This window comes from Ornithorhynchus anatinus, chromosome 2, assembly GCF_004115215.2.
Source record: "Ornithorhynchus anatinus isolate Pmale09 chromosome 2, mOrnAna1.pri.v4, whole genome shotgun sequence".
Classification (NCBI taxonomy): domain Eukaryota; kingdom Metazoa; phylum Chordata; class Mammalia; order Monotremata; family Ornithorhynchidae; genus Ornithorhynchus; species Ornithorhynchus anatinus.
This window is the reverse complement of record NC_041729.1, coordinates 74,531,758-74,983,304: the sequence shown is the minus strand read 5'-3', so window position 1 is coordinate 74,983,304 and position 451,547 is coordinate 74,531,758. Positions and strand designations below refer to the sequence as shown.

Genomic DNA, 451,547 nt, shown 5'->3' with positions numbered 1-451,547 from the left:
ACTCCAAAGCCCGTGCTCTTTCCAATGAGCCACGCTGTTGGTATTACATTATTCTATTATATGGTATTACAAGTGCTTCTATTAAGCACTTACTAAGTGCCAGGCACTGTTCTAAGCACTGTAGCAGGTAAAAGCTAATCAGGTTGGATACAGTCCATATAATAATGTTGGTATTTGTTAAGCGCTTACTACGTGCAGAGCACTGTTCTAAGCACTGGGGTAGATACAGGGTCATCAGGTTGTCCCACTTGAGGCTCACAGTTAATCCCCATTTTACACATGAGGTAACTGAAGCACAGAGAAGTGAAGTGACTTGCCCAAGGTCACACAGCTGACAAGTGGCGGACCGGGGATTAGAACCCATGACCTCTGACTCCAAGCCCCGGCTCTTTCCACTGAGCCACGCTGCTTCTCCATCCCACATGGGGCTCACAGTCTCAACCCCCATTTTACAGATGAGGTCAATGGAGCACAGAGAAGTGAAGCGACTTGTCCGAGATCACACGGCAGATCTGGGAGGAGTTAGGATTAGAACCCAAGTCCTCTCATTCCCAGGCTTGGGCTCATTCCATCTAGGCCATGCTAACTCTCTACTTGGCTTTATCCTCCCTTGTAAATTAGCTCTACCTCAACCCTTTTATGGCTAAAGACGGTCCCACCTCGGGGATACCCTCGTGGAACATCTGAAGTTGCAGTGAGACTGGCTTTCTACTTTTAGAGGGCTCAGGAGCCACATCCTCAAACGGGAAGCCAAATATTCCCTATTCCACGATGCTCAGTAATACCCTGCCCATACAGTGATGATAACGTCAACATTTGTGAAACATTTCACAGTGTAGCCTAGTGGATTCATTCATTCAATAGTATTTATTGAGCGCTTACTATGTGCAGAGCACTGGACTAAGCGCTTGGAATGTACAAATCAGTAACAGATACAGTCCCTGCCCTCTGACGGGCTTACGGTCTAATCGGGGGAGACGGACAGACAAGAACAATGGCAATAAATAGAATCAAGGGGATGAACATTTCATTAAAACAATAGCAAATAAATAGAGTGGATAAATAGTGGATAAGAGCATGGGCCTGGGAATCAGGACCCGGGTTCTAATTCCAGCTCTGCCACTTGTCTGCCGTGTGACCTTGGACAAGTCACTCGACTTCTCTAGACCTCAGGTCCCTCATCTGCAAAATGGGGATTCAATACCTCTGCTCCCTTCTCTGTGCCTCAGTTAGCTCATCTGTAAAACGGGGATTAAGACTGTGGGCCCCACGTGGGACAACCTGATGACTGCCTTGTATCTACCCCAGTGCTTAGATCAATTAGGCTGTGAGCCTGTCATTGGGCAGGGATCGTCTCTGTTGCCAAATTGTACATTCCAAGCGCTTAGTACAGTGCTCTGCACATAGTAAGCGCTCAATAAATACTACTGAATGAATGAAAGAGTGCTTGGCACATAGAAAGCGCTTAACAAATACCATTATTATTATAATTAGGATGTGAGTCCCATGTGGGTCCTCGTTATCTTGTATCTATCTCAACTCTTAGTTCAGTGCTTGGCACCTACTAAGAGAAGCAGCGTGGCTCAGTGGAAAGAGCCCGGGCTTGGGAGTCAGATGTCATGGGTTCGAATCCCAGCTCTGCCACTTGTCAGCTGTGTGACTGTGGGCAAGTCACTTCACTTCTCTGTGCCTCAGTTATCTCATCTGTAAAATGGGGATTAAGACTGTGAGCCCCACGTGGGACAACCTGATTACCCTGTATCTACCCCAGCGCTTAGAACAGTGCTTTGCACAATGTAAGCACTTTACAAATACCAACATTATTATTATTAAATACCCCAATTACTGTGTCAAGCTCTGTTCTAAATGCTGGGGTAGATAGAAGTTAATCAGGTTGGACACAGTCCCTTTCCCACAGGCTACTCACCATCTACCTCATCTGTAAAATGGGGATTAACTGTGAGCCTCACGTGGGACAACCTGATGACCCTGTATCTCCCCCAGCGCATAGAACAGTGCTCCGCACATAGTAAGAGCTTAACAAATACCAATATTATTATCTAAGTAGGAGGGGGAAACAGGTATCGTAACCCCCTTTGACAGATGAAAAGACCGAGGCGGAGTAACTTCCCCAGAGCTATATAGTAGGCAGGAGGCACAGTCTGGATTAGACTCTATTTATTGCCATTGTTATTGCCATTGTTCTTGTCTGTCCGTCTCCCCCGATTAGACTGTAAGCCCGTCAAACGGGCAGGGACCGTCTCTATCTGTTGCCGACTTGTTCATTCCAAGCGCTTAGTACAGTGCTCTGCACATAGTAAGCGCTCAATAAATACTATTGAATGAACCCAGGTCCTCTGACACCTGGGCCCTTTCTGGTAATGACCTGTGAGGATGGCGGTGGGGTGGTTTCCCCAAGACTTTCAGCCTCGGTGACCGCACCTCGTCGGCCACGTGACTCCCTTTCCTTACCAGGATGTATTGCCTCAGTTTCCAAACAAGGCAGAAACTCAAACAGAAACTCCTCACCGTTGGCTTTAAAGCACTCAATCCCCTTGCCCGCTCCTACCTCGCCTCCCCACTCTCCTTCTACAACTCAGCCCGCAAATTTAGCTCCTCCTTCTCACCGTACCTCCATCTCATCTATCTCGCCGCTGACCTCTAGCCCACGTCCTGCCTCTGGCCCGGAACGCCCTCCCTCTTCATATCCTTCATATCCTTCCAACAATTACTGTGGGCAAGTCACTTGACTTTTCTGTGCCTCAGTTACCTCATCTGTAAAGTGGGGAATAAAACTGTGAGCCCCACATGGAACAACCCGATCACCCTGTATCTCCCCCAGCGCTTAGCACAGTGCTCTGCACATAGTAAACGCTTAACAAATACCAACATTATCATTATTATTACTCTCCCACCCTTCCAAGTCTTATTGAAGACACATCTCCTCCCAGAGGCCTTCCCTAAACCCTCTTTTTCTTTTCTTCCTCTCCCTTCTGCACAGCACTGACTTGCTCCCTTTATTCATCCCCTCCACTCGGCCCCGTAGCCCTTAGGTACTATTATTTGCTATTGTTTTAATGAGATGTTCATCCCCTTGATTCTATTTATTGCTATGGTTAGTGTCTGTCTCCCCCAATTAGACTGTGAGCCCGTCATAGGGCAGGGACTGTCTCTATCATTTACCGATTTGTACATTCCAAGCGCTTAATACAGTGCTCCGCACATAGTAAGCGCTCAATAAATACTATTGAATGAATGAATAAATAATTAATTTATATTAGTGCCTGTCTCCTCATGGCTCTGCCCCTTGTCAGCTGTGTGACTGTGGGCAAGTCACTTAACTTCCCTGTGCCTCAGTTCCCTCATCTGTAAAATGGGGATGAAGACTGGGAGCCCCACGTGGGACAACCTGATTCCCCTGTGTTTACCCCAGCGCTTAGAACAGTGCTCTGCACATAGTAAGCGCTTAACAGATACCAACATTATTATGATTATGTAGCCTGAAGCTCGTTGTGGGCAGGGAATGTGTCAGTCAGATCGTTATACTGTACTCTCTTGAGTGCTGAGTACAGTGCTCTGCACACAGTAAGTGACCGACTGACAAGGTGCAAAATGGAGCTGTTTGCACGTAGGCAGGCTGCCCAAAATAATAATAATAATAATAATGATAATGTTGGTATTTGTTAAGCGCTTACTATGTGCAGAGCACCGTTCTAAGCGCTGGGGGAGATCCAGGGTAATCAGGGTGTCCCATATGAGGCTCACAGTTAATCCCCATTTTACAGATGAGGTAACTGAGGCCCAGAGAAGTGAAGTGACTTGCCCACAGTCACACAGCTGACAAGTGGCAGAGCCGGGTTTCAAACCCATGACCTCTGACTCCCAAGCCCATTATACGGGGGGCTGCAGGCCCCGTCACAGACCCCCGCTGCTTCAGCCTTTCCAGGACCTGGGTTCTAATCCCCCACTTGGCTGCTGGGTGACCTAGGGCAAGTCATTTCAACCCCCCACCCCCCCCACCCCGGACCTCAGTTCCCTCATCTGTAAAATGGGGATTGAGACTGTAAAGCCCCACCTGGGACAGGGACTGCGTCCAACTCGATTTGGTTGTATCTTCCCTAGCACTTAATACAGTGCCCGGCACATAGTAAGTTCTTAACAAATACCATTATTATCATAGACCCTCGCTGCTCCACTCTTCCATTTACAAAGCCCTCTCACTATAATAATAATAATTCTGGTACTATATGCCAGGCACTGTACTAAGCGTTGGGGTGGATACAAGCAAAGCAGGTTGGACACGGTCCCTGGTCCATGTGGGGCTCCCAGTCTCAATCCCCATTTTACAGATGAGGGAACTGAGGCCCAGAGAAGTGAAGTAACTTGCCCAAGGTCACAAAGCCGACAAGCAGCAGAGTCAGGATTAGAACCCATGACCTTCTGACTCCCAGGCCCGTGTTCCATCCACTATCCCATAGGGCTCAAGGCCTCTCCCAGGGGCCCGGGAAGCAGGTGGACCATAGAGTCGGGGTCGCAGCTCCTATCATTCATTTCATTCAGTCGTATTTATTGAGCGTTTCCTGTGTGCAGAACGGTGTACTAAGCACTTGGAAAGTACAATTCGGCAACAGATAGAGACCATCCCTACCCAACAATGGGCTCACAGTCTAGAAGGAGGGTGACCGACAACAAAACAATTCATGATGTCCCATGATGGGCTCACAGTCTTGGCGGGGCATTCATTCAATAGTATTTATTGAGCGCTTACTATGTGCAGAGCACTGTACTAAGCGCTTGGAGTGTACAATTTGGCCACAGATCGAGACCATCCCTGCCCCATGAGGGGTTCACAGTTTCGGCGGGGTATTCATTCGTTCATTCAGTTGTATTTATTGACCGCGTTCTTCGTGCAGAGCACTGTACTAAGCGCTTGGAGTGCACAATTCGGCCACAGATCGAGACCATCCCTGCCCCCGAGGGGCTCACAGTCTCAGCGGGGCATTCATTCGTTCATTCAATCGTATTTATTGAGCGCTTTCTATGTGCAGAGCACTGTACTAAGCACTTGGAGTGTACAGTTTGGCCACAGATTGAGACCATCCCTGGCCAATAACGGTCTCACAGTCTCGGCGGGGCATTCATTCATTCATTCAATAGTATTTATTGAGCGCTTACTATATGCAGAGCACTGTACTAAGCGCTTGGAGGGCACAATTCGGCCACAGATCGAGACCATCCCTGCTGCTGGGTCACAGTCTAAATGGGGGAGACGGCCAGCAAAGCAAAACAGAAGAAAACATGCAATCTAGCGCAGACTTCATCAATCCATGGTATTTATTGAGCGCTCACGGGGTGCAGGGCACCGTACTGATCACCGATTCTCGCTGCTTCTGTTTACCCCAGATACAAGGAGTTTCATGACCCGATCGACAATCATATTTCCCAGTTAGAGCCATCTGTCATAGTTATGCAGCCCCCAAACTGAAGCCTAATTAAAATCACACCTCCTCCAGGACGCCTTCCAGGACTAAGCTCTCATTTCTCTTACTCCCTTCGGTGTTACCCCTGTGCTCTTTTTTTTTATTAATAATAATAATAATGTTGGTACTTAAGTGCTTACTATGTGCAGAGCACTGTTCTAAGCGCTGGGGTAGATCCAGGGTAATCAGGTCGTCCCACGGGAGGCTCACAGTTTTAATCCCCATTTTACAGATGAGGTAACTGAGGCCCAGAGAAGTGAAGTGACTTGCCCACAGTCACCCAGCTGACAAGTGGCAGAGTTGGAGTTCGAACCCATGACCTGTGACTCCCAAGCCCGGGCTCTTTCCACTGAGCCACGCTGCTTCTCTAATAATATTTATGGCATTAGTTAAGCACTTAGTACGTGCAGAGCACTGTTCTAAGCGCTGGGGGAGACACAGCGTAATCAGATTGTCCCCCGTGGGGCTCACATTTTTTTTAATCCCCATTTTTCCAGATGAGGTCACTGAGGCCCAGAGAAGGGAAGTAACTTAATCAAGGCCACACAGCGGACAAGCGGAGGAGTCGGCATTAGAACCCACGACCTTCTGACTCCCAAGCCCGGACTCTTTCCACTGAGCCACGCGGCTTCTTTTTTATGGTATTAGTGCAGCGTTGAGGTGCCAGGCACCGTACTGAGCGCTGGAGTACTCTCCAAAGTACCCCTCTTCAAAGCCCTACTGAGAGCTCGCCACCTCCAAGAGGCCTTCCCAGACTGAACTTCCCCTTTTCCCTCTGTCCCTCTCTGCCCCCACCTTCACTTCCCCTCAGCTAAACAAGGCCCCTCTTCCCCCCCTTTGCCTCTGCTCCACCCTCTCTCCCTTCCCCTCCCCTCAGCACTGTGCTCGTCTGCTCATTTTTATATATTATTACCCTATTCATTCAGCGTGGCTCAGTGGAAAGAGCCTGGGCTTCGGAGTCAGAGGTCACGGGTTCGACTCCCGGCTCTGCCCCTTGTCAGCTGTGTGACTGTGGGCAAGTCACTTCACTTCTCTGAGCCTCAGTTCCCTCATGTGTAAAATGGGGATGAAGACTGTGAGCCTCACATGGGACAACCTGATGACCCTGGATCTCCCCCAGCGCTTAGCACAGTGCTCTGCACATAGTAAGCGCTTAACAAATACCAACATTATTATATGGCCTGTATGCCCCACACGGGACATGGACTGTGTCCAATCTAATCATCTTGTTTCTCCCCCAGTGCTTAATATAGTGCCTTGCATATAGTTAGCACTTAAAAAATACTATTTAAAAAAAGTCATTTAACTTCTCTGTGCCTCAGTGACCTCATGGGGATTAACTGTGAGCCTCATATGGGACACCCTGGTGACCCTGTATCTCCCCCAGCGCTTAGAACAGTGCTCTGCACATAGTAAGCGCTTAACAAATACCAACATTATTATTATTGTTGTTAAATACTATCGAAATTGAATTGGAGGGGAGCCAGGCTCAGCAGGTTGGCCCCACTTCCGGTCCCCCATGGGCCTGCCTGTCTTCCTCCCCCCTTTTACAGACGAAATGCCCTGGGAACCATTTCCTAAGCGCCTCTACCTTCCCTTTCCCTTCTCCCACCCACCCCTGTCTGCCTTCTTTCAGGGGGGCACAGGCTTTGGCCGGGGTTGGCCAACCCTCGCCTTAAAAATGGCGGAGGGACAAAGAAGGGACAGAAGAAAGTGGGCCTTGACCAAACTCCGTTACCCATAATGCCACGGGGGCGGGGGAGGGGAGAAACCATGGTAAGAGTGCGCAGGCGCGCTAGGGATCCCCGCACAAAGGGCCGGGAGGAGAGCGCGCAGGCGCACTAGGGATCCCCCGGGCAATGGACCTGGAGGGCATCACGCAAGCGCAGTAGTGCTTCCCCGGGGAACGGACGGAGGGGGTGGGTGGGGGGGGGCCTCGTCGGAGAGCGCGCAGGCGCAGTCGCGGTTCCCCCTCGGAGGAGAGGTGGAGGGCCTAGGAGAGGAGTGTGCAGGCGCGCTAGGGATCCCCCGCACAATGGGCCGGGAGGAGAGCGCGCAGGCGCAGTCGCGGTCCCCCCCCGGGCGGGGAATGCGCAGGCACGCTAGAGATTCCCCCTCACAATGGGTGGGGAGAGCACGCAGGCGCAGTAGCGCTCCCCCGGCCAACGGACTCAGGGGGTGGGCGGGGCCTGGGAGGGGAGAGCGCAGGCGCGCTAGGGATCCCCCGCACAATGGGCCGGGAGGAGAGCGCGCAGGCGCAGTCGCGGTCCCCCCCGGGCGGGGAATGCGCAGGCACGCTAGAGATTCCCCCTCACAATGGGTGGGGAGAGCACGCAGGCGCAGTAGCGCTCCCCCGGCCAACGGACTCAGGGGGTGGGCGGGGCCGGGGAGGGGAGAGCGCAGGCGCGCTAGGGATCCCCCGCACAATGGGCCGGGAGGAGAGTGCGCAGGCGCGCTAGGGATCCCCCGCACAATGGGACGGGAGGAGAGCGCGCAGGCGCAGTCGCGGGCCCCCGGCCAACGGTGTCAGGGGGTGGGCGGGGCCTGGGTGGGGAGCGCGCAGGCGCGCTAGGGACCCCCCCCACAAAGGGCCGGGAGGAGAGCGCGCAGGCGCGCTAGGGATCCCCCTCCCAAAGGGCCGGGAGGAGAGCGCGCAGGCGCGCTAGGGATCCCCCTCACAAAGGGCCGGGAGGAGAGCGCGCAGGCGCGCTAGGGACCCCCCTCACAAAGGGCCGGGAGGAGAGCGCGCAGGCGCAGTGGCGGTCCCACCCCCCTGGGTGGGGAGTGCGCAGGCGCGGCGGCGCTGCCCGGGGCAACGGGCTCCACGGGGGGGGGAGGGCGAGGAGTGCGCAGGCGCGGTGTGGCCGTCGGAGCCTGGGGCGTCGTAGCGATGGACGAGTTCCAGGGTCCCGAGGAGGTAACGCCTGCTACGTGCTGAGCGCTGTGCTGGGCGCTGGGGGAGACGGGGGGGGGGTCATCAGGTGGTCCCACGGGAGGACCACAGGCTCCATCCCCATTTGACAGATGAGATAATAATAATAACAATAATAATGATAATGTTGGTGTTTGTTAGGCGCTTACTATGTGCAGGGCACTGTGCTCAGCGCTGGGGGAGACAGGGTGGGTCATCAGGTGGTCCCACGTGAGGACCACTGGCTTCATCCCCATTTGACAGATGAGATCATTGTAATAATAATAATAATAATAATGTTGGTGTTTGTTAAGTGCTTACTATGTGCTGGGCACTGTGCTAAGCGCTGGGGAAGACGGGGGGTCATCAGGTGGTCCCACGTGAGGACCACAGGCTTCATCCCCATTTGACAGATGAGATCATTATAATAATAATAATAATAATGTTGGTGTTTGTTAAGTGCTTACTATGTGCTGGGCACTGTGCTAAGCGCTGGGGAAGACAGGGGGGTCATCAGGTGGTCCCACTTGACCACAGGCTTCATCCCCATTTGACAGATGAGATCATTATAATAATAATAATAATAATGTTGGTGTTTGTTAAGTGCTTACTATGTGCTGGGCACTGTGCTAAGCGCTGGGGAAGACAGGGGGGTCATCAGGTGGTCCCACGTGAGGACCACAGGCTTCATCCCCATTTGACAGATGAGATCATTGTAATAATAATAATGTTGGTGTTTGTTAAGTGCTTACTATGTGCTGGGCACTGTGCTAAGCGCTGGGGAAGACAGGGGGGTCATCAGGTGGTCCCACTTGACCACAGGCTTCATCCCCATTTGACAGATGAGATCATTATAATAATAATAATAATAATGTTGGTGTTTGTTAAGTGCTTACTATGTGCTGGGCACTGTGCTAAGCGCTGGGGAAGACAGGGGGGTCATCAGGTGGTCCCACGTGAGGACCACAGGCTTCATCCCCATTTGACAGATGAGATCATTATAATAATAATAATAATAATGTTGGTGTTTGTTAAGTGCTTACTATGTGCTGGGCACTGTGCTAAGCGCTGGGGAAGACAGGGGGGTCATCAGGTGGTCCCACTTGACCACAGGCTTCATCCCCATTTGACAGATGAGATCATTATAATAATAATAATAATAATGTTGGTGTTTGTTAAGTGCTTACTATGTGCTGGGCACTGTGCTAAGCGCTGGGGAAGACAGGGGGGTCATCAGGTGGTCCCACGTGAGGACCACAGGCTTCATCCCCATTTGACAGATGAGATCATTGTAATAATAATAATGTTGGTGTTTGTTAAGTGCTTACTATGTGCTGGGCACTGTGCTAAGCGCTGGGGAAGACAGGGGGGTCATCAGGTGGTCCCACTTGACCACAGGCTTCATCCCCATTTGACAGATGAGATCATTATAATAATAATAATAATAATGTTGGTGTTTGTTAAGTGCTTACTATGTGCTGGGCACTGTGCTAAGCGCTGGGGAAGACAGGGGGGTCATCAGGTGGTCCCACGTGAGGACCACAGGCTTCATCCCCATTTGACAGATGAGATCATTGTAATAATAATAATGTTGGTAGTTAAGTGCTTACTATGTGCTGAGCAATGTGCTAAGCGCTGGGGGAGACAGGGGGGTCATCAGGTGGTCCCACGTGAGGACCACAGGCTTCATCCCCATTTGACAGATGAGATCATTATAATAATAATAATAATGTTGGTATTTAAGTGCTTACTATGTGCTGAGCAATGTGCTAGGCGCTGGGGGAGACGGGGATCATCAGGTGGTCCCACTTGACCACAGGCTTCATCCCCATTTGACAGATGAGATAATTGTAATAATAATAATAATAATGTTGGTATTTAAGTGCTTACTATGTGCTGAGCAATGTGCTAAGCGCAGGGGGAGACGGGGGGTCATCAGGTGGTCCCACTTGACCACAGGCCTTCATCCCCATTTGACAGATGAGATCATTATAATAATAATAATAATAATAATGGTGTTTGTTAAGTGCTTACTATGTGCTGGGCACTGTGCTAAGCGCTGGGGGAGACAGGGTGTGTCATCAGGTGGTCCCACGTGAGGACCACTGGCTTTATCCCCATTTGACAGATGAGATCATTGTAATAATAATAATAATAATGTTGGTATTTGTTAAGCGCTTACTGTGTGCTGAGCACTGTGCTAAGTGCTGGGGGAGACACCACGCTCTTCATCCCCATTTGACAGATGAGATAATTATAGCAATAAGAATGATAATGTTGGTGTTTGTTAGGCGCTTGCTATGTGCTGGGCACTGTGCTAAGCGCTGGGGGAGTTGGGGGGTCATCAGGTGGTCCCACGTGAGGGCCATAGGCTTCATCCCCATTTGACAGATGAGATGATAATAATAGAAATTATAATAATGTTGGTATTTGTTAAGCGCTTACTATGAACTGGGCACTGTGCTAAGCGCTGGGGGAGACAGGGGGTCATCAGATGGTCCCACTTGAGGACCACAGGCTTCATCCCCATTTGACAGATGAGATAATTATAACATATAATAATAATAATGTTGGTATTTAAGCGCCTACTGTGTGCTGAGCACTGAGCTAAGCGCTGGGGGAGACACAAGGTCATCAGGTGGGACCCACACTTTTAGTCCCCATTTGACAGATGAGATGATAATAACAGAAATTATAATAATGTTGGTATTTGTTAAGCGCTTACTGTGAGCTGAGCACTGTACTGAGCCCTGGGGGAGACAGGGGGTCATCAGGTGGTCCCAGGTGGGGCCCACACTTTTAGTCCCCATTTGACAGATAAGATAATAATAATAATAATCATGTTGATATTTGTTAAGTGCTTACTATGTGCCAAGCACTGTTCTAAGCGCTGGGGGTAGTACAGTGCCCTGCACACAGTAACCGCTCAACTACGATTAAATGAATGAATGAAAATTGTCTCTCTTGTCGAATTGTACTTTCCCAGCGCTTAGTACAGTGCTCTGCACACAGTCAGCGCTCAATAAATACGATTAAATGAATGAATGAATGAAAATGGTCTCTATCTGTTGCCTACTTGTACTTTCCCAGCGCTTAGTACAGTGCCCTGCACACAGTAAGAGCTCAATAATAAGATTGAATGAATGAAAGTGGCCTCTGTTGTCGAACTGTACTTTCCCAGCACTTAGTACAGTGCTCTGCACCCAGTCAGCACTCAATAAATACGATAAAATGAATGAATGAAAATGGGCTCTATCTGTTGCCTACTTGTACTTTCCCAGTGCTTAGTACAGTGCCCTGCACACAGTAAGCGCTCAATAAATAAGATTGAATGAATGAATGAATGAATGAAAATTGTCTCTATCTGTTGCCAAATTGTACATCCAAGCGCTTAGTACAGTGCCCTGCACACAGTAAGCGCTCAATAATTACAGTTGAATGAATGAATGAAAACTATCTCTATCTGTTGCCTAATTTTCCATTCCAAGCGCTTAGTACAGGGCCCTGCACACAGTAAGCACTTAATAAATATGATTAAATGAACGAATGAAAATTATCCCTATCTGTTGCCGAATTGTACTTTCCCAGCGCTTAGTACAATGCACTGCACGCAGCGCTGAATAAATCCGATTGAATGAATGGAAATTGTCTCGGTTGCCGAATTGTACTTTCCCAGCGCTCAGTACAGCACTCCGCACACAGGAAGCGCTCCATAAATACCACTGAATGAAATGAATGAGTGGATTGGATTTTGGCCTTGCCCGGAAGACATCCCTATTACCCTATTTATTACCCTATTTATTTTGTTAATGAGATGTACATCCCCTTGATTCCATTTATTGCTATTGTTCTTGTCTTTCTGTCTCCCCCGATTAGACTGTGAGCCCGTCAAACCGCAGGGACTGTATCTGTTACCGATTTGTCCATTCCAAGCGCTTAGTACAGTGCTCTGCACATAGTAAGCGCTCAATAAATACTATTGAATGAATGAATGAAGTCCTCCTTTGGACTCCATCGGTCCCTCCAGGCCTTCCGCCCAGCTCGGATCATTTCTGAGACTTCAAATGGAGCGTCGTTACTCACGTGGGACAACCTGGTTATCCTGTATCTCCCCCAGCGCTTAGCACAGTGCTGTGCACATAGTAAGCGCTTAAATACCAACATTATTATTAATGGCTTCTTGCCGTTTCACCCAGAAACGCCAGGCTGAAGCTCACGTGGGTTGGCGTTAATTCCCGGGAGGCATTGATAATAATAGCGGTATTTGTTAAGCGCTTACTTTGTGCAAACCCTGTTCGAAGCACTGGGGGCGGATACAAGGTGATCAGGTTGTCCCATTTGGGGCTCACAGTTTTCATCCCCATTTTCCAGATGAGGGAAATGAGGCCCAGAGAAGTGAAGTGACTTGCCCAAAGTCACACAGCTGACAAGCGGCGGAGCGGGGATTCGAACCCATGACCTCTGACTCCCAAGCCCGGGCTCTTTCCACTGAGCCACGCTGCTGGTTGATTCTGCATCGGTGGTAGACCGGCGGTGTCTTTGATTCCTTCTCTGATAACCATTTAGGGAAATGGGAAAAATGGAGGTATTACTGGCCTGTGAGACATAGTTCTCTATCTGTTGCCGAACTGTACCTTCCAAGCGCTTAGTACAGTGCTCTGCACATAGCGCTCAATAAATACTATTGAATGAATGAATGAATCACAGAGTTTGATCTTTGCGTGCATTAGTTCAGATGGGTTCATTTTTAACTCAACTGGTCTAATCAAATTACAATAATAATAATAATGTCGGTACTCGTTAGGCGCCTACTATGTGCCGAGTCCCGTTCGAAGCGCTGGGGTAGATACAAGGCAATCGGGTTGTCCCACCTGGGGCTCACGGCCTTCATCCCCATTTTACAGGTGAGGTAACTGAGGCCCAGAGAAGTGAAGTGACTTGTCCACCAGCTGACAGGCGGAGGACCCGGGATTTGAACCCATGACCTCTGACTCCCAAGCCCGGGCCCTTTCCACTGAGCCACGCTGCAAATTGCATTAATAATCAATCCATGGTATTTGAGCACTTCCTATCTTTAGGGCACTGGACTCTGCACTTGAGAGAGGACAAGTTGATAGACGTGATCTTTGTCCTCAATAGTAATAATAATTGTGGCATTCGTTCATCACCGTACGCTAAACGCTGAGATAGATTGAAGATAATCAAGTCAGACACAATCCCTTACCCCACAGGACTCAGAGTCTAAGGAGGAGGGAGGACACAGATTGAATCCCCATTTTACAGATGAGATAATAATTATAAATAATGTTGGTATTTGTTAAGCGCTTACTATGTGCCGAGCACTGTTCTAAGCGCTGGGGGAGATACACGGGAATCAGGTTGTCCCACATGAGTCTCACAGTTAATCCCCATTTTATAGATGAGGGAACTGAGGCACAGAGAAGTGAAGTGACTTGCTCACACTTAATCCCCCTTTTACAGATGAGGTAACTGAGGCCCAGAGAAGTGAAGTGACTTGCCCACAGTCACCCAGCTGACAAGTGGCAGAGCCGGGTTTCGAACCCATGACCTCTCACTCCCAAGCCCGGGCTCTTTCCACTGAGCCACGCTGCTTCTCTACAGCATGGAGATACAGATACAGAGAAGTGCAGTGACTTGCCCCGTGTCTGACACAGCAGGCAGTTGGCAGAGCGGTGATTAGAACCCAGATCCTCTAACTCCCAGGCTCATACTCTTTTTCCCTAGGCCAAACCGCTTCCACGGAGAACTCAAGGGGCTTATTAGGTTAAAAACAGTAACCAAATCGCTGGCAGTTAAGGCCCGTGGTGGAACATTATTTATTAAGGTTGCCGTCGTGTGACTCGCCAGTGGTCAAAACTTATTTTTAAGTGGCCACCGTGTCTTTTAGGCAACTAATATGGTTTTAAAAATAAACTTTGAGCCGGTGTCCTTTACGCCGGGCCGTCTTTTAAATCTCCATCCCCAGATATGATACAGCATCGATCTTCTACAGTGCCACAAGTGAAGTAAGCGCTTTGGCGGCTCGATCTGGTCAATACAGGTCTTTTTCTAATTAGCTATAAAGATTAAATAAGATAACTGACTTGGGATAAGGCCCTATTTGAGAAGACTTTGCCTCAATTGAAGTAATCTCCTAAAAATACCAACAGAGTGTGAGTGTGTGTGTCTGTGTAGACACATTTATTCACCAAGTGCTCCTTGAAGGCAGAGATTGTGTCTCCTAATTCAGTTGCCCTAGCCCAAGCTTGTATTACAAAGTTCTGCACACAGTAAGTGCTGTCAAAGGGCAGGGACTGTCTCTATCTGTTAACGATTTGTCCATTCCAAGCGCTTAGTACAGTGCTCTGCACATAGTAAGCGCTCAATAAATACTACTGAATGAATGAATGACTGAAGAAACGCTAGTATGATATATAGTATTTATAGACTACCATTAAATTGCCCCAGTGCATTTGCTTTTGAGTTTCGGGACTAATTGGCCAACAGTAAATTTAGCAACTGATAATCGGATAGCTTTCATTATGTCATATTTCATCCACGAACGTGCAATTTGAATTAAACTGGCAATTTAAGCAAACAATCCTAAGGTAAAATTAAAGCTATCCTTCTCTGAAAAGGGATCTAAACTAGATTTAAAAAGGCTAGAGCCTGAGGCCAAATGATTTCTTAAATTTTGTTTTGTATTAAAATGATTTTCTCAGAAATGAACAGATCATTAAAGTAGATCTCGATGTTACTAATGAATTCCGTCTGTTTGTGATTTACGCTTTTTTAAGAAGTTAATTTAACCATCCTTATTTAAGCTTCCTTTTAGTCTGGTCTTAACGTGTTTTTTTCCTTTTCTGTAGAGCTCTTTTGTTGTTGATGAAGTGAGTAACATCATAAAAGAGGTAAGCGATGCAAATCTTGTTATTTTTGTGTAGAAGCTTTGTAAACAGACGGATCAATCTGAAAATGTATCGCAAAAATTGTTTTGAGGAACTATTTCAAGTCATGATTTTGCACGGGTCAGCAGTGACTTCTAAGTTTATATCGGAATGGGCGGCTTAGATAACGGAAAGGATTTAGTGACCTGTGTATATGTAAATCAGGTGAGGCTCTTGACCTTTTTCAGTCAGAGTATTTCAGGACAGACAGCAAAGAATTTGGGATGAATACTACACAACCTCTTCGGTCTAGTGGGAAGGGCCCGGGAATCAGAGGACCTGGGTTCTAATCTTGGCTCTGCTTACCAGCCTGCTGGGTGACCTTGGGCGAGTCACCACTTCTCTGCCTCAGTGTCCTCATCTGCACAATGGGGATTAAATATCCCATCTCCCTCCCCCTTAGACGAATGAGCCGCGTGCTCGTTGTGGACTACCACTCTGTTGTACTGTACTCTCCCAAGCCCTTAGTGCCCAGCGCTTAGAACAGTGCTTGGCACATAGTAAGCGTCTGACAAATACCATCGTTATTAACAAATACCGTTGATGATGATGTGGGCCAGGGACTGTGTCCAACTCGATTATCTTTTATCTACTCCAGTGCTATTGTAATATTCATTCATTCAGTCATATTTATTGAGCGCTTACTATGTGCAGAGCACTGTACTAAGCACTTGGAATGTACAGTTTGGCAACAGAGAGAGACAATCCCTGGCCAACAATGGGCTCAAAATCTAAATGGGGGAGACAGACAACAAAACAAAACAAGTAGTCTGGCATCAGTGGTTGGCTCAGAGTAACCACTTAACAAATACCATTATTATTATTATTGAATGTCGCCAAGGTCTCATCAAACATTCTTTTGCGTTCACAGAAATTTCTGGCACACAAACACCTATGTTTCTACCAACATTTCGTAATATGAACGTTAAATGGAAATAAGAACAGTAGCTACAGTAAACAGAGGTAGCCTCCATGGTTACTGTCTCTATCAGAAACCATTTGTTGCTTCCCAACTATTCAGAGATTGATTATCCAGGCTCTTTTTGTCTTCACAAAAGTCGCCCTCCTTTTAGTTAATTGGTTGTGCGTTAGCATTTCCTTTAAAGTGTTTGATTTCAGGGGACCAGATAGGACTTGTAAAAATTCAGTCAACTGAATTTATCTTGTCATTAATGTAATCTTCTCCCAGCTCTCCTCCTCCTCCCCTGACTCTGTCAGTTCTACATATCTGGTGAAATCCTACTGTGGGCCATCAATTAATGGTATTTATCCCGAGCACTTACTGAGTGCAGAGCACCGTACTTAGCGCTTGTGAGAGTACGATATAGCAGAGTTGGTAGAAATGTTCCTGGCGCACAGTGGTGTGAGGCAGAAATTAATATAAATAAATAATACACCATGTATAGGTGTGGACACTGTGCTAGGTACAGTTCCTTACCTTCTCACTGGGTGACCCTTCCTTGTTTCCGTGGGGGGCCGTTTTCCACTTCCTCCATTCTTCAGGTTCCACTCCCCTTTCTCGTTCTGCCCTCGTCACGTCTTGTCGTATGCTGACAAGCCGTCCCTGATCCATTACGACTCCATGGACACATCTGTCCCACATCACCCCGCCTCCATCTGCAATCGTTCCGGCAGTGGATCCGTAGAGTTTTCTTGGTCAAAATTCGGAAGCGGTTTACCATTGCCGCCTTCCGCGCAGGGAAAATCGAGTCTCCACCCTCGACTCCCATGCCGCTGCTGCCCGGCACAGGTGAGTTTGGACTTGTAGCAGATGGCCTTCCTCTCGCTAGCCACTGCCCAAGCTAGGAACGGAATAGACAGGCCTCTGCTCGACTCTCCCTCCCATAGTCGAGACTGGTAGAGTACTGGAAACTCTCCAGGCGCAATCCTGAGAGGGGTCCTCATCATTTTACTCCCACTCTTTCTGGAACTATAACGTTTTCCCTTGATAGATTGTGGGACTATTCTTTTAGCATTATTATATTATACATTATATTAATGTCCATCTCGTCCTCTAGACTGTAAGGTCGTTCTGGGCAGGGAACATGTCCGTTAGTTCTGTTGTAGCGTACTCTCCCCAGCGTTTAACACAGTGCTCTGCTCTTATTAGGCGCTCATTCATTCATTCAATAGTATTTATTGAGCGCTTACTAGGTGCAGAGCACTGTACTAAGCGCTTGGAATGGACAGTTCGGCAACAGATAGAGACAGTCCCTGCCCAGTGACGGGCTCACTGTCTAATCGGACTGATTGTATGAATGAAGACGAGCTGCGGCAGAGGGGGAGGGAAGAGGGAGAGACTGGGAGATTTATGGGTGGGAACAGGAGGGAGGAAGACTGAGTGGAAAGCACCAGGGTTGGAGGAGGTGGTCAAGGGGTGGGGACAGGTAGAGTGAGAGAGGCGGGGAAGTGGCTGGGGGGAAGACGGTTTTGGGGGGCCTTGCGGAGCTCTAGTAACTTCTTGGCTGAGTCAGATGCTGATCTTGGCTGAATAATAATAATCATAACAATAACGGTATCTGTTAGCACTTACTATGTGCCGGGCACTGTACAAGAGCTGGGGTAGATACGAGCAAATCGGGTTGGACGCAGACCGTATCCCACATGAGGCTCGCAGTCTTAATCCCCATTTTACAGATGAGGGGACTGAAGCCCAGAGAAGTGAAGCGACTTGTCCAAGGTCACACAGCAGATGAGTGGCAGAGCCGGGATTAGAACCCAGGTCCTTCTGTCTCCCGGGCCCGTGCTCTATCCCTAGGCCACGCTGCTTCTCATATAGTTGGGCTCTAGTCCGACTGGACTACCAGTGATTAAATAGCCAATTAATTCAGTTGCCTAAATCACTTTTTCAGCTTTTCAGCCTCTCGCTAAATGCCCAATGGGGAAATAAAAGGAGATCAAACTCTTAGTAGTTTTATAAAAGCTAACAAGACGTAAGAACATCGGTAAGTGTGGAAACAACCTGTGAAAAGGTTGAAGGCGTCTAAGGTCGTTTTGAGCATACCGGAAAGGCTCCTTTGGCATTACTGAAATCTTGTTCACTTTGGGAAGAGTACTGACCTGAATTCATTCGTTCACAAAGCGGTCAAATTAAATAAAGTCTAGAAGTCCCCTGAAACACATTGAGCAAATATCAAAGATTAATTTAGGCTATACATATACCTTGAGCAACATTCAAATATTTAGGATTGCCAGGTCACAATTCAGGGGTATTAGTTGCTGTAGCTGACCCTTTTGTCTTATCCAAGAAAGTTTTTCTTTCCTATCTGTCTAGGCCATTGAAAGTTCAATCGGAGGCAACGCGTATCAACACAGCAAAGTGAACCAGTGGACCACCAATGTAGTGGAACAGACTTTAAGTCAGCTCACCAAGCTGGGAAAACCATTCAAGTACATCGGTAAGAGTTTTTGAGCTTGCTTCTGCTACCCGCTCGGTGTTTGAGATTTACCAGAAGGACGTGAGATTAGGTTCGGAGCCTGACAAGATATCAGCCCCTTCGGTCGATAAGTTTCCCTACGGTGAAAGAGTCATCTCCTCGCTTGTGTTTAGCAGATGGGTGGGGCAAATTAAATCAGAAAGCTTTTTCACATCCAGCATTTGTCCCAGAAATAAATATCGCTGCGTCCTCAGTGAGAGGGAGAAGGGCACATGGAGATTGGGAAGAGCCCCTGATAGGGGAGGGGGCTTCTAATGGTGGGGAGGAGTCTAAAAGGGCACTCGAAGAGCCCGAGGGTGTGGGGCAGCTTTGTAGTCAGAAATGACCCCAGAGGTGGTGACTCCTGTGGGTGTAAGCATGGCTACCATGTGAATGAGTGCTCCGAATTGTATAAAGCGAGAGGTCGGTCAAGAAAGTCAGCCAGAGAGGTTTGTGTGGTGAGTAGACTGTGGGTTTCGCTTACCAAGTGTTCTTTTCTGTAAAGTGTCCTGCGTGATTATGCAGAAGAATGGAGCTGGTCTGCACACCGCCAGCTCTTGCTTCTGGGACACCACCAGTGACGGTATGAGATGGTTTTAACTTTTCTTCATTCAGTCGTATTTATTAAGCACTTACTGTGTGCAGAGCACTGTACTGAGCACTTGGAAAAGTACAATTCAGCAATAAACAGTGGCTATCCCTGCCCACAAGGAGCTCACAGTTTTCAACAGAGAACAAGAATGGACATGAACCATCTTAGAACATTAGCCTGTAAGATCCTCGAGGCCAGGGCAAGTGTGTTTCGCCTCTCACAGTCTCCCAAGTGCTCAGTACAGTACATAATTAAATACCATTGGTTGACTAATGAAAGACCAGCTTCAAAAATTTTTTTAAAGTAAATAGATTTTGACCTTTCTAGCAACATTCTGAAGTAACACACTATGTTTCACTCTTTGAAATGGAAGTAAGGTGTGCTCAATGCGGCTGTGGCATCCGTTCTGATTTTTTACAAGTTGAGTAAAATAATCTTGATGGTAATTGTGGTGTTTTTTTAAGCGCTTACTATGGGCCAGGCACCGTTCTAAGTGCTGGGGTAGATAGAAGGTAATTGGGTTGGATACAGTCCCTGCCCCACATAGAGCTCCCAGTCTTAATCCCCATTTTCCAGATGAGGTAATCGAGGCCCAGAAAAGAGAAGTGACTTGTCCAAGATCACACAGCAGACTTGTAGCGGAGTCAGGATTAGAACCCATTTCTGCTGACTCCTAGGCCCATGCTCTTTCCACTATGCCACGCTGCTTGATGATGAGATTCCCCCCACCCCGCCCCATAACATGAGGCTCTACCAGAACAAACATCACTTAATACTTACCTGTATTCAGAATTCTTGGTTGTCACTTTACCATGATGGTGAAACGTACTTTTCCAAGCCATTTCTTCCTGTGGTCAACCCAGAACTGATGCTTCCCTATATTCTGATGTGTTCCAAATGTAGTCAGTCTAAAGGCAATTAATACAAATATCTGGTTGTGTAGAGTGTGCTCTGTCTTAACCCTAATGCTGGTCATTTTGTCGTTTTCCATAGGAAGCTGTACCGTGAGATGGGAGAACAAGACTATGTACTGTATAGTCAGTACCTTTGGATTGGCCATTTAACTTGCTTGAAAAGTTTTCCCGACTGTTTCCAACATTTCCATTCCATTGCTGTGAATCTTCAGAATATCAAGTGTTTGGGGTTTTTTTGTTTTGTTTTGCTACTCTGTGGTGCAGAAAGAGAAAACCAAAATATTCAACTTTTACATGGACTGCACACTTCACCTTGTTCATTTGTAGAAACAGAAAACCAAAGTTGCTGTCTTTGGGGTTAAGGCACACTCTTGTTAGCCAGGTGTAATCAGAACACCAGTATTGCCACCTTGTCTTAACTGATTTCTTCTAGGTGCTACGATCTGCTGCAATGAACTTTCTTTACTCTTGAATATTTCAAATGATTTACACACCCCACTACTTTTTCACACTTTGTACTCTGGTTAATATAATAAATTATTGAAGTTCAAGCTTGAAGTATTGCTTTCAAACTAAAATGGGGGTGAACGATGAAGCTAACATCCCGTGATGTCGTCGCAAACTCTATTTATCCCCTCTGCCACACTCCAGCTCACGACCTCCACTTTCCTGCACCATTCTCCTTCCTACTTGAGGCCACCCCTGCCTAAGTACTAGGGAGGAATGGGTTGCCCTGAGACACGTAGGGCAAACTGGTCATGACCACTCACCTCCCTCCGCTTCCCCGGCTAAATCCTCAGACCTGTTTCCTACCTGAAAATGCGCTGGCTGAAGCAGACGAGGTTGATGATAAATATCCTATCATCGGTGATTTAAGCACTAGGGAAATTCCAGGATAATGAGATCTGATTCAGCGGGTCCCATCTCACCTGGGGCCCACGGTCTTCGAGGAAGGAGGCCGTGGGCAGAGCTGGAGGTCACTAGGCCACACTGCCACCAGAAGAAGCCCCAGCTCCAGGGGAGCAGCGGGGAGTCTTGGCCCCCAACGGTCCTCCAGCCGAGGGTGAAGTCGTCTCAGAATCGTGGTCTAGGCTGGACTGCCAACCTCATTCATCTGGGCGTCCTGAGCCCCTCTGTTACGCAGGATGCTGTAACCACGACTGCATCACTTTGAGCCTTACAGGTAGCTGATTGATTGGGATCCAGCTGTGAGCAATGACTTAATAATACTAACTGTGGTATTTGTTAGGCGCTTACTACGTGCCAGGCACTGTACTTAGTGCTGGGGTGGATACAAGCCAATGGAGCTGGACACAGTCTCTGTCCCATGTGGGGCTCACAGTCTCTCAATGCCCACTTTACAGATGATGTAGGTGAGGCACAGAGAAGTGAAGTGACTTACCCAAGGTCACATAGTAGATAAAGTGGTGGAGCTGGAATTAGAACCCTTGGCCTTCTGACTCCCAGGCCCGTGCTCCAGCCACTATGGCATGCTGGACATTATAGCCAAGTAAGTGGGAGAAGCAGGATTGGCCCAGTGGAAAGAGGCCAGGCTGGGGAATCAGAGGACCCGGGTCCTAATCCCGGCTCTGCCAGTTGCTGGCTGGGTGACCTTTGGGCGTATACCATTTTATTTCCGTTTTCCTGTACTCCCTTTTAATTAGGCCCGTGTATGGGAAAAGCAGAGAAGTAACGGCAAATAAAATACATTTACCAGTGCAAAGACAGTATAAAATTTTATTTATGAACATATTTAACAGGATGATCTTAGGGTACATGTCTTCCCCAAAATCATGCCAGATTTGCCGAACTTAAATATTAACTGGGTTTGTCTGATTTGACACAAGTGACTACTAAACATATATTAAGAATCCCATGCACACTACCTCAAAAGCAGCACTGTATTTACAGCTCATTAATATAATTCTTATCTTACACAATCTGTACCCAGTCGGTATACAAATCGAGCTATTTCATTTAACAAATATTTACAGCTTATTAAAAAGTTGCGGTAGCACATATCACTAGATGGATCCTATCGCTAGGGCTATTCGTCCACGTGGAACACAAAAGAGGTCGCCTTTCATTTATAGTAACTTCCCTTTGGTTTAAAAATTGCTCATTAGAAGAGTCTCTTCAAAAATTTGGTTTTCACTATCAGCGACCTTCAAAATTCAAACACACAGATTTCTGCAGCTGTGAGTTACATTGCTTGCCTTTGGTTATTCACAGAGAACGACCCCTCCAAAGAAGTTATCCAAGGCCTTATTCTTTGAGCAAAAGAGTGCAGAAGGGGAAAAAAATACTAATATAAGGGCAGTCAAATATATCTGTGAACTTACAACATGTCATTTCTGAACCACTTAGATTCAGGGACATTTAACTTGTTGGTTCTCCACAGAATGGATTGGGGACAATTCCCTGAATGTGCCCTTAAAAGAAATAATCTCCAATGCAGTAGTAGCCTGGGAAATATTGGCTCGATACTACTAGGTTACTCCAGGAAAACTATTACGGGGATCTATCGCTGTGTCTGCATGAAAAACAGCTCTCTCTGCACACCCAGAAACTCCCCACAAAACTCACTAGAGTCAGTTCAGCCAAAAGGCATGTTTTCACTAGGCATTTTGGATGGAAGGCTGCTGAGGAATCAGGGAATTTTCTTCCAACAACACACACCTGCCTGGTGGAATGGAATGCATGCGGTGTCAGAAGAAACAGTTATGAACATGTGCAGGGTCTTGATCGAGGTGCACATCTTAGAATATGAGTATTCTGTAATTAGGGAGGTCGCCTGTCCAGATTAACATCAGACAGACCAGCTGAAAGCCAACCCCCAACTGGCATTGATACCTCATTTGTAAGCTCCTTGAGGGCAGGGATGGCATCTAGTGACCGTACGGCACCAAGACCTTGGTGAACTGGAGTAAGCTGCTTATTTAAAAAATACTGATTATGTTGGGAATTTTGTTTCAAAACCCCAGCTTCCATCTGCGTTGGACCCCGCAGCTCGGAAATGGTGTCCGGTTTAGAGGGAGCACAGCGGCCAGCGAATCTACGTGAGTTTGTGTGTGTGTTCTGGGGAAAAGGAGGAGAGGCAGGAGTCCTCCTGAGGACATGCTGCAGGCTCTGAGGATTTCCACAAAAAAAAAACACTTTTGTGACACAGCACAACCAACATAATGTGCTTCTGTTGCTTCTGGGTAGGGCACGGAGGCATCCAGTATTCTCTAGGGTCATCACTGCCCTCCCTACCTAAAATGAGCCGTTCCTCAAGAATGCCGTTCCCCCATTAGGGGAGGACTGACTGAGCTCAATTCACTGTCGTGGAAAAGCCCAAATTTGCGAGGCCTTGAATTTGCTGAGAAGGCCAGAACTTTCCCGCTACCATCAGTTTCCTGGCCAGTTTTCGGGTTTCAGTTTAGAAACTGTGGCAATTAACATAATGAAGCCCTGAGCAAGTTTCTACATTTTCCTGAAACACTTTGGAATATGTAAGATAAAGAAAATTCAAAGTGCATCATTTACTAAATGTCTTTTCAGAATGAAGTATTTTTACTCTTGAGCTGGAGAAAGAAAAAAATGCAAGCAAAGCATGTATCACACTTGTCTGCCGTGTGACCTTGGGCAAACCACTGAACTTCTCTGTGCCTCAGTTACCTCACTTGTAAAATGGGGATTAAGACTGTGAGCCCCACGTGGGACAACCTGATTGCTCTGTATCTACCCTAGTGCTTAGGACGGTGCCAAGCACATAGGAAGCGCTTAACAAATACCGTAATGATTTTATCTATTCTCTATTTTTCATTTAAAGGGAGCAGGTCTGCTTTTCAAAACAAAGGCAGGCAAATTGATAATCACATGATAGGGCAGAGACGCCTCTACAGAAATCTCTCCAACAGTAAGGGGTCAAAATTTCCCGTAGGCCTTTTTTTTTTTTAAATGAATTGACCCACAAAAAATGGTTTCTCTATTCACTAACAAAAAGAGGTAAAACTAGTATCCTGTAACAAACATACTCTGGAATGAGTTAACAGCAAAATTAAACCTTTGCTCTCTCAAACCAACATTTTTTTTTACATGGAAGAGACCTGTTGGAAGTTGTGATGCTAAATTTCACAGCAGAAAAAAGGATTTAATATCAACGCCCTTAAACGCACGGAATAGATACGAAGTAACAACACTGCAAAAACTGGTTTTTCAAAATTCAGTGTGTAAATTCTGAATTATCCTTGCAGTTTGATGATAAGTTCACTGATTTGTACAAGATTTTTAAAAAATACAGAAATCTAAACAGAAGTCTGTGTTAAGCTGCAGAGTCATTAAAGCCACAACCACATCACCAGAGTGTACATTAAAAGGGAAAATCATATCAACTTATCACAATGAACAGCATTTCCATAGACGTCTCTGAGGTTCCGAATCACCCTATTCTAAACCCTGCCTGGAAGGGAACGCATTCAACTGCGATGACAGGTTTCTGAATTCTGTAAACTTGTCCTCTAGACTGTAAACTCATTAAGGGCAGGGACCATGTTTGCTAAATTCTGTTGTAGTGTACTCTCCCAAATGCTTAGTACAGTGCCTCTGCACCACAGTAAGCACTCAATAAATACCACTGATCGATTGGTGCACCTATGAAGGAAAAGGATATCAGTCCTCAGCAGGCAAAGGATAGAGTTAGTTTCTTTACCTGTGTACTTCAGCGTGCCATCACCAGAGATTTCCACAGTACGTGGTGTTGAAGCAAATGCAAGGGGAAAAATTACTGTAAAAAGAAAAGCTCTTGTCGATGCTAGACTTTGTAAAACAACAACAAAAAAAAAATCAGCCTTCTGGGGGAACGGGATTTGTCAATCTTATATGCTTTCTATCTCATTTCAACTCTGGCAGTATGAAATCAAATGCATCTTCTCCATCACCGGTGAAGAAACCCATTTGTTTCCACTCCGGTCCTCTGGAGATTTCTTTTGATGGGGAAGAGATCATTTGAGAAAACACTTGTCTTCGGCACAAAGAGGTTATTTCATGTATCATTTCCAAAAAAAAAAATAAAAATGATAATAATAATCTTCAGTCAGTTTTCTGTTGGATTCAAGTTTGGGCTTCGTTTTGGAAAACGCGAATGAAACGAACATTTGGGTAATGTCGACGGCTGTAATCATCCGCTTGGCTGCTGCTTTAAATTGAGTCTGCAGAAAAGCTGCAACCCTGTCATCCCTCACTTTACAAGGAGCATCTGCATTAACAACCTCCCATTCCCCACACTGAAGAAGCCAAATGGAAGCTCATGCTCACTTACTGATGGGCTATTGTGCGCATATGCACACCCTCACACAATCACACCCCCTCCCCCAGCTTCACACTGCAAGCTGCAAAGTAGTGTGTACTTTGTGAGAAAGCCATGGCCTTCCAAACCTCATTACAGCTTCTCGACGACATTAGCACTAGTCATTTTGGTCCCAGAATAACTGCTGGAAGCCCCGAGACCAGGGACTGGAACAGCCCGCAGTGGGAGAATAGCTAAAGGGAAATTTGACCTCAACGGCCCCTTAGCAAAGCACCAAAGGTGGAGGTGCTGCCCCTAGGAGCCTGAACCCCGTGGGTTTTTGCTTTGGGTTTGGTGAACGGGGACGGATGGAGAGGGAAAGAGCAGCGTGTCGCTCCATCGATGTGGTGGGCGTGTTGGTATGTGCTTATGGTGCTTGCGGAAGCCTTAATGCAATTTCCATCTCAACAGTCATGGCAGTCAGGGGCAGCGGGGACTCAGGCGTCTGAGCGAAACAAGCGTTTGGAAGGATTTCGAACGAAGCAGCCCGTCTCCCCGCTGAATATTGGCTTTAACACAAATAGAGGTTTTCCTCAGACCTAGGCCAGAGCATTCGGCTTTTGGAGTTTTACTAACCTGCCCCAGTCCCTCCTCCACGGCTCCCTCACTCCAGCGGGACGTGCATTCAGGCATTTCTTTCCGTTTGGTCCCTTCAGTTTTCACTTCTCTTTTTTGACGCCATAAAGAAAAACACACAAAATAAGGAAACCCACCCACGCGAGTAAAAGTTCAGTTTTAAGGAGACAAGTGAGGTGGTCAGGAAGAGGTGCATCAAGGACAAATTTGCAGGTCCCTTTTCATTCCTGCCAAACCAACCTCCTCGACTGGGTCAGTCGCTGTCGGTCTCTTCCTTGTACTTTGCTCTAATGGCCTGGCCATTCTGCAGGGGCATTTCTTCGTAGTCACTCCTGTGAACAGAGGCACTTTTAAAACCATCCTATCCATTCAACAGTATTTATTGAGTGCTATGTGCAGAGCACTGTACTAAGCGCTTGGAATGTACAATACTACCCCAATAGCTATTGATTTCTGCCTTTCCGGTGGGCTCCGCGTTCTAAACAAGGGGTCATATCCGAGTTATCAGGAATCCAGTTATTTATTCCCTCTACCCTCCTGCTCATCCCCAAGCCCGCACCTTCTGGAGAGTATTTTCTGTGGGGTCCGCCACCCTCTTCCACCCTCTTTAAGAACGAAGCAATGGCAGAGGCTGTAAAGTTTCATCCCCAAGGAAGTGAAAGGGCCATATTCAAGTCCCCACAACCCAAAGGGACAGATGACCACATCACAGCAACCCTTTGGGAAATGAAATACACCCCCGAAGGCAGCTGGAAGTGGGAGGTGCCAAATGAGGGACAATACCCATTCTGGCCTTGAATTGTCCAAGGAGTTTTCTTCACTTACCCATAAATGACATCGTCGTCAGAATCATTCAGCATGGAAAAGGCAGGATTATCTTTCAACTGCGATTCTGAGACAATAAATAGAGTTATATATACATATCATTAATAAAAATAAATAGAAATCATTTTGGGCAGGGAATGTGTCCATTATATTGTTATAGTGTACTCTCCCACTGTAGTGTACTCTCTTCCGGCAAGTTGCTTAACCTCTCTGGGCCCTGGTTTCCTCGTCAATTAATCAATAGTATTCATTGAGGACTTCCTATGTCCTAAGCACCGTTCTAAGCATTAGGGAGAGTACAAGTTGTTTAGACTGTGAGCCGGTTGTTGGGCAGGGATTGTCTCTGTTGCCGAATTGTACATTCCAAGCACCTAGTACAGTGCTCAGCACATAGTAAGTGCTCAGTAAATACGATTGAATGAATGCATACAATAGAGTTGTAGACACTGCCCTGTCCACAGTGAGCTCACAATCTAGAAGACAAGTTTCTAGTCATTTGCAAATGAGGATGATATATTGTGAATCCCATAGAGACTATACCCGATCTCATAACCTTATGCTTTCCTTAGTGCTTAGCCCATCGGAAGCATTTGATAAATACCAGAAGAATTATTAAAAATCCCCAAGCAAAAGGCCAAAACTTCTTGGTTCTGATTGAGTAAATCTTAAGCAACATGGTGCCAAAGCAAAAAGAGATACATGCCCAATACTGAGAAAAAGGAGAAACAGTCTTTGTTCTTTGAGTCGCATAGGAATGGGAAATCACACAAAGAAAAGTCTTTTCTTCTGCTTCTCCTCTCCTCCCCATCGCTTCTACTTCCTCTGCTCTATCCCCCTCCTCACCCCACAACACTTGTGTCTATAGGTACATATTCTTTATTTTATTATTCTACTTATTAATGATGTGAACATATCTTTAATTCTATTTATTTATACTGACACTATTGATGCCTGTCTACTTGTTTTGTGGTCTGTCTCCCCTCTTCTAGACTGTGAGCCCGTTGTTAGATAGGGATTGTTTCTATCTGTTGCCGAACTGTACCTTCTAAGTGCTTAGTACAGTGCTCTGCACACGGTAAGCACTCAATAAATATGACTGACTGAATGAATGAATAGTAAGCACTCAATAAATACGACTAACCGACCAAGTGCCCAAATCCCTCCCTCTGATAGGGCAGGTTTCACATACACATAGCACACCCTTTGGTGGAAACAGAGAGTTAGTATTTACATGAAGGTTTCATCAACAACCGCACCTGGGATGTTCTCAGTGACTGCGTGTTATCAGTAAGGAACAGTACCAGATATTGGTAGGAGCAGAATCTTAACTAGTACAGGCTACCGACTCGGTTATAGTGTCCTCACCCAAGGGCTGAGTACAGCATTCTGCACATGAAAAGCAGTCAATAAATACCATTGATTGATTGAATCAAGAATAACAGCCAGTCCCGGATCTGATATAAGCTCCTAACTTAAAATCCAGGAGTGGGTGCCCTCCCGTATGGCAAGCTGAAATTGGGAAGCCGAAAGGAAGGCGGGCTGAGGAAGTGCTTTAAGGAAGCCACATTGCAAAGTCTTAGAACGATGTTGCTTCCCAGATGAAAAATAGAAGTCAGTTTCTCTGGGCAAACCTCTGTGCTCATTGCCACGAAGGGGGGAGTGACCCTCTTTGAGCAAACAGCTTTGCATGGAAAGAGCCAAAGGAGGCAAACGAACACACAACGCCAACTGCTACAAACATTAATACAACGACATAACAGGCTTTTTGTGTGCCCGATACATTCGGGACTGGGGTTCCCATATCGGCCTTTTCAGCCACACTGTGCACTCCGAGGTGAAATTCACCATCGGAGAACTGATGATTTTTTTTCCGGGCTCCCCATCCGCTGGTCATTCCCTGGTATGTCACCTTGCTGACCCGCAGCTTTCTTGGTAAACACTGGTTTCCCACATCCATTCCCTCAGGACGCTTTGCTGGGACTCATATCGACTGATTAATGGTATTTACCGAGTACTCACTGTGGGCAGGTCATTCATTCATTCAGTCGTACTTATTGAGTGTGTACTATGTGCAGAGCACTATACTAAGCACCTGGAAGAGTATACTATAACAAGAAACAGATACACTCCAAGCCCACGATGAGCTTACAGTCTAGATGCGGAGACAGGCATTAATATAAATAAATGAATTACAGATGTCCATAAGTGCTGTAGGGCTGACAGGAGGGATGAATAAAGGGAGCAAGTCAGGGCAATGCAGAGAAGGGAGTGGGAGAAGAGGAAAGGAGAGCTTAATTAGGGAACTAAGGAACTTGGGCTAAGCCCTCGGGAAAGTCCACTACAACAGAGTTGGTAGACACTTTTCCTGCTCACAGGGAACTCAGGGTCTAGACGAAGCTTACAGCCTACAAGACTTCTCCCTCCTTGTGGCTCTGGGGGTTTCTCCCCATTTTCCAAACCCCTCTTTCTTGTTCATTTTCACTCCTGGAATTAGCTGAGTTCCACCTGGCATCACCACTGACTGACATCCCACATAAACTAGCTTCCTCCTTGGGATGAGTCCTGAGGAGCAAACTAGTTCTCTATTCCAGAAACTTCTGGAATACTATTATATTATTTCTATCATATGTGTGAGATTAGCCTAGCTTGGATCAACATACACCTATAGCCTTCATATGGTTCCCTGTGTGCTACTTATTTCTCTGTTCTGTTCTTAGTTGGAGGAGGGCAGTGAATGGCAATCACTCTTTAAAGAGCACTTACTGTTTGCAGAGCAGTGAACCAAGAGGTTGGGGGAGGGCAATGTAACCCAGTAGGAAGACATGCTCCCTGCCCACAAGGAGCTTACATTCTAGAGTTAGCCAGCAGTCTTTAATTGATATATGGATGAATGTGTCATTTGGTCCACGGTCCATTAATAAACCACAGTCCCAAAACGGATCATCATTTTAAACACACACCATGTTAAAGCACAGACGCTTGCTTTAAGTGGAATCCTGTTTGGCATTTAATTAGCTGCCTGAAAGCCCAGTCCTGCCTGGAAAATATCCCATGCTCACTCCATCTAATTACCAGGAAAGGAATAAAACATAAAAAGATTTACATATTTAAATACACTACATAAATAATGACACAGTAAGCTGCCATCTGGACTCCCTAAAAATGGAGATAGAAACAGGGGTGCCGGATCTTTTGTGCTGCAAAAACAATAGCCATCAAGTTGTTTCAAAAGAGACTTGTGACAGGCCCTTTGTATTTTTAACAAAAAGTGGTTAATAGTCATGAAAATGTGAAACATTTCCATGGCACTTTCTGTCCCTACAAAACCATATGATAACATTAATAATTGTGGTATTTGTTAAACTCTTACTATATGCCAGGGACTGTACAAAGCACTGGGGTGTATATGAGCATATCAGTTGGGACACAATCCCTGTCCCAAGTGGGGCTCATAGTCTCAATCCCGATTTTACAGATGAGATAACTGAGGCCCAGAGAAGTGAAATGACTGGCCCAAGATCACACCGCAGACCCGTGGCAGAGCTAGGATTGGAACCCATGCCTTTCTGACTCCCAGGCCCATTTAAGGGGCTTTGAGAATGACTCTGATCACTGTGAAACTGGACTGAAAGACACTCTCATCCCTTCCCTCTTTTCCTCCATAACTACCATCTTCAACCACTCAATCTCCAACGGCTTCTTTTCCACTGCCTTCAAACATGCCCATGTCTCCCCTACATCCCCCCAAAACCTCCCTTGACCCCACAGCCCCCTCCAGTTATTGCCCCATCTCCCTCCTACCCTTCCTTTCTAAACTCCTTGAGTGAGTTGTCTACACTCGCCGCCTCAAATTCCCTCTAATCTGGCTTCCGCCCCCTTCACTCCATTGAAACCTCTCAATCAAAGGTCACCAATGATCTTCTTCTTGCCAAATCCAACGGCTCTTTATTGCATCCTAATCCTCCTCGACCTCTCACCTGCTTTTGACAGTGTGAACCGTCCCCTTCTCCTCAGTACATTATCCAACCTTGACTTCACAGACTCCATCCTCTCCTGGTTCTCCTCCTATCTCTCTGGTCGTTGACTCAGTCTCCTTCGTGGGCTCCGGGGGTACCTCAAGATTCAGTTCTTGGTCCCCTGCTATTCTCCATCTACACTCACTCCCTTGGAGAACTCATTCGCTCCCACGGCTTTAACTACCATCTCTATGCAGCTGACACCCAAATCTATATCTCCCCTATTCTCTCCCCCTTCCTCCAGACTCGCATCTCCTCCTGCCTTTAGGACATCTCCACCTGGATGTCCTCCTGCCACTTCAAACTCAACTTGTCCACATCAGAGCTCCTTATCTCCCCTCCCGAACACTGTCCTCTCCCAGACTTTATTGTCACTATGGACGACACAACCATCTTTCCCGTCTCAAAAGCCCGTAACTTTGGTGTCATCCTTGACTCCGCCCTCTCACTCGACCCACATATCCAATCCGTCACCAAATCCTGTCGGTCCCACCTTCAGAACATCGCCAAGATCTGTCCTTTCCTCTCCATCCAAACCGCTACCATCTTAGTATAAATCACTCATCGTATCCATACTGCATTTTTGGATCAGCCTCCTTTCTGACCTCCCAGCCTCCTGCCTCTCCCCACTTCAGGCCATACTTCACTCTGCTGCCTGGATTATCTTTCCACAGAAACGTTCAGGTCATGTCATCCCTGCTTCTCAAAAATCTCCATTGGTTGTCTATCCACCTTTGTATCAAACAAAAACTCCTCACTATTGTCTTTAAAGCTCTCCATCACCTTGCCCCCTCCTACCTCACCTCCCTTCTCTCCTCCTACAACCCAGCCCGCACACTCTGCTCCTCTGGTGCTAAGCTTCTCACTGGGCCTCATTCTCGCCTGTCTCGCTGCCGACCCCTGGCCCACATCCTACCTCTGGCCTGGAATGGCCTCCCTCCTCAGATCCACCAATCACTCTTCCCCCCTTCAAAGCCCTACTGAAGGCACACCTCCTCCAAGAGGCCTTCCCAGACTAAGCCCCGCATTTCCTTGGCTCCCCCTCCCTTCTGTGTACCCACGACTTGCTCCCTTTGGTCTTCTCCCCTCTCTCCGCCCCACAGCACTTATGTATATGTGTATACTTCTGTAATTGTATTTATTGATATTGATGCCTGTTTACTTGTATTGATGTCTGTCCCCTCCCCCCGCAGACTGTGAGCCCGTTGTGGGCAGGGATTGTCTCTCTTTATTGCTAAATTGTACTTTCCAAGCGCTTAGTACAGTGCTCTGCACACAGTAAGCCTCAATAAATACGATTGAAAGAATGATGTGGCTGCCTTCAGATTCGAGGGTGACGCTTGCTCCTGGGATACACATAAATATGTATATATATATATATATCTACATCTGGTTATACAGATATATGTATATGGCTGATGAGACTAATGTGGATCAGTCAGCCAACCCCTTGCTGCACTGTGCAAAAGTGGCACAGAATGAGGACTTACTTGGTGGGTTTCTTGTGGGACCAGGCTTTTGGTCTGACCTGTTTTTACTTCTAGCAAACCCAGATTTTAGCCCAAATCTTAGTCAATGGTATTTGCTGAGTGCTTATTGTGTCCAGGGCACTGTACAAAGCACTTGGGAGAGGACAATTTAACACAATCCCTGCCCACAGTGAGTTTACACTCACTGCTTGCTGTTCAGATCATTTTTCTACCGAAATGTTCAGGCCATGCTTCCCCACTCCTCAAGAACCTCCAGGGGTTGCCCATCCACCTATGCATTAAAGAGAAACTCTTCACCATTGGCTTTAAAGCACTCAATCACCTCACCCCTTCCTATCTCATCTTGCGACTCTCCTACGACCACTCCCCAGTACACTTCGCTCTCTAAAGCCAACCTAATCGCTGTACTTCAATCTCGACTATCTCGCCACTGACCTCTCGCCTATGTCCCACCTCTGACCTGGAACGCCCTCCCTCTTCATAGTCCGACAATGACTCTGCCCTCTTTCAAAGCCTTACTGAAGGCACATCTCTTCCAAGAGGCCTTCCCTGACTAAACCCTCCTTTCCTCTTCTGCCACTCCCTTCTGCATCACCCTGACTTGCTCCCTTTATTCATCCCCCACCCACCACCACCACTGCACTTATGTACATATCTGTCATTTATTTATAATAATGTCTGTCTCCCTCTCTAGACTATAAACTCATATTGGACAGGGGATTTGTCTCATATTGTTTTATTGTACTCTCCCAAGCACTTAGTACAATACTCTGCACACAGTAAGCGCTCAATAAATATAATTGACTGAGTGCCCAGCACTGAGTAATTGCTAAAATACTCAGCTCAACCAGACTGAGGGAGCTCTTTTGCTGTCCACGGTTTTGCTACACTGCTCTGGGCGTTTGCTTCACTGTGCCTCCAAAGCATTTCTCCAGTCCACTCTGTTTGTGATGATCCAATTTTAGCTAATCCCTCTGCCCTTAATGAGCTTAACAAGTGTAACACGGTAGGCCCCAGACAGCCGATGGCTAGACCACTTCGATCTCACTCATTGATCTATTTGTTTTTAATGGTATTTGTTACTAAGTGCCGGGGAGATACAAGCTGATCAGGTTGGACCCAGACCACAACCCACTTGGGGCTCACGGTTGTAATCCCCATTTTACAGATGGGGTAACTGAGGCACAGAGAAGTAAAGTGACTTCTCCAAGGTCACACAGCAGACAAGTGGCAGAGCCAGGGCTAGAGCCCAGGTCCTTCTGACTTTCAGGCCTTTGCTCTATTTTCAGGAGGGTTTTCTAAAGACCCACATTGTTCAACTAGATAGCGCTCCAATTTCTATCGTTTCAACTCAAAACTGGGGATTTCACTTAATGGCAGTAAGTCAGGAACTCACATAGCTGGTATTTGCTAATGACATTGTAGAGAACAAAATGGAATGCTAATGACCTTTACCGAACATAGATATTTTAATCTTATCCAGACTTCTGACTCAGCTTCGTAGCTCAGCATCTAGAACTGGAGTTTACTTACCATAAAGAGCATTTTTAGAAGGGGAATACACGAAGGCCAAAGTGTAGAGGTAAAAGTTCAGCAATCCGTAGAAAGATAAGAATTCCGCTGGTGAGGTAAGTCAAGGATAAGCAATCAGTGGCATTTACTGAGCGCCAACAGTGTGTAGAACACTGGACTAAACACTTGGGAAAAGCTGGTAAACGTCATCCTACACAACCAAATATCTATTTTGTAGGTCAAGGGCTTCATTCCTGGGATAAGGTGCTCAGCATTACTCAGGGCAGAACTGGTTTCAAAAATTCAGAAATCCTAACACTGACAATCACCCTCCGCCCTTTTTTCCCCTGTGTTATTTGTTAAGCATTTACTATGTGCCAGGCACTATACTAAGCACTGGGAGAGATACAAGCTAATCAGGTTGGACCCAGTCCATGTCCAACATGAGGCTTACAGTCTTAATCCCCATTTTCCAGATGTGGTATCTGAGGCCTAGAGAAGTGAAGTGACTTGCCCAAGGTCCCAGAGCAGACAAATGGTAAAGCCAGAATTAGAACCCAGATCCTCCTGATTCCCAGGCCTGGGATCTCTCCACTAGGCCACACTGCTTCTCTGAAAGTCCTGATGAAAGGGGCTTTGCAGAGACCTGTTAGCTGCAGCAGTATCATCTCCCATAGGATGGAAGTTCAGAATCCTGCTGAGAAATCTAATTTTAGTGGGAGATACTCAGTGGATCAGCTACTACTCTGCACCAAACAATGGCAGCATTGTTTTGGGCAATTTTTCCACGCAGTACTCTGAAGAACGTGCTGATGAAACCGATGCACGGAAAGGAAACACTGAATTCCACAAGGCGCAGCATCCAAACCAATGATCTAAAATCAGTTCCTTCGCGGTTTCCCAGGGATCACATCCAGAGGAAGGAATCAGACAGAACAGATACCACACAGTGTGTGCAGGGTGGGAAAAATGATGACATTATCCTGCCCCGTCACCAAGGTAACTTATATAACTGGCTCATCGGGAAAGAAGTGGTGACTTCGTCAGCCTTCTTTCTACCTCTAGAACAGGCTTGAAATGTAAATGACGATATTGCAGGCTGGCACAGAGAAACAATGCGTCTGGATGCTACTAAGTAAAAAATCAGAAAAATGATGCAGTAGTGGCATTTTGAGGGTGCTTCCTTCACCTACTTACCAACTCTCTCCTCCTTCGCACTGCACTGACCTCCTAACCTCGGACCAACTCGCCGCTCTTATTCACTTTCTCATTCGCTCTCTTCCTCTTGTTTTTTTAAATGGTATTAGGTAAGCACTTCCTATGGGCCCGGCACTGTACTGAGCAGTGAGACAGATACAAGCTAACCAGGTTTGGATCAGCCACATGGGGCTCACAGTCTTAATACCCATTTTACAGATGAGGGAGCTGAAGCCCAGAGAAGTGAAGTGACTTGCCCAAGTTTACACAACAGACAAGTGTTGGAGCCGGATTTAGAACCCAGGTCCTCTGACACCCAGACCCACGTTCTCTCCACTAGACCATGCCCTTTTATTTTATTTTATGATATTTGTTAAATGTTTATTATATATCAAACATTGTTCTAAGTGCTGTAATAGGTTAGACTGTGAGCTCGTTGTAGGCAGGGGACGTGACTGTTTATTGTTGTACTGAACTCTCCCAAGTGCTCAGTACAGTGCTCTGCACACAGTAAGCGGTTAATAAATACGATATGAGGTTGGACACAGTCCCTATCCCGCAGGGAGCTCTCAGTCTAAGTAGAAGGGGGAACAAGTATCCCCATTTTACATTTGAGGAAAAGGAGGCAGAGAGAATTTAAATGAGCTGCCCCCCGAGGTCACACAGCAAGCAATTGGCAGGGACAGGATTAGAACACAAGTCCTTCCAACCCTTAGGCCCATGTTCTCTCCACTAGGCCAAGCTGCTTTTCACTTGCCCACTCTTATGGGGCCTTCACTTTGCTCATTTGCAGATTTCTCCCCTTTCCCTGATCTTTTGGAGAGGTACATAGGTACTGTCTGAGTGTACAGGGGCCGGGAGGGCAGCTATCTATTCATATGAAGCAGCGTGGCTCAGGGGAAAGAGCATGGGCTTTGGAGTCAGGGCTCATGAGTTCAAATCCCAGCTCTGCCACTTGTCGGCTGTGTGACTGTGGGCAAGTCACTTAACTTCTCTGTGCCTCAGTTCCCTCATCTGTAAAATGAGGATTAAGACTGTGAGCCCCACGTGGGACAACCTAATTCCCCTATGTCTACCCCAGCGCTTAGAACAGTGCTCGGCACATAGTAAGCGCTTAACAAATACCAACATTATTATTATTATTATATGGGGTTATCTATGCAGTCTTTTCTTCTCCTCCTTTTCTTTCTGCTGCTGCTGATTCCCACTGCCCTTATCACACCTTAACGCCTCCACCCCACAGTGAGCAAGGAGAAAAGGGAGAAAGACAATCTTTTCCGCTGTTTGCCGGCAGCTCTGGTAAAAGATCTGATGGTGGGAGAAGCTGACTCTATTGCCTCTAAGAAGCCACTTGGGACTGTCTATTTCACTTGTCTACGCTATTCCTGTCGAACAATCAAGAGCTGGCTCTATCTGAATCAATCTCTCTGTCTCGGCACTTGATAAACTCCAAAGGTACCAGCAGGTATAAAACAGTAAATTATAATGGTGACCATGGATCATCCATTAGATAGAGATGCATGCGGGGATGGTAATTTCCTCTCTGCTAAAGAAGGGAAATAGAAAAAGCCTCTGCCAGTAACTATAGGCTGAACGAAACTCCAACCGGCCTCTTTTGCAGAACCCCGGGGATAGGAGGCTTATGGTAAAACAATGTAGACGTAGCCATCACTCCTATAAAAATTCACTTGTAAATTCAGTTCCAAGTCCTAGCCAGGAAATGACCCTATCTTACCACTGGCATTGCCAAGCAGCATGGCTCAGTGGAAAGAGCACGGGCTTTGGAGTCAGAGGTCATGGGTTCGAATCCCGGCTTGGCCACTTGTCAGCTGTGTGACTTTGGGCAAGTCACTTAACTTCTTGGTGCCTCAGTTACCTCATCTGCAAAATGGGGATTAAGACTGTGAGCCCTACGTAGGACAACCTGATTCCCCTGTGTCTAGCCCAGCGCTTAGAACAGTGCTCGGCACATAGTAAGCGCTTAACAAATACCAATATTATTATTATTATTACTTTGAATATAAAGCAAGGACACACACTCTTTAGGGTTTAAAGATGGTGCTTCTGACACAAATACAGAAGCAGCGTGGCTCAGTGGGCAAAGCCCGGGCTTGGGAGCAGAGGTCATGGGTTCTAATCCCGGCTCTGCCGCTTTTCAGCTGTGTGACTCTGTGCAAGTCACTTAACTTCTCTGTGCCTCAGTTACCCCATCTGTAAAATGGGGACTAAGACTGTGAGCCCCATGTGGGACAACCTGATCACCTTGTAACCTCCCCAGCACTTAGAACAGTGCTTTGCACATAGTAAGTGCTTAACAAATACCACCATTATTAAATACACACACACACCCTCCCTCCCCGACCCCCGTTTAGGGTTTGAAGATGGTGCTTCTCAAAAACACACACACAAACCCTTCTTTAGTATTGAAGATGGTAGTCTGACACACGAACACACACACACACACACACACATCCCACCCCTACCCCGTTCTTTAGGGTCTGAAGATGATGCTTCTGTCCTGATGCATGAGAGAAATCCCTTCCAACAACCACGCCGTTGCTTTTGCTCCTTGCAGAAGTTGGCTGCATTTTTCTTTCGGCCTCTTCCTATCATGATTTTCCCCAAACCTCTGCTCTGAGTCACCCCATCTCTTAGCGCTGAGCCTCAGGCTGAGCTGTCTCCTGCTGCTGTCATCTCTCACCGTGATGCCCAGTTGCCTGAATTTTTTGCTTCGTTGTGTCTCTACTCCATTTTACCATCCTACTACTGTTTAATATGTGTGGGTGCACACACATTTACATAGATCCACACACACTTTGACACATTCCTACTCACGATATCAGACATTAGGTACTCTACAGTGTATAACACGCTTTCAGGCATTCTAGGGGCTAGGAGCTGAGAGAAGGAAAACGCAGTATTGGTGAGAGAATAGGGAGGGTAGCTACTGGAGACTTTGGGAAATACATTCTGAAGTGGTTGCAGGAATTCCCGGTCTAACCCTGTAAACTGAAATGACATCACGAGAAAAAGGATTCCTAATTCAAAGGATATAATTCTGGTAATGAGTTGACAGCTCAGCAACGAAGTTGTCTTGCAAGACTTGTGCTCCAAACCTTAGATAGAGTATAGCAATGCTGTAAGAGAAGAGAAGGAGAGAAAATGAAGGGTGTGAACGTATTTGAAAACACTGAATTAAAATCAAATTTTCATCCTAAGGGACTTGGATTGAGAGCTCCATGTGGAACAGGAACTAGGTCCAACCAGACTGTGAGCTCGTTAGGGTAGGGAACATGTCTGCTAATTCTGTTGTACTGAATCAGCCACGTGGGGCTCACAGTCTTAATCCCCATTTTACAGATGAGGGAGTTGAAGCACAGAGAAGTTAAGTGACTTGCCCAAGGTCACACAACAGACAAGTGTTGGAGCTGGGTTTAGAATCCAAGTCCTCTGACTCCCAGGCCCATGTTCTTTCCACTAGACCATGCCCTTTTATTTATTTTTTAAATGATATTTAAGTGCTTACTATGTATCAAACACTGTTCTAAGTGCTGGGATAGGTTAGACTGTAAGTCCGTTGGGGGCAGGGAACGTAACTGTTCACTGTTGTAGTGTACTCTTCCAAGCACTTAGTACATCACACTAAGCGCTTAATAAATACGATACGAGGTTGGACGCAGTCCCTGTCCTGCAAGAAGCTCGCGGTCTAAGTAGGGGGGAGAAGAGGTAAGTGCTTAGTACAGTGCTCTGCCCAGAGTAAGCGCTCAATAAACTGTACTTTCCAAGCACTTAGTACAGTAATCTGAACACAGTAAGTGCTTAATAAATATGATTGAATGAATGAAGGAAGGAAGGAAGGAATAAATGTTGGTATTTGTTAAGCGCTTACTATGTGCAGAGCACTGTTCTAAGTGCTGGGGTAGTACAGGATAATCGGGTTGTCCCACATGGGGCTCACAGTTTTCATCCCCATTTGACAGATGAGGGAACTGAGGCCCAGAGAAGTAAAGTGACTTGGCCACAGTCACACAGCTGACAAGAGGCTAGACCTGGGATTCGAAGCCATGACCTCTGACTCCCAAGCCTGGGTCTTGCCACTGAGCCATGCTGCTTCTCACTGTATCTGCCCAGCTCTATGTACAGTGCTTGGCACAGAGTAAGCACCTCACAAATACCACCACGAAGGTGATTATTTAGGAGAGTTAACATCTGGTCAGTATGGCTTTAGCAAGAAAATGTTTTCCTCTCCAGATACCATCTCCTCTCTACCCTGGAATTTATTTTAGTGTCTTCTCCCTGGCTAGATTGTATGCATGCTCCTTGAGGGCAGGCATCACCTATGTGCAGGGAACATGACTATCAATGCTGTTATAGTGTCCTCTCCCAAGGGCTTAGTTCTGTGCTCTGCCCACAGAAGGCGCTCAATAAATAAGGTGCTCAATAAATACAACTGATGGATTGATGGAAATACAGATTTAACAGGCAAATACAAATTGCCTGTCTACTTACTTTGTTTTCCTGTCTGTCTCCCATTTTTAGACTGTGAGCCTGTTGTTGGGCAGGGATTGTCTCATCTTTTGCTGAATTGTATATTCCAAGCGCTTAGTACTGTGCTCTGCACACAGTGAAGTGCTCAATAAATACGATTGAATGAATGAACTGAACTCTCCCAAGGAGGTAGTACAGGCCCCCACAAATAAATGTGGCTGATCGATCAACCAATGAATCGATCCATTCTATTTATTGAGCGCTTACTGTGCTAACCTATCATAGAAGAGTTCGCTGCACCTCTACCTCGGCCTGCCCTTTTTCAGATATCGCATAGCCAGCCGAAATGACACAAAATGAGATCGCCTCACAGGGAGGTAGGACTGGCAAAACCACGGACTCCGGCTTGCCAGTTCCCTCCCCGGGGTCAGTCGGTCGTATTTTCAGCACTTAGTACGGTGTCGCAGAACATTGCCTGGCACATAGTAAGTGCTTAACAAATACCATAATTATTAATATCGAGTACTTGCGGTGGGCAGAGCGCTTGGGAGAGGACAGTAGAACAATACGATGGACCCACGTCCATGAGCCAGCGGGGCTCGGGAGCTCCCGGGGAAGCTCCTGGGTGAAATCTGCAGGGGGTCTGTGGAGCCGTTCCATTCATTGGACTTGAAATGAGGGTCTGGGCCGTGACCTCTGGACTCCCCTGGGCCCACAGAGATGTAGCCCATGCTTTGGGAGAGCGGGTAAAGAGAGAAGGATCGGCCTACGCTGTCAGGGGTTTCTCCCTTAGAGTGGATTCTCGCAAGCGCTTAGTTCAGTGCTCTGCACACAGTAATGGTTCAATAAACACCACTAATTGATTGATGTCTCACTAACTGAAATACCTAGGAATCACTGCATATAGTAGCAGTTAATCAATCACTCAATCACTAGTCTTTCCCAAGCAGTTACTTTGGGCCGAGCGCAGTACTAAACATTTGAGAGAATAAAACATTTGGGTGAATATAACAGCGTTGGTAGATGCGATCCCTGCCCTCAATAACCTTCACTCTAGTGGGGAGATAGAGTGACTTAGTGGAAGGAGCCCGGGCTTGGGAGTCAGGGGTCGTGGGTTCTAATCCCAACTCCGCCACTTAGCTGTGTGACTTTGGGCAAGTCACTTCACTTCTCTGTGCTTCACTTCCTCATCTGTAAAATGGGGATTAAGACTGTGAGCCTCACGTGGGACAACCTGATTCCCCTGTGTCTACCCCAGCGCTTAGAACAGTGCTCTGCACATAGTAAGCGCTTAAAAAACACCAACATTATTATTATTACCCCAGCACTTAGAACAGTGCTTGGCACATAGTAAGCGCTTATCAAATATCATTATTATTATTATTATTATTATACAATAAATTACAGACGGGGAAGCAACCAATACAATGATATGGCCATAAGTGCTATGGGGGTGAAGGTGAGGTTATTTAAATAATTCATTCCTTTAATCAATTATTGAGCACTTACTGTGTGCAAAGCACTGTACTAAGCATTTGGGAGAGCATGACATAACAATAAACTTCTAAGCATTAGGAGGTGGGACCAAGTGAATAAGTGAGGGAGCAGAGTGGGAGGATGAGAGTTTAGTCCGAGAAGGCTTCCTGGAGTAGATACGATTATGACAGGGCTTTGTGGTTGCTTTCCCTAGTCCCCTGATGGATTCACGCCTCCCCCCAAAATATAACTTAGCAGGTAGACCTGGCTTCTGGCTGGGCCACCCCCCTGACACCCAGCCAAGAGAAGCAACCCCCTATATTTTCAGGAAGACAATCTCCAAAGCCGCAGCTTCCCCCTTCCTGAGTCGAAGGAATTGTTTCCTTTCCAAAGCAGGGCAGGGACGTCATCCTTGCCTCCGGCCCAGCAGGAGCCAAGGAGGCGAGGACCCTCCAACATCAGGCGGGGACATGTGAGATAGTCTGAATGTCCCTAAGGTTTGGGCAAGAGCCCTGAGGGTTTCATATTTGCCGGCTAGCAAAGGTTCGTACCTGATGATGAGCACCACGAAGGTCAATGCAGTGAGGAATTTTAACCTGAGATCTACAAACAAGACAAAAATGACCACTTAAGCCAGGCTTGGAGGCCAATGTCTGCTGCACCATCCTCCCCCAAGTCTCCCTCTCCCTCTGTCCTGGCAATTTTGCCCTAATTTTCCTTATCTCCACTGGATAGATAATCCCATCTGGTCCCTAGTGGTCTCACAAGTAACTTGGAAGGAACAGGAAGGAGATAAAGGGGGTGACAAGTGCCTTTTCTCAGGGGACTTGGGGAACCCTTCTCTCGTCCAGCTCCAGTGCTCAGCAAAAATCAGAGGAGCAGCAGCAGGAGGCCGTGGTGGTAGAGATCACACCGATGAATATCTTGCCTTACTTTTCCCTCTCTTACTCCCTTCTTCCCTGCTTCTCACCTTCCTTTCCTTCTCATCTTCCTTTCCCCCGTTCTTTTATTCTATTTCCCCATTCTTTTCCTTCCCATACCTCCCTTCCTCCTCTCTTCTCTCCAAGCCCTGCCCCCAAATCCTTCCCTGTGCTTAAAATAAGAAGTTGGCATTCCTACTTCCCTCCAAGACTCTCCCTTTCTTCCCTCTCTCAAAACCATCTGATGACTGCTTGCCCAACCAAGTGATATTTTGGGGAGCTTGAGTCTGGAAGGTATTAGGCATCCTAGAGAGTACCCCCCAAAATTGTTGAAAAGTGTGCTTACCGACATAAGGCATATGGCGAAGCTCCGAACATGCTCGCACTATCAAGAACAAAAGATATAAAATATACACTGCTCCCACCACCAGAAAGAAAACCTTCATTCCCTAGAACAAAATAAAGCAAAATTTTTACCAAAAGGCAGACAATCCAATATTTCTTCTTTCATCAGCTCCTCCAGAGGCCCCAGACTACTTCAAAGAGAGACCTTGCTTGAATGGAGCCACCAGTGGAAATGTTTTTATTCATTTTGTTGCTTGGATTGTATCCCTGATTCAGCTTCACATTCTCATTGTGACCTTCATGAAATCACTCCTTGTCTCTGAACCTCATTTTGCTCCTCTGCTAAATGGGACAGTAATGCTGAGCCCACACTAACTCACAGTGAGATGGAAGGAGGCGGACAAGATGGAATGACAAGCATAAACAAAAATATGAAACGTTAAGCACCTACTACAATGTTCTGAACTGATTACGGTGAACTAGATGAAACGTGCTCCAAAACCAGATTTGGGAAAATATAGGTATAAAAGTGAAAAAATGAAGCAGAAGTTAGAAATGCTACAGTAACATATGAAAAAGGGCATTATCCATCAATCAGATGAATTTATTGAGTGTTTACTATGTGCCGAGCATCGTATGAAGCATTTGGGAAGGTGCGATGAAGGAAAAAACCCACGGTCCTTACCCTTGAAGGGTTTATTATCAAATATGAGACAATTTCCAGTTATTTCAAACCAAAAATGGATATCTCAGAGAAGGCAAACTACACAACAATGGTCAATAAAGTTTCGAGTAGAATATAATGGAGCAAAATGGAAAAGGGGCAAGAGTTTGGGCCCTCCGGCTGAAAGAAAGAAACGTGCGTTTCCCAATTTGGATGAAGTTGATTTACGATCTCTTATTTGTAATTTCCCCAACAAAATTTCAACTGAAAAAACTTGGGAGGGCAAGTGTTGGTCAGGTGAAAAATGCCCCCTCATTTTTTTTCAACAGGCATCAGCCATTGGCCAACCAAATAAAAAGTTCTGTCGACGTTCTGAACCCTGTTGCTGGAAGTTCCACTGAAGTTCCCAATGGGTGGAAACCCAGTAGCAGTCAGAGTCAGTCAACTGAATTTGTTGAGCACTTTCTGGGTGCAGAACACTACTGAGCACTTGGAAAAGTATGATATAACAATAAACAGACACATTCCCTGCCCATGATTTTAGAGTCTAGAAGGGGAGACCTAGACCGACGGGACCTAGAGAGGGGATGGAGCTCCCTTATGATAGCAACCAAGGCCTTGGGAGTATGACACCTCTGCTTTGTGACAACATTTGGGGACTGAGGCACGAAACAGCCAACCAAACCAAGCCAGGGCACTGGATGCCTGAATACCTAGGTGGCATCGAGGTCCCCAGATAGGTGGCTCGCACCTAAAATCCAGCTATTGGCTAATGGGCTGGTACCCCAAACTCCCATGGGAACCCTGAATCACAGGGACCAGCTTTGCCTCCCCACTGGGCCCCACGCTAAGGAATTGGGGGGAGGGGGGTTCTCCCTGAGTCAGGAGAGAACCATCCCTCCCTGGAACACCTTCAACCCACTGTGACTCTGGAGGAAGGAGGAGAATAATAATAATAATTGTCGTATCTGTTAAGCACTTACTATGAGCCAGGTACTGTAGGGAGGAAAGGGGTGGGGGACAACCTAACACAGAAGCTACACCACTGAACGCAAAAGAAGCAGCATGGCCTGGTGGAAAGAACATGAGCCTGGGAGTCAGAAGACCTGAGTTCTAATCCTGGCTCTGTCAATTGCTTGCTGGGTGACCTGGGCAAATCATTTAACCTCTCTGTGCTTCAGTCTCCTCAACTGTAAAATGGGGATTAAATCCTACTTCCTCCTACTTAGACTGTTAACCTGTGTGGGACAGGGACTGTGTCCAACTTCATTAACTTGTATCTATCTCAGCGATTAAAACGGTGCTTGACACATATAAGCATTTAACAAATGCCATGAAATAAAACCAACAAAATGGGGCGTTCCACCTGACTCCTCGTATTTGAAGATTAAAGGGGGCTGAGAACGGATAAGCCAACCTCAGCACGTGTGGCCACTGGGGCAGCCAGCCTGCTTCTGTGCTTCTACCGTCATACCTGGCGGAAACCAGATCAACCCTGATGGCTGACAGAGACTAAAGATGAGGAGGCGTTACTTTCCAAATAATGAACAACTCTCAGATTTCCTCAGAGCTGCCTGGATCAGAATTCCCGGGGACTTTCCTTAGGCCGACGGCAGAGGATGCTGGTTACGGTCGGTTCCTCCTGGGAAATGAATGACTCCCTTGCTTTGATTTGTAGCTGACCAACTGATCTACTCCCAGGAAGTCGCGGGTGACTCTTTGCTGGCTTTGCCTTTGGCTTGCTTTGCCAATGAAACCCGGAGCCTCATCTCTCAGTCAGGGGACAGAGAACACTGTCATTTATCTTCAAGAAAGGTAATCAAGAAAGTTCTGCATGGAAGTAAAGTTTTGGTGTGGCCCTGAATAGCCACTGACCTCATCAGAGGAAAGGGGAAAAAGAACGGAAGTGCCGTCGAGTCAAGCGGTCCTCAGCCAGGTGAGGAGAGGAGTTCTCCCCACTGAAATTTTTTTATGGTATTTGTTAAGTGACTGCTACGTGCCGGGCGCTGTACTAAGCACTGGGGTAGACACAGGCCAATCAGGTTGGACACAGTCCCTGTTCCACATGGGGCTCACAATCTTAATCCCCAGTTTACAGATGAGGGAACTGAGGCATAGAAAAGTGAAGTAACTTCCCCAAGGTCCCCCAGCAGACAAGTGGCAGAGCCAGGATTGGAACCCAGGTCCTTCTGCCTGCCAGACCCGTGCTTTATCCACTAGGCCACGCTGCTTCTTCTACTGCTGCTTCGTCAAGCTGGCGATCCTCTGTTCTACGGAGAGTCTCAGAATCTAAGGGGAAAGCCACTGCATCAAAAGCAGAGCAGCTTTCTTCCAGTGGTGGAGAGGGGGCTAGAGAGCGGAGGAGAAAGGGAGAAGCTTCTCTGCTCTCTCTCCTTTCCAACACGAAATCCTTTGGAGGGCACCAAATCTGCTAGAAGATGTGTAAGTCTGGAGGGTTTTCTTGAAAAGATGTTTTGCAGGTCTGTTCTTATGCACCTCTGCATGACCCTCACAATACTAAGAGTATTAAATGCCAACATTCTCCCACCCTCTCAAAGACACTTCAGCCTGTACTCAGACAGCATATGCAGCTGGCAAGAAGCAGACTCAGGAAATAAAAATCTCATTTTGCACTCATGAAGAAAACTCAATGTCATGGATCTCTGGCTGCTGAGAGAAAACAAGGTGCAGGGAATATGAATGCCTTTCTATTTTCAGGCTTCTGCCCATCTAATTTCAAATTTCTCATTTGAGTTGTACAAATGCATTAAATAATCAGATCATGAGAAGCAGTGTGGTCTACTGGAGAGCCTGGGACTCAGAAGGATTTGGGTTCTAATCCTGGTTCTGCCACCTGTCTGCTGGGTGACCTTAGGCAAGCCACTTCACTCCTCTTGGCCTAAATTACCTCACCTGAAAAATGGGTATTAATAATAATAATGATGGTATTTGTTAAGCACTTACTATGTGCCAAGCACTGTTCTCAGTACTGGGGTAGATACAAGGTTATCAGATAGTCCCATGTGGGGCTCATAGTCTTAATCCCCATTGTACAGATGAGGTAACTGAGGCCAGAGAAGTGAAGTGACTTGCCCAAAGTCACATAGCTGACAAGTGGCAGAGTCAGGATTAGAACTCACAACCTCTGACTCCCAAGCCTGTGCTCTTTCCACTAAGCTATGCTGTGTCTCTTAAGATTCTGCTTCTATTAAGATTGTGAGTCCCTTGTGGGACAGGGACTGTGTCCAACTTGATTAGCTTGTATCTACTCCAGCATTTAGTACAGTGCCTGGCACACAGTAAGCATTTAACAAATACAAAAAAAAATCATTCTTGACACCCAAGGCACAAGATACACCCAAATCAAGTCTACGCTAAGTAAAGTTTGGTGGGTGACATTATTGGACCTATCCATAAAGATGTTTCTTGTTCCTGGTTACTTTGTTTTTGACCCACTCAATTTATTCATTCATTCATGCATTCATTCATTATTCAAAGATAAACACCCACATACTGCCCCCCGCCACACTCACGTTCTTCCTTGACCATACGATGCAACTGATATAAAATGCTCAACAGTAAAGAGAAGGAAGGTATAGGGGATGAAGCAACTTACCTGAAAATTGCCTGTGTCAACCTTATACTGGTATGTTGGATCATGTAATTCATTAACTCTGCAAAGGATTAAAGAGAGAGTCAGTGTCAGATTTTCCTCCTGCTAATTCAATTACCTAACAAACTGGTGATTTGACAAAGGAAAAAATACAAATAGCGAATCCTTTTTAAAAAGCATCATATGACCCAGTAGCTAAGAAAGCCGTCCCTTCTTTATCTTGCTAACTCCCTAATTAGACTTACAAATTAGCTTCTTAGGATGTGGTTCTCACAGACACCAGAGAGACAGGGCTCAACCCATTGAGGCTGACGATGTTTAATTTCTTCTAGTAATAATAATGGTACCTGTTGAGCACTTACTGTGTGCCAAGCACTGTACTAGGCGCTGGGGTGGATACAATTGAGGTGGACCCAGTACCTGTCCCTTGAGGGGCTCACAGCCTCAATCCACATTTTACAGATGAGATTGAGGACTCCTGAGGATCTAGTTTGCTGAGGGTTTTAGGCTACTGAGGTTCTAGGTCACTGAGGTTCTAAGTCTGAGGTTCTAGACTCCAGCTCCTGGAAGCTCTGGGTTCCCAGGGCGGCTCCAGCATCCAGGGGCTCTGACGCCCCGAGGTGGCTCTGGCATCCGGGGGCTCTGACACCCAAGGGGTTCTAGTTCCTAGGGTGGCTCTGGCATCCGGGTGACTGGCGCCACGAGGCTCTAGCTTCCTCTAGATCGAGGTTCTAGACTCGGGAAGTTCTAGATCACTGGGGCTCTAGAACAAGGAGGCTCTAGACAATTGAGGTTCTGGATTCACGAGGCTCTAGATCGTCAAGGTTCCAGACATGGGAAGTTCTAGATCACTGGGGTTCTAGAACAAGGAGGCTCTAGACTATTGAGGTTCCAGATTCACGAGGCTCTAGATCATAGAGGTTCTAGATGTCTGGGTTTCTAGATTATTGAGGTTCTAGGTCGCCGAGGTTCTAGGTGCCTGAGGTTCTAGACTCCGGCTCCCGGAAGCTCTAGGTTCCCAGGGTGGCTCCGACATCAAGGGGTTCTGGGGCTCTGATGTCCGGGGGTTCAAGGTTCCCAGGGTGGCTCCGGCATCTGGGTGGCTCCGGCACCCCAAGGCTCTATGTTCCTCTAGATTGATGTTCTAGACTCAGGAAGTTCTAGATCACCGGGGATCTAGACTATTGAGGTTCTAGATCCCTGAGGTTCTAGACCACTGAGGTTATTGAGGTTCTAGATCACTGAGGTTCCAGGCTATTGAGGTTCTAGATCACCGAGGTTCTAGATTCGTGAGGTTCCAGATCACCGAGGTTCTAGATCACTGAGGTTCTAGATTATTGAGGCTTTAGATCAACGATGTTCTAGATCACCAATGTTCTAGACTATTGAGGTTCTAGATCACTGAGGTTCTAGATTCGTGCGGTTCTAGATCCGTGAGGTTCTGGATCACTGAGGTTCTAGATTATTGAGGCTTTAGATCAACGATGTTCTAGATCACCAATGTTCTAGACTATTGAGGTTCTAGATAACTGAGGTTCTAGATTCGTGCGGTTCTAGATCCGTGAGGTTCTGGATCACCGAGGCTCTAGACTATTGAGGTTCTAGATCATGGAGGCTTTATGCCATCAAGGTTCTAGATCACCGAGGTTCCAGATCACTGAGGTTCTAGACTATCGAGGTTCTAGATCACCGAGGTTCTAGACTATCGAGGTTCTAGATCACCGATGTTCTAGATCACCGAGGTTCTAGACTATTGAGCTTCTAGATCACTAAGGTTTTATACCATTGAGGTTCTAGATCATCGAGATTCTAGATTTGTGAGGTTCTAGGTCACCGAGGTTCTATGCTATTGAGGTTCTAGATCACTGGGGTTCTAGGTACCTGAGGTTCTAAACTCCAGCTCCCGGAGGCTCTAGGTTCCCAGGGTGGCTCCGGCATCCTGGTGGCTCCAGCGCCCCAAGGCTCTAGATTCCTCTAGATTGATTTTCTAGACTCAGGAAGCACTAGATCACTGGGGATCTAGCGCAAGGAGGTTCTAGATCATCGAGGTTCTAGACTATTGAGGTTCCAGATCACCGAGGTTCTAGGTTCGTGAGGTTCTAGACTATTGAGGTTCTAGATCACCGAGGTTCTAGATGCCTGAGGTTCTAGACTCCGGCTCCCGGAGGCTCTAGGTTCCCAGGGTGGCTCCGGCATCCAGGGGTTCCAGTGCTATGATGCTCGGGGGTTCTAGGTTCCAGGGTGGCTCCGGCATCCAGGTGGCTCCGGTGCCCCAAGGCTCTAGGTTCCTCTAGATTGATGTTCCAGACTCAGGAAGTTCTAGATCACCGGGGATTTAGAACAAGGAGGTTCTAGATTCGTGAGGTTCTGGATCATCGAGGCTCTAGGCTATTGAGGTTCCAGATCACCTAGGTTCTAGGCTATTGAGGTTCTAGATCACCGAGGTTCTGGGTGCCTGAGGTTCTGGACTCGGGCTCCTGGAGGCTCTAGGTTCCCATGGCAGCTCCGGCATCCAGAGGCTCCAGTGCCGAGGCAGCTCCGGTGTCCAGGGTTTCTAGGTTCCTGGGGTGGCTCCAGCATCTGGGTGGCTCCGGCGCTATACTCCTCTAGATCGACGGTCTAGACCCAGGAAGCTCTAGATTCCCTGGGGTTCTAGAGCAAGGAGGTTCTAGACTACTGAGGTTCTAGACTCATGAGATTCTAGGTGCCTGAGGTTCTAGGCTCCCAAGGTTCTAGGTATCTGAGGACCCTGCTCCAGTGTCCAGTGGCTCTAAGTTCCTGAGGTTCTAGATCACTGAGGTTCTAGGTGCCTGGGCTCCCTGGATCCCATGTTTCTGGTTGCTTGGGTGTTTCCACCTCCTGAGGTTCTAGATCATTGAAGTTCTAGACTCCTGAGGTTCTAGCTACCTGAGATCCCTGGCTCCAGCTCCCAGAGGCTCTAGATTCCCGAGGTACTAGATCAATGAGGTTCTAGACTACTGATGTTTTAGTCACTGAAGATTCTAGGCTCCTGCAGTTCTAGGTTCCCAAGGTCATCGGCTCCTGGATTTCTGGGCTCTTGGGTGTTCCCGCCTCCTGTGGTTCTAGACTTTCTGAGGTTCTAGGTCACTGAGGCTCTATGTTCCTGAGGTTCTAGATCACTGTGAAGCAGGAGGACTAGTGAGAGTCCTGGATCTGCTAGACTTTTCTCGGCCCCACCACTTAGCCAAGGAAGACCGATTCTGGGAGAGCCGCCTCTCTCTCTTTCCCACAACTCCTCTCCCAAGTTCCCTGGGGCTGTGAAGTGAAGTGTAGAAGCAGCGTGGCCAGAGGAGCAGCATGGCCTAGTGGAAAGAGCCCAGGCCTGGGAGGCAGAGGACCGAGGTTCTAATCGCAGCTCCGCCACTGGTCCTGGGCAAGTCATTTAATGTCTCTGGGACTCAGTGACCTCATTTGAAAGATGGGGGATTAAGACACTGCCCCATTGCACAGGGACTGTGTCCAACCTGATAATCTTGTATATACCCCAGTGCTTAGTATAGTGCCAGGCACATAATAAGCAATTAATACCATTCAAAAAACTCAATTACTAAAAGTAATTCACTGAAAGGTCTAACTAAACCTATTGAGAAAATAGTCATGGTATCTTGAGTGAAAAGCTAAAAAGAACAGAAACAAATACTTGGATGGGTAAAGCACACAAAGAGCCTCAAGTGCAGAATAATGTCTTTAAAAAGTCCATAAATGCAGCCTAAACTTAGAGGATCTAGTTTAACTACTATAATTCAATAATCGTCATTAAAATGAGGCAGAATGTATACTTTCCATCACAGCCAATGTTAAAAAGCTGTTAAAAGGTCAAACATCATATTCAAAGTTTTGTTTTCCTCTCTCAAATGCATTTTGGAATAGTTTAGCACACGAAACAATGACTTACGTTTGCCAAATGCCTAGGGTAACAGAAGCTAACCACAGGAGCCCAACGATGAAGAATTTGGGAAAATAGAAAGTTAAACATTTTCTTTCTCCCTGTTGAGAGAAGAAGAATAAGAAAGCAGTTACTTCTAGCAAGACTGCATCGTTTTTTGTTATTCTCTAACACCTGAGGCTAAATTTCAAATCAACTCACTTAAAATCTTATTATTTAACTGAGCTCACAACTTTTATTACTTAATTGACCATGTTCCTTCAGGGTATTGGGCAAGCTAGCTAACATTCATCCTGTGGCATTAAAATCTTTGTCACATGAGAAGAAGAGTACAAAGATCAATGTTATGTACATACTTAACACACACACACACCCCCCACACACTCCATAATACTCCAGGTCCCAGTGGATAATAAACTTCTGAGGGCCAAAGATGCACGTATATTGAGTCTACTCTACTCACCCAAGCAGCTACTAGAGTATACAGTAGTAGCTCAGTAAATACCATTGATGGATAAATACGTATTTAATGGCAGAAGTGAATAAATGACTTGCTAAGACACCTCCTGCAAAATGTAAGCCCCTTGTGGGGAGAGAAGCAATGTGACCTAGTGGATAGAGCATGACCCTGGGAGTCAGAAGGACCTGGGTTCTAATCCTCATTCACCGCATGTCTGCTGGGTGACCTTGGGGAGATCACTTCACTTCTCTGTGACTCAGTCACCTCATCTGTGAAATGGGGATTGAGACTGGGAGCCCTATGTGGGACAGGGACTGTGTTCAACTCGATTCTCTTATTATTATTTACCAACTCTATTATCCCGTACATTCCCCGCACACAGTAAGTGCTCAATAAATACCAATGACTGATTGTCCTTGATTTCATATGGCAAACTTGTAGCTTCTGCTTACCTGAACTCGTATTCCGTGGTACACACAAAGCCAAAAAAGCAGTAATGCGCACAGAAACACTGACTGAAACAGGTCATCTAGCATTCCAGGAAACCAACTGTTCACAAGGAAGGAGAGTGGGAAAAATGGATCTGGAATGGAATGGGGAATAATCCAGAGTCACCAAAAAATTCTCAGCCTTCCCCGGTATCATCCGCCCCCTATTTTTCTTTAGCCAGCTTCAAAAGAAAGGTAATGAATATAAAGACCACCTTATTGGTTAAAACCTAGATTATAGCTTGTTGTGGATAGGGAACACATCTGCTAATTGTTGTAATGTACTCGCCCAAGCCCTTGGTACAGCATTCTTCCCACAGTAAACACTCAATACATACCACTGACTGAAATACCACTGATTGATGTGTTACGGACAAAACCAGTTTGCTACACTTTGGCAATGCCACAGGGAGACAAGAATCACTGTGACCTAGAGGACAGAGCACAGACCTGGGTGTCAGGAGGATCTGGGTTCTAATCCTAGCTCCACCACTTGTCTGCTGGGGGACCCTAGGCAAGTCACTTAGCTTCTCAGTGTCTCAGTTCCCTTATCTGTAGAATGGGGATTAAGACTGTGAGCCCCAGGTGGAGCACAGACTGTGTTCAACCCTATTAGCTAGTATTTACCCCAGGGCTTAGAACAATGCCTGGTACACAGTAAGCGCTTAACAAAAAACAAAGGGAAATCCAGTTGGCCCAACAACCTGTCCACAGCTCTAAAAGCTCAAAAACAGTTGATAACCGTTGGGGAAGGCCCACCTATATTAGCAAGGGCACTTACCATTATAGAGCAGCAGCAGGGGAAGCAGAATCGACATCCACTTCTGTTCAATCCCCCAGTCTCGCATGGAGAATTTTCGGAGGGAATGTGCAAACAGGCACTGCAAAACAGAGCAACAATTTGAGGTAACTGCAGGAGGGTAACAGTGTGCCCTAGTGGACAGAGCACGGGCCTGGGTGTCGGAAGGGCCGGGGTTCTAATCCTGACTCCACCACTTCATTCATTCCTTTGTATTTATTGAGCGCTTACTGTGTCCAAAGCAGTGTACTAAGCGCTTGGGAGAGTACAATACCACAACAAACAGACACATTTCCTGCCGACAATGAACTCACAATCTAGAGCTTGTCTGCTGGGTGACCTTGGGCAAGTCACTTCACTTTTCTGGGCCTCAGTTCCCTCACTTGTAAAATGGGGACTAAGATTGTGAGCCCCATGTAGGGTGTGGACAGTGTCCATCCTGATTATCTTGTATCTATCCCAGGGCCTAATATAGTGTCTGGCACATAGTAAGCGCTTAACAAATACCATAAAAAAAAAGACGAAAGGGACGGGCCACCTTTTTTGGCAGAAGTCAAAGAAAATGAAACCTTTGAGCAGCTGGTGGGCAGAAAGCCCTACAATTTGTGGACTTTCACATGCCATGCAATATCATTACATGATGCTGTGCACAGCACATGGGGATAATAATTATAATAATTATGGCATTTGTTAAGTGCTTAACTATGTGCCAGGCACTGTACTAAGCGCTGGCGTGGATATAAGCAGATCGGGTTGGACGTGGTCCCTGTCCCACATGGGGCTCACAGTCTCAATCCCCATTTTACAGAGGAGGTAACTGAGGCCCAAAGAAGTTAAGTGACTTGCCCAGAGTCACACAGCTAACAGGTGGCAGAGTCGGAATTCGAACCCATGACCTCTGACTCCCAAGCCCTGGCTCTTTCCATTGAGCCACGCTGTTTCTCCAAGAAGATGATGTCTCCAAGCAGATGATGTTGGGGGTGATGTGACAGCCCAACTGCTGCCAGAGGGGATGGGAAAGGCAAGGAGGAGGGAAGGCATGAGAAGGAGAAGGAAAAGAAATGAGAGTGGAGAGGGGAAGGCCGGTGTATTGGTGCACGGCCCCAGGTGAATCCTCTGGTAAAATGTGATGCAGATGGGGAGCCATGACCCTGAAAGCTGCAGAGGAGAGGGGACTTGATGGCACACAGCAGCCCACAGCTGAGGCCAAAGATGGCATTGCTGTGGCTCCAATTTGAAGGCTGGCACTCCCACCTCCTCAGACTGGCCTGGGGAGACAGGGCTGGGCAACACACAAGCCCCCTCCTTCCCTTCCTCCACCTCCTCCTCCCAGAAAACAAGGCTGGGGTTTTCTGCCTTTCCCTCGGCAACCGCGGCCACCCCTTGTAGGCCCAGAGCGGTCCGGTTGTGCACAGGGAAGATGCTGGGCTGGGGTGGAGAGCAAATGGGATTCTTCTTCCCAATCCCCCTTGTATTTATAAACAGTGAAGTCCTTGAGTGGGCTGTCTGGGAATTCAGGGATGGTTGGCAACCCTGTCTCTGACCCACCCGCCCCCTCCAGCTCTGAAACACTGCTGAGTGAGATGATTCAGGCGAGAGAGAGACAGAGAACTGAACGTTCCACCCCTCCTCCTCCTCCTCTTCCTCCTCCTCCTCCTTCACCACTGTTTAATTTGGCAATTTCCAGCCCCGGTGCACATGGTAAGTGTTCCGTGGTAAGTGTTCCTGGGCCCTAGCAATGACTGAATTTGCCCCCTGCCCAACACTTAGCCCACCCATGGCTATACCCAGCACTGAGAAAGGGGGCTGTTCTAGGCCTGTGGGAGATGAGCAGTCTCCTTCCCTGTCCGGCTTGGCCTAGTAGAAAGAGCCCGGGCCTGGGAGTCGGAAGACCTGGATTCTAATCATGACTCCACCACTTGTCTGCTGTGTGACCCTGGGCACATCACTTCGCTTCTCTGGGCATCAGTTATCTCATCTGTAAAATGGGGATTAAGAGTGTGAGCCCCATGTGTGTGCCCCACCTGATTAACTGGTACCTACCCCAATGCTTAGAACAGTTCTTGGCACATTGTAAGCACTTGATAAGTCTGCTCTTGTGGTGTTGAGTCATCTCTGACCCACAGCGATGCCATGGACACATCTCTCCCAAAACGCCCCACCTCCATCTACAATCGTTCTGGTAGTGGATCCAGAGAGTTTTCTTGGTCAAAATATGGAAGGGGTTTACCATCGCCTCCTTCTGCACAGTAAACTTGAGTCTCCACCCTCGACTCTCTCCCGTGCCGCTGCTGCCCAGCACATGTGAGTTTTGACTCGTAGCAGATTGCCTTCCATTCACTAGCCACTGCCCAAGCTCGGAATGGACAGGCCTCTGCTTGACTCTCCCTCACATAGTCGAGACTGGCAGAGTACTAGACTCTCTTCAGGTGTGACCCTGAGATGGGCCTTAACAAATCACATAATTATTATTGCTATTATTATTATTATTACTCACTGCAGCCGGTGGGCAGTGGCACTGCCCAGGGGCATGGGAGGGGATGAGATCAACGCTGGGGTAAATACAAGCCAATCAGGTTGGACACAGTCCATAACCTACGTGGGGCCCCCAAGTCTAATTTCCATTTTCCAGATGAGGGAACTGAAGCACAGAGAAGTTAAGTGACTTGCCCGAAATCACAAAGCAGACAAGTGGCAGAGCCAGGATTAGAACCTAGGTCATTCTGACTCCCAGGCCTGTACTCAATCTACTAAGTCACACTACTCCTCCTATAGGTTGGCCTCTTCGGAGGGAATCTTCTGCCTGGGATTGCCAAAACTAATAGTCAGGTAGGTAACACTTACTGTGACCATGAAGGTAAACACCACAAAGACGAATCGAAACCAAATTTCCACCTGGGAAAACGCTGGGTTATAAGTCTTCCACTGCAAAAGAACAGAGGTGAAAGCCTCGGTTTAGTTGGAATTGGACAGTAGATGTTAAGTATTAAATTCCTAATGATTTCTACAGATTCCAAGTGAATGCAGATTGAGTAAACAATTTGAAAGCTTCATCTTTTACACCTGTGCACCAAGGACTGCAACCTGTCTCTTTTTTCCTAATGGTATGTGTTAAGAACTTACAATATACCAGGCATTGTACTTAGCCCTGGAGTAGATACAGGCTAATAAATTTGGACCTGGTTCATGTCCCTTTTCCTTTTCTTTTTTAAATGGCATTTAAGTGCTTATTATGTACCAGACACTGTACTAAGTCCTGGGAGAGATACAATAAAAATTATTATAGTATTTGTTAACCACTTATGATGTTTCAGGCACTGTTTAGTCGCTGGTCCCGTGTGTTTCACAGTCGTAATCCCCAATTTACAGATGAGGGAACTGAGGCACACAGAATTTAAGTGACTGCCCAAGGTCGCACAGCAGGACCTAGGTTCTAATTCCAGCTCTACTACTTGTCTGCTGTGTGAACTTGGCCAAGTTTTTTAACCTCTCTGTACCTCCTGTTACCTCAGCCGTAAAATGGGAATTAGTTCTGCGAGCCCCACAAAGGACATGGACTGTGTCCTCCCTGATTAGCTTCTATCTACCCCAGCACTTAGTTTAGTGCCTGGCACATAGTAAGCGCTTAACAAATGCCACAGAAAAAAGTGGTAGAGCTGGAATTAGAACCCAGGTCCTCTGACTCTTAGGCACATGCTCTTTCCACAAGGCCGAGCTGCTTCTCTTTATGGGGAAGACCCCACTCCTGGAGAGAGTCACTGGGTGATTCTGAATAATCCCTCATCTTGAGTTTCTAGGGGACCGCAACTTGCTTCCTTTCAAAAGGCCAGAAAAATCGTCCCTCCGGCTACACTGTATTTGGCAGGCTTGCCTTAGTGCAAGGAAGGAGACTCGGCCCTTCAGAGAAGATGCGTCCGCATGCTGAGAAAGGTTACGCTCACCTTTTAAAAACTCCTTTTACCTCTTTATATCTTATCTCCCTGTCACTATCACACCCCCCTTCGTTTGAAATTTTACAATGCCCACAGTGTCTGACACACTTAAAAATAGGAGCTTCTTTACTTCTAACATTTGGGTGTTCAAAGAAAAGTTCTGAACTCAGAAACGCTGAAGGTTACTAATTTCTTTGCACTGTTCTCCTCCCTCTGGTTTCCCCTCAAAAAACAAGCAGGTAGGAAATTTATAAAATCTGTTACCCTGGGAGGTTGTGCAGGATGAAAATATTAGTGAGATCAGGAGGAGTTCAAACAACTTGATGCTGAGAGGAACATAATGGATCACCACGGGGAAAGTTGGGGATTTTGGACGGTAAAACCCTAGCCATTATGACAGGAGAAGCAGCATGGCCGAGTGGAAAGAGCACAGCCTGGGAGTTAGAGGACCTGGGTTCTAATCCTGGCTCTGCTTCTGTGACCTTGGGCAACTCCACTTAACTTCTCTGGGCCTCAGTTCCCTCATCTGCAAAATGGTGATTCAAAACCTGCTCTCCTTCCTTAGGCTGTGCACCTCAAGTGGAACCGTGACTGTATCCAACCTGAAGAGCACGTATCTACCCCAGCGTGTAGAACAGTGCTTGACACGTACTAATTGCTTAACAAATACAGTAATAATAATAATAGTAATAATGTCCACGAGGAAAACCATCACAGTGACCCTTCAAACGTTCAGATGCAAATTTGAAAGACAGGGAAGCAACGCGGTCTAATGGAAGTCGCACAGGCCTGGCATTCAAAAGACCTGGGTTCTAATCCCAATTCTGCCACTTTCTTCTAATCCCAGCTCTGCCACTTGCTTGCTGTATGACCTTGGGGAAATCACTTAACTTCTCTGTGCCTTATTTTCCTCATCTGTTAAAAGGGGAATCAGTACCTTTTCTCCGTAATAGACTGGCACCCCATGGGGGACAGGGACTGGGCCGATTCTGACTTATCATGTATCTACCTCAGCTCAGCTCTCGGCCCATAGTAAGCACTTAATAGATACCATGTTAATTACTATTATAACCCCAGGCTGGGTGGACCTTAGTATGATCCAGTAATAGCACTGCCTATGTTCACACACCTAATAATAATAATAGTAATAATTGTGGTATTTCATTCATTCATTCAATCATATTTCTTGAGCACTTAGCACTGTAAGCCCGTCAAAGGGCAGGGACTGTCTCTATCTGCTGCTGACTTGTACATTCCAAGCACTTAGTACAGTGCTCTGCACATAGTAAGCGCTCAATAAATACTATTGAATGAATGAATACTAAGCTCTTGGAAAGTACAATTCGCCAACAGAGACAATCCCTACCCAACAATGGGCTCACAGTCTAGAAGAGGGGAGACAGATAAGACAAAACAAAACAAGTAGAGAGGCATCAATACCATCAAAACAGATAAATAGAATCATAGATATATACGCATCATTAATAAAATAAATAGAATAATAAATATGTTCATTTATACACCAGTGCTGTGAGGCAAGGGTAAAGAGGGAGGGAGTTGGAGCAATGGGGAGGGGAGGAGGAGCAGAGGAAAAGGGGGACTTGGTCTAGAAGGCCTCCTGGAGGAGGTGAGCATTCAGTAGGGCTATGAAGGGGGAAAGTGTGTTAGTTCGGAGGAGGTGAGAAGGGAGGGCATTCCAGGTCAGTGGTAGAACATGGGCCAGGGGTTGATGGTGGGACAGGCAAGTACGAAGCACAGTGAGGAGGTGAGCGGCAGCAGAGGAGCAGAGTGTGTGGGGTGGGCTGTAGAAGGCGAGAAGGGAGGTGAGGAAGGAGGGGTCAGAGTGATGGAGAGCTTTGAAGCCAAGAGTGAGGAGTTTTTGCTTCATTCGAAGGTTGATAGGCAACCGCTGGAGGTTTCTGAGGACAGGGGTGGTGACAAGCCCAGAGCGTTTCTGTAGAAAGATAATCCGGGCAATAGAGTGAAATATAGACTGAAGTGGGGAGAGACAGGAGGTTGGGAGATTTGTTAAGCACTTACTATGTGCCAGTCACTGCACTAAATGCTGGACTAGATACCAGCAAATTGGATTGAACACAGTCCCTGTCCCACAGTGGGGCTCAGAATCTTAATCCGCATTTTATAAATGAGGGAATTGAGGCCCAGGGAAGTGAAATGACTTGTCCAAGGTCATACAGCAGACAAGTGGCAGAGGATTAAAACTCAGGTCCTTTTGACTCCCAGGACCGGGCTCTACTGTCTAGGCCATGCTGCTTCTCCAAATAATAGCTGCTTGAAGGAGTCTCCCACAGTACACAATGGCTAAACCTCGGTCCTCTTATGAAGATATCAAGATTTGAGCAGGGAGCGTGTCTATCAACCCTGTTATACTGCCAAGTATGCACCTTAATGTTTACTACAGTGCTCTGCACACAGTAAATGCTCAATAAATACCACAGATTGATTGACGTATCCCTCTAGACTTCAAACCCCTCGAGGGCAGGGAATGGGTCTACCAACTCTATTGCACTGTACTCTCCCCAGCACTTAGTTCAGTGTTCTGCACACAGGAAGCGCTCAACAAATACTATTGGTTGATTGAGGAAATGCTCTTTCCACTAGGCCACGCTCCCTCCCTTTTGCAGTTAAAAAGGAAAGTCAAAATTGTGCAGTCAGCACGACATGCAAGGATCAGAAAATCACTGGTAGATTTAATGGATCCATTCGTTCATTCAATAGTATTTGTTGAGCACTTCCTGTGTACTAAGAGCTTGGAAAGTACAATTCAAACAATGGATAGAGGAACAGGTTGGAATCAGTAAATCCTGTGCCTTTAACAGAGAAATAGCATGGACCAGTGGAAAGAACATAGGTCTGGGACTCAGTGGACCTGGGTTCTAATCCCACTCCGCCACTTGTCACATGTACGATCCCGACCAAGTCATTTCACTTCTCTGTGCCTCAGTTCCCACATGGGGATTCAATGTCTGTTCTCCCTCCTTCTTGGACTGTGAGCCCCACGTGGGACCTGATTATCTTGTATCTACCAAGTGCTTAGTACAGAGTTTGGCACATAGTAAAAGCTTAACAAATACCACAGTTATAACTGTTATTATAGAATGCAAACACATCACAAAGGAAAACTCAGAGAAGCAAAATAAATTCCACAAAACCAATAATTAACTTGGACTAATATCAAGTCTCAAAGTATCACTCATCAAAGCCGCCTCGTGGAAGTCAGGCTTACATTTGGTTTCATGTACTGAATAATTTAAAGGGACACTAGAAATTAGTCTATGTCTCTCCTGGTTGTTTCAGGATAAAATCAATTAAAATGTCACATTAAAGAGGCCTGCAAAGGACCCAGGATTCAAGGTTTTTTGGGGGTATTTTTACAACTTTTCAATTTGCCGGACTACTTACCGTGAAGGTCACATCCTTGATGGGCATCTTCAAAGATTTCAGGTTCTCAAAGCCGACCATAACAGCATATTGAGTATAATTCAGGTAGCCAAGGTGAACCACGATAATTTCAGCACATTTCTGCAATGTGGGAAGGCAGGAAAGCAATGAGAAGACAGAGGATCAGAGCTGAGCTCCCAGGGAGCTTGTCACAGGCAGGACAACATTTTCTCAGTGACCTCTGGGGAGCGTCGGCTCTCCAGGTACCAACGAAGGGTTACGGAAGCCAGGCGGAGGAGGGAGTAGCTAAATCTAATCTTCATAATTCCATTTACTTTTATCCCGAGGTTGCTCGGTGAGTACGGAATCGGGGAAAGTAGAAACCGGTGACTTACAATGGTTCATAATACTAGCCTAGCCAGAGTTCTGCTCTCATTAGGCAGGCCCAGCAACTGGTCGCAATTTGGAATGGCAACCACTGGAGACTTTCCAACTCTCTTCCCTACCTTCAGGCTTTCAGTGCTTAGATTCTGTATTTCAATGTTCAACATATCCCTGCGACAGTTCACTGAACAATTCCACTACACTTCTGTTGTCTTCTCTCCTTTGGTTACTTCCTCATCAACATCCATTAATCACATCGGTCCTAGGTCATAATTTGCATTGATTATTCCTACAGTTTACAGAAATCCCTTTCGTTCTACACTGACCACATCAGTCCTGAGGTTTCTTTTTTATGTTGGTAACATTTTTTTCCTTCAGTGCCATATTTCTCTGATTTTTGCTCTTCACCCGGTTCACCTACTACAACAAGAATGGTTCTTAGAAATTAAGGTTAGGATAGTTTCATCAACCTCACTTAGGCTGAGATAGTTGGATTTGCCCTTTAGAGGTTTTTCTACCTCTAAAGACTACAAATATATCATTTGCATTTTAAAAAAGATCCAACCCTGCAAGAGCAATCGGATATTTCATTTTATAAGTGCATCAGTACATTGGGTGAAGAAACGGAAGACTGTGAATCTGGAAATCAGAGCTGCAGGAACCTGTCAGAAAGATCATATGTCCTAAACCATAAGCCACCCAAAAGTTGGTCAAACTAAAGAAAGTTAGTCCAGGCTTGTTCTCCTGACAGGTAACATGGGATCATTAATCACCTCGGGATGACTGGGCCTTAAGAGTCCAGGGAGTCTGAGAGTGTGCAGTGCCAAGATGGGCTCTGAGACTCGAAAACAATTCTTCTTGACCTCTCCCAGCCCACCAAATGTGGCCAGAAGGGAGCAAGCTATGAGGGAGTTGGAGACGGAATAAACGCTCACTGCCTCTGTAAGCTTGTTGTGGGTAGGGATTGTGTCTGCCAATTCTGTATTATACTCTCCCAAGCACTTAGTACAGAGCTCTGCACAAAGTAAGCGTTCAATAAATGCCATTGATGATGACGACGGGGGTAAAGTTTTCTCTCAGTCAGTCAAAGCAATTAGGTAGGACCAGAGCCGGGGATGGAGTAGGTCATGGGTTCTAATCCCAGTTCTGCCACTTGTCTGTTTTGTGACCTTGGGCAAGCCACTTCACTTCTCTGTCCCTCAGTTAGCTCATCTGTAAAATGGGGATTGAGACTGTGAGCTCCACGTGGGACAGGGACTGTGTCCAACCCGATTTGCTTGTAACCACCTCAGCATTTAGAACATTGACCGGCCTATAGTAAATGCTTAAGAAATGCCAAAATTATTATTATTATGTAGAGGGGATTTTTTTTTACCTATCTGAAAAGCTGCTTTAAATATTGAAAACAGTTTGGCCTCTCCTTCAACACTCGCCAGGGTTTACAGAACATGGTTCTCAGGCAAAGAATGCCAAAATCCCAGCTCCCTGAAGTTTGTAGAGATCAGCAAGGGGGTGACTTCTCAGAAAGACTGTTATGTGTCCTCTCCTCCTCTCCTTGCTCTGTTCTCCTTCTTCCAGCCCTTCCCTCTCTGCTCCAGTCCTATCGAGCCATAAGAATAATAATAATAATAATGATAATTATGGTATTTGTTAAGTGCTGGAGCAGATATAAGTAAACCAAACAAGGTATCTCTTCCAAGTGGGACCCACAGGCTAAAGGGGAGGTAGAGAAGGTATTTTATCCCAATGTGCAAAGGAGGAAACTGAGACTCAAAGAGGTTAAGTGACTTGCCCAAGGTCATGTGTCTTTGAACATCCCACATTGATTTCATGTGGGGAAACTACCAATTTTGCTTCCCGCAGCAAAACCACTGATTATGCAGCTCCTTTAGCCTTGAGTCAAGGGGCAGGAAAGAAAGAGAAAATGTGAAACCCAGGGGAAGAGAGAAAGAGGGAAAGGGAAAATATAGTTGAGAGATGAAAGCCAAATATGATTAATAGGACATACAGGAAAACACATCAAAGTTAACACATCAGGCAAAGATGTTCTACAGGTCATAGGGAGAAGCAGCGTGGCGCAGTGGAAAGAGCACGGGCTTTGGAGTCAGGGCTCATGAGTTCGAATCCCAGCTCTGCCACTTGTCAGCTGTGTGACTGTGGGCAAGTCACTTAACTTCTCTGTGCCTCAGTTCCCTCATCTGTAAAATGGGGATTAAGACTGTGAGCCCCACGTGGGACAACCTGATTCCCCTGTGTCTACCCCAGCGCTTAGAACAGTGCTCTGCACATAGTAAGCGCTTAACAAATACCAACATTATTATTATTATTAGGGAGGGTGGGGTATTCATTCATTCACTTGTACATATTGACTGCTTACTGTATGCAAAGCACTGTACTAAGCGCTTGGGAGAGTAGAACAGAACAATAAACAGACACATTCCCTGCTCACAAAGAGCTTAGAGTCTAGACATAGAGCAAGGAAGGGCAAGAATGAGTCACAGAGGGATGGGAAAAAAATCACTATAGTTCAAGTAGTTGGTTGTTCAGGGCTGGCAGGGTGGTTCAGTGTATGAAACAAACTGGCTCACAGACAAAGCCATGAACCTTGGAGGAGAAAGCACATCTAGTTTGGTCTTCATTCTCATATTCTCATGGAGAAGCAGCATGGTGCAGTGGAAAGAGCACGGGCTTTGGAGTCAGGGCTCATGAGTTCGAATCCCAGCTCTGCCACTTGTCAGCTGTGTGACTGTGGGCAAGTCACTTAACTTCTCTGGGCCTCAGTTCCCTCATCTGTAAAATGGGGATTAAGACTGTGAGCCCCACGTGGGACAACCTGATTCCCCTGTGTCTACCCCAGCGCTTAGAACAGTAGTAAGCGCTTAACAAATACCAACATTATTATTATTATTATATTTTACTACAAGTCAGCCGTAAAAACTAGTTCCATTTTCTCTTCTGTTTTCCTTTCTTGACTGCTATTGCAATGCTGGTCGTCGTACATAAAAGATCCCACCCGCTTATTTAATGGGCTCCTCATATGAAACCATTTTAGAAAAATGCAGCACGGTCTATAATCCCCAGACATTTTAAAATCACCAACCCCTGCACAATTAAAGGTCCTTGTCCGATTATGAACTTTGTTATTGACAAATGTCCTGCTCCCGTCTTGCGTTACGCCGTCCACTTTGACCGTCATGAGAAAGTTTGTTTGGATAATGGTTTCTGTAAGAGAGAAGAGGACCGGGAAAGAGGGGTAAACTACAAACTGCCAGATACAGACGCCGTCCCCGAGCCCACTGACTTTTCTCCCAAGATCTTCTCCTCTCCCTCTTCCCCCGTCACTGTCACTGGTTCCACTCTCCTTCCCAGGCCTCGTGCTCAAGATCTTGGGGTCTTGATTTAAAACTTTCACATAGTTTGTACTTAAACACCATAATCAACCAATGCTTCCTCTCCATTTACACAGCCACTGCTCTAGTCCAAGTCCTAACTGCTTTGGTCACCTTGCTGGTCTCCCAGTGACCAAGTGTCTTTCCACTCCAGGTCTTACAGTTCCCAAAAGCAAGGACATTTTTATTTCCAATGCCTTCCTCAAAAGCCTACTCCAAAAGTTGCCAGTGCTGGTTTCACCACCTTTGCCTCTTCCGCCAACGTGGCACTGCTAAGATCTGGAATTACTTTCGGCCACCCCTTTTCTTGTGAGTCGCCATCCTTTTCTACGAGGCCTTTCCAGGTTTATCTCACCTGACAGAACTCTGGTCAGACCTGCCACCCCTCCAGCCCTCGCTCGCGTCTGTAGATAGGTTTCTGCCACTTATACCTATATATCTTGAATTTCGGTTTGATCATCTGCAACTTTGGCTCACTCGTCTATTGTACATTTGTGTTAATCGGGTCTCCCCCTGTTATATCGTAACCTCCATGAGGGCAGACATCGAGTTTCCTTTGTAATTCCCCTCAGTGCACAGAACAACGCTCAACAGAGGATTCCTGAGGCCACAAAGTCTTTTACTTCTACTGTGCTCTCTCGAAGGACTAATACAGTACTCTGCACACAGTAGGTGCTCAGTAACACCTGGGGAGTGCAGCCCTGGGGCTTCCCCTCCTCTTGGGTGGGATAAGGGGCTGTCGTTCCCCAAAGCAGGAAGGTCCAGGGGAGGGTAATTGCATCAGGTTACCAGAGACTTCACTTTGACAACGAGCTTCTTCATTCCCACTCTAGCGAGTCCTTTGCTACTAACTGCCATCTGCACTTCCACAACTAAAGGCACAGAAATCAAGGAACAGAAATCGAGAAGCACTGTGGAAAGAGCCTGGGCCTGGGAGACAGAGGACCTGGATTCCAATCCTGGCTCCGCTGCTTGACCCTGTAACACTTCACTTCTCTGTGCCTCAGGGAATTAAGATGTCAGCCCTATGTGGGGCAGGGACTGGCTTCAACCCAATTATCTGTATCTACCCTAGCTTTCAGTCCAATGCCCTGCACATAGTAAGAACTCAATGAATACTATTGATAGATAGCACGCACTTAACGGTGACCATTAAAAAAGAAAAGGAACCCTCAGAGTCAGTAGCTACCATTCCTTCATCACCTGAGGCCCAAATATCCCTCACCATCTACCACCTCAAGAACAAGGAAGTGTTTCACTGACAGGGAAATTACACAAACATGTTCTCCAATGTAATTTTTTCCCTAGTAAATCCCTACAGTCATAACACATGTATATTTTTAGAAAAAGAAAGTATTTCATGGACAGTGAAATTACCCCAAGACATCCCCCAATGAAAAATGTTCCCACTTTACATTCCTCGAGCAATCCAATAGATATTTTTAGGAAGAAAAAAATCCCAAGAAGCCAGACTCACCATCTGATTGATCTAGCTGAACAACACAAGTCAACCATAGTTGCTGATTATAGGTAGATAGGGATTGTGATCGTAAGTGAAATGGCTGTATCTGAAAGGGGAGAAAAAGAAGAAAATCATGTAACATTTTTCTGATTCAAGTGAACAACTCTACTTGACATGCAGGGTTGACATTTGGCAAATAAAGCTTCAGCTATTGCTTTTCTGAGACTTTCAAACACACAGTCTTCCTCGTCATCATGAATTAAATTATGTACCTATTCCTGACAATGTTGGAGACCTGACAAGAAAACTACCAATTTTGCTTCCCGCAGCAAAGCCACTGATTATGCGACTCCTTTAGCCTTGAGTCGAGGGCCAGGAGAGAAAGAGAAAATGTGAAACCCAGGGGAAGAGAGAAAGAGGGAAAGGGAAAATATAGTTGAGAGATGAAAGCCAAATATGATTAAAAGGACATACAGGAAAACACATCAAAGTAATAATTTTCACAATGGCCTGTTCATCAATTATGGTATTAGCATGGTATTTATCAAACAAATGTATGAAGAGGCTAAGCATTTCCCCACATGAAATCAATGTGGGATGTTCAAAGACACATGACCTTGGGCAAGTCACTTAACCTCTCTGAGTCTCAGTTTCCTCCTTTGCACATAGGGATAAAATACCTTCTCTACCTCCCCTTTAGCCTGTGGGTCTCACTTGGAAGAGATACCTTGTTTGGTTTACTTATATCTGCTCCAATTACTTAGCACAACGTTTGCCACAGAGTAACTGCTTAATAAATACCATAATACTGTAACAGTTGTGAAGATTAATTCCTCAATGTGCTTTCTTGCTTGTCTTTTTCATCATGTTTGGCTTTAGTCTCTTTACCCAGTTTGGAAACACAGATGTTAGGATTCCAAGAGTAGTAACATCAACAATACAGTTCTTCCAAAGGTGTACACTTTGGATCTGTGGGATGATTCTTGAGGCACAGTGGAACTGCAAAGCCACCGGGACTCCAGAATCAGATCATAGGTCCTGGTACTCTAAATGTTTCCCAGCATGACATCGGTGTCTTCTGGTGTTCAAAGTGAGAGCTTTCAAAAGTACTCTATTCTTGACGTTACTATTCTCAATATCCTACACATCTGGAGAAGCAGGGAGGCTCAGTGGATAGAGCTTGGGCCTGGGAGTCTAAAGGTCATGAGTTTTAATCCCTACTCTGTCACATGTCTGCTGTGTGATCTTGGATAAGTCACTTCACTTCCCTGGGCCTCAGTAACCTCATCTGTAAAAACGGGGATTAAGACTGTGAGCCCTTTGTGGGACAGGGACTGTGTCCAACCTGATTAACCTGAATCTAGCCCAGTGCTTAGAACAGTACTTGGCATATAGTAAGCACTTAACAAATACAATAATTATTATTAATTATTATTATTACTTGTGGTACCAAACTGGTGGACATATATTTAGTATAGTCAAACCAGATTCCTCAGGGGCTTTACCCAGCTTGCTAATTGAATTTGAAAAGCTGGATGGCCTTTACAAATAAGCAGCTGGTCTAATGGATAAAGCCCAAGCCTGGGCCCCAGAGGACCTTCATTTGATTTTTTTATGGCATTTATTAGGCACTTACTATGTGCCAAGCACTATACTAAGTGCTAACCTGGGTTCTATTCTCGGCTCCACCACTTATCTGCTGTGTTTTCCCTCCTACTTAGACTATGAGCCCCATGTGGGACAGGGACTGTGTCCAATTTTGGATCTACTCCAGTGCTTAGAACAGTGCTTGACACATAGGACTTAACAAATACCATAAAAAAAAATTTGGCATGTTCTGGGGGAAAAGAACAAGGCCTGGCAGTCAGAGGACTTGGGTTTTAAACCTGGCTTTGCTACGTGCCTGCTGCATGACCTTGGGCAAGTCACTTAACTACTTCAGTGTCCTCACCTATAGAAGGGGATTAAATTCCTGTTCTCTCTTCCACGAAGATTGTGAGCCCCATGTGGGACAGTGACAGTGTCTGATTTGATTATTTTGTGTGTATCCCAATACTTACTACCATGCTTGGGACACAGTAAGCACTTTATAAATATTATTATTATCATCATTATTAAGCAGCAGACTGTCCACGCTCCTGGATTTGCCCAGGAGCCAGAGACTCATAACTGACTTTTATTTCCTATTGAAATGTATTTTGTCCTTTCCTGCTTTTCTTATTTTAAATGGCATCTGTTAAATGCTTACTATGTGCCAGGCACTGAACTAAGTGCTGGGGTAGATACAAGATCATCAGTTGGAAACGGTCCATGTGGCCCATTAACCCCCATTTTAAAGATGAGGGAACTGAGGCACAGAGATTACGTGACAAGTGTATACAGCAGACAAATGGCGAAAAGGGGATTAGAACTCAGGGCCTCCTGACTCCCAGGTCTCTGCTCTTTCCAGGAAGGCACGCTGCTTCTCCTTCAAAGTTTAATATCACCACCTCGTGAACTTTGTAGCACTGTCCTTCGATGCAAAGGAGACCCTGCTGACAGTACGACTACATCCATCAGTCGACGGTATTTCTTGAGCGCTTCCTGTGTGCGGAGCACTTGGCTTAATGGAAAGAGATTGGGAGTCAGAGATCGTGGGTTCTAATCCCAGGTCTGCCACTTATCTGTTGTGTGACTTTGGGCAAGTCATGTAACTTCTCTGTGCCTCAGTCACCTCATCTGGATTAAGATTGTAAGCCCCACGTGGGACAACCTGATTACCTTGTATCTACCCCAGCGCTTAGAACAGCGCTTGGCACATAGTAAGCAATTAACAAATACCATGATTACTAAGCACTTGGGAGAGGACAATATAACAGAGTTGGTAGATACGCTCCCTGTCCACAACAAGCTTAGAGTCTCTTGCTCTCTGTGGGTCTGAAAATACCACAGTGGGCCTCTCTGTCCCCTGATCAGTGTCTACTGGGTTAAGAGACCCTGCAGTTTCATAGATCAGGCAGGCATCCAACTCCTGCGCAGGTTCAAAATAAAATTATCTCACAGGGAATAAAATCCCTTCTCAGAAAATGCTGCTGTTCAAGTAAAGCTTCCTTCAAATACAGGGATATCAGACAGATTCAGGGTACACATGAATATATGTGCAGTTATAATTTCTATCATATTCCTCAAGACATTTCTACTGTTCTGGGCTCCCATGAGGGCAGAGAAGGAAACTTTCATAATGTAATACATAAATACATGGTTTTCCTACTCTTATCTCTCCCAAGCTCTTAGTACAGTGCTCCACACACAGAAAGCACTCAATAAATATGACTGACCCACTGGAGAAGCAGCCTGGTCTAGTGGACAGATCATGGGCTTGGGAATCAGAGTACCTAGTTTCTAAACCTGGCTCTGCCACTTGCCTGCTGGGTGACCTTGGGCAAGTCACAACTTCTCGGTGCCTCAGTTTCCTCATTTGTAAAATGAGAATTTAATACCTGTTCTTCCTCCTGCTAAGAATGTGAGCCCCAAGTGGGAAAGGGACTGTGTCCAACCTGATTAATTTGGGTCAAGAACATTGCCTGACACAAAGTGAGTGCTGAACATATACAATAATTATAATTAGTATTTCATTATTATTATTCCTCATCTCAAATTACTTTGCAAAAGAGGTGCGTGGCGAGGAAGTGGGGGAATGTCAAGCTAGCAAACCTGAACTTTCTGTATTAGTGTCAGAGCTATGCACACTAAATAAACTTAGTTTTCAAATTAAAATTTTATGTTTGACATTCAGAAGGGAAAAAAAAACATTTCACAAAGCTCATAGTAGGCAGTCATTCACGAAATTCTGACTGACAAGTAGACTTCAACTGGTGTCAGATATCAGTATAAAAAATGGCTGTTTTCAAGATCCGAGTCAAAATAACATCATGATTCCAAGATGGAGGAAACTGTACCGAGAACCTATCCAGTGTGTATAGGTAAAAATTTTGATCATCCGCTCTTGACCCTGAGGTGAAGCAGAGTGTGTTAACTAACCCTCTGCAAATGAATCTTTACTGAAGGGTGAATATATTCCTTCAGGCGTTACAAAAACTGTGGAAGAAATTATGGTCTTGTTCTGCTCTGAGATTATCTATTACACAGTAACCATAATTCAGAGTGCGTTTCCTTCACAGGAATAAGAAATGAGTAGCATAATGAAAAATCACGCCATGGTTCAAGATCTACCCACACTTTACCATCCTCAGTTACCATGACGATCAAGCTATCGCTTCGAACACCCAGTGAAGGCCATACTAACATCCCGCTCTGTTGCCTTACCTTCAAGCTGCTATTGGACGGAGATTCCACCCCAACACACTGGATTGCTTTAGGACCTAAATTGCAATAAAAAGGAGAAGGGAAGAAAGCAAAACCAGGTTATTTAAAATGGAATTCATTTTGATTAGTCAAAATCTTAACTAAGACCTGAAGCTGAAAATGAAAAGAACTGATGCCTGGGAGTTGGGGGAGGGGTGGAGAAGGGGGGCTGAATCCCTTTAAAAATCAATTAATCAGTCATGTTTACTGACCAATTACTGTGTGCAGAGCACTGTACTGACAGCTTGGGAGAGTACAAAATAAGAGAGTTGGTGGACACGTTCACTGCCCACAAGGAGCTTGTAGTGAAGTTGGGGAGAGAGACATTAAAATAAATTATCAATATGTATATAAAGTGCTTTGGGGCTGAAGGTGGGGTGAATATCAAAGCGCAAGGTGACACAGAAAGGAGACGGAGTAGGGGAAATGAGGAGTCAGGCATGGCAGGCCTCTTGGCCGTGATTTGATTTTTTAAAAGTTTTGATGATGGGGAGAGTTATGCTCTGTAGGTTATGAAGCGGGAGGAAGATCCAGAGCAGAAGCTGGATGTGGGTGAGGGGTCAGCAGCAAGATAGATGAGATTAAGGTACAACGAGGAGGTTGGCATCAGATGAGCTAAGTGAGCGTGCTGCGTTCTAGTGGGAAATCAGAGAGGTAAGACAGGAGGGGGTGAAGTAAGTGAGTGCTTTAAAGCTAATTGTAAGGAGTTTCTTTCTGATGTGGTGGTGAATGGGCAACCACTGGAGGTTCTTGAGGAATGGGAAAACCTTGACTGAACCTTTTTTTAGGAAAACAATCCAAGCAGCAGAGTTAAGCATTAACTGGAGTGGGAAAAGCCAGGAGACAGGGAAGTCAGCAAGGAGGCTGACAGAGTAATCAAGGAGGGATAGAATAAGTGTTCAGATTAACATGGTAGCTGTTTGGATAGAGAAGAAAGGGAGGATTTTAGCAATGTTGTGAAGGTTGAACCAACAAGATTTAACGACACACTGAATATGTGGGTTGAATGACAGTGATGAGCCAAGGACAATGCCAAGGTTGCAGGCTTCTGAGACGTGGAGGTTGGTGGTACTGTTTACGGTAAAGGGAAAGTGGGAGGAAATAGCCAGGTTTGGGTGGGAAGATGAATTCTGTTTTGGGTGTGTTAAGGGTGTTGGCAGGACATTCAAGGAGAGATGTCCTGAAGGCAGGAGGAAATGCAAGATTGCAGAGGAAGCCATTCCCAAATACCATAATGATCATTATTATTATTATTATCAGGGCTGGAGATGTAGATTTGAGAACCATCTCCATAGTGATGGTAGTTAAAGCCATTAGTTTCCCAAGGGAATGGGTGTAGATGGAGAATAGAATAGAATTGAGCCTTGAGGGACTCCCACAGTTAAAAGGGATGGGAGGCAGAGAAAGAACCCGTGAAAGAGACTGAAACCTAGTGGTCCAGAGAGATAAGAGGAGAACCAGGAGAGGACAGTGTCAGTGTCAGTGTGACTTTGAGCAAGACACAGTTGGAAAATATTGCCAAGAGAAGGGGGTGGTCAACTGTGGAGAAGGCAGTTGAGGATGGGGATGATTAGGATGGAGCAGAGGCTACTGGACACTAAGGAGGTCACTGGCAGCCTTTGAGAGGGCAATTTCTGTGAAGAGAAGGGAGCAGCAGCCAAATTAAATGGGCTCAAGGAGAGAACAGGAGGAGAGGATGTGGAGGCAGCAGGTTTAGACAACTCGCTCAAGGAGTTTGGGGAGGAAAGGTAGAAGGGAGATGGGGCGATAACTGGAAGGTCAAAGGATAGAGGAGACATGAGCATGTTTGAAAGTAGAGGGGAAGAAGTCACTGGAGAGTAAACGGTCAAAGATGGCAGTCCTGGAGGGAAGAAGGGAGGGGAAAACTGTTTTGATAAGAGGTGAAGGGATGGGGAGAGAGGCACACTTAGAGATCTCCTCTTGAGAAACTCCTGAGATAGATGGAAGGGGCTGGAGAGGAGCAAGGAGGTGTTTAGGGAGATCACAAATGATGGATTCAATTTTCTCAATAAAGTATGCGGCCAAGTCAGTAGGGGCAATAGATGGGGAAGAAAGGGGGACAGGGGCTTGAGGATGGAGTTAAACGTCTGACAAAACTGACCAGGGCAGTGAGTAGGAGCATCAATAAGGATGGAGAAATAATATTGCCAGGCAGAGGAAAGAGCAGAGTAAAAGCAGGCGAGATTGAATATGAGGTGGATGATATCACTCTGATATCTGGATTTCCACCATCAGCGCGCTGCGGCTTATGCACGAAAGCGAAGGAAGCAGAGTGAGGAGGTGAACTGGGGCTGTGGGTTAGTGGCATGAGATTGACGAAGGGATAGGGGAGCGAGTGAGTTGAGTTTAGTAAAGAGGGTGGTGTGGAGGGAGTCGATTTGGTCATCAAGGGGAGGCAGTTTGGATATGGAGATTCGATGGAGCAGGATGACTTAAGAAAATTAGTGGGGGGGAGGGGGGGTCAAAAGATTGGAGGGCGGGACAGGACAGATATGAGGGGAGGGAGTATTTGGGAGAGAGAGAAGGTGAGGGGGCTGCCATCACACAGAAGGATTTCAGAGGACTTTATATTCAGCTGAGTGGATTTGCTTTTTGGAGGAGAAAGAGATAAGCCCCTGGAGGGCAGAAAACTTCTTGTGTCTATTGTACTCTCCCAAGCTCTGACTACAGAGCTTGGTATTTAGTAGACACTCAGTAAATACCACCGACTGATTGCCAATACCAATGCAGAACAGTCAACACAATACTTGAGAAGCAGCATGTGGTTAGAGTACAGGTCTGGTAGTCAGAAAGACCTGGGTTCTAATCCTGGCTCTGGCACTTGTCTGCTGTGTGACCTTGGGCAAGTAATTTCACTTCTCTTGCCTCAGTTACCTCATCTTTAAAATAAGGATTAATACTGTGAGTCCCATGTGGGGGCCCCATACTGGGGCTTAGTACCATGCCTGACACATAGTAAACACTTAAACATAAACCAGTTTGAAAAAAAAAGAAACCAAAGCTCACACTGTCCTCAGACTTAAGGGAGCCGATGAAGGTATTACACAACTTCATTTAACGCAGATATTGTGATAAAATTGTATAGGAATGATGAAATCTTGCCTTCGGGCACTAAGTCATATTTTCTTTTCCCTTCAATTGAGACCTCCAGATAAGGCTAACATCACTGGGAAATCCACATTAACAAAAGGGTATTTTGCTTTGAAAAGGTAAATGGTCAAATGGTCAAAAGATGAACTATAATTCAAACCTATTTCTGGCGGAAAAGATGGTTGAGACTACCTAAATAGAGTACTATGTATAGGTAGCTGTTACAATAACTAAGGGAGCAGAAAGGGCTTCAGTGGTGTCTCCTCTTGACCTTGAAAAATTACATTTATGTTTAAGATTTTCTTTTTATAAAGGTAAATCAAAGTAGCAATAAATGTACCCCCTTCTTATTTTCAAGGGGAAACTTTTAGGGACAATAAAGGCACATTTCAAAGGCCTACATGTTTGGTATTGTCATAATTATAGATCAATTACCTTATCCACTCTCCAAGGGCAAGTACTTAAATTTTCAACTGGGCAGATTCTTCAAGTCAAAGGATCTTATTGGAAAGGAAAGCTATTTCCCCATCCTGGTGGTCTTCAATGTGGTCTCCTTGTGGCCAGGGAATGTGTCTACCAACTCTGTTATATTGTCGTCTCTCAGCGCTTAGTACACTTATGGAGAAGCAGCATGACGTAGTGGATAGAGCATGGGCCTGGGAGGCAGGAGGACTTGGGTTCTAATCCCAGTTCCACTACTTGTCTGCTATGTGACTTTGGGCAAATCACTTAACTTCTCTGTACTCCAGGTATCTCATCTGTAAAATGGGGATTGAGACTGTGAGCCCCATGTGGTAAAGAGACTGTGTCTAACCCGATTATCTTGTATCTGCCCCACTGCTTAGAACAGTGCCTGGCACACAGTAAACACTTAAATACTATTATTATTATTTTTATTATTCTGCATTCAATGCCAGGAGAAAAAAGGAGATTATTGGTAAGGTGGTTTTCCTAGGAAATCCCAAAATGCCATAAAACCTCAGTATATGTTAGTCCAGTCATATGGAGTGTCCCTTTTGAGAGGATATTTTTTGTTCTCATGTGAAGATGACAAGGGGAAGTCCATCAAAGAAAGAAGGGCAGAAGGTTGTAGGGCTCTTTCAAATGACAGCCAAATTAAATCAAGTTTTGCTTTAACATAATGAGATTTTCTGTTCCTTGGGAAATTAAACCTAATGATGAACTATCACCCAGCAGGCAAAGATCTTTAAGACTTTGGGAAAGCAATTCAAAGAGGCACCAATCCATTTATTCTTGATATTAAAGAAGATATTAGTAAGCCATACTTTACATTCAGCTCTTAGAACAATGCTTGGCACATAGTAAGCACTTAACAAATACCATAATTATTATTCTATTTAAACATTTCTTTTCTTGAACTACTACTACTGACCTTTTAGAAATCTGGACCATAACACTCTTAGCTTATAATGAAAAGAAAACAGGGGCTACCTCAATGGCGGAGCAAAAGAGCGAATTGATTGGAACTACGGACGAGGATGAGAGAGAGACTGAGAAAAACGCAGTATTTTTTTAATGGGAATTATCCTGGTGGAGTATAACGAAAAGTCCCACCAGGACTGAGACACTTGGATAAATTGACAATCAAGAGTCTACAGTTTCAGGTGGGACTTCTTTGTTAATCTCCCAACCTCTATTCATTCCTTCCTCATCCCTCCTTTCCTTCGCAAAAAGGAAATAGTGTGGCATAGTGAATAGAGCACAGGCCTGGGAGTTAGAAGGTCATGGGTTCTAATCCCTGCTCCATCACTTGTCTGCTTTGTTTGACTCCCAGGCCCGTGCTCTATTCACTATGCCATGCTGCTTCCCATTCCCCTTCCATCAATGGTTAATATAAAATGGAACTTTTTTCAATATTACAGCTGCTATGTAACAGCAGAGATGGCTGTCAAGAAATAGCCCACTAAAGAGTTGAATTGTGTTTCTAAAAAAATGTGGTTGTATTACGTATGTCTGTGTTGTGGGGGAAGTGAAGTTTGCCCATGGACCTACATGCAATTACTTCAGTTTCTGTTTCCACAGCATCCCTGCCACAGTGGCAGAACCCAAAGGCAATATCTCCCCATCACCTTCTAATCCCTCTCATGTTCCTAGGGAATTTCTTGCCCCCTAAAACTATGACAGTAATTTCCATCAGATTTTCTACTGGAACTTTAATTGCTGCAAATAATCCACTTTCATCCCTGCCTCACTCCAGTTCTCCCCTAGTCCGAGCAGTTCTGCTGCCCCGACCCACATCTTGAACTTGTCTCCTCCTCGTGCTCTGGAACATTTTCCTCTTTTTCTGACCTCATGACAACCTGGGGCCCTGTTGCTACAAGTCCCTTCTCCTTCCTGTCCCTGGCTAGCCAATGACAGCTGGGGTCTGCTAGGAAAGGGGCAAGGTAAAGGGGAGAAGTGACAGCTGAGAAGCTCTCTCTAGACTCTACACAATCCCCTCTAGACTGTAAGCTCACTGTGGGCAGGAAAGGTGTCCGCCAACTTTGTTAAACTGTACTTTCCCAAGCACTCGGTACAGTGCTTAGCACACAGTAAGAACTCAGTAAGTGCGACTGACTGACTTTAGAGCAGTGTACTGAGTACAATCAACCACGTTACAGCCCATCACTGCAGGTCTGTCGATTCCCTCCCTGCCTATCTTCACCTCGATACCTTCCTACTCCCCTGTGTTTCAGGCAGTTTTCTGGCATCCCCAAAACTGCCCCCACCCCCCTGCTCCTGGCTCCAGAATTTTTTTCTCTTTCTTAAAAATAATAATAATAATAATAATAATGAGGATATTTATTAAGTGCTTACTTTGTGCCAGGCACTGTATTAAGCACTGGGGTGGATACAAGCAAATCAAGGTGGATACAGTCCCTGTCCCATGTGGGGCCCAGTCTCAATCCCCATTTTACAGATGAGGTAACTGAGGCATGGAGAAGTGAAATGACTTGCCCACGGTCACACAGTGGACAAGTGGTTTGTGCAGTCCTCCACTGCAGGGCAACATGGGGCAGCGGCTGCAAACCCCATGCCAGTGAAGTGACTTGCCCACGGTCACACAGTAGACAAGTGGTTCATGCAGTTCTCCGCTGCAGGGCAACACGGGGCAGCTGCTGCAAGTCGGTCAGCACTGCAAGCCATGCGCTGGCCCCATTAGTGGCCCTCGCCTCCCCCACCCCAGCCACCAGAACGGGGACAGTCAGTCAGTCAATTGTATTTCCTGAGCACTTCTTGTGTGTAGAGCACTGTATTAAATGCTTGGGAGAGTACAGATGTAACAGAAATATTCCTTACCCACGAAGAACTTACGGTCTCGAGGGGGAGACAGACATTTGTATAAATAAATGAATGACAGGTATGGACGTAAACGCTGTGGGGCTGAGAAAGGGGTGAGTAAAGGGTACAAATCCAAGAGCACGGACGATACAGAAGGGAGTGGCAGAAAGGAAATGAAGGCCTAGTCGGGAGAGGCCTCTGCATACACTAAGTGCTCGATTTTTTTTAATGGTATTTGTTTAGCGCTTACTTACTATGTGCCAAGCACTGGACCAAGCACTGGGGTAGAGACAAGCTAATCAGGTCGGACACAGTCCGCGTCTCACAGAGGGGGCTCCCAGTCTTAGTCCCCATTTTTCAGATGAAGTCAATGAGGCACAAAAGAGTGAAGTAACTAGTCCAAGGTCACATAATAGAGCCAGAATCAGAACCCAGGTCCTCTGACTTCCAGGCTCAGGCTCTTTCCACTGGGCCACTCTGTTCTCTGCTGCTCAACAGATACCATTGATTGATCAGCAAATAGTACAGGATGTATTCGCCAGTTTGCCACACTGGGGTGGCTGAACCTACTACACCTGGGCACGTGCCATTCCCCTATCCAACCTGTCATCAAGTTCATTTCTCTAGACTATAAACGAGTTCTGGGCAGGGAACGTGTCTGCTAATTCTGTGGTGCTGTAATCTCCCAAGAGCTTAGAATAGTGCTCTGCACAGAGTAAGTGCTCAATAAATACCACTGGCTGACTGATTATTATGCATATTGGCAAATCTGGGGATTTGTGATCATCACAGCTCCAGTGAACTCTTGGATTGAGATCTATAATAAGGTGAATTCAAACACCTTCTGTTTCTTCAAGATCTTCCTTGGATCCTGACCTCATCTGACCCCGCCGAATGTGGAGAACCTGACAGGCCAGGTGAAAAACATCCGACCATTACAGACCGGGGATCTGAGCCCCTTCGGGCCACAATCCCCAGGATAGCTAGCTCCCCTCTCCTCCCTCCCACAATTAATAATAATCAGGTTGGACACAGTCCCTGTCCCAAATGGGGCTCACAATCTCAATCTTCATTTTACAGATGAGGGAACTGAGGAACAGAGAAGTGAGTGACTTGCCCAAGGTCACACCACAGATAAGTGGCAGGGATGGGATCAGACCCCATGACCTTAATGAAGCAGTGAGATTTGATTTGCTCGGCACCTTCCCCTCCCATATTTCTCCCCTGCTCTGACTTGAGTGCAGGTGTGATAGAAATCAGGCACAGTGAACAGAGGCAGCTTTGCCTGCGGATCCCAACTTAATTAACATCTAACTCGGCCCTGATGTCAGTTCCCCCGTTTGAAATCCAGACCTCGCAAATGTCGTGAGGGATGCAAACTATCAAAGGCAGATAGGGCCCACCGTCAGATTTATGTAGAACCTCCGGAGGCCCCAAAGACAGCTCTGAAATGGAGGAGGAATGAATCGGGAAGGGAGGGTGTTGCTGTTAAGGTAAGAGTCTGGGGAGACCGGGGGATGGAGAGGGATAAAATAAAATATTTTAAGAAATACCTCACCTGCAATTCCGATGAAGACCGTCAGGCCAAAACAAAGGAAGAAGACGACAAAGACGAGGACGAAGTGGCGCTTAGACAGTGTGTACAATCGCATGGGGGCCAACCTGCAAGAGACAGAGGTATTTAATTAGTAGTCAGTTGTATTTATTGGGCGCATACTGTGTGCACAGCACTATACTGAGAGCTTGGGAGAGTGCAATACAGTGAACACATTCCCTGCTCACAATGAGCAGATGCCGGCTACGTACTCCATCCGATCTTGAAACACAAAGGGATGTGTGTATTTATTGTTGTTTTGTTCTTTTTTATGGAATCTGACAATCGCTTGCTATGTGCCAGGCACTGGACTAAACGCTGGGGTAGATACAAGCGTGAACATAGTCCCTGTCCACATGGGGATCATGATCTCAATCTCCACTTTAGAGATGACGTTACTGAGGCACAGAAAAGTGACTTGCCCAAGGTCACACAGTGGACACGTGAAGGACCAGGGACATTGTTAGTAGTGGTTTGGCTATAGACGATTGCCCCAGAGAATCTAGCGGAGGAGGTCTTACACAACTGGTAACTTTTCCCGTCAATCCAGGAGTGAATAACGAAAACAGTCTTCCCCTCAGTCATTCTTATCAACAAAGAAAATGTACATTATAGCTCAACTGCCTCAGGTTAAAATCACAAAAAAATTAGACACTTCTCCCCAGTACGTAACAGGATAAGACACAACAGAAACTCCCCCAAAAAGGAAAGCCTGTGACTCTCTGGGCATTTTGGGACAGAAAAAAGAAGGATTTGGCTGTTTTCCTCACCATCCCTGCAGCTGACACCCTGTTTCCTCAAGATGGTCTTGCTTGTTGACACCTCCCCCTTCTCTTCCTCCTCCTCCTCCTCCCAAATTCTCACTGGTCTCCTTCACCAGCTCATCCTCCTTCTCTAACTTTGCCATTCAGTGGCTGACCTCAGCACTCACCCTGTCCACTTCTACTCCATCTACTCTGCTGACCAGATCCCTATTTTCTCTTCCTGGGCCTTAGGCCACCTAACCTCAGCAGTGCCTTTGGACACCTGAGCCCAACGGGACTAACACAAATCCCGCCTACAATCCTGACACACCCTCCCACCAAACTACCTCATTTAGACGTGGTCTCTGGAACCTCCAGCCTTATCGGTCGGTAAACTTTCCTTCAACACCGACCTCCTCCTACCCAACTTTTTTCTGCCACCTGCCATTAATGAGACCTGGTTCACTCCAGGCAGTTCTGTGTCCCCTGTGGCTCTTTCCCAAGGTGGACTCACCTTCTCCCATTCTTCCTGACTTAGAAGGAAAGGAAAATAATAATAGTCTGCATGGCCTAGTGGATAGAGAACGGACCTGGGAGTCATAAATCGGTCAATCATATTTATTAAGCACTCACTGTATGCAGAGCACTGTACTAAGCACTTGGGAGAGTACAATGTAACAGATACATTCGCTGCCCACGAGTTTACAGTCTAGAAGGACCTAGGCTCTAATTCCTGCTCCTCTGCATGTCAGCCATGTGACCTTGGGCAAGTCACTTCACTTCTCTGTGCCTCAGTGACGTCATCTGTAAAATGGGGATTAAGACGGTGAGCCCCATGTGTGACAAGAATTGTGTCCAAACAGATTAGCTTGTATCTACCCTAGCATTTAGTCCAGTGCCTGGCACATAGTAAGTGCTTAACAAATAAGTAACAGGTAACAAAGTACTTAATAATGTTGGTATTTATTAAGTGCTTACTATGTGCAAAGCACTGTTCTCAGTGCTGGGGGGATACAAGGTGATCAGGCTGTCCCTCATGGGCCTCACAGTCTTCATCCCCATTTCACAGATGAGGTAACTGAGGCCCAGAGAAGTTAAGTGATTTGCCCAAAGTCACACAGCTGACAAGTGGCGGAGCAGGGATTAGAACCCTTGACCTCTGACTCCCAAGCCCGTGCTCTTTCCACTGAGTCATGCTGCTTCTCTACTTAGTACAGTGCTCTGCATACAGTAAGCGTTCAATAAATATGAATGAATGAAAGAAATACGATAAAAACACTGAAAGAAAATAAGTAAATACCACTGATCGACTGATTTAGTGATTCTCCCAAGGTCACTCAGCAGGCAAGTGGCAAAGGTGGTATTCGAACCAGGTTCTCTGACTCTCAGGCCAGTGCTCTTTTTACTAGGCCATGCTGTTATCTAGTAAAATTACTATGCCACTTCTGGATTATCTTGCTCCCTTCAAGCTCACCCATTCTTCATTCTTTATTCATCCTAGTTGCTGTTGTCTTCTAGCCCTGGCTCAGTCAATCGTATTTATTTAGCACTTACTGTGTGCAGAGCACTGTACTAAGCGCTAGGGAGAGTACAATATATCACTTAAATATATTAAATATATATCACTTAAATGCTGTGGGGCTGGGCTGGGGGATGAACGAAGGGAGCAAATAAGGTCAACGCAGAAGGGAGTGAGAGAAGAGGAAAGGAAGGCTCAGTCTTCTACTGATCTCCTGTCCTCACACCACATCTCTGAAGAATTTTAAGGCCCTCTCAACTCTCACTCCTCTAACCTAATCCTCTGCAACTCCAACACCCACATAGAAGATGCAGCTGATTACTGGATCAAGTTAAAGTGATTCACCTAAGGTCACAAAGCAGACAAGAGATGGAGCTGGGATTAAAACCCAGGTCCTTCTGACTCCCAGGGCCAAGCTCTAATCCCTAGGCCACGCATCCGATGGACCCGTGGGGAGATGATCAACCAGCTACCTTGTAAAATGAATCTTCTGGGCTCTTGGTTTCTCTTTCGAAAAGTCCCTAGGATTTTGCTTTCTAGGGAATTTTGGAAGATGCGTTTTAGATATGAGTGTGGGAAACAGAGAGCCCTAATGGAAAGAGCATGGATCTGGGAAATAGAGGACATGAGTTCTAAACCTGGCTCTGCCACTTCCTATGTGACCATGGGCAATTCACTTCACTGGGCCTCAGTTTCCTAATTGTTCAGTGCAAATTCAATACCTCTTCTCCCCCACCACTTAAACTGTGAACCTCAGGTGGGACAGATACTGTATCCAATCTGATTATCTTAGTACAGGGTTTGGCACATACTAAGCACTTGAATACCCTAATCATTATTACTATTAAATTCATGCATATTCTGTCTAGGAGTCAAATGGGCTATTGAACTCTCCCAAGCACTTAGTACAGAGCTCTGCACACACTAAGCACTCAATAAATACAACTGATTGATTCTTTTGAAAAAGGATGTTACTTAACCATGAAATTAAAAAGAAATGTCACATGGCCTAAGCCACGACTAGGAGGCTCAGTAGAATCCAGTGTTCTCCTGTGTCTTCAAGTCTGTGGTTTCAGTTCAGAGCTTCCTGAACTGAAAAGTAGCATTAATACTTCTCTGCTCACTTCCTGGCTGCCAGATAGGAGGGCAGGATCAATCAATCAATCATATTTATTGAGCACTTTCCGTTTGCAGAGCACTGTACTAAGCACTTGGGAGAGTACAACATAACAACAGACACATTCCCTGCCCACAATGAGCTACAGTCTAGAGGGGGAGACAGACATTAATAGAAATCAATACATTACAGATAAGTAAGTGCTGTGGGGCCGGGACGGGGGATGAATAAAGGGAACAAGTCAGGGTGACACAAAAAGGAGTGGAAGAAAAGGAAATGAAGGTTTAAGTTAGGGAAGGCCTCTTGGAGGAGATGTTTCTTCAGTAAGACTTTGAAAGAGGGGAGGGAACTGTCTGCTGGAAATGAAGAGGGAGGGCACTCCAGAGGGATTGAGCAGTGTTAGCAAAACTCACTTTAAACTAAACTACTTTTATAAATGGTTCATTTATTTTTGTCGTTAGGATAAAGGGGACACAGGCAAATGAATGTGGGTTAATGTTGGAGATTTTGAGTGAGTCCCAGAAGAAGGGAAAAAAAAGTGATATACCTACTTCTGATCTCAAATTTTCCAGAACAAAACAAAGGAAGGGAAGAGAGGAAGGGTAGATTCAATCAATCAATCAATAGTATTTGCAGAGACCTTACTGTGCTCAGAACTCTGTACTAATCGCTTGGGAGAATACAGTAAAATAGAGTTAGTAGACATGATCCCTGATCACAAGAAAGAGTGTGGTCTAGTGGAAAGAGCACAAGCCAGAGAATCAGAGGACCTGGGTTCTAATCCCAGCTCTGCTTCATCATCCTCATCTTCATCATCGTCATAATGGGTTTTGTGAAGCGTTTACTGTGTACTAAGCATTGGGGTAGCAGCGTGGCTCATTGGAAAGAGCCTGCGTTTGGGAGTCAGAGGTCATAAATTCTAATCCCGGCTCCGCCACTTGTCGGCTGTATGACTTTGGGCAAGTCACTTCACTTGTCTGTGCCTCAGTTACCTCATCTGTAAAATGGGGTTTGAGACTGTGAGCCCCACGTGGGACGATCTGATCACCTTGTATCCCCCCCAGCACTTAGAACAGTGCTTCACACATAGTAAGCGCTTTACAAATGCCATCATCATTATTATTATTGTACAAGATCATCAGGTCCCACATGGGCCTCACCATCTAAGTAGGAGGGAGAACAGGTACTGAATCCCCATTTTAAAGATGAGGGAACCGAGGCCCATAGAAGCTTCGTTACACAACCACTTATCTGCTGCGTGACCTTGGGCAAATCCCTTCACTTCTCTGTGCCTGTTTCCTTAACTGTAAAATGGGGATTCAATACCTATTTTCCCTTCTGCACTGTGAGCCCCACGTGGGACAGGAGCTCCGTCTGACCCGATTAACCTGTCTCTACCCCACTCTTAGAACACTGCTTGACACACAGTATATGTGCTTAATAAATACCATTAAACAAGGAGCTTACAATCTAGAGGGGAAGACGGACATTTAATAAATTACAGAGGGGGGAAATGGGAGCAGGGAGGAAATGTAAGTGTAAAGCGGGGTGAGTATCAAAATGCTCATGGGGTATAGACGCAAGCCCACAGGTGATGCAGAAGGGAAGGAGAAGAGGGGAAATGAGGGCTAATAATAATAATAAAGATGGTACTTACTATGTGCCAGGTACTGTACTAAGCGCTGGGGTGGATACAAGCAAATCGAGTTGGACACAGTCCCTGTCCCACATGGGGCTCACAGTCCCAATCCCCATTTTGCAGGTGAGGTAACTGAGGCCCAGAGAAGTGAAGTGTCTTGCCCAAGGTCACACAGCAGACAAGTGGCGGAGCCAGGACTAGAACCCATGATTTTCCAACTGTCAGGCCTGTGCTCTATGTCGTGCGGCTCTCTAAGTCAGGGACGGCTGCTTGACTAGTCTTTCATTCATTCATTCAATCATATCTATCGAGGGCTTACTGGGTGCAAAGCACTGTACTAAGTCCTTGGGAGAGTACAATATAACAATAAACAGACACATTCCCGCTCACAACAAGCTTACAGTCTAGAGACTAAGAGCCTACAGTCTAGTACATTCAGAAAAAAAAAAGCCACCATATTTCTTTGCACAAATAACTTCACTTTACCATGATGGTTCTAAATGTTTCTCTCATGACTCACAAGGAGCTCTCTCCACATCCTACCTTAACCCTAGCCGCCCCCCATACAAAACCCCCCAAAATGCAGTTTGTCTCCCTCGTAGCAATACGAAAGGCCTTAGAATCTAACAGGGCTATAAGTTCCGGAGGACTTCCCAGAGAGAAGTGAGCAGTTCAGCGTGTTCAAAAAGCCCATCGCTCTCCGCCAAAATGTTACCACACCGACTCAAGATCTTGGCATAACAGACACTACTGCATCCCTGAGAAGTAGGGTGGCTCAATGGAAAGAGCGCGGGCTTGGGAGTCAGAGATCACAGGTTCTAATCCCGGCTCCACCGCTAGTCAGCTGTGTGACCTTGGGCAAGTCACTTAACTTCTCTGTGCCTCAGTTACCTCATCTGTCAAATGGGGATTAAAACTGAGAGCCCCATGTGGGACAAACTGATCACCTTGTATGCCCCAGCGCTTAGAACAGTGCTTTGCACATAGTAAGCGCTTAACAAATACCACAATTTATTTATTTATCAACCTCCTCACCGCTCTCCTGGCCTCCAGCCTCTCCCTTTTCTAGTCTACACCTCCCGGGGCTGTCCAGCAGCCCAAGTTCAAGTCACTTCTCTGGGCCTCAGTTTCCTCATCTGTAAAATGGGGATTGAGACTGGGAACCTTGCATGAGACAGGGTCTGTGTCCATCCCGATTTGTGTCCGCCCCAGCCTGCCACATAGTAAGTGCTTAACAAATACCAAAATTATTATTATTATTGTTGTTACCTTCCTGAAACGGCATTCAGCCCACACTTCTCAACTCCCCCAAAACCTCTAATGGCTACCCATTTCTCTCCCCGTCAAGCACAACCTGAGAAGCAGCATGGCCTAGTGGTCCTTCTGGGAGCCAGAAGGACCTGAGTTCTAATCCTGGCTCCACCACTTGTCACCTTTGTGACCTGGGTAGAATCACTTCACTTCTCTGTGCCTAGGTTACCTCATCTCTAATGGTTATTTAGATTGTGAGGCCCAGGAGGGACATGGACCGTGTCCAACCTGATTAGCTTGTACCTATTCCAGCGCTTAGTATAGTACCTGGCACATAGTAAGGATTTAATACCACAAAAACAATCTTTTCCATTACTTTCAAGGCTGGCCACTAGCTTTCCCTTTCTCACATATCAGTGCTCATGACTCGCTACTCACCTGTATCTACCCCAGTGCTTAGAACCATGTTTGACAGATAGTAAGCGTTTGACAAATACCATTTTTTTAAAAGGTGGCTTTTCCAAGCTAGCTGAAGATGAGAGCAGGATGGGTCCTTCCCAATGTTCTATTCCACATATAGAAAGACAATGGAATAGACAAATGGCAAAGCAAACCAACACACCCCGGCTAGCCTGACGTGCTTTGTCCAGAAAAGACTGGACTCCATTAGCTGAGGAAACTGATGAAAAGGTCACTCTGTGGCGTGATTCCACATACACCCACGTCCCGGTTCGAGGATGCCCGGCTGCAGCGCGAGGACAAAGACCCAGCTCTGCCAATTCAGATCATTCTCTGTAGACATAAGGTGGAGTTCCCGAGAGTCAACCACTCCCCTTGACGTGGCTTTGTTTGCCGAGTCCAACTTGGTCAGTTCTGGGAGCACATTGCACACAGGGAGACTAGTTGTGGAACCTGCTGACAACTCCCGCTTTCCACCTTTCTGAGAGGCCGATTTTTACAGGAACAAAGGCTGTACGTCTCCAGTGTGGGGTATTTTTCAACCCTAAGGGATGTTAGGGCAATCGTGAGGAAGTAGAACCTGATGTGGATCAGAAATGAAAGCTAATTAACCGGCTTCCATTTTTTCACTTAATAAATGACCTAAGACCCTTGGCGATAACTCCTCTTCTATTCCATTAGGAGCCCACGACTGGCACAGGTCAGGGCAAGGCAGAGTTGAGGTGATTTACCCAAACTAGTGGGTGGCTGAGGTGGTGGAGAGGTAGGGATTAGCCTACAGATGAGCCAATTTTATTCCTTTTATTTTCCCCCAGGTATCAAATGGAGTGCTCCACTGCTTGGGAGAACTAGTTGGGGGGTGGTTAAAAATGTATGGTTTTACCTCTTGCTAAGGGGAAGAAATTTAGTTATGATCCCCCCACCCTCCAGCAGTTTGTCTGATAGAAACAGGGGTGGCCAACTCTTTTTCCCCTCCGCCTGTATTACATTATTCTCAGAGTACCCTGAGGTCTGAAGCGGAGAGTGTTCCAGGACTCTGGCAATCCCCAAGGGCTCCCCACTGGGAAGCTGAAAGCTAGAGGAAGAAGTTATCGCTTGGTGACGTAACAGAAAATGAAAATGTATTTAACAGCAAAGCCTCCATTTTGGAAGTATGCACATCTCTTAACAAATACAGAGGAGGAGGAAGGGAATGTTGAAAGGAAGGGAAGCAGTGTGGCCTAATGGCTAGAGCCCAGGCATGGGAGTCAGAAGGACCTGGGTTCTATTTTCGGCTCTGCCACTTGTCAACTGTGTGACCTTGTGCAAATCGCTTAACTTCTCTGTGCCTTAGTTACCTCATCTGTAAAATGGGGGTTAAGACTGTGAGCCCTCTGTGGGGCAGGGACTGGGTCCAACCTTTCATTCATTCATTCATTCAATAGTATTTATTGAGTGCTTACTATGTGCAGAGCACTGGACTAAGCGCTTGGGATGAACAAGTCGGCAACAGTAGAGACAGTCCCTGCCGTTTGACGGGCTTACGGTCTAATCGGGGGAGACGGACAGATGAGAACAATGGCGATAAATAGAGTCAAGGGGAAGAACATCTCGTAAAAACAATGGCAACTAGATAGAATCAAGGCGATGTACAATTCATTAACAAAATAAATAGGGTAACGAAAATATATACAGTTGAGCGGACGAGTACAGTGCTGTGGGGATGGGAAGGGAGAGGTGGAGGAGCAGAGGGAAAAGGGGAAAAAGAGGGTTTAGCTGCGGAGAGGTAAAGGGGGGGTGGTAGAGGGAGTAGAGGGAGAAGAGGAGCTCAGTCTGGGAAGGCCTCTTGGAGGAGGTGAGTTTGAAGTAGGGTTTTGAAGAGGGAAAGAGAATCAGTTTGGCGGAGGTGAGGAGGGAGGGCGTTCCAGGACCGCGGGAGGACGTGACCCAGCGGTCGACGGCGGGATAGGCGAGACCGAGGGACGGTGAGGAGGTGGGCGGCGGAGGAGCGGAGCGTGCGGGGTGGGCGGTGGAAAGAGAGAAGGGAGGAGAGGTAGGAAGGGGCAAGGTGATGGAGAGCCTTGAAGCCTAGAGTGAGGAGTTTTTGTTTGGAGCGGAGGTTGATAGGCAACCACTGGAGTTGTTTAAGAAGGGGAGTGACACGCCCGGATCGTTTCTGCAGGAAGATGAGCCGGGCAGCGGAGTGAAGAATAGACCGGAGCGGGGCGAGAGAGGAGGAAGGGAGGTCAGAGAGAAGGCTGACACAGTAGTCTAGCCGGGATATAACGAGAGCCCGTAATAGTAAGGTAGCCGTTTGGGTGGAGAGGAAAGGGCGGATCTTGGCGATATTGTAGAGGTGAAACCGGCAGGTCTTGGTAACGGATAGGATGTGTGGGGTGAACGAGAGAGACGAGTCAAGGATGACACCGATGAACCTGATTACGTTGCATCTGTCCCAGTGCTTAGGACAGTGCTTGGCACACAAGTAAGTGCTTAACAAATACCATTAAAAAAAAATAGGGAAAATAAGGCAGACAGTGAACTACCTTTATGCTCCTCATATTTTAAGTCGGTCAACTCTGTTGTTTTATATGTAGTACAGTGTCCTGCATAGAGTAAGCATTCAGTAAATATCATCGATGATGATGATGCTAATAATCTCCCCCTATGGTGTCTCATTGAAATTGGTCTCCTCCCCTCACTCAAACCGATCTCCATTGAAATCACAACTCTGAATGGCTTCAATGGCTTTTCGACTGCATCCACTGATTTCGCCCACTGATTGCAAGGAAAAGCTTTAGGCATCATAATTAAAGTTTACACAGAGTCCTGAATAACAATAAGAGAAACTGTGGTATTTGTTAAGTGCTTACTACGTGCCAAACTCTGGTAAGGGCCGGGGTAGATATAAATACAATCAGATTTTGCCCCATGTGGGGTTCACAGTCTAAGAGGAAGAACAGGTATTTAACTCCCATTTTACAGATGTGGAAATTGAGGCCCAGAGAAGCTAAGTGACTGGCCCAAGGTCACCCAGCAGGGACAGACTGGTTGAAAAAAGAAAAGCCCCTAACTTGAGGAGACAAAAAAAAATTCTCTCCAGCCCTCCCCATCACTCCCCTGAGTGATAACTTTCCACCTTAAAGGGCTGACCTATGAGTTTCAGTGTTTCTGAACCCTGAAAGATTGCAGGCGTTGGATCTGTTCCCGATCTGTACATTCCAAGTGCTTAGTACAGTGCTCTGCACATAGTAAGCGCTCAATAAATACTATTGAATGAATGAATGAATCTGGTGGAAGGAGAATTAAGCAGCAGGTCATCATTAGCTTCAGTGGGCATTCCTCTCCACTCCATCGTCCGCTCCACCGGACATGTCGCCCCGAAAGCTTGATGGAACAACAAGGGGAACCCGCAGAGGTCCTACCACCTCTAACGGCCTCTCTCCTTCCCCACAAAGCCCGAGACAACTGCGTCAGTGTAGTGACGGAACGGTTTGTATGAAGTACTATGTGCAGAGCACGCCACTAAGTTCTGTGTACTAAGTTCTGGAAAAGAATACATGGCATGGCATGCAAAATCAGGACGTAAATACAATATTTATTCTGAATGCATTATTTGGTCACATTTTTATGCCTGCCTCCCTCGCTGCAGCATAAGCTCCTTTTGGATGGGGAACGTGTCTTGAGCTTCTGTTGTAATTTCCCAAATGCTTAGTACAGCATGTTCTATTCAGAGGGTGTTCAATAAGTATCGTGACTTACTATTACCACTTAATAGGCAGGGCACTAGTCAGTTGGCCACATAATAAAACCACCTAGCAAAACAGCAAGGATCAAGCAATACATATAACATATTTTATATGTTGGGTATCAGTCAGTCAGTCAACCGCATTTATTGAGCACTATTACTTGAGCGCTTACTGTGTGCAGAGCACTGTACTAAGTGCTTGGGAGAGTACAATATAACAAGTCACATTCCCAGTCCATACTGAGCTTAGGGTCTCAACAACTGTAAGCGTTTTTCCACCACATAAGCACGCTAAAGTGCATAATTTTTATCTCTAAACTGTAAGTTCATTGGGAATGTGTCTGCCAACAATGCTGAACTCTCCTGAGCTCTCAGTACAGTGCTTGACACATGGTAAGCGCTCAATAAATACCACTGATGATGATGATGATGAAGAAAACCATCACAGCCGAAGAGAGAAGATGCTTGAGAAGACAGTAGGATAGTCTCACGATTGCATGGGCATTTGCTGTGCCTTCACCAACTAATGTTTGCAGAGGGCAAACCTCGTGCAGGGGTAGTGCGGCAGCCCCATAGATAATAATAATGTTGATATTTGTTAAGCGCTTACTATGTGCAGAGCACTGTTCTAAGCGCTGGGGTAGATACAGGGTAATCAGGTTGTCCCACGGGAGGCTCACAGTCTTCATCCACATTTTACAGATGAGGTAACTGAGGCACAGAGAAGTGAAGTGACTTGCCCAGAGTCACACAGCTGACAAGTGGCAGAGCTGGGATTCGAACCCACGACCTCTGACTCCCAAGCCGGGGCTCCTTCCACTGAGCCATGCTGCTTCTCAAAGGAATGTCACTGCCATCACCCCACCATCCACTGGAACCCCTTGTGCCAGGAGACTACCCAGATGTCCCCGGAGCGAAAAAGGAGGCAAATCCTTGGGTATGAACAAGGAAAAATAATAATAATGGTATTTGTTAAGCGCTTACTATGTGCCAAGCACTGTTCTAAGCACTGGGGGTAGATACAAGTTCATTCATTCATTCAATCGTATTTATTGAGTGCTTATTATGTGTAGAGCACTGTACTAAGCACTTATGAAAGTACAATACAACAATAAACAGTGACATTCCCTTCCCACAACGAGCTTACAGTCTAAAAGGACGTTCATCAGGTTGGACATAGTCCCTGTCCCACATGGGGTTCACAGTCTTATCGCCATTTTACAGATAAAGTAACTGAGGTGCAGAGAAGTGAAGTGACTTGCCCAAGGTCACACAGCAGACCTGTGGCGGAGACGGGATTAGAACCCATGTCCTTCTTACTCCCAGGCCTGTGCTGGAAAATGTGGGGTCTCACTCGGTCAATCTTACACCAACCGCAAGGCTCTTTTAAATGGCTTGGGGGGGCGAGGGGGTGGGGGGTGTCTTCTCTTCCACCTCTGAAAGAAGGTTGGGGTTCAGGTCTCGGAAGTTTAGGGAGTGGGGAGGAAGAGGTAGTCTGGCCCTTACAGAAAACCACAGCAGGTGTCCAGATCCACTTTCACACAGGAACAAGAAATAGCGAGCCCGCCAGGAAGGAGCAGGCTATCTTCCCTCACTATCACAATCGATCAACAGTACTTACTGAGCGCTCACGATGGGGCAGAGCATTGTAGTACGGGCTTCAAGCAGCATGGCCTAGTGGATAGAGTCTGGGCCTGGGAGTCGGAAGGACCTGGGTTCTAATCCCAGCTCTGCCACGTCTCAGCTGCGAGACCCTGGGCAAGTCACTTCACTTCTCTGTGCCTTTCATTAAACCAACATTATTACATTATTATTCATTCAAATGTATTTACTGAGGACTTTCTGTGTGCAGAGCACTGTATCCCTGCTCTGCCGCTTGTCAGCTGTGTGACTGTGGGCAAGTCACTTAACTTCTCTGTGCCTCAGTGACCTCATCCGTAAAATGGAGATTGTGTGCCTCACGTGGGACAACCTGATTAGCCTGCATCTATCCCAGCACTTAGAACAGTGCTCTGCACATAGTAAGGGCTTAACAAATACATTATTATTACTAACGGCTTGGGAGAGTACAATATAACAATAAACAGACACATTCCCTACCCACAATGAACTTACAGTCTAGACATTAATATGAATAAATTACAGATATGCCCATTAAGTGCTGTGGATCTGGGATGGGGGATGAATAAAGGGAGAGAGTCCAGGCAATACAGAAGGGAGTGGGAGAAGAGAAGAGGAAGGCTCATTCAGGAGGAGATGTGCCTTCAGGAAGGCTTTGAAGGGGGGGAAAGTAATTGTCGGACATGAAGAGGGAGGGTGTTCCAGGCCAGAGGGAGGACGTGGGCGAGACATCGGTGGTGAGATAGAAGAGATCGAGGTAGATAGATGAGATCGGGGTGGGGGGGAGGGGGAGTGGGTAGGGACACACAATATTTTGAGTATGAGATTGAACTTGGTTAGTGGGGGGGGGGACAGGTGTCAGGCATTGGGGGGTGGGATTTGGAGGGAGAGGGGGGAAGTGGTGGAGAAGAAGGGAGGAAAAGAGAGACAGAATGTAAGAGGGAGGAAGTGAGGGGAAGGAAGGAGGAAGTAAAAGGTACAAGAGGAGAAAGAGAAGGAGGAGGAGAAGGAACATTGTCTCCTTCTTCGTTCCTCCCCTGTGGTCCTCAAAGAGGCCTGAGATGAGCAGCTCTTTGGGACCAACCCCAACCACAGAGCCACCCACCTGCTTGCCTGACCAGCCCCCTGAATCACCCCCCTTCACCCCCCACAATTGCATCCCCCAAAGGGACCCCACGAGCCCGACCCCCGCTTCCGCCCACCTCCCCCTCGGGTGGCCGAGACCTGCCCCAGGCTGTGCCCAAGGACCCAAGTCCACGTACGCGCTGCAAAGACCCCCCGCCCACACCCGGCTCTCGCTTTCACCACAGAGACCCCCCAAGACCGGAGCCAGGCCCACCCTGCAGGAGGCAGGAGGCAAGGGGAGATGAACAGCACCAGCCAAGTTGCCTTTCTTGCCCAGAAAGCAGTGGAAGTGAAGCTAAATGGCGTTGCCCAAAGGGGGTCAAGCCCCTGGGGGACGGTTCTGCTCTGCCCCCCTCCATAATAATAATAATGTTGGTATTTGTTAAGCGCTTACTATGTGCAGAGCACTGTTCTAAGCGCTGGGGTAGACATAGGGGAATCAGGTTGTCCCACGTGGGGCTCACAGTCTTAATCCCCATTTTGCAGATGAGGTAACTGAGGCACAGAGAAGTTAAGTGACTCGCCCACAGTCACACAGCTGACAAGTGGCAGAGCTGGGATTCGAACTCATGACCTCTGACTCCAAAGCCCGTGCTCTTTCCACTGAGCCACGCTGCTTCTCTGCTGCTCCATCCTCCCCGGCCCCCCACCGCTCCCCTTGCCAAAGTGGCTAGAGCTAGTTAGAAGGCTCTGAACCAACACTGGGAACAACGGGGTCAAAGCACACCCAAGCTACACCCCAAATGGGAAGGAGGGAGAGATCACAGACTAACACTGCACACCTGAAGAGGAGGAGGAGGATAATATCATAATAATAACAATGGTACTTGTTAAGCTCTTCTATGGGCCAACCACTGTACTAAGTGCTGGGGTAGATACAAGATCATCCAAAGGACACGGTCCCAGTCCCATAAGGAGCTCACAGGAAGGGGGAGGGGGGACAGGTTCCGAAATCCCATTTTACAGATGAAGAAACTGAATACCAAGCAAGGGTGCCATCCTTGTCATTTCCCTCAGCGGGAGGACTGCGAGATGCCTCTACTTAAAAGCAGCATAGCCTAGTGGATAAAACCCGGGCCTGGGAGTCAGAAGGATCTGGGTTCTAATCCCAGCTCTGCCACTTGCCTGCTGGGTGACCTTGGGCAAGTCACTTCACTTCTCTGTGCCTCAGTTACTTTGGCTGCAAAATGGGGTTTCTGGCTCCTTTCAACTAGGCCAGCTCCTGTTATAGTAAAATAATAATAAAATGAGACCTTTCACTTGTTAAGCACTTACTATGCACCCCACACTGTTCTAAGCATTGGGGTAGATACAAGATAAACAGGTTGGACACAGTCCCTGTCCCACATGGGGCTCACACTATTAATCCCCATTTTACGAATGAGGGAACTGAGACCCAGAGAAGTGAAATGGCTTGTCCAAGGCCACACAGCAGGGAAGGGGCCGAGCCAGGATTAGGACCCAGGTCCTTCTGACTCACACTTTTCACTAGACCATGCGGCTTCTCTGGGCTTCTAGTTGTCAGCTTTGGCACATTGAAGAGGTAAGGCCTGCCCGTGCTGGAGGCGGCTATCAATCAATCAATGGCATTTATGGAGCTCTTACTGCATACAGAGCACCGGACTAAATTCAGAGCTCGTCTCAAGGACAAATGAACTGAGTGATTACCCAGGATCTGTGCTGTAGGGGGGCCCCTCCTCTCCAAGGACAAGAAGCAGAGTCCCTCTGTGGGATAAAATGGCCAGTGAGGGAAACCCCCACCCCCACCCCCAAATGAGCTCATTTTGAGATCAGGGTCAAGGGGGTGGGTTAAGGAGGGGAACCACTGCATCCCATTAACGTCCTTTCCAGACCCCTCTTGCCCACGCTCAAATTAAGCAGCTTGGCTCAGTGGAAAGAGCCCGGGCTTGGAAGTCAGAAGTCATGGGTTCTAATCCCGGCCCCATCACTTGTCAGCTCTGTGACTTTAGGCAAGTCACTTCACTTCTCTTTGCCTCATTTCCCTCAACTGTAAAATGGGGCTGAAGACTGTGTGCCCCACATGGGACAACCCAATTACCTTGTATCTACCCCAACACTTAGAACAGTGCTTGGCACATAGTAAGTGCCAAACAAATACCCACATTATTATTATCCCCTTATCACCCAAAGGACTTTCCCAGGACCAGTAGAAAGAGCACGGGCTTGGGAGTCAGAGGATGTGGGTTCTAATCCCGGCTCTGCCACTTGTCTGCTGTGTGACCTTGGGCAAGTCTCTTCACTTCTCTGTGCCTCAGTTACCTTGCCCGTAAAACGGGGATTAAGACTGTGAGGCCCACATGGGATGACCTGATTACCTTGTATCTACCCCAGTGCTTAGAACAGTGCTTGGCACATAGTAAGCACTTAACAAATAGTATCATCCCCACCAAATCCCTAAAATGAGGTGAGATGCTCCTGCACTGTTCTCTAGTTAATCCCTCTAGACTGTAAACTCAATGAGGGCAGGGAATGTGTCTGTTTATTGTTCTATTGTACTCTCCCAAGCGCTTAGTACCCTGCTCTGCACACAGAAAGCTCTCAATAAATAGAATTGATTGAATACAATTGACTGCCTCCTCAACCAAATCACAAGCAGTTTTATATGGGGAAGCAGCTCTAAAGGGGGGAGAAGAAAACAAAAATCAGTGCTGTGATTGGTTCGGTCTGCCTTGGGTTCTCAGGATCGTCAAAAATCGAGTGCTCTGGTTTGTTCAAATCCATACTCTTAAAGGCTCATTAAAAACGTTCTGATCCTTTCCTGCAGACGGTACCTGGAATTCAATCTTCTTTTCCAGAAACGCTCTCCCTTTTGACCTCAAGCCATTTCAACATGCTGCCGAAACCCTTATCCAAATCAGACATCTACTCCGTTACCCTCTTCTTTCAGGGCACCATGGCTGCCTTCCTTTTACTGAGGGTTCTCTCAACTCCTGACGTGTCACTAGAAAGAGTTTGTATGCTTAGGGACATCACAGATGATTGATTCCTGGCAAGGCTGCAACACAGATAAATCTATCCACCTGGGTATCTATATAGTCTCTGTAGTTTGCTTGCAGGCTTTCATCCTACCGCTGTCCTGGAACACCCTCCCTCTTCACCTCCGCCAAACTAACTCTCTTCCCCTCTTCAAAGCCCTACTGAGAGCTTACCTCCTCCAGGAGGCCTTCCCAGACAGAGGCCCCCTTTCCCTCTGCTCCCCCTCCATTCCCCTCCTCCCCCCCCTCTGCTCATCCCCCTTCCCCTCCCCTCAGCACTGTGCTCATTTGTATATATTATTACCCTATTTATTTTGTTAATGAGGTGTATATCTCCTTGATTCTATTTATCTTGATGATGTTGTTTTGTTCAGTTTTGCTTTGCTTTCTGTTTCCCCGTTTAGATTGTGAGTCCGTCACTGGGCAGGGATTGTCTCAGTTGCCGAATTGTACAGTCCAAGCATTTAGTACAGTGCTCTGCACATAGTAAGCGCTCAATAAATACTATTGAATGAATGAATTCACAGTATATACATGAAAATGTTCAAAATATTGGCAGACATCTCCTCACTCACAGTATCCTTTTCCAGAGGGAAGGCATTTACGTAGCATCCAATCATCCATTCAATCGATTGTATTTGAGTTCTTACTGTGTGCAAAGCACTGTACTAAGTGCTTAGCACTGTACTAAATGCTTAACATCCCTTTAATGAAGAACTCAACCCTGAAACATCATCACCTGAAGAACACTCTCAGGAGGCAGGCAAGAGGAAAACTGAGGAAACTAAAGAGCAAGCCAGTGGAAGAAGAACCACTTAGTGAAGTCAGGTTTCTAAAATTCCAATCCAATATTCCTCCCAACAGTAATAATAATAATAACTGGTATTTTTTTAAGTATTTACTATGTGCCAGGCACCATATTAAGCACTGGGATAGATAAAAGGTAATTGGATTGGACACTGTCCCTCTACCACGTTGGGCTCACAATCTTCATCCCCATCATTTTACAGATGAGGGAACTGAGAGGCACAGAGAGGTTAAGTGACCTTGCTCAAACTCACACAGCAGACAAGTGGCAGAATTGGGATTAGAACCCAGGCCATGCTCTATCCCCTAGGCTACACTGCTTCCCAATGTTCTGCACTTGAATTTGCATCCTTTAGTCATCCCACCCACAGCACTTATGTCTTGTCTTATGCTGTCAGGTCGTTTCCATCCCAAGGCGACACCATGAGCACATCTCTTCCAGAAAGCCCCACCTCCCTCTGCATTCTGGTAGTGTGTCAATAGAGTTTTCTTGGTAAAAATATGGAAGTGGTTTACCATCGCCTTCTTCTGTGCGGTAAGCTTGAGTCTCCGCCCTCGACTCTCTCTCCCATGCCGCTGTTGCCCAGCACAAGTGAGTTTTAACTTGTAGCAGATTGCCTTCCCTTCGCTAGCCACTGCCCAAGCTAGGAATGGAATGGACAGGCCTCTACTTGACTTTCCCTCCCGTAACCAACATTGGCAGAGTCCTGGAAACTCTCCAGGTGCGATCCTGAGAAAAGACAGCACTTAAGTACACGGCCACAATTTACTTATTTACATTAATGTCTGTCTCCCCTTCTAGACTGTAAACTCCTCATGGGTAAGAAGCGTGACTACCAATTCTGTTATATTAGACTCTCCCAAGCGCTTAGTACAGTGCTCTGGGCACAGTAAGCTCTCAATAAATTTCATTGACTGACTGACTGATAAAAACCCCATCACCTACATGGGAAGCAGCAGGGCCTAGTGGAAAGAGCACAGGCCTGGGAGTCGGAAGACCTGGGTTCTAATCCCAGTTCCACCACTTTTCTGCTGTGAAACCTTGGGCAATTCACTTAACATCTTTGTGCTTCGGGTTCCTTAACTATAAAATTGGGATCAAATACCTGTTCTCCCTCCAACTGAGACTGCGAGCCCCATGTGGGAAGGGGACTGTGTCCAACTTAATTAACTTCTATCTACCCCAGCACTTTAAAAAGTGCTTGACACAAAATAAGCGCTTAACAAATACCATTAAAAAAGTCTGTGCACTACAAGTCTCTTACCAAGCACTTAGAACAGTGCTTTGCACACAGTAACCCACTCTAATATGATTGATTGATCATAATAATGATAATGATGATAAATAAAGCCTACGAGGCTAGGCAGAGCATGTGCTTTTCCAAAGGAATTCTTTTACCACCTAGCCCTGGAACAGGTCACCCCTCTATAGTTGTAACATACTCTCCCAAGCGCGCTGCACACAGTAAGCGCTAAATAACTACCAGTGACTAAGCAAGGAAAACCACAGTCTCTCCTACACGACAAGGGACCTCAATCGTGGTCTATGCTGTTTCGATTCCAAAGCCAACGGTCAGGGACAGTTTCTCTTCCCGAGACAAGGAACCCCCCTAGCTCCCAAACCAGGATCGGTGGGGCTCGAGGGGAAACAAAAGAGGGCAAGCAAAATGCACTAAATGGCATGAAGTCAGAGGTTTCAAGAGGTAGCCCTAGGAAATCCTCCCAACGAGGGCAAGGGAACTAACTGGGGGGAAAAGTTTAACCTTGGGCTAGTCCCACCAATTGGCCCACCACAGTATCTTGAATACTATGGAAAAAACTCCCAAAAACCAGAGGGATAGAAGGCAGACAAACCCCAAGATCCACACTGACCCCAGAGTAATCTAGTAAGCCGTGGAGTCCATCCACTCAACGATAATAATAATAATACTGGTATTTGTTTAGTGCTTACTATGTGCCAGACACTGTAATAATAATAGTAATTAATTGTGATAATTATGGCATTTGTTAAGTGCTTACTATGTGCTAGGCAGTGTTCTAAGCGCTGGGGTAGAGATGAGCAAATCGGCTTGGACGCAGTCCCTGTCCCATGTGGGGCTCTCAGTCTCAATCCCCATTTTACAGATGAGGGAACTGAGGCACAGAGAAGTGAAGTGACTTGCCCAAGGTCACCCAGCAGACAAGGGGCAGAGCCGAGATTAGAACCCATGACCTTCTGATTCGCAGGCCCGTGCTCTATCCATTACACCATGCTGCTTACAGTCCCTGTCCTACATTGGGCTCACGGCTCCTCCCTTTCCTCTTCAGATCCCGCCGGAGGGTGGGTGCTATGGTGTTGACAGAGTTTTTGATGATGCGTTCTGTGACATTCTGGGAAATGGGCCCAGTTTTCCTGTCCCTAGTTTCACTGCCCTCATCCTTGTCCAAGACAAACACCCTCTCCCTTCTGCTCTTACTAAAATTAATTATAATAATGATAATGGTATTTATTAAGCACTTCCTACCAAGCACTGTTCCAAGCACTGGGGTAGATACAAGGTAATCAGGTTGGACACAATCCCTTGTCCCACCTGGGGCTCACCGTCTTAATCCCCATTTTACAGGGGAGGTAACTGATGCACAGAAGTTACTTGCCTAAGGTCACAGAGCAGACAAGTGGCAAAGCCAGGATTAGAATCCACATCCTCTTGACTCCCAAGCCCGTGCTCTTGCCATCCACTTTCAGCATGAACGTCTACCCGTATTCAATGATTCATCTCGTCACTTCACCCCAATATACTGGTGTTACTAACAATGACATCCTTATTCTTGTGCCTGCTATACCTACACGATTGACAACCGCTGCCCCGCTCCACCCACAGCAGGGATCATGATTTTGGCACACGGTTGTGCTTACCGGAACGGTGAGCGCTCAAATACCGTCGACTGATTCGACTAACAGTTCAACTCGAAACAGACCAGTGCGGCCAGAAGGTCCTGCCTGGTTAGAACTTTGCTTAAGAACCTGATCTTTAAGAAGTGTGACCTAGATAAAACTGTAGCATGACTTGTAGCCACAGCTGATCTTCTCTTGACCAAAGATGTCATTTCTTGGCACCGAATCCCAGGTTTTCTCTTCATCTAATAGTGTAGTTTAATAGAGGTTTTGAATGAGCCCAAGTTCAAAAGTCCTTTTATTCAAAATAACATCCAAGTCATTCACCTAATGAAAATGGGTATCTCACGAGGAGACCCAGTACTCCCGTCTACAAAGCCCACGATGTTCAGCTCTTGGGTTTTATGCAGGGAATATTATGGAGCTTCAGACCTGACCTAAACTCTGGGTGTCTGCTGCAATGAGCATCTTCTTGCTTTAAAGACTAAGACGCAGCCTCTGATGATGGGAGCTTTATTCGACTGCCAGAAACAGCCTTCCGACATGGCTACTGGAATTCCAACTCCTGATAACGGGAGCGTGAGAGCTGCTGAAATAACATACAACTGTTTTGAGAGGATAGATCCCTGGCAGATGAGAGCAAATCAGATGCTGGGCGACCTTTCTACCGGTGTCGGACCCATCTTCCTTCATTCGGAGGACAGGTGGGGAGAGCTGAGTCGGCTCCAGAAAACCTCTTCTTCCCAAGTTCCAATGAATCGCGAGACACCATTGTCTGGAACTGGTTCCCAGTCACTCAATGGGTGACCCAGGCTGGTGACCTGACGCAGCCAACTGGTGGCCCCAGGAATTTGGCAAGGTCTACAACTCCCGACATAAGGTTCGAAAAGAGCGTAACCCTGCCCAAATAATTTCTCCCCAAAGTGCAATGTAGTCTGGCAGCTAAAGCAGTACTGATATTGACAAACCTCAACAGTCATTACTACTAGTGTACACGACTTTTCACTAACCCAAACAAAAACAACAAAATGCAGTATTGATATTGACAAATATAGCAGTCATTATGACAACTTCACACTAACACAAACAAAAATCAAAATGCAGCATTAATACTGACAAATAGCAGTCGTTATGACTAGTGTACGCAACTTTACACTAACCCAAACAATAAACGAAATGCAACATTAATATTGACAAATAGCTGTCATTATGAGTAGTGTATGCAACTTTACACTAACCCAAACAAAAACAGAATGCAGCATTGATAGTGACAAATATCAGCAGTCGTTATGACTAATGTATGCAACTTTACACTAACCCAACCAAAAAACAAAACGCAGCATTGATATTGACTAATAGCAGTTGTTATGACTAGTGCACGCAACTTTATGCCAACCCAAACGAAAAACAGAATGCAGCGTTGATACTGACAAATATCCGCAGTCGTCATGCTACGGTACACAACTTTACACTAACCCAAACAAAAACAACACTGCAAAAACCCACCGGTTGTTTTCTATGCCTGGATTGTAGATTTAGCCTAAAAGTTAATGCCCAAACGTGCTTGGGTTAAGTTAGGTTATCTAACACAACACACCAGAGGTCACAGTGGAACTTGGGAAGCAAAATGGCTTAGCTTAGTAGTAGCAGATAATGGATTTCTTCATATTATATTTTTTTGAAACCATAACATTACCCACAGCGTCTCATAATTTGACTCAAGCAGTGCAAGACAAGGCCTGCCCCTTGTACAATTCACTTCAGATAAGGGCATTAGATCAACTGGGTTCCAAGCATATTTCATCCCTGGTGTGAAAGCATCCTTGGGTTGCTATTACTATTACTAATAATTATGGTATTTAATAGCTAATTATTAATCACTGTATTAGGAGCTGGGGTAGATACATGATAACTCGATTGGACACATTCCCTTGTCCCACATGGGGGTTCACAGTCTAAGTAGAAGAGAGTAGGATTTAATAATCATTATGGTATCTGTTAGGTGCTTACTACGTGTGATACACTGTAGTAAGCACTGGAGGGGATACAAGCAAATTGGGTTGGACACAGTCCCTGTCCCATGTGGGGCTCACAGCCTCAATCCTCATTTTACAGATGAGGTAACTGAGGCACAGGGAAGTGACTTGCCCAAGGTTACACAGAAGACAAATGGCGATGCCGGAATTAGAACCCAATAACCCTGATTCCCAGGCCCGTGCCCTATCCACTAGACCACGCTCCTTTTTTAAAATGTCCACTAGGCCACCTGTAAAAAGTCCATTTTACAGAGGAACAAACTGACACCCAGAAGTTAAGTAACTTGTCCAGGATGGCACAGTAGACAAGCGATGGAGGCAGGATTAGAACCCACATCCTGTGACTTCCAGATCCGTGCTCTTTCCACTAGGGGACTCTGCTTAAACAACTTGAGAAAATACAAAATTTGAGAGTCAATTCCATACCACGGGGACTCGACCTACACGGAACAAGAGCATCAGCTATTGTTCCAGCTCCCTACAGCATTTAACTGCAGAATTAACTTCTTCACTTATTTGCCACATTTTAACATCTTTTGGCCACAATCCCCAATAATAACAATAATAAATGAATAAATTACAGATATATACATATGTGCTGTGGGGCTGGGAGGGGGAATGAATGAAGGGAGCAAGTCAGGGTGCCACAGAAGGGGGTGGGAGAAGAGGACAGGAGGGCTTAGTCGGGGAAGGAAGGAGGAAATGTTGCCTTGGAGGAAATGTTGCCTTCAGTAAGGCTTTGAAGTGGGGGAGAGCAATTATCTGTTTGATATGAGGAGGGAGCGTGTTCCAGGACAGAGGGAGGATGTGGGCGAGAGGCTGGCGGTGAGATAGATGAGATCGAGGCACAGCGAGAAGGTTAGCATTAGAGGAGCAAAGTGTGCGGGCTGGGTTGTAGTAGGAGAGTAGTGAGGTGAGGTAGGAGGGAGCAAAGTGGTGGAGTGCTTTAAAGCCAACGGTGAGTACATATATATATATATATATATACTCCTACACATACACACATATGTAGGATGGTATCTGTTGAGCGCTTACTATGTGTCAAGCCCTATCCCAAGCTGGGATAGATACAAGTTAATCAGGTCCAACACAGTCTCTTACCCCACATGGGGCTTCGCACTCTAAGCTGGAGGGAGAACAGCCACTGAATCCTGATTTTACAGTTGAGGAAATTGAGCCACAGAAAAGGGAAGCGACTTGCCCAAGGTTACACAGCAGACAAGTGGCAGTGCCAGCAGCAGAACTCAGGCCACATTAATGCAAGCACTTCTCCACTCCTGCCTTGATGACTGGATCAGCCTCCTTGCTGACCTCCCTGCCTCCTGTCTCCTTCCACATCAGTCCATACTCCATCCTGCTGCCCGAATCATTTTCCTTTAAAAACGTTCAACCATGTCTCCCCACTCCTCAAGAACCTCCAATGGTTTCCCATCCATCTCCACATCAAACAAAAACTCCTCACCGTCGGCTTTAAAGCTCTCCATCACCTTGCCGCCTCCTACCTCACCTCACTGCTCTCCTACGATAACCCAGCCCGCACAACCTAGACCTCTAATGCCAACCTACTTGCTGTACCTCGATCTCGTCGATCTCGCCGCCGACCTCTCACCCATATCCCACCCCTGCTGGAACACCCTCCCTCCTCCTATCAGACAAAAAATTGCTCTCCCGCACTTCAAAACCTTATTGAAGGCACATCTCCTCCAAGAAGCCTTCCCTGACTAAGTCCTCTGCTCCTCCTGCTCCCTTCTGTGCCGCTCTTACTTGCTCCTTCATTCTTCCTCCGTAGCACATATGTATATACCTTTAATTTATCTATTTATTTCTCTTAATGTCTGTCTCCCCTCTAGATTGTGAACTCTTTGTAAGCGAGGAATATGTTTGTTGTTATACTGTACTCTCCCAAGTGCTTAGAACGGTGCTTTGCACATAGTAAGTGCTCAATAAGTACAACTGAATGAAGGAATGAAGGCCCTCTGATTCTCAGGCCCAACACCTTTCGTCGTGGCCTGGTTGCTTCCTTAGAAAGCCAGAGTTTAGTAACTGTCCTCACCATCCAGGATGGGCTGTGTGCCAAACTTGATTTCTACTCAGGCCTTGAAAGGTCCATCTTCAGCATCTGTTCACAGCCTGTAAACCCTCCAGTGCGGAGCATCCTTACAACCCCTTTTCCCGCTGCTTACGCTGTATGACACTTTATACTTGCTATTTCTCAGAGTTCACCTTTTGGCGCTGGTCATTAACGCAGTGAAGGAACTGAAGCTCTGAGAGGTAATGTAACTTTGCCCAAGGCAACGGATCCTTAACTTTTCTGTGGACCCCCTGGTCAGAGCAAAAGCCTACCCTCTGGTACTCCCTCCAAGGGAGAGCAAGAATGGGAAGAGGAAGGAGATTTGGGTTCTCCAAATTGAGAGGAGTAGGGTCCTCTCTCCACTCCAAATTGTGTCCTGCCCAGAGCAATGTATTTTTAGAAAACCACCATTTTTTTTTAAACGAAAACCACCCCAGCATTTCGAGAAGCAGCGTGGCTCAGTGGAAAGAGCACGGGCTTTGGAGTCAGGGCTCATGAGTTCGAATCCCAGCTCTGCCACTTGTCAGCTGTGTGACTGTGGGCAAGTCACTTCACTTCTCTGTGCCTCAGTTCCCTCATCTGTAAAATGGGGATTAAGACTGTGAACCCCACGTGGGACAACCTGATTCCCCTATGTCTACCCCAGCGCTTAGAACAGTGCTCGGCACATAGTAAGCGCTTAACAAATACCAACATTATTAGACAATGCACACACTCAGAGAAGGAGCTGAAAGATTGCAGGCAAGGCTATTCTGGGACGAGTGTACTGGTCTACCGAGCTCCAATATTCTGCCTCCAGCACTGGGAACAGGATGCCTGGAGTACAAGTGTTGTGGTTGCCTTCCTGGAACAACGAACCCCCTTCCCTTTCCTTTAGGAGCCTTGTCAGGACCCTCATTGATCAATTTAGCCACAGGAGGAAAACCCAGAATTTGGGGAGCAAAGAGGGGGGGGTGTAGACTGTAAGCTCAGTAGGGATAGGGAACGTGTCTACCAATTCTGTTGTACTGTCCTCTCCCAAGCACTTAGGACAGCCCAGCTCGCACACTGTCTTCCTCTAATACCAACCTTCTCACTGTACCTCGATTTCTTCTATCTCACGGCCGGCCTCTCGCCCACATCCTGCCTCTGGCCTGGAAAGCCCTCCCTCCTCAAATCCGACAATGACTCTCCCTGCCTTCAAAGTCTAATTGAAGACACAACTCCACCAAGAGGCCTTCCCTGACTAAGCCCTCCTTTCCTCTTCTCCCACTCCCTTCTGCTTCACCCTGACTTACTCTTTCTATTCATCCCCCCACATACCACCACAGCACTTACATATCTGTAATTTATTTACAATAATGTCTGTCTCCCCCTCTAGACTCTAAGCTCATGTTGGGCAGGTGGGTCTATTATATTGTTATAGTGTGCTCTCCCATGCACTTAGTACAGATCTCTACACATAGTAATTCCTCGATAAATATGATTGGCTGTCTAACTGAGCCAGGGCTCTTTACGCAATTAATACCAATGATTGATCAAAGGGCAGCAGTGGCATCAGGGTGTCCCAAATGACAATTTCCAAAAGGCAGAGCTGGAGCAAAAATTCTGGCCCTCTGAGGTTCCCCTCTTAGGTTACTAACCTACATTGCCTCTGCACAGTCCATAGCAGGCAGGGAAGAGTGTCTGTTTATTGTTATATTGTTCTCTTCCAAGCAGTTAGTATTCATTCAATAGTATTTATTGAGCGCTTACTATGTGCAGAGCACTGTACTAAGCGCTTGGGATGAACAAGTCGGCAACAGATAGAGACAGTCCCTGCCGTTTGACGGGCTTACAGTCTAATACAGTGCTCTGCATACAGTAAGCCCTCAATAAATAACACATACTGACAAGCTGTAAGCATTTGGAGGCCTGGGAGATTCTCCTTCACGATTAAGTAACCCTCATCAATTCCGTCCTCCTCTGACATTTCCACTTTCTTTCCGGCTCCTGATCTAATCTGACATTCTCCCCGTTGTCACAAATTGTCACCTACCAAATGACAGAACTTGACCAGTTGTCTATTCTGTGAGTTTCTGACCTCTGGCATTTTCCACCTGATTCTCCCCCACAGCCTCAGCACCGAAACACACCTGGTCACGTCCTCTCCCCTGACTTAGTCTCCTTCATTCAAATGTCTGCTTTCTTCAGGCAAAAGATGTCCCGCCTCTGCTCGCAGGACCGTGAATTACAATTCGATTATTAAATTTTAAAATCATCCAACACTTCAGGACACACAGAAGGGGATGTACACAAGTCTTCTCCCCTCACCCCCTACCCCCTGAAACCAAATTTCCAACAAGGGAACAACACCATCATCATCATCAATCGTATTTACTGAGCACTTACTGTGTGCAGACAGCTGTCCCGAGAGAAGAGTAATACACTCGGGAAGAAAAGTCAAACTAAATGAAGGCTAAAATGAGCAAACGAGTGCTTAAGATGCAGAACTGGAACATATGGAAGACCAGGGAGTTGGTGATTAGGAAATGGGAGTGGGAAGAGAAGGTTATCCAAGTTTTGGCTTTCGAAACCCTCCATCGACTTGCTCCACTTTTCCTCTCTTCCCCAACCTCCCTGTTGTCCAATTCATCCCCTTCACTCCTCCCAAGATAGCCTCCTAACTGGACCTTCTTCTCGATTCCCCTGCCTCCATCCACTCGCTCACACAATTCTCCTGGGTTGGAAATCCCTTCCTCCACAAATCCAACAACCACGGCTTTCCCCACATTCAAAGCCCTCTTAAAATCCCACTTCCCCCATCCAACAGCCTTCCCTGATTAGTTTCCTAGTACTCAATATCATTTGAACCACCTATAGCACATATGAATTTATACCCATCCTCAGCACTTATAGATACACATTTATTCCACTGTACATTCAATTATCACAATAATTGTGTATTTGTTTAGTGCTTACTATGTGCCAGGCACTGTATTAAGTGCTGAGGTAGATACAAGCAAATGGGGTTGGACAAACTCCCTGTCCCACATGGGTCTCTCAATCTTAATCCCCATTTTACAGATGAGGTCACTGAGGCCCAGAGAAATGGAGTGACTTGCAGACAGGTGGTAGAGTCGGGATTAAAACCCACATCCTCTGACTCCCAGCCCATGCTCTTTCCACTAGGCCATGCCGCTTTTCGCACTATGTGCTTGGCAGATAGTAAGCACTTAATAAATACCACATTTATCAGTTAAAGGCAAGAGAGTTCAGCTTTAATGTCAATATTTGATCTGTCAACTTGTTGTGGAGGTAGTCATGCACTGCTTTTGCCCCCATGGAGTGTAATGCCTCTATGAGAAGCAGCATGGCCTAGTGGCAAGAGCAGAGGCGTGGGAGTCAGAGGTCGTGGGTTCTAATCCCAGCTCTGCCACTTGTCTGCTGTGGGACCTTGGGCAAGTCACCTCACTGGGTCTCAGTTCCCTCATCTGTAAAATGGGGATTGAGACTGTGAGCCCCTTGTGGGACAGGGACTGTGTCCAACCTGATTACCTTGTATCTACCTCAATGCTTAGAACAGTGCTTGGCACACAGTAATCCCAAGATAACCTGGAGACCCTGTCCTTTGCTAAAGCGACACCCTTGTCTACAGTCTCCGCAAAAATTCCCAAGCTGAATCATATGTGAGGTCACAACCTGGGGCCAGCATTCCTTTTCCTACCGTGGGACCACTTCCCTTCTTCCTGCCTCCAATGGGCCGGAGGATCGGCAAAACTGGGAAGGGGGGCGGGACGTGGCATCAGGCTCAGGAAAAGGAGAGGAGCTACAGCTCTGGCAGAGGTGGCCACATCTGGAGGAAAAGGGCAACAGGAGGACCCGTTGTTGGGCAGGGATTGTCTCTGTTGCCGAACTGTACATTCCAAGCACTTAGTACAGTGCTCTGCACACAGTAAGCACTCAATAAATACGACTGAACGAATGACTGAATGAGGAAGGTGCAGTGACAAGATAAAGACATGTTGGTGGGATCAAGGAGGCAGAGGTGAGACGAAGGACTATAAGAAGGGGGTAATGGCAGCAGGAGAATCATATCAGTGGTATTTATTGAGCGCTTACTGTGTGCAGAGCAATGCACTAAGCGCTTGGGAGAGTACAATACAACAGAGTTGGTAGACTCGTCCCCTGCCCACAGTGAACTTACAGTCTAGAGGGAGAAAGGGAGCCAGAGGGGAGGGAGGAGGAGGAGGAAGAAATGATGGTGGTGAAGTCAGCTTCTGTTAGGAACACTGAAAAGGTAACTGGTAGCATTGGCCTTTAGACTGTAAGCTCACTGTGGGCAGACAGTCAACTGTATTTACTGAGCGCTGTTTGCAGAACACTGTACTAAGCACTTGGGAGAGTACAATACATTATTATTATTAATTGTATTTATTGAGCACTTACTGGGTGGAGAGCATTATATAACAGACATATTCCCTGCCCACAACAAGCTTAGAGTCTGAGGGGTAGGGAACATATCTACCAACCCTATTGTAGTTTTGGTACTTTTGGGAAAGTACTGACTGATTGATCCTAGCCCCCGGCAGCGTCCCCCTCAACTAGAGTGATGTGCCCTTCTCGGTCCCTTTGAGAGTCGGGCGATGAAAGTTGTGGTGAGCAGAGCCATTGTGCAGAGGCCTCAGGTTCAAATGTCGCTGACCTTAGCCCAATTCTCGCTTTAAATGAAAATTTGGGATGTACCCTTTAACACCCGAATACCCTTCCGCACCTCAACGAAGGACATATTGCTCTTTGGATGAATCCAGAGCCTCGTCCTTAAACATGAATCTCGGCATCACAGGTCATAGGCCAGTGGCTAACAGGCGACAATCTAAATCGATGGTTCTCAAACACAGCCAGCTGATAAATCTGCACCTACTGCCAAAAGAAACAAAAACAAAAAAAATCCACACAAATGCTCTTACTCTGCTCTTATTTGCCTGTATACTTTCCATCTAAAAGCCCAGCTTATTAGTTGACTAATTTTCAAAACTCAGCCCCTAAAATGTTAGGGTGGCTCAAATAACAGCCCCGTAAAATATTCTGGGTAAACCTCTCTGGTCAGACCGGTGCCGTGCAGACAATGCTGACACACGATTATCCTTTCTCCCAGGGAAGAATTCTTCTTCGTAAGGCAAACTGAAAAGTCACTACGGGCAGAGGGAAACAAGGCTAGGCGGCCGACGGAGATGGTGCTTCTCTAGTGGGAGCCAGAGGCACCTTTTCATTCCGAGTGTGGCGCGTGGAGGAGGCGAACTTGGGGTGGGGCAGGAAGAAATAGAAGGGAAAGGGAGGAAAGGAGGAAGGAGAGGAAGAAAAGGAGAGTGGAAATAAAAAGATGCCAAAGGAGGAAGGTTCCTCCGCCTTGATCCACCTCCTCCTTCACCCTCTCCTCCGCTGTCGCCACCTTCCCTACGGTCCTCTCTGGGCACTGGGGCTGGAGGTGAGCAGCACCCCTTGTCCTGGATACTAGAATCGTTCCCCATCCCTCAGTCCGCTCCCCGCAGTTTGCCTCGCCCTGCCCAACGGCATTCTCCTCGTGCCCACGCCAGCCCCAGTGCTGCTAAATTCTGTCGCCCACTCGCCCCCCGGCCTGGCACCGACCCCGAGGACCCTGGGCAGGGCTCGCACTGCAAAGACTGCAGCCGTTTGCGGCTCCCGCTCAACCTGGGGAGACCCGGAACTCCGTTGTGTGCCACGAGGGTCCAAGCCCGCCCCCGTGCCATCCTCCACACCTTGGAGCCCCCAGCCCGGGCTCGTGCTGCAAACGCTGCATCCCAGGCTCCCTTGGAGTGGGAACCTAGTGCGGGGAGGCCCAGATGCTGGTTCTTTCTGGGATTCCTTTTCCGCTGAACTGATCTGCATCTCAGCCTCTCCATCTCCCAAATGAGATCAAAAGCAATTGCTCCTCCATCTCGTAAAGTGCATTAAGAAAATAAAAGTTGCTAGGTAAAAGAGTAGTTCTTTCCTGTTGAAAGCCATCATACGCTTGCCAATTTATCAACAGTAAACCAAAGGCAAATCATTCCAACTCAGGAGGGAAATATTACAGCAGAATAAAACAGAGCAGTTCCTAGATTTTAGCCAGTTGGGAAAAGTGGTGCCAACAGACCTCACCCCTGGGAAGCCTCTCCCAAACTTTCCTCTTCTTAAACCCTTTCCTCCTCCTTAAATAAGTTTAAGATTTGTTTCTTAGTATCTCTTCTTGGATGGGCTCTCAACAGCAAGAGAGCTCAAAAGAGATTCGGCATCCTTCAGGTCACTTTTTAAGTTCTCTTAGGAAGCACTTAGACACTCGCTCCCAAAGCGCAGTACAGTGCTCTGCACATAGTAAGCACTTAATAAGCATTACTACTGCTCCTTAAGACTGATCCGTACATTTCCGTCCCTTCTGCCCATCTGCCACTGTGCCCAAATCGATCCTTTTAGTGCTTAGAGAAAGGGACGATAAAGTGAGTCTCCAATTTGTGATGGTTGGGGACACGTGAGGATACATCTCTTTTCAGCTCAATAGTGCATTATCCAGAGTCCCGTTCCGCTGATGATTTTTATATTCAATCAACAGGAGAAGCAGCGTGGCTTAGTGGATAGAGCAAGGGCCTGGGAGTCAGAAGGTCGTGGGTTCAAATCCCAGCTAAGCCACCTGTCTGCTGTGTAACCTGAGGCACGTCACTTCACTTCTCCGGGCCTCATTTACCACATCTGGAAAATGGGGATTGAGACCGTGAGCGCCATGTGAGACCTGGACTGTGCCCAACCCCATTTGCTTGTATCTACCCCAATGCTTAGTACAGTGCCTGGCACACAGTAAGTGCTTAAGAAATATCAGTTATTATTAGGCAAATCAGCTATGTTACACCAGACATCTCCTGCAATCAACCCATCAATTAACGGTATTTATTGAGCCCTCACTGTGTGCAGGGCACTGTATTAAGCACTTGGGAGAGTACAAGACGATGATGTATAACAGCCACATTCCCCACCTGCAGAGAGCTCGCGGTCTAGAAGGAGCTGACCGTCTTGCACTGGTCTGGGCTGCAGTGGTCCACTTGGATCTCAGAATTTAGTGCTGTTATAGGCTGATGCAAGGGTTCAGTCAAGAAATGCAACAGCTCGAAATAAAACAGCTCACAATCCAGGGCCCGAGACCACAACGAATCTGCAGCTCCGGGAAGCTCCATTTATCACCGCCTTCTTCCCTCTTTCGTTCGTGCGGCCTGAGCAAGACAGAGTTGGCCCCTAACCCCTCTGCACACTCCACTACCTCTCCAGAACGCTTTGGGGTCTGACAATCCAGCGGTCCTATTCAGAAAGGAGTTATTTCACTACAATACTACAATACAACCCACCGACGCCAAAGACGCGGGGAGTTCGAGCCCCAAACTCGGCAGTAATTTATTGCTGCTCGTAGAAGCTAATAAAACTCAACACCCTCCTAACCTCAGTGCTACCTGTGTAAGCCAGTTGGCTTTTTTATAGACACGACGTCTTAATCACCGCTTAAAACAGTGACAAGGGTCAGAGGACAAAGGAGAAAAATGGGAAGAGATTAGACGAAGCACATGTTGTGAATTTCTTCTTAACCCAAGTGCACCTTGGGGGTGAACCAATCGAAAGGGTTTGGTGGAAAGGGCATGGGGTGGAAGTCAGAAGACCTGGGTTCTAATCCCGGACTGCCATTAACCCGCCGGGTGACCTTGGGTAAATCGCTTCACTTCTCTGGGCCTCAGTTTCACCCTCTGAAAATGAAAAAATAGTACCTGTTCTCCCTTCCTCTTAGACTGGGAGCCCCACATTGTTCTGGGACCAAATCCTGTCTGCATGTAGTACGTGTTCCCCTGCTGTTAATCACAATGTTTGGCACAGAATAAGCCCTTGAATATAGAGAAGCAGTGTGGTCTAATGGATAGAGCATGGACCCGCGAGTTGGGAGGACCTGGGTTCTAATCCGGGCCCTATCACCTGTCAGCTACGTGGCCTGCGGCGAGCCATTTAGAGTCTCTGGGCCTCAGTTCCCTCATCAGTAAAATGGGGATTACAACTGTGAGCCCAATGTGGGACAGGACTTTGTCCAACCCGATTTGCTTGAATCCACCCCAGTGCTTAGTAGAGTGTCTGGCACATAGGAACCGTGAAACAAATTCCCCAGTTATTATTAATGATATTTTGATGACTCAAAATTGCTTCTCAAGAATTTTTGGCAGGTCCAAAGCCAGCGCTGAAAAAGCACCTTCCACTCATTAAGAACCCTTCCTTAGCCCTAAATGGAGAGGACCAAGAGGTCGCATTACCCTGACCTCACTCTTGTGACATGAGCAAAAAAAAGCGTGGCTCAGTGGAAAGAGAACGGGCTTTGGAGTCAGGGCTCATGAGTTCGAATCCCAGCTCTGCCACTTGTTGGCTGTGTGACTGTGGGCAAGTCACTTAACTTCTCTGTGCCTCAGTTCCCTCATCTGTAAAATGGGGATTAAGACTGTGAGCCCCACGTGGGACAACCTGATTGCCGTGTCTACCCCAGCGCTTAGAACAGTGCTCGGCACATAGTAAGCGCTTAACAAATACCAACACTCCCTTTGCACCGATGGAAGCAATTCCAGCAGAAGCTCGTTATGGGCGGGGAATGTGTCTGCTAACTCTGCTGTCCTCTCCCAAGCGTTTAGCACAGTGCTCTGCCCTTAGTAAGTGCTCGATAAATCCCACAAAATGATAAAGCGCACTCCCACAGCCGGAGGATCCCCACGCCTTATGCTCTGATTACACTTCTCTGACTGAGAAGCAGCATGGGCCTGGGAGTCGGAAGGTCATGGGTTCTAATCCCGGCTCTGCCATTTATCTGCTGTGTGACCTTGGGCAAGTCACTTCACTGGGCTTCAGTTCCCTCATCTGTAAAATGGGGATTGAGACTGTGAGCGCCACAAGGGACAGGGACCGTGTCCAACCCGATTTGCTTGAATCCAACCCAGCGCTTAGTACAGTGCCTGCCACACAGTAAATGCTTAACAAATGCCATTATTATTATTACTTCCCCTCTCCCGGTCTCTGGATATCGGGGTGATAACCAGCACCGTTGTTTCCAGAACCACCCCAGCCCTGACTTTACGTGGGTCTACCAGCACCAATGTGCCATTCAACTCCACTGTACCATCCTCTCCTAAGCGCTTAGTACAGGGGTCTGCAAAGCACCACATAGAGTGAACAGAGCAGGGGCCTGGCACAGAGCATGGACCTGCAAGTTGGAAGGCCCTGGGTTCTAATCCAAATCTATCACAATAATAATGATGGTATTTAAGTGCTTACTATGTGCCAAGCATTCATTCATTCATCCAAGCGTATTTACTGAGCGCTTACTGTGTGCAGACCACTGTCCTAAGCACTTAGAAAGTACAATTAGGCAACAGATAGAGACAATCCCTATCCAATGATGGGCTCCCAGCCTAGAAAGCGCTGTTCTAAAGTGGTGGGGCAGATACAAGGTAATCAAGTTGTCAGCTGTGAGGCTTTCAGCGAGTCACAAGAAGCGGCGTGGCTCAGTAGAAAGAGAGCCCGGGCTTGGGAGTCAGAGATCATGGGTTCAAATCCCAGCTCAGCCGCTTGTCAGCTGTGTGATTTTGAGCAAATCATTTTACTTCTCTGTGCCCTCAGGGGCTTCATCTGTAAAATGGGGATGGAGACTGTGAGCCCCACGTGGGACAACCTGATTCCCTTCTATCTGTAAAAGGAGGATGAAGACTGTGAGTCCTATGTGGGACAAACCGATTACTTCTATCTGTAAAATGGGGGTGAATAATAATAATAATAATGGTATTTGTTAAGCGCTTACTATGTGCAAAGCACTGTTGTAAGTACTAGGGGGATATAAGGTGATCAGGTTGTCCCACCTGGGGCTCACAGCTGTGAGCCTGTGGGCGGGGATTGTCTCTAGCTGTGGCTGAATTGTACATTCCAAGAGCTTAGTACAGTGCTCTGCACATAGTAAGCGCTCAATAAATACTACTGAATGAATAATCCCCCTTTTACAGATGAGGTAACTGAGGCACAGAGAAGTTAAGTGACTTGCCCACAGTCACACAGCTGACAAGTGGCAGAGCTGGGATTCAAACTCATGACCTCTGACTCCAAAGCCCGTGCTCTTTCCACTGAGCCATGCTGCTTCTCCTACTGTCCATGCCAAGCGCTTAGTCCAGTGCTCTGCACATAGTAAGCGCTCAATAAATACGATGGGATGAATTTGGATGGTATTGATGCTTGTCTCCTCGTTTTGTTCTGCTGTCTCCCCTCTTTTAGACTGTGAGCCCGTGGTTGGGCAGGGATGGTCTCTGCTGCCGAATTGTACAATCCAAGCACTTAGTCCAGTGCTCCGCGCATAGTAAGCGCTCAATAAATACGATGGGATAAATGAATTTTGATGGCATTGATGCTGGTCTCCTTGTTTTGTTTTGCTGTCTCCCCCTTTTAGACTGTGAGGCCGTGGTGAGGCGGGGACTGTCTCTATCTGTTGCCGCCTTGTAGATGCCAAGCGCTTAGTCCAGTGCTCCTCACATAGTAAGCGCTCGATAAACACGATGGAATGAATGAGTTATTATTAAAATGGGGGTGAAGACCCTAAGTCCCCCTCCCCCGTCCCAGGGAGCGGGTCCAACCGGGGTTGCCCGGCCCCATCGCGGCGCTCAGTCTATTTAGTTGCCATTGTTTTTACGAGATGTTCTTCCCCTTGACTCTATTTATTGCCATTGTTCTCCCCCGATTAGGCCGTAAGCCCGTCAAACGGCAGGGACTGTCTCTATCTATTGCCGACTTGTTCATTCCAAGCGCTTAGTCCAGTGCTCTGCACATAGTAAGCGCTCAATAAATACTATTGAATGAATGAATGCAGTGAGTGAGCGCTTCACCCCTGCCCCGGTGGTGGCGAGTGGGTGGCTGGAGCCGGAGGGCTGCAGGGGAGAGGGGGGCAGCCCGGGGTCCCGGGGAGGGAAGGGGGAGAGTGGGGGGCTTTGGAGGGTGGGGGGAGAGGGGGAGGGGGGAAAAGGGGGAGGGGGGAAGAGGGGGAGGGGGGAAAAGGGGAAGAGGGGGAGAGGGGAAAAGGGGGAGAGGGGGAGAGGGGGAGAGGGGAAAGGGGAAAGGGGGAGAAGGGGGAGAAGGGGGAGAAGGGGAAAGGGGGAGAAGGGGAAAGGGGGAGAAGGGAGAGGGGAAAGGGGGAGAGGAGAAAAGGGGAAGAGGGGGAAAGGGGAAGAGGGGAAAGGGGGAGAAGGGGAGAGGGGGAAAGGGGAGAGGAGAAAAGGGGAAGAGGGGGAAAGGGGGAGAAGGGGAAAGGGGGAGAAGGGGAGAGGGGGAAAGGGGGAGAGGAGAAAAGGGGAAGAGGGGGAAAGGGGGAGAAGGGGAAAGGGGGAGAAGGGGAGAGGGGGAAAGGGGGAGAGGGGGAAAGGGGAGAGGGGAAAGGGGGAGAGGAGAAAAGGGGGAGAGGGGAAAGGGGAGGGGGGAGAAGGGGAGAAGGGGAGAAGGGGAGAAGGGGAGAAGGGGAGAAGGGGAGAAGGGGAGAAGGGGATCCCCTCCCCAAGGACTCACGGCTCCATGGTCGGTGCAGGCTGCGGGCCCGGGCCAGGGAAGGGGGCGGGACCCGGGGAAAAGGGGAGGAGGGGGCGGCCCTTGTCTCTCCCAAACCCGCCCCACTCCTCCTCCTCCCGGCGGAGGAAGCGCTCAATAAATGCTATTGGATGGATGGATTCATTCATTCAATAGTATTTATTCAGCGCTTATTCTGTGCGGAGCACTGGACTAAGCGCTTGGAATGGACAATTCGGCAACAGAGAGAGACAGTCCCTGCCCCCTGATGGGCTTACAGTCTAATGGGGGAGACAGACAAAAACAATGGCAATAAATAGAATCAAGGAGATAGATATAGATATATAATTATAATGGTATTTGTTGAGCGCTTATTATGTGCAGAGCACTGGCCTAAGCGCTTGGGATGGACAAATCGGTAACAGATAGAGACAGACCCTGCCCACTGATGGGCTTACAGTCTAATCGGAGAATCAAGGGGATATATATAATAATAATGGTATTTGTTGAGCGCTTATTATGTGCAGAGCAGTGGACTAAGCGCTTGGGATGGACAAATCGGTAACAGATAGAGACAGACCCTGCCCTTTGACGGGCTCACAGTCTAATCGGGGGAGACGGACAGACAAGAACAATAGCAATAAATAGAATCGAGGGGATGAACATCTCATTAAAACAATAATAGCAATAAATAGAATCAAGGGGATGTACATCGCATTAAAACAATAATAGCAATAAATAGAATCAAGGGGATGTACGTCTTATTAAAATAATAGCAATAAATAGAATCAAAGGGATGTACCTCTTATTAAAATAATAGCAATAAATAGAATCAAAGGGATGTACGCCTCATTAACATGAATGAAAGAAGCCGGTCCTTGGCACGCTCTTAGCTTTTATTCATTCACTCAATCGTATTGATTGAGCGCTTACTATAACAATAATAATAATAATAATGTTGGTATTTGTTAAGCGCTTACTATGTGCAGAGCACTGTTCTAAACGCTGGGGGAGATCCAGGGTCATCAGGTTGTCCCACGTGTGGCTCGCAGTCTTCATCCCCATTTTAATAATGTCGGTATTAAGCGCTTACTATGTGCAGAGCACTGTTCTAAGCATTGGGGTTGATACAGGGGAATGAGGTTGTCCCACATGAGGCTCACAGTCTTCACCCCCATTTTACAGATGAGGGAACTGAGGCACAGAGAAGTGAAGTGACTTGCCCACGGTCACACAGCTGACAAGCGGCGGAGCCGGGATTAGAACCCATGACCTCTGGCTCCCAAGCCCGAGCTCTTTCCAATAAGCCACGCTGCTTCTCAGTGCGCAGAGCACTGGACTAAGCGCTTGGAAGGGACAATTGGGCCACAGCGAGAGACCCTCCCGGCCCCATGACGGGCTCACAGTCTAGAAGGGGGAGGCAGACGGCAAAGCCAAACAGAACAAAACACAAAGAAGATAAATAAAATCAAGGGGATGGACACCTCATTAACAAAATAAATGGGGTAATAAATAATACATTCATTCATTCAATAGTATTTGTTGAGCGCTTACTCTGTGCAGAGCGCTGGACTAAACGCTTGGAAGGGACAATTGGGCCAGAGAGAGAGACGATCCCTGCCCAGTGACGGGCTCGTAGTCTAATCTTATTGATGAGCCGCACATCTCTGGTTCTATTGATCAGTTTTGATGCTCTGATGCCCGTCCACTTGGTCATTCCTTTAATCATATTTCTTGAGCCCTGACACTGTGCAGAGCGTTCTACTACATGCTTGGAATGGACCATACAATCATTCATTCGTATTTATTGAGCACTATGTGCCGAGCGCTCTACTACGCGCTTGGAATGGACCTTTCATTCATTCAGTTGTATTTACTGAGCGCTGGACTGTGTGCAGGGTGCTGTGCTACACGCTTGGAATGGGTCATCCATTCATTTAGTCGTATTTATTGAGCGCTGACTACATGCTGAGCGCTGAACTACGTGCTTGAAATGGACCTTTCATTCAATCGTATTTATTGAGCGCTTACTATTCATTCATTCATTCAATAGTATTTATTGAGCACTTACTATGTGCAGAGCAGTGTACTAAACGCTTGGAATGGACAATTGGGCAACAGAGGGAGATGATCCCTGCCCAATAATAGGCTTACAGTCTAATCAGGGGAGACAGCAAAGCAAAATAAAACAAGTATTCATTCAATTGTATGTATTGAGTGCTTCCTATGTGCACAGCACTGTACTAAGGGCTTGGAATGAACAATTCGGCAACAGATAGAGACAATCCCTGCCCAACAACAGGCTCACAGTCTAATCGGGGGAGACAGCAAAGCACAATAAAACAAAACAAGTATTCATCCAATCCTATGTACTGAGCGCTCTGTGCAGAGCACTGTAGTAAGCGCTTGGAATGGACAATTGGGCAACAGATAGGGACAATCCCTGCCCAACGATGGGCTCACAGTCTAAACCGGTGGGGCACCCCAGCAGGCCTTTCGTCCTCACCCTTGCCATACCTGGTGGCAATCATCATCATTATTACAATGGTGGTAATAATAATAATTATAATAATATTTGTTAAGCACTTACTACATGCAGAGCACTGTTTTAAGCGCTGGGGGAGATTCAAGGTAATCAGGTTGTCCCACGTGGGGCTCACGGTCTTCATGCCCATTTTACAGATGAAAACAAGCCAAACAAATCATTCAATTCATTCATTCAGGCGTATCTATTGAGCACTTACTATGTGCAGAGCACTGTACTAAGCGCTTGGAATGAACCATTCGGGCAACAGATAGAGACCATCCCTGCCCAATAACGGGCTCACAGTCTAAACGGTGAAGACAGACCGCACAACAAAACAAAACAAGTATTCATTCAAATGTATTTATTGAGCGCTGTGTGCAGAGCACTGTACTAAACGCTTGGAATGGACAATTCGGCAACAGAGAGAGACAATCCCTGCCCAACGACGGGTTAGTTCTGCTGTCTGTCTCCCCCCTTCTAGACTGTGAGCCCACTGTAGGGCGGCGATTGTCTCCATCTGCTGCCGGATTGTACTTCCCCAGCGCTTAGCACAGCGCTTGCACACAGGAAGCGCTCAATACGACTGAATAAAGGAATGGCACTTAGGACGGCCATAGCCCTCTAGTCATCAGCATCATCGTGGTATTTCTGCAGCGCTCACCATTCATTCATTCGTATTTATTGTGCTCTTACTGTGCGCACATCACTGTACTAAGCGTTTGACTCTGTGCCAACCACTCTTCCAAGCGCTGGGGTAATAATAATCACGTTATTTGTGAAGCGCTCTCTATGTGCCAGCCACTCTTCTACCTGCTGGGGTAATAATGATCATAATCATCGGATTTCGTTCACTCAGTCACATGTATTCAGTGCTTACCGTGTGCAGAGCACTGTACTGAGAGCTTGACTATGTGCCAACCACTCTTCGAACCGCGGGGGTAAGAATAATGATCATAATCAGGGTGTTCGTGAAGCGCCCACTATGTGCCAACCACTCTTCTAAGTGCTGGGGTAATAATAGTGATCATAATCATCACATTTCATTCATTCCATCATATTTATTGAGCGCTTACTGTGTGCAGAGCCCTGTACTAAGTGCTAAGAACGTACAATTCGGCAACAGATAGAGACAATCCCCGCCTAACCACGGGCTCACAGTCTAAACCTATAATGTGCTAGTATGCAGAGCACTGTAATAATAATAATAATGGTGGTATTTAAAAAAATAAAATAAATAAATGGTGGTATTTGTTAAGCGCTTACTATATGCAAAGCACTGTTCTAAGTGCTGGGGGATACAAGGTGATCAGGTTGTCCCACGTAGGGCTCACAGTTTTCATCCCCATTTTACAGATGAGGGAACTGAGGCACAGAGAAGTTAAGTGACTTGCCCAAAGTCACACAGCTGGCAAGCGGCGGAGTCAGGATTAGAACCCACGACCTCTGACTCCCAAGCCCGGGCTCTTTCCACTAAGCCACGCATTTAAGCATTTACTATGTACAAAGCACTGTTCTAAGTGCTGGGGGGGGGGGATACAGGTGATCAGGTTGTCCCACGTGGGGCTCCCAGTCTTCATCCCCATTTTCCAGATGAGGGAACTGAGGCCCAGAGAATAAATGAATGTTGGTATTTGTTAAGTGCTAACTATGTGCAGAGCACTGTTCTAAGCACTGGGGGAGATACAGGGTCATCAAGTTGTCCCCCGTGAGGCTCATAGTTAATCGCCATTTTACAGATGAGGGAACTGAGGCACCGAGAAGTGAAGTGACTTGCCCACAGTCACACAGCTGACAAGTGGCGGAGCTGGGATTTGAACCCATGACCACTTAATGGTCCCTTTCATTCAATCGTATGTATTGAGCACTTACTACGTGCAGAGCACTGTGCTATGTGCTTGGAATGGACAATTGGGCAACAGAGACAGACCATCCCTGCCCAATTCATTCATTCATTCATTCAATAGTATTTATTGAGCGCTTACTCTGTGCAGAGCACTGTGCTGAGCACTTGGAATGGACAAATCTGCAACAGATAGAGACCATCCCTGCCCAATTCATTCAATGGTATTTATTGAGCGCTTACTACGTGCAGAGCACTGTGCTAAGCACTTGGAATGGACAAATCTGCAACAGATAGAGACCATCCTTGCCCCATTCATCCGTTCATTAATTCAATAGTATTTATTGCGCGCTTACTCTGTGCAGAGCACTGGACTAAGCGCTTGGAATGGACAATTGGGCAACAGAGAGAGACCATCCCTGCCCAATTCATTCATTCATTCAATAGTATTTATTGAGCGCTTTGTGCAGAGCACTGTGCTGAACACTTGGAATGGACAAATCTGCAACAGATAGAGACCATCCCTGCCCAATTCATTCAGTGGTATTTATTGAGCGCTTACTATGTGCACAGCACTGTGCTAGGGGCTTGGAATGGACAATTGGGCAACAGAGAGAGACCATCCTTGCCCCATTCATTCATTCAACAGTATTTATTGAGCGCTTACTCTGTGCAGAGCACTGTGCTAAGCACTTGGAATGCACAATTGGTCAACAGAGAGAGACCATCCCTGCCCAATTCATTCATTCATTCAATAGTATTTATTGAGCACGTACTAGGTGCAGAGCACTGTACTAAGCGCTTGGAATGGACAAATCTGCAACAAAGTCCCTGCCCCATGACAGGCTCACAGTCTAAGTGTACTTAGCACTGTGGTCTTGCGCTTAATCCAGTGGTCTGCACCTAGTAAGCGCTCCATAAATACTCTTGAATGAATGTAAGGGCTTCCTAAATAGGACTGAACGAAGGAATGGAGTATAAGAGAGTGGGCAGGCGGCGCCATGGCCCTCTTCCTCCGCCCTCGGCCCCTCCTCTGGGCGCCACGTTGACCAAGAAGGACAGGCCGGGCCTCCATTGCCTGGCAGGGCCGGGAGGAGCCAGACTGACGCAATGACGTCATCACGCACGGTCGCACGCTGCGGCCCCCCCACCTCCCCCGGCCCCGCCCCGTAGGGGCGACGCAGTGACGCACGCACGTACGTCGCGACGCCCCGCCCTCTCCCTGGCGCCACGTCGGCCCTGAGGCGGGCGGGCCTACCCAGCAGGCCTTTCGCCCTCCCCCTGGCCACACCTGGTGGCCATCACCACCCCCACCATCATCATATTTGTTCAAAGTTTACAGTGTGTCAAGCCGTGCGCCAAACGCTGGGGGAAAATCAATAAATAAAAATAAAGGGGGGTGGTATTAAGCGCTTACTATGTGCCAAGCCCTCTTCTAAGCGCTGGGGGAAAATCAATAAAAATAAAGGGTGGTATTAAGGGCTTACTATGTGCCAAGCCCTCTAATAAGCGCTGGGGGAAAAATCAATAAATAAAAATAAATAAAAGGTGGTATTAAGGGCTTACTATGTGCCAAGCCCTCTTCTAAGCGCTGGGGGAAAATCAATAAAAATGAATAAAGGGGGGGTGGTATTAAGCGCTTACTATGTGCCAAGACCTCTTCTAAGCGCTGGGGGAAAAATCAATAAATAAAAATGAATAAAGGGTGGTACTAAGGGCTTACTATGTGCCAAGCCCTCTTCTAAGCGCTGGGGGAAAATCAATAAATAAAAAGGAATAAAGGGTGGTATTAAGGGCTTACTATGTGCCAAGCCCTCTTCTAAGCGCTGGGGGAAAAATCAATAAATAAAAATGAATAAAGGGTGGTATTAAGGGCTTACTATGTGCCAAGCCCTCTTCTAAGCGCTGGGGGAAAATCAATAAATAAAAATGAATAGAGGGTGGTATTAAGGGCTTACTATGTGCCACGCCCTCTTCTAAGCGCTGGGGGAAAATCAATAAAAATAAATAAAAGGTGGTATTAAGCGCTTACTCTGTGCCAAGCCCTCTTCTAAGCGCTGGGGGAAAATCAATAAAAATAAAGGGTGGTATTAAGGGCTTACTATGTGCCAAGCCCTCTTCTAAGCGCTGGGGGAAGATCAATAAAAATAAAGGGTGGTATTAAGGGCTTACTATGTGCCAAGCCCTCTTCTAAGCGCTGGGGGAAAATCAATAAATAAAAAGGAATAAAGGGTGGTATTAAGGGCTTACTATGTGCCACGCCCTCTTCTAAGCGCTGGGGGAAAAATCAATAAAAATAAATAAAAGGTGGTATTAAGCGCTTACTCTGTGCCAAGCCCTCTTCTAAGCGCTGGGGGACAATAAAAAATAAATAAAGGGTGGTATTAAGCGTTTACTAATGATAATGTTGGTATTTGTTAAGCGCTATGTGCCGAGCACTGTTCTAAGCCCTGGGGTGGATACAGGGTAATCGGGTTGTCCCACGTGAGGCTCACAGTTAATCCCCATTTTACAGATGAGGTACCTGAGGCCCAGGGAAGTGAAGTGACTTGCCCACAGTCACACAGCTGACAAGTGGAGAAGCAGCGTGGCTCAGTGGAAAGAGCATGGGCTTTGGAGTCAGGGCTCACGAGTTCGAATCCCAGCTCTGCCACTTGTCGGCTGTGTGACTGTGGGCAAGTCACTTAACTTCTCTGTGCCTCAGTTCCCTCATCTGTAAAATGGGGATCAAGACTGTGAGCCCCACGTGGGACAACCTGATTCCCCTATGTCTACCCCAGCGCTTAGAACAGTGCTCGGCACATAGTAAGCGCTTAACAAATACCAACATTATTATTATTATTATTAAGTGGCAGAGTCGAGAGTCGAACCCATGACCTCTGACTCCGAAGCCCTGGCTCTTTCCATTGAGCCACGCTGCTTGCTACGTTCCAAGCCCTGTTCTAAGTGCTGGGGGAAAGTCAATAAATAAAAATAAATAAAGGGTGGTATTAAGCGCTTACTATGTGCCAATCCCTGTTCTAAGCGCTGGGGGAGATACAAGGTGGTTGAGTTGGCCCACGTGGGGGCTCACTGTCTCCACCCCCATTTTATAGATGAGGGCACAGAGAAATGAAGTGACTCGCCCAAAGTCACGGAGCTGACAAATAATGTTGGTATTTGCTAAGCGCTTACTATGTGCAGAGCACTGTTCTAAGGGCTGGGGTAGATCCAGGGGAATGAGGTGGTCCCACGTGAGGCTCACAGTTAATCCCCATTTTACAGATGAGGGAACTGAGGCCCAGAGAAGTGAAGTGACTTGCCCACAGTCACACAGCTGACAAGTGGCAGAGCCGGGATTCGAACCCACGACCTCTGACTCCCAAGCCCGGGCTCTTTCCCTGAAGTCACGCTGCTTCTCCTGTGGGGGCTGACATTCCTTACCACCACTACCCATCCCTCCCGCCCCCCCCTTTTTAAAGTGTAATTAAAATAATTAATTGAAATAATTTGCTTTAATTTGTTTTTTGGGGGAGGAGGGGATTCTAAGTACTTACTCTGTGATAAGCACTGTACTAAACGCTGAGATAATAATGGTGGTATTTGTTCATTCATTCTTTCAATAGTATTTATTGAGCGCTTACTATGTGCAGCGCACTGTACTAAGCGCTTGGAATGGACAATTCAGCAACAGATAGAGACCATCCCTGCCCAGTGACAGGCTTACAGTCTAATCGGGGGAATAGTCTAAATAGTAAGCGCTTAAACAAATACCAACATTATTATTATTTATATCAGATTTTCGTTTGTTCATTGTTGACACCGATCCTCCCAACACCTCAGCTCCCGCCGCGGAGTTTGGAGACTCAGGTTCGAGGCCAGAATGGGCGTGGACCTGGAAGAAGTCCAGAAAGGCTTTGGGGAGGTGGAGGGATGGATCAGGGGAGTCCCCACCCCTAGAAACTCTCCCAGCATTGCGCAAAATCTTGATATTGTGCAAAACGGCGCCCGCGGCCTCAGGTTTTGCTGTGTTCCCGGTACACGTGGGTCACATAAGAAGCAGCGTGGCTCAGTGGAAAGATCCCGGGCTGGGGAATCAGAGGTCATGGGTTCAAATCCCGCTTCTCAGCTATGTGACTTTGGGCAAGTCACTTCTCTGTACCTCAGTTAACTAATCTGTAAAATGAGCATTAAGACTGTGAGTACCACGTGGGACCACCTGAGCAGCTTGTATCCTCCCCAGCGGTTAGAACAGCGCTTAACAAGTGCCATCATCATTATTAATTCTGTCCACGCCACGGCCCAGTTCATCTCCCCGACGATCACCGCCCCGCAGTCGACACCTCTCTGCCCCTCAAAACCCTGCGCTGCCTAGCTTCCTCGATACGACGCAGAACCTCCTCCCCCTTGGCCTCAAGGCTCCGCGGCGTGGATAGCACACGGGCCTGGGAGTCAGAAGATGATGGGTTTTAATCCGCTGTGTGACCTTAGGCAAGTCACTTCACTTCTCTGGGCCTCAGTGATCTCATCTGTAAGGTGGGGATTAAGAGTGTGAGCCCTATGGGGGACGGGGACTGTGTCCAACCTAACCTGAATCCATCCCAGCGCTTCGAGAACAGTACCCGGCTCATAGTAAATGCTTAGCAAGTACAATAATTATTACTCCTGTTTGTTTCATTTTACTTCTTGGCTCTCCTCGCTCTTTCATATATTTAATCGTATTTACTGAGCACTAACTGTGTGCAGAGCACTGTACTGAGCGTTTGGAAAGTACAATTCAGCAATACAGAGAGACAATCCCTGCCCACACTAGGCTTACAGTCTAGAAGGGGGGAGATAGACATCAAAACCAGTAAACAGGCACCAATATAAATAAATAGAATTATAGATATGTACATATATACACAAGTACCGAAGTGGAAAGAGGCCGGGCTTGGGAGTCAAAGGTCATGGGTTCGAATCCCGGCTCTGCCGCCTGTCAGCTGTGTGACTTTGGGCAAGTCACTTCACTTCTTTGTGCCTCAGTTCCCTCATCTGTAAAATGGGGGTGAAGACTGTGAGCCTCACGTGGGACAACCTGATTACCCTGGATCTACCCCAGCGCTTAGAACAGTGCTCTGCACACAGTAAGCACTTAACAAATACCAACATTATTATTATTATAGTATAATAGAACAATAAACCGACACATTCCCTGCCCACAACGAGCCTACAGTGAATAAAGACTAAGTTTCCAATTTGGGGACCTGTCATTGCACAACCGCACCTGAGGTGCCCATTTCCAAAGTCCCGAAGCATGGGATGCCAAGCGCTTAGTACAGTGCTTTGCACACAGTAAACGCTCAATAATTACAGTCACATCAACGACCATAAAACTGTTCCTTCCGACCCGGGAGAATTGACCATGTTTTGGGGACCATGGAGCATGTCAGTCTCTCTCAGCTATGCATTCTAGGCCTGCAGGGATTTCAACTCCGCTCACTGGGAGAAGCGCGTCTCATCTTCCTTCCCATCGTGGTTTCATTCAGATCCGGTAGGAACGTTTTAGAATTAAAATATTAGTCTGTCAGGTCTCTTAGGGGGAGTGAATAAAAGAAATGGTCCCTTTACCCTCCTCATTTCCCGTGCCCTGATCGCTCTAATTAGCCCCAGCACATCTATCCGCATTAGAGCGGAAGCACTGAATTAATGTTTTTATACAATCAGATGATTAGTCCCTGTCACAAGGTCCCATATCTACCACAGGAGGCTCGTTCTCAGAGCGTTCCCTTGTAGTTGAGAGGCGGGGTGGCCTAGTGGAAAGAGCACAGGCCTGGGAGTCAGAAGAACTGGGTTCTAATCCCACATCTGCCAATCGCCTGCTGTGGGACCTTGGGCAAGCCACTTCACTTCCCCGGGCTTCAGATTCTTCTCATCTGTAAAATAGAGATTCAATACCCGTCCTCCCTCCTACTTAAACTGTGGGACAGGAAGCAGCGTGGCTCAGTGGAAAGAGCCCGGGCTTGGGAGTCAGAGGTCACGGGTTCGAATCCCGGATCTGCCCCTTGTTAGCTGTGTGACTGTGGGCAAGTCACTTCACTTCTCTGGGCCTCAGTTACCTCATCTGGAAAATGGGGATTAACTGTGAGCCTCATGTGGGACAACCTGATTACCCTGTATCTCCCCCAGCGCTTAGAACAGTGCTCTGCACATAGTAAGTGCTTAACAAATACCAACATTATTATTATTATATTCGGCCTGATTAACTTGCATCTACCCGAGTGCTCAGAACAGTGCTTGACACCACACTAAGTGCTTAACAAATCATTATTATTAGTTAGACACTATTACAGTATAATAATAATAATAATGATTTTAGGAAGTGGAAATGATGGGTTGTTCAGCAGTTGGTGGGGCGTGGCATTTGTTAGGAGGAATTTTGGTGTCGAAGTCATTGTGAGAAAGCGAGGCTTCTCAGACTGAAGTCTTGGTGGGGGAGAGGGGTCCCCCAATCCCCTTTATCTCACAAACCTTTGGTTTTACCAAAGTTGGCATTCCTGGGGACTTACAGGAATCCAACCCTAACAATTAGTGAGGATGACACGTGCCCACTAATGCAGAAAGAGCATGTTGCCTCAGCGTCGAGAGGCAGCGTGGCCTAATGGATAGAACCGGCGCCTGGGAGTCAGAGGACCCGAGGTCTAATGCCGGTCCTGCCAACCGCTTGCTGTGTGATCATGGCCGTCACTTCTCTGTGCCTCAGTTTCCTCAACTGTAAAATGGGGATTAAATGCCTGTTGTCCTACTTAGACTGCGAGGCCCATGTCGGACAGGCACTGTGTCTGACTAATTAACTTGTATCTGGCCCAGCACTTAGAACGATGTTGGACACACAGGAAGTGCATACCAAATCCATAAAAAATAAAAATGTACCAACACTTGCTCTCTGGTAGGCTACCACGGTAGCACTCACCGACCACTCTTTTGTACCCCATCCCATCTCTGCAAAGCAAGTCTATTTACCCAACGCATCCCGCTGGAAAAAATACCGGCATTAATACCCACTACTGTCATTTCGGAAAAGTGCTTAAAGAAGAGCATTCTCATGGGCCATATATCCTGGAAAGAGTGATGAAGTGGCCAGGGCAAGGAATTAGAAAGCAGGGCACTTGGATTTCATTCCCAGTCCCTTGGTCAACACATGTTTCTTGTGCCCATATTCCTCTCAGGATCCGGTTATCATTAGTGTTTGCAACGTCAAGATGCCACGATGAAAGTTATCGCCCGCAAACCTAAATTTCTTCACAGTAAAGGTGGCTATTTAAACGATATCGGGTCTTCTCACTATTTAACTTTTGTAAATTGCAAATGGTGTTCAAGGTGTTGTACCAGCAGCAGCTCTCTAAATTAGACAAGAAAATACAACTACGTTTCACTTTGAAAAAGGATTGATGGCAATGTTTTTTTTTTCCCCACTGTCTCCAAAGTTGGATGTCTATGTGGTGCAAGAAACAAGGCTTCTTGACGATAGCCCGCTGACCCCACTTATTATTTTTTTTGGGGGGGTTTATGGTATTTGTTATGGTATTCATTAAACACTAGTCTAAGCACTGGGTTAAGTAAAGTCAGGTCGGACTTCGTCCCTGCCCCACCTGGGCCTCGCAGTCATGGAATGTCACTGATTATTCTTGTATTGGACTTTCTCAAGCGCGTACTACAGTGCTCTGCCCACGTAAGCGCTCAGTAAATGATTGAATGAATGAATGAAATAGGAGGGAGTACAGGTATTGAATCCCCATTTTACAGTTGAGGGAACTGAGACACAGAAGTTATTGTGCCACACTCCTTCTAACTGTTGTTATACTTATTGCTACTTCTGCCAAGAGCAACGATAAATCCAATGTGGGCAAGGGGACAGTTTTACAGACCCATGGGAGTCGGGGATTGGAAAGCAACTTTCACCCAACCCTCCCTTTTCCACTGCTTCAGAATGACAATCACGGTCTGGGCCCAGCTGCCCCATCTGTTCTCCCCACTGTTGGCTTCCAATCATCTGGGAGACAACAAGCAAAATTTCCTACTACTTGATAATAATAATGTTGGCATTTGTTAAGCGCTTACTCTGTGCCAAGCACTATCCTAAGTGCTGAGGTAGACACAAGATCATCAAGTTGGACACCGTGCCCTGTCCACCTGGGGCTCACGGTCTGTGTAAGATCGAATCCCCATTTTACAGATGAGGAAACTGAGGCCCAGAAGAGTTAAGTGACTTGCCCAAGGTCACACAGCAGACTAGTGGTGGAGTCGGCAACAGAACACAGGTCCTGGGACTCCCAAGCCAATACTATTTCCATTAGGCCACGCTGCTTCAGCAAGATTATGCTCTGAACTCAGTCTCGTAGACAAAATAAATTCCGCTTTTTTTTCCCCCAGTCGATTTTTGAGTCACCGCTATGGCTTCGAACTTTGCTTTTCAGTACTGGGCCTGATCTTTCAAAGACGTGACATTGACTAGAATAACAATTAAATAATAAAAAGTGACATTTACTAAGTGCTTAATATCAACAGAGCTAATAGAGATGTTTTTTGTTTTGTTTAGATGGTGTTTCTTAAACACTTACTATGTGCCAGCTACTGTACCAAGCACTGGGATAGATACGAGCCAGTCAGGTCGGACACAATCCACGTCCCAAAAGGCCTTAATGCCCATTTCACAGATGAGGAATCTGAGGCACAGAGAAGTAAAGTTACTTGCTCAGGGTCACACAGATCGGTGGCAGAGGCGAAATTAGCACCCAGGTTCTAATCCACTAGGCCACACTGCTTCTTGTGGCAGTTATAGTGGGGAATAGATTATGTATTAAAACATACATAATTCCAACTTCAAAGGACTGACGAGACTTGAAGAGAGGTGTTTTGGATAGTAATAATAATAATAATTGTAGTATTTGTTAAGTGCTTACTAAATTCATTCATTCACTCATTCAATAGTATTTATTGAGCGCTTACTATGTGCAGAGCACTGTACTAAGCACTTGGAATGGACAATTCGGCAACAGAGACAATCCCTGCCCAATGATGGGCTTACAGTCTAATCGGGGGAGACAGACGGACCAAAACAAGACAACATAATCATGATACTAAATGCCAGGCACCGTCCTAAGCAATGAGGTAGAGACAAGCAGATCGGGTTGGACACCGTTCCTGTCCCGCATGGGGCTCACAGTCTTAATTCCCATTTTACAGAGGAGGTAACTGAGGCCCAGAGAAGTGAAGTGACTTGCCCAAAGCCACACAGCAGACAAGTGGCAAAGCCGGGATCAGTCTGAGAAGCAGCCCAACTAGCTTATACCTGAGATCCCCGGGCACAAATGCAGCTGCCAGAGGCCTTCTGCGGCAGTGTGGGAGCTGACAGAGCACATCTGTCAACTGGTTATGGCTTCTTCCCCCCGCTCCCCGCCCTCCCCGAAATGTTTTTCTGTTTACTTCATCGCCTAAGAGACAAGACTGAACAATGGTCCCTCGGATTTGCCCACCCACAGCCCTTCCGCCTCATTTATTCTGGGCAACATTCATTATTCACGTGTTTGCCCTTCCACACAGAGAGCTGCTTCAGAAAACTCCTTAGTCCATACGGGACCAGGGAGACCCATCTCCTCCTGACTGGAGGCTCTGTCCTTTCCAAATCTAATGGTCCTCACAGCCTAGCGGAGAAGCAGTGTGGCCTAGTGAAAAGATCCTGGGCGTTGAGGACCTGGGTTCTCATCCTGGTTCCACCACATAATAATAATAATTGTGGTATTTGTTAAGCACTTACTATATGCCAGGTACTGTACTAAGCGCTGGGGGAGGAGAGAGAGAGAAATACAAGCAAATTGGGTTGGACCCAGTCCCTGTCCCACATTGGGTTCACAGTCTTAATCCCCATTTTACAGATGAGGTAACAGGCACAGAGAAGCGAAGTGACTTGCCCAAGGTCACACAGCAGGCAAGTGGCGGAACCAGCATTAGAACGCATGACCTTCTGACTCCCATGCCCATGATCTATTCTCTAGGCCATCATGCACTTCTCTAAGCCTCAGTTACCCCATCTATAAAATGGGGATTCAATCCCATGCCCTCCTACTTAGACTGTGAGCCCCATGAGGGGCAGGGACTGTGTCCAACAGGAATAACTTGTACCTACCCCAGCGCTTAGAACAGTGTCTAGCACATAGAAAGTGCTTAACAAGGACTATAATGATGGCAGGAGCGAAAGCCTCGACAGGAGCAAACTAGACCTGGGGAAGTCAAACCACGTATAGGTCTGGGTTCACAAATCGGATTACTGGCAACAGGCACTTACTTTGGCCCTAAAAGGGTTTTGTGTGGAAAATGCTTGTGCCCATTTTGCCCCGTTGGGACCCTTGCCCACCTCCCTGCCCGTTGCAGCCACTCAGAATGGGTGAGGGAGAGTGTGGTAGGTGCCAGGCTAATCACTGCTAATCTAATCACCTCCTCCCTGCAAGCTCTTGGTCCCCAAATCATAAACAATGGGGCTGGGGCTCTTTTGTTTTAGAACAGTATTTGTTAAGCACTTACTAGGTGTCAGACACTGTATAAGTGCTGGGATAGATGCAAGCTAAACACGGGCCTCGCGGTATTAATCCCTATTTTACAGGTGAGGTAACTGAAGCACAGAGATGTGAAGTGACTTGCCCAAGGTCACTCAGTCAAATGGCAGGGCCAGGATTTGAACCCAGGTCCTTCTGACTCCCAGGCCCGTGCTCTATGCACTAGGCCATGCTGCTTCTCGAGGCTCATCCGCTAGGCCATGCTGCTTCTCGAGGCTCATCCCTCCTTCACCACAGGAAACCTCATCATCATCATCCAGGGCTTCAATAGCTCAGATAATTTGAGCCTGTCCCCTTTGCTTCTGCCTCAGTCTTTCAAATGTCTGCTCTCAATTATCTGCGAGATTATGATTTAGTAGGTTCGATCTACACCTGAATAATTCAAGCAACAGCAGGGACTTTATGACTAAGCCCAAGCTAAAAATTCAGGACTCTTCCCCAACACAGATTCTCTAGGATGTAGGAAGGAACCTCCAGCACTAGGGCATAAAAGGGGTTAGGAGGGAGGAATCAATCAATCAATCAATTAATGGCATTTGACGAGCTCTTACTGTGTGCAGAGCACTAAGTTAAGGGGTGGGTAGAGTTATAATAATAATAATGATCATTATTCAGCACTTACTATGTGCCAAGCTCTGTTCTAAGCACTAATACAGTCCCTCATACACAGTAAGCGCTTAATGCCATTATTATTCACTTAATATTATTATTATGTACAGGCCAATCAGCTTGTACTCAGTCTCTGTCCCAGGTGGGGCTCACAGTCTCAATCTCCATTTTACAGATGTGGTATCTAAGGCCCAGAGAAGTAAAGTGACTTGCCCATGGTCACACAGCAGACGAGTGACAGGGCCAGGCCCAGAACCCAGGTCCTCTGACTCCCAGGCCCGTGATCTTTCCACTAGGTCACAATGCTTCAATATAACAGAGTTGGTAGGCACAGTTCCTGTCCACAATGAGCTTACAGTCTAGACAGACGCATAAAGTTTCTGCCTACTCTGAACCCGACATTTAGGGAATAAGAGAACTCTTAGCTCAGCACTCTGCAGAATCTAGTGCTCAGTAATTACAACTGTCTGAACACATTAGAAATTAGCCAATCGAATACGTCGCAATGTGCACGCAGTGCCTGTTCTGTATAAATCAAGGCCCTGCTTGCCTATATACAAACCCCTCAGAAGCTTAAACGTGGCCAGAAAAGAGAGAAGGAGAGTCGGGGCCACCTGACAAAAAATATATACTGTAGGATACTGTCACACAATGCTTTACTGGCCAAAACCTAGGATTCGGTTGTATAGAGAGGCGGGCAAGCTGAACCACAGTCGAGAAAGGAGACAAAGAGGCAACAGTGAAAACTGCCAGATGCTACAAATTAAACGTGCAATGATAATGCGAGGAACAATCTCTGTTGGCAAAATGGAGAACTCAGAGCCCTGCAATGGCCCATTCAGTCACTCACCCACCTAGAGGTAAATTTCACCATTAGTGGAGTCCTGAGTCCTCTTCAAGTAAGAAGGGCATATATGACATATCTCAATCAAACAATGGCATTTACTGAGTACTTACCGTGTACAGAGCACCATATTAAGTGCTTGGGAGAGTCCAAGGCGTCGGAGTTGGAAGATTGGATCCCTACCTACGAGGAGCTTACGGTCTCTCAAGGGGAAGACGGACACTCGAGTCAATTAGAGAAAGAGGAACTAGTAAAGCAGAAGGATGTGGACATGTGTGGGGCTGTGGGGCTGGGGTATTACAGGGTTAAGGGGTCCCCTGGAGACAGGGAGGCAGGAGAGGCGGCATTTCGGAGAGGGGGAAACCTTACTGCTCCTCTCCAGTCCCTCCCTCCTCCTGGTCCTTCTTCATATTTCCCATCTTTCCTAGCAGTATCTCAAGAGATCTCCTGCCTTCTCTCAAAATCCATCCTCTCCACCTGCACCTCTGATCGATTCCTTCACATCGTATTAAAGCACCTGTCCCCCTCCCTGACTGCCATCTTCAACTGTTCGCTCTCCAGTGGCTTTTCTCTCACTGCTTTCAACCATGCTCATGTCTCCCCATCCTAAAAAATCCCCTCCCTTGACCCCAAAGCTCCCTTCAGCTATCACCCCATTTCTCTCCTACCATTCCTCTCCAAACACCTTGAGCGAGTCATCTATACCCGCTGTCTCCACTTCCTCTCCTCCAATTCTCTCCCTGTCCCTCTCCTATCTGGTTTCCGCCCCCTTCATTCCACGGAAAGAGCCTCCGAAGGTCACGAATGATCTGCATCTTGTCAAATCCAACAGCCTCTACTCCAACCTAATCCTCCTTGACCTCTCAGCTGTCTTCAACACTACCACCCCCTTCTCCTGGAAATATTCACCAGTCCAAACTTCACTTTGCTGCCCGGATCACTGTTCTACAGAAAGGTTCAGTAGAACACTCCAGAACCTCCAGGGGTTGCCCTTCCACCTCCGCATCCAACGGAAACTCCTTACCACTGGCTTCAAAGCAGTCAATCCCCTTGCCCCTTCCTTTCTTACCTCGCTGCTCTCCTACTACGATCCAGCCTGTACACGCTCCTCTAATGCCAACCTCCTCACTGTACTTTCATCTCGTCTATCTCATGTCCAACCTCTCACCCACCTTCTGCCTCTAGCCTGGAACACCCTTCCTCTTTGTATCTGATACCCGGTTACTCTGCCCACCTTCAAAACCTTATTGAAGGCACATCTCCTCCAAGAGGCCTTCCATTCATTTATTCATTCATTCCATAGTATTTACTGAACGCTTACTACAGGCAGAGCACTGTACTAACCACTTGGAATGTACAATTCGGCAACAGATAGAGACAATCCCTGCCCAATGGTGGGCTCAAAGTCTAATCGGGGCAGACAGACGGCAGAGGAAAATGGACAAAACAAAAACAAGACAACGTTAGCATGATAAATAGAATCAAGGGGATGTACACCTCATTGACAAAATAAGTAGGGTAATAAAAAATATATACAAATGAGCATAATGCTGAGGGGAGGAGGAGGAGCAGAGGGAAAAGGGGCTTAGCTGAAGGGAGGTGAAGGGGGAAGGGGCAGGAGCAGAGGGGGGCAGAGGGAGCAGAGGGAAAAGGGGGTGGCTCAGTCTGGGAAGGCCTCTTGGAGGAGGTGAGCTCTCAGTAGGCCTTTGAAGAGGGGAAGAGAGTTAGTTTGGCGGAAGAGAGTTAATTTGGCAACTAACTTCCCCAACTAGGCCCTCATTTCCTCTTCTCCCACACCCTTCTGTATCGCCCTTCCACTTGGATTTGCTCCCTTTATTCACCCCTCCCTCAGCTCCACAGCACTTATGTACATATCGGTAATTTATTCATTTATATTAATATCTGTTTTCCCCTCTAGGGTGTAAGTTCCCTGTGGGTGATCTTGAGCAAGTCACTTAACTTCTCTGTGTCTCAGTTTCCTCAACTGTAAAATGGGGACTAAATCCTCCTCCTTCCTACTTAGACTGTGAGACCCACAGAGGACAGGGACTGTGTTCAACCTGATAAACTTGTATCTATCCCTGTTCTTAGAACAGTCCATGACAAACAGTAAGCACCAGAGAAGCAGAGTGGCTTAATGGAAAAAGCCCGGGCTTGGGAGTCAGAGGTTGCAGGTTCTAATTCCAGCTCCGGCACTTGTCAGCTTTGTGACTCTGGGCAAGTCACTTCACTTCTCTGTGCCTCAGTTACCTCATCTGTAAAATGGGGATTAAGACTGTGAGCCCCATGTGGGACAACCTGATAACCTTTTATCTATCCCAGTGCTTAGAACAGTGCTTGGTACATTGCAAGTGCTTAACAAATACCATCATCATAATCATCATCACCTAGATATCAAAAAACAAACACAGGACTGGGCGAGATGGAGTTGGGATAATTCAGGGAGAATGAGGTGTGCAGGGAGGCAAGAATATGGGTTTGGGAGTCACAGCATGTCAGTTCTAACTGGCTCAACCATTTGTCTGCTGTGTGACCTTGGGCAAGTCACCTAACTTCTCTGGGCCTCAGTTCCCTCATCTGTAAAATGGGGATTAAGGTTGTGAGCTCCATGTGGGGCAGGGACTGTGTCCAACTTGATTACCTCTATCTACCCTAATGCTTAGAACAGTGCCTAGCACATAGAAAGCACTTAAATATCATTATTATTATTATTGTCATTATCTGAGATATGCAGGGAGGGATCTGAGACATGGCCCTGGAAAGTCAGGACACCCAGAAGGGTTGGGGGTTTAGTGGGGAGAGTGTCAGAGGAGCCAACCTGTACACCTTCCTTGCTGGGGGGAAACAATTGTGTGAATAGCAGATCTTCGCTGGCACCCCAAGATCCTACAGGGAAGAAGAGATTCTGAGAGGAATGAAACTAGAATCTGGGGACCCCCTGGGAGAGGAATGGATCGGAAGAACGTAGACAGCAAGACATCTACAGGAAATTAGAAAGGTGTCCTGAGAAAGGGAAAGGAGGTTTGGACTGGAATTCGTTTCTGTTTGTTACCTAACTGATGCAAGAATGGTACTTGCAATTTGCTGGCAGACAACATGGCCTAATAAAAAGGGCATGGGCCTGAGTGTCCTCATCCTGGCTTTGCCACTTCCTAATGCGTTACCCTGGGGAAATCACTTAACTTCTCTGTGCCTCAGTTTCCTCATCTGTAAAGTGGGGATGAAATCCCCATTCTTCTTCCTACTTAGATTGTGAGTCCCGTGAGGACAGGGATTGTGTTGACCTGATCAACTTGTTTCTACCCCAGGGTCTGACATATAGCAAGCATTTAATACTTAACTTCTCGGTGCCTCAGTTACCTCATCTGTAAAATGGGGATTAAGACTGTGAGCCCCACGTGGGACAACCTGATTCCCGTGTCTACCCCAGCGCTTAGAACAGTGCTCGGCACATAGTAAGCGCTTAACAAATACCAACATTATTATTATTATTATTACCACAAGTATTTATGTAGAAGCGGAATGGCCTAGTAGCTAGAGAATGGGCCTGGGAGTGAAAAGGACCTGGGTTCTAATCCCGGCCCCACCACTTGACTGCTGTGTCAAGTCACTTCACTTTTCTGGGCCTCAGTCACCACATCTATAAAACGGGGATTACAATTGTGAGCCCATCTGGGACAGGGATTGCATCCTACTCGATTTACTTGTAACCACTCCAGCATATAGTACAATGTCTAGCACATATTAAGAGCTTGAAAAATACCACAATTATAATAATTACTATTTTATTATCCATTGTCTATTCAGAACCTATTTAGAGCTCTACTCTCAGTATTAGCCTGCAGTACTGACCCAGGCAGTTCCGAGGTGTTGGGAAGATTTGTTTCTTTGGGAAGTTGAGGGGGTGAGGAGGGTAGAGGAGGTCTTTACTCCCGCTCACTTCACCCAGCCCATCTCGGGAGAGAGGAGACACTGCCTACGCTCGAAATGATCCCGTTGTCTTGGAGGAGCTCTTGTTTGAAAGACAAGGGGTGGTGGTGGTGGCCAAAGGGGGTTCAGGAGTGGAGTTTGCTAAGGCAGGGAGCCCCACTCCTGTCCACTACTAGAAGGAAAAGGCTGGAGGACTTTAAGTAACACCAGAGGACCTGGAGTCTCCTAAGAAACAGGCCGTAATCAGGGCTGAACTCTTCAAATTCACTTCTGTCTTCATATTAGACTATAGTCTGTAAGCTCTTTGGGGGCAGGGAATGTATCTGTTATACTGCTCTAGTGTACTCTCCCACGTGCGTAATCCAGTGCTCTGCACAAAGTGCTTGATAAATACCACTGACTGAATGACTAATGTCTGTCTTCACATTAATGTCTGTCTCGCCCTCTAGACTGGAAGTTCATTATGGGCAGGGAACGTGTCTGCTAATTCTGTTGTACTGTACCCTCCCAAACGATTAGTACAGTGCTCTGTACACACTAAGCCCATTGATTGATTGAGAGTCCTGGGCTTTTCTCAATGGACAACTCCCAAATCTGCCTCGCTAGTCCTGACCTCAGGGGCTTCACAATCTCGCATTTCCTCCTGCCTCCAGGAGAGTAAACAATAAAGCCCATTGCTATTGATAATCTCATTTTTCTCAGTTACTCCCCAGATCACCCTAATCTCCCCCAGCTAATCTTCTAACTGGAACTTTCTCATGACTCTCCCTGATACAACCCGTAACTCATGGGCAAGAAACTCAACTCTGCTAAATTCATTTCCCTCTGCTCCTTCAAAACCCTCTTGAAGAGTCTCCTTTTCCAAGGAGTATTCCCTGATTTTTCAACCCCTTTCCGTCCATGTAACCCAATTGGCCAGTTTAGCGCCTCTGTTCGTGAATGGATTCAATGAATTTCTTAGAATGTAAGCTCGTTGTGGGAAGGTAATGTGTCTACCAACTCTGTTGTACTCTCCCAAGTGTTTAGTACAGTGCCCCGCAAACAGCAAGCACTCAATAAATACCATTTATGATGATGACGCTTTGGATTATTGTACATTAGGACATTTAATCCCCAGAGAGAAGACTGGGATGCTTGACAGAGGAAATTCAATAGTTCTCACCAGAAAGTGAGTGATCTCTGCTCTTTTTCAGCAGCACGAGTTAAAAAAAAACTTGGTGTGGAAGAAGATGACGCTATGGGCTAAAATATGATGGGACTGTGGGAGGATTTCATTTAGTTCCCACAGCCCCATTAGTGCACAGACAATCGAGCGGTGCCTTAATCGGCAACCACGGAAGGAAATAGAATGTAGCCGAAACCGTATTTTAAAATTCCAAACAAGATATATCCTTTTGATGCCATTTCAGCAGAAGAGCCTATCTTAGACGGCTGACAACCTTCAGAAAGGGTACTTTAATGATTTTCAGCTGAAACATTTTGTAATGGCTAGTAGCTGCATTATTTTATGACTTTGCCATAGATGCTGTTTTTGCCATGAGCAAGTGAGAGTACAATGTTGATTGGAAATTTATTTCACCCTCTGGTGACTGGCTCAGTGGAAAGAGCCCGGGCTTGGGAGTCAGAGGTCATGGGTTCGTATCCCAGCTCTGCCACTTGTCAGCTGTGTGACTGTGGGCAACTCACTTCACTTCTCTGGGCCTCAGTTCCCTCATCTGGAAAATGGGGATGAAGACTGTGAGCCTCACGTGGGACAACCTGATAACCCTGTATCTCCCCCAGCGCTTAGAACAGTGCTCTGCACATAGTAAGCGCTTAACAAATACCAACATTATTATTAAAATACGTGATGCTCATAATGAAATCCACAATTTTGGAGGTTGCCTACTCTGTCTTTCTCATCTCGCAAGTATTGTGTTACTACGTTAATACACTCATCCTATCCCACCTGGATTACTGCATCAGCTTCCTTGCTGACCTCCCAGCCTCCTGTCTCTCCCCACTCCTGTCCATACTTCACTCTGCTGCCCGGATCATTTTTCTACAGAAACGTTCAGGACATGTCAGCCTGTTCCTCAAAAAGCCTCAGTGGTTGCCCATTCACCCACAAACGAAAACTCCTCACCATTGGCTTTTAAGCACTCCTCCACCTTGCCTCCTCCTACCTCATCTAGCTACTCTCCTTCCACAACCCAGCCCGCACACTTGGCTCCTCTAGTGTGAAACTTCTCGCTGTGCCTCGGTCTCCCCCGTCTCGCCGCTGACCCCCGGCCCAAGTCCTGTCTCTGGTCTGGAACGCCCTCCTTCCTCAAATCCGACAGACAATTACTCTCTCCACCCTTCAAAGCCTTACTGAAGGCACATCTCCAAGAGGTCTTCCCAGACTAGCGCCCCACCTTTCCTCTTCTCCCACTCCCTTGTGCATCACGCTGACTTGCTCCCTTTGTTCTTCCCCCCTCCCAGTCCCACAACCCTGATGTACATATCTGTAATTTATTTATTTGTATTGATGTCTGTCTCACCCCCCCAGACTATAAGCTCATTGTGGACAAGGAATGTGTCTGTTTATTGCTGTACTGTACTTTCCCAAGTGCTTAGTATAGTGCTCTGCAGACAGTAAGCGCTCAATAAATGCGACTGAATGAATGAATGAATCTCCCCATCTTCATCGCCAAAGATTTCATAGTCGATAATTTCTTAAATGCATAAAACGGGGCATTTATTCTCATGATCCAAAGTTGCTTCTATATATTGATGTTTAGTAGCATTTAAAAAATGTCCTCTGTAATATACCCCCAAAGCCCCACTCGCCTACTCATTAAGATGGAATAATCAGACGACTGTACCGATTCACCTTCTAGACATTAGTGTAGAGTAATAAGGTGCTGTGGTGGTTATCCTTTTATTTCATCCAGTTAAACTCATCCCCATGTCTCACTGAGATAATGAGAAAGTTCCTGGAAGATAGATGAATAACCCAGCTGAGAGAGTCATTATCCAATGAATACCACCTGAACTCTTTCAGTGACAATGAAGAAATTACTGGAGAGTGAAAGCAAAGAAGAGGTATGAATGAGCCATTTCACTTAGCTGGAGACATTTATGTATCATCGCATATGCCCGCTATTTGATTGAATGCAGTGTCTATTCAGTGCATTGAGTGGTATACAGTCCTTTTCCTCAAGAACCTTCAGAACAGTAATGCATACTAATAATCGTGGTTTCTGTTAAGTGCTTACTATGTGCCAGGCACCGTACTAAGCCCCTGGGGTAGACACAAGTTAATTAGGTCCCACCTGGGGCTCACAATCTAAGCAGGAGGGAGAACAAGTACTGAATCCCCATTTTGCAGATGAGGGAAATGAGATAAGGAGAACTGAAGTGACTGGCCCAAGATCACTCAGGGGGGAGGCAAAACAAACTTACAAGTATTTTCCCTCTAGCCTGTAAGCTCATTGTGGGCAGGGAATGAGTCTGTTAATTCTGTTGTGCTCTCCCAAGCGCTTATTACAGTGCTCTGCACTGTAATAAGCCTCAGTAAATGCTACTGACTGACTGGCAACTGTTTCTCCCAACGTAGTACTTGTGTCTACTCCTCCTCCTCCCCCCCTTCCCCACCCCTCAGCACTGTGCTCATCTGCTCATTTACACTATTTATTTTGTTAATGAGATGCACATCCCCTTGATTCTATTTATTGCTATGTTTTTGTCTGTCTTCCCCGATTAGACTGTAAGCCCGTCAATGGGCAGGGATTGTCTCTAACTGTTGCCGAATTGTACATTCCAAGCTCTTAGTACAGTGCTCTGCACATAGTAAGTGCTCAATAAAAACTATTGAATGAATGATCTCTCCAGGTTGGTGTTGAAGGTGATTGGGAACTGGTCATTGGTTGGCTCAGGTAAAGGAAAAAGTCCTGGAAAGGCCATTCCGATAGGAAAACTGTTGTACTGCTTCTCCCTGGCCACTCTCCCAGCCCAGCAGGGACTGAACACTTGGGAGAGCTTCCTGTTTGCCCATTGCTCCCACTGACCACCACAAATAGGGCTATTAGCACATTCTGCCATCTATTATTATCATCATCACGATTATTATAGTATTAGGTAAGTGCTTATTTCCCCCTCTCAGGAGAGCTTCCAATACTCTACCAGTCTCGACTACAGGAGGGAGAGTCAAGCAGAGGCATACCTATTCCATTCCTAATTTGGCCAGTGGGTAGTGAGTGGAAGGCCATCTGCTACAAGTTAAAACTCACCTGTGCCGGGCAGCAGCAGCACGGGAGAGAGTCGAGGGTGGAGACTCAAGTTGACTGCGTGGAAGGAGGCAACTGCAAACTGCTTCCATATTTTGACCGAGAAAACTCTAAGGATCCACTACCAGAACGACCGCAGATGGAGGTGGGGCTTTCTGGGAGAGATGTGTCCATGGCGTCACTGTGGGTCAGAGACGACTTGACAGCCTAAGACAAGACGAGCCCTTATTTATGTGCCAACTGGTGTCGATTCTCAGTAATCCGGGCGGACCCAATCCCTGTCCCGCATGGGGCTCACAGTCTAGGTAGGGGGTTGGGGTGGGGGTTGGAAGCCAGGGAAGAGCGGAGAACGATGCCCTGTGCTAATCCAATGCTTGACACACAGTAAGCGCTTAACAAATGTCATGTAAAAAAGAATAAAAAAAGGAGAAGAAGAGAGGACAAGTGAGAGCTGATCTCGCTCTGGCTTTTCTCCTGCAGGTGTAGAGACTGTCTTCCCTTCCCCAACCGGGGAGTTCTGAGCTGAGTTGGCTCTCAACCTTGGCTCCTGCAACCTCCTACAAGCTGCTCCCGACTTGGGCTGTTTAACAGCCCGGGCCTGGGTTCTAATTCCAGCTCTGCCATTTGCCTGCTGTGTAACCTTGTCACTTCAACCAATCGCATTTATTGGATGCTTACTGTGGGCAAAGCAAGAAAGAGAGTACAGCATAACAGAGTTGGAAGACATGTTCCCTGCCCACAAAGAGCTTATAGCCTAGAGGGCGAGACAGGCATTAAGATGAATAATTGTTTGCAATAAATAATTTATAATATGTAACATATTAGTTGATATAAGTTCTATAGATAAAACTTAACATTTCTGGGCCTCAGTTTCCTCATATGTAAAAGGGGGATGCAATCTCTGTTCTCCCTCCAATTTAGACTGTCCCTATTGGGAGAGGAACTGTGTCTGACCTGATAAACTTCTACCTACCCCGTGCTTAGAATAATGCTTGATACATTGTAAGTGTTTAATATATTCCATAATTATTAATTAGCAATTATTACCTCCCCAAGTGTATTAATTGTATGGAAAACTCCTGCTCCAGGTCTGGTGGACAAGCTCTATTCAGGGCATCAAAAATTGTCTTATTTGGCCTGATTCTGGGGTTTACAAAAGGAGGAAGGAGGTCAAAGGTAGAAGGAGAGGAAAACTATCCTCACTGGTTAGAAATGTATTGATAACTGATTAAACTTCAGAACAAAAAGTTTAAGAAAGAATGGAGGGCCATCTTTACTATAGCTCTTGATCAGAATTCATTTGTGATGACTTAGAACTGAAAACCTAAAACAGAGAGCCGGACAAAAGAAGATAGCAGGTCCGGAAAAAAAAAATCACATTTTGTAGTGAATTTTTGATTGGAACGAAAACCATGATCTGCCTTTTCATAACACTGTTTGTCTTCCTCTGCTGATACTGGGAGGTGAATACTGAAATGATATATTCCAATACTTATGCTCACCTGGAAAGATAGGCCAGCTATGCTCACATCAATCAATTGATCGATGAGTGGTAGTTACTGAGCCCTTACTGTGTTTGAGAGAGTACAATATAACCAAATTAGCAGATGCTTTCCCGGCCTGTAATGACCTTTCACATCTCTAGCAAAGGGAGCCAGCAAGAATTACCGACTATTCACTGGAGCAGAACACAACTCCACAAGAGGAAACAAGCAGCAGCAAACCACGCCAGAGAAAGCGCAAAACACATGCTGCAAACCGAGAAAACTGTTCTCTTTGCAAACACTTGCACCCACTCAGCCCTTTTAAAATTTCTGACATTTCTCAAAACATCTGATCGAAACCTACCAAGATGCAACACTTGTTAGAAAGAAAAAAATAGGCTAGTGAAAATAATAATAATGATAAAAATCATATTTGTTAAGCACTTCTTATGTGCCAAGCACTGTTCTAAGCAGTGGGGGAGATAGAAGGTAATCAGGTTGGACACAGTCCCTGTCTCACTTGGGACTCACGATCTTAATCCCCATTTTATAGATGAGGTAACTGAGGCCCAGAGAAATAAAGTGATTTGCCCAACATCCACTAACAAATTTTAAACTTCCTACTTTGGAAAATCTCAACCTCGGCACACAATCCTGGAACAGCTAAATAAAAGGCAGCAAGAGGAGAAACGAGCCCCCAGACTGATCTTCAGAACTCTCCTCTAGACTGTCAGTTCGTTGCGGGCAGGGAATGTGTCTACCAAGTCTGTCGTATTGGACTCGCGTAAGTGCTTAGTACAGTCCTCTGCACACGGTAAGTGCTTAATAAATACGATTGCTGGTTGACTGATTGAAGAGATGAGAGAGAAAAGCCGGCCCATCCAGAGCCCCATCCATCACCATCGGGCTTCTCCCAACCCGCTGCCTGGACAAGCCTGATTCAGTCCATCAGTCAATCGTAGTTATTGAGTGCTTATTGTGTACAGAGCACTGTACTAATCACTTGGGAGAATACAATATAACAATAAGCAGATACATTCCCTGTCCACAGTGAGCTAACAGTCTAGAGGGGGTGACTGACACGAATATAAATAAATACACGTCAGACATGTCTATAAGTGTTGTGGGGCTGGGAGGGGGGATGAATGAAGGGAACAAGTACAGAAGGGAGGAAAGGAAGGCTTAGTCAAGGAAGGTCTCCTGGAGGAGATGAACCTTCAATAAGGCTTTGAAATGGGGGAGAATCATTGCTAACGCCTGTGTCGGGTGACTGGGAGAAATGATCTTCCCCCTGTTGCTTCTTCCTTTCCTTTCACAATCCTGGTGAAGCAATTGGCCTCTGCTGGGTCTGGCACCATTCTTCCCCAGAGCAGCTGGGCTCTTCCTTGGAAGCTCAAAGTATTCCCCAAATGACCCCTGTCATCCTTTTACACAGTCCCGTGAGGTAGTAATGGTGACAGGGAGGGCAAGTGGAGAGGAAGAGGAGAAAGAGGGAGGGAAGTAAGAGAGGAAGAAGATATGGGGAAAGGGAATAAAAAGAGGAAGAGGGGAGAAGCAGCATGGGGTAGTAGCTAGAAAACGGGGCTAGGAGAAATGATAATGTTATTATAATATAATAATAATAATTATTGTATTTGTTGGCGCTTACTATGTGCCAAGCACTGTTCTAAGTGCTGGAGTAGATTCAGGATAATAAGGTTGTCCCATGTGGGGCTCACACTTTTAATCCCATTTTACAGATGAGATAACTGAGGCACAGAGAAGTTACGTGACTTGCTCAAGGTCACACAGAAAGACCTGGGTTCTAATTCTTCCTCCTTCACTTATCTGCTGCGTGACTATGGGAAAGTCACTTAATTTCTCTGTGCCTCAGTTACCTCATCTGTAAAATGAGAATTCTGACAGTGAATCCTATGCGGGACATGGACCGTATCTAACCTTGTATCTATCCCGACACTTAATACAATGCTTGGTGCATAGTAAATGCCTAACAGATATCATAAAAAGGGAGGGGATGGAGGGGGGAGGGAGAAGGGGACTACCAATTCTATTTCACAGTGACCACACCGTAACACAACGAGATCAAGTGATTTGGCACAAGCTAGATCAAGTCAGAGGAGAGCTGGAATCAGAATCTGCAATTTCCCAACTCCCAGGCCATTAAAGTATTCAAGACTGCACTACTTATCACCCTCAACATCACCATTCATCAATGAGGATAAGATACTGGATGTGAAGTGGGATCTTGATAGTCATCCCAGAGCCAAAATCCGGAACTTGGGGATTTAGAATGAGATGTTAATGAAACAGAACAAATCCTAATGAAGGAGCACTGCCAGCAACACAACTCAATTGCCCAGACACGGTCACTTGTCAATGGTATTTATTGAACATTTACTGCGTGCAGAACACTGTACTAACCACTTGGAAGAATATACAACAACAGAGCTGGCAGATCTGTTCCCTGCCTACAATGAGCTTGCAGTCTACAAGGACTAGCTTATTAAGCACTGTTCTAAATGCTTGGGAGAGTACATTGGAAATAAGGGGGTCTTACAATTTTTGTCATGGAGTCAGCTTTCAATTAATCTACCTTCTCTCATTGGTATAGCATGGTCTAGTGGATAGAGCACGGGCCTGGGAGTAAGAAGGACCTGGGTTCTAAACCCAGCTTTGCCACTTTTCTGCTGTGACCTTAAGTAAGTCACTTCACTTCTCTGGGCTTCTGTTACCTCATCTGTAAAATGGGGATTGAGACTGTGAACCACGTGTGAGACAGGGACTGTATCCAATCCGATTGCTTTATATCTACTCCAGTGCTCAGTACAATGTTTGGCACATAATGATCTTGGTATTTGTTAAGCGCTTACTGTGTGCCGAGCACTGTTCATACTACGAGCTTAACAAATAGCATTATTATTATTGTTATTGTTATTGTTATTACAGGCCAGGTGCTAAGTTAATACATTTTCTGATGTAGGTTGAAGGAAAAATAAAATGTTATGACTGTGACTACTCAGCCACAGATAGTGTGGTTTTGCTTCTTATCTCAACTGACAATTAAGTTCATTTTCAAAAAATTATTTAAAATTCTGAACTGAACAATCAACTTTTAGGGTATTTGTTAAGAGCTTACTATGTTCCGGGCACTGTACTAAGCTCTGGACAAGACATATTCAGGTTGGACACAGTCCCTGTCCCACGTGGGGCTCACAGTCTAAATCCCCATTTTACAGATGAGGTAAAGGAGGCACAGAGAAGTGAAGTGACTGGCCCAAGGTCACAGAGCAGACAAGTGGTGGTGCCGGGACTAGAATCCAAGTCCTCTGCCTTCCAGGCTCATGCTCTTTCCACTAGGCTCTGCTGTTGCTTAAACAGGACATGTAATAATAATAATAATAATGATGTTGGTATTTGTTAAGCGCTTACTATGTGCCGAGCACTGTTCTAAGCGATGTAACATAAGGCTTTACAGACAGTGTGGCATTCTTGATAAAAGAGATGAGGGGTGAGTCACTCAATTTAGAATGATCCCTTGGCTTTTATACTGCTATCTTGTGTCAGAAGAGCACAGCACTCTATTTGTGTTGATGTCTGTCTCCCCGACTCTAGACTGTAAGCTCACTGTAGGTAGGGAATGTGACTTTTCACTGTTGTATTCGTTCAATCGTATTTATTGAGCGCTTACTGTGTGCAGAGCACTGTACTGGGAGGTACAATTCATTAGCAAGTAGAGACAATCCCTGCCCACAATGGGCTCACAGTCTAGAATGGGGGGAGACAGACATCAAAACAAGTAAACGGGCATCAGTAGCATCATTATAAATAGAATTATAGGTACATACACATCATTAATAAAGAGTTGTCCAAGATCTCTCAAGCACTTGATAGTAATAATAATAATGATGGTACTGTACTGTCCCAAGTGCTTAGTACAGTGCTCTCTGCACACGTTAAGCACTCAATAAATTTGATTGAATGAATGAATGAATGAAGAGCAGGGCAATCTGTCCATTCCTTGACACACACCTCTGACTTTTTAATTAGCAAAAAGTCCACGGGGTAAAATAATCCTCAGAATGCTGTATACACATTGCAGGGAACTTCACTTTCAGTCTCTTGTGTTGAATTTTGAGCTCAGACGCAGCAGTGGAGAAAAGAAATATACCTGCACTGCAGTATATTTCCTCACCATCCAAATTTACCACGTTAATCCAAGCGCTTCTCCTATCCCACCTTGATTATTCTATCAGCCTCCTTGCTGACCTCCCAGCCTCCTGTCTCTCCCCAGTCCAGTTCATACTTGACTCTGCTGCTCAGATTATTTTTCTACAAAAACGTTCAGTCCAAGTGTCACCAATCCTCAAAAGACTCCAGTGATTGCACACCCCCCTCTGCATTAAAGAGAAACTTCTTAACCATTGGCTTTAAAGCACTCAATCACCTTGCCCTCTCCCACCTCACCATGCTGCTTTCCTACTACAAACCAGCCCACACGCTTTACTCCTCTAATGCCATCCTACTCACTGTCCCTCAATCTCATCTATCTCCTCACCGACCTCTTGCCCACATCCTGCCTCTGTCCTGGAATGCCTTCCCTCCTCATATTCATTTATTCATTCATTCATTCATTCAATCAATTGTATTTATTGAGCGCTTACCGTGTGCAGAGCACTGTACTAAGCGCTTGGAATGTACAATTCGGTAACAGATAGAGACAATCCCTATCCAATGATGGGCTCACAGTCTAAAAGGGGGAGACAGACAGCAAAACAAAACAAGTAGACAGGCATCAGTACCATCAAAATAGATAAATAGAATCATGGATCCGACAGACAGGTACTCTCCTCCGCTTCAAAGCCTAACTGAAGGCACAACTCTTCCAAGAGCTGTGAGCCTGTCAAAGGGCAGGGACTGTCTCTATCTGTTACAGATTTGTACATTCCAAGCGCTTAGAACAGTGCTCTGCACATAGTAAGCGCTCAATAAATACTATTGAATGAATGAAGAGGCCTTCCCTAAGCCCTCCTTTCCTTTTCTTCGACTCCCTTCTGCATCGCCCCACTTGCTCTTTTAATTCACCCCCCGCCACCTCCAGCCCCACAGCACCTCTGTACATATCCATAATTTATTTATTTTAATGTCTGTCTCCCCCTCTAGATTGTAAGCTCATTGTGGGCAGGGAATGTGTCTACCAACCCTGTTATATTGTTATACTGTACTCTTCCAAGTGCTTACTATAGTGCTCTGCACACAGTAAGCACGCAACAAATATGATTGATTGATTGAAGGCACCACCTTCACTCTTACCTCTTACGGTTGTTCAGAGGTGAGAGCAATATCTGTGGACAGAGTGAAGTGAGGATAGTTGCCATCCGCATTGCCTCAGCTTCAAACGGGTCTCACTTTAGATGGAGCTTGACCTAGTGGCTAGGGCATGGGCCTGGGAGTCTAAAGACCTGGATTCTGATCCGGGTTCCACCATTTGCTTGCTGTGTGACCTTGGGCAAGTCATTTCACTTCTCTGGACCTCAGTTCCCGCAACTGTAAAATGGGGATTAAGATTGTGAGCCCCTGGTGGGACAGGGACTGAGTCCAACTTGATTACCTTGTATCTACCTCAGTGCTTAGAAGAATGCTTGGTTTTATAGTAAGTGCTTAATAAATACCAGTATTATTATTATTATTATTATTTTTAGCAAGAGCAGAAGGGAGAGGGTGTTTGACGATCAAAAACACTTCTGCTTCCACCTCTCTCTGTGCCCCTAATGGCTCTGCTGGTGGTGGTCAAGGGTGGGGACAGTGAAACTAGGGACAGGAAAGCCGGGCTCCATTTCCCAGAATGTCATAGGACGTGTCATCAAAAACTCTGTTAACCCCATGGCGCCCACCTTCTGGCATGACTGGACAAGCCCCTTCACTTCTCTGTGCCTCAGCTACCTCATCTGTAAAATGGGCATTAAGACTGTGAGCCCCATGTGCTACAACCTGATGACTTCGTATCTAACCCAGCACTTAAAACAGAGCTTGGCACATAGTAAGTGCTTCACAAATGCCATCATTATTATACAAGTTAATCAGGTTGGACACAGTCCCTGTCCCACATAGTCTTATTCCCCACTTTACAGAGAGGGAACTGAGGCACAGAGAAGTTAAGTGGCTTGCCCAAGGTCACACAACAGACAAGAGGTGGAGCTGGAATTAGAACCTAGGTCCCTCTGACTTCCGGGCTCACGATCTATCCACAAGGCTACATTTCTCTAGCAAACTTGCTAAAATGGAGGCCCAAACCTGAATCATGTCTAGAAGCAGTGATTGCTGCCTGCTTGGTGTGGATCTGATCATCTTCTACTTAGTGCTCATCTTCTAGTGTCAACAGCAGATCCCCAAATTAGGAACCTGAGAGTGGCTCATTCTCTTTTGGAAATACAGGACCACTCAACCCTGTAACTGCATATTTCAGAGGTACATGGAGCTTTTGGCAACAGCATCCTGGCTTGATGGCTCTTTAGCCAACTGCATTTTAGTTAAACATGCTAAAATACTCTGAAAAGAAGTCATTCTTACGATTCTTGGGAAAATATAGTAGATTTCATCTGCTATCATAATCAACTTAGAAAACCTAGCATCAGATGAGATTCTGGCTTCAGTACAGACAGGTTGGCCACTGGGAAGCAGTGTGGCCTCGTGGAAAGAGCATGGACCTGGGAGTCAGAAGAACTGGGTTCTAATCCTGACTCCTCCACTTGTCTGCTGAGTGACCTTGAGAGAGGCAATTCACTTCTCTGTGCCTCGGCTACCTCATCTGAAAAATGGGGATGAAGACTGGGAGATCCGTGTGGGACATGGAATAGGCCGAACCTGATTAGCCTGTGCCTACCCCAGGACTTAGTAGAGTGCCTGCCACTTAGTTGGTGCTTAACAAATACCATATAAACTCCACCATTCATTCACTTAAAAGTGTTTTTTGACGGCACTGTGCTAGTTGCTTTAGGGAATGAGAGTGGAAAGGCTAACACAGAAAAAAGGCATCAAAATGGGACAGCGGCATAAAACACAAATCAATCAACCGAAATGGGAAGTGCAAGAGCAGTCGGAAATTTATAACACCTATTGAGGCAAAAATCGGTCCAGAGTTGCTGGAGACTGAATATGTGGGGTCAGATGGAATTCAATTAGGAAGGACTCGTTAGGGGAGGTGAATCGATCCTGAGCAGCGATGCTGGGGTCCTATAATGAGTTAATGCTTTTCTGAGGGCTTAGTAACTCCTCAAAGAAAAAAATGCGGAGAACCACACTAAAACGCTTATACCGTTTCCCAGAATGTACCAAAACAGTGGCTGTTATTGTAAGTGCTCAATAAATATGATCCATCCATACGGGATAGGGCTCTGGCAATCTCTGGGCAAATCAGACGACCCAGAGAAGTTCATCAAAATTCCTGGCACTCCACAATGGCATGGTAGTTGAGTAACAGTTCAAGATAGCCTGTCTGATCCATTTTTCACTGCTGTTGACATCAAGCAAGATTATTCGGTAGGCGCTTTTTTATGAGAGGCCTGGGGGTGGCATATCTGTTAAGCACTTACTATGTGCCAGGCACTATATAAGCGCTGGGGTAGCTAGAAACTAATCAGGTTGGACTCAGTCCACGTTCCACATGGGGCTCAGAGTCTTAATCCCCATTTTTCAGATGAAGTACCTGAAGCACAGAGAAGTTAAGTGGCTTGCCCCAGGACACACAGCAGACAAGTGGCAGAGCTGGGATTAGAACCTAGGTAGAACCTGAGAAGCAGCGTGGCTCACTGGAAAGAGCACGGGCTTTGGAGTTAGAGGTCATGGGTTCGAACCCCAGCTCTGCCACTTGCCAGCTGTGTGACTTTGGGCAAGTCACTTAACTTCTCGGTGCCTCAGTTCCCTCATCTGTAAAATGGGGATTAAGACTGTGAGCCCCACGTGGGACAACCTGATTCCCCTGTGTCTACCCCAGCGCTTAGAACAGTGCTCGGCACAAAGTAAGTGCTTAACAAATACCAACATTATTATTAGGTATTTTGTAACTCCTAGGCAGAATATGCTGTCCATCCTCAGGGAAATTCTTCCAGTTCATCAGGATATGAACACTAACAAAAGTCTTGGAGACAGTCATCCAGGAACTATTCTATGTCCCCCTGAGACATTTAAATCAGAAAATAAGACAAAAATAACGAATCATTTTGCAGATTAAGCACAAACCTAGCGATCAACAGTAAGGATGAAGAAAACCAAATTTGTTTTTTAGCCTACATCCAGAAAACCCAACTTACAATAAAATATCTTTATTGCCAACAACAACTTACTTCCCTCGAAATCTCAGATTTCATTCTGCCTCTAGGACAACTCTACGTGGATGTCTCGACAGAACCTCAAGCTCAGTATATCCAAAAGTGAACTCCTAGACTTCTTCCAAACCCTCTCCTTCTAATTTTCCCATCAGAGTTGGAAGCAGCATGGCTTAATGGAAAGAGCACGGGTCTGGGAGTCAAAGAACCTGGGTTCTAATCCCAGCGCCACCACTTGCCTGCTGTGTGACCTTGGGGAAGTTGCTTAACTTCTCTAGCCTCAGTTTCCTCCTCTGTACAATGAGGATCATATACCTCTTCTCCCTCCTGCCTAAGATCGTGGCCAAGCCGATGAACTTGTAGCGACCCAACACTTAGAATAGTTTCTGACACATAGTAAGTGCTTATTACCACAGTTATATTAACACCTCTTCTCTCCCTGTTCCCGAGACCTATAAACCCAGCATTATCTTTGACCTCATTTTCTCTTTCATCCCCCCTATTCAGCCAGAGGCCAAATCCTCCACAACATTTCCATTAGTCACCCTTTCCCCTCCATCCAGTCATTTCGCTAATCCAGGCACTTATAGTGGACCTTTCAGAGAAGCAGCGTGGCTCAGTGGAAAGAGCCCAGGCTTGGGAGTCAGAGGTCATGGGTTCGAATCCCGGATCTGCCACTTGGCAGCTGTGTGACTGTGGGCAAGTCACTTCACTTCTCTGTGTCTCAGTTCCCTCATCTGTAAAATGGGGATTAACTGTGAACTTCACATGGGACAACCTGATCACCCTGGGTCTACACCAGCATTTAGAACAGTGCTCTGCACACAGTAAGTGCTTAACAAATACCAACATTATTATTATTATTATTTCCTACTGCTTGAGCCTCTGCTCAGACCTCCCTGCCTCCAAGCTCTCCCTTCTCCTGTCCGCAGTTTACTCTGCTGCCCAGATCACTTTTCTAAAACATCTTTCTGCACAGGTCTCCCCTCTTCAAAAACCTTCCGTTTTTCCCCAACCATTTTCACATCAAGAGGCAGAAGAATGCCTGATGCCTTGTTTTGTTTTGCTGTCTGTCTCCCTGTTTAGACTGTGAGCCCATTGTTGGGCAGGGACTGTCTCTCTCTGTTGCCGAACTGTACATTCCAAGAGCCTGCTCTTGTGCTCTGCACAAAGTTAAGTGCTCATAAATATGATTGAATGAATGAAAGAAGAGAGGAAGAGATGGGAAAAATGAGAGGAGAGGGAAATGGGAAAAGAAGAGGAGGAGAGGGAGAAGGGGAAGAGGCGGAGACAAGGGAGGAAAAGAGGAGGAAGAGGAGGGGGTGGGAGAGAAGGTGTGGAGTCTGTTTAAGTCCCACAGGACTAGACAGGTTCCTTGCTCCTTTCCAGCACCCTCCTCCACTGGTCCACCTCTCCCTACTGCTGCCTCCACCAGATTTGCCCTTGAGCCAAATGGCTGCAGTGACTGTGGTTCAGCTGACCCATCCGGGGCCAACCCCAGGGACAATGCCACTGTGCCACAGCAGGTGGGCAACACGGTGCTGCGCAACGGCAGGGCACCCACACCAGCCCAGCAAGACTAGCCGATCGTCTTGGGGAAAACGGGAGAGCGGCCGGAGAAGGGGGTCGCCTCTCACCCGTCACGCACCGCACGTTCGTGGGGAACCTGGTGCTAAATCATTCGTAGACGACCTGCTTCTGGGTCAGGGTTTCGTACGTAGCAGAGCAGCTCCCTCGCTGCGATCTATTGAAAGTCAGCCCTCGACACAAGTTTTTGTCACTCGTCCTCCCACACGTCCTCCCTCTCGCAGCGCGTGGCGGGGGAGGGGGAAGGTCTCGGTCTCCTCCTCTGGAAAAGGGAGTCCTCCACCTGTGTAGTCGATAGAGTTCCCCCACCCTTCAGTCAGAAATTTCTTGGCCCGCTCCTCAAAAAACCATTTTCCGGTTTTGGCTTTCACATCACAGAAGGGTGGGAGTGGGGGAGCTGAGGAAACGGGGGGACGCAGTCTGGGAGGGCCTCTTGGAGGAGGTGAGCCTTCAGTAGGGCTCTGAAGCCCATTTCGCTGAATCCCTGACAGGCATTGTACTAAGAGCGGGGGTAGATTACAAATTAATCAAGTTGGACACAGTCCATGTCCCACACGCCTTCAGTCTTCATCCCCGTTTTACAGATGAGGGAACTGAAGCACAGAAAAACGAAGCGACTTGCCAAAGGTCGTCCAGCGGACAAGTGGCAGAGCCACAGTCTTAAACATTTGTTGATGATGATTCTGTGTAAAATGGAGTATCCACAGAGGAAAGTTGTGTGGCAGTTATTTCCCCTTTTAAATGAAGTGGTAATCACCCCACCAAATGGATGCTTCTCAGCGACCGGTCACCTCACTCATCGGTCATCCTTAAGCTTGACAGCACATCATTCGTTAATTAACAGTTCGGAGCCCAGCGCGAACTTTCTCCCCGCATAAACACCAAAGTGAAAAATGCCCCGGCTGTATGTAACTGGGAGCTGCCCAGTATTCTCCCTCGGAGCCACTATTTCCATAAAGGAGACAGTGGTCCAACTCTGTACCGCTGTTCCGGAATCTCTTTCCAAACTCCATTCCTGGAGCTATTTGATCAGGGAGCCACGTCACTTGGAGCCCAGCACAGGATGAGTTTTGGCGGTGTGGCCTGAACCCGGTCGGCCGAGGAGCGTGACCCAAAGATGCCAATCCCGGAGGGGCAATGGGGCCAATGCCCCTATTGGTTTCTAGTTGCAGATGGGGTGTCATTGCTTTCACCCCCTTTATTACCCCACTAGATACGCAGCCCCACTCACCCCAGCTCTCTGACCACCATTCAGTGGAACGTACTGAACGTTTACGATGCGCAGAGCGCTCAGAAGAGTACGTTACAATTAGCAGATACGTTCCCAGCCCATAACGAGCTTACGGTCTAGAGGAGGGAGCCCTGAGAGCTGACAAGAGAGGAGAGCTTCCAAGAAGCTTGGAAAGACCCCAGTTGTTTATACATGGGGCTAAGATGTTTGGCAGCTATGTGTGTTTGCGGGGAGGCGGCTGGGGTTGGGAGGGGATGACAGCTGTCCCAGGCCCGGATGAAATCCTTCTACTGTCTGGGACGGGCCGGACAAGACGGGGGAAGCGAGGTCTCTGATATTTCCAGAAGGGTCTACGAATTGGACAGTTGACGGGCACGGGCGGTAAGCCAACTCTGGGCTCTCTCTCCCAGGCCAGACCTCAGCCCAAGTCTTCCCAGCCTCTTTAGTATTTTGAGAAGCAGTGTGGCTCAGTGGAAAGAGCCCGGGCTTGGGAGTCAGAGGTCATGGGTTCTAATCCCAGCTCTGCCGCTCACCAGCTGTGTGGCTCTGGGCAAGTCACTTAACTTCTCTGTGCCTCATGTCCCTCATCTGTAAAATAGGGACTAAAACTGTGAGCCCCACGTGGGACAACCTCATCACCTTGTATCACCCCGGCGGTTAGAACAGTGCTTTGCACATAGTAAGTGCTTAACAAATACCACTATTATTATCATTATTTAGTACTCTCTAGGGTGTTTAATACAGTGTTCCACACACAGTAAGCACTCATTAAGTACGATCGATCAAATGAATGAATGGAAGAGCAGGCCAGACCCCCAACTCCAGGCCTTTACACCCCCTCTGCCGCCGCTAAGGTTTCCTGGCACACACAAGTCTCAACCTTGATTTCAGAAAGCCAGGGTGATCAGTAGTCACCCAACTCATTAACTGGGGATCCGTGCATCTCTCCCACTTCCTGGGGACTCCCCGCTCCCAAGATTTTGGGTGCCCCGGGGGACCGAGGAGACTGGACTCTGGCTCCCAGCAGGATGCGGGTGAGGATGAAGGCGAGGTCCCCCTATGGAAGCTCTGTCCCCCCGGGGAAGGATCATGCTCCGACTCGGTGAGGGAGGAAACGGGGAGAGTTGCACCGAAATGGACTTCAAAACCCTACTGAAGGCTCACCTCCTCCAAGAGGCCTTCCCAGATGAGCCCCCCTTTTCCTCAGCTCCCCCACCCTTCTGCATCCCCTTGACTTACTCCCTTTGCTCTCCCCCCACAACACTTTTGTATATATGTACATATCCCTATTTATTTATATTGATGCCCGTTTACTTGTTTTGATACATGTTCATCTCTAATTCTATTTATTTGCACTGACGCCTCTTTACTTCTTTTGCTGCATATACATCTAAAATTCTATTTATTTATCCTGATGCCTGTTTACTTGTTTTGCTGCATATACATCTAAAATTCTATTTATTTATCCTGATGCCTGTTTACTTGTTTTGATGCATCTATATCTCTAATTCTATTTATTTACCCTGATGCCTGTTTACTTGTTTTGATGCATCTATATCTCTAATTCTACTTATTTACACTGATGCTTGTTTACTTGTTTTGATGCATCCATATCTAAAACCCTTATTTATCCTGATGCCTGTTTATTCGTTTTGCTGTGTCTATCTCTCTAATTCTACTTATTTATCCTGAAGCCTGTTTACTCGTTTCGATGCATATATATATATAATTCCATTTATTTATCCCGATGCCTGTTTATTTGTCTTGATGCCGGCCTCCGCGCTTCCAGGCCGTGAGCCCGTTGCTGGGTCGGGACGGTCTCTATTGCTGAACTGTACTTTCCCAAGCGCTCGGTACGGCGCTCTGCACACAGTGAGCGCTCGGTAAGTACGATCGGATGGACGGATGGAGGGATGGGTGGAGGGTTGGATGGAGGGACGGATGGATGGATGGATGGAGGGACGGATGGATGGATGGAGGGTTGGATGGAGGAACGGATGGATGGATGGAGGTTGGATGGAGGAACGGATGGATGGATGGAGGGATGGATGATGACCACCCCATCCGCCAGCGGCAGTGGTGTGGGGTTTCACCCCGCAAGATGGGGAGGGCGCAGGGTCTCTGCAGGCCGCTTCCCTCCACCCCCCCGTTGGTGTCCCAGGGTTCAGGGGTCAGGGAGGGGGTCAGAGGTCATCAGGGGTCCAGACCTGTAGTAGCGTTGCTCCGCGCACGGGGCCAGATCGTCCTTGAGCTCCCGGTAGGCCCGCTGCAGGCCGGAGCACAGCTGCTTCAGCTCGCCGCACAGAGGGGGCTCCAGGCCCGGGTAATCCGCAGCCATCCCGCACCCCTCCAGCAACCCTCCTGGAGCTGCGGCCTGCCCACCCGAGGTGGGGGGCAAAGGACCAAGGGGGGCAGGAGGGGGACAAGAGGGGGAGAGAGCAAGGGGAGAGGAGGGGGAGAAAGGGGAGGGGAGAGGATGGGGGAAAAAGGGAGGATGGGGGAAAAAGGGAGGATGGGGGAGACGGGGAGATGGGGAGGCAGGGAGGGGAGAGAATGGGGGAGGAAGGGGGGATGGGGAGAGGGGGAGGTGGGGAGACGGGGGGCAGAGGATGGGGGAGACAGGGAGGGGAGAGGATGGGGGAGACAGGGAGGGGAGAGGATGGGGGGGAAAGGGAGGATGGGGTGATGGGGTGATAGGGAGACGGGGGGGAAGAGGATGGGGGGAAAGGAGGGTGGGGAGAGGGAGGAGGGGATGGGGAGAGGATGGGGGAGAAAGGGGGGATGGGGAGAGGGGGAGGATGGAGGAGAAAGGTGGGGATGGAGGAGACAGGTAGGGGAGAGGAGGGGGGAGAAAGGAAGGGATGGAGGTAGAGGGAGGAGGAGATGGGGGAGAGAAGGGGGTTGGGGAGAGAGAAGGGGGCGAGACACGGGGATGGGGAAAGAGGAGGAAGAGAGAGAGAGAGAGAGAGAGAGACAGAGAGAGAGGAGGGGGCGGGAGAAGGGCGAAGGGGACCAGAGGAGGAGCCAAGCCGTTTCCGGGCCGGGCAGGACTGGCCCCACTCGGCGCCTCCCGCCGGGAAAAGGGAGGGAGAAAGGAGGGAGGATGGAGGGAGGATGCGGGGGAGGATGCGGGGGGGGGGGGGGATGCGGGGGGGAATGGAGGGAGGGAGGGAGGGAGGGACGCCCTGGGCCGTGCCCCTCGTGCTCCTCCTCCCGGCCCGGGCCGCAGCACGCTGGACAGGGCCGCCCCACGCTCGCCCCCGGGGAGGCGCGCCCCCGCACGCGCGGCCCCGACCCTCGTGCCCTCGCTCGCTCCCCTCCGCCAATCCCAAAACAAGAGCGCGCAGCCCCGCCCCCCTCGGGACACGAGTCTGACGGACGGGCCATGAGCTTGACTGACGGGTCATGAGCCTGTTAGACGGGGCCACGAGCCTGATAGACGGGGCCACGAGCCTGACTGATGGGCCATGAGTCTGACGGACGGGCCATGAGCTTGACTGACGGGCCACGAGCCTGACGGGTCAAGAACCTGACTGATGGGCCGCGAGCCTGACTGACTGGCCACAAGCTTGACTGACGGGTCGTGAGCCTGTTAGACAGGGCCACGAGCCTGACTGATGGGCCACGAGTCTGACGGACGGGCCACGAGCTTGACTGACGGGTCATGAGCCTGATAGACGGGGCCACGAGCCTGACTGTTGGGCCACGAGCCTGACGGGCTACAAGCCTGACTGACGGGCCATGAGTCTGACAGCCCACGAGCCTGACTGATGGGCCATGAGTCTGACGGACGGGCCATGAGCTTGACTGACGGGCCACGAGCCTGACGGGTCAAGAACCTGACTGATGGGCCGCGAGCCTGACTGACTGGCCACAAGCTTGACTGACGGGTCGTGAGCCTGTTAGACGGGGCCACGAGCCTGACTGATGGGCCACGAGCCTGACAGGCTACAAGCCTGACTGACGGGCCATGAGTCTGACAGCCCACAAGCCTGACTGATGGGCCACGAGTCTGACGGACGGGCCATGAGCTTGACTGACGCGCCACAAGCCTGACGGGTCAAGAACCTGACCGACGGGCCACAAGCCTGACCGACGGGCCACGAGCCTGACTGATGGGCCATGAGCCTGACAGGCCATAAGCCTGAATGGCCACTCACTTTAGCCATGGCTAACCCTTTTAATAATAATAATAATAATAATATTTGTTAAGCACCAACTATATGCAAAGCACTGTTCCAAGTGTTGCGGGGGGGGGGGATACAAGGTCATCAGGTGGCCCCCACGTGGGGCCCACAGTCTTCATTCCCCACTTTCCAGATTAGGGAATTGAGGCCCCAAGGAGTCAAGTGACTTCACTCATTCATTCAATCATATTTATTGAGCGCTTACTCTGCGCAGAGCACTGTATTAAGCGCTTGGGATGGACAGTTCGGCAACAGATAGAGACCATCCTTGCCCAATGATGGGCTCACCAGTCTAAATGGGGGAGACAGACAGCAAAGCCCAACAGAACAAAACAAAAACAAGACATCATCAAGATACATAGAATCAAAGGGAGGTACACCTCATTAACAAAATAAATAGGGGAATAAATAATATATACAAATGAGCACAGTGCTGAGGGGAGGGGAAGGGGGAAGAGCAGAGGGAAAGAGTGGACTCAGTCTGGGAAGGCCTCCTGGAGGAGGTGAGCTCTCAGTAGGGCTTTGAAGAGAGGAAGAGAGTTAGTTTGGCGGAGTGAGGAGGGAGGGTGTTCCAGGACAGTGGTAGGAGGTGGCCCAGGGGTCGACGGCGGGATAGGCAAGAATGGGGGACGGTGAGGAGGTGGGCGGCAGAGGAGCGGAGCGTGTGGGGTGGGCAGTAGAAAGAGAGAAGGGAGGTGAGGTAGGAGGGGGCAAGGTGATGGAGACCTTTGAAGCCAAGTCACACAGCTGACAAGGGGCGGAGACGGCATTAGAACCCATGACCTCTGGCTCCCAAGCCCGGGTTCTTGCCACTGGGCCACGCTGCTTCTCGGCCTTTTCAAGAAAACCCTGTTGGTTCGGTGGGGATCCTCACCAACCTTCCCCAGTTGATAACGTTGCTTCTGATTGAACCCGGCCTCAGCCCAAGCTCTCCCTTCCCTCAGTGCCGTCCTGAAATCCCACCTCCTCCAAGAAGCGCCCCCCATCCCCCCGGCAACCAGTCATATCAATCCAACAACTACGCTTAGCACTTTACCATTTATAATGGTATTTGTTAAGCACTTACTATGTGCCAATCACTGTTCTAAGCACTGGGGGAATAATAATAATGATGATATTTGTTAAGCGCTTACTATGTGCCAAGCGCTGTTCTAAGTGCTGGGATAGATACGAGGTCTTCAGGTTGTCCCATGTGGGGCTCAGTCTTCATCCTCATTTTACAGATGAGTGAACTGAGACACAGAGAAGTGAAGTGACTTGCCCAAAGTCACACAGCTGATTAGTGGCAGAGTGAGGATTAGAACCCACGATCTCGGACTCCCAAAGCCCATGCTCTTTCCACTAAGCCACACTGCTTTATTGATTTGTATAGTCAATTCAGCTACTGAATTCAGCTCATTCAGGTAAGCAGCCCAGCCCAGTGGAGAGTACAGGGGCCTGGGAGTCAGAAGAACCTGGGTTCCAATTCCGACCCCGCCACTTGCCTGCTGTGTGACCGTGGACAACTCACTCCACATCTCTCTGTCTCATGTTCCTCCACTGCAAAATGGGGATTAAATACCTGGTCTCCATCCTGCTTCACTGGTGAACCCCATGTGGGACTGATTCCTGCCTGATTAACCTCTATATACCCCAGTGCTTAGAACAGTGTCTGTTTGACACCCAATAAGAGCTTAACAAATAAATACTTGGATCCAGGATCCCTGCAGGGTAGAGCACGGAGAAAAGGCCCTGCCTCCCTCCACCCCCACAGGCTAGCAACCACCTGTCTTAGGTAGAGCCCATCAGCCTTCCTCAGGCTCTTCCTTGTTGCTGTTCACAGGCTCACAAACGGTCACTAATAAGACAGCTTGTTGTCAGTCTGACAGTCTACTCTTGCCCACAGTTCAGGATTCCTGCAAATTCTCCCAAGCCTTGCTGCTCCAGAGGAAGGGAACAGGGCCTATGCTCCCAGGAGACCCTTGGGAAACGGTTTTTGGCTGCGGGTGGCGATCCCCAAAGGGCATCGGCACAGCAGAGAATAACAAAGCTGTCCCACCATAATAATAATGATGGTATTTTTTTAAGCACTATGTACAAAGCATTGTTCTACCCACTTAGATACAAGATTATCCGGTTGTCCCATGTGGGGCTCACAGTCTTAATCCCCATTTTACAGATGAGGTAACTGAGGCCCAGGGAAGTGAAGTGACTTGCCCCACGTCACCCAGCTGACACGTGGTGGAGGCGGGATTAGAACCTATGACCTCAGACTCCCAAGCCCAGGCTCTTTCCACTGAGTCAGCAGGGCTCTTCATTACCCACAATAGGACTGGAGACATTGGTACCCATGCACAGCCCAGTTATGGGGGAAAAAACTCTGGAGAGAGAGAGAGAAATGTGTGTATGTATATGTGTATGTGATTATTCTCACACACTCACAGCCCCAAGCGTCATGAGGATGACCACGAGGTTTGGGATTGTAGACTTGCCGGATTTCTCCCTCAGGAGAGTGACAATGGTCTCCCAAAGGAGCTGGACAGGAAACTAGATAGAGACACCTGTCCTAAAGCTATGTGGCCAGTGGCAGCTACACCCTGGGTTTCATCAACAAAGGGATGGGGTTTTTGGTTTGTTTTTTATGGTATTTGTTAAGCGCTTACTATGTGTCAGGCACTACGGGCTGGAGCAGGTACAAGATAATCAGGTTGGACACAGTCCACGTTGCACATGGGGCTTAGTCTTAATCCCCATTTTATAGATGAAGTAATCGAGGCCCAGAGAAGTGAAGTGACTTGCCCAAGGTCACACAGCAGACAAGTGGTAGAGCCAGGACTAGAATCCCGGTCTTTTCTGACTCTCAGGACCGTGCTCTATTCACTGGGCCATGCTGCTTCTCATACTGGGTTCCAGTGTTCTGGAATGAAAACATTCATTCAGTCGTATTTATTGAGTGCTTACTGTGTGCACAGCACCATACTAAGCCCTTGGGAGAGTACACCAGAATGATAAACAGACACATTCCCAGCCCACAACGAACAAGCAAACCTCAATGTCCTGCCTGTTGGGATAGCAATTGTAATAATTATGGTACGTGTTAGATGCTTACTCTATGTCAAGCACTGTTCTAAGCACTGGGGAAGATACAAGTTAATCAGATTGGGCAGAGTCTGTGTCCCACATGGGGAGCTCACATGCTTATCCCTATTTTACAGATGAGGTAACCGAATAACAGAGAAGTGACATGACTTGCCCAAGGTCACACAGCAGACATGTGGAGGAGCTGGGATTGGAACCCGGGTCCTTCTGACCCCCAGGCCTGGGCTCTATCCACTAAGCCACACTGCTTCCAGCATGTGGGAAGAAGAGGCCCAATCTCATCGTTTCATCATCGGTTGTCGATATCCCCCGTCCTCCGCTTACATTCCAACTCTGCCATGCTATTCCCAGAATATCATGCCGATACAAACGAGCCCTCTCTTCACTATGCTATTTCCATGCCTTCCTCCAGTCCGGGGAAAATTACATCTTGAAATCACTGGCCTGATGAGACGCGAAGCTGGGGTAAGATGTGCTGAAGGCAAATTGCTCACTTTCTGGACAATTCCAGACCAAGCTAACACAATCAATCTCATTCAAAGTAGCTCTCGTCGAGGGCAAAAAACCTTCAAGTAGCTCTCTAGACGTTTGCTGGAGCAGGTGCGGTGGGGACAACTAGACATCTTTTCTTGGCCTCCGATTAGGGGAAGTGACTTAACAGCAGGGATACCATCGCTCCGCATCAAAGCGGTCTTTAGGGAAGAAACATGAAGCCTGAGTGCTATTTATGAACCTGTTACTGGAAAGTAGCAGTTTGGATGTTTGATTTCCTTCTGCCAGAGAGAAAGGGAAAATAGTTATCCACTTGATAAATACATCGATTATTTTAAAATGGTATTAGTTAATGAATCAATCAATGGTATTTATTGAGCACTTACTATTTTTAGAACACTGTACTAAGCATTTGCGGGGGGGGGGGGGGAGGGAGTACAATATAGCAGAATTAGCAGACACATTCTCTGCCCATAACAAACTTACCACTAGATGATGTGCCAGACATTGTACTAAGTCTTAGGGTAGATACAAACTAATTGGGTCGAACACAGTCCCTGTCCCACATGGGGCTCACAGTATTAAATCCCAATTTACAGATGAGGTACCTGAGGCCCAGAGAAGTTAAGTGACTTACCCAAGATCACACAGATGACAAGTGGCAGAGCCAATGGAGCTCAATCATTGCAATGTATACAGAGATAGCCTGGGGATAGAGGGATTGTATTAGGTTTCTTCTTACTGACTACCCACATCCTAGAGGATAGAAAGATAACGGTCTCTGAACACTAGAGGAGAAGAGGATCTTTCCTTTTCAGGAAAGCCATTCATCAGAGAATTAGCATATTCACTGTGGGAAAGGATTTCTCAGATAACCCTCCTACTCAGACTGTGAGCCCCATATGGGACAGGGATTTTGACCAACCTGATTAACTTGTAACAATAATAATAATAATGTTGGTATTTGTTAAGCGCTTACTATGTGCCGAGCCCTGTTCTACGCGCTGGGGGAGACACAGGGGAATCAGGTTGTCCCACGTGGGGCTCACCGTCTTCATCCCCATTTTACAGATGAGGGAACTGAGGCACAGAGAAGTTAAGTGACTTGCCCAGTCACACAGCTAACAAGTGGCAGAGCTGGGATTCGAACTCATGACCTCTGACTCCAAAGCCCACGCTCTTTCCACTGAGCCACGCTGCTTCTCCTGTACCTACTCTAGCGCTTAGTACTGTGCTTGGCACCTAATAAACACTTAGAAATATTCTGCCTTCTCTTAAAATCTCCTGCCTTCTCTCAAAATCCACCCCTTCCACCTGCATATCTAAACCCATCCCTTTGCACTTATTAAACCACTTTCCCCCTCCCTTCTTCCTTCCCTGACTCCATCTTCAACTGTTCGCTCTCCAGTGGCTTCTTCCCCATTGCTTTCAAACATGCCCATGTCTCCCCTATCCTAAAAAATACCCTCCCTTGACCCCACGGCTCCCTCCAGCTATAATCCCATCTCCTTCCTACCATTCCCCTCCCATCTTCTTGAATGAGTTATCTAAACCCACTGTCTCAAGTTCCTCTCCTCCAATTTTCTCCTTGACCCCCTCCAATCCGGCTTCTGTCCCTTCACTCCACAGAAACTGCCTTCTCCACAAATGATCCCCTTCTTGCCAAATCCAATGGCCTCTACTCCCTCCTAATCCTTCTCAACTGCTCAGCTGCCTTCAACACTGTAAACCACCCCCTTCTCCTAGAAACATTATCCAACCTCGGCTTCACTGACACAGTCTTTTCCTGCTTCTCCTCCTAGTTCTCTGTTCGCTCAGTCTCTTTCGCAGGCTCCTCCGCTGCCTCCCACCCCCTAACCTTGGGGGGGGGGGTCCTTTAACTTTCAATTCTGGGTCCTCTTCTATTCTCCATCTACCCCCACTCCCTTGGAGAACTCATCCACTCCCAAGGCTCCAACAACCATCTCTTATGTGGATGATTCCCAAATCTACATCTCCAGCCCTGATCTGTCTCCCTCTCTGCAGCCTCACATTTCCTCCTGCCTTCAAGACATCTCTACTTGCATATCCTGCTGTCACCTCAAGCTTAACATGAGCAAAACAGAACTCATCTTCCCACCCAAACCCTGTCCTCCAGCTCACTTTCCCATCACCAATGACGGCACCACCATCCTTCCTGTCTCACAAGCCTGTAATCTTGGCTCCTCTCTCTTTTTTTCCACTCACATATTCTCGGTTCTACCGTCACAACATGGCCAAAATCCACCCTTTCCTCTCCATCAAAACTGTTACCACATTAACGTAAGCACTTATCCTAGCCCACCTTGATTATTGTATCAGTCTCCTCGCTGACCTCCCTGCCTCTCCCCACTCCAGTCCATATTTTGCTCTGCTGTCCAGATCATTTTTCTACAAGAATGTTGTCCCTGTTTCCCCACTTCTCAAGAATCTCAGTGGTTGCCCATCCACCTCCGCATCAAACGGAAACTCCTCACCACTGGCTTTAAAGCCCCACCTTGCCCCCTCTTACCTTACCTCACTGCTTTCCTCTTATAGCCCAGAATGCACACTTGGCTCCTCTAATGGCCAACCTACTCACTGTACCTCAGTCTCATCTCTTTTGATGCCAGCTTCTCGTCCACACCCTGCCTCTGGCCTGGAACACCCTCCCCTCCTCAAATTTAACAAACAATGACTCTCCCCCACTTCAAAGCCTTTAAAGACACATCTCCTCCAAGAGGCCTTCCCTGACTAGGCTTTCATTTCCTCTTTTCCCACTCCCTTCTGTGTCACTCTGACTTGCTCCCTTTATTCACAATCCCCACAGCACTTATTCATAACCATACTGTCTATATTTACACTGTCCGCATCCCCCTCTAGACTGTACGCTTATTGTGGGCAGTCATTCGGTCAATCATATTTATTGAGCACATACTGTGTGCAGAACTGTATTGTACTAAGCGCTTGGGAGAGTACAGTTTAGCACCAAGACATTTTCCCTGCTCACACTGAGCTCACAGTCAAGAGGGGCTGGAAATGTGTAATATTTTTGCGCTACACTCTCCCAAGTGTTTAGTACATTGCCCTGCACACAGTAAGCATTCAAATATGATTGATGGATTAACAATCCATCCATCCAATCAACTGTATTTATTGAGGGCTTACTTTGTAATAATTGTAATAATAATAATTGTAATGATAATTGTTGACAAATTGTACATTCCAAGCACTTAGTACAGTGCTCTGCATATAGTAAGTGTTCAATAAATATGATTGAATGAATGAATGAATAATAATGTTATTTTCTTACTTGAATTCCTTGAACTTACGTTTGGCAGAGAAGCAGGAACCAACTTCCACTGATCAGCCTCAGAGTTGACTGATGATGGGTGCAAAGCCTTGAACTAAGTCTAAATCCCACATTCCATTTTGCTACCTTCTTTGCTGCAGGTTTGCCCCGATCTCTTCAATCAGCCCCGTCATCGATGGAGCCCTTCAGGCTAATAGCCTTCTGCAGCAAAACTTTATTCCTGTTGGTGACTTACTGGCAGAAGGTTGAACCACGGCAAATTATAATTACCAAGCACTTGGATTTAGTCTTGCCTTACGTTGTCGAGTCGTCTCTGACCCATAGCGAAGCCATGGACACATCTCTCCCAGAACTCCCCACCTCCACCTGCAATCGTTCTGGAAGTGGATCCATACAGCTTTTTTGGTAAAAATACGGAAGCGGTTTACCATTGCCTCCTTCCACATAGTAAGTTTGAGTCTCTGTGCTTGACTATCTCCCTTGCTGCTGCTGCCCAGCACAGGGGAGTTTTTGACTTGTAGCAGATTGCCTTCCACTTGCTAGCCACTGGCCAAGCTAGGAATGGAATGGGTAGGCCTCTGCTTGACTCTCCCCTCCCATAGCTGAGACTGGTAGAGAACTGGAAACTCTCCAGGTACGACCCTGAGAGGCGGACTGGATTTAGTCCTGCTACCTAATCACCAGGTTTGCCCATTTTTAAAACTGCAGGAATGATGGGAATTGGTAAGTATTCACTTGCTAATCCAGTTGCCCAGAAATGAAGATGTAGAGAATTGTGATCTGTCTCTACCTCCTAAAAGATAGGTGATGCAACACATTTTGGAGCTTGAAAAGCCAACCTCCTTTTCTCTCTTTTTGCACAAATAAAGCTGACTCAGCAGGCATCCAAGCAAATATTCACTTAGGGGACTTGGCTCCCCTGGAATTTCTAGAATCATCAATGCTATGTACTGAGTGCTTACAGAACACTGTAATAATAATAATGATTGTGTTATTTGTTAGGCACTTACTATGTGGCAGGCACTGTACTAAGTGTTGGGAGAGAATACAAATTGGGTTGGACATAGTCCCTGTCCCCTCAGTCCCCATGTTACAGATGAGGTAACTAAGTCGCAGAGAAATGAAGTGACTTGCCCAAGGTCACACAGCAGACAAGTGGTGGAGCTGGGATTAGAACCCAGGTCCTTCTGACTCCTAGGCCCACGCTCTATCCACTAGGCCACATTGCTTCCCTGTACTGTTCTAAGAGCTTGGGAGAGTACAATACAATAGAGTTGGCAGGCACATTCCCCGCCCACAGCGAGCTTAGTCTATATTAGAATGTGTACTAAATTGGCCTCATCAAACATTTTGCACACAGATTGAGAAAAAAAATCTCGCTTCAGTGTGTTTTTTTTTTTTTTTTACAAGTTACAAGGAACTGTCAACTGGCTGAGCATCTATAAGATGTTAGATGCTGTGCAGAATGTACAAAAAGCCCTTCTAGGAATTTTTTATGGTATTTGTTAAGGGCTTACTATGTACCAAGCCCCATTTTATGCACTGGGATAGACACAGTCCCTGTCCTGCATGGGGACTCACAGTCTAAATAGGAAGGAGAACAGGTATTGAGTCCTCATTTTCCAGCTGAGGAAACAGAGGTACAGTGAAGTTAAGTGTTTGATACATAGTAAGCACTTAATACACTTAGTACAGCACCTGGCACATAGTAAATGCTAGACAAATACCATCATCATTATTATTATTTTACAGTTGAGGAAACTGAGGCAAAGAGGGGTTAAGTTTGTGATACATAGTAAGTGCTTAACAAATACTCTTAGTTCAGTACCTGGCACATAGTAAATGCTTAACAAATACCATCATTATTATTAAATACCAAGTAACTGATGTAAGTGCTAGGGTAGATACAAGTTAATTAGGTTGGACACATTCCCTACAGTCCCTCACAGTCCAAGCAGGAGGGAGATCAGGAGAACCGAGGCATAGAGAAGTGAAGTGACTTGCCCAAAGTCACACAGCAAGTAACTGGCAAGCCGGTTACCCCCAGAACTCCTAGGTCCATGCTCTTCCCACTAGGCCACGTTGCTGGTACCCACTGATGAGTGTCAGATGGAAGTGGGCAGAGAAGGCAGGCGGATAGATAGGTTACTGGCTATGGAGTCCTAACAATCACGATGTGGGGCAGAAAGCAGAAGAGAACACCAGTGGTGGGAAATTCCAGCCTCTCCATTGGAGACCCGTGACCCCTTCGCAAAACGGTTCCCAACCTCAGCTCAGCAGCTGAATTCTGCATACAAGTAACTGATCTAGTCTGCAAAATTTTATTAGGCAACAGCCAGACAACTCTTACAACTCAAGATCATCGGGGGAAAAATAAAATAGGGCAATCAATCCATCTCCATCATATAAACAGTAAAGAACGGGGGACAAACCAGGTTGTTTAAAAGAGAACCCGCTGATGTTTCCTTCCTCGGTGACTCCTTCACAATCCAGCACACAAAATACATCCTGAGGACAGGAAGGTCACGGCTGGGTCATTCCAAGGTCATTCTGGGGATGGGGCAAGCTTGCTTTAAAGTCAAACACAGCCAGATGTTTGTTTGTAATCCTGGGGGTACCAAAAAGCAAACCATATCGCTCCCCACTTCCCAAGGGACAGACAAAGGGCTGGTCTCACTCAGACCACGGCCTCGGGCATCAGCATAACTGCAGGAGGCTTAAAAAAGGAAAGGCAAAACCAGTGTTCATAGCCAGGAATAAAATCCAAAGTCACAGTCTCAAAATAGCGCATTTACAGATAAATGCAGAAAGCCCTCATCGGTGAATACTACCCTTTTTCAGTCAAACGTGTATCCCATGCTATTCCACAGCACTTTTATTTTTAAACTACAATAAACAACAAGACCTTCAACCCCCAATCCCTTAAAAAGAACCTATAAAGAGGAATATCAGATGCAGGAAGAATAGAAAGTCAAATGCAGAGGGAGAAAACTATAGAAAAAGGAAAAAATGTAAAGACAGTTATTCACCAGAGGCAGGAAGATTCAAATGCTGACGACTCAGGTGCTCTGTCCTGCTGCTACTTAACGCAATCTTAGAAATGCAAATGACCAAAACCGTGTTTATTCTCTATAATTTAAACATTGGGGTACATTTCTGGAGGATCCTCTTCCAGAATGATTAGACCCAATGATAATTGTTCTTCAGGTATACGACGTGTTGATGTGTTCATTCCGCATTGCCCTTTTGTAAAATTTCTTTGGGAAAAAAAAAAGGAGCGCTCTTCTTTTGGAAAGAATGGGAACCCGGAGAGCAGAGCTAAGCAATCGACATTGGCTTGAACGAAAAAACGCCTCCTAGGCAACAGCTATGAGCGTGATTTTCTAGGGCAAGTGGTTTACCTAAGCAAGTGGCTTTTATTTCCATTCTTCTAGGTTCCCAAGTATGACCTGATTTCCAATCAGAGCAAATTAAAAATCCAAATCAATTCTCCCTAAAAGAGGCAATGTTTACAGATCTCACCCTTGATCGACGGCTCCGATCAATAGTCAGTTTATTAGCGGTGGGGGAAGAGGCTTTTCCCTTTGTAGAGCCTCTCTGGTGAATGGCGTCACTTTTAAGGATTGAAGACTAGGACCCCAAAGTGGTTATTCTTTATTAAGACAGCTTCCAAAAAAATGGAAAAGCACAGCTTCACTCCAGTGTGTACAAATAGCAACCATCTAAAGCAAAAAAAAAAGATTAACTCAAAAACCTTGGTTCCTGATCCCATCAGTTTTCAAGAGGTCCCTATTAGTCTTGGTCTCCATGAGACAGGGACCGATGTATTGAAAGGTTACTGCATCTGCCCTGCCCTTTATTTTATTTTGGTGATGATCCCTATGTCTGATTTTCTTCAACAAAGGAGCTGATTTCATCTCGGTGATTTTTACTCCACCCTACTGCTGGATTTTCTTAGGGTCTTCATGTTCTTAAGAACTTCATTACCAATGAAAGTAATCAGGTTTATGTTGGTATACTCAACTTCTCAACTACTGTCCAAAAAAACCACTCTAAGTAGAATGAGTGATACCTACCTGCTTGGGCTTTATTTTTCACTGTTGATTTTTCTCCACAATTATCTTGGGCAGAAGACTGGTGAGGTGGTTGACTTCAGTTCTGGGTTACCCAGACACTGATATCCAAAATTAGAAGTAGAACCGGGAATGGAAAAATGGGACAATCTGGGCCCGCCCTGGGAAAATTTACAGAAGCAGCGTGGCGTAGTGGATAAAGCATCGGTCTGGAAGCTAGAAGACCCAGGTTCTAATCCCAGCTCCACCACTGGCCTGCTGTGTGACCTTGGGCAAGTAGCTTCGCTTCTCTATGCTTCAGTTCTCTCAACTGCAAAATGGGGATTCAATACCTGTCCTCCCTCCTACTTAGACTGTGAGCCCCATATGGGATAGAGACGATATCCAGCCTGATGAACTTGTGTCTCCCCCAGCCCTTGGAAGAGTGTTCGGCAACCAGTTCAACAAATACCATAAAAACAAAACCAAAAAAGTTCTAGGAGGTGTGGCTCTGATGATCTTGGTTATCCGATACCAGGCCCCATTCTCACCTGTGTTTCTAGTTACTCTTATAAGGATTTCCTTGCACAATGGACTTAATTTTTTAAAAAAGCTTCCTCTTGACTGTTCTTTAGTCTATACTTTCATGTTGGATATGCCTCAAAGATCACAGATTGCTTTACAGACCTAAAGGCAGATGAAGCAGGCACTCCTTCCCCAAACTCTACTCCACATATTCGCTGGCCAAGAAAGTGAAATAGAAGAGGAAAGTATCTTTGTAGGTTGCATCACTGCAGGGAACCACCTCCACAGCATCTAATCGATTCCCACTACAAAGTGTGCTTTTCCTACTGCCTGATTAACAAGATCCTTCCCCAGTTACAAAAAGTTGCATATTGTCCAGCAGAAACAAAAATCTTTCTATACACATTCTTTAATTCTTGCAGCAAAACATATTGCTACGAAATAATTAGTTACAAGGATGCTCTTTTTATATAAATAAGTGGGTATAACTCACCAGTACAGAGTAATAAAATAATTCCCCCAAACACTTATTACATTAAGCAAGATAAATAATTTGTCTCTTGAACAACCGGGAATTTGCATTTAAATTATTTTAAAAAAACCAACAAAAAAACAAAAAGAAACTAGGCCGTAACAATTATTGCACAACTAAAAATAAGCACTGAAAAAAACATATCAGGCTACAGAAAACTAATGAATGTATAAAAGAATTTGATAATTCAGAACACATTGCTAAATTCTTCCTAGAAGAACTTATCTACCAAAAAACTGGTTTATACCATTTAAAATAGAAAATATGAAACTCTGGGTGTGGCTGGCAAACCGTAACTTTCGGAACTTTAGTAATCGCATCAGTGTTTCTGAGGGAGCTATAGCTATTAGAGTCATCTTGCTTTGAGTGGAGCAGCTTGATAGGTCAAGGTAGACCTGTTTCTAATTTTCAGGCTTAAACCGATGTTGTCCTGGAAGGCTAAACTGAGCAGGGAATTAAAAAATAAAATGTTTTTGAAATGAGAGAAAATACTTCTTTGAACGATTCTTCCTCCTCCAGTAGATCTTCCACCAGAATACACTGAGGATCCAAGCCTAGCGGTCAGATGACAAGGCGACATCTCACCCATTCTTGGCGTTCCCCTCTCACCAACAATATCACATGTTCCATGCACAGAGAGAAATTCATTGGCTTTTCAAACTCCAGGGGCGGGGGCGGGTTCAGAATACACACCTGAATGCTTGGTTACATATACACTTCAAATATATATTCGTAAGAGTTCCACTTTGTATCGTACATCATTTTGCCTTCTTCCCATTCCAGAAGTGGTCATCCAAGAGAAAATTCCAGTTATACAAACAAACAACAACAACAAAAAAAAAACAAGTTATCCAACCAGATAGCAAGATTCGCGATTTGCTGACCTTTACTTAGGCTGAAAAAAGTCTCAAGTCCATTTACCTTCTCAGAAAACACTCTGCACTGTGTGTCACCTTGTGGATAGGAGACACCCACCGAACCGGGATTAGAGAGAGACCCGGTAAGAGTGAATTTTTTCATAGAAAGCTACAGTCACATTTTCCCCATCGGTGCAAAATCGGGCTGTTGGAGCAGGGTCAAGAAAGGAAGGTTCCTCCGTTTTCAAATCAGAGAGCGGTGGAGACACACTTGAGCAGCAGGTGAGGACGGCGGCCATTAAACCGCTTAAACCAGTTTTATCCGGACCTAATGGAACAGAGGATCGATTCCCAGTGGGCTGCTGAGTAATTAGACTTACCACCCCAGCTGGCTTCAGAAAACCCTTCTAATCCTTTGGGACAATCTCTTACCTCCCCTTAACCAACAGCCTAACGGCAGGGACGATCCTCTCGGCTTTTATGGACCTCTGATATATATGGAATGAGCAAAATCACTTCCCTTAAATGTCCCAACAGGAAAAACGGAGCCCTTCTACGAATCTCGTGCACAGGTACAGAGATCGGGCAGCGGAATGATGGGAAAATCAGCAGGGGAAAGGGACGCTAACAGCTCTTCCCCATGTCTATACTGATGGAGTACTGTCCCAAGGAAGCAGACACTTAGTGATTTTTCCAAATGCCCTCCACTGAACTCTCCTCCTCGGCAGGATCTGCTGTTGTGTCTTACAGCTCTCACCCTTCCCGCTCCACAAAGTACCTGTTGTGGTGCCCTGCTTTTAACTCACAAGAGATCTTGCCTCTTTGGGTATTATGGGATTGGGATTTTGTTTCCCACTGTATCCTGTCACAGGGTAGTAAAAGTTGGATCCGGAGGAAGGTGAAAAATAAATGTGCCCTGTTTTTGAAAGACTTAATATGAAAGAAGTAAGGCCACCTACCAAAAAAGGTTGTCTTTCCCCTCCCCCCCGCCCCACTAACTCACGTTAAACACGCACAACCGTCACCACAAGTCGAAAGCTACACGTCCCAACAGAACACTGAATGGCTCTCACCCCTTGATCTCTCAAACACCCAGCACTATGTGTTTGTTTGTTGGTTTGCTTCAACAAAAGAGAGAGGAAAGAAAGGATTACCCAAATCAACAATAAAACCAATAACAATCCAAGTTCAGGGCCCTCTTTTGGGGGGCCTGAGAGACATTTCCAGTTTTAATGCTGTCTTTGTGTCCTGGCAGGCGGGTGTGTCAGAGCGTCCACGACAGAGCGCCTGGCATTTTCTTCAACTGTGCCTCTCCGAACCTGGCGCTTGTGTTTCCTCCCCTTCTAGTCACTGACCGTATCATTTCAGGCGTTGAGTCACGTTAGCCAGGGCAACTGCGAAAGCTTGCACGGCCGAGAAGGGGTACTGAAAGTCCAAAATGTAAGCATTGCCATCAATCCTTCCAAACTGCATCACCTATGGAGAGCGTTTGGGGTTGGGAGGAGTGGGAGGGCGGGGCCCAGAGGGGGAGAAAGGGAGGTAGAGGGAGGAGGCAGAAGGGGAAGGGAGAAAAGAAGCAAGAAAAGGTCAAAATGGAAGGCAGAAAATAACCATCATCATGAGTTAAGTGCTTACTGTGTGCCAGGCACTGTGTTAAGCACTGGGGCAGAAACAGTACAATCCGATCAGAGAGTCCCTGTCCTACCTGCAGATCACAGTTTAATGGGACAGGGGAGCAGGTATTTGAATCCCCTTTTTACAGATGAGGAAACTGGGGCACAGAGAAGTGAAGTGACTTACCCAAGGTCGTGCAACGGCAAGCGACAGAGCCAGGATTAGAATCCGGGTCCCTGTCTCCTGGTCCTGCATTCTTTCCAGTAGGCTGTGCTGCTTTTCACTAGGCTAGCAAACTATGCTGACAACGCTGCCCATGGGAAGGATATGAGATCTGAGCCTCAGTCTCTCTCTCTCTCTTCCCTCTCCCTCCACCCCAGTCCACCTCAGAGAAGTCTGTGCTCTCACAGACAAGCCCACTGAGCAGCAGATCTTCCAGCAAAGGGAGAGCAGGAGAGATCTCAGAGGAATGTCTAGAGAGCCAGTTAATTCTGGCAGTCTCAATTTCCCTAGTCACATAAAACTGGGTTTACAAATAATGCGTTCAGACTCTGCAGTGTCCAGGCAGGATGAACGAGAAGTCGTTTTAAAAAGAAATATTATTGTGGCTGAACCCAGGCCACAGTATGAATGGAACCATGTCATTTTGGGTTGGGATGAGAACCTTATTTAGCTTCACCTTAGTTTCTTAACCAGGAAGTAGCATAGCCTGGTGGATAGGACATGAGCCTGGGAGTTGAAAGGAGCAGGATCTGCCACTTCTCTGCTGGGTGACCTTGGGCAAGTCAGTTTCCTTCTCTGGGCCTCAGATCCCTCATTTGTAAAATGGGGATTAAGACTGTGAGCCCCGTGTGGGACAGTGACTGTGTCTAACCATATTTGCTTGTATCCACACCAGAGCTTAGAACAGTGCCTGGCACATAGTAAGAGTTTAACAAATGGAATGATTCTTATTATTGCTAATAATTTTTTAAAAAGCACAGTTTTCCATCATATAATAATAATTGTGTGGTATTTGTTATGCGCTTACTATGTGCCAGGCACTATACTAAACACTGAGGTGGATTCAAGCAAATTGGGTTGGACACAATCTCTATCCTACGTGGGGCTCATAGTCTCAATCCCCATTTTACAGATGAGGCAACTGGGCACAGAGAAGTGAACAGACTTGCCCAAGGCCACACAGCAGACAAGTGGCAGAAACAGGATTAGAACCCATGACTTTTTACTGCCAGGCCCGTGCTCTATCCACTACACCATGCAGCTCCTGGAACACCGCATACAACTCTGTTCACCACATCTCCTCCAAGAGGCCTTCCCTAATTAAGCTCTCCTTCCCCGACTTCCTCTCTCTTCTGGGTCCTTTGGGCACCTTATAGATGGGACAGGGGCTGTGTCCAACCTGATTATCTGGTATCTACCCCAGCACTTTGAATGGTGCTTGACATAGAGTAAGGGCTTAACATATCATCATCACCATCAGTAAATGCTATTTTGTACTGTTTCCTCAATGGGAGAAATGTAGGAATTTGGCTCCCTAGATCTGTCATTAAACTCGACAAAATGGCAAATATCGGAGTAAAACGACTGCCAGAAAATTACATGGTGTATCAGAGGCTCACCCTAGTCTTCTGGCCTGCCTCCTCGGGCCCAAAAGTCTTGAAATCTGGACAGAAGTACCTCATTCACTGCAAACTGGCATTTCCCTCCCTGCTTGGCACTTCATAAAGAATGTGGCAAAATCAAATGTTTAACAAGAGAAACAAAGGTCACTAAGAATTCTGGAAACTGAAAAAAGCTTAGTTCCAGGGTCGGGTGAGGTTTGGGCTGATTTTCCTTCTTGCTGACAGGGTCTCCCCTTCCCAATTTTTCATTCTGATGCGGACTCTATTCCAGAGCTATTGCTTCTGCTCTCTCCCTGATGCTACGAAGGCAACTTCCCACAAGCAGGAGAGGCAACCATGCCACATTCAACCAGTTTGCAAGGAAGAAGTCCAGGAAAGTTGAATTGACAGCCCCCCAAAAAAACAAACAAAAGATTTTGCCATTTTTAAGGCCTAAATTATGGGTATCGGGGGGTCGCCTACATTCCATTCCACTCCAAGAGGCCTTCCTTGACTAAGCCCTCATTTCCTCTTCTCCCACTCCTTTCTGTATCTCCCTTGCACTTAGATTTCCACCCTTTAGTCACCTCTCCCTCAGTCCCACAGCACTTTTGTAGATAGCTGTAATTTTTTTATATTAACGTCTGTAACCTCCTGTAGATCGTAAGCTTGTTGTGGGCAGGGAAAGTGTCTACCAACTCTATTGTAGTATACTCTCATAAGTGCTCAGTACAGTGCTCTGTGTAGAATAAGCACCCAATAAATTTGGTTAATTGATTCCACTGGCTTGTGACCTTGTGTGAAATCATAATGATAATTCTGGTATTTGTATGTGCCAAGTACTGTTCTAAGTGCTGGACACAAAGCCCCACCTCCATACCTAACCAAACTTTCCTTCCCAATCAGCCCATTTTCCTGAAAGACACTGTCAAGTTGAAGATCGGTTCCTGTGTAGCAGGAAGGTCAGAGGCCAACGGGTTTTGGAGAGGAGGTCAGAGGCCAAAGGGTTTTGGAGAGGCTGGGATTTTGGCCACAACACTGGCGTTTCCCTTACGAAGCTCGTTTTATTACTTTTTCAGCTCCCAGAATTACCAAAACCCCTAAGACTTGTTTCTGCCAAAGACTTTACCAGTTATTGGAATTACAAATGATCAAAAGGCAAAGCAATGAAAGAGTACTCTCCCAAGTGCTCCGCACAAGGTAGGCCCTCAATAGATACCACTGATCGATTGCTTGAACTAAAGCCTGTGCTCTGAAGGCAGAGCAACTATGTGGCTCAGCTGAATCGGCTTCACTGCTGATAAAGGACTAGGAGTGGTACATTGTACTGGACACCCTGATTCCCCATCGTCTTTAGGTCCTCAGGCCCTCACGTTCGTGTTTGAAAGCTCCAAACAGATAATAATAATGATTAATACTATTTATCATACTTGTTAAACATTTACCACAGTGCCAGGCACTGTTCTAAGCACTGGGGTAGCTACAAGCCAATCATGTTGGACCCAGGCCCTGTCCCACATGGGGCTCACAGTCTACACAGGAAGAAATAGGATTTAATCCCCATTTTCCAGAAGAGGTAACTGAGGTCCACAGCGGTGAAGCGACTTGCCTGCAGTTTATCTCTCTTCCTCTCTCTCTCACACACACACGCATACACAGACACACACGATGAGAGGAAGAGCGGGGAGGAGAACTCAGGCCCACGCTCGTTCCACTGTCCGTGCTACTCCTCGGCTCCATCCCGGGCCAACCCAACGGGCTTTCCCACACAGGCGGCCGACGGTCTTGCAAACGAATCTCACCTGTCGCCCTTCCAACTCAATCTGGAAGTTTTTGGCCGACTCCTGGGTCACCCGCCCTCCGAAGTCCAGCTGGTACACCTGCGTGGCCTCATTCCACAGAGGCTGCTTGTTGGCCATGACGTACACGAACCCCTGACTCCCCAGCCTGCCGTCCTCCTTCTCGTTAGCCTTGCGGCATTTGAACTCGTCCAGCTCGCTGGCCGTCCTCAGGTTCCTCTTGGTCTTCCAGCCCTTCTTGCTGCCCTGGCTCTGGTTCATCAGCTCGTCCCCGCTGATGAACAGCTCCGGCTCGCTCTCCGAGCTGTCCTGGAACTCATTGGTCTTGTTCAGCTTCTTGGCCTTCAGCTGGTCCTTCTGGCTCTTGGCTTTCTTCTTCTCCCTCCCGAGGCGAGGGCTGGCGATGAGCGAGTTGAAGTCGCTCAGCGTCCTGGCCTCCTTCTTACCCTTGCCCTCGGTGACGGCCTGCACGCTCCCTTCCTCCGCCGCCCGGCTATCCAGGTGCTTCCGGCTCTTCTTCCCGAACCTGTCGGTCCGCTGGGGCGCGGGGCTCTCGCTCAGAGACAGGACCTCCTGGAAGGCGTCCGCGGTCTCCACCACCACTTCGGGGCCCCCGTGGCCCGGGGGGTCGGCCGGCGGGGGCGGGGGCGGCGGGGCGGCCGGCTTCTCCCCGCCCTGGTGGGGCCTCGGGGGCAGCGGGCCCTGGCCAGCCGGCACGGGCGGCGGACAGGTGCCGTAGGCATTCCAGGGGTGCAAGGCGAGGGGTGGCAGCTGTAAACTCGAGCAGGGGCCGCTCCCGGGGTACGTGGGGGGCAGGGGGCAATAGGCCAGGTTGGAAGGGTACCCCGGCTGGAACGGTCCGGCGGGGTCCTGCTGGGCAAACTGGGGCGGCACCAGGGCTTCTTTCGGCGAGCAGGGGGTCGGGGGCCCGTGCGGAGCGGGGTTCCCATAGCCGCCCGGGTAAGGGAGGCCCAGCCCGTAGCCCGCCTGGAAAGTGGCGGTGGGGCTGGCCGGGGGCTTGGAGGAGACGAAGGGCCCGCGGGCCACGTCCAGGTGCTGGGCCTGGCCCAGCAGAAGAGGCGGCAGGGGCGGGGGCGGTGGCTTCAGGGGGTTGGCCACCCCGCCCTGCCCTGTCCTTTCCTGAGGGACCCATATCTCCTCCCCTCCCACGGGGTCCCACTGGTAGGGTGGGGGCCGCTTGGCCCCGGCCACCGCCTCGCCCGCCGCCGGGTGCCTGAGGGGCTTCTCGGCCTGACGGTGCGGCGAGAAGGCCTCGTCCTCTGTGAAGGCGGAGTTGACGTAGTCCGTCCGGTCCCGGGCGCCGTCGGGGGCGCTCAGCAGGTTGTACGATGACTGGGAGGCCAGCGGGGAGGCGCTGATGGAGTGCGGCACCACGGAGCCGTGCTGGGAGCTCAGATCTGGCCGTGGGCCGCCGCCGCAGGCCAGGCCGCTGCTTGCGCCGGCCCCGCTCCCGCCGCCCCCGCTGCACTGGCTGCAGGTGTACAAGGCCGTGGGGGCCCTGGGGGGCTGATATTGGGCCGGGCCCACCCCGTTCTTCGGCTTGGGCGGCAGTTGCAGCGTGGCCCGCTGGCCGTCGGCCACCTGGGCCATCTTCAGGGCCGCCTCCCGGCCGTTCCTCCGCAGTGTGGCGTGGACCAGGACGCTGTCCGGCCTCTGGACCGCCCCCCGCCCCTGGCCCGGCTGACCGGCCAACTCCGGGTATGGGGGAGGGTCCCCGGTGGGGATGGAGTAGCGGGGCACCGTCAGCCGGTTGAGCGTGGCACTGGAGCAGGGCTGCGGGATTTTCTTCTCGGTGGCGGTGAGCCTCAGGGTGGCCGAGCTGCCGGGGCCCCCCAGGGGGTACGTGTTCTGGGCACACAGCATCCGCATCCGGGGCCGGCACACCTCCTCCACGTTGCCACTGCTGTCGAAGGTCGTGATCCTCTCGTAGCCGAGCGGCGTCTGGTAGTGCCTGGGGGACGGATATAGCGAGAAGTCCCCCTTCTTCAGGCAGAGGTCCAGCGGAGGCGGGGGCGGGGGCGGCAGAGGGGGCAACGGCGGGGGTGGGGCCGCCGTGGTGGGAGCCGCCGGGATCGTGCCCGGGTAGGGTGGGGGTGGGTTCATCTTGGTCAGCGGGAGCTCTTGGGTGGCGCCGAAGACCACGGCGTCCCCCTCGGCCGCCAGCTGTGGCGGACGCGGAGCCTTGGGGGCCTTCTGCAGGTGCTCGTGCTCTCGGTCTCCGTGGTCCACGGTAGACAGCTGCATCGGTCCCTGGGGCGGCAGAGACAGCGGAGGGGGCGCCTGGAGAACGCGCCCCACTTCTACTCCTCCAAAAATCACCTGTCCAGGGTTGGAGTAGCGGCCGGGGGCCGGGTACGGGACGGTGCCGTCGCCCGCGTGGTCCGCCGCCCCGCCGGCCGTCGTCTGGTTGGTCAGGACGTCCAACTGAACGTTCTGATGGGCCAGCAAGGACTGCACCAGCCCTATGCTCTGAGTCGGGGACATGGCCTGGGCCGAGCTGTGGATGGGCGCGATGGGGATGTTCACGGTACAGGGTGGGTTGTTCTCGGGAACTCCGGACGCTCCGGTCACTGCGGGGGCGACATTGGAAAAAAACAGGAGGCCGCGTAAAAACGGGGAAGTGAAACCCGAACGGAAAAAGGAACCATCCGAACACACACCTAGGGCTAAAATCTTCTCGTGAGCCCTGAAGGCAAGGGGGACTGTCTGGGAAACATTGAAGGGCGTGGGGACTGTTCGAGGGAATAACCATCCAAACAATAAAAACTCTCTTAGAGGCTTGCAAAAAGGAAATGATCTCATGTTCTCTCCTAGAGTGGACAGACTGGAGTTGAAAAGTAGGATATCATTTTTGATGAAAACCCAAACGTAATGATAATAATGATGTTACTTCCTAAGCACTTACTGTGTGCCAAACACTCTTGTAAGCACTGTATTGGATACAAGTTAATCGGGTTGGATGCAGTCCCTGTCCCACATGGGGCTCCCACTCTTAATCCCCATTTTACAGATGAGGTAACTGAGGCCCAGAAAGTGAAGTGACTTTCCCAAGGTCACAGAGCAGACACCAGGACCTGAGTTTGTAGACCTTTCTCTTCCCCCCATGGTGATGAGGAGAAAGGGGGAAGTCTATGGGGGATGGTTCAAAGTATTTGCAGGCAGTTTTACCACATGTCCCAGAATGTCACAAACGCTAAAGCTAATAGATACTGAACATGCTCCGGTCCGGATCGGGACATCTTCCTTCTTCAGGTAGAGGTCCGCAGAGGGCCAACGCTGCTAAAATCTGCCCTTTCCTCTCCATCCAAATTGCTATCAAGCTGATCCAAGCACTCACCCTATCCTGCCTTGCCTATTGCATCTGCCTCCTCGCTAACCAGCTGGTCTCCTGTCTCCCCGCATTCCAGTCCATACTTCGCTCCGCTGCCCGGATCACTGTTCTAAAAAAAAAGTTCAGTCCATGTCTCCGCACTCCTCAAAAACCTCTGATGGTTGCCCACCGCCTCTACATCCAACAAAAACTCCCTACCTTTGGTTTTAAAGCCTTCAATTCATTCAGTTCATTCAATCAGCTCTCCCCATCCTACCTCATCTCACTCATCTCTTACTACAGCCCAGCCCACACATTCTGCTCCTCTAGCATCAATTCACTCACTGTGTCCCAATCTCATCTATCTGAACCCATTCCCACATCCTCCCCCTGGCGTGGAACTCCCTCCTCCTCCATATCCACCAGATCACCACTCTCTCCACCTTCAAAGCATTAGTAAGGTCATGTCTCCTCCAAGAGGCCTTCTCCAATTATGCCCTTTTCCCCCCAGTTCGCTCTCCCTTCTGCATTGTCTATGCACTTGGATCTTTGACCTTTGGGCACTTGGTATTCGCCCCACCCTCAACCCCATAGCATTTACATACATAATTTTAAATTATTTATGTTAACGTCCATCTCCCCCTTTAGACTGTTAGGTCACTGGGGGAGACGAATGTGTCAGTTAAGTCTGCTGTACTGTACTTTCCCAAATGCTTAGTACAGTGCTCTGCACATAGTAAGCACTCAATAAATATCACTGATTGAAGTCTGAACTACTTATAAGCTAGAGAAGCTGGAGGATTGAAGGAAAGAGCCCAGCTTAGTCAGAGCTGCCCCATCTCCGGAACCTGTATAGATTTTTCTTCAGTTGTCTATAAGACCCTAGGACTGACCTGGCTAAACTGGAAGATAGGGTCAGGCTACCTGAAGTCAAAGTTCAGAGCCCCAGCTGGGTCTCTATCTTGGCCTACTCGGCCTTCCAATCTGTCTCTCTTTGCTTTGGTTTGCCCTGTTCACAAAATGGAAGGGGTATCAGTCATCGGTCCGTAAAGTCCAAAGTCTCCAAAGTACTTCAAGACAAACTGCAGGGAGAGTGGGGTCAGGGGAGGTTAAGGAAACTTAGGACACGTGAACAAGTCATTTAACACAACCAAATTAGAGTGAAAAGACAATCACATCCCAGTGGTCCAGCAAGAGAGGGAACCTGACATTAAAGACACATTGCTGCAAGCCCGGTGACTGATTCTCATTAAACGCCACCTCTCTGAGATTAAGCCAATTTTGTATTTAGGTATGGAGTCGGGTTTACATCCCACATTCTTTGTCTATGTGCCTCTTTGGTAGAACAAGACTTGCTGATTTGCATTTCTCTTTCCAAGAGCAAGGGGATTTTTTTTTGGCGGGGGGGCGGGGGCAGCAGGGGGAAAGGTGAAAACCACAGTTGTTTCAGATTTGGGGCAGTAACCTACTGGATAATAGGGTGATGAAAATAGATATTTATTGCTCTAATTTCTCCTCATTGAATTCTGTGGTTCCTCCTTTGCTTTAAAAAAAAGTACAGGGAAAAGACTGAAATAATCAGATAGTGACTTGTACCCTTAAAGCCCAATCAAATCACCTTAACCTCAATTATTGGATATCAATAAAAACAAACAAGTTACCATATCAGATCAGTTACTGCTTGCCTTATTCCAAAACGGCCTCTGGCAGAAGCCAAAGCCTTTCATTTGGGTGCTAGAGAAGAAGTGTAACAGATACCATTATCATTATTATAATTCCCCATATATTTTACTCAGTCAAGCAACAAAGAGAAGCAGCATGGCTTAGTGGAAAGAACACAGGCCTGGGAGTCACAAGCCCCGGGTTCAAATCCCGGCTCCACCACATGTCTGATGTGTGGCCTTGGGCAAGTCACTTACCTTCTCTGTGCCTCAATTTCCTCATCTCTAAAAAGGAGATTAAATCCTACTCCCTCCTAGATTGTGAACCTCAAGATATCCAACCCCATTATCTTGTATCTATGCCAGCGCTTAGTATAGTACTTGGAACACAGCAAGCGCTTAACTGATACCACCATTATTAAAGCAAATGGGGGAAATTTTTATGTGCCTTAGCAGGCAATATAGTTATTTCTTGCGGATGCCAATTTGTTCCCTTAACATCACTACTGAGAGTACAGCTAATATCATTAGCAGCCACAGACTTTCCCTACTTGTTAGAAGAAAAGGCAGAGGAGAACAATGGATTAACAGGTAATTCAGGGACTGTATCCAATCCTATTATCTTGTATCTACCGCAGTGCTCAGTACAGGGCCTGGCACACAATAAGTGCTTAACAGATACCATTTAAAAAAACACGAGCGCTTACCATGCACAGAGCACCGTATTAAGTGCTTGACAGAGTACAATATAACAGAGTTGATAGACACGTTCCCTGACCACAGCGAGCTTACAGTCTAGACTCTTGAGTTCTGATTTAATTTTTTAATGTGAATTTGAACCTAATTTCCTACATCTCTGCCCACAGCGAGCTTACAGTCTAGACTCTTGAGTTCTGATTTAATTTTTTAATGTGAATTTGAACCTCTCTAATTTCCTACATCTCCATCCAAGTAAGTTCATATATGAGCATGCGCGGGTGTATGGAGAGATGCACGTATGTAGAAATTCTGTGATTACTTAGGTGGTTATTTCTACTACCACTCGGGTTTCATTACATGATTTGGACCCACTACATGGAAATATAGTTATCACAAAGCAACTGCAAACTGGCTGTGAATTGGTTTATGGGGCTCGGCTAGCTACTTGGGGCAGAAGTGTGAAAAATTTGTTACCATTTCTTCATTAGCATTTCAGATGGAATCAAATGCAAGTGTTTAAATTCAATGTTTGTTGAGAAATGGATTTCAAACAGTGCAAAGTGGTGCCTGACTGCTAGTGCCCACTGATTAAGTGTCACAGAAATGTCAGAGAAGCAATTGATGTGCAATGATCCAAGCTTTATAAAGTTGAAACCTGAAGTAAAATGAGCTATTTAAGGCCTTTTTGTCTTTCATAAACCTCTCGAATTTCACTGGATGTAACAGAAATCACGTACCATTTCAACTGTTTCCAAATCACCTTTCCCCAACCCCCTATTTCTCATCGAAACCACTGTCTCAATGCATTTTTAGATAACTTGGGCATTTGTCAGAAGTCAACTACCACTTCGTGGGAAGAAAGACTATACGAAGATGCTAGAAAGTAGTTCCATTGCAGTCTACGTGAATGGAACTGAAAATATCGGTGCAAAGTCAATAATCCTTCAGCCTTACTTCTTCTTCAAATGATGTCTAGTCGTTTGACCCATAGTGATTCCTTAGCCCGTTGTGGGCAGGGATTGTCTCTCTTTATTGCTGTATTGTACTTTCCAAGCACTTAGTACAATACTCTGTGCACAGTACGAGCTCAATAAATACAACTGAATGAATGAATGAACATCTTATCTTCTGTCATGAAGTCATTCTGATATATATATAATAATAATAATAATGTTGGTATTTTTTAAGCATTTACTATGTGCAGGGCACTGTTCTAAGCTCTGGGGTAGACAGAGGGTAATCAGGTTGTCCCATGAGAGGCTCACAGCCTTAATCCCCATTTTCCAGATGAGGTAATTGAGGCACAGAGAAGTTAAGTGACTTGCCCACAGTCACACAGCTGATAGATAAGTGGCAGATCCGGGATTTGAACGCATGACCTCTGACTCCCAAGCCTGGGCTCTTTCCATTGAGCCACGCTGCTTCCCTAGAGTATTCTTGGTAAAAGATACAGAAATGGTTTATCATTGCCTTCTTCAGCTCAGTAAAAGTTTGAGTCTTTGCAGTTGTCTATGATCAACGTTTTGATCACTTGACCATCCGGCTCTGACTCTTTCCCATGTCACTATTGCCCAGCACAGGTAACACAGCTTTGATGCTTTGACCTTTCCATTATGGGTAGCCAGCCTTATATGGCACAGCTCTAAGCTTCTTCAGCATAAGGCACCTCTCCTGCCATAATAAGGCATTGATTCATAGGAGAGCAACCTCGCTTAGGCAGTTGTGTTATCAGTAACTGGGGCTTTGTCTCAGTTTCATGGTTAGTATGAGGTTTGGGCCCACAGTGAGACAGATTTTGATTGGCTCGTGCCAGAAAAATAGATCTGCCACTCAGCTATTCCCAAGGCCTCCCACAAGGAAGAATGAACAAAAGTCCTTTGGCCACGTCAAAGGAAAAGGTAGAGGTTAAGCCCACCTCAGTACTACAATCTCACAATTCCCCTAGTGCCCTTCTGCCTTTCTGCCCTACTGCACACCAGGTGGTGGTTCTGCCTGGAATCAAGCCTCCACAAATAGGTCTGAAGTGCACGCATCTCACACACAAAACGATTACTTGTACCATCTCCAGAGTCCTTCGTTTTTGTTATTTAGTATTTGTTAAGTGCTTACTATATACCAGGCACTGTTCTAAGTGCTGGGGATACATATCAGATAATCAGGTTGGACACAGTCCATGTCCCACATGGGGTTTACAGCTTTATTCCCCATTTCACAGATGAGGTAACAGAGAAGTTAAGTGACTCCCCCAAAGTCACACAGCAGACAAGTGGTAGAGCTCGGATTAGAACTCAGATCCTCTGATTCAATGGATGCATTTAAATTTTTCAAGTGATTTTGCCACTCAGAGACTATCATTTTGATCAAAGCTGGATGATTTTTCCCAAGAATGAATGAAGAAGTCTTAAGGGGCAATGGCCAAATTTCAAGGCAGCTCTATCTTTTAATTACTTTTTATGGTATTTATAAGCACTTATTATGAGCCAGAGGACCTGGGTTCTAATCCTGGCTCCTCCACTTGTCTGCTGTGAGGCCTTGGGAAAGTCACTTCACTTCTCTGTGCCTCAGTTACCTCATCTGTAAAATGTGGATTGAGACCATGAGCCCCATGTGGGACAGGGACTGTGTCCAACCTGATTATCTTGAATCTACCTCAGTGCTTAGTACAGTGCCTGGAACATAGTAAGCGCTTAACAAATACCATAATACAAGCACCATTCTAAATGCTGGGCTAGATAAAAATTAATCAGGCTGGATACAGTCTCTGCCCCAAATGGGCCTCGAGGAGGAGGGAGAACATATATTAAATCCCCATTTTGCAGTTGAGGCAAATGAGGCACAGAAAAGTTAAGTGACTTACTCAAGATCACATAGCAAGCAAGTGGTAGAACTGGGATTAGAACCCAGATCCTCTGGCTCCCAAGCCCATGCTCCATCCACTAGGCTTTGCTGCTACCCAACTGTGCTTCTTCTTGCACTGTTTGAGAAACTATTTGCAAAGGAAGCAGCGTGGCCTAGTGGAAAGAAGATGGGCCTGGGAGACAGAGGTCCTAGGTTCTAATCCCAGCTCTACAACTCTGCTCTGCTGGGTGACCTGGGGCAACTCACATCACTTCTCTAGACTGTAAACTCATTGTGGCCAGGGAACATGTCTGTTTATTGTTAGTGTACTCTCCCATGCTTTTAGTACAGTGCTCTGCACTCAGTAAGAGCTCAATAAATATGATTGACTGACTGACTTCTCTGTGCCTCAGTTACCTCATCTGCAATATGGGGATTAGAACTGTGAGCCCTATGTGGGACATGTGGGCCAAACCCGCAAGGCAAAGGCTGCGGGGCCGAAACCTGAATGAAAAAGGTTCGGGCCAAAATTGCAAGGCAAACTCTAGGGGGCCCAAACTGGAACCAAGGGGTTTGGGCCAAACCTGCAAGGCCAATTCTGGGGGTGGGCAAACTGGTACCAAAAGTGTTGAGGGACAAACCTGCAAGGCAAACTCTAGGGGTCCCAAACTGGAACCAAAAGCGTTCGGGGCAAAACCTGCAAGACAAACTCCAGGGTGTCCAAACTGGAACCAAAATGGTTTGGGGCCAGACCTGCAAAGCAAAGGCTGCGGGACCCAAACTGAAACAAAAAGTGTTTGGGGACAAACCTGCAAGGCAAACTCTGGGAGGACCAAACTGGAACAAAAACTGTTGGGTGCCAAACTTAGAAGGCAAAGGCTGTGGGGCCCAAACCTGAATGTAAAGGGTTCTGGGCCAAAACTGCAAGGCAGACTCTAGGGGGCCCAAACTGGAAACAGGAGAGTTTGGGGCCAAACCTGCAGGACTAAGGCTGTGGGGCCTAAACTGGAACTAAAAGGGTTTGGGTCCAAAGACGCAAGGCAAAGGCTGTGGGGCCCAAACCCTGATAATCCAACCTGATTATCTTGTATCTACCCCAGTGCTTAGTACAGTGCCTGACACATAATATCAGCTTAATACCATTGGGGGAAAAAAGGGGATTTTCTTTTCTAGTTCATTTTCTCTAGCTATCCACTTGAAAGTTGATCCTAAATTTTCCTATCCCTAGTTAGGCAATCACTATGTGCCACTCTGGTAAGAAATATTTGGGAAGGAACCCTCAGTTGGAAAAATTGACAAGAGCTGGGGAACACATTCCCTAGTTACAATAACAATTTGAACATTGGAAAAATTAGAGGCAACTCTTTCTGTCCCATTCTATCAGCGGATGCAGGACCAGACCGATTCTCAACCCTAGTTCCTGAAATAGCAGTGCAGTGTGTTCTGTCCGCTAGAGGGTTCCCAAACCAACATAAATGGCACATGCACCTATTTGTACTACATATCCATGTACTCCAAAAACCAATCTAATACATTTCAATAATGTCTCAACATGAGAAAATGCACACATGCGTGCTAACGTCTCCATAAGAATTACTCTTCCGTTTCATACTCTTTCCATTGCAGGCGTAATGGGAACGAAGAAGCGGAAGGGAGAGGAAGGTGTGGAGCTGCCTGAATAGAAGTCTGTGAGGTTGGGGTGGATAATGCAGTGAGGCCATGGCCAGAAAACAGACCCAAGGTAACTTTTCTTTGCCCAGAAGCCCTGCCATTCAGGCCGTTAGGGGCCTTAGTTATCCCGAAGACAGATGCTGGCAGGAATCTGGGGCTTCGGGTTTCATTTCCCAACTTGGGTGGGGTGAGGGAAGTAGGAAGTAAAGCAGCATGGCTTATCGGAAAGAGCAAAGGCCCGGGAGTCATAGGATCTGGGTTCAAATCCCTCTCTGCCAAGTGTCTGCTGTGTGAACTTAGGTCAGTCACTTCACTTCTCTGCTCCTGAGTTACCTCATCTATAAAATCGGAGTTAAGACTGTGACTCCCAAGTGGGACATGGACTGTGTTCAATCTGATTATCTTGTACCTATCCCAGGGCTTAATACAGTGCCTAGCATGTAGTAGGTGCTTAACAAACACCATTTTAAAAAAAAGATGGGTTACAGAAGACTGAGAGAAAAGAGTTGAGAACTAGGCAAACTGGGAAAGTAGAAAGGCAGGAACAGGACAGAGGGATAAGGGAAAGAGATGGGCAAAAAATGGTGAGAGAAAGAGGATAGGGAGAGAGATGTGAAGTGATGGGAGAAGGTGGATCCTGAAGAGAGTGAAGAGACTGGGAGAAAAGGGACAAGTGGCAAAATAAGAAAAGACAAGAAGGGGAGAAGAGGACAGGCAGATTAAGTGGTGAAGAGAGTTGGCAAGATTAGGGGAGGAGAAAAAGAGTGGGCAGAAGAAAATGGCAAAGGAAGGAAAATGAAGGGGAGGGGAGAAAAATCCTAACGTGCCCAATATTATGGGCACCTGCTACTATATATGACATATAATTACATCCAACAACATCATACACAATAAACGTGCAGTGAGTTCTTTAGCTATGGGCTTTTTTTGTTTTACTTTTAATGGTATTTGTCAATACCACTGCTCTAAGTGCTGGAGTAGATACAAGATAATCAGGCTGGACACAGTTCCATGTCCCACATAAAGCTCATAATCTTAAGTCCCATTTTACAGATGAGGAAATTGAGGCACAGAAAAGGTAAGTGACTTGCCCCACGTCACACAGCAGACAAATGGCAGAGCTGGAATGAGAACCCAGGTCCTCTGACTCCCAGGCCCAGGCTCCTTCCACCAGGCCATGTTCCTCGATATTGAGGCAACATGCTCTTTCTGCATTAGTGTGGTATTCAGCTGTGGTATTGGTTAAATGCTTATTGTGTGACAAGCAGTGGGTTAGATACAAGAAAATCTGGTCAGACACAGTTTCTGCTTACATAATATTTAGAAGGGAGGACAGGTAATAAATCCCCACTTTAATAATAATAATAATAATGATAATGATATTTCTTAAGAGCTTACTATATGCTTGTGGTATTTGTTAAGTACTAATTATATGCCAAGTGCTGGAATAGACTCAAAATAATCAGATTGGGCACAATTCCTGACCCACATGGGCCTTATGGGAAATCCATTCCTTCAGCTTCTCTCCCAGTCCCGAAGTGGCAGATGCCATCTAGACCATAAGCTCTTGGAGGGCAGGGGATGTCTACACACTCTCTTGTATTATTGTGCTCTCCCAAGTGCTTAGGACAGTGCTCTTTGTACACAGTCTGTGCCCAAAAAAACACCACTGGTGATGACGATTCTGCCAGATGCCTACACACTCAAAGCACTTGTGCACGTGTGGGTTCCTTGCTCTTCCCAAATCTGAAGTACTTCTGGATCCTCACACGTGTTCAATACGCATACCCATCCCATTCAAGAGAATTTATTGAGAGCTTACTATGTGCAGAGCTCTGCACTAAGCGCTCAGAATTTACAATTTGGCAACAGAGACAATCACTGCCCAATGACGGGCTTACAGTCTAATCAGGGGAGACAGATGGACAAAAACAAGACAACATAATCACTATAAATAGAAGAGGATGTACACTTCATTAACAAAATAAATAGGGTAATAAAAATACATACAAATGAGCACAGTGCTGAGGGTAGGGGAAGGGAGAGGGGGAGGAGCGGGGGCTTAGCTGAGGGGAGGTGAAGGGGGTTGTATTCCTAACAGGTTTCACAGCACTTCCCAACATTTTTGAGTACAAAACGGTGGAATCTGTGTTTAATGACAAAGCCCCAAAGGAAAAAAAAAACGGCAGCAGAATCAAAGAGCTGCAGTCAGACTTACCTGGTAAATCATCTTCATCTTCACTGAAAACATTGGGGTTGAAGACGGGCAAGTTAATATAGTCCATGGAAATTTTCCGTACTTCTGGGAGATAAATGGTCATCTGTCTTGGCTGAAGGTGCAGTAGGCTTGTTTTGTAGATGACTGGAGGAGAGAAGGAATAGAGAGAAAAAAGCAGTGAAGCGGGGTGTATCAAGGGGGGGGGGGGGGACTCTGGAGGAGTTCTTACCGCACCAAGGGCCACTCCCCAGCTTGAGAAGTCCACCCCACTCAGGGAACCAAGGTTCCTGTTTCAGGCCTTTAGTAGCAGCCGTCTAAATCCAGCTGGTCCTGAGTCCAGCTGCGTCCTTTTACCAGGGGGCAGAATAAATCCAAACATTCACGCGATGCCTTAACTGCATTTGAACACTGTAGATGGAGAAACTTGATAAAATCAGATCTTCTCAAATCATTTGTTTTGCAGCATCTAATTCTGCCATCCGTTCAGCAACAATCCTTTCACAGGCCCTAGGCTTGCAAATCACATTGCAGAAATAATTGGCTCAAGGCAACTTTATCAGGGATGACAGATGTCAGCAGTGTGCATGAGAATTGAGGAAATGTTGGCTAGGCTGGACTTTAAGCAGTTTCATATTCTTGGAGTATTGGATGACTGCACAAAAACATGACTACAGGTAGAAGCAGCGTGGCCTAATGGAAAGATCATGGGACAGGGAGTCAGAGGACCTTGTCTGCTGCGAGACCTTGGGCAAGTTACTTAACTTCTCTGTGCCTCACTTCCCTCATCTGTAAAATGGGGATTGAGACTGTGAGTCCCACGCAGGACAGGGACTGTGTACCAACCTCATTTTTGCCAGTATTCACTCCAGGGCTTAGTACAGTGCCTGGCACATATTAATTGCTTAACAAATACCACAATTATTATTGTTATGATTATTATTAATCCCAGCACCACCACATCCCTCCTGAGTGACCTTGGGAAAGTCACTTCACTTCTCTGGGCCTCCATTCCCTCATGTGCAAAATGGGGATTCAATATTTGTTTACTCTTCCATTCAGACTGTCAGCCCTATGTGGGACCTGATTATCTTATATCTACCCCTGCGCTTATTACAGGGCTTGGTTCCCAGTAAATACTAAACAAAATCCACAATTCTCATTATTATTTTCCCTCAATCCTGTACTTGTAACCACTTGATCCTTTTTGAAAGCAATGCAGCTAGTGGGCAGTGGACAGTGGGTGGGTCCCAGGTTGCCTCTGGATAGTCAGAAGCCCTGGGATGTTTTCTTCTGGGTCCATGGTTTTCCCTGGGGTCTGCCAAGATCTGTCTTGTGAAACAGGTCTGGTTTAATTCAACCTACCTTATTCAGCCAAACTCAAAGGATATCATGGACCACTTTCAGAGGAAAGTTGGATTTGATAGTTTGAAAAAGACCTGCACTGGAAACTAAACACTAGAAAAGGCCATTTATTGTCAAGTCAATGTTTTTAATGGTATTTGCTAAGCACTTACTATGTGCCAGGCACTGTACTAAGCACTAGGATATTCATTCATTCATTCATTCAATAGTATTTATTGAGTGCTTACTATGTGCAGAGCACTGTACTAAGCGCTTGGAATGAACAAGTCGGCAACAGATAGAGACAGTCCCTGCCATTTGACGGGCTTACAGTCTAATCGGGGGAGACGGACAGACAAGAGCAATGGCAATAAATAGAGTCAAGGGGAAGAACATCTCGTAAAAACAATGGCAGATATGAGCAAATCAAGTTGGGCAAAGTACATGTCCCACTTGAGGCTCACAGTCCTAATCCCCATTTTACAGATGAGGTAACTCAGGCACAGAGAAGTTAAATGACTTTTTTTAAAATGGTATTTTTTTAAGTGCTAACTATATGCAAGGCACTATACTAAGCACTGGGGGAGAAATAAGATAATTAGATTGGACACAGTCCATGTCCCATGTGGGGCTCACAGGCTTAATCCCTATTTCACAGATGAGGTAACTGAGACACAGAAGAGTTAAGTGACTTGCCCAAGGTTAAATAGCAGACAAGCAGTGGAACCAGGATTGAAACCCAGATCTTTCCGACTCCCAGGCCCATGCTCTTTCCACCAGGCCACACTACTTCTCAGGTTTCCTGTGACCTTCGTTTGGGAGTACTATCTTGGTTGGCTTTTTGGCATTGATTCAGGAATTTCCTGACAGTTTTCAGATTTGAGAAGTAAATTCCGGAATCAGGGCCAAAAAGCCAACCAAGATAGTACTCCCAGCCGAAGGTCACAGGAAACCTATTATATATCTGATCAAGCTCGATACATGAGTGTCGGGAAGCCTAAGAAACAATCCTGTCCATCACCTGAACAAGCAGGCTCTTCTCTTTTACCCACTGAATATTTGTTAAATTACGGTTGTCTGATCCCCATTAGATGGTAAGTTCCTTTTTCATTTCTACTGAAAGTTCTCAAGGAGCCCATTAACTGCTGCTGATAGAAATGATACCATTTTCCCTGAAAGGATTACTACTAAGAAAGAACTCTTTTTGACAACTCCTCAGGAAAGAGGGCTTTTGGCCTCCAGGTTTAACCACCCAGATGCGAGGGCTCTACCCAAATGCTGGACTCTCTAATGTTTAAAAAAGATAAGAAATTCGATATCGAAAAGTGAATCGGTTTAAACGTAATCCTTTTCTGTTTACATCAGTCGATCGAATTTATCGAGCACTTACTGTGTGCACAGCACCGTACTAAACACTTGGGAGAATACAATATAGCAATAGAGCAGAGGCATCTTTTACCCACAGTGAGGTTACAGTCTAGCTCTTAGTACAGTTTGTTTATGGTATTTGGGAAGCGCTTACCGTGTGCCAGGCATTATACTAAGCACTGGGGTAGATACAAATCAGTCAGGTTGGAGACAGTACCTGTCCCACATGTGGCTCATCTCCATTTTACAGATGAGGTAACTGAGGCTCAGAGAAGTGAAGTGACTTCCTCAAAGTCACATAGGAGACAAGTGGCAGAGCCAGATAGTCCAAATGGGGGTTGAGTTTTGAAAATGGAGCTCTAAATAGAACACAGTACAGTGCTCTGCGCATAGCAATGCGTCTCAATGGATAGAGCACAGGCCTGGGAGTCAGAAGGACCTAGGTTTTAATCCTGGCTCCGTCACTAGTCTGCTTTGTGGCCTTGGGCAAGTCACTTCACTTCTCTGTGCTTCAGCTACCTCATCTATAAAATGCGGGTTCAGACTGTGAGTCCTATGTGGGACAGGGACTGTGACCAATCCAATTACCTTGTATCAACCCCAGCGCTTAGTACAGTGCCTAGCACATAGTAAGCACCTAACAAATCCCACAGTTATCATCACTACTATCATTACTATTATTATTAATAAATACAACTGACTGATTAAAATGGGAATAGGTTAAGAAGTTAGTGTTACCAGAGGTCATCTCAACAGAGACATCCCCGTTACCCATTTTTGGTGCACTGTGCTCCCTCCCAGAGTAGTCCAGAAGGTATTCTTGATTTTGGGTTGTACCAAGGGAGGGATCTGCAAGCAGAAAACAGAAGGAGTTTTACCTGCACCAAGGTTAGTTGGCAGGAAGGTGGCCAATCCAACAATCTTAAATTTGGTTCCCCAGATATTAGACGTGACCTGAGCAAGGTAGTTGTGCTGCAAGGAAGACAAAAAAAAGTCTCAATCCTCTTCAAAAAAACATTTTTTTTTTACACCAGAATAAATGATGACTCTGTTTTTTTTGTTTTTTTTAAAAAAAAGGACTCACAGAGCATGTTTGTTCATTTTTATTTTTACTGGTATTTGTTGGGAGCTTACTATGTGCCAGGCTCCGTACTAAGCATGGGGCTAGTACTGACTGCGATATGGAGGGTTTTGAGGCATAGTCTGTTTACCAATGTAAACAGACATTCTTGACATTCTGAATTGAGGGAAAAAGTGGGGAGCTTTTTAACTTTATTTTTCTAGCCTTCTGTCCTTTTTCCTCACAGTAGTTTAAAAGAACAAAGCTGTCTAGTGGCAGATAGTAGAGACAGTGCTATTAAAAGCCCAAGTGCTGGGTTAGTACTGACTATGATATAGTTGGTTTCGAGGCACACTGCTTTAGTGTACATGAGAAGCAGCATTGCCTAATGGATAGAGTATGGGCCTTGGAGTCAGAAGGACCTGGGTTCTAATCCCAGCTCCACAGCTTGTCTGCTATGTGATCTTGGGCAAGTCACTTCACTTCTCTGTGCCTCAGTTCCCTCACCTGTAAAATGGGAATTAAGACTGTGTGCCCCATGTGGGACAGGGGCTATGTCCAATCTGATTAGCTCATATCACCCCATTGTAGTGCCTGGAACATAGTAAGTGCTTAACAAATATGATTTAAAAAACAAACACAATAAAATAAAATAAACTGAAAATGTTTACATTCTGAATTGAGAGAAAGGGTAGAGTGTTTGTTAACTTTACTGTTCTCACCTTCTGTCCTTTTTTCTCTAAAAACTTTAAAAGGACCAAGCCATCTAGTGGCAAAGACAGCACAGGCATAGTGCTATTAACAGGCTGTGGAATTTCTGACTCACCCAGCTGAACAACAAATTGATTCAAGACTGATATTACTGCACCATCTTTGTCACAAAGCATTTTACTTTTCAGAACCCTGGGGCTAACTATATCCCCTCTAGATTTTAAGGTCCTGACCCTAGACTCTCAGCTCCTTGTGGAGAGGGAAAATTACCAAAATGACATCCTCTCCCAACTTTTGCAAACACCTCTCTTACTCAAGCACTCACTTCATCTAAATAACTACCTGCCTTCCTTCTAATTGTAAATCGTACAGTGCTCTTCACACATTAAGCGTTCAATAACTGCCATTGATTGATTTCTGTGCTGCTCTCATATAGATAAAAAGACTGGAAACCAAAAGCTGAGAACAACCATGAAAGGGTAAGTCCTACAGCCTTTGAAAGAAGACGTGCAGAACTGACCCATTAATAAACATAAGTCTATCGGGTGACCCTTTTGGAACCCAGGATCAAAACGGTACCTGAGTGATATCTTCCAATGGAAACTCTCTGCGAGTTAGGCTTGGTGAGCCAATTGAAGGTTTCCTTATCGGTAACCGCGGTGACCTGGATATCTCCTGAGCGGCTCGAGATAGCTTTGGAGACTTGCGGGCTTCAATGTTGATTCTGCACAAAAAACAAGGGAGTGGGCCATCAAGCATACATAAATAAAATCAGTTAAAAGGTACATACTGCCTAGCAGCTAATGCTCTCTGACCTACAAATGGTCTTTCTGGGTCTCTCTCTTCTCTGTGAGTAATGGGCTGAAAGTAAGCAGGAACGGGTCGGAGTTTGGCTCTGCTAAAAGAAACCGTCCCGGAAGGGGCATTCTGGGGCAATGAGGAGAGGTGATCACCAGCAGCCAGAGCCCCATCTTCTCCCTTTCACTTTGCCTCACGTCCCTAGGTTGTGCATCTGGTGACGTCTTCAGTGGTCGGGCAGACCATTTGTCCTTCCATCGAAACCCACGGCCACTTGGACATTTCTTCCAGCCTGACTTTTTTTTCTGAGTCACAATTTTTCTCACCTGTGGCCACTGTACCAGACAGGTCTGAATGACCAATTTCCTTATTTCAACGAAGTATTTTGGTGGCTCCGTGACCCGTTTTGACTTTGAGGATGACGCAAGAAGTGTGACTGAATTCTGTCAAAATGTGTGGCATCTATAATTCTTTATAAAATGTATGAGGAGGAGATCACTGCCCTGTCCATCTGTATAGGTCAGTGGGTATCCCAACTACTAATGGATACAGGTTAAAATATGTTACGGTTATCTCATTGAGATTATGGGTCCGTTTTTAAAATTATCTCAAGGCATGGCTCTATGGGGATGTGAACTACTTGGGAATTCCAAAAACTTAGATTGGGGTAGAGTAATTGGAGTGTGGGAAAGGCACATGCATAGAATAGTACTCATTTACTCCAAAACCAGAAAGGCCAACAACTTTGTCACTGCCCAGAGTTCCTTTATGCAAGTGTTTTTTATTTTGACACAGAATGACACTGATGTGTCCCCAAACAAGGGTTATTCTGACCCCTTGCTCACAGTCTTTCCCCTGCTGAGAAATCCCTCTCCCTATCTTCGAAGCCCACTGAAATTTCATCTCTGCCAGGAGGCTGTTACTGATGCATTTCTCCTCTCCTGGTGATTTTTATCCCTCTACCCAGCACTCCACGCCAATCGTGCACTAATGCACTCATAATCACCTGTATTCACCCCTCTTACTCAAACGCTCACTCACCTAAATAACTATCTTCCTTCTTCCCCCTAATTGTAAATTATTTTTGTGTCTCCCCCACTCGACTGTAAGCTCCTTGAAGGCAGGGATCATCTACTAGCAACTCAAATGTACTCTCCTGGGGCCTCAGTAGAGTGCTCTTCACACAGAAACAGCTCAAGAAATTCTACTGATTGACTGAAATCATAGTGAATTGTCAATCTTGCATGTACCTGTGCCTGAGTTTATTCAATATATATATATGTATATGTATATATGAAGAACCAGGCACAGGAACATATTATCTATACATATAATTTTGAGCAGCTGATTTCCTCAAAGAAGATATTATGAAGAATAATTCATCTTATTTGTTGCGCACTTACTCTGTGCAGAGCACTGTACTATACTGTATTTGGGAGAGCAATCAGTCAGTCCATATTTAGTGAGCGCTTCCTGTGTGCACAACACTGTACTAAACTCTTGGGAGAGTACAATACTACAATAAACAGACACATTCCCTGCCCACAATGAGTTTACAGTCGAGAGGATTTGATAGAGTTGGTAGATACGCTCCCTACCCAAAAGAAGCTTAAGTCTCGATGAGGAGCTTACAGTACGGGGGGTGACGATAGACAGGATACTGTTTCAAAATCATTTTGCAATTTGCTCTCTGTCCAATATTTTTACACATTTGGAGAATATGGTCTTTAGGATTCTGTTGGGAAGATGCCACCATGGGAACTTATAAAGGGCCAATTGCGGGGGGGCGGGGGGAATGTATCTGTTCTAGACTGTACACTCATTGTGGGCAGGGAATAGGTTGTTTGTTGTTGTAGTGTACAGTTCCAACTGCTAAGTACAGGGCTCTGCACACAGTAAGTGCTCAATAAATACTAAGGAATGAACTGAATGAATGAAAGGACTTTCTTGACTGAGTCATAGAAGCCTCCACTGAAGCTGAAGAAATCTCTTACATTTCTTCTACAATTTCGTTTGACACTGTTACATTAAGTGTAGAGGGGAATTAGTTTCCTAGCAGCTAGGCTTTTTCCAGCATTTAAGAAAACATTTCAGAGAAGCCAGTAGGCCCCTTTTTTCTTTGTTCTTTGCTTAGTGCTTTCAATTGCAGACTTCGAGGCATTTCCTTCAAACTGGACACTCAGCATGCTGCAGCTTTGTTTTCAATTGGACGAGGCATCCGGGAGAGTGAGAGGGAGAAAGAGTCAGGGGAACATAACTACATTATTATTATCCATGCTCACCATCGAGATGAGTTTCAACGGCTTGATAGGTAGCCTACTGAGTAGCTTTTCCTTTCAGGGAGCAAAGCCTCCATCTAGAAAGCTGAACTGCTACCGGCAGACATTCGGATGAAAAGTCTCTGACCCTCCTCCTTAATTTAATTACAGGGGTGTCGACGACAGTCGGTCAGTCAGTCGACTGAATCGTTGAGCGCTTACTGTGAGCACTGTATTAAGCGCTTGGGAGAGTACGATACAACAATAAACAGACACAATGTCAGAGACACAATTAGGTAGCACAGAAGCGTGAGCATAACACACACACACTCAATGTGAGCATAGGCAGGGAAAAGCAATACACTCCGTCCCCCTCCTCTCCCAGACCCGCCCCCCAAGATGAAATTACCTGGGGAGTTTGGGTGATTTGCTAGCTCTAGTGATTTTGGGAGACTTCTTAGCAGCCCAGTCGTCACTCAGTTCGATATCACTGGAATCCGAGCAGTTGCAGCTGTCAATCACGGTAGAAATCAAGCTGTTTCCATAGATTTCATCTGGCAAGACAGGTTTCCCCCCGTACCCGCCACAAAAAATTTAGGATATGTTGCATCGACTCGGGCCCGAGCACAAGTGTCCCACTGCTGGAAGAAAAGGCTGACTCAACCAGCAAAGGGCAAACATCGTACGGCTATGGGTGTGGCAGTAGACATGGGGGACTGTATTTTGTGGCATGACCTTTTAGTCTGGAAGATGAATACTGCCAAATCAATTGTCATCCTCTCCCTTTGGACTGTATGCCACGGGTCAAAGTCCACAGGTCTGGACCCCACGGTCACAGGGCCAATTCAGGTCACAGGGCCAGAAGAACGTGGGTCCAAGGAATGAATCTGGTTTTAGATGGCCCCCTAAAGATCTTCAGGAAGAACAGGCCCACAAGGACACAAGAGCTCCCTTATCCTTCTACTTCTCCTCTCCTGCTGCCCCACACCCACACATCAGTTTTATTAGGGCAACCTAGGCCCACCTATGCCTAGGATGGTTCAGGGGTTCTCGTGGCCCAAACTGCCCAAGGTTCCGGGGTATAAAGCAGGAACACCCAAGAGTCTGGTGGGAATACAGAGACCCTCATCATCAAGGGTCTATGTGAGGAAGCAGCTGGCCAATGCCAAGGTAGTACAGCTGTTTGCTGGCATGGTAGATGACTGCAGGACTGGCTAAATGGAGGCCAATTCATTCATTCATTCAATCGTACGTATTGAGCGTTTACTGTGTGCAAAGTTCTATATTAAGCACTTGGGAAACTACCAATATAACAATATAAAAATATACAGACACATTCCCTGCCCACAACGAACTTATAGTTTAGAGAAGGCCAAAGGTAGGAGCAGCAGGTGGTAGGCCTAGGATCCTGTCCAGAGACTTTCCAAATTCATTTTGCTTGCTGATGCTACCATGCTAATTAGACTCCACATCCTCAGACTTACTTCTCGATTCAGAATGCACGCTGAGCAAAGACAGCATGCTCTGTCTCCATGAATTTTGTGCAAAATCAATATGAAAGTTCAAATCCGAAGCTCTTTTCCTCACTTAATTTGAATTCATCACGTAAAACTATTATACAGTTAACCCAATCCTTTTTTTAAAAAAATGGTATTTGTTATGCACTTACTATGTACCAGTCACAATACTAAGTACTAGGGTAGATTCAAGATAATCAGGTTGGACATAGTGCCTACCCTAAATGGGTCTCAAGGTCTTAATCCCAATTTTTACAGATAGTGTAACTGAGGCATGGAGAAGTTAAGTGACTTGCCCAAGAGCACACAGCAGGTACATGGCAGAGCTGGAATTAGAACCCAGTTCACCTGATTCCCAGGACTGTGAGCAGAGCTGCTCCTTTTATAATGCTCTTTTAGCACTCTTGTGACAGTTCTACAGAATCTTAACTCTCATATTATAGGGTTAAGTTCTCCTACTCGGAGATATGGCTGAAAAGTTGACCTAGGTTTAAACACTCACCTCTGAGGTGTTTTGACTAACCTGACTGGAGTGACTGAAGACTACTTCAATTCAGCACTAGATAATGGCATCTAATTAGTACAGATAACGCCAGATCTGTTAGCACAAGATTTTTTTTTTTTTTGCAGACTAGGATGTGAAAGGTAACACTTTGAAAATTAATTACTGTATATGTATCCCCCAAAACTCTAATTAAAAAATCTTTCATTTTTGGCATGTATTAATATTGCCATTTCATCAGGTAACTATATTGATTTTTTCAACACTCTTATTTAATGTTTGTACAGTTTGGGGAATGCATTAACACACTTTACATTATTTCTGTAGGAAAATATCCTTCCATAAGTGCACTTTCTTTTGACAGCTGATTTTCATGGAACCAGTTAAGAGCACTGACTACAATACAGCAACATTCAATCTTCCTGTGAGAATAAAGAAGATTGGTTTGGCTTCTTTTTCAAAGCCCGGTTATGTACACAACAGAGGAGCAAATTCACTGACCAGAGGAAATTCAATATTATATTTCATTCATATCCAAACATGGTTAATCTTAGGTTCTGTCATTAATCTGGGGAACCAAAAGACGTTACTATAAATAGCTCCAATCAAGGAAGAGTGGGAAATGGTAGACGGGGAAGCAGCATGGCCCAGTGGAAAAAGCCTGGGCTTGGGAGCCAGAGGACCTGAGTTCTAATCCACACTCTACCACCTTTCTGCTGTGTGACTCAGTTACCTCATCTATAAAATGAGAATTAAATCCTCCGCCCTTCAATTTAAGACTGTGTGCCCCATGTGGAACAGGGATTGGGTTTGGTCTGTTTAACTGATGAACAGTGATAGACATATAGTAAGTGCTTAACAAAGGCTATTATTATTATTATTATTGACTATAGTAGAAATCAGATCTAAAGTCTGTGGAAGAGCAAAGTGTATATGTGTGCATGTGGGCAAACTACCACAGTGTTTTCAATTTTTTTTATGGCATTTAAGCACTACTATGTGTCAAACATTGCTCTACGTGCTGGGGTAGATATAGGTCAGACACAGTCCATGTCCCTCATGGGGCTCACAGTCTAAGTAGGAGGGAGAACAGTTATTGAGTTCCCATTTTACAGTTGAGGAAATTGAGGCAAAGAGAAGTCACAGGCTGATCCAAGGTCACAGAGCAAGCAATTTGCAGAGCCAGGAATAGAACCCAGGCCCTCTGACTCCATGCTCTTTCCACTAGGCCATGCTGTTTCTTCAGTATGAATCGAGGATGGCAATATAGTCCAAGGGAGCTTTCTCACTGCTGGTGGATGAGGCACTCAAAGCAAGGTAGGAAGGATGATTTTAGACCTCTATAAATCAGCTCCTTGGATGGCTTAGAATTATATTTGAAGTGTTATAAAGCTGTAGGGATCATTCTTAACGTTATTGGAGGCCACAAGAAAAATGTGTACAAATTAAAGACTTCGCATAATGTCTAAAATAGCATTCTCCAACCTACTTCTTTGTTGACATGTTCTCTACCACCTCCCAAATCACAGCGGTCATGAAACACATAACATCAAGATCCCCGAAAGAAACATCAGCTTTTGGGTGTACATTTTCTACTACACGTTGGGTATCCCTCAGCCTGCGAGAAGGTAATGTATTGGGGAGAAATATTAACTCTTGTCAGGCTACCCAGGAAACATTTAGCAACTTGACAGAGAGTGCATTTTCCTAAAGTGAGCAATTTACTTCAGTCTTACCATAAAAATCACCCGCTATTAATGAATCATGTAAGCTGACAAATGGCAAAACTAAGGAACAGAATGAGGTATTTGGGCAGATGGCTTTTTGCGTTGTTGACAGCGGCTGACAGGCCGGTTGCAAACACTTTATTAAAAGGGTTAAACCTTATTGCTTCCAGGCTGAGGTAATTGGGGAAGAAGGTGGATGAGATTTATGAGTGAATGGGCTCCTCAATTTAGCATCCTTTCCTATATAGTATGCCATGCACTTTCCAATATCCTCTTACTTATAGGCCTTCATGTATTTCTCAGGAAGCTACTTGGAAACATCTAAGATTAAACAAGGGTTTCAAGGCTTTGATGTCAGAAAATGATTCCGGTTAGTAATTGGTCGTAGCCAATGAGGCTACGGAAGTAAGTCCATCTTGAACAGGCATTATTGTGATAATACAACTAGCCTCTGATTTTTTTTGACCATTAACAATTTGGCTGTAGAATTAGGAGGAGCAGTGTGGCCTTGTAGAAAGAGCATAGGCCTTGGACCTGGGTTTGAATCCTGGTACAGCCACCAGCATGCTGTGTAACCTTGGGCAAATCACTTCATTTCACTGTGCCTAAGTTACATCATCGGTAAAATGGGGATTAAGACCGAGCCCCATGTAGGACAGGGACTGTGTCCAACCCTATTTGCCTGTATCTACCCTAGTACTTAGTACAGTGCCAGGCACATAGTAAGTGCTTAACAAAAACAATTATTAATATTTTTATTATTACTGATCTCTGAATTCTTCATAGTTTAAACACTTGGCAAAACCCTGAAATTTCCCAAATTCATTAGAACGGCTACTTTCCTTCTGACTTTAGCCAATCGAACAACGCAGTACTGCTTCTAAAGTGGGGCAGTTTCATTTATTGCCATTATAGGGACTCAGCTGATGAGGCCTAAGCCCCCAGAATTCAACCACAACCAGAGGAGGCCCATTTGTGCTGAAGTTTCCTTCCAATTTTCCCCACCAAAAAATTATTAAACCTAAAGAATTCACGATTTGCCAGGAGATGGGTATCGACTTCTGTCTACTTGAATGCTAATGTCCCCAGGGGCATGAACTCTCTGAGTGTAAAATGAAAGATAACCTAGGATGCAAATTCCCACAAAAATGCAAAGAATTAGGGGCTGGTTGGGCCCTTAAGCTTTCCTTGTTCATTCCACCCCTTAGCTTTGGGCGGACTACACAAATGAGTCTCGACAGACAGCGAGGTGATGCATTTTTTTCCTCAGTTGCCAAGGATTCAACTTTCAGAAGCCAAACATTCCGTTGCCGAGGAGTGCACGGCAGACCACGTTATCCCCCTTACTGGGTGCTCTCCCGGCCCCCGCCTAAGGACTGCCCCTCACCTGTTTTGCCATCCGTTTTAGGATCCATGATGACGAACTCCGGCCGCAGTTTGCTGATCCGGCGGCCTTTGAGGATGGGCACCAACCCTCCGAGATACTCCAGGTACAAGGTGTAGCACGGCCCCCCCACCTCTGGGTCATCTTCGGTGCGTTTCATGGTACAGTGGAGTCTCTCATTGCCAGCGGTGGGGTAACTGACAAAATCCCTCATGTTGTTGGGGTCCGGGATTGGGGGCTAAGGGCCGAACCCAGAGGGAGAGAGAGAGAGAGAGAGAGAGAGAGAGAGAGAGAGAGAGAGAGAGAGAGAGTCTTGGTTATTAAAGCTTATTAAAGGTTATTAAAGGTCAGAGACTGGGTCCAATATCTGTAATTTATTTATACTAATATCTGTCTCCCCCTCTAGACTGTAAGCTCATTGTGGGCAGTGAATGTCCCTGTTTATTGTTCTACTGTACTTTCCTAAACTCTTAGTACAGTGCTCTGCACACAATAAGTGCTCAAATACGACTGCCTGCCTGACTACTTACCACCTGAGTATTCTTTTCCAGCACTTATTACAGGGCTCTGCACACAGGAGATGCTTAATAAATAGTGTTACTTCACCTACTGCTAAAGTGGAGATGAGAGACAACATGAAGCAGATCACTCGATAAAACTTTCTTGCTCTGGGAAGGGACTGTCTAGCACTGCCCAGAGGATGGCACTTCCAGTTGTGCAAACCAAAAGAAGACACTTAAATGTCTATGAAACACCTAGAACCAGGAGCTGGACCATTTTGCTCTCTGGAGATTCCACAAATAAATTGGACAATTTGGGGCAAAAGACAAAATGCATTTGTCAGGACATCATGTGGGGAGAAGCAAAATTCTTAAAAACACCAAAGCATGCCTTAAAAAGAAACTTTCTACAATGAACTTCGCAAGTGTCACTAAGCACATGTATTACGTATTAAAATAACTGATGTGGCACATAGCTAATATCCTACATGGAATCAATCAATGATTTTTACTGAGCGCTTCCTTTGTGAAGAGCACTGTACTACATGCTGTGTGAGATTACACTGTAACAGAGTTGGTAGACACAATGAGCAAAGATAAACAGGTTAGGGGACAAAGCTAATCATCAACTAAAATATAGCTGAAGCGAATTCCCTGGAGTTGAAAAAAATAGAAGCAGTGTAGCTGATGGGATAGCACATATGGGCCAGGGAGTCAGAGGATCTGGGTTCTAATCCCTGCTCTGTCACTTGTTTGCAGTGTGACCTTGGGCAAATCACTTCACTTCTCTGGGCCTCAGTTCCCTCATCTGTAAACTGGGGATTAAGTCTAGGTGGGACATGGACTGTGCCCAATCTGATTACTTTGAATCTACCCCAGGGCTTAGTCCAATGCTTGGCACATAGTAAGCATTTAACAAATACCATTAAAAAAAAGAAGCTACCTCACTGCATAAAAAACATAATTGAAAGGATCCTTTTCATTTTCAGCTTCTTCCAGCGTCCAGGGAAGCAGTGGAGTGGGATGGGTGGTTGGCCGGAGTGAGCAACACCACAGCAGCCAGAACATCTCATGTCATAAAAGGAAGGCCACCTCAAAATTCCATTGGTGAGGCACATCAAAAGAGTGGTGAGGTAAAGTGGGACTGAGATTTCATACACTAGGCAGCAGTAGCCACTTCCTGAACAGGCCTTTATGACTAGCAGCAGTCTTTTCTGTGCACAGAATAGCCTGGAAGTTCAGAGCCTAGTCAAAATAATAATAATAATGATAATATTTGTTAAGTGCTTACTATATGCCAAGCGCTGTTGTAAGTGCTGGGGTAGATACAAGTTAATCAGGTTGGATACAGTCCCTGTCCCACATGGGTCTCTCACAACCAGAGCTTAGAACAATGCTTGGCACATAATAAGCACTTAATAAATACCATAATAATGATCATTATTATTATTATTAATTCCCATTTTACAGATGAGATGGGAGGCCCAAAGTAGTTAGGTGACTTGCCCAAGGTCACATAGCAGACAAGTGGCAGAGGCAGAATTAGAAGCCAAGTATTTCTGATTCCCAGGCTCGTGCTCCATCTACTAGGCCACTCTGCCTCCCTCCTTTCTCTCCTGCCTCCTCCTCCAGGCTGGGGAGTGGGCAGGCCGGCAAGGAGGGAAGGTGGGATTTCCTTTACCTTAATAGTGGGAATGAAGGCAGTGGTGAGGTAGGAACAGAGCCGTGGGGGCAGGGTCAACTTGCTGATGTCCTTGTCGTCCCTCAGAGAGCTGGCGATGGCTTGCTGGCACAGGAGCTGCAGGCTGGAGACGCGATGTTCCACGCGCACCACGTACAGGGCAGGGCCAGAGGCCATGAGCAGGCGGGAGTCCCGGTGACCCCAGCAGATGGAGATGATGGGACGCTGCAGGGGTTGGGGTGAGGGGAGGAGGGAAGGGGGCAGGTCACGATTAATATTCGAATCTGATGCCGTCGCATCGTCGAGCAAAGGAAACGTGTCTACATCCCTTCTTCCTTGGGGGGGATGGGATTTAAGGAGGGGAACCTTTAAGCAACCAGGGCCCCTGTAGCTGGAAGGCCCAGTGGCCTAGCCCAATCATGCCCCTGTGCAGGGCAACATCCACACAGGCGCTCAGGGGGCTGAAGCCAAGGGATTCTGAGCTAAAAGCCCCACCCCCGCAAAAATCCCATAATGCAGCCTCTGTCTACATCAACTGCCTCCACGTCTGCTTCATCTACCACCCCCAAAAGTCGTCCTCAACCATGGCTAGTTGATGATAGTAATGATAATAATCAATATTACTAGTTATTATGGCACTGAATACATCATTATTATGCATAAAGGACTGGGGTAGACACGCAGTTATTATATTGGACATAGTCCTTTTCCCACACGAGGCTCATGATCTATTTTATCCCCCTTTTATGGCTGAGGAAACTGAGGCTTTGAAAAGTTAAGTGACTAGCCACAGGTCACATTGCAGGCCAATGGCGGAGCCTGAGGCTAGAACCCGGGTCTCTCAATACCCAGTCCCATGCTCATTATTATTATTACTATAATTATCATTATTACGATGATTACTGTTGTTGTTGTTATTGTTATTATTGTATTTGTTGTGCACTTACTGTTTAAAGCACTGGGATACAGACAAGTTTATCAAGTTAAACAAGGTCCTTGTCTTATATGGTGCTTACAGTCTAAGTAGAAGGGACAACAGATATTTAATCCCCATTTTACAATTGAGAAAACTGAGGCACATAAAAGTCAAGTGACCTGCCCAATGTCACACACCAGGCAAGTGTCTGAAGTGTTACCTCATCTATAATCTGTAAAATTAAGTCTGTGAGTCCCATGTGGGACATGGACTGTGTTCACCCTGATCAGTCTGTTTCTACCCCAGCACTTAGAACGGTGCCTGGCACATGGTAAGTGCTTAACAATGATCTTAAACAAAACAACATCCCAGCCCCAGCCTGGTGGAAGGCATAACCCTGGCAGACTATTAGGAGAAAAGGCTTTGCAATTAAAATACAATTATTATGTCTAATGAAATATATATGCAACAGCAATGCTGCTATTATTATTTGTGTTTATGAAATGTCACACACTTACCAGATGCTGAACATACTTAAAATTGAAATGGTTCCCGTGTGATAGAAATTAGACAGACACAAAGGCAAAGGAAGGCAGGGATAAAGAAAGGCAGGGATATGTAGCAGCAGAAAACAGTGAAGAACCCTTTACGGGGAGCGGTTTAATGTTCTCTGCAGTAGGCTGTCTACTCTAGTGCAAAGTCGTAGTCAAAGCAAGAATTGTTTTTGAAGGAGAGAGCTCAGTTTAATGAGGAGCACGAGTTAGAGCTAGGCATAAGGAAGCAGCAGGGAAGAATTCACACTCAATTTTCCTCAAAATCGTGTCTTTCTCAACATCCCCGGGCACTAAGTATTACCACTCTTTCTTGAAGTTGGGCAAACAGAAAGAAAGGCTAAGTAGCTAGAACAAAATCACAACAGAAAGGGGCTACGGTCAGGGTCCAAGATGGCTCTGTTTCCCAGTTGTTCTGTAGGGCACATTATTTGCTGATACCAACTGGTAATTTTCAGAATTTATCTGGCCAGTTTTGAGCAGGTGTGGATGTCCAAATAGACATAATACAGATGCTACATTTCCACTTCCAAAGCAAATCTCAACAGAAGTTCATGATCAATAAGCTGCTGAGTAAAAAACAAAAAAAAACAGGGACTTCAAAATGAGAAGGGCAAAGCAAACACTGAATCAAGGGGTTGTCAGATCTCATACTGAACTTAGAAAACTCAAGCCTGGAATCACCAAGAGACAGAGAAGGAGAAAACATTAATCCATTCTAGAGGAGAGGGGTTCTATTTTAAGTGGGGAGGTGCTGACTGAAATGACTCCTTAGGAGTTTCAGAGCTCATTGTGGGGTGTGGAGGACCTCTCCCATCTCCCTGACCACTCTTTCTCGGTCTCTTTCCTCTGCCTCCCACCCTCTAACTGTGGAGGCAACTCATGGTTGAGTTCTGGCTCCCCTTCTAGTCTCTGTCTACACCCGCGCCCCTGGAAAATTGATTCGCTCCCAAGGCTTCGGCTTTCGTTTCCACCCTGGAAAATTCATTCGCTCCCAAGGCTTCGGCTTTCGTTTCCACACAGATCAATCAATCATATTTATTGAGCGCTTACTTATTCTCCCTCCTCCTTAGATTAGGAGTCCCTTGTGGGACTGTGTCTGACTAACTTGTATCTACCCCAGCTCTAAGAACAGTGCTCGACACATAGTAAACGCTTAAGAAATACACTACTCATCTACTACTACTAATGATTCCCAAATCTCCTTCTCCAGCCCTTACTTCTTTACTTCTCTGAAGTCTCATATTTCCTCCTGACCTCAGGACTTGGATGTCCCGATGACACCTCACACTTAACATGTCCATAAACAGATGTCACCTTCCCACCCAAACCCTTTTCTCCCCATCTTTCCCATCACTCTTGTCTCACACCATCCTCCTTGTCTCACAAGCCCATATCCTTGGCATTATCCTGGACTCATCCCTTTCATTCAACCCACATATTCAATCTGTCACTAAATCCTGTCAGTTCTGCCCTTTCCTCTCCATCCAAAGTGCTACCAAGTTGATTCAGGCACTCACCATTCCTGCTTTGACTACTCAATCATTCCCCTTGCTGAACTCCCCGCCTCCTGTCTCTCCCCACTGTAATCCATATTTCACTCTGCCGCCTGGATCACTTTTCTGAAAAACCATTCAGTCCGTGTCTCCCCACTCCTCAAAAACCTCCAATGGTTGCTCATTCACCTCTGCATGAAAGAGAAGCTCCTTACCATTGGTTTTAAGGCATTCAATCAGTTCTCACCCACCTATCTAACCTCATGGATCTCCTATTGCAACCCAACCCACACACTCCAGTCCTCTTCTCGCCAACCTACTACTCTCTGTACCTTCATCTCGTCCATTTCTCCACCGATCCCCTGCCTATGCTCTCCCGCTGGCCTGGAACTTCCTCTCCCTTCATATCTGACACATTCACCACTCTCCCCAGTTTTGAAGCCATTCTAAAATTACATCTCCTCCAAGAGGCTTTTATTCCCCTTATTCGATTCAATAGTATTTATTGAGCGCTTACTATGTGCAGAGCACTGTACTAAGCGCTTGGGATGAACAAGTCGGCAACAGATAGAGACAGTCCCTGCCGTTTGATGGGCTTACAGTCTAATCGGGGGAGACGGACAGACAAGAACAATGGCAATAAATAGAGTCAAGGGGAAGAACATCTCGTAAAAACAATGGCAACTAAATAGAATCAAGGCGATGTACAATTCATTAACAAAATTAATAGGGTAACGAAAATATATATAGTTGAGCGGACGAGTACAGTGCTGTGGGGATGGGAAGGGAGAGGTGGAGGAGCAGAGGGAAAAGGGGAAAAAGAGGGTTTAGCTGCGGAGAGGTAAAGGGGGGATGGTAGAGGGAGTAAAGGGAGAAGAGGAGCTCAGTCTGGGAACGCCTCTTGGAGGAGGTGAGTTTTAAGTAGGGTTTTGAAGAGGGAAAGAGAATCAGTTTGGCGGAGGTGAGGAGGGAGGGCGTTCTAGGACCGCGGGAGGACGTGACCCAGGGGTCGACGGCGGGATGGGCGAGACCGAGGGACGGCGAGGAGGTGGGCGGCAGAGGAGCGGAGCGTGCGGGGTGGGCGGTAGAAAGAGAGAAAGAAGGGAGGAGAGGTAGGAAGGGGCATGGTGACGTAGAGCCTTGAAGCCTAGAGTGAGGAGTTTTTGTTTGGAGCCGAGGTTGATAGGCAACCACTGGAGTTGTTTAAGAAGGGGAGTGACATGCCCAGATCGTTTCTGCAGGAAGATGAGCCGGGCAGCGGAGTGAAGAATCTGCCTTATCTACTATGAACTTGGCTGTGTAACCCCCCTTAAGCACTTTGTTACACACCACAGTCCCACAATACTTAGGTGAATAACCTAATGCTCTACTATTTCTCCTCTCTCTCTAATATACTTCAATATGGGTTCTAATTCCAATTCTGCCACTTGTCTGCTGTGTGACCTTGGGCAAACCACTTCTCTGTGCCTCACTTACCTATCTATAAAATGGGGGTTCAGACTGTGAGCCTCACTATGTCCAACCTGATTTGTTTATATCCTCCCCAGTGCTTAATACAGTGCCAGGCACATAGTAATCACTTAACAAATAAAATTATTATTATTATTATCATCATTACTATTAATGTATCCCCCTGTAAACTGTAAGCTCCTTTTGGGCAGGAGTAGCATCTACCAATTCCAGTGCTTATTACAGAGGTCTGCACAAAATAATTGATCAATAAATATCATTGACTGCTTGATTAACTGATTGGCAGTGGGGGAGGGTGGTCAGGCATGCAATACACTCATATAAGAAGGAACTATACTTCCATGTCACTTCAGTGGTAATATCAAGAAGTAGCATGGTTTAATGGATAGAACATAGGCCTGGGAGTTTGAAGGACTTGGGTTCTAATCCTGACCCTGCCACTTGTGTGACCTTGGGCAAGTCACTTCACTTCTCTGTGCCTCAATTACCACATCTGTAAAATGGGAATTAAGACTTTGAGCGCCTGTGGGACAGGGACTGTGACCAACTTGATTTGTATTTATCCACCCCAGCGCACAGAACAGTGCCTGGCACATAATAGGTGCTTCAAAAATACCAAAATTATTAATTATTATTATCGAGGACCAAGGGACTCCTTTAAAAGAGACTTATGGATTTGGTCTTAGATTTCAAACATGCCAAATTTACGAAAAGGGGGGGGGGGCGGGGATCATCAACTTCTTTCCAGGAAATGGCAGGATCCTTCTGACACCGCTTAATTACACCGCTTACTTACTCGATATAGAAGGCTCTGGGCTGGAATGACACTAAAAACGGAAACCAGCAACTGGTTGAACTATTCAGCTTTCACAGTCACTGCCGGAGTACTTTGCAGTGGAGAACAGAACTGAGAAATCCTGGGAGTACCATCGACAACCTATTACTGTTTGTCATAAGCATATTTGGATCTGAAGTCCTGGCAGTTCCACATTATGCTTCATTGTAGTTTCCTCCCCACCAAATCAGAAAAATCAATATGCACTAGATCATAGTTGTGACATATAAATCTTTTCACAGCAAACAAAAATTCCTTACCATTGGTTTTAAAGCACTCCATCTCTCCCTCTTACCTATCTCCTCTCTTCTACTGGGAGAAGCTGGGATTAACACCTCCATGCCACATTGTTTCCTACCTGGCTTCTAGAATGCTTTTTACTTCCCTTCTAGACTTTAAGCTTGCTGTGGGCAGGGAACATGTCTACCAACTCTGTTGAACTGAACTACCAACTCTTTTGAAATGTACTCTCCCACATGCTTACTCCAGTGCTCTGTGCACAGTAAGTGCTCAGTAAATGCACTTACTAATTGGTCAGAGGAGTCAACAAGCCATTGAATGAGGTGTGTGAATACGTCAGTTTGAAAGCTGAATGAGGAGAAATCCTCAAACAATAACTGTTGGGCAATAAGCCTCAAAGGCACCGGGAATGAAGGCTCATATGAAAGGTATTTCATTCCTCTACCTCAAATCTGACCTCCCAAGATTAGTTTCATTCCAGACAATCACAGAGAGAGGTGTTCTAATGTCCATAGGGAGGGTGACGGTCTATGTCACTATGTAATATTCCATCTCAACGTTTTTTCATTTCATCAGCCTATTTTTTTGTTGGCCCCACTGTATGTCCTGAACAACAGCTCCCCCAGGGCAACTCTGTGGGCATATTCTTCCTGCCAACAAGGCAATTAATTAAGCAACACCTTTATTAGACTCTTAATGCCCAGCACTGGCTACAATTAGGGGACAACAAGAATCAAAGGGGAAACCAAAAGTTACTTTGTTACTTCACCATGGCAAACCTGTCCGACCCTTACATTTAGTGGCTGGACAGTTTCACAATTAGTGTCCTTCACTGAAATGCAAGGATTCAGGAGTGCTAGTCAACTGCCAATTTGTGATTCCAGTCAATCCCAACTCGGCTGTGTAAACCATCTGTCAGCATGTCCTTGCTGAAGTTCTCTAACAGGATTAGCATCAATAGAAAAGGAAATGGGCTACATTTTCAAATCCAATAAATTTTATAGGGTATGTGTGTTAGGATTTGAGGATTAGAGTTTCGGTTGGGACAGCTGTTACCTTCTAGGGGAACATTCAGCCCTAAATTAGGTGTCCAGGTCTTCTCCACAAATCACCCAAAGTGTTTAACTATTTTCTTCAACTAATTCTTGGATCTAGGAAGCAGACAACATCCAAATTTAATATGCATTAGCGGAGCTGCCACAGTCGCACGTCTGAATGCATGGCACTGAGAAGATGGGAAAATGAGCTGCATTTTAGTGTGATGTACTACTCTGGCATTCTAATATTTCCATCTGTTTTATAGGAATCAGGAGAAGACAAAATCCCACAATCCTAGAGAAAAGCTACTATATCCTTTTCAATCAAGTTTTTTTTTAAGGTTTTTTTGGGGTTTGTTTTTTTTTTTTTTGCTGTTGAACTTCACTCTAGACTATAAGCTTGTTGTGGGGAGAGAACATGCCTACCAATTCTCTTATATTGTATTCTCTCAACCACTCATTACAATGCTCTGAACACAGTAAGCATTCAATAAATAACATAGTGATGATGATGATGATAGCTATGGCTGCTAATAAATTATGATTTGAGAAAATGAATTTGGTTGGGAAAAGGCAATCTCTTGTGCTGCGGCTTGGGCCTTAATGATTCTTGGAATTCATGACGGTTTGCTAGTGACTAGTAGCTGTTGCTTACTCGTTATCATTTGCAGTGGTAAAGGTGATCAGATGTTCTAAGTAGGATATGAGGTGAGAACAGGGAGGAGGGTTGAAAATGGCAGAAAAGACAAAAAGCCAGTGAATGAGAAAGACAGGGACAGAGACAAATAATTGCTCTTTAGAGAGCTGAAATTGAGGACCTGCTATAAAGACCCATTTAAAAAAATCTAAGAAAGAAAAATAGCCAATGACATGGCAGAAGCGGCATGGCCTGATGGGAGTCAGAGGACCACGGATCTAACCCCAGCTCTTCCATTTGACTGCTTACCTTCCTTGTGCCTCAGTTCCCTCCTTGGCAAAATGGGGATTAAACGTCTGTTCTTCCTCCTAGGCTCCAAACCTTGTGCGGGACAGGGACTGCATCCAAACTGATCACCTCACATCTAAGGCAGTTCTTATTATATGGCTTTTGGCACACAATAAACACTTAAATACCACAATGGCAGGCTGTAGCAACTGCTACAGCCATCTGGCTGCCCAGACACACCAAAAATGGCCAGTGATGGAAATTTCCAATGTAGTCATATTTCCCTGGAAAAGGCAATTCACAGCTGTGGGGGTGGTGGTAGGGACTGTGGGACAATGGTTAGTTACACTTGCTTCAGCTTGAGAAGTCTTCTTCCTCTTCTTCAAAAGACCCCCTTGGCCACAGGGCTCCCTCCAGATATCGCCCCCATCTCCCTCTTACCATTCATCTCCAAACCCCTTAAGCAACTTGTCTACATCCACTGCCTCCAGATCCTCTCCTTGTCCCCCTCCAATCTGGCGTCTGGCCCTTGTGTCTGCCTCCACCTCTAGAAGGGAAGCTCTTTGTGGGCAGGGAACGTGTCTCCCAACTTCATTATATTGTACTCTCCCAAACTGAATGAATGAGTGCTCCTCACACAGTAAGCACCTAATGTGATTAATTTAGTGCTCCCCATATAGTAAACATTCAATTAATACAATTGATTGATCTTCAGTGATGTCAACATGACATCATCATCATCATCATCACCCCTGACAGTTAAGGTATATTCTCTTCTCACCATAGGTAAAAGCAGGAGCCTTAATGGATCCTGTCTTATACCTATTGGGAGCAGAGCTCCAAAAGGCAGGAAACTCCCACCCAAATCAGGATTTATGGTCATAATAATAAAAATAATGATGGCAATTGCTAAGTGCTTACTATGTGTTGGGCACTGTACTAAGTGCTGGAATGGAAAATCCTTATGGGGGGGAGAATGCCCCTGCCACCCCACAAAGAATTTGGCATTAGTAGTTGGTGTTCAATAAATATAACTGAGTGATTCATCGGGAGAGGCTTTGGCTGCTTCCATGCATGAAATCATTCCAATCACAAAGATCTCAAAGCCTTGGTTCCAGAAGTGCTAGTTCTAAAGATATCTCTATGACTCAATTATCAGAAATGAAATTTTTATATTGACAATCTGGGAGTAACCGATGATAACTAGGTAAAATATAAAACATCAAATGACAGCACAATGGAGAGCAGGGTCTAGATCTTAAGGGAGCTGCAGCCAGGGGCACTGCTGTTATGACAAGATCAAAAGAAACAATTTTGCAAACTGTTGCTGTCTCGACTGTAGCTCTGTAGCATGTAACCTAAAATCAAATTACCTTGAGTAAAATTCTTCGCTCTAAATTGCATCCAGTTATTGTTATCAACCATCCAATAATTCACCTAACTTCCTTCCTGTTATAAAAATATCCCAGCCGACAGTCTTTTCAAATATCGCAGCAGAAGCATTACTGAGTAGATTCAGACTGTGTCTGAACGTTCGTAATTCACAAAATTTGTGCTTAATAAAGACTACGGAAACCATGGCATGATCACACTGACTTTCACCTGTTGCTTTCAACCAAGTGCATACAGCACACATATGGCTATCAAGTGTTTGATCTTAAAACACCTGGCTTGGCCTCTTCCACCGCTCCAACATCCCTCTTGGATGGGCAGAGACACCAGATGTGACCCCAGAACAAGCTAATACTAAAAATAGGCCCTTTTAAAAAAATGGTATCTGTTCAGTGCTCTCTATGTGCCAAGCACTATACTAAGCACTAGAGCAGATACAAGCTAATCAGAGTGGACACAGTTCATATCCCAAATGGGACTCAGAGCCTTAATCCCCAATTTACAGATGAGGTAACCGAGGCACAGAAAAGTCAAGTGAGGTGCCCAAAGTTACACAGCAGACAAGGGGCAGAGCCGAAATTAGAACCCAGGTCCTTCTGACTCCCCAGTCTGTGCTGTATCCACTAGACCACGCTGCTTCTCAGACCAGTGATTTATTACCTGAAATGAAATTTTAGGATTACCGTGGGTCTTCAAAGGAAATATAGACTACAACCTTCAGGTGGTACTGTCATATTGGTATTGGACACACTGATAGGCCAACCGAAGCATTGAAATTGAAGAACTTTCTTCTTACCACTTCCCTACCTGCACGGGTGTCTCCAGTGTGAAGATGTGTTCCCCACGAACATTGTAGAACTTGACCAGTGCACTCTTAAGGAGGAGACCATTGGAGGCAAGTTCAGCCAGCTGGTTTTGCTTCTCCATCCCTGCTACTGCTAACAAGTCTCCTTGTGTGCACCACTGGACCACCACCTCTGAAACATGAAGGCAACACTCATTAGGAAGAAGAGTCTGGGTATCCCTGAACCTCCACCAATGGTATACAGTATTTGAAATGGGAAAGAAATAAATAATTAAAAACATAACACCTCTAATTACTCTCTTCAACATAACCGTTTTCCCTTCTGGAAGGCAATTTTTGCTATTTCTCAAAGGGAGCTCTACTTAATCTGTGTTCAAGTGTGTAATTAGAAGAGTAAAGGCTGTCCTGTGTATTTTATAACCACCTCTTCTCTGTTTTGGCCTCTTGGAACCAAATATAAATTCATAAGTTCTAAGAGTGGAAGCCATTTAAAAATAAAACTGAACTTATCATCCATTTTACATTTAGATGAAAATGTTAGGTAAATACTCTGAATTGAAATGTTTCCTCCAATACCACACATACCACACTCCATTTCATTATGAAATACTACTACCCAGCTTCATTCTGAGGCAGTATTTACTGACAGTGTGTGTCCTTAGTAAACAACATGGAAGCAACATGGCCTAGTAGAAAGAGCACAGGCCTAGGAGTCAGAAGTACCTGGGTTCTAATCCCAGCTCCGCCATTTGTCTGCTGTGACCTTGGGGAAGTCACATCGCTTCTCTATCTCTCAGTTACCTCATATGTAAAATGGAGATTAAGACTGTGAGCACCATGTGGGACAGGGATCTGTGTCAATCAATTAATCATATAATATTAAACACTAATGTGCTTACTGTGTGCAAAACACTGTACTAAGCACTTGGGACAGTACATACAACAGTAAACATATTCATTCCCTGCCCATAATGAGCTTACAGTCTGGAGGACACAGTCTACAGTTTTGCATAGCCGATGGAGGTCAATTGTCCAATCTGATTAGTTTGCATATACTCCAGTGCTTAGAACAGTGTTTGACAAACAGTAAGTGCTTAACGAATATCATCATCATCATCATTACAACACACAATTGAAACTGTGGTAGTGATGGAGAAAATTTGGTACTTTAGGAGACACTAAGAGCATAAGATTTCCTTTTGTGCTCTGGAAGGACTTATTAAATAGGTCAAAAGCGAGTCCTGAAGTGCTCCTTCTCACAGATAAGTTTAGCAGGAACAATTATTAAACAAATAACAATTATAAACAAATAATTTATCCTCAAAATCTTCAAAAAAACAACAACCAAAGAAAAACAAAAAACCAACAACCTGGCTCCCACACATTCCCCTGGAAGCAGGGTTCCCTGTCTCCTCTCTCTAAGGAAAGACATTTAGTGGTTACTTAAGGCTAGAGTAGGCACTGGGATTTTAGTATCTGAGGATTTGGTAGCTTCTAGAACAGGCCCAGCTCTGGGTTACCACAGTATTTCTGACTCAACTAAATTAAATTTCTGTTTTTAACCTGTGTTCTAAAAAAGCTATGGGTTCTGAGTCTTTCAATTCACCACTGCTACGGGAGATGCAGCTCTAAGAACTTCAATCTCCTGAAAAAAAAATACAACAATGTACCCTAGGCCTTAGGAGGAAAGAGTTCTTTTTTTCAGAATGTTCCAGCTGCAAAAATAAATAAATGCAGAATCTTTAAGGACAGAGGTACGAAATGGCTAGGTAGAGGCACTCAGATCCAAGCACACCCACAAACATACATAATGTTTTATGAAACAAAACTAACCCGGTAAAAGAATTTCTGACCTCTGCTTGCCTAAGTATATGAATAATGCAGGCGCAAACGCATTAGGGAGAGGAAACAGAATTTAAAAGAAATTCAAATGCAGTTAAATATGCTACCAGAGAAATCAAGAGACACACAATTGACCCTGTGATTCATTCATTCATTCATTCGTATTTATTGAGCACTTACTGTATGCAAATGGGAGAAAGAAAATGTTTAACTTTGTATTTTCCCCAATTTTTTTATCATTGGGCTCCTGTGGTTGGCTTCTGTAACTCTAGGCATTTGGCAAACATAAATCATTGTTTCATGTGCTAAAATGCCAAAATGCATTTGAGGGAGAGAGGAAAACAAAACTTTGAATATGATTTTTGATCTTTTATCAGCTTTCTAACATTGGCTGTGAGGAAATTATATTTTTTGTCTTATTTGAATCATGATTATTGAATTACAGTAGTTAAAATAGATCCTCTAGGTTTAGGCTGTATTTATGGACACTTTTTTTAGAAATAATTCTGCACTTGGGGCTCTTTGTGTACTTTACCCATCCAAATATTTGGTTCTATTCTTTTTAGCATTTCACTCAAAATATCATGACTATTTTCTCATTAGGTTTAGACCTTTCAGTGAATTACTTTTAGCCATTGAGTTTTTTGAATGGTATTAATTGTTTATGATGTCCCAGGCACTATATTAAGCACCAGATACAAGATACAAGAAAATTAGGTTGGACACACTCCCTATCCCACATGAGGATCATAGTCTTAACCCCCATTTTCCAGATGAGATAACTGAGGCACCGAGCTATTGGATGACTTCCCCAAGGTCATGCAGAGGACAAGTAATGGAACCGGGATTAGAACCCAGGTCCTCCTGACTCCCAGGCTTGTGCCCAATCCACTGGGCCTAGCTGCTTCTCACTAGGCCATAGTGCATCTCTGCTGCGGGTCTCATGGAAAGAGCAGGATTCTGGAAATCAGGGGTTCTAGTCCCAACTCTGTATGTAGGGGAAGTGCCTGCTGGGTTCTGCCACCAGTGGCGAAGATTTCAGCCTGGTATTCTGCAAGGTGGACAGGGCCAGTGAGAGTTCTGAAAAACAGCCAGTGAAAGGGGAGCAAAAACTGCAGTGACTACCAAGCCCAGGTCCTGCAGCCCAATGCATGGTAGTGTGTGGCAGTCACGTAACAATAATAATGATAACAAGAAGAATAAAAACAGCAATAAAATAATTATGGTATTTAAGCACTTTCTCTGTGCCAAGCACTGTTCAAAGCGCTAGGGCAGATACAAGATAATTGGGTTGGACAAGGTCCCTGTCCCAAGTGGGGCTCACACTCTAAATACCCCATTTTTCAGATGAGTTCACTGAGGCAGATGAGACATTAAATGACTTGCCCAAGGTTACACAGCAGACCAGTGGGGGAGCTGGGATTAGAACCCAGGTCCCCTGTCTCGGGCCCATGCTCTTTCCACTTGGCTACGGTGCTCTTCTGGCCACGCTGCTTCTACACTTCACTTCTCGCTTCAGCCATAAGTGGGTCTTACATGTACAAGCCATGGCGCGCACATCACACTGGGCTGCTCCTTGCCCGCCTACCCAAGTGTTACATTTAGTGCCCCGCCAGGGCCTAGGAAGTTTGCGTTCTGCGTTTTGAAATCCCATCACCAACGGGAGACTCCTCCTCCGTTATTGTGCAGCAAGGACGATGATGTAGCTAATGGACATCCACCCTGCCACTCCCTCTGAGCCCTGGCTGGAGGGCCGGGGATAGAAGCAGCCCTAGGGAACTTGGGAGAGGCGTAGTGGGAAAAAGAGAGACTGTTCTCCCAAAATCGGTCTTCCCTGGCTCAGCAGTGGGGCCGAGGAAAGCCTAGCAGATCCAGTTCTCTCACTAGTCCTCCTGCTTCTCTTCCCACCAGGTTCCCATCTTGCCACAAACCTGGCTCAGTCAATCACTCAATATATTTGATGAGCACTTACTGGGTGCAGAGCACTGTACTAAGCACTATTTCTCTTCCCCTCTTCAAAACCCTACTTAAAGCTTACCTCCTCCAAGAGGCCTTCCCAGACTGAGCTCCCCTTTTCCCTCTGCTCCCTCTACCTCCCCCTTCACCTCTCCGCAGCTAAACCCTCTTTTCCCCTCTTTCCCTCTGCTCCTCCCCCCTCCCAGCCCATCCTCTCAGCACTGTACTCGTCCGCTCAACTGTATATATCTTCATCACCCTATTTATTTTGTAAATGAGATGTGCATCACCTTGATTCTATTTATTTGCTATTGTTTTAATGAGATGTTCTTCCCCTTGATTCTATTTATTGCCATTGTTCTTGGCTGTCTGTCTCCCCCGATTAGGCTGTGAGCCCGTCAAAGGGCAGGGACTGTCTCTATCTGTTACCGATTTGTACATTCCAAGCGCTGAGTACAGACATATTCCTCGCCCACAACGATCTTATCCAGAGTGCTCCTGTCCCTTCCGCAGCCAGCATACATGATTTGACATGGCTTTTCGACTAGTCCTGGTTGCGGCTTCTTCCACCTCAGTCCTTTACACTGCTTTACTTATCACTGGGCTAAATCACTAACTTTGTATTTGTTCATCCTACCTGCACAGTCCCTTTTATTGTTTTTCTTTTATTTCTCCCCAGTCGAAAGGTCTTAAAACTCCAAGTGTTCTTCCCTCCCTTCTGCACCATGGCAGTGCTTATAGTCTATTTGGGATTGGCAAGATCCTCAGGGGCAGATTATCTCCTTGCTGAGGGTCAGGCTATTGGGCAGAGCTTCCTCACTTCAACTTTCTGGGGATTGGTGACATCCTGAAATGACATCACCAGGGAGTGACCGACACCCTTTCAAAAAAGGCAAGTTTAGCCCGGCCAACAAGTAAGTGCCCAAATGCCCTCTGGCAACATCCTCTGTAGAGATCCTTAAATTAAGGAGAAAGAGGCTGATGGGGACAAACCCAACACAGATGCAGTTGAAACAACTCAAAATCGGAAGCTGGGTGACAGAACCTCAGTAACCTAGAAACTCCGGAGTCTAGAGCCTCTGGGAGCTGGAACCTTAGGAGGCTGGAACCCCTAGAGACCAGAAACTCAGGAGCCGGTCACCTCGGGAACCCAGAATTTCAGCAACCTAGAACCTAAGAAGTATAGCGCCTCGATGATCCAGAATCCCGGGAGTCTAGAGCCTTGGCGATCTAGAACCTCTGGAGCCTAGAACCTCCAGAGGATGGAAACCCCAAGAGATCAGAAACTCAGGAACCTGGAACCTTTGAGAACCTAGAACCTCAGTGATCTAAACCCTCAGGAATCCAGAGCCTTGACTATCTAGAATCCATCATCTAGAACCTCTGGGGTCTGGAGCCTCTGCAGTCTGGAACCCCCAAGAGACCAGCCACTCAGGAGCTGTGGACCTCAGGAACCTGGAACTTTGGGAACCTAGAACCTCAATTATCTAGAACCTCAGGAGTCTAGAGCCTCCGGAGGCTGGAACCCCAGGAGATAAGACAATCCGGAACTAGGGACCTCGTGAGACTGGAACTTCAGGAACCTAGAATCCCAGTGACCTAGCACTTCAGGAACTAGCATCTCAATGACTAGAACCTCAGGAACCTAGAGCCCCAGTGACCTAGAACTTCGGTGACATCGAACCTCAAGAATTTAGAGCCTTGGCAACCTAGAACCTTGAGAACCTAGAACCTCAGGAGTCCTCAATGGCCTAGAACCTTAGGAGTCCTCAGTCTCATCTGTAAAATGGGGATTGAGGCTGTGAGCCCCACATGAGTCAGGTACTGTGTCCAACTCAGCGCCTAGTACAGTGCCTGGCACACATTAAGTGCTTAATAAATACCATCATTATTATTATCATTAATACAGTAAGCACTTGGGAGAGTACAATATAACAATAAACAGACACATTTCCTGCCCGCATAGAGTTTACAGACTAAAGGGGGAGACAGACATTAATATAAATGAATAAATTACAGATATGATGGATATGATGGAGACAAAGGGTGGGAGGAACAAGAAGTGGGGGCGTAGGACGGGACCATAAATAGCCAAGGGGAGGCTGGATTTTTGTTGGGTTTAGAAAGCAAAGAGCCTATAAGTCCAGCTGGGTGGACTGGACCTACGCCTGAGTCTTGTGGGTCTCAAGCCAAAGGAGGCTGTGCTCAGCCAACCAACCAGGAGTCCCACAGCAGGTGGCTGGGCCTAAATCTCCATGACCCATCTCATCCCCCTGAAAGAGGGTCCCTCTCTTAGCCCAAGCAATGCAAGGGGCCACGGAGTGGCTTAGTGGATAGAGCTCGGTTCTGGGAGTCAGAAGGACCTGGATTCTAATCCCGGCTCCACCGTTTGTCTGCTGTGTGACCTTGGGCCAGTCACTTCATTTCTCTGTGCCTCAGTTACCTCCTCTGTAAAATGGGGATTAAGTATGTGAGCCTCCTGTGGGACAGGGATTGTGTCCAACCTGATTAGCATGTATCTATCCCAGTGCTTGGAACAGTGAGAGATTGGCACATAGTAAGTGCTTAACAAGTACCATTATTATTATTGTTAATACTGTCCGGAAGCCTAGTTTGGGGCAGAGAGGAGAAGCAGCAGTAGGCAAGTGGGGAGAGAGGAGAGACGTTACCTGGACTGCCTCTCCCTCACCGGTGCATCCTTACCGGTGCTGCCTACTAAGCAGCACGGTGTAATGGATAGAGCCTGGGCCTGGTGGTCATGGGTTCTAATCTTGACTCCGCCACTTATCTGCCATGTGACCTTGGGCAAATCACTTCACTTCTCTGGGCCTCAAGTTTCCCCATTTTACAGATGAGGGATGAGACTGTGAGCCCCACATGGGTCAGGCAGCATGTCCAACCCAATTTGCTTGCATCCACCCCAGCGCTTGGCACAGTGTTTGGCATATAGTAAGTACTTAAGAACTTCCACAATTATTATTAAATTATTATTGATTTTTTGATACTGCAGCACTTCTACTGGCTGCTCTTAGCTCCTGGGCACCCACACCGGGGTATGGTCAGCCTGGCCCCAGGGCCACCATGAAGCTGGAAGAAAAAGACAAAAAAACCCCAACCCAGCATCTGCCTGAAAAATAATTCAAGGTGGGATGGGCATGATGGCACATGATCTTCTATAGGTGCCCGTTCTGGACCGTTCTACTTCACTTCTGACCCCTGCCCTTTCCTGCCTTCCCCCTCACTACTGGCCCTACCTCCTGAGAGGCTCTCCTACCTGTCACTATGGTCACTTTGGGTTGGGCTACACAAACCCACCCATCGTTGGGTTTGAGCTACGCTTCTAACAACCAGTCCGACTCCTTGTTGTCCGTGTCTCACTGTGGACTAGCCAAGCTGGGGAGGGGAAGAAATGGGGCTAACTCCATGTTTAAATGTCCCCCTTCTGTTTGGCTTTCTCTCCAGCTCATAAATCTGAATTTACCTGGACTATTGCCATTGTTTCCATCACCTATTAACTGTAGGCAGAGCTGATTCAGCCATATTAAAAAGGCCATGCCCACCTTCCAAATGTCACAGCAGCACACGTTTGAAAAAAATTTGAGGAATTGGGTAGGGCACATCCTTACCTATGTCCATCAATCAGTCAGTCAATTGTATTTATTGAGTGTTCACTGTGTGCAGTGCACTGTACTAAGTGCTGGAAGAGTACAATATAACAATAAACAGACACATTCCCTGCCACTGGGCTGGTTTGGACTGGATCCTGCATATCTGGGAAAAGAAAGAGCTTGAAGCAGCACCTCTCCCACCACCTGATGGGAACGAAGAAGTTCCAGATTGGGTACTGTGGTTCCTTAGCTGCCTTCTCAAACATTTCTTCATCTGGCCAAAGTAATACTCCGTGGTCCAGCTGGAGCTAAGGACCGGAGGCAAGACGGCATTATTTTTAATCCCTCCCGCAACCATGAATTCTCCATTCAAAAAATAGAATCTGCTTTTTTTTTTTTTTACCTCGAAGTCCTATTATAACCATAACAGTCCAAGTCCCAAACCCAAGACATTTTAAGATGAACTAGCCAAAAATTTTGTGGATAGTGAACTGCACCTGAACACAAGGCCACTGATGAGTGATGATTTCCATGGCTAAGGAGAGAAATTTTCATATAACTTTGACTCTGGCAATGGCTGCACTAAGGGCAATTTATACAAGCAATTCCAACTGACTTTACTGCAGAATGATCTGTCCCTCAATATATTTTTTCCAAAACCTAAAAACAGGGCATTCATTCATTCAGAAGCAGCACCGTTTGTTGGATAAAGCACAGGCCTGGGAGTCAGAAGGACATGAGTTCTAATCCCAGCCACGCCACATGTCTGCTGTGTGAACTTGAGCAGACTTTTCACTTCTCTGAGACTCAGTTACCTCATCTGTTAAAATGGGGATTAAAAGTGTGAGCCCCATGAGGTACAGGGACTGTGTCCAACCTGACTGACTTGTATCTACTCCAGTGCTTAGAACAGTGCTTGGCACACAATAAGTGCTTAACAAATACCATAATTATTATTCACAAATGGCCTTTGGTTTTCTGTCGGTTACTTAAGAGCTATTACTTCAGAAGGTGAGAATCCGTGGCCACTGAAAGGTAAGACACAGAGTCCGGAAAGCCAGCATGCATGGGGATCTGTGGAGCGCGGAAGCTGTGGAGGAAATCGGGGGGGAAAGGGGTAATTCACTCTTGTGTACCTTTCAACCCTGAGCGGATGATAGTAGGAGACAAGTCGTCGTAGTTGTTCATTAAGCTGATGTCTCCCGACGTGAAGCTGACAGTGAGCAGTGGTTTGATGTTCTGCACCGGGATGGGATAGGCTGCTGGACCATCTGAAGGAACAAAAATTGCTGAGTAAACAAACCGAGATGCTCCCGAGAGACAAATCCAGGCTCGCGATGCTGCAGCCAAAACTACTGCCTGAGGTAAGTTACCTCAGGAAAATTACCACAGGGAATGCCAGGTGACTCAGTAACAGGAGTTTCTACAATCAATTCATCAATCCATCTAATTTATTGAGTGTTTCCCATGTACAGAGCACTGTACTAAGCGCTTGGGAGAAAACAATACAACAGAGTTAACAGACACATTCCCTGCCTACAAGAAGCTGACAGTTTAGAGGGGGAGACGGATGTTAATATAAATACATTACAGATGTGTACATAACTGCTTTGGGGCTGAGGGAGGGGTGAAGAAAGGGTGCAAATCCAAGTTCAAAGGCCACATAGAATGCAATGGGAGATGAGGAAATGAGGGCTTAGAAGGGGAAGGTCTCTTGGAGGAGATGTGCTTTGAATAAGGCTTTGAAAGTAGGAAGAGTGAAAACTTAACCATGAAATCATGTATAATATTCCGGGAACCCCAGGAACAATCATCACATCCCAACCTTTACCAGTGAACCACTGAAAGTGGGAAGCAGCATGGTCTAGAGCACGGGCCTGGGAGTCAGAAGGACCTGGGTTCTAATCCCAGCTCTGCCACTTGTCTGCTGTGTGACCTTGGGTAAGTCACTTCACTTCTCTGGGCCTCAGTTCTCTCATCTGTAAAATGGGGATTGAGACTGTGAGCCCCACTTAGGACAGGGAATGTGTCCAACTCGATTTGCTTCGCTCCATCCCACTGCTTAATATAGTGCCTGGCACACAGTAAGCAGATAAATGCCATTATTATTATTATTGTTATATTATTAACACCAAACAGGATGGGTCATCTGGGCTAGGTCCAATCCTATCCCTTAACTACATGTAGGGAAGCATAGCTTTGAACCATATGAGTATCCCACTGCTTGAGGTACTATGAGCTCCTCATATCTTGTATCTACTCCAACACTTAGCACAGTAACTGGTACATAGTAAGCTCTTAATAAGTACCATTAAAATAAAAACCTTCAACATGCTCTTCACATAGGGGATTTTGTCTCCACCTCCTATAGGATAACTGCAAGCTCCCTCTACATCAATTTTTCCTTCACACTGCTATGGGCAGGGAACACATTACCAACTCTGTTCTACTGTACTCTCCCAAATGCTTAGTCCAGTGCTCTGCACATACAAAGTGCTCAATAAATACCATTGATTTATACCGACTTTCTGATCCAGACACTACCATCACTGGGCAGAACTGGAACAAGGTCCTGAGCATGGTGTTTGGGGGATTGCCATGTTGCTTGACATGCAATGGTGCTATTTCTATAAGAGTATTTCCTGAGACAGAGAAAATGGAATTGAATTGGTCTGTGTACTTTTTTTTCCCCCTTTAACACATGTAATTTGTATTTTTTGTAAAAAAAACCAAAACCCAACTGAAATAAAAACCCTAGTGAGTCACCCAGGCCTGTCACTATTAAAGACTCCTCAAACACCTGAAAAGCTTTTACACAAGTTACTGAAATCATACTATAGTAAACATCAGGATTACTTTCCACTGCCTCCTTTACTTAACTGTTGTATTTATTAAGCATTTAATATGTGCCGAGTCACTGAAATCATCCTATAGTGATCATTAGGACTGGGTTTTCATTAGGATCGGGTTTGTTTGGAAATCAGTTGCTCTCAATTGACTCTCAACATTGACCAGAGAGAATCCTCTCAATTTTTACTTTCCATTGCCGCTTTAAGTTGTGGTGTTTTTAAGTTCTTAATACATGCCAAGTTAACCAGACACAGACTCTGTCTCACAAGGGGCTCGCATGGGGAGAACAAGTATTGAATTCCCATTTTAGAGATGAGGAAACTGAAGCCCAGATAATTTAAGTGACTTGTCCAAGGTCACACAGCAGGCAAGAAATGGATTCATTCAATAGTACTTATTGAGTGCTTACTATGTGCAGAGCATTGTACTAAGCGCTTGGAATGTACAAATCAGCAACAGATGGATCTGTGATTAGAACCCAGGTCCTCTGACTCCCAGGTCTGTGTTCTTTCCACTAGGCCATATTGCTTCTCTGACCTTCTCAATAAATTCATTTTCCCCTTTCATCATAAAATCCTGGGATTTCAGAATGGGAAAAATGCATTCCTTTAATGGTTCTGGGAGAAAGTGGAGAGATCTGCTTAGGGAAGTTGGAATCCATGTCCCCTGGATTCCATGCCTAAACTGATCAATAATTTACTCTAAATTGATAACTCATTTAAGTTTTCCTGAACCATATTCCTTCTAAATGTAAAAAGGGTTAACCATATAAGCTAAACATTCAGTACTCATGATGAGCCATGAGCATCCAAAATGAAAGCTCTTTATAAACCTATTATTATTGCACTTCAAATGTTTTGCTGATTATATTTATAAACAGCATATAAATATTATATTTATAATGTAGTTATATATAAATATGAATATATTGTATTACTATTGTATTAATACATTATATAAATATTATATTAATTACTATAATATTTATATATTATATAAATATATTTATATTTATAAACAGCCACCCCAAGAAGATGGAAAGAGTAAAAAAATAATAAAAATTGTGGTATTTATTATTGTCAAACACATTACTAAGTATAAGGGTAGGTACAATATATTCAGGTTGGACAATAACTATGTTCCACACGTAGCTAAAAGCTTAAGAGGCACGGAGAACCGATATCTTATCTCCATTTTACAGATGAGGGAAATGAAGCACAGAGAAATTAACTGACCTGCCCAAGGTCACATAGCAGCAGGAGCAGCATGGCCTAGTGGAAAGAGCTTGGGCCTGGGAGGGACCTGGGTTCTAATCCCAGCTCTGCCGCTTGGCTGTTGTGTGACTTTGGGCAAGTCACAACTTCTCTGGACCTCAGTTCACTCGCCTGTAAAATAGGGATAAGATCTATCCCAGTGTTTAGAACAGTGCTTTAACACATAGTAAGCGTTTAACAAACACCATAATAATGATGCCACACATGAGGTACAATGCACTGATGCCATTTTTAATAAGAGGGGGCAGTGTTAACGTTTCAATGAAATAAGCTACATAAAGTGTGTTTAAATCCAACGATTGGCTTGCTGTGCACCAACCCCTGTCAATCTGTTTGGCTCTTCCGTGCACCAACCTGTCAATCTGTTTGGCTCTTCCATGCACCAACCTGTCAATCTGTTTGGCTCTTCCGCACAGAGGTGTTTCCGATCCCTGGCTGGATTCCAAATCTGGACCATATCCAGCCTAAAAACTGGCTTCAACCCTCAGCAAACACCAAATCATAACAGAAATGAATCTCAGTCAAAATTAGTAACTAGTCTGGACTATTAAGTAAAGAAGGTGCTATTGTCCATGTGTGTTTCCCCCAAGGCTGCTAGGAAAGGTAGTCTTACTTGCTTAGAAGAGATCTGTGCATATGCTGAATTTTTCCACATGATCATCAGTCTTAGCTAGTGGTATCTATCAAGTACTTACTGTGTACCAAGTGCTGTATTAAGCGCTGGGATAGATTTAAGATAATCAGTTCCCACATGGGGCACTCGGTTTAAGTAGGAGAGGGAACGGGTACTGAATCTTCATTTTGCAGCTAAGGGAACTGAGAAAAAGAGAAGTTAAGTGACTTACCCAAGGTCACACACCATGTCCGTGGCCAAGTCGGAGGCAGAATTCAGGTCTCCTGACTTCCCTTTCCTCTTCATCCAAACTGCTACCATGTTAATCCAATCACTCATCCTAACTCACCTTGATACTCTATCAGCTTCCTAGCTGACCTCCCAGACTCCTGTTTCTCCCCACTCCAGTCCATACTTCAATCTGCTGCCTGGATCATTTGCTACAAAAATGTTCCGGACACGTCCACTCCTCAAGAAACTCCTGTGGCTGCCCAACCACCTCTGCATCAAACAGTAACTCCTCTCCATTGGCTTTAAAGCATTCAATCACCTTGCCCCCTCCTACCTCACGTTGCTACTCTCCTACTACAACCCAGCCTTTACACTTCGCTCCTCTAATACTAACCTCACTGTTCCTCGATCTCATCTATCTCACCACTGACCCCTCAGCCACATCCTACCTCTGGCCTGGAACGTCCCTCCTCAAATCCACAGGACAATTACTCTTCCCCCTTCACAGCCTTACTGAAGGTGCATCTCCTCCATCAGGCCTTCCTTGACTGAGCCCTCCTTTCCTCTCCTCCCACTCCCTTCTACGTTGCACTGACTCGCTCCCTTTATTCATTCCCCACCCCCCATCCCCAATTCCACAGCACTTATGTATATACCTGTAAAGAGACTGATTTATATTAATGTTTGTCTCTCCTTCTAGACTGTAAACTCAGGGAATGTGTCTGTTTATTGCTATACTGTCCTCTCCCAAGTGCTTAGTACAGTGCTCTGCATACAGTAAGTGTTCAATACATACAGCTGATTGACTGACTCTGACTCCCAGGTCTGTCCTCTATCCATCAGGCCAGGGCACCTCTTCTTCCCCCCAGTCTGAATCCTGAACCCACTGCAATTCAGGGAGTGTGAACTATGAGCACTCAGGGACTATCTGAGCTCATGTGACTTGAATAGATTCAGTATGGTATAGATTCAGTCTGACTTCACAGGTTCAAGACCTAAAGGAGCTAAAGCCAGTCCACCCAGGTCTACCTAAAGTAATGGGGGCAAGGGATCCCGATTCTGGTGACTCATCAGTGGGCAACCCCACCGAGCACTTGTCACCTCCAAACTGGGCAGGGGGACCTCAAGCCCCGAGGAGGGTACGGAGCACATCGGCAAGTGGACAAGATGCACAGAAGTGGGGCTGAGTCATTTGGGCAAAGACCTTCTCAGTCCCAATCAATCAATCAATCAATCAATCAATCCATCTCATAATATACTGAGCCCTTACTGTGTGCAGAGCACTGTACTAAGCACTTGGGAGAGTAAAATACAACAAGGTAACAGACACAATCCCTGCCCACAATGAACTTACAGCCTAGAGGGGAAGGCAGACATTAATATAAATAAATAAATTGCAGCTATGTACATAAGTGCTGTGGGGCTGAACAGGGGATGAATAAAGGGAGCAAGTCAGGATGACGCAGAAGGGAGTGGGAGGATAGGAATTGAGGGCTTAGTCAGGGAAGTCCTCTTGGGCATGTGCCTTGAATGAGGCTTTGAAGGTGAGGATAGTAGTTATCTGTCAGGTATGAAAAGGGAGGGTGTTCCAGGCCAGAGGCAGGATGTGGGTGAGGTTTGCGGTGAAATAGACGAGATTGAGGTACAGTAAGTACACCCCAAGTTGCAAGAGGATGTGCCAAATGGGAGAGCAAAGAACTAATAACTGTAGTATTTGTTAAGTGCTTATTATGTGCCAGGCACTGTACTAAGTGCTGATGATACATATTGGCTACCTAATGCTTCCATGCCATTTAGGATGACTCTGGAAATATCTTTTTAAGAGCTAGTGCCATTTTATCATCCATTGTTCCTTTTCTTTTTTTACAGTTGAGGCGGCCCGGCAACTTGGCCCAGCAATCCCCATGCCCAATGTTTCAAACGGAGATGCTAAATTTTATAACAAGATTAAATAACACTATTGTAATGGTGTGGATGGAGACAATTTTTCAACCTTAGAGGTTGACTGGCTTCTTCCTGAAAAGGGAAATGGACAGACACGGGGCTTTGTTTCTCAGGAAGTAGAAGCAGTGTGGCTCAGTGGAAAGAGCCTGGGCTTGGGAGTGAGAGGTCATGGATTCGAATCCCGGCTCTGCCACTTGTCGGCTGTGTGACTGTGGGCAAGTCACTTCACTTCTCTGGGCCTCAGTTCCCTCATCTGCAAAATGGGGATGAAGACTGTGAGCCTCATGTGGGACAAACTGATTACCCTGTATCTACCCCAGTGCTTAGAACAGTGCTCTGCACATAGTAAGCGCTTAACAAATACCAACATTATGATTATTATTATTAGCAATCAACCAGCAGTATTTATTGAACACTTACTGCATGCAGAGCACTGTGCTATGCACTTGGAAGGGTACAGTGCAATGGAAAGAGAAGACTCTTTCCCTGCCCATAATGAGCTTACAAATAATACAAATTATTTGATACAAATAATGTATAATATATAATTTAAAGATATGCACATAAGTGCTGTGGGGAAGGGAGTGGGGTGAATATTCAATGGGCAAAGGTCACAGATCCAAGTGTGGTACAATATAATTGAGTTGGTAGACAGGAGCTTACAGTCTACTGCAGATATTATTCTCGAATGTAAGACCAAACCCATTTTTCCCACAACCTAAGCCATTTGTCTGCATGTGCCATTTAGTGTATTCTTTTAATAATACTTTATATATTTCATCTTCAAGTTGTTTTACATCCATTAACCAGCTAAAGGTCTCCCCAAAGCCCTTGGAGATAGAAGGGTTGTAACCCATATTTTCCAGTTCCGGTCTCTATGCAACACTTCCCTCATCTTCAAAATGGGGATTTGATACTTGTTCTTCCTCCTACTTAAAACTGTGAGCCCCATGTGGGACCTGACTAGTCTGTATCTACTCCAGTACTTAGTACAGTGCTTAGCACATACTAAATGCTTAATAAATACCACAATTATGGCCTAGAATCTCAGAGGGAATTGGTATCAGGAATAAGGTAGAACATCAAAAGCACAGAACTTTTCAAACCAGAGTAAAAGAATCTCTGGGTGACTTTAAAATTGGAAGCAGCCTGGAAGCAGTGGAAAGAACCCAGGCTGGGAGTCAGAAGGCCTGTATTCTAATCCCGGATCTGGGGGGATTATGTCTGCTGAGTGATCTTGGGCAAGTCTGTGCACTTTTCTGTGCTTCAGCTACCTCATTTGTAAAATGGGGATTATGAATGTGAGCCCCATGTGGGACATGGACTGTGTCCAACCTGATTCTGTTGCCGATTTGTCCATTCCAAGCGCTTAGTACAGTGCTCTGCACATAGTAGGTGCTTAATAAATACTACTGAATGAATGAATGATTACCTAGTATCCACTCCAGCGCTTAGTACAGTGCCAGGTACTTAGTAAGCTCTTAACAAATACCATTAAAAAGAAAAAAAAAAGCCTGAGGAGGACAGGCATTTACAGCAGCATCGCATACTCGCATCTCCTACCACTTCTGAGACGTTTATGGCTGGATTCCCAGAAGGTGAGAATTCTGGAAAGCCCATCAAGAAGCAGAGCAGCAGCTGGAACAAATGAGATGAGAAACTGCTCTTGCCACCGTTGCTGCTGCCTCCTCCAGAGTCCGTGCAGAGAGTGGCTTTGCAGCTTTGGAAGTAGAGGTTCCACAGGATAGTGTCAAGTACAGTTCCATAGTGTAGTGGTTATCATGTCTGCTTTACACACAGAAAGTTCTGGGTTCCCCCTCTAGACTAGAAACATGCTGTGGGCAAGCTATCTGTCAACTTCTGTTGAATTGTACTCTCCCAAGTGCTTAGTACAGTGCTCTGCACATAGTAAGTGCTCAATTAATACCATTGATGACGAACTCTGGGGAGCATCATGTATCTACCCTAAAGCTTAGCAACAGTGCTTGGTACACAGTAAGCACCTATCGAATACCACAGAGGTAGATGCAGGGATTTTCTCTTCTTACTTCTATTTCCTTGCTCTGGTGACTACGTGTGAGATGGAGGGAAGGAGGGAGAGGAAGAGAGAGAGAGAGAAAGAGAGAGAATGAATGTCTGTGTGAGAGATGAGGGAGGGGTAAATAGTATGTGAGGGAAGATAGTCCTTCGGGGGAAATCTCCATAGCAAAAGGGGATATTCTATAAAACCAATCAAATGTACGTATTGAGCACTTACTGTGTGCAGAGCATTGTACTAAGTGCTTGGGTGAGTTCAATTACAACCGAGTTGGTAGACACATTCCCTGCCCACATAAAGTCCTGATTCTGAGATCTCTCTTCCTAGTCTGCATCTAGGATTTCTCCAAGCAATCTAAAACCCTGAAGTCTTTGGTTTGTTTCTTTTTAAAGAAAGTCATCTCCTGAGCACTCTGTACAATGCTAGTGCTTAGACCAGTGCTTTGCACACCATAAGTGCTCAATAAATAAGACTGAATGAAATAGTATGGTGACGGGTATTCTAAAGTGGGAGACGCATTTTCACATTTAGTCACAGAGATAAGTCAGCGTTGCTACCTTGAGGTGGGGAGTAGTCATCAGAGTCAGTGTCGCTTTCACTGCTGTCTTCCACCAGGAAGCTGGGGTAGTTCCAGGACATGCTCAGGATACCGTCAGACTCATGCAGGAGAACGTGGGCCAGCATCCTGCCATGGCAGTCCATGACGATCACCTGCCCATCAGCCGTGCCAAACAGAACCTAAGAAGAAAACATTGGCCCGGTTACTTGAGCAGAAAGAGGCTCCTTGCTCTTCTAGGGGAGATTTGGAGCTTGCCTGTCCAGATATTGGTGGGGTGCCGACATCAATCTCTCATCAGTGGAGTTCACCGAAAGCCCGCTCTTTTCAGTGCTGTAAATGGGTTCAGAGCTGTTCTAGACACGGCCTGGGTGGCGGGAGGAGTCACAGCTTTCATGGATCATACTCGGCAACAGCAGTTAGACTGGGAAGGAAGAAGGAATGGCCATGTTGCCCACGCCATGGTGACAGCCCTGCTTTGGAAAGAACAGCTTTGGATGGCACGGTTCTTGAAGTGCTCAGATTGATCAGCCCCCTGGAAATTCAAGATGCATCCAATCCAGGATGCTAATCAAGATGGCTGCCTCTCAGAAGCAGAATTTCTGCCATGCTCTTCTGTTGTAGTACATGTGTGGTAGCCATCTTTGTTTCCTTTGTCAGTGATTTCTCCTTTCTCTCTCATCCCTCCCGATCGCTCCTGAAATGTCTCTACTAAAAAGTCTGTTTTCTAAGTATTCTTTATTTAGGTGCTATGAGATCAGGGAGCAGCATGGCTCAGTGGAAAGAGCCCGCACTTGGGAGTCAGAGGTCATGGGTTCGAATCCCAGCTCTTCCACTTGCCAGCTGTGTGACTGTGGGCAAGTCACTTAACTTCTCTGTGCCTCAGTTACCTCATCTGTAAAATGGGGATTAAGACTTTGAGCCTTGTGTGGGACAACCTGATCACCCTGTGTCTACCCCAGTGCTTAGAACAGTGCTCTGCACATAGTAAGCTCTTAACAAATACCAACATTATTATTATTATTATTGTTATCAGGGCAATAAGATGTGGGGAGGGTTAATGGTGCCACTTGAGAGGGGGCAGCAGGAATAATAACAGTAGTATTAAGTGCTTAGTGTATACTAAGCGCCGGGAAAGGGTACACAGGTGGGAATTAGAAAGAGGGCTTGTCCCTTGTGGGGCTCACAATTTATGAATATAAACGAGGGAGAGGACTGGAAACAGACACACTTGGGAGCAATGAAAAAGCACTGAAACAATATAGAAGCCAAGGACAAATACAAAATGCCCCAACTAAAAACAAAAGTCAGTAGGGAGTTGAGTCTACTATGTGTTGTACTATGTGCCAAGCACTGTTTTAAGCTCTGTGGTAGATACAACATAATCAGGTTGGATACAGATCCTATCCCACATGGGGTCTTAATTCCCATTTTATATGTGAGGGAACTGAGGCCCAGAGAAGGGAAGTGACTTGCCAAAAGTCACATAGTAGACAATGGTAGAGGCAGGATTAGAACCTGAGATACTGAAAGACCATGGATCCTGAAATAGAACCTGAAATAGCATGGCAGAGTGAATGGAGCACAGGCCTGGGAGTCAGAAGAACATAGGTTCTAATCCCAGCTCTACCACTTGTCTGCTCTGTGACCTTGAGCAAGTCACTTCACTTCTCTGTGTTTTAATTCCCTGATCTGGAAAATGGGGATTGAGACGGTGAGCCCTACATGGGACAGGGACTGTTTCCAACACCACTTGCTTCTATCCACCACACATTTGTACAGTGCCTGGCACATAGTAAGCACTTAAAAAATGTCACATTTATTATTATTAGTATTAACCAGGTCCTCCTTCCCGCTTTAGTGCAGTGGCAGTAACAGGTGATGATGTCCCACTGCCCCTGGTATCTGACAAGGTCCACATCCCACAATGGGGCAACAAACTAGATTCTTGCCGCACATCATCCTGACCCTGCCGCTCTCAACCACCCTGCTCTGGACAGCAACGGCTAAGTCCACGCGGATCTTAAGGGTTTCACCGTGGAGGCTGCCTTTGCTGGGAGCTATGCTGGGATCATCTAGGAACTAAGGGCAGAAGGAGGGGGCAGCAGAGGAGAAAGAGAGAGAAGCAGTTGTGGGGGGCTTCCCCTTCTCCTCATTCTTCCTCGCTGTTTCTGAGCTCAAGCATCATCTGGATGAATGATGCTTGAGTGTGTGTGCACATGCATGAATATACTTGAATTGTCTCTCTCTTTCTCTCTCTCTAGTGGGCTGTTAATCCTGTCTCCTCTTCCTGTCTTCTTTCTCCACTGCTAATCCTGCACCGATCCCCTCCTCCAGATCGAACGTTGAGAGTTTCCAGGATTCTACCGGTCTCCGCTATGGGAGGGAGAGTCAAGCAGAGGCATATACCCTCTGTTCCTAGCCTGGGAAGGGTGGAAGGCAATCTGTCACTAGTCAAAACTCAACAGTTCTGGGTAGGGGCGGCATGGGAGAGAGTCGAGGGTAGAGACTCAAGGTTACCGTGTAGAAGGAGGCAATGGGAAACAACTTCTGTATTTTTACTAAGAAAACTCTGGATACACTACCAGAACAATTGAAGGTGGAGGAGGGGTGTTCTGGGGGAGATGTGTCCGTTGAGTCTCTATGGGTCAGAGATGACTCAAATACATAAGGTGAGACAAGACTGCTGGACCTCTGGTTTGGCCCCCAACACTCATGGACAACCACCCCGTTTCAGCTTTGGCTCCCTAAAATATGGTCCCTTTAGCCACGAGGGCAATGCAGTGCTTATTGAAGAGGTTTTTATTCTAGATGCAAAATCAGGGTAACTGATGAGATTGATCTGATTCTGCATCAACAGAAAAGATCATTTAATCATGGAACAGCCTTGATGTGGGAGAATGAGGAAAAAAACTACCAATGAGGATGCTAAAAGTAAAATTAGAGAAGCAGTGTGGCCTAGGAGAGAGCGCAGGCCTGGCAGTCAGAAGGACCTGGGTTCTAATTTAGGCTCTACCAATTGCTTGCTGTGTGACCTTGGGAAATTCACTTAACTTATCGGTGACTCCATTTCCTCAACTATAAAATAGGGATACCTGTTCTCCCTCCTACTTAGACTGTTAGACCCATGGGAGGAACTGTGCCTGATCTAATTAACTTATACCTACCCCAGAGCTTAGAAGAGTATTTGATATATAGTAAGAGCTTAGCAAATTCCATGCAAAATAAAAGAATGACAACACAATCAAGTGGGCAAGCTGAGAATGGGATTTAGTTTGTGTGTTTAGATGGAAAGAAGCTTATGGGTAGCCAGGAGAGAGAGGATATGCAAATTTGAGAGTTGAATAAATTTTGGAAATGTGAACCCACAGTGATACCCTGTTGTCCTTTTTTAACATCTAACCCTCATGACCTGTGATGATTTCAAGTAAATTCCAGGAAACACTGGCATTATTCTGGACTCATCTCCCACATTATCAATGTCACAAAATCTTATTGGTCTTATCTTCACATCTCTAGAATCTGCCCCTTCCTCTCCATCCAAACTATCATGCCAACTCAAGTATTTATCATATTCATTCATTCATTCATTCATTCATTCAATAGTATTTATTGAGCGCTTACTATGTGCAGAGCACTGCACTAAGCGCTTGGGATGAACAAGTCGGCAACAGATAGAGACAGTCCCTGCCGTTTGACGGGCTTACAGTCTAACTGGGGGAGACGGACAGACAAGAACAATGGCAATAAATAGAGTCAAGGGGAAGAACATCTCGTAAAAACAATGGCAACTAAAAAGAATCAAGGTGATGTACATTTCATTAACAAAATAAACAGTAGTCATAATCTACCATGACTACTGCATCGGCCTCCTCACTTATCTCCCTGCCTGTCTCTCCCCTTTCCAGTTCATGCTTTGCTCTCTGCTACAAAGAACACTCTTCTAAGAAAATTTAAGTCTGTGTACCCCAGGTTTTCACAAACCTCCAATGGTTGCCTATCCACCTCTGCATCCAACAGGAACTCTTTACCATTGGCTTTAAAGCATTCAATCAGCCTACCTCCTCTCACCTTACCTTGCAGACTTCCTATACAATCCATCCAGCACACTTTGTTCCTTTAACATCAACCTACTCAGCTCAATCTTAACTACCTCACCACTGAACCTCTGCCAACATTCTCCTCTGGTCTGGAACTCCCTTTCTTTTCATATCCAACAAACAATTACTCTCCCCCACTTCAAATGGCAAAGTGGATAGAACACAGGCCTGGGAGTCAGAAGGTCATGGGTTCTAATCCCAGCTCCACCACTTGGCTGCTGTGTGGTCTTGGGCAAGTCATTTTACTTCTCTGTGCCTCAGTTCATCTGTGCATCTGTAAAATGGGGATTGAGACTGTGAGCCCCACATGGAGCAGGGACTGCGTCCAATCTGATTAGCTCATGTCTACCCCAGTGCTTAGTACAGTGTTTGGCACATAGTGTTTAACAAATACCACGCTTATTATTATTATTATTCAAAGCCTTATTGAAGGCACATCTCCTCCAAGAGGCCTTCCTTGACTAAGCCCTCCTTTCTTCTTTTCCTACTCCCTTCTGAGTCACCTGACCTGCTCCCTTTGTTCATCTCCCTCCTCCCAGCCCCTCAGCACTTTCATACATATCTGTAATTTTATTTATATTAATGCCTGTCTCCCCCCTAGGCTGTACGCTCACTGTGGACAGGGAATCTGTCTGTTATTCTGTTACACTGTCCTTTCCAAAGCACTCAGTACAGTGCTCTGCACACAGTAAATGCTCAATAAATACCATTGATGGACTAACAAGCTAATCAGTTTGGAGACAGTCCATGTCCTAGATGGTGCTCACATTCTTAAATTCCATTTTACAGATGAGGTAACTGACGCAGAGAGAAATGAAGTGAGTTGCCCAAGGTCACACAGCAGACAAATGGCAGAGCAGGGATTAGAACCCAGGTACTTATTTAAAATAAATCAAGTAATCTCAGAAAATTTCTAAGGAAATACTCTCCTGACATTCAGCCTCACATTTATATACAATGGTATTTAGACTTCCAAAAAAAAATCAGTCAAGTGTTCCTGCAGTGGGAAATTCCCACTTTCAAAATAGATGTTCACTCACCCTACCATAGGGTTTACTTAGTAGTGTTGGCACTAGAGGATGAATCAGTTGTTATTTTCTCTTTTCTTAATTAAAAAAGATCTCCACTAGATTTTTTTTCAGTTTATATTACAGGAAGAGACCTTCACATCTCTGAATATGTGATCATTAATTTGGAGCTCCAAGTGAGAGGATGAAGCAAGAAACTTCTGATTGGGTGTCACATTCCCTGCTCTGAGATCACTCAGTCAATAAAAATACTATTTTCAGAAAGAGAAAACTATTCCTGTTGAGAGCTAGAGACTGAGATCTGGTTTTCTATTTACAGTTTTGAAGTGAGGGCTTCAGACAGCACCCACCTCTTTTCCTGCTACTCAGGTGGCTTATTTTTAAGCCAAGGTTTTCAGTGGTTTATTTTGAAGCCAAGGTGTTAGCAATCAAAAGTACCATTTTGCCTCTAGAAAGAGATCTCTGGGGATGACTCAGCAACAAATGACAAAAATTCCTCAGTTTAGCAGGTCATTTATCCAGTGATGCTGAAGGAAAGTGAGGAATGAGCTAACTCACAGTCCAACAGTGAGCCCCAAAGCTGAAACTATTATTTGAGGAAGAGAAACAAACATCTTATTTTACATTACTCTACTAGAAATTTAGACTAAGGTGACCCAAAAGGGGAGTTACTCACCTAGAAATTTTGTTCTGCAAAGAAGTATATTCTCAGTGGTTCATTCTAGACATTTCTCTGCAGTTACTGCTGTATTATACTCTCTCAAGCACTTAGTACAGGGCTCTGCACACAGTAAACACTCAATAAATACAATGGAATAATTGAATGAATGAGAAATGGTAGCTGTAAGGAGTCAGGAGACCCAAGGTCCACCTGTCACAGAACCTAACAGCTTCATTTCAGCCAGTTTTCAACTTCAGAAGAGGATGACAGTGACTCATAATGACTCATTAGATATGAAAAGCCTACCCTCAGGTTTCCCTTTTAGGGTCGCACCTGGAGAGGTTCCAGTACTCTACCAGTCTCGGCAATTGGAGGGAAAGTCAAGTAGAGGCCTACCCATTCCATTCCTAGCTTGGGCAGTGGCTAGGGAGTGGAAGGCAATCTGCTACGAGTCAAACCTCACCAATGCTGGGCAGCAGTGGCATGGGAAAGAGACACAGAAGGAGACTCGAGTTTACTGCATGGAAGGTGGCAGTGGTAAACCACTTCCATATTTTTACCAAGAAAATTCTATGGATACACTACCAGAAGGATTGCAGATGAAGAGCGGGGCGTTCTGGGAGAGATGTGTCCGTGGTGTTGCTATGGGTCGGAAACGACTCCATGGCATAAGACAAGACACTCAGGTTAAATGCATATATTCCCACTAAACTGTTATTTATATATGAATACACACACACACACACACACACACACACAACTCCGCCCACCCCAAGTCACAACTGGAGATTCCATCTCTTCAGAGGGAACAGTTTAAGGGAACCTACACAATAGATGCTCAAGAAATACCACTGATTGATGGCTGTGATGAGCAGCTAAGACCACAAGGTTATAGGTGAATAATCCTTATTTTTCCAACGTTGGGAAGGCCTTTTTCAGTCCATCTCCACAGCATCAAAGGGACAACTAAGAATGGGGAAAATAAAGTTTTGAATGAAGCAAATCTAAATAGTAGCATTTTACCAAACTTTCAGGAGAGAAACCAGTTAATCACGTTGCTACTCTACTAATTTCTCCTAAAAGAATGTTGAGGAGAAAGGTGGAGTAAGAAGGTGGGGGGAGGAGAGGAAGCCTACCAAAGAATTTTGCTTTTCAGGAGCATGCTCATATTCTCCTCACAGAACTAAACACAATCTGCAAGTCATTGCAGATTTGTCTTTTTGATATTCCAAGGATTCAGAGAACCTGCTTCAAAGGAATTTAAAGGCTGTGCATGCTTTATGAGAGCTCCTCATTTTGTCTAACTTGTCTATAATCAGCCCTCCGGCATGAGCTGCATAAAACTCACTTCCTTATCCATTTCATAAGGTTTTGGGGAAAAGGTGGAACCCACTATTTTTGATGCAAATTAATGTGAAACTCCTTTAATGTGAAACTTGGGTGTGTGTGAAAAACTTCAAAATCTAGGAACAGGGAAGATAACAGTGGTGCCTAAGCTGCATTTCAATCTTCCTGCTTAGATCATTTCCATCAGAAATAGTTTTCCATGACAGAAACATCAAAGGACCCCAAAATGATGGTTTGAAAGTGGCATCAGGATCACCTTAGTGCTCCAAAAAGTAGAAAATTTGATACAAGGACTGGATGTTAGGCTGTGGACACCTCTATGCTACTTTCAAGTATTCATCGAAACCCAAGATGGACCACAGATGGATGCTGATCGAAGTTCATTTGAGATGTTAGTTTTAGGCCAGGGAGTGAGAAAAGGAAAAAAAAAAGGAAGCAGAAAAAGGCTTTGGCTACATTAAAAGCACCAGGAAGAGGTGACATCTTTAAAGATCCTGTGAAACACCTAGTTTCATCCACTCTCACTGTTTTTATATTTATATTTTTCTATAGATATTTATATTATATATACATATATATACACACACACACACATATATACATATAAATCAATCATCTTTCTTGAGCACTTACTATGTGCAGAGTACTGTATAAAGTGCTTGGGAGAATACAACACAACACTATAGCAGACAATGAGCTACAGTCTATTTATGGAAGTGACTCACTAGGGCAAAGGTACACAATGAGATTAAGGTTCCAAGGCATTTTACCAATTGAGAAAGGGTCCCGGTGATGACCAGTTGAGACCTCAAACCCAATTGACCAACACTCCATTTTGGGTTTTCAACTACTGAGATGAGGTCTCAGAAGTAAGTCTCTGATTTCACAACTTTCCCATGCTCTGAAGTGGCCCAGTTAAAGGACTCTACACAGGTAGACAGGAATTCAATGTTAGCGGGATTGATTGAATATGCATAAGGTTCTATAATTTATCTACTTGAAGTGTGTGCCATTGCATTCTGTTCTTTGGCCACGTAAAAAGCCAAAGCCAGATCCTTTTCCATACATTATGTGTTTCCTTTCATAAAGATTTAGATGAGAGCTCCCATTTTTGTTGACATGCACTCTGTAGGGTTGATAGTCTGCATATGAATGGAAAGCCTACCAGGTTGTCTTAGAAAGTGGTGAAAGCACTTCAATCAATCAATCAAGAGTATTTATTGAGCAATTACTAATGAGAAGCATTAGAAGCACTTCTAATGAGAAGCAGTGTGGCTGAGAAGCAGTGTGGCTTAGTGGAAAGAGCACGGGTTTGGGAGTCAGAGGTCGTGGGTTTTAATCCTGGCTCCACCACCTGTCTGCTGTGTGACCTTGGGCAAGTCACTTAACTTCTCTGTGCCTCAGTTACCTCATCTGTAAAATGGGGATTAAGACTGTGAGCCCCACATGGGACAACCTGATTGCCTTGTTTCTACCCCAGCTCTTATAACAGTGCCTGGCACATAGAAAATGCTTAACAAATACCATTATTATTATTACAGCTGGAGATACTGAAACTGATCAGATGGAATTGGATCTATTAGGAGTGCACTCCCTAGATGCCAGAACTATAGCCAATTTTCAGATTATGCTAGTATAAAAATCTTTATCAGTTCCTTCACATTGGTAATTTTTTATGGTATTTGTTAAGTGCTTACTTTGTGCCAAATACTGGTCTAAGTGCTGGGGTAGATACAAGTTAATCAGGTTAGAGTCCCTGTCCCACATGAGGCTCAGAGTCTAAGTATGGGGGAAAGGGAGGAAACAGGTAATGAAACCCCATTTTACAGTTGAGGCACAGATGGGCAGTATGGCCCAGTGGAAAGAGTACAGGCCTAGGAATCAGATGACCTGGATTCTAATCATGGCTCTGCCACTTGTTTGTTGTATGAACCTGGACAAGTCACTTAACTTTTCTGTGTCTCAGTTACCTCATTTGTAAAATGCGGATTAAGACTGTTAGCCCCAGGAGGGGCAGGATCTGTGCCCAACCTGATTACCTTACATCTACCCCAGTGCTTAGTACAGTGCCTGGCACAAAATAAATACCACTGAAAAAAAAGTCAAGTGACTTATCCAAGGTCACATAACTTGCCAAGGACACTTCCAAGAATGTGTCTCATAGGTCCAGCATGGATCATGTTGCATCAGGGTTGTGGGAAAGAAGAATCAGGAAAAGAAACTTCCCTTTTCTGAAGAGGAGCATGTAACTATAGTTTGTTTTTGTGTTTCTGTTTCCCTTGGGACTGAGATGGTGTGTTCTGGTTAGAGTGGTATTAGCAAACTTCTATTCAGGACTCACTGAAACGACCAGCTTGTACGCTATGATGTTGCCCCATTGTGTACAAACTGTTGCAGACCTTTTTCAAGAGACTGAATTTTTGTGGCTATAAAGACTCTAAGTTCCTGGAGATGTACAAACCCCATTTCTGATCTCTGTTACTCTGGTTCTTAGGATAGACGTGAATGAAGATCAAACCACTAAAGCTAAATTTGGCTGCAACAATGATCATGCAAGTTTGGGAATAGAGGTTTGTTCTGGCCACTGAAACATTTTGGGGTTTCGAACCAGGATTTATTTGGTACTCTTAGTGGTAAATATGGGCCAAAATAGATGAATGGGCTAATTTTGGTGACTAGCTTTCTGGAATTTAGCGTCACTGTTAGTTTGAACAGGTATTTATTGATGTGATTATGAATATGAACAGGTATTCATTCATATTCCCCTCTAGACTGTAAGATCGTATGGGCCATGAACGTGTCTGCTAATTCTGTGATATCGTACTCTCTCAACACTTAGTACAGTGCTCAATCAATACCACTGATCAATACATGAGATGGAAGGGTTTGGGGTATCCTTTTCATATATCTTATCATAGGAGTATCCATTGGGTGCCTACTGCATGCAGTACACTCTACTTGGAGCTTGGGAGAGTACAAGATTGGTTTATATTAAGAGATACACTCCTTGATCTCAAGAAGCTTACAGTCTAGAGGTGGAGACAGACACAGACATGAATATTAGATAGGAGGAAGTAACAGAGTATACTGTCCTATTTCCCAAGCACTTAGTACAGGGCTCTGCACACAGTAAGTGCTCAGTAAATACCATGGATGACAACGATGCAACTGGGAGGTTGTGAGTACTTACATGGAACACAGCACTGAAATGGCAGAGAGGGCACATACTGATACTGAGAATCAATCATGATGGCCAAATGGAAAGACCACAGGGCTGGGAGTCAGAGGACCTGGGTTCTGATCCCGGTTTCGCTACTCTTCCACTGTGTAACCTTGGGAAAGTCGCTTAACTTCTCTGGGCCTCAGTTTTCTCAACTGTAAAATGGGGATTTGATATCTGTTCGCTCTGCTACTTACACTGGGAGCCCCATATGTGCCAGGGAGTGTGTCCAACCTTATTATCCTTTATCCACCCCAGTGATTAGAACAGTGCTCAACACATAGTAAGCTCTTAGCAAATACCATTAAAAACAAAAAAAAAAGAACAAAGAAAGAATGACTGGAGCTCATGGAGAAAAAGTAACAGAAAACGATGTATGACGGTGCAATTTTTATCAGTCTACAAATGACAATCATCTGCTTTGCTGGAAAGGTTGGGGGCTGCTATTTTTACAACAACCACTTTACATTCACTTTCCAGTGGTGGAGGAAGAGAGGTACTGGTAAGGGTTTTAACAAGCAGGCTCCTCTGCCCTGTTAGCACTGGGTTGTTTTTTTTAAAACCTGCACTGAAAATATAAGTCAAAAATGAAGAGGCCAAAAACCTAAAAAAAAAAAGACAGAGCGAGAGAAAGGTAAGAAAGGTTGTAGGTTTGAGAGCAATGTAAAAGGATAAAAGGATATATTCCAATAAAAAAAGGGAAACAGAGGAAACAGGAGAATGGAAAAAGGACACAAAAAAAGAGATTAGGGATTGAGGGATTGTTTCTTAGGGCCGTGGTGGGACTCGATACAGCAAGTCCATACTTCATTCAGCTGTTCGAATCATTTTTCTACAAAACCATTCAGTCCACATTTCCCCACTCCTCAAGAACTTCTGGTGGTTGCCCATCCACTTCCACAACAAACAGAAACTCCTCACCATTGGTGTAAAGGCACTTGATCACCTTGCCGCCGCCTCCTACCTTACTTTGCTGCTTTCCTACTACAAACCAGCCCACACACTTCACTCCTCTAATGCCAACCTACTCACTGTACCTCGATCTCATCAATCTCATGATGACCTCTTGTCCACGTCCTGCCTCCGGCGTCTAACGTCCTCCCTTTTCATATCCGACAGATGACAATTCGCCCCACCTTCAAAACCTTCAAGAGGCCTTCCCTAAGCCCTCATTTCCCACTCCTTTCCGAGTCGTCCCTATTTGCTGCAATTATCCACCTCTTCCTTAGCCCGACAGCACTTCTGTACATATCTGTAATTTATTTATTTACAATAATGTCTGTTTCCCTCTCTAGATCATAAATTCATTGCGGGCAGGGGATGTGTATATCAACTTTGTTATGTTGTACTCTCCCAAGCACTTAATACAGTGCTCAGCGCAAAGTACTCAATAAATATAAATGACTGATTGATTGGTTGATAGTAGATTTGTGTCCAAGCACAGTAAGAGGAGCTGAGTAATAGATGGGCAGGACAGGGATGCAATCCCTGACTGACTTGGAGAAAGTCAATGAATCCATCAATAAGAGCTATGATGGTGCTACCAGATAAAGAAAATAATCCACCTAGTCCTCTCAGCCTGTAAGCCCCATGTGGGACAGGGGCTGAATCTCATCTAGTCATCTTGTATCTACCTCGGGGTTTACTACAGTGCTTGGCACCTAAGTGCTTAAACGCTACAATCATTAGTTGAAAATCCATTTTCTCTTGTTCTGACCTTGGAGGAGAGTGAAGAGAGCCAGTCGTTTATCCTCAGTGTAAGAACATTTATATACTTGGAGGCCTTGATTAAATCACACCTGTGCCCCCTTTTCTCCAATGTGAAAAATACCCATTCTTTTAACCTTTCCTCATATTTTCCAACTTTTTTAATACAGCCTTCCTCTAATCCCTTTCTAAGTTCTTCACATTCCCTTTTAGTTATGGGCCCAAAATTGGCACAACATGAAGAGATCTGACTGGTGGTGTTAAACAGAAGGGGTGGGTAATCCTTAAGAGCCCCCCAAAGCTTATTCCTATTCAGGCAATTCAGGGCCATGTGTGCTTTTTTAAACATAGTGTTTCATCACAGGAGATGTGTTTAAGTACAATTGGCCAGGAAGAGAAAACAAAACTCACTCTATAAGACATTCTTTACCTTAGTGGATAAAGTACTTCCATTTGTTTTGTTTTTTCCAAAATCGTGTAAAGGGGAAGTGAAATCATAGTCCAGAGTGATTAAAGGGAATGCTAAATGATTGTAATAGTTCTCTGGAAGTATCCATGCTTTCAAACTCACAGCCTCTTTGGCACCAGCAGTTATATGTAAAACAGGACAAATTTTACCACCTCCAAACCTGACATGATGATATATTTCATGACAAGGGCAGGTGCGCTGTCAGAATTGTAGTACATAGTTCAGGAAAGCTGAATGTGAAACAGTGAAGCTTTGTTTGGGTAATTCAGCCATCTGGCCAGAGATTAGCATTCAGGCAACGACCTTACATTTCAACCTTTGCCGTAACGCCAAAATAGTAATAAAGACAAATTTATTTTGCATAATTCAAGGTCAAATGAATTATACACTGGTTAAACAAGTCAGATTTATAATCTTTAAGAAGGTCTATCTGATATCAGATAATGTTCATGAATAATGATTAGCACTCACCATTTTTAATCCCATACCCTGGTCTAAAAGATAATGTAAATTTCAAGAGTTTTGGTTAAAAGACATTAACATTTCTTTTACTCAAAGGGATAAACATTTCAATTTGCTCTTCATATTTTCTTCATATTTTCAGACTTTACTCCAAGAATGGAAATCTGAACAACAGCATTATCAGCAATCTGGCACTGACAACAATTTAAAAAAAGACTAGAAACCAGAGTGGTGTTACTAGAAAAAATACTATAGAAATAGTACCTGGAGTAATTGCTGCCCAAAAAATTTGTCTTCAATTAAAGGAATGTGACCTAATATCTAAAACCTAGTGGCCTAGTGGAAAGATCATGGACCTGGGAGTCAGAGGACCTGGGTTCTAGTTCCTGCTCTGACATCTGTCTGCTGTGTGACCTTGGGTAAGTCACTCCACTTCTCTGTGCCTCAATTACCTCATCTGCAAAATGGGGATTAAGGCTGTGAGCTCCACGTTGGTCATGGACCACGTCCAACCTGATTAGCTGTTAACCTTCTCACTGTGCTTCCATTTTGTTTATCTCACCGCAGACCTCTGGCTCATGTCTTGCCTCTGGCCTGGAACGCCCTCCCCCTCCTCAAATCCAACAGACTATTACTTTCTTCCACCTTCCAAGCCTTATTGAGGGCACATCTCCTCCAAGAGGCCTCCCTGACAAAACTCCTCTTTTCCTCTTCTCCCTCTCCCTTCTGTATCACTCTGACTTGCTTTCTTTGTTCATCCCCCCTCTCAGCCTCACAGCAATTATGTACATATCTGTAATTTATTTATGTTAATGTCTGCCTCCTTTTCTCTAGACTATAAACTCATTGTGAGCAGGGAATTTAGCTGATTGTTGTATCATACTCTCTCAAGCACTTAGTACAGTGCTCTGCACACTGTCAGCACTCAATAAATACAACTGAATGAATGCATTAGCTTATATCTAGCCCAGTGTTTAGTACAGTGCCTGAGCGAAAGCAGTGGGGAGAAAGCCACTGAAGAGCAAAAAGTTGAAGATAGTCTGGAAGAGAAGAAGACAGGAAACAACTACTTTGATAAGGGGTGAAGGAATGAGGTCAGATGTGCAGTTGGAGGGGATGGATTTTGAAAGAAGGCAGGAGATCCCCTCTTGAGATTCTGCTGGAAAAGATGGGAGAGTTGAAGAAGGGGCAGGAGGAGGAAGGACTGGAGAGGAGTAGGGAAGATTTTAGGGAGATCAAGCCTAATGGTTTCAATTTTCTCAATGAAGTAGGTGGCCAGCTCATTAGGAGACAAGAGACTGGGGAGGCCAGGCGAAGAGGGGTTTGAGGAAGGAGTTGAACATCTGTAACAACTGGCGAGGGCAATGGGCAAGCATGTCAATAAAGATGGAAAAATGACGTTGCCGGGCAGAGGAGAGGGCAGAGTTAAAGCATGCAGAGATTAACGTGAGATGGATGAGGTCGGCCTAGTATCTGGATTTCTGCCACCAGCACTCTGCAGCTCATGCACAGGAGCAATGGAAGCAGATGGTGGAGGTGATCCACGGCTGTGGGTTAGTGGCATGAGATCTGCCAAGGGATAGTGGAGTGAGTTGAGTTCAGTAGACAGGGTGGTGGTGAGGGTGTCAATTTGGTTGTTTAAGTGAAGGTAGTGGGGTATGAAGACTGGCCGGGCATGATGACTTGAGAAAATTGGATGGGGGTCAAAAGATTAGAGGTCTCTTTGGGGGAACAGGACAGACTTCTGGGGAGGGGGTGTATGGGAGAGAAGGCAGGAGAGGAGGTTGGGGTCAGATAGATGGATTTCAGAATTGGTGACTTAGTACAGTGTTTGGCACACAGGAAGCACTTAAATACCACAACTGTTACATTTATGCATATGAACTTTTTCAACTCATTTATTTTTAATAGTGTTATTTTAACTACTTACCACAGAATCATAGCAGTATGGACAACTAGGGGCCCTGTTAATCTGAAGGCAAATTTGGGCATTGGAAGTGTTGGAAGGTAATCAGAATAGTAATGGCAAGACTGGATATGATGATCCTAAACACAGGAGACAAAACTCTAATTCTCAATGGACTGTAGCATGGTATAAAGTGATAAACACTGCCAGAAGAGAAATTAGGGGTCATTTGTCTTAAATGACAAACTTATGAAAGTTTTGAAATACTCATTTTCTTTTAAAAGGGGCTTCAAAGTTGATATTAACTCTGCATGTTACCCAAATATTCTTCTATATCTCTCCTTTTTCTCTCAATGGATACGTGAGAGTACATTTTCCCAATCTAGCATGCAAAGACCAACTTCAAAATTCATCTACTTAAATAATTTAATCGTTTCTATATTCTTTATTGCCCAAACAGTCTAGTCTAGTTATCAGTGCTTCCTAAATGCTACAGAAAGTCAGCAGTTTTTTTTCTCCCATGACTTGTATTATCATTTATGGAAAAGGACCTTGTAACTATTTTCCTAAGGCTACAACATCCTAAATGCAATCCTGAGCCATTCTCTTTAACATTAATACAAGCAGAGTGGCTCAGTGGAAAGAGCCTGGGCTTCGGAGTCAGAGGTCATGAGTTCGACTCCCGGCTCTACCACTTGTCAGCTGTGTGACTGTGGGCAAGTCACTTCACTTCTCTGGGCCTCAGTGACCTCATCTGTAAAATGGGGATTAACTATGAGCCTCACATGGGACAACCTGATTACTCTGTATCTACCCCAGCTCTTAGAACAGTGCTCTGCACATAGTAAGCGCTTAACAAATACCAACAAATGTCACAGGTACTTTGGGCAAAAGGGCAAATTTTAGAATCTCAGTGAAGGCAAACATCTTAATGCAGGTTACAGAAAAAAATGCTGAGATTAGCATAGAAAGAGAAAAGGAGTGAAGGGAAAGGACAAAGAAAAGTGTCAGAAGGGAGTCTGAAAAGGAGGAAAGGGATTTTGAGGGGTTCTCTAGTTTTCTCTAGTTCATCCATTCCATTTAAGTGGGGGTGGGGGGAGAAAAATTCATCCTATTTCGAGGATTTCTTAAAATCCATAAAATCAGGATCAATAGTTAGAGAAATTTCCCTCAAACCCACTTCAGTACTTAGCTATTTTGGTCAAAAAATTCTTTAAATTATTGTGCAGCAGTTTAAGTCTCTTGCCTTCAGTTTTATCCCCAGGGGAGTTTGCAATAATCAGTCACTCATCATGGGAAGCAGTGTGGCCTAGTGGAAAGAACCAGACCTGGGAGTCAGATGAGCTGGGCTCTAATCCCAGCTTGGCCAATTTTCTCCTGTGTGACTATGGGCAAGTCACTTAATTTCTCTGCGTCTGTTTCCTCATCTACAAAAATGGGGATAAAATCCTACTCCCTACTACTTTAACTATAAGCCTCATGTAGAACAGGGACTATGTCCTACCTGACCATCTTGTTTCCACCCCAGCCCTTAGAACATTGCTTGACACACAATAAGTGCTTAACAAGTAATAATAGTAATGTTGATATTTGTTAAGGGCTTACTATATGCAAAGCACTATTCTAAGCGCTGGGGTAGATACAGGGTGATCAGGTTGTCCCACGTGGGGCTCACAGTTTTAATCCCCATTTTACAGATGAGGTAACTGAGGCACAGTGAAGTTAAGTGACGCCCACAGTCACACAGCTGACAAGGGGCAGAGCCGGGATTCGAACCCATGACCTCTGACTCCCAAGCTTGGGCTCTTTCCACTGAGCAACGCTGCTTCTCATGTCATGCTGCTTCTCATAGCTACACTGTACCATAATTATTGTACACCTGAAGATTTATTATACTGCCTTCTTGTCCTTCTTATCACCAGACAGAACAATCCTAGATTCTTTAATCTCTTCTTCTAATCCTTTCACTTTTTGGGGCATCAGCTTTGATCTCTCTACAAGTTCTCCACCTTGCTCTTAGTGGGGTTCAAGAACTATGAATGGTATGAACAGTGCTGACTCTAGTGGGTTTACTATTTGTTTTCTCTGCATTACATGTGGAGAAGTAATATGGTCTAGTGGAAAGATCACAGGCCCAGTAGTCAGAAGGACCTGGGTTCTAATCCCAGCTCTGCCTCTTGTCTGCTGTGTGACCTTGGACAAGCCACTTCATGTTTCTGAGTCTTAGTTCTCACATCTGTAAAATGGAGATTATGTCTGTGAGCCACAAGTGGGACAGGGATTATGTCTATCCCAGTGCTTGGAACAGTGCTTGGCACATAGGAAGCCCTTAAATATTTTAATTATTACATTTTTATTTGTGTTTGCTTTCTGAATTACAATTACAATGCTTCACTGCTGTCAGCTTATCAGGATCCCTAAATCTTTTTCTAACAACTGTGTACAATAGCCAGTTTCTGGTCCTCTGGAATTTGTGTCATTTGTTTTCCCTTCCTAGTAACCCTTTCCCACACTCTTACTATGCATGATTATGCTTGACTGCCACTTCTCAACTGACCCTTTTTACCTTGAATTCTGACCCTATTTGTCAGCATTTTCAAACTCATACTCTGAGAGTGTCTTTCTGCTTCCCCTACTGCCTAGAATTATGTTGATGGGAATTTCACATGAATATCCAATTGGATACGCTGGAAAAAGGCCTGGCTTTAATTCTCTTCCAGAAAAAACAAACAACCAGATGGACTGGAGAAGCAGCATGGTGTAGTAGATTCAGCATGGGCCTGTAAGTCAGAAAGTCTTGGGTTCTAATCCTGGCTCCGCCACTTGTCTGCTTTGTGACCTGGGACAAGTCACTTCCTTTCCTCAGTGCCCCAGTTACCAGAGTCTCAGACCGCACAGTGTAAGCACTCAATAAATACAATGAATATGATTGATTGATTGACTGCTTCAGGGCTTACCAGTGACTAGTTTGTGTAGTCATTGTCAGATTCTCAGCCAAATTTGCTCATAGGGAGAGTTGTCTGTACCCTACTTAGCTTCTCTGTGCCTCAGTCACCTCATCTGTAAATGGGGATTAAGACTATGAACCCAATGTGGGACATGGATTGGTTCCAACCTGATTTGCTGGTATCCACCCCAGTGCTTACTACAGTACCTGGCACAGAGATAATTCATAACAAATACCATTTAAAAAAACAGAACAAAACAAAGCACCAGATGGTTTTCCCACACTGCTCTGCACCATCAAGTCCTAGGATGGCCAAATGGGCTCAGATCAGAGCCAGAATAGCCTTGGGAGACTCTGCTCAGCTGCAAAGCACATGGGGATTTCCTCTTCAGGCTGGATCATGATCCAGGATTTACCAGGGCAGCTGGTGTAATTGAACCTTGGCGTTATCCTTGATTCTTCTCTCTCATTCAACCCATCACCAACTCTTGTCAGTCCCACCTTCACAACATTGCTAAAATCCGCACTTTCTCTCCATCCAAACTGCTACCACGTTAATACAATCGATCATTCATTCTATCCCGCCTGGATTACTGCATCGGCCTCTTTGCTGACCTCCCAACCTCCTGTTTCGCCCTACTAAGGTCCTTACTTCACTCTGCTGCCCGGATCATTTTTCTATAAAACCTTCAGGACATGTCACCCTACTTCTCAAAAAACTCCAGTGGTTGCCCAACTACTTCACATCAAACAAAAACTCCTCACCATTGGCTTTAAAACACTCTACCACCTTGACCCCTCTTACCTTGCCTCACTACTCTCCTACTACAACCCAGCCTACACATTTCACTTCTCTAATACTAATCTTCTCTCTGTGCCTCAATCTTGCATATCTCGCAGCCCACCTCCTGCCTCTGGCCTGGAACACCTCCTCTCCTCAAATCTGGCAATTACTCTTACCACCTTCAAAGCCTTATTGAAGGCACATCCAATGGGCCTTCCCAGACTAAGCCTCCTCCCCTTTCCTCTTCTCCCACTCTCTTCTGCAACAACCTGACTTGCTCCCTTTGTTCTTCCCCCATCCAAGCCCCACAGTACTCATGGTCATATTTGTAATTTATTTATTTATATTAATGTCTGTCTCTCCCTATCTAGACTGTAAGTTCATTGTGAGCAGGGAATGTGCCTGTTTATTGATATATTGTACTTCCCCAAGTGCTTAGTACAGTGCTCTGCACATAGAAAGCACTCAATAAATATGACTGAATGAATGAACTCACAGAAATGGTGCTGGCCACTTGAAGCTTTTGCTGTCCCCTTCACACCACACTTTCTCCCTTCATTAGCATTTGTTCTATCTCACTCTTTGACTCTTACTCCATTTGGAGATTTAATATTGATGGACTTTACAAACGAATACATCCATATTAATAATTATTCTTCATCAACACAGTATAAACACAAAAAACAACTGATGTGTGAAGTTAGTGGAAAAAATACTTTTGGGGTTCCGTACCTGGGTGGCTAATCAAAAGCTAAGAGAATGGTAGAAAATTACTGTTCAATATGCTATCTTGAAAATTACATATTCCCAAATTGAGTAGCTTTAAACATAGCCAAGGTGCTTGAAGCCCAAGAGAGTTGGACATTTTAATATATTCATTTGTATTAATGTCTGCCTCCCCCTCTACATTGTAAACTCCTTGTGGGCGGGAAATATATATACCAACTCTTTTATATTGTGCTGTTCCAAGCAGTTAGCATAATGCTCTGCACACAGTAAGCAGTCAGTAAACATGATTGACTGATTTAAAATTGAAGCCTTTATGTTGATCCAAGTGCAAAAGTCAAAGGACTGGAAAGAGCCTAATCAATTAAGTTCCTCTCTCTGTGTCACATATATAAGTATAGAAAAAAAACAGAATTTCTCTCAGACTAGGAATCAACAGGAAAAATGCTAGCCTTAAAGGGAATGTGCTTGTCCTAAGAAAAAAAAGCAGCAGCAACCTTGCTTTGGATAGGAAATCATAAGCAGTGGAGGAATGCCACCCCATAAAGAATAAGAGGTTTTAAGCTTATTTTCTGGCATATGCTCATTTCTAAAAATAAGCTTCCCTGTGGGAAAACATGGAAAAAGGGGGTAAAAAATTTAAAACAAATTTCACAACGTATTTCTGTTTAGAAAATGACTAGATGATGGGTCTGAATTTGAAATCTACTATCCTATACCCCCAAAGAGCTACCTAACTAAGCCCTGATTTCCCTTACTCCCCCCGCCTTCTGCAAAACTCTTGCTCTTGGATCCATACCCTTTAAGTACTTGATAGTTACCCCAAAGCAGCTGTGTACATATTTGTAATTTATTATTATGTCTATCTCTGCTTCTAGACCGTAAGCTCCTTGTGGGCAGGGAATGCATCTACCAACCCAGTTGCATTGTACTCTCCCAAGTGGTTAGAACACTGCTCTGCACACATTAAGTGCTATTATAAATGCCACTGATTAACTGACACTGTCACGGGTAGCCCAGGTGTTCCCATTCATTCAATAGTATTTATTGAGCACTTACTATGTGCAGAGCACTGTACTAAGCGCTTAGAATGTACAATTCGGCAACAGATAGAGACAATCCCTGCCCACTGATGGGCTTACAGTCTAATCGGGGAAGACAGACAAAAACAATAGAAATAAATAGAATCAAGGGGATGTACATCATTAAAACAATAGCAATAAATAGAATCAAGGGGATGTTAATCTCATTAACAAAATAAATAGGGTAATAAAAATATATACAAATGAGCGGATGAGCACAGTGCTGAGGGGAGGGGATGGGAGAGGGGGAGGAGCAGAGGGAAAGGGGTTTCATGGTTTCAACTACCACCTCTATGAGGCTGATTGCCAGATCTACATCTCCAGCCCCAATATCTGACGTGCTTCACAATTTCCTATTTTCTCTGGCCTGTTGGACATCTCTCCATCTGAATGGTGCACCAGCACCTAAAACTTGATTCTACCCCATATCAACTCCTCAGCCTCTCTTCTACTTTCCTCTTGCTCACTTTCCCTTTACGGTTCACCAGAGCCAATGCATGGGACTTGCTTGTAATCCACTACCAACCCAACAAAACTGTCAGAGAAAGTATATAGCCCACTGAGACCATGCCATGTTACCAAATCGCAACTGTGATTCTTCCCTGTTGTAGGCAACACTTTCCCACCCCACAAGCTCATGACCACGTCCCTTTGACATCTCACTCATCTGGTACATTCAGTCTGCCTTAAGTCTTGCAAGTTTTTTCTCTATATTTCAAGGATCAGCTCTTCCACTGCTCCGTTAGAACGACCAACCTGGAACCGGCTCTCACCAGGAGACTGCTGTGACAGCCTCCTTATTAGATACCCCTGCCATCTGCCTCTCCACCTTAGATAAAGTGGCATATAACATCTTGACTCTCTCGCTAGACTGTAAGCTCACTGTGGGAAGGGAACATGTCTACAGACTCTATTATACTGTACTCTCCCAAGTGCTTAATACTCAGTGAGTACTCAGTACATGCCACTGATTGATCTAAGACAATGCTCAGAGCATTAAAAGTTCCCTCCTCTTTGCCTCAGTTTCCTCATCTGTAAAAGGGGATGAAACGAGGATAAGATGAGATCACTGAAGTGAAAGGACTTAGGAAAAATAAAATTAAACAAAATACAAGATATTAAAAGTAATCTTACCCAGAAGAAAAAGAACTCCACTCAATCAGTGGTGTTTTCTGAGCGCTTAGTATGTCCAGAGCACTGTACTGCTTGGGAGATTATGATAGAATTAGGAGACATATTCCCTACCCATACCAAGCTTACAGTCAACACATACGCTCATGCCCACTATTATTTGGTTAGTTTGCCTTCGGTGTCCAGGTACCTCATATATCACGTCCCCTCATATGCAGTCAAGACACTGCTTTGGGCAGAAGAATCTCTTATCTATACACCCTCGAGTACAGCAGAGGTATCCTGGATTCACCTCAAAAGGCCAATTCACTGGATTATCATCTTCAGATTTATTTTCATTAGGAAAACTCAAAATGCAGCAAGGGATAAAGGTGGGATCTAGGCAGAGAGAAATAAAATTTTCATTCTTTGCGACTGGCTCATATACCCTGTAAGACATAATATTAAACTCATATTCCTCCAAAGATATGAAAAATTAATGGGAAAAGAGGAAACCCAAGAAAATGGACAAGCTGACTTGAGGTAGTTGAAAACAAGTCAAACAACTAGCTTTAGAGGTGAGGAACAGAAATATGGGTTGATGGCATCTCTTGGGATAGCCACCTCACCTAGGCACCCGCTTAGAATACAAATGAGCATCCTCCTTCACAGAGGGCTTAAGTAGGGGAAGATAATACAATATATAATTCTTGCCCAGGCTTGTGTGTCGAAGAACCTCATTGATCATCCCAAGTGACAACTCAGATCTAGCAGGAAAACCTTTTCTTATTCTATGTCAACAAAAATTAAAGTGGGGAGAATGACCCATTTTTCCAAGGCAGTTCAAAAGGTTAAAACCAAGTTGAAAGTGATTTTAATCCTTCTTATCTAACAGCCCATTGGACTGGTGGTGGCGAAGCGAGCTTCTTATTCTGGAGAGGCATCGTTACCTAAGTGAAAAGAGCATGGGCCTAGGATTCAGAGAACCTAGGTTCTAATCTCACTTCACCACTTGTCTGCTGGGTGGCCTTGGGCAAGTCATTTCAATTCTCTGTACCTCAGTTCCCTCAACTGTAAAGTGGGGATTAAGACTGTGAGCCCCACATGGAACAAGGACTGTGTCCAACCTGATTAGCTTTTATCTACCTCAGCCCTTGGGAAGTGCCTGATTCATAGTAAGCACTTAACAAATACGGTAAAAATATATAAATAAAAACAGAGGTTCCTTTAGGCTTAGAGAATCAAGAAGTTCTGCTCTGCCTCCAACCCACCCTGTAGGATCCTTTCACAGAAACTGCCTCCTTAAGGGAAACAAAGACAGTCTGGCCCTCTGGCTTGCCCCTGAACTGCCTAGACTAGCAGGGTGCCGACAGGTGGTGAAGCGACAACCAGTGCCCTTAGCCTCCGATTCCACCAGCCCCTGGAGTGAAGGTCAGCGGGAACCTGTGTTGCTCTCCCACCAGGCCACCCTGGGCTTCCTCTTCCCAATCTGCCTTGTGCCAGCGGGACCATGAGGGACTTGATTCACCAGTAGAAGCGGGTCTCCAAAGATTTAAAAAATGTTGGAAACGTTTTGGTTATGTCTGTTGGATTCTGAACACACTGGGTGGCGATATCGTGGGGCCACTGGCTCTGGAGAGAAGCTGCTCTTGGATTCCGAACAACCTGGGTGGCAATATCATAAGGCCAATGGGACACCAAGGCCTGCAGCTCAGAAGAGTTGCCACCCAGCCTCCACACCAACAGAACTTCCCTCAAGACCCCTGCTTATATACCCCTTTACCACCAGACAGTGAAGGCCTGCGGTCTGGGAGAAAAACTGCCCTGCTCCCATGCCATCGAGATTTCCCACTAGCTCTCGCTCCAGGATGAATAGAAATCAGCAGCACGAGACCTCCTCAACCTTTAGAATATTAGGAAGCTGCAGTCCACCAGGACCTAGAATAGACTTCATCGTGTCCTCCCTTGCCCCCGCCCCATCCCCATCCCACCTTCTGAGCTGCAAGCATGGCAGAGCTCTGCTCCTCTAGCCACAGTTCTTTATTCCTATTGTATTTACCATTGTCTTTGACTTTCTGTTGTTTCAGTGTTTCTACTGTTTCATCTTTTCTTATATGCACATCAACAATCACTACTCCTCATTCCCTAATCCTTAGTGTGAGCCCCTTAGGGGCCAGATACTGTGTGAATTTGCACACGGGTAATTTTCTCAGTGCTTAGTACAGTGCTTTGCACATAGTGAGAGCTTAACAACTAATACTACTACCTACTAGGAATGGGATTTGAGATTCACGTGCTGAGGTCCCTCTGGTTGCTGGCTTGCACCTGGATCCATGTCCTTTGGATATGTGGTATTCACTCTGCTTTCAGCCCCACAGCACCTATGTACCTATCTGGAAATTATATGTTATAAATTATTTATATTGATGTCTGTCTCCCTCTCTGGACTGTAAGCTTGTTGTGGGCAGGGAACATGCCTACCAACTCTATTGTACTGCACTCTCCCAAGCACACAGCACAATGTTCTGCAAATAGTAAGTGCTCAATAAATACTATTGATTGATTGATTGGAAGCCCCCACTCACAAGCCTGATAACTTAACAGGTCCTGCTTGTATGCATGGAGTATCTCTCTCGCTATCACTCCATACTTATTCTGTTCCTCAGCTGTAGTCTTCATGCCACCCCACCCCCACCAACCTCAACTCAACAGTTCTTCATTTCTAAACTGGATCACTGACAGGCATAGATGCTATTATCCAGGACCATCAGAAGAGCATAATCACTTTAAAAACAAAGGCAAAAATAGTAGCTGAAGAAATGAATGTTCCCTCAAGTCAATGAGTAATGACAAAAATTGACTTTCATAATGGCCCTTTGAAAGGTTTTGGGAGATTGTTACGTTTTCTTGTCCCTAAATGCTAATAGAGATGTAGTTATACTTCTTCCAAAATATCAGATCTGTATGCCAACTTAACTTAGAAACTCCAAATGCAAATTCAAAAATATGACTTTTCTACCATTTGGGTGTAAAAGAAATACGAGAAGGCCGAGAGGTTAAGGAAGCACTTGTGCATAAAGATATTAATATAAACTGAAAAGCACAGACAGAGATCTAGCTAAATATTTATGTGCACATAAATGACCATAACGTCAGCAACAATACTGATGATCACAGTGATTTTCCCCTTTTATAGAAGGATACCAAAGTTGAGTTGTGTGTGAAGGAGTCGAGCATACAAAGTCCCCACAAAACCAACAACGGGAGGGCTCTGAGCATCAGTCCTTTCTCTACATCCACCCCTAGCACCTATCAGGAGTTTATCGTATTGCTTAAAAGATAGCCCCTCAGGCTTTTCCATGCCCTCCTCCCATATTTCATCACTTATCAATCAATCAGTGGCATTTATTGAACCCTTACTTCACAACACTCCAATATCACCAAAATCCACCCTTTTCTCTCCATCCAAACTGCTACTATGCTGATCCAAGCATTTAACCTATCCCGCATTGATGACTGCATCAGCCTCCTTGCTGACCTCTCTGCCTTCTGTCTCTCCCCACTCCAGACCATACTTCACTCTCCTGGCCAAATCATGTTTCTATAAAACCATTCAGTCCATGTTCCCCAATTTTGCTTATGCTATTTATTAAGCACTTACTATGTGCCAGACACTGTACTGAGCATTGGGGTAGATACAAGCTAATCAGGTCAATCAGAGTCCCTGTCCCACGTGGGGCTCACAGTCTTAAACTCCATTTTACAGATGAGGAAACTGAGGCAGAGAAGTTAAATGACTTGCCTATGGTCACACCATAGACAAATGGAGGAGCCAGGATTACAAACCAGGTCCTTCTTGCTTTCAGGACAGTGATCTATCCGCTAGAAAATGCTGCTTCTCTGTTTCAAGAACTCTTCAAGAACCTCTAGTAGTTGCCCATCCACCTTGCACCAAATAGAAACTCCTTACCATAGGCTTTAAAACAATCATCTTGCTCCCTCCTACCTTACCTCTCTGATTTCCTACTGCAACCCAGACCGCACACTTCGTTCCTCTAATGCTAACCTATTCACTGAATCTCCATCTCATCTATCTCGCCGTCGACCTCTTGCCCACGTCCTGACTCTGGCCTGGAACGTCCTCCCTCTTCATATCTGACAGACGATAACTCTCCCACCTTCAAAATCTTATTAAAAGCACATCTCCTCCAGGGAGCTTTCCCTGACTAAGCCCTCATTTCCTCTTCTTCCTCTCCAGTGTCTCTCTTGCACTTGGATTTGCATCTTTTATTAAACCCTCCCTCAGCCCTGCAGCACTTATGTACATATCCGCAATTCAATTATTTACATTAATACCTGTCTCACCCTCTGTACTGTAAGCTTGTTGTGGGCAGGATATGTGTCTATCAACTCTGTTATATTATACTTTGCCAAGCGCTGCACACAGTAGGCCCTCAATAAATATAATTGATTTATTGATGAATAGAGCACTGTACTAAGTGCTTGGGAGAATATAGTTCAATAGAATTGGTAGATGCATTCCCTGCCCAACAGGAGCTTTAAGTCTAGAGGGAGAAACAGACATCAAAAAAATTATAGTATGCACTTAAGTGCTATGGGGCTGAGGGTGGGGTGAATATCAAGTGCTTCAAGGGTTCAGCTCCAAGTGCACTGGTGATTCAGAAGCGAGGGAGAAGAGGAAATGAGGACTTAGTTGGGGACTTACTATGATTCACTATGGATTATAAGGTGGGGAGAGTGGTGGTCAGGCATACAGGAAGGGGGAGTCCCAAGCCAGAGGGAGGACATGGACAAGTGGTCAGTGGTGAGAGAGGTGGAAGCAAGGCATAGTGAGTAGAAGAGGTGGAGGAGCAAAATTTGTGGACTGGGTTGTAGTAGGACATAAGTGAGGTAAGATAGGAGGGCGTAAGGCTTTTTTTTGTGTGCGGTATTTGTTAAATACTCCCTTTGTGCCAGGCACTGTACCAAGTGCTGGGGTGAATATAAGCCAATAGGGTTAGACACAATCCATGCCCCACATGGAGCTCAAAGTCTTAATCCCCATTTTACAGATGAGGGAACTGAGGTACAGAGAAGTTAACTGACTTGCCCAAAGCCACACAGCAGACAAGTGGCAGAGTCAGGATTAGAAGCCACAACCTTCTGACTCCCAGGCCGGTGCTATATCCACTATGCCAAATTGCTTTAAAACGACAGTGAGAAATTTCTGTCAGATGGAGTCAGTCAATCATATTTCTTGAGCACTTACAGTGTAGAGAGCACTGTACTATGTTTCGGGGAGTATAATACAACTAAAAACAGATATTCCCTGCCCACAATGAGCTTACAGTTTAGAGGGGGATGGATGGGTAACCACTGGAGGTTTTGGGGGACAAGAAAGACATGAACTGAACCTTTTTTTTTTTTTCAAGAAAAATGACCTCAGCAACAGAGCACAGTAAGGACTGAAGTGGGGCCAAAACAAGAGGTAGGGAGATGAGTGAGGAGGCTGATGTAGTAGTCTCCTGGCTGCTCTGTGACCTTGGACAAGTCACTTTACTTCTCTGTGCCTCAGCTACATCATCTGTGAAATGGGGACTCAATACCTGTTCTCCTTCCTACTGTGACTCTGAGCCCTGTGAAGGAAAGGGATGGTGTCTGACCTGATTATCATTCAAAAAAACAACGAAGATATCTAGAATGAACTCTTTAACACTGACTTCTTTTCTGCTTGAGAAAAGTTAACTAAACCAACATTTTGCAAGGGCAACATTTGATAATCACCTATAAACAGATTTTGAGCTATTACCTGTTGATCATCTGGAGTCCATATGCCACAGGTGATTTGACTTTCCAAGTTAATCTCTGAAGACCAGTGTCTCTGTCCGCTAACGGACCCAACCAGCACAAATCCATCTCTATATGAGATCAGGGCTTGAGTTCCATCATGGCTCCATGTAAAATCACTAACCTGAAGACACAAACATATCAGAAACAAGTCAGAATGCTTGCATTATTACCGTGATTATTACTGTAATATTTGTTAGGCACTTACTATGTGTCCAGCACTGTTCTAAGTGCTGAGGTAGATACAAATTAATCACCTTGGACACAGTCCTTGTCCCATAGGGCTTACAGTCTCAGTATCAATCAATCAATCAAATTTATTGAGTGCTTACTATGAACAGAGCATTGCACTAAGTGCTTGGGAGAGAACAACACTACTAACTATATAAGAGACACATTCCCTGCCCACACTGAGTTTATGGTCTAGAGGAGGGAGAACAGGTACTAAATCCCTATTTTGCAGTTGAGGAAACTACAGCACAGAGATTTGCCCAAAGTCACACAGCACGCAAGTGGTGGAGCCGGGATTAGAACCCAGGTCCTCTGACTCCCAGGCCCATGCTCCTTCCTCTAGGCCATGCTGCATTATTAGGAAATGATTTTCTCAACAATGAACTATGAGTATACCTAATCCACCTTTGATAAGAGCAGCTCTAATAGAAAGGTGGAACTTCAAAGCTGTGGGTACCTTACACCAATGTTTTTCAAACTTCTTTTCTTTCGGGAGAACCAATGAAATAGATGTGGAGTCCCATTCTCTTCTTCTAAGGATCTTCTGGTTAGAGGGAAAGGACAACCAAGAATGGTACACTAAAATAGCTCCAGGAACTTAACTTTCAGTAAATTCTATTGTGATTTTACCTTTGGGGTTTGAGCTAAGTGATAGAATGTTCCAACAGTACTATGGTCAATTCACATTTGAACTGACAGCGCCACACCACACTCTTCATTTCATCCGCATTTTAAGAGGATGTTTGTTGACATGTGTTCTTAAAATAAACTGCAGTTGTTTTGGTGTTTCGAATTTAGCAAACTGCATATCTAGAGACCCTTGAGGTTCGTTATACTACCAGCCCTAACCACTCTATTAGAATGCTTCCCTCATTAAATTATAAAACCTATTTACAATTTACATGGAAGAGCATGGCTTAATGTAAAGAGAATGTGGGCTTGGGAGTCAGAGGACCTGGGGTCGAATCCTGGCTCTGCCATGTACCTCCTGTGTGACCTTGGGCAAGTCCCTTAACTTTTCTGTGCCTCAGTCACCTCATCTATGAAATGGGAGTCAATGCCTGTTCTTCCTACTTTGACTGTGAGCTCTGTGTAGGACAGGGGCATTCATTCATTGATTCATTCAATAGTATTTATTGAGCACTTACTATGTGCAGAGCACCGTACTAAGCGCTTGGAATGTACAAATCGACAACAGATAGAGTCCCTGCCCACTGACGGGCTTACAGTCTAATCGGGGGAGACAGACAAAAACAATAGCAATAAATAGAATCAAGGGGATGAACATCTCATTAAAACAATAGCAATAAACAGAATCAAGGTGATGTATATCTCATTCTGACATGATTATCTTGTATCTTCCCAGAGTGCTTTAATCAGTGTTTTGACTTACTAAGCACTTAATACCACAACTTGTATTTTTATCTCTGTTATACTGCTTTGCACCTACTAGGCATTTAATAAATACTATTCTGACCACGCACTGTTTTCACTAACAAAATAAGAATCCTAAGAATCAGTCAGTTGCTGAATGCAATATATTAAATCTTCATGTGATCTACTGTGACTCGGTCATTTTGATTACTTGTTCAGAAACAGGAGGGCACTACAATGGAAAATGTCAAAGGAAATTTTTTTTAAAAAACCAAAGTAACAAAGCAAATTCATCCACTATCCAACTTCTTTCTTGCACCAAGTTTGTAATACAAAAGAGAATGTTAAAACTTGAACTAGCTGAAGCTGAGCAGCAGACTACGGTATTTCTTCCACTGCCTGAGGCAGCTCTCCATCAGACAGTCTCAAACGTGTAAACTCCTCCCACAGTCACCAACAGGGATTAACAGGACAAAATAATAAATGCTTGGTTCCAAACTCATTCTTGAAAGAAGGGTTTTATGATGTGTTTTGAAGTAAAAGGTTGTGAAGTGTGAGCGTGGTATCTTTCCAACTGTTGATTCTACAGTGACAGTGTTGCTCTTCTTTGTTTGGAAGTCTGGTCTGCCCTGCTAGACTATAAACTTGTTATGGGAAGGGAACATGTCTGCTAATTCAGTTGTAATGTACTTTTCCCAAGCACTTAGTACAGTGCTCTGTACACAATAAGCACTCAATAAATACCTTTGATTGATTAGTAATACAACAGAGTTGGTAGACATGATCCCTGCCCACAGAGGAAGGAGTGTGGCCTGGTGGAAAGAGCATGGGCCTGGGAGTCAGAGGACCTGAGGTCTGATTCTGGCTCTGCCACTTGCCTGTTGTGTGACTTTAGGTTAGTCATTTAATTTTCTGTGACTCAGAAGCCTTAAATGTAAAAATGGGGATTCAATATCTGTTCTCCTTCCTAATTAGACTGTGAACCGCATGTGGAACGGGGACTGTGTGCAACCTGATTAACTTGTATCTACTCTAGAACTTAGTACAGTGCTTGACACATAGTAAGCACTTAACAAATTCCGCAAAAAAAGGATCTTAGGTAACAATCACACTGAGCAAAGTATTACATAGAACCACAGCCTAGTGGATCGAGCTTGGGCCTGGGACCTGAGTTCTAATACCAGCTCTGCCACTTGTCTGCTGTGTGACTTCGGGCAAGTTATTTAATCTCTCTGTGCCTCAGCTCCCTCATTCGTTAATGGGGATTAAGACTGTGAACCCCATGTGGGACGTGGACTATGTCCAACTTGATTAGCTCGTATCTACCTACTGCTCAGTACAATGCCTGGCACATAGGAAGCGCTTAACAAATAACATTTAAAAAACGAAAAAGAAAAATGAAACCCAAACAGATAAAACCTGCCCACAGACTAGATCGGTGTGGTCCAACCTGAAATGAAACACAAAGATGCTAACATGTTTCCTCTAATAATAATAATTGTGGCATTTTTTAACTGCTTACTATGTGCCAGGCTCTATACTAAGTGCTGGGGATACTAAGTACTAAGTGGATATGAGCAAATCAGGTTGGACAGTTCCTGTCCCACATGGGGCTCAAAGACTTAATCCCCATTTTACAGATAGGGTAAGTGAGGCACAGAGAAATGAAGTGACTTGCCCGAGGTCACATAGCAGACAAGTGGAGGACCTGGGGATAGAACCTGGGTCCTTCTGACTCCCAGGCCCATCCATGCTCTATCCACTAGACCATGCTCCTACTCCAAAACTGTTCTCTAAAATTGATCTGGGCAAACTCTGGCCCGATACTGCGCTGCAGTGGCTCCTAATTGGCTCCACACAGGCTGAAGGGCAGCCAGTCAGTCCTATTGAGTGCTTACTGTGTGCAGAGTGCTGTAATAAGTGCTTGGAAGAGTACAAATATAACAATATGACACAAGCAGTCAGCAACCGACTGCATGCTTCTGGGGCAGGTTAGCAACCCGTTAGAAGCTGCTTAGGAGAAACTGTAACTTCTGTGTCTTTGTGGGCCTAGCTTCTCAAACAGCTTTGTAAAATGGGGTTAGTTCTCTCCAGCCACAATCACTGTCCATCCCTGCTCTAGAATGCCTCCCATTGTATTCTCATTTCGGGGGAATTTACCAAAGAGAAATCATTCTCACCCACCTGTGCCCCTCGGTCATTTACCAGCTCTACAGACCATCTGCCCTCATATTGGATCCACACAAATATTCCTCCGTCCGCATCACACGTGGCCAGTTTCTGGAATGGCTCATTCCATCTCACCAGCACAACCTGAAAAGAATTTAGAAAAAAAGTCGAAGTTATCCATTCCATTGTCAGATGAATTAAATGAAGAGCATCACAGTTCAGAGCTAAAATAGTATATGACCAGCCGGGCAAAGACAAAAACCTGCATTCTGGGAAGCTCTGTGTCGGCTGGGGAGATGGAAAAGTAAGTCAAGATTCAATTTGTCAAAGCTATCAAGTCAGGTTAAAAGTTCTCTGTTAGGGTTTTGGGGAGAACAGCAGACATTGCGAATGCAGGAAAATCCAGCATAAAGCTGCTACACTGCTAAGAAACAAACAGAAGCTCTAGAATACAGAATAGAAGCAGCAAGGCCTGGTGGATAGAGGAAGGGCCTGGAATTGAGAAGGACCTGGATTCTAATTCTGCCTCTTTGACTTGTCCACTGTGTGACCTTGGGCAAATCACTTTACTGGGCCTCAGTTACCTCATTTGTAAAATAGGGATTAAGACTGTGAGCCCTACGTTGGACAGGGACTGCGTCCAACCTGATTCACTTGTGTCTACCGCACAGCTTAGTACACTGCCTGGTACACAGTAAGTGCTTAGTCAGTCAGTCAATTGCTTTTATTGAGTGCTTACTACATGCAGAGCACTGTACTAAGCACTTGGGAGAGTATAACACAACAATAAAAAATACACAGGCTGTTAGCATATAGCTCCCAGGAAGGTTGATAAAATCTTCACTCAGGAGCTGTGCTTTAGTGGGTCACTGAAAATTAGGAAATATATTTCCATAAAAAGTCTTTGCAAATTCCTGTTCAGTTCCAAAGTTGGGGGAGAACTCATTTTTTATTTCAGTAACCTTTCCTTTGGAAGTTAAAAAAAAACCCAAGCATTTTCTAGATGACCTTGTTTATATCTCATGCAAATGTTTAATGTCCGAATGTAGCTACTTCAGAGTCCTCAAACCCATCTAACATGAACCATGTAATTTCAATTTCTAATATTTGGTGTTTAATGTTCAGTGCTTAATGGCCTTTTATACTCTTCAAGGAAAAAAATATAACAACTGATTCTAGAAATTTTGAAAAGTTCAAGTACAAAAACCACAATCAGAAGAGATGATATTTGATGTGATTCATTCATTCAATCGTATTTACTGAGCGCTTACTGTGTGCACTGCGCTGTACTAAGCACTTGGAAAGCACAATTCAGCAATAGAGAAAATCCCTATCTAACAACAGGTTCATAGTCTAGAAGGGGCAGACAAACAACACAACAAAACAAGTAGACAGGCAGTGATCTACATTCTATTTTCGATTGCAGCTTTTAATAAATTTAATCATGGAGGGGCTCAGCCATCTATAACCATCTATAACCTATGACCTATTGAAACACAATAGGTCCATTCTCAGCTCTTTCCTCTAGTTGCCTGCTTCCAGTCCCCGATCCCCCAGACTATTATTTGCAGATTTTGAACCCCACTAGGGCCAGGGACCACTTCTAATTCTAATCTATATTTTTTTCCCAGCACTTAGTCAAGTACTTTGCACAAAGTAGGTTCTTAATAAATACTTCATTACAACTACTACTCTCAAGTATCCCCATCACAGGTGTTTTGGGGACAACTACTGACCCCTAAGTGGTGTGGATAGTGATAGCTAAAGGGGAGGTTCTCTCAGGGAGATGACTTTTCTGATTGAATATGATTAATCAATTGATGATATATATTGGATGCCTATTTTATGCAGGGCACTGTATTAAGCCCTTGGGAGACTACAATTCGACTGAGTTGGTAGATACATTCCCTGCCCACAGTGAACTTACAGACTAGAGGGGGAGACAGACATTAATATAAATAAGTTGTGGGTATGTGCTTAAGTGTTCTAGGACAAATATAACAAATATGTTTCATAGGGGTTCAAAAGCACTGAGGGACTAACCTGGCAAGGGTTCTGTCTTTTCTAGAGGCCTAGAGTCCAAACAAAAATGCCACATATATACACATATTCTCTCTTACACACATATACACTCACACACACATACACACACACACACCCCCTTTAGTGGCCTTTGTTGGCTCCTCACCTGTTTGTGGATATCTCTTGTCACCTCATGACTACTTTATTCTCTTCTGGTATAATAATAATGATGGTATTTATTAAGTGCTTACTATGTGCCAGGCACTGTACTAAGTGCTGGAGTGCATACAAGCAAATTGGGTTGGACACAGTCCCTGTCCCACATGGGGCTCACAGTCTCAATCTCTCTTTTACAGATGAGGTAACTGAGGCACAAAGAAGTGAAATGATTTGCCCAAAGTAACGCAGCAGACAAGGGAAGGAGCCGGGATTAGAACCCATGATTTTCAGACTACCAGGTCCGTGCTCTATCCACTATGCTAGCTGCTTCTCCATGGTATGTATACTTTACAGGTTGAGTTATTTTGGGCAGCAGCAAAATTCAAATAGCATCAGGATTTTCCATTCTTTGGCCCTTTACAATGGTGTGGCTCAACTACTCTAATGCCTGAAAACGGGAAGGAGGGACTGGTTGAAGGAAAACTGTTCATTTCAAATCAGTTGGTAAAAGCGATGCCAGTGTACTTGGTGTACATCCTTAATGATGAGGCTGCACAATTTCACTGCCTAGGAGTTTCCCTGGATTTAGAATGGCTCTCCCATCACCAAAAGCCCCCTAAAGCTAGGAATATCATTTCTTACCCACAGTTTCTCTTCTCTCATATATGGGACTCACCACAGGTATTTATGTCTTTGTCACCCCCCAATTAATCTACTTCTCTTGAACTCCACTCCGAAGCTTCACCTATTGCAGAATGTAATCACTTTGCTTGGTAGAAACAAGTCACACAGGGAATATTACGCTTGTGGAAATAGGTATTTGCATAATTAACCTACTTGCTGCTCGGTACATTCCAAAGGGTTAGCAATGGTCTATGAAGCCCTTAAGAGTTGGGGTTTCACAGTTAATTCAAAGAAAACAACAGTAGGTCTGAACTATGAGAATCAGCTAAGCACTCCTGTTAGTAGTTCCCAAATTTCAACTTCAAGAAATTGTTTGAAAGCCTTCACTGGGACACCCTACTCTCACTGATCTGACAATGCCCTGTCATTTTAACTTTTGAGTTACAATTCAAGTTTAATAGCACACCTACAAGGAAAGCTGAGTGTATTGTTACTCTTTTAAAAATATTTATTGCATTTCAATATTTTGAATGATCAAATATTTAAGTATATTAGAGCACCCTGAAGCCAGTGGCATAAGATAAGGTTCTGCCCATCCACCTCCGCATCAAACAGAAACTCTTTATCGATGGCTTTAAGGCACTCAATCAGCTTGTCCCCTCCTATCCTACCTCGCTGATTTCCTACTACAATCCGGTATGCATGCTTTGCTCCTCTAATGTCGACCTATACATTGTACCCCAAACTCACGTATCTATCTCACCACTGACCCTTCTCCCACATCCTTCCTCTGGCCAGGAGCTACCTCCTCCTTCATATCCGAGAGAACAACTCTCTCCCACCTTCAAAGCGTTATTAAAAGCACCATTCCTCCAAGAGACCTTCCCTGACTAAGCCTCCATTTCCTCTTCTCCCACTCCCCTCTGCATCGTCCTTGCACTTGGATCTGTACCCTTTTAAGCCCTTGGTATTCACCCTCACCTCAGCCCCAGAGGATTTGTACACATATCTGTAATTCATTTTAATGCCTATCTCCCCCTCTAGACTCTAAGCTCCTGTGGACAGGGAACAGGTGTTACTGTTCTCTCCCAAGTGCTTAGTTCAGTGGTCTGCTTAGTTCAGTGCTATGTACACAGTAAACATTCAATAAATACTATTGATTCTTCCTAATTTGATCTTCAAGAATCAGTCAGTGAGGAAGAGTATGCCAGCTTCCAAGACAACATATCCTTCGTTGGCACTTGAGTCCTAGTCAGGGCACAGAATGGGAATAGGTACCTTAGTCTTACAGAATAAAATTTGGTGGAGGGGGCAACCTAGTTCAGAAGTTGCCTGGCTACAGGGCTAGAGTGAGGACTTTCATCTCCAGAACATCCTGAAAGATGCCACATTCGTTGACCGGATCAACAGAGGGATCTTGAAGGTTGGTGAGAATCTCAAAAAGAGAGAGTGCCTTTGAGGAGCGGACCCAGACAACAGTCACTTCTCTTCAGTGATCACAGAACTGATCAAGGCAAAAAGAAAGTAAGTAAAGGCAAAAAGAAGGCCCCCACACTGGGAGGGGAAGAAATGGAGCAGCAAAGACAACTTAAGCCTCACACTTTTCTAAAGTGTAATTTTAAATTGGGATTGAATCAGGTCCATTTTCAATCAGATAACCATCCTAGAAAGTAGTTTTGGCAGAATATATGCTTTCATTACATGTTTTTGGATGGAATGCGATGACACAATTAGGAAATATTCTTCCAGTATGTCTGGTACAATATGACACAATGGCAGAAGAAATTATTGCATATGTGTAAGAAACGAGAGAATTCAAACACCAGTTTTCCTTGAATCAGGGTTCCTCAGGAATATAACTCCTACATTATATTGACAGGCAACGTGGCCTAGTGAAAAGAGCACAGGCCTGGGAGTTAGAGGACCTGGGATCTAATCTCAGCTCCTCCACTTATCTGCTGTATGACCTTGAGTAAATCACAATTTCTCTGGGCCTCAGTTACCTATAATCTGAAAAATGGGAATTAAGATTGCAATCACCACATGGCTCATGGACTACGACCAACCTGAATAGCTTGTACCCAGCATTTAGTATAGTGCCTGACACCTAGTAAGCACGTAATAAAAAAGTTAGATTTCAGTGTTGCTGACTGCTAATTCTCTTCCTTAATGGCACCACCTGTGCCCTATGTGGACAGGGACTGTGTTCAACCTGATTAGCTTGTATCTACTATCGTGCCTGGTACATAGTAACTCTTAACAAATACCATTTTAAAAAAAGAGAGAAGAGATCGGATGGATTCATTTTCTCTGTTTCTCAACCATGACAGGAGGGAATGAATGATTTTCAGAGTTACTAGGTACATATCAGGAATGACAATGGGGATCTGAGGATAAAGTTGAAACAGAACAAAGCCCTGGGACAAACACATTCTGGAGATGGAGATCTGGCTAAGCGATGATGCCAAAGACCATGGTGACCTTTAGGCTAAACAATAATAATAATATTAATAATAATAATTGCGGTATATGTTAAAAGCTTACTATGTGCCAGGCACTGTACTAAGCCCTGCGGCTGGATACAAGCATATCAAGTTGAACACAGTCCGTGTCCCACATGGGGCTCACAGTCTCAATCCCATTTTACAGATGAGGGAACTGAGGCCCAGAGAAGTGAAATGACTTTCCCAAGGACACACAGCAGACAAGTGGTGGAGCTGGGATTAGAACCTTCTGACTCTCAGGCCCATGCTCTAGCCACTTCACCTTGCTGCTTCATCCTGAGTCAAATCAGCATCCGTTTTAAATTTTTCAAGGACAAAGTAATTTCAGGGGCAGACAGGCTACTCTAGTGAGGAAGATCTGAAATTAGATTGGCTGGAATATCAACTAAACTTGGAAGAAAATAAAATTTGCAATGACCTGGGGAAAATCCTCTGGAAAAGACTTCGGGGATGCTAATACATGAGGACAGAAAACAAGGAGGAAAACCCAAGGATCAGCCTTTGACTCTGAAATGTTCATACACAGAGCATGGGAAATGAACTGAAGGTCTTAACTCAGGTTTACCATATAATTGGACTATAAGAGACCTAGCGGGACAGCATCCTAGCCTGGAGGGCTAAACTAAAACATACTGTGTATGTTCAGGAAAGAAAGGCAGGGGAAGTGGGAGGATCACTACACATACTTAAAGGTCCAGGAAACAGAAGGAGGTCAACAAACAGAAAGCATCTAGACTGAAGTGAAAGGTGAAAGGAAGCATCAGCATAGGAGTCAAGAATGGGCCAGAAGAGGAGATGGGGGAGGACCCTTGAGTCAACTCACCAAATTTACTTGAATTAGGATCTAGTGGTGATAGGGGCCCCTTACTTTCCCAGATCATGACTGGATAAGTAATTCAGCAGAGATAATGATGATAATAATAATGTGCCACAGTCACATTGAAGGCAAGTGGTACAGCCAGGATTAAAACCCAGGTCCTCTGACTCCCAGGTCCTGCTCATTCCCCTAGGCCATGCTGCTTCTGCACAACTGGTGGCAAAAAGCACTCTACATTATGACAGGATGAATAAGAACTAAATAGAAAAAGACCTGGGGGTCACAGTAAACTACAGGGTGGATGTGTCAATTCTGTAGCACTGTTGCTGAAATCATCAACATGGGCTCCATGAATAGTAGTATGAGAGAAGCAGCACGGCTTAGTTGAAAGTGCACAGGCCTGGGAGTCAGAGAAATGAGGTACTAATCACAGTTCTGCCACTTGTCTGCCATGTGACCATAGGCAAGTCACTTAAATTCTCCATGCCTTAGTTTTCTCATCTATAAAACGAGGATTAAATCCTACTCTTTTAGTCATTCATTTAACTGTATTTACTGAATGCTTACTGTGTGCACAGCACTGTATTAATAATAATAATAATAATAATGATGTTGGTATTTGTAAAGCGCTTATTATGTGCAGAGCACTGTTCTAAGCGCTGGGATATATGGGGTAATTCAGGTTGTCCCAAACGAGGCTCACAGTCTTCACCCCCATTTTACAGATGAGGTAACTGAGGCACAGAGAAGTTAAGTGACTTGCTCACAGTCACACAACTGACAAGTGGCAGAGTTGGGATAAGCACTGGGGGGAGTACACTACAATAATAAGCAGATTCCCTGCCCACAATGCGCTTACGGTCTAGACTTAGTCTTACTCTCTCCTACCTAGACTGTGAGCCCCATGGGGGATAAGGACTGTGTTTAACATGATTATCTTTAATCAACCCCAGCACTTAGAACAGTGCTTGGTACATAGTAGGCAATTAACAAGTACCACACTTATGATTATTACTAGATGAATACCACAATATAATTCATTTTCTATAGTTTGCCCAGGTACTGGGGACAGTTCTGATCAAAAGAACATAGAGAAACTCAAGAGGAATTACTGACGGGAAGCAAACATGATTAAAAGTGGAAAATGTGAAGAACTGGGAAAGGAAATGATGGTGGCTGAAGTGCCAGTGACAGATCAGTGGGGAAGGGGGGTGGACAGGCAGTTGGGGGGTTGGAGGAATGGTTTAGTGGATAGAGCATAGGCCTGGGAGTCAGAAGGATCTGGGTTCTAATTCTGGCTCTGCCACTTTTCTGCTGAGTAACTTTGAGCAAGTCACTTAACTTCTCTGTTCTTCAGTTACCTCATCTGTAAAATGGGGATTAAGACTGTTAGCACCATGTGGGACAGGGGACTGTGTCCAACCTGATTACTTTGTATCTACCCCAGTGTTTAGAATGGTGTCTGGTTCATAGTAAGTGCTTGACAAATACACTAAAAAAAAAAGCTACTGTAGCCTGAAGAAAGGGTGGACCATGTGAAAAGTTTTCATGAGGAGGGTACTGGCCAATTATTCTCCACATCAACATAAAACCAAATAGGCCTCAATTAAAGAAGACACTTCGGTTGTACAAAAAGAACTTTGACTACCAGGGTAAAAACCCCCCAAAAAACACTAATTAATTAATTAATGTTGGTATTTGTTAAGCGCTTACTATGTGCCGAGCACTGTTCTAAGCGCTGGGGTAGACATAGGGGAGTAGATGGAGCACAAAAGGAGTGAAGTCTCTATCCTGAGGCAGGTTTAAGAATGGAAATGACCCTTATCTTTCCTGGATGCTTTAAATATTCACTCGGCTGGTAGCAGGGTTGGACTAAATGACTTTGGAAAGTCAAGCTCAATGATCTTAAGACCAAGTTAAACGTTTAATAAATGTTATACCTTTAAGAACAACTGGACTGGTAAAAACAATTGTTAAAAAAAAAAAAACCTTCCCTTCCAGCAAAAACAAAGCAACATTCATCATCTGACTTTTTCTCACAGCCAAGACGACTCTATAACCAAAACTCCTTAGTTTATAAGCTTCAAAGGAGCCATAGCCTAAAGAGTTGATATTTGGGTAAGTGCCCAGGACCTGGAAGTAGTTAAACATTTTTATAACAGTTCATACAAATAATGATACTGAAACTATTTCTATCTCTCACCCCATATGTATTCATACCTGTCTTCCACATATAAACATTCAGGATTCACTTCACTGAAATCTAACCATTTCTGGCACTTCACCGAGATACTTTCACAAAGAGCCAAAAACTGAAATAAAACTTTCCAACGTCCAATGTTCAAGTATTTACTGATCGCATACTGTGTGCAGAGCACTGTACTAAGAGCTTGGGCGTGTACAATATAACTGAGGTGATACCACAGTCCCTGCCCACAGTGAGCTTTTCAGAGCTCTGTTACCTTGGGAAGGAAGCCAGTAAGTATCATATTCTTCTATATCAAGGGTGGCCAAATTACAGCTCTCATGCCACTTGGGGCAGCAGCATGGCCTAGTGGAAAGGACATGGGCCTGGGAGTCAGAGGACTTGGGTTTTAATCCTACCTTTGCCACTAACCTATTATTGACCTCAGATGAACCAATTAACTTTCCTGTGCCTCAATTTCCTCATCTGTAAAATGGGGATTCAATATCCATCCTCTCTCCCCCTTAGACTGGGAGTCCCATGGGAAGAAGACTGTTTCCAACCTGATTATCTTGGACCTATTTCAGCATTTAATATAGTGCTTGGAATATAATATGTTCTTAACAAATATCAGTTATTACTTGGGTGGCTCTCTATAATTCATTGATTGATCTATACTGGCTTGAACACATAAATTCATAATTATTAATAGTAATAATAATAATAAATGTGGTATTTAAGCGCTTACTATGTGTACTAAGCACTGGGGTGGATACAAGCAAATCGGGTTGGACGCAGTCCCTGTCCCATTTGGGGCTCACGGTCTTAATCCCCATTTTACAGATGGGGGAACGGAGGCACAGAGAAGTGAAGTGACTTGTCCAAGGTCACAGGGCAGACAAACGGTGGAGTGGGGATGAGAACCCATGACCTTCTGACTCCCAGACCCATGCTCTAGCCACTACAACATGCTGCTTCCTGGTGGTGTGGGTGTCAGGCTGCAGGGTCCTCCTGCTTTAGCCCTTTCAGAAACACTCCTGGCCACAGGGGTCCTGGCTACAAGAGTCCAGTCCCCAGAGGTGTTTGGAGGCTGCCCCCACCCACTACCTACCCTGGCTGTCTCTTGCTCACTGCTGCCACTCATCAGAACCTCCCTTCCATCTCCCATAACCCTGGCTCGCTGTTAAAGGAAATCAGAACCTCCCATCCACCTCCCAGAACCGCTGCTTGCTGCTCCAGTTAAAGTAAATTGGAATCTCCCTCCCACTCTAGACTGTAAACTCATTATGGACAGGTAATGTGTCTGTTCATTGTCAAAGTGCATTCTCCCAAGCATTTGCTCAGTGATGATGATGATGGTATTTGCTCTGCATTCAGTAAGCACTCAGTAAATACGACAAATACAATTGAATGAACTTTCCAGAACCCTTGCTCATTGTTCCAGTTAAAGGAAATCAGAACCTCCCATCCACCTCGCCAAACTCTGGCTCGTTGCTCCAGTTGAAGGAATTATTTTGAACTGTGGTACTAGGCCATTTGGTTTATGACTGTTTGGTTCAAGAGATTTAGCCTCTCCAGTTCTATCCTAACTATCCAAATGCCAGTGAACCAGACGAGTTTCCAAATTTGGTGCGATGAGGAAATAACTGGATTAACACAACCACACACTTAGATGAGATATCCACGTGTTTTGAAAGGTTTATGGAATTCACAAGCCTAAACTTCCTCCAGGAAACTTCCAGTTCAATGCCTATTTAGTCTTGCTGTGGGACTATAATATTTCTTTTGATATTTGTAAAACACATGGCAAACAATTTCTTCTGATAGCATCAATGGTCTCTAATGGCTATGGTTTTGCAATGCTTCAGCAACATGAGAAACAACAATGTGGAACTTAAGACATCCAATGGAAAATAGAGGGTTTTTTTTCATTTGTTAGCATTAGAAAATACTTTGCAATCAATATTTGAGGAATTGAAAGAAGCACTCAAGTCCTTGAAAATCTAGGCATGCCTTAAACTCCCTTTTCCCTTCCCCAGGGCTCAATGGCACAGTGTTGCCACTGGAACTTCCAAGGGCCTTTGAAAAGTATTAATCCATCAGTGGGATTTGTTGAGCACGTACTGTGTGAAGAATGCTGTATGAAGTGCTTGGGAGAATACCATACAACAGAGTTGGGAGATGCAATTCCTGCCCACAAAGAGCTTACAGTCTTGAGGGGGAGAAAGACATTCAAGTACATTACAGGTAAGGAAAATGGCAGAATATACTGCCATATATTGGCTGGGGATGGGTGAATAAGAGTTGCTTAGAGGCAGGGATCCAAGGACAGAGGCTAGTGGGAAAGAGGGTGTTCTGAGGGCAGAGCCCTGCATTAAGCACTTGGGAGAGTACGATAGAACAGAGTTGGGAGATATGTTCCCTGCCCATAAGGAGTTTGTAATCTAGAGTTGGGGGAAAAGGAATTACAACAAATTACGAGTGTGTACGTAAGTGTTGTGGGAGGAATAAAATGGTACAAATTCAAGGGCAAGGGTGAGGCAGAAGGGAGAGGAAGTAGGGGAAATGAAGCTTAGTTGGAGAAGGCCTCTTGGAGGTGATGTAACTTTAATTAGGCTTTGAAGATGGGGAGAGTGATCATCTGTTGGATATGCAGAGAATGTGCCTGCTAATTCTGTTGTGCTCTCTACCTAGTAAGTGTTCAATAAATACAATTGATCGGTGAAGAAGGAGTGCATTCCAGACCAGAGGCAGGATATGGGCAAGAGTTGGTGGTGAGATAGATGAGATGGAGGAACAATAAATAGGTTGGTGTTAGAGGAGTGAAATGAACATCCTACATTATAGTAGGAAATCACTGAGGCAAGGTGGGTGGGGGGCCAAGCTGATTGAGTGCTTTAATGTCAAATGTAAGGAATTGCAGTTTAATGTGGAAGTGAATGGACAACCACTGGAAGTTCTTGAGTAGTGGGGAAACATGGACTGAAGCATTTTTTAGAACACTGATCCGGGCAACAGAGTGAAGTATGGACTGGAGTTGGGAGAGACAGGAGGCTGGGAGGTCAGCGAGGAGGCTGATGCAGTAGTCATGGCATGATAGGATAAGTGCTTGGTTCAGCATGGTAGCGGTTTGGATTGGAGAGGAAAGGGTGGATTTTTAGTGATGACAGGATTTGGTAACAGACTGAGTAGGCGGGTTGAATGAGAGAGATGAGTTGAGGAAAATGCTGAGGTTGAGGGCTAGAGGGCCAATTCCTCTTCCTCCTCTTACACAAAGAAGGAAAGGGGAGGGAGGAAAAGGGGAGAAGGTGGGGAAGAGAGATGGAGAACAGGCACCTTGACACCCCCTCCTAACCCATACAGGGAGCAAGTCTTAATTTTTCCTGCTCTTACCATAATATTCCTGAAGGGAGAAATTGTTAAGTCGAGGCCTGGAAGGGTTCAAGTTACAGCCACATCAAGGATCAACTAATCAAAGAAGATATATATTGAGTTTCTGAGTGTTAGATGCTATACTAAGTACTTGGGAGAGTACGACACCTTCAAGGTATACGTCCCCATGCTCAGGGAGCTTTTAATTTATTAAAACAGACAAAAACGTACTCATGAGGTAGTGAAAGCTGAAGGAAGAACCAGGATAAAAAGGAAGCATTAAAGTATAGTTCTGAGGGTGCACACAAGGTGGGTGATGGGCTCATGCGACGAGGGTACTGGGAATTGATCTGGGAAGACTTTCTGGAGGAGATGGCATTTTTAGGAGAACTTCAATGATGGAGAAAGCGTGTTCTGAGAGATGTGAGCTCGAGGAGAAAGGATGGAAGAGCTGCCATGATTAAGCAAAAATTAACAGCATGGTACAATTACCAGATGAGCCTGGGAAGAGCAAAGAGTTAAAGCTGGAATAGCAGGGTGAAGAGGGCTGATATGCAAGATAGAAAGACCTGCAGGTTACAGAGTCAGAGGGAAAAAGACACCATCAGAGAGAGATTCTGAAAGGAAGGATAATGACAGAGGACATTAATCTGTGTAAAATCATGCTAACATTCTAAAGCAGTTACTTCCATTTGATTCTTTGCTTAATTTGTAAAAAAATGTACATCCGTCTCCACTATTAATAACAATAATAATAATAATAATAACGATGGTATTTGTTAAGTGCTTACTATGTGCCAAGCACTGTTCTAAACCCTGGGGCAGATAAAAAGTAATTAAATTGGACACAGTCCCAGTTTCATATGAGGCTCCCAATCTTAATCCCCATTTTATGGATGAGGTAACTGAGGCCCAGATAAATTAAGTGACTTACCCAAGGTCACGCTAGCAGACATGTGGTGGACTCTGACTAGAACCAATGTCCTCTAACTCCCAGGTCTGTGCTCTTTCTAGTAGGCCATGCTGATATCCATGCAAGCTATTTGAGTACAAGCTTCCTGTGAGCAGCCAACATGCCACTTTCTTGTTTTCCCAAGAAATACTCCTACACCAGAGGTTTATTTGGGGGAGCACATAGTATAGTTGAGACTCAAATTAAGGCCACGTCTTTATTTACAGATTAACTATTAAAAATAAAATATGTAACATAAAAAAATGACTTCATTCACATTTTTAAAAGCATGGAGCATATTGCTTATTTGGAAAAGTCTGATTTCATAATCAAGCTTTCCATTTTACTGAAAATCTAAATTCCACATGTGCCCCTGCAATTTTATGTTTGGAGCCCATATTTTGGAGACAGAGAGAAGTAGAAAAGGAAATGGACTGGAACACCAGATTACATTAACCTAAATGAAAAACTAGAAAGGGAATTAAAATCATTAGCTGGAAGAGTTTCCAATTAACTACCGTCACAATTATTTTCAGCCATAGCTGACACCCAGAGATGAATTTCCTCATCAGTAGCATCTTCTGTGACTGTGGACAAAAATATACAGTATGAATAGCACAGTAATAATAATAATTGTATTTGCTAAGTGCTTACCATGTGCCAAGCCCTGTTCAAAGCGCTGGGATGGATACAAGGTCATCAAGTTGAACCAAGTCCCCGTCCCACATGGGGCTCACAGTCTTAATCCCCATTTTACAAATGAGGAAATGGAGGCACACAGAAGTTAAGTGACTTGTCCAAGTCACACAGCAGTCAAGTGGTGGAGCTGGGATTAGGACTCACAATCTTCTGCCTCCCAGGTCCATGCTCTATCCACTACACCATGCCGTTTCGAGGATCTAAAAGGCCCGAATATAAAGCAAAAAACAAACAGCGCCCCCCCCCCCCCCCCCCCCCCCCCACCAAAAAAAACCAACCCTGAGTAAATCCCTGAAATCTACAGCAGACTCTTTTGGGGCAACTCTTTTCTTGTTGTCCCACCTTGGTCGATCTCAGTCCCCAAGTCTTCAAGCTTCTGAAGCTCTCACTTTCAGACACAGCTTGTGGGCCACAAATGTATCTGTTTATTGTTCTATTGTACTCTCCCAAGTGCTCAGTACAGTGCTCTGCACACAGTAAATGCTCATTAAATAGGATTGAATGAATGAACAGAACTGTTCTTCTCAGGGCCATTCTCCATCCCAAACCTGTTTGTCAATTCCCACCCTATAGAGGACAGCACGATTCCTGAGGTTTCCAGATGGGTCCTCTTCCAGCTCTGCACTTGCTGTTAGAGATGCTTTGAAAGCAACCCAAGGCCCACATGCTAAAAATGTGTAAAAAATCCCCAAGTCCGACAATAAAACCCAATAAATTCCATTCACTGACTACCTCTGATTTTCTAACACTGCAAGTCCCATAGAGGTCAACCTGCTTCTTAAAATTTTTTTATTAATGCATCTACTTTGGGTCATTGGCCTCCACAACGAATTGTCCTCAGAATTGGACTAAAGCACTCGCGGTTGATCATTTTATAAAATATTCTAATGTAGCCTCCTAAGTTTAATCAAAAGCCATGCACTATTAATCAGAACTTCTTTAATACACAGTATTTGACAATGAACCTAAATTTCTAAGGATTAGAGAACACACATCAATCCGCCATTTGGCCTTTAACATCATTTGCAAGGTGAGGTCTAAAATTCGATGAATACCAACAGTAGAGAAGACGCTTCTTCATGAAAATGAATAAATGAGTTGCATTGTTACCGTGATGACACAAACACAATGGAAATAGTATTTACAAGAAAAAAAAAATTAAATTTTTCCTTTGAGGCATTAAGGGATTATTGTCCGTGTAAGAACCCAGTTGCCTTGGCGGATAAATTAAATGTCAAGAGACTGACATTTAATCTTTTCTTAATTTTCAACATCTGAAAAGCAACAATAAATACTAATGTGCTTTCACTGGATTGGACTGCTTTGCTGTGAGGTTCAGATTATACACTGCAGAAAAGGTAGCTCTACTGCATTAAAAAGGAGAAATCTTTCCCATGGTTAAGATTAGTTTTTAATCAATAAAGTAAGAATCCCCAACAGAAAGTGTGCTTTCTCAGAATATTAATTGTAATTCCCCTGTTTTTTCATGTTTAGAGTCATAGAGGTAGCATGGCTCAGTCAAAAGAGCCCGGCCTTGGGAGTCAGAGGTCATGGGTTCGAATCCTGGGTGTGCCACTTAGCTGTGTGACTGTGGGCAAGTCGCTTCACTTCTCTGTGACTCAGTTCCCTCATCTGGAAAATGGGGATTAACTGTGAGCCTCACATGGGACAACCTGATTACCCTGTATCTCCCGCAGCGCTTAGAACAGCGCTCTGCACACAGTAAGCGCTTAACAAATACCAAATAACATTATTTAGAGTCTAGGTTAGAAAAGTAACCCTGCTTTTGGTCCAGGGGAAATAGCTTGGCCTTGGGCATCTACCAACTCTGCTTTTATTGTACTCTCCCCAAGCACTTAGTACAGTGCTCTGCACACAGTTAGTGCTCAATAATTACCACTGATTGATTGAAGGCCCCTGGGGGTTGAGTTCTAGGTCTATTTGTAGCTGGCTAATATGAGCAGAGACTACACATGAACTTCACAATGTGCTCCACCGTTGTGTGGCCTAGTGGAAAGAGCATAGGCTAGGAAGTCGGAGGAGCTGGGTTCTAATTCCAGCTCTGCTGCCTGTCTGCTGGGCGACTTCGGACTTCACTTTTCAGTCTCAGTTCCCTCATCGGCAAAATGGGGATTCAATACCTGTTCTCCAAGTGGGAATTGATTATCTTGTATCTATCCCAGCGCTTAGTACAGTACTTGGCACGCAGTAAGTGCTTAACACATTCCACAGTCATTATTATTAATATCATTATTATTATTATTACTACTACTAATTGCTCACTGCACCCCAGTGGGAATGCAACTGGCAGGGAGGAGACAGTGTAAGAAGTGGGCAGGGAGTGTGTCTCTTCATTGTTGTACTCTCCCAAGTGCTTAGTACAGCGCTTTGCACACAGTAGGCACTCAATAAATATGACTGAATGAATGACGTGGTGCTGCACAAGCCACTAGCTCTATAATCAATTCCTCTGTCCACGGTCGGTCCTGTATTCTCAGGACTAGGGCCCATCCACAGTTTCTGACAGGGCAGTCCATCATCAAGGGTCAAAAAAATCAGTTAGTCCATTTGGCCTCTCATTGCAAATCCCTAATTGAGAAATATACATAGGAGCCACTGGATTTAGAAGCTCATGACTTCCAGCAGTGTGCAAACACCTAATAATTTGGGGGCTAAACTTTTTGTTTAGTGGTAATAGTCTTGTCTTTTGCTGTCGAGTCGTCTCCAACCCACAGAAAACCATAGACACACCTCTTCCAGAACACCCCACCTCCAACTGCAATCGTTCTGGTAGTGTCCCCTTAGAGTTTTCTTGGTAAAAAAATGAAAGTGGTTTACCATTGCCTTCTCCACAAAGTACAATTAAGTCTCCGCCCTCAACTCTCTCCCATGCCACTGCTGCCCAGCATGGGTGAGTTTTGACGTGTACCAGATGGCCTTCCACTCGCTAACCACTGCCCAAGCTAGGAAAGGAATGGTTAGGCCTCCCCTTGACTTTCCCTCCTATAGTTGAGACTGGTAGAGTACTGGAAACTCTCCACTTGCGACCGTGAGAGGGGAGTGGTAATAGTAGTGTTTACTGCCCTGTACTAAGGATTGGGAAAGACTACACAGAATTAGACAGGGTCCCTGTTCCCCAGGGGCTCTGAGTCTAAAAATAAAAAAAGGAAGAGGGAAGCGGCAACAGACACATAGAATAGATGAAACAAAAACAGCAAGACATCATAGAGACAAAAACAAAGAGCGAAGTTGTTTTTCTTTTTTTTTTAAATGGTATTGGTTAAGCACTTACTATATGCCAGGCACTGTTCTAAGTGCTGGGGTAGGCACAAGATAATCAGCTTGGACACAGTCCCTGTCCCATAAGAGGGCTCGCCTTCTTAATTACCAGTTTACAGATGAGGGAACTGAGGGAGAGAGAAGTGAGGTGACTTGCCCAAGGTCACACAGCAGAGAAGGGGCATAGCAGGGATTAGAATCCAGGATCTACTGGATCCCAGGCTCGTGCTCTATCTATTCAGCCACACTGTTTCCTACCCATGTGCTGTGGGTGGAGGAGCGTAATTTCAGGCTCCTGATGGCTCAGAGACCACAGCCGCAACTGTAGCCACAGTGACGGCTTCAGCAGAGGCCACCACGGCCTTCTTGAGGATTCTGTGGAAGCGATGCCAGACTACTGCTCTTTTTCTCTCCCACCTCTCTTTCAAGAAGAGGTGAAATCTTTATTCCCTACTCAGAGAAGACAAGTACAAAAACTCTAAAATTCAATGTACCTTCAGGCTTTTCTGCTTTAAAAGAACATAGGACTAAACTAGAGTCTGGACCTGCAGATTCATTCATTCAATCTTATTTATTGAGTGCTTACTGTGGGCAGAGCACTGTACTAAGCACTTGGGAGACTAAAATACAACAATCCCTGCCCACGATGAGATAATTTTTCCTACGAAGCGTGTTGCAACCTGTCGAACAGGGAAAACAGGCCTCATTACGGTAAAGCAAAGCATAGCTAAAGGGTACAGGTGAAATCGCCACTGGAGAGTTGTATCCTAAATACAAAAAACAACAAGCCTATTAGCTAGCCCCATGAATGGCCATAATGGTACAATCCTCCCCATTACACCATCCCCAGGGTGATTCATTCAATCATTCATTCACTCAATCATATTTATTGAGCACTTACTGTGTGCAAAGCCCTGTACTAAGCGCTTGGGAGAGTACAGTATAACAATAAACAGACACATTCCTTCTTAGCCAATATGAAGAAAAGCCCTCTGTGAGGAGGTTGGAGAAGGAGTAGAGGGGAAGGTGGAATTGAATTCTGGTTGGGAGGGAGGAGGAAAACTTAGTCCTTTTTGGATAGGGGCTGGGCAGAGAGTACTAAAGAAAGAACTTCCTGTAGTAATTTATACTTCTCTCTCTCCAAGTTATACCTGGGAAAAAAAGGAATGTTAACTTGGTTATAGGGGGTCCTTAGTGGATAATTAAGCTTAAACTCAGGTTTTCAGAGGTGTCTCAAGTAACTCACAGTAACTCTAGTAGCTGGTCCACAAGACCAGCCAGATAGGCCTGATTCCAGATCCTTTTTGTTCATCAAATACCTTGTTGGAGAAGGGATATTCAGTGTTTCTCACTTGAGATATTTTGGCACAGGATCCTTGCCTAAAAATGGCATGCCAAATACCTGGATGTTTCCGATTATTTATCAAAGGCAAGTTTATTAATAATAATAATAATAATAATAATTGTGTAATTTGTGAAGTGCTTACTATGTCAGACACTATACTAAGCACTTGAGGGTGGTGGGGCAGGGGAAGAGAATATGAGAAAATCAGGTTGGACAAAGTCCCTGTCCCACGTGGGGCTCACAGTCTTGGGAGAGTACAATACAACGATAAACAGACACATTCCTTCTTAGCCAATAGGAAGAAAAGCCCTCTGTAAGAAGGTTGGAGTAGAGTAGAGGGGAAGGTGGAACTGAATTCTGGTTGGTAGGGAGGAAGAAAACTGAGGCACAAAAAAGTTAGGTGACTTACCCAAGGTCACACAGCAGACAAGTGGCAGAACTGGGATTAGAATCCAGATCCTTCTGACTCCCAAGCCCATGCTCTATACAATAGGCCATGCTTCTTCTCAATTAGTCCAGTTACACTCCAATACCAGATCTGTTCCAATATTAGGATCTCCTTGGAACCAATGATCCAACCATATACCTTTGGAGTGTCCCAGGGACCATGGTGCAGACCCCAAAATCTGACAAACCTATATCTCCACTAAGAATTTCAGAAGTTCAAGTGACCACAATTACTAGATATGGAGAAAGCCAGAAATGGAATATTGTATCATATCAAGTAGCTTGTACAAGAAATTCTCATCAACCATCTGGGCCTACTCCAAACACATCACTAGACACATATAAACAATAAAACAGAATTGTTGATGACCAGCTCCTTAAGAAAATGCATTTGTACAGAAATGGATGACCAAACAATGATGGCTTAAAACAATAAATCATAGTAATTGGTTAGAGCAATTTATTACCGCTCAATGCTTTTGGGTCCATAATGTATTAGGTGAAGCAGCAATAATTTAAGTTGCATATGAAAACAAAACAATAGCCAACTTCACTTTAGATTTGCTTATTCATTTGAATAAACAAAAAAGCCTTTTGAAGTCTTGAAATATGGTCTGGAAAAAATTCAATGAAGATTCATTTTGCATCCTCATGCCGGTTAATTCAATATTTTTCTACTGTTCCGTGGGGGAAAAAAAGGTGCTAAATAATAGGTTACATCTTCTGGCATCTAGGTCATAACTGATCTCCTACTTGCCAAATCCAATGGTTTCCACTCCATCCTAATTCTCCTCGACCTCTCAGCTGCCTTCAATACTGCGGACCACTGCCTTCTCCTGGAAACATATCTAACCTTGGCTTCACTGTCACTCTCCCCTCCTGGTTCTCCTCATCTCTCTGGCTAATCCTTCTTCATCTCTTTCGTGGACTGCTCTTCAGTCTCCCATCCCCTAACTGTGGGTGTCGTTCAAGGTTCAATTCTCGGTCCCCTCCTATTCTCCATCTACACCCACTGCCTTGGAAAGCTCATTCACATCCTTGGCTTCAACTACCATCTCTGTGCAGATGATTCCTAAATCTACAACTCCAGTCCTGTCCGCTCCTTCTCTGTAGTCTCACATTTCCTCCTGACTTCAGGACATTTCTACTTGGATCCCACCCAAACCCTGACCTCCCCTTGACTTTCCCATCACAGTAGACGGCACCACCACCCATTCTGTCTCACAAGCCAATAATCTAGACATTATCCTCCACTCATCTCTCTCATTCAACCCATAAAATTCCACCTGTCCTGTCGGTTCAACCTTCACAACATCGATAAAATCCACCCTTTCCTCTCCATCCAAACTGCTACCACATTAATCCAAGCACTTGGCCCACCCTGTCTTGATTACTATATCAGCTTTCTTGCTGATTGCCCAGCCTTCTGTCTCTCTCCACTCCAGTCCATACACTACTCTCCTGCCCAGATTATTTTTCTACAGAAATGTTCAGGACGTGTTTCCCCGCTCCACAAGAAACTCCAGACATTTCCCATCCACTTCCCCATTAAACAGAAACACTATTTACCATTGGCTTTAAAGCACTCATCTGTTTTGCCCCCTCCTTCCTTACCATGCTACTTTCCTTCTATAACTCGGCCCACTCACTTCACTCCTCTAATGTCAACCTACTCACTTTACCTCCATCTCATCGCTGTCACCACCAACCTCTCGCCCACATCTTGCTCTGGAACACCCTTCCTCTTCATACCCGACAAATGATCACTGTCCCAACCTTCAAACCAAATTTCCTCTGAGAGGCCTTTCCGGACTAAGCCCTCATTTCCACTTCTCCCATTCCTTTCTGCGTCACCTTTGTACTTGGATTTACATCCTTTATTCATCCCTCCCTCAAACTCACAGCACTTATGTTCATATCTGTAATTCATTCATATCAATGTCTGTCTCCCCTGCAAGACTGTAAGCTTGCTGTGGGCAGAGAACATGTCTACTGACTTGTTACTCTGTAGTCTCCCAATTGCTTAGTATAGTGCTCTGCACACAGTAAGTGCTCAATAAATATGACTGATGTAAAACTGGATAAAGATCTGTGTGCGACAATATCTGTGTGCCTCTGGTTACTCAATAGATCATCACTTAAATACAATATCAGTGTATTTTAAAGAATAAAGAATAATTTGACTTTTCACTCAATTCAACCGGTGATTCTACCCAACTGGCTTTCATTTAGGAGTGTTCATCCATACTCCTCTACAATCTAGGGACTCGGCCTATCCAACTCTGCATCCAAAAAAAAAAAACCTCACCATTGGCTTTAAAGCACTCAATCACCTTGCCCCCTCCTACCTCACCTAGCTTTCCTACTACAACCCAGCCCTCACACTTTGCTCCTCACTGAAATTCAAGCTTGTCTATCTCTATCTCCTCCTACCTACTCACTGAAATTCGAGCTTGTCTATCTCACCACCAACCTCCTGCCCACAACCTCCTTCTGGACTGAAACTCCCTCACCCTCATATACGACAGATCACCACTCTCCCCACCTTCAAAGCCTTATTAAAATCACACCTCCTCCAAGAGGTCTTCCCTGCCTAAACATTCATTTCTCCTACTCCCTTTTGCATCACCTTTTCATTTGGCTCTGAACTTTTTAACCACTTGATATTCATCCCACCCTGTCCTACAGTACTTATGTACATATCCAGAATTTGTTTCAATGTCTCTGTCCTCTTCTAGACTATAAGCTCCTCATGGGTAGGGGACATGTCTACCACCTCTGTTGTACTGTACTCTTCCAAGTGCTTAGTACAGTCCTCTGCACACCATAAGCATTTAATAAATACCATTGATTGATTTAGTTCCCTGTGAATCAGTACCTAGAACAGATATTCTATCTGCTTTTGCCCTTTATCTACTGAACCTTCTGTTCTCTTCATCAAAGCCTCTCTATATTAAACACTCATTCAATTCCAAGCTATCCCAAACAGTAAAGTCTGTTCCTCTCCCTTACCTAACCTAGCCCTCAGGACTTTTCAGAATGCAAAACTAAATCTGCCTCTGTGACTCTTCCATCTCTTCAAATTCCTCCCTTTGTTATCCTCCTGTAAATTTCCCATTACTCAACGAATGACATAGAGTTTCCATAGAGTAAAGCTTTTCTCCAGTATCATCTGAAAGTAGTAATAATAATAAAAATTAATAGTACTTGTTAAGCGCTTACTGTGTGATAAGCACAGTTATATTGGTCTATTGTACTCTCACAAGTGCTTAGCACAGTTTTCTGCACCCAGTAAGCACTCAATAAATATGACTGTTTGATAGCTCAGAGTCTTAAATTTCCTTTAGCTGGCAGTAAATAATCTAACAGCAACAAATATTAGGCCATAAAGACTTTTAACTGGAATCTTGGAGTAAGTGTGGGCTGCCCAGGCCTGCTAACTTAACCTGGGTAACCTCAAAATTAGCAACATTTGCTTATCTTTTCTTCTGTGAAAAGCTCTTAAGCCATGACACAAAACTTGTTCACACTAGAACAGGAAAGCAAGAGGGAACTATCGCCTCTGTGACTCTCTATTGAACACTTTCTGTGTAAGCTCATTGTGGGCAGGGAACAAGTCTACCAACTTTGTTGTATTGTTCTCTCTCAAGCACTTAGTACAGTGCTCTACACACAGTAAATGCTCATTAATATGACTGAATGATTGATCTCTCTTCTGTCCCAACCCTCCCCTACATATCTCCACTCCGAGTGATTGACATGGCATATAAATGAATCTCTCTTCACTGAGGTGCGCTCCATGTGGCAGAGATTCTACAATTTTCCCCTCTGTTTCACTGAGCAATTGGCTCAGGCCACCGTCAAGGGTATATTTTTTCTTTATCCAACGTGGTACTTAATTCCAGCAGTTGGTCAAATCCTGACACTTCTTCCTCCACTCCCTCTTAGACACACTGTGGATGCCCTTTCTCCTTCCTGGGACTTTGCCTTTCTTCAAATCCACTGGACTTCAGCTCTCCTGAAATTCTACCTCATCCAGGACACATTCCCTGATTAATTTCCACCTCCAGGCACTGTTAATCTAGAACTCACCTTTAACACTTTCATACCCAGCCAGCCTTAGCCCTTACTTATACAGTGATTTACTAGCTCTCATTCACTTACTCCTGTTTCTCTACTCTTGTTTTCATCAGATTTATCTTTGCCCTTCCTCCTAGATCCCCTATTTGTAAATAATGGGTGTTTGGCTATTTTACCCTTTAGACTGTAAACTGGTTCTTTTAGTGCTACTCAACACTCTCAAACACTTAGGGCAGTGCTCTTCACACAGAAGGACTTATTTAATCCTATTGATTGATTCTCTACCTCCCACTACAGACTATATGCTATCCTTTATGCCTAAAATATTCTCTAATTGCTAAACCATCTCTCAATCTTCATGCCAAATCTGCTCAAATTCCACTGCCAAAAAGAACTTTTTAGTCCTGGTTGCTTATGTAAGGAGCTCCACTTCAGGCAAATGTATCTATCTTAGAACTACCCTCTCCTTCAATGGCAACATCAAGTTAAAGAAGAAAAAAAATGTGTTTCAAGACACCAGAGAATAAAAACAAAATTCTATCAGGTGAAATGGCATGGCCTAGTGGATAAAGAGTGGGCCTGGGAGTCAGAAAGACCTGAGTTCTAATCCCAGCTCTGCCACTTGGCTGCTGTGTGATCTTAGGTAAGTCACACAGCCTAAGTGACCTCATCTGTAAAATGGGGGTGCAGACTGTGAACCCCATGTGGGACAGGGATTTTGTCCAACCTGATTTATCTGTATTCACCCCAGAGCTTAGCATAGTGCCTGGCACATAGTAAGCACTCAACAAATGTGGCATTATTATTATGATCCAATATTTGCTCAGGGTCAATGACGCATATTGGGTATGGGTATATTGGGTATACGTGATAGGACATATCTCTAAAGTGGGGAGGGGGTAATGCTATTTACGTGATCTTCAGGATCGTACACATTGTGACCATTTAATATATGAAAATAACTCAGCCTCTTTCAGGTACTATGAAATTTTCAGTTTGCTCTAAGCCGGTTCAGAGATCAGTCAAATCAATCATATTTACTGAGTGCTTTCTGTGTGTAGAGTACTGTACCACACACAGATTAGACTGTAAACCCGTCAAACGGCAGGGACTGTCTCTATCTGTTGCCGACTTGTTCATTCCAAGCGCTTAGTACAGTGCTCTGCACATAATAAGCGCTCAATAAATACTACTGAATGAATGTACCAAGCGCTTGAGAGAGTACACTACACAGAGTTGACAGACAAGTTCCCTGTACACAATGAGCTTACTGGTCCACACTACCACAGCTCTCTCACTCTTTGTCTTTGGCACAGCGAGGGCTCCCAGATTGCAAACTCTACCCCAGGACAAAAATGACCCTTACTTCATTAATGCTGATGAACTTCTAATGGCAACATCAGGAAGCATGAATCAATTATTTTGAGACGAATAGTAACTATGGTACTTGTTAAATGCCTACTATGTGCCAAGCACTGTATTAAGTTCTGGAGTGATGTAAGTTAATCAGGTTGGGCACAGTCCCTGTCCCACATGGGGTTCACAGTTTAAGTACAAGAGAGTGGGATTAATCTCCATTTTATTGATGAGGAAACTGAGGCACAGAGAAGTTAAGTGGGACCCAAGGTCCCACAGCATGCAAGTGGCAGAGCCGAGATCAGAATGCAGGTCCTCCAAATCCCAGGCCTCTGATCTCTCCAATAGGCCACACTTTTTCCTCAAGAAGAAGTAAGACTTCCCTTCCGCCACCCTCCCATTTTAAAAAAACAACTTAAAATTTCCAATGTTTTCAATTGAAGTCAGGTTTAAAATAGGTGCTCTCTCCCTCACTAAATGCCTGCCATTAGGGAGCCACAAATTCATGCCTGGAGGTTTACACATGATTGTTTTGAAAGTCTAATTGAAGTAGACTGGATTTGGTGATGTAGGTGTTTATCCTCAGCATCATCTTTCTTGACTCCTGTTTTCCTTTGTCATGGGCAGAGGAAAAAGAATGGTGATTCTATTCACATTGGTTCATTTTGAAAAATATTAAATCAGCTCCAAATGCTATTCTCTCGTAAGAGCCTAACACAGAGAGAGGATACAGTCAGACTGGAAGATCTACTGGGGTAAGGGTCACATTTTATAATTCTTCTGAAAGACCCCCAAAAGGCCTAGTAGAGTGTTTGCCACTCACTGAAAGCAACGTGGCCTTGTGGCAACGTGGTCTAGTGGCTACAGCAAGGGCATGGGACACAGAAGGATCTGGCTTCTAATCCCAGCTCTGCTATTTGTCCGCTATGTAATCTTTGGGCAAGTCGCTTCACTTCTCTGGGCCTCAGTTACCTTATCTGCAAAACGGGGATTAAGACTGTAAGCCCTGTGTGGGACAGGGACTGTGTCAAACCTAATTAACTTGTATCTACTCCAGTGCTTAATAGAGTAAGCACTTAACAAGTATCATAATTCTTCTTCTTCTTAAAAAAACTGATTCATGCATTAGTTGATTAGCTGGTATCTACCCCAGAGCGTAAAACAGTAAGCACTTAATACCATAAAAAAAATTGTGCTCCAAGAGTAAGGTTGCTGTCGTTGACAATGTAATAGCCTAGCAGCTGTCCTGCCATTAACCAAAATACATCATTGTACAGAACTTCTGCCTAAATAGACTAAAACGAAAAAATGGCATCATCTAGAAAACAAATTTGTACATATCCACATAGAGATGAATGATCACTATACATATTACATATCTGTAGAACATATGCAGCAGTGGAAAGGGCTGCTGCAGAGTCAGAAGACCTGGGTCCTAATTACGGCTCCACCACTTGTCCTCCATGAGACTTGGGGAAAATCACTTTGCTTCTCTGTGCCTCAGTTACTTCATCTGTAAAACGGGGATTAAGATGGTGAGCCCTGTGTGGGAGATGCACTGTGTTCAACCTGATCAGCTTGTATTTATTCAGTCACATTTACTGAGTACTTACTGTGTACAGGGCACTGTCTTAAGAGCTTGGGAGAGTACAATATAATAATAAGCATGTGTGTACCTACACCGGTGTTTAGTAGAATGTCCGGCACACAATAAGCAGATAAACACTGTAAAACAAAAAGCAAAAAAAATCTCCAACTTTTAATACAAATCCAAAAGACTACTGGTCAGATCAATCTATAAAAATAAAGTTCTACCACCACTCCAAAACTCCAATTATAAAAGCATAATTTCTTAGAACTCTAAGTTATCGCCCATTTAAAGAGGCCACTTGCACACACTCTAATTATAACCTACAGTATACTTTTTGTTGAATTGTTTTCTCCCAGCTCTCCCTTTCTGCATAAAACCACTAATTATGAAGCATCCAACTGGCTAATTTGAGCTCATCCTTCAAACTGCAGTATTTTCCAAAGCAGCAAGATAGAAGAAAAGAAAATGAGTGAGAGATAATTGATTCCGGCTTGAAAAATAACAAGACAAAGACAACTCAAGCCTCACACTTTTCTAAAGTGTAATTTTAAATTGGGTCTGAATCAGGTCCATTTCCTATTCCAATCACCATCCTAGAAAGTAGTCCTGGCAGAATACATGTTTTCATTATGCGGTCTGGATGGAATGTGATGACAGAATTAGGAAATAGTCTTCCAACACGTCTGGCCGAACGTGACAAAATGTAAGAAGAAATGATTACATGTGTGCGTGTGATGTAAGAAACGACTCCAGTGGTTGCCCATCCACCTCCGCATTAAAGAAAAACTCCTCACCACTGGCTTTAAAATACTCCACCACCTTGCCCGCACCTCCACCACCACCTCACCTCGCTACTCTCCTTCTACAACCCAGTCGGCACACTTCACTCCTCTGATTCTAACAATCTCACTGTCCCTCGGTCTCACCTATCTCACGGCTAACCCTTCTTCCACACCCTGCTTCTGGCCTGGAATGCCCTCCCTCCCTCCTTAAATCCAACCGGCAATGACTCTCCCTCCTTTCAAAGCCTTAGTGAAGGTACATCTCCTCCAAGAGGCCTTCCCTGACTAAGCCTCCTCTTTCCTCTTCTCCCACTCCCTCCTGCATCACCCTGACTTGGTCCCTTTGTTCTTCCCCTGCCCCAGCCCCACAGCTCTATGTAGAGATATTTGTACTTTATTTATACGGATGTCTGTCTCCGCCCTAACCTGTGAGCTCAGTGTGGACAAGGAATGTGTCTGTTTATTGTTGCATTGTACTCTCCCAAGCGCTTAATATAGCACTCTGCACATAGTAAGTGCTCAATAAATACGACTGAATGAATGACTGAAAGAAGGAAAACAATGGGTTTCCTTGATGCAAGATTCTTCAGGAAGGCAGCTCCTGCATTATATTATTGAAAGTCAGCATGGCCTAGTGGAAAAAGCACGGGTCCTGTGAGTCAAAGGACCTGGATTCTAATCCTGGCTCTGCCACTTGTCTGCTGGGTGACCTTGGGCATATCACTTCTCTTCTCAGGGCCTCAATCCCCTCATCTGTAAATTGAAGATTCAATATGTGTTCTCCCTCTTATTTTGACTGAATCTCATGTGGAACCTCTAGATGTGTAATCTCACTGTGGGCAGGGTACGTGCCTACTGACTCTGTTGTATTGCACTCTCCCCTGTGCTTAGCACACTGGTCTGCACACAGTAAGCACTCAATCAATGGTATTTATTGAGCACTTACTGTGTGCAGAACACTATACCACTGACTCATTGATTATCTTGTATCTACCCTAATGTTTAAAACAGTGCTTGACACACAGTAAATGCTTAACAAATACCATGGTATTATTATTATACGGTATTATTATACCTTTACAGATATTTATTTATATACCACACAAGGAGACATCTATCTGACCCTCTACATTATCCCCCTCTAGACTGTAAGCTCTTTGGGGGGGCAGGGAGCATGTCTAACAACACTATTATAGTGTACTCTCCCAAGTGCTTAACACAGTGCTCTGCAGCACACAGGAAGCACTCAAAAAATACCATTGATTGACTTACTTTTTGCCTCTCCTGACCCAACCATAAACATAGCAAACTCAAAGTTTTCAGAACTTACAGAATGGATTTTTTGTTTCATCACTTATTTTCACTACCACGCTCCTCTCTTATCTCATCAAACTTGTTTCTCATTGCTTAGAGGGAATATCTTTACTAATTAAAATCAAGTCAACATGGAGAGAACCTTGATAAAAAATCCTATTGCATAGGACTATCTATCATTAAAAGAGAGCAGGTGGAGCCTGGGGAAATTAGCACACAGTACTTTTTTTTAAAAAAGGAAACAAACACAAGGTACTCTAGTATGGTAAATTCTCTGCCTTCAAAAGCCACAATGAAAAGTTTGCTTCTCAAGTAACAGAAAGAAAAAGAGCAAGAAAAACTATTATTATTTTGTTATGGGAAGGGAACATGTATACCAACTCTGTTCTATTGTACTCTCCCAAGCATTTAGAACAGTGTTCTGTGCATAATAAGTGTTCCATAAATATGACTGACTGATGGATGGATAAAAGCCACCTGCAATTCCAAATTGCTCTTAATATCCATGATGTTCTAGTCTCAAAGACCTTTCTGAACATCAGCTCTCTGCAACTGTGTCCTCACCCCATTTGGTAAACAAAAACTCAAGCACTGATAGCTCACCTAAGGAGATATCCAACATGTTCTTCTGCTGCTAAAGATACCTGGCATGAAGTACATAACTTGCTCCACGCACATCGAAATGAATATTTTAAATATTTCTTCTCACCCCATGGGAATCCCCAAGAAACATATTTTCAAGGGCATGAACAGGTTTAATGCTCCAAATACTTCTTTTGGGCTTCCTCCCTGTGGCCAACATGCAGGAGGCCACTGCTCTCCCCTTCTTCAAAGCCCTGATGAAATGACCTCTCCTCCAGGGAGTCTTCCCTGATTAATCTCACCTCCCCACTCTATATCCACCTCAACTGCCACTTTGGCACTTCCTTTTGGCCCAAACACATGGTTACCCACACTCCCAGTAGCTCATACATACTTAACTTTATATCTCATTTATATCTTTATACTCTACTGCCTCCAAATGGTAATTCATTTCAGTACCCACCTCTCTGATCTACAGTGTAAGCTCCTCGAGGGCATTCTGTTTATTGTATTTGAGTACTAAGTATAGCGCACAATGCGCACTCGACAAAGTCTATCGATTGATTGACTTATGGTTGGAGATGGAGGAAAGAAAAGCTTTCCCAACCAGGGTGACATAACTTGAAGATTTCACTCCTTGAGAGAAAAATCTACGTCTCAAGGGTCTGAGTCTCCTGACTCTTGAGGACACGGAGCAGTTAGGCATTTCCAAGGAACGGCACCATGTACACAACTGTCTGGGGCTAAACTGAGAGACTACGCAGCAGTTTAGATAATCGAGAGCTTACGCAACGAGATGTGCTCAGGCAGAAGTCCAGAGAACATCCGGATACTTTTATGTAACTGCCCAGGCCTGTGCCTCCCTGCTGATCTAGGCCACTCGACAGATTATGCAATTTGGCCAGGTGTGCTGCTGCTGCTGATGCAAAAGGTATGACACGGGGAGAGAAACGATTGTGAGCGCCAGCTGGGAAATACTGCCAACGTAGGTACTGGCTGAATAGAAATACAATACACACACGCTTGCAAATGCAGCCGGAAAGGATTTGGGAACCCATAATCCAGATGATGAAACTGCCAACCTTTATGGCATGCTAATGAAAGTGGGTAGAGGGTCTGGGTTACTTTAATTTACTAGAAAAACTAGGTCACTGGGGCAGAGCAGGATTGACTGTAATTAACACATGAGTCCAGTTTAGCAGTAATAACTGTTGATAGAGAGAAGTAGGTATATCCCAGTGGTAAATGAGTGAATTGTGGATTGCACACACTGTGATTTGGTAACCTTACCTTATTTACTGTGCGTATGGTGCAGGATCTAAGCACAGAGCGATGGGATTTTAGTTCAAATGGAAGATACAGGAATCAGCTTCAAGGCAGCACAAATTACAAATTTAAAGAGAGGCAAACAGAGGCTGCCTGTGGAACCAATTAATATGGGGTCAATTTTTCAGAATAAATCAAAGGTTAAATGAGCATGTGTCCAGAAGAGGACATGGAGTTGAAGTGTTCTCCATGTTGCTGCCTATAGTCCTCTCCTCATAGATTACCGGTCCCTCGAGGAGCATGGACCTTGTCTAATTTCTACCTGTGTACTCTTTCTCAGCACTTAGTACACTACTCTTTACACAGTATGCACTTAAAAAACACTACTACTACAACCATCAATCAATCCATGGTATTTATTGAGCACTTACTGTATGCAGAGTACCGTACTAAGCACTTGGGAGAGTACAATACAACAGAATTAGGAGATAGATTTCCCGCCCATAACGAGCTTGCAGTCTAGAGGGGAAGACAGACATTAATAGGAATAAAGAATTTATAGTATGTAATTTAAAGTGTGGGATTGGGGTGGGGTGAGTAGCAAATTCATTCATTCAATTGTATTTACTGAGCACTTACTCCGTTCACAGCACTATACTAAGCAGTTGGGAGAGTATAATATAACAATAAACAGAAACATTTCCTGTCCACAATGAACAAATACCACTATAACCTCTACCTCTACTGCTGCTACAACTACCACATCTAGTGACGAGGGGCAAAAAAAAAAAGAGCTGGGCTCCTGCTTCAATATAATAATGTTGGTATTTGTTAAGCCCTTACTACGTGCAGAGCACTGTTCTAAGCGCTGGATGCCCGGTCTGTCAGCCATGGACTGGAATGAATATAGGAGGAGAGGGGGGCCATTCCATAAGAAGACGAAGCCATAATCCATGTGGACAGAATAGATATCCCATTTCTTCTCCTCTGGCCAATACACCGCCACCTCACCAGACTTCCTGGCCAACATTCCCTTTCGAGCACCCAGCTAACACTGATGTTGGGGCACCTGGCCCTCACTGACCAAGGCCACTGGGCCACGTGGCCTTTCCCTCTAGGCACAAGTCAGGTGGAATTAGGGAAAGAGTTGGGGTGACCCCGTTGGACCGTTGGCAGAGGAAAATAGATATTTAATAATAATGATGGTATTTGTCAAGTGCTTATTATGTGTCAAGCACTGTTCTAAGTGCTGAGGTAGATACAAGGTAATCAGATGGTCCCACATGGGGCTCACAGTCTTAATCCCCATTTAATGGATGAGGTAATTGAGGTACAGAGAAGTTAAGTGACTTGCACAAGGTCACATAGCAGACAAGTGGCAGAACTGGGATTAGATCCTCTGACTCCCAACCCCATGCTCTTGTTACTAGGCTTCTTGATCCTAGGTTGGGGAGGAAAAACGTGCACTGAGTTAAGTTGGCCCAGGTCGAAGTGGGGATGCCAGCTGGAGTTGGAGTCAAGGTCCCTCAGAGACTAAAATACCCAGGAGAGGGTTTAATCAGACACCAAACCACACCTGCCACCTTCACTTTTGGTAAGACTTTTTTAGGGGTCCACAAAAAACCCTCAGTTCTTCAAACGTAAAGACTAATAGCGCTTAGAACAGTGCTTGGCACATAATATGCGCTTAATAAATACCATCATTATTAATACACTAAAAACACCATCCTGATCTAAAATACACATTCTATCCATCAATCATATGATTACTATGTGCAGAGCACTGAACTAAGGTGTGGGAGAGTAGAACAGAAGAGAGTTGGTAGACATGTTAGCTGCCCATAATGACTGTACAGTCCAAAAGGGGAGACAGATGTTAATATAAATAAATGAATGAATGAATATGTACATAAGTGCTGTAGGACTGAAGGAGGAGTGGATAAAAGGTGCAAATCCAAGTGTAAGGAGGGCACGGAAGGGAGTGGGAGAAAAGGAAATGCCTCTTGAAGGAGATGTGCCCTCAGTAAGGCTTTGAAGGTGGAAAGTGTGATCATTTGTCAAATATAAAGAGGGAAGGAGTTCCAGGCCAGAGGCAGGACATGGACAAGAAGTCATGCGTGACTACTTGTTTTGTTGTCTGTCTCTCCCCTTTTAGACTGCGAGCCCGTTGTTGGGCAGGAATTGTCTCTGTTGCCGAACTGTACATTCCAAGTGTTTAATACAGTGCTCTGCACACAGTAAGTGCTCAATAAATACGATTGAATGAATAAAGTCAGCAGTGAAACAGATGAGCTTGAGGTTCAGTGAGTTAGTTAGCATTAGAGTTAAGTGTGCGGATTGGGTTGAGGTGAGGTAGGAGGAGACAAGATGATTGAATGCTTTAAAGCTGATGATAAGGTGTTTCTGTTTGATGATGAGGTGGAGGGGCAACCACTGGAGGTTCTTGAGGGGTGGGGAAACATGGACTGAACGTTTTTGGAGAAAAATAATCCAGGCGGCAGAGTGAAGTATGGAATGGAGTGAGGAGAAACACGAGGCAGGGAGGTCAGCAAGGAGCCTGATGCAGGAATCAAGGTGGGATAGAATAAGTGCTTGGATTAACGTGAATGAAGAGGGATTCGGAGAGGAAGCAGAAGATCTCCTCTTGAGATACTGCTGGCAAAGCTGGGAGAGTTAAAGAAGGGACAGGAGGGGCTGGAGAGGAGCAAGGGAGGTTTTAGGGAGATCACGCCTGATAGTTTCACTTTTCTCAAAATGGCCTATCTAGGACCTGCTGACTTTATTCATTTATCCTAGTGGATAGAATGCGGGACTAGGAATTAGGTGATCTAAATTTTAATCCCAGCTCTGCCGCTTGACTACTCTGTGACCTGGACAAGTCACCCTACTCCTCTCAACCTGTTTCCTCAACTGCAAAATGGGATTCTCCCCCCTACTAAGACTGTGAGTCCCATGTGGGACAGGGACTGTGTCCAACCTGATTAATCTGATTTACCCCAGCACATGAATCCCCATTTTACATCTGAGGAAACTGAGGCACAGAGAAGTTAAGTAAGTTGACCAAGGCCACACCACAGGCAAATGGCAGAACCAGTATTAGAACTTGGGTCCTCCGATTCTCAGGCCCGCACTTTTTCCACTAATAATAATAATGTTGGTATTTGTTAAGCTCTTACTATGTGCAGAGCACTGTTCTAAGCACTGGGGTAGACACAGGGGAATCAGGTTGTCCCACGTGGGGCTCACAGTCTTAATCCCCATTTTACAGATGAGGTAACTGAGGCACAGAGAAGTTAAGTGACTTGCCCACAGTCACACAGCTGACGTGGCAGAGCCTGAATTCGAATCCATGACCTCCAACTCCAAAGCCCGTGCTCTTTCCACTGAGCTATGCTGCTTCCCTAATTCACTAGGCCAATCTGCTTCCCTAAAAATTGAGAAATACTTTGGGGTGTACAGAATGAGAAGAAAATTTGGAAGGACAAATGATGCCAAAATTAGAAAGAGTTGAGTGCTTCTTTTAAGCTATTCGGCCTGAGGAAACGAGGCGTAGAACAAGCCAGAACTAAACAGGCCTTAGCCAAGAGTCAGAAGCAATAGAATTATTTTCTTCCTCCCTTGCTCTGGACAAATCCATTCTATTGGCCACCGTTGAGACAGCAGCTCCTCAGGGCATAGGACTCTGCAGAGCACAGTGTGGCCCGGACTTTCGTGAGGCGATCCATCTCCCAGCACCATGGTTTCTTCATCTGCAAAATGATGGTAAAATACCTTTTTCCTTTCTGAAATCATGAGCATCATGTGGGACAAAGACTATCCTATCCCAATTATCTTGTATCTATTCCAGGACTTAGCAGATCTGTAAACCACACCACAAGTACTATCATTTCCAGAGGTGACCCCAGCCCCTTGTCATTAAAGGGGATAGCGTTGGTTGACAGCCAGATGGTGGTATTTTGAGCTCCTCCTTGGTAACTCTTGGCTCCTTCCAACCCTCCTTGGTAACTTTTGGTGTTCGCCCAAGCCCTGATGTGGACTTTTTATCGTTGGGGTTTTTTTAAGGTATTTGATAAACGTTTATTATGTTCCAGGCACTGTACTAAACGCTGGGTAAATACAAGCTAATCAGGTTGGAACACAGGGAAATGAAGTGACTTGCCCAAGGTTTCTGCTCTATCCATTAGACACACTGCTTCTCAGAAACCCAGTTCAAAAGGCTGAAGTGGAGAAAATAGTAACTTCCTCCATTAGATTCCATGCAGACAGTCAACCATGGAATCAGGACCTAAGACTGCCCCAAACAATTCCTTCTAGGCTGTAGTTTCCTTCGATCAATCATTCATATTTATTGTTTACTGTGTGCTGAGCACTGTGCTAAGCACTTGGGAGAATACAATAGAACAGAGTTGGTAGACATCTCCTGCCCACAGTAAGCTTACATCATCTGATGCTTCATGCTGAGGCTCCTTGGTGAAGGGGCACTATACTGGTTTGTGAGAGAATAACAGAAGTAATTATTTATATTATTCTACTATCATATTATCACGGTATTAACATTATATTGTTTATGTTAATGTCCATCTCCCCTCTAGACTTACGCTCACTGTGGGCAGGGAAAGTGTTTACCAACTTTGTTCCATAGTGATCTCCTAAACTCTTAGGACAATGCTCTGCACCTAGTAAGCGCTCAATGAATATGAGTGATTGATTGGTCCACCCATTCTATGCCTTCAAGGAGTCTATAATCAAATGACACCTGGTACAGTAGGTGACACAGACACAGAGACAAACAGACCAACAGGGCCTTCTATCCAGAAGTAAGAGGATCCTGTAGGCTCCGTTTGCCTGGCGAACCCTGTACACGTTCTGTATTTTCCAGCCACGGCTGCCACCTGCTCTAGTGACCCAAGAGGTCCAGGTGAGCGAGTGTCCTAACCGCTTGAATAACAATGACAATAATAATAATAATAACTGTGGTGTTTCTTAAGCACTTACTATGTGTCAGACAATGTACTAAGAACTGGGGTAGACGCAAATTTATCACTTTTGACTCAGTTCCTGTCCCACACTGGGGCTCCTGGTCTCAATCCATTTTACCACTGAGGTAACTGAAGGACAGAGAAATGAAGTGTCTTGCCCAAGGTCACACAGCAGACAAGTAAGTGGTGGACCTGGGATTAGAGCCCATGAACTTCTGACTCCCAGGCTCATGCTCTATCCACTATACCATGCTGCTCTATCTCCCAGCTCCTCTTCAACCCCTTCCCCTGAGAACAGCCTCTTCCAAAACAGAGCCCATCTAGCAGATGAGTGTCATGAAGTCCATTGGAGAAGGGGGCAGAAATCGTGGGCTGCTACTGCCACCCAAATTTTTTCCAGGGGTCAAGTCCCCTCTAATCTTCCCTTCAGTTCGATCAAAGATTAGGTGTATCAAAGTAAGATCTCAGATTTCAGTCTTGCCCATATTTTGGTGCCAGCTGGATTAGGAGTGGATCAGGTGCTGGCCTTCCACCCGGTAACTGTATAACTGTCAGCTATTTGAAGGACTCCAGGGATACTCTTTCATAGCCCTTCTCGCCGCGAGGAGGTAAAAGAACTGTTCCTGACATCTCAGTCTGACAGCCCAGCAGTGGCAGACTAACCCCAAGGATTATGTCTGCTTCAGTGAAAAGCCATTTCCAATTCATCTCCTCTATTCAAGGGCTGCTTCTTTATTTGGTCACTCTGGGAAGAAATAGACTTTGATGCCAACCACTGTCAACGCAGCTGTTCCTTCGGGTGGGATTCGACTTCTAATGGCTCGTTCGGTGAACTTGTCTTCAGTTCTTTATCTCGTCAAGAATGCGATTTAAGATGAGTCAACACTCCAAACTACCTGGGTGTCTATGGGACACCAGGTTTTATACACAGTACGATTTAATGCAGTCGTCTGGTAAGAGAGGGTGGGTAATTGCACTGAAGAAGTCCTGGACAAGTGTCAGAAATCCAGGACTTTGTCTTGTGCCTGGCTATTGTGTCTGGGCAGTTCAATTCATTTCCCTGAGATGCCAATTCCATATCTGTAAGATGTAATTGGTTTTCTCTTCCCCACATTCCCTCACAAGAGCATTAGAAGGCTGTCCAAGTCATGAAACCAATGTAGAAATAATGCAAACCTTAAAGTCACTGCTACATTTCTGACTGCCCAAGGAAGTTGCCCACCATCGCAGGCTCGGATCTAAATGGATGTAGCTTCTTCTCTACACTGGGTACTTGCATAAATTGGACAAGAAAGTGCATGACATCACACATCATGCCAGGCACAGAAAGGAAAGAGAAGATAATGGAGAGAAGAGAAGAAGAAAGGAGAGAAAGGAAGGGAGAGAAGGGAAGGGTTAGGTGGGGTAGAGGGGAGGGGATAGGAGAGGATAGCATCAGCCTCCTGTCTCTTCCCAGTTCAGTCCATATTTCACTCTGCTGCCCAGATCATTTTTCTACAAAAATGTTCAGGACATGTCACCCAGCTCCTCAAAAACCTCCAGTGGTTGCTAATCCACCTCCGCATCAAACAAAATCTTCGCACCTTTGGCTTTAGCACTCCATCACCCTGCCCCCTCCTACCTCACCTCGCTACTTTCCTTCTACAACCCAGCCCACACACTTCGCTCTAGTGCTAACCACCTCACTGTGCCTCGATCTTGTCTGTCTTGCTGCCGACCGCTGGCCCATGTCCTGGCTCTGGCCTGGAATGTCCTCCCTCCTCAAATCCAACCCATAATTACTTTCCCCTCCTTCACAGCTTTATTGAAGGCACATCTCCGCCAAGAGGCCTTCCCAGAATAGGACCCCCGCTTTCCTCTTCTCCCACTCTCTTCTGTGTCGCACTGACTTGCTCCCTTTGTTCTTTCCCCCTCCCAGCTCCTCAGCACTTTATGTACATATCTGTAATTTATTTCTTTATATTGATGTCTATCTCCCCCATACACTTTAAATTTGTTATGGGCAGGGAATGTGTTTGTTTATTGTTGTACTGTACTCTCCCAAGCACTTAGTACAGTGCTCTGCACACTTTAAGAGCTCAATAGATACGACTGAATGAATGAGAGGTGAGGAGGGGAAAGGGAGGAATAGAGGAGAGAAAGGAGAGGATAGAGAGAGGATAGGAAAGGACAGAGAAAGGAGAAGAAAGGACAGAGGAGAAGGAGGAGAGGAGAGGGAGTTAGGAGAGGGGAGGGAGAAAGCTCAAGCACCTGCCTGATTGTCCCTTCAGATAAGGTAAGTTAGCTCATTAGCAAATCAGAAATAAGACGACTCCTAGGCAGCAGTGGCAATGGAACATAAACCTGAGGCAATCAGATGCCCAAGGATGCCTTTCAAACAAAAAACTGCATTAAAGACCTTTAAATGGAATTCAGCTGAATGGCTATATTTATAGCAAGAAAAACTAGCTTCAAATTCCTGTACTAAACTGAAAACAAGACTGTTTTCACATATGATGTTAAAAAGCAAGTGGGTTTATGATAGATATGCTAAAAACAAAAAACTACTATCTATCCCTATCGATAGAGGGATTTTTAAATAACTGAGTGATGGCTTCAGCCCATTCAGAATCTGTGAATGTTTTAACACAGGGTTCTGAATCAAGAACAAATTTTGCCTCTTTTCTTTTTTAAAAAGGAAATAACCTAAAAAAAACACCATAACTACCCCCATTACCTCATCACATAGAACTGCCCTTCCATTCACCTCGCCACTGAGCAAAGGCTCTGTGGTAACTGCCAACTTATTTCCTGCCATGGAGGTAAGGTGCTTCCAACATGGTTTGTGCCCACTGGGGTGGGGTTAAAAGCTGCTCCCTCACGTACCCATAGCATAAGGTCTCCACAACCCTCTGAGGAGACTGAGGGCTGCAATGTGTTCTGACCTGTGAGCTCCCTGGGACAGTCTAATTCCCACCTGTGGATTTTTTTCCTAGCGCTTAGTACAATGCTCTGCACATACTAAGTTCTGAATATAGAGCTCTATTACTATTACTGAACTCTGTGCCCCGAGGAACCTAAAATTCTGCTCCTCAAACCACAGAACCCCACTGATTTGGATTCCATCTTGCCTATTTGTGTCGTGTTTTGATGTTTCATCATTCTTGATGTTTCTTTCTCCAGGCCCTTCTCTGCATTTATAATCATTTTTATATAAAGTATTTGTTAAGCGCTTACTATGTGCCAGACACTGTATTAAGTGCTGGGGTAGACACAAGCTAATCAAGTTGGACCCAATCCATATCCTACATGAGGCTCACAAATCTTATCCTCATTTTACAGATGAGGTGACTGAGGCATACAGAAGTTAAGTGACTTGTCCAAGGTCAAACAACCAACAGGTGGTGGAGACAGGATAAGTACCCAGTTCCTCTTGAGTCCCAATCTATCCACTAGACCACACTGCTTCTCTACACTGTGAGCCCTTCAGGGGGCATACTCATTCAACCTGTAGATTGTCTCCCGATGTTTAGTAAAGAGTTCTGCCCACAGCAAGTGCTGAATATTATTATTACTGCTACCAATGGTGAAGTGTACAGGGTCACATTGCCAAACTCTTGCACACTTTGTCCACAAAAGTGTAGTTACAATAATAATGGTAATATCTGCTAAGCCCTATGTACTAGGCACTGTGCTAAGCGCTGGGTGAATAGCAGCAAATTGGGTTGGTCACAGTCCTTAACCCATATGGGGCTCAGTCTTAATTCCCACTTTCCAGTTGGGGCAACTGAGGCCCAGAGAAGTGAAGTGACTTCCCCACAGTCACACAGCAGACAAGTGGCACAGCTGGGATTAGAACCCAAGTCCTTCTGACTTCCAGGCCTGTTCTCTATCCACTAGGCCATGATGCTTCTCTCGCACATTTTCTGGTCCCTTGCCATTCAGGGGAGCACTGCTCAAATACCATGGGATAAGGGAGGAAAAAAAAATCCATCAGTCAATCGCTTGTTTTATTAAGCACTTAAATGTGGGCAGAGCACTGTACTAAGCCCTTGGGAAAGTACAATATAATAGATTTGGTAAACATAGTCCCTGCCTGCAAGGAGCTTGCAACCTAGGCAGGGGAGCCAGGCGTTAAAATAAATTTTGGATCTGTGGGTACATTGCACCTACTGCGAGCAGGTAAAAAACAACAGTTAAAAATCTGTTTAAGTTTTTTGTTTTTTTAAATGGTATTTGTTAAGCATTTACTACATGCCAGACAATGTTCTAAGCACTGAGGTAGATATAAGCTAATCAGGTTGGACACAGTCCACATCCCACCTGGGGCTCACAGTCTTAATCCCATTTTTAAAATGAAGGAACATAGGCACAGAGAAGTAAAATGACTAGCCCATGGTCACACAGCAGACAAATGGCAGACCCAGGTTAAAGACCAGGTCCTTCTAATTTCCAGGTCCGTGCTCTACCCATTAGGCCACATTGCTCCTTGGTTGCTCTTCAGCCATCTATCCTCTGTCACCCACCTCTCTCTTCCCATTGCCCTTTATCGAGACAGATGGCTGGTACTAAACACTTAGAAAAGTGCTCTGTACACAGTAAGTGCTCAATAAATACGACTGAATGAGTGAATGAATGAAAGTATTGTCCCTTTGTCCGGCCCTCCCAATGATACCTAGAGACAGCTGTCAAACATCCCTCTGGACTGAAGCTCCTTGTGGGCTGGCATTGTAGCTACCAGCATTGCTCTGTTGTACTTTTCCAAAAGCTCAACACGGTGCTCTGCACACAGTAAGCACTTAATAAATACCATAGGTTGACTGATCCACACAGGCAAGCTTACCGTGGACAGGGATCATATCTACCAACTTTAAAGTCCTGTACTGTCCCAAGCATTAGTACGATATTCTGCACACAGTAAGCACTCAAATACCATTAATGGACTGATGATAATCACTTCTCCACATTATTTTAATTTACAGAGGTGAAAACATAGCTAAAACCATGACCCCTGTTGTTCCTCTTTTAAGCAACCCCCAACATTCATGCTAAACACCTCAGTCTTATTTCCTACCATGTAACTGCTCTAAAATTCAAACGAACACAGGAATCAAGGCTGATTTTTTTCAATTCAATATTCTAGACATAGGAGGCAAATGTTAGTACAGTGCGCCTGGCACATAGTAAGCACCTAACAAGTAGCATTAAAAAGAAAGTTCTCCTCTCCAAGCTATTTGTTCCACTCTAAAACTGAGGACCTATTCTTCAATGAAAACCATTCCCATTCTATCTCTCTCCTTCCCACCCCACTTTCAAGACCTCTACTATCTTTGTCTTTCCACATTTAAGAAATCCTGGGAAAAGTTAAAAAGGCTAGTGAGAAAGTTTTTTGAAACCATAATTCTAGACCAACTGTATACAACCGTAAAAAGGAATGGCTGAAACAGCAAGCACTGAAGAAACATCTCGCTTCCATGAATCAGAATACTAGCCAAACACAGTTAAATGCCCTGAAGGAGGACATCTAGAAGACATGTGTGACCAGCAATTTGCTCAATGACTTCTTAAACTGGGACACTTAGAAAAGTGAGAAAATACACAAGATGGCTCATGAGTACAACCGTGCCCCTCCACCACCCCAAAACCCCAAGAAATTTAGGACAAAATAATTTATAATTCCAAATCTGGTGAATGCACACAAGCACAATGCTCATCCCAAAGGTTTACTGGGAGCAAGAACAGATAAGAATTATACAATTCCATTGATAAAACAAATATAACATATGAAAATGCTAATCTTTAGCATCTCAATGGTTAATTATATACATTTAAAAAAATTAAACCACTGTTTTCATTCTGTCATGTCCTCTGAAACTTTTTAGTCACATCAGCTTGGCCTAGTGGAAAGAGTACAGCCTTTGGGGGAGTACAATACAACAATAAACAAAGTATTCCCTGCCCATAATGAGCTTACATATGTACATAAATACTATGGGTTGATGGAGGGGTGAATAAAGGGTGTAAATCCAAACACAAAGGTGATGAAGAAGGGAATGGGAGAAGGGAAGGCCTCTTGGAGGAGATGTGCCTTTAATAAGGCTTTGAAGATGGGGAGAGTGATCTATCAGATATAAAGGGGGGGAGGGGACTTCCAAGACAGAGAGAGGACATAGGTGAGAGGTCAGCAGTGAGACGACAAGATCGAGGTACATTGAGTAGGTTGGCATTAGAGGAGTGCAGTGTGTTGGCTGCATTGTAGTAGGAAATCAGGGAGGTATGGTAGGAGGTGTCAAGGTGATTGAAGGCTTTAAAGCTGATGATAAAAGAGTTTCTATTTGATGCAGAGGTGGATGGGCAACCACTGGAGGTTCTTGAAGAATGGAGAAATGTGAGCTTTTGTAGAAAAATGATCCGGGCAGCAGGGTGAAGTATAGACAGGAGTGGGGAGACAAGAGACGGGGGGTCAGTAAGGAGGCTGATAGAGTAATGAAGGTGGGAAAGGATAAAAGCATGTATTAATATGGTAGCAGTTTGGATGGAGAGGAAAAGGTGGGTTTTATTACGTCGTGAAGGTTGAACCGACAGGATTTGGTGACAGATTGAATGTGTGGGTTAAATGAGAGAAGGAGTCGAAGATAATTCCAAGGACACAGGCTTGTGAGACAGGGAGAATGGTGATGCTGTCTACAGTGACAGGAAAGTCATTCCTCTCTTTATTCTCCTCTTATCTATCTGGCTGATCCTTCTTAGGCTCTTCCACCAGTTCTTCCTCTGCTCTCACTTTCTAACTGTGGGCGACCCACACACAGGTCCTGTTCTGGACCTCTTTCATCACTTCACACTCCTGTCTTTAAGGGAGATCATCAGCTACCCCACCTCTCTGCGGATGATTCTATTGTCTGCCCTGACCTCTCTCCTTCTCTCTAATCTCACATCTCCTCTCCCCGATCTCCATCTCACTTTCCCATCACAGTGTGACAACGTTAACCGGAGCACCCGCCATCATAAGGTCAAAACACCATCGTGTGACTGCCCGAGTAGCAGAATGGAAATCAAAAGTGTGGACAGGGCATCGCCCCCATGGCCGAAGCCGCCAGACGCCCCTGGTCAGAAATGAGGAAGAATTTGTCCCTCGCCCCACGACAAATATGGTATGGAAGAGCAGGGGCGGAGACTGGGCAAGAGGAATCTGGAAGCCCAGATGGCCTGGAAGGACAGGTAATAAATATGTGCCACCTCTGACATTCTGGGCATCAGATACAGGGTGGCAGCAGCCAGCTGTGGGTGGTCCCGGCCCAGAGCGTGGGATGCCGACTCTGCACCAAGTGAGCAGCCGTGGGGTGGGAGAGTGTTCCGCTGAGCGCTCATGTGAGGCAGTTAGGTGCTTCGCCTTGTGTGAGTAATGTATAAGTGGATTCTTCCTGAGAGGGAAGCCTTCCGCTTGCGTGGACACAGAGCACCAAACCAAAATAAGCACAGTAATCCCAAGAGGGAATTTCAATCTGCTGCATGTGAATAACTTTAAATAAGTGTATTCCTCCTGAAAGGGAAGTTCAATTTGCCACATGGAATCAATGTTGCATGGCTCAGCCTGACTCCCATTTCTCCCTCTCACTGGGCCGATCCTTGAACCGGTCCCCGTGAGACGGGTGACACAGAGTAGACAACAAAATCATCCTTTTAAACCCATAACATGGTATTATCCTTGACATTTCCCTTGCTTTCAACTCCATACTCAGTCTTTCACCCAATCCAATCAGTCCTTTCTCCACAGCACATCCCAAACCTACTCCTTCCTCTCCATCCAAAGGACCAAAATGCAGGTCCAGGTATTTCGTGGCTCACTGGAAAGAGCACGGGCTTTGGAGTCAGAGGTCATGGGTTCGAACCCCGGCTCTACCACTTGTCAGCTGTGTGACTTTGGGCAAGTCACTTAACTTCTCGGTGCCTCAGTTACCTCATCTGTAAAATGGGGATTAAGACTGTGAGCCCCACGTGGGACAACCTGATTCCCCTGTGTCTACCCCAGCGCTTAGAACAGTGCTCGGCACATAGTAAGCGCTTAACAAATACCAACAATAATATTTGCCTTATCCCGTCCCGACTACTACACTGACCTCTTCACTGAACTCTGTAACTCCAACCTCTCCCCTTTCCAGGACATACTTTGCTCTGCTCCCAGATCATTTTTTAAATAATAAACATAGGTATAATTCTAAGTGTGGTATTCATGCTAAGGGCTGATTGGACACAGTCCCTGTCCTACATGGAGTTGACATCTTAGTGCGGAAGGAGAACAGGTAATTAACATCCATTTAACAGGTGAGGAAACTTGAACCCAGAAGTTAAGTCATCTGCCCAGTCACACAGCAGGCAAGTAGCGAAGTTGCGATTAGAACCCAGGGCCCCTGACTCATGTTGCTTTTCAACGAATAAAATGTCATTCTAAATATTTCTCACCTAACCTCAAAAACCTCTAATGGTTGCCCTCCCGTTCACAGCAGGCAGAATCTCCAGACCATCAGTTTTAAGGCACTCAACCAGCTTTCTCCTTCCAACTTTGCTGAGGAGTGTTGCCTAGTGGATAGAGCCTGGGAGTCAACAGGACCTGGGTTCTAATCTCGGCTCCACGACTTATCTGCTGTGTGACCCTGGGCAAGTCACTTCACTTCTCTCAGTTACCTCAACTGTCAAATGCAGATTAAGACTGTGAGCCCCATGTGGGACGTGGACTGTGGGCAAGCTGATTTGCTTGAATGTCCCCAAATGCTTAGTATACATAGTAAGCGCTTAACAAATACCACTAAAAAATACTTCAATCAGCCAAGCAATTAATCAAGGATATTTATTGAGTGCTTACTGTGTGCAGATCACTGAACTAAGAGTTTGGGGAAGTACAATGTAACAGGGTTAGTAGATACAATCTTTGCCCCCAAGGAGCTTATAGTTTACAGGGGGAGACAGACATTAAAATGAATTACAGATAGGGTAAACAGAAGAGTACAAGAATATTTACATAAGAAATGTGTTACTTGGGTAAGTATTAAAGCACATTCATTAAAGATTCAAAGCCAAGTGTATAGTTGGCACACAGGGGAGGACGGGTTGAAGAAATAAGGGCTTAGGGAAGGCTTCTGGCAGAAGGTAATAATAATAACTATTATTATTATGGTATTTGTTCACCACTTACTATATGGCACTGTACTAAGAGCTCAGGTAGATACAAGCAAATCAGGTTGGACACAGTCCCTGTCCCACGTGGGGCTCACAGACTCAATCTTCATTTTACAGAGGAGGAAATGAGTCCCAGAGCAGTGAAATGACTTGCCCAAGATCACACAACAGACAAATGGCAGCGCTGTAATTAGAACCCATGACCTTCTGACTCTTAGGCCTGTGCTCCATCCACTATGGAGTGTTTTGATAGTGGGGAGAATGGTGGACTGCTGGATGTAAAATGAGGGAGGGAGTTCCAGGCCCATGGGAGCATGTGGGCAAAAGCGGTGGTGGGACAGAGGGAACAAAGGATAGAGATGTAGGTTGGCATTCATACCCTTAGCTCCTCTCAAGGTTAACCAATCACAATGTCTCGTTCTTACCTCTCCCACCATCTGCCTCATGTTCACCCTTTTCCCCCACTGGCTGGAACCCCCTCCCCTTTCACATCTGGCAGACCACTGCTCTCACTTTCTCTAAAGCCTTTCTGAAATCGCATCTCCTCCAGGAGGCCTTTCCTGATTCACTTCTTTTCTCTTCACCCATCTTCTATTGCAGCACTTCCATACCACCCAAGTACTTCAGAACTCACTCTACCCTGTAATGCTGATTTACAAATTGTTCTTTATATTCTATTGTTTCAGTAATTTCTTTTATTGTCAATCTTCCCCACTAGACTGGAAGCTCCTTGAGGGCAGGGATCATGCCTAATTCTACTGTACTCTCCAAACCGCTCAGTATAGTACTCTACAAACAGTAGGTGCTCAAGAAATCATTCTGAATGAAAAAAATTCCCCAACAAATTGCACATAAGTCTATGGAAAAATATACCCCATTACATTGCTATTTACAATACATCCACAGTCACAAGGAGCACAACAAGGCTATAGTGAGGGGTATTTCTTAACAGTATTTTATTTTCTTTGTCATACGCTTTTTTGTAAGCAGGGTTCTAACCAGTGCCTCGCTACAATTTCAGAGGAAGGACTTTCTAGTAATTGATAGGCTAATAATGAAACTTAACAAAAATTCCTTCTACTTACCCTCTGGAGACTTTTCCCCTCGAAATTAGTGTGAGTGCACTAACAATGACAGCATGCAAGACATGATTAGTGTTCCAATATGTTTAAACCATGTTAAATTTTTTACCTATAATTTTAAATGGAATTTCTTTAATTTGGAGCACTTTTTAAAATTAGAGCACTCATTCATATTTAATGGTATATTACTTTTTTGCATTTAATTATATATTGCTACATACTGAAATTTCATTTTTCATTTTCTTCCTAAAGAACCCGTGATATTCCTAGGCACACATCTGCAGATTGTCAATAAGCCCGAATATGAAACTAAATTGAGTCTTTTCAGTTAAAATGTCCCTGTATTTTAAAAAGGTCATTTTGCTAAAATGGGAACCGTAACCCCACGAATAGTCACATTATTCCTTGTTAAAAACAGGGAAAATGAACTAGTGAATTTTCCCTACTTTAAATGCAGCTTTTGAAATTCCAGTGGAGACATCAATGTCAAGATAACATGTGACATGTGACATGTATTTTTCTCTAGGGCTGGAAAGTGACGGAACTAAGCAGGTAAGTTAAAACCGTAAGCGCCTCCTCTTCTCAAACAAGACCCTCACTTGGCCTAGGACACCAAACTCCTTGATGTGGCCCTGGCCTCCTCCATATCTTTCTGTGACTCAACCAGCCCCTTAATGCCACAAATCCTCATCTCCCTTGTTACTTCCACAACTACTCTTTGTTGGACAATTGGCATGACTGAGGTAAGACTAGGGAATTATAGGGGACAAAAGGCAGACCAGGTTTCCTAATGAGTCAACGAGAGAGTTCTTCCTGGAGCCATAGGAGCCAATCCAAAGGGGCTTTGTCATTGGTAAGTCTTGAGCAAAAAAAACCCAATTTGCCCCCTAGATAAAGCAAGTGGGTAACTCTTAGGAAGATCAATTTACTTAGTTTCATGTTTGTTTCAAACACTCAATGCCAAACATTCAATCAAGCCTTTTGATGTCAAGAAAATCTCAGTACTTATGCACGTCAAGGGTCTACTGATGTATTATCAATTATTATTATTATTAGGCAAGGGCTAATCTGTATCTGCTGCCTCATAGGTGAGTGCAGCCAGCAAAATAATATTAATTAGTATACGTTAAGTGCTTGCTATGTGCCAGGCACTGAACTAAGAGCTGGGGTGGATGCAAGCAAACTGAGTTGGACACAGTCCCCGTCCCATGAGGGGCTCACAGTCTCAACCCCCATTTTATTGATGAGGTAACTGAGGCCCAGAGAAGTGAAGTGACTTGCCTAAGGTTACACAGCAGACAAGTGGTGGAGCCAGTTTTGGAACCCATGACTTTCTGAATCCAAGGCCTGTGCTCTATCCACTGTACCAAGCTGCTTCTACTATTGAGTTCTGGGAATCTTGAAGAAAGGTCAAAGTTTATATTGCCCTTCTCTTCATTGCCAGTTTGGCTGACTTAGCATGCCTTGAGCCCAGCAGCAGCAGTAACAGGAATAAAAATAACAAGAGTATTTGCTAAATGTTTGTTAGGTACTGTGCACTGTACTAAGCACTATACAGATTCATTCATTCAATAGTATTTATTGAGCACTTACTACGTGCAGAGCACTGTACTAAGCGCTTGGAATGAGATGAGACAGTCCCCGCCCTTTGACAGGCTTACAGTCTAATCGGGGGAGACAGGCAGACATGAACAATGGCAATAGAGTCAAGGGGAAGAACATCTCATAAAAACAATGGCAAATGAGACAGTGGAGGCACAAACACAGAAAGGAACTTGCCCAAGATTACACACAGCAGGCAAGAGGTAGTCAGAATTAGAACCCAGGACGCTCTGGCTCCCAAGTCCGCCCTCCTCTTTCTATTAGGTCCCTGAGCCTTGGCAGTACCAAAAATAAGTTCCAGAGCAGCTGTGAAAAGGTGGCCTGTTTTGAATCTTGCAGTTAACAGTGCCTTCTGCTCATGATTATATTTTAATGGATTGCAACCTGGATAAAAAGCAAAGTCAAAACACCAGCTTGGACAATCTTCTTAGAATCCTGAAGCAGATTCTGTTGGGCAAAAATCATAGATGCTTCTTGCCTTGGGTGACTAACCTGTCTGCCAAACACCTGGAAAATCAAAGTGACAAAAATTGGCTAAGGGAATCCTATTTAAGCACCTAAGATCATACCTATCTAGCGTTATCCTCTGGCACCATTTTCCTCTTTCTTGTCAACTGACAACTCTCAAGACAAACAGTCAGAATAAACCAGGAATTGACTTGGATAGATGGGACTGCCCAACCTGATTAACTTGTATCTCCCAGCGCTTAGAACAGTGCTTGACATGACATAGTGTTTAACAAATACCATAAAACAAAAGAAACAAACAGAAAAAAGGAGAATTCAGCTAGAATGATTTGAAACAGAAAGACTGCTTCAGTAAGAAAAAGTGGCACAAGTTTACAAATGAAAGGTGTCTTCCATTTGAAATGCCTAACTTGTTTATGGCATTTGTTAAACACTTATTATGTGGTGTCAAGCACTGTCTTAAGCATTTGGGGAGAAACACATTAGTCAGGTCAGACATAGTCCCTGTTCCACATAGGACTCACAGTTGAAGTAGGAGGGAGGACAGGTTCTGAATCCCCAATTTGCAGCTAAGGAAACTGTGGCACAGAGAAGTGAAATGTCTTGCCCAAAGTCACATAGCAGACAAGTAGTCGAGCTGGGATTAGAACCCAGGTCCTCTAGCTCCCAAAACTGTGCTCTATCCACTAGGTCACACTGCTTCCTTCCCACATGTAAAGCCTCCAAGAAACTCCTTTTCAGTCATTAAAAATGGTCAAGTGCACAATTAATTATCAGACCTGGGAAAAAAACAACCCAAAAAGCAAGGCAGTCATTTTGTTTTTCTATTTTTCATAAAGAAATTTTGAACCAAAAGATCTAAATATCAAAAACATTTATCTAGAAGTTATGCATCTATTAATACAAAGTAGGTTGGGTAAACCCTTAGAGAATTCAAGTCACAAAAAAACTAATTTGATACACTCTCAGAAAGAGAAATTGCTTGCAAACTTAAGAAGCAGGGGAATGGGAGCATTACTTAGTAAAATCTACTGAAATGGTGCTAAGGGTTTATTAATGTATGTTTTCTAGATGTTGAGAAGCAGCATGACTTAGTGGATAGAGCATGGGTCTGAGAGTCAGAAGGACGGTTCTAATCGCAGTTTGGCCACTTGTGCTGTGTGACTGTGGGGAAGTCACTTCATTTATCTGTGCCTCAGTTACCTCACCTGTAAAATAATAATAATAATAGCTATAATTATTATGGTATTTAAGTGCCTACTATTTGCCAAGCACTATTCTAAACCTTGGTGTAGATAGAAGGCAGTCAAGTTGGACGCAGTCCCTGTCCCACATGGGGGTCACAGTCTTAATCCCCATTTTACAGATGAGGTAACTGAGGCACAGAGAAGTGATGTTACCCGCCTAAAGTCACACAGCACACAACTGGCAGATACAGAATTAGAACCCACACCCTTTGATGTGGGGATTAAGTCTATGATGGACTGCGTCCAATCTGATTAACTTGAACCTAACCCAGCAGTTAGTACAGTGCCTGGTAACTGAAAAGCGCTTAACAAAAACCATAAAAAAAACCAACAAAAATCCACACACGTGAGTTTTCAGAGCTGTATAATCCCCTAAAGAATAAACATTTGTGAACTCTGCACAGACCTTCCAGAACCTTCTGAGGAACTTTACTTGATCCTTTTGTGTGATTATGCAAGACCCCATCCTGGGCAAGTCTGATTCTTAAATAACTGACATTTTTGACTAACCAACCTTTCCCTGTCCCTGAACTTGCCACCTTTATTGTACATGGGGATTGTACAGGCATGGCATCCAGTACAGTGGCCATGTGTAATGATGGCTACAATCAATCGTATTTAAGCGCTTAACATGTGCAGAGCACCATACTGAGCTCTTGAAAGAATACAATATAACAGAGTTGGTAATAATAATGATGGTATTTGTTAAGCACTTACTATGTGCCAAGCATAGTTCTAAGCACTGGGGTAGATACAAGGTGATCAATTGTCCCACGTGGGGCCTACAGTCTTAATCCCCATTTTACAGATGACGCAACTGAGGCACAGAGAAATTAAGTGACTTGCCCAAAGTCATACAGCTGATAAGTGGCAGAGCGAGAATTAGAACCCATGACTCCCAAGCCCGATCTCTTTCCACTAAGCTATGCTGGTAGCCATGTTCCCTGCCTTCCCTGCTCACAACGAGCTTACAGTCTAGAGTCTACACATGCTCTACACATTCTTGCCAGGAGGTTTTGTTATTTAAACTCCTCTCCTGAGTTCCTTTGGCCCTTCCAAGCCCAACACCAGCCAGGCCAGGCGACCTGTTTTAACACCTGGTTTATTGACTTAACAATAATAATAATAATGATAATAATTATGGTATTTAAGTGCTATTATTTGCCAAGCACTCTTCTAAGCACTGGGGTAGATACAAGGTAATCCATTTGTCCCATGTGGAACTCACAGTCTTAATCCTCATTTTACAGATGAGGTAACTGAGGCACAGAGAAGTGAAGTGGCTTGCTCCAGGTCATACAGCAGAGAAGTGGCAGAGCCAGGATTAGAACCCACATCCTCTGACTCCCAAGCCCATGCTCTTTCCACTAAGCCATGCTAACATCCTATAAGAGGACCACGGTTTGATCCGGTAACTTTGGTCCATCAACTGCCAAAAACAATTTGGGCATGGGAATTTCTCTAGGATCCTCTCAGTAAGGAGAGATGGTGCTTAGCTTCACAATTCTGTGCAGTCCAGTGATTATTTTTCCCCCCACTTCAGCATCGCTGTCTAAACCAGAATTGAAACACCCCCATGACAACTGGTTTGTCAGACACCGGAAAGGCATTGCTGAGTCAATCTAGGCCCTTGTAGACGTTTTCTTCTCACTGGTGTCAGTCAGGGTGAAGGCACTGACCTAGCACAGTGTCCTCAGAGCTGCTTCCTCCAAGGAGAGAGGAAACACTCTTTGTGTGTGCTAACGTTCGCTTTGTTTTACAGCAATGCTGATCTTTCTTGCTACTAGAAGATAAAGGAGTGGAAGAACTGATCAGTCAAGAGTCGGTCAGTCAGTCAATCACATTTATTCAGTGCTTATTATGTGCACAGCACTGTACCAACTGTTTGGGAGAGTACAGTACAACAGTAAACAGACACATTCCTTGTTCACAACGAGCTTACAGTTTAGCTTACAAAGATCCTGAGAAGATGGGAAGCAGCATGAGAAGCTGAAAAGAAGAGAAGCAGCGTTGCCTAATGGATACAGCACAGGCCTGGGAGTCAGAAGGACCTGGGTTCTAATACTGAAACTGCCACTTGTCTGCTGTGTAACCTTGGGCAAGTCACTTTATTTCTCTGGGCTTCAGTCACCTCATCTGTAAAATGGGGATTAAGACTCTGAGCCCCATGTGGGTCAGGGACTGTGTCCAACCTTATTGCCTTGTATCTACCCCAGGGTTTAGAACAGGGCCCAGCACATAGTAAATGCTTAACAAATACCATAAAAAGAGATGGAAGCAGAGGACATCTATCAGGTCCTGAAGCTCCCTGATTGACAGCTCTGAACTCTATAGGCATCCAAGGAGCTACTTATAATTGTGATGAGTTAATTCATTTTTTACCACCTTTGGAAAAAAAACCCAACCCACCAGGTCTCTGAATCCTTTTTTTTAAATGGTATTTGTTAAGCACTTCCTGTGTGCTTGGCACTGTACTAAGCACTGGGGTAGATACGAACTAATCAGGTTGAACAAGTCCCTGTTTCACAGTAGGGCTCATGATAGTTCCCTCTGAGGACTGGGTCGGGAGAGTAATCCCAACCTGATAATCAGTTTCAGACTAGAATTTGCCTTACTGTTCACTCTTCCCTGCTATGTGAATCGATTCCTCCCCTTTTAAAATATCTGCTATTCCTTTCCAGTATATATCCAATCTCATCAATTACAAAACATTTACTATAAAGTAAAATAATGAAACCTGCATTCAGCCCACCTTCAGCTCCTCTCCCATCATATCTCAGATTGTTTAACTCACAATTCTAGTATGTGTGTGTACATACATACATACATGTATATACATAAACATAGGCACTTGTATATGTATATAGGTACGTACATCCCATATACAGGTGGCATTTACACATATAAAAACACACATATTAACTATACAGTAGAGTATAATATATATATATATATCATCAATGGTATCAATTGAGCACTCACTGTATGCAGAGCACTGTTCTAAACTTTTGGAAAAGAACATTAAAGAGTTTGCAGACATTCCCTGCCCACAGTCTAGAAGGGGAGATAGCCATTAATGCAAATATTTTAAAATATATAATACATAGATATCTACGTAAGTGCTCTGAGTTGCCTATCAAATGCTCAAAGGTCATAGATCCAGGTGCATAGACAACACAGAAGGGAGAGGGAACCACGGAAAGGAGGGCTTAATGGAGGAAGGCCTCTTGAACATATCTCGATAAGGCTTTAAAGGTGGGGAGATTGGTGGTCTGATGTATAATGGAGGGGGAGGGAGTTCCAGCCCAAGAGGAGGATGTCGAAAAGGAGTCAGTGCTGAGATAGAAGAGACTGGGGCAGAGTGAGCAAGCTGGCTCTAGAGGAGCATAGATTTCAAAATGGGTCATAGTAGGAGATCATCAAGGAAAGATAGGAAAGGGCAAGATGATTGAGTGCACTAAAGCTGGGGCTAAGCAGATTCTGTTTGATGTTTAGGTGGACGGGCAGGCACTAGAGCTTCTTGAGGAGCATAGAATAAAAAATGATCTATGCAGCAGAGTGAATCATAGGCTGGAGTGGGGAGAGACAGTAGGCTGGGAGGTCAATCAAGAACCTCCAGTGGTTGCCTGTCCACTTCAGAATCAAACAAAAACTTCTCACCTTTAGCTTTAAAACACTCCATCACCTTGCCCCCTCCTATCACACCTAGCTACTCTCTTACTACAACCCAGACCACAAACTTTGCTAATCTGGTGTTAACCTTCTCACCAGACCTTGATCTGGTCTATCTCGCCGCCAACCCCTCACCCACGTCCTCCCTCTGGCCTGGAACACTCTCCCTTCTCAAATCTGAAAGACTTATTCTCCACCCACTTTCAAAGCCTTACTGAAGACACATCTCCTCCAAAAGGCCTTCCCTAAGAACCCCTTTCCTCTTCTCCCACTCCCTTCTGCATCACCTTGACTTGCTTACTTTATGCATCCCCCTTCCCAGCCTCACAACACTTAGGTACACATCTGCAATTTCTTTATTTATATTGTCTATCTCCCCCTCTAGACCGTGACCTCATTGTGGGCAGGTGTCTGTCTGTCATACTGTTATACTGTACTCTCCCAAGTGCTTAGTACAATGCTCTGCTCACACTCAGCACTCAATAAATATGACTGAATGAATGAAGGAAAAATGTAGCAGACAAGGGAAATATATACTAGAGATGTGATATGCCCATACATAAACACATTCATTGATTCGTATTTATTGAGCACTTACTATGTGCAGAGCACTGTACTAAGCCCTTGGAATGTATAATTCTAGTATATATACATTATACTCTACTGCACACCACATATGTTACACATTATATACATAATATATACCTGTTAGTGTCCCTATTGATAATATGGAATGACCCCAAATAGCACTGGGGTGCTCAAATTCTGTTTTCCCTGTAGCTCCTTTTCCATCCTCTCAAATAATAGTCCCAGATGAACAGCTAACTGTACATACGACACAAATGTCATACACTAAAGTTGAGGTTAATAAGAATATCTTGTGTTAGAGAGTCCCAATAATTCATGAAATGGATAATGCTGCCAAAGGACATATTATCCTCATTTTTAAGGATGGGGAAACTGAACTGCAGATGGTCTTCAAGTGATAATAATAATTATGGCACTTGTTAAGCACTTACCATGTGCCACTGTTGCCAAACTGTACATTTCAAGCACTTAGTACAGTGCTCTGCACACAGTAAGCGCTCAATAAATACGATTGAATGAATGCCTAGTTTTGTTCTAAGTGCTGGGGTAAATACAAGTTAATCAGATCAGTCCCTGTCCCATAAGGGGCTCACACTCTTCACCCCCATTTTCACATGAGATAACTAAGGCACAAAGATGTAAAAGGACTTGCCCAAGGTCACAAAGCAGATGTGCGGCGGAGCTAGAATTAGAACCCAGGTCCTTTTCACTCCCAGGCCCATGTTCTATCCACTGAGCCACGAAAAGGAACCAAGTGAAATCCGAGATGACAATGGCTCTTTGGTAGTTGGGCTGGAAGTGAAGCCTGAGCCTTGTGATTTCTAGGATTCCGGTCTCCGCCACAGAATATCTTATAACAGAAGAGTCACTATCTGGTAAAAATAGAATTAACCTGATTACTAGGTGCCCACAGATTCAAAGCACTCTTTCAAGACTCACGCTAAAGTTTCTCTTTGTTGACAGCCTTAGCTTTGGGAACAAAACAGACTCTACACTATCTTTGTTACTCCTTGTACCATAAGTCCTACAAAGATGTAGAGGTGAACTTTTAGTAACACCTCTTAGCAGCCTGCCAAACCCTAGACAATGAAAGAAACCTTGAAGGCTCCAGGTTAGTGCCACCAACTGATAAGAGGTAGGCTTTTTCCCATCTGAAACACTGCTGAGGAACTTTCCAACAGAAGTAACATCAAGTTGGAGGCTACTTATGCAATTCCAAAGGAAAGAAAGTTAAAGGTGGAAGTGTGCACAATATATTTTTTTTAATGGTTCTTGCTAAGCACTTACTAGGTGCCAAACACTGTACTAAGTGCTGGGATAGATACAAGCTAATCAGGATGGACACAGTCCACGTCCCACGCAGAGCTCACAGTCTTAATCCCCATCTAACAGATGAGGTAACTGAAGCATAGAGAAATTAAGTGATTTGCCCAAGGTTCCAGAGCAGACAAGTGGAGGAGCCCGGATTCAAACCCAGGTCCTCTGACTCCCAGGCCTGTAATCTTTCTTCTAGGCCGTGCTGCTTCTCTTTGTGTCAGAACATCCAAATGTTCTCAAAGGTCGGCTGGACCCATACCATATGATGACCTGAAATCTTGTTTAGGGCAGGAAATGTGTCGGTTAATTTTGTTGTATTGTACTCTTCCAAGTGCTTAGTACAATGCGCTGCCAATAGTACATGCTCAATAAATACCACTGGTTGATTGACTGGAAGAGTCTTGAGCTTTTTTTTAAAAAAAACTGGCATGCAGAGGCGGAAAAGAAGAACGAGGGCAGCACGGTTCTTTTACAATCTGAGACAAGTGGTTTTCTACCTGATCTGAATTCAAGGCTACTTTCCTCTAGTCTGTCAAATTCGGGCTAAAAGCATTGAGCAGCCACAGCATAAATTAACTTGCATGGACCCAAATAAAATTTATCTAATTAAAGAAACATCTTAAAACTAACTGCTTTAATCTAGATGTGGTTATCAGGTTAACACTTGACAGTAGCTATACAGGCCTGAAAACAGAGACAAAAGAGAGAGCTTTCATTAGTCTCTCAGCTAGTGGTCAACTCTCCTAGAGTATAAACTTAAGCAAGACATCCTTGTTGCTTCCAGGCAGTTTTCAAGGTTAAAATATACCTGAACATATTTACTGTAAAGGTTATTTTTATAACTTCTGTTTTCCATTTACTAAAGTATTCTTATCTTCATTTTGGGCAATAGCTCTTATCCTTATTGTACGTACAAGTCACGTACTGGTGGCTTAATTTAAGAGCACAAAACACCCACTTGGACCACATCTTGTCAATAACATTGTAAAACCTCACTGAGAGTTCATTCACTAATAGAGGAAAAAACCATGTCCATTAATAGAATTCAAAACAGCAGAGAGTTTGCCGAAAGCCCTCCTGAACTGAAAATTTTACCTTTGGTATAAGACGTTTTTGTTGGATAGCAGTTATATGCACCACACATTTTAATTGCTATTGCAGTTTATTATTTCTTTGGGTCAAGCATTTTAAAAATTTGGAGTCCAAACTGAAACAGGAAAATCCTGCAACCTTAAATGAAAAACCGCAAAAGACTCCAGAGTAATCAGTAATCCAATATTCAGTGGCTCAAATATATTTTCTTCACTCACTGGCTGTAGAAAAAGAGAATGAAAGAAGTCCAGGAATTCAGTTCGGCAGTATACTGCATATCAACAATGGTAATTTGTTTGGGGGGGAGGGGTTATTATTTTTTTTCCTTTTTTTATGATAGTTTTTAAGTACTTGTTTTGTGCCAGGCACTGTACTAAACGCTGGGGTAGATAGAAACTAATTAGATTGGAAACAGTCCTTGTCCCACATAAGGCTCACAGTTTTACAAATGAGGTAACTGATGCACAGAAAAGTTGTCACCTTTCCAAGGTCACAGAGCAGAGAAGTGGTAGAGCCAATCCTAATTATCATTAGCGGCACCCTTTGTTGAGTACCTACAAAGCGCAGACCACTTTACAATGCACTTGATTTAAGGCGCATATTTTAAAGATATGATCTTTATCCTGAGTTTACAATCTAATGGGGAAGAAAAGCAGGCATAAATTAAAGAAAATAAAGTAGTTGAAAGTAGTTGAAAGTAGCTACAAAATCATCACAAATGAATAAGTAAATCAATAACCAGTACATAGGCAGCTACTTGCCTGGGAGACAAGTACATATAAAACCATTCATTAGAGCATATTTTGCTCTAAGCAATTTAATTACTTTCTGGCAACATGAGGTATCACTCTGCACATATCTGTAATTTATTTATATTAATATCTAGACTAAGCTCATTGTGGGCAGGGAATGTGCCTGTTTATTATTCCACTGTACTCTCCCAACACTTAGCACAGTGCTCTGCACACAGTAAGCACTCAATAAATATGATTGAAGGAATGAATGAGAACCCAGGTCCTTCTGACTCCCAGGCACTAGGCCATGCTGCTTCTCTTGATTTAAGTTCTGATTCAAGATGTTTAGTGAATAGAGCACTCAAAAAACTCCAGTGGTTGTCCATCCACCTGGGCAACAAAGAAAAACTTCTCACCTTTGGCTTTAAAGTACTCCATCACCTTGCCCCCTCTTAGTTCACCTCGCTACTCTCCTTCTACAACCCAGTCCTCACACTTCGCTCTACTGCTAAACTTTTCACTGTGCCTCGAACTTGCCTGTCTCGTTGCAGACCCCTGGCCCACGTCCTGCCACCTCAAATCCAAAGGACAATTACTCTCCCCTCCTTCAAAGCTTTATTGAAGGCACAACTCTTCTAGGAGGTCTTCCCTGACTAAGCCCACCATTTCCTCTTCTCCCACTCCTTTCTGCATTGCCCGACTCGCTCCCTCTGTGCTTCCCCTCTCCCCTCCCTTAAGTCTGCATATATATATATATAAATGTCTCTCTCCCCCCTTCTAGACTGTAAGCGGGTTGTGGGGAGGGAATGTGTTTGTTTATTGTGATATTGTATTCTCCCAAGAGCTTATACAGTTCTCTGCACACAGTAAGTGCTCAATAAATACAACTGAATGAATGAACGAAAATAGAGGGGAGGCAGCACCCAGGAAGCCATGGAGAAAGGGGAAAATTTTAAAACATCACTAAAAGAGGGAAGTTTAAAGCAGTTGGGTGGGAGGAGTTTACCTGATGGTTCTGCCACTTGTTGCCACGTTACCTTGAGAAGATCCCTTAACTTCTCTGTGCCTCTGTTTCCCCTTTTGTAAAATGAGAATTCAATAGTCGATCTCACTCCTACTTAGACTGTCTGATCTGATTATCGTGTATCTACCTCAGTGTTTGGCACATAGTAAGCGCTTAACAAATACCACTACTACAATTATTATTATTACTATTATTTCCAGGTTGAATCACCAAGGTGGGTAGACACATCCATTTTACTTGGGAGGATGAAGCAGACTCAATCTTAGTTACTGAGTGCTTACTGTGTGCAGAGCACTGTACTAAGCGCTTGGGAGACTGCAATATAACAATGTAATAGAGTTGGTAGACACATTCCCTGCCGACAGTGAGTTTACAGTCTAGAGGTGGAGACAGATGTTAATATGAATAAATTACAGATATGTACGTAAGTGCTGTGGGGCAGAGGGAGGGGTGAATAATGGAGCAAATCAGGGCAACACAGAAGGGAGTGGGAGAAGAGGAAATGAGGACTCAATATAAAAATATTCATATAACTGTATTACTCATCTAAAATTGAGTACACGATTCTGCATAATTTTGGCCAAAATAAATTACCATATTGGTTCATGAACAAAACCCCACTTATAACAGTGTTCCAATGAGAAGACTGGTTCCAGTTTGCAATGTTTCAACAAGAGGTGCAACTTCCCAGAACCAACTGGGTCATCACTATGAAAGCCCCCCGTACTTTTCAATTTCTCCTTTTTTTATGGTATTCGTTAAGCACTTACTATGTGCCATGCACCGCACTAAGCGTATAATTTAATCAGGTTGGACACAGTCCCTGTTCCACATGGGGCTCACACGCTCGTAAATCCCATTTTACAGGTGAGGTAACCGGGGCCCAGAGAGGTGAAATGACTTGCCCACGATGACACGGCAGACATGAGGTGGAACCGTCATTCCTGTTGGGACCCTCTGTCATCAGCACAGTCACCATTACTGATGCCATGTACAAAAGGCACACACTTTGCTCCAATCAAGCCAACTTACTCACTGTTCCTATTTCTTATCCTCTCACACCCTTCTCCCTGGAATTCTCCCCCACTTCACATGCAGCAGGCTACTATCTGCCCCATCTTCAAAGTCTTTCAGAAATCTCACCTCTTCCAGGAGGCCCTCCCAGATTAAATTTTTCAACTCCACACCCTATTCCCCCCACAACGCACTGCACTTCAGACACTGCCTGTCTCTCCCCATTTAGATTTTTAGTCCTCGAGCACAGGGAACAGCTCTACTACCTCTACTGTACTTTCCCAGTGCTTAGAACAGTGCTTCTACATAAGCTCTCACCTGTGTATTTTTTCAGAGCACTTAGGATAGTGCTCTGCATACAGAAAATGCTAGATACAAGTATTACTACTACAGAAAATATTCAATAAATACCTAACCTTGCTATACCTGTTGAACGCTATCTCTACTGACCTACTTCAAAAGAGCCATCCCTTGAGTAGGTGGGATTCCTCTTAGTTTGCAGATACCTCAAGGTAAAACAGTCTTTATTTCCTAAGAAGGGGTAGGGTCTTATCGTTCACTTCAGTTGTCTAGTGCAGAGCTCTGCACGAAGCAGACATTTGATACATATTGCAGTTGAGGATGACAGTGATGAACACTTGTTTAGAAAAAAGGCAAGACTCTCACAGGTTTTGGGGGGATGTTATTTACATGGATCCCATCAACTACCTGTGGGGTCAGAGAATCAAAGCCTCCCATTTCCCTCCTGTAGTTTCAGAAAAAGAAACCCTGCCTTGTGAATGTTCAATGAACCAAAAGTACTTATTGAAAAGTGTGGGCAGTTCACTGCTCTAATCACTGGGGAGTGTACAACAGAATTAGCAAACACAGTGCCTATCTAGGTTCAAAAATTAATCAGTCATTGGCATTTATTATTGAGGGCTGTGTGCAAGCACTGTACTAAGCACTTGGGAGAACACAATACAATGGAGGTGGGAGACACATCTCCTGCCCATAATGAGTTCACAGTCTCAAGTTTTCTCTCCAGGCCTGATGGGCCCACGTGTCCCACAGATAAATCTCATGACATTGAACTGCCATATGCTTGAGGAAGGGAGGACTAACAAGACGTTTGCTTGGAGAAACTCTGCCACTATTTGGGGGGCACAGAACAGAAAAGAACACGGATATAGCCACGTGTGAATTAATTCGTGAGAAATTAAACCAATGATCTTAATTCAATACTTAATCAATTTTGTGTACTACATCCTATAAAAGCATCCCCATTAGTAGATTAAGTTACCCAATATGGGAGGGAGGAGAATAAACAATATTTCAAAGTACATTCTTGGTTCAGAGGATGCAATTATAAATAATAGCATTTTTTGTCAAATGGTGCAAATGTATTCAAATAAAAGCCACATAATTTGGAGGAAAATCAAATCTCACCACCTACTGTTTGAAATAAAGTCCCCCTTAGAGAAAGGGTTAGACAGGTGAAATTATTTGGTAAAATTATCACCATAACTTTGTACATTCTTGCTGAAATAGCTTTAAAAAATCATGAGTGAATAGAGACTTGGAATGCATCATTAGCCTTAAAATTATGACTACATGATATCATGTTTCTGATTGATGGCTACTTAGTAGAACCAGAATTCATTTGCAGATGATGATTCCCTGGGCTTGATCTTAAAAATAATTATTCTTTGCCTTTCATCCTAAAATTTTACTGCTGTAATTCAGTTTCATGATGCATTCCTATGGTTGGGCCTTTTTTAAAAGCTTTTAGAGTAGAATATGTTATTACAGTACACAGAGCACTGCTAGCCAAAATCCAAGCATCATCCTGTTTCAAATTCACCCTTACTCAGAATGACCGGAGAATCAGTGTGGCCTAGTGGATTGAGTATGGTTTGGGAATCAGAAGGACCTGGGTTTTAATATCAGCTCCACCACTTGTCTGCTGTGTGAACTTGGGCAAGTCACTTAACTTCTCTATGCCTCAGTTACCTCATCTGTAAAATGGAGATAAGATTGTGATCCCCATGTGGGACAGGCACTGTATCCAACTTGTTCAGCTGGTATCTACCCCAGCGTGGCTCAGTGGAAAGAGCTCGGGCTTGGGAGTCAGAGGTCATGGGTTCTAATCCCAGCTCCGCTGCTTGCCAGCTGTGTGACTTTGGGCAAATCACTTAACTTCTCTGTGCCTCAGTTACCTCATCTGTAAAATGGGGATTAAAACTGGGAGCCCCACGTGGGACAACCTGATCACCTTGTATCCCCCAGTGCTTAGAACAGTGCTTTGCACATAGTAAGCACTTAGTAAATACCACCATTATTATTATTATTCAGAGAAGCAGCGTAGCTCAGTGGAAAGAGCCCGGGCTTTGGAGTCAGAGGTCATGGGTTCGAATCCCAGCTCTGCCACCTGTCAGCTGTGTGACTGTGGGCAAGTCACTTAACTTCTCTGTTCCTCAGTTCCCTCATCTGTAAAATGGGGATTAAGACTGTGAGCCCCACATGGGACAACCTGATATCCCTGTGTCTACCCCAGCGCTTAGAACAGTGCTTGGCACATAGTAAGCGCTTAACAAATACCAACATTATTATTATTATTATTACCCCAGCTTAATACACTGCCTGGCACATAGCAAGTGCTTAACAAATACCATTTAAAAAATTTTAAACCTCTGTCCTCTCTCACACTCAGGGTCACTGCTTCTCCTCCCTCATCAACTCATGTGCCCATCATCGGCAGCAATTAATCCATACCTTACAATCCAACCTGACACCTGCAGTTTCCCCACCTTCCTCCCCCCCAACCATGATCTTGCCAACTACTGTGTTGACAATCAATCGATTGTAGTTCCTGACTGCTTACTGTGAGCACGGCACTATATTAAGCATTTGGGAGAGTACAATATAAGAGTTGGAAGACACGTTCTCCACCCACAACGAGCTTACAGTCCAGCGCTTAGTTCAGGGCCTGGAATATAGTGTGTGCTTAATCCTCCTTGACCTCTCTGCTGCCTTTGACACTGTCAACCATCCCCTCCTCCTCCATACCTTATCTCACCTTGGCTTCACGGACTCCGTCCTCTCCTGGTTCTCCTCTTACCTCTCTGGCCGGCCATTCTCTGTCTCCTTCGCAGGCGCCTCCTCCCCCTCCCATCCTTTAACTGTTGGAGTTCCTCAAGGGTCAGTTCTTGGCCCTCTTCTGTTTTCCATTTACACTCACTCCCTCGGTGAACTCATTTGCTCTCACGGCTTCAATTACCATCTCTATGCAGATGACACACAGATCTACATCTCTGCCCCGTCCTCTCCCCCTCCCTTCGGGCTCACATCTCCTCCTGCCTCCAGGACGTCTCCACCTGGATGTCAGCCCGCCACCTAAAACTCAACATGAGCAAGACTGAGTTCCTCATCCTCCCTCCCAAGCCCGGTCCTCTCCCAGACTTCCCTATCACCGTGGATGGCACGACCATCCTTCCCGTCTCTCGGGCCCGCAATCTCGGTGTCATCCTTGACTCGTCTCTCTCCTTCACCCCACACATCCTATCCATTACCAAGACCTGCCGGTTTCACCTTTACAATATCGCCAAGATCTACCCTTTCCTCTCCACCCAAACGGCTACCTTACTGCTACGGGCTCTCGTTATATCCCGGCTAGACTACTGTGTCAGCGTTCTCTCTGATCTCCCTCCTCTCGCCAAGCTCCAGTCTATTCTTCACTCCGCTGCCCGGCTCATCTTCCTGCCGAAACGCTCTGGGCATGTCACTCCCCTTCTTAAACAACTCCAGTGGTTGCCTATCAACCTCCGCTCCAAACAAAAATTCCTCACTCTAGGCTTCAAGGCTCTCCATCACCTTGCCCCTTCCTACCTCTCCTCCCTTCTCTCTTTCTACCACCCACCCCACACGCTCCACTCCTCTGCCACCCACCTCCTCACCGTCCCTCAGTCTCGCCTATCCCGCCGACCCCTGGGCCACGTCCTCCCACGGTCCTGGAACGCCCTCCCTCCTCACCTCCACCAAACTGATTCTCTTCCCCTCTTCAAAACCCTACTTAAAACTCACCTCCTCCAAGAGGCCTTCCCAGACTGAGCTTCCCTTCTCCCTCTACTCCCTCTACCGCCCTCCCTTCACCTCTCCGCAGCTTAACCCTCTTTTCCCCCCATTTCCCTCTGCTCCTCCCCCTCTACCTTCCCATCCCCTCAGCACTGTAATCGTCTGCTCAACTGTATATATTTTCATTACCCTATTTATTTTGTTAATGAAATGTACATCGCCTCGATTCTATTTAGTTGCCATTGTTTTTACGAGATGTTCTTCCCCTTGACTCTATTTATTGCCATTGTTCTCGTCTGTCCGTCTCCGCCGATTAGACTGTAAGCCCGTCAAACGGCAGGGACTGTCTCTATCTGTTGCCGACTTGTTCATTCCAAGCGCTTAGTACAGTGCTCTGCGCATAGTAAGCGCTCAATAAATACTATTGAATGAATGAATGAAACACCATAATTATCATTATTATTATTTAGAGGGGGAGATGGACATTAATATAAATTATGGATATGTATGTAAGTGCTCTGGGGCTGAAGGAGGGATGAATGAAGGGAGGAAATCAGGGCAAGGCAGAAGGGAGAGGGAGAAGAGAAAATGAGGGCTTAGTCAGGTTAGGCCTCTTGGAGGAGATGTGTCTTCAGTAAGGTTTTGAAGGTGGGAGAGTCATTGTCTATCAGATATAGAGAGAACATTCCAGGTTAGCAGTAGAATGTGAGAGGTCAGAGGTGAGATAGGTGATATCAAGGTACAGTGAGTAGTTTGGTGTATTCTTGCCACTTACTCTTCAAGTGCATTACAGAGAAAACACTTGATTAATAAACCGCCTTCATCCAAAAGAACCCAAAACTCCCGAAAGTGAAGGTGAGGAAATACTGTAATATAACATCCTAAAATGAAGAAAATCTGCATAGCGAAGTCTTTCCTGTTGGGATGACAAAAATTAAGACAATTCACTCACTGTGGGAGAAGTGTTGCTGATATAGTGCATGCTGAATCATTATAAATATAACCTGCCTGCCATTAGTAAATCAATCAGTGGTATTTATTGAGAGCTAACTGTGTGCAGAGCACTGTGATAAGCACTTGGGAGAAAATACGAAGGAGTTGGTAGACCCATGCACTGCCCACAACGAGCTTAAAGTGGATGGCTCATTATGTTGAATGCAGGTCGCTATCCAACTTCCCACGCATGTGAAGCATCACACTGGGTCCTCTCCAGGCGAGCAAGGGCAAACTTTGTTTCTCTCTTTTCTTTTATGGTATTTGTTAAGCCAGGCACTGTATTAAGCACTAAGTGTAGATGCAAACTGATCAGATTGGCCACAGTCTGTGAGGGAACTGAGTCACAGTGAAGTGAAGTGACTTGCTCAAGGTCACACAGCTGAGAGGTGGCAGAGTTGGAATTAGAACCCAAGTCTTTCTGATTCCCAAGCGCATGCATGCATGAGCAAAGGTAGGTGGTCTAAGGGGTCAAAATGAAACCCCTTTTGCCAATCAATCAGCTGCCCCAAACCACACAGGCAGCTGCATCTGGCAGCAAGCTATTCTTATGCCTCCTAAATAAGTGGACTTTCCCATAAGAACTTAATAAAAGAGATGGTACGAGTTTCATTTACTCTAGACTGTAAGCCCGTTACAGGCAGGGAACATGTCTGCTAATTCGGTTGCATTGTACTCTCCGAAGCACTTACTACAGTGCTCTGCACATAGTAAGTGCACAAAAAGTACCTTAAAAAAAACTTCACTACAGGTACAGCACAGTCCTGGAGAAGGGTCATACTAACCAGTACTGACTTTAAATTGTGTCCTCTGACATGGAATGGAAAAGCAAGCAGCACCTTTACTTTTTTAAAGAACAAAATGTGGATTGAAACTCTCTACTTCTCAATGTTGCACATTCATACTTAATTTATGCCTATTACACAATCTTAAAGTCATCCAGGCTATTTTGAGCTATTTCTCTGACATTGTTCTGGAATGAAAAAGTTATCAACCATGATTTTGGAAAGATATAAAAATGCTGAAGCAGCAGTTCCTTTTGACCAAATGTTTTTCCATTAGGGATGAATGCTATGACAACAGAAATTATACAAGATCCTACTAGGACTATAACTATGAATAGAACTACAATAGTACCTATTATAGTAATCTATCCTATGTTCACTGAAACTGATCTAGCTGGGCGAGGATCTAAATTCCCTGATTAGCATTATAATATTAATAATAATAATAATTGTGGCATCTGTTAAGCGCCTACTACGTGTCAAACACTGTTCACGTTAATTAGGTTAAACACAGTCCTTGCTTCACATGGGGTTCACAGTCTAAGTAGAGAGAGAAATAGGCATTTAATCCCCATTTAACAGTTGAGGAAACTGAGGCACAGAAAAGTTAAGTAACTTGCTCTAGTGTGGTAGAGCCATGATTAAAACCCAGGTCCTCTTTCCATTTGGCCATGCTGCTTCCTATAAGCTTCTGATAATGTCAGTGGTATCTAAGGACTCATTGTGATAGGCATTTTATAATGTATTTCTTTTATTGCATGGATTTTTTATTTTTAGATTTGATAAAGATAGACACTTCCTCTTGCCTTCAGCACATCTCCTCCTGTGATGTCCCTACAGGCAGGCTAAGATCAGAACATTTAAGACTTAACTCCATTTCTTCCCTCCCAAGTCCACTTCTCCAAACTAACTTTACTTCTCCAAACTAACTTTCCTCCCATAGTTGACATCATCCTCTGCATTCTTTCCTTAGCATTATCCTTGACTTCTCCTCCTTTCAAATCTCACCCTCAGCCTATCACCAAATCCTGCCAATTGTTAATTATTATCATTACTATATTTGTTAAACACGTATTACATGTAAAGCACTGTTCTAAGCACTGTGGTACATATGAGAAAATCAGATTGGATCCATTCCTGTCCCCCATGGGGCTTACAGTCTAAACCAGAAGAACAGATATTGAATCTCCATTTTACATCTGAGAAAACTGGGGCACAGAGAAGTTAAGTGACTTGACCAGGTCACACAATAAGCAACTGTCAGAGCCGGGTTCGGAACCTAGGCCTCCTGACTCCCAGGCCCACGCTCTTTCCACTAGGCCATGCTGCTTCTCATTCTGACTCCACGATACTTGCCAAATCCACTTTTCCTCTCCAGATGGCCATCACCCTAGCCCAGACTAACTATCCTGGCTAGATTAGCATCATCTGCCTGCTCACTGATCTCCCTGCCTCCAGGCTCTCCCCTCTCCAGTCCATCCTTAACTCTGCTGCCCAGATCAGTTTTGTCAAATGTCATCCTAAATGTCTCTCTGCTCCTCAAAAAGCTCCAGTGGTTGCCTATTCCTCTCCCTATCCACCAGAATCTCCCGATCAGCTGCTTTTGGGCACTCCATCAGCTCTGCCCCTTTACTTAGTCACTGCTCTTCTCCCACTATATCCCAACTCGGCAGTCTCCATTCCTTTTAAGCAAAATGTTTTTGTTTTTTCAACTTTGCCTCAAATCTTCTGAGTCTGGCCCATTGTTCACCATAACCTTCCCCCTGCTCTGAACTCCCTCATCATTCACTTCCGCCAGACCTTGGCTTTCCCCATCTTCAAAGCCCTTGTCAATTCGCAACTCCCCCCAGGAGACCTTCCCATTTAATTATTCTTCTCTTATCATATCCTCCCAAGTATCCCTATAGCACTTCTGCACTATATGTAACGCTTCTGTACAGCAATTTATATACTTCACTATGTAGACAGTCATTTTACTGTTTATGGTACTGTTTACTGTTTTCTACATGTCCAGGCACTGTACGAAGTACTGGAGTAAATACAGGGTAATCAGGTTGGATACAGTCCCCACAAAGGGTTCACTGACTTAATCCCCATTTTACAGATGAGGGATCTGAGGCACAGAAGAGTGAAGTGACTTGCCCAAGCCTACACAGCAGCAACTGGTTAGGTTGGAATCAGAACCCAGGTCCTCTAAATCCCAGGCCTGTACTCTATCCATTAGGCCATGCTACTTCTCACTTTCTTATCCATTTTTCCATTCTCTTCTATTTCTTATCTGTAATTTTTTTTTCTGCTTTCCTGAGGGCAGGGATCATACCTTTTCCCCCCACTGCACTCTCTCTATTATAGTACATACAGTGCTATGCACAGCAGCCACTCAGCTAACAACTGGTTGACTTAGAGCACCTACTCATGGCTAGCCCAGGTCTCCACTTGAGCCATGAAGAAAAACTGTTGGCACAGATTGAATAGGGCTATACACCCTGAAAATAAATTAGGGTTAAAGTGTTGCACAAACTAGCAACTGCTACACTTTCCACAAAGCAGCATTCAAAACCTCCTGACATTTTTTTTCAAACTAATATTCATCCAAGGGCATAGATAAGGATAGTCTATAGATAGAGATCAGAGTCAATTACAGTTACAATTTTTATCCTGTCCTGAAGCTACCTTTGGTAAAAGGACAATAAGCTTGGAACCCAACTCTGCCACGGACTTTGGGTGAACTTTACCTAGGCATTTAACCTATTTGTGTGTCGACCGTCTCATTTGTTCAATGGCATAACACATAACATTTATAATGAGAATCAGAAAATGATTGAATCTAGGTCAAATAAGGTGACCAGAGAGAGATCCAGTGGCCAAAGTGAAATGGTTGTGGGAAAAGTAAAGGGAGAGAGAGGAAACAGAGCAGTATAAAAGCGCTTCAAACATACTAAGTGCTCAATAAATATCATTGATTAATTGATGGTTTGATTAAGGGGGCTGAGAAGTGGAACCCAAACTAGACTGTAAGCTCACTGTGGGCAGGGAATGTGTCTGCTGTTATATTGTACTCTCCCAAGCATTTAGTACAGTGCTTTGCACACATTAATAATAATAATAATAATAATAACTGTGGTATTTGTTAAGTGCTTACTATGTGCCAGGCACTGTATTAAGCACTTTCATTCAATAGTATTTATTGAGTGCTTACTATGTGCAGAGCACTGTACTAAGCGCTTGGAATGAACAAGTCGGCAACAGATAGAGACAGTCCCTGCCGTTTGACGGGCTTACAGTCTAATCGGGGGAGACGGACAGACGAGAACAATGGCAATAAATAGAGTCAAGGGGAAGAACATCTCGTAAAAACCGATGGCAACTAAATAGAATTAAGGCGATCTACATTTCATTAACAAAATAAATAGGGTAATGGAAATATATACAGTTGAACGGACGAGTACAGTGCTGAGGGTATGGGAAGGGAGAGGGGGAGGAGCAGAGGGAAAGGGGGAAAAGAGGGTTTAGCTGCGGAGAGGTGAAGGGGGGGTGGTAGAGGGAGTAGAGGGAGACGAGGAGCTCAGGTGGATACAAGCAAATCGGGTTGGACTCAATCCCTGTCCCATATGGGGCTCACAATCTCAATCTTACAGATGAGGTAATTGAAGTACAGAGAAGAGATGTGACTTGCCCAAGATTGCCCAGCAGACAGGTGGTAGGTAGAGCCGGGATTAGAACCCAGGTCCTTCTTCAACTGTAAAATGGGGATACCTGTTCACCCTCCTATTTTGACTGTGAGCCCCCAAAAGGGCCAGGGACTGTGTCCAACCTAATTAAGTTGTACCTACCCCAGCACAACAGTGTTTGACATATAGTAAGCACTTAATTAACACCATTAAAAAAGAAGGCCAGTTCTGCCATGATAGCAAAGGCAGGATCAGCAGTGGCAAATGCCAGTGAAGAAGCCGTGTAGGAATTTGGAAGAAGTAGAGGAGGTGGCTAGAAATAAATCAAAGCTATTTCTTGGGCATTTTCTGTATAGAGAATCTCCACTTCATTCATTCAATGGTATTTATTGAGCACTTACTATGTGCAGAGCACTGTACTAAGCATTTGGAATGTACAATTCGCAACAGATAGAGACAACCCTGCCAAATAACGGGCTCATGGTCTAAATGGGGGAGACAGACAGCAAAGCAAGACAGAACAAAACAAAACAACATCAAGATAAAGAGAATCACAGAGATATACACATCATTAAAATAAATAGGATAATAATATATACAAATACGCACAGTGCTGAGGGGAGGGGAAGGGGGAGGAGCAGAGGGCGGGAGAGGGGGAATGGGGAGAGGAGGAGGAGAAGAGGGAAATGGGGGGCTCAGTCTGGGAAGGTCTCCTGGAGGAGGTGAGCTCTCAGTAGGGCTTTGAAGAGGGGAAGAGAGTTAGTTTGGCGGGGGTGGGGAGGGAGGGCATTCCAGGTCAGCGGTAGGACATGGGCCAGGGGTCAATGGCAGGACAGGCGTGAACAGCAGACAGTGAGGAGGTGAGTGGCACAGAAGCAGAGAGTGCGGGGTGGGCAGTAGAAAGAGAGAAGGGAGGTGAGGTAGGAGGGGGCAAGGGGATGGAGAGCTTTGAAGCCCAGAGTGAAGAGTTTTTGTTTCATGCGAAGGTTGACGGACAACCACTGGAGGTTTTTGAGGAGGGGAGTGCCATGCCCAGAGCATTTCTGTAGAAAGATGATCCGGGCAGTGGAATGAAGAATAGACTGGAGTGGGGAGAGACAGGAGGAAGGGAGATCAGAGAGGAGGCTGACAATAATCCAGTTGGGATATTATGAGAGTTTGTACCAGCACAGTAGCAGTTTGGATGGAGAGGAAAGGGTGGATCTTGGTGATTTTGTGAAGGTGAGACAGGCAGGTGTGGATATGTGGAGTGTATGAGAGAGCAGAGTCAAGGATGACACCAAAGTTGTGGGCCTGTGAGATGGGAAGGATGGCAGTGCCATCCACAGTGACAGACAAGTCAGGGAGAGGAGGGGTTTGAGAGGGAAGATAAGGAGCTCAGTTTCAGACCTGTTGAATTTTAGGTGGCAGGAAGACATCCAGGTGGAGATGTCCTGAAGGCAAGGGGAGAATCGAGCCTGGAGGGAGGGGGAGAGAACAGGGGAGGTGATGTAGATTTGGGTGTCATCTGCGTAGAGATGATAGTTGAAGCCGTGGGAGCGAATGAGCTCACCAAGAGAGTATAGATGGAGAACAGAAGAGGGCCAAGAACCGACCCTGAGGAATCCCTACAGTTAGGGGACGGGAGGGGGAGGAGAAGCCCGCGAAGGAGACTGAGAATGAACGGCCAGAAAGATAAGAGGAGAACCAGGGGAGGATGGAGTCCATGAAGCCAAGGTGAGATAAAGTATGGAGGAGAAGGGGATGGCTGACAGTGTCAAAGGCAGCCGAGAGGTTGAGGAGGATTTGGATAGAGTAGGACAGCGCTCCACTTGAGCACTGTCCCAATTTCTACCACAGTGGTAGCGGTTTTGCCTTACATTTTCACATGGTGGGACAGTAATCTCAAATAGCCCATTTCTCCTGCCTCATACAGGTATATCTGGTCACCTAAAATTCAAATGAATGCCAAAAAAAGGGGTGGCTTCAAATGACCGGTCCATTGCCTTAGCCAGCAGAAATTAGAATATTTGTAGTAACATTCATTCACCTCATTCAATCATATCTATTGAGCACTTACAGTGTACAGAGCACTGTACTATGCATTTGGGAGAGTACGACACAATAAGCGGTCACATTACCTGCTCACAACAAGTGGGGGAGACAGACATCAATACAAATAACAGATATAGACATAAGTGCTGTGGGGCTGGGATGGGGGAAGAGCAAAGGGGGCAAGTTAGGGCAATGCAGAAGGGAGTGGGAGATGACGAAAAGTGGGGCTTAGTCTAGGAAGGCCTCTTGGAGGGGATGTGCCTTCAGTAAGGCTTTGAAGTGGGAGAGACTAATTGTTGGATTTGAGAAAGGAGGGCATTCCAAGCCAGGGTTAGGATATGGGCAAGGGGTCAGCAGCACGGACAAAAATAATTGTACCAAGTTAATTAGCATGTGTATAAGTGTTGCCAATTATAAGATGGTCCTTTAACAAGCGCTAAAACAATTTTAGCAATGGTAACTGTGCAGACTAAATACTGTATGCTTGCAGTCTTCAGCAGTTTACTAAAAACTCACTAAATAATCCCACCACCTCAATGATTTCCCTTTCTAAGTTAAAGTAATATTTGGGGGATAGAGTTTGGAGTGTGCACTTGATTTAAAAAGAAATCAGTTCTGATTTTAAATATTCATTCAAACATTCTTCAGTCATGGGATTCCACCATTCCATTTCCAACACTAGCTGTTCCAGGCAGTATGGTTTAAAAATCATTCTGAAAGTGGACATGCTTTGATATCTTTAACATACAGCAACCTTGAGCTCATTTAAAGATGTCAATTAATGAATGCTATGAACAGAATTTTAAAGGAATATACAACTAAGCCTGCAAGTGGCTTGCATTTTTGACATATCCACATAGCACAATTATAAACACACACAAAAAAACGCTTCTTTCGGCTCTCTGTAGATCAAAAAAATGATTCTTTTGGGCTGGGTCTTGAAGTTCTTTTGTTCTGAGTGCTGGTTCTCATGCAGACTACGAATGAGAACTGCAGAGGAGGCAGAAGAAGGGAGAGGAAGAGGTAGCATGGCCTAGTGGAAACAGCACAGGGCGGGAGTCAAAGGATGAGGGGTCTAATCCCAGCTCCACCACATGTCTGCTGTGTGATCTTGGGCAAGTCACTTCACTTTTCTGTGCCTCAGTTACCTCATCTGTAAAATGGGATTAAGACTGTGAGCCCCATGTGGGACAGGGACTATGTCTGATCTGATCAGCTTGTATCTACCCCAGCACTTAGAACAGTGCTTGGCACATAGCAGAAACCACAATTTTCAATATCCCTTCTAGACTGTAAGCTACTTGTGGACAGGGAATATGTCTGTTTATGGTGTTCTCCCAAGCGCTTAGTACAGTGCTCTGCACACAGTAAGCATTCAATTAAAATGACTGAAGGGAGGGTGGAAAGAGGGATGGACAACAGAGATGGAAGCTGGGCTTCCAGGGGAAGACCTGGGGCCATTCCCCTGGTCCCTTGGTACAGCAGGAGGAAAACTGGGGTCACTAGGAGAATCAGGCTGAAAGAGAGCATTGGATAAGGTGGGAATCGGGGAGAACTGGCCGAGAGGGACAGCAACAGGGGAAAAGTTTTAAAATAGACAAAAAACAGAAACAAAATAAGAGGAAGAATCAGAGAAAAAGAGAAAGGAAGGACAAAAGAATCGAGGGAGTGTAAATCCTGTGGGATTTTAGGATCCTTGAGGAATTCTACTGTTCTCTCCCAAGTTCTCAAAACAGTGATCTGCTCAATAAACACTACTTATTATTGATGAGAAGAAAACATGTCAGGAGACCCAGAAACTCACGTGAAGAATGGATATTCTGCTAATTCTTAAAAAAATTGGCTACCACTCCGTAACAGGTAGGCCTAACTAAGGACAGGAGCAGCCTGGGTCAAGATGGTAATACCCTATGTAAAATGGCAAATACCCCAAGGATAGTAATCCCTAGTGGTTTGAGGATGAAGAAAGTACTCACTGGCTACCTCTCAATATTAACAGTGGACTTGGTCTGAATGTAACAGTGGACTTGGTCTGAATACCACAGTTCATGGGAAAGACAACCACACGTTAAACTGAAAATTGTTATAGTACTATCAAACACTTTGCTTTTGAATTCCACAATTTGATTATTTTGTGGGCACTGAAGAAGAGACTGTGGCTGTATAATGAACTCTTTTTAAAGCTGGATGAACAAGACGTGTTACCTGGCAATGGAACACCTAGGGCATTAGGGATATCAAAGGGATAAAATGGAAGCCTAAACTTCTTACTTGCATCATCCACCTAGATTCAAATTTTCAAAACTCTAACAGGCCAAAATGATGTTCTTCAGAATCCTAGCGTTTGTATAATATGCCATAAACGTCTGAGTGCAGTCTGACTTTTTAAATCAGGAGGGGAATTTTTTAAATAGTCTGCATCTCCACTATTATGCAAATACCATATGGCTGCTTCCTTGCTAAGCTATTATTTTTTTTTTGAAAAACCGTTAGCTGCAATTTTGGCAGTTCTTCATTAAACATTATGTCTAAAACATAAACACACAGCCCTTGCAATCATCCACTTTAGAGACATTACAGCTCTGTAAAAGGGCAAACACCAGTTCCTTCCTTCATTGTCCCCCAAGCTCCTTTGCCACCCACCTTAAGCAAAACATCAACAGCAAGGCTAGAGCATGACCTATGATTAGGTTCCTAGGTGGGAAGAGATAGATGCTGACCTTAAGAAGCCAGATTTTATTTCTGGCAATATCAACTGCTGGAATGTGGCTCTCTGATAGACTGTGAGCTCGTTAATAATGATAAGTGACAATTATAGTACTTCTTAAGTGCTTACTATGTGCCAAGCACTGTTCTAAGCGCTGGGGTAGATACAAGTTAATCAGGTTGGACACAGTCCCTGTCCCACATGGGGCTCACACTCTTAGTCCCCATTTTAAAGATGAGGTGCCTGAGGCCCAGAGAAGTGGAAGGATTTACCCAAGGTCACACAGCAGACATGTGCCAGAGCCAGGAATAGAACCCAGGTCCCTCTAACCCCCAGGCCCATGTTCTATCCACTAGACCCCGCTGTTCAAGTTTGGGAATCACTGCCCCTGCCCTCAAATGGACCCTCTGCCCCACTCTGGCTTGGAACAGCCCAGGCCCCACCTCTCCACCACCAGAGGGGACACGTCCACTAATTCTATGGCATTGTACTCTCCCAAGGACCTACTACATTGCTTTGCACACAGTAATCACTCAATAAATGTCATTAATGTATTGATTGATAACTGGGCTGACTCATAGCACAGTGTTGGAGAGGGATCAAAGGGTCTCATGACCTACAGAGCTGATATTCTTGGCAGAAATACCATTGCCAAGCATTGATAAGCCAACCGGAAAAGTCAAAATTTGCAGCTCCTCCCCAATAGTTCTCTGCCATAGGAAGGGGGCAGGAGGGGGTGCTCAAATATTCCTAGCTTCTAAAGGGAAACGAGATCATCAGCAGAGAAAAAGTAGCGCCTAGTGAATACAGCATGGGCCTGGGAGTCAGCATCACGTCTTTTGTGTGACCTTGGGGAAGTCACATCACTTCTCAGTGTCTCAGATTCCTCATCTGTTAAATGGGGATTCATACTGGGATCCCCATGTAGGACAAGGACTGTGCACAACCTGATTAGCTTGTACCTACCCCAGTTCTTAGCACACAGTAAGTACTTATCAAATACCATTAAAAAAAAAAGGGAGCACATATTGAGCCCCTGGAAGAAGAGCCTGGGAATGCCCCTACCGTTAAGGGGCTCACAACTGGTTTATTCTCATTCTCCCTCCCTCCTCCTCCCCTCTCCCCAACTAAGGATAGAGTTCTCGCACTTATTTGTCACCCTATCATTCTTGGTGTAGAATCAAGGTTATAAACAGATATTTAACAATTTCTCTACATACCCAGCCCAATCCTTTTCACTTTTTATATACAAATTCCCTTTCTCTTATGTTTTACTTGCTTGCCCTTCAAAAAGGTTGTGCTTCCAATCTCAAATTACCCAGATAATTCCAGCTAAATTATTATACAGATCAATTGTAGTGCCTGGCAATTAGTAAGCACTTAAATACCCTAAAATACCCAAATTGTTCATTTTATCCAACAATAATCATTATTCAGATATTATCCATATGGCTATAAGGCAACATATGTTTAGGCCCCGGATTTTTTCTTCTCCCCATTTCCAGGCCTAAAGAACATGATTAGCTACCTTTCTCTCTGCTAATGGCTGCATGAATGTTTTAATCCCCCATCTTCCTGGCCAAACCACCTTGCCACCCAAGTGCCTATCTATTTACATACTGTCTCTTTAATGAACTGTTCATCTGTGTTTTGATCATTTGTAGTTAGACTCTTACTCTTTAACTGTGCTTATGGCAAACTGCGACCGTTTGTCTTCCCTATGGAGCCAGGAAAGTTCAAGAGCTGACAATGTTCTGCACAGAGCAAACACTCAAACTCAGGGATGATGATCGTTTCACTGCTCTTCCCATCTGTCCTAGGGAATACAGGACAAGAATCAATGCTTTTGGGAGTTTGCACCTCCAGAAAGCATCAGGGGCTACACTGTTTAAGACTGAATATAGTCCCACATGAAATCTGGAACAATGACCGCCTCCTGAGCCATGCCAGCCAAGGGTATATCATCCAGTCCCATCCAAGATATTTCTGATTTGTCCAAAAGTGCTAAGAATTCAGGACAACCTGACAAAAAAACCAATTTAGATCTCTATCCTTTCAGTGATGAAGACGTTACCTGCTTAGAGATGTCTGGGCTCTCCAAAAGTGATCAATCAGTCAATGGTATTTATTAGGCGTTTACTATGTGCAGAGTATTTTACTAAGCCCTTGGGAGAGTACAAGAGAATGAGCCGACTCAGTCCCTGACCACAACGAGCTTACAGTCTAGATAGACAGCTATTAATATGAATAAATAAGCAATTTATAATATAGAATTTAAAGATATGTACATGACTAATCCTAATTAATGCTGGATCTCAGTCCTAGAAAAACTTTAAAAGGGGAAAAAAAAGGCTAGCAAAATATTTTTCCTTCAGCTGCACAATTTACTGGCAATGGGGGTGGTGACCTGGAAAGGGGCCCACACTTAAAGAACACACAAAAGGTCTCCTGCAAAACAGCCCAAGCCTGTATCCACCCAAAATGAAGAACAACTGACGTTGCCCTTTTTTCCTCTTATGCTCCTCTGGGGCTGAAATGAAAATGATTTCGCTCTTATATCCGCAGTCTGGACAAAGCAAAAAGCGAGATCTGTACCAATTCGGATTAAAGATGTTTCAGTGCACTGCAATAATTCTGATTGGCAAAAATAATAACTCTGGTATTTATTAAGCATTTACTATATGCCAAGCACTATACTAAGCCCTAGAGACAGATACTAAATAATGGGTCAGACACGGTCCTGGTCCCATATAGGGCTCACAGTCTAAAAAGAAGGAGGAACAGGTATTGAATCCCCATTTTACAGATGAGAAAACTGAGGCAAAGAGCAGTTAAGTGACTTGTCCAAAGTCACACAGCAGGCAAGTGCCAGAGCTGGGATTAGAAGACAGCTTCCCTGACTTCCAGGCCTGGCTTCTTTCCAATAGGCCACGCTTCTCTAATGTACTACATTACTTGTCTTTTTTATGGCATTTGTGAAGCGCTTACTATGTGCCAGGCATTGTTCTAAGTGCTGGGGTAGATACAAGGTAATCAGGTAGGACATAGTTCCTATTCCACATGGGGCTCACTGTCTTAATCTCCATTTTACAAATGATGTTGGTATTTGTTAAGCGCTTACTATGTGCCGAGCACTGTCCTAAGCGCTGGGGTGGACAGAGGGGAATCAGGTGGCCCCACGTGGGGCTCACAGTCTTAATCCCCATTTTACAGACGAGGTAACTGAGGCCCCGAGAAGTTAAGTGACTTGCCCAAAGTCACACAGCTGACAAGTGGCCGAGCCGGGATTCGAACCCATGACCTCTGACTCCAAAGCCCGTGCTCTTTCCACCGAGCCGAAGTTCAGAAAAGTGAAGTGACTTGCCCCAGGTCACATAGCAGACAAGTGAAGGAGCCAAGATTAGAACCCAGGTCCTCCTGACTCCCAGGCCCGAGCTCTAGCCACTTGGCCATGCTGCTTCTACTGACTCTCTGTTACAGTGAAAATTTGGTTTCAAGTGGATTAAACCCAACTAGTTAAACAAACCAACAGAATGCAGGCTATACTCTATCAATCACTTAGTAGAGTGCTCTGCACACAGTAAGTGCTCAATAAATATCATCAATTGATTACACACCCTATTAGCAAGAGTTAACTGGGAACCTTCCTTAATGTGCCATCTGTCACCACAATCTTCTTCCATTGAAGTCATCCTTCAGCCTCAGCACCCAGACTCCAGAGCAGTTATCTGCCTAGTCCTACTCTCTGTGGATTAAGGGTTTTGAATTCATCATCAGCAAGACTTTTCAGCTGGTCTTTCTTTCCCCTCTTGCTATCGGCCCTTTCGCCTCTAGTGGCTGAATATCCGTGGATAGATTTTTACCAAAGAAGCAGACCAAACAGACCTATTGGAATTGTGTTAGAATTTCATTCACAGTAGTTCAAGTGTAAAATCTAAGCACGTCAGCAAATGTGACATCACTTAGACAGGAGACGTCCATATCCAATCGGTTTCCTTCTATCTCTGTTTGCTTCTTTGACCTTAATTACCTGGATAGTTTTAAGGTGGAAGCTTAATCTTTTAGGAAGATAGGAGCAAATGGAAACAGGCTACCTCAACACAAGAACTATAATCTGGCATATTAGAGTACTGTACTCTCCTAAACTCTCTACCCACAGTAAATCCTCAATACCACAGATAAATTGTTTTTCTGCAATGTCAATAAAAGAAACAATAAACTACATGAGCAGAAGTTTGTGCATATATCTATACTAGCATTAAGAGTATTTATTAAACACTTACTGTGTGTGCAGCATTCTACTAAGTGCTGGGAAAGAATATGAGACTTTGACAGGGTTCCTGACCCTTAAGGGGTTCCCAATATAGTAGTAGTAGTAATAATAATAATAATGATATTTGTCAAATAGTGTTCTTAGCACAGGGATAGATCCAAGCTAATCAGGTTGGACACAGTCCCTGTCCCCTAAGGGGCTCACCCTCTTCATCCCCATTTTACAGATGAGGTAACTGAGGAAGAGAGAAGTGAAGTGACTTGCCCAAGGTCACAATAAACCTAAACTCTGAGGGAGGGGTCTTCATGACAGGGACTGCCACCCCAGCTGCTGACTGACTGACCACTTCCACGAACACCCAGTTCCTTTCAAGAGCAGGAAGGCAGCTGAAGCCCTACCTGCCCGTTAAGTCAGAGATTTTCCGCATCAAGGGAAACCCTGGGTCTAGGCAGGCAGCCACCACTGCACTTCCTACTCCAAAATTCCAGGGAGTGGAGCGGCCTGGGGAATGCCCAGGAGCAAAGAAGACAGTTGCAGAAAGGTGGATAGAGAGTGTACTCATGACTGACTGCACTAGATAAATGGAGAGAGATTTTGAAGGAGGGGATGCAGTATAAGAGGAATGGAAAGAGGGAAGGAGTAGAAGATAGAGCAAGAGAAACCCACTAGGACAGAGGAGGATTGCTAACAGCTATGAGGAGAGAAAAATGGAAATAATAATAAGAAGAAGAATTGTGGTATTTGCTCATATATTCATTCAATTGATATTTTCTGAACATTTACTATGTGCAAAGCACTTTACTAAGTGCTTGAGCGAGTACAATAAACAAACACATTTAAAATTTCAAATAAACGAGTACATTTCCTGTTAACTGCTTACAACATCCCAGGCACTGTACTAAGCACTGGGGTAGACACAAGCTAATCAGGTTGGACACAGTCCCTGTCCCACATGGGGCTCACAGTCTTAATCCTCATTTTACAGATGAGGAAATTGTGGCACAGAGAAGTGAAGTGACTTGTCCAAAGTCACACAGCAGACGAATGGCAGATCTGAGATTAGAACCCAGGTCCTCTGTCTCCCAAGCTTATGCTCTTCCCAGTAGGCCACAGGGCTTCTCTATTAGCAGGTGCAAAGATCAGCAAACTACGTGCACTTGTACACAAAACACCATACTGTGCCAGGTGTCTACAAATATCCCTGCCCTTGAGGGGCCTACCGCGAATGGAGAAGACAACGGAAATGACAACCAGAGGGATGGCATGAGAGAACAAGACAGAGGGGAGATGAAACAGAAAAGGAGAGGGCACTTACAAGATCTTTATAACAGCACAAGGGGAGAGACCAAAGGGATTGCAAGAAAAAAAGAATGAGGGGGATGATCAAGAGGCAGAGGAAAGGACAATGAAAAGGGCTATATTAGGCAAGGTAGCATGAAGGAAGAAGAATCACAGAGTAGAAGGGCGAGAGTACAAAGGCAGAGAAGAGCTAATAAGTTGCCTTGCAATGATTCAAAAGTCCGTAATGCTTTGTGGGATTTTTGTCTTAAGAAATCAATGAAACATGCTTTCAACTAGAGAAATTTCCAAGACATACATTCCCAAGGCTGATTTTGGTGAGTCAGCACCTGAAAAGTTAACTGCTGCTCAGATGAAGAAGTGGGGAAGGCTTTAGCTCTGGAAAACAAGGGATGGAAGATCTAATTTGTCCCTGGACCTGTTTCACCCTCAAAAAAAAAAAAAAAAAAGCCAGGCAAACCCTTAAGAACCAGTGATTTGTTAGGTCAATCCGAGACCCCACCTCCCCCGCCCCCCAAAAAGACTAAATCAATGCAGAAAGGTTCGAGAAGTGGAAAACCAAAGTAGCAGAAACCATTTCCTGTTATCCTCCTAAAAGATTAGGCTTCCACACTAAAACTATTAGGATCATTCAGGTCAAAGAGGCAAAAAGATGGAAGGAGAATGATGGGATGTTGACTGCTGCCTAAGTGATCTCACCTTTGCTGACGTGTTTAGTTCTTAACACTTGGACTTGTTTGGTCTGTTTCTTTAGTAGTTTTCTGCCCATAGATGCTCAGCCACTGGAGACAAATGTGACAAAAGCAAGAGGGAAAGACCACTGGAGATCAAATAACAAGGTAATCACTGGAGAATGACTTTAAGCAAAATAAGATTGACACACCAACTTTGTGAATCCCTTGTGTTCTACCAAATGCACCTGTGTGAAATTCCTTCTGAACATGTTTTTGAAAATACAGTTCAGGAAGACACCTAGAAAAATATGCTTCTGACTCTCCAAGGCCCCTTTAGAGGTTATTTTGAATTTTATCTATCACAAGTAAATGCTGCAGGATGAGATTAAAGGGCCAGAGTCACTGTTCGAGGAAAGTGATATGATAACTGGAGAGATGCTAGGCAGTTTGGCAGCAATGCCTTTACCTCTTTCTGCCATTTTAAGCACAGAAAACATGTTTTCATGTTCACTACTGGCCAGCTCTGACCAGATTTATAGTTATAATAATTGTGGTATTTAAGGGCTTACTATATGCTAAGCACTGCATTAAGCACTGGGGTAGATACAAGATCATCAGGTCCCTGGGGCTCACAAGAGAGAACAGAATCCCCATTTTGCAGATTTGGGAGGTGAGGGACAGAGAAGTTAGGTGACTTGCCCAGGACACACAGCAGGTAAATGGCGGAGCAGGGAATAGAACCCAGGTCTTCTCCCAGATCCCTGCTCTTTCCACTAGGTCAAGCTGATTCTTCACTAGTTATACTAGTGGTTTTCGTTTAAATATTTAAAGAAGTAAAAGCAGAATTTAGAAATTTACTAAATTGAGACCCACAAGAGATCTGTTGCTCTGACAAACAAGCTATTTCCATCCTCTAAGACTAGACTTCCAAAAGAGTAAGTATGCCTGACTTGGCCAATTTGATTTTTAATGCTATTTGTGAAGTGCTTACTATGTGCCAGGCAATGTACTAAGCACTGGGGTAGATATGAGCTAATCAGGTTAGACATAGTCCATATCCACGTGGGGCTCACAGTCTTAATTCCCATTTCCAGATGAGGTAACTGAGGCAAAGAGAAGTTAAATAACTTGCCCAAGGTCATGCAGCAGGAAAGTGGAGAAATCGGGATTAGAACCCGGGTTCTCTGACTCCCAAGGCCATGCTCTTTCCACTAGGCCATGCTGCTTCTCAATATGTAAGTAATAGAGGGCAAACAACCAAAAAATTTGGTAAACCCAGTAGCCTTGTTAAAAAAAAAAACAAACAGTAGCCTGATAAATACATTTTTAAAATTAGCCTGTCCACTTTCACTCAGGATATTCACTGTTTCTATAGAGTAGGGTTATATTTGAATAAACTCCTGCTAAGTGGTTTCTGGCACTGTGTACTTAAATCTCTCTTGCTAGTTGAGATCCAAGTAGCCTAATTCTCAGATCGCAACTAATTATTAAAAGTTAATCCCAGAATCAGGTTAACTTCCAACATATAATAAAAGAGAAAATCGCATTATTAGGCACCATCTCCTCACATTTACGATTTGTGGCTGCCTAGTCAAATTATTTCACCAGTAAAAACAGATGTATTTATTCCTCTGTCCTGGAACACCCTCCCTCTTAATATCCAACAGACACGCCCCCTCCCCACCCTAAAAGCCTTATTGAAGGCACGTGTCCTCCAAGAGGCCTTCCCTGATTAAGCCTTCATTCCCTCTAAACAACTCTCTGTGGGCAGGGAATGTGTCTGTTGTAGCATTATACTCTACTCTTCCAAGCGCTTAGTACAGTGATCTGCATACAGTAAGTGTTCAATAAATGACTGATTGATTTCCTCTTCTCCCACTCCCTTCATCACCCTGATTTGCTCCATTTATTCATACTCCCCTACAGGCCCACAGCCCTTACGTACATGTCTAAAAATTTATTTATTTACAGTAATGTCCGTCTCCCCCTCCAGATTGTAAGCACATTGTGGGAAGGGAATGTTTCTTCCAATTCTGTTATATAGTTATATTGTACCCTCCCAAGCACTTAGTACAGTGCTCTGCACACAGTAAGTCTTCAATAAATACACTTGATTGATTTCAGTTGTCAATAAGTTAAATTTCAGCTAAGCCCACTCTTTGTGAAACCTGGCCAATCACTGCTTTTCAGAGGTATAAGTTTCCAAATTGGATTCGATGCTCTATAATTCCTCTTTGTCACCATTTCCATTCCTGTTTTCCCTGCTCTTTCTCACCACTAGCAATGAATGTGGTTCCTGTGACTGAACCAAAGATTCTCATTTGACATGAGAATGCTCTAAAGCCCCAACTAAGGCCACTGTTCAGTTTTAAACTACCAATTATTGTTTAAACTATTTAAAGTAGGGAAGCAGCACGGCCCAGAGGAAAAAGCACGGGCCTGGAAATCAGAAGACTTGAGTTGTAATCCTGGCTCTGCCACTTGTCTGCTTTGGGACCTCGGGCAAGTCATTTCACTTTTCTGGGTTTCTGTTCCCTCATTTGCAAAATGGGGATTCTATACTTGTTCTCTCTCTCCTACTTAGACCATAAGCCCCATGTGGGACATGATTTATCTTGTATCTTGTGCAGCACTTAAATACCACAGCTATTCCACCTTTCCTTCAACATTTTATTGGGGTGCTTTAGATCTCCCTTTTAAGAAACTAGCAAAGTTTTATTTAATTACAAATATGAACAGATTAAAAGGTATCTACCCCAGTGCTTGAGACATAGAAAGCACTTAACAAATACCATAACTAATTAAAAAGTCTTCGTTTCCAAATCTTCGGAACACTCAGAAGACTACAGATTCTCTAGACTGCAAACTCGTTGTTGGCAAGGAACTTGCCTACCAATCCCATTGCACTCTCCCAAGCAACTGATTGACTGATTTCACTAAGTACTGTTTACCTCAAGTAGTAAGGTACCTGAAGACCGTACCCTCCAAGTAGTGCTTAACTGTTACATATTTTATTTTATTGTTGATATTTTCAACTACTGAATCTTAAAATGTTTTCTGGTGATTGGAGTCTACTCTTACGGTTAAGAACGGATTTCCTCCATTTCAAATGTAAACCCCCTGGTGGACCAGGCAAATGTCAATCACTCCAAGCCTTAAAACAGCACTTTGCACACTGTAAGTAAATGCGCTTCAGAAAAAAAGACAAACTAATCTTTTCTTTGCTTTTCTCTTCACTGAACCATGAATTAAAGAATTAGACATGAAGGAACTATGCTAAACTTATGCAAAATTTTCAGAGTGAGTTTAGAAATGAAAATATTAAACACAGGCAACCTAATAATTAGGAAACTATAATTTTAAAGCACACAGAAATGATGACTAATTATCCCTCATACAGTGCTTCAAGGTTAACTGCAGTCCACAACCCCCCACCCTTACAGGGATTTTGTCACTGAAACATCCTACTACATCCTACAATACAGCACTTCCTCTTGCCTTCAGGACCAAGTCCTCATTTCCTCTTCACCCTCTCCCTCCTGTATCATCGCTGCTCTTGGGCTTATACCTTTTATTACCCCCAACCCTCAGCCCCACAGCACTTACATACATGTCCATAATTTGTTTCTGCCTCCTCCTCTAGCCTGTAAGCTCCTTGTTGGCAAGGAGCCTGTCTGCCAACTATGTTGGACTTTATCATCATCAATGGTATTTGTCGAGCACTTACTGTATGCAGAGCACTGTACTACGAACTTGGTATATGGACCAACTTGGAAATTGGAACTTGTTATACAGTACAACAAAGTAGGTAGAAACGTTCCCTACCCGTGACGAGCTTTCAGTCATCATCCTTGGCTCTTAACTATCTCTGGATTCTCACATTCATACTACTGGTATCTAATCCCCATATTAGGAAAGCAGTGTGGTCTACGAGATAAAGCATGAGTCTTGGAGCCAGAGGACCTGTATTCTAAACCTGACTCTGCTTGTTGTATGACTTTGGGCAGATCACTTTACTTCTCTGTGCCTAGGTTTCCCAAACTGAAAAAATTGGGATTCAGTATCTATCCTCCCTCCTACTTATACTGAGAGCCCCACGTGGGACAGGAACTGCATTTGGCCTGATTAACTTGTACCTGTCCCAGTGCTTATAACGGTGCTCGACACAGAGAAAATGCTTAAAAATACCATAAATTAAATGATTAAAATTGAATAGTACAGAAATTGAGGCACAAGAGTTAAATCACTTGCCTAAGTGTGCGCAGTAGGGAAGTGGTGGAGCCAGGATTAAATCCAGGTCCTCCAACTTCCAAGCCTGTAGTCTTTAGACAAGGCCAAAGTGTTTACTGGGGTAGTGTAAATATGTGTTTCACAGAAGAATTGAGGGAACAGTATCTTGCATAATCATGGTTTAACAATCAGGGAACATTTTTTCTAATCTTTGTGTTGATTCGGTTTAACGATGCACACATATACACATACTAAACTGTAAGCACTCTGTGGATAAGAAATATATCTACCAACTCTGCTATATTGTACTCTCCCAAGTGCATAGTACAGAGCTCTGCTCATGGTAAGTGTGCAGTGAATATGATTGACTGATGCAGTTGTGTTCATTTATTGACTATAAGGGAACTGTCTGGAAACAGAACTGATTGAGGAAGGGGGGGGGGGGGTGCAGGGGAAGAGAGAATGTGTGTGTGTGTTTTCACTTTGAAATGAGGAGCAGCATGGCTCAGTGGATATACCACAGGCCTGGAAGTTATAGAACCTGGGTTCTAATCCCAACTTCAGCTACCTGTTCAGTGACCTTGGGCAAGTCACCTCCCATCCCTGTGCCTCAGTTTCCTCATCTGAAAAATGGGGACACAATCACCTGTTGCCTCTCCACCTTAGACTGTGAGACAGGGACTATACCCACCCTGATTAGCTTGTATCTCCCCCAGCGCTTAGAACAGTGCTTGACACATAAAATATACCATAATAAAATGATGTGAATGAGGGTAGGAAGCAGAAATGCTTTATAGGCCAACTAAAGCAGGATCCCAAACAATATGGCACAGCTGCCAACACTATGACAGGCCAAACTCATGTCAGGTCACTGGGAATGAATAAGGTGGGGGTTTTTTTGAACACCGGCTTTAGACAGGTCCGGAAATCTGAAATACGGTTGAAAACCTCTCCATGGGCTGCAGATGGTGGCTGCAATTGCTGGCCAAGGACTGCTCATCCACAGGCACCTGAGGTAAGGGAATGTTAAGTCAACCATCAGCCTTAAGAAACTATCCCCTCTGTAAAAAAAAAAAAAAATAGGATAAAGTAAATTAATAATCAGGGGGTCTCACAAAAAGAAAATCCCAAGCACCAGGACCTGGGTTAAAAGCAGCCTAGACTCTAGTTTTCAAATTATTTATGTTCCTAGGGATTTAGCTCTCAAAAGCTTCTGCCTTCTTCTAAATCATCCCCAGGGGCTAGTACTAGACAGAGAGAGAGAGAGAGAGAGAGAGAGAGAGAGAGAGAGAGAGAGAGGGGTCCATGGCAAAGTCAATTCAGAGAGAATTTAATGGAAATGCTGATCTGCAAAGAAGGACAATAGGATAGCAAATTCCATAAAGCATCAACAGAAATTGGATTAAAAGACCTACTTTGCCTGCTTTTATTATTCCAAATTGGCATTCCTGTATCACATGCTCTTTAGTTTTAAACATCTTACAATAATAGCCAATTCATTTTCAATTAATCTCCATCAAGCTATATTTTGAACACTTTCACCATTAAGGAATTATGACGAAAACAAAAAATGATGACAGAACCTCATATCCGAACAGAACACAGCAAAGATGTTCAGACCCATAGCAGCCAAACTGATTCTTTTCAGCAGAGGGGCTAACTGCCCATTTAGGGTTAGGCCACTTTGTGCCACATTTTTTAGAATCCTGCTTTACTCTACCTCTAAAGTATTTCTGCTGCCTACACTCATTCTATTCATTCATTCATTTAATAGTAATTATTGAGCACTTACTGTGTGCGGAGCACTGTATTAAGCACTTGAAATGTACAATTTGGCAACAGATAGAAACAATCCCTGCCCAATAATGGGCTTACAGTCTAATCTGGAGAGACAGATGGACAAAAACAAGATAACATGATCACGATAAACAGAATCAAGGGGATGTACACCTCATTAACAAAATAAATAGTGTAATAAAAATATATACAAATGAGCACAGTGCTGAGGGGAGGATAAAGGAGAGGGGGAGGAGCAGAGGGAAAGGGGGCTTGGCTGAGGGGAGGTGAAGGGGGGATTCTACATTTTAGCCCTGATCTCTCTCCCTCTCTGCAGGCTTGCAGTTCCTCCTGTCTTCAAGAAATCCCTACTTGCATGTCCTGCCATCACCTCAAACTTCACATATCGAAAACAGAACTCATCTGCCTACCCTAACCCTGTCCTTCCCCTGATTTTCCTATCACTGTAGACAACACCATCATCCTTCCTATCGCACAAGTCTGTGTAACCTTAGCGTTATCCTTGGCTCCCCTTTCTCATTTAACCCACACATTCAATCTACCACTAAATTTTGTCAGTTCATCCTTCGTAACATTGCTAAAATCCATCCTTTCCCCCCATCTAAACTGCTACCATGTTAATCCAAGCATTTATCCTCTCCCATCTTGATTACACTATCAGCCTCCTTGCTGACCTCCCTGCCTCCTGTCTCTCCCCACTCCTGTCCTTCATTCCACTGCCTTTATCATTTTTCTACAGAAACGTTCAGTCCATGTTTCCCTACTTCTCAAGAACCTCCAATGATTGCGCATCCAACTCTGCATCAAACAAAAACTCCTCACCATTGGCTTTAAAGCGCCCAATCACCTTGCCCTCCTACCTCACCTCACTACTTTCCTATTACAACCCAGCTCGCACACTTCACCCCTCTAATGCCAACCTACTCACTATACCTTGATCTCATTTATCTTACCACTGACCTCTCATCCACATCATCCCTATAGCCTGGAACGTGCTCATTTTTTCATTCATTCCATTATATTTATTAAGCGCTTACTGTGGGCAAAGCACTGTATTAAGCAATTGGGAAAGTACAATATAACACCCCATTCATATCTGACAGACAATTACTCTCTACCCCTTCAAAGCCTTATTGTGGGCACATCTCCTCCAAAGAGGCCTTCCCTAACTAAGCCCTCTCTTCCTTTCCTTCCACTCTCTTCTATGTCACCCTGACTTGTTTCCTTCATTCATCTCCATCCCAGCCCTACAGCACTTAAGTACACATCGGTAATTTATTTATATTAATGTCTGCCTCCCCCTTTAGACTGTAAGTTCATTGTGGATGGGAATGTGTCTGTCATACTGTTGTATTGTACTCTCCCAAGCATTTAGCCCAGTGCTCTGCACAGAATAAGCATTCAATAATTACAACTGATTGACTTCATTTTTTATGGTATTTAATGATAATAATTGTTTTCACAAGTAGAGAATCAGCATGGCCTAGTAGACAGAGCAGAATCCTGGGAGTCAGAAGGACCTGAGTTCTACTCCTGGCTCTGCCACTTGTGTGTTATGTGACACTGGGCAAGTCACTTCACTTCTCCGGGCCTCAATTACCTAATACTTAAAATGGGGGTGAAGACTGTGATTCCTATGTGGGATAAGGGCTGTGTCCACCACGATTATCTTATATCTATCCCAGGGCTTACTACAGTGCCTGGCCCAGAGTAAGGTCTTAACAAATACCATTTAAGAAAAAAAAAAAAGTTGGGTGGAGATAGAGGAGGGCATGCAGAGGAGAAAGCTTCAGGAACTCTTTCAAAAGCCCAACCTGGAATTGGCATGGCTACCCTGTTCTTACCCCTTTCCCAGAGCCATTAAGACTTGGGACCTATGCAGCATGCAGTAGTAGGGAAACAGCATGGTGCATTCATTCATTCAATTCAATAGTATTTATTGAGCGCTTACTATGTGCAGAGCACTGTACTAAGCGCTTGGAATGAACAAGTCGGCAACAGATAGAGACAGTCCCTGCCGCCTGACGGGCTTACAGTCTAATCGGGGGAGACGGACAGACGAGAACAATGGCAATAAATAGAGTCAAGGGGAAGAACATCTCGTAAAAACAATGGCAACTAAATAGAATCAAGGTGATGTACAATTCATTAACAAAATTAATAGGGTAACGAAAACATATATAGTTGAGCGGACGAGTACAGTGCTGTGGGGATGGGAAGGGAGAGGTGGAGGAGCAGAGGGAAAAGGGGAAAAAGAGGGTTTAGCTGCGGAGAGGTAAAGGGGGGATGGTAGAGGGAGTAGAGGGAGAAGAGGAGCTCAGTCTGGGAACGCCTCTTGGAGGAGGTGAGTTTTAAGTAGGGTTTTGAAGAGGGAAAGAGAATCAGTTTGGCAGAGGTGAGGAGGGAGGGCGTTCCAGGACCGCGGGAGGACGTGACCCAGGGGTCGACGGCGGGATAGGCGAGACCGAGGGACAGTGAGGAGGTGGGCAGCAGAGGAGCGGAGCGTGCGGGGTGGGCGGTAGAAAGAGAGAAGGGAGGAGAGGTAGGAAGGGGCAAGGTGATGGAGAGCCTTGAAGCCTAGAGTGAGGAGTTTTTGTTTGGAGCGGAGGTTGATAGGCAACCACTGGAGTTATTTAAGAAGGGGAGTGACATGCCCAGATCGTTTCTGCAGGAAGATGAGCCGGGCAGCGGAGTGAAGAATAGACCGGAGCGGGGCGAGAGAGGAGGAAGGGAGGTCAGAGAGAAGGCCAACACAGTAGTCTAGCCGGGATATAACGAGAGCCCGTAACAGTAAGGTAGCCGTCTGGATGAAGAGGAAAGGGCGGATCTTGGCGATACTGTAGAGGTGAAACCGGCAGGTCTCGGTAACGGATAGGATGTGTGGGGTGAACGAGAGAGACGAGTCAAGGATGACATCGAGATTGCGGGCCTGAGAGACTTGAAGGATGGTCGTGCCATCGACGGTGATAGAGAAGTCTGGGAGAGGACCGGGTTTGGGAGGGAAGATGAGGAGCTCAGTCTTGCTCATGTTGAGTTTTAGATGGTGGGCCGACATCCAGGTGGAGACGTCGTGGAGGCAGGAGGAGAAGCGAGCCCGAAGGGAGGGGGAGAGGACAGGGGCGGAGATGTAGATCTGCGTGTCATCTGCGTAGAGATGGCAGTCAAAGCCGTGAAAGCGAATGAGTTCACCAAGGGAGTGAGTGTAAATGGAGAACAGAAGAGGGCCGAGAACGGACTCTTGAGGAACTCCAACAGTTAAAGGATGGGAGGGGGAGGAGGCTCCAGCGAAGGAGACCGAGAATGACCGGCCAGAGAGGTAAGAGGAGAACCGGGAGAGGACGGAGTCCGTGAAGCCAAGGTGAGATAAGGTATGGAGGAGGAGGGGATGGTCGACAGTGTCAAAGGCAGCAGAGAGGTCAAGGAGGATTAGAATGGAGTAGGAGCCATTGGATTTGGCAAGAAGGAGGTCATGGGTGACCTTAGAGAGAGCAGTCTCGGTAGAGTGGAGGGGACGGAAGCCAGATTGGAGGGGGTCTAGGAGAGAATGGGAGTTAAGGAATTCTAAGCATCGATTGTAGACGACTCGTTCTAGGATTTTGGAAAGGAAGGGTAGTAGGGAGATAGGGCGATAACTGGAGGGGGAAGTGGGGTCAAGAGCGGGTTTTTTTAGGATGGGGGAGACGTGGGCATGTTTGAAGGCAGAGGGGAAGGAGCCCTTGGAGATTGAGTGGTTAAAAATAGAAGTTAAGGAAGGTAGGAGGGCAGGGGCGATGGTTTTAATAAGGTGAGAGGGAATGGGGTCCGAGGCGCAGGTGGAGGGGGTGGCACTTGCGAGGAGGGAGGAGATCTCCTCTGAGGATACTGCAGGGAAGGATGGGAAAGTAGGGGAGGGGGTTGGTGGGGGGGAGGGGAGAGGCGGAGGGGTGACTTTGGGGAGCTCAGACCTGATCGTGTTGATTTTCGTGAGGAAATAGGTGGCCATATCATTGGGGGTGAGAGATGGGGGAGGGGGAGGAACAGGGGGCCTAAGGAGAGAGTTAAAGGTCCGGAACAGTCGGCGGGGGTGACGGGCATGGGTGTCGATGAGGGAGGAGAAGAAGCTTTGCCTGGCGGAGGAGAGGGCAGAGTTAAGGCAGGAAAGGATAAATTTGAAGTGTGTGAGGTCGGCTTGGTGCTTGGACTTTCACCAGCAGCGCTCAGCAGCTCGAGCATAGGAGCGTAGGTGCAGTGGATAGAGCACTAGCCTGGGAGTCAGAGGTCATGGGTTCTAATCAGTGTGTGGCTCAGTGGAAAAGAGCCTGGGCTTCGAAGTCAGAGGTCATGAGTTCAACTCCCGGCTCTGCCACTTGTCAGCTGTGTGACTGTGGGCAAGTCACCTAACTTCTCTATGCCTCAGTTCCCTCATCTGTAAAATGGGGATTAACTGTGAGCCTCACGTGGGACAACCTGATTACCCTGTATCTCCCCCAGTGCTTAGAACAGTGCTCTGCGCATAGTAAGCGCTTAACAAATACCAACATTATTATTATTATTATTATTAATCTCAGCTCTGCCACATTCTGCTCTGTGACCTTGGACAAGTCACTTTTATTCTCTGTGCCTCAATTACCTCATCTGTAAAAAAAAAAAAAAAAAAGGGGGGGGGGGGGAATTAAGTGTGTGAGCCCAATGTGGGACAGGGTCTGTGTCTAACCTGCTTAACTTGTTCGACCTCAGCGCTTAGAACAATGCTTGGCACGTAGTGAACACTTAAGAAGTACCATTATTATTATTATTATTATTATTAAAACTCCATTCTGGGGAGAGACCCCAGTTGCAATTGCCAAGCATTGCAAGAGATTTCTGAGTGTCTTCATTGGGGATACCTCCCTGTTTCACAAGGCTCCTGGCCATGCTCTGAGATACTACAGTGGAAAGACAAGGAGCCAGTGCCCACCACTGCTGACATTTCCATCTCTAATAATCCAACTGAAGCCAGAAAGTACCCTCTAAGGGCCCTGGCCGATGTCTACATTCTCAGGAAACCAGTGACACTGTGAACTGAACCCATCGACTTGGCAGAAATCTCTGGCAGTCCAAAGGCTGCTTGACTCTTGAAAATCATATTACGTAAACTGTGGGATGAGTGTCGAGACTCATCAACAACAACAAAAGCAGCGTGGCCTAGTGGAAAGAGCACGAGCCTGGAAGTCAGAGGACCTGCATTCTAAACCCAGCTCTGCCAACTGCTTGCTGTGTGGCCTTGGGTGAGTCACTTAACTTATCTGTGTCTCAGTTCTCCTGTTCTCCCTCCTACCTAGACTGTGAGCTCCAAGCAGGACGGGGACTGTGTCCAACCTAATACCTTGTATCTACCCCAGTGCTTGGAACAGTATTTTGACACTTAGTAAGTGCTCAACAAATACAAACCCCCTCCCCCCACAAAAAAACATAAAACATGGTCAGCTAGCTGCAAGATTTACTCTGCCATTTCCTCCCATTCATGGAAAAAAGCTTACTACCACCCTTTGTCAGAGGTCATGAGTTTGAATCCCAGCTCTGCCACTTGTCAGCTGTGTGACTGTAGGCAAGTCACTTAACTTCTCTGGGCCTCAGTTCCCTCATCTGTAAAATGGGGATTAAGACTGTGAACCCCACGTGGGACAACCTGTGTCTACCCCAGCACTTAGAACAGTGCTCTGCACATAGTAAGCACTTAACAAATACCAACATTATTATTATTATTGTTGTTTAGATTAACCAATGGCATTTATTGAGCACTTACTTTTGTGCAGGGCACTGTACTAAGTGTTCGGATGAGTGTGATACAACAGAGTTGGTAGACATGTTCCCTGGACACAGTGAGCTAATAGCCAGAGGCGGAGATGGCCAGATCTGCACTCTTCATTGTCTACAGAACATCTCATTCACATCTTTTCTCTCCATCTGCCATTCTTGCTTCAAATGAGATTTTTTTTTTCCTGGAAATATTCTAAAAACCCAGCCCACGTAAACAAGCAGGTAGAGTGAGCCCTATAAATTAGAGGAGGCAGAGATTGGATATGGAACTAAAAATGAACTTCTTGGCCCACTGAGGTTATCTGTAGAGTGATGGGTGAGACAGCAAGGTCATGAATGAGACCAGAGTGACTTAGGACCCCTCGCTAAGCAAGGGAGAAGATTATTACCCTAACCTCAGGGAGTTTACAGACCAGAGAGGGGAGCTTACAGTTCTGTCAATTGTACTTATTGAGCACTAACTGTGTGCACAGCACTGTACTAGGCACTTAGGAGAGCTACTTGTCTGCTGTGCCACCTTGGGCAAGTCACTTCACTGTGCCTCAGAATCCCCTAAAATGGGGATTAAAACTCTGAGCCCCATGTGAGACAGGGATTGTGTCCAACCTGATTACCTTGTATCTACCCCAGCATTTAGCACAGTGCTTGGCACCCAGTAAGCGCTTAACAAGTACCATAATTATTATTATTATTCAACTATCACAACGTAACGGACACATTCCCTGCCCACGATGAGCTTACAGTCTAGAGGACTCCTTTGTTTTTCCCAGAACCATTTCCTGTGGTGCCCAGGACTTCAGCCAAAGGTGGGGCTCCTGTGCCATACAAAAACAGCCCCGGCTTCCCCTCCCACTAATCTGACGAAATTGCAGACATTCTTGGTATTGTGCGCTAACAACGGAAAAACTGATGCAGGACCTGAGCACCGCCTTTCCACCCCACACAAATTCCACATGCTGGAAAGAGGAGGCTCTGAGGGCTTCCGGTGCTCGAGACAGATGATGCAGTCGGGTCTCCTCCATTCAGCGACTGCACATCAGTTGGCCAAGGGCCAAGTGAAGCCAAAGGCTGATTGTCTCAGATATCATTTATAACCAAGAAAACTGTATGATCTGCTAAGGAAATATTCAAATCCACTCTACCGTCTTGAAAAGCTATGCGTTGTCTTCATGCCAAAACCTTTAAACCTCCTTTTTCTCTATATTTATGACAGAAAGGTTATGGGCCATAAGCGTGGCAAGTGGAATGAAGAATGGTTGTCCCGAATTTCCTCTCCCAACCGATTGTCTGTCCAAACTGTTCTCTGGGTAATGACTGCAACCAACAGCTGTTCAGCCTACTGCTAGATTAGACCCTGTTTCTTGGTCTCGTAGACAGTAGTTTGCTTCATACTAGCCCAATCGCTTCAGCTGTTACTTTTTAACTATGAAGACTATGATAATAACAACAATAATGTGAATAATAATGAAGTGAAGCATTTGCTAAGAGCTTACTATATGCCAAGGACTGTGATAGATACAACCTAGATACAAGTCCCTGTCCCTCAAGGGGCTCACATCCACATAGGAGGGAGAACAGGTATTGCAGATGAGGCAACTGAGGCCCAGAGAAGTGGAGTGACTTACCTAAGGTCACAAAGCAGGCAAGGGACAGAGCAGGGATTAGAACTGAGGGCCTCTTACTCCCAGGCCTGGGCTGTCTCCTCTAGGTCACACTGCTTCCCAAGTACTACTTCTAATATTTCATAGATCCACCCCTTTCCATCCTCGCTTGCAATACTCACTGCAATAGAAGTCATCATAATCTCCGACATGGGCTACCGTGACAGCCTCCTTACTGACCTCATTTGCTTCGGCCTCTTCCACCCTCTAGACTGTAAACTCGTTGTGGGCAGGGAACGTGTCTACGAACGTGTCTACCAATTCGGTTATACTGTACTCTCCCAAGCACTTAGAACAGTGCTCTGCACTCGATAAATATGACTGATTAATTCTATCCATCACTCATAGTTCCACTCAACCTCCTATAACACCTCATCTAGAGCAGCAGTAAATAAGGCACCAGCTAATTAAAATCTATCAGTGTTCTTACTAACAATTTCATTATTCAGTTCCCCACCTGATTCCCCTCAATTTCCAAACAACCATTTTAGCACATCTGTGTGACCTATACACTTGGATTTTCAACCCTCCCCATTCCTTTGGGTAGCTTTATGTAATTACCTTTGATTTACATTGCTTCCCCCTGACAAATTTATTCTAGAATATCCTCCTCACTCAACTGTATAATCCTCTTGGGCAGGGATCATGCCCATTAACTGTTGTACTCTCCCAAATCAGTACAGTGCTCTGCTCAAAATGGGTACTCAAATACTATTGGTTTGAAGCAGTACGGCCTAGTGGCAAGAGCATAGACTTGGGAGTCAGAGGATGTGCGTTCTAATCCCGGGCTCCGCCTGTCTGCTGTGTGACCTTGGGTGAGTCACTTACCTTCTCTGTGCCTGTTACCTCATCTGTAAAACTGGGATTAAGACTGAGAGCCCCACGTGGAATAACCTGATTACCCTGTACGTACCCCAATGCTGAGAACAGTGCTTGGTATATAGTAAGCACTTAACAAAACACTGTAATTATTATTAATTACTATTATTACTATAAACTACCCATTTATTCATATTAATGTCTGTCTCTCCCTCTAGACTGTAAAATCATTAAGAGCAGGGAATGTGTCTGCTAATTCTGTTGTACTGTACTCTCTCAAGTGCTTAGTACAGTGCTCTGCTCATAGTAAGTGCTCAAAAAATACGATTGATTGATGGATGTTATTTTATTGGTTTTTCATTTGCTTACTTCTACCTTAAAACTATTAATTCTTTTCAGCCTAATTTTAAAGATGAGAGCCCGCAGAAATGCTACAAAGGACGAACAGCATCCGAAGAACAATATTCTCTCCAAACCACTGATGTAGTCATTTATTTAACCCATCAGATGATCCTTCAGGGGCCCTTCTAGCTGTATGAGTCTATGAAACCAAAACTAGTGGGCATAATAGGGCAAAGAAATCCTTCTGAAAATCACAGAAGCACAGTATGAATCAATATAGGATCCATAGCTAAGAATTTGCCATTGAATTAGACAGCCTTAGCTATAGTGAAGCAAATTGCACTGGGAATGAAGTCAAGGGACAGAGTAACCATAGCAACTAACTCTATAGATAGTGGATATAGTCATTACCCAAAGGACACGTTGTGCACACAGTCAGACGGGAAGGGAACAATGATCTTTCATCTGTTTTCTTCTAGTTTGGATGGCAATCTTCGGGCAACAACCACTCCAAGCTTGAGATGTCTAAAAGTGCACCGTTCACCTTTCTCCACTAATCATCTTGTCCACCTCACTCTCCTATTACAGTTGACAACTCCAGCCTCTTCCTCCATCTCTCCAGTGTGCAACTTTGGCAGCATCCTTGACTCTTTGCTTTCCTTCCACTCCCACATTCCGTCTGTCACTAAATCCTATTCCTTCTTCCTCCATAACATCTCCAGAATTCATCCAAACAGCCACCATGCTGGGCCTGGCAGTTTTCATATCGCAGTTTGACCACTGCATCAGCCTCCTTGCTGTTCTCCCTGCCTCCATCCTCTCCCCTTGAGCATTCCACACTGGACTCTGCTGACCAGTTCATTTTGCTGTAGACTATAAACTCACTATGGGCAGGGAAGGTATCTACTATCTCTGTTATACTGTACTTTCCCAAGCGCTTAGTACAGTGTTCTGCATCCAGAAGCGCTCAATCAATACCACTGATTGATTGGCTAAAACATCATACCACTCATGTCTCCTGCTCCTCAAAAACTTCCAACCGTGTCCCATCCCTCTCTGCACCAAGCAGAAACTCCTGACCCTTAGCTTTAAAGCACTCAATCAGCTCTTTCTCCAATTCATCCACTCACTTCTCCTATCATCTCCCAGCTCACAACTTTCATTCCTCTAGAGCTTCTCTACTCAGTGTGACCCCAATCTCCTGCTCACACCACCTGTCTGCCCTCCCCACTTCATACCCACAGACCCCAGCTCTCCCCATCTTCAAAGCTCTTCCAAGATCGCATCTCCTCCAAAAACTCTTCCCCGAATCTCTAATCTCTCTACTCTCAATCCCCTGCCATGTCAGCCCCTCCATTCCACCTAAGCATTTAAATCATAAAATTTTAAGGCACATCCTTTTTCAGTCTAAGCCCTAATTCTTTCAGTCTATTCTCATACGGAAGTTTCTGCATTCTCCTGATCAACTCAGTTGTAATGTACATATTACACACATAGTAATTCATGTAGTATGTAATAAAGTATAGTGTATATGTATACTAGAAGCATATATATGAATACACACATATCCCAGCTCCTCTCCTTGCCAGCCATGTGGCCTTGAGCAAGTCATTTCATTTTTCTGTGCCTCAGTTACCTCTTCTGTAAAATGGGGATTAAGACTCTGAGCCCCATGTAGGACACAGACTGCATCCTACCTGAATTGCTTGTATCCATCCCAGCACTTAGAACAGCGTTTGGCACATAGTAAGCACTTAACAAAAACCACAATTATTATATTAGAACGTGTGAAGCTGGTCTTGCAGATATTGACCTTGCCCACATCTCTAAGCATATCACGTCTCTAGTATACCTAATACACACACACATACACACGTGTGTTTGTGTTTTTATATATATATGAAATACGACCCCTCTCCTCATCTACTATACACTACTATATACTGCCTTGACTACGACATCTGCCTCCTGGCTGACCTCCCAGTCTCCTGTCTTTCCCACCCTCAAGCTAATGCTTCACACTGCTGCCCACATCATTATCCGATGAACACATTCAGTTCATAGTCCCCACTCCTCAAAAAACTCCAGTGGTTGCCCAACCACCACTGCATCAAACAGAAACTCCTTAACATTGGCTTTAAAGGACTCAATCAGCTCACCCCATTCTATCTCATCTGACTGATCTCATACTACAACCCAGCCTGCACACTTCACTCAAGCACCAGCTTACTCACTGTGCCCCGATCTCGCTTATCTCACCACCAATCCCTCTCCCCCATCTCCCCCTAGCCTGGAACTCCTTGCCTCTCCACATATGCCAGACCACCACTCTCTCTACCTTCAAAGCATTATTAAGGTCACATCTTCTCCAAGAGCCCTTCCCCTTAAGTTCTCTTTTCCCTAGCTCTCTCTCGTTTCTGCATCAACTACGAACTTAGATATGTGACCTTTGGGAATTTGATAGTGTCCCCACAGGACTCATGTGTATATATATATATATATATATATATATATATATATATATACATACATATCTATGAACTACATATTATAAAATACTTATATTAATGTCTGTCTCCCCCTCTAGTGTGCAAGCTCATTGTGGGCATGTGATGTGACTACTAACTCTGTTGTACTGTACTCTTCCAAATACTTAGTACAGTGCTCTGTACACATTAAAGACTCAATAAATACCAGTGATGGATGATGTACCTTCCCCATCTGTATATGTAATAACATGTTTGGATGTAATAATTGCATAAGCATTAGCTAATTAGCTAAAAGATGACTTTTCTGTCTGATAAGGCAGTAGATTACTGTTGCATGGTTTCTGAATCAATGATAATGATTATCACTGTTCTAAGCACTGGGGTAGATAGAAGCTAGTCAGGTCAGATGCAGTCTGTTTCCCACATGGGGCTCACAGTCTAAGTAGGAGGGAGAACAGGTATTGAATCCCCAGTGTACAGATGAGGAAATAGGTACATAGAAGTAGCTCAGTGAGGATTTCTATTCAGAACTTACTTGCGCAATTAAATTAATAATAGATTGCACTTATAATTTCTTTCTCAATGATTACATTTTTATGGTATATGTTAAGCACTATGTGCCAGGCACAGTACTAAAAGTTGAGATATATACAAGCTAATTAGATTCGACATTGTCCCTGTCCCACCAGGAGGTCTGATCCTCATTTCACAGATGAGGTCACTGAAGCTTTTAGGTTTTGGGTTTGAACTTTCTTTTAAAATTAAACAAAATAATAATAATAATTGTGGCATTTATTAAGCCCTTAATATATGCCAGACACTGTAATAAGCGCTGGGGTGGGTACAAACAAATTGGGTTGGACACAGTCCCTGTTCCAAGTAGGGCTCACAGTCTTAATCCCCATGTCACAGATGAGGAGGTCACTGAAGCCCAGAGAAATGAAGTGACTTGCCCAACATCATGCAGTGGCAGAGCTGGGATTACAAACTAGGTCCTTCTGACTCCCAAGCCCAGGCCCTATTCACTCGGCCACACTGCTTCTCAACTATATTCTTGAGACAGGGTGGGCACACTATCACAGAGGGTTCCTTAGGACTTCATCACAATTTTCTTCATGCCCAGGACGATGCCCGCAAGGTCACCAGCTTCTCAACTATATTCTTGAGACAGGGTGGGCACACTATCACAAAGGGTTCCTTAGGACTTCATCACAATTTTCTTCATGCCCAGGACGATGCCCGCAAGGTCACCGGCATTGGGGAAGGCACCCCAGAGAAGGGGCAGCAAGCTTGCTTAATTACGGGACAGCCAAAAGTGTGAAGCTGGCTCTGCAGATATGGGCTTCGCAGACCCTAGCAAATTCACTCCACCAAGACAGACCTTGCTTTGAGCACAGACTATGCAACAAATGCTAAAGTCTCTCCCCTCAAAAGGCAGCATTTTAGTTCTTTTACATATAGTTGTCCTTCACATTTGAAGACGATGATGAAATTTACCTACTAGTGGAAAAAGCACGGGACTGGGACTCAGAAGATGTGGGTTCTAAACCCGGCTCTGCCACATGTCTGCTGTAGGACCTTGAGCAAGCCACTTAATTTCTCTGTGTCTCAGTTCCCTCATCTTACAGATGAGGGATTCAATACCTGTTCTCCCTCCAATTTAGAGTGTGAGCCCCATGATGGACAGCGACTGTGTTCACCCTAAATATCTAGAATCTACAACAGCACTTAGTAAAATACCTGACACAGTAAGCACATAACAAATACCACTATATTATTAAGAAGCCTACGGTGGGATACGAACTAAATATGATTTGATTATCATGTATTTCCCCAGAATTTAGTACAGGGCTTGGAAATATCAGCACTTAAAGAGGTCAATGTGAGACTCACCATCCCAGCCACACTGGGCAAACAAAAAGGGTATTCCTTGTGGTGTAGGATACTTGATACTTTCAGGGCCTAGCACTGTTTTCTCACTTACCTTCTTGTCTGTCACTCCTTCCAAAGCTTTCGCAAAGGAGTTTGGGGCAGGAAGACAACAACTTCCCAGAAGAGCCCCTGACCCTTTTTCAGGACATAAGCAAGTACAGGAACACAGAGGTCAAAAGAGATTTAAAAAAAAAAATCATGGAGGGGGAAGTTTATCCTGCTTGCTGCCCTCCTGCTGCTTTAGTCCTTAAACTCCTTACCATTGGCTTTAAACATTCAATCACCTTGCCTCCTCCTACGTCACCTCACTTCTCTCCTACTACAACCCGGGCCGCAAACTTTCTCTGATGCCAACTTATTCACTGCACCTCGATCTCTCGCCGCCAACTTCTCACACACATCTTCCTTCTGGCTCGGAATGCCCCCCCTCTCCATATAATAATAATGATGGCATTTATTAAGAGCTTACTATGTGCAAAGTACTGTTTCATATCTGACAGAAAATTATTCTCCCCTTCTTCAAAGCCTTACTGAAGGCACATCAACAAGAGGCCTTCCCTGATTTAGCCCTCATTTCCTCTTTTCCCACTCTCCTCTGCATCAGTCTTTCTCCTTTCACAACACTAATGTACATGTCCATAATTTATTTGTCTTAATATCTGTCTCCATTCATTCAATCATACTTATTGAGTGCTTATTGTATGCAGAGCACTGTAATAAGCGCTTGAGATACAACAATAAACAGAGACATTCCTTCCCCACAACGAGCTCACAGTCTAGAGGACTGTGGACTGTCTCCGCCTCTGTACTGCAAGCTTGTTGTGGGCAAGGACTGTGTCTGTTGTAACTCTTGTATTGTTCTCTCTCAAGCGCTTAGTACAGTGCTCTGCACACAGAAAATGCTCAATAAATACAAATGATAATCCAAGGCCCCCAACCCACTGAGAACTAATGGCGGAGGGAGATCAACTCCCTTAAAATTTCAATTCATTATTTTGTTTCTATTTTCTTAAGGTCATCACTCAACTGCAGAGCCAAGCCTCACTAATTAATCATGTCATATCAGCTGGGAATTATCTCTTTAATAATTCAATTTCCCATAATCCAGGGCCCAGACCTAATATCCTTAAATTGAATGACTTACAAAAGGCCTCTAGGAATTCTGGTAGGAGCATACATCCCTGATATGATGCAACTGTCACCACTCTACTCACTGGAACCCAGCTTTCAAAGGCCAAGAAAGGGAAGATTTGCTTTTCATTTCAGAAGAAGACATATGTCACCTCAATTTTTTTTTTTAATCTCAGAAAGAGAGTAGACTGTCTTGAAAATGGATTACATCCAGGGGTTTTGAAAAACACATGAAGCATTTTTATGCTTCAGCAAACATAAATGCTTCTTGGCCACTGGCAGTACAAAACCATTCCTTTAATGTGACCAGAGACTGACCAGATATTCATTTGGACTCTAAATATCAAGTTCATTGCTCAGATTTCATTCCAATGATCAGCTACACTGGGTTCTCTTGGCCAGATATTTAGTTAAGAGTCGACTAAAAATATCTGATCCAGATTGGTGGAAGTATACTTCATACGCACACACTGACCGGTGAAATCAACACGAGCGGGATGAAATTCAGCAAGCATTTAAGCTTCAATGGTGATAGATATTTTAGAAATATCAGTGGCTGTCAACAAACAACAAAAATGTTTCATTGGTCAGAGAAGGAGAAAGGGTTGTAAGAGTGTAGCACACTTTGAAGGAAAAATGTCTGGGTTTCCCAACTCACACATCAAATCAGAGACCCAAGATAGCGGTATCTGTTAAGTGCTTACTATGTGTCAAACACTATTCTAAGAGTTGGGGTAGATACCAGCTAATCAGATTGGACAAAGTCCTTGTCCCACATGGGGCTCACAGTCTTAATCCTCATTTTAAAGATGAAGGAACTGAGGCCCGGATAAGGGAAGTAACTTGCCAAGATCACAATATAGATACCAGACTATGAAACTAAACCTCGAATAATTTGAGCCAGGATGTATATTCCCCTTTTGCATTTCTCAGCTTGTGCAATGTTTTTCCGGGAAGCTCTTATTAATACTATATTAATGGGTTGCTCCCCCTTTTCCTGGGTTATATGGTTTATACATGATAATGGCCTCATAATGACTGAATACCCTAAAACTAGGGTTGGCAAAGCCTGGTTCTTTTTGCAGCGTTATGGGCTAACTGGGGGTGGGGGAGTGCTGAAGACCTCCCTCTGAACCCGCCGACAACACACCATCACCGCTGCCACCTACTCCAAACCGGGGCTGGGGACTCCATCCAGAGTGGCTTAGTGGTTAAAGCATAGGCCTGTGAGTCAGAAGGACTCGAGTTCAAATTCCAGCTCCACCACATGCCGGTTGTGTGACCTTGGGCAAGTCACTTCACTGGGCCACAGATACCTCATCTGTAAAATAGGGATAAGAGTGTGAGCCCCATGTGAGACAGGAACTGTGTCCAACCTGATTAACTTGTAGCTACCCCAGCACTTAGAATGGTGCTTGGTACATAGTAAGCGCTTAACGAGTACTACAATTATTATTATCCGCCACTACCGCCACTTGGGAGGGAAAAAGGGAGGGCAGGGCGATGGAGTTGGCTACAATCAGCTCCCTGAGCACTTTTAGTCCGTCAGTCGGTCAATCGTATTTACTGAGCACTTACTCTGTGCAGAGCTCTGTATTAAGTGCTTGGGAGAGCACAACGTAACAGACACACTCCCTGCCCAAAATGAGCTTACAGTTTAGAGCGGAAAACAGATATTAATGTAAATAATGCAGTGGGCTGCCTGCCCACAGCCCGCTGGTGGGTTGGGCAAGGGGATGCAGTGTCTAGAAGGCGCCACACCTGGTCCCCTGCCTCAGACGCCTCTGGGAGACAGGAAGGCACATTGGGGCCCAGCAGGTGGCCAGTGTGGGGCCGCCATTCCCCCAACGCTCTCCGAAAAGGGGATCCTTGCTCCTTGCTCCGATCAGGCCAGGGAGGGAGTTCTTGCCCCTCATGTCAGCCTGAGGGGAGAGGAGTCCCCAGCCACCAAGGGAGCTCTCGGGGAACTTTTGGGAACCAGGAGGGAAAGGACAAGGGCATATGGATGGAGGAAGGGAGCAGATGACCAACAGTTGAGGGACAGGCGCAGGAGCAGAATGACTGACTACCAACAGAAGCAAGATGAAGGGCAGGAGGAAAGCCAAAGTCCAGGCCACAGCCTGCTGCTAACATCCTCCCTCTGCCCTTCTTCCTTCCCTTTCCCCCCCTCCCACTGATCTCCTACCCCTCCCCTGTCTCCCTTCCCCTCCCTTTTCCCTTCTCCTCCCTGCTCTCCTTGCCCCTGCCCCATCCCCCTCTCTTCCCCTCCCCAGTGGCAGGAACAGATGTTGTTATAAAGCAACTGCCCAGAACCATGACATCATCACACTGTGCTGTGTGCAGCAGAAGGCGATATGGCAGACCATAAACAACGTGGCCCTCTGCACAAGCGTTTGCTCAAGGACTGCATTTCATTGGACTCTGCGGCACAAAAGGGTTGCCAACCTTGCTCTAAATCAACTGATCAACAGTGATATCTGATTTCTAACACTTGGCAGTTTTGTGCGTGTATTCTCTGTACTCTTGCCACCGAGCACATAATTCTATAGTCACCACCCTAGAAAGGTGTGCCCTACATTTATAATGATTATGGTATTTGGTAAGCACTTAATATGCCACAATAATAATAGCGGTATTTGTTAAATGCTCATTTGCCAAGCACTGTACTAAGTGCTGGGAAAGATACAAGCAAATCAGGTTGGATACAGTCCCTGTCCCACACAGAGCTCACAGTCTTAATTCCCATTTTACAGATGAGGTAACAGGCACAGAGAAGTAAACTGATTTGCCCAAGGCCACACAGCAGACAAGTGGTGGAGTCGGAATTAGAACCCAAGGCCTTCTGACTCCTTGCTCTAGCACTACAACATGTCTAAGTCGAAAACTGATCTAAGTGCTGGGGTAGATATAAGTTAATGTTGGACACAGACCCCATCCCACATGGGGCTCACTGTCTGAGTAGGAGGGAGAATAGGCAGTGAATCCCCACTTTATTGATGAAAAAAATAATAATAATTGTGGTATTTGTTAAGCGCATACTCTGTGGCAGGTATTATACTAAGCACTGTGGTAGATACAAGATAATTGGATTATACACAGTCCTTGTCCCAAATAGGGCTCACAGGTTTCATTCTCATTTTATAGCTGTGGGGACTGAGGCATAGAGAAGTAAAGTAACTTGCCCAAAGTCACATGGCAGATGAGTGGCGGTACCGGAATTAGAACCAGGTCCTTCTGATGCCCATAACTTAATAATAATAATGTTGGTATTTGTTAAGCGCTTACTATGTGCAGAGCACTGTTCTAAGTGCTGGGGTAGATACAGGGTAATCAGGTTGTCCCACGTGAGGCTCACAGTTTATCCCCATTTTACAGATGAGGTAACTGAGGCACAGAGAAATTAAGTGATTTGCCTACAGTCACACAGCTGACAAGTGGCAGAGCCGGGATGTTAAGTGACTTAAACCAAGGACACACAACAGAGTGGCAAGTGGCGGAGCTAGAATTAGAACCTGGGTTCTAATCCAGGTCCTCTGACCCTCAGGCCCATGCCCTTTCCATTAGGCCTAAAGCAATCAATGGCAGAGAAGAAGGTGTCTCTCTCTCTCTCTTTCACACACACACACACTCTGCCTCCCCCAGAAAAAAAACATCTTTTTTTTCTGAGCGAACTGCCTTGTAGCCAAACCGCTAACAAAATCCAGGATCTATTCATCCATGAAGTAGGGGAGGGTATGTCTTGGGTTATTTCAGAGTCTCCCAGAGAGGATCTCATGCCACTCACTGAGTGCTGGCTGTTCACTAGTCAACCTCGCATTCCCCTCCTAGATGATGACATAAGGATGCAGCACAATTACCTAAGCCAGACTCCTCTGGCCTTCAGCCAATTCGGAAACCCCAGTCTGCAATCACGCTCATGATCTCGCAGGGTGGAGAGGGTCCTAATCTTAGGCTTGCTAGCTCAGACGTGGCAGAAGGGAATTAGTGTGGAGAGAGCCCTGAAATGAACCTTACCTGAGGTGCCCAGAGACCACAAAATCCAGCACTACACAACCAGAGAAGCAGTCTCAGCTCGACAACAAGGTGGCCTGCTGGATAGAGCACAGGCCTGAGAGTCAGAGAGACCTGGGTTCTAATCCTGGCTCCACCAACTGTCTGCTTTGTGACCTTGGGCAAGTCGCTTTACTGCTTTGGGCTCCAATTTCCTCACCTTATAATGGGAATTCAATATTTGTTCTCTCTCCTTCTTCAACAAGATACATTACCTTGGAAGCAACATGGCGAGGTGAATAAAGCACAGGCCTGGGAGTCAGGAGGTCATGGGTTCTAATCTCAGTTCTGCCACCTGTCTGCTGTATGACCTTGGGCAAGTCACTTCACTTCTCTGTGCTCCAGTTCACTCATCTGTAAAATGGGGATTTAGATGGTGAGTCCCACATGGGTCAGGGACAAAGTCAACCCAATTTGCTTGTTTCCTGGCACACAGTAAGCACTTATCAACTTTCAATAGAAGCAGCATAGCCTAATGGAGAGAACACCAGAATGGAAGCCAAAAGACCCTGGGTACCATTCCCGATTCGGCCACTGTCTGCTGTGTGACCTTCGGCAAGTAACTTTATTTTCTGGGCTTCAGTTCCCTCATCTATAAAACAGGGATTAAGATGTGAGTTTCATGTGGTGCATGAACCGTGCCCATCCTGATTTGCTTGTTTCCACCCCAGTGTTTACTACAGTGCCTGACATATAGTAAGTGCTTAACAAGTACCATATAATTTTTTTTAATTGGGTAGGTAGACACCCTGCAGCACAGAGTGCTCTGGCTCAGACTGGATCGATACCCCCTTGTCTCCAGGGCTCCTCCGGTCTGGAAAGTCTTGATGCTTTCTCCAATTCTTTCCCTGACAGCATAGCCGTGTGGCTGTGGAAAGAGAGAAATTAGAGAGACTAGGGCTAAGGCTCGGGGGCCGGAACCCTGCAGAGTTCCACTGAGGAGCAGAGTTCTTTTACCACAGTTCTTATGACTGTATACCCCAGCACTTAGTAAGGTGCTCAGGATTTAGTGTTTAACAAATACCACGATTATTATTAATATCATTATTATTATTACTGCCATTAGTGAGGTAAGCCAATAGTTCTCTCATTCCAAGATTCTGTTTCTGACAACAGCATGCTTGGAGAAACCGGGATGATGGTTGCTCTTCTTGACATCATCCTAATGCTAAACAATGAGCCAGGTAACATAACTAACTTTCTTCTCCATGACTTTTATCCACACCTCTCTTGGATCAGCTGATAATTTTGGCCCACACAACTCCCTGTGACAATGAATCCCAGGCACTTCCCACCTGCTGAGCAAAGAAGTGCTGCTTTGGAGTTGTTTGGGGCCAGGAATGCGTCTGTTATGTCACTGTGTTTCTTCCCCCGTCCCAGCCCCACAGCACTTATGTACATACCTGTAATTTTATTTATTTGTATTGATGTCTGTCTCCCCCACTCTAGACTGTAACCTAGTTGTGGGCAGAGAATGTCACCACTTATTGTTGCATTGTACTGTGTGCTCTGCACACAGTAAGCGCTCAATAAATATGACTGAATAAATATGACTGAGTGAATGAATACTCTCTCAAATGCTTAGTACAGAGCCCTGCAGAGCACTCGATAAAAACGTTTGATTGACTGATTGATTTTCATGCTTTTCACCTACCTCCAAGCCACACGGGGAATTGCCAACTGAGATAGGTAGACTGGGGGAAAAGGTGCCAGTCATCCTATGAATCAGCCTGAGGCTGAACCAACTTCTGGGAATTAGCAGCCAGAGGATATTGATGCCTGCATCCCGCTCGATGTCGTCTCATTCCCTCTTTGCTGTCCTTCCACTACCGAACAATGTTCCAATGGAACAATGAAGGAAAACAAACAGAGATAATGGGATGAGGGGAAAAAAACAGCAACGGGCAACTGGCTTTGTAAAAGTTCCCGTGGCACTGGCTTGCCATGGCTGCCTGCAGCAACATCAACAGCCCCTAAAATCGGTGCCAAAAATCCACTTATTATGATGGCCTACTGTGACCTGTAATTAATTAGTTGCCAGCATATCTCTTTCTGTTCCTTTCAGTAGCATTTGGGGCTTTGAGAGTCAAAGGGAAGAAGCTGCCAATGGATTGTCCTCCAAGCCATGGCACCAACATTCTGCCCCTCCCTGGCTACAAACAGCATGGCCTAGTGGATACAGCATAGGCCTGGGAGTGAGAAGGACCTGGGTTCTAATCCTGGCTCCACCACTCATCAGATGGGGGATCTTGGGCAAGTCACTTAATTTGTCTGTGCCTCAGTTCCCTAATCTGTAAAATGGGGATTAAGACTGTGAGTGCCATATGGGAAAGGGACTGTGTTCAACTTGATGAGCTTATATCTACCCCAGCACTTAACAAATCCCATCATCATCACTGCCTGGCTATTTGCAGGTGGCTCCCGAGCCCCAGATCCAGCCAAGACCAAAGCTCTGGTTGTTGCCTCCCTTTTTCTACCTCTGCCCTCATACATCCTTCTTTGATCCTAGGAAGGTGAGGAGGGAGGGCATTCCAGGACCACGGGAGGACGTGGCCCAGGGGTCGACAGCGAGATAGGCGAGACCGAGGGACGGTGAGGAGGTGGGCGGCAGAGGAGCAGAGCGTGCGGGGTGGGCAGTAGAAAGAGAGAAGGGAAGAGAGGTAGGAAGGGGCAAGGTGATGGAGAGCCTTGAAGCCTAGAGTGAGGAGTTTTTGTTTGGAGCGGAGGTTGATAGGCAACCACTGGAGGTGTTTAAGAAGGGGAGTGACATGCCCAGATCGTTTCTGCAGGAAGATGAGCCGGGCAGCAGAGTGAAGAATAGACTGGAGCGGGGCAAGAAGGGAGGAAGGGAGATCAGAGAGAAGGCTGACACAGTAGTCTAGCCGGGATATAACAAGAGTCTGTAGCAGTAAGGTAGCCGTTTGGGTGGAGAGGAAAGGGCGGATCTTGGCGATATTGTAAAGGTGAGACCGGCAGGTCTTGGTAACGGATAGGATGTATGGGGTGAACGAGAGAGACGAGTCAAAGATGACACCAAGATTGCGGGCCCAAGAGACGGGAAGGATGGTCATGCCATCCACGGTGATAGAGAAGTCTGGGAGAGGACCGGGCTTGGGAGGGAAGATGAGGAGCTCAGTCTTGCTCATGTTGAGTTTTAGGTGGCGGGCCGACATCCAGGTGGAGACATCCTGAAGGCAGGAGGAGATGCGAGCCTGAAGGGAGGTGGAGAGGGCAGGGGCAGAGATGTAGATCTACGTGTCATCTATGTAGAGAGGGTAGTCAAAGCTGTGAGAGCGAATGAGTTCTCCATGGGAGTGAGTGTAAATGGAGAACAGAAGAGGGCCAAGAACTGAAGTGTTCCCATAGCTTCAGAAACCATCTCTACATGGCTCACTCCCAATTCTACCAAGCTGGCCTGACCTTGCTCCTCCTCTGCAATCTTGCATTTCCCCCAGCACGTCGCTGCACGGATGTCCCATCAGCATCTCAAGGTCTGTGTGTTCTGAACTGATCTTCCCACCCAAATCCTCCCCTCCCCAACCTTTCCCTTCACAGATGACCACACTGCCCTCCTCTCCTTTTCTTAAGCTTACAACCTTGGCACTATCCTTGAATTCTCCCTCTCTTTCAACTCACATTTTCAATCTGTCACTAAGTCTTGCCATATATTCCTTCACAGCATTTCCAGTTTCCGCTCCTTCCTCTCCACCCGAAGGGCCACCTCACTGGTTCAGGTACTTTGAATGTACCAGTTTGACTATACCAGTTTGACTTCTGCCATCAGCCTCCTCGAGGATTACCAGGTTTCAAATCTCTTCCCTCTCCAATCCACACTTCCCTCTGCTCCCCAGATGGTTTTTCTAAAATAGTGATCTGTGCACGTCTCTCTATCTTTTCCAAATCTCCAATGGTTGCCCACTCCTCTCCATATCTGACAGAAACTCCATTCTTGAAGTTACTGAATCAGCACTCTCCCTCTGATTGAACCATTCTTCTACCCCAGTTTACACTCCTCATTCCATTCCACCTATAACCTACCCATTGGGTCTCATTTTGAACTCCCCCAACTATTAACCTTTTGCTCCTGTCTTGACCTCCCTTCTCTGTCACATCTAACCTATCAATTGTATTTACTGAGTGCTTACTGTGCACAGAGCACTGTCCTAAACTCTTGGGACAGTTTTGGGACCAAAAGAGTTAGTAGGCATGTTTCCTGCCCACAGTGAGCTTACAGACTAAAGGGGGAGACAGACACTAATATAAATAAATTGCAGCTATGTGCTCTGGGGTTGAGGGGGCGGTGAAAAAAGGGAGAAAAACCAAGTGCAAGAGTGATGCAGAAGGGAGTGGGAGAAGAGGAAATGGGGACTTTATCAGGGAAGGCCTCTGATCATTGCTCTCCCCACCTTCAAAGCCTGTCTGAACTAACAGCTCCTCCAAAAGGCCTTCTGTAATTGATTTAAGCTTGTCATGGGCAAGGAATGTGTCTACCAACTCTGTTGTACTGTACCTTCCCCAGCACTTAGTACAGTGTTCTGCACATAGTAAGCACTCAAATACAATTGATTGATTTACAGTTCTCTAAGTGCTTCTGGACTCCCACCTCCTCATAGCATTTGTAGACATATCTTTTCAATCAGCTAATTCTTCCTATTATAATTTATTTTAATATCGAGACTGTAAGCTCCTAGACGGCAGGCATCAGGGCTACTAATTGGATAGATCTTTGCCACGTGTTTAGTACTGTGCTCGGTACACAGTAGAAGATCAATAAATACAATTGCCTGATGGGCTGCTCAGAAAGCTGCTGCCAGACTCTTTAGCTCCTTAATGTTCCCCCTATCCCACCAGAGGCAGGTGATCAATCAATCGTTCCTATTTAATAATAATAATAATGTTGGTATTTGTTAAGCGCTTACTATGTGCCGAGCACTGCTCTAAGCGCTGGGGTAGACACAGGGGAATCAGGTTGTCCCATGTGGGGCTCACAGTCTTAATCCCCATTTTACAGATGAGGGAACTGAGGCACCGAGAAGTTAAGTGACTTGCCCAAAGTCACACAGCTGGCAAGTGGCAGAGCTGGGGTTTGAACCCATGACCTCTGACTCCAAAGCCCGTGCTCTTTCCAGTGAGCCACGCTGCTTCTCAAGCTTTACATTTACTGAAAGCTTACTGTGTGCAAAGTCTTGTACTAAGCGTTTGAAAGAGTACAATATGACTGGATGTTTTCCCTGCCCACAACGAGCTTAAAATCAACCTCCAATACAACAGAAGCAGCGTAGCCTAAGGGAAAGAACACCGGACTGGAAGCCAAAAGACCCTGGGTTCTACTCCCGATTTGGACACCGTCTGCTGTATGACCTTGGGCAAATAACTTTATTCTCTGGGCCTCAGTTCCCTCATCTATAAAACGGATTAAGACTGTGAGTGCCATGTGGGGTATGAACCGTGCCCAACCCAATTTGCTTGTGTCCACCCCAGCATTTAATAGAGTGCCTGACATAAAGTAAGCACTTAAGAAGTACCATATAATTTTTTTTTAATAAGTTAGGTAGACACCCTGCACAGTGTATTCTCGCTCAGATTGGATCGATACCCCTTGTCTCCAGGGCTCCTCCGGTTTGGAAAGTCTTGATGCTTTCTCCGATTCTTTCCCTGACAGCATAGCCTTGTGGCTGTGGAGAGAGGTTAGAGAGACCAGGGCTAAGGCTCGGGGGCAGTTCCAGTGAGGAGCAGAGTTTGGGTGATTGCCAGTGTGGTGCTGTCAGCGGAGGACAACAAAGTCTCTCCACAACCATTCGGATCACCCTGCCCCAAGCCTACGCCCAGGCCTGTCAAAACAGGCCTGAGTCACCAACCCAGCATAACTCCGCCGAAACGTGGCTAGAGACTAACTTCCCTTTAGAGACATCTAGAGACTCTTCTCTGGTCCTCTCCTTTGCTCTACTGATTTGAAGTGTTAGAATTGTTATAAATGTTCCTGGGCCAATTAAAAAGTGATGTGTATTTTGGAGGTGCATTAAAACAATAAAATTTAGGAAATAATGCTGTCAGTACTTTTACCTGTGAACACCGGAAGGACCATGTATTCTACCTAAAAACTAACACTTTCCAAGTTCTTTACAGCCTAGCCTCATTTTTTTTAAGGTATTAGTTCAGCACTTACTCAATTACCTTCATTTAAGCCGAGCGAGCTACATAAGGTATGCTATATCAAACAGAGAATGCTAAATCACCTCCAAGGAGATGGGCTTCCTTTCTGTGACAAAAAGCATGCAAACATAGCTTCACCCCCAAATTTCACAAAAATAATTTTACTGAGGATGCTAAAAAATAATAAGTACAGAGTTTTATTTCAGACACCTTTTTTAGATATCCCATAAGAACAGGCCTTAACGGTTCTTTCAAAAGTACCTCCCAAGTGTATACTACAAAGGGAACGGATGAGGCCTCGCCTCACATTATTAACATCCTTAATGCCAGAATGCTCTAAGACCTGTGGCTAGTCAGAGGTCTGACAAGGCTGAAATTTCACCATCTGACCACCCCCCGTTCTGCGGGGGCCCACACCCTGTTTAAAACAAGTGGAGCCTCAACACTACAGCCTACAGAACCAGCCAAACAGGAGTGGGAATGGAAACTACTACCCACCTGTGGCATTTTCTATCACCTTGCCCCCTCCTACCTCACCTTGCTGTTCTATACTACACAACCCAGCTGGCACACTTCTCTCCCCTAATGCCAATCTACTCGCTGTACCTGGATCTTGTCTATCTCACCACCGCCCTCCCACCCACATCCTGCCTCTGGCCTAGAACACCCTCTCGCCTCGAATCTGACAGACAATCAGATCACTCTCCCCACCTACAAAGCCTATCTCCTCCACATCTCCTCCAAGAGGCCTTTCCCAACTAGACCCTCATTTTCTCTTCTCCTACTCCTTTCTGTGCCACCCTTGCACTTGGATTTGTTCCCTTTATTCAACCTTCTCTCAACCCCACAGCACTTATGCCCATATCCATAATTTATTTATATTAATGTCTCTCTCCCCTTCTACACTGGAAACTCATTGTGGGCAGGGAACATATCTACTGTTCTATTCTACTGTACTCTCCCAAGCTTAGCATAGGGTTCTGCAAGTGCTCAAAAAATGACTGAACAATTGATTTTTATGTATGGTGGATTGCTGGCACCTGAATGGCATGAAAGCTCCAGATCATATACCCCTAAAATGGCTGGGAGGAAGGTATAGAGGTCATATAAGAAAGTCTGAACCTGGTATGGATCCAGTTGAATGCAACTATGGCCTGGTTTAATAAGAACTATTATTATCATTGTGGTATTTATTAAGCACTTACTATGTGTCAGTTATTGTTCTAAGCACTGGGGTAAATACAAGCTAATTGGATCAGAAACAGTCCCTGTCCCTCATGGGGGTCACAGTCTAAATAGAAGGGAGAGCAGGTAATGAATTCCCATTTTATAGATGAGGAAACTGAGGCACAGAGATGTGAAGTAGTCTGCCCAAGGTGACAGAGAAGGCAAATTACAGAGCTGGGATTATAACCTGGGTCCTCTGACTCCCAGGCCCATGCTTTTTCCCCTACACTATGCTGCTTCCATAGCTCTGTGACTGATACCCAGGGAGTGTTTCACTGCCAGTGTATGACATTCATAAATTTGGGACAAACTGAGGAAAAGGGACTCAAAGGAGCAGAAACTATCAACAAATAGCTCATTCCTCCCAAGTGGCAGGGAACTTCCCACTACCTATTGCCTTAGATTGTGAGCCCCTGCGAGGGACTGGGACCCTGCCTAATGCCCATCTGTCTGTACTCTCCCAGAGCTTAGTAAAGTGCCCTGCACACAGTAAGTGCTTAGCAAATGAGAAGGAGCATGGCTTAGTGGACAGAGCACAGGCCTGGGAGTCAGAAGGACCTGGGTTCTGATCCCGGGTGCGCCACTTTTTGGCTGTGTGACCTTGGGCAAATCACTTCACTTCTCTGTGCCTCAGTGCCCTCATCTGTAAAATGGGGATTAAAATTGTGTGCTCTATGTAGGATAAGGTTTGTGTCCAATCTGATTTGCTTGTATCCACTCAAGCGCTTAATACAGTGACTGGCACTTAGTAAGCTCTTAACAAATGCCACAATTATTATTATTAGCTTGTATCTACCACAGCATTTAGTACTGAGCCTGGCACATGGTAAGAGCTTAAACACCAGTAATAAAATACCATTATTAGTACCATTGTATTGGGCATTAAATCCAAGGCCCAAAGAACAATGCTGCCAGACTAACACCAGATTTGAAATTCAAGTTTGCCATTTTCACATAGCTCTACTCATTTAAGAAAAGTCTCTCATCATATGCTCTGATGCTTCCACCGCCACCACCCCCATCCCCCCGCAAAAAAAAAATTTACAGTTATGGATTTGGAAAGGATCAAGGAAACATCACAAAGTTTGTCAATTATCAACCACCTAAAGGAATCCTACTGAGATTTGGCCACCCTCTAAACATCACCTGTTTTTCCCACTGTTCTGGCAATGTCTCTGAGCTAGTACCATCTGTCTGTGGATCAATGGCCATTTTCCTCCCTCAGGTTCATTTCTGAACCTCACTCCCAACCACTACTTATGCAATGCCATAACGCACATGGAACTACTCGACAGGTCCCTGGCATCCCAATAACAGGCTCTTGATCAACCCCATGTGAACGCACCTTAAGGTCAATAAGCAAGTCCCAAGCACTTTGGCCAGAAAGCTGGAAGAAGAACCGCCTCAGAATTTTGAAAGAGCATCAAGATCCAGAGACTTCTTTCAAGGGTTTCAGGAAAACTATGAGAAGCAGCATGGCCTAGTGGATGGAGCAAGGGCCTGATAGAAGAACCTGGGCTCTAATCTCCACTACGCAACTTGTCTGCTGTGTGACCTTGGGCAAGTCATTTCACTTCTTTGCCTCAGTTATCTCATCTGTGAAATGAGGATTAAGACTGTGAGCCCCAAGTGGGACATGGACTGTATCCAACCTGATTAACTTGTATCTAGCCCAGCGCTTAGTAGTACCTGGCACATAGTAAGTGCTTAAAAATGCCATATAAAATAAAACAGTTGTAATAATAATATTTCTTAAGCCCTGAGCTCTGTACTGAATGCTGTGAAAAAGTCACCAGGTGGCAATTAGCCATGGGCCCCGAAGAGCAGGGATGGTCACAATCTATGACTGCTAGATGGAGGAGAGAACGAGACAGACTTGTCAGGAGAAATGAAACAATCAAACATTAAAACAACATAAAAGACAAGCACACAAAATAAGGAGTAAGACACTGTACTAAGCGCTGGGGTGGATACAAATAGGGTTGAACACAGTCCCTGGCCCACAAGGAGCATACAGTCTCAATCCCCATTTTACAGATGAGGTAACTGAGGCAAAGGGAGGTGAAGTGCCTTGCTCAAGGTCACACATCAGACAAGTGAGAATTATCATTGAGCAAAGGAAGCAATGGAAAGCATGAGCCAACAAAGTCATGACTGACCTTACCGCTTCCTTTACACCAACACTTTCAACCTTCTTCACCACTAGACCTTTTACCAAGTCTCAGAAAAATTGAGTTGCAGCTCCTTTCATTATCATGCTGCCCACTCTAGTGGAAGTATTCATCAGCGGTGAAATGGCCAGAAATAAAGCAGTCACAGAGAGGAAGAGAAGCAAAGGCCTGGATAAACATGTCCTTTTCAGACAGAGTGACTGTCTGCCTGGAGCTTTCCGCCATCTCAGCCATTTTTTAATGGTATTTGTTAAGTGCTTACTATGCGGTAATTAATCAACACTTGGATAGATACAAGCTAATCAGGTTGGACACAGTCCCTGTCCCACAAGGGGCTCATAGTTTTAATCCCCATTTTACAGATGAGGGAACTGAGGCCCAAAGAACTGAAGTGGCTTGCCTGAGGTCACATGGCAGACAAGTGGCAGAGCCAGGATTAGAACCCAGGTCCTCCTAACTCCCAGACTCCTGCTCTATCCACTAGGCCATGCTGCATCTCTATTGGCTTTCCTTTATAAATTCCAGCATTGATAGTCCCCTTATTTTGGATTGGACTGTTAGCCTAGCAGTTGTAATGAGATGACTGAAATAGGAGTAAAAAGGATCCTCAAAAAGCCACGGTTTAATTAATCATATTTATGGTGTGCTTACTGTGTGCAGGGCACTATACTAAGCGCTTGGGAGAGTACAACACAACAATGTAACAGACACAATCCCTACCCATAACAAGTTTACAATCTAGAGGGGGAGGAATTGGGAGACCTGGTTAGGGTTCCCCACATAACTAACTCAAGGCTCAACCTTAGCCAAGTTACTTCCCTGGTTTTCCGTTTCCCCATCTAGAGGGTAGAAATAAAACTAAATTTGCTTAGAAAGCCAAAAGAGGATTAATTAGGGTTTGTCAAGAGTCTGGAAATCCTTACATGAAGGAAGCTAAGTGCAAAGTATTATTAAACTGATTTTCTTTCCAGCAAGGTTGTAAGTCTAGCATTTATTCAAGATGACTTTCTCTTGGGTATTTCATAATTAGGTCCCACCCACTAAAAAAGTCCAAACATTTATCAGAAATTCTGTAATGCTTTCTGTAAAGGACTATAGTCTATGAGATAAATATTAGAGAAGGCATACTCATGTGCCTGACAGACCCTGGGGAAAAATGTATAGTAAATTCTTTTTAAAGTGGAATTATGGCTTAAGGGAGGTGCTTAAACACAGGTCATAGAGAGCAGCCTCTGTGAAGTCCACTGAGTAATTCACAAATTACTCAAAAATGACATCTACGGTAAATTTCTTGAAGAAAAGGCAAAAATAAACTCAAGATTCATGAAGCGACATCAAGTTTGGCATGCACTCAGATGAATCTTAGACCTTGATGTTCTGAAGGAGAAAATACTAAATAACATTTATTTCTAATCTACAATAAACAAGTCCAGAATCTGTACAACAAAGTCATTATACACTACCCTACCCAAATATAAATTAAGAGTATGCCTTGGCAGAAATCAAGATGATTCAGAGTGAACTGACTGACTGCTTTTATCTAATCCCCACTAAAATATCAAGCAAATCAAGAAGGGAGGAGTAGAAGTTGTAACTGGATACAGATCAATCATCCACTCCCTCTTATTTTTAAATAAAGAAGGAATGGGGGACAGTGAGCAGATTTGTTATTTCAGGAGGGAAAAGGCTCAATAGGACAAAGAGATTATAATCCTCTGAATGTGGACAAAATTTAAGTAGGTCAAGTGGAAAAAACAACCAGAATCAGTAGGAATTCCATAAAACAGCAACAATGAGGAACACAACCCAAATGTAGGTTGCCAGAAGGTACAATAAAAAACACACAGCAGCATAATGCTCAGTGAAACGCACAGGCATGTTTGTTTTGGAAGCTCCGAGCCAGGCGTGTGGGTGGATCCAATTAGAAATGCCAAACTGTTGCACTAAGCAGCCTTCTCCGCTTGTCCCTCTCTTTCCTGCTCCCCATTCCCAATCTCTGAATATCCCAGGAGAACAGTTTTTAAATCTTTCCCTAGAGCATCCTGCCACAAGGACTAAAGCTGTTCACTAGGGCAAATAAACCACTTCCTTAAAACAGGAACAAAACTTGTACGTCAATAGAGCCGTTGTTCAAGTACCACCAGCAGAGTTCCACACACTGGGGAAGATCCTGGAAAATATGGACGTCGTGTCTCTCCACCACTCTCTCTAGTCCATATTTCACTCTGCTACCCAGATCATTTTTCTCCAAAATGTTCAGTCCACGTTTCCCCACTCCTCAAAAACCTCCAGTGGTTGCCCATCCACTTTCACATCAAACAGAAACTCCTTACCATCAACTATAAAGCATTCAATCAATTCAGACTAAGCTCTTTATTTCCCCTATTAGTCCTTCCCACTGCATCAACTATGAACTTGGTGATGTACTTCTTAATCGCTTTGATATTCACCCCAGCCCCACAGTACTTTTGTATATATTCTTATACTCTATTTGCCCGATCCCTAATCTATTTTAATGTCTTTTTCTATAGGCTGTGAGCTCCATAAATCAATCCCATTTACTGATCGCTTACTGTGTGCACTGCACTGGAATAAGCGCTTGGGAGAGTGTGTTATAACAATATAACAGAGTTGGTGACACGTTCCCTGCCCACAATGAGCTTACGGTCTAGAGGGGGACACAGACATTAACATAAATAAATTACAGAGATGTAGGTAAGTGTTGTGAGCTCATTTTGGGTAGGGAACTTGTCTGTTAATTCTGCTGTATTGTACTCTCAAATGCTTAGCAGAGTGCTCTGCATACAGTAAGTGCTCAATAAATATTGACTGATTGTTGTGGGGCTGAGGGAGGGGTGAATCCAAAGGCAAATCCAAGGGTAAGGGGGATGCAGAAGAGAGTGGGAGAAGAGGAGATGAGGACTTAGTCAAGGAAGGCATGTTGGAGGAGACGTGCCTTCAATAAGGTTCTGAAGGTAGGGAAAGCAATCATCGTTTGGCTACGAAGAGGGAGGGCGTTCCATGCCAGAGTCACCACATGGGCGAGGGGTGGGCAGCCGGACAGCCGAGACAGAGCTCCTTGTGGACAGGGAACGTGTCTACCAACTCTGCTGCGCTGAACTTTCCGAAGCATTTAGTACACTGCTCGGCACAAAGTAAGTGCTCAATAAACACCACAGGAAAGGACAAGTCGTCTTGGGCATGCCTCCTTAACATTCACCCAACACAGCTCCCTGAATGCTAGCCAGGAAGAAACCAGCTCTTCCGGGCTATGCTGGCCCTCTCCGCTTCTGCACAACTTCTCAAACCTGAGTCTTTCCAGGTATCCTGGGACAGGGACTTCTCTCTAGGAAGGGTTCCAAGAAGGGGAAAGGGGGCAAGACACAGATCCTTGCAGCTAGAGCCAAAACCTCTAGGCTTTTTTTTAATCTTATCGTATTTGTTAAGCACTTACTATGTGTTCTAAGCTCTGGGTAGATACAAGTTAATCAGAATGCTGAATGTTGTCTTCGTTCCTCTCAAACCACCTTCTAGCCAATCCTCCCTCTCTACTCTACTGCATCCATCATTCACAATACTCACCCTGGCTTGGAACTATCCCCACCCCACGACTCTCCACATCAGATGCTCAATAAATACGACTGAATGAATGAAGTCCTCAAATCCCCTTCTGCCAATGTTCATTTGCTCATTCATTCAATTATATTTATTGAGCACTGTACTATCAGCTGGGGAGAGTACAATATAACAAACAGCCACATTTCCTGTCCACAATGAGCTTACAGTCTAGAGGGGGGGAATGGTCTTTCCCAGATTGATTTCCTAGTACCCTTAACCATTATCAGTTCTTCAGCCAACTCTGGTCCTTATGAATTTATCTGCACCCTCTTTAGCCCTAATGGATGTTCAGTTACTTATTCTGATGTCCTGAATTGTCACGTTTGTCTCCCTGGTTAAAGTGTAAGCTCCCTGGGGGAGAACTTCTTCATTTGGCACCTCCCAAGGGCCTAGAATGGGCCCCCAATGAACACTGCTACTAGTATTTACACCCGCTAAGGGGAGCCTTGATCAGATGCAAACTATAAACCAGCAGAAGCAGCATGGCCTACTGGAAAGAACAAGGGCCTGGAAGTCAGAAGGAACTGGGTTCTAATCCCGACTCCTCTACTTATCTGCTATGTGACCTTGGGCAAGTCAATTTACTTCTCTGTTCCTCAGTTACCTAATATGTAAAATGGTGATTAAGACTGTGAGTCCCACATGGGACGTGCACTGTGTCCCACCTGATTAGCTTGTATCTGCCCCAGTGCTTATTATACTGCCTGGCATTTAGTAAATGCTTACCAAATACCACTTAAAAAAACAAACAAACCAAAAAACCAAAACAGCCTCCCTAGCGGTGCAGGAGCTCTGTGCTGGAAGTCCCCTTCCCTGCATGGGCAGAGGATGAGCAGGGACTGAGCACACATGGCCTGGAACCCCCTAAAACTGGGCTTTTGGGGGACAGCAGCTCAGACCCCAGGACTACTGAATCCTGAACAGTGGGGAGGCTGTATATGGATTGTAACTAAGGACTAATTACTACAGTAATGGGGAATCTGAGGACTCTCACTTCCAGAAACTAGTCATTTATTGCTCTGATCATTCTCACCTTGGATTGTTTTCTTCTTGTTGTTGCTTTGTCAGTCACTGTACTCTTTGGGTAGATACAAGCTTGGACATACTCCCTGTCCCACATGGGGCTCCGTCTTAATCCCCATTTTACAAACGAGGAAACTGAGGCAGAAAGAAGTTAAGTGACTTGCCCATGGTCACCCGACTGAAAAGTGGGGGAACCGGGGTTAGAACCCAGATCCTCTGACTTCCAGGCCCTTACTCTATCCACTTGGCCATGCTGCTTCTCAGATACTTGGTGACTCATTTATTATCATTATTATTATTATTATTATATTTGTTAAGCGCTAATTGTCACGCATTGTTCTAAGCACTGGGGTGGATACAAGTTATTACGTTGATCACAGTCCCTGCTCCACATGGGGTTCACATTCTAAGTAGGAGGGAGAACAAGCACTGACTCCCCATTTTACAGATGAGGAAACTGAGGCACAGAGAAGTTGAGTGACTTTCCCAAGATAACAAAGGTACGTGCCTATACTGTTGCATTCTTCTCTCTTAAAAGCTTAGTACAGTGCTCTGCACATAGTAAGTTCTCAGTAACTACCACTGACTGGCAACTGACAGAGCCTGGATTAGAATCCAAGTCCTCTGACTCCCAGGCCAATGCTCTTTCCATGAGGCCATGCTGCTCCTCTGACTCTGCTGCTTATTGTTGATGCAATCCATTACTTCAGCTGCCTTTGTTAGCTACCTCCACATCGAATGTGAGCCCCACGTGGGAGAGGGGATGATCTGTTATGTTTGTACCTACCCTAGAATTAAGCACGGTGGTTGGCACATAATAACCACTTAATAAATACCCACAATTAATAGGGGTCATGAGTAGAAAATTCTCAAATGGAGATCAGACGTGGTTACATTTTTTAATGGAAACATAATTTGTAGGTGGGGGCACTTGCAAAAAGGTAGAACACAGATTTGATGTCAATATAAAAAATTCCATTTCTTTAAGCTTCAAATACTGCATTATTATTTGCCTTTGCTGTGACATTATGAATGCAATGGTCTGGAGATGCTTCTCAGCAAGGCTAAGACCAGGAAAGTTGATATTTGGCAAGAAAAATACATCAAAACAGTGCTTTACCATGCAGCCATTTGCATTAGCAAAATGAGAAAAATATCCACGACACAGGAAAATTCAATCCAGTAAAAGAATGCAGCCACGATTATGACAAACCCTATTACTAAGAAATTTTTTTTTTTTCCCTGAGAAGGTCCTTTGTCAACAGGAAGGCTTTAAAACAAATCTGCATTCAGAGCTTTCCAAGAAAATACCTGTTCTCCCTTCCCCTTAGACGGTGAGCCCCATGTGGCTATCTAGTATCTAACCTAGCACTTACAGGTTGTGATTGAGACTGTGAGCCCTTAATATGTGTTTGGCACATAGTAAGCACTTAAATGTCAACATTATAATTTTTATAATAATTTCATATGACTATTTTTAAGCAATTCACATTACTGACTGGTTAGTACAAAAAGTTACATGCCCCACTCCCCCAGAGAAGTTTGACTTCTATCAACTGCCCCACTGTGCCACTTGCAAGCACACTCCCCTTTTCAGACCATGTCTCCCCACTCCTCAAGAACCTCCAATGGCTGCTCATCCACCTCCCCATCGAACAGATTTAATGCACTCAATCAGCTCAGCCCCTCCTAGCTCACTTCACTCATCTCCTACTACATCCTAGCCCCCACACTCCATTCCACTAGTGCCAGCTTTCTCACTGTGCCCTGATCTCATCTATCTGAACATCGATCCCTTTCCTTGGTCGTCCCCCTAGCCTGGAACTCCCTCCCTCTCCACATACACCAGACCACCACTCTCTTCATCTTCAAAGCATTATCAAGGTCACATCTTCTCCAAGAGGCCTTCCCCTTAAGCTCTCTTTTCCCCCAGCTCGCTCTCCCATCTGCGTCATCTAGGCACTTGGATCTGTGACCTTTGGAAATTTGATATTTGCCCCACTCCCAACCCTGCAGCACTTAAGTACATATCTTTAAATTATATAATACAAATTACTTTTTCATTCATATTAATGTCTGTCTTCCCCTCTAAACCATAAACTCGCTGCAGGCAAGGAACTTGTCTGCTAATTCTGCTGTACTGTACACTCTCCCAAGCACTTAGTAAAGTGCTTTGCATATAGTAAACCCTCAAAAAATACAACTGATTGATTTCCACTAGGGTCATACTGTTTCACTACATCTTAAACCTTTAATTCTTAAATTAGCCATGAAGACCAACTTTTATACTTAGGGTAAAGGATGCCAGCGAGGTGACCCTAGGCCTTTCTGGGGCCAGAGGAAGACAGCACTTGACTCCCTCCCAATCCAGCAAGACCTCCCAATTCCACAATGCTGCCACAGATGTGGAGAAGGGGGGAGGGGAGGAGGCTGTGAAGGGGGTTGCTGCTACCTGGAGAGGGTATCCTGTGGTTAAAAGCACTTGAACTGATACTAAAGCCCCAAAGCTAACCTCTTCCGCTCTAGACTGTAAACTCATTGTTGAGAGGGAACGTGTCCACCAACTCTGTTGTATTGTACTCCCCTAAGCACTTAACACAGTGCTCTGCGTACAAGTAAGCGCTCAATATGTTGCGTACAAGTAAGCGCTCAATATGTACCACTGATTGATCCTCCCAACCTCGACCAGAAGCAATGTGGCTTAATGGATAGAGCAAGGGCCTGGGAGTCAAAAGGATCTGGGTTTTAATCCCAGAACCCCACTAGTCTGCTGAGTGACCTTGGGCAAGTCACTTCAATTATCTGTGCCTCAGTTATCACGTCTGTAAAATGGAGATTGAGATTGTGAGCCCCACGTGGGACAGAGACCTTTTTGCAGCCTGATTTGCTTGTATTCACCCTAGTGCTTAGTACAGTACGTGGCACATAGTGAGTGCTTAACAAATAACACAATTATTACTATTATTAGTACTATTACTATTAAAAACACCAAGAGTGATTCCTCTGCCAGGCTCTACTAGGCAAAAGCTACAGGCAGGCTACCTTGGCAACAGCCTGGTGGCCTTTGGCACTAAGGCAGAGCACTGGTACTCTGTTGTGGTCACTTCATGCTTTTTTGGATATAAAATTATTGTGTGGACTTTGCAATACCCACCTGCCTATTCACTTGCTGCAACTACACCTCCAGGGAGAAAACGTCTGGTAGGCACGACAGGGTGCAAGTGGCATTGTGCAAACCACTAGCAGAATAATCAATTTCTCCACATGGACCCTCAATTCCAAAATCCTTGGGCCTGTACTGAAGCATGCCCATCACAGTGGGAAACCACTCAAACAGTCAATTGTATTTACTGAGTGCTTACTATGTGGCAGACATGGTAGTAAGCCCTTGGGAGAGTACAATATAACAAACACTTCCCTGCCCACAACAAGCTTAAGAGATTCTATCCATTTACTGACAAGATGGGAGAGGAGGGCTTTGTGCCTGCTATTTTTAAAACCTTTATTGGAATCTATGACTCTTCACTTTCGAGGAGATTTTGGTCTTCTCCCTCTTCAAAGATTATTATTTATCCAAAGGCAAATTTTTTTTTCACTCCACTCAGGCAATAGAGTTCTGTTTCCTAACAATGGGCTGTGAATGCCTTGCCTTAAAGTGTCCGAATGTCCTTTTTTCTTTCTTGCATATGAGCAGGTCCTTAAAACAAGACCATTAAGTCAAGGGAATGTTCCTCCAATTTCCCCACATATTCTGCATTAACCACACTATGAGAGAGCCCTAGACTCACAAACCTTTTTTTAAATTAGGGTTAACTTTAGCTCCAAAGAAGTTAAAATCACTATTTTTATACTTTAAGCCTATAATTTGATTTTAAAACATCACATAGTGGGTTATCATAGAGAACAGAACCAAGTGAGAAGCAGTGTGGTCTAGTGGATAGAGCAGGGGGCTGGGAGTTAGAAGGGCCTGGGTTCTAACCCTGACTCCGCCACTTGTCTGCTATGTGACCTTGGGAAAGTCACTTTAATAATTACAACAAGAATAATAATTGTAGTATTTGTTAGGCATTCCCAGGTACTGATCTAAGTGCTGGGGAAGATACAAGATAATTGGGTTGTACAAAGTCCTTGTCCCACGTAGGGCTCACAGTCTTAATCCCCATTTTACAGATGAGGGAACTGAGGCACAGAGAAGTTTAGTGACTTGCCCAAGATGGTACAGCAGACAAGTGGCAGAGCAGGGTTTAGGACTCAGATGCTCTGACTTCCAGACCTGTCCTCTTTCCACTGGACCATGCTGCTTTCCTGTAAACCATCATGTAACACTGCAGGTTAGTACTCACCTCCATGCACGTTACATTAAACAAGCAAATAATCGAAAAGACACATTCCGCGGGCTTCTCTGTACTACAATTATTAAGGACAGCACCTTGGGTAAACCTCCTGTCACTGAAATTAATCAAACTACAGCTCGCCCGAATGGATGAAATCCACATTAACACCGTGAACATTTCACAATAGGATTATACAGTGAGCACAAAATCACTGCCTTTCGAACAAATGCTACTTGGCTCAAAGGCAGGTTACAATTTATGGGAACATGTCCTTGGACCCCAACAACCGACCTCTGACAGAATCTGCCTGGGCCCTTTTGGGAACTCAGTAGAGAAGAATACCTTTTTCAGGTGGGATGGAAGGTTGGTAATTTATTGCTTTTCACAGTCCCAGAAAGCAGAGAAGGTGCTGGAAAACTGTAAAATTGTGCTCCTGTCCTTCCCATAGGAAAAATAAGCAGAATTTTCAAACTTTTCTGTCAGAAATTAACTGAGAGACTAATATGGTTTCTGGAATTAGATATCAGAACAAAAAGAAATGGGGGGGGGGGGGGGAGAGACAGGAGTAGTATATGCAAAAATACATATTATAAGCTATAGATTTAGTTCAGTCCTACCAAACTCCAAGTAAAGGAGAACTTCGCAAAGGCAGATACCGAGCAAATATTCAGGCTTCTTGATTGGTAAATATACAACACCGCTTCTCCTGTTCAGTATCATGAGGGAACTTGTCAAAATCATAGTCTACTAAGTTCCAGTCAAACAACAGATGCCAAGGGGTGAGAGTAGAAGAGCAGGAGCACGACAAGAAACAATAGAGTACACCTCACTCAATCAATCCTATTTACTGAATGCTCATGTGTGCAGAGCACTGTACTAAGAGCTAGAGAGAGTACAACACAATAATTAGTACACACGCTTCCTGCCCACAACAAGCTTGCAGTCTAGAGGGCTAAAGCGTGAAACCCTAAGCTCCTTGTGGTGAAGGGAGTGGGGGTCAGGCTACTGTCACTGACCCACTTACAAAAGTGTCAATACTCAGAAGAGATTCAATGGGAAGTAGGTGTTTTCTTCTGTATTATGCATTCAAATCACCATTACAGTTTCTTTCTCAACTTCATCCTGAACAGTCCTGATTGATCAACAGGGAACTGAGACCCTGCCTAATGGAGGAAGCAGGAATATCTCTAGAAGGTTCTTCATTATTATTATTACTAGCTGTAATAGTAATAATAATAATAGTAGCATTTATTAAGCATGTATTATGTGCCAAGCGAAGGGTTGGGGTAGATACAAGTTTAACCAGGTTAGACTCAGTCCCTTTCCCAGAGGGGGCGCACAATCTAAGAGAACGAGGAAGCCCATTGGATTAGAAAAGGCATTACATTCCCACTTTATGGATGAGGAAACTGAGGCACAGAGAAGCTAAGTGATTTCCCCAAGGTCACTCAGCAGACAAGTGGCAGAGGTAGGATTAGAACCCAGGTCCTCTGTCTCCCAGGCCTGTGCTCTTTCCACTAGATCATGCTGCTTCTCTAGGAACAGTAATAATAATAATAATGATAATAATGGTATTTGTTAAGCACCTATTATGTGCCAGGCACTTTATAAGTGCTGGGATGGATACAAGCAAATCAGGTTAGACACAGTCTCTGTCCCACATGGGGCTCACAATATTAATCAACACTTTACAGATGAGGTAACTGAGGCACAGAGATATGAAGTGACTTGCTCAAGATCACACACTGGCCCGCCTCTCTTCTGGGAAGGTGGAGGTTCTGTTTTTACCCAAAGAACCTTCTAGTGTATCTTTTTGTTGCCATTATGTCACATTACATAACAACATAAATATTATGTCTTCTAGGTCAGCAGAGAGGTGCCTGGTATTTTTGAGGCCTTACTTAACTAAAACCTACTCTTGAAGGGAAACAGGCTGAGAGAATCAGAGCTACTGGGAAAAGTGATGACAAAAGGAATTTAGCCATGGATTCTCAGGTGTTTAATTTCCTGGGAGTATGCCAGTCCAATTAAGGGCAGGTTTGAAAATATCTGCTTCTGAAGGAGAGAAACATTTTCTGTCAGAAGTGGAAAAATCTAACTGAAAACTGGGGGGTTTTTTTGTTTGTTTTTTTGAGGGTTTTTTATGGTAGTTTTTAAGCATTTACAATGTGTCAAACACTGTTCTAAGCGTTGGGGTAGATTCATGTTAAGTCCAACAGTGCCTGCCCGCATGGGGCTCACAATCTAAGTGGAAGGGAGAACAGGTATTTAATCCCCATTTTACGGATGAGGTAACTGAAGCCCAGAGAAGTTAAGTGATTTGCCAAGGTCACACATCAAGCAACTGGAAGAGCCAGGAACCCAGGTCCTCTGACTCCCAGACCTGCTCTTTCCCACTAGGCCATGTTGCTTTTTCAGATCCATTTCCCTTTTCTTTCCAAGCACTGACCCTACCTGTCTTGTGATCAAAGGTGCTACTTGATTCTCTCCAGAGCTCTGAATCGTAGGCTTTTCCAGCTTGTTTCTACACCAGAGCTTAGTACACTGCCTGGTACATAGTAAGCACTTTAACAAATATCATTTTTAAAAAAACTTGTTCTGTTGACCAAGGAATCATTGGACTCTCACATACTATTGTCAATCAATATATCAATCATAGTTATTGAGAACTTACTGTGTGCAGAACTCTGTTCTAAGACCTTGGGAGAGTACAATATAACAGAGTTGCTAGACATTCCCTACCTACAACAAGCTGACAGTCTAGAAGGAGAGAAAGATATTAATATAAATAAATTATGGATACATAACATAAGGGCTGTGGGGCTGAGGGTGTGGTGAATAAAAGGATCAGAGTGATGCAGAAGCGAGTGGGAATCACATACTCACAACCAGTCTTGTGCTACATGAGTGTCCCTTGGCTCTGTCTCAGAAATGACTGGATGGACTTAACTTTTCCTCACTTGATAGAATTTCAAGGCAAAACCAAAACTGCAGAAGACAAATGTATCAGTGTGGGAAAATAAAAAGAACTGAAGTATAATTCCATCATTTTCCAAGTTAAAAAAGTTTCTGAAATAACAAGAATTGCATTTTGGGGTTCTTTTTTTCTCTCTCCAACTGTTAAAATTAGAATTCCGGCTTGGTAAATGTTAGCATGGAGGTCTTGGGAATGAGAAACAGTTAACTGAAGATGGTCATGATTATAAAGGTAAAGGTATAGTATAAGAACATCCGGAAATAATCAATAAAGCCTATGAATTTATCTACAACCGAATTTTAGAACTAGTTATCATTCTTCTTTCAAGAATATTCAGACAGTTGAACTGAGGAAAATGGGGACACTATTTAACTGCATATTTTTAGTCTATTAATATTTCTGAGAAGTAATCACCTCTGATATTTCAAATGGAAGCTTTAAAAAGCTGGTTCCTATTGCCCTACTGTGCCTTTACTCCAACCTGTGGGTGTTTGCTTGATGAAAAATGAAATTTATTTTCGGTTCACCTCAGGAACAAGTGAGTTTTCACCCCAACTTGACATACAAGGTTACTAAAATGTCTCAGCCCACCCATCAATCAATAGCATTTATTAGGTTCCAGGGTGCCCGAGCACTGTCCTAAGCATTTGGAAAAGTACAACTCTGTTATACTGTACTCTCCCAAGCGCTTATTATAGTGCTCCACTCACAGTAAGTGCTCAATAAATACCATTGGTCCACTGATTAACAGAAGCACAACCAACACTTTGTACCTGCAAGAAATTTACAGAGAACAGAGAAGACATGAAATATCAGTTGACAGGTGGAATGAGAACAAATTATCCAATAAGCACAGCTGCTTCTTCTTTTGTTGTAATACAACATGGAGGAGATCAGGCCTATTGGCCTTTTGCTTTTCCCTTTGCCCTGCCTATACCTTCATTTATATTTAATCATTCATTCATTTAGTTGTCTGTATTGAGCGCTTAATGTGTGCAGAGCACTGTACTAAGTGCTTGGGAAAGTACAATACAGCAATAGAGACAATACCTACCCACAACAAACTCACAGTCTAGATGGGGGCGGAAAGAGACATACGACCATCACTGTCTCCTCAGGCTAAGGCCGGGGTTGACCATCCCTGGAACACAACCACATGAGCCAAGGCTGGGGGTTTGACTGGCTGAGGAACACTTTCTTATATTTTTTAATGATACTGCGTGCTGGAGCCAATCAGGCTGGACCCAGTCCCTGCCCACATGGGGCTCACCAACTTAATCCCCATTTTACCGATGAGGCAACCGAGGCACAGAAAAGAGAAGCGACCTGCTTGAGGTCAGACAACAGACCCATGAAGAGCAGGGACCAGAATCTAGGTCCTTCTGACTCCCGTGCTCCATCCACTAGGCTGAGCTGCTTCTCATGATCATGAGCATGAATGTGAACAGGACCACATACTTGTCCTGGGGCCAGGGCCCGGAGGTTTCCAGGGGGGTTCCAGCTCTAGAACAGGACAACGTCCATCTCCTCAGGCCAAAGGTGGAGGTTTCCTGGCCCTGGAACATGACCACAGCCTTCTCCTTGGGCCGAACCTGGGGTTTATCGGCCCTACGATACAACCATAGTCTTCTCCTTGGGCCAAGGCTGGGGTCTAACACCTTTGCAACATGACCACAGCCTTCTCCATGGGACAAGGCTGGGACTTACACTGGAAGTAACATGGAAGAGTTGATAGAGCACAGCCTGGGAGTCAGAAGGTCATGGGCTCTAAGGTCAGCTCTGCCACTTGTCTGCTGTGTGCATTGGACAAGTCACTTCACTTCTCTGTGCCTCAGATACCTTATCTGTATAACGGGGATTGACACTGTCAGCCCCACGTGGGACAGGAACTCTGTTCAAACTGATTTCCCTGTATCCATCCCAGCGCTTAGTACAGTGCCTGGAACACAGTAAATGCCTACCACCATTATTATTATTATTTATTAATAATAATCCACTGCTCAGGGGTTCATCTTCTCATAGTTCCTCTGAGGGTGGTAAAAGGGAAACATTTAAAGGTATAGATTACTTCCTACTACATAATAGATTGTGCTTGGAACACAGCACTAGATAAATGCCATTTTTATTTAATGATTTCCCCCTGATGAAAAAATGACACTACTGGTTTCTGGATTTTATGCCAAATGTCTTCTCAATTTGCCCCTCTTTTTGGAAGCTTTCCGGGCTGTTTTTATAGCCTAATCCCAAGACTGAGAAGTAGGTATGGGAGATCAGGAGAGTGAGTCAAATTCATTTCCTTTTGGAACCTGATCCTATTATCACATCTCTATCCTGGGGTGCATTTTGCTAGGACACTACTACTCACGGTAAACCCTGCTAAGAGCCAAGTCCCTGCTGGGGAGCAAGGTTTATAACAAATTCCAGACTGGAAGCTCACTGTGGGCAGGGAGTGTATCTACCATTCATTCAATTAGATTTATCAAGCACAGTACTACGGGCTTGGGACAATATAACAATAAACAGACCTATTCTCTGTCCACAATGAGCTTACAGCCTAGACAGACATTAATACAAATAAATTACAGATATGTTTATAAGTGCTGTGGTGCTGGGACTGAGGAGCAAATCAGGGTGATGCAGAAGGGAGTGGGAGAAGAGAAAATGTGGTCTTTGGGAAGGCCTCTCTGAGGAGATGTACCTTCAATAAGACTTTGAAGGTGAGGAGAGTAACTGCCTGTTCAATAACCCTGTTATACTGTACTCTCCCAAATGCTTAGTACAGTGCTCTGCACACAGTAAGTGCTTGATAACTACCACTGACTGACTGATAAATTAGCACCATTTCTTCTCACATCCTCCAATTAGTGACAGAAAGCGATATAGACCCTTCACCTTTAAGAGTTTCCCAAATTATGATCTTGTACATGTAGAAATATGCAACTTCCATGCAAGTGCAATTTTTCCCATAAGAAAAACTAAAGTAAGCCTTCAAAACCTACTCGTAATTCTAGATGGCTCTACAGCCCTGTCCCCACGGAAGTGTGGTTAACTAGTTTGAGATTTTGCCAGAAATCATTTATGGATATACAATGAGTACAAACCACAAAAATCCATGTTCATTCATTCAACATAATTGCTTGTGTGCCCACAAAGAATTTTGACTCAGGGTGGGGATCTATAATTTACACTGAAAATATTTACACTTATATGGAAGAGAAAAGCTATAATGGTTAAAGATATACAAGACTGCATTTGCACACATCTCTGACTCCAACCTTGGGTTATGGGCAAGCCTAAATGACACTACTTTCCAAACTGAGTTACCTAATCACAGGCAATTCAGGGGTCAATCAGTGCTATTTTTTGGATGCTCATTGTGTGCAGTATACTCTAAGTGCTTGGGAAGGTATAATAAAATAGAGCTGGAAGACACAATCCCTGCCCTTAAGCTCAATGTGGGCAGGGAACATGTTTACCAGCTCTGTTGCATTACACTCTTCCAAGTGCTCTGTACAGTGCTGTGCACACAGTAAGCACTCCACAGATACCACTGACTGAAGAAGGTGAAAGTCTAGTGGGAAAGACAGATATTAAAATAAATTACGGGAAGGGAGAAGCAACTCATGCATATTAAGTACTGTGTGGATGTCGGCGGGGGAGAGTACCTAAGTGCTTAGGGGATATGGTCTCGTGGTATTTGGGGATGGTATTTCATTCAGTCATATTTACTGAGTGCTTACCGTGTTCACACTACTTAGTAAGTGCTTGGGAGAGTAAAATATAACAACAAACAGATACATTCTTGCCCACAACGATTATTTCTTAAGCTCTTACTAAGTGTCAAGCAATGTCCTTGACAGTGTCCTTGACAGTCTAAAGGGGAGGGAGAACAAGTACTGAACACTCATTTTGCAGATGAGGAAACTGGGGCACAGAGACAAAAAATGACTTTCCCCAAGGTCACAAAGGAGACAAGCAGCGGACCCAAGATCAGAGCACATGTCCTCTGACTCCCAGGCCCACGGTTCTTCCTCTAGGCCATGCTGCTCCGTGGAATGCATCACAGAAGGAGGAAAGGGTGAAGAGATGAGAGGTGAGCCAGAGACGGCTTCCTGGAAGAGAGGGGATTTCAGTAGAACTTGGAGGATGGGGAGAGTGGTGGTCTGTGGAAGACGAAGGGGGAGAGAATTCCAGACTGAAGGGAGGGTGTGAGCAAGGGGATGAGGGAGAGATGGACGAGAGCTGGGCACAGTGAGTAAGCTGGTGTTAGAGGAGCTAAGTATGAAGGCTGTGTTGGAGTAGGAAAGGAATTGATTGAGTGCCTTAAAGCAGAGTTTTAAAAAAGAGTTTTTGCTTGAATTGGAGAGGGATGGGCAACCACTGGAGGCTTTTGAGGAGTGGAGGGACATGGTTAGGTTCCAACAAGAAAGCAGACGTGTGGCAGAGTATGGTACAACACCAGTATTTACAGTAAACAAATCTCAGATTAAATATTACTATTCAGATGAAATCTTTCTAATCATTAATATTACTTCGAAATTCTTTGGAATATTTTGACTAACTTGTTGACTCAATAACATTTACTAAATTTCAGGCTGCTTGCTGAAAAATCAAGAACTCTCCCATATTTTCATTCCAGAGGGTGGAGCTGTTTATGTTATTACAAATACCTAGCATGAGAATGTCAAACTACAAGTCTAGACTATTTGAAAAAAAAGGGGGGGGTGCAAAATAAGGATTTAATTTACCAGTTGGTCACTTCCAAAATTCTTGCCACTACATTCTTCAAAAATGCAATTCACAAGTTGAAAAGCCTTAACCCTGGAGAGCACTGAGGTACACAATGGTCTATCTCGGGTCACACACTTCTCCATATGGCACTGAGAAGTTATTGGACCTGCTAGTGAGAAGCTGGCAGCCACACTTCGGTTATTTGCGATGTCTGATGAAATACCAAGGGCATTTGAAGCATCTCCCTCCCTGGTAAGAGATGCAGATACTGATCTGGGGTAGAGGAATCATGCACAGACGCAAGGGGTTAACTAGGTGACTTGAGCTTCCAGTCTTTGGATTCTTTTTACTATTGGAATGACTGAAGAACCAGCCTGATATCTAGCAAGTACTAAGGGAAGGAGTCCATCATTTGCCCCCTCCTACCTTACCAGCTGATTTTCTACTACAACCCAGTCCACACATTTCACTCTTCTAATGCCAACCTACTCACTGTACCTCAATCTCGTCTATCTCACCGCCGACCCTTCGCTCACATCTTGCCTCCATCCTGGAACGTCCTTCCTCTTCAAAACTGACAGATGATCAGGTTCCACACCTTCATGACTTACTGAAGACACATCTCCTCCAAGAAGCCTCCTCTGACTAGACCCTCATTTCCTCTTCTCTCATTCCCTTCTGCATCGCCCTTGCACTTGGATTTGCATTTCTTATTCTCTCTTCCCTCAGCCCCACAGCATTTATGTACATAGCCATAATTTATTTATACTGTCTCCCCCTCTAGACTGTAAGCTCGTTGTTGGCAGGGGATGTACCTCCCTACTGTTATAATAATAATAGTAATAATAATTCTGGTATTTGTTAAGCACTTACTATATGCCAGGCACTGTACTAAGCCCCAGGGTAGATACAAGGTAATTGGGTTGGACACAGTCCCTGTCCCACATAGGGCTCACAGTCCCAACTGTTATATTGTATTAGTAACAGTAATAATTCTGGTGTTTGTTCAACGCTTACTATGTGCCAAGCACTGTACTAAGCACTGGGTTGGACACAGTCACTGTCCCTCATAGGGCTCACAGTCTTAATCCTCTTTTTAAGGTGAGGTAACTGAGGTACCTAAGTTTCCTCAACTAAGCTGATTCACCTGTGCTGGGCAGCAGCACGGGAAAGAGTCAGAGGCGGATGATCAAGTGATCAAAGACAAAAGCAGAGACTTAAGTTTTTACTGTGCAAAACGCAATGGTAAATCGCTTCTGTATTTTTTATCAACAAAACTCTAAAGAAAAAGAACCAAAGAGTCGCTATGAGTCGGACACTATTCGAAGGCATATAAGGAGAACTGAGGAGCAGAGAAGTTAAGTTACTTGGCCAAGGTCACGTATCAGACAAGTAGAGGAGCCTGGACTGTATTAATTCATTTAATTGTATTTATTTAACACTTATTGTATGCAGAGCACTGTAATAAGCACTTGGGAGAGTACACTGTTAACAATAAACAGACACATGCCCTGCCCATGATGAGCTTACAGTCTACAGGGAGAGACAGACACTAATATAAATAAATTACAGATGTGTGCATATGTGTTTTAGGGCTGAGGGAGGGATGAAGTGCTTGTACTCTCCCAAGCACTTAGAACAGTGCTCTATACACAATAAGCACTCAATTAATATGATCTATTGATTGAGTGGGGGAAGGTGAAAAGGAGGAGAGAAGGTGAGAGAGAAGACAGCAAGGCTAGAAAACCAATTTGAAATGAGTCAACACAGCATTCTGACCACTCGGTCAACTTCCGAGCAGTGTTTTTGGAGCAGTGGCAGAGCACTTATCTGGCTGACTCAGTCGTCCATCCACTTGGGCCCCTGAAAGAAATGATTCCACCCAAAATTCACAATCAACAACTGCAGTCCCACAGCAGGAGAGCCTGGAAGTGGTTTTGTCCAGAACTCAATAACCAGTCCATAAGCTCCTGGTGGGCAAGGAATGGGTATACCACCTCTGTTGTATGGCACTCTCCCAAGCACTTGGTTCAGTGCTTTGCACTCAGTAAGCACTCAATAAATACCACTGATTAAACGAAAATTCTGAATTTAAGATTCCCCATCAACCCTGCCAACAGCTCACTCAGGAACCCCCTGAAAAAGCCATATCCTGTGCATTACTTAATGTCTACCCTATCACCACTTTGTCGAACAGATGCACCGTACTGGAGGACGATTAAATATTTAAAACCTAATATCAAAGCCCAAACAGGTCAACACTGAGGATCTTTTTATTTTTACACCATACATCTTTAAGGAACACATAATGGGGAAAGAAAAGCAGAGTAACCCTATGGCCTCTAGTTCGCTCTTTCAGGAAACAACAGTCCTTCATGACAGATGAGGCATTCTCTCGGAATGCGGGTTGATGGGCTGAATGCTGGCTGCTAAAACACAGAATGGCCTGATGGAGAAATCCCATCTCGCCCGCCAGAGTAACTGGGACTCCTGCAATCTGGGGATAATTCACACCAACCCACAGCTTTCCTCCCCGCTCTTCCTCTTCCAAAAATAGCACACCTTGCTCACAAAACACACTTCCGGACTGCGGTTTCAAGTTACTAGAATTTACTGTGTGTCCCCAATCCCACCCGCAACCACAATATCTTCCTAATTCACCAACTGGTTGCTAAAATATTTTGCAAAATAAAAGGCTACCACTATAAAACAAATCCCCACCTTCAACGGGGGTGATGATCCACTCTTCTATTGCCTCCAAATATACTATAACTGCCCCCTACCTGAGGTGTAAAACCTAAGGTCTCAGAAAGGCAACATGCCCCCTTCCAATTAAGAGGCTGACTTTGTACTTCTTTCCAAAGGGCAAGGTGGATAAGAACCAATTCTCCCCCTTTCTAGTTTTACAACATTTTTCAAACTTAACATGTCTAAAATGGAATTCCTTATCTTTCCACCCAAACCCTGTCCTCCCCATGACTTCCCCATCACTCTCTCAGTGAACCCAAATATTCAATCTATCACTAAAGCCTGTCGATTCGACCTTCACACAACACCGTTAAAAGTCCATCCTTTCTTCTTCATCCAAACTGCTACCATGTTAATCCAAGCACTTAATAATAATAATAATAATTATGGTTTTTGTTAAGCGCTTACTATGTGCCAAGCACTGTTCCAAGCCCTTATCCTATCCCTCCTTGATTAATGCATCAGTCTTCTTACTGGCCTCCCTGCCTCCTGTGTCTCTGTTAAATGGGGATGAATGCTGTGAGGCCTATGTGGGACAGGGACTATGTTCAATCTAATTAGCTTGTAACTACCACAGTGTTTGGTACAGTGCCTGGCAAATAGTAAGCACTTAATTACCATTTTAAAATGAAAAAATAGTCTGCTGTGTGACCTTGGGCAAGTCACTCCACTTCTCTCGGCCTCAGTTCCCTATCGTCTGCAGAATGGGGATTCAATACCTGTTCTCCCTATTACACAGACTGTGAGTCCCGTGCAGGACAGGATGATCCTATATGTACCCCAGGGCTTGACATACAGTAAGCGCTTCACATATACCACTGTTATCAATCCTGCTTGAGAAGACAGGTTTGAAGCCAGCATTCCCCCAGCTGGACACAACAATTACTTACCTCACTGTTGTGGCCGCGCAAGTTGAAGTTGATTCTCTGAGGGCTGTTCCTTTCCCTCCTACAGTGACTGGAGGTGAATGTCACACCTACGACTCCTCGGCCATTCCCGGTAGCCAGCCAGCCTTCCTCGTAATACCGCCTCCTGCACACCGGCTTCTCCTTCTCACTCTTGGGAACTCTGCCTTTCCAGGAGAGGCAGAGAATATTGGAATCACTGCAAAGGACCGGCCCATGTTCCACTACTGCATACATGCTTTTTTTGTTTCCTTTTCTTTTTTTTATTCAGTCTTTCACAAAACTGCGTGGATCAAAAAAAGGAAAGTCCAGTGTAGAACATTCAAATCAATATTTGTTGGCTTGGTTGGCTGTTCGTTTAACTTTTGCTTTTCAGTCATCAAGGTCGACCTGGGGTAGATCAGAGGGTCAGTGTTTTATAAATATCCACCAAATGCATAGTGAAAAATTGCTCTCTATAAAAGATGATGGCAGTCTGCTAAGAAAAGTAACATTAAAAAAAAAAACTCCGATACATTTTTATTTTTAAGTCCTAGGAGTGAGGGTGCACATATCCTTTGGAGAAACAGCATCTTTAAGAAGGGGGCATTCAAGGAACAGGTGAGACGTCTTTTTGCTCAACGTGGTTCTCTTTATAGAGCCTGAGATTCCAGTTTAGTGTGAGGGGACTCCAGCGTCGAGGGGGTTGCAAACGTGTAGGGTTCAAGTAACTTAAGGCTTTAAGAATTCCTCCGGTCGGATTTGCTCGTCAAAAGTTCAGATGCAGAAATCGAATGTATCGAATAGCCGTGCTTTTTCTCCCGAGCCACCCTCTGGCATGTCTTCCGAACCCGACAAATTTCCGCTGCTAAAGCTGAAAAAGATTGCATAAAGGGAACAAAAGGCACACAAACCGTGCAAAACAGACCAGAGCTTGTGCAGATAGGAGCGCACACCAATCCAGACTGAAGGGAGTAGAGAGTTGGGGGCGGGAAGTAAAAGAGCTCTCTCCCGTCCGCTCAGAATCGGAAAATCCACTGTCTCCACTGGCTCTTGCAATTTGAAGCCAGTCCCCCACACATGGTGGGCTCTGTTTCCACTGGGGACTCGACACAGTCTGAACTGTTTATTCCATTTTCTCGCCTGTTCACTCACTTCCTGCTGCCATACAGGCGAAAAAGGAAAGAAAATCCTCTCATGTAACAGAGTCAGAAATGCTCTAAAGCTTTTAAAGCAGTTAAATTTTTTTGCCTTGGGTGAATCATAAATCTTCTTCCCTCCAAAACAGAGTTCTGCTTCAGCGTTTCAGGATTCCTGCCCCCCTTCCCCCCTCACCTCCTCCTGTTACTTTTCTTGCTACCGAAGATCATATATTTTTCCTTCCAGCTATAAAAAAAAAGTGCCAGAAGGAAGCACGACATCAAGTAATTCCCACTCATCTGCAAGTCTTCTAGGATTCAAGGAAGGAGAGAAACACCATCTCTTGAAAACACACAAATCAGACTTCCCTTTTTCTACTGTTTCCCAGGAGACTTATTACACGCGTCTGAACTGCTCTTTCCTGCTCAGCATCTGAAAAGGTGTCTCCAAACTCCACGCCGGCAGTCCGGTCATAAGGGAATTTTGCCACGCTCTTTTTTGTCCGCTTGTGTTTTCTAAGGATTGTTTTCCAGCCCTATCTTAAGATACCTGTTCTAGAATTGCAAGATGAGAAAGGGAGAAAACAATGTAAAACTTCACAACACATTGAACCAAAGAAGAAAGAGAAGAGTGAAGGAATACGGCCTGTCAGGCCACTGCCCAAAACTGTCCCATCACTTCTCTCCAGTCATTCCCAACAGTAACTGTCTCTAATCCGTTACATCAGCCCAATTCAGTGGCCTGAGCCCACTGCCAAAAGTAAATGCCACAGAGAACGCATGATCTCCCGTTGGCTAAACCAGTTGGGTTTCACCTCACCCCGTCTCCTCCTTGCTTATTTCATCCTTGAAACGGCAGGGGTGTTGTTCCGGCTTGACCTTTGCGGGACTTTTTTTTTCCTCTTCTTGCACACTTTCTTCACTCGTGAAGACCATAGGGAAAGCCGGATATTAGTAATGCGTGGATCTCCCTGTGTGCCTGAGTCCGGTGGGGTCACGTGGTTCCATCTGGCTCTTGAATGAATTGTCATCAGTTGCACAGCTCCCGAGAGTGTGCAAAACGGAGCGGGCCGGTCTGGGTAGACGTGTGCCTTTATAGATTTGTAGATGTATAATGCGTTAGATATACATATAGACATGCACCCCCTTCTCACTTAGCGTGGCCCTTCAAACTGCATCTGCTTTCCTGGTTCAAGCTGTGCAGTACTAAGTCATTGCTGGAACCATCCTGTTAGTCACTGCTGGCACTCCCTGGGTTCTTCTGAACCTGGAAAAAGAAAATGCAAATCGGAATTAAAGAGTGGGGTTTTTTTGGTTTGGGTTTTTTATGGTATTTGTTAAATGCTCACTATGTGCCAGGCACTGTACTAAGCTCTGGGGTAGATACAAGCTAATTAGGTTGGATGCAATCCATGTCCCACATGGGGCTCACAGTCGCATTCCCCATTTCACAGATGAGGTAACTCAGGCAGGGAGAAGTGATTTGCCTAAGGTCACCCAGCAGACAAGAGGCGATGCTGGGATTAGAACCCAAGTCCTCTGACTCGCAAGCCCGTGCTCCATCCACTAGGCCATGCTAAGTGTTCTGTTTTTTTTTTCCTATTCTATTCTATCGTATTTATTGAACACTTACCGTGTGCAAAGCACTGTACTAAGCACTTGGGAGAGTACAACAGTACAATAAATACACACATTCCCTGCCCACAACTAGCTCACACGCTAGAGGAGGAGACAGATATTACTATACGTTAAGTCAAAAGTCAAGGGATAGTGATTAGTGCACAGTGCCAGCTGAAACTATTTCAGTCCCATACTGGCACTTGGACAGTCTTGGTGTGAGTTTTTTTCTTTTAACATTTTGAATTTTACAAGCAGTAACCAGATAAGAGTACTGAGTTGGAGGACCTGACCGACTTTGCTTCTCAGACGGGCTGTGCCTGACTGGGTGAACTGAGGCAGAACGTTCCACGATTCATCCCTCAGCACCCTAATTGGGTCTTCTGCAGCCCCAAGAGCACACAGTTCGAGTCCTGGAAAACCCCGGCAGGCACGCGGAAGGCCGGCAGTAGGCACAGCCAAGCCCTCTGTCTGGAACACTGGTTTCTGGCCCTGAGGCTGCTGCTTCTCCCAGCCCACACGACTCACCCCTTCAGATCTTGCCATCCCGACCTCCCCACCCCAACTTTGGTTCAGGAGTGTAATCCAAGATCATAAATCATTGCCAAGCACTTGAGAGTTGGCACTACTTTTGCCTTCTTCCCAGCATCTGAGGCCCTGCAGAGAAAGTTCATGCTAATGTGTATGTGACTGCTTACTGCTCTCTGCAACTCCTTTCAAGAGCTCTCAATTCCCGAACCCTCTGAAAAATGTTTCTGCCTATTGGTGAGCTCAGGGGTCCCCACATGGGACTAACTCTTTGGGCAAGTCACTTGAGTTCTCTGTGCCTCCATTTCCTCAACTGTAAAATGGGATTCTTAAACCTGATCTCCCTTCTACTTAGACAGTGAGCCTCAAGTGGGACAGGGTCTGTGTCCAACCTGATTAATTTGTATCTACGCGAGCACTTAAAATAATGCTGGACACAGAATAAGCCCCTAAAAACCATTAAAAAAAAATCACCCTGGAGTAAATTTGGCTTTTCTCTCTCTCCCCCACTTTTTCTTTTCCTCCTTTCTCCTTTTCCCCATGTCTTCTGTTTTAATTGTAAGATCATCTCTTTGCTCACCAACTGTCCAAGGTCTAGTTTCATTTGGCCATCCCACAAATAGACCCCTGATCTAGGTAAATCATGTGGCTGGAATTTTAACAAAGGCAGAATTTACTATATGCCAAGACAGCAGATCCCATTCTTTCCAAAAGCACTTGTGGATAGAAGGAAAAACTCTTCAGAACAGTACCACATAGCAAGGTGCTAATCCACTGTGCTACTCTACCCCTACTCTCTTACATTGGTTCAGGGACAGAAATAACAGGGAGAGAATGTAAGGGGAGACGAGACAGTGGAAAGAGGAGTCTCCTGGCACATGAGAAGCAATATGAAGTAGTGAGATCGAGCCCAGGCCTGGGAGTCAGAAGGTCATGGGTTCTAATCCAGGCTCCACCACTTCATTCATTCAATCAATTGTATTTATTAAGTGCTTACTATGTGCAGGGCACTTTACTCAGAGCTTGGGAAAGTACAATACAACAGTAAACAGTGACATTCCCTGCCCACAATGAACTCACAGTCTAGAGGGGGGAAACAGACATCAATACAAATAAATCATATTACAGATACAATAATAATAGTAATGATATATGTGAAGCGCTATGTGCCAAGCACTGCTTTAAGCACTGGGGTAGACACAAGGTAATCAGGTTGTCCCACGTAGGGCTCACAGTCTCAATCCCCATTTTACAGATGAGGTAACTGAGGTACAGAGAAGTGAAGTGTCTTGCCCAAGGTCAGACAGCAGACACGTGGCAGAGCCAGGATTAGAGCCCGCTTCCTCTGACTCCCAAGCCCGTGGTTTCCACTAAGCCACACTGCTTCTCTCTCTCTCTCTCTCATATATATATTGATATATATACACATATATATACATAAGTGCTGTGGGGCTGGGACCAGGGAGGGCAAAGGGCAAGTCAGGGTGATGCAGAAGGGCATGGGAGATGAGCAAAACTGAGGCTTCATCTGGGAAGGCCACGTTGAAGTGGGGGGAGAGTAATTTTCTGTCGGATTTGAGGAAGGAGGGTATTCCAGCCAAAGGTAGGACGTGAGCCAGGAGTAGGAGGCGAGAAAGGCAAGATTGAGGCACAGTGAGAAGGTTAGCACGGGCAAGTCACTTCACTTCTCTGTACCTCAGTTACCTCATCTGTAAAATGAGGAGAGTGTGAGCCCCACAGGGACAGGAACTGTGTCCAACTCAATTTGCCTGTATTGACCCCAGCGCTTAGAACAGTGTCTGATACGTTGTAAGTGCTTAATAAATACCATCATTATGTTATTTTACAGTTTTAATTTTAGATAAAATTATGACCACTAGGATGCAAGCAAATAAGGTTAGATGCAATCCCTGTCCTTCATGGGACTCACAGGGAAGTGAAGTCACTTGCCCAAGATCACCCAGGGGGCAAGTGGCGGACCAGGGATTAGAACCCAGTTCCTTCTGACTCCCAGGCCTGTGCTCTCTCCACTAGACCATGCTGCTTCTCTTCTCTCCCCACAGCTCCCTGGTCAAGCCACCCTATCACTCACTTTAATCTTCAAATTAAAGAATGGATGGAACTAGCTCAGATTAACTCATTATGGGCAGGGAATTTGTTTGCTAATTCTGTTTTATTGTACTCTCCCAAGCACTTAGTACAGTACTTAGTACAAACAGTAATAAATACCATTTATTAATTGAGGTAACCAATGGCCAGTTGACTTTGCATCCAACATAGGAACACATCAATCAATGGTATTTATTGAAAGTTTACTATGTTCAGAGCACTGTACTAAGACCTTGGGAGGGTGTGGCTCCCAAACTGGTCACTTCAGCCATACACACATTCCAAGGTGAACATTCTTGTCAGTGGTATCTTCTTCAAATATGGAGGACAAACATCAGGTCTGCTTGGCAAAAAAGCTAGTCCAGTGTCAGAAAACCATGTAAAGCTAGTGAATTATTATTATTATGTTAATGGTATTTGTTAAGCATTTAATATGTGTCAAAAACTTTTTTAAGTGTTACAATAGGTACAAGCTAATTAGGTCAGACACAGTCCCTGTCCCGCACGGGGCTCACAATCTTAATGTCTATTTTACAGATGAGGAAACAGGCACAGAGAAGTGACATGACTTGCCCAAGGTCCCAAAGAAGACACGTGGCGGAGACGGGATTACAATCCGGGTCCTTCTGACTCCCAGGCCTGTTCTCTCTCCACTAAGCCATGCTGCTTTCCAACTAGAGAGAGAGGAGTGTCTAGTGTCACAGAGGACATAGATGAAAATTTCATAATTGTTAAAAACTAGTTTGTGAGAAGCAACGTGGCCTAGTGGATAGAGCATGGGACCCCTGCCCCACCAGCATCCCGACTCAAAAAGGCTATCAAGTATTGAAGAGATGTTTGGTGAGCAACCCTGTGTTAGGAACAAGAATAAAAGGACTGCAAATTTTGACAATGAGCCCAGTGATAGAATAAAAATTGTTCAAGTGCCCCATGCCAGGAGAGTCACGGGTACAGCCAAGGATTCATTGACTGGGTCTGCCCAAGATGGAACTATTCTTTGGAGGATTTTTACAGAGGAAAAATCCATTTTTATCCCAGTTACGCATGAGGAAAATTTCCACCTTCAATGCCAAGGGAACATTAGCAGGCAGCAGTTTAATGCCAAATATATTCGTCCCGCCTCAGAGTATGCCCCCAGACCGCAATCGGCAGGTCCACCTGACCAGAATGTCGTGTCATTTCATCGTCATCGAAAAGACTGAGTACCTCCGGTGCAGAACACGTCATTAAGTGCTTGGAGGTCATCAAGAAGGAGAAACAGGATCCCTGCCTGCAAGGAACTTACCCATCAATTTACAAAAATGCTGTACTTCCAAGGGTGTGAGGAGATATAAGGAAGAAGGTAATGACTAAGCAATGTATAACCTAGTTGAAAGGGATTTCAGGGTGACTGATAGGGTGGCTTGACCAGGGAGATGTGGGGAGAGAAGAGAAGCAGCATGGTCTAGTGGAGAGAGCACAGGCCTGGGAGTCAGAAGGAACTGGGTTCTAATCCCTGGTCCGCCACTTGCCCCCTGGGTGATCTTGGGCAAGTGACTTCACTTCCCTGTGAGTCCCATGAAGGACAGGGATTGCATCTAACCTTATTTGCTTGCATCCACTAGCACGTAGTAAGCACTTATCAAATACCATAATTATTATTACATTGAGTTTCTTATTATGATCATGGTGATTATTATTATTAGCTTTGTTATTATTAATAGTAATAATAATAAGCCCAGCTCCACCTTTTGTCTCTTGTGTGACCTTGGGCAAGTCACTTCCCTTCTCTGGGCCTCAGTTCCCTCATCTGAAAAATGGGGTTTGAATACCTGCTCTCCCTCCTACTCAGACCAAGAGTCCTACATGGGACTTGATGATCCTGTATATACCCCAGGGCTTAGTACAATGCTTGTCACATAGTAATAATAATGTTGGTATTTGTTAAGCGCTTAATATGTGCAGAGCACTGTTTTAAGCACTGGTGGAGATACAGGGTAATCAGTCGTCCCGTGTGAGGCTCACAGTTAATCCCCATTTTACAGATGAGGTAACTGAGGCACAGAGAAGTTAAGTGACTTGCCCACAGTCACATAGCTGACAAGTGGCAGAGCTGAGAGTCAAACCCATGACCTCTGAATCTGAAGCCCAGGCTCTTTCCACTGAGCCATGCTGCTTCCCACTTAGTAGTAAGCACTTAAATAGTAAGCTCTTAAATACCATAATTATTAATAACGATAATGGGTCAGAAAATGCCTTCTGGAGGAGGTGACATTTCCCTACAAACATAAGGGAGCTATTTTTTTGAGACCAAAACTCCTTACAAATCTTTAGCAGATACAGCAAAGGCATTGACGTCCCTCCAGTTAAACAACCAGGAGCCCAAACCCACCTTTACTAGCCTGAACCACTCCTCTCTAAGACAATCACACCTTTCCTCCTACCTCCAGGACTCCCTGACACAGCTCTCCTGAGTCTTGCCAGCACCCTAAGCACAGAGTGGCTGTAACACAACTCCTCAGACAATTCTCATAATTATTATTGTTGGAGCATTGGTTAAGTACATACGATTTGCCAGGCATTGTGCTAAGCATAGTGGTAGATCAATCAATCAATGGTATATACTGAGCGCTTACTGTGTGTAGAGCACTGTACTACGCATTGGGGACAGTACAATAGAACAATATAAAAGACACATTCCCTGACCACAAGGAGCTTACAATCTAGAGGGAGAGATACACTAAAGTAGATCAGATGTCCCACATGAGGTTCACTTTCCCATTAGAGGCAACACCCCCACCACCATTGCTGCCCCTGAAGCTCACGACCTTGGTGTCATCTTCAATTCCTCGCTCTCTTTCACCTCTCTTATCTGTTACTAACAAATGCCAGTGTTTCTTCCACAGAGATACCAAGATCTGCCCCCTTTCCACCTCCTCCAGCTAAAAGCTAAAAGCCAATACCTGGTGCAAGCTCCCACCTACCTACCTCCAAGCTCTCCCTTCTCCATTCTTTGTAAAACTCTTCTTCCCCAGTCATCTTTCTGGAATATCACTCAGGCCCTATTTCTCCACTCTTCAAAAACTTCCAATGACTGACTATTCTTTTATTCCTCATTATCCCCTGTTTCCATTGCATTCCACTAGGAAGCATGCTCTCTTTGTCTCTCCATCATCTCTCTTCACCCGTTACAATCACCCCATATACTTTGCTCCTCCAAGCTAAACTTCCTCTCATCATTTGCTTTTGACTCTTCTTCTGCCTCTAGACTTCCTACCCACTCTTCTTTTTAGTGGTATTTGTTAGGCATTTACTATGCATCAGTCACTGTACTAAGCACTGGAGTAGATACAGGCTAATCAGGTTGGATACTGTCCAGGTCCCACATGGAGCTCACATTCTTCCTGCCCATTTTACAGATTAGGTAACTGAGGTACAGGGGAGTTCAGGGACTTGTCTAAGGTCATACAGCAGACAAAAGGAAGAGCTGAAATTAGAACTCAGGTCCTCTGAATTTCAGATCCATACTCTTTCCACTAAGCCATTCTGCTTCTCTTCTTCCTCTTGCCTAAAATTCCCTCTCCTCACCAACACCTGTCGGTTTCACCTTCACAATATCACCAAGATCTGCCCTTTCCTCTCCATCCAAACTGCTACCGTGCTGGTACAAGCTCTCATAATATCCTGAATGGATTATTGTGTTAGCCTCCTCTCTAATCTCCCTTCCTCCTGTCTCTCCCTGCTCCAGTTTGTTCTTCATTCCACTGCCCCAATCATCTTCCTACAGCAACGCTCTGGGCAGGTCACTCCCCTCCTCAAAAACCACCAGTGGTTGCCTATCAACCTTCACATGAAACTAAAACTCCTCACTTTTGGCTTCAAAGCTCTCCATCACCTTGCCCCCTCCTACCTCACCTCCCTTCTCTCTTTCTACTGCCCACCCCATACGCTCCGCTCCTCTGCCACTCACCTCCTCCAGGTCCCCCATTCGCACCTGTCCCGCCGACTCCTAGCCCACATCTTACCTCTAACCTGGAATGCCCTCCCTTTTCCCATCTGCCAAACCAGTTCTCTTCCCCCTTCAAAGCCCTATTGAGAGCTCACCTCCTCCAGGAGGCCTTCCCAGACTGAGCCCCCCCTTTCCCTCTGCTCCTCCTCTCCCCCCACCCTCTGCTCTTCCCCCTTCCCCTCAGCACTGTGCTCATTTGTATATATTATTTATTAACCTATTTATTTTGTTAATGAGGTGTATATCTCCTTGATTCTATTTATCTTGATGATGTTGTCTTGTTTTGTTTTGTTCTGTTTTACTTTGCTGTCTCCCCCGTTTAGACTGTAAGCCCGTTATTGGACAGGAATCGTCTATCGGTTGATGAATTGTAAATTCCAAGCGCTTAGTACAGTGCTCTGAACATAGCAAGCATTCAATAAATACTACTGAATGAAATCTGCTAGATCAGAGCTATCTCCCTGAAAACCCACCTCAGCCAAAAGGTATTCCAAAACTACTAGCCTTCTTCCCAGATCATATCAATTCAACAACTGAACTTAATGCTTTGGTCTATACACCTATCCTTAGCCCTTGCATTCATTTACTCATATTTTCCTATTCATCTATTTTCTATTTCTGTAATCATTTCAACATCTCTTCCTCACATTATTTATAATTTGGGTCATTAACATTTAATACCTTATGGGCAGGGAATGTGTCTACCAACTCTGTTATATTGTACTCTCCCAAGCTCTTAGTACAGTTTTCTGCCGACGGTAAGAGCTCAATAATTTTTTTTTTCATTTTCTCAAGCACATACTACAGTGTGTATGTGCAGAGGGAATGGTTCTGAGTAATTCCTTTTTTTGTATGGTATTTGTCAAGCACTTACTCTGTGTCAGGAACTGTATTACTACTACTACTAATAATAACAACTATGGTATTTAAGTGCTTACTATGTGCCAGGCACTGTACTAAACGCTGGGGTGGATACAAGCAAATCGGGTTGGACACAGTCCCTGGCCCGCACAGGGCTCACAGTCTTATTCCCCATTTTACAGATAAGATAACTGAGGCACAGAGAAGTGAAGTGACTTGCCTAAAGTCACACAACAGACAAGAGGCAGAGCCCAGGTTAGAACCCATAACCTCCTGACTCCCAAGACTGTGCTCTATCCACATGCCATGCTGCTTCCCTGTACTAAGTGCTGAGATAGATGTGTGAAAATCAGATTGGACAGAGTCCATGTTCACTGTCCATATCCACATGGGACTCATAGGCTTAATCCCCATTTTACAGAGGAGGTAAATGAGGCACAGAGAAGTTAAGTGACTTGCCCAAGGAAACACAGCAGACAAATGGCACAGCTGGAATTGGAACCCATGTCCCGTTGACTTAAAGGCCCGTGCTCTATCCATTAGGCAATACTGCTTCCCTCCATACATCTCACTTGATCCTGTCTCCCTTGACTGATTAATCAGAAGAACGATGAGGGAAAAGTCATTTCTTTTCTCTGTTTTGCCATTTCTTCACCTGAAAATAAAACCAATACAACTAGCCTTCAAGCTGATTAGCTTCACTTAGGAGATGATGAGGGCTTTGAGATCCAGAGATTAAAGAGAAAAAAAATACAATGCTTCTTAAATAAAACAAGCATTTCAAGGAATACATCCAATTTTATTAGCCGCATTTTTGAGTCCCAAGAATAGAAATTTATTCCTCAGCCTCCTTCCTGAAGTCTTTCGATACTACAAACCTGCAAAATAACAGTGAAGCCTTAGATATTGCCAAGAGCTGTTTTTCATTCTAAATGGGGCATGACTGCTTCTTACTTGCCCTTAATAGAGGAGAAGCACATGAAAAAAAATACTTCTACCCCTCAGGAGTAATATAGGTAGGAGCACATGGAACTCAATCAATCAGTGGTACTGATCGAGCATTTACTATGTGCAGAGAACTGTACTAAATAATAATGGTATTTGTTAGGTGCTTACTATGTGCCAAGCACTAAATGCTTGGGAGAGTAGCATACAACAAAATAAGAGGAAACGTTCAATGCCCATGGTGATTATTAAACATACTAAAGCCTGTTCCTACTACAAGCTCCATCCAACCAGTGTCAACAGGGCTTGGTCGCTCATTTTGTCAGGAGCAGCTGATGTGACCTTCCCTTTAATTACAGGCTCATCTCTTTCCCTCACTACGTTTCACATTCCTCCTACATCTTCTGAGCCCATAGCAATTTTCTCTGGTTCATAACTGGCTCCAATAGCTGCCCAGAAGTTCTTTAGTATTTCCCTTTTGGTTCTCTAAACCTTAATGGCTTCTCACCACATATCAACTGGCCCTTTGCTGGTTCCCTTGGTTTATATCTACCTATCCCAAGTATGCAGGGATCCCAACACCTGTTGAGGGCAAGGCTGTAATCTCGGCTCGCCACACATCTGCTATGTCACCTTGGGTGAGTCACTTCACTTCTCTGGGTCTCATCTGTAAAATGGAGATGAAAACTGTGAACCCCATGTGGGACAAGGACTTCATCCTAACTGATTAGCTTGCATCTATCCCATTGTTTAGTGCCTGGAACATAGTAAGTGCTTAAGTACCATAAAATAAAATAAAAAGTGTTCCAAAACCAATTCAGGACCATCAGTTCCTTCTTTGCATTTTCGGCTCACAAAAATTGTCCTTTGTTGGTGTATTTGCTTTTTCTGTGCCTATTGCTATTTTTGATTCTGACTCCTAGTATTGCTATTTTCCCAAGTCTGGTCCAGAAGAAAAAAAAAAAAGAAGAATAAAAGTTATCCAGCCCAGGCTTGAAAGTCCAAGCATTTAAAGTGAGCAAACAGAGTTGAGAATTAGTCCAACTCAGGAAGATCAGTTCCAGGACAATGGCACAGGCATATCCCATGTAAAAACCAACCCACAATACTACATCTCATGAGAAGCAGCATGGCCCAGTGGAAAGAGCATGGGCCTGAGAGTGGGAAGGACCTGGGTTCTAATGCCAGCTCTGCCACTTGTCTGCTGTGTGACCTTGGGCTAGTCACTTCAATTCTCTGTACCTCAATTCCCTCATCTGTAAAATGAGGATTAAAACAATGAGCCACATGTAGGGGACGGATTGTGTCCAACCTGATAACCTTGTATCTACTCCAGTGCTAAGTACAGTATCTAGCATATACCGTTTAAATTCCATTAAAAAAAAATCCTCTCTTGAGGGTAAAATGAATATTATACAATGCTTTACCCCAGGTTTCTACCTCTCCCCAAAACAACCACCCTAGGGGCATAATGTGTGTTTGTTGGGGCCATACTCTCAGTCAGCCCTGCCATTTTGGCCAGAGTGCAACAAACAATAAATGAATTGCAGAAAAAGCTCTGCCCACAGTTTGTATCAGATTGCTATGGCACTGAAGAGACCCCTGAGCAGATAACCAAAGAAATCACTCATCTGGGGAAGCCCCTTGATTTAGAAATAAATTAGGCAGATGTGGATGAGTTAATTGATCTCTAAGGAAAATCTAATGAGGGCCTGATCATATTTTGACAATCCAATGTGTTACTACAAAATGCCGAAACAGATGGAGTTATGAGGTTTTGGTCTTTCCGTAATCTTGCGATTAATAAGTCTTATGTGAATGTTCAAGAAAGTGCATAAACAACTAAGCAACTGAAAAAAAGACCCTAACAAAGAGAGGAATTCACAGGTGCATAGAGGCATTCAGAAATAGTAGTAATCATAGCAGTACTTACTGAATACCTACTAAGTACCATGCACTGTTCTAAGTGTTTGGGAGATGCAACAGGAATACAAGGCTCATTCCCTACCAAGAAGTTTATACCTGGGGAGTGAGATAGATATCAAATATGCACATATAGACAAGTGCTGAGGTTGAACACAATTGCATATACACATGCAAAAGGGTGATGAAAGATTCATAAGGATTAGGTAATGGATAATTAGTTGGGAAGGCTATTTGAAAGAGGTGGGATTTTAGGATGTCTCTGAAGGCAGGGAGAGCAAAGGATGCTCCAGGCCCTGGGGCCACCTAAGCAAAGAGTCAGGATATGCACCAGACGCTGATAATGGTGGTATTTGTTAAATGCCAGTCACTGTACTAAGCACTGGGGTAGAAACAAAATAACCAGTGCAGACACAGTCCCTGTCCAGCATGGGGCTCACAGTCTAAAGGGGAGGCAGAACAGATCTCGGAAGCCCCATTTTACAGATGAGGAAATGGAGGCACAGAGAAGTGAAATGACTTGCCCAAGTTCATAGAGCAGGCAAGTGGAAGAGTCAGAATTAGAACCCAGGTCTTCTGACTCCCTGGCCAATGCTGTTTCCACAAGGCCACGTTACTTCCCTAGATGAGAGAAGGGTACAGCAAGAAACCCATTAAGAAGTGCTTGATGGAAAAGATTGCTGTTGCTTATCCTAATTTGAACAAATTTTTCGCTAAAGTGGAAAACCATTTCAGGGCACAACAGTAGTTTAATGATGGTCATCAGTACAGAATAATGCACGTAATGGAATTTCATATTATCTTTCCAGAGGATCTGGAATGGATTCTAGTCCACGAGAAAACAGACCCTATGATACATCCACATTTTCCAGTTGCATCTTGGGGTATGACTGCATATTCATTCATTCATTGTCAGTCATTTATTGAGTGCTTATTGCATGCTGAGCACTTTACTAAGCGCTTAGGAGAGTACAATCCAGCAATAAAACAGACACATTTCTTTCCCACAACAAGCTTCTAGGACTGCCTAAACAGCTTACAAAAGTCCAGGATGGATGGTTATGAGTTTACAAACCCCTTCCTCAACCCCTCCCCATTTCCCTTCGTACAACTCACTATGCAGCAACTGCTTGAGTATCTTTGATTTGCACCCTCTATTTACCCGTCCCTCAGCCCCACAGCACTCAGGTGTCCATCCTTAATTTTCTCAATTTATAATAATAATTGATAATAATCGTGGCAATTATTACACACTTACTATGTGCTAAGCACTACTCTAAGCCCTGCTGTGCATTCAAGCACTTTGGGTTGGACAGTCCCTGTCCCACATGGGGTTCACAGTCTTAATGCCCATTTTACAGATGAGGTAACTGAGGCACAGAGAAGTGAAGTGACTTGACCAAAAGTCACACAGCAGACCAGTGGCAGAGCTGGGATTAGAACCCAGGTCCTTCTGACTCCCCAGATCTGTGCTTTATCCACCAGACCATGTTGTTTCCCTATTTATATTGTCTGCATTTCCATCTAGACTGTAAATTCACTGTGGGCAGGGAACGTATTTACCAACTCTGCTATGTTGTTCTCTCCCAGGCACTTAGTACAGTGGCCTGAACAACGCTCAATAAATACCATTGATTGATTGACTTTCTTTCATCCATTCTTCAGAGTGCCTGGAAAACTGTGGAGCAAAGAACATTAAACTGACTCACTTGTGATTCTAGCTTGGCTTGTGTTGCTAAATATGGCACCTCGGTGAGGCTATTGAAATTGCTAAGGAAGTGGAATGTCATGTGTCTGGGATAGGTCTGAGTCCCGAGGCCAGAGAAAAGAATGAACACCACAGTTATTTTGTTGGCCTTGAGTTCAATCTGAAACATGGCTCCTATTGTCAGTATCCCAAAGGTCTTGATGAGTCTTTTTATTTTTCATCTTGCTTGTCCATGAATCTCTGGACCGAGGGCTAGGAGGGAAGCTAAATTCTGCAATAACTTTATAATCATTGATGATAACCTCTGGTTGTGGGTTAGGGGTTTCACATGATGGCTAGTACACAGTGCTTTTTATTTATTAAAAAGTACTGGACCAGTCAACTTCGAGATTTGAGATTGAGAAAAGAGGAGAAGGGGGAAAATATTCTTCATTAACTGTGTAGGACCAAGTTGGAAAATATCAACAGTCACTTGGTTGTGGCAAGAGTAGCGGCAGGGCCTAGTGGAAAGAGCATGGACCTGGGAGTCAGAGGCTCTGGATTTTAATCCAGCTCTACCAATTTTCTTCTCTATGACCTTGGGCAAGTCTTTTGACTTCTCTATGCCGTTTTCTCAACTGTATATAGGGATTAAATCCTCCTCCCTGCTACTTACACAGTGAGCCCCACATAGGAGAAGGACTGTGTACAACCTTACTATCTTGTAACTACCCCAGTGCCTTTTTATTGATTTTTTTTTGGTATTTGTTAAGCGCTTACTATGCGCCAGGCATTGTACTAAGCTCTGGGGTAGATAAAAACTCACCAGATTGGACAGAGTCTCCATCCCTCATGGGGCCGTCGGTCTTAATGCCCCTTTTAAAGATGAGGTAACAGACACAGAGAAGTTGAGTGACACAAAAGACAAGTGGTGGAGCAGGGATTAGAACATAGGTCTTGCTGACTCCTGGGCCTGTACTCTTTCTACTAGACCATGCTGCTTCTCTACCGTAAGCGCCGACTTATACATTCCAAGCGCTTAGTACAGTGCTCTGCACATAGTAAGTGCTCAATACTATTGAATGAACACGTAACATAAAAGGAAAAAGAAAAAAGAGTAGACTTTTCACTTACACACACACACACAGACACACCCCACCCCCCACCACCCAAAAAAAAGGCAGCACGACCTAGGAATAGGTCATAGGCCTGGGAGTCAAAAGGACCTGGGATCTAATCCCGGCTCTGCCACTTGTCTGTTGTGTGACCTTGGGCAAGTCACTTCACTTCTCTGGGCCTTAGTTACCTCCTCTGTAAAATGAGGATTAAGACTGTAAGCCCCATGTGGGACATGAACTGTGTCCAACCTGTTTAGATGGAATCTACTCCAGCACTTTAAACAGTGCCTGGCACAAAGAAAGTACTTAAATCCCATAAACGTGCATGTGAACACGCACATGCACATACACACACACTCATTCTTTTCCATTCATTTATTTTTTTCCCATGCTATGGCTTCACTCTCCTGCTGGGGGTGCTTACTAAACACCTTTTTCCAAGCAACAATTTTCTAATCCTCAACATGGGTCAGCAGGCAAGGGCTCCAAGAGAGAGATCAATGGACCAATCACACCCAGCAGGGAGAAGGCAAGAGTGGAGATAAGACAGGAGGGACAAACACATACATCTGCCTCCCAAATACAGACAGATAATCTGCCCAGAGCTGAACAGAAGCTGTTGGCACCAGTACACAGCGGCAGCATGCGGTTGCCCCATCTGCTGATTCCTTGGCATTCCCGAGACCGCTGCCCAGTATGAAACCAAAAGACAACCCTTCCCGGAGTTCCTGCTTCCACTAGGAGGGGTGGCAGTAGCAAACTGCAATTAATCAATCATATTTACTGAGCCCTTCCTCTGTGCAGAGCACTGTATTAAGCACTTGGGAGAGTGCAGTATAGCAGTTGGTAGACATGTTCCCTGCCCCATCACGAGTTTACAGACTAGACAAATCTAGAAGGTAATGATAATAATAAGAATAACTGTGGCATTGGTTAAGCACTTACTATGTGCCAGACACTGTACTAAGGGCTGGGATGGATACAAGCAAATTGAGTTGGACACGGTCTCTGTCCCACATGGGCTCATAGACTTAATCCCCATTTTAGAGATGAAGAAACTGAGGCACAGAGAAATGAATGACTTTCCCAAGTAGTGGAGTAGGGATTAGAACCCAGGACCTTCTGACTTCCAGGCCCGTGCTCTATCCACTAGGCCACGCTTCCTACCACCTGATATCCTCTTTCTCCTGTTGCATCCCGTTATCCCATGAATTCTCACTTTTGCTATTACTATAACTACCATGGCCATAAATGGGACTTTCCCCAGGCCCACCCCAAAACACAGGTGGTCACTTTAACTATGTATCTTTCAGCTCTCCCAACCACAGATTGATCAGACTAAATCAGTGACCGAATCTGTGTCTCCTAATACACAAGCCAGTGTTCCTCCCCTCTGCCATGCTATCGGGGGTTGCTTATAAAAATGATTCTTTTCAAACTAACACTGATATTGAAACAAAAAAGACAAAGGCAATTATTTCCTATACCTTTCCATACTGAAAAAGAGGTTTCAAAATGAGGTGGGCTGCTATGTGTTCAGAGAGAAATAAAGTTCTGGACTTTAAACCGTAAGTCTTTAAATCTTAAACCTTCCCTCCCCAGGTTTCTTACAGAAGAGACACTTTCAAAGACCAATAACCTAATCTTAAATTATTTTTAATTTGGACCCTAGTCCGGAAAATAAATGATACAGTAATTGGACTTGAAAATAAAGTATGCTACTCCCCTCTCCAGCAAGTTCAGAGTGTTTACGATCAACCAATCCTATTTACTCATCCTCTATACTGTAAGCTTATTGTGGAAGGAAACTGACTACCAACTCTGTTACACTGTACTCGCCCAAGTGCTTCCTACAATGCTCTGCACACAGTAAGAGCTCAGTAAATACGATGGGGAGGCAGGCCATGCTGCTTCTCAAGTTGTAAGGATTAGTAAGGGACTACCACCTCCTGGTTGATATTTACAATGGAAACATACCCTCGCCCAACCCAAGAGTGAGCTCACATCCATTGCTAGTTCTCGAAGCAATCGGTTCTGAAAACCCCCCAACTTGGGCTTTGTTGGTGCTGTGCTAGTAAACTAATACACACACAAAATACCTAGTGGATTTCTGGGCACGGAGCCATCCCTGATCCAAATTTGAAAACTGGCACGAGGCTCTAGCTTCTCTTCTCCAAGTGAAAGGCCAATGCATGCCCACATCCAGAGAACACACTTCCAGTTCGAGCTCATAGCCCAGTACCCACATATACTTGCAGGGTGAATGCCAACTGAGAAATGACAGCCAACACTATGGAGAGATTCCCCAGCCGGGGGCTGGTTTGACTCTCCTTGGATTATTAGTGCCAAGGGTGTGATTCTTCTTTTGTGACCCTTTAGTGGAGTCATCTTTAAAGTTAACTTGCAGTAGTTATGTGCTTACTATGTGCCACGCACTGTACTAAGCGCTGGGAAGGATACAAGATCATCAGGTCCCATATGGGGCTCACAGTCGAAGTAGGAGGAAGAATAGGCATTGAATTCCAATTTTGCAAATGCACAGAAAAGTGACGTGACTTACCCAAAGTCACACAGGAGATAAATACCAGAGCCTTAGAACACGGGTCCTCTGACTTCCAGGCCCACACTCTATCCACTAGGCCATACTGTATAGCACACTGCTTGGCAGATAGTAAGCGCTTAACAAATACTATAATTATTATGCTGAGTGTTTGAGTTGTATGCATGTACTCAGCCAGCCCCTTTAATGATAATGATGATAATAGTAATAACAATAAAAATAATAATAATTGTGGCATTTAAGTGCTTACTTTGCCAGAATTTAGAACAGTGCTTGGCACATAGTAAGTGCTTAACAAATACCATCATTATTATTATTATTACTGAGCATTGTGCTGAGCATTGTGCTAAGCATTGGGGTAGATTCAAGATCATCAGGACCCACATAGGGCTCGTGTTCTAAGTAGGAGGGAGAATAGGTTTTGCAGATGAAGGAACTGAGGAGCAGAGAAGTTAAGTGACCTGCCCAAGGTCACACGGCTGTCACAACTTCCCTGTGCCTCAGTTTTCCTCCCAGGAAATAAACTCTTCAATCTCTACACATCTTGGTCACCTTTGGGACATAAACATTAATTCTGAGCTTCATAAATTAGCATTCAAGCATGAATATTATGCAGACACATGAGGGGTATTCAGAGCATCTCTCTGGGCCTCAGTTCCCTCATTTGTAAAATGGCGATTTAGACTGTGAGGCCAATGTGCGACATGGACTGCATCCAACCTGATTAGTTTGTATCTATACCCCAGCGCTTAGTACAGTGCCTGGCACATAGTAAGTGATTAACAAATGCCATTTAATAAATACAAAAAAGACTATTCTGGAAAGTACCCCTGCTGTTGATTAGTCATGGTTTTGTTCACTGACCTCTGGCTCATGCTCTATCCTCTACGATACTCTGCTTCTCCTCTAAATGTTCCTCTTTGGGCTTGAACTAATTTTTAATTTCTACTTAGCATTTGCATTAAAAATTGTAATTCTAAAAATAAAACCCATATTCAAAAATTAATTAAATGAGAAACAACTGCATAGATCATCTGATATATGTGCATATATCATCTGATATACATCTGATTAACATGTATCTTCCCCAGTGTTTAGAACAGTGCCTGGTGCATAGTAAGCGCTCAACAAATACCATTATTATTATTATCAGCTCTTCTGTGAAGAAAGAGGAAGGGAAAAGAAGACTTAAGTGAAAGTATTCTGGAAAATGCTGAAATAAAAATGGACTTGAATATTTTGACAGCTCACTCTTTTAACTTCTGCTAGGTTCAATTAAGGACTCACCAGATACATGCCTAGGGTGTTCCTTTTGTATATTCACATCACCTTGTCTTTGCTGCCATAATGCAGTGGACAGATGATTGTCCAAACCAAGGTTACTGCAGATAACATGGATTTACCTAAGCACGGTAGACAAAATTAGATATGCCCGAACAAAACTGGATTTGGATGGTAAGAAAAACTTTTGATTCACTGAGCTAACATTGAGCCCAATTACTATGGGTGATTAGTTTTCTATTCTAACTGCTCAATTATGACTCTGTGGGTAAAAACCATGCAGATGCCTGGTTCTTAACCACCAGATCCCAGGCTGGCAAAGGGAAATGGTGTGTATGTGCACATGGGGCACGTGGAGGGGGTCTACAGCCAATCCAATTAAAGAGAAGCATCATTTTTCATTCACCCAGTCGGCCAATAACCCCAGCTACTTTGACCAAGACAAACCCTTAGCTAAACTAATTATATAATTCCCTCTTTTCACAAAAAGGGAAAAAAATAACCTGTGTGAAGCAAAGAAGTCCTTTAGATACAAAATTAAAGTTCAGCAACCTTTTTCCCTGAATGGGAGGCCTTTTTTGAAAAAATTGTTTTGGACAATTTTTGGAATCTTGGGAAAGTATTATTGTGCCTGTTACCATCCTAGAAGAAACCATACTTTGATCAGTACTCTTTCAGGGATCCAATTAAGTGTGCTACCCAGGGTTGGGTTTTTGGGGTTTTTTTGTCCTTTAGATTCAAATTGCAAATGTCCCCTGAAACCACATTAACTCTATGTTCAGCTTAATTGTTTGGTTTCCTAGAGACTCTAAGCTCGTTGAGGGCAGGGAATGTGTCTTTGATATTATATTTTTCTCTCCCAAGTGCTCAGTTCAGTGCTCTGCACACAGTAAGCACTCAAAAAATATGACTAACCAATTGTAACATCTATTGGTTCCACGCACTCTGTTTGAGGCCATGACCTTGGAAGGGCACATGCCTGGGTATGAAGAAGGATGCTGTGACTCTGTCATACGTTTTCGCCAACCAGTTATGTGATCTTGCCATTTTTCATTTTCCTCTCTATTTTTTGCCTTTGCTTTGTTACGCTTAGGGCCATGCTGTTTTTAGGTCTTTTTAACCATAATTTATCGAATAAAATTTTTCAGGTTGCTTCTTTAAAACAGCACTACATCCAACAGACATGGTAAACCACCAGAATATCAATAAATCAGTGATGTGTATTGAGCACTTACTGTATGCTTGGGGGAGTACAATACAGTACTCAAGCATATTTACTGAGAGCTTATTGTGAGCAAAACACTGTACTAAACATTTGGGAGAGTACAATATAACTTCCTATTTATGACTGTGAGCTCCATGCAGGATCGGGATTGTATCTGACCTAATTTAATCAATCAATGGTATTTATTGAGCACTTACTGTGTGCAGAGCACCGAACTTAGCATTTGGGAGAATACAATATAACAGAGTTGGTGGACACATTCCCTGCCCACAAGCTTACAGTTTATAGGGGGAGAAAGACATTAAAATAAATTACAGATACATATGTAGATGCTGTGGGACTCAGGTTGGGGTGAGTGGAGGATACAAACCCCACTGCACGGGTGACGCAGAAGGGAGAGGGAGTAGCAGAAATGAAGGCTTAGTCAGAGAAGCCCTCTTGGAAGAGACGTGATTTTAACTGTCTTCGATTGTCTTGTATTCACTCCAGCACCTAGTACAGAGCTTGGCATATAGTAAGTGCTTAAGAACTATAATAATAGTAATAATAATGACACTACAATGGAGTTGGTAGGTACAATCCCTACCATTACCAATAGTATTTGAGTGCTTAGTGTGGACAGTGTATTCTACTATCCATTACGGATAGCCCCAGAAAACAGGGTCAAACACAATCCCTGCCCACAAGGAACTTCCACTTTGGCATGAGGATCATGAATAGATCATGAAAGTTCTTAGATTTACAGCACAGTGGTAAAATTAGGATTAACCTACATACTTTTAGCAGGAGGAAAATGCTATAATAGAATCAGTCAGAAACTTCAAAGAAACAGGATAACATTTTCTGGTTTTCTAATTTTTAAAAATGAAAGTCTTTTCTGTTCCCTATTTATACTTCGGAATCTTAAAGAACACTTCCAGTGACAATTACAAAATTTCTGTGTTTACAGATATTGGCACATATTCACTCATTCATTTGATTGTATTTAATGAGCATTTACTGTGTGCTTTGCACTGCATTAACACTTAGAGGAACCTATAGCATCTGGATACCCAGAGTCTGCTAATATTACCTGCTGAAGTATGTTTTCAAAAAATTTCAGTGGCAGTCTTGAATGCTTTTCTTTTAATTCTAAATGCTAATTCGTTGCCATAGCTCTGAGGCTAAAATACCGCTCTCTCAAAGGTTGAACAAAAGGTCTTCTGCTGTCAGTTCAAAAACACTGCTAACATAGAAAGTCCACTGAACTAGGCAAATTATATTTTCATATATAGGTCAGAGTTTCAACTTGGCACATGTTCCCTCCCCCACCCCCAACTATTGTTAATAACAAAAGCTTAACGTTTTCAAGAACTTTCATGTTCATTAATTAGTTTATCCAAACAACAGCCTAGAGCCGGGGTGGGGAGGGCGGTGGACATGGGTTTTTTCCCTTCTGGCAGATGAAGACGTCGGGGACTGGGGAGAGAGATGTGACAATGCTCAAGACCATAAAGTGAGTTGGTGACAAAGCTAAACACACACTTTGTGAATTCCTGATTGCAACCACCTCTCCAAAAGACCACCCAACTCTGGGGTCTGTCTTGTAGCAAACGGTTCCAAAGAAACACAGAAAACCAAAGTCACAAAGAAAGCAGGAAAATAAGTGGCCAATAGAAATTATAGTTATTCCTAGGGCTGTTCTTGAGTTTGAGAACTCCCCACTCTCCAATGCTCCTAAGAGTGGTGGCCCTCTAAAAATGTACTGGCCAGTGACCCTTAGAACTGCACCAGATTTCCAAGTCCACTCGACAGCCAACCCCAACTCTAAAGAATTGTGGAACTGGCTGGAGTTCCTCGGGAAACAAGTGTATATCAGAGCCTGGCCACCCTAAACAAGGCAACCTTGGACCAAAAATAGGTGCCTTAGTCACACACCAAACATATTTCCAGAATAGACAGGGAATAGACAGGCTGCCATTGTTCCGATCATTTGCTGTCCTATATTCTCTTCACTATTGGCTTTCCGGGAATCTATGTCTTCATACGGTGCCCTGCACAATCAGTTAATTATACTTACTGAGCACTTAACTGTGTGCAGAGCACTGTACTAAATGCTTGGGGGAGTACAAAATAACAGAGTTGGCAGACACGTTCCCTGCCCACAACGAGTTTACTGTCTAGAGGAGGGTAAGAGCTCAGTAAATACCATTGATAAATGGATTGCTAGGGCCTTTCCAAATCTGATTGCTAGAGAGTTTCTGAATCAAATCAAAGACTGAATAAAAGCAAGATATCCATTCTGATTTTGTTAGGGGCACAGGTTAACAAGGAACCATACCAGAAAGGGTCACAGGAAATGGGGGGAAAAGGGAAATAACCTATACAAATATACACAAAATATCCCTCTCCAAACGGCCGGCTCCCAAGTTCATAATAATTCATCATGATTGTGGTATTTGTTAAGCACTTATGTACCAGGCACTGTTCTAAGTGCTGGGGTAGATACAAGCAAATAGGGTTGGATACAGTCCCTATCCTGCATGGGGCTCACAGTCTTAACCCCCATTTTACAGATGAGGGAACTGAGGCACAGAGAGTGGGCAGACAAGTGGCCGGGATGAGAACTGAGGTCCTTCTGACTACCATGCCCGGGCTCTATCCACTAGGCCATGCTGCTTGGCCAAGCTGCTTCTCACACTTCAGGGTGCCCAATATTTAGCCGACTTTTTGATGGCAAGCTGAACTGCTTATAAGCAAGGCAGAAGGGGATCCCAAGCTACTCTTGTATAGCACAAACCGCTAATACAAAATGTCATTCTACCAAACAGGGTCACCTAACTCAGAATCAGTGCAGTGAGGTTACATGTCATAGATGAACACTACGTGGAGCCAATAATGACTCCTGCCAGAGACGCTAGACTAGCAGGATTTTTAAAATCCACTAACTGGGAGTGAACAATTGTCTCCCCACTCAGATTCCATGAGTGGATAAAAGTTTGAACTTGTGATTTTGAAACTGGGACCTCGAATAAAAGAGGACTTTCCAGTCAGTGGCAAAACAGATCCAATCAGTCTATGGAGAAAGGGTCCCAATTTTGTATCCCTATTCCCCCTTGCTAAAGTTTGAAGTATCTAGTCCTGGAGGTAGGTGACAGTGAGAGACAAGGCCCAAGTCCTGCCTGGGGACTTCTGCACCCCAACTTTACACACCATTTACTCTCCATTACAAAAACATAGCCATGGAGGTGGGGAGAAAGGAGGATCTGGATGGGCTCAATCCTATTTTCAGGGAGTTGTTTTTTTTAAAATGGTATTTCCTAAACACTTACTGTGTACCAGGCACTGTTCTAACCACTGGGATAGATACAAGCTAATCAGGTTGGACACAGTCCCTGTCCCCCATGGAGCTCACATTCTTAATCCGCATCTTACAGATGAGGGAACTGAGGCCCAGAAATGTGAAGTGACTTGCCCAAGGTCACACGGCAGATAAGCAGCAGAGCCGGGATTAGAAGCCAGGTCCTTCTGACTCCCAGTCTTGTGCTCTATCCACTAGGTCACGAAGCTTCCAGGATTGTGCTCTGCACATAGTAAATGCTCAATAAACACCATTGATGAGGATGATGATCGGTTCTTGATGCCACCCACGTCCCAGAGCTGATATCCCCGGGGTGGTGGTCCATCGTGTCAAGCCAGAAGCAAGATTCCACAGCTATGGGTTCGCTGAGGTGGTGACTACTGGCATGGAAATGCAACCCCAGGAAGCTTCCCTGGCCCTAGGGGATGAGCCATGGACCAAAGCCCTCTGCTGCTTAACCATTCCCCTTCCACAGAGGCTCGGGGAAGTGGAATGACCGCTCCCATGAGAACAGCAAGAGCAGGGAAGACGGAGCCCCTTCTCATTGCTGGCCCCTCAGCTCCCCACCCGAGAGAAGTAGCATGGCCTAGTGGATAGGAGCATGAGCCTGAAAGTCAGAAGGACGTGTGTTCTAAACCCAGCTCTGTCACTTGCCTACTGTGTGACCTTGGACAAGTCGCTTCACTTCTCTGGGCCTCAGTTACCGCATCTGTAAAATGGGGATTAAGACTGTGAGTCCCATGTGGGAAAGGGACTGCGTCCAACCTGATGATTTTGTATCTATCCCAGCACTCAGAACAGTGCTTGACACATAATGAGCGCTTAGCAAATACCATCATTACCATCATTATTAATTCTGCCACCAATCCCGGAATCTGTTTAGCGGCTTCTTCATCCCACCGCCTTCTTTTCATTTTCCACAACACTTTACCTTACTGACCTTTCTTTCCTTCCCTTCCCCCCCTGCATGTTTGAAAATGGCAGGAGTCTCCCTCCTACTAGGCCACGACTGAACTCTAGGCCCTGACAAGACACCATAATCCTTTGTGTTTGGCTACTTCTCCGGTGCTTTGAAGGAGGCAAGGCAGAAACCCACAAAGTACATAGGGCAGAGCCCCTGAAGCCACAGAGCCACGGCACCTGTGTCCTCTGAAGTATTAGAGAGACCGGTATTAAGCAGCAGAACCCTTTCCCAAAGGAGCCCATGGCCAATTTCGGAATGACCCCTTGGAGTGTCGGTCAGTTTTTCAAAGCCACCCAGCCATCCAGCAGTAGACCAAAGGCAAAGAGGAAAGCTGCTTTCTTTCTCCCTCTCTGATTACCTCCCTCTTGTCCCCTGCCTTGCGCTCACACACTCTCTCTCTCCCTCTGTGTCAGACAACAAAAGAAAGAGGGGAAAAGGAAACGCCAGGCAAGTCACGACACCCTTCATTTCCCTTGGCCAATTCCCAATCAACTCAAGTCTGAGATCCAAAGTGTCTTCCTCCCGGAGAATATACTTCCGCGGATGGCTGTGCTTGGGAAACGTTTATAGACGAGCATCAGCCGTTTCCAAGCACTTTCCGGAAGTGCTGAGAGGATCAGCCCATAAGAGATGATAGAATGGGTAAAGGCTGATCAATTTCAGTCCATGTTTCACAATCTGTAAAGCATCCATGTGGTTTCCCAGCTGCATTGGGACCGTTGGAAAATCAATTCGGTAGCCGACGGGGATTCTGAGGACACAAGATGTGTCCCAAGAGCCGGGATGTCTCACCCTAACCCCAAGGAGACACTCTGGGGCCACCCAGCTCTCTGAAATGCGTGCTTCCAGCCATCTCACCAATGTGCTGCCTCAATTCCCAGCTAGCCTAAAGTGGCAATTCCCAGGAAGTGGCAGAACACTTCTACTGAAAAATAGTCAGCACTGGATGGCTTCACCCCCAGAGTCCTGATTCCGATCATCTGCTGGGGGATTGGAGGGGCATTTCTATTTCAAGTCACAGCCTAGTGTGATAGGATTTAAGCCTCTAAGCTCTAAATAGAAGCTCATCCTGGACCCAAAAGTCAGTTGGGAATCAACTCAATGTGCTGGCTTCCCCAGATTTAGCAGTCAGCCATGTGTTTCCAAGGGATCAAACCTGGGCCACCCTGGCTCTAAAACCACTCTCCAAAGAGATCACAGGGAGAAGCCACATGGCCTAGCATGTACAGCACGGGCCCGGGAGTCAGAGAAAGCTGGGATCTGATCCTGGCTCCACCACTCATCTGCTGTGTGACCTTGCGCCTGTCACTTCATTTCTCTGTGCCTCAGTTACCTCATCTGTAAAATGGGGGTGAAGACTGTGAGCCCCATGTGGGATATGGACTGTGTCCAACCTGATTACTTCGTATCTACCCCAGTGCTTTGTACAGGGCCTGATACACTGTAAGTGCTTAAATACCATAAAAAAGCTAACAAAACAAAAACAGTCAACACACTGGAGTAGTTTACTCCAGGGGAAGGGTGTCTTGTTTTCTTTTATTTGTTTTTTGTTTGTTTGGTTTTTTTTTTTTTTTTATTGCTTCATTTAAATGGTAGGGAATGCCGATAGACATCAGAAGAACCCTTTCAGATACAAATAGTCGATCAAATCTAAAAAGCACAGGGGGAAAATACATTAATGAATTTGTAAGTGACTTTTCAGGTGTCACAACTAATGCTCCGAAAACTTCTTGGGGAGACACATTTTCCTGAACCAAGGGAAAGAGTTTATATATAGACACAGCCTACTTCCAAATGACACACAATAGATAAAATCCAGAAATATGTTAAGCACTAATTATCAATCAACGGTAATTGCTAATTGCTGACTGAGTCCAGGATCTAAAAGCTGCATCTGAAAGAACATCCAATTGCTGCTGGGAATTCAATTTCCTCCCCCATCACTTCCTTTCCCGCCCCACTTCTCGCCCCTCCCCAAGCAGAGGGCTCAGCTTTTCCCCGACTTTGGCTTGGGTCTCAGGATGGAAGCAATACAGACAGACGGAGGGCAAGACAGAAGGGGGAGAAAGAGATGTCAGTCCTCTCCTGCCCCGATTCTTGCTGCTTCGAACCAAAGACACCTTGCTCGCTTCCCCGTCTCCCCTGCCCCTCTCTGAGCACAACCTGGAAGCCAACTTCTCTGCTTCTCCTAAAACAGCAAAAGAAATGAGGCAGGCAGAAGACTCCAAATAAAACAGTCTAAAATCTCTGCCCTGGTTTTTTTGTGTGTTTTTTTTAAATAGTATTTATTAAGCACTTACTAAGTGTCAAACACTCTTCTAAGTGTTGGGTAGAAACAAGTGCATTAGGTTGGACAGGGTCCCTTGTCCAGCATAGGATTCATGGTCTAAGTAAGAGGGAGAACGGGAGAACTGAGGCACATAGAAGTAAAGAGACTTGATCAAGGTCACACAGCAAGCATTTGGCAGAGCCGAGACTAGAACCCAGGTCCTCTGACTCCCAGGCCTGTGTTTTTCCCAGTAGGCCATGCTACCCTTCTAGCTTACCGATCATTAACCAACTGTATTTATTGAGTGCTTACTGGGTGCAGAGCACTGTACGAAGCGCTTGGGAGAGTATAACACAATATAACCGTGCCATTCCTTGCCCACATCGAATCTGTACTGCTTCGTGGCAACAGGCAGGGACAGTCTCTCTATTGTTGAATTGTACTTTTCCAAGAGCTTAGTACAGTGCTCTGCACACAGTAAGTGCTCAATAAATACGACTGAATGAATGAATGAACACAGATAGGAACCCTCCCCCCCGCCCATCCCCCAGATAACAGAGGAAGAGGTTGTCATGGCGGCCACTAAGGTTGGAAACTCAATTCTTCCACCTTCTCTAATTCCCAAATCTTAGCTGGTGGTGGGGCTGTTAAAATAATGATTGAAGACCCCAAGAGAGGTGTTCAATGGTGAACCGCGATCTTCTGTAGGACTTAGCCTACTACAGAGGGCTTTAAGAAGCGGGCTGCTGTTCAACTTCAACTGGACAGATTTACCATGACTGTAAAGTTTAAAAACTGCTATCACAGTTACCATAGCAAGCTTTTACTTCTGTTGCCTCTTGCAAAGTAATCATATTACAGCTCATTATTTAATGCTGTGCTTTGAATTACTTCAAGCTTATTATGGGCAGGGAACGTGTCTACCAACTCTTATGTTGTATTCTCCCAAGCGCTTAGTGCATACAGTGCTCAGCACACAGTACGTGCTCAATAAATAAAACCTATCCATTGACTTTAGAGAATGAATAATACCTCAGTGATGCTTACTTAATGTTTCAGATTATCCTTTTTTAATGGTATTTGTTAATCGCTTACTAGGTGCACGGCACTGTGCTAAGCCCTAGGTAGATACAAGATAATCAAGTTGGACAGAGTTATGTCCCGCCAAAAATTCCCCACCCTACAAGCTCAAGTTTTCCCTAATTACGAATGATTGGGCAGTGCTCTCTTGGCATTGTTCATTCCTAAATATTTCAACATAAGCAGTGTAATTCTGCACTGCTATGAAACCCCTGTTTCCTATCTGTGCATAAACAGATGGTGGCTCAGAAAGAGTCTTGTTCCAATTATGCCAACTTTGGCAGCAGACTTACCTGCTGCTATCTTGAAACACCATTTTCCAATCTTTAGTCAAAAAACTCCCCAACCCAACCTCAATCGTATACCAGTCCTGGATGTCTCTTCACTGGATTCTTAAAAGGGCAAAAAAAAAATCCCTTAAAACAGTTAGCTAATATCCATGGTCAGGGGCCAAATCCCGCACTAATGTAATTATGGGAAAACTTGAGTTTTATCACGCAGCTACTGTTTGCTGAATTTCCTGCATGGTTACACTGGGAGATGATCCAGCATGTACTAATACACCCATATGTAGGCGAGATCAGAGCAGAATCTATTATAACCATCCTAGGGAAACTCAGAGGTGACAGGACTTCAATCCCAAAGATATTAGTATATCCTGAAGACCCTTATTTACTATATAAAGCTTATCCCTGCTTTTCTGCTACCAAATAACTACACAGTTTTAGGTTGTTTTCAAATGACTGAGAAAATTATACCCTTGTAAAACCATGCCCAGGTAAAAGTATAAAAAGCAATGCCTGACCTTCTAATAATCATCCCATAACAATAATGATGATGACAATTTCTTAAGCACTTACTCTATGCCAAACACTATACTAAAAGCCAGGGTAGATTCAAAGATTATCAGATCAAACATGCCGTTCACAGTCTAAGTAGGAGGGAGAACAGGTAGTGAATCCCCCATTCTGCCGATGAAGGAACTGAGGCCCAGAGAAGTAAAGTGATGTGCCCAAGGTCACACAACAGACAAGTGGCAGAGCTGGGATGAAAAACCCAGGTCTTCTGACTCCTAGGCCCATGCTCTTTCCACTAAAAAACCCAGATCCTCTGACTCCTAGGCCCATGCTTTTTCCACTACGACAACCTGCTTTTCAGGTAGAGCAAAACAACAGTGCATAAACACAGATTCATAAGTGTAAGCTCCTATGGGAAGGGATCCTGCCTACCAGTCTATGAATGTTTACTCTCCCAAGCGCCTAATACAGTGTTCTGCATGCAGTAAATGCTCAGTGAATAACATCAACTGATGGACTGATTGGCGTGTGTGTTCCCAAAGAAACTGGTGATGAAAAAATATTGAAGCAGCAATAGCAGGCGGGGTGCGGGGAGAATCAGGTGGGGAGATAAAAGATTAACTAGCGTAGGCCTCCTGGAGAAGATGTGATTTCAGGAGGGCCATCACATCTGCTTTCTGGGGAGATGCAGCTCATTTACTCTAAGCAGGGAATTCTAGAAGCCTGCTGTTTCCTAGCCCAGACGGTGAAAGCCGGGAGACGCTTTACAAGTTACTTTGATTCAGTTTTTGAAGACATAAAAAGCTTCGCATTGGTCAAAGTGTCTCTCAGGCCTGAAATCAGCTGAAGCATTTCCTCAAGGACTTTTCCCTCTATAGACTAGAGAAAAGCAGGAAGAGAGAAAGAAGAGACACCCACCCTGAAGAACAAAATGTCCAGATAAATGAAAGGCGAATGGACACTGGAAGTGTGGAAGAGTCCAAGGGTAATTTATCTTCCTTCATGTTTGATCAATCAACTGTATTTATTGAGCACTTACTATGTGCAGGCCACTATGCTTAGCACTTGGGAAAGTACGATATAGAAATGGTAGACATGGTCCTTGCCCACAATGAGCTTACAGTCTAGAGGGGGAGGCAGACATTAATATAAATCAATAAATTATGCATATGTATGTATGTGCTGTAGGGCTGAGGGTGGGACGAATATCAAACGCTTAAAAGGTAAAGATGCAAACGTATGAAGGGAGAAGGAGTAAGAGAAATGAGGTTTAGTCAAAGTCCTCTCAGAAAAGATGTGATTTTAATAAGGCTTTGAAGGTGGGGAAGTGTGCTGCTCTGTTGTATATGAAAGGGGAGGGAGTTCCAGGCCAGAGGGAGGATGTGGGCAAAGATTCAGCAGTGAGAAAGACGAGATGGAAGTTAAATAGATGGGCATTAGAGGAGTGATGTGTGGCAGAGTGGGTTAGAGTAGGAAATCAGTGAGGTGAGGTAGAAGGGGGCCAGCTGATTGAGTGCTTTAAAATCCATGGGAAGGACAGCCTGCTTTGCTATTACCCATGTGGTTGAAGAGACTGATGTGAGATGCGCTGTTCTTCCTACCCTGGGTACATATGAAGACTTACACTGTGGTCACCCTGCTGTGGCTGTTGGCAGCTCTGCCTTCACTGTTTGTCAGCCTCCCTTGCTTAAAAGCCATAACCAATCAATCCATAGCATTTATTGATCACTTGGGCAAGCACAGTACAACAGAATTAGCAGACACACTCCCTGCTCATAACGAGCTTTCAATCAGGTCGAATTTGTCATTCTTTTCCAGTTTTCCATTCCTATGTTCCATTGTCTAAAGTTGATTTCCATTGTGTCCTTAATATATTTTCCCTGGACTCCCTGCTTGCGGCTTCCGCGATCCGACTCATTCATTCATTTGGTCGTATTTAACTGAGTGCTTCCTGGGTGCAAAGCACTGTTCTTGGCAGAGTACAACAACAGACACATTTTCTGCCCACAAAGAGCTTAGAGTCTAGAAGGGCAGACAATAATATATATAAATAAATAAATAACCCAACTCACAGGCCACGTTATCCTACTTGATGTCCATCTTCCACACACATCAATCTCAATGGAATTCAATTAGAATCCATCAATCAATTGTATTTACCGAGCGCTTACTGTGTACAGAGCACTAAACTACATGCTTGGAAGAACACAATACAACTGAATTAGCAGACACATTCCCTGCCCATAACGAACTTACAATCTAGAGAGGGAGAAACATTAATATAAGTCATTTATACTATATAATTTACAGATATGTACATAAGTACTGTGGGGTAGGGGTGGGGTGGCTATCAAATGCCCAAAGGTTACAGAACCAGGTGCAGCAAGCAATGCCTCGATGGAGTTTTCTAACAATCACGAACCTTAAGCTATTATATATAGGGCTTTAGCCACCCATTTAAGCCTGAAGGATTGTTCTGCCCTCCACGATTGCTAGCCAGTCCTGAAGGGCCAGTAAATGTTGCTTATTACCTCATCAAATGCGGGTTTACTCAGGTAAGGGCATTGGCTGAATTTCAGGGTCAGTGAGCCCAGGAGAGACCCAGGGAAAGATGTATAGGAGCTATGTTTTGGTGGTTCTATTTCTCAAAAAGGCTTGGAGATTTGAGGGTTTTAAAATGGTGCGACATCTGTTTCCCCCACTAGATTGGAAGATCTCTGTTAAGCAGGGATCAAGCCTACCAACTCTACTGCACAAAACTCTCCCAAGTGCTCAGTACAGTGCTCTGTACACAGTAAGCGCTCACTAAATACCACTGATTGACTGCATCGAATACTGGCCAGCAGGTACACCCCTCGACTGTAAGATGGTTGTGGGTAGGGAATATGTCTACCTACTCTGCTACATTAAACACTTCCAAGTGTTTAGTTACAGTGCTCTGCACATAGTAAGTGCTTGATGAATACTATTGATATCCCATGTGGCATGGACTTCAACTACTGGGAAATCCAGATATTTGGGGGAAAAAAACAATAGTCTCTGAGATCAGATTACACCTGGATCAGCCTAACTGGTTTGCTTTGATTCTTCCAAGGTTACCAAGAGGGTGGGAGGGGGAAGAGGTTAAAAAAAAAAAAAGGGAAACCAATGTTCTACTTCAAGATGCTCTCAGTACACATACTGACATAATGATTATTGTAATTAGATTTAGAGCCTAGATACCAACCCTGAAGTAGGAAGGAAACACTTCACATTTACATGCAATCTGTAGCAAGCATAAACCCAAAAGTTCTCTGTTTCCGACATGGTCTCTGAAGCACTGAAGTCACTGGTTTGAATTTTCAGGGGCTAAATGAGTTTGAGTTTTGCCATTAACTTGCTCGGTAACCATAAGGAACTAGGCTTATTATACTGGAGGGAGACGGCAGCACCTAGATCTATATGAAGTGAAAGTTAGTGGAAGCAGCATGGCCCAGTGGATAGACCACAGGCCTGGGAGTCAGAAAGACTTGGGTTCTAATCCCACCTGCACCACTTGTCTGCTGTGTGACCTGGGACAAGTCACTTAACTTCTCTGTACCTCAGTCACCTCATCTGCAAAATGAGGATTAAGACTGTGGACCATGGACTGTGTCCAACCTGATTAATCTGTATCTACCCCAGAGCTTCATACAATGCCTGGCATATAGTAAGCACTTAAAAAAAAAAGTCGGCCCAGATTTTTGTAGTACTTAAATTAACTGATTATCCCATTTGTCAAAATTTCCAGTAATCTTCCTGCCCCATCTCTACTTGTCTTGAGTCCATTAAGAATGGATAGGACAGAGGAAGGGGGCATAATTCCAACCAGCTGCTCAATTTCACTACTTGTTAACAGCTTTGGTAAAAGGTTAAGTAGGTGAGATAATGGAAATTACAAACCACAGTTGAAATTTGGGGAATGAGGTGGAGATTTCACTTAGTAGTGATCTCCCTAGAAAGTTGACTGTATCTGACCAGCCACCAGGACCCTTGCTCACTTTCCCTGGGCCGGCTAGAGAAAGCAAAGCCACCTCTACAGATCACAAGTGGAGAAATGCCCATTCCTGGTTGTAGGAACAAGTCAGCATAAAAACAAACTGATTCCATAGCCAAGTAAACATAGTCATGGCAAGGAGGTGACCTTTCCTTATCCCTCTCTTAACCGTAAGCTCGTTGTGGGCAGGGAATGTGTCCTCCAACTCGGTTACATAGTACTCTCCCAAATGCTTAGCCTGCTGCTCTGCACACAGTAAGGGCTCAGTGACTTTGCCTGATTTGCTAGAACATATGGAAGGTATTTACTGAGTTCTTACTGTGAGTACAGCACTGTAATAAGCGCTTGTGGAGAGTACAACATAATAATATGACACACATGCTCCCTGCCCACAGCGAGCTTACACTTCTGCAGCCAAGCAACAGGACCTGAACTCAATGCTTAAACCACTCTGCAGGGTGACCCAAAACCTCTACAAATAGCAACTGATTCCATTTGGCTCAAGAATCCCCCAAACACTCATTAGTTGAGGGACTCCCACGTGGGGAAGAGTAGGATTCATTTAGCCCTTGACTTAACTGTTATGCTTAATGTTCCCCGAGACTTCCTATCTCCGTCCATCTTTCCATTTAAGGCTCCCTTTCACTCCCTCTCACTCTTGCTCCCTCTGGAGCACCTGGAACTTCTGCTTCCAAGCGTTACCATCTCCAGACAAACGTCAAATGTGGGCAAGAGGCTCCACCATCCACCATCATGTGGAAGGAGTGCGTGGATTCAATTATATAAGAACCACACATATTCATACAGATCCTCACATGTTTTCAGAAAAATCAATCAAGTGCAATCAATCAATCAAGTGCATGGACTGAGCACTTACTGTTTGCAGAGTACTGTAACTAAGAGCTTGGGAGAGTACAGTAAAACAATATAACAGACACTCCTGGCCAACAGCGAGCTTACAGCCTAGAGGATGATGTCAAACTGTAAGCCCGTTGTTAGGTGAGGATTGTCTCTATCTGTTGCCAAATTGTACTTTCCAAGCGCTTAGTACCGTGTTCTGCACACAGTAAGCGCTCAATAAATACGAATGAATGAAACAGCAAAACATCAAACTCAAAAAGTAACCCTCAAAAGGACCAGGAGTTTGAGGTCGGGGATCAAAAACACGCTTTTGCTGCCCACTCTCCCTATCGCTTTTTACAAGTCCTTCACATCTTTCACTCTGACACAAAACAGGGGACACCTTAAAGGCCTCCAGGGCAAGTGTTTCTAAACTCTCTAGAATGGCAATATTGCTTGGAAACTTTCTCGGCTTTCCTCTGTTTAGAGGAAAATACTTCACTGACTAGGACTGGGGCTAAACAGCAAACAAACGTTTACATGTGGTTTCTTTGAATTGAAAAGCATTCAAAAAGTTTACAAACAATACTGATAATTCATCAACAACCACAGTGAAACTGTGCTTAGCTGACACTATTGAAAGTGCATTTTATACTCCCACCAGGTGTGGGACCTGGGTTGTGCTTCCCTGTAAAGTGGGCGGGGTTGACAGAGAAAGTGTTCAGACAGGGTGGGTAAATGGATGATTTGCGATCACTACTCCTTAAGTGCATTCTCAGTTCAGTCAACAGGGTAACATCTATCCCGACCGACTCCCTGGCCCCATTAGGCAGTGCCAGGGCTGATCATTCCGGCAAGTTGTTCACCTCTCCGTTGGGTCCATCGGCTCCGTGGCCTTATCGGAACTAATAGCCAATGGCTGTGATGTATTGGGCCCAGTTTTCCCAGGGAGCTCATAGAGTCGTAATAGCTGGAGGGAGGATGGAGGATAGCGAGGAAAAGTAACAAGAGAAATCAAAATGGCAGAGTGGTAACATTAAGGGCACCACTGCACAGCCCTTTCTAATGTTTTTCTGAATTCTTGACATCCTCGGACCGGAGCTTTCAATTTTCTTAAAGGACATCAGAAGAACGAAAGCCCTCCCCGCAAAAAGATCCCCCTTCTAGACTGTGAGCCCACTGTGGGCAGGGATTGTCTCTCTTTGTTGCTGAATTGTACTTCCCAAGCGCTTAGTACAGCACTCTGCACACAGTAAGCGCGCTCAATAACTACGACTGAATGAGTGAATGAATGAAAAAGTTGAATCTACACCTTTGTAAAATAAATAACTATACAGATTTTAAAATGTCAACTTAACATACTTCTCATCGATAAATCCCTAAAAGAATAAAGCATTCAGCAAGGGCAGAAATTCCCAAAATCTTGTTTATTGGGGTTTTTTTTCCTAACGGGAACAGGGATAGAATGGATAGTTGGAATCCATAGATATTCCAAAAATCTCCATTTCATCCAACAGCATCCTTCCCTCACAGCATCCTTCCCTCAACCTCTCATCAAGAACTAACTAAATGAACAGAGGCAAATTCATTCAATCCTACTGATTGAGCGCTTACTGTGTGCAGAGTACTCACCTTCCTGTCCTTGCACTTTAAAGCAGAAAAATGTTGGACAGGGTTCTTTGGCCCCAGACCCTCTCTATAGCTAAACCAGGAATTTCTGACTTCCAGGCTGCCAGAGTGATTTTTGACATTTGTTGTCCCCAGGGCAATGTAGACCTGGGCGTGGAACTACCAATGCGACAGCCCGGGTGTCCCCTCCTCTCCCAACACCCCGGGTCCCTGGCCCACGCTCTCCCCATCTGCCGTAACATCATTCCATCCATCGCTCCTGGAAGTCCAGAACTCGGAGCAGGAGCACTGGTTTTACTTCCTGACGCAAGTGCTCTGGGATTTGGCGAGGGAAAGCTAGAAATGAGAGCTTGCGGTGCCAGGCCCACACTAGAATAAGGATCACTGAGAAGCAGTGTGGCCTAGTGAATAGGGCACAGGCCTGGGAACAAGGACCTGGGTTCTAAAGGACCTGGGTTCTAATCCAGACTCTGCCCCTTATTCGCTGCGAGACCCTGGGCAAATCACTTCACTTCTCTGTGCCTTAGTTACCCTGTATGTAAAATGAGGATTAAGACATTGGACACGGAGATTAAGACATTGGACAGGGACTGCATCCAACCTGATTAGCTTGATTTTGCCCCTCTGCTTAGGACAGTGACTGGCGCGTAGTAAGTGCTGAACCAATACCATTTAAGAAAAAAATAAATGGCTTCTTGAGGGCAGAAACCATAGCCTCTCTGAGCTAAATTCAATTCCTACAGCCCTTAATTTGATGTCATATGTGCCAAGAGTGTCCAGAAAATACTTAATAAAAATAAAGGGTGGAATTTTTATAAAAGGAAAAACAGACTCAAAGATGAACCATCTTGGTCATGGGACAGAGCAGTAAACAGAACCTGCGGTTCATTACTCTTAGACCTTATGCCACATAAGAAGGAGTCAACTCATTCAATCGTATTTATTGAGCGCTTACTATGTGCAGAGCCCTATACTAAGCGCCTGGAATGTACAATTCAGCTCAATAAGCTTCCCCAGGTTCACTTATAGGTGAATCTGATTTTGATGGGCAAATGAGGCTGCTGCATATCAAACTATCTAAGCTTTCCTACTATATCCAAGTCAAACCAATCCAGGAACATCCCCAGTGAAGGTATTTGATGATCCTAAATTACATTTTAGCTCAAAGTGAACTTGAGTATTCAAACTGAAAACCAGACACACGGAAGTCACTGATGCTTCTCCCCCGGTTCAAGTGCCACCATCCCTCAAACGCCGCTGACCACTCTGATCGGGCCTTCGGAGGGACAAGGAGAGGGCAAAAACAAGGTGGGAGTCTAGGAGGCAGCCAGATGATTCACGCGCCCTACGCCGCTCGGTACACCTGCAGGAGAGACACGGGTCCTTTCCCCGACTTAGTTCTTCGGGCCCTTAGTATTAGCAGATCCAGTGAACCTCACCCAGAGTCAAGGCTGTCCAGCTTTGATCAGAGGTGGGGCAGAGGAGAGCAACGGGAACCTCTAGACCTTTCACCCCAACCCACGACCCCGAGGCCGGCCTAAAAATCAACCGTCTCATATTCTTCAGGGCCAATTTCTCAAATCTACTTTAATTCCTGGGCACAGGACAACTCCGGTGGAAGGCTGGAGACCTGGCTCTTCGCAAACAAGCCTCGTGCACGACAATGGATTTGTAAAACGCTTAAAGGACACCTGAGTTTAGTCGAGAATATGAATTAGTGAACGATAACTCTCCACCTCCACGGTGGCTACAAAGAGTTCAATGTGATAACCAAGTCGCGCCGCCCCCGGCAAACGCACTTAATTTAAGGTCTTCAGGAAGAAATACTTTGAGCTGTCATTTCTCATCAAGGGGATTAATAAATCTGTCTTTCGCCTCCACTTCCCACAAAAAGGTGTCCACCGGATTAAAAGTCTAAAATGACATCGCATTTTCTCATCTATTTCTTTCCCTCCTTTGCTTCCCATTTTGTGTCGCATGACAGAGCCTGGAGGTCACCAAGATTGATCTATCATACAAAAATCTGCTTTTTGCAGACAACTATCTGAAACGTAACAGCTAAAAGTGAGAAAGTTTTCTTCCAGTAAGAAATCCTTTTTAAACCAATGAAGTGGATGTTAAATGTTTGGAATTCCTGCTTTATTCATTCACCTAACCGTCTCCAGAGCAATGAACGTATACTTTCAGATGACAGCACACTCGGTATTTTTGAGGGTCTACGTTTGAATATCAGTATGTGTCGGATACTTTTGAGTTGTGCCTCTATATTGTCCAATGAGGTTATCGCTCTTAGTGTGCCGATTCAGCGTGTGAAAAGCCGTTAAGCACTCCGCATCTATCGTAACTCTGAACCTACAAATCCAATAAGACACAGCTCACGACTGACTTCTTTAAGGACTGGTTCACCATAAACCATTTTGATTTCAACTCCCCGGTATATTCAGGTTTAAGAGGGAGAAGGGAGATGGGTCATAGGGTGGGGAAGGGAAGGAGCAAAGAACCTGACAACGTAGGAAACTCAGGTTCTCCTTTCGGACGCTGGAAGGGAGAGGTTAAAGAACAAAGTCTGATGAAAGGACGGTAAACTCGCCGCGGGCGGGGAACGCGTCTATCAACTCTCATAGAGTGGGGAAGAGAGGAGCAAAGAACCTGAAAATTTAGAAAACTCAGGTTCTCCTTTCGGACGCTAGAAGGGAGAGATTAAACCACAAAATCTGCTGAAAGCAGGGTTAGGCTCACGGTGGGCAGGGAACGCGTCTACCGATTCCAGTCGGGTTGTTCTACCGTATTCCCCCAAGCGCTCAGTACAGCACTCTGCACAGAGGAAGCTCTCAATCGACACGATCGGTCATTCATTCATTTATTCAATCGTATTTACTGAGCGCTTACCGTGTGCAGACCGCTGCACTAAGAGGTTGGAAAGTACAATTCGGCCACAGATAGAGACAATCCCTACCCAACGACGGGCTCACCGTCTAGAAAGGGGAGACAGACAATAATAATGGTGGCATTTGTTAAGCGCTTACTATGTGCAAAGCACTGTTCAAAGCGCTGGGGGGATACAAGGTGATCGGGTTGTCCCACGTGGGGCTCACAGTCTTCATCCCCATTTTACAGGTGAGGGAACTGAGGCTCGGAGAAGTGAAGTGACCGGCCCAAAGTCACACAGCTGACAAGTGGCGGAGCCGGGATTAGAACCCTTGACCTCTGACTCCCAGGCCCGGGCTCTTGCCACTGAGCCACGCTGCTTCTCTACAACAAAACAAAAAGGCAGGCACAGAACAAGTGGTCGATGGATTGACGGATGGAGTCGCTCGAGCTACCGGGCGCAGACCCGGAGATGGAAAACCCTAGGCGGAGCCCCAACCTATATCCAGGGAGCCCCCGATTCCCGGGGCTCGGGGAGCTAAGGATCGTCCCTTCGGCACGACAGGTCGCGCAGGTAGAGCGGGCGGCTCCAGCGGGGCTCGTGTCCCTCGGAGCAAGCTCCAGGATCGAGGAGGGCTCCACCCTCTCCAAAAAAAGGGCCTTCTTCCCCTCCCCGGCTCTTCGAAACCCTGGACGGAGCCCGCACCTACAGAGAAGCCGCCTGGCCTAGCGGGGGCTGGGAGTCGGAAGGTCCCGGGTTCTGATCCCGGCTCTGCCCCTTGCCTGCTGTGTGACCTCAGTCAAGTCGCTTCACATCTCTGTGCCTCGCTTTCCTCATCATTCATTCATTCGATAGTATTTACTGGGCGCGTACTACGTGCAGAGCACCGTACTAAGCGTCTGGAAGGGACAATTCGGCCTCCCATCTGTAAAATGGGGGTGGAAACTGCGAGCCCCCCCGGGGGACAAGGGGCTGTGTCCAACCCCCCCCCGGCTGGTATCCACTCCAGCGCTTAGTACAGGGGCCGGCGCAGAGCAGCGTGGCTCGGTGGAAGGAGCCCGGGCTTGGGAATCGGAGGTCGTGGGTTCTAATCCTGACCGCAACACATGTCAGGGGGGAGACGTGGGGCCAGTCCCGTCACTTCGCCTCAGTGACCTCAAAGGGCGATGAAGACCATGCGACCCAGGTGGGACAACCCAAAGACGGTGGATCTACCCCCAGCGCTTAGAGCAGTGTCTGGCCCCTCAGAAGCGCGGCTCAGTGGAAGGAACCCGGGCTTGGGAGTCAGAGGTCGTGGGTTCTAATCCCGACCGCATCCCGTCAGCTGGGAGACGTGGGGCAAGCCCCGTCACTTCGCCTCAGTGACCTCAAAGGGGGATGAAGACCGTGAGCCCCAAGTGGGACAACCCCAAGACGGTGGACCTACCCCCAGCGCTTAGAGCAGTGCCTGGCTCCTCATAAGCATGGTTCAGTGGAAAGAGCCCAGGCTTGGGAGTCAGAGGTTGTGGGTTCTAATTCCAACCGCGACACCTGTCAGCTGGGGGACGTGGAGCCAGTCCCGTCACTTCGCCTCAGTGACCTCAAAGGGGGATGAAGACCATGCAATCCAGGTGGGACAACCCTAAGACGGTGGATCTGCCCTCAGCGCTTAGTGTCTGGCCCCTCATAAGCGCGGCTCAGCGGAAGGAACCCGGGCTTGGGAATCAGAGGTCATGGGTTCTAATCCCCACCACGACACCTGTCAGCTGGGTGACGTGGGGCAAGTCATTTCACTTCTCTGGGCCTTCAGTGACCTCATCTGTCAAATGGGGATGAAGACTCTGAGCCCCACGTGGGACAACCTGCTGACCTCCTATCTCCCCCCGCACTTGGAATTGTGCTTGGCACATAGCAAGCGCTTAACCACCACCACCATTATCATCATTTATTATTAAAAAGAGAAGAAGCAGCTTGGCTCAGTGGAAAGAGCCCGGGCTTGGGAGTCAGAGGTTATGGGTTCAAATCCCAGATCCGCTGCTTGTCAGCTATGTGACTGTGGGCAAGTCACTTCTCTGTCCCTCAGTTCCCTCATCTGTCAAATGGGGATGAAGACTGAGAGCCCCACGTGGGCCAACCTGATGACTCTGTATCCCCCCGGCGCTCAGCACATAGTCGGCGCTCAACCCATACCATCATCGTTATTACGATTAGAAGCAGCGTGGCTCAGTGGAAAGAGCCCGGGCTGGGGAGCCAGAGGTCATGGGTTCGACTCCCGGCTCTGCCACTTTCATCCATTCATTCAAAAGTACCTATTGAGCGCTTACTATGTGCAGAGCACTGTACTAAGCGCTTGGAATTGTCAGCTGTGTGACTGTGGGCAAGGCACTTCACTTCTCTGTGCCTCAGGTCCCTCATCTGTCAAATGGGGATGAAGACTGCGAGCCCCACGTGGGCCAACCTGATGACTCTGTATCTCCCCGGCGCTCAGCACGGCGCTTTGCACATAGTCAGCGCTCAACCCAGGCCATCATCGTTATTACGATTAGAAGCAGCGTGGCTCAAGGGAAAGAGCCGGGGCTTGGGAGCCAGAGGTCATGGGTTCGAATCCCTCCTCTGCCCCTTATCAGCTGTGTGACTGTGGTCAAGTCATTTCTCTGTGCCTCAGTTCCCTCATCTATAAAATGGGGATGAAGACTGCGAGCCCCACGTGGGCCAACCTGATGACTCTATGTCCTCCCAGCGCTCAGCACGGCGCTTTGCACATAGTCTACGGGCAACTCCCTTCCTTTCTCTGTGCCTCAGTTCCCTCCTCTGTCAAATGGGGATGAAGACTGAGAGCCCCACGCGGGCCAACCTGATGCCTCTGTATCCCCCCGGTGCTTTGCACATAGTCGGCGCTCAACCCGTGCCATCACCGTTATTATGATTAGAAGCAGCGTGGCTCAGTGGAAAGAGCCCGGGCTGGGGAGCTGGAGGTCATGGGTTCGAATCCAGACTCTGCCCCTTGTCAGCTCGGTGACTGTGGGCAAGTCGCTTCTCTGGACCTCAGTTCCCTCCTCTGTAAAATGGGTATGAAGACTGCGAGCCCCACACGGGCCAACCTGATGCCTCTGTATCCCCCCGGCGCTCAGCACATAGTCGGCGCTCAGCCCGTGCCATCGCCGTTATGATGATTAGAAGCAGCGTGGCTCAGGGGAAAGAGCCCGGGCTGGGAAGTCCGAGGTCATGGGTTCGAATCCCTCCCCTGCCCCTTGTCAGCTGGGTGACTGTGGGCAAGTCATTCACTCATTCAATAGTATTTATTGAGCGCTTACTCTGTGTCGCTTCTCTGGGCCTCAGTTCCCTCCTCTGTCAAATGGGGATGAAGACTGCGAGCCTCACGTGGGACAACCTGATGACTCTATATTCTCCCAGCGCTCAGCACAGCGCTTTGCACAGAGTCAGCGCTCGACCCGTGCCATCACCGTTATGACGATTAGAAGCAGCGTGGCTCAGGGGCAAGAGCCCGGGCTGGGGAGTCCGAGGTCATGGGTTCGAATCCCTCCCCTGCCCCTTGTCAGCTGGGTGACTGTGGGCAAGTCGCTTCTCTGGGCCTCAGTTTCCTCCTCTGTCAAATGGGGGGGGGGGGGAGGGCGGATGGGGACTGCGAGCCCCACGTGGGACCACCCGATGACCCCGGGTCTCCCCCAGCGCTTAGAACGGCGCTCAGCACATAGCAAAGCGCTTAACAAATACCCCCATTATTATTCTCCGCACATGCCCTCCGCGACGACTACCGTTTCTTCGGGGGGGCAGGGTGGGGACGGGCTCGCGGACGCCTCCTCCCGGAGGCCCTCCGGGCTCGGACGGGGAGGGATCCGGGGGGGCGGGGGGAGGAGGAGGAGGAGCAGCGGGAGGGAACGGTGGGATTTTTCTGGCATCGGAAGAGAGAGGGGAAAAATGGCTTCGGGCCAAGCGGCTGCCCCGGCCCCGTCTCCCGGGGGCGGAGGGGGAAGCTGCTTGGGGAGGTGGGGGGGAAGGGACGCGGACGACGGGGGTCGCGGGGTCCTCACCTCCCCAGGCCCCGCCGCCTCTCCCGGCACGATCTTCCTCTCCTGCTCCTGCTCCTCCTGCACGGCCGCCGCCGCCGCCGCCGCCGCCGCCGCCGCCGCTCGTTGTTCTCCGGGCCGCAGCTGCAGCAGCAGGAGGAGCAGCACGAGCTGTGCGCGCTGCCGGTCCCGTCTCCTCCCTCCTCCCTCCTCCTCCGCCTCCCGCCGCCGCCTCCCGCCGCCGCCGCCGCCGCCGGGCCTGCCGAGTGGACCCCGTGAGGCGGTCACATGACCCGATACATTCACCCGGCAGGCCCCACCCCCTCCCCCTGATTGGCCCCCGCCCCGGACAGGCCCCGCCCTCGGAGCGCCAGGCCCCGCCCCTTCATCCCCGATTGGCCCCCGCCCCGGACAGGCCCCGCCCCCTCCCCGATTGGCCCCGCCCAGGACAGGCCCCGCCCCCTTCCCCTGATTGGCCCCGCTCCGTACAGGCCCCGCCCCCTCTCCCTGATTGGCCCCTGCCCCGGACAGGCCCCGCCCTCGGAGCGCCAGGCCCCGCCCCTTCACCCCGATTGGCCCCCGCCCCGGACCGGCCCCGCCCCCTCCCCCTGATTGGCCCCTGCCCCGGACAGGCCCCGCCCTCGGAGCGCCAGGCCCCGCCCCTTCATCCCCGATTGGCCCCCGCCCCGGACAGGTCCCGCCTCCTTCCCCTGATTGGCCCCGCCCCGGACAGGCCCCGCCCCCTCTCCCTGATTGGCCCCCGCCCTGTGCAGGTCCCGCCCTCTGAGCGCCAGGCCCCGCCCCTTCACCCCCGGTTGGCCCCGCCCCGGTCAGGCTCCGCCCCTTTCCCAGATTGGCCCCTCCCCAGACAGGCCCCGCCCCTCCCCCGATTGGCCCCGCCCCGGACAGGCCCCGCCCTCGGAGCGCCAGGCCCCGCCCCCTTCCCCTGATTGGCCCCGCCCCGTACAGGCCCCGCCCCCTATCCCTGATTGGCCCCCGCCCCGGTCAGGCTCCGCCCCCTTCCCAGATTGGCCCCTCCCCGGACAGGCCCCGCCCCCTCCACTCCACTCCACGCCCCGCCCCCAGACAGGCCCCGCCCCTTCTCCCCGATTGGCCGTGCCCCTGGCAGGCCCCGCCCCCTCTTCTCCAAGCCCCGCCCCCTCCCCAAAAATGACCCACCCCTTCTTCTCCAGGCCCCGCCCCATCCCCTGATTGGCCCCTCCCCGGACAGACCCCGCCCCCTCTTCTCCAGGCCCCGCCCCCTCCCCCGATTGGCCCCTCCCTATCCGGCCCCGCCCCTTTCCCCGCCAGGCCCCGCCCCCTCCCCCACTAGGCCCCGCCCCTTCTCAGAAATAATGCCCCCCCCCCCCCGCCGCCCATCAGTCATTCATCCATTCAATCCTATTTATTGGACCCTTACTGTGTGCAGAGCACTGTACTAAGCGCTTGCCAAGTGCAGTTCGGCACTAGAGACAATCCCTGCCCTCAGGGCCTCACAGTCTAGAAGGGGAGGGACATTCGTTCCTTCAATCGTATTTATTGAGCACTTACTGTGTGCAGAGCACTGAATTAAGCGCTTGAGAGACAGACATCAAAATGAGGAAACAAGGCATCAATCGCATCAATAGAAATAGAATTATCTCTCTCTCTCTCTATATATATATATATATAGAGAGAGAGAGAGAGATCTATATACATATATATCTATATCTATATATGTATAGATATAGATATATATATGTGGGAAGCAGCTCGTCTCAGTGGAAAGAGCCCGGGCTTGGGAGTCAGAGGTCATGGGTTCGAATCCCAGCTCTGCCCCTTGTCAGCTCTGTGACTGTGGGCAAGTCACTTCACTTCTCTGGGCCTCAGTTCCCTCATCTGTAAAATGGGGATGGAGACTGCGAGTCTCACGTGGGACAACCTCATTCCCCTGGATCTTCCCCAGCGCTTAGAACAGTAAGCCCGTCAGTGGGCAGGGATGGTCTCTCTCTGTCGCTGATTTGCCCATTCCAAGCGTTTAGTCCAGTGCTCTACACATAGTAAGCGCTCAGTAAATACTATTGATTGAATGAATGAATGAATGAATGAATGAACAGTGCTCGGCACATACTAAACGCTTAACAAATACCAACATTATTAACAAATACCAACATTACTAACAATAATAATGTTGGTATTTGTTAAGCGCTTACTATGTGCCAAGCACTGTTCTAAGTGCTGGGGTAGACACAGGGGAATCAGGTTGTCCCACGTGAGGCTCACAGTTAATCCTCATTTTACAGATGAGGTAACTGAGGCACAGAGAAGTGAAATGACTTGCCCACAGTCCCACAGCTGACAAGTGGCAGAGCTGGGAGTCGAACCCATGACCTCTGACTCCCAAGCCCAGGCTCTTTCCACTGAGCCACGCTGCTTCCCCATATATGTATATGCACATCTGAACAAGTAAAACAGGCCAGGCCCTGCCCCCCTGCTCCCCACAGCCCCCTCCACCCCAACCGTCGACGCCCCATCCCGCCACCCTTTCATTGCTCCCGACTGCCAAGACCCCCGCATCCACCCCTTGGTTTGTTGGAGGGTTTTTTTGCTACTTCTCTCAAGTCCCCCTCACCCCATCCTGCACACACATTCCAAAATAGCAATAATAATAATAATAATAGTAATGATGGCGTTTCTTAAGCACTTACTACATGCCTGGCCCTGTATTCAGCGCCGGGGTGGACACAAGCAAATCGAGTTGGACGCCGTCCTTGTCCCATGTGGGGCCCACGGTCTTAATCCCCATGCTACAGATGAGGGAACGTTGGCACAGAGAAGTGAACTGACTTGCCCAAGGTCACACAGCAGACGAGTGGCAGAAGCGGGATTAGAACCCGTGACCTTCAGACTCCCAGACCCTTGCTGTAACTACTATGCCATGCTGTTTCTATCACAGGCCTCTGCCCACCCCCGATGCCCCCACAGCCGATTTAATGGTATTGCTAAGCGCTTACTCTGTGCCAGGCGCTCTTGTAAGTGCTGGGGAAGAGACAAGGTTGGTCACGGTTCCTGTCCCACTCGGGGCTCATATAGTCTTAATCCCCATTTTACAGACGAGGTCACTGAGGCACAGAAATGTGAAGTGACTTGCCCAAGGACACCTGGCAAACAAGGGTTGGAGCCGGGATTAGAATCCGGGTCCTTCTGACTCCCGGGCCCATGCTCTATCCACTAGGCCGCACGGCTTCTCCATCCTTCCTGGCCTGTTCAACACTTACCATTAAGTAGTAAATGAAGCAGAATAAATAAGTAAATACACCAGGAAGTCATTGAAATTGAAATCGTTGCCTGTAAAAACCCTATTCCAATGAAATGACTATTTTGTTGTTCGAGTTTGAATTGGGTGTGCTATTACATGTTCTTGATATCTTTTGTTGGGGGGGATGGCTAGCTTTGGGGAGAATAAGGAACCATGACAGGAGGAATCTGGTTTTTGGTGGGTTGTTTTTTTTTTTCCTCTCAAGGGACACGCTGGTGCTGGTGGAACTGGACAACTCTGGAACCGTTCTTGTTCTTGTCTGTCCGTCTCCCCCGATTAGACCGTAAGCCCGTCAAAGGGCAGGGACTGTCTCTATCTGTTACCTATTTGTACATTCCAAGCGCTTAGTACAGTGCTCTTGCACATAGTAAGCACTTAATAAATACTATTGAATGAATGAATGAATGAACTGTGTCCTTGTGCACCTTCTCACCACCTTCCCAGGACTGAACATAAACCAGAGATGATCCATTGATGGGTTGGCCCGAAACTACATCAGCCCCAAATCCTTTCTCCAATAGTAGCAACTGGATATTTGAAGGAACCTCTGGGTGTTGTTCTCCTTGACTTCCATCTTCACAGTAAAGGATGATTATGCTAATGCTACTGATATTGATGATGATGATAATAAACAATAATATCTGTTCCGTGCTTGGGTAACACGGAAATCAGCTCACACGGAATCCCCGTCCCACACAGGGCTCGCGGTCTAGGGGGTTGGAGAACAGGTATTGAATCCCTCTTTTTCAGATGAGGTGATGGATTGAGACAGAGAAGTTAAGAAATTTGCCTAAGGTCATGCAACAGGCAAATAGTAGAGCTTGGACTGGAACCCAGGTCTCCTATCACCCAGTTCTGTGCCCCTTTCTACTGGGCCGTGTCCTTTGAGAACCAGGAACAATCTCTAATTTTCACCCGTAAATTGTCAGCCCTTCGTGTGGTGCTTTGCACATTTAGCACATGAAAATACCATTACTACTGCTCTTATAATCTTCTTCATCCTCCCACTCCCACTATTTGCAAATACTTTTTGTCTACTCTATCCCCCATTACATTGTAGAATCTTTCATGGCAGGGAACATGTGTCTGCTTCTGCTGTACTCTCCCAAGCGCTTTGAACAGTGCTATGCACTTCAGAAGCATCCGGTTACTACCATTAATTGGTAAACTTGCCAATTAATGAGACTACTGTGGAGTTGTTTTGTTTACTGTAACAGCTATGTTTATGTGTATGCGTTCTTTAGCTTTGAAAATGATCTTATTGACAGTTGCCATTGTTCTTTCTTCACAGTTGTTTTTTTTGTTTTCATTTGCGGCCACACCCTGCTATCCTAAACTATTTAAGCACTTCTTTTCCTTGTCAGTAAATTACTACATATCTGACTTCCCCAGTAGACTGTAAACACTGGGCAGGGATCATCTATTGTACTCTCCCAATTGCTTAAGATAGTACTCTGCACACAATAGGCTCAATAAATACTAATGATCTATTGATCTTTGTTCAGAACAGGAGATGCTGAATTTCTGGTTGCTGCCCCTTAGGTGAGCCTGCCTTCTGTGGTAGCTTTCCAGCATTCCTTAAGTAGGCTACAGTGCGAGACACTGTGCTCTGATATTTTGCTCCTGGGTTCTTAGGGTCCCACAATAGCCTTCAGATTTGATCGATTTATAGTTATAAATCCCTCTAAACTGTGAGCTCGTTGTCCGCAGGGGATGTATGCGTTTGTTGTTATATTGTACCCTCCCAAGTGCTTAGTACAGTGCCTTGGCCACAGTAAGCGCTCCATAATAATAATAATCACAATTTTGGCATTTGTTAAGCGCTTACTACGTGCAGAGCACTGTTCTAAGCGCTGGGGTAGATACAGGGTAATCAGGTGGTCCCACGTGAGGCTCACAGTTAATCCCCATTTGACAGATGAGGTCACTGAGGCACAGAGAAGTGAAGTGACTTGCCCACAGTCACACAGCTGACAAGTGGTAGAGCTGGGATTCGAACTCATGACCTCTGACCCCCAAGCCCGTGCTCTTTCCACTAAGCCACGCTGCTTCTCTACTATAAATACTATCGAATGAATGAATGAATAATTTTTTAAAATGGGATTTGTTGAGCCCTTACTATGTGCCAGGCACCGTATTAAGCACTGGGGTAGACAATAAGCTCATCGGGTTGGACATAAGTCCCCCGTGTTATTGACAAAAATTAGACAAATTAGAAAAAGTTCGTTTAGTCGATGTAGAGACGAAAGACTCCGAGAGAACGGGTCAAAGAACAGGTCAGTAGGAAAGTGGCGAGCGGCCCGTTCACCCCGGTGGGGTACGAGTGACCGCAGCACCCCGATCCTGGGCTGCCCTGCCAGCTTTATTGATACGGCGAAACCCCCCACTGGCACAGGGCACCCAATCGGGGCTAGGCACACATAGTAACAGTAACCAATCAGTAAGCACTTTCATGATCCCGTGACACCCGACCAGCCCGCACGAGAGTGGTGCGCCAAGTTTGAAGTAGCACATGATGGAGGAGTTTCACATGGCGTGGCCATTTTACAGCCCACATGGCACAGGCAATGGCGCAGGCATTTTACAGTTCACGTGGCGCAGGTCCCTTGACTTGGGGTTGAGGCTGGCCTCACCATCGCCATGTTGAGGCGATCCGCAACACCCGTCCCAGACGGGGCTCACAGTCTTAATCCCCATTTTACAGATGAGATAACTGAGGCTGAGACGTTAAGTGCCTTGCCCAAGGTCAAGAAGCAAACAAGTTTATACTATAACACTAGGTTTTCCCCAGGGCTGGTGTTCCATGTAACTGCAATCTTTCCACAGGCTAGGATGTGATATTATACAGATGAATAAGCAGTAGAAGAGGCAGAATGGGACAGGGAGATCCTTTCCTCTAAATTCTGAAGATGGGCAAATACAGTTTTACTCTAAACCGATGTAGCTAATTTTAAGGGAGCATTGCAATTACTAGGTCAAAGGTGCAAGGACATTAAAAATTCCATTTCAAGATGAAAACAACTTTGATTAATGCAATTTTAAACGTCACATTATCTTTTAGCGATCTAAAGTGAGCTCCAGTCTCACCCATATCTCCTCCCCAGGCTAAACAGACCAGTCGAAAGGTATAATTAACCCAGAGGTAAGGGTCAGTGGAGAGGCTGAAATGAGTAAGAGAGGAGCTCTGCTTATTATTGGTAACTTTTAATATTTTACCCGTTCTTTAATATCTCACGTAGGCTACTAAATATCTAAAGTCAGACCTGGGGGCCCTTTTCACCTTCAATCAACCCATCAACCTATCGTACTGATTGAATATCTACTGAGTGCAGAACACTGAACAAAGATTGTGATCCCCAGGTATCTGTTGCCGAATTGTACATTTCAAGCACTTAGTACAGTGCTCTGCACATAGTAAGCGCTCAATAAATACTATTGAATGAATGAGTGAATGAAGTGGGACATGGACTGCATTCAACCTGATTATCTTGTATCTACCTCAGCGCCTAGTACAGTACCTGGCACATAGTAAATGCTTGACAAATACCGTTAAAGCAAAACAAACAAAACTGACTAGAACTGACTAGAACAAACTGCCTAGAACAAAAGAAGCATGATACGTGTTCCTGCCCTCAAAGAGCTCTCAATCTGAGAGGAGACAAAGGACGTTGATTTGCAAATAGTGTTTGTGCAGGCAGTTACATACATATATATTCACCAGGGTATACTTCATGAGTATCAGGAAGAAACAGCAGGATAAGTGAATGCAAATGAAAATCCAAATAAACATACGCATATATAATTGAATGCTGAGAATAGGAATTAAATCTAATTCATAAGTGCTAAGGGAGGCTGTTGGATTAACTTACTAGGATGTTATTCAATCAATTAATGGTATTTATCGAGCATTTACTGTGTGCAGGGCACTGTACTAAGCACTTGGGAGCATGCAGTATAGTAGAGCCGCTAGACATGACCCCTGCCCAAAAGAGGCTTGCAGTTTAGAGGGGGAAACAGACATTAAAAGAAGTTACAGGGAGGGGAAATGGCAGGGAAGACTTGGAGAAGCGGGAGGGATTTTAGGAGGTCTTTGAAAGTGGAGAACTTAGTTCTGGCAGTTTTTGTGGAAGAGGAAGAGACAGGCCTGGGGAACACAATGAGCAAGGAGATGGGGGCGGGACAGTTGCTAAGACTGAGGTCCAAGTGCACACGTATTTACTTAGTGCAGAGCACTGTACTAAGTGCTGGAAAGAGTATATAATAATAATAATGATGATGGCATTTGTTAAATACTTACTATGTGCCAAGCACTGTTCTAATCACTGGGAGGGAGTCAAGGTAATCAGGTTGTCCCACGTGGGACTCACAGTCTTAATCCCCATTTTACAGATGAGGTAACTGAGGCCCAGAGAAGTTAAGTGACTTGCCCAAAGTCACCCAGCTGACAAGTGGCAGAGGCGGGATTAGAACCCATGACCTCTGACACCCAAGCCCGGGCTCTTTCCACTGAGCCTGCTCGCTCCACCTTCAAAATCCTCCTAAAAATCACCTCTCCTCGAGGAAGCCTTTCCCGATTAAGCCTTTATTTTCCCTTATCCCCCTCCTTTCTGCATCGCCTATGCATTTGGTTCTGTGCCCTTCAAGCACTTGCTGTTAACCCCAACCTCAACCCCACAGCACTCGGGTAAAAATCCAGAATCTATTTTAAAGTCGGTATCCCCCTGTAGACTGAAAGCTCCTTGTGGGCAGGGCACAGGACTATCAACTGTTGAGTTGTAATCTAATCAATCACATTCCCTGCCCGCAATAATCTTACAGTCTAGAGGAGAGGGGAGCTTGTGGGAAACAAAGACTACAAGCAGCACTGCTCCGGAATGGACACAGAGACCATATGTAATAATAATGTTGGTATTTGTTAAGTGCTTACTATGTTCAGAGCACTGTTCTAAGTGCTGGGGTAAACACAGGGGAATCAGGTTGTTCCACGTGGGGCTCACAGTCTTAATCCCCATTTTACAGATGAGGGAACTGAGGCACAGAGAAGTTAAGTGACTTGCCCACAGTCACACAGCTGACAAGTGGCAGAGCTGGGATTCGAACTCATGAGCCCTGACTCCAAAGCCCGTGCTCTTTCCACTGCGCCACGCTGCTTCAAGGAGGGGAGAATGTAAGGAGGGGAGGAGGGGAGGGGAGGGGGGAGGGGAGAGCTGGTGGAGAACCTTAAAGTCCATTTGAGGTGTTCAATCGAGTAAACAATCAATCAAGAGTATCCATGGAGCACCGATTCTGTTCAAACTTCTGTGCTAAGCATTTGGGGAAGGACAAAAATAATTATAAGGCAGGAGCTCTGCCTTCAAAGGGCTTATAACAATGATTAATCTAGGAATTATTGATTGCTACAGAGGGAAATGAAAGCCTGAAACAACCTCTGGACCCACAGAGTGAGTCAGTCAATCATATTTACTGAGTGCTTACTGTGCGTAGAGCACTGTACTGAGCGCTTGGGAGGGTATTCCAAGCAGAAGCAGCGTGGCTCAGTGGGAAGAACCCTGGGCTTCAGAGTCAGAGGTCATGAGTTCGACTCCCGGCTCTGCCACTTGTCAGCTGTGTGACTGTGGGCAAGTCACTTCACTTCTCTGTGCCTCAGTTCCCTCATCTGTAAAATGGGGATTAAAAGTGTGTGAGCCCCACATGGGACAACCTGATTACCCTGTATCTCCCCCAGCGCATAGAACAGTGCTCGGCACCTAGTAAGCGCTTAACAAATAACAACATTATTATCATTATTATTATTATCAAAGAACAAAATAATCAACACATTCCCTGCCCATAGCAATCTTACAATCTAGAGGGAGGGTGCTTTGCGGGCTCAGGTACTGGCCAGGGCCTTTCAGGACCCCTTTCTGGCTCAGGAGCCGTTTGTGGGTGTTTTCCCCACCAGGATTTGAGGGGAGCCAGAGTGTTTTCCCATGCCTCCATCGAGGGAGAGTACCTCCAGAAGCTGTGTTTCCTGGAAACCACACCTTCTAAATAAGGACCCCATTGAAGTCTCCACCCTCTAAGTTCCACCCCAACTTTGGCCGGAGGCCATTATTATGACCGCATTTACAAAACTGAATGGACCGTGAATTGTTAGATCTGGCTACCCGTCACTCGTCTTTCCACATCAATGGAGGTTATAGCAGGGGACGGTCTAGTACGGAGACGGGTACTGCAGTAGAGCAAAGACATGTTTGCCCTTGCCAGATTTGATCATCACTTCAAAATCCAAATTTCTCTTTCTGGATATGCAGCTTTGTAGTGCAAGGCAGTCAGGCAGAAAGGAGGACTCTAGGAGCTGTGCTGGAGAAAGCTGTGTTCCGGGTTGACGACTATCGCTAAGAGCTATACACTTTGTGGAAAACTGGTCATGATTGAGTGTGACCATAACTAATAGCTCTTTCCTTGGCTAGTAGCCAGATGCCCAAATCACTGCATATTAATTATGCTAAAATAGAGGTACATGAAAGGCTAAAGTCTGAAAAGTACCAACTGCAGCCAAACAGATGATACAGTACAGAAATCCTCTAGGGTTTGTTTGTTTGTTTTATGGTATTTGCTAAGCGCTTCCCATGTGCTGGGTATTTTCCTAAGCATTGTGGTTGATCAGGTTGGCCACAGTCCATGTCCCACACGAGGCTCACAGTCTTAATCCCCATTTTACAGAAGTGGTAGTTGAGGCATAGAAAAGTACTGTGACTTGACCAAGGTCATACCGCAGATAAGTGGCGGAGCAGGGAGTAGAACCCAGGTCCTTTTGACTCCCAGGCCCACGCTCTATCTACTAGATCATGCTGCTTCTCCCAGTGTTTGTGAGTCTGAGCACAGAACAAGTCAAGACCCACCCACTAATAACATCAGTTTCATCAGGATCAGAACCCCCTGCCTTATATGAGAACATGTCTTGTCCTATGCTGTCGAGTTGTCTCCGACCCAAAGCGACACCATGGACACATCTCTCCCAGAGTGCCCCATGCCCATCTGCAATCATTCACGTAGTATATCCATAGAGTTTTCTTGGTAAAAATACAGAAGTGGTTTACCAGTTACCTCATCTGTAAAATGAGGATTAACTGGGAGCCTCATGTGGGACAACCTTATTACCCTGTATCTACCCCAGAGCTTAGAACTCTGCTCAGTATGTAGTAAGTGCTTAACAAATACCAACATTATTATTATTATCTTTCCATGCAGTAAACTTGAGTCTCCGGCCTCAATTCTCTCCAATGCCGCTGTTGCCAAGTACAAGGGAGTTTTGACTTGTAGCCGATGGCCTTCCACTCACTAGCCACTGACCAAGCTCGGAATGGAATGGATAGGCCTCTGCTTGACTCTCCCTCCTGTAGTCAAAACTCAAGACACCTCAAGACATCACTGAAGTTAGAAGTGTGAAGAATGGCAAAACTCAGAGCACCTGCTGAGGTCTTCAAGCAACAGCAGGGTGAGTTACGCGACAACTGCTCTGGCTCTTCCTTAACAAATCAAATTTCTGAGGAATTGTCACAAGATTTCAGACCTGCCACCTTTATCACCGCCTTTCAGAAGAAAGCAGACGCTGCCAAAGCTATAATGGAATCTCATTGCTACCTATTTCAGGAAAGATTTTAGTCAGGATCCTTCCAGATAGGCTAATGAACAATCTAATTGACCATATGCTTCTGAAATGTTATGGTGCTTTAGACGAGAGTATGGCACAACAGGCAGGAAAGAAGAAAACGACTAAACCGCTACAAGGTATATGGAAAGCTTACAAAAGCAGACACCATCACCGGACTGGGACCCTGGCCATCGTTAAGCAAGTGTGGCCAACCTGAAAACTGATGAATGACATTTCTCAAATGCTTACTCTGTGCAGACCTCTGTACTAAGCCCTTGGGGATGTACAATACATTAGAATTGGTAGCCACCATCCCTTCCCCCATGGAGCTTACAGACATTACAGGGAAAGACAGACATTGAAATTTTCAGTTGAAATTGAAATTTACAGACATTGAAAGTAGAGATGGGGGAATTGTAGAGGCTAAGGACATATACACATCTCCCTAGTCCTTAAGAGCCTCCAGTGGTTGCCCGTTCACCTCATCCAACAGAAGCTCCCTACCTTTCAGCTTTAAAGCACTCAATTAACTCTCCTCATGCTATCCTACCTCACTGATTTACTACTATAGCCCAGCCTGCACACTTTGCTCCTCTAATGCCAACCTACTCATTATACCTCATTCTCGTTTATCTCACCACCAACCTCTCGCCCCCATCCTGCCTCTGGCCTGGAATTCCCCCCCCATCCCCTTCATATCTGACAGGCTGCTACTCTCCCCACCTTCAAAACCTTATTAAAAATCACATCTCCTCCAGGAAGCCTTCCCCGACTCACCCCTCATTTCTCCTATTCCCTCTCCCTTCTATGTCACCTACAAACTTGCATCTGTGCCTTTTTAACATTTGAGTGTCACTCCACCATTAGGTCCACAGAACTTATGTACCTATCCATAATTTATTTTAATGTCCATCTCCCCCTCTAGACTATAAGCTTCTTGTTGGGTAAGGAAAGTGTCTACCACCTTTGTCGTATCAATCAGTCAGTCGTATTTATTGAGCACTTACAATGTGCAGAACAAGCACTGTACTAAACTTGTGGGAGAGAAAAATAAAACAGAATTAGCAGACACGTTCCCTGCCCAGAGTTTACAGTCTAGAGGGTGACACAGACATTAATATGAATGAGTAATTTATACTATATAATTTAATTTAAAGACATGTACATGCACACTGTACCCTCCCAGCTGTTTTCTACAGGGCTTTGCACATAATAAACGGTTCAATCAATACCACTGATTGATTGTACATAAGTGCCAAGTTGAAGATGCTAAGACCACAGTGACAGGGTGTCGGACTTGAAGGGATCTTTTCTGATTCTTGCTCCATCAGCAAGGAAGTAAGTTCTTGTACTAAGGCCTGTTCTGCCTTGACCTATTCTCCACAGCCGTGCTTGAGGACTCAACGCAAAAATCTGGAAGCGGGTGTTAGAAGGAGACTCTATTTCTGGGAAATTCATTCCACTAGATGGAAAAAGGAAAACCAGAAGTCTGCAAATCAATCATATAGAAGCTGCTATAAGTTCACACAGGAGGGATGATCTGGTGTTAGATTGTGTTCTAAGGCAAACATGAGGTGGGGAGAGTTGTGATCTGGTGTATATGAAGGGGGAGGGAGCTCCATGCCAGAGGAAGGACTTGGGAAAGGAGTCACTGGTGAGATGGATGGGACAGACAAGATTGTGCTCTGACTAGAGTAAGTGCTCAATAAAAGTAGCCCACTTTTCGCTGACATCCCCAGAAAAAAACGCCGAGGATGGCATTGTTGAGTGTCTCCACTGATGATCGAAACAATCTCTGTATGTTTTATGAAGTCAAAAATAACTTTTTTATTTCTATTAACTATGTTCTGTTCTGCTGCTGCTCACCCTCTATCTCCTAAAGATATTCTGTCTTTCTTTGGAACCTTTTCTTTCTTAAAGGCACAGTACTATTCCAGTGGAAAGAAAAATGAGTTGGTTGCCTAAGCAACCTCAAATTAGTGAAACATATTGGCGAATGCTGACTTGTGGTGTACAAAATTCAACACTTAGCTTGAGCAGCTAAAGGAACATTTGTGGGGTCTGGAGATAGTTTGAATTAAGAATGTGAGCAACATGAAATATTGTATGTAAGGCTTTGTTCAGTTCTTTCATTGGATATGCAAAACCACATTACATAGCGATAGTTTTCCTGGTCCCATATTTTTTCATATATATGAAATTGTCCCATATTTCATTGCCTTGTTCTACTTCCTTGGCTAGATCTGAAGAAATGGCCACTTTGAAGGGATTAGTGTATACTCTTCATTTCTTATTTGTCATTTTTCATTTCTTGTCATGCTTGTATGATAATTTCTGAAATAATCTGAGCTGCATCTGAGAAGTGATGTTGCCTAGTGGATAGAACACGGGCCTGGGAGCCAGAAGGACCTGGATTCTAATCCTAATTTCACCACTTGTCTGCCCTGTTATCTTGGGCAAGTCACTTAAGTTTCTGTGCCTCAGTTACTTCATCTGTATGTGGGACATGAACTGGATCCAACCTGATTAGTTTTTATCTACCCCAGTGCTTAGCACATAGTAAGCACTTAACAAATGCCATAAAAAAATAATAATAATCTAATCACTGGGAACCATTCTGGGACCAAGAGAGAAGGTTTTGTACTCTCCAAATGGAAATCTGGCAATTCTAGTAGAGAAGCAGTGTGGCGCAGTGGAAAGACCCTGGGCTAGGGAGTCAGAGGTCGTGGGTTCTAATCCTGGCTCCGCCACTTGTCAGCTGTGTGACTTTGGGCAAGTCACTTCACTTCTCTGTGCCTCAGTTACCTCATCCATAAAATGGGGATTAAGACTGTGAGCCCCATGTAGGACGACCTGATCACCTTGTATCCTCTCCAGCGCTTAGATTAGTGATTTGCACATAGTAAGCACTTAACAAATGCCATCATTATTATTATTATTAGAACTGGGAATTAAGACACTGAATTCTACTGCCATCTTAACTACTGACTACTCCACCAGGGTTAAGTTCTTTCTCTGTTTTCCAGTCAGAAAAATAGGAATGATTTCATTTGATTTCTCACCTAGAATACATAAAAGATTAAGGTACCGTAGTGTCCCCCAAAAGGTAGTCAAATATGGTATCTCAGGAGAGTATCATGTTGTCACCCCATTGTGATTTTAACTTATTTGTTAAGAGAGTAGCTCTTGATATTTCACATCATAGTTAAAAGATTACTCAAGGTAGTAGTAAACCATTTAGGTTGCGGGGGAAAAGTCTTCAAGAGAATGTTTGGCACTCTATTTTCAGAAAATGGAAGGCTTTCTTCAGCTAGTTGTGGGTGGGGAATATGTCTCACAATTCTGTTGTATTGGACTCAGTGGTTAGTACAGTGCTCAGTACATGGAAAATGCTCAATAAATTCCATTGATGATAATGATTCTGTATGTGGGTAAGAGAACACCATACCAAATGAAAATTCCTTATCTAATACATTTTGAAGTTGGAATTCCAAATCAAGTGAATCAATTAATAGTATTCATTCAATCATATTTACTGAGCTCTTACTATGTGCCAAGCACTGATCTAAGTGCCGGGGTAAATACAAGGTAATCAGGTTGTCCCATGTGGGGCTCACAGTCATAATTCCCATTTTACATATGAGGTAATTTAGGCACAGAGAAGTTAAGTGTCTTGCCCAAGATCACATAGCAGACAAGTGGCAGAGCCAGGATTAGAACCCACATCCCGTGACTCCCAAGCCTGAGCTCTTTCCAATAAGCCACACTGACTGAATGAGATAGGGTTTGCTGAATACTTTCTCTGTGCAGAACATTATACTAAGTGCTTGGAAAGGACAGCAGAGAAGCAGTAGGCCTTAGTAAAAAGAACATAGGCTTGGGAGTCAGAGGACTTGGGTTCTAATCCCCGCTCTGCCACTTGTCTGCTATGAAACACTGGGCAAGCCACTTAGCTGTTCTGTGCCTCAGTTACCTCATCTGTAAAATGGAGTTTAAGACTGGAAGCCCCATGTGGGACAGGGACTGTGTCCAACCTTATTACCTTGTACCTACCCCAGTGCTTAGTACAGCGTCTGGCACTGTGGCTTAGTGGAAAGAGCTCACAGGCTTGGGAGTCTGAAGTTGTGGGCTCTAATCCCGCCCCCACCACTTGTCTGCTGTGTGACTTTGGACAAGCACTTGACTTCTCTGTGCCTCAGTTACGTCATCTGTAAAAATGGGGGTTAAGACTGTGAGCCCCACGTGGTCACCTTGTATCACCTTGTATCTATTCCAGCGCGTAGTACAGAGCTTGGCACATAGTAAGCGCTTAACAAATACCATAATCATATTAACAAACGCCATAAAAATCCCCCCCAAACAACAAAAAAACCCAGAACCAACAGACTTAATAGGAATCATTTTTGAAGGGCAAAATCTTCTGTAGCAGGGGTCGATTTCATAGGCAAGATAACTCCATCTGGACTACAATAGCGAGTTCTGTGAAAGAGGCATCCTGAGCTCACAAAATACTATTTTATTCTAGATGTCATTGAATCCCAATGTTTTTTAAGCATTTTAAATTCTTGGTCAGCGCTCCCTCTGCTGGACTATTTTCCAATTCCACCAAAATTTGTTCTTTCAGCCCTTTAACTCGATGCTGTTAAAGGATTGAGCGGTGGACAAGTCTCAGGAACGGAAATCTACAGCTGTAGGGGTTTGGGGAGGTAAACAAGTATCCACTGGCGCAGGTAATGGGGATTGAGCCATTCACCCCACCCCTTGCTTGCCGCTGCAGTCACTGAGAGGGTACCCCACACTTCATCCCTGTAGCAAAGTCATTTTAATACTTTTTTAAATTAGTATTTGTTAAGCACTTAGTAAATGCCAGGTACTGTACTAAGCGCCGGTGTGGATCCAAGTAAATCTGGTTGGACACAGTGCCCTTCCCACGTGGGGCTCACAGTCTCAATCCCCATTTTACAGATGAGGCAAGCATGGCATAGAGAAGTTAAGTGACTTGCCCAAGGTCACACAGTAGACAGATGGCAGTGCTGGGATCAGAACCCATGACCTCCTGACTCCTAGGTCCATGCTCTATCTACTACACCACAGAGGGGGAGACAGACATTATGCCAGGCTAGTTTACTGTCTAATTTACTATTTACTAAAACAGTCTAATTTACTGTTACTTTACATGCTAGGGACTGTGTCTTTATTGTTGTATTGTACTCTCCCAAGCATTTACTACAGTGCTATGCACATAATAAGTGCTCAGTGAATACCACTGACTGACTGATTGACTAAAGGAAGGGCTTTGTAAACTTTGCATGCACAACAATGGAAGGAGGTGGGCTATCACCTTGAGAAGTATCCTCGCAACCAAGTCCAATATTTTCCCCAAGTCCAGATGCTTCTGTTCATCTTTGGTCTTTGATGTCTAATCCCCCTTTTCTAGAGATAAAAACTACATTCCTGAAGTTGGGCAGTTCTGCATCTGGTGCAGAGAGGCCATTATTCTTTATCAAGGGCCCTCTTCCCAGGAACATGCTGGTTCTTTTTGATCGTGCATAATACCGTAGTACATGGTATGGTACGGCATCTAGGGGTCACAGCTAGGGCAACTAAAAAAGGTCTCACCTTGGGCCTAGGGTCCTTCAGGCTCTCTTTCCCATCTTCAGACCGTAACAAAGTTCTTCCACGAATCCCTCTACAGAAGGGTGCTGGGAGAACTAAGATGTTAAAATGTTTGGGGGCTTCCCAAATATTGGTATTCCTGTTCTTTCTCCTTTAGACTGTGAGCCTCATATGGGACAGAGACTATGTTCAACCTATTAATCTTGTATCTACCACAGCCTTAGAATTCTTCTCCCACTCCCTTCTGCGTCACCCTGACTTGCTCCCTTTGTTCGTCCCCCGTCGCAGGCCCACAGCCCTGATGTACATATCTGTAAGTTATTTATATTAATGTCTGTCTCCCTGTCTCTAGACTGTAAGCTCTTTGTGATCATGGAGTGTGTCTTTTGTATTCCACTCTCCCAAGTGCTTAGTACAGGGCTCTGCACATAGTAAGTGCTCAATAAATACAATTGAATAAACTGAATGAACAGTGTTTGACACATAGTAAGCTCTTAAACATCATAATTATAATAGTCCATGCTGTTGAAATGTGATTAAATGCACCTCAAGATGGCATTAATTTCCTGTATTTGTTTTAATAGTTATGATTACCGTATTTGTTAAGTGCTTACTGTGTGTCAAGTACTGTCCTAAGAGGTAGGGGAGAGATACAAGTTAATCAGGTTGGACATGGTCCCTGTCCCACATGAAACTCACAGTCTAAGAAGGAGGGTGATCCGGTATTTCGTCCCCTTTTACAGATGAAGGAAACAGAGGCACAGATAAGCAACTTGCTCAATGTCACACAGTAAGCAAGTGGCATAATTGGGATCAGAACCCAGGTCCTCTGGATCACAGGCCCCTATTCTTTTCACTAAACCACACTGCTTCTCTTCTTGAGGTTTTCACTTTGAATGCTAGCCCCTTTCTGGACTTTGTGAGATTGAGTCATGAAACATGAAAAGGATTCATAATTTTTCTTGATGCTCCTTTCCTGCAGAGATAGAGCTTTGGAAGGTCCGGATGTGCCTTTTTTCCTTTCATCAAAGCCACAACCTATGCTCCTACTACAACCCAGCCTGCACACACCTTATTCTTCTAATACTAATCTTCTCACTGTACCTCAATCTGGTCTATCTCATTACCGACCTCTTGCCTCTAGCCCAAAACACCCTACCTCCTCATATCAGACAGATAATTGCTCTCCCCCACTTCAAAGCCTTATTGAAGGCACATCTCCTCCAAGAAGCCTTCCCTGACTAAGCCCTCATTTCCTCTTCTCCCACTCCCTTCTGTGCTGCTCTGACTTGCTCCTTCATTCATCCTCCCTCCCATCCCCACAGCACATATGTATATATCTGTAATTTATTTATCTATTTAACTATATATTTATATTAATGTCTGTCCACACCTCTAGACTGTGAGTTCCTTGTGGGCAGGAATGTACCTGTTGTTATACTGTACTCTTCCAAACACTTAGTACAGTGCTTTGCACACAATAGGCGATCAATAAATATGATTAAATGAGTGAATGAATACGTATGCATAAAAAATACCTCTGTCCTGAGTATATCCTATGATCACTTGCCCTGGTACCTGTTCCTTCAGGTTCCTGCGCATCTTTCCTACTCACTTTAGAATGTCTAATACTGCCGACAGAAAATAAAACACCAATTTAGCAGTGCGCCTAAGAAAAATCCCGCAGTAAGATTTACAACTGGCAAATTGCACACACATTGGTCACCTGAACATAAAGCTGTAACAGATACTGTCAGGGTGAAAAGGATATCACGAGACATTCTAGAGTTCAGTAAGGTGAACACACCAGCTCATGTTTCTAAAACGTTTTAGTTTGCTGGTCACCTCTCTGACAGCTGGCATTCTCCTGTCTGACACTGAATCTTGTGTAGCTGTCTTAAGATTTTAGTATTTATGGAGCCCTTGCAGTTACCTGCAATCCAAGGAAATTCATTTTTTCTTATTGTCTTCCTGGCCACATATTTAGGTCAGCGTCTACCTCGATAAATCAATGGTGCTTACTCTGTGTGGAGAACTGTATTAAGCCTTTAGTTTGGACTAAGTTGATGAAAATAGGAGGTTTGAATGTTTTTTCTTCCCCATGAACATGGACATTCAGACTAATCTAAATTAAATGTTATTTTTCAGTTAGATGCTGATTAGTTCTGTGGTTGAGGCTGGAATCTTCTGGAGAGAAGCCCAACAAGGGATTTTCTTAGGATGGACAGTGTAATCTGAGGGACTTTTGGGTAGAGGGAAAATAATTGCAAGCTTATTTTGGACAGGGAATGTGTCTATTGTAATATTGTACTCTTCCAAGCTCTTAGTACATTACTATGCACCCAGTAAGCACTCAATAAATAGCACTGAATGAAATGAACTGTAAGGCTGGCACTGTCCTTCATTAATAAATGAACACCGTATACTTTATTCTCCCAAGCACTTAGTACAGCGCTCTGCATATAGTATACACTCAACAAATGCTAATGACTGACCAACCTTGCAAGTTTATTCATTTCATTCATTCAACCGTATTTATTGAGTGCTTACTGTGTGCAGAGCACTGTACTAAGTACTTGGTACGATTCAGCAACAAAGAGAGACAATCCCTACCCAACGGGCTCACGGTCTAGAAGGTGGAAGACAACAAAACAAAACAAGCGGACAGGCATCAGTAGCATAAATTAACAGCTTTAATTTTTAATCGAATCCTTTTAAACTTGAACCACAGCCCATCTTGCGGAATAATTCTGGAATAATTACAATATGCCCACTCCAATAAATCAGTAGTATTTATTGAGCGCTTGCTGAATGCAGAGCACTGTTCTGAGCTCTTGGGACAGTACAGTGCAACACTAAACTATTTTGCTCTGTGTGTGGTCCAGTGGAAAGGAGGAGGGCAGATTAGAGGGCAAGGACCTTTTTTAGCGGAGTCATTCCCAAATGGAAATGAGGATTGACAGTGTGATGGGGGAATAATCCTATCCAGGACTAGCAGCTCACTTTCCAGATTTGGCACTAAAGTTGTAAATCCAACCAGAGGGAAAGATGTCTCTAAGGAAAACCTAGTCCTTATTTGTTTCCTACTTTACTATATTCACTTGCATAACTGCCTTCCCCCATCCTTGGGCAATTTCTCCCCACAATTTTCGAGTAGGAAATATGAAATATTGTTTTAATAAGCATTGCTAGCAGTGTATGCCA

General features: G+C 45.2%; 3 protein-coding genes and 4 non-coding genes across 11 annotated transcripts; 2 read left to right on the top strand and 5 right to left on the bottom strand.

Annotated features, from left to right (window-relative positions):
• Positions 1-8,293: 8,293 nt before the first annotated feature.
• On the top strand, positions 8,294-20,811 carry DYNLT1 (dynein light chain Tctex-type 1). The gene is made up of 5 exons (XM_001514925.5): positions 8,294-8,397; positions 15,261-15,302; positions 18,613-18,736; positions 19,260-19,337; positions 20,340-20,811. Exons 1-5 carry the CDS (start codon positions 8,371-8,373, stop codon positions 20,408-20,410), a joined length of 342 nt encoding a protein of 113 aa, XP_001514975.2. The 5' UTR covers positions 8,294-8,370; the 3' UTR covers positions 20,411-20,811.
• LOC114809639 lies at positions 17,099-17,236 on the bottom strand. Its single transcript, XR_003757415.1, has one exon. It is a non-coding gene; the product is annotated as a small nucleolar RNA SNORA7 (small nucleolar RNA).
• A 3,642-nt stretch (positions 20,812-24,453) lies between the features above and the next one.
• On the bottom strand, positions 24,454-152,440 carry TMEM181 (transmembrane protein 181). 3 transcript variants are annotated; one of them, XM_029058205.2, is made up of 17 exons: positions 152,214-152,440; positions 77,230-77,333; positions 69,240-69,295; positions 64,950-65,040; positions 63,184-63,305; positions 59,721-59,840; positions 55,210-55,290; positions 52,348-52,447; positions 51,531-51,661; positions 50,628-50,719; positions 46,715-46,772; positions 42,436-42,538; positions 41,721-41,772; positions 38,260-38,342; positions 34,030-34,119; positions 26,991-27,057; positions 24,454-26,497 (listed from the first exon to the last, which is right to left on the bottom strand). In XM_029058205.2, the coding sequence occupies exons 1-17, from the start codon at positions 152,342-152,344 to the stop codon at positions 26,419-26,421; spliced, it is 1,560 nt and encodes a 519-aa protein (XP_028914038.1). In that variant the 5' UTR covers positions 152,345-152,440; the 3' UTR covers positions 24,454-26,418. The 3 variants fall into 3 exon arrangements, with proteins under 3 accessions (XP_028914038.1, XP_028914039.1, XP_039767072.1); XM_029058206.1 differs by lacking the exon at positions 152,214-152,440 and adding an exon at positions 112,816-112,874; XM_039911138.1 differs by lacking the exon at positions 152,214-152,440 and adding an exon at positions 105,983-106,001.
• LOC114809299 lies at positions 94,871-95,008 on the bottom strand. Its single transcript, XR_003757086.1, has one exon. It is a non-coding gene; the product is annotated as a small nucleolar RNA SNORA7 (small nucleolar RNA).
• Positions 152,441-161,586: 9,146 nt separating the features above from the next.
• Positions 161,587-161,725, bottom strand: LOC114809672. The gene has a single exon (XR_003757449.1). It is a non-coding gene; the product is annotated as a small nucleolar RNA SNORA7 (small nucleolar RNA).
• Positions 161,726-166,041: 4,316 nt separating this feature from the next.
• Positions 166,042-431,898, bottom strand: TULP4 (TUB like protein 4). 3 transcript variants are annotated; one of them, XM_029052677.2, is made up of 16 exons: positions 431,818-431,898; positions 389,009-391,408; positions 257,086-257,214; positions 253,259-253,420; positions 225,902-226,082; positions 217,531-217,665; positions 208,991-209,160; positions 199,322-199,546; positions 197,144-197,378; positions 192,420-192,564; positions 189,534-189,678; positions 188,062-188,155; positions 184,475-184,618; positions 172,060-174,647; positions 168,395-168,515; positions 166,042-166,952 (listed from the first exon to the last, which is right to left on the bottom strand). In XM_029052677.2, exons 2-15 carry the CDS (start codon positions 389,258-389,260, stop codon positions 168,399-168,401), a joined length of 4,722 nt encoding a protein of 1,573 aa, XP_028908510.1. In that variant the 5' UTR covers positions 389,261-391,408; positions 431,818-431,898; the 3' UTR covers positions 166,042-166,952; positions 168,395-168,398. The 3 variants fall into 3 exon arrangements, with proteins under 3 accessions (XP_028908510.1, XP_028908494.1, XP_028908501.1); XM_029052661.2 differs by having other exon boundaries at positions 166,042-168,515; positions 389,009-389,876; positions 390,962-391,408; XM_029052668.2 differs by having other exon boundaries at positions 166,042-168,515; positions 389,009-389,413; positions 390,962-391,408.
• Positions 232,005-232,142, top strand: LOC114809623. The gene has a single exon (XR_003757399.1). It is a non-coding gene; the product is annotated as a small nucleolar RNA SNORA7 (small nucleolar RNA).
• Positions 431,899-451,547: the final 19,649 nt, after the last annotated feature.

Bases quoted from the DNA above. Each gene is read 5' to 3' on its own strand.
- DYNLT1 (XM_001514925.5), top strand. From the start codon at position 8,371: ATGGACGAGTTCCAGGGTCCCGAGGAG. The intron at 8,398-15,260 runs GTAACGCCTGCT...CCTTTTCTGTAG, and splicing joins AGTTCCAGGGTCCCGAGGAG to AGCTCTTTTGTTGTTGATGA. The intron at 15,303-18,612 runs GTAAGCGATGCA...CTATCTGTCTAG, and splicing joins TGAGTAACATCATAAAAGAG to GCCATTGAAAGTTCAATCGG.
- TMEM181 (XM_029058205.2), bottom strand. From the start codon at position 152,344: ATGGCTGCGGATTACCCGGGCCTGGAGCCCCCTCTGTGCGGCGAGCTG. The intron at 52,448-55,209 runs GTAAGTGTTACC...TCTGTTTTGCAG, and splicing joins TGTTTACCTTCATGGTCACA to TGCCTGTTTGCACATTCCCT. The intron at 42,539-46,714 runs GTAAGTTGCTTC...ATTTTGTTCTAG, and splicing joins TTGACACAGGCAATTTTCAG to GGAATGAAGGTTTTCTTTCT.
- TULP4 (XM_029052677.2), bottom strand. From the start codon at position 389,260: ATGTATGCAGTAGTGGAACATGGGCCGGTCCTTTGCAGTGATTCCAAT. The intron at 226,083-253,258 runs GTAATAGCTCAA...TTTTCTTCTTAG, and splicing joins GGACTCCAGATGATCAACAG to GTTCTGTTTGGCACGGCTGA. The intron at 217,666-225,901 runs GTAGCAACGCTG...TTGTTCCTTCAG, and splicing joins TGACTACTCCCCACCTCAAG to ATGGTCCAGCAGCCTATCCC.